Raw genomic sequence first — 576716 nt, forward strand, 5'->3', positions numbered from 1 at the left:
ACGTTGCGACATCGTACCCAGAGTCCCAAATACATTACAAAGTGCAATTTCTGTATTTGTTCATGCGGCAAACAGCAAAATTATGCGCCGTTACGTGCTGTCCGAATACTTTTGCGACTGAGTGTATGTGCTAGCGCACTCACGGCTGAGCTACATAGAAGTTATGTTGTTGCTTCCCGATCCCAGAATTCGCTACATGACATTACATATCTGAATTTTAGCAACACAACCTTCAAGTGCACTTTTTTTAAAGAACTGTTGGTGTGGACTCTTCCATGATACGTGTTGTCCGTGGGTTTTTGGACTGTGGACTTCTACTAGGTAGTTGGACACAGATGTTACCGTTGCTATATATGAGACACGGTAGAGGATTATCGGTGGAGTTCGACTGTTTAAATACCGGCTTAAAGATTCTTATTGCTTTCAGCGGCTATATAATTATTTGAAAAAGGACTGGGTTAAATTTTGCTATTCTGGATGCACTATATACTAATGTATTAATGTGGTTATCAAATTTTTTTAAGGATTAAGATATTAGAAAAGCGTATACAAACATTTTACGCGGCTGCGTTGGGAATACACTGTTTACTATTATGCTTGTCATCTTGAAAATTGTTTTACTTTATTATAAATGATGTATGGTATTAATTAGTGGCTGAATCAATCAATAAAATATGTTATGGTGTTCATAAAAATTGCTGCAAAAAATACAGTGTCAAAGTTCTGAATTTAAAAAGCATAGAAGCGAAACTGTCGACTGAAAATTGAGACAGTCTGGACTTTCTGTGTCAGTTATCCCATAAGTCAATTACTTTTATGAAAATGAAATTATTATTCGTCAATGCTGGGGTGTAAGATTTTCTAATGTGTACACTAACTGATCCAAATATGTCGACTAGGTTACAAGATTTAGCATATGACGGATCGTAGCATTATTTGCCATTACTCACATTTTTGAATTAACAGAGGTCTCACGAAACTACACTCACTAATGGGATCAGAACATTAAAAATAACAATTTACATAATACATGTAAGCGTAACTCAGCCTAATTGTTGACTTGAAATATTTATGTATGTGTCACACATATATTACGCAGATGACAGTATAAAAAGTGAGTAATAATCACAATCAGAAATTATATTTTTTGGGCTCATATGGATGACTACTTAGAGTGAACTGCCACTTTTTACACCAAACAGATAATTTATATAAATCATTTTGAATTCGTTTTGATCATCTGATGACTTTACATGGCGGTAAATGACAGCATCATTTGCAAACAATCGAAGAGGGCTACTCAGATTGTCTACTAACTCGTTTATGTAGATCAGGAACAACAGAGGACCTATAACATTTCCTTGGGGGACCACAGATATTACATCTGTCTTACTCGTTGACTTTTCGTCAGCGAACTGTGACGTCTGACAGGAAATCAGGAGTCCACTCACACGACTGAGACGATCCTCCATAGACAATCACTTTAATTAGAAGTCACTTGTAAAGAATGGTGTCAAAAGCCTACTGGAAACATGAAGATACGGAAGCAGTTTGACGCCTCCTGTCGATAGCACTCATTACTTGCTGAGAACAAAAAGCTAGTTGTGTTTCACAAGAACGATATTTGCTCAACCTGTTTTGACTATTTGTCACTAAATAGTTTTCATCGAGCGCAGTATATCTTCCAGAATCCTATTGTAAATCGACGTTAGTGATAAGCTTCTATAATTCAGCGGATTACTCCTATTTTCTTTCTTGTGTACTGGTGTGACTTGTGTAACTTTCCATTCTTTGGGTACGGACCTTTCAACGAGCGAGCTGTTGTATGTGATTCCTAATAAGGAGCTATTATATCAGTATACTCTGAAAGGAACGTGATTGGTATACGATTTGGACCGGAAGCCTTGCCTTTCTTAAGTGTTTGAAGCTAGTTACTCATGTTGGCAGTTGTTCTTGATTCGAATTCTGGAATATTTACTTCGTCTTTTTTCGTGAAGGAATTTCGGAAAACCGTGTTTAGTAACTTAATCATCAACAGACAAAGCAGAAAAAATGCTACATAAATTGGTGAGACTAAATACAAAACAGTACTGACTACTTCTGTCATAAGGACATACTACTGTGCGCTCTTCGGACAAGTACGCAGCTTTGCAGCTAGCACATGGGCACATAGACTGAACGTGGTCACCAACAAAGCATCGGTCAGACGAGGGCAGAGAAGAGTCCTACTTAGGCTATCTGGAACCTTCGGTACCACCTCAGCGTATACACTGTGTGTGGTGCTCGGAATATGCCCCATTGATATCACGATCAAATACAGAGTTGCAAGGTACTGGTTAAAGGTGGGGAGACCAGATAAGGTACACACAATAACCGGTGTGCCGATAGAGACGTACGTCGCCTTAAAGTTGGCGTTTGGATACATGGCAAGGTGAGTGGGATGTAAGTGATAAGTGACGTAGACTGCACGACTTCCTCCCTGACATAAGGGAGCGGTTGAGAATGAGACATGTCGATCCCAGCCGTACATTTCTTAACCGGACTCGGACATTATCCCACGCAGTTAAACTGCGTGAGTCTGAGGCAGACACCTACATGCACATGCGGGGAAGAAGGTTCCCCAGAACACACTGTCTTTTTCTGTGGGCAATACGCGAACAACAGACATACACTACACTTAGAATATACAAATTCAGACATAGATATATACACGGCAATAAGAGATGAAGAACAATGGGCACAATTAAACGCACTGACAAACAGTATTTCAAAAACAACACGTGAAGAATACCTGCAGATACGACATAATAGACATGCCTATGTGAAACGTAACAACAATCTCCAGTTGGTGGACAGCGATACCCACAGCGACAGTGGAAATAGTGACAATGAGGAGGAACAGGAGGAGGAAGCTGATATGTGACAGTAAATAAGCATAAGGTGCTGGCGATCTAGCCAAGAAATCACCAAATGCTGTACATGGATGGACACCTAAAGCAGTTAATACATAGGATTCGTAATAAATAGGATAAGCAATATTAGTTCACTACTAATAACCATTCGCGCGCACGCGCTCGCGTGCGCGTGCCCGTGCGCGTGCGCGTGCGTGTGCGTGTGAGACTGGCGGTCAACGGCTCGAAGAAACCATTCCGAGGTATTCAATTCACCGTTGGTCACATTCAGTGATGGTACTAACGAATCTCTCCTCTATCCTATCATCTTTTTAACTATTAAAAAAAAATTATTTATATTTCAACCTTAAATTATTGTTATTTTGAAAAGTATCATTCTTTGTAAATGCTGTAGATAAAACACAAGAAAAGAAAACGTTAAAAAGATGAAAAACGAAAATTGTAAGATGTACGACCTGTTTTAAACATCAGGTAACAGGTCTATAATTTGGCGATAAATAAATAATAAATAAATCAATTATGTCGCCAGCGTTAATCGTCTTGCCACATATGTACTTTACATATGACCAGAATGTCTTTGGGTTTCCTGACCAATTTCAGTCTAGCTCCAACAACATTGTGGTCACTAATGCCTGTACCTTTCATGATGCTCTCTATTTGGTACTGATTATTTGTTGATAAGAGGTCGATGATGTTTTCGCAACCATGATATACAAAGGACGGCAGCATACGTGTTACAGGTTTCTTTGATTCATGGAAGAGTGTGAGGTAACAGGCAGACATTTGAAAATAATCACAGTCTATCCTATGAAAGTGCATTTACTAGGTTCCAAGAACCAGTACTGAGTGAGCAGTCTAGGAATACTAGGAATACATACAGCCTCTATGTATTACTCTCATTTGATGCAAATGAAAGGTGAGGGGGGGGGGGGAGGAAAGGGAAGGGATATTAATGTCAGCTGCATCAGGACTTTACGCAGAATTTGTGGAAAATGTGTGCCAGATCAGGATTTGAACGTAGGACCTCCTGCTTGCTAGGCACGTGCGTTAACCACAGCGCCACCCAGACAGAGTGTTTGCTGCAACTGTGCGGACTATCTCGACACACCTGTCAGCCGACCCACACTCTCACCTAGCGCCAACTATCCGAAGCACCTGTCCACATCCTCCATGCTCACTACTTGGAGGTTCCCACAGAAGGTCAGATGTATTTGTGAATCCACACTGAAGAAGGCGAATTCGATGCCCATCGAGGTGAATCAATGGTATTAATGCGCGGTGTCTGTTCTTTCAGACATGTCCGCATAAAGTCCTGATGCAGCTGACATCAGTAGTCCCTTCCGAAAGATAAGGCACCACGCATCCATATAACTGTCATTTTAGCTGCAAAGAAAACATTAGATTGTTTACAGTACACACAGAGGCATTTATGCAGTCGTTGTTCCTTAACTCCAAATGTGAATGGGACAGGAAGACTCCCTGATACACAGTGCTATTGAAAATGCATTCTGCCTTATCATACACAGTGATTTTCCAGAGTTTGGAAGTAATAGCAGACAGTACAAGTCTAGATACTGACACCTGGAATTTAATCAACAATGTTTCTTTGAGAATGTTTCTATTAATTTTCGTTTCCTCATATTGTGTCAGTTATTAATATGATATTGCTTGAACTGAAGTTCTGTGAAAGTAAGTTGTCTGTTAACAGTTGATGACTTAGTAAATTAACATCTTTCAGTTGACGCTTTTGAGTTTCTGTGCTCTGAATGAGAGCAATATTTCATTAACTTATGTGTCTGTTAATGTTATAGTATGTAAGACCTTTGACAGACCACAAGCACGTGTTCTGGCGGAGTGTATAGAAAACCACACTTAATTTTTATCCTTCATCTGTTCATCTACTCTGTCTGTACTCCAATGACAACAAATTCAAAGTACACTTTGAATTAAGCATTAATTCCATAACAGTTAAGTTAAAGCCATTGTACCTCAGTTTCTATAAAAATATTATTTTGAAAACTTTGGAAATGTTCCAGGATGTTTCAGTGACTATAACTGGTGCAGACTCTCATAGTTTGCTTGTTCTACAAACTCACTCATAAATTATATTACATAAGTCACTTTCTGAAATATTTGAGGAAAATTGTAAGAATTTTCTAAAAAGTATTTGGTTTTTGTGTCTAATTAACACAGAGTTCATTTTTGTCTGAGGTACCATCCTGATACTCACCTTAAGTTGTGAGGCTGAAGTGGTTAAACTCTAGATGTTTAAACATAGTTTGAAAATTAAACTTTTGTTACAGTAATGTATTGCAGATAAAAAATCATTGTAGCAGATTTCTGGAGCTCAGTTTCTATGAAGTATGTGACTGTAAACAAGTGTCTTATTTCCTGTTAGACAACTGCTAGCAGCTGGCACTACTTCAATGAAGAATGTATGAAGCTCACCATAAGGTTACCGAAAGTTGAAATATTCAAAAATTAGTTTTTGGTAGTTTCATAAATATGTACATCAAAAATTATCCATAGCTGGTGTGTGTGTCTGAGCATGAATACCACTGAAATAAGCAGTGGAGTATTTTAATACCATCAAGATTATTGGAAAGGCCTCCATTTGATGCTGAGGTATTTGTTTTACAGCTCATTCTGACAGGTCATGCTGTGCAGCAAATGTATTCTCAAAATTTGCTGCTACACTAGAAAATTACTAACTGCAAGCTATGCATTTGGTATTATTCCATCACGAAATTAATTTGTATTTTAGTATTTGCTGACGTGTTTTGAAAATTACTCCATTTCTGTTTCTTAACTTAGGTAAAATCAATCAAAAGGTAATGTGCACTTCAAAATTTTCCTAGTGAAAATTCTTTTATATTCTTCATAGGTTTGAACGAGATAATCATGTCAAGAGTCCACAATATTTGATTGAAGAAGTCTGCATATCATAATCCAGTTTTAACTAAATATAGTATGTAAAATCTAGTGGAAGTATGACTCATGTTTTAATTAAAGAGGTGTGGTACATACTAACCTCAACTGCATGAATCAAGAACTATACGTAATAGTGGGCAGTCTCTTCCAAAATGCAATTATATGCTATGGGCAATGTATGTTAAATTTAAATAAGAGCTGAACTCTTAAATTTTTTGTAAATATGGTCACAGTACCTGCTTCCTCAAACTGTTGTGCACTTTGGGCATCATCTAAGTGCAAACCAGAGAAGAATATAAGCAAATGGTACTGTAATTTACACTGTTACCAACATTCACTCAAAATTTTGTGTGTACATTTGTATTGGCAAGAAACAGATTGCAGACAAGAGTTAAAAATCACTGGATACGGTGTGAACAGATTATAGGTTTAAAAATATTTTTGTGTAAGATGGTTATAAGAGCTTATTCTTGGACACTTAAGGATGTTTTCCTTTGAGCACAGCGAGTGAGTTTTTATAAGCAGTATAATGTTCACATACAAATGAATAAAGCAACACACAAGTTTATCAATGATGCCAACCTAAGAAGAATGGTGACATATTACAAATACAGTTAAACATTCAAAGCTTACTCTGACAGGGAAATGCTTTAGAAATTTCCTAATTTTGGACAGCACAAATAAACAGCATTTCAGGATGGCATCTGATATCTGTATTTTTCTGTAAGTAGGAATTCCTGTTATCACATGAGACATGAAGTAAGCATCAGACAACTGCCAATAAGGAATGCAAAGCTACATGTTCAAGAAGACATTTAACTGAAATGCCATGTCTTAACCCTTGAAACATGTATGTTGCATAATGAGTTTTACAAAACAAAGTTTAGCTTCAATTTATAAAAAAATTATTCATTTCAAACATTTATTCAACAAACAAAAAACAAATTCTTATAAATATTGGTTTATTCTTCTAAACAATTAAATAGTTATTTCTTTAAAAAATATACTTTGCTTACAAATTACAGATACCATGCCAAAATGGATGGGTTATGCATTAATTTGGAATAAAGACAAGGAGCATCTGTTTTTTAAGAACATCTTAGTTTATTGTTATTAAATGTTTGATTAGTTTTATTTCAACCCGCTTTATTATATCAAGTCTTATGAGTTTATATGAGCTTTTCCTTTTAGAAACAATTAAATTCTTTCTAGACAAAACTAGAAATTTATTTTTAGTTTCATCTGTTATCAGTGTTCACTCATTCTAAATATCTCACTACATTTGTAAATTACTGGCGTTCTATTTACGTTGCTTCTTCTTCATGAAGCAAGCACTTTGGTATTTTTAAAATCTGTGTTTAAAATCTATACAACATTTGCATTAATTAATGATTTTCCTTATTTAACAACAGCAACAATAATATTCCCATTTAATATTTTCAACTGTATTTCTAATTCTCGCATCAGGAAATCTAAACCCCCTACTCTGACTTTAGATATTCAGCCATACAGAAAGCAGTTGCCACATAGCACAATGTTAGACTAATGTCACATAAAAATTGGAACATTCTGTATCAGACGAACAACTCAGCAGTGTTGCATGTCTGAATTATCTGCATGACATGAGGTTGTCTCTTGTGCTGCTACAAGTTACTGGGACACTGAAATTCAGACAATCAGCTCACATAAAAGATTACTGGTATATCATATAAGGGTAGAAAAGAAACAGTTCAAAGTCTATACCAGTACACTGAATTTCACATTGCCTGCACATCTAGAATGGACAAGTCCCATAACAAGTGTATGTATGATTCTGCCTAGCACCCCTAGACATGCAGTAGCTTAATTACTTGTACATTAGCAAAGCTGATTATACTATAATATTGTCTTGATTTTTCTTTTCATATCTCCAATAACATCACAGCAAAAAATTAAAAGTGAATGAGACAATTATTTATAAGATTTTACAACACATACTTTTCTGATGTGACATTAAATTAAAAATTACACTGGGTCATAACACAAATACATGTAGTTATAGAAGCTTGCAGTTCCACAGAGTCTAAAGCTAACATCTTCTAAAACCACAGATAGTTTTACTTCAGAAGTATGAGAATTTATGTTAATAGAGATCACAGACTCCTGTGTGCTATTTGTTGCTTACTTTCAGGAACATTTAACTACAGAAACTGCCTAGACAAAACACACAGTATCCTGCACTTCCACGTGTAAACACATAAAACTGTTATGACTTGTTTTCACATTCATGCATAAATTTACTCCTGATATGTTTCAAAATGTCTTCAGCACTCTGTAAATTTCTTGAGTAATGTAATGAAAAACCTACGAAATAACAAATATCAGAGCTGCTTGTTTGTGGAGTATACATAGTAGAGTTTATAAAGAGGATCTGAGATCTCAATACGGCTTTGGTAGTGCAGTTCTGAGGGAAGTGGAATATATAATTGTTTTTTGTCATATTACTTCTTACCCTTTGCACGAGTGTTACTTGAAAACATCAGAAATCAGTGATGCTAGACATAAATGAGTATTAAACTTTATGAAAGAAAAAAGTAACAGAAAATTTCACCTGTAATAATTATCTATTGGCTTCATTTGAGCTACAAATAATTGTTTGCTCTTAATGTTAGTTTAAACCAGTCCTTTACATTTTTTTAGTCAGTATCATTGTCTTACTTATAGTTTTAATTGTGTACCATAACAGGAGATGGCATATGAGCAATATGTCTCACAAAGACAGAAATTAATACAGAAATACAATAGTTCATGCATTATGATAACTGTGCCTTAACAGTCAGGATTTGTACATGTCATTTCATGAAATGCAACACTTCAGTTGATAATGGTAGTGTAAAAAGTACATATTTGCTTCTGGAGCAATTTCATCCCTGCCACACCAGTTGGAGTCCCATGAATGTAAAACAATAATGGTAGTATCATGTACATTAATTACATTTGAATGTTCTGAAAATCAGTTGCAGAAGTATCATTATTATACTTTCTTCAAAGTTGGTTTAATTGCATGGTAGTTTTTCTAATGGGAAGAAATCATAGTTTTGGGTTTGAAATATTCATTCAGTAATGTTTTGTGTTTTACTGAATTTTTTGTGTTGTCTGTTCTAAGAATAAGTCTTCATTACTTTTAGATGTAACAGAAGGAACCAGCTGGTTCATATGACAAAAATAAACATGCCACTTTCTTTAACTGCATGTATGCATTTAAAAATAATAAATAAAGAGATTGCATAATGTAGCATGAAAGAGAAGAAAAATAGAAGACTTTTTTGTGGATGCAGCACCATGATGTTGCATTTCATTTGCTGGATATTTTGCAAGACCATTCTTCATGTTCTTAATGCTAAAGCCATAAAAGGGTGTGATTGCTCACCATCTTTAACCACTATAGTAGTTAATAATCATTTGAACTTATATTAGATGTTTGCACTCAGAAGTAGAGAGTTCAGAAATTTGGCCAAGATGAAACAAACAATTAGGGCTCTAAGATGCATGTGCTAATGAATAGGTTAATTGAAACAGGAGGAGAAGAGAAAGAAAGAAACATAGCAATTCTCTTAGTCTGTAGCAAAACACTGAAAAAGGGAAGGCAAGACGTTTGCCCAGTAAAAAAAATGTCAGCAGTCTATGTAATTAAGGAAAAGCATTCTTAAATATTTTAATGTAATAAAGATTTAATGTCACCAGTGTGATATTATAGTTTCTTTGTGGTAATACAGAGCTCTGAATTGCTTTGTTTGCTCATGCATTTCTCAGATGCACTTGGCAGCCTTATACATTAATTCACAAAATTAAATGTAGTAAATCTTTTGTTAATGTTCAGAAGACAAGAAAATAAATGCAATCCATGGAACTACAGTCCTATCAGTTTTTGACAAAAAAAGACATCCTACTTGGAAAATAATGTAAAAACTGATGGAAAGTTTCATAAAGAATATGCCATATTTGAAAATTTGGGTAAGTGAATATTGGCGATGTTAGAAGAGAGCAGTTAGAAACAAAGTGATCTGTAGGAGTTTATTATCAGAAACTGAGCTCACCATCTTTAGCATATGTATCTGTTTTGCCATAGAAAAGTCACATACATATTATAAATGACATTGAACGAGATACTAGAAACACCTATAATTCTAGCTACATTTTTGTTAAACATTTGTGGCTATCTCATATAGTCTTAGTTCTTGTGCTGTCTGAATCCCAGTAAAACAGAAAGACAGCAAAAAGCTGGTTTACACAGAAGTTCACGGTCTATGAACTATTGTGAAACCATGTCAAAAGGAACAGCTGTAAATAGTTACATCTTCTTCAGCTAAGTGTATAAAAACTTCATGTCGAGGCGCATGCCACGTATAAAGAAGTTAGAAATCTTTGGGAATGCATTTGGCGGATTCTATGCAAGTTTCATTGATGTTATTAGAAAACTGTTTTGAGGAGAAGTGATTGCCTACTGGAAATATTCCTTTAATGGTCGGTGGCAACAAACATAAGGCAGGACAGACCAATGTAATAAACATCTGTGTATGTATCTGAGAAATTCGTAAGAATTGCTGAGAATATGTCAAAATAACAGACTAGAAATTTATACAATGACAGAGAGGTGATGATTTAGAATGAAACAGAAGTCAAAAATCCAGGAGATGGACCAGGATAGTGAAAAATAAAAAAAAGGGAAAATTGTATGTAACAGGCTTAAGTTGAAGACGAAATCGAGAGGAGTAGGAGTAGGGTATTAAGACAGAACTGCCTGTTTATTCACTAGTTAATAAAGGTGAAACAACTGCAATGTAACGACAAAACACTATCGACATGGATGTTGCAGCGATTCACTGGACCTTGCAAGTGCTGAGAAGTCGGAAGAAATACTGAGGATTGCTTTCTTGGCGCTCTTCCTGCCCTTCCAAAGCATCACCAGTAAAAAATTTCGGAACTGTTCCCTTCTTTGCTCTTCTTAACGAACGGCACAGGAACTGACTTCTGAACATAGCCTGCTCGTTAGATGTTCCAAATCAAGTCACCTGTCCTTAGATGATAGCCGTTCACAGTCAGAGGAACGGCCCCTAAGCAACAGAGTGGGAAGTATTAAAGCTCTCAAACTGTGACTAATGGTGAGACTACTGATCTATGGCCAAACTCTGAAATAGGTGTTCGTCTAGTTACAGGACGCGCACAATGGCGAATGTTCTAAATATATTCTCTTCTTTGCATAGGAATAAATAAAATTTAGTGGAAGGAGCTCGATGAAAGAGCGAAGTCTCATTTGCCAGTGATAGACGAGTACGGTAAGAAATGTGTTACGTTGATTCGTCAGAACTGTCATATTACTAAAAAAAATTTTCAGAAGATGCTTTGCCGGTTTTGAACTTTCTTCATCGGAAGGAAAGAGGATTACGGTTTGACATTCCATCAACGACGAAGTCGTTAGAGACGGACGAGATAGGGGGAGAAATGAACCATGTCCAATTCGAAGGATCTATCCCTACTTTTGCATTGATCAGTGTACGGATTTTATTGTATTGTATTGAATGTTAACCGGGAATCTAGAAACGACGGAGTGGCTCCGTCCCCGCCGCAGCCGCAGCCGCAGTGGTCCACAGCCTCACGACGACTATCGCAGTCCACTTCACCCCTCCAACGCCCCACACCGAACCCAGGGTATAAATGGAAATGTCGTGTGGCTAGGGCCTCCTGTCGTAATTGTGCGGTTGCCCCCCCCCCCCCCCCCCCGCCCTCCCCCCAGGGAACGTCTCACACCAGACGAGTGTAACCCCTATGTTTGCGTGGTAGAGTAATGGTGGTGTACGCGTACGTGGACAACTTCTTTGCGGAGCAATCGCCGACATAGTTTAGCTGAGGCGGAATAAGGGGAACCAGCCCGCATTCGCCGAGGCAGATGGAAAACCGCCTAAAAACCATCCACAGACTGGCCGGTTTACCGGACCTCGACACAAATCTGCCGGGCGGATTGGTGCCGGGGACCAGGCGCTCCTTCCCGCCCGGAAAGCCGTGCGTTAGACCTCACGGCCAACCGGGCGGGCGATGTAAGGATACTAAAGGAAATCTGAGGCTGTGTTGGCAGGAAGGCTATTTGTACCCCACTCCTTGCTATGAGAGTATGGATATTGCTCGGTTGTTCCTCAGTTTAAGAATCGAATTTAGTTCGAAACTGTCGTTCGAATGAAAAGCAACAGAATATGTGAAGTGGGAAGCCTGACGCAAAAATGACTAGCATCTAGATTCACTGTCGGCCACAAAGAATTTGATACACTCAGGCAAGCGGAATTATGTGTGATTGCTTTTGCAGGTTTGCTCCTCTTCACTATCCAAGAACTAATTTTTTAATGTACAGAATATTTACGGTTTGGTTTGAATCGGAATGCAATTCAGTGCTCGGTATACCTCCGAGAGCTTTTGTACTTACTTATCAAATTTCAGTAGTCTGTAAAATGTTGACTGGATCGTGGCAGGTATAGTTACATGTCTGTGTTCGCTAACCATGAGCAACACGCACTGTGACGTTCAACTATTCGCTCGGTACTGTAACAGCATAGGTTCTACACCGCTATGAAAAGCAGCTATGCCGCTACAGTCTCGTACGTCGACAACACTGATCTCCCGCCGGGAAGGCGACGCCGGAAACCTGCAGGCACAGGCAGGAAGTATGTGCGCAGGTCGCTCCGCCTCCGGGCAGCTGCTACTCGGCAAGAGTAAGGCATATGCGCGCCGGTCAGCGGTTGCGCAGCCTGCGGCGGCGCCGGCGGCGGCGCGGGCTGCCGGGCGGCAGTGCGCGCGGACGCCGTCAGAGGCGCTGGCGCGCGTCCGCGTCGGCCTCGGCCTCGGCGTCGGCCTCTGCGTCCGCGAGCGCCGCCTCGGACAGCAGCCGCGAGCGCGAGCGGGAGCGGGCGCGCCGCCGGCACGCGTGGCACCGCCGTCAGCCCACGCGGATCCACCGGTCGATCGAGTACTCCAGGGCCGCCAACCACCTGCCGCAAAAACCAAAACATTTCTGCGGGCGCAGTTCGGGTTCGCACCGCAGATTTTGACGAAAACGCTGGGATAAAATCGTTAAAAACAGTTTCGTATTAATAAGTAATTTGATTACGAAGGCTTTCCCGGCCTAATAATTGATAATATTCTTTTCGGGTGTGCAGCCGGATCATAACGTCTTCTTGACACAATATTTCCACGGTCCGGCCGAGCGGTTCTAGGCGCTTCAGTCTGGAACCGCGCGACCGCTACGGTCGCAGGTTCAAATCCTGCCTCGGGCATGGATGTGTGTGATGTCCTTAGCTTAGTTAGGTTTAAGTAGTTAAAGGTCTAGGGGACTGATGACCTCAGATGTTAAGTCCCATAATGCGCAGAGCCATTTTCGCGGTCCAGCTGGCCGCCATCTTCAGGTGAGAGTGCTGGTACACGATCTCGCCTGCACTGACTTCCCAGCGCAAGCGGCGGACCCTATATAGGCCGCAGAAGGCCCACAACGCGTGAGCGAAAGGTACCGTAACTGCCCTCTAGCGCAAGTAAACATACCGCGCGACCATTGGTGGAAACGGGCGAAATCGAGATATCGCTATCAAAAACTAAAAATTATTCAGACGATCGAAACACAGACCGTTGTTTTTTAATGTCTGATAACACCGGGTCCCAAGTCTTACTTAAAAGGTAACCCTTGTCTCTATTAATAAGATTATCAGATAAACGAATCTCTATGGCTTCTTTTAAAACACAGTCCTAATAGCGAAATGCAGGGGCAACCATTTGTGTCTCGTCATACAGCATTCTATGTCCCTCGGTCAGACAGCGCTCCGCCACTGCAGATTTCTCAGGCTGAAGCAACCGTGTGTGCCGCTGGTGCTCAACACATCGGCCCTGAATGGTCCGGATTGTCTGACCAATATCAGTCTTCCCACAGTGGCAAGGGATCTTGTACATACCGGGCTTCCTCGAGCCCGAGTCATCCTTAACAGAGCCAAGAAGCGCTCTAATCTTCGCTGGCGGATGAAAAATACTTTTGATATGATATCTTTTTAGAATTCTTCCTATCTTCGAGGAAATGCTCCCAGCAAAAGGTAGAAAAGCCACCGATTTGCAGGTATCTTCTAGTGGTTAAGGCGAAGGTCCAAACTGGAAAGCACGACGGATCTGTTTATCTGTATAGCCATTCTGCTTGAACACCACCTTAAGATGGTCCAATTCTTGTGTCAAGCTTTCTCCATCTGAAATGGCATAAGCTCTTCTCGCCAACGTCCGCTGGACCCCCGTACGCTGGAACGATGGATGACAGCTAGAAGCCTGCAGGTAACGGTCCGTGTGCGTAGGTTTTCGATAAACACTATGTCCCAGTGTCCCATTATCCTTCCAGTACACCAGAACATCCAGAAACGGAAGAAGCTTTCCATCACTTTCCACCTCCATGGTAAACTTGATGCTAGGATGCAGGGAATTAAAATGATCTAGGAGGCGGTCAAGAACTTCTATCCCATGAGGCAACACCATAAACGTATCGTCGATGTACCTCCTGGAGGTAGAATGCTGTATGACGAGACACAAATGGTTGCCCCTGCATCTCGCTATTGGGACTGTGTGTTAAAAGAAGCCGTAGAGATTCGTTTATCTGATAATCTTATTAATAGAGACAAGGGTTACCTTTTAAGTAAGACTTGGAGCCCGGCGTTATCAGACATTAAAAAACAACGGTCTGTCTTTCGATCGTCGGAATAATTTTTAATTTTTGATAACGATATCTCGATTTCGCCTGTTTCCACCACTGGCGGCACGGTATGTTTACTTGCGCTAGAGGGCAGATACGGCACGTTCTCGCGCACGCGTTGTGGGCCTTCTGCGGCCTATACAGGGTCCGCCGCTTGCGCTGAGAAGTTAGTTCCTGCGAGATCGTGTACCAGCACTCTCACCTGAAGATGGCGGCCAGTTGGACCGCGGAAATATTGTGACAAGATGACGTTATGATCCGGCTGCACACCCAAGAAGAAACTAATCAATAAGTAATTTAATTATCAGTTTCTTTAAGGGTATACCAAATGAGTTTTTCGAGGAGAAACTCAATTTTCGGGAAACAAATTTTCGAAATATTTATAATCTCTCGTTTAAAACAGCGTATAAAATACTGAGATGACGTGTATAGAGCAAAGAAGTATTTTACATCGCATTTTAAAAGTTGTGGCACATGTTGTTGCGCACCAAGTTTATGAGAGATGAAACATGCTTGATATAGTGTGCCTTGCCACAGATACACTGAAGAGCCCAAGAATCAGCATGGGTCTCGAAAAAGACGATCATGTGAAACGAGCCACCGTGGTACAACAACCGAGTAAGAAAACTGTTGTGGAAACAAAGGGAACTTCACAGCAAACATAAACACAGCCAAAGCCTTGCAGACAAACAAAAATTTCGCGAAGCGAAATGTAGTGTGAGAAGGGCTATGCGAGAGGCGATCAATGAATTCGAAAGTAAAGTACTATGTACTGACTTGGCAGAAAATCCTAAGAAATTTTGGTCTTATGCCAAAGCGGCAGGTGGATCAAAACAAAATGTTCAGACACTCTGTGACCAAAATGGTACTGAAACAGAGGATGACAGACTAAAGGCCGAAATACTAAATGTCTTTTACTAAAGCTGTTTCACAGTGGAAGACTGCACTGTAATTCCTTCTCCAGATTGTCGCACAGATGACAAAATGGTAGATATCGAAATAGACGACAGAGGGATAGAGAAACAATTAAAATCGCTTAGAAGAGGAAAGGCCGCTGGACCTGATGGGATACCAGTTGGATTTTACACAGAGTACGCGAAGGAACTTGCCCCCCTTCTTGCAGCGGTGTACCGTAGGTCTCTAGAAGAGCGTAGCGTTCCAAAGGATTGGAAAAGGGCACAGGTCATCCCCGTTTTCAAGAAGGGACGTGGAACAGATGTGCAGAACTATAGACCTATATCTCTAACATCCATCAGTTGTAGAATTTTGGAACCCGTTTTATGTTCGAGTATAATGACTTTTCTGGAGACTAGGAATTTATTCTGTCGGAATCAACATGGGTTTCGAAAAAGACGATCGTGTGAAACCCAGCTCGCGCTATTCGTCCACGAGACTCAGAGGGCCATAGAAACGGGTTCCCAAATAGATGCCGTGTTTCTTCACTTCCGCAAGGCGTTTCATACAGTTCCCCACAGTCGTTTAATGAACAAAGTAAGAGCATATGGACTATCAGACCAATTGTGTGGTTGGATTGAAGAGTTCCTAGATAGCAAAACGCAGCATGTCATTCTCAATGGAGAGCAGTCTTCCGAAGTAAGAGTGATTTCAGGTGTGCCGCAGGGGAGTGTAGTAGGACCGTTGCAATTCACAATATACATAAATGACCTTGTGGATAACATCGGAAATTCACTGAGGCTTTTCGAGGATGATGCTGTAGTATATAGAGAGGTTGTAACAATGGAAAATTGTACTGAAATGCAGGAGAATCTGCAACGAATTGACGCATGGTACAGGGAATGGCAATTGAATCTCAATGTAGACAAGTGTAACGTGCTGCGAATACATAGAAAGAAAGATCCTATATCATTTAGCTACAATATAGCAGGTCAGCAACTGGAAGCAGTTAATTCCATAAATTATCTGGGAGCAGGCATTATGAGTGATTTAAAATGGAATGACCATATAAAATTAATTGTCGGTAAAGCAGATGCCACACTGAGATTCATTGGAAGAATACTAAGGAAATGCAGTCCGAAAACAAAGGAAGTAGGTTACAGTACACTTGTACGCCAACTGCTTGAATACTGTTCACCAGTGTGGGATCCGTACCAAATAGGGTTGATAGAAGAGATAGAGAAGATCCAACGGAGAGCAGCGCGCTTCGTTACAGGATCATTTAGTAATCGCGAAAGCGTTTCGGAGATGATAGATAAACTACAGTGGAAGACTCTGCAAGAGAGACGCTCAGCAACTCGGTACGGGATTTTGTTGAAGTTTCGAGAACATACCTTTACCGAGGAGTCAAGCAGAATATTGCTCCCTCCTACGTATATCTCGCGAAGAGACCATGAGGATAAAATCAGAGAGATTAGAGCCCACACAGAGGCATGCCGACAATCTTTCTTTCCACGAACAATACGAGAACGGAATACAAGGGAGAACCGATAGAGGTATTCAAAGTACCCTCCGCCACACACCGTCAGGTGGCTTGCGGAGTATGGATGTAAATGTAGATTTGGACGTAGAAACTGGTACACCTGCCTAATACCGAGTGGGCCATCGCGAGTACGCAGAAGTGCCGCAATACGCAGAAGTGCCGCAGAAGTAGCGCTGGAGGGAACTGAATCCTACAGGGCTGTCCATAAATTGCTAAGAGTACGCGTAGGTGGAGATCTCTTCCGAACATCACGTTGCAAGGCGTCCCAAATATGCAGCATTATGTTCATGTCTGGGGAGTTTGGTGGCCAGCGGAAGTGTTTAAATTCAGAAGAGTGTTCCTGGAGTCACTCTGTAGCAATTCTGGACGTGTGAAGTGTTGCATTGTCCTGCTGGAATTGCCCAAGTCCGTCGAAATACACAATGGACATGAATGGATGCAGGTGATCAGACAGGATGCTTACGTACATGTCACCTGCCAGAGTTGTATCTAGACGTATCAGGTATCCCGTATCACTCGAACGGCACACGCCCCACACCATTACGAAGCCTCCACCAGCTTGAACAGTCCCCTACTGACATGCAGGGTTCATAGATTCATGAGGTAGTCTCTATACCCGAACACGTCCGTCCGCTCAATACAATTTGAAACGACACTCGTCCGACTAGGCAACATGTTTCCAGTGATCAACAGTCGAATGTCGGAGTCGACAGGCCCAGGCGAGGCGTAAGGCTTTGCGTCGTGTAGTGATCAAGGGTATGCGAGTGGGTCTTCGACTTTGAAAGCCCATATAGACGATGTTTCATTGAATGGTTCACACGCTGACACTTGTTGATGGCCCAGCATTGAAATCTGTAGCAATTTGCAGGGTTGCACTTCTGTCACGCTGAACGATTCTCTTCAGTCTTCAATCGTTCCACACTTGCAGGATCTCTTCCCGGCCGCAGCGATGTCGGAGATTTGATATTGTACCAGATTCCTGATATTCACGGTACACTTGTGAAATGGTTGTACGGAAAAATCCCCACTTCGTTGCTACCTCGGAGATGATGCGTCCCATCGCTCGTGCGCCGACTATAACATCGCGTTCAAACTCACTTAAATCTGGCTAACCTGCCATTTAGCAGCAGTAACCGATCTAACACCTGCGCCAGACACATGTCTTATATAGGCGTTGTCGACCGCAGCGCCGTTTTCTGCCTCTTTATTTATCTCTATATTTGAATACACATGGCTTTACCATATTGTGTGGCGCTTCAGTTCAAATGGCTCTGAGCACTATGGGACTTAACATCTGTGGTCATCAGTCCCCTAGAACTTAGAACTACTTAAACCTAACAAACCTAAGGACAACACACACATCCTTGCCCGAGGCAGGATTCGAACCTGCGAACGTAGCGGTCACGCGGCTCCAGACTGAAGCGCCTAGAACCGCACGGCCACACCGGCCGGCGGCGCTGCAGTGTAGTGTGCCTTGTCAGAGATATAACTGAGCACAAGAGAGTTATCCTTTCTGTTGGCTACAATGCAAAACAGTTGACAGTCGATTTTGCGCCATTTGTATTGTTTCCTTTGTGGGTAAATCCATGTGCTTATTGTGAAAGTCATGTTTGGTGAGGTCATTGAGTTTTCTTACCTTCAGCTCGTGAAGGTCTAGTGTGAAGATATTTAAAAAGAGTGTACATTGACGCAAGAAAGTAAACAGAACCATGAATTCATCTGATTAGTCGTCTACATCAGTTTCTGACCTCCCAGTAGCGCCTTACCTCTACATTGGTAGTGATACACTGAGTGATGCTGCTGCCATTACGCATGAAAGTTCTTCAGAAAGAAAACTAGCTGGAATCGAAGAATATAACTAAATGCTGGAACTACAAAATATGAGCTAATTAATGTGACTTTGTTATCAGATGTTTTGGAGAACAATGTGTGCTTCAAACAATGTGGAAAATGTAATGTTTCGCCGGCCGGAGTGGCCATGCGGTTCTAGGCGCTACAGTCTGGAGCCGACCGACCGCTCCGGTCGCAGGTTCGAATCCTGCCTCGGGCATGGATGTGTGTGGTGTCCTTAGGTTAGTTAGGTTTAATTAGTTCTAAATTCTAGGCGACTGATGACCTCAGAAGTTAAGTCGCATAGAACTTAGAGCCATTTGAACCATTTTTTTGTAATGTTTCACTGAAAACTAACGTACAAGAAGATTGCGTAGCCAATTATTACGGTTCAAGTGTTGGCACGAAAATTTCTTGCGTGAGAAGTAGTACTTATCAATGCGTATGAATTAGAGTTGATGTGCAATTATTGCAAATGAAGTGTTATTGCCGGCCGGAGTGGCCGTGCGGTTCTAGGCGCTACAGTCTGGAACAGGGCGACCGGTACGGTCGCAGGTTCGAATCCTGCCTTGGGCATGGATGTGTGTGATGTCCTTAGGTTAGTTAGGTTTAATTAGTTCTAAGTTCTAGGCGACTGATGACCTCAGAAGTTAAGTCGCATAGTGCTCAGAGTCATTTGAACCATTTGAAGTGTTATTTTTTCAGTTCCTCTTATTTTATTGCAGATGCAGGTAAACTACATGATATAAATACTAGAATGATATATGGATAATGGTCTAGAGGCAAGAGCAGGGCTGCAGGTGCCATGTTATGTGGTGTGATGAACTTCCCTGCTGCATCCTCCAAATTAGTCAAACACATCACTGGAATAGGCTCTGCAGTTGAAGATGTAGCACAGAAAAATATGAAAGGTGCTGCTGAGGAAGCTGATTGACTGAGTGATTAATTAATTGAGTGGGGAGGGGGGGGGTTATGGGACCAAAGGACAAGGTCATATGGTCCACTGAGGAAGCTGTTGTTGAAAATGATATAACAGGGAAAAGTCCATAGCATTTGAAGGGAGCTGGAAGAAAACAGGCCACACGTCTCGGAATGGTGTTGTGGACACTGGAAAGGTAGTTAATGCTGCAGTACTTTCCAAGCACTGCAGATGCAAGGATGAAACCAAAAATAAACATGAAAAAGAGTGCATAGGAAATTATTATGGTTCAAGTGATAGTATGAAAGTTGCTCGACTACAAAGATTGATCAGTGCTCAGTAAAATCGTACAACGTTAGATAAATAAATTGTCCTGGAGACGGTGACTCAAAGGCATTCAAAGAAATTGAGGAACTGAGGCTCTATGAGAACAATGTGAACATTTACGAACTATTGTCCACATTCAGAGAAGAATGAGATAAAGAGTTGGACAGCTCAAGGCTAGCTTGAAAAGAAACAGAGGGATGGGAAAAAGGACTAACAGATGCTGCTGTAGGCTATATTCAGAAGTGCTATGGTTTAACAGGTAGACAAAATACAGAAGACGCAGGATTAATGGGAAGAGCATCCGCGGCTCGTGGTCTTGCGGAAGCGTTCTCGCTTCCAGCGCACGGGCTCCCGGGTTCGATTCCCGGCGGTGTCAGGGATTTTCTCTGCCTCGAGATGACTGGGTGTTGTGTGTCTTTCATCATCATTTCATCCTTATTCACTCGCAAGTCGCCGTAGTGGCGTTAAAGGACTTGTGGAGCGGCGGCCGGACCGCCCCGCGAGGGGACTCCCGGCCACCAATGCCAGACGCTCATTATTATTATTATTATTATCAATGGAAAGAGCACTCTGGGACTCTGTTTCTTTGAATAACTTTAAGCAGTGAGAATTCCTAACATGGGCTTTGTCCAAAAGGAGAAAATAGAGACAAGGTAACTAAACAACTATACAGTCAACATCATCATTTGCTATCTGCCACAATGGACGAAATGAAACCAGTATTCTGAGTTCTCACAGATATTAATCTACTAAAGAAAGGTGTTCACGGTCAGACTAAAAGTCCAAATCAGTGTGTGAACCATATGATATGGAATAGACTACCTAAAATTTGTTCGTTGGTAAAAACGCAACTTCACTTCGACTTTTATGATGCTGTTTCGCCATTCAGTCAGGGCAACCCAAGAAAGTGCAAGGTTTTGGATAAAATGGAACTCTGGGTAGAATTACAAACTGCAGCAGCTACGCGTTGTTTAGAAAAGGATTGGCTCAGGTCTTCAGATAACGCAGAAACTATGTATTCAAAGATGGCTAGACAGCATAGGAGAGCCAATAAGAGGAAGCTATTGGACAATTCTTATGATACCAGCTAAGGAGCAGGCATACATTGAACTAAAAACTTTAAAGCTCATTTCCTGTAGCTTCAATTTTTTTGGTATTTAAGGTACATTTTCTCAGAATCTGTTTATAGAACAAAGATGAAATTTTCAAGAGTTGTTCCTTAAGGCCTTCTAATATATCTGAATTAAGTGATTTGAGAAAATATTCTGTATTAAGGGATTTATAGTTTAAAGTGCTTGTTAAAATGTACAATATCTTTTAACATTTAGGAAGAATAAAATATATCAAAAATTAAACTTTATTTTTCCAAAATGATTAATTCAGTATAAAAGTTAAAGAGTATAGTCCCAATAACGCATGAGAAAATGTTCCTAACTTTTGGCTCAGTGTAATGTTGTAAGCATAGGGCGTCAGGCATACCCCTAAGACTTTGGCGACCAAGCCAGACTGTAACTCGAGCCACACAGCTGTGTTCAAAAGACCGCGCCTGAATGTGCCTCGGGCCGCGATTTTCTGAACTCGAGAGCCACCAATCGTTCGAAACTGGACTCATCCGTGTCGTATGAGAAGAAGTTACAGGTTGTAGCTAAATTCCCTTTACAGATTTTGAGGACAGGTTCTTCACACGAAACAAGAAAAAATGTCTAGTAAATACGGGCTCTAAAATGCATATCTTAAGAGCTATGAGTGCTTCCTCATATTTGATAGATTGAAACACATCTCCTCTGAACAAGTGTCATAACTCTTAAGGTATGTATTTGAGAGGCTGAACTTTTTCCCATGTTTTGGTATGAGGAGGCTGTCCTCAAAGTATGTAAGGGGAATTTAGTTACACCTTTTATAAATGTCACGCTAAATGTTCCTTGACAGGCGCTACGTTCTGTTATCAATTTCTAGTATGTGGAAATAGCAATGTAAAGGGAACAGAAGAACGGCAAGGAGACTTGAGCCTGGAAGAAGAGAAAGGCATGACACTGTTAGAAGTAGAACTAGCTCTTAGGAGAATGAAAATAGGAAAGGCTAGTGGGATAGATGAAATAAGTTTGGAAATGATAAAGGCAGCTGGATCTACTGGGCTACAGTGGTTATATAGATTGCTAAGATGCATGTGGATAACAATTCCAATGTCCAAGAAGGCAGACGGAAAAGCATGTGATAACTATCGAGGGATCACACTCATATCCCAAATAACAAAAATAATGGAGAGGCTGCCGGAAAGAACATAGAGCGAAAAAGTGGAAGTTCAATTATAAGAGGAGCAGTATGGCTTTCGACACGGTGGATCAACAGTGAACCCAATCCCTACTACGAGACAATTTGATGGAAAGGCATTGGGAGTACGGGAAAGATCTGGTGATGACATTTCGTGTTTTTGTGAAAACTTATGACAGTGTATCCAGAGAAAGGTCTGGGAAACCTTGGAGAGAAAGGGAGTTGGAAAACAAACAATTGATATTTTTCCAGCAATGTATGACAAAAGCTTTAGCTATGTCCAGACCCAAGCTGAATGAACTGATTGCTTTGGGAATGTTATGGTTGAGACAAGGAAGTGTGGTGTCACCACTATTATTTAAAATCGTGATGGATGGACTAGTGAAAGAGACAAAATAAGTTCATGGAGGAAGGAAGATGAAGTTATTGCTATTTGACGATGATATTGTGATATGAGGAATCAACAGCAAGGATGTACAAGTACGAATAGACATCTTAAATGAAGAAAACGACAAATGTGGAATGCAATGCAGTGTGGAGAAAAGGAAGACTGTAGTGGTTACTAGAGGAGACCAAAAGGCAACGGACAAATTACTATTAAAGGACAGAATACTGATATTGTGGAGAACTTTAAAGATGTAGAAAGTGTGAAAACAGGGGACGCAAGTATGGGGATGGGAGTTAGCAAAAGGATACGAAAGAGCAATGCATTTTATCAGTGTGAGAGGGAATTAGTCTGGGGAATGAAACACCAATGAGCTGTAAGGAAGTGTTCTACTACACATACTTTACAACCATGATGACATATGCATTGGAGACCTGGACAGCGACGAAGTAGAAACCAAAGCAGTAAAATGAAATTCTTGAAAATATGCTAGGGAAAACGAGAGGATAGAGAGTGACTAATGAAGATATTAGGAACGAAATTTCAGTATAAAAGCTGAATGAGAGGAGAGCAGGTGAAAATGGTTTGAACTTGTTAAGAGCGTGGAAGATGAGAGACTACTAAAACGAATGATAGAAGCCAAAGTTGAGGGCAAGAGTGAGACCTAGAGTAAGATGGATTGACTCAGTAAAGACCATATTAAGAAGAAGGAATCTGTACTGGAGTAAAACAGTTTCAGAAGAAGAATAATGGAAAGACAGAAGAAAGTGGAGAAATACTATAAAAGTCTCAACCAGACCAGAATCAAAGACGACGACGACTTCGAAAGAAACAATAGCGATTGTAAGAACTGCTGTTCCGAACCTCTAACAAGAGAACATTCCCATGTGTAAATAAATGTTCGTGATGAAACTTGACGAGTGTGTAGAGGAGGACTTCAGTAGCCAGTTGCAATAATGATTGTGTGGACGATGTGGCCTATTCTACACCTTAGTTTAGATCTATGTGCCGATACTGTGCTGATTATACACTCCTGGAAATTGAAATAAGAACACCGTGAATTCATTGTTCCAGGAAGGGGAAACTTTATTGACACATTCCTGGGGTCAGATACATCACATGATCACACTGACAGAACCACAGGCACATAGACACAGGCAACAGTGCATGCACAATGTCGGCACTAGTACAGTGTATATCCACCTTTCGCAGCAATGCAGGCTGCTATTCTCCCATGGAGACGATCGTAGAGATGCTGGATGTAGTCCTGTGGAACGGCTTGCCATGCCATTTCCACCTGGCGCCTCAGTTGGACCAGCGTTCGTGCTGGACTTGCAGACCGCGTGAGACGACGCTTCATCCAGTCCCAAACATGCTCAATGGGGGACAGATCCGGAGATCTTGCTGGCCAGGGTAGTTGACTTACACCTTCTAGAGCACGTTGGGTGGCACGGGATACATGCGGACGTGCATTGTCCTGTTGGAACAGCAAGTTCCCTTGCCGGTCTAGGAATGGTAGAACGATGGGTTCGATGACGGTTTGGATGTACCGTGCACTATTCAGTGTCCCCTCGACGATCACCAGTGGTGTACGGCCAGTGTAGGAGATCGCTCCCCACACCATGATGCCGTGTGTTGGCCCTGTGTGCCTCGGTCGTATGCAGTCCTGATTGTGGCGCTCACCTGCACGGCGCCAAACACGCATACGACCATCATTGGCACCAAGGCAGAAGCGACTCTCATCGCTGAAGACGACACGTCTCCATTCGTCCCTCCATTCACGCCTGTCGCGACACCACTGGAGGCGGGCTGCACGATGTTGGGGCGTGAGCGGAAGACGGCCTAACGGTGTGCGGGACCGTAGCCCAGCTTCATGGAGACGGTTGCGAATGGTCCTCGCCGATACCCCAGGAGCAACAGTGTCCCTAATTTGCTGGGAAGTGGCGGTGCGGTCCCCTACGGCACTGCGTAGGATCCTACGGTCTTGGCGTGCATCCGTGCGTCGCTGCGGTCCGGTCCCAGGTCGACGGGCACGTGCACCTTCCGCCGACCACTGGCGACAACATCGATGTACTGTGGAGACCTCATGCCCCACGTGTTGAGCAATTCGGCGGTACGTCCACCCGGCCTCCCGCATGCCCACTATACACCCTCGCTCAAAGTCCGTCAACTGCACATACGGTTCACGTCCACGCTGTCGCGGCATGCTACCAGTGTTAAAGACTGCGATGGAGCTCCGTATGCCACGGCAAACTGGCTGACACTGACGGCGGCGGTGCACAAATGCTGCGCAGCTAGCGCCATTCGACGGCCAACACCGCGGTTCCTGGTGTGTCCGCTGTGCCGTGCGTGTGATCATTGCTTGTACAGCCCTCTCGCAGTGTCCGGAGCAAGTATGGTGGGTCTGACACAGCGGTGTCAATGTGTTCTTTTTTCCATTTCCAGGAGTGTATTTATACGTTTTGACGATGCCATTATGGCCTTATGACTTTAGGACACGGTGTGAAAAAGATCTGAGGATGGTCACTACGGACTGAAGCCGGTCATCGTCTAAAGAATTGATATTGTGATCAAAGACTGGAATAAAAAACATTTAATCTCTCACTAACTTCGACACCCACTCAGCCTCGCGTCTGTTCTAGCGCCTGAGCCTAGGCAACCCCTTTGCACTCCTTAGAGAAGTTTACTTGCCTACCTGTGTCGAAGCGTTGTCAAGAAAGTCGTCCTGTTGTACATGACATGGAAAATTGTCGTTTTCGACCATTAAATGCGTAGGAACCAACGTCTCAAGGAAATGGTAGTTTTTTGACGTCCTTTATGTCACCCCCTGAAGCCTTTTCGTGTCGATGCTGAACGGCGGTGTGTCAAATATTTCCTCGGCCATCCATAAGAAAACTGCATGATTTCAAAGCTAGTTGCCATGGTTCTGATCTCCATCGCAGAAGCGCCAAAAGAAGGGGTGAAATATGGGTAAGGGGGGTTTCATTACCTTCCCATCTTATGGCACGTCCACAGTGATGTTATGTAGAATTGTCGGGCACTCTGATGCCAATATGACATTCTTAAGACACCTTACACACCACGTGAACTTTTGAGCTGTGGCCTTTTTCTTCGCGTGTGCGAGTACCTTGCTGTCTGAAGCTTCGGGGAGCCCGATGGTGATGCCGCAGGGCGCCACACTTTTGCTGCGCTAAAGAGGAAGGTTGTAGGCTCCTCAGAGCCAAATTTCAAACTTTTAAATCGTAGTGGGAAAAATTACGGGATTTCGAAAGAATGATCTTTTAATTGTTCTGCGTAGTGTACAGGGTGTCCCAGCTATCTTGTCCACCCAAAATATCTCTGGAACAATAACAGCTATTGGAAAACGACTTTCACCGGTATCAATGTAGGGCTGGGGCCCATGAATTTACATATTTGGAAACATTCTAAAACGAAACTGCAGGCGGGCTGCACGATGTTGGGGCGTGAGCGGAAGACGGCCTAACGGTGTGCGGGACTTACGTTTTTTTAAATGGACCTCCTATATTTTTTCTTCAGCAATCCATAGCAATCCATAGCAGTAATCACACCTCCATACTTATCAAGAGGTCCGAAACGAATAATACGGTCTGCTGCCATCAACTCTCATAAGCACATAATGGTTTCTCTCTTGCACGTTTTACGTATCGACGTACACAATATGAACCACTACCGATCGGTGTACACCCGTCAGGTTGTCTTATTTATCCTGCACACCCAAAATAAGGTTTATCTAATGCGTTATATGACCCATTGTGCCTGTCGCGCAGGGCCTGGCTCTACCTAGTCAAGTGTCCAACGTAGTTCCCACTAATGCCACAGTTATCACTTCGTCTTATTTATGATTTGCGACCCATGCAAACTCCTGTACTCCACCACCCTCCGAGCATCCCATTTGTTGTTGCTTTGGCGTGCAGTACACCGCTTGCCGGTGTAGTCGTGCATCAGAGTAATCTAGTGACGGCACGGAGGTAGTACACATTGTGAATAAACGTTGTGTTGTGGAACTTATACTGTACAGTATAATGTACACACATGAAGATATGGTAGAAATGCTGCTGATCTATGGAGAATGTACGCTGACGGGAAATAACGTTATGAGATTGCTTGTTTGTTGAGCAAACATTATGATTATTAAGTTAATATGTCTGTTTTCTACCCTACTCTACATACCTGTACTGTACCCTGTTGTAGGTGGACGAAATGCTGTTCAGGCAGAACGACTGTACAGAAGACGATTCCCTGACAAGCCATCGCCTTCGCGCCAGATGTTTGGTCGTCTCACATATCGTCTACGTGAAACGGGAAGCTTAAATCCAAGACCTCGACATCGTCCTAGAACACGCACAGATGAACGTGCTGAAGTTGCTGTGCTCGCTACCATAGCTGTGAATCCTCAAATCAGCACACGTCAAATTGAACGTGAAGTTGGTGTGTCGAAATCAAGTGCACAGCGTATTCTTAAACGTCATAAATTTCATCCTTACCATGTTCATTTACACCAGGATCTTCATGGAAATGACTTCTGCAATAGGGTAACATTTTGTCGGTGGGCTCAGCAAAAACTTCTGACTAATCCAAATTTTTTTGCAGATGTTCTCTTTACCGACGAGGCACCATTCTCCAACAAAGGAATTGTCAATATGAGGAATATGCATTATTGGTCCGCAGACAATCGAAAATGGCTCCGTCAGGTAGAGTATCAACGTCCGTGGAAAGTTAATGTTTGGTGTGGGATTATTGGAGATACCATTATCGGACCGTTCTTTATAAATGGCATCCAAAATGGCAGACAATATTCCAGATTTATACGACACAATCTTCCTGTTCTCTTGGACACCATACCTCTGAACCGGAGAATGGTCATGTGGTATCAGCATGACCGATGCCCTGCACATAACGCCTTACGAGCACGACGACTTCTGAACCTAAGTTCCCTGGTAGGTGGACTGGACGAGGTGGCCTAGTTAGGTGGCCTGCCCGATCTCCGGACCTTACACCGCTGGATTATTTTCTTTGGGGAGCAGTGAAGGATGCTGTTTACCAACATGAACCAACAACACCAGAGGACATGAAGCAACGCATTATTGATGCTTGTACAGCTATCAAAGAGGAAACAGTAGCACGAAGTAGGGCATCTTTCATCCGCAGAGTGACCCTATGTATGCAAGCCAATGGGCATCACTTTGAGCATGAGATGTGAACGCTATGTTTAGTATGTAGTGCTGGTATCACAGCGGAAGTTTCTACAAAGGGCCATTTTACCCAGTGATGTTAAGAAACATTTGTTTGCAACAATTTGTCATTTAACGCATTAGATAAACATAACATTGATAATTATGTGATAATAAAACTAATTGGTTAAACATGTTTACATTCATCTTCTATGTCCTACCTGAACTTCCCAAATCAAAACATTTTTACCTAAACAACGGTAAAACTTTTAGTCCATTTGCTCGTTTCACTAAAACCATCAACATGAATTTTACTATTACGAGTGAATGATTAACTGTCACTTGCGCTAGATCTACAGTAAAGTTAAGTTTTAACGTTGAACGGCATTACCTTTTTAGTAACGGATTAACGATAAGCGAAGTTAACTTTGTGACTAACGTTGCGGTACACAGATATGTTACAGAACCGCATCACTCCTAGCCTATGGGATAAATACCTGCTGGAATGTACGACGTTAATGCAGGATGGCAGCACACCGTATTATTCGTTTCGGTCGTCTTGATAAGTATGGAAGTGTGATTACGCATTTCAATCACATTGCGATTACGGGCAGCATGGGGTTCACGCCTGAGCCTCAGGACGTGCGCTAGCAGCGCATGTCGGGTGTTTCAAGCGTCAACTTCGCGTCTTAATATCTCGGGATGTAATGGGAATATTGCGATGCAATCAGCGCCATTGTGTATGTGCTTTGTCATGCTATGGATTGCTGAAGAAAAAATATAGGAGGTCCATTAAAAAAAACATAAGTTTGTGTTAAAAAACACATATGCTTTCGTTTTAGAATGTTTCCAAATATGTACATTCATGGGCCCCAGCCCTACATTGATACCGGTGAAAGTCGTTTTCCAATAGCTGTTATTGTTCCAGAGATATTTTGGGTGGACAAGATAGCTGGGACACCCTGTATATACAGATCACTCGTGGTATTTTAGAGTGTATTTTTGATCACTAATTTTTGAATAATTTTTTGCATCGTCCTCCGCCTCCGTCTTATTCATCTGATGGTTCGGCCTTAGCTGCAGCCATTCTTCTCTATCTTGTGCTGACATAAGGAAACAGACACATCGAACTGTTTCCACAGTCTACTTCACGCTTTGTTGCTTGCCAGATGGTTATGTGCAAGAATGGGCTGCTTGTTAAATTTAATAGCAACTGCTCAGTAGGGAGAGCTTTTCCTTGCAGGCGGCAGTGACGGACGTGACATGTATGTAATGAGGAGGGTATGTACTCACTTCTTTTTGTCGAGCTCCGATTCTGCATGGAAGTAAAAGTGTCGCTGGCGAGCATCGGGCGGCAGGACCTCGAAGGACAAGCGCTTCTCACCCGTACCGCAGTTCTGCACCCGGTAGCCGTGCAGGCATGCCATCCCTGCACAAGGCACACGTGCAGCCTGTAAGTAACTTACCTGGCTGTTACACTGTTAATGCGTCGCATACATAGAAACTCACACACGGGGAAGAAAACATAGTGTTTTAAAAGATTCATCCCATTTCAGAATGCTACCATATATCTTCTACACGAATGAAGACGGAAACATAGGATGAATTTACGAGGGTGATTCGATAAGTTTGGTAAAAAAGCAAGAAAAAACGTTTGTTTCGTAAACAACTCACCTTACTTCCCGACATAGTCTCCTTTGGGGGATATACTCGTACACTTGATCCAGCGATCCTCCAGCTATTTCATACCATCGGAAAAATAAGTTCTGTCAAACTCTGCAAAATACTCCTTGACTGCAATCATCGCTTTCCAAGCCAAACTTTCGAGTCAGCAGTCGCTTGGGGGTAGGTCTGGTGAATACGGTGGATGAGGAATCAGTTCAAAGCGCGATTAACGCACTTTCGCCGTTGCTATATCTGATTTGTGAGATACTCGGATAATGAAACAAAACCAGCAGCTGTATTTGAATCTAACGTTGTTTATTCTACATGCAGACGACCATGATGGGCTTGTTGTTGCCACAGAAAGTACGGAATCCGCTTAATTTTGGCCCGCTGCATACGATTCTGTTCATTGCACATGAAAACAGTTGTGGATGGCAGGTTACGTTCGGGTCCTGAAGATGACACCATGTGGAGTCGAAACTGGTAGCTTATGTTAAAAACAATAAACGACGTTAGATTCAAATACCGCCGCTGTCCGGCTGCAGTCCCACTTTCCTTGATGGATTTCTAGAGATGTGTGAGATGGTGCATTATCCATACGAAAAAGGACTGTTATGCGTGTCAATCTCGGTCTTTTTTAAGTCAACGCATGTTTCAAACGCTCTAACACTGAAGCAAAACAGTGTCCAGTTGTGGTTCTGCCTTTTTCCAGGTAATCTATGAGCTTTACCAGCTGACAAAATGGTCTTTGCCTTCTTCGTTACACCTTCACAAGCTTTGTTTATTTTTTTCACTACCGTTTTGGCTCTAACCACTATGGGAGTTAACATCTGAGCCACCTAGACTTAGAATTACTTAAACCTAACCAACCTAAGGACATCACACACATCCATGCCCGAGGCAGGATTCGAACCTGCGACCGTAGCACAAGCGCGGTTCCGGACTGAAGCGCCTAGAACGGCCGGCTCCACTACCGTATTGACTCTGATGTGTAATCATGGATCCAAGTTTCATTAACAGTCACAAATTGGCGCAAAAAGTTTTGCGTACGGCGATGAAACATCGCCAGGTAATGTGTTGAAACGTCGTACCGGATGCACTCTTGGTCAACAGTTAGGAATCGGGGCATCCACAGCTTCTCCATAGCCAATTCTCCGGGCAGGACATTAAACAGTCGTTCAGTTGAGGTGCCTACAGTCTCAGCATTCGGACGGCCGGAGCGCGCTTCGTTTTCGGTGCTTGCCGACCACGTTTAACTTCATTAATCCAAAAGTAAATGGTCTTCAAGATGGTGCAGACTCCGCATGAACTTCATCCAACTCGGTTTTGATTTGTGTGGCAGTCCAAGCCTTCGAATGAAAATGTTTAACAACGACACGAATCGCGGCTTTCTCCATTTTCAATCGTAGTTGACACATTGACCATTTCAGACATTTGTCAACAATGAACTGTACGCTATACATTGTTAAAATTCTTAATGAGATTTACCAGACTTATCAAACCATCCTCGTAATTAACGCATCGAAACTAAAAGTTTTGCTCGACGCTTTTGTAACTGGTTGGTTCTCTTGTACACTGCGTATCGTAGCGCGCCATTAAAGTGACGCTTGTTTCTATGGTGCTCGATCGATGGTGTTGCCGCTCACACACACGAGCATTGCTGAATGCACAGATCAGTGTACCTTCTAAACCATCTGCGGACGAGACTTGAAGTTGCTGGTCTCAAGGAGCGACAATGTTATAGGAAATCAATTTTTGATGTTTCTGAGCAGCAGTCATACAATAATTTTTAAATTAACACACCACCTTGTGATTGTATTATTTATTGAATTAAGACCCACGTTTCTGCCTTTTTTGCTATTTTCATGTGATTGCTAAAAGCAAAAATTGCGTAGAGTATTACCACATACATTTCAAAAGATGTAAAATGTCTTAAACAATGAATGTAAATAAGTGTATAATTACGAAATACCTACTTACAGTTTATGTCATTAATGTATATTGCAGGGCATCAAGCTCAAAATTGGTAACAAATTAAGAAAAATAATGGCTCCAGAAGAAATGCCAGACGTAAAATCATCATCTTATAAAAAGATCAGAAAATAATAGTGGGAGCACGCCATATTTAGTAAAACCAGGTTTATTTTGGTATACAAAAGATGAACACAAGTCCTTGAGTCGTAATGATAGTGAAATCAAAGAGTATGAGTAATAGAACAACTGAATACTAAAATAAAAAAAATGTCAAAGATATATGACTATTAATGAAAATATCTTCAGGCTGTATATAATTACCTTTGGGGTGCCACTGTGTACCATCATCTTTGCAATAAATTTGTATACAACAAATCGTCAACAACTATAAGTGAACCTACATTAAGTTGGATGAGGAACTAAAGTTTAAAGGGAACAAAACGAAATAAAATTCAAAGACACTTATTCACAGTAAGAATATAGCAAGTGCCATTGAAAATAAAAATACGAAAGTTAACAATAGGAGTTAAAAACGCGAGAGGAGGGGTGGTGGTGGTAGTGGGGGGAGGGGGGGTAGGGAGTGGGATGGGGTAAATGGATGCTGGAGAGGTGCGTATATGTAGGGGATATGGGTGGGGCTGGATAAAATGATAGTAGTGATATGATTGTATATTTGATCAAATGTTAAAGCAGGAAAAATCAAACTGAGAGTGTAGGTGTGGGATAAAGTTGGGGTGGTGAATGGGGGGGGGGGGGGGGAGTGAAGTAAGAAACTTCGAAAGACCTACTGACAGGCGAGTCGTCGAAGGCTCAAAGTGGGGAGAGGGGAAATAACAAGAGACTGTGATATATGCTGACAAACAAACTGTTAAGGAACGGAGGGGGGGGGGATGTTGGGTGGGAAGAATGGTAAATGCACAATCCAAACATCCACAACCCAAACATGCAACAAGATGTATATACATAGCCTCTAAGGCACGTCAAGATTATCTGCATGAGGAGCTAATTCTGTCGTCTTACTGTCCTCAGTTAACATTCCTGTAATAAATAAGGTCTGTATCTGTTGCGATTAAGACAGACTGTACACATAGATGAATCTGTTTATGGTATGTAACATCAAAGAAGCTTTCATTAGGAATCTTTCCCACTAAGGGGTTACTACTCTATTTTATACAAACGTAATGCATTTTTACATTTCCACAAGCATAGTGTGATTACTATATATTTTCCTGCTTTTACTGTAATTCATAAATATTGCAATGTGACTGCAGTCTCATGTTTTCTATCCACCTTGGATCCCCCTACCCATTCCACACCCCTACCCCCTCCCAAATTCACTCCCCCTCTTGTGTCTTCTGGTCTCTCTCTTTCCCATTGCATTATTCCTAGTTCTCCACTCTGCCAGCATTATTATATCAACCTAACCTAACTGATTACGATTCTTCCCCACACAGCTTCCCCCTTCCCCATTCCTTAATGCTTTGTTTGTTGGTATATATCACAGTCTCTTGTTACCTCCCATTTTGAGCCTTCAACCACTCGCCTATCGGTAGGTCCTTTGTTTTAAGTTTCTTGCTGCTCCACCCCCCTCCCCCGCCCCCCGATTCACCACACCAACTTTATCCCACATATACACTCTCATTTTGATTTTTCCTGCTTTAACATTTGATCAAATGTACACTCATGTCCCTACTGTCATTTTATCTGGCCCCCATCCATATCACCTACATATACCCGTACATATACATTGACAATAGCTGTCCAGTTGGAAATGTCTTTATAAATGCTTAACGAAAGCCATTCCCTGATCAGTCGTGCTGAAATCACTTAGCTATACTCCGTTGCGCGTTACAGATACAGCAAGGGGCAAAATTCCATTACATTTTCTTAATGTCTTCAGACGGCACTGAATCCACAAGGAGACCACACAAGAATCAGATTTTTGTACCTTTTCATATTTATGGTAAGTGAAGTTCTGAAAATTAAAAATCGACTTCGAATGTTTCCGAGCGTCTACAATACCCGAAAACAGGCGAGCGGAACCTTTGGTGAAGCCCTGATTCACAAGGTTACTTAAGTCCGCTGGCCGCCTTGTCACGTGACGCGACAGCAGCACTACTAGCGCTTAAAGTAAACTATATCGTCCGCGACGTTAATGTTTATGGGGTAATGCAGCGATATAAATGGCACCACCCGTTTCCCGTCACACCGCGCCAACAAATTACGCCTCAGAATTCCGGCTTTTGAGAGTACATTCTTTTGATCTTCACCCGATCTTCGTATGCTTTATTTATGCGTTGCGAACATAGTAGCTTTACTTACGACATTTTACAATAGCTGTCTTAAAAGCTTCCATTGTAAAGTTCCGCAACGCTATTACTAAACACTATTGACGACACTTAAATAAATCTAAACGTCTGAAGATGGATTACCAGGCGTCCTGAAATGTCATCATGGAAAAATAAACGCCTATAAAAGCAGCTGTTTGCAGATAATCATTATAAATTATCTTCAGTTTCAACAGTTGCAGTATTCTAGAAAAGCTAAATACGGCAGTGAGATGGGCAATCCCTGTCGGCAATCAGTTAACAGTAACTTTACAAATATCTCCCGCGGGCCGGATGCGGCTCCCGTGCCGCCGGTAACCCATCTGTGTCCTAAGGTAATTTTCGACGGACAATTTGGGTCTGTGGTGTGGCTTTGTGGCAGAAAACTTGTCAGCCATGTGGAGGTCTGGGATCGATTCCTGGTCTACGCAAACTTCGTAAAGAAAGTGATGTATGAGCATTTTGGTGAAGTGTAAAATATATAAAGATGTAAAAAGTAATTCGTCATGCTTTTTTTATTTAAACAATCTTTATCAACGATATTTTATAAGAGATCGGCAATTAAGAATTTATATTTGCATTGAGACTGGATATTTTTCAACAATATGTTTTTAGAAACAAGAAGGCGTGCATTTTTCATTAAGATGACAACTAATATGTGTTACTTAGCATCTGTTTGATGAATTTTATGTTTAAATGAGGCAGGTTTTGGAACTGAACGAAAGAAAAGACCGAAATGTAGCTCGAATACGTGATCTAGCGATGATGTGTCGAGCGCTACCGATTTTTCCTCACGTTTATGTATTTTACACTGCACGGAAATGCTCGCGGAAGATGTGCCGCTGTTCAAAAAATTCACGTCAGTGGAGAATCAAACCGATGCCCCCCACGTGGCCAGCGAGCATTCTGCCACACAGCCGCGCTGTCTCTCGAAAAAGTGACCTTACTTTAGGATATCAAAGACGCTTGCAACAGTATTGTGAAAGTTGTAATCCAACAGTAATCAGACGACACATAGCACCAGTGCGTACAGTAAATACGAGGGTCGTCCACAAAGAAAGTTCCGCTTCTATTTCTATCCGCGGGAGCGCTACGATCGCAGTTCCGAGCATGCGCGGCAGTTACTCTGACTCAAGGAGAAGACACGTACGCCATTTCAGATCGCTGCTGCCGACGTGTGCTTTGTAGTGCTTCTTCATAATGACAGCAGTAATTGAAAATGCCACCGCGTGTGAAATCAGATGTGTGATTCGTTTTCTACACGCAAAGAAAGTTGAACCAAAGAAAATTTATCGGCAAATCTGCGAGGTTTACAGACAAAATGCTATGAGTGATTCAATGGTTAGAAGATGGGTCAGACTGTTCAATGAAGGACGTGATCAAGTGCACGATGAAGAACGAAGTGGACGCCCGTCTGTGGTTACTGATGAACTGATTCACGCAATTGAAGAGAAGATTAAGCACAATCGTAAGTTTACACTTAGTGCCCTTGCTATGGAAGTTACGCAAATCTCACGATCACTAATTCATGAAACTGTTACTGAAAAACTGAAACTTCGAAAACTTTGCTCACTTTGGGTACCCAAAATTCTCACTGAAAAACACAAAAAGCAACGGATGGGCAGTCCACTTCAGTTTTTGACAAGCTACAATGAAGAAGGCGATGGTTTTCTTTCTCAGATATCCACGGGGGATGAAACTTGGGTATCGTACGACACCCCTGAAACAAAAAGGCAATCACTGGAATGGAGGCACACTTCATCCTCAACGAAGATTAAGCTGATACCTCAAAAATCATGTGCATTGTTTTTTGGGATAGTAAAGGCATTTTGTTGATTGATTTCTTATTACGAGGACAAACAATCAAGACACACGGTTACTGCGAGATCATTAAGAAATTGCGCCGCGCAATACAGAACAAGCGCCGAGGATTACTGTCAAAAGGTGTTGTTTTTTTCACGATAATGCCCGACCTCACAAGGCGAATGTGACCAAACAACTCTTACAGACCGGACCTCGTTCCTACCGACTTTCATCTCTTCTTATACCTAAAATCTGTCCTTGGTGGTCAACACTTCAACGGTGATGACGAGCTGAAAGGACATGTTACCATATGGTTGAAGGAGGCACACAAAAACCTGTGCCACGCTATGAAAAGTGCCTCCAGAATTTCGGAAGCTATGTAGAAAAGTACACTACTGGCCATTAAAATTGCTACACCATGAAGATGACGTGCTACAGACTCGACATTTAACTGACAGGAAGAAGATGCTGTGATATGCAAATGATTAGCTTTTCAGAGCATTCATACACGGTTGGCGCCGGTGGCGTCACCTACAACGTACTGACATGAGGAAAGTTTCCAACCGATTTTTCATACACAAACAGCAGTTGACCGGCGTTGCCTGGTTAAAAGTTGTTGTGGTGCCTCGTGTAAGGAGGAGAAATACGTACCATCACGTTTCCGACTTTGATAAAGGTCGGATTGTAGTCTATCGCGATTGCGGTTTATCGTATCGCGACATTGCTGCTCGCGTTGGTCGAGATCCAATGACTGTTAGCAGAATATGGAATCGGTGGGATCAGGAGGGTAATACGGAACGCCGTGCTGGATCCCAACGGCCTCGTATCACTAGCAGTCGAGATGACAGGCATCTTATCTGCATGGCTGTAACGGACCGTGCAGCCACGTCACGATCTCTGAGTCAACAGATGGGGACGTTTGCACGACAACAACCACCTGCACGAACAGTTCGACGACGTTTGCTGCAGCATAGACTATCAGCTCGGAGACCATGGCTGCGGTTACCCTTGACGCTACATCACAGACAGGAGCGCCTGCGATGCTGTACTCGACGACGAACCTGGGTGCACGAACGGCGACATGTCATTTTTTCAGATGAATCCAGGTTCCGTTTACAGCATCATGATGGTCGCATCCGTGTTTGGCGACATCGCGGTGAACGCACATTGGAAGCATGTATTCGTCATCGCCATAGTGGAGTATCAACCAGCGTGATGGTATGGGGTGCCATTGGTTACACGTCTCGGTCACCTTTTGTTCTCATTGACGGCACTTTGAACAGTGGACGTTACATTTCAGATGTGTTACGACCCGTGGCTCTACCTTTCATTCGATCCCTGCGAAACCCTACATTTCAGCAGGATAATGCACGACCGCATGTTGCAGGTCCTGTACGGGCCTCTCTGGATACAGAAAATGTTCGACTACTGCCCTGGCCAGCACATTCTCCAGATCTCTCACCAAGTGAAAACGTCTGGTCAATGGTGGCCGAGCAACTGGCTAGTCACAATACGCCATTCACTACTCTTGATGAACTGTGGTATCGTGTTGAAGCTGCACGGGCAGCTGTACCTGTACACGCCATCCAATCTCTGTTTGACTCAATGCCCAGGCGTATCAAAGCCGTTATTACGTCCAGAAGTGTTTGTTCTGGGTACTGATTTCTCAGGATCTGTGCAACCAAATTGCGTGAAAATGTAATCACATGTCAGTTCTAGTATAATATATTAGTCCAATGAATACCCGTTTATCATCTGCATTTCTTCTTGGTGTAGCAATTTTAATGGCCAGTAGTGTAGTTTAACAGCTGTTGATTTTTGTGTTGTTGTTGTTGTGGTCTTCAGTCCTGAGACTGGTTTGATGCAGCTCTCCATTCTACTCTATCCTGTGCAAGCTTCTTCATCTCCCAGTACCTACTGCAACCTACATCCTTCTGAATCTGCTTAGCGTATTCATCTCTTGGTCTCCCTCTACGATTTTTACCCTCCACGCTGCCATCCAATGCTAAATTTGTGATCCCTTGATGCCTCAAAACATGTCCTACCAACCGATCCCTTCTTCTAGTCAAGTTGTGCCACAAACTTCTCTTCTGCCCAATCCTATTCAATACCTCCTCATTAGTTACGCGATCTACCCACCTTATCTTCAGCATTCTTCTGTAGCACCACATTTCTAAAGCTTCTATTCTCTTCTTGTCCAAACTAGTTATCGTCCATGTTTCACTGCCATGCATGGCTACACTCCATACAAATACTTTCAGAAACGACTTCCTGACACTTAAATCTATACTCGATGTTAACAAATATCTCTTCTTCAGAAATGGTTTCCTTGCCATTGCCAGTCAACATTTTATATCCTCTCTACTTCGACCATCATCAGTTATTTTGCTCCCCAAATAGCAAAACTCCTTTACTACTCTAAGTGTCTCATTTCCTAATCTAATTCCCTCAGCATCACCCGACTTAATTTGACTACATTCCATTATCCTCGTTTTGCTTTTGTCGATGTTCATCTTATATCCTCCTTTCAAGACACTGTCCATTCCGTTCAACTGCTCTTCCAATTCCTTTGCTGTCTCTGACAGAATCACAATGTCATCGGCGAACCTCAAAGTTTTTACTTCTTCTCCATGAATTTCAATACCTACTCCGAATTTTTCTTTTGTTTCCTTTACTGCTTGCTCAATATACAGATTGAATAACATCGGGGAGAGGCTACAACCCTGTCTCACTCCTTTCCCAACCACTGCTTCCTTTTCATGCCCCTCGACTCTTATAACTGCCATCTGGTTTCTGTACAAATTGTAAATAGCCTTTCGCTCCCTGTATTTTACTCCTGCCACCTTCAGAATTTGAAAGAGAATATTCCAGTTAACATTGTCAAAAGCTTTCTCTAAGTCTACAAATGCTAGAAACGTAGGTTTTCCTTTTCTTAATCTTTCTTCTAAGGTAAGTCGTAATGTTAGTATTGCCTCACGTGTTCCAACATTTCTACGGAATCCAAACTGATCTTCCCCGAGGTCCGCTTCTACCAGTTTTTCCATTCGTCTGTAAAGAATTCGCGTTAGTATTTTGCAGCTGTGACTTATTAAACTGATAGTTCGGTAATTTTCACATCTGTCAACACCTGTTTTCTTTGCGATTGGAATTATTATATTCTTCTTGAAGTCTGAGGGTATTTCGCCTGTCTCATACATCTTGCTCACCAGATGGTAGAGTTTTGTCATGATTGGCTCTCCCAAGGCCATCAGTAGTTCCAATGGAATGGTGTCTACTCCGGGGGCCTTGTTTCGACTCAGGTCTTTCAGTGCTCTGTCAAACTCTTCACGCAGTATCTTATCTCCCATTTCGTCTACTTCTACATCCTCTTCCATTTCCATAATATTGTCCTCAAGTACATCGCCCTTGTATAAACCCTCTATATACTCCTTCCACCTTTCTGCTTTCCCTTCTTTGCTTAGAACTGGGTTGCCATCTGAGCTCTTGATATTCATACAAGTGGTTCTCTTCTCTCCAAAGGTCTCTTTAACTTTCCTGTAGGCAGTATCTATCTTACCCCTAGTGAGACAAGCCTCTACATCCTTACATTTGTCTTCTAGCCATCCCTGCTTAGCCATTTTGCACTTCCTGTCGATATCATTTTTGAGACGTTTGTATTCCTTTTTGCCTGCTTCATTTACTGCATTTTTATATTTTCTCCTTTCATCAATTAAATTCAATATTTATTCTGTTACCCAAGGATTTCTATTAGCCCTCGTCTTTTTACCTACTTGATCGTCTGCTGCCTTCACTACTTCATCCCTCAGAGCTACCCATTCTTCTTCTACTGTCTTTCTTTCCCCCATTCCTGTCAGTTGTTCCCTTACGCTCTCCCTGAAACTCTGTCCAACCTCTGGTTCTTTCAGTTTATCCAGGTCCCATCTCCTTAAATTCCCACCTTTTTGCAGTTTCTTCAGTTTCAATCTGCAGCTCATAACCAATAGATTGTGGTCAGAATCCACATCTGCCCCTGGAAATGTCTTACAATTTAAAAACTGGTTCCTAAATCTCTGTCTTACCATTATATAATCTGTCTGATACCTTTTAGTATCTCCAGGATTCTTCCAGGTATACAACCTTCTTTTATGATTCTTGAACCAAGTGTTAGCTATGATTAAGTTATGCTCTGTGTAAAATTCTACCAGGCGGCTTCCTCTTTCATTTCTTCCCCCCAATCAATATTCACCTACTATGTTTCCTTCTGTCCCTTTTCCTACTGACGAATTCCAATCACCCATGACTATTAAATTTTCGTCTCCCTTCACTACCTGAATAATTTCTTTTATCTCGTCATACATTTCATCAATTTCTTCATCATCTGCAGAGCTAGTTGGCATATAAACTTGTACTACTGTAGTAGGCATGGGCTTTGTGTATATCTTGGCCACAATAATGCGTTCACTATGCTGTTTGTAGTAGCTAACCCGCACTCCTATTTTTTTATTCATTATTAAACCTACTCCTGCATTACTCCTATTTGATTTTGTATTTATAACCCTGTAATCACCTGATCAAAAGTCTTGTTCCTCCTGCCACCGAACTTCACTAATTCCCACTATATCTAGCTTTAACCTATCCATTTCCCTTTTCAAATTTTCTAACCCACCTGCCCGATTAAGGGATCTGACATTCCACGCTCCGATCCGTACAACGCCAGTTTTCTTCCTCCTGATAAGGACGTCCTCTTGAGTAGTCCCCGCCTGGAGATCGGAATGGGGGACTATTTTACCTCCGGAATATTTTACCCAAGAGGACGCCATCATCATTTAATCATACAGTAAAGCTGCATGTCCTCGGGAAAAATTACGGCTGTAGTTTCCCCTTGCTTTCAGCCGTTCGCAGTACCAGCACAGCAAGGCCGTTTTGGTTAATGTTACAAGGCCAGATCAGTCAATCATCCAGACTGTTGCCCTTGCAACTACTGAAAAGGCTGCTGCCCCTCTTCAGGAACCACACGTTTGTCTGGCCTCTCAACAGAAACCCCTCCGTTGTGGTTGTACCTACGGTACGGCCATCTGTATCGCTGAGGCACGCAAGCCTCCCCACCAACGGCAAGGTCCATGGTTCATGGGGGGGGGGGGGGGGTTGATTTTTGTACAAGAAATATTTTTTCTGTATCTGTACACGTTCGTTTTATATAACCAAAACGGACATCCCTCGTGTTACAGTAAGAATAACGGGCATCTTTTAAATTATTTATTTTAGTTTCATAGGGCGTATTCTTTCATTCACAGACATGCAGGTGGCGCAGGAAGGAGGGGTGAGGCGCCTCACCGATGGCGGAGTCCGCGGTGCTGTCCTGGTAGAAGTAGAGACAGGCGTCCTTGAGCACGCAGAAGCGGCGCCGCCACTTGGGCCCTATCTGCGTGAGGTAGCCGGCGCAGTCGGGCTGCAGCACGCTGCTGGCGGGCAGCCGCAGGGCTCGCTGCGTCGCCTCCAGCCACTCGTCCGCCTGCAACAGGTAGCCACACTCTGGCAGCTAGCGCTACAATACCGTTACTTCTTCATAGCAGCTTCACCGCGGTCGTGGGGCAAGAGAAGCCAATGACTTGTCGACAAGGGACCCGTGACCGACGTGTAGGAAGATTCCACTTCCGTTTTGATCAAAACAGGGGCCAGCAATACTGATATTAGTAGGGTTTCTGCTTGCTATTGCGATACCTAGGTCGGCAGATGATGGTTGAAGGCATCGCTATAGCAAGCAGAAGTCTACTAAGAAAAGGATTGCTGGCCCCTGTTTCGATCAGAACCGAGGAGGAATCTTCCTATACGTCGGCCAGGGGCCTGAAGATGGCGTAGTAAATCGCCGAAACTTGTAGCCAAATTTGGGAACTAGACTGCTGAAAGGTGTTTGATTTGACTTCCTGTGTCAAAAAGCTGAATCCCATGTCCATCTATGAAAAGATGGACATATAGGTCCTTCAGATTTAATGGTAAGATGGCACAGTGGAGAGTCTGCCAAAAACTGAGCGTAGATGAAGCATGAATATAAGAAGGTGCACTGCACTGTGGAGAAAGAAGCAAAATAGAAACAGTGAACGGCCCAAGCTCAAGATATGCAACATCGAGGGATTTGGAAGAATCAGGGCGTGTTTATTATCTGGTCACGGTGTTGAGTTACAAAGCGCGAGATGCGTGTTAGAAAGTATCTCGTGTCCTTTTTTTTTCATAAAGTTACGAAGTTTCCGTCCTATCGTTGATGTGTCTGATCGCTGTATTCAAATTTGAGTTTGTATCGTGGCGTAACGTCCGTTTGCTACAGCTAGGTGTATGGAACGGACCTAAAATAAAAACTGATTCCGCGTAACATACACTGAAGCACCAAAGAAACTAGTACAGTCATGCGTATTCAAATACAGAGATATGTAAACAGGCGGAATACGGCGCTGCTGTCGGCAACACTATGTAAGACAAGTGTCTGCCGCAGTTGTTAGATCGCTTACTGCTGCTACAATAGCAGGTTAGGGAGATGTGAGTGAATTTGAACGCGGTGTTACAGTCGGCGCACGAGAGATGGAACACAGCATCTCCGAGGCAGCGATGAAGAGTACCATGAATATCAGGAACCTGGTAAAATATCAAATCTCCGACATCGCTGCAACCGTAAAAAGACCTTGAAAGAACGTGACCAACGACGAATGAAGAGAATCGTTCAACGTGACGGAAGTGCAACTCTGCCGCAGATTTCACTACTGGGCGATCAACAAGTGTCAGCGTGCGAACCATTCAACGGAACATCATCGATATGGGCTTTCGGAGCCGAAGGCACACTCGTGTACTCTTGATGACTGCACAACACAAAGCTTTACGCCTATCCAGTGTACCACGACGCGGTTATATTGCATCGGACCTACTGCTTACAGTGGGTTCCAATCACTAGCAGGTGTGTATCCGAGACGTGCGTTTTAACTAGATTCCATGAGCCTCCAGAGGTAAGTACCTCCTATTTTTTCTACACGAGTACCACATTTTATGGCTCTTGCGTTCCGCTTTGGAAGGTTTGACTCTTGGATTTCTTTGTTGTAACATAGTTGACTCCCGTTTACTTCGTTGTCTTCATTTACGCCGCATTTCGCCTGCTCTCGCTATTCATCACATGTTATCACATGTACTTGCGACGGTAATATTTTCTTACCACATGCCTCATATTCTTTAACCAATTTACAGTATGACAATTGCCGTGACCACAGTAAGAGAAGACACTTCAATGACCGAACGGACTGTACATAATTTTGCGAAAAAAGGGGGACACGAGGGAGATTTGCAGTCCAACACCGTGACCACATAACCACCACGACGTGTCTCTTCTAATCAGCTCGATATTGCACGTCTTGAGCTTGGACCTTTCACTGTTTCTATTTTGTTTCTTTTTTCACAGTTTTTTACATCTTCTTCTTGCTTTCATGCTTGACCTGTGCTCAGTTTTTGATGGGCTGTCCATCAGGCCATCTTACCGCTAAATCTGAGGGGGATACTATGGGGAGTTTCCCTTGTGAGGGTGTGAATCCAGCAGTTTGTCTTGTTGCTTCCACAGCGCTACAGAATGGGGACTTCAGCTCTGAATTGTTTTGGAGCGCACAGGCTATTTCATTAGTAAGTTTCTAATCGACGATGCTTTCTCTGTTTTCTTTATTTGCAATCTGTTTCGAAGACTTTTGTGGCTTCGTCCTCCAGCAGCTAGGCTCACAAATGGACCATCAGATCTGTTAATCACACATTTTAGTGAGTTTAAGGTGAGTTGTAGAGTACTTGGCTAGCGGATTTTCATGCGACGGCCCCTAGTTTCCATGAAAATCAATATTTCCTATATTTGTAACGTTAATGATGCTACAATCCGGCTGCGGTCGCAGGTTCGAATCCTGCCTCGGGCATGGATGTGTGTGATGTCCTTAGGTTAGTTAGGTTTAATTAGTTCTAAGTTCTAGGCGACTGATGACCTAAGAAGTTAAGTCGCATAGTGCTCAGAGCCATTTGAATCATTTTGCTACAATCAAGAGAAGGAAGCGCAGCGGTTTAAATTCATGGCTATCACGCTGACGGTACACGTTCAAATGTAGCCAGTACACCTTTTCTCAGTTTCACTGTGCAGTGCATCATTAAATAATATATGTCACACAAAATTATTCAAAAACGCTCATTAATGAATCAGTCACTACAGCAAACTTTCTTCGAATGTGTATACCGTTTGTTAGAGAATCGTCTTACTCGCTATGGCTTGCAGCGTTTACTGTACTGCAACAGAATTCCGGATGTTATTTATAGTAGAAGCAACCGAAACACAAATTGTTTGAGCACCACGCATATTTAGTGATAGCCGCTGCCTTGCTGGCTCACGGATTTTTGAGAAGCGATGCCGGGTTCTTTCTTCGATCAAATTCAATGCGAACCACGCGTATTTCATCATTCCTGTGGAAGTAGTTACACTAAACTGATGCAGACTGAAAGAATGTTTTTTATGGATTCTTCTCTAGAAGCGATTTCCCTATTAGTCTTTAGCAAGTCCGGAACCGTGCGACTGCTACGGTCGCAGGTTCGAATCCTGCCTCGGGCATGGATGTGTGTGATGTCCGTAGGTTAGTTAGGTTTCAGTAGTTCTAAGTTCTAGGGGACTGATGACCACAGCAGTTGAGTCCCATAGTGCTCAGAGCCATTTGAACCAATCTTTAGCAAGTTGGGAGCATTTTGAATTTTCTTCGTGAAAATTTTAATCTGCCTTTGAAAATAAACATCACAGGGTTGGTAAAGAGGAGTACATTTGCGTGAGATAATTTTTACAGTACAGGTGCTTGCTTTTCTTTCACGTACAAAGGTATGATCGTTGAGTGTCTTATCAGTTTGCCCTCCCTTCGAAATGGCATTTTAACTACGAACCACATACGGAATATACGTTTGAAGAACGTTTGCAATAATGATTCATTTATTAATGATATTACTACGGCGAAAATGATTATTTTTGAGTTATTTTCTGTGACATATACTATTTAATGAGATTATGTACTTGGAAACTGAAAGAAAGTAGGGTGTGAACCTCTACCGCCAGCCTGATAGCCATGAGTGTGAATCCAGCCGCTGCATTACTTTCACTTGGTTGTAACGTGACTAACGTTAGAGGTACAGGTGGTAAGTGTAAAACTCCAACATGATTTTCACAGGTAGGAGGGGCCGTTGTATGTAAAGCCACTAGCCAGGTACTGAGGGCCCTCTAAAACATACCAAAGATTCACCATTTTCCTGATTAAAATGTCTGATGATTCCCTTCTCAGCTATCGAAAGGATTGAACCCGCATGTATATGTTGTTTCCGCGACACGTAGTACTACTACACGTATTTCATCGTGACACGGAGGCCAGCAGCATAAAAACAAGAAGCAGGCTGGTGCTGCAGGACTCCTGCCCTCAAATCAGCTGGTCGACATGTAATATGCAGGTAAGCGTGTTTAAGTGGGATTTCATTTACACACTATCCAGATATAAGCGTGCAGGTGTGGGTGGGTGTCTTACTCAATCGTCCTACGTCACAGAAAGAAGCACGCCACGGTGCAGGCGTCACTGTCTTCGCTTTTCTTTCTTGGTTCACGTATCATCGATCAGCCAGGCTACATATCAAGATCATCAACATTTAACTCCAAATAAGGTATTAATTACTGTTCACTAACCTCTTAGTTTGTTCCATAAGCTGCGACATTGTCGCCAATAAAACTGTGACCAATATATAGAATAAATTTCCTTTAATTTACGTCTATAGTCACGAACTTTTTGTTCACACATTACCGGTTTCGGTCTGTAATGTCCATCTTCAGATCTGCAGCAAAAAATGTGGGAAAAACTAAATACACTCGCAGATTGTCTACAGCTTAAATTCAATAAATAGACCATAATGAAAAGTACTACTGACATATATATGCATTTGTGGGCTTTAAGTATGAAGAGGCATACCTGTGGTTTATAAAAAAAGTAGTCGCATCGTCAAATGTTAAATGCAAAATCAGCACCAGCAACGTCAAATGTATATAAATAACAGCATATGCACGAGTCATGTCAGTAGCATTGCTATTCAAAACAAGCTCTCGTACAGCAGTCACAAGATGCTTGTGTTGCAAGTTCACCAGCTGTCGCTACTGTAGGCATACACTAGTTTTCAGTGATTAATTGAACAGCGTAAAATAAAAGGGGGATACAATCGTTGGCGTCTGTAATGAGCTTATAAGGTATAAAATGCATTACAGTAATAAAAAGCAATGAAATAGAAAACGACAAAAGTCAGATTGTTCAAAAGAGAAAGATTTACGAGACAGTAATTGAAATATACTCAAATGCCAATGTTCTAGATAATGACATAAGCAGTAAACATCGTTCACAGTGCAGAAAATAATATAAAAACTAAGGGCATATATATATGCCACCTTGGCATAGCGGTTCGCACAGCTGCACGGATTACCTCGATCCATATTCTCAATGCCGCCCCAGTCTAATTTAAATTCCGTCTTACACACTAATAGAATTGCCGAGGCTCTCCATCTTCTGGAATAGCATCTCGGCATCTAACGTAAATGTGGGATCCAGCCTGAAACGCAGGTGTAGGCAGTTATACAAATAAAATAACACTATTTTTGAGATTTTACGGACCTCGTAGAAAAATTATCTACGTATTTTATGTATGTAGACTGAAGCGGCGAGTGAAAATTTGTACCAAGGGTGGTGAGGTGCTGTTCCAGAACATGGAGAGCTTCAGGAACTCCGTTCGTGTAAGGGGGAATTTAAAGTAGACTGGGGCGGCAGTGAGACTGGAGAGAGGCGTGCCAGGGTAATCCGTCCAGTTTTATGAACCGCTTTGCCAAGGTGGTTAGTGGTTAGTGCACCTGCCTAATAAGGAGGAGAACCGGCTTCAATTCGTGACGTTGTTACTTGAATGTTGCCTAGTCCCTATTTCGGAAGCAGTTACTGTTTTGTATTTGCATTTCACTTTTCTCTTCTGATTACTTTTGTATGGTACATAACTATGTTACAAGTAGAAAATGGAATGATCATATAAAGTTGATCATCGGTAAAGCAGATGCCAGACTGAGATTCATTGGAAGAATCCTAAGGAAATGCAATCCGAAAACAAAGGAAGTAGGTTACAGTACGCTTGTTCGCCCAATGCTTGAATACTGCTCACCAGTGTGGGATCCGTACCAGATAGGGTTGCTAGAAGAGACAGAGAAGATCCAACAGAGAGCAGCGCGCTTCGTTACAGGATCATTTAGTAATCGCGAAAGCGTTACGGAGATGATAGATAGACTGCAGTGGAAGACTCTGCAGGAGAGACGCTCAGTAGCTCAGTACGGGCTTTTGTTGAAGTTTCGAGAACATACCCTCACCGCGTAGTCAAGCAGTATATTGCTCCCTCCTACGTATATCTCGCGAAGAGACCATGAGGATAAAATCAGAGAGATTAGAGCCCACGCAGGGGCATACCAACAATCCTTCTTTTCACAAACAATACGAGACTGGAATAGAAGGGAGAACCGATAGAGGTACTCAAGGTACCCTCCGCCACACACCGTCAGGTGGCTTGCGGAGTATGGATGTAGATGTAGATTTAGAATATGCAGGTAAGTGCGTTTAAGTGGGGTTTCATTTACACACTATCTGGATACAAGCGTGCAGGTGTGGGTGAATGTCTTACTCAATCGTTCTACGTCACAGAAAGAAGCACGCTACGGTGCAGGCGTCACTGTCTTCGCTTTTCTTTCTTGGTTCACGTGTCATCGATCAGCGTGGCTACGTATCAAGATCGTCAACATTTAACTCCAAATAAGGTCTTAATTACTGTTCACTAACCTCTTAGTTTGTTGTTGGTAAATTCCGAAGTGCTTATCGGGAATGTGAGGCAGAACTTCAGCGCCACAGGAACTAAAGACGCTAACTGCGGGGTCAGAGCTCAATATTTTGGTGCTTGTGAACTTCGGCTTCGGAGAGATTTACGATACAAGTGTTCGGTACGTAATTCTGTAGAGGAAGTGTTACTTGATTACAAATGAAATGATACAATTTCAGGACTTTATTGGTCTGATACAGATATGATTCTTTTTGTATGTAGACTGAAGCAGTGAGTGAAAATTTGTACCGAGGCCAGGAATCGAACCTGCGTTTTCTGCTTAATAAACAGGTGCGCTAGACACTAAGCCACCTTGCCATAGCGGTTCGCACAGCTGCACGAATTACCTCGACCGAAATTCTCAGTGCTGCCCCAGCCTAATTTAAATTCTGTCTTACACAAGAACAGAATTAGCGAGGCTCTCAATCTTCTGGAATAGCATCTCGGCATCGAACTTAAATGTGGGATGCAGCCTGAAACCCAAGTGCGGGCAGTTATACAAATAAAATGACCCAGTTCCAGAGATTTTACGGGTCTCGTAAAGAAATGATCTTTTTTATGTATGTAGACTGAAGCGGCGAGTGAAAATTTGTACCAAGGGAGCTGAGGTGCTGTTCCAGAACACGAAGAGCCTCAGCAATTCCGTTCGTGTGAAAGGGGGAATTGAAAGTACAGGGTGATCAAAAAGTCAGTATAAATTTGAAAACCTGATAAACCACGGAATAATGTAGATAGAGAGGTAAAAATTGACACACATGCTTGGAATGGCATGGGGTTTTATTAGAACAAAAAAAAACAAAGTTCACAAAAAGTCCGACTGATGGCGCTGGACAGCAAAACTGGTACCGTGAGGGGTGAGAGGTGTGCCGATATGTTACAGAATCGCATCATCGCCAGCCTGGCTGATAAACTGCCGGAACGTGCGATGTTTATGCAAGATGGCGCTCCACCCCATATTGCTAGACGCGTGAAAGACGTCTTGCGCGCGTCGTTTGGTGATGATCGTGTGCTCAGCCGCCACTTTCGTCATGCTTGGCCTCCCAGGTCCCCAAACCTCAGTCCGTGCGATTATTGGCTTTGGGGTTACCTGAAGTTGCAAGTGTATCGAGATCGACCGACGTCTCTAGGGATGCTGAAAGACAACATCTGCGACTGTTACGGTCGCAGGTTCGAATCCTGCCTCGGGCATGGATGTTTGTGATGTCCTTAGGTTAGTTAGGTTTAAATAGTTCTAAGTTCTAGGGGACTAATGACCACAGCAGTTGAGTCCCATAGTGATCAGAGCCATTTGAACCATTTTTTGAAAGACAACATCCGACGCCAATGCCTCACCATAACTCCCGACATGCTTTACAGTGCAGTTCACAACATTATTCCTCGACTACAGCTATTGTTGAGAAATGATGGTGGCCATATTGAGCATTTGCTGTAAAGAACATGATCTTTGCTTTGTCTTAAGTTGTTATGCTAATTGTTGCTATTCTGATCAGATGAAGCGCCATCTGTCGGATATTTTTTGAACGTTTGAATTTTTTTGTTTCTAATAAAACCCCATGTCATTCGAAGCATGTATGTCAATTTGAACCTCTCTATCTACATTATTTAGTGATTTATTTAGTTTTCAAATTTATACTGACTTTTTGATCACCCGGTAGATTGGGGAGGCAGTGAGACTGGATCGAGGAGGGAGGCGTGGCTGGGTAATCCGTGCAGTTTGGTGAACCGCTTTGCCATGGTGGCTTAGTGGCTAGTGCACCTGCCTAATAAGGAGGAGACCCGGCTTCAATTCCTGGCGTTGTTACTTGGTTGTTGCCTAGTCCCTGTTTCGGAAGCAATTACTGTTTTGTATTTGCATTTCACTTTTCTCTTCTGATTACTTTAGTATGGTACATAACTATGTTACAAGTAGAAAATGGAATCATCATATAAAGTTGATCATCGGTAAAGCAGATGCCAGACTGAGATTCATTGGAAGAATCCTAAGGAAATGCAATCCGAAAACAAAGGAAGTAGGTTACAGTACGCTTGTTCGCCCTCTGCTTGAATACTGCTCAGGAGTGTGGGATCCGTACCAGATTGGGTTGATAGAAGAGATAGAGAAGATCGCCCGCATCTCGTGGTCGTGCGGTAGCGTTCTCGCTTCCCACGCCCGGGTTCCCGGGTTCGATTCCCGGCGGGGTCAGGGATTTTCTCTGCCTCGTGATGGCTGGGTGTTGTGTGCTGTCCTTAGGTTAGTTAGGTTTAAGTAGTTCTAAGTTCTAGGGGACTTATGACCACAGCAGTTGAGTCCCATAGTGCTCAGGGCCATTTTTGATAGAGAAGATCCAACGGAGAGCAGGCGCTTCGTTGCAGGGTCATTTAGTAATCGCGAAAGCGTTACGGAGATGATAGATAAAACTCCAGTGGAAGACTCTGCAGGAGAGACGCTCAGTAGCTCGGTACGAGCTTTTGTTGAAGTTTCGAGAACATACCTTCACCGAGTAGTCAAGCAGTATATTGCTCCCTCCTACGTATATGTCGCGAAGAGACCGTGAGGATAAAATCAGAGAGATTAGAGCCCACACAGAGGGATACCGACAATCCTTCTTTCCACGAACAATACGAGACTGGAATAGAAGGGAGAACCGATAGAGGTACTCAAGGTACCCTCCGCCACACACCGTCAGGTGGATTGCGGAGTATGGATGTAGATGTAGATGTAGATATAGAATGTGTGACGGGTTTAGGCTACTTAGTGACATGCACAGTGGTTGTAGTTGGAGTGCGGGCCGGCTACTCACGTGGTTGTTGCGCTCGATGGCGTGCGAGAGGACGGCGAGCCAGCGCGTGAGCGCCTCCTCCGAGTCTGCGGCGAGCGTGAGCCCCAGGCCGGCCTTGCGCGCCAGCTGCAGGCAGTGCTGCCGGCCGGCCGCCTCGCACCGCGACGCCGCGTACCGGTGCAGCATGAGCGCGCCCAGCGGCAGGCTCTCCTGAGGAAAACAAGGCCACGGCGTCCGTAAGGGCCGAGGCGGGGCTCGAGCTCAGCACGTAGCAAGCATAGCGAGCAAATCCACTGCACCACTTCAAAGAGCCGCATGCTGACGAAACAGCTCCATTTTCAGCAATCACATTCATTCGCTATCCTAGACAAAACATTGGTACCTAAAGAATAGAAACTTACGCAGATCACACAAGTACACAAGAAAGGGAACAGAAATAATCCGTTGAATTATATGTATCACTAAACGGCTAACTGCCGGGCAACAAAAATACCATTTTCGCAATTTCATACAGTAGGCCTAATTGGCCGAATTTAAGAACTGAAAATGCTGTCATAATCTACTTAATAAGAGCGAAAATCTTAGTTTAAAGGTTTAACCCAGTAACTCAGATGCTATAGTCTTCGACCGTAGTTTTTACTACGATATTACAGTGCCTGTGTTATTCCGAATTATGAAGTGTTGAGTGCAATTGACAAGGGATTTCAGATCGATTCCGTATTTCTGGATTTCCGGGAGGCTTTTGACATTGTACCACACAAGCGGCTCGTAGTGAAATTGCATGCTTATGGAATATCGTCTCAGTTATGTGACTGGATTTGTGATTTCCTGTCCGAGAGGTCACAGTTCGTAGTAAATGACAGAAAGTCATCGAGTAAAACAGAAGGGATTTCTGGCGTTCCCCAAGGTAGTCGTATAGGCCCTTTGCTATTTCTTATCTATATAAACGATTTGGGAGAGAATCTGAGCAGCCGTCTTCGTTTGTTTGCAGATGACGCTGTCGTTTATCGACTAATAAAGTCATCAGAACATCAAAACAAATTGCAAAACGATTTAGAAAAGATATCTGAATGGTGCGAAAAGTGGCAGTTGACCCTAAATAACGAAAAGTGTGAAGTCTCCACAGGAGTCCTAAAAGGAATTCGGTAAATCGATAAATCATTCTAATCTAAAAGCCGTAAATTCAACTAAATACCTAGGTATTACAATTACGAACAACTCAAATTGGAAGGAACACATAGAAAACGTTGTGGGGAAGGCTAACCAAAGACTGCGTTTTATTGGCAGGACACTGAGAAAATGTAACAGACCTACTAACGAGACTGCCGGCCGCTGTGGCCGAGTGTTTCTAGGCGCTACAGTCTGGAACCGCGCGACCACTACGGTCGCAGGTTCGAATCCTGACTCGGGCATGGATGGTTGTGATGTCCTTAGGTTGGTTAGGTTTAAGTAGTTCTAAGTTCTAGGGGACTGATGACCTCAGATGTTAAGTCCCATAGTGCTCAGAGCCATTTTTTACTAAGGAGACTGCCAATACCACGCTTGTTCTTCTTTTAGAATACTGCTGCACGGTGTGGGATCCTTACCAAATAGGACTGACGGAGTACATCGAAAAAGTTCAAAGAAGGGCAGCACGTTTTGTGTTATCGCGAAATATGGGAGAGAGTGTCACAGAAATGATACAGGATTTGGGCTGGACATCATTAAAAAAAAAAAAAAGCGTTTTTCGTTGCGACGGAATCTTCTCACGAAATTCCAATCACCAACTTTCTCCTCCGAATGCGAAAATATTTTGTTGATACAGACCTACATAGGCAGAAACGATCACCACGATCAAATAAGGGAATCAGAGCTCGTACGGAAAGATATAGGTGTTCGTTCTTTCCGCACGCTATACGACATTGGAAAAATAGAAAATTGTGAAGGTGGTTCGATGAACCCTCTGCCAGGCAATTAAATGTGATTTGCAGAGTATCCATGTAGATGCAGACGTAGATGTACCGTATGCTGACGAAACAGCTCCATTTTTAGCAACCGTATTCATTGGCTCGCCAGACAAAACATTCGCACCTAAAGAATAGAAACTTACGCAGACCACACAAGTACACAAGAAAGTAAACAGAAATAATCCGTTGAATTATATGTATCACTAAACGGGTAACTGTCGAGCAACAAAAATTCGATTTTCGCGATTTCACACAGTTATTGCCCGTATTTATGAACTGAACATGCTGTCATAATCTATTGATTAAGAGCGAAAATCTTAGTTGAAAGGTTTCACCCAGTGAGTCAGATGCTATAGTAACACTTTTTGTCCTGGACCGTAGTTTTTACTACGATATTACAGTGCCTGTGTTATTCCGAATTATGAAGTGTTGAGTGCAATTGACAAGGGATTTCAGATCGATTCCGTATTTCTGGATTTCCGGGAGGCTTTTGACATTGTACCACACAAGCGGCTCGTAGTGAAATTGCATGCTTATGGAATATCGTCTCAGTTATTTGACTGGATTTGTGATTTCCTGTCGGAGAGGTCACAATTCGTAGTAAAAGACGGAAAGTCATCGAGTAAAACAGAAGTGATTTCTGGCCTTCTTCACGGTAGTGTTATAGGCCCTTTCCTGTTCCTTATCTATATAAACGATTTGGGAGGGAATCTGAGCAGCCGTCTTCGGTTGTTTGCAGATGACGCTGTCGTTTATCGACTAATAAAGTCATCAGAACATCAAAACAAATTGCAAAACGATTTAGAAAAGATATCTGAATGGTGCGAAAAGTGGCAGTTGACCCTAAATAACGAAAAGTGTGAGGTCATCCACATGAGAGCTAAAAGGGATTCGTTAAACTTCGGTTACACGATAAATCAGTCTAATCTAAAAGCCGTAAGTTCAACTAAATACCTAGGTATTACAATTACGATCAACTTAAATTGGAAGGAACACACAGAAAATGTTGTATGGAAGGCTAACCAAAGACTACGTTTTATTGGCGGGACACTTAGAAAATGTAACAGCCCTACTAAGGAGACTGCCTACACTACGCTTGTACGTCCTCTTTTAGAATACTGCTGCGCGGTGTGGGATCCTTACCAGATGGGACTGACGGAGTACATCGAGAGAGTTCAAAGAAAGGCAGCACGTTTTGTATTATCGCGAAATATGGAAGAGAGTGTCACAGAAATGATACAGGATTTGGGCTGGACATCAATTAAAAAAAAGGCGTTTTTCGTTGCGACGGAATCTTCTCACGAAATGCCAATCACCAACTTTCTCCTCCGAATGCGAAAATATTTTGTTGACACCGACCTACACAGGCAGAAATGATGACCACGATAAAATAAGGGAATCAGAGCTCGTACGGAAAGATGTAAGTGTTCCTTTTTTCCGCACGCTACACGAGATTGGAATAATAGAAAATTGTGAAGGTGGTTCGATGAACCCTCTGCCAGGCAATTAAACGTGATTCGCAGACTATCCATGTACATGTAGATGTAGATGTACCGTATGCTGACGAAACAGCTCCATTTTTAGCAATCATATTCATTCGCTATCCTAGACAAAACATTCGTACCTAAAGAATAGGAACTTACGCAGGCCACACAAGTACACAAGAAAGGAAACAGAAATAATCCGTTGAATTACATGTATCACTAAACGGGCAACTGTCGGGCAACAAAAATTCGATTTTCGGAATTTCATACAGTTATTGGCCGAATTTATGAACTGAAAATGCTGTCATAATCTATTCATTAAGAGCGAAAATCTTAGTTTAAAGGTTTAACCTGTAAGTCAGATGCTATTGTAATACTTTTTTGTCTTCGATCGTAGTTTTTATTACGATATTACAGCGCCTGTGTTACTCCGAATTATGAAGTGTTGAGAGCTATTGACAAGGGATTTCAGATCGATTCCGTATTTCTGGATTTCCGGAAGGCTTTTGACACTGTACCACACAAGCGGCTCGTAGTGAAACTGCGTGCTTACGGAATATTGTCTCAGTTATGTGACTGGATTTGTGATTTCCTGTCGGAGAGGTCATAGTTCGTAGTAAATGACAGAAAGTCATCGAGTAAAACAGCAGTGATTTCTGGCGTTCCCCAAGGTAGTCGTATAGGCCCTTTGCTATTTCTTATCTATATAAACGATTTGGGAGAGAATCTGAGCAGCCGTCTTCGGTTGTTTGCAGATGACGCTGTCGTTTATCGATTAATAAAGTCATCAGAAGATCAAAACAAATTGCAGAACGATTTAGAAAAGATATCTGAATGGTGCGAAAATAGGCACTTGACCCTAAATAAGGAAACGTGTGAAGTCTCCACAGGAGTCCTAAAAGGAATTCGGTAAATCGATAAATCATTCTAATCTAAAAGCCGTAAGTTCAACTAAATACCTAGGTATTACAATTACGAACAACTCAAATTGAAAGGAACACATAGAAAACGTCGTGGGGAAGGCTAACCAAAGACTGCGTTTTATTGGCAGGACACTGAGAAAATGTAACAGACCTACTAACGAGACTGCCGGCCGCTGTGGCCGAGCGGTTCTAGGCGCTACAGTCTGGAACCGCGCGACCACTACGGTCGCAGGTTCGAATCCTGACTCGGGCGTGGATAGTTGTGATGTCCTTAGGTTGGTTAGGTTTAAGTAGTTCTAAGTTCTAGGGGACTGATGACCTCAGATGTTAAGTCCCATAGTGCTCAGAGCCATTTTTTACTAAGGAGACTGCCTACACTACGCTTGTTCTTCTTTTAGCATACTGCTGCGCGGTGTGGGATCCTTACCAGGTAAGACTGACGGAGTACATCGAAAAAGTTCAAAGAAGGGCAGCACGTTTTGTATTATCGCGAAATATGGGAGAGAGTGTCACAGAAATGATACAGGATTTTGGCTGGACATCATTGAAAGAAAGGCGTTTTTCGTTGCGACGGAATCTTCTCACGAAATTCCAATCACCAACTTTCTCCTCCGAATGCGAAAATATTTTGTTGACACCGACCTACATAGGCAGAAACGATCACCACGATCAAGGGAAATCAGAGCTCATACGGGAAGATATAGGTGTTCATTCTTTACGCGCGTTTTAAGAGATTGCAATAAAAGAGAATTGTGAAGGTGCGTCGATCAACCCTCTGCCAGGCAATTAAATGTGATTTGCAAACTATCCATGTACTTAAAGATGTAGATGTACCGTACGCTGACGAAACAGCTCCATTTTTAGCAATCATATTCATTCGCTCCCTAGACAAAACATTCGTACCTAAAAAACAGAAACTTACGCAGATCACAGAAGTACACAAGAAAGGAAATAGAAATAATCCGGTGAATTATATGTATCACTAAACGGCTAACTGTCGGGCAACAAAAGTTCGATTTTCGCGATTTCATACAGTTATTGGCCGAATTTAAGAACTAAAAATGCTGTCATAATCTAGTCATTAATACCGACAATTTTAATTTAATGGGTTAACCCAGTAAGTCAGACGCTATAGTAACACTTTTTGTCTTGGACCGTAGTTTTTATTACAATATTACAGTGCCTCTGTTATTCCGAATTTCGATGCAATGTCCCTTCGGGCATGCATGCACGTAATTAGGAATAACGCAGGCAGTGCAACATGGTATTCATCCGCAGACACTGGGCAAGCGATTTTCAAGTAAAATTTCTCCCCTGTACGGATATATACACAACGGATGTACGAGTACAGGTTGTAGACAGCCCGCCCGGTTGCGCGTACGGTCTAACGCACGGCTTTCCGGGCGGGAAGTAGCACCTGGTCCGCGGCACGAATCCGCCCGGCGGATTTGTGTCGAGGTCCGGTGAACCGGCCAGTCTGTGGATGGGTTTTTGGCGGTTTTCCATCTGCCTCGGCGAATGCGGGCTGGTTCCCCTTATTCCGCCCCAGTTACACTATGTCGGCGATTGCTGCGCAAACAATTTCTCCACGTACGCGTACACCACCACGCAAACATAGGGGTTTCACTCGTCTGGTGTGAGACTTTCCCTGGGGGGGGGGTCCGCCGGTGTCCCAGCCGCACAATAACCGTGGGGTTCGGTTTGGGGCGGCGGAGGGGTGAAGTGGACTGCGGTAGTCGTCGTGGGGTTGCGGACCACTGCGGCTGCGGCGGGGACGGAGCCTCTCCGTCGTTTCTAGGTCCCTGGTTAGCATACAATACAATACAATACAGGTTGTAGACACATGGTTGACGACATATGGAAGTTTGTATCTGGCAGTGAGTCGTGTTCGGATAACCAGATGGCAAGGCAAACGCTCGCGATAAGTATTAAATCCGGTTTCTATTCCCGTTCCTGCGCACATTCACACTGTCGTCATTCCATTATACACCTGATGGCTGTCCATATTCCAACTGCGAATACGTTTCATGTATAGTTTTTATTGCTTTTGTTACAAAAAATGGTTCAAATGGCCCTGAGCACTATGGGACTTAACTTCTGAGGTCATCAGTCACCTAGATCTTAGAAATACTTAAACCTAACTAACCTTATGACATCACACACATCCATGCACGAGTCAGGATTCGAACCTGCGACCGTAGCGGTCGCGCGGTTCCAGACTGTAGCGCCTAAAACCGCTCGGCCACCCCGGTCGGCGCCTTTGTTATACCTTACATGTTCGGCGTTATTCCATTTTTAAAGGATCTACAGTAAAATGCATATACATGAGAAATATATCATGACATCTGGTCAATACACCATGCCAAGTGAATGCAAATAACACATAACGAAATATATGACATACAATATCTTATGGATCAACAAATAGCAAAAATGAACATATCCAATATACATAAATACATAGTGGGTTGTCTGTCTTAATGTTGTGAGATGTAAGTGGGAACTGATTAAAATGTACTCCCTAAAACCCTAAGGAAAGGAGTTTTCCAGATGGCACTTAATGTATGGCCGTTATGACATATATTTTGGCATCACAAAAATAGTTTAATCATATGAAACTACATAGTTCCAGATACCTTATGAAGTCTCAAACTTGTATGAAGCATACAGGGTGATTCAGACGGAATGTCACATAAATTGTGAGGTGATCCCACATGTCAAATTAAACTGACAAAGTCCCATGAACATGTGTCCGATTTCCGATCGTTATGGAACTGGAGCGGGGATGAAGACTACCAATATCTGTTTGTACTGTTCTCGGGTCTCCAGCCGGGTGCAGTCGTTTCCAAACCACGATATTTCGACAGCGTTCCTTGCCGTCATCTTCAGGTGATACCTACAGACTGAGCGTCTCCGCTCAATCTCTTCCCCTTTATACTCTGATCGCTCCCCACCCCTTCCCCCGCGTCATGCCGCACGCGGCGCTGCGTGGAGTGGTGGTGAGGAGGGGCGGTCTGGTGGTTGCTGGATGCGAACTGTGGACCATCAGATGACCTGTGGCCTTCATCGGGCGCGGACGTCGCTCTGGGTCGGCGCTGTGCTTTTAGTTGGCTGAGTGCTGGGTCCCAGGCTTTGCTGAGGTTGAACCCGCCGTCTCTGTTGATCAGCCCATCAGCTACGCGTATTTCAGTCGTCTCCTTCAGAACACAGTCCCAAAAAGTCGAGGCCTGTCGTAAAACTTCCGTTTTAGCGTACTCCCTAGCATCTCCAGTATCCATGTAATGTTCCGCAACCGCAGATTTTGTAGGCAGCTTCAGTTCAGTGTGCCTTCTATGTTCCTGGCATCTTTCTTCGGTTGTCAGTACAGTTTGCCCGATGTATGCCTTACCACATTTACACGGAATACGGTAAACAGCCGGTTTGCGTAGCCTCAGGTGATCTTTTACTGTACCTAGCAGGGCACGCGTTTTCGGAGGTGGGCGCAAGACACATTTGATATTACACCGAGCGAGAATTCTGCCGATTTTGTTGGATACTTTGCCGGTGTAAGGCAGGTACGCCATGTCTTCTCGTCCACTTCGTTCTCTCTCTGCTGGGATTGTGCATTCTGCCTGAAAGCACGTCGAATTTGACTCTCGTTGTATCCGTTCTTCTTGAAAACGTCCTTAAGGTGGTTAAGTTCTCCTTGTAGGCTTTCCTCACCCGGTATTGCGCGGGCCCTGTGTACCAGTGTTCGCAGTACACCCTCACGCTGTGAAGGATGATGACAGCTGGTAGTGTAGAGACAGATCAGTGTGGGTTTCTTTCCTGTATACACTGTGTCCCAAGGAGCTATCCGCTTTGCGCTTGACTAGGACGTCCAGAAACGAGAGTTCACCATTCTCTTCCACCTCCATGGTGAATTTGATGTTAGGATGCAGAGAATTCAGATGTTGGAGAAACTCTTGAAGTTTTTCTCTTCCATGTGGCCATATCACAAATGTGTCATCAACGTATCTGTAAAAGCACATAGGCTTCAGGGCTGCAGTTTCCAGTCCATTCTCTTCGAAGTCCTCCATAAACAAGTTTGCTACCACTGGTGACAGGGGACACACGATGGCAACACCATCCGTTTGTTCGTAATAGTTTCCATCGAAGAGAAAGAATGTTGATGTGAGGACAAATTCGAAAAGATTAGTCATTGTCGGGTTGAATTTCTCCCTAATCAAATTAAGAGTGTCATCAAGCGGTACTTTGGTGAAAAGCGAGACCACATCGAAGCTCACCATGGGGTCCTGGTCACGGAGGCGCAGCTCCTGCAGCCGTTGGATGAAATGTACAGAATTCCTGATGTGATGCTGACATTTCCCGACGTGAGGGCTTGATTCCGCCGTTAAATATTTGGCTAGCTGGTACATTGGAGCGCCTATGTGCCTGCCGAAGGAAATCGTCAAGAAACTCCGACCTCGAGCTGCTGCACCCCCCAAGGCTCTGTGGGTTACCAATGGTGCAAAAAAAAAAAAAAAAAAAAAAGGATGTTCCTTTGCGCGCTATCGTCAGCAACATAGATACTATAGATAGATACGAAATAATGTAATAAATAAAGAAAATATGTCATGTAATCAGCATTACTAACAAAACATACTTTTTGATTCTTAGGTGTAGCATTGCGACGGCACACATATACTAGGAAATTCATAAGGTTTTAAGTATAGCCTCGAAAAATAAAGGTACTTGATTAATTCTTCTTTGATTTATAGGTATACATGTGTAGTCATCCTACACATCGAAATAGGGTGTCGTAGCACGTCGTTCGATGACCCAAACAAAATGGCACTGCCCACTGAAGAAGAGCACTATCGCTGGGTAATTCGTTTTCCATATTTGAAGGAGAACAACGCTTTAACAATCAATACGGAGTTGGAGGAAGTATACGGCGATAACGCACCGTCATATGAGACTTTGATTAGGTGGTACCTCGAGGAAAACGATTTGTTGACGCGTAGCATGGATTCAGAAAATATCGTTTTTGCGCAACACAACTAGCTCTTTATACTTATGAATTAATGAGTGCTATCGACAGGGATGTAAAATTGACTCCATATTTTTAGATTTTCAGAAGGCTTTTGACACCGTTCCTCACAAACGGCTTCTAACCAAACTGTGTGCCTATGGAATATGTCTTAGCTGTCCGACTGGATTTGTGATTTCCTGTGAGGAAGGTCACAGTTCGTAGTAATAGACGGAAAGTCATCGAGTAAAACAGAAGTAATATCCGGCGTTCGCCAAGGAAGTGTTATAGGCCCTCTATTGTTCTTGATCTATATTAACGACATAGGAGGCAATCTGAGTAACCCTCTTAGATTATTTGCAGATGATGCTGTCATTTACCGTCTTGTAAGGTCATCAGATGACGAAAACGAATTGCAAAATGATTAAGATAACATATCTGTGTGGTGCGAAAAGTGGAAATTGACCCTGGCTAAAGAAAAGTGTGTTTACATGAGTACTACAAGAAATCCGCTAAACTTTGATTACGCTATAAGTCACACAAATCTGAGGGATTACAATTACAAATAACCTAAATTGTAACGATCACATTGATAATGTTGTAGGTAGAGCAAACCAAAGACTGCGATTAATTGGCAGAACACTTAGAAGGTGCAACAGATCTACTAAAGAGACTTCTTACACAACACTTGTCTGCCCTATTCTGGAGTATTGCTGTGCGGTGTGGAATCCGTATCAAGTGGGACTGACGGATGATATTTAAAAAAGTTCAATGAAGCGCGGCTCGTTTTGTACTATCGTGAAATAGGGGAGATAGTGCCATAGACATGATACGTGAATTGGAGTGGCAAACATTAACACAAAAGCGTTTTTCATTGCGACGGGATCTTCCCATGAAATTTCAATCACCATTTTTCTCATCCGACTGCGAGTACATTCTGCTGGTACCCAGCTATTTATGGAGAAATGATCATTACGATAAAATAAGAGAAATCAGGGCACGTACCGAAAAATTTAAGTGCCCGTTTTTCCCGCGCGCCGTTCGGGAGTGGAACGGTAGAGAGACAGCTTGAAGGTGGTTCATTGAACCCTCTGCCAGGCACTTAATTGTGAATAGCAGAGTAATCACCTAGATGTAGATGTAGCAAAGACGTTCCTAGTTTGGTCAAATCACAAGGAACTAAGTGGCACTGAAGATCAGGGAATTACAAGAGAAGAAAAAGCTATGGAGCTCGAAGACCAAAGCTGGTCTTGAGGCGACAGTGAAAATAAGTCATGTGCAAGTTTTCAAAAGCTCGCACGACGATATGAACATAACAAAGGTCGCGGTAGGCTGTGTTCGATAACTCGTCGCACCTATTCAAAGCCGGCCGCGGTGGTCTAGCGGTTCTAGGCGCTCAGTCCGGAGCCGCGCCACTGCTACGGTCGCAGGTTCGAATCCTGCCTCGGGCATGGAGGTGTGTGATGTCCTTAGGTTAGTTAGGTTTAAGTAGTTCTAAGTTCTAGGGGACTGATGACCATAGATGTTAAGTCCGATAGTGCTCAGAGCCATTTTTGAACCTATTCAAAATTTAGGACGAACCGAGGCAACAGCGCAAATGTTGCAGCTGTGTCAGCCGAATTTATATGATTTATTTAGTCGCCTAATCACCATCGACGAGGGCTGGGTTTGTGACTATGATCCCTGGAGAAAGAAGGAAAATAAGTTGCGGAAGCATATGGTATGGCAAAGGCGAAGACCCAACCATCTTCAGGCAACGTGTTGTTGGGGACTACAATAAAAAATTGGTTCAAATGGCTCTGAGCACTATTGGACTCAACTGCTGAGGTCATTAGTCCCCTAGAACTTAGAACTAGTTAAACCGAACTAACCTAAGGACATCACAAACATCCATGCCCGAGGCAGGATTCGAACCTGCGACCGTAGCGGTCTTGCGGTTCCAGACTGCAGCGCCTGTAACCGCACGGCCACTTCGGCCGGCGGACTACAATCGTGCGTTGCTAATGAAGGTCGTAAAAGGCAAACCGCCACAGGAGCACACTACTCGAACAGCCCTGACAGAGTTACCGCTTTTGCTCCACGACAGCGTGCCCAGGTCATTTTGTACCGGATGGACTCACTGAGGTATCGTTTACTGCCTCTCATCCCGCACTGTCCTGACAGGGCACGACCTCTTCCCCAGATCGAGCAACCAATGCGTGGCAGCCATTTTCAGAATGGCGACGAGATGACTTCCGAGGGAGAACATCCAAAATACAGGCTCCTACAACCAATGCCTCTGCCAAGTCATCCATCTTTGGGAAAGATGTGTCGTCTTGAGGCATGAATATGTAGAGAGGGAGCTAACACCACCACTAAGTTTCACGGCCTGAGCCTTACGACCGGCCCTGGCGTGGTGTACTCACCGCGTCAGTCTTGTAGTAGTAGAGGCAGTTGTCGCGCTTGAGGGAGAACCAGCGTCGCACCCAGGTGGTGCCGCCCGCGCCGCCCAGCCGCCACAGGAAGCCCGAGTAGAGCGCCTTGCCCGCGCCGGGCTCCCGCAGCACCGGCGTCAGCACGTTGGCCGTGCGGGCCACGCCCAGCTTCAGCGTCTCGGAGCCTGCCGCACACGAGCCGCGTCACACAGACAGACATAAAGACAGGCAAGGGAACTGGAGGCGCACTCATCCAAAGGGAGGGACAAACAATGAGCCAGACAAAGTCCCAGCTGCCTCATTCACTATCCCCAAGGTTGGCAATGGATTGCAATAGCTGCCACCGCACACGCCCACAACACCGAAATACATTTTGTAAATGTAAGCTACACTACTGGCCATTAAATCTACTACACCAAGGAGAAATGCAGATGATAAACGGGTATTCATTGGACAAATATATTATATTAGAACTGACATGTGATTACATTTTCACGCAATTTGGGTGCATAGATCCTGAGAAATCAGTACCCAGAACAACCACCTCTGGCCGTAATAACGGACTTGATACGCCTGAGCTTTGAGTCAAACAGAGCTTGGATGGCGTGTACAGGTACAGCTGCCCATGCAGCTTCAACACGATACCACAGTTCATCGAGAGTAGTGACTGGCGTGTTGTGACGAGCCAGTTGCTCGGCCACCATTGACCAGACGTTTTCAATTGCTGAGAGATCTGGAGAATGTGCTGGCCAGGGCAGCAGTCGAACATTTTCTGTATCCAGAAAGGACAATACAGGACCTGCAACATGCGGTCGTGCATTTTTCTGATGAAATGTAGGGTTTCGCAGGGATCGAATGAAGGGTAGAGTCACGGATCGTAACACATCTGAAATGTAACGTCCACTATTCAAAGTGCCGTCAGTGCGAACAAAAGGTGACCGAGACGTGTAACCAATGGCACCCCATACCATCACGCCGGGTGATACGCCAGTATGGGGATGACGAATACACGCTTCCAACGTGCGTTCATCGCGATGTCGCCAATCACGGATGCGACCATCATGATGCGGTAAACAGAACCTGGATTCATCCGAAAAAATGACGTTTTGCCATTCGTGCACCCAGGCTCGTCGTTGAGTACACCATCGCAGGCGCTCCTGTCCGTGATGCAGCGTCAACGGTAACCACAGCCATGGTCTCCGAGCTGATAGTCCATGCTGCTGCAAACGTCGTCGAACTGTTCGCGCAGATGGTTGTTGTCGTGCAAACGTCCCCATCTGTTGACTCAGGGATCGTGACGTGGCTGCACGGTCCGTTACAGCCATGCAGATAAGATGCCTGTCATCTCGACTGCTAGTGATACGAGGCCGTTGGGATCCAGCACGGCGTTCCGTATTACCCTCCTGATCCCACCGATTCCATATTCTAACAGTCATTGGATCTCGACCAAGGCGAGCAGCAATGTCGCGATGCGATAAACCGCAATCGCGATAGGCTACAATCCGATCTTTATCAAAGTCAGAAACGTGATGGTACGCATTTCTTCTCCATACACGAGGCATCACAACAACGTTTCACCAGGCAACGCCGGTCAACTGCTGTTTGTGTTTGGGAAATAGGTTGGAAAATTTCCTCACGTCAGCACGTTGTAGGTGTCGCCACCGGCGCTAACCTTTTGTGAATGCTCTGAAAAACTAATCAATTGCATATCACAGCATCTTCTTCCTGTCAGTTATATTTCGCGTCTGTAGCACTTCATCTTCGTGGTGTAGCAATTTTAATGGTCAGTAGTGTACAATCAACGTTTTTACGTTAAGTGCAACAAAGTACGTTTTTCTAACAATGGAGAGAACGACGACGGAGACTAAGCGTTCGATAGTATATGAAACCGGGAAATAAAACACCCGAAGTTAATGACAATATCTATGAAAAGTCGTTCCAAGTTGTTACCGTAATAACTGCACATAAAACGTCGTATAAAAATGCAAACGTAAGCATACCAGAGAACACGCTATCCACACTCACAGAAAGAAATAAAGTAAAACATGCATAGCCTACCCGATTGCAAAGCCAAAGAATTAATTCTGTATACATTTATTTACACTCACCAATTTGCGATGTCAACGGCGCAATTCCACTATCATCGGAATCGGCGCCAAAACCGTTGTCATCATCATCATCCTCATCATCATCCTCATCATCATTAAGAGAAATCAATAATTGTTCGTTTCCATTTATAATGCCGTCTATAATCTGCCTCCCGTAGCTGAGTGGTCAGCGAGACAGACTCAATCCAAAGGGCCCGGGTTCGATTCCTGGCTGGGTCGGAGATTTTCTCCGCTCAGGGACTGGGTGTTGTGTTGTCCTAATCATCATCATTTCATCCCCATCGACGCGCAAGTCGCCGAAGTGGCGTCAAATCGAAAGACTTGCACCAGGCGAACGGTCTACCCGACGGGAGGCCTTCGTCACACGACATTTCCATTTTAATCTGTGCTTCTCTTATGAGTTTAGCAACATGGTCTACTTTTTTCCTCTATGAGGTAGCGTCTACAGAAGCAAGATCTTCACGTAGCAGTCTTTCCACTTCCGTTATAGTAAAAGTATTATTGTTACTTTCAAATATACGCCTTGACTTCACTGCCAACCAATTCAATGGGATTAAAACGGCAGTCATAAGGCGGTAGCCTAATTACCAAGTGACCCTGTTCGCTTGCAATTTCATCTACAATGTATTTAGGCGTCACAGGCTTTTGTTTTACGAGCGAGTATAACAGCAGCTTTGTCACGCTCATTTCCGCAGCAATGTCTCTCGCCTGCAACCACTGCACTATAGTTTCTTTACGGTCACTAGCGGTGGGAGTTTTATCTAAAATCACAGAGTTGTATGGTGCATTGTCCATCACAAACACTGTGTGAACATTTAACTGGAGCAACAAATTTTTAAACCACTGTAGGAACCGTGGGTGGTCCATATCCTCATGATAGTCACCAGGTTTTTAAATCGAAAAACTAAAAGTCCTTCAGCCACAAAGATCCTGCATGGGCCACAATTAATCTGGATCCTCTTCCTGTTGACTGATGACCGCTGCTATTCGGAGTATCATCTGTCCAGCATTTCTCAACTGATTCTCGAGCCTTGACCCAGGTTTCGTCTAACCATATGACTGAATTTATGTCCTTTCCTAAAATTTTGTGTAAGAAAATGGTACGAGCTGCGACGACTTGAGCTTTTTCAAGTAACAGTTTTCGTCCATCTAACTTTTCAAAACGGAAGCCCATACTTTTTAATATCATCATAAGTGACGTTTTCCCCCTTGGGAAAAGTTCACTTTCTTTTAAAGAATTTAGCAGCTTCGCTATTGTGGGGTATTCTTTCCTTTTATAGTATCCGTATATGTGCCGCCGAATTGCATCGGATTGGAAAAAATCAATATCTGTAACAGGACGAGGCTGCTTTTTTTTCTTCCCCGGAGTACTTAAAAACACACTGTTTCTTCCACAGGGGCTTTCTTCCACACGGTTTACTTCACTGTCTTGTAAGTCTTGAAGTAGCATCCCTTTCCTCATAACTGTTCTTTCACTGAGTCCTAGAGTTTTCGAGGTACGCTATAAAACTTTATCGACAGGAATCGACGCATGCCCATGAGCAGAAACAAATTCTTTTTCTTGCTCGTAAAACTCACGCGTCCTCCGTAGCAAATCCAAAGTCTGATTATTTAGTGGCACTCCACGGCGCAACGGATTGTTGCTTGGTGAACGACATCGTTTTGGCGACATTGTTTAACAAACAAAAACTGTAGTCGATGCGGTAACACAACACAACAGCAGGCGTTCGCGCACTAACATACAATGTTTACACGGAAGCCGGCAGCGAGGTAGCGTCGAAGCCGGAACCAACTTTTGTCCGATGCTGTTATTGCTTCAGAAGACGCCGGGCCTCTCGTTCCTCACTTGTTTGTTAGTTATATTACCAACTCTACGGCGCTTGGGGAGTGACCTTGAAGTGACATGTTTCAGCGGCCCGGGTATAGTTTTCTAGACTCTGTGAGCGATTGTAGACTATCGATGATGGATTGGGTGGACAAATAAGTACTACAGTCTATTGGAGATTAGAAATGTCAAAAATTCCAAGTGCCAAATCCTAAGAGAATCAAAAAACAGTGTATAGCATATTCTATGTAACTTACCTGTATACAAAAAACTGAGAAGGTGAAACTTACTGGCAGATTAAAACTGTGTGCCGGAACGAGACTCGAACTCGGGACCTTTGCCTTTCGCAGGCAAGTACTCGACCGTCTGCGCTACCCAAGCACGACTCATGCCCCGTTCTCACAGCTTTACTTCTGCCAGTACTTCGTCTCCTACCTTCCAAACTTAACAGAAGCTCTCCTGCCCGCGAAAGGCAAAGGTCCCGGGTTCGAGTCTCGGTCCGGCACACAGTTTTAATCTGCCAGGAAGTTTCGAATCAGCGCACATTCCGCTGCAGACTGAAAATCTCATTCTGGAAACTGAGAAGGTATTCTGATAGCACAAAATTGTGCTACTCGCCTCATCATTGCGAAGAATAAGAGACAAAGTCGAAAACCAGCAGAAAAGTGCTCCTGTCGGAGCACAAAAAAAGGCGGATAAGCTCCTGTGAGAAACACTTTCAAAAGCGAAGTAGCCACTGCCGCATTCTGTATTCCTCACCTTTAGAAAATCTTCCCAAAATTTTGGAATGCCAATATATTTGCGCTGTTTTTAACATACAGCTCACCTCTCACACCCACAAGCTCCACAAACTGTAACTCAATCACGCCCATAGTCCATCGCTGCAAGTCGCTCATACCCATCAACTCACACTTGCCTATTCTCGCTCTCATTCAGCCCGTTATTCCTTCATGTCCCTCTGTCATGTCTCTTGTCTCACAGCTACAGTCTCCTTCGATCTGTCCTACTACTACTATCACTGTCATTTTCTTGTTCTTTTTCACGATCACTATCTCTCTCTTCATCGTTGTCATCGCCGGCCGGAGTGGCCGTGCAGTTCTAGGCGCTGCAGTCTGGAACCGAGCTACCGCTACGGTAGCAGGTTCGAATCCTGCCTCTGGCATGGTTGTGTGTGATGTCCTTAGGTTAGTTAGGTTTAATTAGTTCTAAGTTCCAGGCGACTGATGACCTCATAAGTTAAGTCGCATAGTGCTCAGAGCCCATCGTTGTCATCATCATAGACTCTCTGCCTCTTATTATCACTGGCTCTCACCCAGTACCACCTTCTCCTTGTCTTTATTCTCTTCCCACTGGCATTATCTCCTTCACTCTCTTACCAGCTCTGTTATGTGACTGTCAGCTACGTTCCACAGTCAATGTGTTCCTCTTTTTCTCTCATCTCGCTCTTTCTATACCACAACCACCGTCAAATATCTTCCAGTATTTATTACTTTTTCCTCTCCTTCGCACTGCCACTGTTTCCTCCTCTCTCAGCATAAAAAAGCGCGAGTATGTTTGCATACTGAGGACGGTTGAATGAGGCACCTGGTACCCCACCTTTCAGTCAGAGTCTTTTAAACAGCAGCAAATTCACCTTTTTTCATGGTCCGAGAGAAGTATGTTTACACTGTTCCCTGCCTTCCCTCGCCATAGCAGGGCATGTCAGTCATATGGAGATTTGATAATTGTGCTTAGAAGAACAGTCTAGATTGCAGAAATCACGTTTGTTGGTGACCGATTTCAGTCCAAAGGCGGGCCATCTTCAGATTGTACTCCAAAGTTGATTTGAGGAGGGGGTTCCACGGAACATGAACTACAGAACCCTCCAGATGCTGTCAACTGCACACCTGGAGGTTTCTATAGTTGCTGCTCCGTGGATCCGTCTTCATACATCAACACTGGAATACGATCTGAAGATGGCCCGCCTCTGGACTGCTCACCAATAAATGTGATTTCTGTGATCTGCATTGTTTATCTAAGTACAGTTGTGAACATCGATCGCTGTGTCTACCATTATGTTTCCTAAAATTTTGATACTTTGCTTCTGTGAAACTGAAATAATAACGCAAAAGTAGCTTTACACGAAACAACAGTTTTTATGTGCACAAAAATTTTGTATTTGTTTCAGTACTAAAACATGGAATTATCAGAACCCTTCTAATGGCAACGGAGACACTTCACAGCATATTTCTCCGTTCTACGTCATTTTATAAACTACGTTTTTGCCTTACTCCGGATTTTACGCCCGTTTTTTATGTGTAGAAGTAGGGTAACTTTGAAACTCTCCATCTCGGAAACGGGTATACATTACACTATAATTTCCAAGGTTGTTCGAGATCGGGATCTTAGGCATATATTGTAAAAATTTCAGTCATTTGCTGTGCGTAGCTGAGGAATCAGTGGTTTTGGCACGAAAAAATATGGTAAAAAGCCTTTTTTTTTTAGGTTTTCTGAGGAACTGCCCTTGAAGTAATGGTACCTCCATAATTAACTCAAGGTCCGCCGTAGATCACATCAGACGCAAAAAAAAAACCAACCGATTTTCTTCATTTGACTTAGCAGAAGCAAGTGTCTAATACCCGTACTTTGACCCTGTCCTGTAGGATAGTGACACTAAGGCGGCCCTCTTGTTGGGTGTACAAATGGTCCTCAGCCTAAAGGTTATCCAAAGCACTTGAGCCTATCTTTCTATAACCAATAGAATCCGAGGTATGAGCGCCTTTTGGAACATAGCACAAAGCTCATACTGTTGCATGCGCACTGATAATTGATTTATCAACAATATCCTACCACGGAATTGACTGATTATAAGCACGAGTAAGATATTTTTGTTTGTGACAATAATAGTATAAAAATACTTTATATAAATACTTAATAAATATTTTAACTATTAGGACTGTAAATTAAACTAAACTCAGTTCGAATAGGCCTCGGAAGGCCCAATGGTACCGACCGACTTCCGTGTCATCCTCAACCGACAGGGGTCACTGGGTAAACATGTGTTGACAGCACACCGCTCTCCCGGCCGTTGTCAGATTTCGTGACCGGAGCCGCTACTTCTCAGTCAAGTAGCTCCTCAATTGGCGTCACAAGGGCTGAGTGTACGCCGCTTGCCAACAGCGCTCGGCAGCCCGGATTATCACCCATCCGTGTGCTAGCCAAGTCCAACAGAGTTTAACTTCGGTGATCTGACGGAAATTGGTGTGACCACTGAGGCAAGGCCGTTGACACATTAGGACTGTAGCCAGCAAAAACTGTTTCTAATATCTTTCAAATTTTTTACAAGAGAACAACACAATTAAATTCAAGAAACATTCTTTCAGTATTGACTTGTGTTTCTTGTACAACACCATTCTAGAGGTAAGGTGTTGCAAAGTCTACAACAGAACTCTTTTTGCTGTTGAGCAAAAAAAGCAACATCGTCAGCAGGTCTTCCTGTTTTACAACTGATATACTTGGCAGGTCTTTCAGAACAAGTGCTGCACTGTGTGTGTCAGCGATGATCTTTTCTCTTTTGAGTGCATTGCCGTTTTTACGTTGTTCTGCTTCAGAGTAAGCACTTTACACGGCTATTTGAGATGGAATTTACTGCATTTCGAGGTCTTGCACGCCGGCATTGACAACAATGTTCGTTTTACTGAATCACTAGTATAACTTACTAACCTCATAATTCAGCGTATGTTTATCAGAAACTATGTTTTGTCTTCCTCTTTTCATAACTTTTTCCAGACACATGTTCTTGGCATCTACAACTTTTTTTACTATTTTTGACACCCAAATTATCTTCTTCCATTACAGAGAGGTTTTACTGATAAGAACAAAAGCTTACCATACCTATCGTGCATAAGTAAATGGAGGAGACCTTGACGTTTGGCACTTGGAACCCCAGAGGGAGCTACTGCTCGGCACGAAGTACTCATTGATCTGATACTGAATGTTTGACGCATTTTATACATGATTGGCACTCGGAATAGATTCAGGAACATGCAACACAGTATCGACAACACAATAGCAGTGAAATCACGTTTTGTGAAAAAATGTCACATCGAAAGTTTGAAATTTCCACTCTTCAGTTATTCCGTTGATGATGGCAGACTAATGAGCGAGTCGAGATTAAGTCTCTGTAACGCTTGTAGCGTTGGTTAAGTTAGTGTTTTTCTGTAGAACAATGAAATTTGAACTAAATAACGAGGGTTGCCCAGAAAGTAATGCACTGCATTTTTTTTCTTCAACAGTTCTTTATTGAACATAATGAGAATTACAGACACGACAGAATTGTGTTTTATTTAAATACCTTATTTTTCCACGTATTCTCTTCTTCAACAGTTCTTTATTGAACATAATGAGAATTACAGACACGAAAGAATTGTGTTTTATCTAAATACCCTATTTTTCCACGTATTCTCCATCCCGTTCTATGCCTTCCTCCAGCACGAAACAACGGCGTGTATGCCCTGTCGGTATTAATCCTTATCCTGGTGGCGGAGTCAGTGCTTCACTGTGTCTTCGAAACGTCTTCCACGAATGGCGTCCTCTAGTGGCCCAAACAAGTGGAGGTCCAAGGGGTTAGGTCAGTTGTGTCAGGTGTGGCAGCCTGGATGGTCTACCGGCCGCTACAAATCGTGGAGCTCTGCCGAACCGCCTTCTGCACAGCGATTAACTGTACTTCTGTCGATAGCAGATGCTCCATAGATTTGCACAACGTTTGTGAATATTCCCCACAATTTCTTCCTCTGCAGTGAGAAACTGAATGACGGCACGTTGCTTGTAACGTACATCACCTACAGACGCCATTTTGAAACAGTAGTGCAGGTACGCTATCTCTCGGGGAAACTTGGTGCTTCCACTCAGGAGACTTCAAATAATACATCGGCCTACGTAACGTTTTGCATTCGTAGCATTGTTTTCGGCTGAGAAAAAAAAAATGCGGAGCATTACTTTCTGGGTAACCCTCGTAGATCATATGCAGAAGATTAGTAGATAGTACGCTGCCCGATATTTTATTTTTCTATGTAAGCTTATTTCGGCTTTATAATCTCGAACAGTATATCTGAAGGCAATCGCATTTATTTATTTTTACATTATATATAATTTATAGAGAGTTTTTAGATTGGGTATTGTACTCACATCCTGACGTTGTAGATGGACGTTTGTCAACTTTCAATAAACTATTACTGCTGTCCGTAGTTGTTGGATGTAATATTTTTTCAGTAGCGTTTTAAAGTTATTCAAGGATTTGGTGCTGTACGTATATTATAATAATTTTTTGCTATTTTGACTGTCGTAGAATTTCAAATTTGAAAGCAAGTTGTTTACTCAAAGATATTCATGTTGTTGTGGGTTCTGTGTCTATGGAACTCTTAGTGATGTGCTTGTAATCTCTGGTGTTATGGTTATCCGTTAACCTTTTATAAAATTTCAATAAAATTTTTAAAACATTGTATGTTTGAAATCGGTTTGTTCATTTACTAAATCGTGGGGATAATCCTAAGTGCGTATGTATATTTCAAATTCCTCCAAAGTATTCATGCTTGAATCTTTTGGGATTTTGTGCAGTGTTTGTAGTGCGTTTTCAATGTTGTCAGCTTCGTCTTTTTAATTTTTGAGGTGTGTAGAGAAGGTGGATTGATTGTTATTTGTTTCTCTCGTGTATTCTCTGAATCTGACAACCCCACGAAACCCCCCCCCCCTACCCCTCACTGACAACTTCACGTCCGCCAGTACGTCGTTTCCAACCTTCCAAACTTCACAGCAGTTCTCTTGCACCCCTTGTCGGTCTAGCACTCCTGAAAGAAAGAATATTGTGGAGAGATGGCTTTGCCACAGCCGGTGGATTTGTTTACAGAATTTATCTTTCACCCTGCTGCGGAGTGTTCCCTCACAGACTAAAACTTTGCGCTGGAACGGGACTCGAACCTGGAACCTTTTCCTTTAGCGAAAAGTCAAGAAATCATTCTTCTTTTTCTTATTGTTCTACAGAACTGGGTAAATTGGAAATTACAGAGTTTTTTCTAGCAAGTTGGCTTGTCCAAAAAGCAAATTCTCACTTTGAACAAAGCTTTTTTTGTTATCTTTATAGAGCAGGCAGGCACATAGACAGTAGACAAAAGCACCGCACACTGACCTGCGTGCGCCAGCTTGACGACCTCTGAGTGCGAGGCGTCGAGCACGTCGTGGCCGTTGACGGTGATGACGATGTCGCCCACCTCCAGCCCCGACGACTCGGCAGGCGTGTCGGGCTCGATGGCGGACACCACCACCGGCTTGGAGCCGTGGATGCGGAAGCCGAACTCCCCAGACTGCCGCCGCACCACCACCGTCTTGTCGCAGTCTGGAACAGCGCAGCGTAAACCTCCAGCGTCCGTATGTGTTACCTGGTACGCGTTCTCCGTTGTACTGGGACGAGCTGCCGCTGAATCTCATCTCTTGTAGCCCCGAGGCTCACAAGCAGAATACCTTGTGTAAAAACTACATCGGCTGTGCTCTGTGTACCAGCGACAAAATTTGGATTTCTAGAGCAGATCCACATGATACAAGGTAAAGCACAGAAGAACGATTACAAAACAGCGCTCGAGAGAGAAAATTGTAGCCCAGTTGGGAATTATCAAAAATGTTGACAAATGTTCAAATGTGTGTGAATTCCTAAGGGACCAAACGACTGAGGTCATCGGTCCCTAGACTTACACACAACATAATCTAACTTAAACTAACTTACGCTAAGAACAACACATACACCCATGCCCGAGGGAGGACTCGAACCTCTGGCTGGAGGGGCCGCGCAATCCGTGACATGGCGCGTAGACCTCGCGGCCACTCCGCGCGGGAAAAAAATGCTGACATTTTATCACAAATGACTAACAATATAGTAGTACAAAAAAGGTTAAATATTGGTTAATTCATACTACCAGTAAGAATCAGGCTACCAAACGCTCCAATAACATCTCTACACAGTGAAACCAAATCGAAGAAGCTCTTCAAAAAATGGTTCTGACCACTATGGGGCTTAACTTCTGAGGTCATCAGTCCCCTAGACTTAGAAATACTTAAACGTAACTAACCTATGGACATCACACACATTCATGCCCGAGGCAGGATTCGAACCTGCGACTGTAGCAGCAGCGCGGACTGAAGCGCCTAGAACCGCTCGGCCACCGCGGCCGGCAAAGAGCTGTGAATGGGATCCCTCTGAGATGTTTAGCGTCAAGTCCACAGTTCACTGCGGTAAATATCAATATATAAACGTAGGCGCTGACTGCTACAGAAATAGAGAGGCAGGTGTCAACGGCTGTATCCGAGGGGCACAGAGGCTCCATGCGGTACAGCAGTCAGCGGCGTTGCCTGCACAGCAGGTTTATGTGACGAGATGACACCATAGTTCCGGTTAGGCGTACAGAGAGAGCACTATTTTGCTGCACCTGTCAAATCAACGATTAGAGCTTTGCTCAGAAACCTGCCACCTGCCATGTATTTAGGGAGGCCGCACGACCCGACGACACCAGAGCGAAGTGGAGAGGCAACTGGAGTCCAACTGGAGAGTCAGCGCATCTACTTCCGACTCCAACGCCTTGCCAGCTAGTACGATGAGCACCACTACCCGTCTTCAACGGCCACCGGACGCCCACCAGATACATTTGTCAGCGACTGGACTGAGAACATCTTGGAAGTCTAACTTAACCCGATTCGACACTAAATGATTACTAGTGAAAATTGTGGCTAACATCGGTGCTCTGAAGAAGAGCGTTAAGTATTGTATACTGGGTGTCCCAGGAGAAACGGCCAATATTCAGGGTTATGATAAGAAAGATCATTCGAATCAAAGCTCATGGGCTCTAAAAGGCATACCTTAATAAGCTATAAACACTTGTTTATTATCATCTCTACTGTGAAACACATCTCTTCTACTGAACAAGTGAAAATGAAATGATCGTATAGCATTGACGCCGGGAGACCCCACTTGGGGAAGTTCGGCGGCCGAGTTGCAAGTCTTTTCAGTTGACGCCACATTGAGCGACTTGCGTGTCGATGATGATGAAATGATGATGAGGACAACACAACGCCCGGTCCTCGAGCAGCGAAAATCTCTTACCCGGACGGCAATCGAACCCGGGCCCGCTGCATGCCAGTCAAACGTGGTGACCTCTCTCTTGAGGGGGTGGACACTTAACAAGTACTCATGGATCTGAGGGAATGCATTTTAGATTCCATCTTTACTACATAATTTTCTCTTGTTACGATCCATACTACCTCCTCTCAACATATGGAAAGTAAAGAGCTTGCAGTAGAAGGGATACGTTTCACAGTATCGAAGATGAAAAAGTGCCCAAAGCTCTTAAGGTATGCATTTTAGAGCCGACGTTTACTAGACTTCTTTGCTTCTATTGATCGTCCGTGTCATATCCTCTGATATTGACCATTCCTGGTGGCACATCCTGTATACTTTATCAGTAATGAATGTTGTGAACTTTTACTCAGAACTGATTTAATAATTTTATGCGTGGTCAATGCAGCACCAGCCTGACACATATCCACGCGTGTTGAGCAGCCTACACGTCTGGAAAGGACAACAAGAGAAGAGTCGCAGTCATCTTCCGTACGAAAAGGACTCGACAATTCTTAGCCATTATCATAGCAGAGTAAGTCGTGTGGAGTGTTACCGGGTTCGCCACTAGTCCAGGTCGCCATCGAGATCTATTCACGTATGACAGTTCGTTGTGACTTCATTGCTTTCACATATCATTGACGCTAAACAAGTTGGCCTCCAACGTTTTCGAAAATATTTTTGTTCCTGTAGCGTGTGTTTCGTGTTTTTACAATGAGTTTTTTATACATTGTTGAAAGCTACACCCTGCACCAGTTTACTTTTTGACAAGTGACTTAAAGTGTACTGTATGCTGTTTGGTTCCAGACCAGTCCATTTCTATATTTTTAGTTTTTACCCTCATTTACTTCGAATGCTTTTCTTTATAATATTTTACTACCCATATATCTTGGATTATACAAAACACAAAGTTCAAAAAAAGCAAACAATGTGGAACACTTTTAATTTCTGTCATGACATGTACGAAGTCGTCCTGAGAAGTAATGCCTTCAATATATTTTTGCATCCGGAGGAGAAAGTTGGTGATTGGAATTTCGTGAGAAGATTCCGTCGCAACGAAAAACGCCTTTCTTTTAATGATTTCCAGCCCAAATCCTGTATCATTTCTGTGACACTCTCTCCCATATTTAGCGATAATACAAAACGTGCTGCCTTTCTTTGAACTTTTTCGATGTACTCCGTCAGTCCTATCTGGTAAGGATCCCACACCGTGCAGTAGTATTCTAAAAGAGAACGGACAAGCGTAGTGTAGGCAGTCTCCTTAGTAAGTCTGTTACATTTTCTAAGTGTCCTGCCAATAAAACGCAGTCTTTGGTTAGCCTTCCCCACAACATTTTCTGTGTTCCTTCAAATTTAAGTTGTTCGTAATTGTAATACCTAGGTTTTTAGTTGAATTTACGGCTTTTAGATTAGACTGATTTATCTTGTAACCGAAGTTAAACGAGTTCCTTTAAGCACTCATGTGGATGACCTCACACTTTTCTTTATTTACGATCAACTGCCACTTTTCGCACCATTCAAGTGTGTTTTCTAAATCGTTTTGCAATTTGTTTTGATCTTCTGATGACTTTATTATTCGATAAACGACAACATCATCTGCAAATAACCGAAGACGGCTGCTCAGATTGTCTCCCAAATCGTTCATATAGATAAGGAACATCAAAACGCCTATAACACTACCTTGGGGAACGCCAGAAATCACTTCTGTTTTACTCGATGACTTTCTGTCAATTACTACAAACTGCGACCTCTCTGACAGGAAATCACAAATCCAGTCACATAAGTGAGATGATATAAGATCATTTTAAGTCTCGCTGAACGTTTGCTAATTTACAATGTAATGAAAGCATTCATACAGAAAACTTTCCAGCACTGATAATAAGTCAACAATGTCAGAGATTTCATTTAGAAGTGACTGTCTATCGATCACTAGTTATGCACAACTAATAGACATTTAGTTTTGTCTGTATAACGTGGATCGAGGTACAGGGTAAAGGGTTATCATCACTGAAAGGTTAGAACCTAATGAGGTAGTATCTCAGAAGCCTAAGAAGTTGAGGGATTATATTTCTGAACAGCTCTGGCACTCACTGTAGCTTGCTGGATTCGTTACAACACTGTTCACTTTGCTACAGGCAGTTATAGCAGGATCTCAGTTTGTATCGTAGTTAGTGAAATCAATAAAGTGATAAGAGAATGACAAAGCAATCGTTTTCTTTTGAAGACCTACTTGAGCGTACTTATTCTTAGATGCTCTGGACGCTATAAAGCGATGTGTGATGTCAGAGCGCCGACTGAGTGGGTTACGTGAACAGCTGGCAGCAGCTACGTCGCCTCCTGCCAAGATTCCTCCGTCTACGACGCACTAGAAATGTTTCAAGGGGACGCTCTGGTGTCTCTTCTTGCCATTGACCCTCATTTTCTGCCAACACGACTCACAACACATACGATAATTTCCTTATCATTCTTATTAGTTTGTAGGGGACACAACCGCAGCTTATAATCACATAAATGATCAGAGGACTGCTCTTTTAAACAGTGGAAATACAAACAAATCTAATAAATGTAAATAAGGTTTATGGTCTGAAAACGTCTGTATTTTTGAGGTTCTCACTCTCACGCAGTCCTCTGGAGACGTTTTTGAGGATTTTCATGTAGTGGTCACGAAGACAGCTTAAGGCATACGAGGGGAAATCACAAAGTTTTAATTACCACTAACCTGTCCTAAGTCGTGGTATCCCTAGCATGTCTTGCTCTATCTTTTATTAACTTTTGAGAACCTGTTTACCTTCCACACTCACAGGCGGTAGCACTTATGGTGACAGTCGTCTGCTGGAGTTGGGGCATTTTCACCTGTGACAGCCTAGAGGCGCTGTACCGCGGTGTCTTTGGTCACTAAGGCTCCTCTTTCACAATCGTTATCAATTATAGGCGGAAGTTTTGATAAAGAGATTACAGCTTTGTTCAAACCTATTATGAAAAATGGCTCTGAGCACTATGAGACTCAACTGCTGTGGTTATCAGTCCCCTAGAACTTAGAACTACTTAAACCTAACTAACCTAAGGACATCACACACATCCATGCCCGAGGCAGGATTCGAACCTGCGACCGTAGCAGTCCCACGGTTCCGGACTGCGCGCCTAGAACCGCGAGACCACCGCGGCCGGCAAACCTATTATGACTTCGCCACACTTTTTATTGGAGAACTTCGAGGAAAAGACGTTAACTTAAGGGCCACAGTATTCTGGAGACGAACGTTTGTGGTGTGGCCCCAGAGTGCAGATAAATTACAACAATTTTTAAACGATCTATCTTCTATCCATACACAAATCCAGTTTGAAATGGAAATGGAAAATGAGGGAAGCCTTCCATTTTTGGATGTTTTGGTTCGACGCACAGATGATGGCACTTTGGGACATGCCAGTATATTGGAAACAGAGACGTAGAGATTTATATTTGAATGAAAATAGCTGCCATCATTCTTCCCAAATGATGAATGTTCTCCGAACTCTTGTACACGGAGCACACACCATTGATAACGAGAGCGGTCTGCAGGACCACCATATACACTTAAAGAGAGTTTTTGAAGCCAGCGGGTGTTATCCGCAGCAGGCACCACGAATTAAACCAAAGATGGTCATAAAGAATGCAGGAAAAGACACAAAAAGATTTAAATCCATGAATTTCCTGCCACGTGGGAAGCCTGTCGTGAAAAGTAGGACGGATCCTCAGTAAGCACAAAGTACAAGTGATTTTTCGTACTCCACCGAAGACAGCAGCACTCTTGGGTTCAAATGAAGATGGCGTGATGCTGCGGAAGGCTGGAGTTTACAAGATCCCTTGTGAACGTGGCCTTTGCGAACCCTCGTTACATATCTGGTCTTTCTTTAAACTAAAGTTTTTTCGAACTGGTCATGAACAGTTCCCATATTTCATATAAAATCACGAATTCTCGTTTTAAAGCAGAAAAATTAAATAAAAGTATAATAAGAATCAATGGAATAGAGAATTTCATGCAAAGCACCAAGAGACTTCATTGAAAGAGTTTCTAATAACCGTCCCGTTTGTTTAATAACTAAAAATGGCTCTGAACACTATGGGAGTTAACATCTTAGATCATCAGTCCCCTAGAACTTAGAAGTACTTAAACCTAACTAACCTAAGGACATCACACACATCCATGCCCGAGGCAGGATTCGAAACTGCGACCGTAGCAGTCCCGCGGTTCCGGACTGCAGCGCCTAGAACCGCCCGGCCACCGCGGCCGGCGTTTAATAACTGTTATATAAACCAACGCACGTATTTTTATCGTCTTTCGCGTCTGTTAGTCTCGAGCGTCTGTGAGTCTTTAGCGTCTGGGAGTCTTTGTGTTCGAGATTTTAGTGTCAGAGCTTGTAGTGTTGGAGTTTTGAATACTCGCGACCCTTTAAGTCCATGCGTCACTGCGCGAAATAGTTAACATCATTGGAAGCCAGACTAATTAAAAGTAAATTTCTTTGACTTTAGATTACAGACCCTGTTTGGACATTTATTATCGGGCTTTAGTATGACTACTTGTCGTAGTGAATCATATCAATAAACTGTGTTACATAAACCCTGTGACTTTTGAAGAAATTTATTCGGTTTAGCTATGCTACGCAAAATCAAAGATATCAATTCATTCTGAAACACAAATCGGCCGCCTAGTGACTATTAATGAGCATCTTTGGTGGAAACTGCTAAACGACGCCGCTAGCCGATGGTAATAATTTGAATTTCAACTTATTGACCAACAAATATTGACTGTGTTGTGTCGCCCCGCTTTCAGGTATCTCGACGAGGTTAAGAATAATGGCTGGGCACAGAAAAAGGACGCCAAATCTTCGCTGATTGTGGGAGTGCCAGTAGGCAGCAATAGGAGGCGACACACCTTTTATACATCGGACATACGACTCGTACAATCCATGAAAAATTTGCGGAACACACGCCTCTTAAAGCCCAATAAATAGGCTGTTGCAGAGCACTGTATTGATACTGGTCACTCTATCTTCTACGAAAACGTCGAAATTTAAGCGACTACTTCATCTTTTTGGGACTCAGTAGTGAAAGAGGCGATTAAAATTCGCCTGGCGACGAGTTTAATTAATAGACATAGCGGCCTCAGCTTGGATAAATTATGGAATCCGACGGTTTCTGTAATACCAACACACAAAGACGACGCCACAGTGCAGCTGATAGTGATACATCCCAGTGTGGACCGATCGTGTAGCCGCAGCTCTAATTCATGCATATTGTACTTCTTTGCCGTCGATCAACGTCTCTGGCGCTTGTGTATCTGTGTCTGCATGTGCAGTGGCCTGGTCGGTGAGTTTAAAATGACGAAGCGAGTGCTGGAGCCTCAGTCTTTCGGCCCACTGTGAGGATTACTGAACGATATACAATCGAAATATTAGTAGTAGTAGTAGTAGTAGAAGAAGAAGAAGAAGAAGAAGCGAAATTTATGGACTGCACAGCCGAAATTTAATGAAGGATGCCGAATCATTATTTACGGTGAGTGTAACATGGCATGTAAGAAAGACTTGAGGCAGTTGATCATAGTCCGTGAGATTTTCAAAGCGATCAGCACCAAATAGGCGGAGCTCTGATACTGCTCACCGCTCCTTTCCGTCAAAGTTTGCTTGTCATTCCAAGATCAGTCGCAACAGACGATCTGAACGCATGCCTGAAGAATTCGGCTCTGTGGAGACATTTGAAAAAAATTACATAGTCGACCAATATTTGTGGGGATTTACTTGGAAAAGCTTCTGAATAACAAAATAAAAAAAACGAAAAAAAAACATTTTCCAAGTAGCTTTTGGACATGGACAACGGCAATCATCCGGTCCTTCCTGAAACACAGGACATGCCATTCGCGCCGAACTTCTGTGAACTTCGGGCGTCAGCTGAAGACCATGAAAAGAAGGATTTTCGGAACATCGTCATCAACTTCAGGAATTACGATTGGCTATGCCAGTGAGCTATCTTAACTCCAAAGAATGATGATAACAATAGAATCAGCGATAAGATTCAAATGAAAATTCCTGGTGCGGCTACGAAATACAAATCCACTTGTAAGGCCGGAAATGCATGTCCTCCTATTTCCATCTATTGTACTATAATTTTTTTTCCTTATTTTGTTACCTGAAGATATGACGTTTCTGTATCTTTGTATATTGTAATTGTTTTACTATATATATATATATATATATATATATATATATATATATATATATATGCAATTATGTCGATGTATAATTGGTTTGTTTGTAAATATTATTTGTAATTTTACGCTGAGTCTGGCCTAGGGAAAAGTATGCTATCGAACGATTACATCGATAGGTCGTGTAGAGAACCAAAGTGTTTAGGATCTTTGGTAGTGTTAACACGGCCGCGTGGAGCGCGGGCAGAGCGGAGTCTGGCTGGAGGAGGGCAGTGGAGCAGGTGTGTTGTGTGACGCTCCCGCGAGGTGCCGCGCTTTCGGGGTTTGGCAGCATGTAATTGCGCTCGACTTGCTATGTTAGTTTCTGACATGGTGTCGCGGACGGGAAGCGTTAGCTGGCACACATCAAGAGCCCGTTTCGGCTGGAGACCGTGTCGAGAAGAAGGCGCGCCAACATCCAGCTTCTGCAACAGCGACGGCCGACAATGAGTGCCTGTCGCCACCTCCTCGAGCGACAACTTCAAACATTCAATCAACCAACTAGGAAGACTGGTAGCACGTAAAGTTTTAGAACTGTATGGCAGACCTCAGCTTTTCAAACTGTTAAATTTTTCTCACTAAATTACAGCAACGTAGCATGAACCTTTGTTGCTCATTGTCCCAATTGCATTACCAAGCAGGGTCCCTTCCTTTTCCGGAATGAACCCGAGTGTCGTTGAAATTCAAACGCCAGCATTAAAGTAATATCATTCGATTTCACTGCTTTAATTTCAAAGTTGAGTTAAGGTATTCATAGCTGGCTACAATATTTAGATTACACAAGAACAAATTAAGAGTGCGAGTTTTGTTACCGTATTTTAGCTTACCTGTGACTGCAGCTCAGCTTGGTACGTACTAAATTTTACTATTGTTAAATGTTCAGAACTATTTAATTCAAGTTCAAAGTTAAATCTCTTATTTCTAAATTGCGTAGATTCAGGTACCTTTTGAAATGATTGTTGAGGTAGCCCAAAGCTAACCGTATTTTACTGAATTTCGATGTGCTTCAGAAACAAAGCTCACTATTAATTTCAGTCACTAAATTAACTTTCAGTTTTCCGGTTTTATTAATTCTTTTGCTAAATTAAGCCAGAGTGTAGCGAAATTTATTACTTCTGACAAACTTTCAGTTTTCACACTACACGTGTTAACCTTCAGTTGCCACGCTTCTAGTGCTAATTATATGTGTAATAACCTTTCTTTTTCAGTTACTATAGTAATTGTCCATAGGACTGGCGACTGTAATTTCCCCCAAATCTCAAATATATAATTACCGCTAGTTAATTGTTAACGTAACGGCCGCACATTTACTTTCTTTATTAACTTTACCCCTTTTCAAAATTAATTTCCACCAGTTTCATTTGCATTCTTCCTTTCATTTAGATGTAACCCTTTCCTCCCTCTTTACCGACAGATTAACTTCGGTGACGATTGCTTTTCCCAAATTTCCATTAGGTACCCGCGGTTTAATTTTTCACTGTCATTAAGGTCGATAAGTGAGGAGGAGGTTACACACTGAAACACTGCAGAAAAAGTTTAAACTTTTGATGATCCGGTAGAATTTCTCAGTTAATTTTCTGGAATTTCAAGATTAATATTCACGTTGAAAGTTGGCTCACCAATACTGCTCCTTCGGAACCTCAACACTCCAAAGTTGTTCAACGGAACCAGACTCTCCGTGAGAAAACTGGTGTCGAATGTGACTGAAGCAACAGTAATTAAGGGTACATGTAAAGGACAAGCTGTGCTGATTCCACGCATTCCAGTGATTTGTCTGATTTTCCCTTAAAGTTCAAACGACTACAGTTTCTTGTGCGACTTGCTTTCGTGATGACAATCAACACAGCTCAAGGGCAGTCATTGCGCTTTGCCGGATGAAATTTACAAAAGCGACGTTTTTTTCATGGTCACCTACAAGTTACTAGCTCCAGAGTGGGAACTCTAAAAGCTCTGTACATCTATAGGTCAAAACAGAAAACCAAAAATTTTTTATCTACTCAAGTTAGCTAAATATTAGCATTAGTTTAAATTATTTTAAGTTGCTTCTATTACACAGCGAATGGAATAATAAAACATATTGTACATTCACGTGCTTTATTAATAAAGTGTTTGTAGTTCATCAACAATTTATACCAATAAAGATAATGGAATCTAACAAACATGAACTATCTCTCATTTTTCTACAACGAATTACAGGTGCGAGATTAGATACAGATCATCCTTTTTTTGTACTTTATATGCCAACGTAGATAAATATATACGTCTACCGGGTTTCGCTAGTATCCTATATGGCTAACTTTGTGCAGATATTATTCAGACACGTTTACCAGCACAATAAAGAAAACATCGCGAGTATCTATACAGCAAGAGAAATTACGAAATTCCCGTTCGGTTTTGAACACACAATGTAGAGTAATTCCCAAATTTCAAGCTAACTTTCACAGAATAAAATGGGATGGAAAGTAAGTCTCGGAAATGAGTCCTCTTGCAAACCAAAGGAAATTAAGTAAGGCATGATTGAAAGGGATAACCTTAGGAAAAAGCCTAACTTCGCAAACACGGGGAAGAAGACTGTCAGAAACAGAATTCACCTCATTTCCACACTCCATCACTGTATGTTATCACATTGCGTTCTCTACCTGCTATTCGATATGCTACTTTTAATGTGATAAATTTGTGATCCAGCTGTGGGAATGAAGACTTCGGACATATTTTAGAATGATTTTATGCTCTTAACTTTTACATTGTATCATATATTAGCTTTTCCTATAACATGTGAAACGAGCTGATGTATGGCTTTTATTCATATTAAATTTATTATCTATTTTAAAAATATAGATTATGTCATATTTTAAAAATGAATAAGAGTCAATTCTCGTATTTTAGGAATGCTTTTACTTCATCTTTGAGCATACACTCCCTGCTCTTACTCTATTATGCATTGAATATGCTCTTTAGTGTCACTGTTGTACTCGCTGGGTCAACTTTTCACATCTTTATTCTAAGTTAATAGAGTGTTGTATAAATTTACTACCGACCCGCCCCGTCTTCACACTGGTAGTACAAAATATCTGAGGCCAGATGATTTGTCTGGCGTGGCGGTAATACGAGGCCTGTTCAGAAAGTAAGCTCCGATTGATTGCCAAATTGAAACCACAGTGAACATCAGAAATGTTTTACTTGTAACAATTAGCTACACCTTTCAGCTACTTCTCTACGTAGTCGCCGTTCTGACTTAGACTTTTGTCATAGCGTGGTACCAACTTTTCAATAGCCTCATCATAGAAGGCAGCCGCCAGTGCTTTCCGCCAATTCTCCACGCTGGCCTACACCTCGTTGTCTGTGTCAAAATATTGTCTTCAAAGACAGCGGTTCATGTGACCAGAGATGAAACTCAGGGGGAGACAATTGCGGACTGTATTGTGGGTAATCTAACATTTCCATTTGAAAACGATGCAGGAGCATCTTCATTGCCCCTGCAGAATGCGGCTGAGAATTGTCTTGAAGAAGAAACAGCACGACAGTTATGTAATGTTAGCTGCATAGCTTCAGGCGAAATTTCTCACCAGGCCCTCGTACTTGGCGGCAGACACTATTTTCTAGACATCTTTACGCACTCACTGCGAGCTCAGAAATGAGAAGAGCGACGTGATGCTAACTGGGGTTATACTAGAGACACTACCCAACACATCTGTGCAAAGCTTTATCGGATTTTCATAGTCGTTTCCATTTCGCGACCGATCGGAGCTTACTTTCTGAACACCCCTCGTACATTGCATACAGCAACATTCCTCGTGAATCAGTCTATCTATTAGTGACAGTTGTATCAAAACCCTAAATTAGTTCTTGAGATTGTAAACAATGTTGTGGGCAATATCTATAGATATAGACTGACATGTATTTCGTTTATATTTTTTGTCATTTTTAGATTTGATGATGGGTGCAAGCCTGAAACCGGCCATGGATTTTAATAAACCAATATATGACCAAGGTGCTGATTTCCAGTATTTAATATTTTACAAAGGGCAACGGGGCACCTCCGCGAAACCAAGCGGCCTCATTTCGCGAGATTTTACTGTACGTTGTTGCTGTGGTCTTCAGTCCAGAGACTGAACTTTTTCCTCAGAGGAGGTGTTGTGGCGCACTCCATAGATTGCTGTTTCGTTTCCGGCTCGAAGTGACCAACCCATGTTTCATCGCCTGTGACAATGTTACACCAAAAATTGTCACGATCATCCTTGCAAGGCCCAAGCAATTTCGCACAGATGGTCCTTCGTTTCTCTTTATAGCCTTCTGTTAGATGGCGAGGAACGCAGCGGGCACACACCTTTGAGTACCCCAATTGGCGGACGGGTGTGGCAGCACTACCAGCAGAGACACCCAGTTGAAGCGTTTGACTGTGATCCATCGATCATTACGAATGAGAGTGTCCGCACGTTCCAACATTGCAAGAGTCACAGCTGTGTGCGGCTGGCCGGCAAGCTGGACGCCGGACAGGTTTGCGCGTCCTTGTTGCGATGATGACAGACGCCTCGCCCAGTGACTCACTGACCTTTTGTTCACTGCCAGGTCTCCGTAGACATTCTGCTCTGGTTTTCCGCCAATGTAAACTCAATGACAGCTCTCTTCTTGGAACGCACCTCTGTTACAGACGCCATTTTAAAGACTACGTACAGCGCCACTACCTATCGGAACTTCAAGAAACTATAGTGGCCGAAGCGGAAATATTCCACGATGTTCCACAGTAAATTACGCATTTTTCAACCGAAACTGGTCGAGAAAATAAATTTGTTGCATTAGTTACTGAACGACCCTCGCATGCGTTATAGAGAATTGGAACTCTAAATCATTTACGTGCCTACCGAAGGTGAGTACATGTACGAAACTACGTTGACATCCGACCATGTCTTCTGTGTCTTTTATGTCATGGGGTGTATGTTGATATAGTACATTAGACATCCACCGAACCACATAATTGTGAAGATAATTATGATGACAATGTCTTGGTTTTTATGAAACGATAATGTGGTAAACTGTCGAGCTCCCTTAGAAAATCTATGAAGACGGAATAGACGTGTTCACTTGCATCTACTATTTGCAAGATATCGTATATATAAAAAGGCTAGCTATGTTGCACACGTGCTTATTCTTACAGAGAAGCTTTTATTGCTCTAGGAGCGTCAAACCTTCCAAGGTTAGGAAACGCCGTTGGATCCCGAAACAGACGGACGTATGGTCACCTATTTTTATGTGAACAGCAGCGATCTGTGCGCTCTTCCAGTGATCCCGGACTATTCGTTGCGCGAGAGGCTGTGGGTAGATATGAATCTGGGAATCAGGTAATTTCGCAGCGTAATCAATGTAAAATTTATAGAAGTTTCGGCAATGCCTGGGGCCTCGTTCGCGTCAAGCGGAAACTATAATGGCATTGGCCTTACGTGGATTGTGTGGAAACTATGGGCAACTTAAATCCAGATGATCGGCCTGGAATCTAAGCTCACTTCTCTCAGTGCGAATCCGCCAATTGTGTCAGCCATTTTGCCACCTGGCTCAATAAGGGTCCCGAACTGGCTCCCTTCGAGTAGATCACCACAACAATCAGGTTCACAACGTCAGTTGTAGAGGCGTGTGTCGACAGGAGATTCGATGATGTCCAAGATGCAAGACTGACTGAGCCCACTTCGAGACACATCCCTACGTTAAATTATGTTTCCGCACTAAGTTCGCCGAACAAAGTGTTACTCACCCTACTGCTATAGCACACTGGTAGCCTTGGAAACAGTGGATGGTGTACAACCAGTACGAGACGATCATGTGTCCGTCCACCGCTGAAGTAAGCAACGACACTCAACAATGAAGTAGTATGTATGTTCTAGTTGGTTGTATGAGATCACCGCAGCAAGATGGGTCGATGTGGAGACATTTTAGAATGGCAGAAAGGAGCTTTCGTGTTCGGACGCGCCTATGATCACACCTTGCATCTAGCTACCCAATTTGTTGGTGCCTAACGTGGCTACAAGAAATGGAGAACTACTCGCAGCTGTGTAACACGCCGCAACAACAGTGGTTGTGAAAAGATCCTAACTTACAGTTACTGCAGACAAGTGTGTCAACGTCAATCGGTTTCAAATCCGACAGGAAGTGCTGCTGTCAGTGAATGCAAGTCCACGATAACCAGTTGTCGAGTGAACAACGCGAAGAGGACTGCTTGCAGTGGACATTTGGAATCGGATACCTTGCTAAAGGCCATTACTCATATTGTCACATAAAGCTCCAAGTCTTCAGTGGGCCAAACGACACGGAAAGTGGGCAGTAGCCGACTGGGAGAGTGTTGTGTGGTCAGGCAATCGAAATTTTGCCTCTTTTCAAATGATGTAAGGCCTCGAACCCCCGGATGGCGCAATGAGGCATTTAACCTGCACTTTGCGGAGGCTGTAGTTCAGGCTAGAGGTGGATACGTGATGTTTTGAGTGCGTTTTTCGAACAGTGAGTTGAGCCAACTCATTTCGGTTACCGCGACGATGAACCAGGCAGTTTATTTCAACATTCTTGTTGTCCATTGTTGCTCTTCCTTCTGTACGTTGACGGTGAGTGTATACTGCGACAGTCCAGTCTTTCGAGATGACAAAATCTATGTTCACAGAGCGGCACACATTCATCCTTGGTTTGAGGAGCACTCTGGCATCCTATCATAACCAGATTGGCCCACCAAATAATCCGATCATAATTCCTTCGGAAATCTTCGATAAGGATAGAAGCTGAAGTAATGAATCAAAATTTATGTCAAGGCTGGACTTGGTCTCGGGTTTCCTGCTCTTTTTTCTTTTTATTTGCATTTTTTGTACGTTATTGTCCGTTATATTTGGTCGTAGCGGACGTCACATGACATGCGCTGAAGTTCGTTGTTGACCCTTCACTCAGTTTTCTTTTATTACAGAGACCAGCCAGCTCTCTGACCGAACACGCTGAGCTACTGTGCCGGCACTCATTAGACAGATGTGCTATCCACTTCACCACCCTGGTAATGTGGCTAACATAGTTGCATGGACAACCCTAGTCCAGTGCCCTCAGTAACACAAATATCAGTTCACACCTCATTTCAAATGTGTGTGAATTCCTAAACTGCTGAGGTCGTCGGTCCCTAGACTTACACACTGCTTAAACTAACTTAAACTGACGTATGCTAAGGACAACACACACACACCCATGCCCGAGGGAGGACTCGAAATTCCCCGCAGTCCGTGACATAGCGCCTGAAACCGCACGGCCACTCCGCGTGGCTCACACCTCAGTCCATCTTGACTTTCCCCTTCCTACATCGTCAGATATGCCGAGATTCTCCAATTTTGGGATAGCACCCCAACTTTGCATGTGATGGGGAAATCTTGTATGTATCTCAGACTTAGGTGATCTGTTGATCTGATGGAATTACATTTTCCTGGAGACATAACGAGACTCAACTTTTATCTTCGATAAGGATAGAAGCTGAAGTAGCGAATTAAAACATGTGCCAAGGTCGAGACCTGAACCCAGGTTTGCTGCTTACTAGGCACATGGACTGTCCACACACCACCCTGGCACTGTGGCTGACACAGGTGGATAAACGTTACGTATTGTACTCCCCTTGCATTTCTCAACATGGCGTGAACGTAAACATTGGGCTATACTAGCGGTCAATTTGTTGCCGCAACCATATTTTCCGGTTTCACATTCGATGGCTAGCCTAGATCTTGGGCTGCGCTGTGATGGCACCCAATATTTCAGGGGGAGTCCAACATGTAACCTTAGCACACAGATGCCCTCCCTAACACTTGGGTAGTCCATGCAACTGTGTTGTCCACAATGCCTGGGTAGTATAATGGATAGCACATCTACATCTACATCCATACTCCGCAAGCCACCTGACGGTGTCTGGCGGAGGGTACCTTAAGTATCTCTATCGGTTCTCCCTTCTATTCCAGTCGTGGAAAGAAAGACTGTTGGTACGCCTCTGTGTGGGCTCTAATCTCTCTGATTTTTTCCTCATGGTCTCTTCGCGAGATAAACGTAGGAGGGAGCAATATACTGCTTGACTCCTCGGTGAAGGTACGTTTTCGAAACTTCAACAAAAGCCCGTACCGAGCTACTGAGCGTCTCTCTTGCAGAGTCTTCCACTAGAGTTTATCTATCATCTCCGTAACGCTTTCGCGATTACTAAATGATCCTGTAACGAAGCGCGCTGCTCTCCATTGGATCTTCTCTATCCCTTCTATCAACCCTATCTGGGCCGGATCCCACACTGGTGAGCAGTATTCAAGCAGTGGGCGAACAAGTGTACTGTAACCTACTGCCGGCCGAAGTGGCCGTGCGGTTAAAGGCGCTGCAGTCTGGAACCGCAAGACCGCTACGGTCGCAGGTTCGAATCCTGCCTCGGGCATGGATGTTTGTGATGTCCTTAGGTTAGTTAGGTTTAACTAATTCTAAGTTCTAGGGGACTAATGACCTCAGCAGTTGAGTCCCATAATGCTCAGAGCCATGTAACCTACTTCCTTTGTTTTCGGACTGCATTTCCTTAGGATTCTTCCAATGAATCTCAGTCTGGCATCTGCTTTACCGACGATTAATTTTATATGGTCATTCCATTTTAAATCATTCCTAATGCCTACTCCCAGATAATTTATTGAATTAACTGCTTCCAGTTGCCGACCTGCTACATTGTAGCTAAATGATAAAGGGTCTTTCTATGTATTCACAGCACATTACGCTTGTCTACATTGAGATTCACTTGCCATTCCCTGCACCATGCGTCAATTCGTTGCAGATCCTCCTGCATTTAAGTACAATTTTGCATTGTTACAACCTCTCGATATCCTACAGCATCATCCGAAAAAAGCCTCGGTGAACCATCCGAAAAAAGCCTCGGTGATCTTCCGATGTTATCCCCAAGGTCATTTATATATATTGTGAATAGCAACGGTCATACGAAACTCCCCTGCGGCACACCTGAAATCACTCTTACTTCGGAAGACTTCTCTCCATTGAGAATGACATGCTGCGTTCTGTTATCTACGAACTCTTCAATCCAATCACACAATTGGTCTGGTAGTCCATACTCTCTTACGTTGTTCATTAAACAACTGTGGGGAACTGTATCAAACGCCTTGCGGAAGTCAAGAAATACGGTATCTACCTGGGAACCCGTGTCTATGGCCCTCTGAGTCTCGTGGACGAATAGCGCGAGCTGGGTTTCACACGATCATCTTTTTCGAAACCCATGCTGATTACTACAGAGTAGATTTCTAGTCTCGAGAAAAGTCATTATACTCGAACATAAAACGGGTTCCAAAATTCTACAACTGATGGACGTTAGAGATATAGGTCTATAGTTCTGCACAGCTGTTCGACGTCCCTTCTTGAAAACGGGGATGACCTGTGCCCTTTTCCAATCTTTGGAACGCTAAGCTCTTCTAGAGACCTACGGTACACCGCTGCAAGAAGGGGGGCAAGTTCCTTCGCGTACTCTGTGTAAAATCGAACTGGTATTCCATCAGGTCCAGCGGCATTTCCTCTTTTGAGCGATTTTAATTGTTTTTCTATCCCTCTGTCATCTATTTCGATATCTAACATTTTGTTATCTGTGCGACAAACTAGGGAAGGAACTACAGTGCAGTCTTCCTCTGTGAAACAGCTTTGGAAAAAGACATTTAGTATTTTGGCCTTTAGTCTGTCATCCTCTGTTTCAGTACCATTTTGGTCACAGAGTGTCTGGACATTTTGTTTTGATCCACCTACCGCTTTGACATAAGACCAAAATTTCTTACGATTTTCTGGCAAGTCAGTACATAGGACTTTACTTTCGAATTCATTGATCGCCTCTCGCATAGCCCTCCTCACACTACATTTCGCTTCTCGTAATTTTTATTTGTCTGCAAGGCTTTGGATATGTTTATGTTTGCTGTGAAGTTCCCTTTGCTTCCGTAGCAGTTTTCTAACTTGGTTGTTGTACCACGGTGGCTCTTTTCCATCTCTTGCGATCTTGCTTGGCACATACTCATCTAATGCATATTGTACGATGATTTTGAACTTAGTCTACTGATCCTCAACACTATCTATACTTGAGATAAAACTTTTGTGTTGTGTCGTCAAGTACTGTGAAATCTGCTTTTTGTCACTTTTGCTAAACAGAAAAATCTTCTTACCTTTTTTAATATTTCTATTTACGGCTGAAATCACCGATGCTGTAACCGCTTCATGATCGCTGATTGCCTATTCTGCGTTAACTTTTTCAAATAGTTCGGGTCTGTTTATCACCAGAAGGTCTGATATGTTATCACCACGAGTCGGTTCTCTGTTTAACTGCTCAAGGTACTCGTAGTTTTCAGATAAATAACTTAAAAACATTTCACTGGACTCTTTGTCCCTGCCACCCGTTATAAACTTTTGAGTCTCCCAATCTATATCTGGTAAATTAAAATCTCCACCCAAAACAATAACAAGGTCGGGAAATCTACTCAAAATATTTTCCAAATTTTCCTTCAGGTGTTCTGCCACAACAGATGCTGAGCCAGGTGTCTTATAGAGACATCCAGTTACCATGTTTGAGCCTGATTTAACCGTGACCTTCACCAAAATTATTTCACCTTTCGGATCTCCGTCAATTTCCTTCGTTGCTATTGCGCTTTTTATCGTTATAAACACGCCTCCCCCTCCACTGTCCGGCCTGTCTCTGTGGTATACATTCCAATCTGAGTTTAGAATTTCATTACTGTTTACGTCTGCTTTCAGCCAACTTTCCGTCCCTAGTACTATGTGGGCATTGTGACCGTTTATTAATGAGAGTAGTTCTGGGACCTTTCTTTGACGCTCCTGCAGTTTACTATTACCACATTAATATTGTCATTCCCTGTTGCGTTTTGCCTACTGCTACCTTGTCGCGTCTCAGGAGGCGTCTCATCGGGCCTAAAAAATCCACATGTGCACTCCACACGTACTCCGCTACCCTTGTAGCCGCTTCCTGCGTGTATTGCACGCCTGACCTATTCAGGGTGACCCTACCCAGTAAGACGGACACAGGGATTCAAGTCCTCACCTTAGAACAAATTTTAATTCATAACTTATGTCTGTATAGAAGACAACTGTCTCCAGGAAAATGTAATTCCCTTAGGAAATGTTAAAAACTATTTGGACAGCAAGTGGAACATAGCGATCAACCTGGCCATCGATTAGTGGCTTCAGCTCGGCAGGGTTTAGATGAAGAAACTTGTGGACTCTCTTCCTCGCCGAACTGAGACCATTATCAAGACTATAGACGATGTTACAAAGTGATAGTGTCATGTCTGCTGCAGAAGACAAAATTTCTAAAGACCACAAGGAGAGCTTTGCGGCTGGGGTGAACTCCGATACCTCCATCAAATCCGATGGTCCTATTCTCACACACTCGAATATTCCAGTGGGTAAAATGACTGCTCGAGACAAGTAGTAGATGTGAGTTCGAGTCCCAGTGCGGCACACAGTAACCATTTGTCAGGTGATATGCATTAGGCGCCAAGACAAAAGCCTCATTCCACACACTGCTCACACACTCCTTGCGGTTAGTGGGGTGTTAGCTGGTGAGTGGCACACGGTGTTAGGCGCGCGGCCTTACCGCACGGTCGGCCCCCCGTGACGGAGACGGCGACCACCTGCTTGGCCCACACCCGCAGCATCGTCTTGAGCAGCTCCTCCAGGTTGCGGCGCAGGGACGTCCGCCCCGCTGGCGCAGGGTCGGCTGCGCAACCACCAGCAATCAGACTTAACACCTCGGCAGTATGTTGGAGAAGTAACCACAAGTTTTCTGATTTACACAGTCACAAACTGCAGAAACTACAACTACGGCTTCGCATCGTGTTGAAGAGAATCTCAGCGCGTATAAAATAATGGTCCCACCTCGGCAGTCTGTATTCCGTCTGTAACACCATAGCTCTAATGCTGTACTGATTTATTTTGCTTTTGTTTCATTTAATGTTACATTGCTGTGCTTCTGTAAATATGTTTGTTTGAATCGATAACATGAAACTGTATATTTCTTTCTTTGTACAAATTTTGACGTCATGTTTTGGTTCAATGCAAAGTAGTGTATCTGCAATTTATATTCTTTGTCCCATTTGGAGGGAACGAAACTTACTGTATATAATTGTAATTTTGTGTGCATAATTTTTTGTAGAAATGTCTATATGTGCAAATGTTCTGTTTTATTTAATGTATTTGGTTGCTGTTATGTAAAATGCTGATCCTCACTTAGGGCTCTTAGTATTCTGTGTATAAGAGGTATAGTGGTTCCCCTCGGAAACGGAACTGTGTAGCGCGCGCAAATTGTGGTTGGCCTAGGTAGAAAAGGTGGAACGAGAGTCAGTTGGGGACGAGCCAGCAGTCGGAGACGAGCTACGAGTCCGTGCACTGCCATGTAAAAGTGTGCATATTGTGCTGATTCCGAGAGAGGCTTTTCCTGCTTCTTTCCAAAGCCTCGGATGGATGGATAAATAGCTGGAACTATCCTGGAATTTGTATCTGTCGTCGCCACCAAGAAATGACAGAGTCCAGCAATTCAGTCTGCAAATCCACTTACCAACATGCAGTTGCCACCACGTTGCGCTATCACTGTAACGTAATACTATAATGATGTACAGTGAAGGATCAGCTTAATGGAGGTGTTATTGTGCTCAAATATAAGATAATTTATATCTGAATTTATGTACCAACCTTGATTTTTCTCCTCATCATAACACCTCTCAGATTCCTTTCCGTTTGAACTAAAGTAATCACCGAGTGTCCCTACTGAAAGAACTTTTATGACCAATGTTATGCTAATTAATGCCTCTTGAACTTAGTAAAAAGAAAGTTAAAGTTAATGTGGCAAGAGAGTGAGTTAAAGTAAATGCTGTTTGCTGAAAATAATTTTCCTATTAAAACTGCTTATTAAAGTGCTGTCGCCAACTGCAAAATTAAAAGTTCTTAAGACTGAGGCTTCTAAAGTTTTGCTTAGCTAATGATCACCTTGATATCTGTAGAAAATTCTAAAAGGTGAGTCAGTTTCTTGCAATTTTGTTAACATTGTGTTTCGATGTAGTAAAAGTGAGAGAGCTGCAGTTGTGAAATGTTATACACTCTTGTTCGCTAAGTGTTTGTCTCTCTTGTGTGCATATTAACAGTATAAAGACCACTCAGTTTGTGTAAGCCCTGAAAGTGATAGTGTTTTTCTGTACCTGTTATAATTTTGCAAATAGTTTGTGCTGCTCCAACGGTTAGTTTCCATCTTACCGTAAACATATGAGTGTGTCAGAGTTCATTGCACTCGCGTGTGGCCAAGTATAGGTCGTGTTTATCCGTTAAAATTACTAATAACTATTTTCTTCAATGAGAATGTTAATCATTCTTTTGCCTAGTTAGGCTGGCGACCGTTTTCCATTATCAGTTAAACAGTGCAGATAGGCAAAATTTTGTTTGTTACTGTTCAAACATTTACGTAATTCTGACTTTCACTTCCGATAAGTCACCTCCATTAGGAATAACACGGTCAACACAACAAAAATTCCTCTCAGAGGGTAACACTACTCTGTTGCTTTATACCATAATTACTATAGCAAAATAATTCTGTTTTGCAAACTGACTCCTACTTTAAGGTTATGGTGTAGCAGTAGCAGACAGGGAGTGTTATACGTGGCTTTTCCGTGACAGGACTATTTGTTCTGTTGGGGACATACTACGTAATAAACCAAATTTGGTACTTCATAGTATAAGCTACGTAAATAACGTGGTTGTAGTGTTATACGTCAAACAGTAAACAGCCGAAGTAGAGTCATTATTCCTGTGGCCTCGCAGAGTGGAACCTTTCAACCTCAGACTGTGTCCAGAAACAAGGGAATCCTCCAGAGAAACGACGCTTGGTGCTGGAAATGGCAATTGAATCTCAATATAGACAAATGTAGCGTGCTGCGAATACAGAGAAAGAAAGATCATTTATCATTTAGCTACAATATAGCAGGTCAGCAATTAGAAGCAGTTAATTCCATAAATTGTCTGGGAGTAGGCATTAGGAGTGATTTAAAATGGAATGATCATATAAAGTTGATCGTCGGTAAAGCAGATGCAAGATTGAGATTCATTGGAAGAATGGTAAGGAAATGCAATCCGAAAACGAAGGAAGTACGTTACAGTACACTTGCTCGCCCACTGCTTGAATATTGCTCACCAGTGTGGGATCCGTACCAGATAGGGTTGATAGGCCGGCCATTGTGGCCGAGCGGTTCTAGGCGCTACAGTCTGGAGCCGCGTGACCGCTACGGTCGCAGGTTCGAATCCTGCCTGGGGCATGGATGTATGTGATGTCCTTAGGTTAGTTAGGTTTAAGTAATTCTAAGTTCTAGGGGACTGATGACCTCAGATGTTAAGTCCCATAGTGCTTAGAGCTATTTTTTAGGATTGATAGAAGAGATAGGGAAGATCCAACGGAGAGCAGCGCGATTCGTTACAGGATCATTTAGCAATCGCGAAAGCGTTACGGAGATGATAGATAAACTCCAGTAGAAGACTCTGCAGGAGAGTAAGGGCTTTTGTTGAAGTTTTGAGAACATACCTTCACCGATGTCAAGCAGTATATCTCGCGAAGAGACCATGAGGATAAATTCAGAGAGATTATTGCCCACACAGAGGCACACCGACAATCCTTCTTTCCACGAGTAATACAGACTGGAATAGAAGGGAGAACCGATAGAGGTACTCAAAGTATCCTTCGCCACACGCCGTCAGGTGGCTTGCGGAGTATGGATGTAGATGTAGATGTAGATTGGCAGTTGACTCTCAGCATGAACAAGTGTAACGTATTGCGAATAAATAAGACAGAAAACCGTTGTTGTATGATTACACAGTTTTATGATGGTGATGGAAAAACCGACTGCTGTTAACAACCGTTTGGTCAGTCGATTGTTTTTCGTTCAGCCGATTTTTTCAGTCGAATGAAAATAGTCTCCAGCTAGACAGGTGTGTGAATGTTTTCCACTCAGATTCTGGGTTTTAGTGACTTCATTTACGCACTTTTTCAGACTTTCCGGTTATACGTGGACCACGACTAGGGCTGCCAACATTTTTAGAGACAAATAATCCGACCTATTTCAAAAGGAAGCGATTAAAAAATTTTTCTAAAAATTAAATATTTTCAAAATTTATATATTTATTTACTTAAAAATGAATTTTTCGTAGTTAAGTCATTAAATATGGATTTTTGGTTGGTTTCGAAAGATTAATAACTGGAACTACATTACAAATTTACATTCACAATAATGAACACTTATTCTGGTATTTAAATTTATTGAAACTCTCTCCCTTTCCCGCTAGTTTGCATCCATCACCGGTAAAAAATGGTTCAAATGGCTCTGAGCACTATGGGACTTAACTTCTGAGGTCATCAGTCCCCTAGAACTTAGAATTACTTAAACCTAACTAACCTATGGACGTCACACACAGCGATTCCCGAGAAAGGATTCGAACCTGCGACCGTAGCGCATCACCGGTAATTTTATTTTGATAAATGCTGATGTGAGCTGAACAGAAAGGATAAGAGATAATTTATTTTTAATTGTTTGACATTATCATTTGCTTTTTAAACATTTGTAGGAAGTTCTTTTTGTGAGAAATATTCTTTTGTGAATTTTCTTTGAATTTCTTTAACTCGTATAGTTTCATAACATGAATCATCCTTACAGAGATACGATGTATTGCAATGGATGTTGAAAGGTCTCTGTTGGATTCCTTTCATGTTTAATTTCTTAAATCTGTTGTCATTTACGGCATAAATTCCTCTTCTAAATTTACTGTGGCGTTTCTGACTATCTGGGAGGAGACTGAGTAGTGGAACGTGTTACTTTTACACATAAACAAGAACGATCTGTCACACTACTACACTTTAAAACACAGTTTATATGTAATTCATGTCACACAGTCTCATACGGAACCTACATCCGCTTTCTTTTATATACTGTATGTGATAAGATACTGTCATCCCTCTTCCCTTCTGTGTGAGAGGATGAATGAGCAAATGTATTTCTAGTTGCATGCTTGAGGGTAGCAGACAAGGCTGTCTGCTAGAGAACAGTAGGACCAACGTCGGAACAGGTAGCTACGCTTTCTAAAAGCAAAGAGGTTTCTATCCTTAGTATGGTCCTGTCCGTCCGTTGTCATGTTGGTATAGGAAGCTGCCCCTCTGGCCACTTCCGTTTGTATTTGTGAGCCACCCCTCAGGAAGGGACCAGGCAGTCTGTCCGTGGCGAGCGTCTGAAGTGGTAAGATCTCCGGCTAAGCGCGTCTCTGCTAAGTCCGTAGGACAATGGATTTCTTATGTTCAGCCTAACTGAAAATTTAATCACCTTTATTTCAGGTTTAGCTCTAAAATATCTAATGTTATCTTAAATTGCAGCGCAGTGTAATTCTCGTGTGAAATTCAGAATATATTCCGGTAGTTGCTTTGTCACTACTTTGTGAGTAAAGTGGAACCACGTGTTGATCAGTAACTCTAACTAAGTTCATCAATCTTAAATCCGAATGTGCGTGAGATTATAACGTCTCGTCTTGACAATAATTTTCAATATAGCAACTTTTCTTTATGTTCAACCCACGTGGGGTGTACTGTGTGAAACCAGTACCACGTGCTTATACAATTGTTTGACCCATCAGGTTAATAGTAAGACGATAGTAACCAGTTCGAGGTTTTTCTTTTGTAAATTGCTTTTCGATCTAATTTATTTTAATTATCAAAATTATTGTGGAGTTACACTCTTTGTGTAAACCAAGTTGACCACGTGAAGCATGTGGTGTAATCATCAAAGTAGCCCTCAGCTATTCTTTTCGGGAAGATTTCACAAAGAGTTAACATGAATTCAGTATACCAGTGTGTGGTAACTACATGACGGACAGGATTGTGCTACGAACGTAACTTCTTTGGGTGAAAATTGAATCGGTTGGTAGTGGTTAATTTTATCTTGCATATGTTTCAACGTTCCTTGTGTGTTATTTTATGAATGCAGTGTTGTATGCAGTCTCCCAATCTTGGCTCCATATTTGATGTGTTCTGTAAGATTACAAACTCACATTTTCACAGTCCTAAATAAGGCACCAGCTTAGTTATGAATAGAGTTTAATATGCTGAAATTTCAATGATCAATCTTAAAATAAATTTCCAAATATAAACTGATTTCTTTCTTTTTATTTAAATTCTCTTTTTTTATATATGTATATTACCGGTTGTTGTATCACTATTAAAAGATTATAATTAATGTTAGTCTGTTTGGGAATTTGGTAAACCTAGACTAGATACCTGGTGAAACAGTTGCGCAGTAATGCACGGTTAACTTCCCCAGACAGCTCACAGCTTTTAACCCGCTTTTATTGTCTGTCAGTACCGCTTTCATAGAAAATTTAAGTAACAACCTTACAATGTATCTCGAGGATCAAATTTTATTCAGTCGTATGACTGCCATTCCCACGGTGTTGTATGTTTCGACATTCTAATCGAGTCCAGAGTTCATTATTAAGTAAACGGCTATTAATAAACATGAACGACAAACTGAACTAAAAGCTACTTACTGGCACTCAATAAAAAGCAAATATCGGACGGCAATAACAGCGACTGCAGGCGATAACCGAGTGCAGTCAACGGTAATGATTTAATAATGCCAAAACGCGATCAAATGTTTCCGCTCAGGGCCGAATGCGCCTACATATTTTGCCTGTTTTCGCTCACTTGCTCCCATAGACCACTTTCGCTCAGAATAATGAATGAAAAGTCCATCCAGCACGTAAAGCTGCAACTGACTGGATAGACTGTTTCCATTCGGTTGTTCCCACAGATTGGTTTCACTAAAAAGAAGAAATGAATAATTCAACCGATACGTAAAACCACAATCGAATGAGTCGACTATTTTTCGATGTCCGACTGCATCGCTTGTTTTCGTTCTGTTGTTACCGACACTAGTTGTCGAGCAATCACTGGAAGCACTGACATCCATTAAACTCTACGAGTAAGCGGTCGGAGCGATTTAAAGTCCGAAGACCACATAAAACCAATCGCGAGAAAAATAGATGCCAAATCGAGATTCATTGGAAGATTCGTCAGGAAGTGTAGGCCACCTACGGATGAGGTAGCTTAGAAAAACTTCTTTCGACCGTTGCTTGAGTATTGCTCATCACTGTAAGATTCTTACCAGACAGGAATCACAGGGAGATAATAAAATCTAAAGAAATGCCGCGCATTTCATCACAGTAAGCTCGGAAGTGTCACGGAGTTGCGCATACAAATACAGTGCCATACGCTACAGGCAAGGTGTTGTGCACCACAGTGTCGTTTACTGTTAAAATTAAAAGAAGGTACGATCCTAGAAGAGTCAACTAATATACTGCTTCCTTCTGTGCATATGAAGTTAAAATTACAGAGGTTCCAGCTCACCCGGAGACTTACTGTACAAGCAATCGTTCATTCGCGCACCATTCGCTACGGACAGAAACTGGAGGAAGAGACACAGGCACACAAAGTAATTTCCGTCACACATCATAATGTGGGTTATAGGGTATAAACGTAATGTCGATGTAGACTGTGACGAGGATAGCCATGTGACGATGGACTGGTACGACATACAGTATATCAAAAGAATCCGGACACCTGGCTGAAAATGACTTAGACGTTCGTGGACTCCTCCATCGGTAATACTGGAATTCAATATGGTGTTGGCCACCCTTAGCCTTGATGACAGCCTCTACTCTTGCAGGCATACGTTCAATCAGGTGCTGGAAGGTTTCTTGGGGAATGACAGCCCATTCTTCACGAGTGCTGCACTGAGGAGAGGTATCGATGATGGTCAGTGAGGCCTGGCACGAAGTCGGCGTTCCAAAACATCCCAAAGGTGTTCCATAGGATTCAGGTCAGGACTCTGTGCAGGCCAGTCCATTACAGGGATGTTATGGTCGTGTAACCACTCCACCACAGGCCATGCATTACGAACAGGTACTCCATCATGTTGAAAGGTGCAATCGCCATTCCCGAATTTCTCTTCAACAGTGGGAAGCAAGAAGGTGCTTAAAACATCAATGTATGCCTATGCTGTGATAGTGCCACGCAAAACAACATGGGGTGCAAACCCCGTCCATTAAAAACACGACCACACCATAACACCACCACCTCTGAATTTTACTGTTGGCACTACACACACTGGCAAATGACATTTTCCCATTCGCCATACCCACACCCTGCCATCGGGTCGCCACATTGTGTATTGTGATTCGTCACTCCACACAACGTTTTTCCATCGTTAAATCGTCCACTGTTTACGCTCCTTACACCAAGCAAGGCGTCATTTGGCATTTACCGGCGTGTTGTGTGGCTTATGAGCAGCCGCTCGGCCATGAAATCCAACTTTTCTCACCTCCCGCCTAACTGTCATAGTACTTGCGGTGGATCGTGATGCAGTTTGGAATACCTGTGTGATAGTCTGGATAGATGTCTGCCTATTACACATTACGACGTTCTTCAACTGTCGGCGGTCTCTTGTCAGTCAACAGACGAGGTCGGCCTGTACGCTTTTGTGCTGTACGTGTCACTTCACGTTTCCACTTCACTATTATATCGGAAACAGTGGTCCTAGGGATGTTTAGGAATGTGGAAATCTCTCGTACAGACTTATGACACAAGTGGCACACAATCACTTGACCACGTTCAAAGTCCGTGAGTTCTGCGGAGCAGCCAATTCTGCTCTCTCACGATGTCTAATGGCTACTGAGGTCGCTGATACTGAGTACCTGGCAGTAGTTGGCAGCACAATGCACCTAATATGAAAAACGTATCTTTCTGGGGTGTCCGGATACTTTTGATCACATAGTGTATATACATTGCTGCGTCATTCAGTCAGTGAAGATGCAGAAGGTGTACAGGAACCGGGTACCCCTGAAGATAATGTCAGATGCTCTTACTTGTTTTTGTAATTCGCAGCATTGCACCAGCCTTTTGTTTTCTCTTTATTTCCTTTTGCCTGCTAATAGATATCAATTTATTTTTGAAGTGTATCGAATAGATGAATGTAGGACAACAAAGGCAATCCACTTCCAAATGCTATAACAGTTTAAAGAAACTGAATGGTCTGTCCTATTATTCGGTATGAGGCGAAGAGCTGAATGCCTAAGGTTACATCAATTAAAGGTATGGGCATCCCAGCGTGACTTAAAGGGCACGCTGCGACGTCTAAGTAGATTACCTGAGCGAAGAGATGAGGGCAGCCATACTGCATTTACTGCTAAGTTCGTGTACTCAGCGAAATCAAAGTAGGGTGTGTCGCAAATTGTGAATAGACGACAACGCTTTTGCTCAGCAATCTTTGTAAAGAGATAGAAGCAAAATATTTTTGTAAATATTATCTTACGAATAGCAAGAGATTGTGTACATGGTGACAAAGAAATGCAGTAATTTTCAGTAGGATAATTTCGTTGGTGTGAGTTCACATAGTGACAAGGCTTTTAGCGTATCAATGAAACTGAAACTTTGTCATGGCTGCCAGTTTCAACGTTACACTATGTTTCAATATCTCGAACCGTCCGAAGTACAGAAAGCTTCCGACTGTTCTGGTTAATGCGAACCCGAGACTGCACACGTAACAAACACGTATAATCCAAAATACAAAAGTCTTTACCAGAAACTGCTGTTTACTGTGTTTACAAAACATACTAACTGACAAATTTGAAAGCTAACTGCACTTCATACGCCCTTCTGCCGAAAATCGATAACTTATATACGAAATTACACCTAAAACATACTGTAGATTATGTCACTTGCTTTAATTTCTCTTTCGAGAAATGATCTTCCAATTTTTTCGGTTTATGTTTCTCATTCTCTTTTCTCTGAGTGTCAAAATATTGGTACAGTCAAACGAATTTTGTACTGAATACTCTCAAAACAGATCAATGAATTTCAGTGCGTCGGTTTGTGTGGTAATGGGTAGCTCGATCCCGGTTCGTAAGCATCATAATTTAAGCACTCGCAGATGTTTTCATCATATATGTTTTCACAACTAAAAGTCAATCTCATATGATCGGTCAGACGAGCAGCAGTATCTTGCTCCTCACATAAAAGTTAGTGTATGTTCGTTTTAATCATAACAGAATATGCCAGGCTTTCTTTTTTCGAAAAGCGCCGAACTATGCACGCGTAATAGGCATACTGATAAGTAGGGGGATTGTTGGGTTAGTGACGTGCACGCCTCGTGGGATAGAAGTACGTTATGCAGGGCAGCAACGTAACAATCGAAGGTGAATGAGTGCGTCTGTGGAATACACGGCCTCTATGACTACATGAGTGGCGGCTGTGGAATACAGGATCTCACGATGAAGAGAAACGTACAGATAAAAGCCCATACTCAAAGGCGCACAGTCGCGGCAAACTCGAAAACGAGAATTTTTCCTTGATGAGGTCACTGTTGTTGGAAATTCAGCTTTCCGCGATAGTCAACACGTTTTAAAAGTATTCACCAACCAGAAAGCTAGGGTGGAACTGCTCTGTGTTTGTTAGGTACAGTATTCCACATGTCACGGCTCTCTACATCATACACACATCAAAAAGAAGTTTTGCATCACCTCGGTTCCAAGAGTTCCGAAACCTGTACAAAAAACTGGAATAGAGGTCAACATAAACATCAGTTCCGGCCTTTTTATTGCTCATGAAAACCACTCACTGCTTGTTGTACCACTATACAACGAGACCTTCAGAGGTGGTGGTCCAGATTGCTGTACACACCGATACCTCTAATACCCAGTAGCACGTCCTCTTGCATTGATGGATGCCTGTACTCGTCGTGGCATACTATCCACAAGTTAATCAAGGCACTGTTGGTCCAGATTGGACCACTCCTCAACGTCGATTCGGCGTAGATCCCTCAGAGTGGTCCATAAACAGCCCTTTTCAATCTATCCCAGGCGTGTTCGATAGGGTTCATGTCTGGAGAATATGCTTGCCATTCTAGTCGAGCGATGTCGTTATCCTGAAGGAAGTCATACACAATATGTGTACTATGGGGGCGCGAACTGGCGTCCCTGAAGACGAATGCCTCGCCATTATGCTGCCGATATGGTTGCAATATCGGTCGGAGGAGGGCTTTCACGTATCGTACAGCCGTTACGGCGGCTTCCATGATCAGCAGCGGCGTACGTCGGCCCCACATAATGCCACCCCAAAACAGCAGGGAACCGCCGCCTTTCTGCGCTCGCTGGACAGTGTGTCGTTCAGCCCGATAGGGTTGCCTCCAAACACGTCTCCGACGATTCTCTGGTTGAAGGCATATGCGGCATTCATCGGTGAAGAGAACGTTATGCCAATCCTGAGTGGTCCATTCGGCATGTTCTTGAGCCCATCTGTATCGCGCTGCATGGTGCCATGCTTGTAAAGATGGACCTCGCCATGGATGTCGAGAGTGAAGTTGCAGCCTATTGCGCACAGTTTGAGTCGTGACAAGACGTCCTGTGGCTGCACGAAAAGCATTTTTCAACATGGTGGCCTTGCTGTCAGGGTTCCTCCGAACCATAATTCGTAGGTAGCGGTCATCCACTGCAGTAGTAGCCCTTGGGAGGCCTGAGCGAGGTATGTCATCGACAGTTCCTGTCTCTCTGTATCTCCTCCATGTCATAGGCATGGTTGAACTACAGACAACACGAGCCGTGTACCTCCTTCCTGGTGTAATGACTGGAACTGATCGGCTGTAGGACCCCCACCGTCTAATAGGCACTCCTCATGCATGGTTATTTACATATTTGGGTGGGTTTAGTGACATCTCTGAACAGTCAAAGGGACTGTATCTGTGATACGATATCCACAGTCAACGTCTATCTTCAGGAGTTCTGGGAACCGGGGTAAAGCAAAACATTTTGGTGTATGCATTCACTAGGGGACCTACAATTTAATGTGTAATCGGAACCATGGAGATATAGATTGCGTTAAAGTGATCTCAAATGAAGATAAAGTCTCAGAAGTAGGATAGGACTCGCGTCCTGTGGGTACCGTACAAAAGTAATCATGCATGTAGATAGTTCGTCTATAGGTTTTGATGAGTGAAGTTGCATCAAACTACGTGACAAAAATGGCGATATCTTTCGATTGCGTTAACTTAGAAGCTTAAAAGTTTTACACCGCCAAGAAGTCGCAGACGTCAGTGTTTAACTCAAATTTTAACTTGATAGCTCTACCCGTTCGTCAGAAAAAGTCGCCTTAAAGAAAATGACAGGCAGACAGACGGACAATAAACGGTGAAAAATATTTTTATGTGATATAGTTGCAAATTACCAATTTTCGGATTTTTTCCTTTCCTTTTCCTTGGAAGCCATGCTTCTTGCCCAATTTCATGACTCTAGGTCAACTGGAAACAGCCTACGGGTTTTGATGAATGAGTTAGCGAGTATCAAAAATACGTGACATTAATGACCGTATCTTTTGAGTGCATTGACTTAAAAGCGTAAATGTTTTACCGTAGACCTCAGTAATTGACATACGGCTCGCCTGCTTAGCTGGGTGGTAACGCGCTCGCCTCCCATGCATGCGGGCCCGGGTTCGATTCCCGGCCGGGTTGGAGATTTTCTCCGCTCGCCAGCTGGGTGTTGTGTTGTCCTCATAGTCATTTCATCCTCATCACCGGCATGAAAGTCGCCCAATGTGGCGTCGACTGAAATAAGACTTGCACTTCGCGGCCCAAGTTCCCCGGATGGGGCCTCCCGGCCAACGATGCCATACGCTCTTTTCATTTCCATTGACATACGAGTAAATCTCAATTTGATAACTCTGGCCGTTCCTGAGGAAAGGGGGTCGTAATAGTCGGACAGAGAGGCGGACAACAAAGCGATCCTATAGAGGTTCCATTTTTATCGACTGAGGTATGGTATCCTAAAACGTGATTGGATGAGCGAAGGAAATATTTTATTCTGTGAAGAATATATGTTACGTTGACCATACATGACAAAACTATGTACTGGACCGGTATTCGTACCGGGATCCCTGCCTTCTACTGGCAATGTGCTACCTACGACGTTGATTTGAGTTACCCTACGTACAAAGCTTAACATCTCCAACTTCTTTATGTTACACAGATAATGATTTTTTTTAAAGTGACAACTCCAGCTGATATTTTTGAATCCGCAAAAATATAAATTTTTCGATCAGTATCCTAATTTTAACTTGTTGTTGTAGATAATTTTCTCTGTCGTATGTTCGTGCAGTATTTGAACGGTGTTTAGTTATAAATTAGAGAAATTAAACTGCAGGACTGAAGCGTTTTCCACAGCATATACATTACCCTAAAAAATCACGTGTACTACAAGACAGTGGCCATGTGATATTTGTTTTGATGATCTGGGCGATTTGGTCAAATTTTTTTGTAGATGAAAGTGACCTGTCCAAATTCTGTGTACTCTGTGTGCAGTAGGATTAAGACATAAAATACATCTCAGCAAGTCTCACGAACCGACTCAAAGCGCCAACTTGCCAATCCCTTTGGAGCTGTCAGTCAGTCCGTGAGTCATACGTGCACAGCGTGAATGGAAACGCACTTCTCGCGAGAAGTAGAGACCCGGGTTCGAATCTTTATCTGGTACATACTTCAAATTCATCATGTGTGATCAATGTTAGGATCGATATGGAATTCAAGTCAGAACCTTTGAATTTATTGTCTGATACACAACAGGCCACTGACACCTATGTTTTATAATTTCTGAAAAATTTTCAAAAGTTAAGCTTAACCGTGAGAAACATGTTGTTTCACCCATTGAGGGCTACAGTAAGGAAACTTTAATCGGTCCAAATTTATGACACAATAATAGTGGCATTTGTTTAGAAAGAAGCATTAAGCCCTTGGCCTACAATCACGAGTGAGACTCGTGGTAAGGAAGTTAGGCTATAAGCAACAAGCTCGGGCATGAAAATGGAAATGCCGTGTGGCTAGGGCCTCCCGTTGGGTAGACCGTTCGCCTCGTGCAAGTCTTTCTAGTTTTTCGCCACTTCGGTGACTTGCGTGAAGAAAGGGGATCGAATGATGATGATAAGGACACCACCCAGTCCCTGAGCGGAGAAAATCTCCGACCCATCCACGAATCGAACCCGGGCCGTTAGGTATGACATTCCGTCGCGCTGACCACTCAACTACCAAGGGCGGACAAGCACGAGAATGGCTCGCAGTTCTTCATGCGTACCACACCTAAAAAAGACGAACATGGCTCGTGGTACGTCACTCGTGGCAAAGGACAACAACACAGTTTGGAGTCGTGGTTCAACAATTCTCAATATTCTATTAAGTCAGTAATGTGAACTCCTTCGTTGCATTCACACGCCACGTGTCGGTTGTAATTTCCTAAAAGAATTAGACAGCCCATATACCAATCATGTCGGTAAAAATAATATCTATTAATGAAGACGTTAGTGGAAATGTGTTACTATTGCGGACAGTGATTCTTTAGATCCTGACGATAATGACAGTGATGTTGGCTGTATTACGTTTCCTGCACGAAACCATCCAAGACGATTAATCACTGAAGGTGACACGGATGATTAAGACACTATCAATCATGAATCACCGAAGCAATGGATTTTAAAAGAAGAAAATAACAAGCGAAAAATGTGGGAGTATACCCAGTGTCCTGGCATACTATCACCAATTTTAGAGGAGGACAACGAGGTCATTAGAGAATGAACACAAGCTCAGGTTAGAGATGGATGGGGAATGTAAGCAGCCGTGCCCTTTCGAAGGAACCTTAAGCGATTCAGGGAAACCACGGAAAACCTAAATCAGGATGGCTGCACGCGGGTTTGGACCGTCGTCCTCCCGAATGCCAGTCCAGTGTACTACCCCCGTCGGTCACGAATTTTCGACCGGTTAGGTGGAAGTGCAAGAGTGTTTGTCGTTTTATGTAGTGTTCCTCAGTGTGTTTTGGAATAATATTATCACGGAAACGATTCGGAACGCAGAAAAAAATTAACAATGAAAATACAAGAAAGAAACTTAGACATGGATCCCTGTCGGCTGTAATGGAATTATAATATACTTTGCTTTGTGCATAATGACAGCTCAAATAACAAAAATTGAAAAATACAGATGTACTGGTCTAAAAGACTCATCACAGAAACGTCGATACTCAACAAAACAGTTCCACTGAAAAGATTTTTGCAAATCACTAGGTTTCTACATTATGGAAATAACGATATGACTAACAAGATGAATACATTACACTTGCAGCTGTATTAAACTGTTTTAATAAAAAATTCAAAGAAGTATATGTAATGGAAGAGAACATCGCGATCGAAGTATCGTTAATGAAATTTAAGAGACGCACGTTTTATAAACATTTTAATTCCTCGAAGAGATCGAGATTTGGGATAAAATATTGGAAACTTTGTGGGTCAGCATAGTACTATTGGTATAATTTTAAAATATATTCAGGAAAGATAAAACAGATCGTAATTGCAATGCATCTGAAACGATTGTGATGGAGATATCAAAGTCAATACATAATAAAGGACACACTTTGTGCATGGATAATTAGTAATATTCGCCGAAATCGTTTGTAATTTTAGACGAAAATGAAACGGATGCTGTTGACACAGTACGTTTTAACTCTTAATTCACGAGGTCACAAGGTATAGTCTCTCAGACCGCGAGAAAATGTTCAGACTCGCTCTCCAAGGCCAGTTGTAGTGGAATGCTTCTATACTCCCCCTACCCTCCTTAAATTGCCAAGCCTACGATGTTTTGTTGTCGGTTGCTTTAACGCCTTCTGTGTTTATCGCTGACACGTGTTACTGATAGGTGTTGAATCCTCCTAGACCGCGCCTTGTGAACTACAAACCTGTTTTCTCCAGTACGGTACCTTAAATCAAAATGTGATGGCACGAATGTGTCATTTTTAACCTTCCCGAGTTTGATGAAATTGTTAGTCAGTCTATGGTGTCTGAAATAAACGAAAAAGATGAAGATTTTATAACAGCCAGTGATCACAGTTCTGCTGTCGAACTAGAGTATCATTCAGAGGAAGAACAGTAACGTTGTGATAGGGATCTGTCTGTTTCTTCAATGAAGTACTTAAAGTGTCTGTTAAAATCGATTGTGTTCTGAGTGGTGATAAGAAAATTGTAGTTCTCAGCAATGAATGTCAATTTGACAGATGTTCTTTTTGTTCCTATCGGGTGGAATTTTTATGCGCAAATTTAAACCCTGCAATTTAGTTTTATTTGAAAATTTATTTGCTACAGAGATTGTATAATTTTTCAGAATGTAAAATTCAGTATTCTAACAGTCTATTTGTGTGTACTATTTAAAAGAAACACACAAAATTACGTGGTCTTGTGTGATAAATAGTAAAAAGCCACTGGCTTTGTATAGTGCTATAAAATAAAGTAGAAGCATTTAAACAACACTTAAATAATAGTGAAAATAAATTTTATGTTGCATAAATTAAATATTTCAATTTTACCTTAAATCTCGGCTTAAACATAGAGGCCCATCAGACCCCACCTCGTGGTATACGTTACAGAAAAGTCACCTCGCGAGTTAAGGGTTTATAGAAAAAATATGCCGGGAGAGTTTGTTAAAGTAAAATTTAAAAAAAGGGGGAATGCAAAATGAGAAAATGAAATTCCATATTAGTGTTAACCCTCGAGCGGGCGCGCTGGAGCATGGAGTGCGCCACTTGTTGAAAAATCTCTATGAAATATAATCAGTTGGTATCACTGTGTTCTTCTCTCATGTATTCCTTCATTGTTGTCTTGACTCCTGTTGTGAACAATCGTTTCGTTCTGTGATTGTTACATGTGGAGTTATTTCATATTTCTTCCGCCTGTGTGTAGTTGGCGCACAAAGTGCGCCGCGCACCTGCTGATGTCCCGATGCCAGTAAGTATTTTTTTTTTCGTTTTATGTACTGTACAAAATCTTAACGTTATAGCACTTAATTGTTTACATATTTTGTCATTGTTTTTGCTTTTATAGGACTAAAAATGCCTTAATGACGCCGAGGATGAGTGGCTACTCAATCAGGATCCAGATTTTCTGGTATCAAATTTCGAGTTCGATAATTGTGAAGATGAGGACGAAGAAGAAATGATCACACGGAGTGACCAAGATTCAACAAGTGAGCAAGAATGTGCCTCTGAAACCGAAGAAAGTGATGTCAAATCTGTTTCAAATGACAATTATTATACTGGAAGGAATAAAACGTGTAAGTGGAAGGAATCTTGCAGTACAGCCACAACAAAGACAAAAAGTAAGAACATTGTCAAGATATTTCCCGGACCTAAAGCCATAGCCAGGGATGTCAAGGATGATATAAATGCATTCACTAAAATAATCAGTATTGACATGATCGATGAGGTTGTCAGAAGTACTAACATGTATATTCAACATAAAAAGACTAGTGTAAATTATGTGAAAGAAAACGATGCCAGAGACACGACGAGAGATGAAATAATGGCTTTGTTTGGACTTATCTACATCTTAGGAACGAAGACGGCTAACCATACAAATGTGAATGAACTTTGGACGACTGATGGATCAGGCATGCAGATACTTAGAGCTGTGATGAGCTCAAAGCGTTTTCTGTTCCTATTATGGTGCCTCAGATTTGATGATAAAAGAACACGACAAGCGAGGCAAGAAACGGACAAGTTAGCCGCTATTAGAACAATTCTTGACGAGTTTATTGGAAACTGCAAAAACAAGCATTTAGAGGACGCTGTAACTTCATTCAGTATATCCTCACTAAAATAGCGAAATATGGAATAAAGATGTTTGCTCTCTGTGATGCGAAAACTTTTTACGCCAGTAATTTGGAGATCTACTGTGGCAAGCAACCTCAAGGGCCATATGCTGTTTCAAATTCTCCTTCAGATGTGGTCAACAGGCTTACCAGTCACATTGAAGGAAGCAATAGTAATGTGACTATGGACAATTGGTGTACAAGTTACGCATTAGCACTCTCCTTACTGACCAGAAAACTCACATGGATTAGAACAATGACGAAACATAAACGTGAGATTCCGCCAGAATTCCTGCCAAAGAAAGATAGAGTACAAAATTCGTCTTTATTTGGGTACCAAGAAAATATTACTTTGGTGTCCTACGTACCTAAAAAGAATAAAGATGTGCTTCTCCAATCTACGATGCATGATACTGGAGCTGTCAGTGAAGAAACTAACAAGCCTGAAATCATTATGCAGTATAATGCCACAAAAGGAGGAGCTGACACTGTTAACCAAATGTGTGCCTCCTATTCTGTAACAAGAATTACGAGAAGATGGCCTTTGGCAATATTTTTTGGGCTGATGGACATTGCAGGTATCAATGCCCAAATAACCTACCATGCAAACTCTAACGTAAAATCTCAAGAAGAATATTCCTGAAAGGCTTCTCATATACCCTAATGAAACCACATCTGTTACAGAAAGCTAAGATTCCATCTCTGCCATCTGACATTTCAGATTTCCTTCGAAATTACAAAGAAGCAGAAGTAGCAAAAGCTGGAGCGTCTTCTTCAAAGAAGCGTGGACGATGTGTAACCTGCGGACGTGCTAAAAACATAATCACTACAATCAAATGTGATTTTTGCCGCAATTTCGTCTGCAAACGGCATATGACTATCAGATACACATATGAAGACTGTAAACATGTCGACCCAGAATAAAGCGTTACAAAGAAATGTGTGTTCATTGTTCGCTTTCATAATAATGTAAAGTTTTATAGTTGATTATTACGATAAAGAAATAACATTGCACTAATTCTGTGTAATATTTAGTATTTTACAAAAATGGTTCAAATGGCTCTGAGCACTATGGGACTCAACTGCTGAGGTCATTAGTCCCCTAGAACTTAGAATAGAACTTAGAACTAGTTAAACCTAACTAACCTACGGACATCACAAACATCCATGCCCGAGGCAGGATTGGAACCTGCGACCGTAGCGGTCTTGCGGTTCCAGACTGCAGCGCCTTTAATAACCGCACGGCCACTTTTTTTTTTTTTTTTTTAGGGAGGTGGGGGAGGGCTGGGAGGGCAGAGCGATCAGGGGTCGTAACCCGAGGCCTGGTCGCAGTGTCCCCCTCGTCCGTCAAGGAATCAGGGATGGAAAGGGGAAATCTTTTGTGGGAATGATTATTTATTTATTTATTTTTATTTACTGTTTTAATACATTCTTAATGTGGTTTTTCTTTATACCACAACAAAAATAAATGCATCTAGCACCGCATCGTGCTCTGAGAAAAAGAAAACAATATCTCGGCACGTTCCTACACCGAGGTAATGTAAAAAAAAAATAGTGCTTCATACAGGATGCAGAAGGGTGCGTCGTTACTCTCCTTACGCTTCATCATCCAGGTACGTCTTCACGTATATCATGTTGTTCCACCGAGAATCGAACTTAGTCATGTCAGCTCACTCAATGGGTATCTTCTCCTACCTGTTGATGATCCAGCTGCGTGGAGGGTCGCGTAGGGCACTCCCTAAGTAATTAGAAAAATACTGTCTGTATTTTGGGTTCCGTACGATCTTGCAATGACGTTCTTGTAGGTTGTTCCAAAAGTCTAATACATCTGTAGGTCCATCGTGAAATAAGTAGTGTACCGCATGCGCACGGATCCACGTGACAGCGTTGGTCTTGGCGCGCGGGAAATACTGTTGATCCGGAAATAGTAGAAACCGAGGTGTAATGTGTTCCGGAGTCACTCGTAGAAAATACGACAAAATTTGACGCACCAAGCGCCATACGTCTTCTGCCGCGCCACATGTGAGACGGTGTTCGTCCGTGTCTGGTATCCCGCAGTCTACGCAGAGAGGCGATTCCGCCATGTTTATCTTGTGGAGGCGTGATCGGGTGATCTGTTTACCATTGACTGTGATGAACGATGTGGATCGGACGGCTGTGTCCAGTGGAATCGCGTGAATCGTCTTCCACACCACCTTCCAATTAACCTGAGGGCTTTTGGTCTCCACGATGTTTGGTGGGCGCCTCTGCTGTAGGACATGATATATATCCCGCGCCGACGCCTGTTTCGTCGGTGGCACTGCGATACGGACATAGCTGTGTTCAATGTAAAAGTTCCCGAAATAGTAGAAGGGTGGGGGTATGTCTTGCGTCGTCAGTGGGGGCATAAGGGAGGGCGGAGCTAAGGACTCCAACAGCAAACCTGTCAAACTTTCCGGGTGGTGGCGCCACAGCTTGATGTGTGAGCTGACATACAGGGCCACAGCTCTGTCGTGGACATGGACTAGACCAAGACCTCCCCTTTCTGGGGGAAGGGTCAGTGACTCATAACTGACTTTGAAGAGCATGCCTGTACTGACGTAGGCTCCGAATGCCGCTAATAGACGTCGAGCCATCAGTAACGGTATTGGGAGAACACGCGCTATGTGTGGAAGGCGCGATGCGAGGTAAACATTGACGAAGTGTGTCCTTTGGAGAATGTCGAGGGTCCGCAGACGAAGGTTGAAGATATGGACCCGAATTTGTTGTAATAAGCGGCGGTAGTTAAGAGCCGCGGTGCGCCGTATGTCATCGTGAAACTCTATTCCGAGACATTTGATAGTGCCACGAAGCTGTAGGGGTTCGACACACGCTGGGGTCAACCCGTCTCCTATGGCCATGGCGACCGATTTGGCGACGTTGAGACAGCTGCCGGAAGCCACGCCGTACGTGGTAATCCATTCTAGTGCTCTGTTGACATCGTCGCGATTGCGGAACACGAGAACCAGGTCGTCTGCATATGCTGTACAGCGAAATGTGACGTCACGTAGGGTAAGACCGGTGAGGCGTTGACGGAGACCACAGAGGAGCGGTTCCAGTGCCAGAGCATATAGTAACGTCGACAAGGGGCAGCCTTGACGGACGAAGCGGAAAATCGGGAGGGACTGCGAGAGACGCCCGTTAACGAGCACTTTGGAAGTCGCCCCTCGGAGTAGGCGCATCACGACGTCTGTGAATTGCTGTGGGTACTGCATGTGCTGGAGAACGGACGTTAGGTACGCGTGATCCACTCGATCAAAAGCTTGGCTAAAATCTAGTGATGCCAGCGCTCCCGGGATGCGGCGTGCCCTGGCTAGGGCTATTAAGTTACGGTATCGACACAGTGCTGTGTGGATCTTGTTGATACCCCCTAGGGAAGTCTGATCTGACGAGATGACGTAAGGTAGGATCGGTCGTAGACGGTTTGCTAATAGTCTGGTGAATATCTTCATGTCGCAGTTGACGAGTGTTAGCGGGCGGTAATCTTGTATTCGAGCCCCACCTTTAGGCTTGTGAACCGGTATAATTATTCCTTCTACGAAGGTCGCAGGGAGCGGCACCGCAGGGGACATAAGTTCCCGACAGATGTCTGTTAACTTGGGAGCTAGTAAATACTGGAAAGTTCTATAAAACTCCACAGGGAGCCCGTCGGGGCCAGGAGACTTATTCGCCGCTCCTTTACCGATGGCGTCGATAACTTCGTCTTCCGTAATGTCGTTCAATAATTCAGTTTGTAAATCCTGTGGGACAATGCCGCCACTTCGGCCGGCAGTATTTTACACGTATGACACGGAATACAATCTTCTGCTAACCAAAATATATGTGTTCTGTTTTTTGTCATTCATAAATACATGTAAATAGCAATAAAAATACAAATGAGACTTAAGAAACAGAAAAAAGCGCCACGGCACACATAGTGCGCCACGTGTCCGCTCGCGTAATGAATGGAATCGCGCCCGCTCGAGGGTTATAGTGGAAGGATGAACAAGACGTCCGTATTATTTCTATAAAGCATGAAAGAAAACGGAAGTGGACGAAGTTCTCCTTTCAAAGGAAAATGTATTGTTGGTTACAACAAGGGAATGATTGTTATTGAGCGCCAAGATAAGATGTTAGCGGGTATCATTGTTATGAAGAAATACTTGCAAGCGTACCGAAAAGTGTATTTTGCATATTTGGTTTGGCATTTCATAATGCATATATTCTATATAACACAAAAATATGAAAAAGAAACAGAAACATGCCAAGTATAGACTTCAAACAGCAGAAGAATTATTACAAAACGTGCCGTCACACGTTTAGATTGGCGAGGGTCACTGCCGACGGGACATATACTGATGAGATTATACGCGCAACATTGAGGTGACATTCTGAAACATAAACTCCTCCAACAAGAGCTTGCAAACTATGTACAAAAAATAAGGAACGGAGTGAAACATCGCGAAAATGTAAAAACTCTCGGGTTCCGTTTAGATACACATCACTGTTCCGAAAAATTCCACACAATTGATGATTACTAATAGTCTGCAAATACTCTCAAAACAAACAATTTATTTAAAGGATTTCATCTTACTTTCAGCTGTTAGAACTTTATTTTGCGTTTTTCATTTCGATATTAAGCTATTTAGAAGCATCTATGAAACATAATGGAACGTAATGAGGACAATTTACAGTGTCATTAACAGGTACAACCAATTTTTTAGTTTTTTGAAGTTCATATACCGTAATTACAAGATTATGACATAGGCAGAGATAACAACGTAATGTGTCCACGGCATGAACAACGGAATCATCCCATTAGAACAGAATGAAATTACTGAAGAGCTGTACTTACTAAAACATGTAGCAACAAATAACGGCTACAATACTGATGAGACAGACAAAATGTAGAGTACCGAATTACATAACAAAAGCAACAATGTAGATAAGGAAAAGACGTCAACAAGAGAAACAGAACCAGGAAAACGAAATTCATTGTTTCACGTTATAATGGTGCCTTATTAGACACAATAATTGATAATTTTCGTAAAACCAATGTACGAATCAGGTTCCACAAGAACAAGAAAGTAGGGATAATAATCAGACACACAGCCCACAAAACAAAATGATCTATACAATCGGGGATTCATAAAATGAAATGTGTTGATGTGAAAATTTTTGTGTGTGACAAAAAAAAAAGCTCTGAGCACTATGGGACTTAACTTCTGCGGTCATCAGTCCCCTAGAACTTAGAACTACTTAAACCTAACTAACCTACGGACATCACACACATCCATGCCCGAGGCATGATTCGAACCTGATACCGTAGCGGTCACGCCGTTCCAGACTGAAGCGCCTAGAACCGCTCGGCCACACCAGCCGGTTGTGTGTGACAAACAGATAGATTCTACTTGATGTCTGTTCTTTCGGAGACGTGCGAAAGAACAGATACCACGCATTTATATAAACAAGCAGATGTTTCTCCACCAAATTAAGAGAGCACACAAACATAAGCGAGAACTGTAATTCTTCTTTAATGCAGATCTACGAAGCTATAATAATAACACCAGCAGCATCAAGGAATATGTAAAGGAACTACACAGGGTACAGAAAGACAGGTTAATGGACGCTCTGGAAGAAACTGAAATTATAGCGCTTTGAAAGAAAAACCACAATACGTACTCAATGAACAAACAGACATCAGAAATAAAAATTTTCTCTACTGTTGCAGGCATTTACTTTAAGGTACTGCAAGTGGACACTTGTAGTTTTTCGATATATACAATAGTCTTAAAATGGCAGCACATAAAATGGAATATTGACCAGTATCGTTGACTAATTGTTCTTTGATGTGCACTTGTGTATATTACGTTGTTATTTCTGCCGTATATGTCAAAATGTTGTAAGTACGTTATACCATTGTCAACAGACTACAAATTTGGTTGTACCTATTGTTAGTACCACTGTAAATTATTCTCATTACGTTCTATTATGTTTGTATATGCCTGAAAATGGCGCAGTGCCGAAACTGCATTCGCAAAAGGAACTTCCAACAACTGAAAGCAAGATGAAATCTTTTAAAAAAATTTATAGAAGCTGTGGACCCATACTGCAAGAAAATAATGTATTTAAACTAAGCATTAATTTAGAAATTGTTACTTATACTTTAAAATTCCGAAGGTGGCAGGGGTAAAATGCAGGGAGCGAAAGACTATTTACAATTTGTACAGAAACCAGATTGCAGTTTTAAGAGTCGAGGGGAATGAAAGGGAAGCAGTGGTTGGGAAGGGAGTGAAACAGGGTTGTAGCCCATCCCCGATGTTATTCAATCTGTATATTGAGCAAGCAGTGAAGGAAACAAAAACAAAAATTCGGAGTAGGAACTAAAATCCATGGAGAAGAAATAAATACTTCGAGGTTCGCCGATGACACTGTAATTCTGTCAGAGACAGCAAAGGACCTGGAAGAGCAGCTGAACAGAATGGACAGTGTCTTGAAAGGAGGATATAAGATGAACATCAACAAAAGCAAAACGAGGATAATGGAATGTAGTAGAATTAAATCGGGTGATGCTGCGGGAATTAGATTAGGAAATGACACGCTTAAAGTAGTAAAGGAGTTTTGCTATTTGGGAAGCAAAATAACTGATGATGGTCGAAGTAGAGAGGATATAAAATGTAGACTGGCAATGGTAAGGAAATCGTTTCTGAAGAAGAGAAATTTGTTAACATCGAGTATAGATTTAAGTGTCAGGAAGTCGTTTCTCGAAGTATTTGTATGGAGTGTAGCCATGTATGGAAGTGAAACGTGGACGATAAATAGTTTAGACAAGAAGAGAGTAGAAGCTTTCGAAATGTGGTGCTACAGGAGAATGCTGAAGATTAGATGGGTAGATCACATAACTAACGAGGAGGTATTGAACAGAATTGGGGAGAAGAGAAGTTTGTGGCACAACTTGACTAGAAGAAGGGATCGGTTGGTAGGGCATATTCTCAGGCATCAAGGGATCACAAATTTAGTATTGGAGGGCAGCATGGAGGGTAAAAATCGTAGAGGGAGACCAAGAGATGAATACACTAAACAGATTCAGAAGGATGTAGGTTGCAGTAGGTAGTGGGAGATGAAGAAGCTTGTACAGGATAAAGTAGCATGGAGAGCTGCATCAAACCAGTCTCTGGACTGAAGACCACAACAACAACAACTGATACATTATCCACTTGCAAATAAGAAATATTTTTTTTCACTAATGAATCTGTCGTATTTGCTTCGCAGACATCTTAAATTTATTGGTTTTGCCAACATGGTTTATTGTTGCACGGTTGCTATCGGTGTGCGGAAATATACATGTCATACGTAACATATATTCTGCGCAGGGTCGAGCACATGGATGAACAGCTCAATGGCTCGAAGCGCAACCGATCTTCTTGCTTACTATGGCCCGAGCAGTCGGGAGATAGCGGGTATACAGAGGGGTTAAGAAAGAGCTACTGCACAGTGGAGCCTTTTGGGAGCAGCAGTAGGCACATCGGCAACACGCAGCTGTCGCGGCGTACGTACCGGCGACCATTTCGCGTCGCAGTCGCACTCGCTGTCGATACGGTCGTTGCCGGCTTCGCGACTTGTCGGATGGACGCTCGTCGCGCGGCGTCGCTGCGTTGAACTGAGGCGGCTTGCAGGGCTGGCCACGGTCCAGCTGATGGCTGGGTGAGGAGGGGAGGGGCGGCCTTGCCCGCTATTCTCGGCAGCGGCGGACCAGAGCGACGCCGGTCGCCGTCGCACGGCTCGCCGCCAGCCTGATTCAGTTCTGCCACGTCAGCACCAGCGCCGCCACTCTCAGGGAACGCCAGTGGCAGACGCGTGGGAGGGCGGGGGGGGGGGGGGGACACCGGCGCTCAGAGAGCAAGAAAAGCCAATTCCAACGCTAACGTACATTGTCGGGTTCGCATCAATACGACCACCTTCTACACTCATGCTCATAAATTAAGGATAATGCTGATTACATGGTGAAACAACGCTCTGCATGGCGGTTTGCGGGTTTATATCACCTCGGGGTATGACCATGCGGTGCACTTGTCCTGCGGTCGTCGCACGTTGGCGCTGGCAGCAGTCCACATACGCAGAGGTGTGTTGGTGCATGTCAGAGTACGGTGCAGCGAGTAAGTGTGCACACATTTTCAGACGTGCTAATGGTGACTCTGTTGAAAATGGCTCTAAGAACACACACTAATGACGTTATGAGGGGTAGAATACTAGGGCGACTAGAGGCTGGTCAAACATAGCAGGTCGTAACACGGGCCCTCCGTGTGCCACAAAGTGTGAACTCACGATTGTGGCAACGATTCCAGCAGACACGAAACGTGTCCAGGTGCTACAGTACGGGACGTCCACAGTGTACAACACCATAAGAAGGCCAATAGCTCACCATCAGTGCCCGCAGACGACCATGGAGTACTGTAGGTAGCCTTGCTCGGGACCTTACCACAGCCACTGGAACAGTTGTCACCGGACACACAGTCTACAGACGAGTGAACAGACATGGTTTATTCACCCAGAGACCTGCAAGGTGCATTCCAGTGACCCATGGTCACAGGAGAGCCCGTAAAGCCTGGTGTCCAGAACACAGTACATGGTCATTGGAACAGTGGTCCCAGGTTATGTTCACGGACGAGTACAGGTACAGTCTGAAAAGTGATTCTCACTGGGTTTTCATCTGGCGTGAACCAACCCCTTATGTCCTTGAATGGGACCGGTATGTAGGTCGTGGTTTCATGGTGTGGTGTGGGATTATGCTTGGTGCATGTACACTCCTGCATGTCTTTGACAGACCAACTGTAACAGGTCAGGTGTATCGGGACGTCATTTTGCACCAGTATCTCCGCCTTTTCAGGGCTGCAGTGGGTCCCACCTTCCTCCTGATCGATGATAACGCACGGCCCCACCGAGTTGCCATCTTGGAGGAGTACCTTGAAACAGAAGATATCAGGTGAATGGAGTGGCCTGCCTGTTCTCCGACCTAAAGCCCATCGAACACGTCTGGGATGCTCTCAGCCGACGTATCGCTGCACGTCTTCAAACCCCTACGACAAGGAGCTCCGACAAGCACTGGTGCAAGAACGGGAGGCTATACCCCAGCAGCTGCTCGACCACCTGATCCAGAGTATGCCAACCCGTTGTGCGGCCTGTGTACGTGTGCATGGTGATCATGTCCCATACTGATGTCGGGGTACATACCCAGAAAACAGTGGCGTTTTGTAGCACTTGTGTTTCGGGACGGTTTTCTCAACTTATCACCAATACCGTGGACTTACAGATCTATGTCGTGTGTGTTCCTTATGTGCCTATGCTATTAGCGCCAGTTTTATGTAGTACCACGTTGTCTGGCACCAAATTCTGCAATTATCCTTAATTTATGAGCATGAGTGCAGATGTAGCACCTACCAGGCGCTGCATAGCACTTGTGGACCACCGACGTAGCGACATTCATGAGCACTTTGAGTCACCTAGTAGCGTGTAGTCGAAATCCCTTTCGCCCTGACGAAAGCGGTGATGCGTCGCGATGTGGGTTCTGCAGCGTGAACACAAGCCCCACCCTAAAATATCTGAAGTTGTTTAGGGGTGTTATCTACGAGGCCTGTTCAGAAAGTAAGCTCCGATTGATTGCCAAATTGAAACCACAGTGAACATCAGAAATGTTTTACTTGTAACAATTAGCTACACCTTTCAGCTACTTCTCTACGTAGTCGCCGTTCTGACTTAGACTTTTGTCATAGCGTTGTACCAACTTTTCAATAGCCTCATCATAGAAGGCAGCCGCCAGTGCTTTCCGCCAATTCTCCACGCTGGCCTACACCTCGTTGTCTGTGTCAAAATGTTGTCTTCAAAGACAGCGGTTCATGTGACCAGAGATGAAACTCAGGGGGAGACAATTGCGGACTGTATTGTGGGTAATCTCATATTTCCATTTGAAAACGATGCAGGAGCATCTTCATTGCCCCTGCAGAATGCGGCTGAGAATTGTCTTGAAGAAGAAACAGCACGACAGTTATGTAATGTTAGCTGCATAGCTTCAGGCGAAATTTCTCACCAGGCCCTCGTACTTGGCGGCAGACACTATTTTCTAGACATCTTTACGCACTCACTGCGAGCTCAGAAATGAGAAGAGCGACGTGATGCTAACTGGGGTTATACTAGAGACACTACCCAACACATCTGTGCAAAGCTTTATCGGATTTTCATAGTCGTTTCCATTTCGCGACCGATCGGAGCTTACTTTCTGAACGCCCCTCGTATATACACTGAAGAGTGAAAGAAAATGGTACAGCTGACTAATATCATGTAGGGCCCCCGCGAGCACGCAGAAGTACCGCAACACGACGTGGCATGGACTCGACTAATGACTGAAGTAGTGCTGGGGGAACTGACAACATCAATCCTGCAGGTCTGTCCATAAACCTGTAAGAGTGTGACGGGCGGAACAGCACGTTGCAAGGCATTCCAGTCATAATAACATTCATGTTTGGGGACTTTGGTGGCCAATGGAAGCGTTTAAACTCAGAATGTTCCTGGAGCCACGCTGTAGCAATTCTGGACACGTGGGGTGTCGCATTGTCCTGCTAGAATTCCCCAAGTCCTTCGGAATGCACAATGGATGTGAATGGATGCAGGTGATCAGACAGGATTCTTACGTACGTGTCACCTGTCTGAGTCGTATCTAGATATATAAGGGTCGCATATCATTCAAACTGCACATGCCCCACACCATTACAGAGTCTCCACTAGCTTGATGACATGCTGGGTTCATGGATTCATGAGGTTGTCTCCATACTCATACAGGTCCGTCCTCTCGACACAGTTTGAAACGAAACTCGTCAGACCAGGCAACACGTTTCCAGTCTTCAACAGTCCAATGTCGGTACTGACGGTTCCAGGCAAGGCGTAAATCTTTGTGTCGTCCAGGGTACACGAGTGGGTCTTCGGCTCCGAAAGCTCATATCGATGATGTTTCGTTGACCGGTTCGCACGCTGACACTTATTGATGGTCCAGCACTGAAATCTGCAACAATCTGAGGAAGGGTTGCACTTCTGTCACGTTGAACCATTCTCTTAAGTCGTCCTTGGTCCCATTCTTTCAGGATTTTTTTTCCGGCTGCAGTGATGTCGGAGATCTGATGTTTTATCGGATTCCTGATATTCACGGTACACTTGTGAAATGGTCGTACGGGAATATCCCCACTTCATCGCTACGTCGGAGGTGCTATAATATCACTTTCAGATTCACTGAAATCTTGATAACCTGCCATTGTAGCAGCAGTAACCGATCTAAGAACTGCGCTAGACACTTCTTATATAGGCGTTGATGACCGCAGCGCCGTATTCCGCCTGTCTACATATCTCTGTATTTGAATATGCATGCCTACACCAGTTTCTTTGGTTCTTTGGCGCTTCACTGTATCTGTATAACAAAACGGCTAAAGTGATCACAATGCCAGTCGCAGGTTGCCTATCTAACGGCTTGAAGAGGGCAATAAAAATCTGTTTCATTTCGGTATGCTTGTGATTCGTAACGCTATGCTTGTGACAGCATGCGTAACTAATACGTAAACGCCAAAAACAGGAATTTTTGTTCTTACACCTAGGATTCTATTGGTGATAAAAAGGTAGGGTCGTGTGTTACGGATAGCCCTTGGGCTAGGGACCATTTGTATACTCAACAGAAGGATCGTCCTAGATTACAGGGTTAAAGTCTGAATATTACCACTTCCTCCCACTTAGGCAAAGGCAAATCGGTTCGTTGTTTTTGCATTTGATGAGGTCTACTGTGGGTTTGATGGGTCCTAGGGAGGTACCATTACTTCATTGGCGGTTCCTCGGAAAATCCCAAGAAAATGAGTTTTTACTATACTTTCGCTGTCACCGATGGACCAAAACCCAGCCACGGATCCCAAGATGGCTATCCAGAGCAAATGACTTCAAATTTTACGATGTATTTCTAAGATCTCGATCTCGAGTAGTCTTGAAAATGTTCTTCATATCGTTATTCGTTTCCGAGATACAAAGGTTCAGAATTATCGTACTTGGCCGGCAGCGGTGGTCTAGCGGTTCTAGGCGCTCAGTCCGGAGCCGCGCGACTGCTACGGTCGCAGGTTTGAATCCTGCCTCGGGCATGGATGTGAGTGATGTCCTTAGGTTAGTTAGGTTTAAGTAGTTCTAAGTTCTAGGGGACTGATGACCATAGATGTTAAGTCCCATAGTGCTCAGAGCCATTTGAATTATCGTACTTGTACACGTAAAATACGGTGTGAGCCGAAGAATTATTTATAAAGAGCCGTAGCACGGAGAAATATCCTGTTAAGTATCTCCGCTATCATTTGGGAACCCCTTGTTGTAGTACTGAAACACATGCAAAAATTTTTGCAAGTAAAATCCGGTCTGAGTTATAAAATCAGCTTTACGTTATTTCAGTTTCACACAAGTAAACTATTTAAATGTTACTGACCAGTACATTTATTTTCATATGAGTTAGGTGCTCTGATGTACCAATGAGAAGGAGGGAACCAGCGGAAAAATACTCCTATCGGAGGACAAAAAATGAGAATATATAAATGTTTACTTAAAAGAATCTGACTGAAAAGTGGAGTACCAGCTGCCTTATTGTACCTTTCTCAGCACCTTTAAAAATTTTCAAAAAATTTTCGGCATGCGAAAATATCCATGATTTTTTCTGCTGAGACAGAAGAAGACAGCGGCAGTGCCAAAGTAATAAATACTGAAAGGCAGTAGACAAGGAAGGAGACAATGGCAGCGTAAGAGAAAGGGAGGGACACAGTGGGAGTGGAACATAATTGACAATGACAGAACGATGTGAGGAAAAGAGACAAGGAGGCTGTACCAGGGGTGGGGGGCGGGGGGAGGGTGAGGAATAAAGATAAAGTGGAAATGAGTGAGAGCCAGTGATTATAAGAGACAAAGTATATGACAATGACAACGAGGAGGAGGAGATACTGACAGTGAGTAGAGAAAGCAGCAGTGAGAAGAAAGGAACGAGATACCAGCAGTAGGAGAGAGCAAGAGGGAGACTGCGACAGTGACAGGAGACTATAGTAGTAGCAGAGAAAGAAGTCGCTGTGACACAGGAGACAGCGACAGATAGACACAAATAATGACAATGAGTTGGGCTGAATGGGTGAGTGAGAAAGGATAACTGGGGTTGGGTGGACTAGCGATGGACTAGTGAGTGTGAGTGAGTTATAGTTAGGGAAGCTTGTCGGAGTCTGAGGTGTTCCATTTTTTAAAAAAAAGCGTGAATATGACCTCATGCTAGAATTTTAGGGAAAATTTTTGAAGGTGCTGAGAAAGATAGAATGAGGTAGTTGGTACCTCATGTTTGAGAGTCTTTTAAATAAACAGGAACATATCCGCAAGTTTTGTGCTCCGACAGGAGCATTTTTCCGCTGGTAATAATTGACCGAATTCAAAAATTTAAAATGCTATCGTAATCTAATCATTAAGAGCTATAACCTTACGTTACAGGTTTAACACAACACTCCTAAGTATTACAGTTAGAAACTGTGTGCGCATCTCGAGACCACATAACTCAGGGCGTGCAAATTATCCACACTACATTCATCCAGTATTTGAGAAAGGGAGCACTTAGCGACTTTCAAGAAACTTTACACGTAATATCAAACCTTCAAGAAACTTTTTCTCGGTATCTCTCACTGCAAGACAATTAATTAAAAAGTTTATCGCTTACTACGTTTCCGTTGTTCATACAGTGAAACTTCATCAGACACGAAATGTTACTTTATTATTTCTTTAGTACTAACTCTATTCGCAACACATTTGCAGACAGTATTCGGATGTGCCACTGAATATGCTTGCAAAATTATATCATTTTGCTACACATAGTTCAGGTGATACGAGATTGTCAACATTGAGATGAATTAAAAACCACCTTTTCTTAAAATGTAGTGCATATTACCCAGACTATACTCATACAGTGTATCATCACGAGAGCACTTGACAGATTCGAACAAACTTTAAACGCAATTCGAACCTTGTTTCAACTATTTCTTTACTCTGTGAGCTAATGATCCGAAACTAATAATACCAAAATAACTAAGGTTTCTCACGTTTTCTACCATAATGGTAGCTTAGCCTCAAATATTTAACACATTAACTCACTGGTGCAATAATCAGGCGTTTGAAGCTTGAGCCTTGCGTGCGCTCAAATCGATTCTGGCCGCTCGTTGATGCACTACAGTCTTCATTTCTTAGCAAAGGCTTGCCTGGGATCTCGCGAGGGGGCAGCCTTGCGGTTCTTTGAGGTCACTTAATCACACGTGCGGCTCTCTGCGTGCTGTTGCCAACTGTCATCGGACCACGTTTCCGCTGTGTTTGAACTCGCCACTAACGCTGCCCCCATACGCCAGACTGGATTTGTTACCCGCATAATCAACTAGGATGACTGTCACGCCACTCTGCAACACACGCCGATACTGCTGTGCTGGGTACGTATCCGCTGCTTCACCATGTCACATCTGGTCTCCTCCAGGTGGTCATTAATTCTAAACCCGGTGGAGGCGACGATGAGCAATGGGGCAATTCTTCGATACTGCCACAGCATCTTCACCAAGCTACTGCCTAGAAGAACCGTGTCTCCCGCGCCTCGCAGTCCGCACGAAACTCTGAGATGAAATACTAATTCAAAAGACTCTGGTGGGAAATAAAGGCTACTGAAGCGTCAGCATAACCAGTCTTGAGCCAACCTACTGTAGTTACCACACTCTACATCGAAGATGGCACTGCTTGGGGGGGACTTGGCACTTTCTCCGGATGAGGCATCTCCTTCCACTGCTGCTTGTCGGCAACGCCGCCATCGGCAAGCCTAACGGCAAAACCGACGCTCTGGCTGATGACTTCGCCGCCAGTGTCACTCCAGTGCAGCATCGCGCTGATCCCGCTTACACTTTTGTGGTTGCTGAGCGGCTTGTTATATCTGAGGCGTGACACAGACGAGCGCATCCCGCCCATCATGGCGGACGAGGTCCACGACCAGCTAAGGAGGTTCATTGTGAGGAAGGCTGGAGGGGTCTATTTCATCACCAATCAGAAGCTTCGGCAAGTGCCACCACTCATCTCTGATAAGACTGCTGCTGTATTTAGCGCCATCCTGCGGATGGGGAAGTACCCTGAAGCCTGGAAAGAGGAAGAGGTCTTCGCCATTCCCATCCCACACAAGGAACCTCGATCTCCTGGTATTTATTGCCTGATTATCCTCCTTCCTTCGCTCTCAAAGGTTTTCGGAGAAAATATCTGGAGAGGCAGTAAGTCCATGGCCAGGATAAATGCCTCCCGCCTTCTGAACACTTCGGATTTTTGTGCGGCTACTCAACAGCTCACCAACTGATGCGCCTGACGCCGGAAATACTTCGGGGGTCGTCCTCCTTGGCGTTTTCGATTCTGTGTGGCACCAGGGCCTCCTATTTAAACTCTGATCCTAGAGAGTAGCATGTCCCACATTAGGCTTTTTCACTCCTACTTTCAAGATCCGACATTCCATGTTTGTTACTATTCAGGGGAATCGGCTCGCCACCACATCCGAGTCCCACAAGGGTCAGTCCTGATGCCCATGTTATACGTGCACTTCACCAGTGACATGCCGAGGACGAGGAACACCTAATTGGCGTTACAAGCGGATGACACGCAGAATTATATGTATGCTGCAGCAGCAACTTCAACCTCGACGACCTTGTTGCCTGAGCCACCACGAATGTCTTGCTTGCAATCTGCAGAAGATGCAAGCCCCATTCTCGTTAGGAGACCCACACCTCATGCAATCCCACCTCCTGAGACCAAGGGCATATGGGTGCCATGGTCGAAATGCGTGAAGTACTTAAGCATCGTTTCCGATAATAGGCTCTTATGGATCATTGACACCGAGGACGTACACTGCCATGAAATGCGGCGTAATTGCCTGCTTTACCTGGTCCTCAGTCCGTAGTCAAGTCTACCTCTAGAAGTCGAACTGACTACCTACAGATCAACAAACTGCCTATTGGCTTCTGTCTCGGGTTCTTCGGCCGACGTTCATCTAATGATTTTTCTGATGTTTCGCCAGCACGAGTGGCCAGCACGAGTGGCTGGCATTGTCAAAGCTTCACCCTCCATTGCCGGTGTTCACCACTGGCAGTGGAGGGTGAAGCTTTGACAGTGCCAGCCACTCGTGCTGGCGAAACGTCAGAAAAATCATTAGATGAACGTCGGCCGAAGAACCCGAGACAGAAGCCAATAGGCAGTTTGCCAACAAGTGGCCACGAAAGCCTCAACAATTTTGTACCTACAGATCGCTTGTACGGCCGCTCATCGAAGGTGCTGGATCTTGGGAACTGCAGCTGAATAACACATGCGACGTCTTCGACGTATCCGGAACCGAGCTCTAAAGTTGGCCCTCCATCTTCCTCCAGACTGTCCGTTGAAATTAATCCATCAATTGGCAAGAGTTCTGTACCTTCGGGAACGATGCATGTTCACACTTGGCGATAACCACTTTGCTAACAATGGTAACTGCATGTAAGTGGCACGATAAACGGCGTCCGATGGGTCCGTCGTCACATATCGCATTTGTCCAGAGCACTTCGTATCGACCTCTCCATCGTTTCATTTCTGCAAACGCTAGTGACCCAGCAGTTGTAGTGTCAAAATTGCGCGGTGTAGTTAAACGATGCAGTTTCTGTTAGTAGCGCTGATTACGTCAGCATTTCCTCTCACAAGTCTCCGTCCACAGCAAGGACCAATCTTGTCATTTAGGTTTTTATTCATCAGTTTCAATTACTGTTTTTGAAGAATGCCGATGCGAAGCAATAGCACACTAGTTGCGTGAAATCTGACTTCTTCTTTGTGCCACCTGTACTCGCTTGCACGGCCAAAGAGAAAGATTGGACATGACGAAAGCTCAAAAAGTAGTAACACTCTTTCACACAATGAAAGTAAAATTACGTTCTACTACAATTTAAAATAACAATTTCAAATATTTACCGAAAATTGCGAGAAAATATAATATAAAATAAAAATATTGGCATTCGATATTGCCATTTCGATATCGATACATAGGGAAAGGGGAAGGAAACATTGCCAATATTCACATACACTTTTTGGGAAAAGTATCGATATACCGATATGTCGATATTTTATGAACACACCTGGATCAGACGCACCGTCCTCCTGAGTGTGGGTTGGTGTGCTGACCGCTACGCCATCTCGTCCCACGCGCCCTAACGCTGTATGTGCTTTTGTATTCTCACTTTCAAACTGTCAAACTTCCATTCTCTTAGTTCCCCGCTCAATCGTTTCCAGGTTTAGTAAGTTATATAGGAAATGCTCTGAAGACTAGATTCGCTCCATTAACCGTTTTCGCACCACTCTGATTGTAGAGGCGGCACTTCCAATTTCGGAGATGTGTTAGTGCTGACGACAAATTTCTAAGATTCATATTCAAATTCAAGCGGAACGGCGTGTTAACGTTTCTTAATTCTGTGTTTTAAAATTTTCCCGGTGAACTGATGTTCAGATAAATTTCGGACTTGCAGCCGCTCGTCGTTTAATTCATCGCACGGTGTTTCGGCTGGTCTGCCAGTCATCTTCAGTGAGCCATCGAAGACTGACGAAAAGCTGCTATGTTCCGCAATATACAGGATGTTTCCGTAAGAGCGTGCAAAAATGTAACAGGACATAGAGAATGCCCCGCTGAACAATTTGAGGCCGGCCGGAGTGGCCGAGCGGTTCTAGGCGCTACAGTCTTGAACCGCGCGACTGCGACGGTCGCAGGTTCGAATCCTGCCTCGGGCATGGATGTGTGTGATGTCCTTAGGTTAGTTAGGTTTAAGTAGTTCTAAGTTCTAGGGGACTGATGACCTCAGAAGTCCCATAGTGCTCAGAGCCATTTGAACCATTTGAACAGTTTGAGGTAGGGAACTTCGGGTCGGAGAAGCGACCTTAAGGAGATGTGGAAGTAAACTTGTCCACTGCTTTGTCTAGCATTATTGTTGTCTATATTATTTACAACTAACATCCGTATTACATGTACATTCCTTATTTGTTGCAAGGAAACAAGGACGACGAGCTTGATTACTAGGAAGTCAGGATCAGGTTTTGTTTATTTTACTTGTCCATAAGATGACTCTGTTGTATCGTATTTACAGTGTCCCATGACAGAACGTGCTATGAATCAACGACAGACTCAGTGCTATTCAGAGGCGTAGAGAACAATACGATGGAACAGTACCGGTACAGTTTCGCAGAACTCACTGACATGCACCTTGTGGTTGGGGAAGTACGTTGCAATGCCCTCGCTGCTGAAAGGCTGTACAAGGAACGATTTCCTAACAGGCGTCATTCGTCACGAAGAATGTTTATTTCTCTGTATCGACGAATGCGGTAGACTGGTTCATTGGAAAAAAGAAACACGAGGGGCATGGTAACATGAGGACCACTCGCAATTTGGACCCCGCTACAAGTACTCGTCGTATTGCACGTGAAATGGACTCTGCACACACTAGCGCGCAGTGAGTATTCCACGAACAACAATTACACTCTTATCACCCTCAACGAGTCCATGCCAAACTTGTGACTGACTTTGCACCAAGGCTCGCACTGTGTTAGTGGTTGCTCCAACAATGGATTGATTGACCAGATTTCATCCAAATCGTGCTGTTTACTGCCAAGGCCTCATTTGATCGTGATGGTATTTCGGACAGCAGGAATATCCATGTGCAGGATGAAGAAAAGCCCCACACTGCCTTAGAGTCACACTATTAAGAACGTTTAGCTGTAAATATCTGGGCAGGCATTGAGGGTGACAATTTCATTGGGTAGTATCTTCTACCTGGCCGTCTGAACGGCCACCTGAGGTGCAAAGAATGCTGCCTTACTTGTTGGAGAACGTACTCTGGCTGTTCGTGAGAAGATGTGAATACAACATGACGGTGCACCGCCTCACTTCAGTGTGGATGTTTGCAGCCATCTCAACGCTGTAGTCCATAGTCGCTGGATTGGAAGAGTTGGTCTTATTCCATGGTCTGCGAGGTCACCTGTCCTGAATCACCTTCATTATTTCCTGTGGGGATATGTAAAGTCACTTATGTACGAGATCGCAGTGGAGACGGAGACAGAGTTATTTAATGGAATTGTAACTGCCTGTGATGTGATTCGAGACACATCAGGGATATTTGTCAGGGTGTGTCAGAATCCTGTTCGACGATGTCATGCTTGTATTGAGGTTGATGGCCGTCAGTTTCAGCACACTTTGTAAGACACAGTACAAACGGTACGCTCATTGTGCCGGTGATGGTACTTGCAGTTAACTGTAAGTAATGCAGATAGAAAAGTACACGGCAAAATGATTTTATTCCTACTATCTCCTTAAGCTGGTTTCTCCGACCCCAGCTTCCCTACCTCAAATTGTTCAGTGGAGCGTCCTCTATGTTCTGTTAAATTTTTGCACGCTGTTACGGAAACACCCCGTTTAGCGCGCTGCGAGTATTCCGCGCGTGCATCAAAATCAAGTTTGCCGGCGTGTTCTCCCTTTTTCCCACTTCATCATTCCTGGTTTTAACTGACAGTGTCGTATTAATCTTCTGGGTGAAATGCTCATTTTTTCTGAACACTGTCTTCACCTGTGCGAGGTCTTTCGGCAAACTGTCTGGATCAGAAGAAACAACCAAACCAAGAATCAGGAAGTGGACAAAGAGGAGAACACACCGGAAAAACATTTAGCTGTTCTTCCTTTCATGGGCAACACTTCGTTTAAAATAGCAAGAATCCTCTGCAGATTTTTCGTGAAACTGATTTTCCGTCCACCATCTAAGATTGCAAACCTTTTGGGATCAGAGAAGATGACACGTTATCGCGGAAGTCTCGAATTTACAGAATACATTGTCAACGTGGTATGGCTTACACAAAACAGACAACACGCTCTGTGAAAGAACGCCGCACTGGAGATCAACGTTGCACTCGACTTTTGCAACTAAGCAAGTCCGCTACTGGCGAACATTGTATTTCCACTCGACATTCTATCGAGTATTATAGAATTATTATTCTGATCAAAGCAACATTTTTTTGGGACTTCATATCAAAGAATTCGTGGAAATACACCTGGCGGAAAATCTGATGAACCGCGATAGTGTCTACCAGTTGGGTAGTGCATGGAACCCCATCGTCTCCACGATTTGCGGTAGCGACCGAACGCCGTGGCGCAGTGATTAGCATACCGGATTCGGATTCGTGAGGACGACGGTTCAAACCCGCGTCCGTCCATCCTGATTTAGGTTTCTCGTGATTTCCCTAAGTCGCTTCAGGCAAATGCCGGGATGGTTCCTTTGACAGGGCACGGCCGACGCCCCTCGCCATCCTTTCCAAGTCCGATGGGACCGGTGACTTCGCTGTTTGGTCCCCTCCTCACATATCAACCAACCAATCTTAGTGGTAATGCAGAGGACAGCTAAGCGCCGATTTTCCACCAGCGAGGGCGCTGCCGCCGGGAAGTGTGATCCGTCTATCAACATGATTTTGACGTATGCGCAGAATATTTGCACCGCTATACAGTGCGGTCCATTGATAGTGACCGGGCCAAATATCTCACGAAATAAACATCAAACGAAAAAACTACAAAGAACGAAACTCGTCTAGCTTAAAGGGGGAAACCAGATGGCGCTATGGTTGGCCCGCTAGATGGCGCTGCCATAGGTCAAACGGATATCAACTGAGTTTTTTAAAAATAGGAACACCCATTTTTATTACATATTCGTGTAGTACGTAAAAAATATGAATGTTTTATTTGGACCACTTTTTTCGCTTTGTGACAGATGGCGCTGTAATAGTCACAAACGTATAAGAACGTTGTATCACGTAATATTCCGCCAGTGCGGACGGTATTTGCTTCGTGATACATCACCCGTATTAAAATGGACCGTTTACCAATTGCGGAAAAGGTCGGTATCGTGTTGATGTATAGCTATTGTGATCAAAATGCCCAACGGGAGTGTGCTATGTATGCTGCTAGGTATCTTGGACGACATCATCCAAGTGTCCGGACCGTTCGCCGGATAGTTATGTTATTTAAGGAAAGAGGAAGAGTTCAGCCACATGTGGAACGTTAACCACGACCCGCAACAAATGATGAGTTCCAAGTAGGTGTTTTAGCTGCTGTCGCTGCTAATCCGCACGTCAGTAGCAGACAAATTGCGCGAGAATCTGGCATCTCAAAAAACGTCGGTGTTGAGAATGCTACATCAATATCGATTGCACCCGTACCACATTTCTGTGCACCACGAATTGCATGGCGACGACTTTGAACGTCGTGTACAGTTCTGCCACTGGGCACAAGAGAAATTACGGGACGATGACAAATATTTTTTGCACGCGTTCTATTTAGCGATGAAGCGTCATTCACCAACAGCGGTAACGTAAACCGGCATAATATGCACTATTGGGCAACGGAAAATCCACGATGGCTGCGACAAGTGGAACATCAGCGACCTTGGTGGCTTAATGTATGGTGCGGCGTTATGGGAGGAAGGATAATTGGTCCCTATTTTACCGATGGCAATCTAAACGGGGCAATGTATGCTGATTTCCTACGTAATGTTCTACCGATGTTACTACAAGATGTTTCACTACATGACAGAATGGCGATGTACTTCCAACATGATGGATGTCCGGCACATAGCTCGCGTGCGGTTGAAGCGGTATTGAATAGCATATTTCATGACAGGTGGATTGGTCGTCGAAGCACCATACCATGGCCGGCACATTCACCTGATCTGATGTCCTCGGATTTCTTCCTGTGGGGAAAATTGAAGCATATTTGCTATCGTGATGCACCTACAACGCCTGACAACATGTTTCAGCGCATTGTCAATGCATGTGCGAACATTACGGAAGGCGAACTACTCGCTGTTGAGAGGAATGTCGTCACTCGTATTGCCAAATGCATTGAGGTTGACGGACATCATTTTGGGCATTTATTGCATTAATGTGGTATTTACAGGTAACCATGCTGTAACAGCATGCGTTCTCAGAAATGATAAGTTCACAAAGGTACACGTATCACACTGGAACAACCGAAATAAAATGTTCAAACATACCTACGTTCTGTATTTTAATTTAAAAAACCTACCTCTTACCAGCTGTTCGTCTAAAATTGTGAGCCATATGTTTGTGACTACTACAGCGCCATCTGTCACAAAGCGAAAAAAGTGGTCATATTTCTTTACGTACTACACGAATATGTAATAAAAAATGGGGATTCCTATTTAGAAAAACGCAGATGATATCCGTTTGACCTATGGCAGCGCCATCTAGCGGGCCAACCATAGCGCCATCTGGTTTCCCCCTTCAAGCTAGACAAGTTTCGTTCTTTGTAGTTTTTTCGTTTGACGCTTATTTCGTGATATATTTGGCCCAGTCTCGATCAATGGACCACCCTGTATATATTGCGTAACAGGGGAGCTCTTCGTCAGTCTTCACTGCCTCACCTAAAGATAACTGGCAGGTGTCCATTCGAAACATGGTGCGATGAATTAAACGATGACCGGCTGCAAGCCCGAAATTTGTTTGAACATGTCTTCTCTAAACTGACATTACTTTTTATTTAACTTTTTGTTAGTTCATTTTCCAAGTTTACGTCTAGGACAAAGGTAGTTGTTAATAGGGCAAGTTCCATAACAAGTCTTTCAGTTGCCCAAAACAACAGCGGCCGTACTACGGTTGGTTCATCTGGGCGTTTGCCAACCGGAGGAGTTATTCTTAAAGCCTTGCGTTGCGAGTGCTGTTGGAAGCGGCGCCACGGATCACAGGAAGACCGCATACCACCCGGCATCCAAAATTACTGCCCTTTGTGCTGTCTTTGGCTCTGTGGGTCGCTCGTTTGGTTTCCTAGCCGGCTTAAACAGTGAAATATCTCTCTGCGTGTTTATTCTAGCGAGCTGACTGTTTTGATCCGAATAAACGATATAACAGAAACTATCACGTATATATGACCAACGCATATGTATGCTACACTTTACCTTTGGAATAAATCTAAATTCCTGTACATCCGAGTGTTTAAATATTACGATGTTTTTGGAAAGCTTTCTGTTGTTATTTTTTAACGATAAAATTGTCTTCGACTGCTCGGTTGTATCCTATTTCTTCCTTTACATCTCATTACTTTTGCTTATATATCACATCTTTGTCTTTAATAATTTGCGCTGTATGAGCCAAACATAGTAATCTTCTGCAGTTTTCCCTGTTTATCTCTCTATGTACTCTGTCATTATACAACGCGCATATGACTTATTTTCCGCCAAGCTGTTTTCCGCTATCGTTTTCCAACAACTAGTCTGTACCAAGAAAGACTTGCTCATACCTAGCTATAAACTCGGACCCAAATTTGTGGTTATATCTACACCTCTAAATATACTCTGTGTAGTCTCACGGTTTGTGGTAGAGAGCATTTCTTGAGTCATTACGACTTCTTCCTTTTCTCATCCATTCGCCTGTCTGGGTAAGCCTTCATATGAGATCGATGTTCATTAATTTTAAAATGGTTCAAATGGCTCTGAGCACTATGGGACTCAACTGCTGTGGTCATAAGTCCCCTAGAACTTAGAACTACTTAAACCTAACTAACCTAAGGACAGCACACAACACCCAGCCATCACGAGGCCATTAATTTTAATTTCATGAACATTTTGTGAGGGATATTTGGAAGGATTTAACGCGTTGCTTGGCTCTTCTTGAAACGTACATTATCTGAATTTTAACTGTAAGACACTCCGTGACGCACGTACCTCTTATATCGTCGATGAGCGATTCTGCAGCACACTCGCGCTTTCTAAACAAGCCGGTGAGAAACTGGTTGCTCTTCTTTGGGTATTCTTTACCTCCTATTTTATATCTACCCTATAGGGATTACAAACTCACTGGTCAAGAAATTCCTGGCAATTAACAGGACGACTAAGTATGTACTGATACTTATTGGAAGATCTTTAGCCTGCAGTATCAGTCCGGCATCTGCCTTTTCTACAGTTAGTTTAGTGTTACAATTTCATTTTTAAACGCTATGAACACATACTCCTACATCTATTACGGCTGTGTCAAGTGCGTAGTTGCTTGTATTTTAGGAAAGGATGGATGGCTATGGTGTTATGGGCTCTCAACAGTGTAGTCTTTAGCGCCCTGATTTCTAGTGGCTCAGTACAGAGTGACTGTATTTCAATCCACAAAGTAACGGGAATTCAGTTGTGACCATGACAGCTCCTAGTATTTCAGCTGTAAACGGTCCAGCCATCTTGGAAAAGTCAGACAGGCTGTAAAGCGCTCCTATACACCTCACACAGGGTATTTCACAGTCTTTAAATCAAACATCTAAGAGTGACACATTATGTCTGGGGAACAACTTTTTTTAGAGACAAAATGTTCGCTTACGCTTCCTGGTGAAGTTAAGGTGTCCTTCAGTATTCTCCGACCTCGGGACAACGAGATTTCACCGAAGTAGGAGGGTGTTCTAACAAGATGTGCTGCGTACCACCTACCCCAGTAAAATGATAGAATTATTTTCTACAAGAAAGCCTGAAGAATCAGTAACTGTAAGTAGAGAAAGATACCGGGTGGTTATAATTAAAGTGCAGCTTCTCACAGAGATCCATTGTGGGCTGAAATTATCGTATGGCTTGGTAGATAATCTAATGCGTTAATGCAAACTCGATTTACGCTGGAAAAAATTAGTTCAAAAAATGGCTCTGAGCACTATGCGACTTAACTTCTGAGGTCACCATTCGCCTAGAACTTAGAACTAATTAAACCTAACTAACCTAAGGACATCACACACATCCATGCCCGAGGCAGGATTCGTTGCGGTCGCTCGGTTCCAGACTGTAGCGCCCAGAACCACACGGCCACTCCGGCCGGCAAAAATTAGTTCCTGTTTTGGTCATCAGGTACACATCTGGCGCTGTGAATGCAAGGAAGATGTATAGAAATGTTTCCATATGTAATGGATTATGGATGGGACGTGGGCAGAAAGGGCCAAACAAGTGAGGAAGGCATAATGTTCTTTTTTTTTATTAACTGATGCTTACACAATTTGTTAAGTATTAGCGCCGGGGACTTCGACGGAATGCTCTACAGCGCCAGATTTGCACCTAGTGGCCAAAATTGGAACTAATTGTTCCCAGAGTAAATCGGTTTCCGCCTTAACGCAGTAGCATATCTACCAAGTTTCGGTATCACACGATAATTACAGCCCACACTGGGCCTCCGTAAGTAGCTACGCTTTAATTATAACTACCTGGTATTTTAGAAACAAACGAAGAACTTTGATTTTACTGGGCATACCAAGTTTCACACGGAGCAGATGACTGGTTTACAGTCAACACACCAGGCATACACACGATGCAGTTTGCCTACGACCTGCCGCCTCTCAGGGGAACAACCAGTGCATAACGACGCCTAACGGCGCTGGAAACCATCAGTGAAAATTTTGTATATAACAAAACTTGTTCCCCATGACGTCTGACGCAAAGACTTTTGAGTACCCTGTATAATGGGGCGAGACAAGTATGCATGAGTAGACTGCAGAAATATACGCCACCGTGATCCCTTTGTGAAGGATGTGGCTTCAGAAATTCCGGTCGGCAGAGAAACCGTACCGTCGTCTGTAAGAGTTAACTGTCGGCAGTGGTGAATTCCATATTTTTTCAAGATTAAAACCGTCATCACGATTAATTAAATTAGCCGTCAAACTATTTCAGTGGCTTGCCTGAGAAGGATGAAGCAGATATTAATATCAAGGCGTTCTCATAAACTGTAGTGTGGCTTTCTGTATACAGTGCCCGGCCGCGGTTGACTTGTCAGGTTGCAGCAAGTGTGTATAGCGTCGATGTTCCACACGCAGTTATAGAATTGTACCTAAAGTACGTCCATTATTACGTAAATCACGCCGGCACGGAATCTTATGCATGCATGCCTTCCGTAGAATGAAGTACTCCTTCACAGATCCAGCGGCCATGCCTATCATTGCAGCTGGCACAAAAATAACCTTAACTTTAGGTTTGGAGAGGGTATGACCTATTTCAGAATAAAGATTCCCTATGAACGGTAAGAAGGCCATGGACTAGAACGTATCCTCCGTAGATTCTTTAGATATGCGCCTTCGGGTTGAACTGCAAAGCCTTGTGGATCATACATGGTGGACAGCAGTTATAGACAAAAACTTTTCTGACGTTTTCGAGCTCTTCTAGTAAATGGTCTTTGTCAACAAACATATGTGACCTGTGTAGTGGTGCTTTGAGGACACCACTGGTCTGCACAGGATATTAACAGCTGTCAGCTCACAGCTACAGTTCTACGGGGTGAGTCAGTAACTATTACACCTAGAATAACTCCGAAAGTATGAGAGTAGCTGAAAAGTTTGTGGGACAAATGTTGCATGGGACAACGGGGATCACAATATGACGTTGGTTTTTTGTTGCTAGGTGGGGTCGCGTCAGATATATGAAGGTCATTTTTTTAAAGTGGGATTCTATAGTCTGGTACTTATTATCTGATAGCGGCTATCGAGACGAATCCAATGACGTGTAACAGTAAGGTCTTTGAAGTTCAACGAAGGTCAAAAAGGTGGCATGAACGTCCATTTACAGAAGGTGTTCGAAGTGCTGACCATTGAGATCATTTCAGTACTGCAATCTTCTTATCATCCATTGAGTGGTATTCCTTATCATTTCGGCACTTATCGGAACACATGCTCTGACAATTCTCTGGGTTTTTTCTTGTGGGGATTCGTAGAAGACATTGTTTATAAAGGCGTTCCAACTACACCTGAAGATTGCGAGAGAGAATGCCACCTTTGTGACATTTGTTGATCTTCAAAGACCTTACTGTCACACATTATTGGATTCATCTTGATAGCCACTATCAGAAAATAAGTACCAAACTATAGCGTCCCATTAAAAAAAAAAGAAAAAAAGTTGACATTCATATCACTGAAGCGACCCCACCTACCAACAAGAAACCAACGTCATATTATGGCCCACGTTGTCTACTGCAACTTTTGTCCCACAAACGTTTCAGCTTGTATCATACATATGAGTCGGCTTGTGAGTACGCAGTGCCCTTTTTGTTTGTCGTTTGATTTCTTACCTCAATTACACTGTAAATCTCTACACGACAGTGTAAATTTTGTCATTACGAACTGCGTGTCTTATTTGGAAACATACGTATTCCATTGACTCACCGTACTTTCTGCTGAAACGGTAGTACTCGTATTACTCTTCGCCTTCAAGCCTGCATTCAGTACTGCTCGGTTCTGACTCAGGCTTGTACAGATTTACTGACGAAGAAAATGTTCAAATGTGTGTGAAATCTTATGAGACTTAACTGCTAAGGTCATCAGTCCTTAAGCTTACACACTACTTAACCTAAATTATCCTAAGGACAAACACACACATTCATGCCCGAGGGAGGACTCGAACCTCCACCGGGACCAGCCGCACAGTCCATGACTGCAGCGACCTAGACCGCTCGGCTAATCCAGCGCGGCTACTGACGAAGAGTTGGACGATGTGCACCTCGCCTATTGGATCACTGAATGCAGCGGAAGAACAGCACAACGACTCTATACTGGGCTGCTCCCGTATCCAAGGCAACCACATCACAGTGCTTTCCACACTCTGTGTTTTGTATTGCAACTTTTGATGGTCGCATTTTACTGTTCTGATAACACATACAGAGAAACAAAGGTAACTGGATTAACATACTGGCAGATTAAAACTGTGTGCCAGACCGGGACTCGATCCCTGAACCTTTCCGTGAGCAGTGCTCTACCAACAGAGCTGTCCCGGCATCACTCAGGACCCCCCAATCAGCTTTCCTTCCGCCAGTACATTTCTTCTACACTTCGCAACAGAATTAAATGATCACTTTTCCGATACACTGCAATCCCCGCCGATTACAATGCTTAGCTTTGAAATTTGACTCGAAGTTGTGTGCAATCTTCCAGTGTAATGATGCAAAAGCGTGGCGCCCTGCGACTTCACCCTCGGCCTCGACGACGCTCCAGACAGCAAGATGTCGACACTTGCGAAGAAAACCGCCGTAGCTCAGAAGTTCATGTGACAGGTAAGGTGGGTTAATGACGTCACATTGGCACCAAATTTCACCACAAATGTGCCCAACCGCACACGATCAGAAGGCCGTCATACCCTCTCCTATCCACATTTCATCCCTTCCTTTGACGCCTCTTTGATGGAGATTAGAACCGTGACGCTCAGCGTTGATATCATGCGGTTTTATTATGAGTCGCCCAGGAAAGTATTCCAGACAAACAGACACTCAGAATCGAATTGAAAAGGGCTCAGGGGGTGGTATAAAGTGCGCCAATGGAACCACCCCTTTCCCTGCGGCGTTGATTCCAGAGCATTGGGCGGTCGAAGACAACAGTTCGCAGTGCAATGAGCAACGGGAAGACGTTCTTCACAACCACTAACACACTCGAGTGTTTAAGCCCTTCTCTATGGACATTGTGGAGCTGCATCCCCATCGAGCTTGATCACACCCGTTCGGGGCACAGTGCGACACCAAGTTTCGCTCTCGTCTACAGGATGGAACCATTAGGGAAATTTCAAAACCATACATCGAAATTTGAACATGATCCAAAGCACCTAAGGGTGGTTATGCTTCTTCAGCGCTATTTTGTGTCCTCCTGTGGCGACACGTGTGTGAATAAAATGGCAAAGGATCCCTCTAACACCCTCGCCCCCCATCATTTCTGCAAAACCCTCGTCGGCATCCGCCCACCTTTACTGAAAATTTAAAAAATGCACATGTACAGACAGAACTCGGCACGACTTCTTGCAGAAGGGCAACCCCTTTGTCACACTCCCATTACAGATGGCCTGCTACTAGACACGGAGCAGTATTGTAGCGCGGAAGAGCAGAAGCGTAGCCCGCCCGCAGGCGCCTAGCAGTCTCGTCAAGGGTTCTGTTCGAGCAGACCCCACGACTCCATGGACCCAAGTGGTCAACAAGGCACTGTGCAAGCTGGCAGTGGCTCCATAATGGTGTTTAATGATGATAATGTTTGGTTTGCGGTCATCAGCGCCCGTACAAAGTCCGAATTTTTACGCAGTCCAATTTGTACACCATCCAATCTAGCCACTGTCACGAATGATGATGAATTGATGGGGACAACACAAACACCCAGTCCCCGGGGCGAAAAAAAACTCCACCCCGGCCGGAAATCGAACCCGGGACCCCGTGAACCAGAGTCAGGAATGCTAGCCACTAGACCACGAGCTGCCGACCCCAATAACGGTGTGGGCTGTCTTTACATGGAATGTACTGAGTCCTCTGGATGTTCGGTTCCTTAGAGAACACCTGGTGCCATTTATGGACGTCATGTTCCCAAACAACTTTGGTATTTTTCTGGATGACAATGCGCCCGGTCACCTGGCCAGAATTTTTCGCCATTCGTTTGAAGAACATTCTCGACAATTCGAGCTAATGGTTTGGACATCCGTAGCGTTCGACATGAATCCCAGCGAACATTAATGGGTCGTGTTCGAAAGGTCAGGTCGTGCACAAAATCTTGCACCGGCTACACTTTCGCAATTATGAACGGCTGCGCAGGCAGCATGGCCCACTTTTTCTACAGGTGACTTCCAACGACTCGTTGAGTCCACAACAAGTCGAGATGCTGCACTACGCCGGGCAAATGAATCCCCGACACGATATTAAGAAATATCCCATGATTTATGTCACCTGAGTGTAACACTTGTGCAAGTTGCACGTCATTTTATCTATGTGCGTGGCATTCAGTGGTCACCTGATGATGGCCTGAATAAGCCGAAAGCCAGTTCGGCGACAAATAAACATAATTTTGCAGAATATTAACAACGTGTTTCCTATTAAATAACGCTGTGTTCTGTCAAGCACCAACGGAAAACTCCGTCAGTGTTATAGTTCCGCTGCATTGTACCAATCTGCGTAATTTTTTGCTACCCTCCAACGGTTGTTCATTGTCTTCACAAATTTTTTCAGCTGCAGGCCATCACAAACACCGTGAAGATGAACAAAATCCAGCCTTGAGGCTGCATGTTCAGCTGACGATGAGATAATCAGCGTCGGTCCTCAGGCTTGGATGGAACAAGGGGAACGAAATCGACTGTGTCTACATCACAGGAACCTTCCAGTATATGTCTTAAGCGACAGTATATGTCTTAATCGACTGGGAGAAAACACGGAAAGCATAATTTGTGTGTGTCGGCGGTTAATTGAAACCCATAATTCTTGAATATGTGTACTAGTTCTATCAAAGTATGTGAAAAGACCTTATGCTACCAATGAAAGATTTTCAGCTATAGAAAGTGGAAATGAAGGGTTAGTTGCAGGACCAGCCATACACCTTTAATATTAGCTAAGCCCTTCGGATGACGAGTAAATGATTTAATTCCAATTTTCAACCATCTACTGGACTTCCCCAGGGAATGTGGCGTCCCACTGGCGTGGTCATGCGACAGAGTACTCACCGAAGGAGTCGTTGGCGAGGCGTCGGTACATCTCGACGGTGGCCTTCCTGTGCACCATGCGGTGCGTGATGGCCTGGTACTTGCGGCGGAAGTCCCGCTCAGAGATGGTCGACTCGAGCGAGTCCCGGCGTTCGCTCGTCCCGTCACTGGCCTTGTCGTCTGTCAAACGAAACGTGACAGTGTTGGAAACTTGTGACGTATGTCACACTGCATGAAGAAATAGTTTCACCAAACTAAAAGTAACGTATCAGCGTCCAAGCCGGGTGAGCTCGTCAGAAGATCGTAACGTTTCGATTAATGTCACTCCCGTCATCTTCTGGAGCAGGCAAAAACTCACCCAGCTGGAAAGCTGAACATTTTATGTCAGAGTCATCTCAGACATTTTTAGTCCAAATAATGAAAGAAAACTTCAGTATATTTTGTTATCTTACAAGTTTTTTATGCATGTTGTATGATAAGTTCAGGACTCAAACATCAATCCCAAAAGAACTTCCACATAACTTCCAAAAATTCTCGTGAAAGTCGACTTTGTAGTTTTCCGAACGTGTTTAATACCCTAGAGTAAGTTGTTATTTGATGGCACATGTGGCTTTGTGGTAGAATGCTTGCCTACGTCTACCTCATGGGTAGCCCAGCTACGATTCACAGTTGTGGTAAATTTTTAAACAAAGGTACATGTTCCTTGAGCATTACCGTGAAGCGAAAAATATACAGGGTGGTCCATTGACCGTGACCGGACCAAATATGTAACGAAATAAGCGTAAAACGAAAATAAACTACAAAGAACGAAACTTGTCTAGCTTGAAGAGGGAAACCAGATGGCGCTATGGTTGGAACCCTAGATGGCATTGCCATAGGTCAAACGGATATAAACTGTAGTTTTCATTGCCAGGAACGTCTCATACAACGAGTGTAACCGCAATGTTTGTGTGGTAGAGTAAATTGTGGTGTATGCGTACATCGAGATAGTGTTTGCGCAGAAATCGCTGACATAGTGTAACAGACGGAATAAGGGGAACCAACCCGCATTCGCCAAGGCAGATGGAAAACCGCCTTAAAAACCATCCACAGGCTAGCCGGCAAACCGGACCTCGACTCTAATCCGCCAGGCGGATTCGTCCCGGGAACGGGCACGCTTTCCCACTCGGGAAGCAGCGCGATAGACCGCGGGTTGCGCTGTTGTAATTGACCATTAGGTCATGTGTGCGCGTGCAGTGTCCTCAACACGTTGCAGCTGCCAATCGTGATCAATACACTATTCTGTGTAGTTGTGAGTGCATTATGTCGAAGGTGAGTGAATTCGAAAGTGGGCAAGTTGTTGGTGCTCGTATGGTGGGTGCTTCCATAAAGAAGGTAGCCGAAGCGTTCGGTGTTTCGAGAGGCACCATATCGAAGATATACATTCCGCTTGTAGGGAAATCGAAAAAACATCATCCGCTAAGTCAGGATGTGGACGAAAGTGTGTCTTGAGTACCCTTGGCGGACTGTCGTTGAAAAGGATTCTGTCGAAAAATAAGAGAAATTCGGTTCAGAACTGAATGTCGCAGTCGCGTACCGTGTCAGCATCAAAACAACATTGAGCTCCAGACACAGAGGATTGCAGGGCGAGCTGGAATTCCAAAACCACTCATCAGTGATGAAAATGCCCGTAAAAGGAAAACATGGTGCCAAAGTCATAAAACCTGGACTCTGGGCCATTGGGAGAATGCCGTTTAATCGGGCTAGTCTTGTTTGGCACTGTTCTCAACTTCGCGCCTCTGTGGCCGAAATTTACCAACGGCCAGTGACATCTTTCGCTCTATACCTCGTCGCCGGTCGCTTAGTGTCGTCGAACTGGCATATCCTAAAGTGCATGGGAAGGTAGTGTGGCGCACTGTCAACGCGGTAATGTTAGATTCAGACGTACGCTCGATCTGGTACGTGACGGTGAAGAAAAAATAGTAATAAAAAAAAAACATATTACTCGAGACAGAATCCATAGAATTCATCTTGCCGTTTCGTCTTGTTAAACTACAACATTCAGAATACATACGAACACCGACTACATTGTGGATTGATGTCTGATATTTTGCGCGTCGAATTTTGGCTCTCTTTTTACGAGTGTCGCCCGCTGACGGCGATTCGCGCACTCTCCTTTTCCCGGACGCTGTACATTACCCGAAGACGAAACACAACTCCGTCATGTGGATCAGAGGTCATGCGATTCTTTATTTGGAGGTGGCGTCGTATGTCTCATGGATTTTTGGACTGTTTAAACGGTCGTCACTGTGCTATCGTCCAGTACAACGAATACTTCTCAAACTTTTTCGGAGCATCTTCCACTAACTGCCCCGCAGCTAGATCATTCATGACAAGAGATGATTTTGATACATTCACACGTAGATGATTGAACAGCTAATGGTACCTACACGACATTTCGTAAAGACATGCCACTAAGATGGGGCGGCGGCGTTCGTGAAGTTGCGACGCCGCATATGTGTCTGTTCCAGGAGCGTTACCTTGTGTATGTTTTCTTTTTTTAAACTCATTTAGTACATATCGCTTTTTTATTTGAAATCATGGCGGCAGAGACATGTCATGGAAATGGCGGATTTATTTGTTGCCAATAAATGAATGAGTGTTCTCCTGTGCCCACTTAAACCTTTCATTTCTTCCTGTTTGGCGACGGAGACACTGTGGCCAGGCCTCGTAAAATGTCCCTTGTACACTTTGCCCTAAAAAAAAAATGTCGCTAACTCACGCTTGTGCGATGGCGCTCGACAGAGGAGTAAGCCGGATTCGCTACTATTGGCTGGCAACGTGAGGAGAGGCGGTGGCATTGCGAGCACGAGTGTGAGTTTTCGCATCTACCCTGGCCACCAGATCTCAATAGCTTCTGTAGTATACATTGGACAGGAAGGTGCGTGATCGCTATCCACCTCCATCATCGTGCCACTATTTTACAGGAAGAATGACATAAGATTCCCTTCAAAACCATACATGGCGTGTACTTATCCATTCCCAGACGACTGGAAGCTGTTCTGAACGTCAACGGTTTTCCTACATGGTAGTATTTGTCCACCCCTGCATATCGGCCATAAATCCGCTTTTTAATTTCTCCTTTAAAATGATAGTGCTGGGACGATGCCATAAAGTTGTGGCATATGAGTGATGGAATTAGGGCTACACTTGGGGTAATCAATTAACCGTTTTGGAAATGTTTTCGAGTGGGAAACGAACCGCCATGTAGTATTTCAGCCCGCCAGGAGACGAAGTTCCCGTTCGGAAGCGGCATGAGCGATGACGGAAATGCAACAACGAACTGTGTTGCGCGAAGATCGACAAAAAAAGAAAAAAGGTTCAAATGGCTCTGAGCTCTATCGGACTTAACATCTGTGTCATCAGCCCCCTAGAACTTAGAACTACTTAAACCTAACTAACCGAAGGACATCACACACATCCATGCCCGAGGCAGGATTCGAACCTGCGCCCGTAGCAGTCGCGCGGTTCCGGACGGAAGCGCCTAGAACCGCTCGGTCACAGCGGCCGGCGAAGAGCGAAAACTCTCTACTAAATTTCTCTAATAATTTGTTAATGCCAGTCGTTGTTTTATATTCATAGCTGACTTACGTGATGCTACTGTTTGCGACTGGCTGGATTACTGGTTGAATTTCATATTAATTGAATCATATAAAAAATAACTTGGTATTACATGGCGCAAGGAGTATAAAAATAGTTTTGAGAATACATACCACAAGTTTAGTTTTATGATACGACTTTTATTATTATGGCAGGATGTGTATGAGTGTGAGATGAAACTACTTTGAATTTATTACGTGTTTTCATTTAAAGCGACAGATTTATTACAGGGAGTGATAATTATTCTGAGACTGAATTCTTTACGCTCTGAAGTCATTATGTGGGAATTACACGTGTGTAAGACGTAAAATGCACATTTGGGGCTTCAAGAAAACTTTAAATAATTATCCATTGCACTTTATTGGGGACTTTCGTGTTAGGCCCCTATCTGTGGACACCTGACCTGAGCCAGGACAGTAAGAACTATATTATCTTTGATCTTCAGCGCTCGGGAAAGGAGATCTATTAGTTAAACAAACTGAATAAAACCCATTAAATAAGAGAATCTCCACACTATCCTGTTGCATTTTTCCTCAATCCTTGATTTGCGTTCGTCACTCACAACAGAAAGTTGGGCTGATCGTTCATCATTCATTTGTGTGCCATTAAAATTCATGCAACATTCAACATCTTTCCATTAACTTCGGTTATCAGTATGTAAATTTCGATTAGGCGGACATTCTACGCATTCACTAACTGTATTACAATACGAACTTTGACATCTGGCAGGACTGTTAATTTTGTCACACATTGTAAAATCGCACAGTAAACAGTAAACAACCGTTACTTTCAGTATTGGTTTACCTGGCGCCAGCGGTTAGAAGGTTGTAAGGTGGCTATAATTTCGCACCTTACAAGAACTCATCCACATAGTTTGCCATGATCTACAAACACAATTAGGTATGATGTGATAGGTTGTACATCGTATATACGAATATATAAAGCAGACTGACGTTGTCACGTACGTCTTGTAAATAATTGTTAACGCTTATTGCGTGAAAGGTGGTGGAGCGTCTTTATTATAAAAATGCCGTAATGAATGATTGCCTATACTAGTAGAGGTTGGAACGCCAGTGGAAATGAAACGGCTGGCGGAACTGAAGCCCTGAGTGGAAGGCTCACACAGGTGTGTTGGTCCTGCTTAAACACAGGAAATAGCAAGACGGATGTCGTAGCACCTAAGTGCTGGAGCACAATAGAGTCACTGCCGGCCGGTTTTGTAACCGAACCGTAAGGATTATATGTTGGAAAGTACGATAATCGTCGACACAGGTGAGAGGTACGAAGAAGCGGCACCTCGGAAACCACAAAAAAATGGCTCTGAGCACTATGGGACTCAACTGCTGAGGTCATAAGTCCCCTAGAACTTAGAACTACTTAAACCTAACTAACCTAAGGACAACACACACATCCATGCCCGAGGCAGGATTCAAACCTGCAACCGTAGCGGCCGCGCGGTTCCAGATCGTAGCGCCAGAACCGCTCGGCCACCAGAGGCCGGCTCGGAAACCACGCAGGCTAGGTTATTTCCAAGGATTTTTACTCAGAAGCGTACCATTGTGCGAGTATAAGTTTTTCCTCGCAAATTTTCCGTGTTATACGGCAAAAATTAAAATATGGTTGGTCGGCATTCGGAATAATCTCTAGAGAGGTGGTTTCGGGAATATGATTCGTTTTTGGAATTACGATGGTGGGCAGCCGAGCCTTGCTGGGAGGCCAGCGGTGGAGAGAAGAAGGTCTTCCAGGTCGTGCGCTAGCGTTCTCGCTTCCCGCGCCCGGGTTCGATTCCCGGCGGGGTCAGGGATTTTCTCTGCCTCGTGATATCTGGGTGTTGTGTGATGTCCTTAGGTTAGTTCTAAGTTCTAGGGGACTGATGACCATAGATGTTGAGTCCCATAGTGCTCAGGGCCATTTGAACCATTTGAAGAAGGTCTTCCATTTTGAGCTCCCGTGTGTGGCGGTCGCTCAGTATCAGCGTCTTGTTGGTACGGACGGACTTGCTGTCTTTGTTCTCACGAGATTTATAGTTATAGGCACTGTGATGTTGTGAACTTATACGCGTCTGGACTTGGCCTCCGGGTTGGAAGTCGTCGTTGGGTACGCAGCGTTCAGTGACTGAGAGCACTTCTTCTGCCTATACTTACGTTGAGATGTTATCTGAACTCTTTCCTTGTGGCTGGGAGTTCACGTTCGTCGTCTGTAGAACACAGAGAGGAGAAGACAGTATTATAGTATATTAGTCAGAGGACCCCCTTCTGCCGTCCTAGTGTTTGAAAGAGTTTGTTTGTGGCTGCAGTTCTTCCATCATCGCAGATGGGTACGAGAACCATCACTTCGACGCACCGGACGCAGTACATACACCGAGCGAGGTGGCGCAGTGGTTAGACACTGGACTCGCATTCGGGAGGACGACGGTTCAATCCCGCGTCCGGCCATCCAGATTTAGGTTTTCCGTGATTTCCCTAAATCACTCCAGGTAAATGCCGGGATGGTTCCTCTGAAAGGGCACGGCCGACTTCCTTCCCCATCCTTCCCTAATCCGATGAGACCAATGACCACGCTGTCTGGTCTCCTTCCCCAAACCAACCAACCAACCAGCAGTACATACGGTGATATCGCAAATTGCTTCGGCTCATTAGGGCTATAAAAGCTGTACAGCTGTTATCACGTTAGTTTATTTCGACTGAGGTTCCACACCACCGTAGATCATCTCTGAAAGTAGTGGCTTCTAGTGTTTGGTACGTAGAGGATGTCAGTCATTTCGCGTTATGGATATTAGACCGCAGTCATAATAAGGGGCAGTGTTGGGCAATTGATTAGTAATTTTACTTAGGAAATGTAAACTTCGTAATATAAAAGTTTTTTTTAATCTACAATAAAAATATAAGCAGAAACAACGTTTATCATTTGGTAGGGTTAGTTGCCTTCATCATTCATTTATGTTTAGATTGAAATTTATAGAATTAAGAGATCCTAAGATCTGCTTCAGGGGGTAGTCAGAAAGGGCCATATCTTCATTTCTGCGTTTATTATTTTTCGTTGCTCCCATTCATTTGACACCCGCCTGCAGTAGCATCTTGGAAGGTCTGTGACGCAACGGCGTGGGTGGGGGCAGAGCAAAAGTTCATTACATTTAGAACGACCCTGGTATTAATCGAACAGTTCAAGGGTGTTCACCTGTTTACACTGTCCAGTGTGCACAACATGTCAGCGACCAGTCGTATCGACATGCAGCACCCAGTGTGTCGCTGGTGTTCTTGGCAGTGATCTTGTAGGGTGTGCACAGTTTGTCCAACATGTGTATTCCCACAGTGACACGGACTTTGGTACATCCCGGCCATCCGTAAACCCAGATTAGTAGGGGTAATAAAAACACTATTTTGTAGGAATAATGGTCTAACATTATCTTGAAAACCGTATTTGTTCATTTCGAGACCACTCGAAGCTGTTTCGAACGCATAGTAACGTGTTTGGTGTTTCCATACTTTTGTCCAAGCCCTTTATTTTCCAACCACTGGCAGGCAGTGTATGTAGATGGACTGAAGTCCCAAGATTAGGACGCGCAGTTTAAGCAACTTACCTTTGTCCTGCGACTTGGATTCCGGTTTCTGCCACACGTGCACCTCTTCAGTTTCGCCAATGTAGATCCACGTTGCTTTCTTGTACGTTTCCGCATACACACCTGAACAGATAATCAAAGCAATATATGCCCTGTCTCTTCTGGTGGAAGTCAGAAATCAATGTATTCACTGCCGCAAGAGATACTGTAATACAAGGTTATCGATAAGGACCTCCAGGATTTCAGAAGTATGTACGAAAACTCTACGACACACAGAAAACAGACATACATCAGTGGACAGAGAATATCTCCAGATTTTTAACTTACATTACAGTTGCTCAATATGGGATCCATCTGTGACGCGACAAATGTCAAAAAGCATTGAAGTCGGTGTCACAGACTGGCCGGGAATGGGCGATAGCGCCCAGCCTTGGAAATCTGTTCATTAGTTGCCTCTCTGCAGGCGCAAACGAATTCAGTGCGACAATACTTAGTGGATGGTTTGTCTAAATCCTCTTGACATACCTGCCCCTGGTGGAACTAGGCCACGGCACGTATTACGAAACGAACTTGGAGAGATGCATTATCCACTGGTACGCTATCTGATTAAAAAGTACCTCTTCACTTTTTAAAGGATATTAATATGGCGTATATGTATCTTTATGACGGCTTCAACTCCATTCATTGTGTGAATGTCTGCGGAGGAATGGCAGCCCGTTTTCCTTTAAGAACTGAAACCAGAATGTATAATGATATTGGAAGCTGGAATCTGAAGTGAACGGCCCATTCTTCCTTAAGAACCGAAATCAGAGTAGGTAATGATACTGGAGGCTGGGATCTGTAGTGGAGTTTCGGACTCATTCCACACGGGTCCCATTGGATTCAGATCGGAACTCTGGGCAGGCCAGAACGTTTCAGGAATATTATTGTCCACAAACCACTGCCTCAAAAATGCTACTTTATGACAGGGCACATTATCATGCTGATAAAAACAATCATCATATCGTAATTGTTCCTCTGCTGTACGTGGTACACAATAGTGTAAAATGTGATCATGTCATACCACATTTAGCGTTTTCTTAAACGCTATAAGAGGACCACTCACTAACCATGGAAAACACTGCCATACCATAACACCGTCTCCTCCGTACTTCATTGTTGAAACTACGCATGATGTCAGGCAACATACTCCAGGAATTTTCCAAACTCATGCCTTTACGTTGGATTGCCAGAGGGTATGAAGTGATTCTTTACTCAAAATCACTCTTTTCCCGTCATCCAGTGTACAATGGCGTCGCTCTTTACACGATACCAAGTGACGTTTAGCACTGACCACAAATATGTGGCTTATGAGGAGCTGATCGACCACTGTACCCTACTCTTTTGAACTCCCTACGCACAGTCACTGTGCTACCTGGACTGCATTCTGTAACTCATGAATGATTCACGGTAAATGATAACAGCCAAACAGTCGATTGAGTAGAGTGACCAGCATGTTCTTTCGATATGAATCCTATCGAACACGCCTGGGGTAGATTGGAAAGGGCTGTTTACGGACGACGTTACCCACCAACATCTTCGATGTATCTACGCCAAATCGCCGTTGAGGGCAATCTGGACCAACAGTACCTTGATGAACTTGTGGATAGTATGCCACGACGAATACAGGCATGCATCAATACAAGAGGACGTGCTACTGGGTATTGGAGGTTCCCGGTGTGTACTGCAATATGGACCACCACCTCTGAAGGTATCGCTGTATGATGGTATCACATGCAGTGTGTGGTTTTCCTTCCGCTGGAATCATGCGATATTTTACAACCACCCTCTGCAGGACAGTCCCTGTCCGTGAGTACATAAGGTCTGCCTGATCTTCGTTTAGTTGTGGTTATTCCTTCGTGTTTCCATTTCACAACCACATCATCAACAGTCGACTTGTGCAGATCTAAAATGGTTGAAATGTCCCTGGTGTATTTGGTACTTACGCCACGTCCAATGGCTAGTCTAAGTTATAAGTGACTGAGCTCTCCTGATCGACATATTCTGCTGGCAACACAATACTCTGTGCCTCGTTTTATATCAGCTGGTCCGTTTATCGTGACATATAGTGCGCAGTTCCTCATTACATGGGTGTGTCCCGGATATTTTTGATCACATAGTATATGTGTGGCATTTCTGTATGTCTTGTCGTCTTCTGAAATCCCGGAGAAATAATTCTGCATAAAGCAGATATTTTGCAGCGCTGTTACTGATACAAATAAAAAAAAATAAAAAAAATAAAATAAAAAAAAGATTTCACTATTTTCCTAGATGTCGTTAAAAACATAGAAACAGTAGTAAGCTGCATAAGCACTTATCATAGTCACCCGCATATACAGATACAAGCTATGGACTTATAAGGAAACGGGAGATGGCATGAATAAACTGTTTACACTAGGATCTTGCTCAGGAACGCAATGTGGAATTCTTGCTTAGTTCTCATTGCTCATTACCTGACTGTCAAGTGTTTGGACTTGGACGTCGGGATGAAGTGAGACAGAACTGATATATGAACAAGTGAAAGAAAAACAGCCCTCGGTCACTATTTATAACAAATTAACCTGGTTTCGACACTGCTAGGAGTGTCTTATTCAGAATTTAAAACAAAGAATGGTCTATATTCTATAACATGGTCACAGAATAATGACTAAAAACGTATGATAGGGTATGAGTTCTAAATCTACATCTACATTTATACTTCGCAAGCCACCCAACGGTGTGTGGCGGAGGGCACTTTACGTGCCACTGTCAGTACCTCCCTTTCCTGTTCCAGTCGCGTATGGTTCGCGGGAAGAACGACTGTCTGAAAGCCTCCGTGCGCGCTCTAATCTCTCTAATTTTACATTCGTGATCTCCACGGGATGTATAAGTAGGGGGAAGCAATATATTCGATACCTCATCCAGAAACGCACCCTGTCGAAACCTGGCGAGCAAGCTACACCGCGATGCAGAGCGCCTCTCTTGCAGAGTCTGCCACTTGAGTTTATTAAACATCTCCGTAACGCTATCACGGTTACCAAATAACCCTGTGACGAAACGCGCCGCTCTTCTTTGCATCTTCTCTACCTCCTCCGTGAACCCGATCTGGTACGGATCCCACACTGATGAGCAATACTCAAGTATAGGTCGAACGAGTGTTTTGTAAGCCACCTCCTTTGTTGATGGACTACATTTTCTAAACACTCTCCCAATGAATCTCAACCTGGTACCCGCCTTACCAACAATTAATTTTATATGATCATTCCACTTCAAATCGTTTCGCACGCATACTCCCAGATATTTTACAGAAGTAACTGCTACCAGTGTTTGTTCCGCTATCATATAATCATACAATAAAGGATCCTTCTTTCTGTGTATTCGCAATACATTACATTTGTCTATGTTAAGGGACAGTTGCCACTCCCTGCACCAAGTGCCTATCCGCTACAGATCATAGTAAAAGACTGACAGTACTTATATGTCATTTATAAAATAATAAATATGCCAAAAGGGCATTAGTCACAAAGATATTTAAGATAAAGGAAACTATGATGGCGAGCCACTAAGGACTGGAGTCCGTTTTGCAACCTGCACCACGCAAGTAACGAGCAGCCCTTAGTGGCTTAGTGGCTCGCCATCATAGTTTGCTTTATCTTAAATATCTTTGTGACTAATGCCCTTTTGGCATATTTATTATTTTATAAATGACATATAAGTACTGTCAGTCTTTTACGATGATTTCGTACTTATACCCTATCATATATTTTTAGTCATTATTCTGTGACCATGTTATAGAATATAGGTCTATATTCTTTGTTTTAAATTCGGAAGAAGACACTCCTAGCAGTGTCGAAACCGGGTTAAAGGCGCTACAGTCTGGAACCGCACGACCGCTACGGTCGCAGGTTCGAATCCTGCCTCGGGCATGGATGTGTGTGATGTCCTTAGGTTAGTTAGGTTTAGGTAGTTCTAAGTTCTAGGGAACTTATGACCACAGCAGTTGAGTCCCATAGTGCTCAGAGCCATTTGAACCATTTTTTGAAACCGGGTTAATTTGTTATAAATAGTGACCGAGGGATGTTTTTCTTTCAGTTGTAACTATTCACGGTATCTGTATGTGCAGCAATGTACAAAATTTTGTGATATATGAATCTCCCCAACAGCGACATCTCGCCTACCGTTCCTCCTGTAGGACCACCGAAATAACTGTGAAGGTCAGAAAATCTACATGGCTTTTGAAGGACCATGCTGAACTGGACTCGGGTTAATTTAATAGTATGGCGCGACTGGACGTAGGTCAGTGTCAGAGAGTGTTTACTTTCTATGCAAGTGATATCTATGGCGTTACATGGAAAGCAATACCAGTGCAGGCAGGCAGCGATCTCCCCATGACCTGCTAAGGTCCTAAAATTAGTATCTCTAACTAAACACAATAACGCCGAGGTAATATTAGGAACAGGAAATTTGGTTGAAACCGCAAGCGAAAAGCAAAGAAATTCTAATGAGGAGAACACGGCAAGCGCCATAATCCGTTTTCCCAGGAATTTCGCTCAGTGTGAGAAGGGTCAAAATAGACGCTCACGTGTCTCGGCTTATCCGTATATACTCGACTGTTTCTGAGGTAACGATAACGACGGTCAAAGCTTTCGACGTAATGTAGATGCCTTTTAGCGCGCATTAATCTCAGCTGAAATGGTGGCACAGTGGCTAGTGGCGTGGGGCTCTCAGTTTTGAGCTCCGTGTTCGTAACTCGCTTATTCCTTTTATTTATTTAATTTTTTTCATTTATCTACTCATGTCCGTAGAAGGTTACTGCACGAATGTTTCTTATCAAGTTATGGGATACAAGTGCGTCATATTAAAGTTAAAGCAATTACAGCCCTCGGTCGCAAAAATTAAGCTTTCTGACCTGGTTTCGACACTTCTATGAGTACCTTCATCAGAAAATGAAACATTCAATTGGTCTGTCTTACTTGAAAAAGGATTAAAGTACAATGTCATGCCCAACTTGGCAGACAAAAATGTAATATAAAAGATGCTTGTCGACCTATAAATTGGTCTTGATTATAAAAAAAATAGATAATTCATGCCAAACTAGAATTGCTTTTGACGTAGCTAACATTCTCAGTAAAAGCACATCCAGTGTTCAAAATGATATGCATAACGATAGGAAGTTCGCTAAATCCAGTAATAATAAACTTAAAGAAGCTGATGCTTTAATAACTAAGTCTGACAAAGGTTTCACTTTAGTTATTGCCTACGATTCTGAATATATATCTCAAACCTTAGATTTTTTTATCGAAAATAATATTACGGAGCTGCATGAGGATCCGACTCCGGAATTACAAAAAGAAGTCAGGTCAGCTACCAATGACGCAAAATTTCGAATCCATCCTTTTCGGAAGAAAATGCTTATCAACATGAACCTTCAGCCCCCAAAACGTCGTTCTCAATTCAAAATTCACAAACCTAACCATCCGATACGCCCGATTTCTAATAGTATGGACAGCGCGTACCATGATTTAGCCAAATTTCTGCATGAATTTCTGAAAAAATCATTCTTCTTCGAGAAAAATTATTCCATCCCCAATAGTCACGCCGTAGTCCATAAAATAAAAGATTTAGAATGTAGTCCAGATACCAAGTTGTTTTCACTAGACATCAAAAATCTGAACACTAACGTTCCCGTACAAGAAACTCTTAGGATCGTAGAAAACAATTTACGTTATTTGAAAAAAGAACTTTCAGTCGAACAAATCACTGACTTCATGAATCTAACCACAGTCGTAGTCAAATACAACTATTTGACTATTTAATGAACAATTGTATCACCAATCCGACGGTCTCGCTATGGGAAATCCGTTAGCTTGTATCCCTGCTGATTTCATGAACTCTCCAGAAGAAAAGTTTTTCAACTGATACTCAGCTGCAGCACTATTTCAGACATGTTGATGATATTCTAGTCATTTACAAAAGACCTACCGATGGCACTGACCGTATTTTCAATCTCTCTAATAAATAAAGTTCATCTTAACATTCGTCTGTCTATATTTTAAATGTTAAGTAGCCTACTTGTATTTGCGGCTACTAGGTGACACTCTTGGTGTAATGCTCACTGCCCGCAGTTGCTAAGGCGAGCGCCTCACTCTGTTGCTACCTGTGGGTTGACACGTGTGAGCAGCCAATAGTATTTTTTTTTTAAATTTTTGCGATTAAAGCTTAATCGCTTGATATTTATTTTTATACGTGACATATAAGTACTGTTTCTTTCTTGTGCTGTTAGTCATTACTTACACTTTTATAAAAAAATTCCCGTACTCTTTGAACTCAAGCTATAGGTCAATGCTTAATTTTCTGATGAACGCACTCATAGAAGAGTTTGTGCATTATTTTGGATGATACCGATCTTAGAAACATTCGAAACATAGGAATTCCGAACACCATGATCTTCCCGTGTAGGTAGGTTTGCCACAGCGACATTTCTTCGTATGAATCTCACTCGGGAAAGAAACGCCGTTTAACATTGTTGAAGATTTCCACGCGTTGACGATAAATTCGCAGCAAACCACGCATACGACATTTCTTCGTACGAATCTCACTCTGGAAAGAAACGCCGTTTAACATTGTTGAAGATTTCCACGCGTTGACGATAAATTCGCAGCAAACCACGCATAACGGATCATTTTTCCGAAAACTTGCGCTTGCAGTTGACTATGAATCAAGGTACACTACCAGAATTTTACCGAAAACAATTTCAATGAATTTTTAATTGTTTTTTGTTTTTAATTTATTCATCAGACATTCAATTGTTAGACGAATAAGGACAATGTTATTTCAGTATATACTGGGAAACAACGTCCAGTAATCTTTTATGGACATGGGTAGGCTAATGTAAAGCAAAAATAAAAATAGTCGGGTTTCGAACACCGGACGGCGAAAGTGACGCTATCGACTGTGCCACCGCTTCGGTTGAATTGTTTGTTCGGCAAAAGGCATATAAAGTACATCGAAAACTTTGATAGCCGTTTTCCCAGAAACGGTCGAATATTTACGCATAAACCAAGAAACGTGATCGCTTATCCTGACACCTCTATCACTGAGCGAACTTCCTGGGAAATCGAGTTATGTCATTTGATGTTTTCACTTCGTAAGTTCAGGCTGGAATATTTAGCGTAAAGATAGGTTAGAAGCCAGTAAAGAATTCTATGATATCTAGTGAGGTTAGCTCAGACTTCGAATGTGAATTAATGTGGCTGAAGTTAAGCACCAAATGTGGGTCAAAAATAGTGATCGAATGGTTTTATAGAGCGCTTTCGTCAGGAGCTATAGTGGTAGAACTGACAGAACTACCAGAGGTTCGCGAGTGAGTTTCGCGATCATGCTATTGTAATATCGGTGAGACTTCATCTTGACAGTACGGCATGAAAGAGTTATGCGGTCAGAACTGGTTCCAGAGAAAGGTATTCCAGTTACATTACTCTGAATGTTCTGTCGGAAAATTACCTCGATCAGATGGAGAGCCAATTCGTGACGGTAGCGCCTTAGACCTCCTAGCGACAGACCCCCGCACTATTTGAACCAGGCAACGTATAGCCATATACCAGCGATCATAAGGCTGCGATAGCCACAATGACTACGGTTGTTAAAAGGGCTGTTAAGAATATTTTTGTTTAGCAAGAGTGACAGGATACAAATATCTGAATATCTGAATTGTTAACATCAAAAATGCAATTTTGAGGGCAAAGATGTGGAGCACCAATGGAAACTTTCACAGCTCCTTAGACAAGTGGTTCGATGAACCCTCTGTCAGGCACTTAAATGTGATTTGCAGAGTATGCGTGTAGATGTAGATATATTCTGAGCACGGTTTTAAGGGATGAGAAACAAATAGCGCGGTTTAATAGCCGTGTTAGACAATTGATGTATAAAAAAGAGCTTCATCACAGATGTAAGAAAAGTTAAAACCTAGCTGACAAACAAAAGCTGAACGAAGCGAACATGAGCGAAAGGGGAGCAATGAGAGAAGCATTCAATGACTTTGAAAGTAAAATTTTCCCAACCGAACTGACTAGAACCTCGAAGAGGTTTTGGTCGTACGTAGGATCAGCAATCGATCCGAAAGCATCTACTGTCAGTCAGTGACCACACTGGTACGAAAGATGACTGAAGGAAGGCCGAAATATTGTATTGGAATTTCCGAAATTGTTTCATCGCTCTGCTTATCACATCCCGTATTGACAGAATTAGGGAAAAAGTACACGCCTGTCCATGAATTTCTTAGGCGCAACTGCCCATAGACTCTGGAGGCCTAGCGGTTCTAGGCGCGCAGTCCTGAACCGCGCGACTGCTACGGTCGCAGGTTCGAATCCTGCCTCGGGCATGGATGTGTGTGATGTCCTTAGGTTAGTTAGGTTTAAGTAGTTCTAAGTTCTAGGGGACTGATGACCACAGATGTTAAGTCCCATAGTGCTCAGAACCATTTGAACCATTTTGAACTCTGGAGGCATAAAGGGCGTTTGAATACCACCAGAAATGTCAGGGAATAAGGAGTCCCAATTATGACTCCCACGGCAGCTAGCGCATCTAGATCGCTCATGTCTAAGTGTACGTTCATGGTGAACGTGTGATGAACGAGAAGAGCGTCGAACAGAGCAACGATTAAAGTGAAGTGTGGTTTTAGTTGTTATGAGCCGTTCATGATGGAGCTTTTTATTTCGTGCTGATAAATTTAACGATGCGCGATTAACAAACGTTACGCCTTTAAATATACCGTGTAACTATAAATAACGATAAATTGGAAAATAATTGCATGTATTTTACTGAATTCCGATTTTTTCCAGGTATTTCGAGCCGTTTACGAAAATCTTAAGAGATGTAACTATAGTTGAACGGGAAGATTGGAAAACTAACAGAAATGAGAATTGTAAACGTCGATGACTTCAGAAAATCATTGTTAGGAACAACAACATGTATGATTTTCCCTACTGCTTAGGAATGGTAGACGGTAAACGCATTAGCGTTATTTGACCTGCGCATTCTGGCTCTGCGCCTGTGTTTAAAAAGTACTAAGATAATGTTTTATTAGTTAAACCACTCAGGTTCCTTTCAGAGTATGCTGATACAGTAGCTCCATACTTAGCAAACACATACAACCGCTCACTCTTCGAAAGATCCCTACATAATGATTGGAAAGTTGCACAAGTCATGCCCAAGACAGGAAGTAGACATAATCTGCTGATTACAGACCCATATCACTAAAGTCGATTTGCAGTAGGATTTTTGAACATATACTGTGTTTGTACATTATAAATTACCTCGAAAGAAAAAACTATTTATTGCCTAATATTCAGCATGGATTCAGAAAACACAGTTGTCTTGAACTAATTCTTTATTATCATTAAATAATGAGTGCTATCGACTGGGGATGTCAAATTGAATCGATATTTTTAGATTTCCGGGCTTTTGACAAAGTTCCTCACAAGCGACTTCTAATCAAACTGCCAGCGTATGTAGTTGTACTACTCGATTCGTGGTTTCCTCTCAAGAATTGACGGAAAGTCATCGAGAAAGCATAAGTAAAATCTGGCGTTTCGAGCCGGCCGAAGTGGCCGTGCGGTTAAAGGCGCTGCAGTCTGGAACCGCAAGACCGCTACGGTCGCAGGTTCGAATCCTGCCTCGGGCATGGATGTTTGTGATGTCCTTAGGTTAGTTAGGTTTAACTAGTTCTAAGTTCTAGGGGACTAATGACCTCAGCAGTTGAGTCCCATAGTGCTCAGAGCCATTTGAACCATTTTTCTGGCGTTTCACAAGGAAGCGATATAGGCCCTTTGCTGTTCCTGATCCACATGAACAACATAGGAGACAATCTGAGTAGAAAAATGTTCAAATGTGTGTGAAATATTATGGGACTTAACTGCTGAGATCATCAGTCCCTAAGCTTACACACTACTTAACCGAAATTATCCTAAGGACAAACACACACACCCATGCCCGAGGGAGGACTCGAACCTCCACCGGGACAAATCTGAGTAGCCCTCTTAGATTGTTAGCCGATCATGCTGTCATTACGGTCTTTCAGAGTCGTCAGATGATCAAAACTAGCTGCCAAATCATTTACATAACATATATTTATGGCGTGAAAAGTAGCAATTGACTCTAAACAAATAAAAGTGTGAAGTCATCCACTTGAACACAAAAAGAAACTCGCTAAAATTTCGGTTAAACGATAAATCACACAATCGAAAGGCCGTAAATTCAAGTAAATACTTAGGGACTACAGTTACGAAAAACGTAAATTGAAACAGTCACGCAGATAATGTTGTGGGAAAAGTAAAGCAAAGACTGCGATTTATTGGCGGAACAGTGCAACAGGTCTACTAAAGAGACTGATTACACCACTTTTGTCAGCCATCTTCTGGAGTACGTTGTTCGGTATGGGATCCGCATCATATGGGACTGAAGGAGGACATCGAAAAAGTTCAAAGAGGTCTGCTCGTTTTATATGATCGAGAAATAGGGAAGAGAGCGCCACGAACAGGATACGTGAACTGGGGTGGCAATCATTAAAACAAAGGCGTTTTTCGTAGCGGCAGGATCTTCTCGTGAAACTCCAGTCAGCAACTTTCTCCCCTGACTGCTAAAATATTTTGTTGGCACTCACTTACATAGGGAGGAATGATCGCCACAATAAAATAAGAGATATCGGAACTTGCATAGAAATATTTAAGTGCACCGTTCGAGAGTGGAATGGTAGAGAAAGATCATCTGCCAGGCATTTAATTGTGAACTGCACGTGAAAGAATCTAAAGTCCAGATGCTAGTGCTATGCCAAATTGATAACTAAGCATGTATTACGTTATTCTAGGCTGTGAAGGACAAAAGTGATAATCACTTTTATCCATTTTGTGAATACTTAAGGGAAGGATCACCAGTAAGAAGCTAACAAAAAATACTTCAACATTAAGTTATCAGCAGCACGAAGAATTTTTAAATGTATCCTTGGTATAATGTATTGTAAACGAAGAATATTAGCCAAGAAAATAAAAGATTCGGGAGATGTGGCTGACGATGTTATTAAATGCATTTGCTTACTTCATAATTTAACAGTTGTAAGAGATGTTGAACATCATCGTACCGGAAAACTAACTTCACAATCAATAAATGTGTAGCTAAACCAAACCGCCGCAAATATTCATAATTTCTTCAAAAACTATCCAATGTATCGAGTGCTTATTACAATAATCGCTAAAATAAACATTGTCGTATGGGTGTTGTTTTCAACATAAGTCTCGTTTCATTGAAAAAATTGTCCAAAACTAAACTAATTGTGACGGGATTTGACTTTCCGGCCCGGCATTGCAGGCCTGGCAAGTATTTTGGTAATATTACTTTATACAACCGTGCTCTAAACTAGCGAAGAAAATTCAAGGAGGGATTGTGGACGCTATTAACGGTGCTCAGTTATTACTCGGCAAGGCGAACTGGTTAGCTGGCTTTAGCCATAACTAACTTAGTGAGGTGACAACGTACAGTAAGTGACAGTTCGAAGCAGTGTGTGGTGTTAACTCGCAGTGCGTCTGCGAAAAGTAGCCATGTAAAGCATCTTCACATGTAGCTGTGACAACTTGTAAACGCTACTGATTTTACTGACACACAACTGGATTTCCAGGCTAGCAAATACAATCAAATACAATCGAAAAAATTCTGCTCCATCTATGGGCTTTGATGAAGGTGCCAGAATAAAAGAGCCATTATGTGCGGATGAGAGAACATGCATGCAAAAAGAGCATTTGACTTTTTGTAAACAAATTAAGCATCGGAAAAAAGCGGCCAGTCACGTAACGTAGTTACACGAACCGTGATTTCATGCACTTATGTGAATAAGTGTTACAAAGTGAGTGTGCGATGAGTATTGCCAAACAACAGTGCTAGGCAACGTTTTATTGCTGAGAACGCAAAGTTTCGATTTGTGTTCACTTCTCCTCTGTGACTATAACAGAAATGCTTCTGACTATCGTGCAGAAATGGACAGAATAAAATTAAAAATACGAAGAGGCTAGGTAAGCAGAACTTCTGGAATTAATTAAGGAGCACCAGTCTTCCACTCTTTACTCCATTTCTACTCCGCCTAACTATATATACCTAAATCCTATAAAACTTGGCTAGAGTCTTGCAGACTCAAGTCAATCATCTCGCTCACTAATCCGAAAAAGCAGCTGCTGGTGCTTTCGTTGTTAATAAATAAATAATTGTGTGTCATATAGCCGGGTGCAAGTGTCTCGATGTAACTTGCGTGTCAACTTCGCCGCATTTATATTCAGTTTTTTAGGTGGCCCCACAACATTGAATGGGCCTCCTTCCAGATCTTTCCACCATACAAAATTTGAGTTAGTCACGGGAATCAAATCAGGGGTCTCGCCATTAAGAACCAAAGCGGCTGACTTGCTAGACCGCGCGGCCCGTTTCCATTCACTTTCGTGAGATGAGGGTTTACTATTGGGACATTACAAGACTGGAGAGGCTGTGTATCAAGCAAAGAAAAGTGTGCGATGACCACCGGGAGGAGAGAGAATGCATGGGACGAGGAAACTGAAAATATAATAACCAGTCTGCTTATGTTCAAACAAAGAGTCAGCATTATCATCTGCGACTGAAACAGCAGATGACGAACCAAAAGACGCAGGTGTGGAAAATATCGACCTCACCGGAGAAGGTAGTGTTACGAGTGCTACAAGCGAAGCGTCTCGAGCAGCTGACGTGAAATGTACTGTTCGTCCTGTATCTATTATTTTTCTAAATGGGAACATCATTCCGTGGCGCATGCAGACGTGGAGCGTTTGACAGCAGTCTGTTTGTAGAAGTACTGGAGAGTGCGGTGTTACTGCGGCCGCTAGGCGTAATCATGACGATGTAATGTTTTCTTTATCCAAGCAATCTTCATTAACAGTTTTATGAACAACAGGTAACTAAGAATTTATATTTACAATAGAAGAAGATTTTAGTCAACCGTGGTGTCACCGCCAGACACCACACTTGCTAGGTGGTAGCTTTTAAATCGGCCGCGGTCCATTAGTATACGTCGGACCCGCCTGTCGCCACTGTCAGTGATCGCAGACCGAGCGCCGCCACACGGCAGGTCTAGAGAGACTTACTAGCACTCGCCCCAGTTGTACAGCCGACGTTGCTAGGAAAGGTTCACTGAGAATTACGCTATCATTTGCCGAGACGATAGTTAGCATAGCCTTCAGCTAAGTCAATTGCTACGACCTAGCAAGGCGCCATTTATCCTTTGCTAGGTATCTAATGAAGCATGTACAGTAACAAGACCAATGTTCACCAATTGTGGATTAAAGTTAAGTATTCCAGAAGCTACGTACTTTTCTTTATAGCATTCATTACGTATCCTGTTTCAGACCTCACGCCAGCCTGCGTGAGTTTAGGCGCGTGCCTTTCGGTTACCCGTCACTGTGGACTGGCTGTCTTGCCAGTCCACAACATTTTTGGCGACGAGTAAAAAACAGGGTCTTGTTCTTTATCCTTGCTTAGTTTACTTGTGTCATGGCTTCGCCACATTCTCCAGATGTACTGTCCGAATTTTATCGCTTGCAGACTCAGCAGACGCAGGCCTTATTGGATGCCCTTGGACAGCTCGTCCAGGGTCAACGTGCAATGCAAAACGATGCGGCCGTCGCCGCTCCACCGCTACCGCACCCACAACATGCAATTGCACAGAACGTTTCTGATGTTCGTATACGGGAGGAAATTTTGAAACTAGTCAATCCCTCCCTTCAACAAGTGATAGACATATTGGATAGGCAAGACACACTTGACTTTGCTCAGGAATCATTTGAAACTTCGCCAGCTGTGTGTCACATTAACCGGCCCGCCGGGCGAGCTGCACGGAACTGTAAACAGGCCTCGCGCACGTCCGCGCAGCCCCGTGTCCCGCGCCAGCATGCAACTGCAGTACTAAAGTCATGCCCGCGGTGTGCTACTAGACATTCGCGTGAGAATTGCCCGTCACGCCAAGCTATTTGCTTTTTCTGTAATAAAAAAGGACATGTTCAGAGTGTTTGCCAGAAAAAACTCCGCTCGGACATTCACAACCATTCCAGGCCCTTTGCTTCGCGCCGGAATCGACCCAAGAATACCCAGGCTCGTGAACCTTCGCCCATGGAAATTCATGTAGTTAATTCCACTCCGCCCAGTGCCACTCTCTCTAAAAGTGACTGTGTGCGTCCCACAAAACGTGTGCGTCGACGTCGCCGGAAATCACGTCAATTAGCAAGTGATTCTGTACCAGTGTCTGTTCAAATTGCACGAGACAGTCGCTCTTGTCGTCAGCAGGACAACAAACTTTTTGTAGACTTGGACATTCTTGGCCACGTGATACCATTCCAGCTCGATACCGGAGCTGCAGTTTCAATAATCAATAAAGACACGTACAAACAACTGGGCACACCTCCGTTGCGTGCCGCAAATGTTAAGCTCACTGGTTATTCAGGACAGCATCTCCCTGTGTTAGGACAGTGCAGCCTTCTTGCAACATACAAGGGACAAACAAAACTTGTGTCATTTTACGTTCTTCGTTCTTCTTCTGCAGTGAACTTGTTTGGTTTAGATTTATTTCAGTTGTTTAACTTGTCTATCGTAAATCAGGTCCTATCAGTGAACCAGACTGTGCCTTCAGCCAGTGTTTCTCGTCTATGTGAAGAATTTGCAGACATTTTTGCACCGGGCCTTGGTTGCGCTAAGAACTATAAAGCACATTTGGAACTGAAAGGAAACGCGCAACCGAAATTTTTCAGAGCGCGCAATGTTCCCCACGCATTGCGTGATGAGGTCGCAAGAACATTACACGATTTAGAATCACAAGGTGTGATTGAACGTGTGCAGGCTTCTCTCTGGGCATCACCCTTAGTAATATTGCCAAAACCTTCCGGAAAATTGAGACTTTGTGTGGACTTCAAGGCAACGGTGAATCCACAACTAGTGATTGCAACTTATCCATTACCCCGCCTGGAAGATCTTTTTGACAACCTGTGCCGGAGTAAATCTTTTTCTAAGTTGGACCTAGCAGATGCGTACTTGCAACTACTGGTGGACGACGAATCCCAGCGCGTATTGGTGGTTAACACGCATCTTGGGTTGTATCGCTTCAAAAGACTGCCATTCGGGTGCGCATCCGCCCCTGCATTGTTTCAGCAATATCTGCAAACTGTTTGTGCCTCGGTCCCTACTGCAGCAAACTATCTGGACGATATTGTGATCTCGGGAAAGACAGAAGACGAACATTTAGCAAACCTCCGGACATTATTTCAGGTCTTGCGACAAAATGGTCTTCGCTTGCGGAAGGACAAATGTGTGTTTTTTGCTCGTGAGTTACCATATTTGGGACATGTAATCAATGCCCAAGGCATACATCCGAGTCCAGAGCACCTCCGTGCCATACAGGACTTGCCTTCGCCGCAGAATTTGAAGCAGCTACAGAGTGTGTTGGGAAAAATTAACTATTACAATAAATTTGTGCCGCGCGCTTCTTCCATTTCAGCTCCGCTTCATCGCTTACGCCGTAAAGGTGTTCCGTTCGTCTGGACGACAGAATGCGAACGCGCCTTTCGCCAGTTGAAATCGGCGTTGCTTTCTCATACTTGCCTTACACCATTCGATCCCCAGAAACCCCTTTTGTTGATGGTAGATACATCGGATTTCGGGATCGGTGCTGTGCTTGCGCACAAAGATGGTTCGCATGATCGCCCTATTGCCTTTGCGTCCAAATTGCTCTCGTCAGCGCAAAGAAATTATTCACAGATCGAGAAAGAAGCTTTGGCTCTCGTGTTTGGTGTTACAAAGTTTCATGATTTCTTGTATGGTCGTCACTTTACCATCATCACAGACCACAAACCTTTGACATCGCTTTTTCATCCGAACAAGCCTGTACCTCCACGTACAGCGCAGAAATTTATTCGCTGGTCTATTTTCCTCTCGCAGTACCGCTACGATATCTTGTATCGGTCCACTGCTAAGCACGGAAACGCCGATGCGTTGTCCCGTTTGCCTGTTGCTGAGGATAGAGCATTCGATTCTTCTGAACTTGCTTGCATGTTCATTGCTGCGGAAACCGATGACGTGGTCGAATCGTTTCCGATTGATTTTCGTCGTGTAGCTACAGCCACAGCTGCTGACCCTGTCCTTGCTACCGTTTTGCGTTTTGTTGCTACGCAATGGCACTTGTCAAAGTCACAGATCGCGGATCCGTTGGTTCGCCGATTTTTTGCTCACAAGGAGAGACTTTTTGTTCGACGTGGTGTTTTGTTGTTGCGTTCTGATAATGATCAGTCCAGAGTCGTGGTCCCACGTTCGTTACAGTCCTCTGTTTTACGGCTTCTTCACCAAGGACATTGGGGTATAGTGCGAACGAAACAACTTGTTCGTCAGCTCTGTACTTGGTTCGGAATCGATGCTGCGATTACGAATATGTGCTCTTCTTGCATGGCGTGTGCCGAACAACAATCCGCCCCACCGCGGAAATTCTTTGCATGGCCGAAAGCCACTTCCCCTTGGCAACGCTTACACATAGATTTTGCTGGTCCCTTTTGGAATGCTCGATGGTTGGTAGTGGTCGATACATTCAGTAATTTTCCTTTTGTTGTCTGGATGTCTTCCACGACGTCATCTGCCACCATCCAGGCGTTATCGGCTATCTTTTGCATTGATGGTCTTCCACAGACTATTGTTTCCGACAATGGCCCACAATTCATGTCTGCAGAATTTCAGTCATTCTGCAAGGCCAATGGTATTCAACATCTGACATCCGCGCCGTTTTCGCCTCAGTCAAACGGTGCCGCTGAACGATTGGTCCGGACTTTTCAGTCACAGATGTTGAAGTTGAAAGAGTCGCATTCTCGGGAGGACGCATTATTGCTCTTCTTGTCCTCGTATCGCTCTCAGCCCCGAGATGGTCGCTCGCCGGATGAGTTGTTGCACGGTCGTCCTCATCGAACCTTGATGTCTTTGCTGCATCTGCCGCATCAGGTTCCTGTGCAGCGGCAGACACTTGCTTTTGCTCCAGGCGACGTTGTCTATTATCGCAACTATCGCGGTTCACAGCGTTGGCTCGCAGGGCGCATTCTTCGCTGCCTCGGCCGCACTATGTATCTGGTTTTGGGGGCCACTGGTGAGGTGCGTCGGCATCTCAATCAGCTGCGCCTCTGTCGTCGCACGGGTTCTGCCGCTCCCTGTCTGCTTTCAGCGACGGTGCCGTCCGGTCAGCGCCCTGGGGACCCATCTACTGGCTCACCTCATCCCCAGGTGTTACCGGCGATGCCTTCCATTTTGCCCCATGGCGACGCGCCGCCGCCGCCGTCGGTTCCCCCGCCGGCGCCGCCCGCTGTGGACGCTTCGCTGCAGCTGCCAAGCGCCTCCCTGGGTCACGCGCCGCCGATCGCTTCCCGTGACCTGCTGTCCTCCGCCATGGAACTCTTGCCTGCTCCGGACCACATGGCGTCTTCGCGCATCGGGTACCCCGACGCAATGGAGGTCGACCCTTCGGCCCCTCCTGTCTCTTTACGGGCGCATACACCGCATGTTGATGTGCACCCTGGACTAGGTTTTCAGGCGTTTCCTAGCTCCCCTCGGACCGAATGGCCAGGTGCGGGTGGCACAGCCTCCCTGTTGTTAGGCTCCCCACCTCATCGCATACGTCGACATGGGGTCCTCCCCACAGCGGGCGGAAGCCTTATAATACAACCGTTCGCCGATTTGCGGGGGAGGAATGTGGTGTCACCGCCAGACACCACACTTGCTAGGTGGTAGCTTTTAAATCGGCCGCTGTCCATTAGTATACGTCGGACCCGCGTGTCGCCACTGTCAGTGATCGCAGACCGAGCGCCACCACACAGCAGGTCTAGAGAGACTTACTAGCACATGCCCCAGTTGTACAGCCGACGTTGCTAGGAAAGATTCACTGAGAATTACGCTATCATTTGCCGAGACGATAGCATAGCCTTCAGCTAAGTCAATTGCTACGACCTAGCAAGGCGCCATTTATCCTTTGCTATGTATCTAATGAAGCATGTACAGTAACAAGACCAATGTTCACCAATTGTGGATTAACGTTAAGTATTCCAGAAGCTACGTACTTTTCTTTATAGCATTCATTACGTATCCTGTTTCAGACCTCACGCCAGCCTGCGTGAGTTTAGGCGCGTGCCTTTCCGTTACCCGTCACTGTGGACTGGCTGTCTTGTCAGTCCACAACAGTCAACAATGTGTAATTAGAAACAAGAAGAGGTGGAGTTTCGTGATAATGGCTGTTAGATAAGTGTTAAATAGGATAGAGATGATGAACTTTTTATTTGACATAGTGTAAGTAGGCTGTTTAGGTTTTTTTATTGGTAATGCCACCTCTGTATGAAAATCACTGGTTGTGCTGTGTGCAGTCTGTGGCTGCTTTGCATTGTTGTAATACTCGCCATTGTAGTGTTAGGCAGCTGGCTGTGAACAGCGCGTAGCGTTGCGCAGTTGGGGGTGAGCCGCCAGCAGTGGTGGATGTGGGGAGAGAGATGCCGGAGTTTTGTAATTTGTCATGAACTGCCATATATATTGACTGTTAAGGTAAATGCAGTGTTTGTTCTCTATTAATATCTTTCATTTGCTAACTACCCCTATCAGTAGTTAGTGCCTTCCATAGTTTGAATCTTTTATTTAGCTGGCAGTAGTGGCGCTTGCTGTATTGCAGTAGCTTGAGTAGCGAAGATTTTTGTGATGTAAGTGATTTGTGAAAGGTATAGTTTAATGTTAGTCAGGGCCCATTCTTTTGTAGGGATTATTGAAAGTCAGATTGCGTTGCGCTAACAAAATATTGTGTGTCAGTTTAAGGACAGTCGTGTATAATTGTTAAAAGGGGAAGTTTCATATGGCGACCCTGCCAGGATACCACACTGGAATCTTCTGATTTTTTCTTGTAGTTTGTGTAATTAGTGTAGATTTTGTTTATTGCTAGCACGTAATTGTAGAGAGAATCTCCTTTGTAGTTGCAGTCTTTCATTGTTGTACAGTAAAACAGGTGTGGCACGCATGTAGATTTGCACCAAGTATTTCGCAGCTGCGCTTGCAATTAACTAGATATTATTTTCAGTGCTATGTTAATGTGTTCCCCTATTTTTGCTCTTCAAATTGTGTTTTTCTGTGTTGTCGTGTGAAATATTGTGACAATAATGGCGTGTGAAAAACGTAACACTAGGCTCCAAAGTAAATTGAGAAATGACAGCGAAGACGAAAGTAGTGTGTTAGCGCCACCGTGTAATGAATTACTAATATTCAAAGTAGTAATTTGGTAACTGTGCATAGGGAAATGGAGCGGGTGGCAAACAATGGTGTGGACAGTGAAACAATTAGTGAAGAGGGAAGCATTATCGATCGATTGGTCGGCAACAGCTCGCCTCAAGAATCGGGAATGACAGGACACAATTTTGCAAATATTGTAGACTCAGGTTTTGGGTCCTCACCGTTTTCTCAAATGAGTCAAGACACATTTTCTGCTTGTCAAAATGTGAATGTTGCCGGTGAAAATGCACTGCAAAAAAGCATAGAGAAACAGATTCCAGACACTAATACATTATTATTGCAATTAATGCAACAAATGGGACAAAATCTTCAAAAGTTAGACACAATGGAACAAAATCTTCAAAAGTTAGACACAATGGAACAAAATCTTCAAAAGTTAGACACAATGGAACAACACCAGAGACAAACACAGCAACAGTTAGACACAATGGAACAAAATCTTCAAAAGTTAGACACAATGGAACAAAATCTTCAAAAGTTAGACACCACACTTGAACAAACACGTGAAGATTTAACTACTGAGTTACATAACATTGAATCGAAATGTCAAAAAGTCTGTAATGACGTAAAAACACAAATTTGTGAGCATTTTCAACCTATTTTTTCGCGGCATGAAAATGCATTACAGGATCACGAAGCAGCCATAAAAGAACTGCAAACCATTGTTCATGAAAATCATGAGACCTTGTGGGCTAAAATTGACTCAGTTGCATCTACCGATTCGGTTACGCAACTTGCAAAAACTCAGGAAAACTTGAAGGACACAGTAGATTCGATTTCAACACAAATGGACACTCTGAAACTTGGTTCAGAAAAACACACTGAGGAAATGTGTTCACTATCGGAGAAAGTAGCCGAACTTTCGGATCAGGTCACTAACTTACCTACAAAGGTAGATGATGATCTGAATGACACAAGACCTGTAGCCTAAGAGTATGAACAAATTAGAAAATTCAAACAAAATCAAAATCAAATCAATACACAGTACAAAAGAGAAATCCAGGAAGTACAAGATAAGTTGACGCAGGTAATACAAGAATTACATATTTCAGAGGACACTCGCGCTCCAGTATGGGAAGAGGGACATAGAAATACGGAACAACCACAAAATAATAACACAGGACATTTCGGAAATTATGAAAGAAATTGGCAAGGCGCATTGGATTTTGAGATGGAACCGCCGACACGACGTAACAATGACCGATATGCTACTCGCCGACACGATGATTTTGACTATAAGCTGTTCATTACTACACGTAAATTCAAAACGTTTAAGAATTCTGCCAACGACATTCATCCACAAGCGTGGCTTCATCAATTCTCTCATTGTTTTCCTCCCAACTGGTCATTAGAGCACAGATTAGAATTTATGTGTGGCTACTTAGAGAATGAACCAGCTGTAAGAATGCGATCGGTCATTCACGATTGCCACAGTGAAGGAGAGTTTTACCATGCCTTCCTCTCAGCATATTGGTCTCAAGCCACACAAGACCGAGTAAAACATAGCATCATAATGATGAAACGTTTCGAACAATCTGAATTTTCCAGTCTTATGAAATATTTTGAAGACATGTTGCACAAGAATCAGTACCTGTCAAACCCATACAGCCCCTCACAACTCATCCGCATTTGCTTAATCAAATTGCCTGAACATTTACGACACATTATTTTGGCAGGACGTTGCAAAGACGACATTGAAGCGTTTCAGGGACTCTTACAAGAATTAGAAACTGACACTGACAATCGCGGAACGCGGAAACAGGAACACAACAATTACAGGTCATATCCGTCGCAATTCCACGATGAAAGAAATAATAACTGGACGCGACAAGGCTATTCTCACAACACAAATCGTGACCAAAAAAGGCACCACCCATATGACAACCGTTGGCAGAATAATAGGTACAGAGAAAGATCGCACTTCCATAGTAATGAACATGATAGAGATTACCATAGAAACAGACAATATGGGAACCAAAACAATTATTATCAAGGGAGACAGAATAACTTCAGACGCAACAGTTCGGCGCACAATTACGATTCAGGGAGAAATTCTCCACCACGTGGCGGACAAGGAAGAAACTATGGAACCTACCGACATGACGACAGACGATATATTCGTAACGACAGACCTGAATTGCATCAGAACTGGCGGGATTTAAACAGGGCAGGGCCTTCTCGTCAGAGTGAATTTGTAGAAGTTAGGTCTCCCAATCCCAATAACGGCGCGCGCCAACAAAGAGACAGACAATGACTTGCACAGCAGGGAGCCGCGTGCGCCAGCTGGCTCAGAGAAAAATAACATAGATGCTAACCTTGAGAAAAATTCCAGTATTCTTTACCGACGTATACGACATGATAATTCCGTTGAAGCTCGAGCTTTGCATAGTAGGAAGAGTAAAGGCTTGCACCACATTTCACATGTAAAACCATTTATTGAGAGATAATCTGCTTTTTAACTTAGTCTTTGGTATAAAACTTTTCACTTTACATTACTAGTATGCTTTGTAAGACTTAAGAAACTGTTAACATGCAACAATGTTTGAAGTTAAATATCCAGTCAAGAACCAAGAGAACTTATTTAAACAGAAATTACGAATGCATTGTTATTGTGAACAGACGACACAGTGTTATTGTGTGTGTGCATTCTTGCTTGTTTGTTGCACGATTACGTAACGACTATAAGGCTCACATACTTAGAACATTTACCAGTACTGCTAATGAGATTTTAATGCAACATTTTGGTTTATTTGAAAATACATTCTGAATTTAAAGTGCTTTCTGAGAGATACCAGATGACACAGAGGTTAGTTTATGTGACAGCTACACGATTTTTACCACGACGCTACTAATGAGTGACAATTTACAATGTTGCTTTTGCGGTGTATCTGTTGTATATCTGCACAGTTTTTCTGAATTCTACTGGAAAGAAAAACATGTTTTAGTAGTAACTTTTGTGGTATAGCTACAATGAGACAGCCTTTTCCGTAGCACAACAATACGTTACAGCACAGTACTTTCTTCATCACGGCAATAAGCGTAATAACTAAGATATCTATTCGCAAAGCATTTCATTTTTGTGTATCGTGAGGTAAGTACATTGACTTCTGCAGAACTTAGCTTTTGGAGGACGATAACTACGACACTTCCACAGAGATTATCTTACAACAAGACGCACAGTTTAGCGCTACAGTACACGCATTTGAGTGATTAATTTTGTACTTAAAACATTTATTTTTAAAGATATTTGAAGTACAATGGTACAAAGGTATTCCGTGATACATTTCATTCCATTGCTGTAATCTGTAACACCTGAGGGTAACAGTAATACTCAGGGGGGTACAGGTTTACTTTGTGTACCATGTGTTTGGCAAGCACAAGGAGCCCTAGCTAATATGGTATTTGCTTATACAACTTTACACATCGGTACCTTATTTCTCTAACACAGAATTACACAGCTATCTGATCATTTAACTGAGAGAGACAAACGTTTTTACTACGGCAGTGACAGATGTTTACGTAATTACACCGTTGGATAACTTCACACTTCGAAATTGTATTTTGTCTGTACTTTGTGAAATGTTCATATTTTTTCGGAACCATTGTGATACTATGAGAGCTTTGAATGTCGTATTTCTTATGGGATCATGATTTTTAAAGTAAATTTGAGGTAGATAACACTTTTGACATGAGCAGAGAATTTTTTTAGGTTTTGAAATTATTGAAGGAAGCTACGACGATTTTGAGATTTGGCTGAGGTTTTATGATGTTATGATAACGATGTGTATTACGCTGTTGCGGTATGTTTATGATCAATAAGCTGATGCTGTATGAGTTATTTGATTATGCTACGTATCTGTGATGATGAAATATTGAAGAAATGTCGACGAATAAGGTAAGAAATAATGAGTAGTGGTTAGGGACGCTGATTTGTGAAAAAGGTTGTTGATAACCAAGAATCGTACTTTAAGAGTTATGAAATGGCTGTAAATGCATGAATGTATCACAATGCCGGCAAAAAGTTTTTGGACGCTGTTATATTTATAGGATTTTGTTTCTACACATTCGTAACGCAAATTCTCGACCTCTGAAATTTTTTTTATATGAGACTGTCACTGTAGCGCAAACTGCTGTCGTAAATATTTCGGTAAGGAAGCTAAGTGACTCAGGTGGCGCCCAGGTGTGCCAGCCACCTGGAGAAAAAGCCATTAGGTAAAAAAAAAGAAAAAAAAAGGGAGGCTATTATCCTTGCTGTTGACATTCCTTTGTAGAAAGCATCGCAAGTACGACACGCTCATTACTTGGAAAGATAGTTACATCTGCACACCTGATTATGACAAGCGTATTTCTATGAGAATTGAGAGAATTTCTACTAACTTACGAAATGCCACATGACTATTGAATGATATTTTTATGCTTTGTACATAGTTGCTTATTTCATTTGATATCTGTTTTCCAGCTATGTTGCAGCATTGGTTTTATAAAATAAAATTAAATGCATTTGCTAATGTGAAAACTTTCTGTCAACAGATCTATAAAATAATAATTTTATGATTCACGTTCTTCGAAAAAGGAGCACTTGGAAAGGAAAGAACAATAAGAAGGGATTAATAACAGTAACTGCATACATAATTTTCTTTTCAACTACTTGGTAATTTTTTTTTTTGGTAGAGTAAGTTATCATGATGCATCACTGTAGTGTTAAGATGTGACATAGGTATTAGACATGGCCATTTTTAGTGTAATATTTTTTCTGCTTGAGCTATGTCATGTTTGGATATGTTTTTGCATTGCTGCTGCTGTTTGCCAGGCATAGTGTTACTGAATTTGACTTTGTATTACGCTGTTAAGCCAGTTTTACTAGTGATTTATTTTTCTTGTTTGCTGCTCATTGCCTTATATTAGTTGTAATTTATGCTGCTTGCTTCGCCATTTGTATTTTTGATCATTGGTGTTTGTGTTAATTGTTTTGTGCTGCTGCATTGGCTCGTCCCTTAGTTTAGCATATGAGCTCAGTAGATTTAAGTTAGCTTAAGAGGGGGTAGACTATATAAGAGAATGAGTTGCGATGAATTGGAAGAAATGCATTGAGAAGTTAAACGAAAAAAGTACAGAAAGCAGGTATAGATAGGACTTTTTGGGAATAATGATGAACGAAGGGAGATCTCCATGCAAAATACTGCAGTAAAACAAACCCTGTTCTTTCCTTTTGTGTCATCCCTCTACGTGTTTGTGTACCCTTGTGTATTTGTGTTTTTCCTGTCTTTATGTGTTTAGCTGATGAGAGCTATGTTGTAGAATTTTTCTAATACTATGTTATTTACTTTGTAAAGATGTTTAGACATTATTTATTCTGTTTTGTTGCTCATATGTGAAGGTGATGTTTCAAAAGTTATTCTGATCTTTATGTATGTACTCATGTCATAATTCCTGTAACACTGATGTATATGTTTATTTCGATTCTTTTGTAAAGCCTGTTTTACTACAAATGTTATGTTCTTCAATGATGTATTTTGTACCATTGTTATTGTATTCTTATGTTATAAAATTGTAATTGACACCAGTTCATCAAATTAAGTAACTTGTAAGTTACATTTCACTGCACACGTTTCTGTTGGTCATAGTATATGGACAATATGTGAGAAGTAGGGACTGATAGTGTTTGCACGTGTATTAATGATTCAGCAAGGGACTGGATAACAGCATTGCTGGTTCTAAGGACAATTCCAAAAATTTCGTGAGTGGACAAGTGGTGGTTTATGGACTTGCTATATTCTCCGCAAGACTCTTCGATGGTGATTGTGCACCTGCACAGTCGCAACAGATGGCTGCTGGCCGTCTCTACATGGACTACAGTGGGTCTGCATCTTTGATGACCCACCAATACCATTATTTCTACAAGGACTACAGTGGGTCTACACCTTTGCTGACTCACCAGTACCATTATTTCCACAAGGACTGCAGTGGGTCTGCACCTCTGGTGGCCCACCAATACCACTACCGTAATCTCTACCAGGACTACAGTGGGTCTACTCTGTGATGACCTACCAAACGATATTCTTCAAAACTTCGATTGACTCTGCTGTGGGTTTGCTCTGTTGTGGCCCATTACCTGTCTGCATGTCGAGAGTCAGCACTGTCTTTCCGTTGGAAGGACAACACTACTTCTTCAAGACTGCATGGAAATCCACTACTTCTGTGTGCAATTTTTTACTAATGAGACTTTGTGAAAAAAAACTGTAATTACTATTATGATGAATGATCAGTACTATCTTTATGGACTGTGAGAAAATTTTAGCTTTTGACCAACATTGTATCAATAAGTGTGTGCATTTGATTTTTTTGTTATTGTAATTACGATTATGAAAAATTTTAACAAATATGTATTGCCCAGTGCCCAAAACAATTTGTAAAATTTTTTGTGGGGAGCATGGGGGCTATGTAAGTAGGCTGTTTAGGTTTTCTTTATTGGTAACGCCACCTCTGTATGAAAATCACTGGCTGTGCTGTGTGCAGTCTGTGGCTGCTTTGCATTGTTGTAATACTCGCCATTGTAGTGTTAGGCAGCTGGCTGTGAACAGCGCGTAGCGTTGCGCAGTTGGAGGTGAGCCGCCAGCAGTGGTGGATGTGGGGAGAGAGATGGCGGAGTTTTGTAATTTGTCATGAACTGCTATATATATTATGACTATTAAGGTAAATACAGTGTTTGTTCTCTATTAATATCTTTCATTTGCTAACTATCCCTATCAGTAGTAAGTGCCTTCCATAGTTTGAATCTTTTATTTAGCTGGCAGTAGTGGCGCTTGCTGTATTGCAGTAGCTTGAGTAGCGAAGATTTTTGTGAGGTAAGTGATTTGTGAAAGGTATAGTTTAATGTTAGTCAGGGCCCATTCTTTTGTAGGGATTATTGAAAGTCAGATTGCGTTGCGCTAACAAAATATTGTGTGTCGGTTTAAGGACAGTCGTGTATAATTGTTAAAAGGGGACGTTACAGTAGGTGTTGCAATGGAACGAAAAAAATAGAGAAATACTGTACTGACCATTAAAATTGCTACACCACGAACAGGACGTGCTACAGACGCGAAATTTAACGAACTGGACGAAGATGCTGTGATATGCAACTGTTTAGCTTTTCAGAGCATTCACACAAGGTTGGCGCCGGTGGCGACACCTACAACGTCCTGACATGACGAAAGTTGCCAACCGATTTCTCATACAGAAACAGCAGTTGACAGGCGTTGCCTGGTGAAACGTTGTTGTAACGCCTCGTGTACGGAGGAGAAATGCGTACCATCACGTTTCCGTTCAAAAAAATGGCTCTGAGCACTATGGGACTTAACTTCTGAGGTAATAAGTCCCCTAGAACTTAGAACTACTTAAATCTAACCAACCTAAGGACATCACACACATAAATGCCCGAGGCAGGATTCGAACCTGCGACCGTAGCGGTCTCGCGGTTCCAGACTGTAGCGCCTAGAACCGCTCGGCCACTCTGGCCGGCTCACGTTTCCGACTTAAAATAAAGGTCGGACTGTAGCCTATCGCGATTGAGGTTTATCGTATCGCGACATTCCTGCTCGCGTTGGTCGAGAGCCAATGACTGTTAGCACAATATGGAATCGGTGGGTTCAGGAGGGTAATACGGAACGCCGTGCTGGATCCCAACGGCCTTGTATCACTAGCAGTCGAGATGACAGGCATCTTATCTGCATGACTGTAACGGATCGTGCAGCCACGTCTCGATCCCTGAGTCAACAGATGGGGACGTTTGCAAGACTACAACCATCTGCACAAACAGTTCGACGACGTTTGTAGCAGCATGGACTAGCAGCTCGGAGACCATGGCTGCGGTTACCACTGTCGCTGCATCACAGACAGGAGCGCCTGCGATGGTGTACTCAACGACGAACCTGGGTGCACGAATGGCAAAACGTCATTTTTTCGGATGAATCCAGGTTCTGTTTAGAGCATCACGATGGTCACATCCGTGTTTGGCGACATCGCGATGAACGCACATTGGAAGCGTGTATTCGTCATCGCCATAGTTGCGTATCATCCGACGTGATGGTATGGGGTGCCATTGGTTACACGTCTCGGTCACCTCTTGTTCGCATTGACGGCACTTTGAACAGTGGTCGTTACATTTCAGATGTGTTACGACCCGTGGCTGTACCCTTCATTCGATCCCTGCGAAACCCTACCTTTCAGCAGGATAATGCACGACTGCATGCTGTACGGGGCTTTGTGGATACAGAAAATGTTCGACTGCTGCCCTGGCCAGTACATTCTCCAGATCTCTCACCAATTGAAAACGTCTGGTCAATGGTGGCCGAGCAACTGGCTCGTCACCGTGCGCCAGTCACTACCCTTGATGAACTGTGGTATCCCGTTGAAGCTGCATGGGCAGCTGTACCTGTACACGACATCCAAGCTCCGTTTGACTCAATGCCCAGGCGTATCAAGGCCGTTATTACGGCCAGAGGTGGTTGTTACGGGTACTGATTTCTCAGGATCTATGCACCCAAACTGCTTGAAAATGTAATCACATGTCAGTTGTAGTATAATATATTTGTCCAATGAATACCCGTTTATCATGTGAATTTCTTCTTGGTGTAGCAATTTTAATGGCCAGTAGTGGCCGAAGTGACACTCGAACCACCGATCCTGCTGTTACCAGTCTCGTGTGCTAGCGATTTTTCTATCTTTATGTTCTTTAGGTTTCACGAAACTGCTCGTATAACATTCATCTCTGTTTAAAATACCGAATAGCCCGGGAACACAATGCAAGGCTCCCAAATTCTATCGCAGAACCAAGCAGCTTGCCGAAATATGCGCCTCAATTTAGGTTATTATAGACGTTCAGAAATCTTAAAAACAATTTTTTTGAGAAATTTTGAGAATTACGTTGAATCGCTACGGCTGATTATTACTTAAGTTCTGAATTTCACATGTTGTTGTTGTGGTCTTGAATCCTGAGACTGGTTTGATGCAGCTCTCCATGCTACTCTATCCTGTGCAAGCTTGTTCATCTCCCAGTACGTACTGCAGCCTACATCCTTCCGAATCTGCTTTTTGTATTCATTTCTTGGTCTCCCTCTACGATTTTTACCCTCCACGCTGCCCTCCAGTACTAAATTGGTTATTCCTTGTTGCCTCAGAATATGTCCTACCAACCGGTCCCTTCTTCTAGTCAAATTGTTCCACAAACTCCTCTTCTCCCCAATCCTATTCAGTACCTCCTCATTAGTTATGTGATCTACGAATCTAATCTTCAGCATTCTTCTGTAGCACCACATTTCGAAAGCTTCTATGCTCTTCTTGTCCAAACTATTTATGGTCCATGTTTCACTTCCATACATGGCTACACTGCACACAAATACTTTCAGAAACGACTTCCTGACAGTTGAATCTAGACTCGATGTTAACAAATTTCCCTTCTTCAAAAACGCTTTCCTTGCCATTGCCAGTCTACATTTTATATCCTCTCTACTTCGACCATCATCAGTTATTTTGCTTCCAAAATAGCAAAACTCCTTTACTACTTTAAGTGTCTCATTTCCTAATCTAATTCCCTCAGCTTCACCCGACTTAATTCGACTACATTCCATTATCCTCGTTTTGCTTATTTTAATGTTCATCTTATATCCTCCTTTCAAGACACTGTCCATTCCGTTCAACTTGGAAGAATTTCACATACGACAAAAAATTTGAATAATTCGATAGCCGCGCGGTCCATTTGTAAGGGTGGCTCAGAGTGAACTTCTGGGAATGCTGTTCACACTTCCCGCAGCTACGCTGGTAGTGTGGTTCTTGTCGTTCATCGCAGATGCAGCACAAACGCGTCCTACTTATTATCAGTTTCCTACTGACCAAAGCGCAGTGCCTGTGCTACTGCTGGTGGGAGCGGCTGTCTAGCTGCTTAGTTACCCGCGTCCTCGTCGCCCTCGGCCGGCGGCGCTGCGGGCGCACCGTCGGGCGGTCCCGCGTCCTCCGCAGCCGCCGGCGCGTCACCGGCGCGCAGCGTCTCCATGCTGGCGTCCGTGGAGCGCGCCAGGGGCCTGCAACAGCCGCACCTGTCTGCAGGACTCAACTAAAACGCAGGTCAGGGCACAGCCGCGGCTGTACAAACTCAGCAGCCCTGACGCGCCACAAATCGCAAGACTAGCTCTGAGACGTCACCTGAAAGAGACTTTTCGATACATAAGCGATGTTTTGACTCATGCTGTGTGTATGTATACTCAATAATAAATGGTAGTAAACCGAGGCAGCTACCGGCCGAAGTGGCCGTGCGGTTCTAGGCGCTTCAGTCTGGAACTGCGAGACCACTACGGTCGCAGGTTCGAATCCTGCCTCGGGCATGGATGTGTGTGATGTCCTTAGGTTAGTTAGGTTTAACTAGTTCCAAGTTCTAGGGGTCTAATGACGTCAGAAGTTGAGTCCCATAGTCCTCAGAGCCATTTGAACCATTTCTTGAACCGAGGCAGCTAGGAGCGCTATTTACAGAAAAAAGGTTTACTCCAACACCAACAAGGATAGCAAATAATGAAATGTTACTCATTGTGCATATTGAAATTAGAGAGTCTAAATAATGACTTTCAAATTCTTAAGGTGGCAGGGGTAAAATACAGAGAGCGAAAGGCTATATACAATTTGTACAGAAACTAGATGGCAGTTATAAGAGTCCAGGGGCATGAAAGAGAAGCAGTGGTTGGGAAGGGAGTGAGACAGGGTTGTAGCCTCTCCCCGATGTTATTCAATCTGTGTATTGAGCAAGCAGTAAAGGAAACAAAAGAAAAATTCGGAGTAGGCATTAAAATCCATGGAGAAGAAATACAAACTTTGAGGTTCGCCGATGACATTGTAATTCTGTCAGAGACAGCAAAGGACTTGGAAGAGCAGTTGAACGGAACGGACAGTGTCTTGAAAGGAGGATACAAGATGAACACCAACAAAAGCAAAACGAGGATAATGGATTGTAGTCGAATTAAGTTGGGTGATGCTGAGGGAATTAGATTAGGAACTGAGACACCTAAGGTAGTAAAGGAGGTTTGCTATTTGGGCAGCATGATAACTGATGATGGTCGAAGTAGAGAGGATATAAAATGTAGACTGGCAATGGTAAGGAAAGCGTTTCTGAAGAAGAAAAATTTGTTAACATCGAGCATAGATTTAAGTGTCAGGAAGTCGTTTCTGAAAGTATTTGTATGGAGTGTAGCCATGTATGGAACTGAAACGTGGACGATAAATAGTTTGGACAAGAAGAGAATAGGGTGGTGCAACAGAAGAATGCTGAAGATTAGATGGGTAGATCGCATAACTAATGAGGAGATACTGAATAGAATTGGGGAGGAGTTTGTGGCACAACTTGACAAAAAGAAGGTATCGGTTGGTAGGACATGTTCTGAAGCATCAAGGGATCACAAATTTAGCATTGGAGGGCAGCGTGGAGGGTAAAAATCGTAGAGGGAGAGCAAGAGAAGAATACACTAAGCAGATTCAGAAGGATGTAGGTTGCAGTAAGTACTAGGAGATGAAGAAGCTTGCACAGGATAGAGTAGCATGGAGAGCTGCTTAAAACCAGTCTCACGACTGAAGACCACAACAACAACAACAACAACAACAACAAATAATGACTTCATTTACCGAGTGCGACAATGCGGTGTTTGAGATAATTGCGGCACATTCAGGGTGAGTACGGCTAAAAACTCCGCCAACCACTCCAAACATAGGTTTAACTAGGTTTCCCTAAATCTGTTAAGGCTAAGCTAATACAATCCTCCTCCGTAGGTGACTGATCAGTGCAGCTGACTACTTAACGAGGGACCTGAGTTCGATTCGCTGTACTTCCAAGAATTTGTCCATGGCTGGAAGATTGGATCGGTGTGCACTGAGCCTCGTGCACCGCGTAGAAGCGGCTCCAGGTCTCGTAACCCGACACAGGGGGAAAGAACAGGGTGCTTAACTCACGGCCTTTCATACCGCTTCCCGATGACGCCACTGGCTGAAGATGACACGGCGATCGGTCGAATCCAACTGCGCAGTCTGTGGCCAGAACGGCGGTGTTTCCCTTTTTTCCTTCTTCCTCTAGTCATGCCGGACTCAGTTATGCCGTTCAACTGTAACCAAGCAATCCTCTTTATGTATTCTTCAGATATATGGAAAGCAGAATGAAGAATTTCTAGGGTTCTGTTTCATAATTCACCCACATATCTGCCACACCCTGCATAACTTGCAGCACTGCGTTGGCTGGATAAGCAAAATTTTATTGGATTTTTTTAAAACTTTTATGACGTTTCTTTCATTCCACAATATACCACCTGATTGTTATGAATGTAACTGAAAAATTTTAAGCTGAAGAACTGTGATGGAAAATGCTGACCTCATTTCGCCTTGCCGATTTCAACACATGTTGAATAATATGAAGCTACACTGATTCAGTATTTCAGACAGCAAAGGGGAATGCATAACGAATATAATGGAGACGCAGGAGTATCATTGTAGTCATGATGCAAATCAACAGCATGTGTGTGTAATTGACGCTCTAAATAGAATTTGTGCACTGACAGGGAATAGATGGTTTAAAACTAGGATGTATTGGAATTTATACACCTGTAACTAATTATAAACCGGTATTTGCTAATTTTTAATTACGTTTTACTGCTGTTATAATTTGATCGGTCTAAAGTCGTCGTAAAACGATCCATTGACGAATAAACAATTAAATAGCTAACAAACAACTTAATAGAAACACACAGTATATACATATATTTAATAAGAAATTATGAGAAGCGTTACTGCAGATTAGGGGGCAGAGCCGTGTTAGCATAGTCGCATTTGCCAGGAACCCATGCTGAGAATGGTCATTTGTCGCTTAAGGCGAGTCAGGTGGGTGAGAAAAGACCTTCGGTTTCAAGGACGTAGCGCGTGGATGGCCTTGTTTTCTATAGCAAAGTTGATCAGGTATTTACATAAACATTTATAGGACAAAAAATATACACATCACCGTGGTAGAGAAATGGTCTTCGGGTATTGATCGAAAATGTCCTGGGTTCGATTCCAACCACTGCTTAAACGTGAATAAAAGCAGCAATGGCGGTCAAAGACTTCTGATGTAAGGAGTCATCCTCGTTCTGCCACGGCCTATCAAAGAAATCTGAGGAGCGACAGGGGTTCAGGTCACCCTCTTGCCCTTGTGGTAGAGATCTACCCTTGAAGGCGAAAGAATCAGCAATGATAAAAGGTGTGGGGATACAGAAGGCAATGGCATGACTGCATTAAAGGCTAATAATGAATATCCATAAGATACGTGGCCTGTGATGAAAAAAGTGTGATGATGATCTCTGAATTCATAATTTGCCCCATGATTTATTATGAACAGGACGGTAGCGTAGAGAGTGAACATTTCAGTGGAAGAATTATTCTCATAGAATCTACAGCATCCAAATGCCAGCAACAATAGTTCAGCTATACATGCCAGTGTCGCTAGCAGAAGATGAAGAGGTATAAAGTATATGAGTATATGAGTTTGAAAGGCGAGATGAAAATTTAGTAATACCTAATACACTGTTAAAGAGTCACAAGGGGAGCAGGCATACTTAGAACAGACCTGGAGACATGGAAAGACTCTAGTTGGATTACATCATGCTCAGACAGAGATTCCGCAATAAGATATCGGATTGTGCTGCGTACCCAGGAGCGGACATAGCTTCGGATGGGAATTTAGTAACGGTAAAGAGTAGACATTTCTAAGTTTAAGGTAATATCCAGATCCATGTAGAAAAAGTGGGCTACTAATGTACTGAAGAATATTGAGACGATTTTGAAGCTCGTAGGTCGTAGGTAATGCGGTTATAGGCGTCTGCAAGGGACGACAAGAGAGGGCACTTACCCTTCCCCCCCCCCCCCCCCCCCACCTCCTCCTACTACTGAAATATGGAGTACGGAGATTTCATTCATATATTGACTGGGTAACGATCAATTCCCTAGGACAAACATAACATGTCTAGAAAATGACCATGTCATTTGTATAAAAATTTACAGTTTTAGACTCTTGCCCGACGAATAGAAAAAAAACCAGCAACAAGTAATGATGGAAAGTTAGGACGACAAAGGGGAAGTATTACGTGGGAGAGATACTGTTGTGGAACTTTATAAATGCAAGAGATTTGTTAATTTATGAACCAACTGTCGTTTGGATTATTGATATGAACCGAACACTTCTGAAAATTTACGACACGCCAGTAGCTGCAGAGTGTCACTTGCGTCAGCACTCACATAAGTAATGGTCGAGTCGGAGCTCAGAGTGGGTTCGGACAGTATTATTATGCGCCGTAGATAAACTACTGGCCATTAAAATTGCTACACCAAGAAGAAATGCAGATGATAACCAGTTATTCATTGGACAAATATATTATACTACAACTGACATGTGATTGCATTTTCACGACGGCTCCCCATGACATGACGCTGGATTTTAATACCACTGTTCCTTCCCGGAACACTGGAAGACTGGGACATCTCTCCATGTCACCTCCGTACTCGCCAACGACGGTCATCCGCGGTAGCGCTGAACCTGGACTGGTAGCTGAACTCATTGCGGAGAAACTCATCAGCACGGTATGATTCTAAACGTAGCCGTTTGTGTGGTGTTGTTTACGGCAGCCTACGTATGAGGTGGCAATTCCGTAGTCTAGCTCCTGCCAGTAACAGCAGTATACAACATTGTGTTGGATATAATAACGTATGTTGAATAATTAAATGACGACGTATCGATAAACATGCTGTTGATTGTAATAATTTGTGGAAGAATAATACAGTTCCTGTTTAAATGATAAGTAATAGACTGGAATGTAATAAATAAGATTTCGACCAGTGGTGCGAGAGGGGACAGATTCTTACAGGAACTGCATTACTTGTACTCGGACGGTGGACGCAAATGTGAAGGAAATTTGATGTTCTTAGTCTCGACTGCTAGGGTCAATCGACCGGATATCTTGACAACGAATATGCCTGCTGTGACGCTCCCATACAGTGCAGCATCCGGCCACTGTCATATGAGAACGCCCCGCAACTGTGGATGTTGCACGATTCCAACTGCTGGCCAAATGGAGACCCTCAACTAAGCCCCTTTCCAACTCTGTCAGGTGCTGATAACGCTGTTACACGAGAAAATGCGGTATCTCCGTATCCTACACAGTGATCTTTTAACATGTGACGCTGTTCGTATCTATTACATAGCGGTTTTTCACAATTCAGATTACACACTTCTAGAAGTTGTGGTGCTGACTTAATAGATTAAATTTTACACAGGAACAGCGAAAATGTCATCCAACGTCACTACGGAGCGTTGGTGTTATAAGCGCCGGTGCTAGTAAATGTATGTATATACAGGATGATTCCGTGATGGTGTCATGGAAGTCCTAGGGTGACGGGAAAGGATAAATGTATCAATTTGACGTAAGGGTCCTTGTTCCGGAAACAAATAGGCCGAAAGGTATAAGCGGAAACCGTTCTGATACCTCTCACAGTGAAATACATGTACTGGTACTATTGTTGCTAAGAACGTGATACATGCAACTTTCAGAGATGGTTGTTGTTGTTGTGGTCTTCAGTCCAGAGGCTGGTTTGATGCAGCTCTCCATACTACTCTATCATTTGCGTTAGCTACTGCAACCTACATCCTTCTGAATCTGATTAGTGTACTCATCTCTTGGTCTCCCTCTACGATTTTTACCCTCCACGCTGCCCTCCAATAGTAAATTGGTGATCCCTTGATGCCTCAGAATATGCCCTACCAACCTATCCCTTCTTCTAGTCAAGTTATGCCACAAATTTCTCTTCTCTCCAATTCTATTCAGTACCTCCTCATTAGTTATGTGATCTACCCATGTAATCTTCAGCATTCTTCTGTAGCAACAAATTTCGAAAACTTCTATTCTCTTCTGGTCTAAATTATTTATCGTCCACGTTTCACTTCCATACATGGCTACATTCCATACAAATACTTTCAGAAACGACTTCCTGACATTTAAATCTGAACTCGATGTTAACAAATTTCTCTTCTTCAGAAACGCTTTCCTTGCCATTGCCAGTCTACATTTTATGTCCTCTCTACTTAGACCATCATCAGTTATTTTGCTCCCCAAATAGCAAAACTCCTTTACTACTTTAAACGTCTCATTTCCTAATGTAATTCCCTCAGCATCGCCCGACTTAATTCGACTACATTCCATTATCCTCGTTTTGCTTTTGTTGATGTTTATCTTATATCCTCCTTTCAAGACACTGTGCATTCCGTTCAACTGCTCTTCCAGGTACTTTTCTGTCTCTGACAGAATTACAATGTCATCGGCGAACCTCAAAGTTTTTATTTCTTCTCCATGGATTTTAATGCCTACTCCGAACTTTTCTTTTGTTTCCTTTACTGCTTGCTCAATATACAGATTGAATAACATCGGGGAGAGGCTACAACCCTGTCTCACTCCCTTCCCAACCACTGCTTCCCTTTCATGTCCCTCAACTCTTATAACTGCCATCTGGTTTCTGTACAAACTGTAAATAGCCTTTCGCTCCCTGTATTTTACCCCTACCACCTTCAGAATTTGAAAGAGAGTATTCCAGTCAACATTGTCAAAAGCTTTCTCTAAGTCTACAAATGCTAGAAACGTAGGTTTGCCTTTCCTTAATCTTTCTTCTAAGATAAGTCGCAGGGTCAGTATTGCCTCACGTGTTCCAACACTTCTACGGAATCCAAACTGATCTTCCCCGCGGTCGGCTTCTACCAGTTTTCCATTCGTCTGTAAAGAATTCGTGTTAGTATTTTGCACCTGTGGCTTATTAAACTGATAGCTCGGTAATTTTCACATCTATCAACACCTGATTTCTTTGGGACTGGGATTATTATATTCTTCTTGAAGTGTGAGGCTATTTCGCCTGTCTCATACATCCTGCTCACCATATGGTAGAGTTTTGTCAGGACTAGCTCTCCAAAGGCTATCAGTAGTTCTAATGGAATGCAGAGATGGTAGTACAGGCAAAAACACGTGTAGTAAACAAGGGCTCTTAAATGCATACCTGGCGAGCTACGAGCACTTGTTCATCTTCGATAGCGTCAAACACATCTCCTCACTGAACAAGTGCTCAGAGTTCTTAATGTATACATTTTAGCCCATGTTTAATAGACATTTTTTCTGGTTTTGGTCCATTCTAGCATCCCCGAGAGTTGTCTACCCTATAGTCTGGTCAACAACCGTACCGGTACATGAATTCAACTGTCAGAGGTATCAGAACGATTTTCCGTTACAACTTTCGACTCGTTCGTTTCCATTACAGAGACCCTTATTTCAAATTGATACATTATCCTCCTCCATCATCCTGCAAAGATTGTAACATCATCACAGAATCACCCTGTATATGCGTTGGCTTCCATTTACAGGCGCCGGTGCTACAACTTTGACGCACTGTAGCGTCGCTGGATGACCTTTCTGGACATGGATTCCTACGTAAAACTTGATCTACTAAGCCCCCTCTACAACATGTAGAGCTACCCAACCACGTGTTCTGGCTGCTTCACTTTTTCAGTCAGACAGTGTATGAGGCAATGAGAAACAGGTAGAGCAGTCTGAACCGCACGCAATTCTAGAGGCCGGAGTCCCACTCTTCAGAGCTGCCGCTTTGTACTGGTTTGCGATTTATCACTTACGAGGCAATATGTGGTAGGACAATCAGCCTCATTTCACATGCAGCCAAAGTGATGTTAAGAATAATTAATAAAAGACTTGAAAAAGTGATGGAGGAGAATCTTGGCGAGGAGCAGTTTGGCTTTACACGGAATACGGGCAGAAGAGATGCAATAGGGCTCCTACGAATCTTGGGAGAAAGGTTTATTGAAAAAGGAAGAGACCTATATATGTGCTTCATCGATCTAGAAAAGGCATTTGACAATGTGGTTTGGGACAAGCTGGCGACTATAATGAGGGAAAAGAGAGTGGACTTGAAAACCAGAAGACTTGTAGACTCATTATATCTTAATCAAAAAGTTTAAATTAAAGTGAGAGGAGAAAGTACAAACTAGATCGGACTAGGAAAAGGAGTAAGACAAGGATGCTGTCTATCACCTACTCTTTTCAACCTCTACTTGGAAAATATGACTGACCAATGCTCATTAGATAACAAAAGCGTAGAAATTGGAGGGAGAAGAGTAGGGTGTTTGAGGTTTGCTGATGACATGGTCCTTCTAGCCACAGGGGAAAAAGAATTACAGGTGGACACCATTGAAACTAACGGAAAAAAATATGGAATGAAAATTAACACAAATAAAACAAAAGTATTGCACTAGGAGGAAATAAGGGAATAAAAATTATGCTGAATGGAGAAATACTGGAACACGTGCAAAATTTTAAGTATCTTGGAAGCAGGATAGACACCGACTGGAAGTGCACCACAGAAATTAAAACAAGGATAGCAATGGCAAAAGAGGCGTTTTATAAGAAAAGAAGAATTTTCTGCAGCGGTCTGGACAGAGAACTCAGGAAGAGACTCATAAAATGCCTTGTACGGAGTGTTCTTCAATATGGCGCTGATACATGGACTATGAGGAAGAAAGACAGAGAAAGGCTGGAGGCTTTTGAGATCTGGACATTGCGGAGGATGGAAAGAATAAGTTGGATGGACAAAGTAAAAAATGAAGAGGTACTGAGAAGAGTGGGAGAGAAAAGACAGTTACTAGATGTAATAAAGAGAAGAAAAAGAAATTGGATTGGGCATATATTAAGAAAGAATGACGGACTGATAAAAACAGTTTTAGAAAGTTATGTAGAAAGGGAAAAGGAAGTGAGGAAGGAAGGGATTCCAGATACTGGGTGACATGATGGACGGTAGAGCATACAGCAGCCTTAAGAAGGAAGCAATGGATCGGAGAAAATGGAGAGGCAAAGGACCTGCTAATACAGCAGATAACTGATGATGATGATGTGGTAGGGTGACCGAACTCAGCTGGGCGGTCAGTGCGCCCGCGGCTCCCTCCTCGTACTCGGCATTTAGACAGTCGCCCATAGTTTGTAATGTAGGAGGCAGCTTCGGGCAGGGCTACCAACCTGAGGCGCACGCGGTCCTCGCGGCCGCGCCCCCGCTCCTCGGACTTGGCCCGCGCGCCGTCGCAGCGGTAGCGGCCGGTGGAGTGCGCGTGCCGTCGTTCGCCGTGGCGCTCCTCCGACCGGAAGCGGCGGTCCGCCTTCTTGTAGAGCCGCGGCTGCTGCTGCTGCTGCTGCTGCGCCTGCTGGCGGGGGCCCTCCGGGGAGTCTGCGAAGCCCGCCGGCGGCTGCACGATGTCCGGCGACGGGCCGTCCGCCGCCGTGCTCTCCAGCTCCTGTTGGCACAGTGGAAACCTTTACGTACAGCCGAGTCGTGGGGGCGCCGATGCACACAGTGTACCCAGAATGTCGCCGAATCTTGTATTGGCCTACCGAGTGACAAACAAAACAAAACAATGAACGACACCTCACGACAATTGACAAGAGCTACAGTACTGGCCATTACAACTGCTACACCAAGAAGAAACTCAGATGATAAACTGGTATTCATTTGACAAATATATTATACTGGAACTGACGTGTGATTACATTTTCACGCAATTTGGGTGCATAAATCCTGAGAAATCAGTACCCAGAACAACCACCTGTAGCCCTAATAACGGCCTTGATACGCCTGGGCATTGAGTCAAACAGAGCTTGGATGGCGTGTACAGGTACAGCTGCCCATGCAGCTTCACCACGATACCATAGTTCGTCAAGAGTAGCGACTGGCGTATTGTGACGAGCCAGTTGCTCGGCCACCATTAACCAGACGTTTTCAATTGGTGAGAGATCTGGAGAATGTGCTGTACGGGGCAGCAGTCGAACATTTTCTGTATCCAGAAAGGCCCGTACAGGACCTGAAACATGCGGTCGTGCATTATCCTGCTGAAATGTAGGGTTTCGCAGGGATCGAATGAAGGGTAGAGCCACGGGTCATAACACATGTGAAGTGTAACGTCCACTGTTCAAAGTGCCGTCAATGCGAACAAGAGGTGATCGAGACGTGTAACCAATGGCAGCCCATACCATCACGCCGGGTGATACGCCAGTACGACGATGACGAATACACGCTTCCAATGTGCGTTCACCGCGATGCCGCCAAACACGGATGCAACCATCATGATGCTGTAAACAGAACCTGGATTTATCCGAAAAAATTACGTTTTGCCATTCGTGCACCCAGGTTCGTCGTTGAGTACACCATCGCAGGCGCTCCTGTCTGTGATGCAGCGACAAGGGTAACCGCAGCTATGGTCTCCGAGCTGATAGTCCATGCTGCTGCAAACGTCGTCGAACTGTTCGTGTAGATCGTTGTCGTCTTGCAAACGTCCCCATCTGTTGACTCAGGGATCGATCCGTTACAGCAGGGCCGGCCAAACGCTGCACAGTGTGCAGACGTGCGGAAGTGCTGCACATGTGCGCACGTGTGCGAAAGAGAGCGACAGCGACTACTGTTATTAGACATGTGTCTTAATGAACGGCGGCGGCTCCTCTTCCCTGTTTATGTGGTACAAGCAAGAGCGCAACATACCCAGTCTCGTTTACCCCTGGTGACCGTAACCTTAACAGAGAAATACTGAGAAATGGCAGGTACTGTGAAAAAGCAAAGGACGGCAGATCTATGTTTTCAGTCTTTTCGATCAAGCATCAGTGATGAAAATCTCCCGCAACTGCATGCGTTTGTTAATGAGCCGTGCTTTTGTGCCCGATATTAACTATATCATTTCTCATGACCAGTGATAAACGTGTTTGGATATTCCTTTCATAATTAAAAATTATTGTTTACTAACTGTGCATTATTGCCTCATTCTGCTCCATGTTACATTATTATCAGGAAAATTGGTCATTAAACCGATAGTTGTATACTTACATTTAGGGTTAGATTTTTTTTTTTAATGTGTGAAGGGCTACGCTCAGCTGAAGTCGATAAAACATAACATTCATCTAATTGTTAGTTATTATGCAGATTTCAGACGGAAATGATGAAAGATATAGCAATAATGGTACAGGTCATCATCGAAAGGTCTGCGGTTGTCATTCTGTTCAGAGGTCAGTGAGACAGAAATTGTGTGGGTGTAACTGAGGGCAAAGAGAATTAGTTATAGGAAACGTTGCATTGGTTTAATGTTATTTGAAATCATGACTAAGGTTCGTTGGAAGTCGCTAAGTGCTCTCTTTCTTAAATACTAGATCAAAAACATTACGCGTATTTACGTGCCGTCAGTCAAGCTGCCTTAATAAAAGCCCACGGTTTGAGATTTTCACTCTGCAGCGGAGTGTGCGCTGATATGAAACTTCCTGGCAGATTAAAACTGTGTGCCCGACCGAGACTCGAACTCGGGACCTTTGCCTTTCGCGGGCAAGTGCTCTACCAACTGAGCTACCGAAGCACGACTCACGCCCGGTACTCACAGCTTTACTTCTGCCAGTGCCTCGTCTCCTACCTTCCAAACTTTACAGAAGCTCTCCTGCGAACCATGCAGAACTAGCACTCCTGAAAGAAAGGATATTGCGGAGCCATGGCTTAGCCACAGCCTGGGGGATGTTTCCAGAATGAGATTTTCACTCTGCAGCGGAGTGTGCGCTGATATGAAACTTCCTGGCAGATTAAAACTGTGTGCCCGACCGAGACTCGAACTCGTGAGTACCGGGCGTGAGTCGTGCTTCGGTAGCTCAGTTGGTAGAGCACTTGCCCGCGAAAGGCAAAGGCCCCGAGTTCGAGTCTCGGTCGGGCACACAGTTTTAATCTGCCAGGAAGTTTCAAAGCCCACGGTTGTTAACTGTATTACTTGTCTTACTGGGTTAAACTGTTAACATAAAAGTAGACGTCTCAGTGAGTAGACTGTGACAGTATTTTAAATGTTTAATACGCGAAATACCTTCCCATGGTTGGCTTGCAAGCTGTGGAAAGAGCACTAGAATACGCCGGTACAGAGTATCTCAGCAAGTGGATAAAGCGACATCTGTGCGTAGAAACGTGCACTACATGAACGCTGACGGCTGCGGCGTGCACGCTGTGACCCGGAAGTTGCACATGTGCAGGAGCACCGCACGCGTGCAGAATTTCTGGCCGGCCCTGCGTTACAACCATGCGGATAAGATGCCTGTCATCTCGACTGCTAGTGACACGAGACCGTTGGGATCCAGCACGGCGTTCCGTATTACCCTCCTGAACCCACCGATTCCATATTCTGCTAACAGTCATTGGATCTCGACCAACGCGAGCAGATGTGTCGCGATACGATCAACCGCAATCGCGATAGGCTACAGTCCGACCTTTACCAAAGTCGGAAACGTGATGGTACGCATTTCTCCTCCTTACACGAGGCATCACAACATCGTTTCTCCAGGCAACGCCGGTCAACTGCTGTTTGTGTATGAGAAATCGGTTGGAAACTGTCCTCATGTCAGCACGTCGTAGGTGTCGCCACCGGCGCCAACCTTGTGTGAATGCTCTGAAAAGCTAATCATTTGCATATCACAGCATCTTCTTCCTGTTCGTTAAATTTCGCGTCTGTATCACGTCATCTTCGTGGTATAGCAATTTGAATGGCCAGTAGTGTACTTCCTTGCGCCAAGCCGGCCTTGGTGGCCGAGCGGTTTTAGGCGCTTCTGTCCGGAACCGCGCTGCTGTTACGGTCGCTGGTTCGAACCCTGCCTCGGGAATGGATGAGTGTGATGTCCTTAGGTTGGTTAGGTTTAAGTACTAGGGCGAGTCAAATGAAAACCTTAAATATTTTTTTTAAATATTATTTATTGTGCAGAAGTGGTACAAAGCTGTATCACTTTTCAACATAATCTCGCCCACGCTCAATGAAGGTCCTCCAGCGCTTACAAAGCGCATAAATTCCTTTAGAAAAAATTCTTTTGGTAGTCCGCGCAACCACTCATGCACCGCGTGGCGTACCTCTTCTTCTGAACGGAACGTCTTTCCTCTCATTACGTCTTTGAGTGGTCCAAACATATGGAAATCACTTGGGGCAAGGTCTGGTGAGTATGGTGGATAAGGAAGACACTCAGAATGCAAGTCTGTGATTCTTGCAACTGTTGTACAGGCAGTGTGGGACCTTGGTTCAAATGGTTCAAATGGCTCTGAGCACTATGGGACTTAATTTCTGAGGTCATCAGTCCCCTAGACTTAGAACTACTTAAACCTAACTAACCTAAGGACATCACACACATCAATGCCCGAGGCAGGATTCGAACCTGCGACCGTAGCGGTCGCGCGGTTCCAGACTGAAGCGCCTAGAACCGCTCGGCCACTCCGGCTGGCAAGGGACCTTGCTTTGTCATGTTCCAAAAGGACGCCTGCTGATAGCAATCCACATCGCTTTGATTTGATTGCAGGCTACAGATGATTTTTTAGGAGATCTGCGTCTGATACACTGGTGACAGTGCTCCCTGTAGGTAGGTAATTCTCCAAAATGACGCTTTTTGCGTCCCAAAAGAGAGTCAGCATAACCTTCCCTGCTGATGGTTCTGTTCGAAACATCTTTTGTTTTGGTGATGAGGAATGGCGCCATTCGTTGTTCGCCCTCTTCGTTTCCGGTTGGTGGAAGTGAACCCAGGTTTCGTCCCCAGTAACGATTCGTGCAATGAAGCAATCACCTTCTCGTTCAAAGCGCCGAAGAAGTTCTTCACAAGCATCAACACGTCGTTCTCTCATTTCAGGAGTCAGCTGCCGTGGCACCCATCATGCAGACACTTTGTGAAACTGGAGCACATCATGCACAATGTGGTGTGCTGACCCGTGACTAATCTGTAAAAAACTGCAATGTCATTAAGTGTCACTCGGCGGTTTTCCTTCACTATGGCTTCAACTGCTGCAATGTTCTGTGGAGTCACAACTCGTTCTGCATGACCTGGACGAGGAGCATCTTCCACTGAAGTTACACCATTTACGAACTTCCTACTCCATTCGTAGACTTGATGCTGCGACAAACGTGCATCACCGTACTGAATCTTCATTCGTCGATGAATTTCAATAGGTTTCACACCTTCACTATGCAAAAACCGAACTAAAGAACGCTGTTCTTCCCTGGTGTAAGTCGCAAATGGGGCGGCCATCTTTATACTGATACTGCGACGGTATGTGTGCGTCTGCACTACGTTGCCACCAACAGGCCATTCTGCAGGCTGTTTGTAGCACGCTTACTAACTCACAGGATAACGGCGCGAAATTTCGATTTGTTATTACAAGTTTAAGGTTGTCATTTGACTCTAAGTCTAGGGGACTGATGACCTCAGATGTTAAGTCCCATACTGGTTGGAGCTATCTGAACCATTTGAAGCTTGCGCCAAACGCACCGTTTAATTTTCTACGACGAACGAGATGTACAGCGGCCCTAAAAATTCCGACTCGAAGAGTTTAAGAAGCTGTTGCCTGGGGTGCGCAAAGTGAGTACAACAGACAAGTGCGCTCGACGTGCCTGCCACAATTGTAGCGCATTTTTTCCTATATGTCCAAAAGCTCAAGTGCTCTTTCAGTATTGTAATCGTCTCAGCCGGGCACCGCTCGTTTCATAATTCCCGCATATGTGACGTCATTTTGATGTCACGCGCAGTATCAACAGCAAGGGCTGCTGTGGACTTTAATTAGCGTTCGATATGGACATCTCACAAGACTTCATGCACATATAGCGAATATTTATAAAATACACGTCATTCTTGGAATGATTTATTACAATTATTATAACTAAAGGTCACATAATTATTTATCGTCGGTTAATGCCTTCATATGAGAATGTTCTCTCAGTAGTGAGTTGGAATAGTCCATAATTTACAAATTAAGCATGAAGCCGTCTTGTGTTATAATTTGCAGTATGGCGTTTCAGGGTAACTAAACACTGGAAATTTATCACAGACACGTCACCTTTGTAATTAAATCTCAGTTAACAACGCGTCAGTCATATAAGCCGTCAAGAGTTGCTATGGTAACTAAGACAGGAGACTAGTTTCACACGACAGAATAGTAGAGTAATCGATGACATAATGATTTCTGTAGTTGAAAGCTGTAGGTTTGCTTCTCGCCACATGCAAATACTTTTTATTTCATGTCAGCGTTGTTAAGAGATCATGGGACTTTATTGTGAATGTAATAGAAGTGAGTTCAGCAACATTTATTGTTATTTACATTTCCCTCTGATTAGAAAAGGAAGAATGCCATAAATATTTAGCGATTTCTGAGTGTGTGGTTAAACAGGAACCTAAGACGGCAGCTTAAATTGTAGCGACTAAATCTAGCAGCAACAAAATTAATTTTCTTCCTTGCCATAAGCATTTGAGTCCTTATTTCCGAATATGTGGCGACTTCCGATTGCATGGTTAGGCAGAAACCTAAGAATACAGCTTAAATTGCTGAGAGTGGATCTAAAACCCCTACTGTTCCTTGTCCCAACGTCAATAGGAGTTTCTGCAGTCGTCTATATTGCGTGTGACGTCAGAATGACGTAACGTTTGTGGGAAGAGTCTTATCCGTCTCAGCCAGTTTCTGGCGGCAGGGGAATGGGGCTTTTTGTTCGGCTGCATTTTTGCTAATGCTTCTATACGGGTTCCTGTTGGAGCCGACTAGGATGGTTTACAGGGAGAGAAATTCCCCAAGCCGGCTGTTGCAGAAAAAGTTCTTCATGTTCCACTAGGGGGCTGCACCTTACAGAAGCGCGGCAACTAAGCGGGTGAAGGGAATGGCCAGTGAAAATTTCTACATTCTGCTCCTTAATTTGACTGGCTAGAAACCCCATTTGCTGAACAATTTCGCGAATGGCAGGGAGCTGCCGAAATCGGGCAGTTGGCCAACAGCCACTGTGCGGTGGAGAGCCTGTGGCCTCTGGAGGGGCGCTGTCGTCTTCATTGCGAACGTAAGAAAAAATGGTTCAAATGGCTCTGAGCATTATGGGACTTAACTTCTGAGGTCATCAGTCGCCTAGAACTTAGAACTACGTAACCTAACTAACCTAAGGACATCACACACATCTATGCCAGAGGCAGGATTCGAACCTGCGACCGTAGCGAGAACTGCGTTCAAGGATCCAGGTGTGGAGTCCTACTTAGCACTTTCCTGTGTCCTCGGAGACTATGGTAGCTTACTGAGTGTGAGCCTGTTAGTTACAGAGAGAGAGAGAGACTTCATGCCAGAGTGTCAAGCCATCAGCTGGCTAACGGTGGTGTTCGATAAATGTGACGGATTTCGATACAGTTATTTCATGCCAATAAATGTCGTATGTTCCCATGCAGATTTAATCTAGATCTGCATGGCTGCTCTGCAAATCACACTTAAGTCCTTGTAAGAGGGTTCATCGTACAACCTTCGCACTAATCCTCTATTATTCCATTGTCGAACAGCGCGCGGAGAATAGGTACACCTGTATCTTTCCGTGTGAGCTCTGATTTCGCTTATTCCATTATGATGATCGTTTCTCCCTATGTAGGTCGGCGTCAACAAAATATTTTCGCATGTGAAGGAGAAAGCCGGTGATTGAAATTTCCTGAGAAGATTTTGACGCAACGAAATGGTCTTTATTTTAATGATTACCATCCTAAATCCTGTATCATATCCGTGACGCTCTCTCCCCTATTTCTCGATAGTACAAAACGTACAGCCACTCTCTGAACTTTCTTGATGTATTCCGTTAATCCTATCTGGTAAGGATCCTACAGCGAGCAGCAGTACTCCAAAAGAGGACGGACAAGCGTAGTGCGGGCAGTCTCATTAGGAGATCTGTTGCATCTTCTAAGTGCTCTGCCAATATAAAGTAGTCTTTGGTTCACCTTCCACATTTTTGATGTGTTCTCTCCAATTTAAGTTGTTCGTAATTTAATTACTAGGTATTTAGCTGAATTTGCGGCCTTTAGATTTGACTGATTTATTGTGCAATCTAAGTTTAACGGATTCCTTTTAGCACTTACGTGGACGACCTCACACTTTTCATTATTTAGGTTCAATTGCCAATTTTCACCAATGATATGATAGAAGTTTGACTGTTTGTAACGAGCGAAATATGCCAAACTTCATAGGGAGTGTCTTTTGATAGTTTGAACACATGTTTATCTTTTACGATGACGTTAGCTGTTACCTGCATCTGCTGTCACTTATCAGTGTTGTTGTTAACATGAGTCACGGTAAGTAAGTAAGCTACTGTACGTGCATTAACATCACGTGTGTGACTGTTCGGGTAAGCATGCTCGTGATGTGCGTCTCGCTCTCCCCAGTCGAAGCTGTTCCAACGCACGATGTTTCAGCATGCGCAGCGTAGCTACCGAGCAATGCGTACAGAGGGTCACGGACAGAAGCGCGCATCACTGCATCGTGGTACTGAAGTAGCTATACGTTATACAACGTGGACGTTATGCAGCAAACAGTGTGTAAGTGTGCATTAAACACAATGAAGGCTTTACAAACATTGCATTCGTTACTTCGAATCATATCACGTAACACAATTCAACCAATAAAAGCATTTTCACAAATATAATAAAAACCAAAGTCAAAGAGTAAACAGCTCATGCAAAGAGTAAGTACGTTTCCATAATTCGTGTAATATTCTTCAAATCAATACGTCGCTTGTACTACATACACACATCACAAATTTAGCATTGGAGGGCAGCGTGGAGGGTAAAAATCGTAGAGGGAGACCAAGAGATGAATACACTAAGCAGATTCAGAAGGATGTAGGTTGCAGTTGGTACTGGGAGATGAAGAAGCTTGCACAGGACAGAGTAGCATGGAGAGCTGCATCAAACCAGTCTCAGGACTGAAGACCACAACAACACAACAACAACAACTACATACTTTCTAAAATAGCCTACACTATGTGATCAAAGGCATCCGGACATATGCTAATTCTGAAATTCAATTAGGTGTTCGCCCACTATTAGCGTTGATTACAGCTTCCACTCTCGCAGGCATACGTTCAAACAGGTGCCGGAAGATTTCCTGGGGAATGGCAGCCCATTCTTCACGGAGTGCTGCACTGAGGAGAGGTATCGATGTCGGTCGGTGAGGCCTGGCAAGAAGTCGGCGTTCCAAAACATCCCAAAGGTGTTGTACAGGATACAGGTCAGGACTCTGTGCAGGCCAGTCCATTACACGGATGTTACTGTCGTGTAACCACTCCGCCACAGACCTTGCATTATGAACAGGTGTTCGATTGCGTTGAGAGATGCAATCGCCATCCCCGAATTGCTCTTCACCAGTGGGAAGCGAGAAGGTGCTTAAAACAACAATGTAGGCCTGCGCTGTGATAGTACCACGCAAAAGAACAAGGGGTGCAAGCCCCCTTCATGAAAAACAATACCACACTATAACACCAGCGCCTCCGAATTTTACTACTGGCACTACACACGCTGGCAGATGACATTCACCGGGCGTTCTCATACAGACACTCTGCCATCAGATCGCCACATTGTGTACCCTGATTCGTCACTCCACACAACGTTTTTCCACTGTTTAATCGTCCAATGTTGACGCCCCTTTACACCAAGCGAGGTGTAGTTTGGCATTTACCGGCGTGATGTGTGGCTTATGAGCAGCCACTCGACCATGAAATCCAAGCTTTCTCGCCTACCGCCTAACTGTCATAGTACTTGCAGTGCATCCTGACGCAGTTTGGAAGTCCTGTGTGATGGTCTGGATAGATGTCTGCCTATTCCACATTACGACCCTCTTCAACTGTCGTCGGTCTCTGTCAGTCAACAGATGAGGTGGGCCTGTACGCTTTTGTGCTGTACATGTCCCTTCACGTTGCCACTTAATTATCACATGGGAAACAGTGGACCTAGAGATGTTTAGGAGTGTGGAAATCTCGCGTACAGACGTATGACACAAGTGTCACCCGATCTCCTGAGCACGTTCCAAGTCCCTGATTTCCGCGGAGCGCTTCATTCTGCTCTCTCACGATGTCCATGATTGCTGAGGGGGCTGATATGGAGCACCTGGCAGTAGGTGGGTTCACAATGCACCTAATATGAAAAACGTATGTTTTTGGGGGTGTCCGGGTACTTTTGATCACATAGTGTATGTTCTTCCTCAGGTTTCAAATTTCGTCAAAATAAGTTCAGCGGGTTAGTATTGAAATCGTAAAAGAGTTATTTTTGCATTTACATATTAGCATGGATAGAACTTCCAGTTACGACATCTGTTTCTCCTTGGTTCGATTTTGATCAATTAAAGCCTATTCGGTGCCCCAAACTATGCTCAAGTTACCTACGGACTCCCCATGAGAACTCGTCTAGTAGTTTTGAAGAAGCATGTTCAAACAGACAGACAGACAATCTTACAGGATAGTTAATGGTATAGATTACTTAGAGGGTTAGACGTTATCGGACAGTGGTTGAAATAGCTTAAGTCATTGCCCTGCGCCTTTCCTCGCTGCTGTGGTGGTAAGTTGGACCTTGTTCGCTACCCTGCTGCATGGTTTTCTCGGCGCTGTACAGATACCAGCCGATGGCACTCTGATCACGAATGCAAGTGTAGAAAGTGACGAAAGTGGAGAATGATCTGATGATATGGCTCCGAAGCAGTGTTTCTGTATCCTGGTATTTAATTAGTGAAGTACCACATGGTAGAAGTATTTTAACAGGCGTCTGTAAAAGCTAGCATTTAACTTTCACTTATAACTGTTTTGTTAGTTTTCGGAGAGTACGTCGTGAAGGCAGATAATGTGAATCAAACGAGTGAGGTGGCGCAGTAGGCAGCACATTGGACGCGCGTTCGGGTAGGTGTCGGTTCAAATCCCCGTCCGATTTAGGTTTTCCGTGATTTCCCTAAATCGCTCCAGGCGAATGTCTGCATGGTTCCTTTGAAAAGGGTACGGCCGATTTCCCTCCCCATCTTTTGGCAAGCCGAGATTGTACTCCGCCTATAACCATCGCGGTGCCGACGGGACATTCAACTGTTAACTTGCGTCCTTCCTTCCACTGAATTAGTGCCTTCCTAAATGGTTCTTCGGATGCAGGTGATGAGCACAAGGTGTTTTAAGAGAGATATGGAATTTATGTACATCAACATAATTGGAGAAAACCGCGTCTCAACAACATAAGCCGTATTTACCAGACTTGTTGGGTACTTCTTTATGGATTAACCAACCTGTTTCCCGGCCTGCCATTTTTCGCAAAGTAAACAGATGTACGACTAGAAGGAGAGCAGCATCGGGTGAACTCCTGCAGTAAAAGGTAGCCACTTCTTTGTGAACTGGTGTAATCACTTGGTTTTCAAAAGCTGACTGGATGAAGAAGAGAAGGAAACTTTAGGTATGACGCTCCGATTATTTGAAAGATCTGCTATATCTCGAGTTGTGTGAAATCATGGTCATCAGCTTCAACTACAGCAGCCAAAAACGTGTTGCGGGAATATGTCAGCCTGTGGTATTCGGTAGTTTTAGGCCAGAAGGCTTTATTGCCCAAAAGTTTTTGTGAACCTTCGAGCCTTCGTAGTATTGACCATTAAGGAAACGCGTTTACAGATACGTTAACTACACTCGGCATTTGACACCGAGCAACCTAAACGCGCACAAGCTAGCATACAATACGGGATCATTTCAGTCACGTGGGCGGCTACTTTCATTATTCGCGCACTATCTAGTTCATTTTAGTGATTTACATGGCAGTACAGAATGCTCAGAGAAGTGCAAAAGTTGCAGGGATTTGGAAATGATAGAACACAGAGTATATTGAAATAAACCTACTGTTACATGGTCAATACAACATAAATAAGTCAATCCGAGACATGGTACTAAAAGTACCCCTAAAACCTCACATAATCAGTTCCAGCCTGCACTAACCCCTCCATAGACCGCATGTTAGACGTCATATTACTCCACTGCATGCAGTTACCTGCACAATGTTCACTTCAAAACTGATTGAGATGGGCATGCACTCGCTACCAGCGACAATTCCACTCTGGCTTCAAAGCAGTTGTTGTTGGATAGAGTGGCACTCGCCTCCTGTTCAGCCTCAGTTATGATCTTTTTACGACCACTGCTCTGACGCCGTGTTACATGACTGCGGACGTTACACCATCTTTGTAGACACGATGGACTGTCCTCGTCAATACGTAAACAAATTGGGGAAGTTCATTCAATGTTTGGCCACGATCACGACAAAACACGTGGCTGCTTTCTGCCATTGAGTCACTTGTCCCAGGCTACCCATCTTATTGCGCTTATTGCGTACAACCGACTGGCACATACAGTATCCGGACACCCTTACACTACCCTCCATAAGTTTGGAAACAATTATAGACAATGGAAAGGAAACACAGTCTAAAAATACATTTTGTTGTTTTCCAAATGTTTATTATGCTCAAATAATACACAGGAAGATGCAACAACTAATTTTCGATTCCTCAAAATAGCCACCATTTGCTTTCATCACTGCCTTGCACACTCTCGGCGTGAGCTGCGTCAGTTTTGTCCAGGTTTCAGTTGGAATTAATCTCCATTCTTGCTGCAGGACCTCCGACAGTTGTGACCCACTCATGATTTCCCGTTTTCGGATCCTCCTGTCTAATTCATCTCATAGCAGCTCGATTGGGTTACAATCAGGGGATTGGGGCTGCCATTCCATGTTTTTCAATATTTTACGAACCTCTAGAGACTCCATATAGTTCTGACACAAGCGAGACGTATGTTTCGGGTCGTTGTCTTGCTGCAAGACAAACCCTTTCCGAATTAGACGCAAACCAGATGTCTCAGCATGTCGCTGAAGAATGGCATGATAATCCTTTTGGTTCAGTTTTCCATCTATTTTCACAAATCTCCGACTTTATTCCCTCCAAGGATCCCCATACCATCACAGAACCCCATCCATGCTTTACAGTTGGAATTACGCACTGAGGATTCAAGCGTTCATGGTGTACTTCCAAATATTTCGAACTTGTATTCATCAGTGAATAAGACTTTTTCCCAATCCCCTGCTGTCCAGTGTTGGTGTGTCTTGCCTACTGAAGGCTTTTCTTCTTATTAACAGGGCGCAACAGTGGTTGCCTTGTTGCTACATAACCTCGGAGGTTGTTGTCTGCCAGGCGTCGTCTCACTGTTGACTCACTTACCGGTTTATCCCTTGTTGCGTTTAGTTCAGCAGTCAATTCACGGGCAGTTTTTAATCTGTTACGTTTACTGGTCACTACCAAATACTTTTCTTGGCCTTCTGATATTTTCCTGTGTGCTCCTGAGCGAGGACGACCTCCTTAGGAGCCTGTTTCTCGATGCCGGTGTATGGTTTTGACAACTCCGCTGATGGAAATCATCAGTTTCTTTGCTATTTGTCGGACACTATTGTCTTATTGGTGCAAAGTGATTATTATTACCCGTGATTCATAAGGAATCGCTGTTTGGGGGCATTTTCAATTACTTTCGCGGCTTGTTCTGCCTTTATGCAAACGCAACTACAGGTGAACAGAAATGTAAACATCGTTCCTCTACATAGCCATGCGATCTACTCGCGCCACCTGGCGTGTTTAGTAGCACTGCTCGGACAGGTAACGTCGGTTTACATAAAACAGAGCAATAGTAGTATGTTCCAATATGTATGTATATGTGCAATAATTAAATGTACAATACTGTACGTGTCATTATTAACCGTTATTAGATCTTTCTATTCCGTATTTTAACCAATAATTCACATAGATCACTTCCATCTTGCTCCCTTGTAATACGCAGCATGGTGTTTCCAAACTTATGGGGGGCAATGTATGTATGCGGAATTGACCGCCATACGTCACGAGAGGTGCCTCGCCAGCCAAGACCCAGGCAATCATCATAGGCTACACCACCCACTCTTTCCTTCTCCATGATTTCTACCTCACCATTTATGGCCGTCCTGTCCACCTCAGTTCTACCCTCAAATACTCTGACCTGACCCTCGACTGCCACCTCACCTGGACTCCCCACCTCCTTACCATCCAGCACAAAGCTCACAACAGACTCCGCTTCCTGAAACTCCTGTCCTGCCGGATATAGAGTCTGCATCCTTCCACCATCCTTCACATCAACAACTCCTTGACCCAGTTCATCCTCTGTTATTCCAGCGTTGCTTGGATTTCCACTCCTTCCAGGTTCTATAAATCCCTGCAAATCCTCGAACGCCATGCACTCCGTCTCACCTTCTGCATCCGCCTTCCGTCCCCCACGTGCATCCTCTACGACCTCATCCCCTTCCCCCACTTTCTCCTTTTCCTTGAACGCATCTGCACACTACATATTGTCCACCGCCTTGATCCTCTAACCCCTGATGTCTCCTCTCCACACCAGCCCGTTGCCGCGCCTTTACCGTTGTGTCCCACCCTCCGCCTCCCCTCCGCCTCCTTTCCTAACGCTACTTCCAACATCTACCCCTCCCAGATGATGAGCTTCGCCCGGACGTCTACCCTTCCTACCAACTCTAACCCCACCTTCCTCCCGTCTCCTCCTGAGGGCTCCCTCTCCTCCCCCTCCCTTCTCCTGAGCAGCTTTCCCCTCCTAGTCCTCCTCCCTCTCTTGTGTTCCCCTTCAGTGTCTCTGCACTCCCTCTTGCCTTGTCTTCCCTCTTCATCTCCCGCCCCACATGTCTTCTGCCTCTTGGTGCACCCGCTGACGCCCCTATTCTTTTCATCCTGCCCACTCCCCTGGTGCACCTTGCTCGCCCCTCTTTTCCCATTCTCTCAGGCCTCTCCCTCGGCAGGTCCCGCCTGGCAGTTTTATTCTTCATCATGTGAGCTCCAAGTGGGTTTAAAGTGTGTTGTTTTGGAGTGTTTTTAATACTGTGGCCAACTTTTAACCTGTACGTGTGACTTCAGTGTCTTTTTTGTGTTCTACGAATCGCCAACGGTGTTTTTTAACTTTATGTCGACATTTTTAATTATTTCCCAATGAACGTCTCCATGTCAGTGTATTTTTACCTCCATTATCTCCCCTTATTCTGTTTTATGTCCTCCTTTTTCATCGCCTTATGTGTAACAATTTATTCTTGTATTAGTTGTCATGCCACTCAGCTGAAGAGCGGCGGATTGCGCCGCTGACAGCCCTCCCCTGCCCATACGGGGCATGGGAATGAAATCACAATAAAGAAAAAAAAGTGTCGTGCCGGTACAGGAGGAGGCGGGAAATATTTTGACGTACGTATAGAACCGGTGACAGCAGGATGGATCGGCGAGGAGAGCTTAGTGACTACGAACATGGACTAGTCATTGGATGTCACCTACGTAGCAGGTCCATCTGGGACGTTTCAACCCTTTAAAGCTGCCCAAGTCAGCTACTGATGACGTGACTGCGAAGTGGAAATGGGAAGGAATGACCGCAGCGAAAGCATGTACTGACAGACAGAGGCCGCCGAGCACTGCGGGGGTGGTTACAAAAAATCGCGTGAACGAATCACTTGTGAGTTCCGAAGTGCTACTAGCAGTGCAGCTGGCACAGTGTCTGAGTGTATAAAATGAGGTACAGTATTCGAGCAGTTCCTCATAATACATACACTCATTCGTGTATTCAATGCTAAGCGGAGTTTGAGGTGGTATAAAGGGCTACGCCACCGGACAGTGAATGACAAGAAACGATTGATTTGGAATGATTAATCACGCTTAACTCTGTCGCAGTCCGATGAAAGGGTTTCGCTTTGACGAATTCCTGGTGAACGTGTAGTCCCAACAGTGAAGTACAGATGTAGAGGTATTACGGGATGAGGGTGCTTTTCGTAGTTAGGGTGTGAGCCCCTTGTTGCTCTTAAGAAAATGCTAAACGACTAAGAATGTAAACACATCGGATACCATTGTGAGTTCTGAGACGATGATTGTTTATGTAAGCATGACAATGCAACCTGCCATAAATGGTTCAAATGGCTCTAAGAACTATGGGACTTAACATCTGAGGTCATCAGTCCCATAGACTTAGAACTACTTAAACCTAACTAACCTAAGGACATCACACACATCCATGCCCGAGGCAGGATTCGAATCTGCGACAGTAGTAGCAGCGCGGTTCCGGACTGAAGTACCTAGAACCACTCGGCCACAACTGCCGGCGCAACCTGCCATAAAGCAGCATTTGTGAGACAATGGTTTGTGGACGATAACATTCCTCAAAAGGTCTGGCCTGCCCTGAGTCCTGTCATGAACCGATCACAACACCTTTGGGAGGAGTTGGAACTTAAGCTTCGCTCCAGACCCCAGCGTCCAATATCATTGCCTTCTCTGGTTTCGGCTCCTGAGGGAGAATGGGCAGACATTCAGACACCACACTGGACGTGTCCCCAGCAGAGCTCAAGCCGTCATAAAGGCGGAGGGTGGACACACACACCACACTGGCGTCCAGTGGTAGGTGTCCAGACACTTCGGATCAGATGGTGTATGCACTACATGGCTTAGTGAGCTGCGGAATGTTGCATGACCACACTGATACGGCTTTACTCAATCTACTGCGTACCCGAGCGAGTATTGTTCTTTTAAGCGGTGGCTGATTCCTTGTACATTAAGCTTTTTTATCTAGTAGAATATTTTATAGTTGGAGGGCCACTCCACTGTAACACTCTGTTTACGGAAACTTCTGTCAAACAATGAATTCTGGTCAGTAGTGTGCAGTAGTGTAAAACAAACCGTAAAGCTATAGAGTTAGACATGCTGAATGAAACGCGTGTGGAGCCTTTACCGACGACCGCAGCAGAATATTTTGGAAAGACCTCTAACAAAGGTCAAACTAATTTATGGTCGCGTCCAAAGTCTATCAGTAGCACGAAAATTAGTGTCCAGATACTTACGGAAGACACAGGAACCGAAATCGATGGTGGCAAACCAAAAGCTGGAGCGCTAGACTGCGATTTCAAATGTATCTTTTACAAAAGAGTATACATATCAATTTAATTCTCTCACCACTGCACACATCAGTGGTGCTGTATTAGTGACAGTGGAGTTTAGAAACAGCTGTCATTGCTGAAGCTGTACAAGGTCCCAATTCCAGATAGAATCTATCAAACTGGACACGGAATTTGTGAGCGTAAAAAAAAGACTGCTCCCAGTAGTTGGATGAAAGCGCAGGTAACGCCCGTCTACTAGAAAGGTAGCAGAAGAGGACCACATCATTGACATCTGTTTCTTGTCGAATCTTAAAATATATTTTGAGCTTAAACATAATGAGGTACGTCGAATAAAACGACTTCCTCCACGCCAACCGGCATGGATTCCTAAAACATCAGTCATAGGACATTCAATTTGTGTTCTTCTCGTATTACATTCTGACAGCACGGATCACGGGAATCAGGTAGATATAGTATTTCTTGATTTCCGAGAAGCATTTGACTCAGTTCCACATCAAAGCTTACTAACGAAAGTACGATCATGTGGGGAATCAAACGGAAGTTGTGAATGGATTGGGTTTATTAGTTAGGAGGTCGCAGCGTGCTGTCTTGGATGGAGAGTTACGGATGGATGTAGAAGTAACTCTAGGTGTACATCAGGGACGTGTGCTGGGACACATGCTCTTCTTATTCTGAATTAATTACGTGGGAGGCAATCTTAATACTATGGACAAAACTTCTGCAGATGAAGCACTTATCTGTAATGAAATACTATCTGAAAAAATCTACATAAATTTCCGGCAGTTCTCGATAACATATCAAGGTGTGCGAAGATTCGCAACTTTCGTTAAGTGTTCAGAAATGTGTGCAGTTCAAGAAACGCAAAAACACATGGTATCGTGTGAGTCATAGACGCAATCCATCAGCTCATACTAATATCCAGATGGAACAATGTACAGGGAGTCCGCCCCCGGTATCTGAATGGTCAGTGTGACGTATTGTCAATCCTCTGGGCCCGGGTTGGATTCCCGGCTGGGTCGGGGAATTTTCTCCGCCCAGGGACTGGGTGTTGTGCTGTTCTCATCATCACCCTATCATCCTCATCGACTGCAGGTCGCCGAAGTGATGTCAAATTAAAAGACCGGCACCCGGTGAACGGTCTGCCCGACTGGGGCCCTAGCCATACGTTTAAATAAAAAAAATTAAATAAAATTTACAGAGATATGAAATGAAACGATCATAATAGGCTCTGTGATAGGTAGGTAAATCAGGTGATCGATTCAGGTTCTTTGGTAGGATACTGGAAAAATGGAGTCGGTCTGCAAACGAGACTGTTTACAAAACATTCGTGCAATCCGTGCTAGATTACTCTCAAGTGTGTCGCACGCAAGCCATATACACCCATCACCCCGGTTCCCAGAACTCCTGAAGGTAGACGTTGACTGTGTATATTGTATCACAGACACAGTCCCTTTGACTGATCAGAGATATCACTAAACCCGCCCAAATATGTAAACAATCGTGCATTGGACGGAGGGGGTCCGACAGCCAATCAGTTCCAGTCATTCCACCGGAAGGAGGTACACGGCTCGTGTTGTTCAAATGTGTGTGAATTCCTAAGGGCCCAAACTGCTGAGGTCATCGGTCCCTAGACCTACACACTACTTAAATTAACTTACTACTTAAATTAACTTATGCTAACAACGACCCCCCCCCCCCCCCCCCATGAACCATGGACCTTGCCGTTGGTGGGGAGGCTTGCGTGCCTCAGCGATACAGATAGCCGTACCGTAGGTACAACCACAACGGAGGGGTTTCTGTTGAGAGGCCAGACAAACGTGTGGTTCCTGAAGAGGGGCAGCAGCCTTTTCAGTAGTTGCAAGGGCAACAGTCTGGATGATTGACTGATCTGGCCTTGTAACAATAACCAAAACGGCCTTGCTGTGCTGGTACTGCGAACGGCTGAAAGAAAGGGGAAACTACGGCCGTAATTTTTCCCGAGGGCATGCAGCTTTACTGTATGATTAAATGATGATGGCGTCCTCTTGGGTAAAATATTCCGGAGGTAAAATAGTCCCCCATTCGGATCTCCGGGCGGGGACTACTCAAGAGGATGTCGTTATCAGGAGAAAGAAAACTGGCGTTCTACGGATCGGAGCGTGGAATGTCAGATCCCTTAATCGGGCAGGTAGGTTAGAAAATTTAAAAAGGGAAATGGATAGGTTAAAGTTAGATATAGTGGGAATTAGTGAAGTTCGGTGGAAGGAGGAACAAGACTTCTGGTCAGGTGACTACAGGGTTATCAACACAAAATCAAATAGGGGTAATGCAGGAGTAGGTTTAATAATGAATAGGAAAATAGGAATGCGGGTAAGCTACTACAAACAGCATAGTGAACGCATTATTGTGGCCAAGATAGATACGAAGCCCACACCTACTACAGTAGTACAAGTTTATATGTCAACTAGCTCTGCAGATGACGAAGAAATTGAAGAAATGTATGATGAAATAAAAGAAATTATTCAGATAGTGAAGGGAGACGAAAATTTAATAGTCATGGGTGACTGGAATTCGAGTGTAGGAAAAGGGAGAGAAGGAAACGTAGTAGGTGAATATGGATTGGGGCTAAGAAATGAAAGAGGAAGCCGCCTGGTAGTATTTTGCACAGAGCACAACTTAATCATAGCTAACACTTGGTTTAAGAATCATGATAGAAGGTTGTATACATGGAAGAACCCTGGAGATACTAAAAGGTATCAGATAGATTATATAATGGTAAGACAGAGATTTAGGAACTAGATTTTCAATTGTAAGACATTTCCAGGGGCAGATGTGGACTCTGCCCCAATCTATTGGTTATGACCTGTAGATTAAAACTGAAGAAACTGCAAAAAGGTGGGAATTTAAGGAGATGGGACCTGGATAAACTGAAAGAACCAGAGGTTGTACAGAGTTTTAGGGAGAGCATAAGGGAACAATTGACAGGAATGGGGGAAAGAAATACAGTAGAAGAGGAATGGGTAGCTTTGAGGGATGAAGTAGTGAAGGCAGCAGAGGATGAAATAGGTAAAAAGACGAGGGCTAGTAGAAATCCTTGGGTAACAGAAGAAATATTGAATTTAATTGATGAAAGGAGAAAATATAAAAATGCAGTAAATGAAGCAGGCAAAAAGGAATACAAACGTCTCAAAAATGAGATCGACAGGAAGTGCAAAATGGCTAAGCAGGGATGGCTAGAGGACAAATGTAAGGATGTAGAGGCTTTTCTCACTAGGGGTAAGATAGATACTGCCTACAGGAAAATTAAAGAGACCTTTGGAGATAAGAGAACCACTTGTATGAACATCAAGAGCTCAGATGGAAACCCAGTTCTAAGCAAAGAAGGGAAAGCAGAAAGGTGGAAGGAGTATATAGAGGGTCTATACAAGGGCGATGTATTTGAGGACAATATTATGGAAATGGAAGAGGATGTAGATATGTAGATGAAGATGAAATGGGAGATACGATACTGCGTGAAGAGTTTGACAGAGCACTGAAAGACCTGAGTCGAAACAAGGCCCCCGGAGTAGACAACATTCCATTGGAACTATTGACGGCCTTGGGAGAGCCAGTCCTGGCAAAACTCTACCATCTGGTGAGCAAGATGTATGAAACAGGGGAAATACCCTCAGACTTCAAGAAGAATATAATAATTCCAATCCCAAAGAAAGCAGGTGTTGACAGATGTGAAAATTACCGGACAATCGGTTTAATAAGCCACAGCTGCAAAATACAAACACGAATTCTTTACAGACGAATGGAAAAACTAGTAGAAGCCGGCCTCGGGGAAGATCAGTTTGGATTCCGTAGAAATACTGGAACACGTGAGGCAATACTGACCTTACGACTTACCTTAGAAGAAAGATTAAGGAAAGGCAAACCTACGTTTCTAGCATTTGTAGACTTAGAGATACCTTTTGACAATGTTAACTGGAATACTCTCTTTCAAATTCTGAAGGTGGCAGGGGTAAAATACAGGGAGCGAAAGGCTATTTACAATTTGTACAGAAACCCGATGGCAGTTATAAGAGTCGAGGGACATGAAAGGGAAGCAGAGGTTGGGAAGGGAGTAAGACAGGGTTGTAGCCTCTCCCCGATGTTATTCAATCTGTATATTGAGCAAGCAGTAAAGGAAACAAAAGAAAAATTCGGAGTAGGTATTAAAATCCATGGAGAAGAAATAAAAACTTTGAGGTTCGCCGATGACATTGTAATTCTGTCAGAGACAGCAAAGGACTTGGAAGAGCAGTTGAACGGAATGGATGGTGTCTTGAAGGGAGGATATAAGATGAACATCAACAAAAGCAAAACGAGGATAATGGAATGTAGTCGAATTAAGTCGGGTGATGTTGAGGGTATTAGATTAGGAAATGAGACACTTAAAGTAGTAAAGGAGTTTTGCTATTTGGGGAGCAAAATAACTGATGATGGTCGAAGTAGAGAGGATATAAAATGTAGACTGGCAATGGCAAGGAAAGCGTTTCTGAAGAAGAGAAATTTGTTACCATCGAGTATAGATTTAAGTGTCAGGAAGTCATTTCTGAAAGTATTTGTATGGAGTGTAGCCATGTATGGAAGTGAAACATGGACGGTAAATAGTTTGGACAAGAAGAGAATAGAAGCTTTCGAAATGTGGTGCTACAGAAGAATGCTGAAGATTAGCTGGGTAGATCACGTAACTAATGAGGAGGTACTGAATAGGATTGGGGAGAAGAGGAGTTTGTGGCACAACTTGACCAGAAGAAGGGATCGGTTGGTAGGACATGTTCTGGGGCATCAAGGGATCACCAATTTAGTAATGGAGGGCATCGTGGAGGGTAAAAATCGTAGGGGGAGACCAAGAGATGAATACACTAAGCAGATTCAGAAGGATGTAGGTTGCAGTAGGTACTGGGAGATGAAGAAGCTTGCACAGGATAGAGTAGCATGGAGAGCTGCATCAAACCAGTCTCAGGACTGAAGACCACAACAACAACAAACAACGACACACACACGCATGCCCGAGGGAGGACTCGAACCTCCGGAGGGAGGGGCTGCGCAGTCAGTGGCATGACGCCTCAAACCGCACGGCCACAGAACATAATCTAAGTGTTCATGATCCCGAAGCTATTCTATGTTCTTCCCATCTACCTTATACTTCTAAAATGGATGGCACTTCTTGCCGCAGAACTGTTGGTTGTATATCTCAGCAATAACCATTCCAAAACACTACTGACAAAAACAAATTTACAAAAGGTTAGTATTAAAGTTTACATAGTTTCTATTCTTTCATTGGCAGCCTCCACACTCTTTTTGAATGCAGTGATGCAGCTCAACTTTAAGGCCTACCGCATTCATCCTTCTACAACCACTCAAATTTATAATCCTTATGACTATGACCGTCCAACATGATATATCAAAAAATTGCAAGTTATTGGTGATCTGCATTTACATTTAAATGTTAACATCATTTTAAATAAAGAGCAATCACAACCACCTTCAATGAGTGTAAATGTAAGTAACATTAAAAGTTATTGGTGATCTGCACACACAGTTAAATATCAACATGACTTTAATTAAAGAACAAGCATTACCACAATTAGAACATCTCAGTTCAAATTAACATAGTAAGTTACTCGTGATCAGTGTTCACCCACAAATTCAAAAAATTGAAATCGGTTTGTTGGACTCTAATTAAGACCCAAATATTTTAATTTAAGGTAGTGATTATAGCATATATGCATACAAACATTTAGACAAACGAAATAAATCATGGAGACATATGACAAATTATTAAAAACGACAACTAACAAAAACACAAGCAGAAGAGATACAAGAAATAATAGTGTGCGCAGGAACTCGTTCGTTAATTATGTCGGGGTTGTGGACACTACTTGTTCATCACAAATGTCATTCACGTAGCAAAATTATGAAATTTACTTGGGCAGAGGTAAATAATTTGTTTGTGAGAAGAAGGCACTGGAAAGAGATTGGATGTGGAACCTGACCACTGAACTAATCCGATACTGTAGTGCGAGCATTTGCACAACTCTAAGAGCAGCTAGTGCACTAACTTGACAGTTGCTCAACCGCTGTCTGAGCTAGCGTACTAATTGGCACCAGCACGCTGTTGTTTCTAGAAGTTGCACTCCAAGTTAGTGTTCTTACACGGAAGGTATGTTTATGATACATAGAGTACTGTGTTAGAATGACATATGAGAATTGTGTCTCTAAAGTATCCCATTGTTTTGAAGATTACCTTTTCTGTCTGTCTATGAAGCATTTTGTGAGCAGTATGCTTTCAACAGAAATCTTTCCATTTCTTCATAAATAGTGGCTGCTTTTGATTGTTTACCTGATCGCTCTCTCTATGTCAAATGGTTATTTTTTGTACGTAATCGTACCCGCTTCTTTATCTAGATGGTTTTTTTTCTTGCACTTTTCTTTTCTTCAGTCTCGAATTTTCTCTCTCGAAGTTCTTCTGTTCTTGTGCCTTCAGAGACTTCATAAAAATATACTCCTGGTTACCCGCATATCCAGACTCCCGAAGAAAATTTCGTTCTATCCAAGGTACTTCCTGTTCATTTGCCCTTGACTCACTATGTTGCATCACATCTCGGGACCTACAACACTTCGTTGAAAAGATAGAACAATCCTGTCCACGAAACTCATGTTGGTAAAGTAAAGAATGACTTTTCTCAGTAGAAAGGAACCAACCTTACTCTGATGTTCGGGTTGTGTCTTAAAGTTACAGTTTTATTCCCAAACTCTCCTGTACTCTGCCAGACGTTCTGTCTACATCTACATCTACATCTATACTCCGCGAGCCACCTTACGGTGTGTGGCGGAGGGTACTTATTGTACCACTATCTGATCCCCCCTTCCCTGTTCCATTCACGAATTGTGCGTGGGAAGAACGACTGCTTGTAAGTCTCCGTATTTGCTCTAATTTCTCGGATCTTTTCGTTGTGATCATTACGCGAGATATATGTGGGCGGTAGTAATATGTTGCCCATCTCTTCCCGGAATGTGCTCTCTCGTAATTTCGATAATAAACCTCTCCGTATTGCGTAACGCCTTTCTTGAAGTGTCCGCCACTGGAGCTTGTTCAGCATCTCCGTAACGCTCTCGCGCTGACTAAATGTCCCCATGACGAATCGCGCTGCTTTTCGCTGGATCATGTCTATCTCTTCTATTAATCCAACCTGGTAAGGGTCCCATACTGTTGAGCAATACTCAAGAATCGGACGAACAAGCGTTTTGTAAGCTACTTCTTTCGTCGATGAGTCACATTTTCTTAGAATTCTTCCTATGAATCTCAACCTGGCGCCTGCTTTTCCCACTATTTGTTTTATGTGATCATTCCACTTCAGATCGCTCCGGATAGTAACTCCTAAGTATTTTACGGTCGTTACCGCTTCCAATGATTTACCACCTATGGCATAATCGTACTGGAATGGATTTCTGCCCCTATGTATGCGCATTATATTACATTTATCTACGTTTAGGGAAAGCTGCCAGCTGTCGCACCATGCATTAATCCTCTGCAGGTCCTCCTGGAGTACGTACGAGTCTTCTGATGTTGCTACTTTCTTGTAGACAACCGTGTCATCTGCAAATAGCCTCACGGAGCTACCGATGTTGTCAACTAAGTCATTTATGTAAATTGTAAACAATAAAGGTCCTATCACGCTTCCCTGCGGTACTCCCGAAATTACCTCTACATCTGCAGATTTTGAACCGTTAAGAATGACATGTTGTGTTCTTTCTTCTAGGAAATCCTGAATCCAATCACAAACCTGGTCCGATATTCCGTAAGCTCGTATTTTTTTCACTAAACGTAAGTGCGGAACCGTATCAAATGCCTTCCTGAAGTCCAGGAATACGGCATCAATCTGCTCGCCAGTGTCTACGGCACTGTGAATTTCTTGGGCAAATAGGGCGAGCTGAGTTTCACATGATCTCTGTTTGCGGAATCCATGTTGGTTATGATGAAGGAGATTTGTATTATCTAAGAACGTCATAATACGAGAACACAAAACATGTTCCATTATTCTACAACAGATTGACGTAAGCGAAATAGGCCTATAATTATTCGCATCTGATTTATGACCCCTCTTGAAAATGGGAACGACCTGCGCTTTCTTCCAGTCGCTAGGTACTTTACGTTCTTCCAGCGATCTACGATAAATTGCTGATAGAAAGGGGGCAAGTTCTTTAGCATAATCACTGTAGAATCTTAAGGGTATCTCGTCTGGTCCGGATGCTTTTCCGCTACTAAGTGATAGCAGTTGTTTTTCAATTCCGATATCGTTTATTTCAATATTTTCCATTTTGGCGTCCGTGCGACGGCTGAAGTCAGGGACCGTGTTACGATTTTCCGCAGTGAAACAGTTTCGGAACACTGAATTCAGTATTTCTGCCTTTCTTTGGTCGTCCTCTGTTTCGGTGCCATCGTGGTCAACGAGTGACTGAATAGGGGATTTAGATCCGCTTACCGATTTTACATATGACCAAAACTTTTTAGGGTTCTTGTTTAGATTGTTTGCCAATGTTTTATGTTCGAATTCGTTGAATGCTTCTCTCATTGCTCTCTTTACGCTCTTTTTCGCTTCGTTCAGCTTTTCCTTATCAGCTATGATTCGACTACTCTTAAACCTATGATGAAGCTTTCTTTGTTTCCGTAGTACCTTTCGTACATGATTGTTATACCACGGTGGATCTTTCCCCTCGCTTTGGACCTTAGTCGGTACGAACTTATCTAAGGCGTACTGGACGATGTTTCTGAATTTTTTCCATTTTTGTTCCACATCCTCTTCCTCAGAAATGAACGTTTGATGGTGGTCACTCAGATATTCTGCGATTTGTGCCCTATCACTCTTGTTAAGCAAATATATTTTCCTTCCTTTCTTGGCATTTCTTATTACACTTGTAGTCATTGATGCAACCACTGACTTATGATCACTGATACCCTCTTCTACATTCACGGAGTCGAAAAGTTCCGGTCTATTTGTTGCTATGAGGTCTAAAACGTTAGCTTCACGAGTTGGTTCTCTAACTATCTGCTCGAAGTAATTCTCGGACAAGGCAGTCAGGATAATGTCACAAGAGTCTCTGTCCCTGGCTCCAGTTCTGATTGTGTGACTATCCCATTCTATACCCGGTAGATTGAAGTCTCCCCCCTGTCACTTCTAGAGAACAAATTATTCATCACGATCTGATTTTCAAAATGTTGTTACTAACATTTACTCACAGTGTTTACAATTACTTTTATGTGTAAAAGGATTATTGTAAAGTTTTTCGTGTTGTCTGTAGTTCAACCACGCCTAGACGGCCAGCACCGCTGTTCGATGGTGTCCGCATTGTTATTTTGTGCCTTGAATGTCTCTCAACAAGGCAAGTGTCGAGGCGTCTCGGAGTGAACCAAAGCGATGTTGTTCGCACATAGAGGAGATACAGAGAGACAGGAACTGTCGATTATATGCCTCGCTCAGGCCTCCCAAGGGCCACTATTGCAGTGGATGACCGCTGCCTACGGATTATGGCTCGGAGGAACGCTGGCAGTAACGCCACCATGTTGAATAATGATTTTCGTGCAGCCACAGGACGTCGTGTTACGACTCAACCTGTGCTCAATACGTTGCATAATGCGCAACTTCACACCCGACGTCCATGGCGAAGTACATCTTTGCAACCAAGACACCATGTAGCGCGGCACAGATGGGCCCAGTAACACGCCGAATGGACCTCTCAGGACTGGCATCACATTCTCTTCATCGATGAGTGTCGCATATGCCTTTAACCAGACAGTCGTCCGAGACGTGTTTGGAGGCAACCCGGTCAGGCTGAACGCCTTAGACACACTGTCCAGCGAGTGCAGCGAGGTGGAGGTCCCCTGCTGTTTCGGGGTGGCATTATGTGGGGCCGACGTACGCCGCTGATGGTCATGGAAGGCGCGGTAACGGCTGTACTATACGTGAATGCCATCCTCCGACCGATATTGCAACCATATCGGCAGCTTATTGGCGAGGCATTCGTCTTCATGGACGACAATTCGCGCCCTCATCTTGCACATCTTGTGGATGACTTCGTTTAGGATAAAGACATCGCTCGACTAGAGTGGCCAGCATGTTCTCCAGACATGAACCCTATCTAACATGCCTGAGATAAATTGAAAAGGGCTGTTTATGGACGACGTGAACCACCAACCACTCTGAGGGATCTACGCCGAATCGCCATTGAGGAGTGGGACAATCTAGACCAACAGTGCCTTGATGAACTTGTGGATAGTATGCCACGACGAACACAGGCATGCATCAATGGAAGAGGACGTGTTACTGGGTATTAGAGGTACCGGTGTGTGCAGCAATCTGGACCACCACTCGGAAGATCTCGCTATATGGTGGTATAATATGCAATGTGTGGTTTTCATGAGCAATAAAGAGGGAGGAAATGATTTTTATCTCTATTCCAATTTTCTGTACAGGTTCCGGAACTCTCGAAACCGAGGTGATGCAAACCTCTTTTTGATGTGTGTAGATTTAACAGATTGTGTGTTGAACGTACACAATGAGGGACAGTCCCAAATGGTAATAGGTGTGTTTGACCCACAGTAGAGTGTAACAGAAATATTGCGAAACCTTAACGGGCAAACTAGACAGAAGCGAAAGCTTACTTAAAAATTTTCAAGAACCAGCTTTATGTGAGGAAGAAGATGCTGCTATATTCATGTTCAGAAAAAAACAGAACACCTTGAACGACTAGAGACGGAACGTTCATATTCAGAGGACGTGTTACGTTAGAATGTTCTGCAGAAATGATTAGCATTTCAGTCACCTCGATTCAGCCTGTGTCCTGTTGCCTAGTAGGCACAGGGTCTGCCATGGGATCTGATAATTTGTTCCATACGTGATGGCATCGACGCGTGTGAGGCGCGAATGGCGTCCTGCTGTGTAGCCACCTATGCTGCATACACCTGGTTCCAAAGTTCATCTGTGGTGGTTGGCATTGGGTCAGAGCGCTGCACCCGTCGTTTCACCATATCACATATTTTCTGTTGGTGACAGGTCTGGTGATCTGGTCGACTGAAGCAAAATACTGACATCCTGTGACCCCCAGAAGGCACGTGTTCGTGCAGCAGCATGTGGTCGTGCACTGTCTTGCTGAAAAACGGCATCTGGGCTGTTGTGCACAAAGAGTATGGCTGTGGGTCGCAGCTATTTCATACACGTAGGTCACACTCGTCGCAGTGCCCTGGACACGCACCGGCTGGGATTTGTGGTTATACCCAATAGGACACCACATCGTAAGGCCGTGAGTTGGCGCTGTATGTCTTATGCGAAATCTGTCACTGTCATGTCGTTTCCCCTGTCTGCGGTGAACCAAAATGCAGCCATCGTTTTTAAGTGAGCAGAATCTGGATTCGTCCGAAATCACTATCTGATGCCATTCCTGTCCCCAATGACGTTCCATACACCATTGCCTTCTAGCACGTGTCTGCACATTCGTCAAAGGTAGGCGGAGACGTGGATGACGCGCACGTAACCCATGCCGTAATAAGCGGCGACGGACTGTCACTCCTCAAAGTGTACCGCCAAGCCGAGGAGGACGCAGATCTGTCCTCCAATGCCATTCGGATGAGGTGTCGATCTTCTCGGAGACGGGGGGGGGGGGGGGGGGTGTCTGGGTGGTGCGATCTGACCCATCTCCTCGTGTTGTACGGCCTTCGTGAACCATTCTGCACACACCCGTTGCACTGCCGAAACACTTCGTCGCACACGAGCAGCAATTTCCTGGATGGATGCATCACATTCTCTCATGCCAATAATTCGCGCTCTTTCAAACTCACTGATCTGACGGTACCGTTCGCGCATATGTCTGCGAGGCACCCCCCCGTCTGCTCAAGTCACACTGATCCATTACCTTCGGTTTATAGCGACAACGAGAGGCGCAAGATCATTCCACCGGTAGGTGGTGTTGGCGCCTCGATATCGCTGTTGACCTTGAACCCGCGGGCCGAGGTGGTTCGAATGCTAATCATTTCTGCAGAACATACATGTCCTGTCAATAGTCGTTCAAGGTGTTCTTTTTTTTCTTAACATGAGTGTAGATTAATTTAGGGCTCACAGAGGCATTCTCCACGCGCTCCATAGGGGAATGGACCTGGAAGAGCTCCGAACAAGTTGTACAGTGGAGAGTACCGTCTGTCATGCACCTGTAAATCGTCTGTACAGTGTGGCTGTAGATGGAGATGTATAGATTTGTATTTTAGTTCTGTTACCACAACCAACCTGCAACGGAGGAGGAGATAGTCTCCAAGTCGGGTGTCACTTAACATTTCGCGATGTGTATCAAATACCGTCATTTAAAATTTATTTACATCGCGTTCGTTTAATGGTATATTATTGACATTTAGCTGAAGTAAATTGATCTGTTTAAAATTATCCCATATCATCTAAGAATAGGCAAAATTTAGATTTTTCAAAGAATGGTATGAAGTGTTTACAAAGTCCCACAGTCGTGCAGGGGAACACGAGACGAACAGTTTTATATGTGTCAGTCATGGTCTGTCAGGCCGGGAAACAACCTCACCCTGGCCTATAAAAAACACCAAAGCTGCAGCGCATGAGCGTCACACAAGATGTTGAAGATCCCCTCTCCCTCTTATGCCACCGGCTTTCGTTAACATTAGTAACATGGCCTTTCCTGTGAGGGTAATGAAAGAAAAAAAAGACTCTTCGACAAGTTTTGTTAAAACTAATTACGTTTACTAATTCGAAGTAAACTTAACCCTTGCATTCGTATTAGTCTCGCAGCAATAATGCCACACATACAAAACGATTTATTTGTTAATTTTACGTTCCAAAATGTCATAAAATACTGAGGAAAAATTTATACAATCACCATTTTTACGACTGGTAAGTGGAGGACTAACCAGGTTGTGTAAGAGGGCGAGAGGATATTCGAAAATGTTGCACCACATGTGCGTTATAGCTTAGGTGTCTTCTGTAGGCCAATTTGCGATTGTTTCCCGGCTTGACGTAACAAAAGTGTTCTAGTCAACATAACTGTTCTGGGTTTCAGGCCGCATTGTCAGTTTTGGCGACTATTGCAAGACACCTTCTCAGTTAGCAGTACACCCTGGGGAAGGCGTCTTGCAATAGTCGCCGAAACGTCGGAATTTTATAACTGACAATGTGACCCCAAACCCAGAAGATTTTTATTGACTGTGACAACGGCCGCGGTAGCCTACGTTTACACAAGTGTTCTACATCAAACTGTTTGACTCGATTCACCCTACCCCACCATGGTACGTTGTAAACAGTTTTCGTTTCCACTTAGTATAAAGCAAACCGTGCAAAAGAATGGCAGAGAAGAAAAAGATAACAGTTGCCTTATAATAACACTCTAGTCTCGCGGTTCTAGGCGCGCAGTCCGGAACAGTGCGACTGCTACGGTCGCAGGTTCGCATCCTGCCTCGGGCATGGATGTGTGTGATGTCCTTAGGTTAGTTAGGTTTAAGTAGTTCTAAGTTCTAGGGGACTGATGACCACAGCAGTTGAGTCCCATAGTGCTCAGAGCCATAACAGTCTATGACAACAACGTACAGATAAATATCAGATTTTTTTGTCTTCTGATTTCATCCAGTACTACAGGTTATCTAAACGTCGTACGTTCAATAGATACATGCCTTGTTAAGTGACATGATCCGTCTGATAATGGGGGTACAGTTTCCGAAATACGTAACGGAAAGTGTATATAATAAATGTGACTGGTTGCAGCAATTTGTATTAACAATTAACGTTAATACTCAACTTTTATTTCTCACTCAGTGTTTGAGCGAGATGTACACTCATGTTCATAAACTAAGGATACATGGTGAAACAACGTTCTGGTGGGCGGTTTGCGGGTTTAAAACACATCTGGGTATGACCAGGCGGTGCATCTGACCTGCGGTCGTCGCATGGTGGCGCTAGCAGCATTTCACATACGCAGAGGTGTGTTGGTGCATGTCAGAGTATGGTGTAGCGAATAAGTGTGCAGACGTTTTCAGACGTAATAATGGTGACTGTGTGTTGAAAATGGCTCAAAAAACACATATTGATGACGTTATGAGGAGTAGAACACTAGGGCGACTGGAGGCTGGTCAAATACAGCAGGTCGCAGCACGGGCCCTCCGTGTGCCACAAAGTGTGAACTCAAGATCATGGCAACGATTCCAGCACACACGAAATGTGTCCAGGCGCTACAGTACGGGACGTCCACAATGTACAACACCACAACAAGACCGATATCTCACCATCAGCGCCCGCAGACGGCCACGGAGTACAGCAGGTAGCCTTGCTCGGGACCTTACCGCAGCCACTGGAACGGTTGTGTCCAGACACACAGTCTACAGACGACTGAACAGAGCCGGCCGGTGTGGCCGAGCAGTTCAAGGCGCTTCAGTCTGGAGCCGCTTCAGTCAGGTTCGAATCCTGCCTCGGGCATGGATGTGTGTGATGTCCTTACGTTAGTTAGGTTTAAGTAGTTCTAAGTTCTAGGGGACTGATGACCTCAGATGTTAAGTCCCATTGTGCTCAGAGTCATTTTTTTTTTTGACTGAACAGACACGGTTTATTCGCCCGGAGACCTGGAAGGTGCATTTCTTGTCACAGGAGAGACCGTAAAGCCTGGCGTCAAGAACGCAGTACGTGGTCATTGCAACAGCGGTCCCAGATTATGTTCACGGACGACTCCAGGTATAGTCTGAGCAGTGGTTCTCGCCGGATTTTCATCTGGCGTGAACCAGGAACGAGGTAGCAACCCCTTAAAGTTGTTGAAAGGGCCCTGTATGGAGGTCGTGGTTTGATGGTGTTGGGTGGGATTATGATTGGTGCACGTACACCCCTGCATGTCTTTGACAGAGGAACTGTAACAGGTCAGGTGTATCGGGACGTCATTTTGCACCAGTATGTCCGCCTTTTCAGGGGTGCAATGGGTCCCACCTTCCTCCTGATGGATGATAACCCACAGCTCCACCGAGCTGCCATCGTGGAGGAGTATCCTGAAGCAGAAGATATCAGGAGAATGGAGAGGCCTGTCTGTTCTACAGACCTAAACCCCATTGAGCACGTCTGGGATGGTCTCAGTCGACGTATCGCTGCACGTCTTCACACTCCTAGGACACTTCAGGAGCTCCGACAGGCACTGGTGAAACAATGAGAGGCTACGCCCCAGCAGCTGCTCGACCACCTGTTCCAGAATAGGCCAGCCCGTTGTGCGGCCTGTGTACGTGTGCATGGTGATCATATCCAATATTGATGTCGGGGTACATGCGCAGGAAGCACATGTGTTTCGGGACGGTTTTCTCAACTTATCACCAATACCGTGGACTTACAGATCTGTGTCGTGTGTATTCACTATGTGTCTATGCTATAAGCTCCAGTTTTGCGTAGTGCCACGATGTGTGGCACCACATTCTGCAGTTATCCTTAATTTATGAGCATGAGTGTAGTTTCATATTGTGCCAGTCGGTCTGTGGCGCCTGCTATCAGTAGTAAGGGTAGCCATGTAGTGGCTCAGGTATTTTTCACTAGCTTTTGTGTGAGTAGATGTACGGCGGACACGGGTCCCGAAAAACTAAAAGCAGTACGGTTCAACTGGCGTTCGGCTGAAATCTACGGATTACGTAAGTTGCGAACGTAAACATTAGGTCACGCTACAGCTCAATGTGTTTCCACAATCTTTATTTGTAATTTACATTCGTTGACTTCGTCAACTCGCAACAGAGTCATTACCTTTTAAGCTAACCTAGACTTCGCGCTACGCTGCAGATCAGCCTGTCAAGTCGACGGAATCGACCTATCTCGGCCGAACGCCAGCTGAACCGTACTCGCGTCAGTGGACTCGCGGTGAGCGTTGGCGAGGCGCGGTACGCACCTCGGGCCCGGAGAGGACGGCGACCTCGCGGCCGCAGTGGTGGCAGACGACGCCGGCGGCGGTGTCGGTGGCCGCGGTCATGGTGTTGCTGCTCAGCTCGCCCGCCTCCGAGTAGAAGACGCTGTCACTGCCCGGGCTCACCGAGCGCAGAGACTCCGCGCTCAGCGCCTTCAGCCGCTGCGCCTCGGGGCTGGCCACGCCCTCCTGCGGCGGCGGCGCCAACAAAAACACTCTCTTAACGTAGGTAAAGCATGTGGCTGCAGTTGCACTCGGTTTGGAATGGATTTCCATCACAGCAAGTGTATCTACAGAAAAATGTGAAGACTAATAGGATCTTACACCTGGGAAGATCAGTTTGGGTTCCTGAGAAATATAGGAACACAGAAGGCCATACTAGGTACGAGCGTATGGGATTGGTTCCCAAGTATGTGAGTGGCTCGAAGACTTCTTAAGTAATAGAACCCAGTGCTCGTACAGAGGCATATAGGCAGTCATTTTTCCCTCGTTCTGTTTGGGAGTGGGAGAGAAGATGCTAGTGCTAACACCTAAATTTATATTCGATGTTAAAAAATTTCTCGTGTCATTAACGCTTTCCTTGCTATTGCCGGTACCTTCTCTACTTCGACCATCATCAGTTATTTTGCTGCTCAAATAGCAAAACTCATGTACTACTTTTAATGTTTCAAAAATGGTTCAAATGGCTCTGAGCACTATCGCTACTGAGGAAATTTAGAGAACCAGCATTTGAGGCTGACTGCAGTACAATTTTACTGCCGCCAACTTAATTTCGCGGAAAGACCACAAAGATAAGACAAGAGAGATTACGGCACGTCTTTGTTGAAGGTATTTGCCTGCAGTGTAGCCTTGTGTGGAAGTGAAATGAGGACGATGAACGGTTCCTCCAAACCTCTTGGCGGGAAAGGAGCAATGGACACCTGTACGTGCAATGGTCAGAGAACACCAAAGGCCAGCGCTAACGTCAAGCACCGCGTCAGCCGGCCCATGGAAGACATAAATGCAATCTAACCGAATTGCAGAATGACTCGTGAGAAACGTGGATCCCGGATTGTCTGCGAGCTGTAACTACCAGGTATCGCGCAGGGTTAATTCGCGAACAATGAGATGTAGCTCCTGCAAAATTTGAGCGCTGATCTTTCCGGCCGAGTACGCAAGGAAAGTTCCCTCCAAACAAAACATGTTCATGTGACCTAAGAACAGTGGAGCAATATCCTCCGCATAAAATCGTGCCCTTTCACGCCGGCGCCCGATATCAAAAGGCACATGGAGTGAATCGTAAATGCAGCAGTCGTGTCAGACGGGAGATACATAATATCGTTAATCAGGATGCCATCTCGTACATAAACCACCACTCCACTGCCAAGGTGATCGCCACGAACGCATAGATGTCGTATCCTGCTACATCTACATCTACATCTACATTTATACTCCGCAAGCCACCCAACGGTGTGTGGCGGGGGGCACTTTACGTGCCACTGTCATTACCTCCCTTTCCTGTTCCAGTCGCGTATGGTTCGCGGAAAGAACGACTGCCGGAAACCCTCCGTGCGCGCTCGATCTCTCTGATTTTACATTCGTGATCTCCTCGGTAGGTATAATTAGGCGGAAGCAATATATTCGCTACCTCATCCAGAAACGCACCCTCTCGAAACCTGGACAGCAAGCTACACCGCTGTGTAGAGCGCCTCTCTTGCAGAGTCTGCCACTTGAGTTTGCTAAACATCTCCGTAACGCTATCACACTTGACGAAACGCGCCGCTCTTCTTCGGATCTTCTGTCAACCCGACTTGGTACAGATCCCACACTGATGAGCAATACTCAGATATAGGTCGATTGAATGTTTTGTATGCCACCTCTGTTGTTGATGGACTACATTTTCTAAGGACTCTCCCAATGAATCTATAGCTGGCACCCGCCTTACCAACAATTAATTTTATATGATCATTCCACTTGAAACCGTTCCGTACGCATACTCCCAGATATTTTACAGAATTAACTGCTACCAGTGTTTGTTCCGCTATCATATAATCATACAATAAAGGATCCTTCTTTCTGTGTATTCGCAATACATTACATTTGTCTATGTTAAGGGTCAGTTGCCACTCGCTGCGCCAAGTGCCTATCCGCTGCAGATCTTCCTGCATTTCGCTGCAATTTTCTAATGCTGCAACTTCTCTGTATACTACAGCATCATCCGCGAAAAGCCGCATGGAACTGCTATCCGTGGTAGCGCTACTAACTGCACCTTCTGTAACAGTGCAACGTCCAGTTTCGAAGCCGATATAATTTCTTTCAGGAGGTGGATCTCGACGGGTGCGTGGGTGCGCGATACAGACCGCGTGGAGCTGCGCCCCAGCGAGGTCGAGGGCTACAGCTTGCTGCTGTGAAGATTTGGGGGCAGCCAACGGCAGGCAGTGCCGGCGCCCCACGCACGACGCAGAAGTTGACGTCAGCTTGTTGCCTCCCCTAACGGTGGAGACTCCTGTACGGGACCTACTGTTTCTTCAAAACTCTCGCTCCAGGTCAAGGGTAACTCGTTCACCGTGATATCCATATGCTCAGCGCCTGCCGACAATGCCAGATCGGCCAGGTCGTTGGATGACGTCGTTACTGCACATAGGTTCATATTCTCATTTTGTTCTTGGAGAGCCCCTCTACAATGCATTTAAATTTGTTGGTATCGTTTTCTTATACCCTGCATATTCACGACCAGTCGTAAAACATAGAGAGCGTCTCGATATGTGACGTTAGCAATGCATTACAGGTTCATTTACTTTACAGTAATGCCCAACATACGATCTCCTCAAGAAATCGACGAGATATCGCGCATGTACTCAGCTGTAGTTTATTTCATTTACACTTATTTCGGCTACATCCCTTTCAGCCATTCACCTATAGAGCACAATGTGTCATTTTGATAAAGATGGAAAACCACCTGAGTTCATCTACATTTACATCTAACTGATTGCTCTGCGAATCACAGTTAAGTGCGTGGGAGAGGATTCATCGAAACACCTTGAGTTATTTCTCTATCGTTCCACTCTCGAATGACACATGGGAAAATCGAACAATTAAATCTTTACGTACGAGCTCTGATTTCCCTGGTTTTATTACAATGATCATTTTTCCCTATGAAGCTCGGCGCCAACAAAATATTTTCAGATTCTGAGAAGAAAGTTGGTTATAGAAATTTCATGAGAAGTTCCTGCAGCAACGAAAAACGCCTTTGTTTTGATGATTGCCACCCCGATTTGCGTATATATCCTTGGCAACCTTTCCACTATTTTGTGATAACTCAAAACGAGATGCCCTTTTTTTAACTTTTTCGATGTCCTCCGTCAATCCCATTTAATGCGGATCCTACAGCGCACAGCGATGGTTCAAATGGCTCTGAGCACTATGGGACTTAACAGCTATGGTCATCAGTCCCCTAGAACTTAGAACTACTTAAACCTAACCAACCTAAGGACAGCACACAACACCCAGCCATCACGAGGCAGAGAAAATCCCTGACCCCGCCGGGAATCGAACCCGGGAACCCGGGCGTGGGAAGCGAGAACGCTACCGCACGACCACGAGATGCGGGCCACAGCGATGTTCCAGAGTATGGCGCACAAACGTAACGTAAGCAGTCTCTTTAGGACACCTGTTGCATTTTGTAAGTGTTCTGCCTATAAATCACACAGTCTTTGGCTTCCTTTCCCAGCAACATTATCTACGTGATGATTCGAATTTAAGTTATTTGTAAAGGTAACCTCTAGCTCTAGTTGAATTTACAGTGTGTTTTTTTATCGTGTATCCTAAATTCCATAGATTATACACACATCAAAAAAGATTTTGTATCTCCACATTTCTCAGAACTCCTGAAGATAGACGTTGACTGTGGATACTGTATCACAGACACAGTCCCTTTGACTGTTCAGAGATGTCACTAAACCCGCTCAAAGATGTAAACAACCATGCATGAGCAGCGTCTATTAGACGGAGGGGGTCCGTCAGCCGATCAGTTCCAGTCATTCCACCAGGAAGGAGGTACACAGCTCGTGTTGCCTGTAGTTCAACCGTGCCTAGACGGTCAATATCGCTGTTCGATCGCGTCCGCATTGTTATTCTGTGCCAGGAAGGGCTCTCTACAAGGGAAGAGTCAGGCGTCTCGAAGTGAACCAAAGCGATGTTGTTCGGACATGGAGGAGATACAGAGAGACAGGAACGTCGATGACATGCCTCGCTCAGTAAACCCAAGGGCTACTACTGCAGTGGATGACCGCTACATACGGATTGTGGCTCGGAGGAACGCTGGCAGCAACACCACCACGTTGAATAATGCTTTTCGCGCAGCCACAGGACGTCGTGTTACCACTCAACCTGTGCGCAATAGGCTGCATGATGCGCAACTTAACTCCCGACGTCCATGGCGACGTCCATCTTTGCAACCACGAGACCATTAAGCGCGGTACAGATGGACCCAACAATATGCCGCATGTACCGCTCAGGATTGGCATAACGTTCTCTTCACCGATGAGCGTCGCATATGCCTTCAACCTGACAATCGTCGGAGATGTGTTTGGAGGCAACCCTGTCACGCTGAACGCGTTAGACACACTGTCCAGCGAGTGTAGCAAGGTGAAGGTTCCCTGATGTTTTGGGGGGCACTACATGGGGCCGACGTACGCCGCTGGTGGTCATGGAAGGCGCCGTAACGGCTGTACGATACGTGAATGCCATCCTCCGCCCGATATTGCAAACCATATCGACAGCATATTGGCTAGGCATTCGTCTTCATGGACGACAATTCGCGCCATCATCATGCACAGCTTGTGAATGACTTCCTTCAGGATAACGACATCGCTCGACTAGAGTGGCCAGCATGTACTCCAGAAATGCACCCTATCGAACATGCCTGGGATAGACTGAAAAGGGCTGTTTATGGTCGACGTGACCCACCAACCACTCTGAGGGATCTACGCCCAATCGCCGTTGAGGAGTGGGACAGTCTGGACGAAGAGAGCCTTGATGAACTTGTGGATAGTATGCCACGACGAATACAGGCATGCATCAATGCAAGAGGACGTGCTACTGCGTATCAGAAGTGACGTTGTGTACAGAAATCTGGACCACCAACTCTGAAGGTCTTGCTGTATGGTGGTACAACATGCAATGTGTGGTTTTCATGAGCAATAAAAAGGGCGGAAATGATGTTTATGTTGTTCTCTATTCCAATTTTCTGTACAGGTTCCGGAACTCTCGGAACCGAGGTGATGCATATATTTTTTGATGTGTATGTATCAGTTTCATCCTGTGTTCAACATACAGACACAGTAATGTACAAGGGGCGATCAAAAAGTTTCCGTTCGCAGGCCACACAGTCTAGTGTCTGCAAGTCAGTCAGGCAAAATCGTCGTGTGCACTGTCGCAATCATCCCACCGACGCACCAGTTTGAAGGTACCCATTTGGTAAAACATGATGTGCTACTACGTGAAGAAGTCCTTAACTGCCTGCTGCACACCGTTGTCAGACAGGTATCGTCGACCAATCAAGGCCTTTTTAAGGGACCAAAGGAGTGGTAACCACATGTTGAAAAATAAGGGCTGTACGGCGGGTGCTCCAGTGTCCCCGATTTGAGGTGGCGTGATGGGTGAGGGTGGCCTCCCAGATCGACCCGCGTCTTCTCGCAACCAGCACGGAACTTGGCGCACCATTCCATAATTCTGGTTTTCACATCGTACACCTTTTTCACTCTCCGAATGTCCGCCTCCTTAGCCGAGTGGACAGCCGGCACGGTAGCTTAGCGTGTTCGGTCAGAGGGTTAGCTACCCTCTGTAATGAAAAAAAAAAAAAAACTGAGTGAACGGATCAACGAACAACCTGAATGGGTGTCATCGGATGTCCGCCTCGAATAAATTCAACGAAAAAAAAAAAAAGTGGTCAGAGCGTCTGACTGCCACGCTGCAGACCTGGGTCCGATTCCCGAGCGAGCCGAGGATTTTTTCTCCGCTCTGGGACTGAGTGTTGTGTTGTCCTCATCATCATTTTATAGCCCACTTTGGCGTCAACTGAAAAGACTTGCAAACTGGTGTCCGAACGTCGCTAGGTGACATTCCCGGCCATCAATGCCATTTCATTTCGTTCTCCGATCAGTGTCTATCGGTGTTTGTCCTTCGGCAGCCAAGAAAAAAAATAACAACATGTTGGACCTGTTTGGACGCATTGGTAATAACGTCACCGTAGTTCACGTCAGAAAGACGCGAATGCCAGACGGATTTCTTGCTTACATATCGATGCTTATATGCTCGTATCAGAGTCGCACTACGTTGCTTATACGTTGCAGCAACGCCCTCAAGTGGAAACTTTTTTTTGACCTCGCCATGTAGTATGCAACGATCACAGTTATTTAGTTCTTTTAGTTTATGTGGAAAGAGCCTTATTCGTTGGTCTACCAGCCTCATCTGTTTCTTTCTCCCTGGTGCGCTGGTTGTCAAGTCGGTGTTGGTAGACAGCCTTGCTGCAATGTGCTGGACGTTGCCTCGCCGTCTAGTTCTGTGTCCTCCTCTTCCTAGCATTCCACATGTTTTCCAGAGGATGCTGTATTAGGTCCTATCCTCCAACATTCTTCTTCAGTTGTGTGTCTACACTGCAGTATTTAAACAATTTATGTCCTACTTCGCCGGCCGCGGTGGTCTAGCGGTTCTAGGCGCTCAGTCCGGAGCCGCGCGGCCGCTACGGTCGCAGGTTCGAATCCTGCCTCAGGCATGGATGTGTGTGATGTCCTTAGGTTAGTTAGGTTTAAGTAGTTATAAGTTCTAGGGGACTCATGACCACAGATGTTAAGTCCCATAGTGCTCAGAGCCATTTGAACCTTTTTTGTCCTACTTCGTTTTTTTTCTAATCCTCCAAACCTGATATCTTGATCAATTAGAACTCCCTTCCCCTAAAAAAAGGTTCTATAATTTTACCAGTGTTACAGTAGATTGATGTAAGTGGTTTCTGAAGCTGTTGTTGAGCGACCTCTGACGAGAATCTTAGTATAACTACTATATCAGGTGGCGTAGTGGAAAGGCACTGGAGTTTCACCAGGGAGGTTGAATGTCCAAATTCGCGTTCGGCGATCCAAATTTAACTTTCCTTCGTTTCTCTGAATCGCTTAAGCGATAGTTTTTTTAAAGGACGCGACTGATTTCTTTTCCTATACTTGCCCAGTTCGAACGTGTGGTTCCTCTCTAATTACTTCGTCTTGGAGGAAACTTTAGGCCCCAAGTTCCCTTCTTCTTTGATTCTAAAACGGTCATATAAGATAAGGGTAATGTAGATGAAATAGCTTCCCTTCTTGTCAGTCCAGTGACAAATTTCTCCAATTGATGATTTTACTGGATAGAAAATATCTTTCATACAAATTTAAGCAACCCTTTCAATTGTGAGGATGTCTGCACTAAAAGGCCACAGTTCTGAAAGGGAATGAAATGAAACGAGCGTCAGCCGGGAGGCCCCATCCGGAGAAGTTCGGCCGCCAAGTGCAAGTCTTATTTCAGCCGACGCCACATTGGGCGACTTATGTACCAGTAATAAGGATGAAATGATGATGAGGACAACGCAACACCCACGCTCCGAACGGAGAAAATCTCCAACCTGGCCGGGAATTGAACCCGGGCCCGCATGCATGGAAGGCAAACACGTTACCACTTAGCTAAGCAGTCGGACTTCCGAAAGGTGATTAATATTTACAGTTAAGAATGCTAATGAGCGCTGCGGAAGACATTTGCAGTTACTCCGGTAAAGTCCAGCAGCCACGTTCTACTCTTACACTATCTCGTCTTATTACTGCTGCTTTTAATCATATTTCTAAAACTCCGTCATCCTGGGTTAGATTACTCATAATGTACGTCTCCGCCTAGGGGTCTAATACAGTCTCTATAAGGTTACAGCATAGTCTCCGAATTAGAAAGAAGAAAGTTACTTATTTTGTTTCCGATTTTCAGTAGTGGTAAGAAGCATATGACGCTGCCATGTAATATTAAACCATTCCAAAATTAAGTTCAAAAATGTTCAATGTGTGTGAAATCTTGTGGGACTTAACTGCTAAGGTCATCAGTCCCTAAGCTTACACACTACTTAACCTAATGTATCCTAAGGACAAACACACACACACCCATGCCCGAGGGAGGACTCGAACCTCCGCCGGGACCAGCCGCACAGTCCATGACTGCAGCGCCTTAGACCGCTCGGCTAATCCCGTGTGTGTGTGTGTGTCTTGGTGGGTGGGTGTGCGTTATAGCCGCTCTTACAATCTTACTGAATTCCTCTGGAGGCTGTGTGCTATTACTTTCCTTTGCCCCGTTTAAATTACTGCTCTTACTGGAAATCAATACCGAACGGCCACAAGGGAAACGGTGAACTCTGTCGAGTAGCCATGCAGAGCCACGCGGCTGCCTGCTATCAAATACAGTATTTGATTTTTTTCGTACTACTTCTCTCCAACCTCCTCTTCAAGCTTCTTCAGTTTCTTCTTGCAATGAATATCTATTAATCTTTGTATAATTTAAAGTTCACAGCTAGTTGTAAAATAGGGAAAGGTAATGTAATTTGCTCAAAATAATATTCAACTACAGAGCTACAGAACGTTCATTATAATGAATTTGGGACACTTTGTACATGTCAAGATACGGTGCGTTGGAAAACTGCCATCAGAGATATTAGCAAGTCGTGTGTGTGTGAGAAAGAGAGAGAGAGAGAGAGAGAGAGAGAAACGGTGATCTATTCCTTCAGCGGAGTACGATTCTGGTGGCAGAGATGTAGAGATCCACCATAGATGAGGTAACCTGAAAGCAGTCCGCTAACAACAGATAATGAACTGAAATCACAGACTGTACCTGTTGTGGAGGAGCAACAAGTACTCTCAGACGGAGGAATTGTGCCCCTAAGACTCAACACGTTGCTGTTTGCTCCGCCTAAAGAGGGCAAAGTTCAGGGACCCGCCGGTTAAACAGCGGCAACAGGTGAGCCGGGAGCTGCAGTCACCATCAAAGCTTCTGAGCGGCTTGTAAACGCGTTATCGGGTATAACAGCGGAGAGCAAATACCTCACAGCGCTTACCAGTTACGATAAAGCTTCTCATTAATTAGTGTGCGCATTATTTGAGGTCATCTGAGTCAGCTCTATGGCTGGGTAACAACAAATGCAGATTTTAACATTTACATCCCCAGCAGAAATACTATGAAATCTGGGCTTCATAAAATGTGAACGCGACTCGTCAGCAAGCGTTGACAGTCAAAATGTACTCTTTTCCTTCAGCCTATTTATGTGTTGGACTTTATGTCTCTTTTAACACTCACGCTGATAAAGTCAGATCCGTTAGGAAGGCGAAAGGCCGCTGCGGTGTAACATCACCTAACACCTAAACTAGGCTGACTGGGTTTCGAATTCCAATTCTCCTCAGCAAGACTCAGCGGAGACTTCTTTCCTAATCAAAGGCAGAAGACGACGATGATGACGAAGAGGAGGAGGGCAGTGCAGGGGGAAGGTGAAGACATGAAAAGAAGTGCAGTAACACCAGCAGCTGTAATTCCAAAGAAGTTCGCATTTACTTAGAGAATAAAAGATCGAATAATATCGTTTGATTACATGTATCGTCTTCTTCAACTAACAGGGTGGCGTAAATGTCTTCTGTTTTACTTGGAGTATGCTTTTACTCGGAAGTGCTGGTCTCTCAACGAAGCGAGGCAGCCTCTGATTTGGACTAAAGAACTCCATTTAAAGTACGCCTGACAATGTTCCGCTTGTCTCAGATTAATACGAGGCGTGTTTAAAAAAAAGCTCAGTTTCGTCATAAAGAATAAGCTCGTGGCAGTAGGTTTCTACTAACAGGAATATTTAACTACATAACTTCTTTACTTTTCTATGTAATCGTCGTTCACATATATACACTTTTCTGTAACGCTGCACCTCTGTATAGAAGTCTGCCGCCTGGGAATTGACCAATTGGTAATTTCAGTCTTGAGTTCATCGCACCATGCATATCGCAAACCCTTCACGCCTGCTTACGCCACCCGGTAAGAAGTAGTGGACAATGTGCAACGTTCTGTGTAGTCCTGCACCAGTGGACGGAGTCTGGCAGCAGCCGGACTAGGGAATTATGGTGCCGTATCTAGTCTACCGTTAGCATCACAACACAAACGACTGCGTTTAGAGTTGTGCTGTGACCATGAAGCTCGGACTGCCGATGACTGTCGTACTGTTCAGCGATGAATCACGGTTCTGCATTACCTCGGATGACCATCGTCAGCGAGTTTGGCGGCGACGTGGAGAGCGGTCCCTTTCTTTCAGTGCTTTGTGGAGTCGTATTGGTGCTACTCTTGACATCATAGTATAGGGAGCCATCAGGTACGACTTCAGGTCACGGATGGTACTGATTGACGGAACTCTGAAGACACAACGATACGTCACGGACATCCTGCGCCCTCATGTTTTACCTCTCATGCGACAGTATTATGGTGTCATTTTTCAAGAGGACAGTGCTTGTTCACACGTGCCACATATCTCAATGAAATGTCTGCGAGATGTTGACGTACTTCCGTGGCCACCGTGATCAACATTTTTGTCCCTGATAGAACATGTATGTGATTAGCTCGGACGTCAATTTCGTCCCAGTGCCAACAGTTTTTGACCCGCTTGGTTCAGGCGACGACACAACGGCCTAATGACAACCTTCCCAACCAAATCAGTGCGTGCATACAGCGCAGACGAGATGAACGACTTACTAATTAGCCGGCTCATATTGCCAAGTTCTTTGTAAATTTGAATCGATCTTGTAATCACCGAAATACCATCATACACCCTCTCAACCAGTGAAGTTTCATTTCGTTTCCTTCTCCTATTCTTAGTGCTTCACTTTTTTTGTCAGACAGTGTATTCTTGTAAAAAGTCTTGTTGAAAGACAGTCCCTCCACAATAAAACTAAGAAGTTTGTTTGATTGTAACAATAAAAGAAATACTCTGTTACAACCCACATACCGCACTGAACAGTATCACACTCTTACAGATGTAATCGCAACGAAAAAGACTTAAGTAAGAGGAATCTATCAAACTACCGCTCGAGGCCCCTCAGCACATGACGTAATTATCGTGGTCTACTTCTCTCAGCCCTCAAATCGCGTCGCATAACTTGTAAGAATACTGAAGATATTAAGTCGTCACATTCTAACACCTGACTGCTCAGAAATCCAATGGCACAAAATAATCCGCGAGGCACAGTACGCTGCAAAATCACGAATCTGATATGCTCATGGCTTTCGATAGAATGAACATGCTACTACGCGTACAAGCCGAATAAAAAGCTTCTGCTCCTTGAATGACAACCGAATTACATTAAATAGTGAACAACAGAGATGTTTCCCACAGACGTTTCAAGTCAAAACCGAAGACTGGGTACTATAAAGGATACGTAAGATGTGGAACGGAGTGAAACAGTAACCTTGTAATGTGAAGAACAGGTCCGCTCGTTCCATTGACTGCAACGAAACGAGCCCTGAGTGTCTATAGAAGAATCTCGTTAGCTTGGGCGTAGGACAGACAAAATCAAATACTATTATTCTCGTCCAAGCTGTCAAATTATATGAAGTTTGCACATGCTTTCCATCTTTAAACTGCAAAGAACTGTCACACGCAAGAACACCTTGACACTTTCCACACAAAATCCATTACAATAAACGAGAAAAGCAGTGATGAGAATCTTTTATGAAGCGACAGGCAACGGCTGTATCAGTATTATCGTGACCTTTCCATGATCAAAAATTTTGTGGATATCTTAGTAGCAGTCTTGACGACATATTTTTCTGTTGTGAGTGGGATACACCTCATTCAATGGAAAATAAGCATAGTCCGACCTATTCCTAAGAACAAAAACCAACAATCACTTTACAAGCCGATTTAGCATCTTATTCGCTGGGCCCAAAAACCTCAAATATATCTTCCACGACAAATTACTGAGTAATTATGCAAATTCAAGTGGCAAATACTACAGTTATGTTAAGGTAACTATTTACTTGGAATATTCCGTAGATAACACAGGTCATATCACCGATACTTCTGAACTGTCAGCAACTTTGATATACTGTTCAGAAAATGGTGACAGCTAAAATTTTTACATATTGTCCTGATGCAATCTGAAAACTACTTCAGAAACAGACAGCAGGGTGTTATCCGTGGACTGAGGAGTCGCCGTGAAAGCATGTTTTCTCACGAGTCTCGCAGGAATCAGACCTAAGCCCACTATTGTTCTCCTCGTATGTAAACGATATCTCGCCACTTCTGTCCTCCTATAAATATTATTTCTATACCAACGGCCTCCAACTTCACTTAAGTGCTAGACCTTGAAAAATCAATACTGTCATCGCGCAACACCAAGGACTTGAAATACACGCAAATAAGTAACAGGTCATTTTAATATCAAATCACTACCAACTTAGTTACAACACCACGAACAATTGCCTGACGCTCTTCTCGATCGTATACCAGTACCACACCAGAAAACAACGAAGAATATACAGGGCTATTACAAATGATTGAAGCGATTTCGTAAATTCACTGTAGCTCCATTCATTGACATATGGTCACGACACACTACAGATACGTAGAAAAACTCATAAAGTTTTGTTCGGCTGAAGCCGCACTTCAGGTTTCTGCCGCCAGAGCGCTCGAGAGCGCAGTGAGACAAAATGGCGACAGGAGCCGAGAAAGCGTATGTCGTGCTTGAAATGCACTCACATCAGTCAGTCATAACAGTGCAACGACACTTCAGGACGAAGTTCAATAAAGATCTACCAACTGCTAATTCCATTCGGTGATGGTATGCGCAGTTTAAAGCTTCTGCATGCCTCTGCAATCTCACGGTTTAAAGTTTACGGCCCCTTTTTCTTCTGCGAAAAAACGTTACAGGACACGTGTATCTGGACATGCTGGAAAATTGGCTCATGCCACAACTGGAGACCGACAGCGCCGACTTCATCTTTCAACAGGATGGTGCTCCACCGCACTTCCATCATGATGTTCGGCATTTCGTAAACAGGAGATTGGAAAACCGATGGATCGGTCGTGGTGGAGATCATGATCAGCAATTCATGTCATGGCCTCCACGCTCTCTCGACTTAACCCCATGCGATTTCTTTCTGTGGGGTTATGTGAAAGATTCAGTGTTTAAACCTCCTCTACCAAGAAACGTGCCAGAACTGCGAGCTCGAATCAACGATGCTTTCGAACTCATTGATGGGGACATGCTGCGCCGAGTGTGGGAGGAACTTGATTATCGGCTCGATGCCTGCCGAATCACAAAAGGGGCGCATATCGAACATTTGTGAATGCCTAAAAAAACTTTTTGAGTTTTTATATGTGTGTGCAAAGCATTGTGAAAATATCTCAAATAATAAAGTTATTGTAGAGCTGTGAAATCGCTTCCATCATTTGTAATAACCCTGTACGTGTAACTTTGGATGAGCAGATAATACACGAATAGGAAGACTCCCATTTGCTTCTGTGCCCTCCAGAAGTTTCGAAAATCTATCCACAGGATGTGAAACGTACTCTTGTACAATGACTCGTTCTCCCGGACCTCAGGTACTGTGATGTAATCCAGCACGACACAACTAGAGAAAACTCTCAATGTTTGACAGTTGTAGATCACAGAATTTTATTGAGCGATTTACGCTCACGGTGGCGAGACCAGTTTGACCATTGTATCCAGCCCACATAAAGGAAGAGAATGTTATAAATCAATTCACCTAAATTTCTATCAAAGATTCTAACAGCTGGTGAAATTACGAATCGAATGACCGCAATCACAGGTCGCTTACGCGCATATTGAGCAAGTACATAAATTTAATACACAAAATTCTGCCCGCAAATTAATTACGAAATTCTGAAATTACCAATGTGTTGTGGAAGGACAGGAGTATCAGACAGTGATGTCAGAATAACTATGTGATTACCAAAAATCACACTGATTAAAAACCTCAATACGGTATCTGCTATTAGGAAAAGGTGTTTCCGATTCACGCGACTGCGCAGGGAGATCTATGTCCACGTGTCCTCGTGGTGGCGCCACGAAGAGACGATGCGTCCGCCAATGAAGACGTAGCCCGGTGGACAGTGCAGCGTCCCTACATGGTTGGCAATGTGGAGTGTGTTTTTAGCAGGGGAAGCCCACTACCCCGCTTATGAAACTGTCGGATACCCCCAGCTCTGCCTACTTCATTTTCACTCCTTTGCCGTTGCTCATTCGTTTTTCGTTTCCTGTCTTTGTCCATTTACGCAGCAGTCTGCTGCTTCGCTAGATAGCAGTATGCTATAACCTTCATTGCAGTGGAGTCAGAACTGCAGAGTCCAACCTTGCAATACATACAGCCACGTCCAAAGAATATATTATTGATCAACGCCAGAGATTTATTTACTGTCGTGTCAGAAGTGCTAAGTATATAATCAACAAAAGGAAATCGATCGTTGACATCAGTTGATACATTGGTTGACCTGAAAGTCGCCAGGGCGAGTGCATTCGGTATCGCCTTCATCTGGCCTCTCATGGCGCATGTGTCTTAGCTGGTAAAGCGCTCCCTTTCAGCAGTATTTCTATCCTGCAATTGCAATGCAGCTTAACAACGCATTTTGAGTGACAATGCGCTCATTATCACGTTGTAAAACCTTAAAGTACACACACACACACACACACACACAAAATCAACCGAACGCGCACGTCATCCAATACATATCCCTTGAAAGCGGCTATTGAGGAAATCCCAGACAGTGATGCAGCGCAACGGCGCGCCATCTTGAACTGTACGCTGCGTTCTTGTCAACATGGTCAGTCTGCGACAGTAAAAACACGCCAGCATATCTAAGTACATTATTTTGTTGTTTTTCTTGGAAACAGGAAGGGCCGAAAACTTTGTTTTTGCTGAGTGTACAAAAGAAGTTAGCTTACGGGCTGTCACAAGGTTTGTTGTAGATTTCCACTGTCCCAAATCCTACAGTCGTGTTTATGAACTTTGCCGCTTAGCTTAAAAGTCGACTCATCACCAAAGAAGTATCCAATGAAATCTTTATCTTATCGATGTAACATTTCTGAAGAAGAGTCCTTACGACCAACCCTCCATGAATGCTGCGTGTGTTTTAATTCCCGCACCGTTATTAATTTGTACCATTTGGGCTACATAAGTCATCTGAAGAAAAGACAAATTTTCAGATGTGAGAAGCCCTGCTCGGATCGATTTTGATCAGCTGTTGAAAAAAACTCTGCCTCAGTTGCTTCATAACGCTGTCAGACAGAAGCGGTCGATTAAGGATTTCTTATAGTTTACCGGGCACCCAATATCAACGGCAGCCCTACTTGGAGGATATCTAACGTACTCAGTAGGAAAATTACGCTGTAGAGTTGTCGCCAATTTCGATTCTTCAAATCAAAAGACACAGTGAACACAATCGGGACCAGTGAAGGCACCCATCTTTGTTGCAACTATCGCTAGCGCTCTCGGTGGTGTGATTTGTCCTAGCTTATTACGTAAGACAAAAATTCTACTGTTTTTCTACAAAATTACGCCAAGACTAGATCTATAAGTCGTATGAATAAGTTTGTATGAAGTTTCAAATTTGTAAACCATTTTAGAAACCCCTTTTATTATTAATTGCAAATGTTGGACCCAACTACAGTTATTTTACACTTAATAAACGGAATCAGTTAACTTAAGACAGTAAAGCGACGACTGTCAGACGTCACCTTGGCGTCGGCCCCTGCGGCAGCCGCCGCGTTCCTGCTGGGGGAGCCTTTGGAGCGCCGCCGCCTCGACGGGCTGCCGGCCGGGCTGCGCGTGTACCGCAGCGGGCTGAGCCGGGAGCTGCGCGCACCGCCCTCCGCCTCCACCTCCGCCTCCGCCGCCGTCTCCGCGTCCGCCTCCGCCCCCGCGTCCGGCGGCGGCGTCATGCTGGCAGTGGGCACCGCGATCGACGACCGCCGCCGACCCGCATCCCCGCTGTTGCTTCGCCGCCGCACCCTGCAGCGTAAGCCGACTATTGGAAGTGTGCTCCCCAGGAAAGTGTGCTGGAGCCATTCGTCTTACCAAAGTATATAAATACACTACTGGCCACTACACCACGTAGATGACGTGTTACAGACGTGAAATTTAACCGACAGGAAGAAGATGCCGTGATATGCAAATGATTAGCTTTTCAGAGCACTCACACAAGGTTGGCGCCGGTGGCGGGACACCTACAACGTGCTGACATGAGGAAAGTTTCCAACCGATTTCTCATGCACAAACAGCAGTTGACCGGCGTTGCTTGGTGAAACGTTGTTGTGATGCCTCGTGTGAGGAGGAGAAATGCGTACCATCAGGTTTCCGACTTTGATAAAGGTCGGATTGTAGCCTATCGCGATTGCGGTTTATTGTATCGCGACATTACTGCTCGTGTTGGTCGAGATCCAAAGAAAGTTAGCACAATATGGAATCGGTGGGTTCAGGAGGGTAATACGGAACGCCGTGCTGGATCCCAACGGTCTCTATCACTAGCAGTCGAGATGACAGGCATCTTATCCGCATGGCTGTAACGGATCGTGCAGCCACGTCTCGATCCCTGAGGCAACAGATGGGGACGTTTGCAAGACTACAACCATCTGCACGAACAGTTCGACGGCGTTTGCAGCACCATGGACTGTCAGGTCGGAGACCATGGCTGCGGTTACCCTTGTCGCTGCATCACAGACAGGAGCGCCTGCGATGGTGTACTCAACGACGAGCCTGGGTGCACGAAAGGCAAAACGTCATTTTTTCGGATGAATCCAGGTTCTGTTTATAGCATCATGACGGTCGCATCCGTGTTCGGCGACATCGCGGTGAAAGCACATTGGAAGCGTGTATTCGTCATCGTCATATTGGCGTATCACCCGGCGTGATGGTATGGGGTGCCATTGGTTACACGTCTCGGTCACCTCTCGTTCGCATTGACGGCACTTTGAACAGTGGTCGTTACATTTCAGATGTGCTACGACCCGTGGCTCTACCCTTCGTTCGATCCTTGCGAAACCCCACATTTCAGCACGATAATGCACGACTACATGCTTGCAGGTCCTGTACGAGACTTTCTGGATACAGAAAATGTTCGACTGCTGCCCTGGCCAGCACATTCTCCAGGTCTCTCATCAATTGAAAACGTCTGGTCAATGGTGGCCGAGCAACTGGCTCGTCACAATACGCCAGTCACTACTCTTGATGAACTGTGGTATCGTGTTGTAGCTGCATGGGCAGCTGTACCTGTACACGCCATCCAAGCTCTGTTTGACTCAATGCCCAGGCGTATCAAGGCCGTTATTACGGCCAGAGGTGGTTGTTCTTGGTACTAATTTCTCAGGATCTATGCACTCAAAATGCGTGAAAATGTAATCACACGTCAGTTCTAGTATAATATATTTGTCCAATGAATACCCGTTTATCATCTGCATTTCCTCCTGGTGTAGCAATTTTAATGGCCGGTAGTGTACATAGCCTATCACACAACCACCTATTTCTTTCCACGTAGCAAATATAACGTATAACAGGAGAATATTTGCTAATAATGAAAAGATTCTTAAAGACATTTTGTGTGTTATATAACAATGGAAATATTACTACATCTTGAGCAGACACAAATGCTTCTTGTTTTACGTCCAAACATGTTTCGGTGGAGTCTCACCGTCATCACGGGGTTCATTTATTTTCTATTAAATAACATATCAAAAAATTGTAGGCATTATACATGTAGTCTTGAGATGAAGTCACTTACGTTTATAAACTTACTAACCTTTTCCCTGCAGCTTCACTAACATATACGATCAACACACATATCGAACACACCTCTTCCTTCCCCTCTCTTTTTCCACCGCTTCCTTCCTCTTCTTCCCATCTTCCCATCTTCTCTCTCTATCTCTCTCTCTCCTCCTCCCTCCCCCCCCCCTCGATTTGCCCATTTCCTCCATCCTGTCTCTCTGACCCTGTCTTCCTCCCTCCTACCTCTGACCATGTCCTCGTCTCCCTCTCTCTTTCCATCTTCACTTGCCCCAGCTCATCCTGTTCCCAGCTATACTCATCAGCGTGTATAGCCTCTGAAATATACGGGGTGGTCCATTGATCGCGACCGGGCCAAATATCTCACGAAATAAGCGTCAAACGAAAAAACTACAGAGAACGAAACTCGTCTAGCTTGAAGAGGGAAATCAGATGGCGCTATGGTTGGCCTACTAGATGGCGCTGCTATAGGTCAAACGGATATCAACTGCGTTTTTTTAAAATAGGAACCCCCATTTTTTATTACATATTCGCGTAGTACGTAAAGAAATATGAATGTTTCAGTTGGACAACTTTTTTCGCTTTACGACAGACGGCGCTGTAATAGTCACAAACATATCGCTTCACAATTTTAGACGAACAGTTATTAACATTAGGTTTTTAAAATTAAAATACAGAATGTAGGTACGTTTGAACATTTTATTTCGGTTGTTCCAATGTGATACATGTACCTTTGTGAGCTTATCATTTCTGAGAACGCATGCTGTTACAGCGTGATTACCTGTAAATACCACATTAATGCAACAAATGCTCAAAATGATGTCCGTCAATCTCAATGCATTTGACAGTAGGACAGTAGTGAGTAACGACATTCCTCTCAACAGCGAGTAGTTAGCCTTCCGTAATGTTCGCACATGCATTGACAATGCGCTGACGCATGTTGTCAGGCGTTGTCGGTGGTTCGAGATAGCAAATATCCTTCAACTTTCCCGACAGAAAGAAATACGGGGACGTCAGATCCGGTGAACGTGCGGGCGATGGTAGGTCTATGGTGCTTCGACGACCAATCCACTTGTCATGAAATATGCTATTCAATACCGCTCCAACCGCACGCGAGCTATGTGCCGGACATCCATTATGTTGGAAGTACATCGCCATTCTGTCATGCAGTGAAACATCTTGTAGTAATCAGCATACATTGCACCATTTAGACTGTCATTGATAAAATGGGGGCCAATTATCCTTCCTCCCATAATGCCGCACCATACATTAACCCGCCAAGGTCGCTGATGTTCCACTTGTCGCAGCCATCGTGGATTTTCCGATGCCAATACTGCATATGATGCCGGTTTACGTTACCGCTGTTTGTGAATGATGCTTCGTCGCTAAACAGTACGTGTGCAAAAAATCTGTCATCGTCCCTTAATTTATCTTGCGCCCAGTGGCAGAACTGTACACGTCGCCATGCAATTCCTGGTGCATAGAAATATGGTACGGGTGCAATCGATGTTGATGCAGCATTCTCAACACCGACGTTTTTTTAGATTCCCGATTCTTGCGCAATTTGTCTGCTACTGATGTGCGGATTAGCCGCGACAGCAGCTAAAACACCTACTTGGGCATCATCATTTGTTGCAGGTCGTGGTTGACGTTTCACATGTGGCTGAACACTTCCTGTTTCCTTGTATAACGTAACTATCCGGCGAACGGTCCAGACACTTAGATGATGTCGTCCAGGATACCGAGCAGCATACATAGCACACGCCCGTCGGGCATTTTGATCACAGTAGCCATACATCAACACGATATCAACCTTTTCTGCAATTGATAAACGGACCATTTTGACACGGGTAATGTATCACGAAGCAAATACCGTCCGCACTGGCGGAATGTTACGTGATACCACGTACTTATACGTTTGTGACTATTACAGCGCCATCTGTCACAAAGCGAAAAAAGTCGTCCAAGTAAAACATTCATATTTCCTTACGTACTACACGAATATGTATTAAAAAGGGGGTTCCTATTTTTAAAAAATGCAGTTGATAGCCTTTTGACCTATGGCAGCGCCACCTAGCGGGCCAACCTTAGCGCCATCTGGTTTCCCTCTTCAAGCTAGACGAGTTTCGTTCTTTGTAGTTTTTTCGTTTGATGCTTATTTCGTGAGATATTTGGACCAGTCACTATCAATAGGCCTATACTAGTCCCATAGCATGCAGGGCAGGCTACACGCCAGGGGATTGAAAATTATCTATTTGACTCTTCCATACAGGTCGCCACGCAAAGCAGATCAATAAAGTAGACTGATACTACTCCAGCACAACACGCCTCTAATGTAAGGTAGCCTACATATCTGGTCTGGATAACTGTTTCTTGCCCGTGACATGTAGGCTCCCCAAGAAAGCAGGTCACTTGGCAGACTGATACAGTTACCGCACAACAGCCTGTCATTTGGGGTAGCCTAAACACTAGAGGCTGAGAAAAACACGTTTTTGCCTGTTCCTTCGTTTCTATTGGAACTAGGAGTTTATACACCCTACAGGGCTGATACTCAAGAGACCTGCTGTTTCTGTGCCTACTTTGGTTGAAACTGACCCACAGGCTTGGGAGGAGATGTGCTTATACAACACACAAGATTAACAGAAAAAATACAGGGTGCCCAGATTGAAATGGTCAGTATTCAGAGAGATGATATGAATAGCAAATTTGAAGCAACAAAGTCTTGTAAACATAGGACCTAAAACGCATACCTTAAGAGCTATGGGCACTTCTTCAACTTCGATACTGTGAAACAAATCCCTTCCATTGCAAGCCCTTTTTTTCCATATTTTGAGAAAAATATCCACTAAACCAGGAGTCTAAAGTGCATACCTTAAGAACTATGAGGACTTGTTCATCTTTGCTACCGTGAAACACATCTATTCTACACAACAAGTAGTCATAGCTCTTAAGGTATGCAGTTTAGAGTCCATATTTAGTAGACTTTCTTGCTTAGAATTAACGTTGATGTCATATCCCTAAATATTGACCATCCCTGCTGGAGCACAGTTTATATATCTTAGTATCACATACTGATGTTTATGTGACTGTCTGACATTTTTAGTAAAGCTTATATTTGTTCCAGTCTGTCATCTGCAATTAATCAAGATTTTTCAACATAATGTTACATGCATTTACCAACATGTTAGACCTAATACGAAAAAAATGCCTTTGATCGCTTTGATAGTATTGGATTATAGTACTGTCATTAGATTACATAACGCTGTTAACACTCATGTCTTGTTTTGTTCTTTAACTATCATTTGTTAGACTGAAGTAACAATTTTCGAAAATGTTGTGAGGATTTGTTGATTATGAATGTTATGATTGGGCTTTGTAAACTGGCGAGTAGGAGTGGTGGGTAGTGGATGTAAATTATGTGTACCTACTTTTTGTTGATTCATCCTTTTGATGCCTCTACAGGGTATGTAAACTATGCTTAGTAACATGCATTTCCAGTGTTTACCAGATATTCGCAGCCGGCCGGTGTGGTGCTTCAGTCTGGAACCACGCGACCGCTACGGTCGCAGGTTCGAATCCTGCCTCGGGCATGGGTGTGTGTGATGTCCTTAGGTTAGTTAGGTTTAAGTAGTTCTAAGTTCTAGGGGACTTATGACCTAAGACGTTGAGTCCCATAGTGCTCAGAGCCATTTGAACCATTTTTTTAGCTTCTTTTAGAGCTGAGAACAGGGTTCCATTGCAGGGTGCTGTGTATTCATTCAGTATTCCTCCTCCTCTTACTGTGGCTCTTTGTGTATGGTAGTTTTCTTCTGTTCTCTTAAGTGACTTAAATAACTCAAGGAAAGTAATAAAAATAATGTACACTTGAAAAGTTATGCAAAGTCTAGTCAATGTGTGCAACACAAGACGAGGGATAAATAGTATATGAAAATACAGTTTCTGACAGAATTTGTTTTCAACTGATAACTGGTCCGGATTGTGCCAACAAGATGAAAGATACAGAGCACAACCAACGGTAATGCCGGAATGGTGAGCCCGGGCAGCAGTAACGCACATACACTGCCCGTCCAAATCGTTCCGAGACTGGATTTATTCGTGGCGTATAAGCCACATCAGCGCGGAAACTATGGTGGCAGCTTGAACCAAACAACTGATGTGCATTACACCAGTTAGTTGTGAGCGGGCAGTTTTAATAAGTGGACGTGCGACAATAGTGCGTCAACGTTGTTGTGTCACAAATCGCATAGGAGTAACATCTCTAAATTAGATATTGAAGACATTCTCCAGAATGTTTCAAAGAACAGAAAAGTGGGTGCAAAGTTTCTCCCGCATACCTAGTCTTCCGATAAAAATCTATGATGCGCGGACGCTTGCTGCGATTTGACTGAATTTTGAAAATCATTAAGTCAAACGAAAAAAAGACGGAATCACCATAAAACGACTGTCAGATACTGCAAACGTAAAATTTCGGGTGTGTACTATGCAGTTTCTGCTGAATCTGGAGACTATGACATATGTCGTGCTTCTAAGCATGCCGAGGAATAACGTTTACTGTATCAAGGTACAATTTTATTAAACTTTATCAATGATTTGTGAATCTGTTGTACCATATTTTTAGAAACAGTATTCTCCTTGATGTCCGTCATTTCTAGAACAGCGCTTTGAGGACTATTTCAAAATATCAGTGGCAAAAGCTGATCACGAATGCATTTTACAGTATCGTTATGTAATTTTTAGAAAGAATATCAATAATTCTATGCTGTTTACCGTTCACTAGAGCTGAATTTCTCGAGGCAGGCGGTTGTTGGTTCCCCTTCTGCGTTTACATTGAAAGAGCGTTTCGCTACACGACAACACACACCCACAAGTTGAGATTAGCACTTGTGTGGTGTAGGAATCTGTGCCTAAGTGGGTAAAAGCCGAGCTATCAGTCCGAAGGTTGGAGTTCAAACCTCAAGACCTCGTAGGCCCAACAATATGAATTTTGAATGAATTCTTGACAACGTTGGACACCTCATGCTAATATGTTTCGGAACTGTTGCTGTTTCAGTAGAAAGATAAAATATTGATAATGTAGTTACTATTTCGACAACTGTTCCCGACAAAGTGGATCCAGTAGGATTGCAAAATGAAGAACCTGAAGAAACTTTCAATAGAGGGTCAGATATTTATGATGGCCACTCCTGTTTCATCTGTCAGACAAACAAAATTCATGCTGTGAGGAGAACAGGGTGAAAGCTCAAACAGTTCTCGAGTCGTTACCAGTGCATCCTTTGTGTGTAGGTGTAATGTCAAATGGTTCAAATGGCTCTGAGCACTATGGGACTTAACATCTATGGTCATCAGTCCCCTAGAACTTAGAACTACTTAAACCTAACTAACCTAAGGACATCACACAACACCCAGTCATCAGGAGGCAGAGAAAATCCCTGACACCGCCGGGAATCGAACCCGGGAACCCGGGCGCGGGAAGCGAGAACGCTACCGCACGACCACGAGCTGCGGACGCGTAATGTCAAAATAAAGTATGATTTCTTTAACGTTTGTCAGATATGTTCGATAACCGACAAGTCAAATGAATGAACAGGGCACTGAAACAGTGCTATTACGTATCCTTCGAAAAAAGAATTCACATTCCGGGTGTTCTGACCCTACCGACCCTACGCGGGCCATTGGTCTGAATACATAGTCGATATTTAAGCGAACGTAATGCTGGAGTTAAACAACATCTCAAAGATGGACTTTTCCGACGGTGTCCCATGGCTGTATGGACGTTGTTGTACTCTAGTGGAGGAGACGATGTAGAACAGCTAAAGTATTATGAACCACCGTCTTGAAGTTTACTTTTTATTAATCCAATCTCGAAACTTTTTGGACTAACTAGGCAAAATGATGAGCTACACTGTTACCGGTATTCCCTGAGAGCCGCGTGGCTCGCTTCGACGTCTTGATAGTACGGTCCTGCCTGCATATTTGCCGGAGTGCGGCTCGGCGGCGACACGAGAGCGCCTCCGCGTTGCAGTCAGGAGAGCGTGCTGCGAATAGCAAGGGCTAGACAGAAACAGCGGTGTGAGGCGGAAGTGGTACCAATGAGGCAGCCGTGTGGCAGTGGTTTGGGAGGGCTGTGTTAACGTTCGGGCAGGAGCGCGTTTCGGCTTGCCGGTGTGAGCTACATGTCGGGCACTGAGGCGGATCCGCTATTTGTCTCTGGCAACCTATGTCCTGGGAAGCAAGCAAATGGGAGACCACCGACACCTTGCATTTGTTACTGTTCCCTGCCTTTTGCGGACGACCATTTCCTGTTACACATTTCGTGAGCACTTTTAGACTATTTCCATTTTACGTTGTGGACTTTTGGCGCCTTGTGGTGAAGCTGCTGCCTGAAATTCCCTGCAGTGCTTTTAACAGAGCTTGACTTTTGTGTTTTACATGAGTGCTTTCGGTCGTTAATTTGTGCAGAATTATTGTGTTTCTGGCTGGCCGCAAAGCATCCTACCAGAATTTGAATTGTTCTTTATACTTCCGCTGTACAGGAAGTTGGATATCTTTCCAGGTGCTCCCCAAAAAAGAGAAAAGGGGAGAGTGTTTCTTAGCTTAAGCTTAAGGCAAAAACCAACTAGCAGTAAAATTCCCCAATGGGCTCGTGAGCTTCAATTACGCTTCTCTATTATTTGAATTGGTTCAGCGGTAAGGACCGTGGTTGCCGTATTACAGCTGCGCGGGATTAGCCGAGCGGTCTCAGGCGCTGCAGTCACGGACTGTGCGGCTGGGCCCGGCGGAGGTTCGAGTCCTCCCTCGGGCATGGGTGTGTGTGTTTGTCCTTATGATAATTTAGGTTAAGTTGTGTGTAAGCTTAGGGACTGATGACCTTAGCAGTTAAGTCCCATAAGATTTCACTCACATTTGAACATTTTTTTGCCGTATTACAGTTCGCTGTCCTTAACAATTTCGAATTTCATAAAACGCTATTTGGAGCTTCTTGTATTGCTAATCGTGTAGCTTTCCTTAAGTATCGATAGTGATTAAGCCCTCCGTATGCTTGTTACATCATGAGCTCAGGAATGTGAGTGTACGTGAACTTCCTGCTCTCCACTACTTCTTTTGCTAAAAAGCCCTTTAATTTGCAAGTCGTATCACTGTAACCTATTTCCCTTAGTAGTTACGGCTTCCTGAAATTTCTCCCAAGCCGCTGTTATAATCTTGGCGCTATTTATAAAATGTCTAAAGTGGCTATTTAAGCTCAAGATAGCATGGAACGTTAAACAGTAATCTATGAGTTTTACATAGTGAATCAAAAGTAAACCAAAGTTGTTTCTTTTTAATAATATTTAAGGAAATTTTACGCATTTGGTACTCCGAAGTGGCAAGGAAATCCACTGTTAGAACTGGCCTTTGTTCTGTCCAGCCTGGTGTCTTTTACGACAGCACAGCTGTTGCTTGGCATTCTTTCCTAGGTGTATATTGCTTTGTGCATTATTCGGCCAGTAAATGTGTAATTTAATTTTAGTTTTAGTTTGTTATCCATTTCTGTAATGTCCTGTCTGACCCGGCCGGTTGTTAGCTTGCTTTGGCGGGCGGCCCCGGTCGTTGGTACTCGAGCCATTGTGTCGGTGTCCGTGCTGGCGGCAGTGTTACTAATGCTTCGTAGTGGGTTTGGAATAATTTAACCAACTGATTTAAGCAGTGAATGACTGTATTCGCTACAGATTTTGGTGTTTCATGTCCGAATAATTCTTTTACCAAATCAGTTAATTCTAACGTTTTAAGGTGTAAAAAGTTTTAATTCGTTGACGCTTCTACCAAGTTATTTAATTCCAAGTTTTTGATGCTACTTTTTTCATTAGTCAGATCAGTGAAATTCATAGATTTGGAATAAAATTGTGATACTGAAGTAAAGATAGAGCCCTAGGGTTGATTTACTGTAAAGTAAAAGAACAGAACTTCCAAGAGGTGTTTTGGCAACAATTCTTTTGTTGTTTTACTTGCCTCACTAAGTTGATTGCTGTTTTTCTAAACTGAAGAAGGAAATTACTTTACATGTTTAGGTGCATAGTTTTATTATATAAATTTCTTATGATTGTTCATGAACTGTGAAGGGTGCTGTTGTCGTTTTTGCCTTGGGTCAGACATCCCACTCCACAGCCGAGTGTCCTGAATCTAAGCGTAGCCTGTGAAAAGAATACACTAGAATCTCAGTAGGCACCCTTCTTGAAAAGCTACTCACAGTGAACAGCAATGGATTAGCCAGGAATCTCCCAGGAATGCTGTATGAAGAATTAGATCCGGTTTTCACGGTGACAAAGGCGTCTGCTGATTATTTGTAGTTGAAGGTGTTAGCCTGTAAGGCGAGCCCAAAATGGTAGCATGATGTAGTTATGTGGGATGAGACCGTAAGGGTGCACAGGAACACCAATGAGAGCAACTCCAGTGACAAACATGGTTACAGTTCCATATCAAAAGACCAAGAAACGGCTAGTACAGAAATGGAGTGATAATCGGTCAGGCTGCGTGCAGTGTAGAGCCAGTGGGTGGCCTACCTGGCCTGCGTGGGGCTGCGGCCGCCCGCCTTGCGCTCGCGGATGCGGCGCACGCGGCGCGGCGAGCTGCCTGAGGGCGTCGCCCCCGCCACCACCCCCGCTGCCGGTCCCGCCCCCGCCGCCTCCTGCCTGCCGCTGCTCTCGTCCGACGTACCGCCGCCGGCCACTGCGGCCCCCGCTACCGCCGCCACAGCTGCGGCCGCCACCGCGGTGTCGGCCCCTCCGCCTCCGCCGCCATTGCCGCCCCCCGGCGCCGCCCCTTCCGGCGGGCTGTGGCCTGGCGTGGAGCGCTGCAGCGGCGCCGCCCAGTCGTCCGCGCGGAAGCCCTCGTGCATGGCGGGGCTGCGCACCATGCCCGCCGCCAGGCACTTCTTCGCCTGCAACAGCGACGCTCTTCTGAAGTCCGCTTTACGCCGAAGCGAAACGGGCGCTGACGACCGCGCAGTTGAGCTCCCCCACAAACCAAACATCATCATCAAACCGAAGCGAACACAAGTCAACGTGTAACAGTGTACGAGAATTGTCTCTGATGTAAATGCTTGGCGCTTGTTGTTCAGTCGTGCTCAGGTCGCGCTCGCAACTTTTCGCTTGTGATCCGCTGGGTATAAGTTCCAGAGCGAACTATCGAAGGTAGGGGGTTGAACCCTTCTACCATCCTCCACACCTAAAAATCCTTAATCCGTCCCATCCTCTGTTATGCCAGTCCCACCTGGATATCCACCTCCCCCCCCCCTCGCCCAAATTCTGTATGTCCCTCCAGATACTCGAGCCTTCCGTACACGCCTACCGTCCCCCACGCGGATCTTCTACGACCTGATTCCTTTTCCCCATCTGCTCCTATTCCTCAAACATATCCACATACTCTACACCTCCCGCCGCCTTGATCCTCCTCATCCCCTGGTTGCTCCTCTCCTCTACAACCCCCTCCCCCCCCCCGCCCTCTGCCGCGCCTTCACTGTTGTCCCCTCTCTACCCTCCATCTCTACACCCTTCATCTCCTTCCCCACGGTGGTTTCATCAAATCCCCCTCCCAGATGATGCCCTCTCTCCCTCCATTTATCCCTCCTATCAACTCTGTTCCTCACCTCCCCCTCCTTTCCTCTGTCCTTATCAAATGGTTCAAATGACTCTGAGCACTATGGGACTCAACTGCTGTGGTCATTAGTCCCCTAGAACTTAGAACTACTTAAACCTAACTAACCTAAGGACATCGCACACATCCATGCCCGAGGCAGGATTCGAACCTGCGACTGTAGCAGTCGCACGGTTCCGGACTGCGCGCCTAGAACCGCGAGACCACCGCGGCCGGCTCTCTGTCCTTATCCTCGGCTCCCTCTCCCCCCCCCCCCCTTTCATCCTGTTTTTTCCCTGCCTACCCTTTCTCTGCCTCCCTTCTCTCACCTGAGTCCTTTTGCGTTTCCGTCCTCTGCTTTTCCCCATTCCCTCTCGCGTCTGCGCTGCCCCCCCCCCCCACCCCTATGAATCCTCTCCCTCCGTCAGTTCTCCCCCCTTTCGTTTTTCCTCTCCTCCTCCCTTTTTTTCTCCCTCATCTGTCCAAGTCCCCCCAGTCCCTCTGCCCTTGGCTGTGGTGTGTCAGCCGGCCGGGGTGGCCGAGCGGTACTGGGCGCTGCAGTCGGGAATTTCAGCTGTGTAAGTATGATTCAGTAAAAGTGGAAAATAGAGGCCTGTCTCTGTCTGTGAGCCGGCCGGTGGCCGAGCGGTTCTAGGCACTACAGTCTGGAACCGCGCGACCGCAGGTTCGAATCCTGCCTCCGGCATGGATGTGTGTGATGTCCTTAGGTTAATTAGGTTTAAGTAGTTCTAAGGTCTAGGGGACTGATGACCTCAGAAGTTAAGTCCCATAGTGCCCAGAGCCATTTGAACCATTTGTGGTGTGTCATCTTCGTGCCGACTTTTTAGTGCAGTGTTTCCAGTGATTGTTAAGTGTTGTGCGTCTTTTCCGAAGTGTTGCGAACGAACATCATTTGTCGCTGGGTGTGATTTTTATATCTCTTGCGAACAGAAACCAGACTGTCATTGCGTTTTTTAATTGTTTGTCTACTATTTTCCCTCTCTGCTTCCTGTGTATTTTATTAGCATCGCCCACCCTTTGTTTTATGTTTTAACTTTCCACAATTTTTCACAGTTTTACGATTTACGTCACCGTTTTATCGCCTGCTTTTATTGTTTCTTATCTTCTTATGTTTTAAAAATTCTGTAGGCTGAAGAGCAGCATACTAAACTGCTGCCAGCCCGCCCCCTTCGGGGTGAATCGAAATTCATTAAAGGAAAAAAGAATCAAAGGTAGTTCGCGTCCTTCCGCTTCGGTGCTAGTTTCGATGATAGACACAGTGTACTCGCTCTGCCGCAGTGTGCTGTTTTTCGCGAGCAAATTTTCATTGGTTTTCTGTTTTGTAAGTGTTCGTTATTACGATGGAGTGGTTGGATGAAACGGTACTTCTGTTGTTAAAAGAGTGCAGATTCCAAACGTGCTTGTGGGATGTAATTAGTGTAGTTGGTACAATTAAAAATATACTAGAGCACGGATTTCAACAGCGCCTATTAGAGAACATTCTTGAAAATATCGAATGCTAGCAAAGAAGTCTGCTTTATTACAGTAAGGTGCACTGGATTAGTAGAGGCTAGGTGATAAAATAATTTTCTTTCTGTCTCTCCGATGAGATGGATACTTTTATGGAAATGTGCAACGCGTGTGTTCCTGAACTGAAACAGTCTTCGTGGAAAAGTGACCCTGATTTCCTTACTGAAACAACCAGCCATTTGAACCACTTAACACTTCACAGCACGAATCTGTTGATAACACATTTCATCGGCTGGATACGATAACTGAAAATGAAGTAGCCACTTTGAAAAGAATCAACTGGACGAAGGAAATACAGTTAACTTTCCAAACATGTTTTCATCGAACACTATCCATATATATTTTATTAATTTTAAATAAGATTTCCAGTTTTCTTTGAACAATGAGACAGCAGTGTATTTTTCATCTGGTTTCCTCTATGTCGTCGGGGAACACTAAACTAGTAGACCTTCCTTTGCCAGGAATGCCCTTTTTGCCAGTGCTACTCTACTTTTTATGTCGTCCTTGCTCCGTCCGTCATTGGTCATTTGTCTGCCTAGGTAGCAGAATTCCTTAACTTCAATTACCCCGTCATTACCAATTCTGATGTTAAGTTTCTCGCTGTTCTCATTTCTGCTACTTCTTGTTACTTTCTTCTTTCTTCGATTTACTCTCAATCCACATTGTGTACTCATTAGACTGTTCATTCCACGCAGCAGATTCTGTACTACTTCTTCACTTTTACTCAGGACAGCAATGTCATCAGCGAATCGTATCATTGATATCCTTTCACCCTGAATATTAATTCCACTCTTGAATCTTTCAGTCATCTGTTTGTTTTGAACGGCTTGTGAGATAAAAGAGAGGCAAAAAATTTGTTAAGGATGGATAGGAACTGCGCCTGTTGTGTACGGATTCAGGGGAATTGGCCACCGTCCGTAAACAGCTTCCAGCTGTGTTGGCCTCGGTCGACAGGCTCCAGGCTGTTGCCCTGGGCCGCAGTGACGTTGGGACACCCGAGGCGAGCTCTTTGGCGCCTCTGGAACCTGTAGCATCGCCTGGGATCTCTGATGCCACTGCGCCTGCGACGGTAATAATATAATGGCGTTTGATGAGGGCCTCCCGTCGGGTAGACCGCTCCCCTGGTGCAAGTCTTTCGATTTGACGCCACTTTGGCGACTTGCTCGTCGATGGGGATGAAATGATGATGATTAGGACAACACAACACTCAGTTCCTGAGCGGAGAAAATCTCCCACCCAGTCGGGAATCGAACCCGGGCCCTTAGGATTAACAGTCTGTCGCGCTGACCACTCAGCTACCGGGGGCGGGACTGCCTGACTGTGATTGGCGAACCGTGGCTGGGTCGCGAATCCCTGGGCGGAAGGCGAAAGTTGGTGCAGCCCGCAAGGCTGAACCATCTACATCTACATCTATACTCCGCGAGCCACCTTACGGTGTGTGGCGGAGGGTACTTATTGTACCACTATCTGATCCCCCCTTCCCTGTTCCATTCACGAATTGTGCGTGGGAAGAACGACTGCTTGTAAGTCTCCGTATTTGCTCTAATTTCTCGGATCTTTTAGTTGTGATCATTACGCGAGATATATGTGGGCGGTAGTAATATGTTGCCCATCTCTTCCCGGAATGTGCTCTCTCGTAATTTCGATAATAAACCTCTCCGTATTGCGTAACGCCTTTCTTGAAGTGTCCGCCACTGGAGCTTGTTCAGCATCTCCGTAACGCTCTCGCGCTGACTAAATGTCCCCATGACGAATCGCGCTGCTTTTCGCTGGATCATGTCTATCTCTTCTATTAATCCAACCTGGTAAGGGTCCCATACTGATGAGCAATACTCAAGAATCGGACGAACAAGCGTTTTGTAAGCTACTTCTTTCGTCGATGAGTCACATTTTCTTAGAATTCTTCCTATGAATCTCAACCTGGCGCCTGCTTTTCCCACTATTTGTTTTATGTGATCATTCCACTTCAGATCGCTCCGGATAGTAACTCCTAAGTATTTTACGGTCGTTACCGCTTCCAATGATTTACCACCTATGGCATAATCGTACTGGAATGGATTTCTGCCCCTATGTATGCGCATTATATTACATTTATCTACGTTTAGGGAAAGCTGCCAGCTGTCGCACCATTCATTAATCCTCTGCAGGTCTTCCTGGAGTACGTACGAGTCTTCTGATGTTGCTACTTTCTTGTAGACAACCGTGTCATCTGCAAATAGCCTCACGGAGCTACCGATGTTGTCAACTAAGTCATTTATGTATATTGTAAACAATAAAGGTCCTATCACGCTTCCTTGCGGTACTCCCGAAATTACCTCTACATCTGCAGATTTTGAACCGTTAAGAATGACATGTTGTGTTCTTTCTTCTAGGAAATCCTGAATCCAATCACAAACAATCACAAACCATTACGCCTCCGTAACAGGTTTGAGGTACTGCTCACTGCTGATAGTACTTCTGAGCCAGCAAGGGCGGCCTGGCCTGTTGCAGCAGTGGCCGGTCTTCCTGAGAGGTCCGGACAAGCGCAGAGGGTGGGATTGGTTGTCATTGGGAGCTCCAATGTTAGGCGGGTGGTGGAGCCCCTTAGGAATATAGCAGCTAAGGACGAGAAGAAAGCCAATGTGCTCTCCGGGTGCATACCGGGGGGAGTCATCTAAGATGTGGAAAGAGTCCTTCCGGATGCCATGAATGATACATGGTGCAGCCAGCTGCAGGTGGTGGCTCATCTCGGCACTAATGACATGTGTCGCTATGGATCGGAGGAGATTCTCTCTGGATTCCGGCGGCTATCTGAGTTGATGAAGACTGCCAGTCTTGCTAGCGAGATGAAGGCAGAGCACCATCTGCAGCACCGTCGACAGGACGGATTGCAGACCTTTGGTACAGAGCCGGTTGGAGGGTCTGAATCTGAGGCTCAGACGGTTCTGCGACCGTGTAGGATGCAGATTCCTCGACTTGCGCCATAGGATGGTGGGTTTTCGGGTTCCGCTAAATAGGTCAGGTGAGGTGTCCACTACACACAGAAGGCGGTTACACGGGTAGCAGGGGCTGTGTGGCGTGGACTGGACGGCTTTTTAGGTTAGACAGTTTCGGGAAAGATCAAAAAGGGCTTCAGTCTCGAAGGCTATAGGGCAAAGAAACGATGAGAATAGACCAAGCAACAGTCGGTACCGTAGTTGTAAATTGTCGTAGCTGTTTGGAAAAGTACCAGAGCAAGCGCTGACAGAAAGCACTGAAGTTGAATTCGTTATAGGAACAGAAAGCGGGCTAAATCCGGAGATAAATTCTGCCGAAATTTTTACAGAGGCGCAAACCGTGTTCAGAAAGGATAGATTAAATAAAGTAAGTGGTGGTGTGTTTGTGTCTGTTGGTAGTAGTTTACCTTGTAGTGAAGTTGAAATAGATGGTTCCTGCGAATTACTATGGGTAGAGGTTATACTAAACAGCCGTACCAAAATAATAATTGGCTCCTTCTACCGACCCCCGACTCAGATAGTATAATAGCTAAACGGTTCAAAGAAAACTTGAATCTCATTACAAATAAGTACCCCACTCATACAATTATAATTGGTGGAGACGTCAATCTACCCTCGATTTGTTGGCGAAAATACATGTTCAAAGCCGGTGGTAGGCAGAAAACATCTTCCGAAATTGTACTAAATGCTTTCTCTGAGAATTACTTTGAACAATTAGTTCATGAGCCCACACGCATTGTAAATGGTTGCGAAAACACACTTCACCTTTTAGCCACAAATTATCCTGATCTAATAGAGAGCGTCGTGACGGATACAGGGATAGTGAACACAAGGTCATTGTAGCGAGGCTCAAAACAACAAAAACCTCTAAAAATAAACGCAAAATATATCTATTTAAAACAGCAGATAAAAATTCGGTTGATGCCTTCCTAAGAGAGAGACTCCATTCCTTCGAAGCTAATTATGTAAGTGTAATCCAGATATAGCTCAAATTCAAAGATACAGTATCGACAGCAATAGATAGATTCATACGGCATAAGTTAATAAGAGACGGGACTGATCCACCATGGTACACAAAACACGTCAGAACACTGTTGCAGAAGCAACGAAAAAAGCATGCAAAATTCAGAAGAACGCAAAATCCCCAAGACTGTCTAAGTTTCACGGAAGCTCGAAATTTAGTGCGGACGTCAATGCGAGATGCTTTTAATAGTTTCCACAATGAAACATTGTCTCAAAATATGGTAGAAAACCCAAAGAGATTCTGGTCGTATGCAAAGTACACCAGTGGCAAAAAACAGTCAATACCGTCACTGCGCGATAGCGATGGAAATGTTACCGATGATGGTGCCACTCAAGCGGAGTTACTGAATACAGTTTTTCGTAAACAGACATCCTACATTACACTTGTCCGTCCTCTGCTGGAATATTGCTGCGTGGTGTGGGATCCTTACAGGTAGGATTGACGGAGGATATCGAAAAAGTGCAAAGAAGGGCAGCTCGTTACGTGTTATCACGCAATAGGGGTGAGAATGCCACTGATATGACACGCGAGTTGGGGTGGCATTCCCATGAAGTACTGAGTGCTATCGACAAGGGATCTCAGATCGTTTCCATAGTCCTTGATTTCCAGAAGGCTTTTGATACCGTTCCTCAGAAGCGACTATTAATGAAATTGCGTGCATATGAAGTATCGTCTCAATTGTGTGACTGGATTCGTGATTTCCTCTCAGAGAGGTCACAGTTCGTAGTGATAGACGGTAAATTATCGAGTTGAACAGAAGTGATATCTGGCGTTCCGCAAGGTAGTTTCATAGGCCCTCTGGTGTTCCTGATTTACATAAATGATCTAGGTGATAATCTGAGCAGCCCCCTTAGACTGTATGCAGATGACGCTGTAATTTACCGTCTAGTAAAATCATCAGACGATCAATTCCAATTACAAAATGATCTAGAGAGAATTTCTGTTTGGTGCAAAAGTGGTAATTGGCACTAAGCAAAGAAAAGTGCGAGGTCATCCACATGGGTACTAAAAGAAATCCGATAAATTTTGGGTTTACGATAAATCGCACAAATCTAAGGGCTGTCAATTCGACTAAATACCTAGGAATTACAATTACTAGCAACTGAAGTTGGAAAGACCACATAGATAATATTGTGAGGAAGGGGAAACAGAGACTGCGCTTTGTTGGCAAAACACTTAGAAGATGCGCCAAACCCACTAAACAGACATCCTACATTACACTTGTCCGTCCTCTGCTGGAATATTGCTGCGTGGTGTGGGATCCTTACAGGTAGGATTGACGGAGGATATCGAAAAAGTGCAAAGAAGGGCAGATCGTTTCGTGTTATCGCGAATTAGGGGTGAGAATGTCACTGATATGACACACGAGTTGGGGTGGCAGTCACTGAATTTACAAAATTTCAATCAGCAGCTTTCTCTTCCGAATCCGAAAATATTTTGTTGACACCCACCTGCGTAGGGATAAATGATCATCCTAATAAAATAAGAGTAATCAGAGCTCGAACGGAAAGAGTTAGGTGTTCCCTTTTCCCACGCGCCATTCGAGAGTGGAATGGTAGAGAAGTAGTATGACAATGGTTCGATGAACCCTCTGCCAGGCACTTAAGTGTGAATTGCAGAGTAACCATGTAGATGTAGATGTAGATGTTATTTCCATCAGTACTTTTTCGATGTATAAATGGAACACTAGGAGCGAAATTCTAAAAAAAAAAAAAAAAATGTTCAAATGTGTGTGAAATCTTATGGGACTTAACTGCTAAGGTCATCAGTCCCTAAGCTTACACACTATTTAACCTAAATTATCCTAAGGACAAACACACACACCCATGCCCGAGGGAGGACTCGAACTTCCGCCGGGAGCAGCCGCACAGTCCATGACTGCAGCGCCTGAGACCACTCGGCTAATCCCACGCGGCGCGAAATTCTACATCCTTGTCTTACACCCTTTTTAATCCGAGCAGCACTTCGTTCTTGGTCTTCCACACTTATTATTCCCTCTTGGCTCTTGTACACGTACATTACCTTCTGTCCCTATAGCTTATCCCTATTTTCCTCAGAATTTCGAAGATCTTGCATCATGTTGCTGACAAGCAAGAATGAAGCACAGAAGAATGGAAAAGAAAATTGAGAATCTATTATACGACTATCAATCTGGCTTTTGGAAAGAGAAAGGTACCAGAGAGGCAGGTCTGACGTTGCGGTTGATAATGAAAGCAAGACACGTCCATAGGATTTGTAGACCTGGAAAAAGCGTTCGATAATGTCAAATGGTTCAAAATGGCTCTGAGCACTATGGGACTTAACATCTATGGTGATCAGTCCCCTAGAACTTAGAACTACTTAAAACTAACTAACCTAAGGACATCACACAACACCCAGTCATCACGAGGCAGAGAAAATCGCTGACCCCGCCGGGAATCGAACCCGGGAACCCGAGCGTGGGAAGCGAGAACGCTACCGCACGACCACGAACTGCGGACAATGTGAAATGGTGCAAGATCTTCGAAATTCTGAGAAAATTATGGGTAAGGTATAGGGAGAGACGTGTAATATAGAATATGTACAAGAGCCAAGAGGGAATAATCAGACGATCAAGAACGACGTGCTCGGATTAAAAAGGGTATAAGTGAGGCATGTTGTCTTTCACACCTACTGTTCAATCTGTACATCAAAGAAGCAATTACGGAAATAAAAAATAAAGGTACAATAGCTAAACTGAAATTCAATGTGAAAGGATATCAATGATACGATTCGCTGATGACATTGCTATCCTGAGTGAAAGTGAAGAGAAGTTACAGGCTCTACTGAACGGAATGTACAGTCTAGTGAGTACAGAATATGGATTGAGAGTAAATCGAAGAAAGAAGAAAGTCATGAGAAGTAGGAGAAATGAGAATAGCGAGATATTTAACATCAGGATCGATGGTCACAAAGTAGATGGAGTTAAGGAATTCTGCTACCTAGGCAGACAAATAACCAATGACGGACGGAATAATCAGGACATAAAAAGTAGACTAGCATTGGCAAAAGGGCATTCCTGGCCAAGAAAAGTCTACTGGTATCAAACATAGGCCTTAATCTGAGAGAAAAGTGTCTGAGAATGTACGCTTGGAGCACAGGAGTGTATGGTAGTGAAACATGGACTGTGGGAAAACTAGAACTGAAGAGAATCGAAGCATTTGTGATATGGTGCTACAGATGAATGTTAAAAATTAGGTGGACTGATAAGATAAGGAATGCGAAGGTTCTGCGCAGAATCGGAAAGGAAAAGAATATATGGTAAACTCTGACAATGAGAGAGGACAGGGTGCTAGGACACCTGTTAGGCCATCAGTGAATAGCTTGCATGGTACTAGAGGGAGCTGCTGAGGGCAAAAACTATAGAGGAAGACAGAAACTGGAATACATCCAGCAAATCACTGAAGACGTAGGTTGTAAGTGCTACTCTGAGGTAAAGAGGTTGGCACAGGAATGGAATTCGTGGCGGCCTTCATCAAACCAGTTAGAAGACTGATGACTCCGAGAAAAATGACAATCGGGCAAAATTGCCATGAGCACTGAGACCCGTTTGTTAAAAGACCGAGTCCTGCTGCGGAAAGAGTTTCGTAACTGCCTGTTGCACAAGCTCGTCCGACAAGACTCGTCAACCCTTCAGGGCCTTTTCTAAGGGACAGAAGGCGCAACAATCGTGTAGGGAGAGATCAGGACTATAGTGCGGGTGCTCGAGTTTATTCCACTTGAATTGGCGTAACTTCTGTGTTTTTGTGATATGGGGAAATGCGTTCTCATGAAGCGGTAGCACGTCGCTGTTTTCCCTGGCGTTTCGCCATAACTGCACGTCCTAATTTCTCCAGTGTTGCGCTGTACCGTTCCCCAGTGATGGAGGCAACAAGCTCCTTGAAATCAATAAGCAGTACGTCCCGGTAATAAAAAGCAGGGTGAGAATATCCTTTCCAGCAGATGCCTCGCTCTTGAACTTCTTGGGCCGAGTGGGCGGTGGATGACACCACTGCATCGTCGATACATTCGACCCCAGTTCCCAGTGGTAGCTCCGCGCTTACCGCACACACGTCAGACAGACACGGATGCCACACTAATACTTTGCCTGCATGTCGGTGCGCGCTGGGTTGCGTATATGCTCCAGTAACACCCTCAAACGAAACTCTTTGATCACCCCTTATACGAGGCATCTCTAGAAGGCATCTAGTGGCTGCAAATGGAGCACGCTTTCCCTCGACCCTACCTACCCTGAACTGGTTAGCAACTCGGGCATCGAATGTGTTTTTCGCATCCTCTATCAGCCAAGCCAAGAAAGCTCAGCTGCAGGGAACCCACCAAGTTGCAATACGATTACACAGTGGAACGATAGTTTTTTTATTGTCAGAGCAATATCACACTGAAGGGTAGTTAACTGCTTCCACCATGGAGCATAAATCGATAACAGGAAACAGCGTCAACATTCAACAGAAGGAGTATTATCACCACTGTTTTTGCCCTCACGTTGGTGTTCAGTACGTTAATCAATGTTATCATTGTGATCAGCCCCAAAATTATGCTGGATCTGTCAGTGTTTACTGGAGTTTGAAACAGCACAAAAGAGGAAAGGCCGCTGGACCTGATGGGATACCAGTTCGATTTTACACAGAGAACGCAAAGGAACTTGCCCCCCTTCTTGCAGCGGTGTACCGTAGGTCTCTAGAAGAGCGTAGTGTTCCAAAGGATTGGAAAAGGGCTCAGGTCATACCCGTTTTCAAGAAGGGACGTCGAACAGATGTGCAGAAGTATAGACCTATATCTCTAACGTCGATCAGTTGAAGAACTTTGGAACACGTATTATGTTCGAATATAATGACTTTTCTGGAGACTAGAAATCTACTCTGTAGGAATCAGCATGGGTTTTGAAAAAGACGGTCGTGTGAAACCCAGCTCGCGCTATTCGTCCACGAGACTCAGAGGGCCATAGACACGGGTTCACAGGTAGATGCCGTGTTTCTTGACTTCCGGAAGGCGTTCGATACAGTTCCCCACAGTCGTTTAATGAACAAAGTAAAAGCATATGGACTATCAGACTAATTCTGTGATTGGATTGAAGAGTTCCTAGATAACAGAACGCAGCATGTCATTCTCAATGGAGAGAAGTCTTCCGAAGTAAGAGTGATTTCAGGTGTGCCGCAGGGGAGTGTCGTAGGACCGTTGCTATTCACAATATACATAAATGACCTTATGGATGACATCGGAAGTTCACTGAGGCTTTTTGCGGATGATGCTGTGGTATATCGAGAGGTTGTAACAATGGAAAATTGTACTGAAATGCAGGAGGGTCTGCAGCGAATTGATGCATGGTGCAGGGAATGGCAATTGAATCTCAATGTAGACAAGTGTAATGTGCTGCGTATACATAGAAAGGTAGATCCCTGATCATTTAGCTACAATATAGCAGGTCAGCAACTGGAAGCAGTTAACTCCATAAATTATCTGGGAGTAGGCATTAGGAGTGATTTAGAATGGAATGATCATATGAAGTTGATCGTTGGTAAAGCAGATGCCAGACTGAGATTCATTGGAAGAATCCTAAGGAAATGCATTGCTTGAATACTGCTCAGCAGTGTGGGATCCTTACCAGATAGGGTTGATAGAAGAGATAGAGAAGATCCAACGGAGAGCAGCGCGCTTCGTTACAGGATCACTTAGTAATCGCGAAAGCGTTACGGAGATGATAGATAAAACTCCAGTGGAAGACTCTGTAGGAGAGACGCTCAGTAGCTCGGTACGGGCTTTTGCTGAAGTTTCTAGAACATACCTTCACCGAAGAGTCAAGCAGTATATTGCTCCCTCCTACGTATATCTCGCGAAGAGACCATGTGGATAAAATCAGAGAGATTAGAGCCCACACAGAAGCATACCGACAATCCTTCTTTCCACGAACAATAAGAGACTGGAATAGAGGGGAGAACCGATAGAGGTACTCAAGGTACCCTCTGCCACACACCGTCAGGTGGCTTGTGGAGTATGGATGTAGATGTAGATGTAGATATTTGCACCCAGTGAGGCCTAACGTGTACCAACGGTCACGCGCAGTTGTACAGCGTCACCAGTTTTATGATAGGTTCTGCCAACCCAGCTGTTGCCAGGACGATGGCTTACCTGTCGGCGATGCGCCTGGGCGACCTTGGATCTTCGAGGAGCCGTGGAAGTAGCGGAGGGTGGTTGTGTCGGAGCTCCGGGCGGCGTGCCGCCGCGCCGCCAGCCATCTGGCGTTGTGCGAGAGCCTGAAACAACGGACACAAACACTCACTGCACCGAGCGCCTCTCACGGCAGGCACTGTAACATGTCTCAGAATCTTCAACATCATTGCCACCAGTGTATGATATCGTCACAAGGTGACGACACATATATGGTTGCGGCCGAGCTAAGGACTTCCCAGCGCCTTTGAAAGGGGCAACCCTGTGCTATTTGCCCGCCAGGCGCATAACCTACGCTGCTGATGTTAATGTCAGGGTGTGAGCTTCAGAGTAAACTGGCCGTGGTGCATCGGAAACGAGGAACTTGACTCACAGGACAACGTCCATTCGGTGACCATAGCCGCCTTAGTCGCTTAGAGAGAAGTCGGCTGGAGCCTGTAGTACTGAATGGCAACTCAATTTGTGTGCTGCATCGTCAATGTGAGCGTGCGTGGATTATAGTAAACTGGCAGTGTTGCATCGGAATCTAGCAACTTGACTCCCAGGAGAACGTCCATTCGGTGTCCGTAGTGAATGCTACAGTACCCCACACTTTCTTCTCATCATTATGTAGAGCAACTTATGGATATGAAGAATACTGATTGTGAGTTTCATCAAGACTGACGATTATCAGCCATTAGATGTTGTTAAGGGCACTGTAAACCACGAACGGAAGTCTGAATTTTGACTGTTACTTGTAAGTTCATTAGAAAAAACACCTCGTTACAGTAAACGTTGTCGCTGTCTGTGTCCCTCCCTCTCTCTCTCTCGTTATTATGTTAAAATCACAGACGTTTTTATGTTTTTTTTTCGTTTCTCTTTTCTAAAAACCTACACAGATTAATAACTAAAGTGCAAATCTCATTTCTAAACAGAGTATAGCGCAATGCGTATGATGAAGTTATACCAATGTGAAGGCTTTTAAATCTGATACTCTTGACACAGATAATTTTTTTGTATTTTTTCAGAGGATTCAGAAAGTTGGTAAAGATTCTTCCAAGGTCGCTACCACTCCCGAAGTTTGTTGACATTCAAATTATTTAATGAAGAAACATGTTTCGATGTATAAACCTCGTCTTCAGGCCACAATGGCAATACAAAAGTTTAACAAAAGTACACATACACATTAAAGTTGTTTTGTGGAATCTTGGCATGTGCTGTGGTCACCCTGTGGAGATAGAGAAATTGATAATAGGCAATGTTTATTTCGTGTGTTGCTCTGCTGCTTTCAAAATTTTTTTGAAAATAATCACTGACTTTGTTCATATGAAATGGCTGCTACTTGTGCTGTATTCAGTTGGCTTTATTGCTACGGGTCCTTGGAACTTGTTAACCATAACTTCAGGAGCCACAACAATGGAAGTAACCAGAGCACACCCTAAAAAGACAGCCATTTCACATGTACATAATGAGTGATTGTTTAAAAAAAATTTATGTGAGCAGCAGAGCAACATACGAAGTAAATAATCCCTCTTTTTATGTTATTTTTATTTTTCTACACAGGATGAGAAGAACAGCACATGCCAGGATTCTACAAAACAACTTTAACATCTATGTGTCCTTCTATTAAATGTATTTGTATTACCATTCTAACCTGAAGATGTGGATTATACCTCGAAACATGTTGCTTGATTAAATAATTCGAATTTCAACAAAATTTCTGACTAGAAAGGCACATTTTATCACCAATAGCTTTGTTTTTAGTTGTAGTGTAAGACACTGCTCTACGAAGGAAAAAAAAATCATTTAGCAGCCTGTAATCAATTTGTACGGTTGTAATTGAAGTTACAGGAATTTCTAGACGTTTGACAAACGTTGGCTGCGACTGGAAACCGCGGAGGCTCTCCGTATTGGGCGAAAGCGAGCTGTCTGGTTGGTATTTCACACGCCGGCCTACTACCTTGGGACGCGGCAAACACTCTCACACATGTGTACGCCGGATAACGGGATATCTAGCCCGTTGGTAACATTAGCGCAGGAGATTATCGCATTACAGCACACATCAACACAAATCGCCAGGCTGTTTTTAGCCAAGCCTCACCCAGGCTCCATCGGGCGGGGTGATGGTTTGGGGAGGAGGGGAGGGCGAGAAGGTGCGCTAGCTTCATCGATATGCGGTGTGTATATCAAAATAAACAGTACTGCAATTGCGGGCGCCACTTTCACTTTCGAACACGATATTATAACACTTGATCTTCCGTGGCCGTCATCGGCAAAACGTGTCGAAGTTACAGTAAACAATTGCAGTGGTGACTAGGAAAAACGCATCACACAGTGGTTCAAAATGGTTCAAATGGTTCTGAGCACCATGGGACTTAACATCTGTGGTCATCAGTCCGCTAGAACTCAGAACTACTTAAACCTAACTAACCTAAGGTCATCACACACATCCATGCCCGAGACAGGATTCGAACCTGCGACCGTAGCAGCCGCGCGGTTCCGGACTGCGCGCCTAGAACCGCTAGACCACCGCGGCCGGCGCATCGCACAGTGAATGATTTCGAGACAACTGTACATACACTATCAACTGTGAGCCGTGGTAAAAATTGCTGTTTTGAAGAGCGCGCCGCAGTGCGTTGTGTGAAGCAGTTGCCCTCCGTTTCTGGCGGTGGCGCCGCTGTGGCAATCGCAGCTTTGGTGTCTCCCTCTGGTAGGAAAGGGGAAAGGTTGCCTGTTCACGTGCATTTAAGGGACGCTAGGAGCTCGGCGGTTGGTGAGTGGGGAGTGAGTCTGGGTCAGTCACTCGTCACCAGTGGCTGGTCTGTCCCTCGTTCGCATTTGTGCGGCAGTTAGTGTATGTCTGTCGTTCGGAGTGCTAGTATGTCGGTCGTTTGGATCAAACTTTAAAGCCGACAAAATGAGAGTTTTGCTATTCCGCCAGTAACAGAACTCAGCTAGTGGTCGCCCGATCGGGGCTGAGTTCCTGCATCTGAGTCTGTGCGTTAGGCCGCCAGTCTGCTCGAGTTGATCAGACAACGATCATTGGCGGTTGGATCGATCGGTTGGTCGGTCGCGCACTGAGACACAAGATGACTTGTCCGCCTTGAGCGTCGGCGCATGTGAGGTCGCCACGTGAGTCCAGTGGGCCGCGCTGTATAGCGAGGTATAGTGGCTTCGCGGCCGACACGAGAGCAACAGGAGCCAGCCCACGACGTCAGTCTGGCCGGTGCGAGCTGCGGCGCCGTGAGATGGGAGATCGGCGCGCCTTCCTGCGTCCGTTGAAGCGGCTGGCAGCGGACGGTTCGGGAGAGCGTTTTGGGGGTGCTGCCCCAGGTGTTTGCCAGGCATTGCAGTTTATTAGAAGTTAAATGATTCGTGATGTGTTGTTTCATTTACTTGTTAAATTCTACTTGTTTTCGTCGTCAGTCTCTCGTCCCCAGCTTGCTCGTCTGACTCTCGTCCGCATTTGTTAGGCAGTTAGTGTCTGTCTGTCGGTCTGCCGTACGTTAATAGCTGCCTCAGTCATGCTTGTCGGATTCGGTGTTAACGAATTTATTGCTTAAGGTGTAAAGGCCGAATCCTGAAATATGTTTTTATCTTGCCTATCAGCTTGAGAGGCGGTATATGTGTAATGTAGAGCATGTTTGTACATTTTATGTAAGACTGCATTTCAAGGGTTTTTATTGAATTGGTCATTTTAGTATGTAAAGTTGCCACCCTTCCACCATAAGAGTTTTCCTTTAGAAACAAGTTGCACTTTCGGTGGCAAGAATTTTTTTTATGTGAGTGTTTTGTACCATTTCCATCTCTCCTACGGGGTGCCTAGTTTATGTGTTTGTGTGAGTTGCAAATATTTTTAGTTTAAAGTAATCTGGTGTGTTGCAGATTTGCACCAGTGTAGTCTTTCAGAGGTTGTTGTGAGCGGTCGTGGCTACGACCGTGTTAAAACGGAGTGGCAAGCTTCTCAGCCCGAAAGCTCATACAGCAAAAAAAAAAGTCTATCTCTGAATAAATTATAACTTCATATTTAGAGGGTGCTTTCTGATTATAATTTTTAAATCTGTTTTTTTTTTTTAAAGAAAGGGTTTTTAGGAATAAAATTTCCATTTGTTGAAACTTAACTTGTTTTCATCAGTTACCCACTGGCAACTACTTCCACGCTCACATAGTGTGATTAAATGTGTTAATGTTCTTGATGAATCGTTAGTAAATAAAGTAAATTCTTTAAGAAAAGATTTTGAAAGTAAATTCACGGTTCAAATTGTTTTAGCGCGTACTCATGGAAACTAACCATAAGCCGACCGAAGCTCCCTCACTCCCAGGTCCAATAATACTGTGGTCGACTAATACTTGCCCACTAAATGCCACGCCAATATCCATGCACTGACTGGTACTTAGGACATCGCACAACTACTATGCAGCTACTGTACGCTCCGGGCTCAGTGCCCATCAAACGGGGTCGTCTTCGCCTTCGCCGTGAGCAACTGCCGCTCGCTGGATTTCCATCAGCCAACCACGAGTGCCACGCTGTGCTGAATTTGGGTCTCAATCAACCTAAAGCCGTCGCCACAGGGAACGAGTTAGCTAACGTTGACGGGTGCTCTACCAGTTTTGCCGGCCGAGGTGGCCGAGCGGTTCTAGGCGATACAGTCTGGAGCCGAGCGACCGCTACGGTCGCAGGTTCGAATCCTGCCTCGGGCATGGATGTGTGTGATGTCCTTAGGTTAGTTAGGTTTAATTAATTCTAAGTTCTAGGCGACTGATGACCTCAGAAGTTAAGTCGCATAGTGCTCAGAGCCATTTGCACCATTTCTACCAGTTTTGTGACGTCACTTTCTGCTGTTACACATTGAGGCGCCATTTCTTCACATGAAACACAAAATAAGTTCTTCGATATTTCGACAACGAGCCATGTAAAGTAAAAGCAGTAGGGAGCAAGAACGCTCCCAAAGTTACAAGCAGGGAGCAAGACGCCATACCGTATTTGTCGTATTCGATCCCTTACAGCCCATGAATATTTTTTGTTCCGAAGCACCATCACATTGAATATCTCGATAACGAATCGTTATAGGTGCTATATCTTGTAATAAAACGTCTTAATGGTGGTTAAAGAATTTTCAGATTTAGCTATTTTCGCAGCATAATTCGCGTGTTATCAAGCCGTTTTAAAGTAACGGCACATTGAAGATTATCGAAAAAAATTACATTGTACTTAGAATTTGTAATAATTAATGACAGTTAATAATATTTCGGCGACTGAAGCCTTTAGAAGACCGTAGCACAAAACACAAGGTCGCTCAAACCGAGCGAGGTGGCGCAGTGTGGCCGGCCGCGGTGGCCGTGCGGTTCTGGCGCTGCAGTCTGGAACCGCGGGACTGCTACGGTCGCAGGTTCGAATCCTGCCTCGGGCATGGGTGTGTGTGATGTCTTTAGGTTAGTTAGGTTTGACTAGTTCTAGGGGACTTATGACCTAAGATGTTGAGTCCCATAGTGCTCAGAGCCATTTGAACAATTTTTTTTGGCGCAGTGGTTAGCACACTGGACTCGCATTCGGGAGGACGACGGTCCAATGCCGCGTCGGGCCACCCCTATTTAGGTTTTCTGTGATTTCCCTGAATCGCTTCAGGCAAATACCGGGTTGGTTCCTTTCACAGGGCACGGCCGACTGCCTTCCCCGTCCATCCCTAATCCGAGACCGATAACCTTGCTGTTTGGTCTCTTTCCCCAAAATCAATCCAATGCAATCCAAGGTCGCTCAAAGCAAACCTTCAGCATAACTCCTCAATAGAGGTGCCACTTTCTGGAACAGATACTATACTGGTAGAGGTACCCCGTCTTGGTGTTCCTATTTTTCAATTTTTCACACCATCCTATTTTCAAAAACGTTGTTGGACTTTCTTAATAAAATTAGTAGAAATAATTTCTGTGATATTTGCTGTTACGTAAATATAAGTGAGCTCTCTACCAGGAGTGAGTTTTTTTCGATTTGGTGAACTTTTGCAGGTTGATGCCGTGACTGGACATGTATCTTTCCTTTTATTTATTTATACCAAAGACAGGAAAACATGACTAGCATATGTACAAGGGAGGAAATGTGCGTTGTAGTTGAGATAACGTACGAAATTTACTCACGTCCATTTCCTTGAACAAACTATATGGCTTATGAGCGAAATAACGCCGACAACTTCAGCTGGAGAGCGCTGAGCGCCCAAAACTCACGTTAACCAGATCGTCGTCTGTGCCGACGGCGCCATTTCTCGTTACGTTGGATATCCAGTCTGCCTGCACGTCAGCGTTAGCTGCCTCGACTCCTGTGACGATGGCGTAAGACTTGCTGCGCGGGATTTTCCTCTCAACCGCCCACGAGCCCGAGTCCTTTCGCTAATCGTCCGTGGGGAGCCCCTTTCACGGACCTCCTCATTCTGAGCATCTTCCAGTCAACGTAAGGGATTGAGTCTTGAGTTTGATTCAAGTAGTGTGGACATTCGTCCCCAGAAACTGTGTATTGTTATCTTTCTTTTTCAAGTTAATAAACAAACTGTTGTTGTTGCTGCCCGTGCACTTCAATTGTTGCCTGTCATGCTCCTCGGCTACAGACACAAAAGCGAGCTTAGAATTAGGTGTGATGAAATTAAACGTAGTTCCCTCATGCCAAACACATGTCCCATCATCCTGTCCCTTCGTGTGGTTAGTGTTTTCTACATATTCCTTTCCTTGCTGTATTCCTCATTTAGTCTCCTATAGATACATTTAACTAACAATGCGCCTTTTGTCTTCTTTTTGTAGTTCCTCCGAAGATAATGCTGTGTTCGAGATGGATATTCTCAAAAATTTCTGTCCCAAATGAACGCCAATGTTTGGAATTAGTAGACTTGTTTCGGCGAGGACACCAATCTTTGCATGCGCTTATCAGCTTCTTACATCTTCCCCGCTTGGTCGTCATCTTGCTTCCCACCAAGCGGAATTTTTTCACTTCGGTTTCTACGCGTTCGCCAGGTTCGAATGTTATTTCTGTCGCTGACATGTTATTCAGAATCATACGTACTGTCATAATCGTTGCAAGGTGGTTCAGTTGTTCATGAGAAAGATAAACGTAACGTGTATTACGAGACCATTAAAGACGTAGAAAAATCTATGGTCGGACAAAGAAAGGGCCGGAAATCGGTGGCGACAGTTTTGAAGGAACCATCCTGTCATTCACCTTAACTGATTTTAGGGAACCGCGGGAACTTTAAGTCTGGATAGCCGGATGGGGATTGAGTTTTTCACCCGAATGCTTGTACAGTTCGTCAACCACGATGCTGGCTAGCTCTTTACTTGGAGTAAGAGACTTTACTGCAGTTTCAACATTAGTTTTTTTTCATATATCAATCTCCTATGGAAAACGGGACGACGGCTGGTCAGTTAGTGAGACTGATGTACAACCTTCAGCCATGTGTTTTTAAAATTCCTTTATTCATTGCGACTGGTTTCGGTGCTACATTGCACCGTCATTAGACCCTCAGCTGGGAATAGGCTTCAACAGTCGATGTGAATGAAGGGGAAGCGCTGGTGGAGAAGGAACCGAGACGGGATTGTAGCCTATGTTCGTTTTTACTTCCAAATTGAGCAAGCAGGAACCAAAGAGAAATTTGGAAATGAAATTAAAGTTCGGCGAGGTGGAATAAAAACTTTGAGGTTTGCCGACGATGTAATTCTGTCAGAGACGGCAAAGGTTTTGGAAGAATAGTTGAACGAAATAGATTGTGCCTTGAAAAGAAGTTATGAGATGAACATCAACGGAAATAGAACAAGTGTAATAGAAAGTAGTCGAATTAATTCAATCTGTGCCGAGGAATTGGCTCAGGAAGTGAGACACTAAGAGTAGAAGCCAAGTTTTATTATTTGTGTAGCAAAATAATTGATGATGGCCGAAGTAGAGAAGACATAAAATGTAGACTGGCTATAGCAACAAAGGCTTTTCTGGAAAAGAGAAATTTTTTTAACATCTAATACAAATGTCGGCGTCAGAATGTCTTTTCTGAAGGTATTTATTCTGAGTGTAGCTTTGTACGGAAGTGTAACGTGGACGACAAGCAGTTCCGACTAGGGGAGAATAGAAGCTATTGAAATGTGGTGCCACAGTATAATACTAAAGACTGGATGGGTGGATCGAATAATAACAAGGAAATACTGAATCGAACTGGAGAAAAAAGAAATTTATGGCACATCTTGGCTTGAAGAGATCGGTTGATGGGACGGATCCTGAGTCGTCAAGGAATTATGTATGTGGTAATGAGGGCTCTAAGCACTGTGGGACTTAATATCGGAGGTCATCAGTCCCCTAACTAACCTAAGCGCATCACATACATCCATGCTCGAGGTAGGATTCTATCCTGCGACCGTAGCAGCAGCGTGGTTCCGGACTCAAGCGCCTAGAACCGCTTGGCCACAGCGGTCGGTGGTAATGAGGGAAGTGCAGGGGGTGGGGATTGTAGAGGGAGACTAAGGCATGAATATAGCAGTAGTCACTCGGAGCTGAAGGCCCTTGCACAGAATTGACTGGCCTGTGGCCCTGCTTTAGACTAGTCTTTGGACTGAAGACCACAATAACAAGCCTCTCATGAGATAATTTATGGTGAATTATGTACCTGTAAATACCTTTCACCTTCACAGAGTATCGTCAGTTTCGTAAATATATTGTAATAAAAGTACAAATTAGCTCGTATTCACATCCCAAACAATTTGACATTAATATCAATGACACAAACAACTGAACATCGGTATATTTATCACACGATTCTAAATTAGGCTAAAGGATAAGTTGATAGGACTGAAATCTCATGTGTGGTCCTCAGAGAGAGGCTACATGAAGCTGGTTTGCAAAGGTAATACTTCGTATAAAACATAATTCTACGATTTAATTCGCTTTACGTTCCAAAATATTTTCAAATAACTAGAAGTTTTGGATATTTATATTAGTTTTAGCCGTCGAAGATGATACGAAAATGAACGCTTATCATTGCGATACTCCGTATCAATGACACTGGTAGTTTTGATTTCTGCTGTTAGCAGTTAATGCTTCAGCCGGCTAGTAAAGCTTAAGGGATCTGCTTGTAACGCCGGAAATGCATATCCTCCTATTTCCATCTACTGTACTATAATTTTTTTCCTTATTTTGTTACCTGAAGATATGACATTTCGATGTCTTTATATATTTAATTGTTTTACTATTTGTATATATATATTTATGCATTTATGTCGATGTATAATTGGTTTGTTTTGTAAATATTATTTGTATTTTTACGCTGGGTCTGGCCTAGGGAAAACTATGCTATCGAACGATTACATCGATAAGTCGTATGGAGAACCAAAGTGTTTAGGATCTTTGGTAGTGTTAACCCTGCCGCGTGGAGCGCGGGCAGGGCAGAGTCTGGCTGGAGAAGGGCGGTGGAGCAGGTGTGTTGATTGACGCTCCCGCGAGTTGCCGCGCTTTCGGGGTTTGGTAGCAGGTAATTGCGCTCGATTTGCTATGATAGTTTCTGTCGCGGACGGGAAACATTAGTTGGCACACATCAAGAGCACGTTTCGCCTGGTGACCGTGTCGAGAAGAAGGCGCGCAACATCCACCTTCTGCAACAGCTACAGTCGACGATAAGTGATTGTCGCCACCTCCTCGATCGACGACTTCAAACCTTCAATCAACCAACAAGGAAGACTGAAACAACATAAGGTTTTAGAACTGTATGGCAGACCTCAGCTTTTCAAACTGTACATTTAACATCACTAAAATACAGCAACTTAGCATGAACCTTTGATGCTCATTGTCCCACTTGCATTACCAAGCAGGGTCCCTTCCTTTCCCGAAATGAACCCGAGTGTCGTTAAAATTCAAACGCCAGCATTAAAGTAATATCATTCCATTTCACTGCTTTAATTTCAAAGTTCAGTTAAAGTATTCATAGCTGGCTACAATATTTTAGATTACACAAGCACAAATTAAGAGTGCGAGTTTTGTTACCATATTTTAGCTTACCTGTGACTGCAGCTCAGCTTGGTACGTACTACATTTTACAATTGTTAACTGTTCAAAATCATTTAATTGAAGTTCATAGTTAAATCTCTTATTTCTAAATTGCGTAGATTCGAGTAGCTTTTCAGATGATTGTTGTGGTAGCCCAAGACTAACCTTATTTTATTGAATTTCTTAGTGCTTCAGAAACAAAGTTCACTATTAAATTCAGTCACTAAATTAACTTTCAATTTTCCAGTTTTATTAATTCTTTTGCTAAATTAAGTCAGAGTGTAGTGAAATTTATTACTTCTGACAAACATTCAGTTTTCACACAACACGTGTCAACCTTCAGTTGCCACGCTTTTAGTGCTAATTATGTGTGCATTAACCTTTCTTTTTCAGTTATTATAGTAGTTGTCCATAGGACAGTAATTATCCCGAAATCTCAAATATCTAATTAACGCCAGTTAATTGTTAACGTTACGACCGCAGATTTACTTTCTTTATTAACTTTACCCTTTTTCAAAATTAATTTCCACCAATTTCATTTTTCCTTTCATTTAGATGTAACCCTTCCTCCCTCTTTACCGACAGATGAACTTCGGTGACGATTGCTTTTCGCAAATTTCCATTAGGTACACGCGGTTTAGTTTTTCACTGTCAATAAGGTCGATAAGTGAGGGATAGGTTACATATTGTACACAGAAGTAAATATCTGCCACAGATCAGTACGAAGCGGCTTCAGAAATTTTGATCATTGGCTAAGAAGATATCTCTAGTAACCGTGGCGAGTGAGGAGTATTTTGTAAAAGGGTGTATCTAGATGGAAGAGCTGGGCTCACATAAGATTTATTGGCCGAGGGTAAGAGCAATCTTCAGTGAAGTGTTGATACCTTAAGTATGTGTGAAGATTTTTTCCAAGAATGTAACTGTAATAATAGGACCAGTGAGACACACATCACACACTGTCATTAATCATGACATACCACAAAACGCAAAAAGTTTGCACGTATCTAGGATGCGATATAATTTAAGAATATACCGAACATAGTGAACGGAAGCTAAACACATCCAATCTCATCTGTGGAAAAAATACCAGAAACTTAAGAGACAAAGCATATAAAGGGAGATATACGAAATATTATACGACTCGTCGCTGTCCAAATGCTACTTTGTGGAAGTAAATGAAGGGCCCTTTCTGAGGAAGAAAAAAAATGTAGGAACAATAAATGACATTACTGTGGATTCTGAAGGCTGTAAGAAAACAATCAGGACCGATAATGAACTAACATAAGACTAATTAGTCTTGATGAAAAAGTAGGCAATGATAGGTCGAAGTAGAACAATTGAATAAAAGTGGAGACTGGAAGATTACCCCTAAGGGCCAAAAATTATAAATGTTTAACTGCGACAAGAGCAGACATATCGCGTTACAGATAGTCGTATTACCCATTACTTGACTAGAAGAGGTAAAGCTAATTTTAGAATTTAGTCTCGGAATTATGTGAATTAACTGAGTTACTGTGTATCAGTTTGGTGTTTCACTTGCTCCCACAGCCAATGCCTGTGCCCATTCTGCGCTGCAGCCCGCTGCTTTACGACAGGGGGATTCCCCGGTGACGCACCTGTGGACGGCGGGGAGTCCCAGTCGGTGTGCGGGCCGGCGCTCAAAGGCGAGAAGTCCAGCCGAAAGGTCTTCTTGCGGCGTCGGCGCTCCTCCTCGGTCCATTCTCGCCTGCAACACACGCGGAAGCCGAGTTACTCGTACAAGCAGTAGCAGTTTCTAAACTACTGTAGCCGCACGTGAGAGATTAAAGCATTATGTTGAACAGAACAGAAACATGTAAAAGAGCAGGTTGACCCCCCCGCCCCCATCTTGCTATGCATGCACTCCTGTTTCATATATTAAGTCTATATGAAAGTTGTTTCAAAATTCCGATGTTAAGGTTCCTACATTGAGCACATACCGTGTAAATTATCAAAATGGTAAAAACAAATTTCGCCCACAAAACTTCGTATTTAGCTCATTCAATTTGTCGTCCAGATTCCAATGAGCCAATTATTTTCGTCAGAAATAACCTCCATCGAAAATGATTCTAGTAATAGTTTCGTACATTTAGTCGCTGCTCATGATTAATAATATACAAACAAAACATGATGACAAAATCAGAAGCCAGCAAATGATTAACTTTCTAACCTACAGAATTTTTAGACTATTATAAATCAGTGAAGTTTAGAAATATTCTGGAGTGAGATTCCTTAAATGGGAAACACTCGCACCATTTCAGTCAGTCTTACTTTAGTTTTCGTTCCTGCATATAACTGGCTACACAGGCCAAATATTGGATCCGTCTCTGTCCCAGCCTCGGGAATGTTATGTTGCGTCACAGTTTGTGCAAACAGGGCTGAGAGAACTAGTTTTACAATAATGAGCAACAGACAATCAAAACATGTTCCCAGAATGAGATTTTCACTCTGCAGCGGAGTGTGCGCTGATATGAATCTTCCTGGCAGATTAAAACTGCGTGCCGGACCGAGACTCGAACTCGGGGCCTTTGCCTTTCGCGGGCAAGTGCTCTACCAGGCAAAGGTCCCGAGTTCGAGTCTCGGTCGGGCACACAGTTTTAATCTGCCAGGAAGTTTCATGTCAGCGCACACTCCGCTGCAGAGTGAAAATCTCATTCTGGAAACATCCCCCAGGTTGTGGCTAAGCCATGTCACCGCAATATCCTTTCTTTCAGGAGTGCTAGTTCTGCAAGGTTCGCAGGAGAGCTTCCGCAAAGTTTGGAAGGTAGGAGACGAGGTACTGGCGGAAGTAAAGCTGTGGGGACGGGGCGTGAGTCGTGCTTGGGTAGCTCAGTTGGACGCAGTCTGCGTTCGGCAGGGCAGCAGTGCGCACCGCGCTCGGCCGTCCACGCCGCTGCGCGCGCGGAGTGTTTTGTTTGCTTCCTCGTCACCGCGCTTCTCAGTCGAACAAGCTCTAATGGCCAACTCTTAAGTTCACCTTTTCAAATGAATACGCACGACCCAAAGCACTGGCCGTCGAACGCTTCCTACGCAAAGACGTGAAGATCCCCCGTGACGAACTCATCGGCATACACCTTTCGATCATTAGCAGCGTCGTTTATGTTAAGATGACTTCCGACGCTGCCTGCAATGAGATTATTCAAAGGACACGACATGGACTAAAATTTCGGCACTCCGACGGAAACGTCGGGCCTGTGGATGTCGACCATGCAGGACTTGGCCTTCGGACGATCCGTGTGTTCGAGCTGCCTTTCGAGGTGAATGAAGATGAAGTCATCGCGGCGCTAAGCCCGTTCGGAAAAGTCCAGAGTCACGTAGCCGAGACATGGGCACAGTTTACGACGTATCCGGTGCTTAATGGTGTGAGACAAGTCCGAATCGATCTCAAACGGCACGTTCCATCGTACATTTCTGTCGGCGGCTGCCGTGCGGTGGTCATTTACGACAGACAACCTCGAACATGTTCCGGCTGTGGCAAAGAAGGCCACGTCCGTAATGAATGCCTGCAACGCCGCATCACACAACTAAGGCACGTCGACACGAACACCGACAGAACCACAACCACCCTTCCAGTCACCTATGCGGCGACACTGCACGTCCAGCCCTCACAAGACGCCATTCATGAGCGTCTCTCTGGTCCGATACACCCGGAGGCGTCCCAGCACCTTGACACCGGCGACGCCGCCCGTGAACATGTCCAACAGCCGGACACGCCCACGCTAGGAGATCACAAGGATACCAACGAGACTGTTCTGGAGAATGACGACCGCATCATAACACCCGCGGCTTTTGTACCGGAACGACGTGAATCTCTTCCTTCCTCAGACACCGAAACTCATTGCCGAAAGCAGAAGTCGCCCAAACGACGAAAAAAAACGTCTCAAGACATCAGAATCGACCATTGAGCCCCCTCCACAGGATGAAGAGATGGCACATCACTCTGACGGAGAACACGATAACACTTTCTCCTCTGCCACGGAGACGCGTCATCCGCAAGACGGTGAACCGTCCAACAGAGATCGTGCGCAAGTCCCGCCCCCAGAAGCCATGGAACATAGCACGCCTGTTGTCACCGACGCCATTGAGCCGACTCGGTCAGCGCTGCCACCTCTCGCCGATGTCAAACCTGTCGGACATTTTTCATGGGTGGATGACACGGATTTCCCACCTCCATCCGATGCGGAAATGAGATCTGTTCCTCCGTTAGACCAACACTAAAATGGGGGAAGTTTCTACGGCGACTCTTGCGACTTCTATGGACTTCACGCATCCACCACGACAATCTTCACCAGCTACGAACCTATCGGCAGCACGGATCTCCCATCAGGCGTACCGAATAGCTACTATCAATACTAATAATATCGGCTCCCACGTTAAACTTCAACTGCTCCGTGACACGCTAAGAGCAGCGGACATCGACATCGCCCTGTTACAAGAACTGAGGACAGCAACTTGGACTGGGTGTTATGGATATGAGACGTACGCCGCCCCTGCAGCTATGGAACACACAGGCGCAGCCATCCTCCTACGAGAAGGGATCTCAGTTTCCGATGTCGCATACCTCCCAACGGCGCGAGGGGTGGCCATAACAGTTGAAGGACTCAAAATCATAAATCTCTACGCCCCATCGGGCACTGATAAACGGAGGGATCGCTCCCAGTTCTACGCAGAAGATATCACGCCTTTATTCCTCGGCCGATACGATCACCTCATCTTAGGTGGAGATTTCAACTCTGTTCTCGAGCGCACAGACCAATACCCCCATTTCACCACATGCCCGGAACTTCGCTTCCTCGTCGCCGCCTTCGTCTCCTCGATACTTGGCGAGTGGTACACGGCGACCGCCCGGGGTATACACACATCACGAGCCACTCCGCCAGCCGACTTGATAGAATATACATCTCTGCCGCTCTGAAATCAGTTCTCCTCGACGCGGAACGTTGGCCGTCTGCCTTTTCGGATCATGACATCTACATCTGTACCATGAACCTACGTCGACAATCTATATGGCGCAGTGCAGGACCTTGGAAACTCAATGTCGCGCTACTGCAGGACCCTGAATGTCGACAACAGGTCACCGACACGTGGCACACCTGTGTTCAACGCATTATGCGTTACGAGACCACACTGCAGTGGTGGTTGCTGTGCGCCAAACCGGCCATCCGACGCACATTGACACACTATGGCAGAGCCAAAGCCAGGTGGAATCACCTTACAACAGATTTCTACTACAGCGCTCTACGTGAACTCATGGATCATCCTCCATCCCCGGATCGTCTAAAAGAAGCTCAACGCATCAAGGCAAAGATTTTAACCTTGACCAGATGCCGTCTAGAGTGAGCCATTGTACGAGCACGCAGCCAAGATAGGATTAACGGTGAAGAACCTTCTATGCATCATATTGTTCAAAATGTTCGTCGACGCCGACAGGCTTTAATGACAACTTTAGACTTACCTGATGGACGACGGTTGACTTCGCAAGCTACCATTGCGGATGCATTCACAACGCACTATAGACTTTTCTATCAAGAAGTACCTGCCGGTGCAGAGGCCATTGCTGAGGTTGCCCAGGAGACACTTGGTACTCTCAACGCAGCAGCTGCAACCCTCCTGACTTCTGAAGTGACCACCTACGCCGTCCAAGGCGCTGTGGCCAAAGGGTCTCTGAATCGATCTCCCGGCCCGGATGGTTTACCTCTCGAATTTTACAGAACCTTCCAAGATTTGATGATGCCACGATGGAGGGGCATGTACTGGGAACTTTTGTCCGGCGCGGCGAACCAGCCACCAATGTTCATGGAAGGCTTACTTGTACCAGTCCCGAAACCCGCAGGAGGAACACGACTCGACAGTTATCGGCCGATCACGTTACTCAATTCCGACTTCAAGATTTTCACACGCCTTCTAGCAGTGCGACTCAAACATGTCTTACGAGACAGTGTTTCCCACGAACAAACATCCTTAGGCGGCGATCGTAATATACAGACAGCCCTCAGTGAATATCGAGATGTGATCGCTGTGGCAACACACTCGCGACTGCCAGGCGCTTTAATCTCCATCGACTTCAAACAAGCGTTTGACCGCGTCAATCATGCATTCCTCAACGCAGTGATGGACCGAATGGCAATTCCCCCGACGTTCACGCAAGTGATTATGCGGCTCCTTCGTGGAGCAACGTCCAGACTTCTCGTCAACGGCAGAATTACAGAACCTATACGGATTGAACGCTCAGTACGGCAGGGTTGCCCTTTGTCTACGGTGCTTTATGCCATTGCGATGGAACCACTCATTTGCGGATTACGGCGACGTTTGACAGGTATTCCACTCCGGGATCATATGTTCCGCTGCCGAGCTTACGCGGACGACTTGGCCCTCGTCGTACGTTCAGCGGCCGACGTACAAGCTGCGATGCAGTGGATTACCCGTTACAGTGCAGGGGCAGGGAGTGCTATGAACGTGGCAAAATCATGCGCCATGAAGATCGGCCGCGGCCTTCCCGCAGACAGCGTAGTCCCATTTCAACTGGTGGACACCCTTCGTTGTCTCGGATTGGTGTACACGCGAGACATTCGCCGCACCTAGGCGATCAATTTTCGGGCACTACTGCAACGCATCAGGGCCAACATACAAAGTCACATACTACGCCCGCTGAATATGTGCCAGAGAGTCACCTTCGTCAATACCCATCTGGCAGCCCGGATACCCCATATAGCGCAGATTCTGCCCATACCTGCGACAATGGCGGCCAGATTACAGGCGGCTTTCGGCTATTTTATTTGTTCTGGACACATCTTCAAAGTCCAGTATGAAGCTCTCACCATACCGAAGCGGGACGGTGGCCTCGATGTGATTAATGTGAGAGCCAGGACTATGGCACTTTACACAAATACTATGCTCCGTTTATGGAAAAGCCAAAATGCTAGTTTTACTGTAATGTTGACCACTGAGCTCGCACCTGTTTCGAGACGCCCACCGACGTCTCTGGCACACATCCCACCTCCGATGTCACATATCGGCCGTTTCTTTTTGGAGTATAGCTACATATGCACCGAGCTCCCCAGGACCAGGAAGACGACCACCAGCGACATCTATTGCCTTCTCCGAAAGTCTCCACCCCGCAACCCTGTCGAAACACGTAACCCCCTGGTTTCATGGCCTACAGTTTGGAAAGCGATCCACCAACCATATCACACCACTGACACCACCTCTATGTGGTACCTTCTCGTCAACGGCAAGTATACTACAAGACAGAAACTGCATCGCATCGCACTGATGGACTCACCCCTGTGCCTCAAGTGCAATGTCGAAGATACAGATTTACATCGTTTTGAGTGTGGGCCAGCAGCAGCTGTCTGGACCCTCGCACAGAAGATTGTGGCTTTCTACCTCCGAGTACCACCACATCACGTTTCTCCTACCATGATGATATATCCCGACTCGACCTACTTTCCATCGGCTAAGTGGCACGCCATCACATGGATCAGTGGCATGGCTGTCAACTACCTCTTCCGGGACGACATCGTCGATCCGGCGGACTTTTGGACACGCCTCCAACTACATCACCACACCCCTCGCCGACATCGACACTATCGGGCCACTTTCGCGAACTATTTACAGAGTATTTTCACCAACCCGCCTCAAAGCTGGAATCTCAACGAACTGTGCCAGCCAAGACTGGACGATCCCACGTTTCCCTTTAATGGTCAATGATAGAATGCATTTTGTTCTGATGGCGCGCCAAAGTGGAGCATGGCGCGGAAAGTATTCCTATTTTATTTCACTTCTCTTTTCTGCTCCTCTTCTAAGTTTTTTTCCCTTACACATGTAACAAACACATAATTAAATAAATAAATAAATAAATAAATAAATAAAAGAAGGCCGTTGCGGAAATATAGCTACCTTTTATGTTTTACGTTTTCAAAGGATATTGTTATTGTTATGAAGAATGTCGTCTTTTATTTTCATACACAAGAGCTTTTTATTTGTTTTCTCCTTACCTGCAACTTAAAAAAAAGACAAAAAATTTGAAAAAAAGTTGGTAAAAAAAAGTTGGTAGAGCACTTGCCCGCGAAAGGCAAAGGTCCCGAGTTCGAGTCTCGGTCCGGCACACAGTTTTAATCTGCCAGGAAGTTTCAATCAGAACATGTGTTGGATCATTTGAACAATGTATGTGACTAATAACGGTTCTGTGTCTTTTTATACTTAACTGCGTGTGAAGCAAATTATATTCACTTCATCTGATTTCTCTGAATAAATCAGGACTCTTATGCTCTCCTTATATCCAACTATCTACCTGTTTGTAGACATTAAAGACTGTAAGGGACGTAGCCATCACCGGCAGGATCGTAAGAACGTGATTCGAAACTGGTAAACTTTCAATTCTGAGCTTAAAAAGACGTGTCTGGCTATCCATGTTAAGAATATTACAGCAGTTTCATGTAGTGATCCAGCGAAACTGCGCAGCAACCAAGGCTTGCTCCATAACAGGTAGGACTAGTTTACGTGACAAAGAGGCTGTTTGTATTTCCTTGATTGTCTCCAACGCACGGCGTCAGAAGCCATCTTGAAACGTAGAAAAATGGAATCTACTTGAGATACCCTTTCGATTGTAATCATTGTTTCGTGCGAATATAGAACCAGTTGGGTGTCACAAGAAATATTTTGTTTCATTCGTTCTGATTATGAGAAATAGATCGTTTTTTTCGAGGTCCTCTTTCTGATAAAGAAAGTGCGACACCTGGAAGGAGAAGAGAATACTAAATGAAACTTGACAGGTTGTCAGGGTCTGTGCTGATATTTAAGTGATTACAAAATCAAATCACATTTACAATAATCTTGACCATTTGTGCATATGACGTTGCACCCCTCTGTCCTGGATGTACGCACTGATTCGGTTGGAAAGGGTGTCATGAAGTCTTTGTATCCTATACTGAGGCAAGATGGACCACAACAGATGTAGCTGGTTCTCGACATTATCGATACCAACACTGTGACGGATTTTATGTACGAGCAGGTGCCGCACGTGTTTTACCTGGGACAGATCTGGGGGTCTTGCTGGCTACGAGAGAACCTCAACATCAAGCAGACGGTTTATACAGAGACATGCCACATGCGAACGAGCATTGTCCTAATCCATGAATTTTCGGGATTGGAGTCGGGTCATTTTGAATTCTTGCCACAATATTTATTCTAGCAACCGTTCACCCATCTTCAGGTAAGCGTTCACCACTGGAGACCGCTATGTTCACGGTGTCGGCTTTATAGCAAAAATTGGCGCGGAGACAAATGCGCATTGGTGGCCGTCTCAGGTGGGTCCTCTATCGAAATCCGCGCCCTCTGGAAATACATTTCCATCTCTGGCGCACAGACGTATGCGTCAAGGTGGAACTGAGGGCGGACACGTAGTTTCGTGTCCGCCTTCGGTCGGAACGTGTGCACACGGCGCAAAAAACAAGCGTCAGATGTCGCCAGACGCGTCATTATGAATGAAATGTTTTCTCTCAGAAGAAATCAAAGACATCACCGGGTCCCAAGCTCTGTCTAGTTGAAAGCCGCCGTCACGATTTTTAAGATTTAGAGCTAGACATATTTTCACAGATACTTTAACTGCTGATTCCCAAAAGGATCTCGCCGGGGACCAAAATTTTTGTGGCAGAATAATCGACAGTGTCCTGTGACAATATAGTGCTCACCTACAGTCGACTTACTGGGCTGCGAAAAGCGAGTGTGACGCTCACGTTCAACGCACCTTGCATGTACAGTGGCATCGTCTCAACTACGTAAGTTTTGTCACACTCGCAAGGAATTTTGTAAATTCCGGCCTTCCGTAGTCCCAGATTGTCCTCTATCGAAACGAGAAGAGCGCTAATCATCTGCAGTGTCTGGGAGATTACTTTATCTTGATGTTTCCTTAGGATCTCGCCTACTTTAGACTAAAGATTGCCGATGTGTGGAAGGAGCTCCCTGTACTTTAACAGCTCATTATCCTCTATACAGAGTGATTATTATTGAACTATATGAAATAAAATAGTTATAACTTCTGAACGGTTTCCGTTAGGACATTCAAACTGCACGGTTGGCCGAGGGGAAAGATGGAAATTAGTATGCGCATGCGCGTGGTTTGGTTTAGCGACGAAGCCCACTTTCATTTGATGAGTTCGTCAATAAGCAAAACTGACGCATTTGGAAGACTGAGAATCCGCACTTCGCGATCGAGAAGTCTCTTCATCGTCAACGGGTGACTGTGTGGTGTGCAATGTCCAGTCACGGAATAAACGATGTGATATCCCTCGATGGCACGGTGATTACCGAACGGTACGTGAAGGTTTTAGAAGATGATTTCATCCCCATTATCCAAAGTGACTCTGATTTCAACAAGATATGGTCCTGCAGGAGCATCTTGGGGACAGTATTCTGGCTCTGGGGTAGCCGAGGCGACTGGCATGGGCCTCGATTGGATCTGAACACAAGCGACTTCTTTTTGTTGGGCTAAAGACAAGGTGTACAAAACCATTGTTCAGCTGAAAGCAGCCATTCAGGAGGTCATGCAGAATTCCACTATTCATCTGCGCCACATCACTGCCAATGATGGAAGATATATCGAATAGTCATAACCTAAACCCGAATATCTGTAGTGACGTTTACACGTTGAATAAAGTGTGTGCACGCCGTAGTTTGTAAATAATTTTGCGTTTTTTTTCATATAGTTCAATAACTGACACCTGTATGTTGTGGGTGGTCACGTTTCTTCATCTTTAGCGCTGTAATAATCAGATGTGGAGGGTAACCATTATCCTTGAACACCGACTGTTGTTGTTCTAGCTCCTTTGCAAGGCTACATCCATCAGAAGCAACATGTGACAGGTGCTACAATGTTCTAATGACGCCAATAGGTTGTGAAGGTTGATGGCAGCTCGACGCTTGTGGATAGTGGTCCGTACGTGTGGGCTTACGTTAGACGGAATGCCCTAATGACTCCTCCCCTTCCTACTAACCACGACGTCCAAAAACGGTAAGCTACCATCCTTCAACATTGTCCTATTGAAAAATGGCACCACGGTACTATCGTGTGAGTGGTAACGCTTAACGACTCAGGTCGTCCGTAACTTACCACTGTGCTGTCAGAGTTTTCTCAATCACTATGAGCTGCGATATGAAGTCATGCCTCCCAACAGCGTGACGGTAGTAACACCGCTGTGCGTCTCCAAAACATTGTAAAAATGAGATCTTTTCCCAGATAGTCACCACACTCGCAAACGACGACAGTGCACAAGCACTGAACACAGTGTGATGCAATTCATCAGCGGGCCATGCGTCTCAGTCAGGCCACCACTGCAAACGCAGCCCTTTGTGTTAGGTGTCAACGGTAACGTACTCATGGGACGGTAATTTCCTAGTCCAGTTGTTGTTAGTTTCCGACCAATGGTGTGGAACTGCAGAATGTTGCTGGGAGTCTATTTCTTGTTCCCAGATTGCAGGTGCCCATTTGTAGGGTTACTGTGTGCTTGTACGTAGTATGACGATTCTTCTTTGTGATTGTAGACGTGGTCGACTGGAGTCGTGACGACGAGTGCAACCGTCATCACGATCCCGTGCAGTCTAGCATCGGACCGTTGTCACATCCAAATACCCCACAAATCAGGATATTACACGATTCGACCATCCAGCCAAGTGGAGACACATAATGAGGCCTCTTTTAAACTCCGTCAGGTGCTGATAATGCTGTTTCATACGAATACGCGACAACTCAGTGTCCTTAACAGTGAAAACTCATCATCTGACGCTATTCACTCCTCGTATACAGCCCACCAAGCCAACAGTACTAAACACCAGCAACACTAAAGTACTCTTGTTTCTTTCAGGAGTGCTAGTTCTGCATGGTTCGCAGGAGAGCTTCTGTAAAGTTTGGAAGGTAGGAGACGAGGTACTGGCAGAAGTAAAGCTGTGAGTACCGGGCGTGAGTCGTGCTTCGGTATCTCAGTTGGTAGAGCACTTGCCCGCGAAAGGCAAAGGTCACGAGTTCGAGTCTCGGTCGGGCACACAGTTTTAATCTGCCAGGAAGTTTCATATCAGCGCACACTCCGCTGCAGAGTGAAAATCTCATTCTGGATACTCTTGTTGTTGTTCTACCTGTCACAGAGAATTTTAACTCTAATCGTTTACGTACTCGCTGACAGCGTGAACTTCTACGAACTTACGTTTACTTCCAAACATCTTTTCTGTGTGTCACTTTTCTTGTCAGGCAGTGCATTTCATAATTTTTAAGCACAGTATATGTTCCAAAGTACTAATAAAAATCTATATCGACGACATAAGTTAATAATTCAGCGGATGACTTCTGTTTTCCTTACTGTGGGTTGGTGTAATATGTGCAAATTTTCAGTCTTTAGATATGGAGCTTCAATCTAGCGAGCCGTTGTGTATCACTCCTAAACACGCACCTATTTCATCATAATGCTCTGAAACGAAGGTAATTGGATCAATTTCTAGACCCAAAGATTTTCCTTCTATACTTAGCTACACCGAGGGTATTTACCTCTAAATTGCTCAGTTTAGCAGCTGTTCTAGATTCCAGTTCCGGACTATTTGCTGCATTTTATTTGATGAATGAATCACGGAAAACGTCGTTCAATATCACGCAGTGAAGGCATTGATTGTGTCTTTGGATGTGGCCTTAATGGGCCTTAACGTCTCTGGATTTTCTGCCAGATTTCGAGACAGAGATTCGTTACGAGAATTATTAAAAGCATCTCATATCAAAAACCGCATTACCTCTCGAGCACCTCTGAACATTTTACATTCTTTGAAGTCCGCCAGGCATTAGCGAAGAGAAGAGAAGCCAAGGAGAGCTGGTTACGAATCACAGATTTTGGACAAGGCAAAGCACAGTGCGAAGCAATAAGGAGAACTAATCAAGCAACAATGTGGAGAGCAAAGAGTATGTAAGTAAAAGGAATGATAAAGGTGGTTCAATAAGATTAGTTGGGTAAAATGGTTCAAAATATGTACTATAAAGTTAACTTTTTTAAGAAATACCAGAGCCGACAAAAGTTCGTCAAGGACAATAATGAGTGGTGCGACAGTTGTAGCAGTAGGAAAACTGGATAGGAGCAGAAATGACTAGTGAGCAAATTAACACAATAAACACAAGATTTATTTAACTTGTATTTCTCCAAACATATGAAGACTCATAAGAGATAATGCGGCACGAAAGAGGGTCCAGCTCCCTCAATGCCCGCGAGGAAAATTCTCTCTGCACTAAAGCACGAACGGTGGTGCCAGAGCCGCGACCAGGCGGCGTCTGCATGGAGTCCCGTAGGTAAGTGGCTCCGAGCGGGAGTGGGCTGAGCCGCTTCCGCCGGCCCTCCTACATCGCGGCGTCAGGGGGCGCCGAGCCGCTGGAGAGGCTCCACTGGATCCGCCGGACCCCGCACGACAGCTACTGGCGTCTCACGGAAACTTCAAATTCCGTTGCTATGACGCCATGGGGTGGTATCGATACGTGATATCAGAGAGACCACACTCACCAATAAGTTCTACATCGCTGAGAGGTGCAAACGATGCTGCAGGTAGCTCCTCAACTGTGATAGACCTAATGGCCTGTTCGGTTTCCAGTCTTCTGACACTGCAGATTTATATTAGCCACCACCTGAACGTGTAAACTTCACATCACATCGGAAACAGTGGACCTATGGACGTTTAGGAGTGTGGAAATCTCGCGTACATACATATGACACGAGTGGCACACAATCACCTGACCACGTTCGAAGTCTGTGAGTTCCACGGAGCGCCCCATTCTGCTCTCTCACGATGTCTAATGATTGCTGAGGTCGCTGATATAGAGTACCTGGCAGTAGGTGACAGCACAATGCACCTACTATGAAAAACGTATATTTTTGGGAGTGTCCGGATACTTTTGATCACATAGTGTAATTACGTGATCACACAGTGTAATTACCTTCCCCCATGAACCATTGACCTTGGCGTTGGTGGGGAGGCTTGCGTGCCTCAGCGATACAGATGGCCGTACCGTAGGTGCAACCACAGCGGAGGGGTATCTGTTGAGAGGCCAGACAAACATGTGGTTCCTGAAGAGGGGCAGCAGCCTTTTCAGTAGTTGCAGGGGCAACAGTCTGGATGTTTGACTGATCTGGCCTTGTAACATTAACCAAAACGGCCTTGCTGTGCTGGTACTGCGAACGGCTGAAAGCAAGGGGAAACTACAGCCGTAATTTTTCCCGAGGACATGCAGCTTTACTGTATGATTAAATGATGATGGCGTCCTCTTGGGTAAAATATTCCGGAGGTAAAATAGTCCCCCATACGGATCTCCGGGCGGGGACTACTCAAGAGGATGTCGTTATCAGGAGAAAGAAAACTGGCGTTCTACGGATCGGAGCGTGGAATGTCAGATCCCTTAATCGGGCAGGTAGGTTAGAAAATTTAAAAAGGGAAATGGATAGGTTAAAGTTAGATATAGTGGGAATTAGTGAAGTTCGGTGGCAGGAGGAACAAGACTTTTGGTCAGGTGATTACAGGGTTATAAATACGAAATCAAATAGGGGTAACGCAGGAGTAGGTTTAATAATGAATAAAAAAATAGGAGTGCGGGTTAGCTACTACAAACAGCATAGTGAACGCATTATTGTGGCCAAGATAGACACAAAGCCCATGCCTACTACAGTAGTACAAGTTTATATGCCAACTAGCTCTTCAGATGATGAAGAAATTGATGAAATGTATGACGAGATAAAAGAAATTATTCAGGTAGTGAAGGGAGACGAAAATTTAATAGTCATGGGTGACTGGAATTCGTCAGTAGGAAAAGGGAGAGAAGGAAACATAGTAGGTGAATATGGATTGGGGGGAAGAAATGAAAGAGGAAGCCGCCTTGTAGAATTTTGCACAGAGCATAACTTAATCATAGCTAACACTTGGTTCAAGAATCATAAAAGAAGGTTGTATACTTGGAAGAATCCTGGAGATACTAATAGGTATCAGATAGATTATATAATGGTAAGACAGAGATTTAGGACCCAGGTTTTAAATTGTAAGACATTTCCAAGGGCAGATGTGGATTCTGACCACAATCTATTGGTTATGAACTGCAGATTGAAACTGAAGAAACTGCAAAAAGGTGGGAATTTAAGGAGATGGGACCTAGATAAACTGAAAGAACCAGAGGTTGTAGAGAGTTTCAGGAAGGGCATAAGGGAACAATTGACAGGAATGGGGAAAAGAAATACAGTAGAAGAAGAATGGGTAGCTCTGAGGGATGAAGTAGTGAAGGCAGCAGAGGATCAGGTAGGTAAAAAGACGAGGGCTAATAGAAATCCTTGGGTAACAGAAGAAATATTGAATTTAATTGATGAAAGGAGGAAATATAAAAATGCAGTAAATGAAGCAGGGAAAAGGGAATACAAACGTCTCAAAAATGAGATCGACAGAAAGTGCAAAATGGCTAAGCAGGGATGGCTAGAGGACAAATGTAAGGATGTAGAGGCTTGTCTCACTAGGGGTAAGATAGATACTGCTTACAGGAAAATTAAAGAGACCTTTGGAGAGAAGAGAACCACTTGTATGAATATCAAGAGCTCAGATGGCAACCCAGTTCTAAGCAAAGAAGGCAAGGCAGAAAGGTGGAAGGAGTATATAGAGGGTTTATACAAGGGCGATGTACTTGAGGACAGTATTATGGAAATGGAAGAGGATGTAGATGAAGATGAAATGGGAGATAAGATACTGCGTGAAGAGTTTGACAGAGCACTGAAAGACCTGAGTCGAAACAAGGCCCCGGGAGTAGTCAACATTCCATTAGAACTACTGATGGCCTTGGGAGAGCCAGTCATGACAAAACTCTACCATCTGGTGAGCAAGATGTATGAGACAGGCGAAATACCCACAGACTTCAAGAAGAATATAATAATTCCAATCCCAAAGAAAGCAGGTGTTGACAGATGTGAAAATTACCGAACTATCAGTTTAATAAGTCACAGCTGCAAAATACTAACGCGAATTCTTTACAGACGAATGGAAAAACTGGTAGAAGCGTACCTCGGGGAAGATCAGTTTGGATTCCGTAGAAATGTTGGAACACGTGTGGCAATACTAACCTTACGACTTATCTTAGAAGAAAGATTAAGAAAAGGCAAACCTACGTTTCTAGCATTTGTAGACTTAGAGAAAGCTTTTGACAAGGTTAACTGGAATACTCTCTTTCAAATTCTGAAGGTGGCAGGGGTAAAATACAGGGGGCGAAAGGCTATTTACAATTTGTACAGAAACCAGATGGCAGTTATAAGAGTCGAGGGGCATGAAAGGGAAGCAGTGGTTGGGAAAGGAGTGAGACAGGGTTGTAGCCTCTCCCCGATGTTATTCAATCTGTATATTGAGCAAGCAGTAAAGGAAACAAAAGAAAAATTCGGAGCAGGTATTAAAATTCATGGAGAAGAAGTAAAAACTTTGAGGTTCGCCGATGACATTGTAATTCTGTCAGAGACAGCAAAAGACTTGGAAGAGCAGTTGAACGGAATGGACAGTGTCTTGAAAGAAGGATATAAGATGAACATCAACAAAAGCAAAACGAGGATAATGGAATGTAGTCGAATTAAATCGGGTGATGCTGAGGGGATTAGATTAGGAAATGAGACACTTAAAGTAGTAAAGGAGTTTTGCTGTTTAGGGAGTAAAATAACTGATGATGGTCGAAGTAGAGAGGATATAAAATGTAGACTAGCAATGGCAAGGAAATCGTTTCTGAAGAAGAGAAATTTGTTAACATCGAGTATAGATTTAAGTGTCAGGAAGTCGTTTCTGAAAGTATTTGTATGGAGTGTAGCCATGTATGGAAGTGAAACATGGACGATAAATAGTTTGGACAAGAAGAGAATAGAAGCTTTCGAAATGTGGTGCTACAGAAGAATGCTGAAGATAAGGTGGGTAGATCACATAACTAATGAGGAGGTATTGAATAGGATTGGGGAGAAGAGAAGTTTGTGGCACAACTTGACTAGAAGAAGGGATCGGTTGGTAGGACATGTTTTGAGGCATCAAGGGATCACAAATTTAGCATTGGAGGGCAGCGTGGAGGGTAAAAATCGTAGAGGGAGACCAAGAGATGAATACACTAAGCAGATTCAGAAGGATGTAGGTTGCAGCAGGTACTGGGAGATGAAGAAGCTTGCACAGGATAGAGTAGCATGGAGAGCTGCATCAAACCAGTCTCAGGACTGAAGACCACAACAACAACAACAACAGTGTAATTACGGAGCTGAGGCAGAGGAGATGGACATTGTTCAGCCCGGCTTTCGAAAAGATAATGAGGGAACCCTTCCATAAAATTTTACGGGGATCGAGATCGAAGGTGAGAAAATTACACATATTGCATATGTCGAAGACGTCGTTCTGTTATCCAGATCTAAGGAAGCGCTTTCAACACCAAATTTCTCCTCGGAATGTGAAACTTTTTCTTTGACGCCCACCTACATAAGGAGCAATAATCATTGCGATTAAATAAGAGAAACTGGAGCTCGCACGGAAAGATTTAAGCGTTCGTTTTTTCGGAGCGCTATTGGACATTGGATACGTAGAGAAACAGTCCGAAGGTAGGTTCGGTGAGTCCTCTGCCAAGTAGTTAACTATCGATTGCAGAATAGTCCTGCAGCTGCAGATGCAGATGAGCAACAGCGTGGAGGTGGGAGACAGCAAGATCGATCTCCTAGTGAATGATTCGAAGAGCGAGTGCCTGGAGATTAGTATGTACCACCAACACTTATGTCTTTCATAATTTTCAAACGTTTATAGATAACTAGCTGACAAAACATTTCATTTTAACAATTATCTATAATAAACGACAATAAAAAAAGAACTGTTTTTGTAGTGTAATGTCGAAAAAACGTCATTTCCGTGTATCCGAGAAAACGCCTTCGAAATTACCTAACAGTTTCTGAACGCTGTGCGCAGCTGCTTCACGTTGTACAACGCCATTTTGTAAACGTCTGTGGCAACGCCAGTACATAGCTCTATAGACGGCTATTGTTTTCGCCTACAGTCGTTTGCGCTGCGCATTTGAAAGTTGTCAGAAGCACTGCCATGTGTCAGGAATCTCCTTAAGTTGACTCGATTGTGGGAGTGTGTTAGTAGTAAAGAGTAAATGTATTAAATATTTCCTGCGAGATGTGGCATTTTTTCACGTATCTCAGTGTTTATCTCGTCAGTCTCTTGAATTATTTGACACAATGATATCGAATATTTGTATATGTACATTGAGCGGCATATGTTGTGTTTATGTCTGAGTTGTACCAAATATGAATATTTCCATACATCACGTGTAATCTGTGAAATACTCATCCGTCATAACAAGCACATCTCGCATGTCGTATACGAGGCTAACATCTATACAGCTTCTCAGAAATATTATCACGGATGGTCGTTGGCTCGGACAGTAGTGGTGAGAAAATTTAAACACCCCCCCCCCCCATGGTATTGGAAGAAGAGTCATGTGTCTGCCTTATAAATGCAGAGGCTGTGACTACATGATATGCGACGATGGCAGAATAATGCTTCGCATTGGCACATCCGGGCACTGTAATATTTTATTTAACGTTGTAAATCGCATGTGTCCGTTTTTTGTGTGTCCTTTTATTAATATAGTTGAATTTACAGGTGCCTATGTACTATTATTAACTAAACTCATTCAAGTCACACTTGGTTCCTGGCCCAAATGATAAAATTTATCTTGGCGTCATGATAACGAAGAGAAACTTATCTCATTTTCTTAACAAAGACTGTCAGAAATTTCTGTTATCTTTCAGTACTATTTAACGATGTAGTCTGGTTAAAAAGAACTACAAATTTGTTTGTTGCTTAATGTTCATGAGAAGTCAACTAATAATCAGAAAGTACCTTTGTTTCGACAGTATTATTAAGGGGAGGTCTACTATCTTTTGGTTCTAAAAATCGATTTTTTAAAAATTTCAGTTTTGGATCCATAAAAGTGTTTAGAATCCACCCCTGAAACGGTTTTTCCGAATACGGAACGGAAATATTTGTTATTCGCGGTTGAACAAAAGAAAATGCACCTGCCTGAAATCAGTCTTTTTCAAGCACCAATTTTTTTCTTTCGGAGGACGAGTTATTGTACCGGTGCTTGGGAGGAAACACACAAAATTCAAATGAAAGTTTGAACGCGTGTGTTTGGAATTTAGCCGCCAAGCGTTTGCATTCTTGTGCGAAGACTGTGGAGGTTGCGACTTTCCTGGCAGTGAGCAGCGTCAACGAAGCGTATTCAGCAATTCTAAAGACCATGACAACGATGGACGTCACCCTGGGACTCTATTCGACGCAGTTCGCCAAGTATTCGGACGACCACCCGGATTCAAGCGGCAGAAAACCGCTGTCACCGGCCGTACGACCGGCTCTGAAGCAGCGCAGGATGTCCCAGATCGAGCAGAACGCCCTCTGTTAGGAAGAGGAATGATTAGTTTATGGATCCGGAATAGCAGATTGAACGTAAGTTGCGTAATATTGCATCTATATGCAGTCAAAACTTCAGACGCTTTTTTCTCCAAATGACTTTCTTTTCATCGCGCAGTGTGGTAACTTCAAATCTACTGAACCGATTGGCATGATTCTTTGTTTCTGACGAAGCTAACTAAATTGTCTAGGAGTTGTACCACTTTTATTCCGATCCATAAACTATAAATATTTTTACTTGGCCGACGAAGTCGAAAAATCGATGAAGAAACCCCTATTTTTTTCAAATGGCCCCCATTTTGTTTTCTACGGTCCAAATAACTTAAGCGAGGTACAACTCCTAAAGAATCTTATATACATCGCTAATGTCTATTCAATTTTGATTTCAGATGAGACGGCTGATCTGTGACATACCGCTCGTGGAGGTCTACATCGAAATTTTGTTTCGTTCCGACAGCACTTTCGCCTTTGCTCTTCATTTCCGGTCGAAAAAATTCCAGTTTGTAGAGGAAATATAAACAAACATTTTGACCAAATTTGACATTGATATCTGTAACACATCCCGAGAAAAAAATCCTCAAAGAACATGTTTTTTCGGGCCAAAGATAGTATACATCGCCTTAAGCAAACATCCAAGATAAACGGCAATTTTTTATTTGTTTAGCATTAGGTTGTGGCCAGATTGGAGAGGGTGTATGTTAATTTGTGTGGTCTAGTGTTGATGAAACATCTAAGTAAAAGAAGTAGCTTATTTTCTTGGTTGCTTCAGATTTTGCTTCGCTCACTAGGGGAAGGCCTCAGACACGACCAACCGATTCGGCTCAAATTTGGCGGGTCGCTTGTGTACAACCTAAAACGAAGGAATCTAAGATATTTTGGGCCAACACCCCCCTCGTTTTTGAGAAAATCACCCCTAAAGGTTATGACGGGCAATCAACTCAAAATTGGCGGGATCGATAGATAATTGTAAGTAGAGCATTTTTCAGCATCGGGTATAGGGTCCGAAAAAGCATACTTTTCCAGAAATTGGGGTAAGAAACTTTTACAACTGCCGCTTCTGTACCGACATGCAAAACGCTTTTCGCCGGCAGTGCCGAGAGCGCAATGGCCAAGGTAATTGGCTCGGCATGGGAGAACCTGGGTTCGAACCCCGAAGAAACCTCGCGGATGTTATTATTTTCGTCTGTATTTTTCCATATCACAATTTATAGGGATAGGAGGGTTAATAAGGTAAGTAAATCAATAAGGAATGATAATAATAAGGTACGCAAACTAATTTCCCAATCGCCATGAGTTAGTAAAGTATTAAACTTTTAAGCCCTGTCACATGAAAACAACTCCGAGTAAGAGTGCTGCGAATTCCTCACAAGGGATCACAGATAGCCAACCGCGCGACGCTTGTTTATAGCGAGGCACGGGACAGAATGCACGCGCGAAGAGTTAAGTTGTCCCGGTTGCCTCTTCGTCATATCACAGTTGTGAACCTGGAAGAGTGAAGGTGTCCAGCACGAGCCTTATAGAAGTCAATCGGAAAGAGTTGTTTTCCGTCATTAGGCTGCCGCGAACCTCGCGGATACATGTAGTGATTTTTCCATCGTTAATGCGCCGAATTAAATACGTTTTGTGAATGAATACAGTGTCCTTTCGTAAGTAACATATGGTGAGTACTGTATATAGTTTGTAGTAATTAGCTCGTCTTTTTAAGCTGTAGTAACTAGTTATTGTTTGTTGTGTCATATCTTTCTAGATTCTAACCCGGGTTCTTCGAGTCCCAGCCAGTTTCCTTGGCCGGTGCGCTATCAGCGCTGTCGCCGAAAAGCGTTAACCATGTGGGTACAGAAGCGGCAGTTATATAAGTTTTTCCTCGATTTCTAGAAAAGTTTGCGTTTGCGGACCCCATACCCGATGATGAAAAATGCTCTATTTACAATTATCTATCGATCCCTCCAATTTTGAGTTGATTGCTCTTCACAACCTTTAGGGGTGATTTTCTCAAAAACTCGGGGGTGTTGACCCAAAAAACTTAGATTCCTTCGTTTTAGGTTGTACACAAGCGACCCGCCAAATTTGAGCCGAATCCATTGGCCGTGTCTGAGGCCTTCCCCTTGTCAGAACCATACACAATATTTTCATAACCGTTGATGTATGGGTAGGTCAGGTCGCTCGGATGGATAAGCATCGATGGCCTTTGAAATCCAGGGATTTTACTCCCAGCGGAAGAAGATCGCTAGGTAGACCAAATAAAAGGTTGAGGAATGGAATCCATTGCAACTTGCTGGAGATCGCCACAGAGGGTGATTGGTGACAGAAAGCAGGAAGCAGAACCTCCTCTTGACAAACAATACAATCAAGCTGCAGTCACCAGTACATAATTAGTTCTCTCCGTCGAGGTTTTCCGAAGTACTGAAATATGTCTGGTACGAAACAGAGTATTTAGAGGATCGCCCACCACAATTTGGGACTCCTGCTGAACTTTGTTTTATATTCTGTTAAATTCTGTGTATTATGTGAAGCAATTTCGTTAATTTTGTGTGCATGGTGTAAAATAAACATTATGTTTTCAAGCGTAATATTTTAATAATTTCTTTCGCCTTTGTCATTATTGTAATGATTTTGTATCATAATAATCAGCTACTTATTATTTTCAGGTAACAAAATTCACGTATGGGAAACGATAAACTAAAAAGCACCAATATACAACGTAAAATAACAATTTAAAACACAAAACAATTAGACAGTAATGAAAGTTTAGATATTTTAATTACATATCTTAAAAAATATTTTGACAGCAACTTGTGTACAACTTATTTTCGAAAAAATGTATTTCAGAATCAACTGGAGGGACGTGGCGTGAAAGCTTCTTTAATTTATGCTGGAACAAAAGATACCACTTTGCAAAATTTCAAATCATTACAGAAATTAATTAACAGTTTTCAAGAGTGTTAATTACATTTCAACTTTTACATGACACATTTTTTTGTGTTTCATGGTTTCGAAATTGTTGTTGTTGTTGTGGTCTTCAGTCCTGAGACTGGTTTGATGCAGCTCTCCATGCTACTCTATCCTGTGCAAGCTTCTTCATCTCCCAGTACCTACTGCAGCCTACATCCTTCTGAATCTGCTTAGTGTATTCATCTCTTGGTCTCCCTCTACGATTTTTACCCTCCACACTGCCCTCCAATGCTAAATTTGTGATCCGTAGATGCCTCAAAACATGTCCTACCAACCGATCCCTTCTTCTAGTCAAGTTGTGCCACAAACTTCTCTTCTCCCCAATCCTATTCAGTACCTCCTCATTAGTTACGTGATCTACCCACCTTATCTTCAGCATTCTTCTGTAGCACCACATTTCGAAAGCTTCTATTCTCTTCTTGTCCAAACTATTTATCGTCCATGCTTCACTTCCATACATGGCTACACTCCATACAAATCCTTTCAGAAACGACTTCCTGACACTTAAATCTATACCCGATGTTAACAAATTTCTCTTCTTCAGAAACGATTTATTTGCCATTGCCAGTCTACATTTTATATCCTCTCTACTTCGACCATCATCAGTTATTTTACTCCCTAAACAGCAAAACTCCTTTACTACTTTAAGTGTCTCATTTCCTAATCTAATTCCCTCAGCATCACCCGATTTAATTTGACTACATTCCATTATCCTCGTTTTGCTTTTGTTGATGTTCATCTTATATCCTTTCAAGACACTGTCCATTCCGTTCAACTGCTCATCCAAGTCCTTTGCTGTCTCTGACAGAATTACAATGTCATCGGCGAACCTCAAAGTTTTTACTTCTTCTCCATGAATTTTAATACCTACTCCGAATTTTTCTTTTGTTTCCTTTACTGCTTGCTCAATATACAGATTGAATAACATCGGGGAGAGGCTACAACCCTGTCTCACTCCTTTCCCAACCACTGCTTCCCTTTCATGCCCCTCGACTCTTATAACTGCCATCTGGTTTCTGTACAAATTGTAAATAGCCTTTCGCTCCCTGTATTTTACCCCTGCCATCTTTAGAATTTGAAAGAGAGTATTCCAGTCAACATTATCGAAAGCTTTTTCTAAGTCTACAAATGCTAGACACGTAGGTTTGCCTTTTCTTAATCTATTTTCTAAGATAAGTCGTAGTGTCAGCATTGCCTCACGTGTTCCAACATTTCTGCGGAATCCAAACTGATCTTCCCCGAGGTCGGATTCTACCAGTTTTTCCATTCGTCTGTAAAGAATTCGCGTTAGTATTTTGCAGCCGTGACTTATTAAACTGATAGTTCGGTAATTTTCACATCTGTCAACACCTGCTTTCTTTGGGATTGGAATTATTATATTCTTCTTGAAGTCTGAGGGTATTTCGCCTGTCTCATACATCTTGCTCACCAGATGGTAGAGTTTTGTCATGACTGGCTCTCCCAAGGCCATCAGTAGTGATAATGGAATGTTGTCTACTCCCGGGGCCTTGTTTCGACTCAGGTCTTTCAGTGCTCTGTCAAACTCTTCACGCAGTATCTTATCTCCCATTTCGTCTTCGTCTACATCCTCTTCCATTTCCATAATATCGTCCTCAAGTACATCGCCCTTGTATAAACCCTCTATATACTCCTTCCACCTTTCTGCCTTCCCTTCTTTGCTTAGAACTGGGTTGCCATCTGAGCTCTTGATATTCATACAAGTGGTTCTCTTCTCTCCAAAGGTCTCTTTAATTTTCCTGTAGGCAGTATCTATCTTACCCCTACTGAGACAAGCCTCTACATCCTTACATTTGTCCTCTAGCCATCCCTGCTTAGCCATTTTGCACTTCCTGTCGATCTCATTTTTGAGACGTTTGTATTCCTTTTTGCCTGCTTCATTTACTGCATTTTTATATTTTCTCCTTTCATCAATTAAATTCAATATTTCCTCTGTTACCCAAGGATTTCTACTAGCCCTCGTCTTTTTACCTACTCGATCCTCTGCTGCCTTCACTACTTCATCCCTCAAAGCTACCCATTCTTCTTCTACTGTATTTCTTTCCCCCATTCCTGTCAATTGTTCCCTTATGCTCTCCCTGAAACTCTGTACAACCTCTGGTTCTTTCAGTTTATCCAGGTCCCATCTCCTTAAATTCCCACTGCAGTTTCTTCAGTTTTAATCTACAGGTCATAACTAATAGATTGTGGTCAGAATCTACATCTGCCCCTGGAAATGTCTTACAATTTAAAACCTGGGTCCTAAATCTCTGTCTTACCATTGTATAATCTATCTGATACCTTTTAGTATCTCCAGGATTCTTCCAGGTATACAACCTTCTTTTATGATTCTTGAACCAAGTGTTAGCTATGATTAAGTTATGCTCTGTGCAAAATTCTACAAGGCGGCTTCTTCTTCCATTTCTTCCCCCCAATCCATATTCACCTACTATGTTTCCTTCTCTCCCTTTTCCTACTGACGAATTCCAGTCACCCATGACTATTAAATTTTCGTCTCCCTTCACTACCTGAATAATTTCTTTTATCTCGTCATACATTTCTTCAATTTCTTCATCATCTGAAGAGCTAGTTGGCATATAAACTTGTACTACTGTAGTAGGCATGGGCTTTGTGTCTATCTTGGCCACAATATTGCGTTCACTATGCTGTTTGTAGTAGCTAACCCGCACTCCTATTTTTTTATTCATTATGAAACCTACTCCTGAATTACCCCTATTTGATTTTGTATTTATAACCCTGTATTCATCTGACCAAAAGTCTTGTTCCTCCTTCCACCGAACTTCACTAATTCCCACTATATCTAACTTTAACCTATCCATTTCCCTTTTTAAATTTTCTAACCTACCTGCCCGATTAAGGGATCTGACATTCCACGCTCCGATCCGTAGAATGCCAGTTTTCTTTCTCCTGATAATGACGTCCCCTTGAGTAGTCCCCGCCCGGAGATCCGAATGGGGGACTATTTTACCTCCGGAATATTTTACCCAAGAGGACACCATCATCATTTAATCATACAGTAAAGCTGCATGTCCTCGGGAAAAATTACGGCTGTAGTTTCCCCTTGCTTTCAGCCGTTCGCAGTACCAGCACAGCAAGGCCGTTTTGGTTAATGTTACAAGGCCAGATCAGTCAATCATCCAGACTGTTGCCCCTGCAACTACTGAAAAGGCTGCTGCCCCTCTTCAGGAACCACATGTTTGTCTGGCCTCTCAACAGATACCCCTCCGTTGTGGTTGCACCTACGGTACGGCCATCTGTATCGCTGAGGCACGCAAGCCTCCCCACCTACGGCAAGGTCCATGGTTCATGGGGTTCGAAATTATTCCCTGTAAATATAATATGGCAAATTACCTTTCGGGGTGTGTTTTATCCTTAAAAGTAAAGCTAGGCACAAACAAAAAGTTCATATTGCATTATTTTGCCCCTTACACTCCCGCAAACTTTCATCAAGATCGTTTATTTGCTCCTGGGAATATTCAAAAAAATGTTCAAACGTGTGTGAAATCGTATGGGACTTAACTGCTAAGGTTATCAGTCCCTAAGCTTACACACTACTTAACCTAAATTATCCTAAGGACAAACACACACACCCATGCCCAAGGGAGGACTCGAACCTCCGCCGGGACCAGCCGCACAGTCCAAGACTGCAGCGCCTGCTCGGCTAATCCCGCGCGGCTGGGAATGTTCCTTTGTTAGCCACACTACGCCACTATTTCATTAGCTTTGACAGAGAACATCGAAGAAGTTCAAAGAAGGGAAGGTCGTTTTGTGTTATCGCGAAATAGTGGAGAGAATGCCAAGGATATAATACGCTAACAGGAGTGATAATCATCAAAACAAAGGCGTTTTACGTTGCGGCAGGATCTTCTCCTGAAATGTGAGTCACCAACTTCACCTCGGAGTGTGAAAATATTTCGTTGGCGCCCACGTACATAGGAAGAAATGATCATCATAATAAAATAGGAGAAATCAGAGCTTGCGCTCGCACGGAAAGATTTAAGTGTTCGTTTTCTTGCGTTCTGTTCGACAGTGGACAGTGGAGAAAGAAGGTGAGGGTGTTCCATGAACCCTCTCCCAGGTACTTAATTACGAACTGCAAAGTAGTCATATATATGCAGACATGTACACTGATCAGCCAGAACATTATGACCAGTCACCTAACAGCCTGTACGCCCACCTTTAACACGGATAATAGCAGCGACGAGTCTTGGCTTCGAAGCAACGAGTCCTTGGTAGGTCGCTGGAGAGAGCTGACGCAACATCTGCACACACAAATCACCTAACTCTCTTAAATTCCGGGGAGGGGGCGATGGGCTCCGAAGCCACGTTCAATCACATGCCGGATGTGCTCGATGGGGTTCAGATCTGACGAGTTGGGAGGCCAGCACATCAATTGGAACTAGCCACTGTCTTCCTCGAAACACTCCATCACACCCCTTGCATTGTGACATGGCGCATTATCTTGCTGAAAAATGCTACTGCCGTCGGGATGCCAGAGTACGATACTCCTTGGCCGTCATGGTGCCTTGCATGAGCTCCACTCGACCAATGGACGCCAACGTGAATGTTCCCCGGAGCATAATGGAGACGCCGTCATCTTGTCTCCGTCTCGCAGTTCATACAGGGTGTTTCAAAAATGACCGGTATATTTGAAACGGCAATAAAAACTAAACGAGCAGCGATAGAAATACACCGTTTGTTGCAATATGCTTGGGACAACAGTACATTTTCAGGCGGACAAACTTTCGAAATTACAGTAGTTACAATTTTCAACAACAGATGGCGCTGCAAGTGATGTGAAAGATATAGAAGACAACGCAGTCTGTGGGTGCGCCATTCTGTACGTCGTCTTTCTGCTGTAAGCGTGTGCTGTTCACAACGTGCAAGTGTGCTGTAGACAACATGGTTTATTCCTTAGAACAGAGGATTTTTCTGGTGTTGGAATTCCACCGCCTGGAACACAGTGTTGTTGCAACAAGACGAAGTTTTCAACGGAGGTTTAATGTAACCAAAGGACCGAAAAGCGATACAATAAAGGATCTGTTTGAAAAATTTCAACGGACTGGGAACGTGACGGATGAACGTGCTGGAAAGGTAGGGCGACCGCGTACGGCAACCACAGAGGGCAACGCGCAGCTAGTGCAGCAGGTGATCCAACAGCGGCCTCGGGTTTCCGTTCGCCGTGTCGCAGCTGCGGTCCAAATGACGCCAACGTCCACGTATCGTCTCATGCGCCAGAGTTTACACCTCTATCCATACAAAATTCAAACGCGGCAACCCCTCAGCGCCGCTACCATTGCTGCACGAGAGACATTCGCTAACGATATAGTGCACAGGATCGATGACGGCGATATGCATGTGGGCAGCATTTGGTTTACTGACGAAGCTTATTTTTACCTGGACGGCTCCGTCAATAAACAGAACTGGCGCATATGGGGAACCGAAAAGCCCCATGTTGCAGTCCCATCGTCCCTGCATCCTCAAAAAGTACTGGTCTGGGCCGCCATGTCTTCCAAAGGAATCATTGGCCCATTTTTCAGATCCGAAACGATTACTGCATCACGCTATCTGGACATTCTTCGTGAATTTGTGGCGGTACAAACTGCCTTAGACGACACTGCGAACACCTCGTGGTTTATGCAAGATGGTGCCCGGCCACATCGCACGGCCGACGTCTTTAATTTCCTGAATGAATATTTCGATGATCGTGTGATTGCTTTGGGCTATCCGAAACATACAGGAGGCGGCGTGGATTGGCCTCCCTATTCGCCAGACATGAACCCCTGTGACTTCTTTCTGTGGGGACACTTGAAAGACCAGGTGTACCGCCAGAATCCAGAAACAATTGAACAGCTGAAGCAGTACATCGCATCTGCATGTGAAGCCATATTATTGCTACGCATGGTGGATATGTGGAAAATATCGTACTATAGAGTTTCCCAGACCGCAGCGCCATCTGTTGTTGAAAATTGTAACTACTGTAATTTCGAAAGTTTGTCCGCCTGAAAATGTACTGTTGTCCCAAGCATATTGCAACAAACGGTGTATTTCTATCGCTGCTCGTTTAGTTTTTATTGCCGTTTCAAATATACCGGTCATTTTTGAAACACCCTGTATGTCAAGCAGTCGTTCCCCTGGAAAACGACGGATTCGCGCCCTCCCATCGGCATGATGAGAAAGGTATCGGGATTCATCAGAGCATCCAACGCTCTGCCTCTGTGCCACCGTCCAGTGTCGATGGTCACGTGCCAATGTCAGTCGTAGTAGTGGTGTTAACATTGACACACGCGTGGGTTGTCGGCTGCGGAGGCGCATTGTTGAGTGTTCTGTGTACTGTGTGATTAGACACACTTATACTCTGTTTAGCATTAAAGTATGATGTTATTTCTGCCACAGTTCGCCGCCTGTCCTGTTTTACCAACCTGCACAGCCAACGACGTCCTACATCTGTAATGAGGGGTGGCCGCTCAACCCCACGCCGTCCGGACGTAATTTCACCTTGGTTTTGCCACGTGTTGAAGACACTAACCGCAGAACTCGTGGAACACCCGACGGGTCATGCAGTTTCCGAAACGCTAGTGCCGAGCCTCCGGGCTATCAGAATCTGCCCTCGCTCAAACTTGGACAGATCGCGCGTCTTCCCAATTCTACACACGGACAGAGCACTCACTGATACGACATGTACCGTGTGTGTGTCTGACTCGCTGTTACTCCTCGACAGGTGACACTGGTAGCGCCTGCACGGGTTTACATCGGTAGCAGGTCGGTGGTCTTAACATTCTGACTGGTCAGCGTACATTTAGACTGAAGACGCGGAGCTTTATGGAGCGCTGCGAGCAATGGCGTTTTCGAGGTACCCCGACTCCATATGTCCACTGCATAAAGTTCCTTCCGCAATCATTGCTCGAAGGCTGTTTGAGTCGTACCTGCGTTCTGACAGCAACAATTCTTGCCGGTTTGAAACCGATTGTTATTGATAAGCCGTGAAAGTCGTCTCCGGTACCTTTCGGTTAGGATGTTTTTACGACGGCACTTCTTACGTCTCGAAACATGACTGCGAGTGGTACATCAATCACTGTAGACACCTTGGACAGGCTACGTTCTAATTAATCAGCTCTTGGTCGTAAATACAGCCGGAACAATTGTACCAAGGCACAGGTTGCCGTTAAACAGAAGAGGGACCTTGTGGTTAGATTTAGCTGTTAACCGGTTCAGTTCTGTGATTGTAATCGCATTTCTCAGTCATTAGTTATAATCTGAACAACCTGTTGTACTAAGCTGTTCGTTTCTGTGTTTGAAAGACCAGTCAGTATTGGTGTATTTTCGTTGGATCTTGTGGTTCTGCCGAGTGAGTTCTCTTGTAACAAGTGTTCACTAGTAATGTTTTGAGACGTTCCTTCAGAGCGTTCTTAATAATTGACAACCAGTTTAACTTTGAAAATATTAACAGCCAACGGTCGCCAGGGCTTTAGTGAAAATAAAATTGTCAGAAGGGACGGGTTGGAATCCACTCGCATCTCCGTTGCCGATTGAAATCAAGAGGTTGGTTGTTTTGAAGTACGCCTTATCATTGTCGCATTGTTTGCTAATCTGTTTTACCTTTAAGCACAGGTGCGCATTTTAACCCCGAACCTTTCGACATACGGCTTTCAAATTAAAAGTGAAGCCGGCCGGGGTGGCCGAGCAGTTCTAGGCGCTACAGTCTGGAACCGCGCGACCGCTACGGTCGCAGTTTAGAATCCTGCCTCGGGCATGGATGTGTGTGATGTCCTTAGGTTAGTTAGGTTTAAGTAGCTCTAAGTTCTAGGGGACTGATGACCTCAGAAGTTAAGTCCCATAGTGCTCAGAGCCATCTGAACCATTTTTAAAAGTTAAGTCATCTGCTTTGAGTAATTGTATCAGTATTGTCGTCAATGGTGCTTATATAATTTCCATGTGTTGCAGAAGGGCATTTAATAAGACAGACAGTGTCCAGCGCCGTAGTAAACACCGCTGTTCCACCCGATAACGGGTGGGCTGCAGGTCCGGCCGTCTTGTAATCACTGTCATTATGTCTGCTGTTTTGCAATACAGCACTTCAGATTTCTTTTGCAAAGATTAAAAGCTTATTCAACTTAGGATTTAAGATCAAAACAATTCTGCAAATTGTTCATTTTGTTAAAGAAAATTTTATCGTTAAATGCTCCGATTATCTGTAAAACACCGTTTATATATTGTTAATTTAGCAGGTTGTGCGAAAAGAAAGTTATATAGGTGGGTCCTCCCTTCCACGTTTTCCTTAATTCCAGTAAGTACCACTTATCAGTTGGAAAAGCGGATGCCAGACCGAGATTAATACGAAGAATCTTAGGGAAATATAATTCATCCATTACAGAAGTGGCTTACAAGGCGCTTGTTCGTCCGGTTGTTTTGTTCACCGATCTGAGCCGCTTACCAGGTAGGACTGATAGAAGAGGTGGAGAAGGCCGAATGAAGAGCAGCGCGTTTTTTCGCGGGATCGTTTAGTCGACGCGAGATGTTACAGGGGTGTTCAACAAACTCCACTGACAGACTCTACAAGAGAGGCGTTGTGCAGTATTGAAATTTAGAGAGTGAACTTCCCGGGAAAAGTGTGGCAACACATAACTTCCTCCCACTTAGCTCCCACGAAATGGTTGCAATGAGAAAGTTCGAGAAAGTAGAGCTAATGCAGAAGTATACCGGCAATCACTCTTCCCACGCGCCATTCGCGAATGGGGTAGGTAAGGGGGAATCAGATAACGATACGAGAAGTACCCTCCTCCACCCACCATGAGGTGGCTTGCATAGTATTGATGTAGATGTACAGAGTGATTATAATGGAACTTCCGTTACGTGAGAGGGCCCGCACTACAAACGAGGGCTCGTAGGACACTGAAAGTTTGTGGAAACATTTGTAAGGTCATGAGGAACAGAGAAAACGAATAAACGGTAGAAAGAAACACACTTTAATTTCCACATGCGAGGGTGTTATTTGTAAATTGCGTACTATGTTTACGTTCTAGGTTACAAACGTTGCTCAGTGTGACGACCATCTGCATTCACGATGGCCTGGAACCACACAAGAGACTGCTCTACGCGGCCCGAAACATTGCTTGTTGGTTGATGGCTGCAGCCATCAATATGCTAGTCCTCAACATCCAATGTCTGTTAGTGTCCATTCGATAAACAGGGGTTCAAATCTGATAATCTTGGTGGCCACATAGTCTGGAACGATCGTCCAATCATGCGTCATGAAGATCCCGAGTGACCTTACGAATAGTGCGTCAGGACTATTGTTGTTGTTTTGATAAAACAGATTTACGAGTAAATCTATGTTGCCACACATAGTACTGGAGCCTAACAGCAAATCATGTCACTAACACTACTAAGAAAAAAAATCCTGTAGGTCCAGATCTGCACATCTTTCCGATAAAGTTGGGTACCCAAATGGTAAATAGTTTCCCGTCTACAATGGCTCAGGTAGCAAGTTTAATAATAACCATGCTGTAAACATAATTAGAACGTCGACTTCACACCAGACCCCAGCATCCGAGATCACTACCTTCTCTGATTTCGGCTCTTGAGGAAGAATGGGCTGCCATTCCACCACAGAGATTCAAACGTCTCACAATTATCGCCCCCAGCACAGTCCAAGCCACCATAAAGGCGAAAGAGGGTGAGGACACCTGATATCGGAGTCTAGAGTCCGGATACTTTGTACGAAGGCTGTTCGGAAAGTAAGGTCCGACAGGTCACGAAATGATAACTACAGTGAAAATCAAAATTTTTTTTATATTTAAGAGTTAGACACAGCTTCCAGCTACCTCTCTAAATAGTCGCCGCTCCGACTCAGACACATTTGTCGTGGCTTTGTACAGACTTCCCAGTACCTTCGTCACAGAAAGCAGCCGCCTGTACTTTCCGCCAGTTCCCTACGCTTTTCTGCCCTTCGTTGTTTGTGTCAGAATGTTGTCTTCGTAGCCAGCGTTTCATGTGGACAGAGATGAACAGCGGAGAGAACAAATTGAGGGCTATATTTTGAGTGATCAGACGCTTCCCATCGAAGACGCTGCAGGATCGTCTTCATTGAAAGAAACGCATAACATTTATGTTATGTGGGCTGCATAGCTTCAGGCGAAATCTCTCACCATATTCACATACTTGGTGGCAGACTTGTTGTTTTAGGCATTTCTACGTGATCACTTTGCTCTCTGAACTGAAAAGAGCGACGTGAACCGATGTACAGGCACAGCAAAGACAGTGCCCAACACGTCTCTGTCAAGTTCCATCGGATTTTCACAATGGTTTCCATTTCGTGTCTAATCGGACGTTATTTTCCAAATACGCCTCGTACTTATAGTGTCCTTAACACTACTGCCTTGCCCTGGTCAGAGGTAGGGAGTCACGTGACGCTTGGTACCAGTCCTACACCACCTGCACACTACAACGCGACCAGTGTGTTTTTAAGCGGTTGACTAACAATTTGTTCTGCGAGCGTACGTAACGGAAGCCGTTACGGAGAGAACCGAGAACGATGAAAGACGTGTTGAGATATAAACACAAAATAGAAGGTGGAGCTGAAAGTACGAATACTCACCTAGCATCGCCGGGGGAGCCGAGACTGGAAGCGCGGCTGTGCTGTTGGTCCACTTCCTCGTCTTCCCCGGAGGCGGAGGCGTCGTGGTGGCCGGCGGCGGGGGGGCGGTCGTCCTCCGCCTCCTCGTCCTCCTCCTCGTCCTCCTCCTCCTCTTCTTCCTCCTCCTCTTCGTCACCCCCAGCCACCGCTCGTGCCTCCACCTCCTCGTGGTCGTCGCCGGCGTGGTTGGAATGGTTGGAGTGGTTGCTACTGTTGTGGTTCTGAACGGGCGACAGTGGGTGCTGGTCCAGCATCTTGTCCAGATCGTCACGGCTGCCCTCTACGCTGTAGCTGGCCGAACACAACAGACGCGGCATGAAACAACTTGGGCGGTACAAATTATGACGATCGTATTTTCTATGGAAATACAGATCTGCAGCAAGTGCTCAGAATATTTACTGACTGCCATTAAAATTACAACACCAGGAAGATGGCATGCAACAAATGTCAGATAGGAATGAATGTACCACATGCTTGGATAACACCCCTTCAGCGAAACCGCACGAGGTAGGGAGGTGTTATATCTCTACATTCTGTCTGTAAGGAGAGATTATAGAGCGGATTTCTCATTCATAAATCTTACTGGAATATTGTTTGCTTGTGAGAAGGTCATGTTATGTCCTACACAAGAAATAGAGACGTATACCATCATGCTTCCGATTTCCACAGCGGCAACAAGGTGACCATTCGAGATTGAGATTTACTGTTGCGTAAAATTCCTCCTCGTGCTGATAGGGACCCAGTGAATGTCATGCGAATATGGACTGCACGGATTTAGGAGGACCATGCTCTGCCACGTAAAATCTTGGCGTCCCCGCGAGACTAGTGTCAGAGGGGGCACACATGTTGCCCGTTAGGCCGAGCTGTACCGTGGAGCAGGGCCGGCCATGCCACGTCAAACAGCACGTGAGCCAAATGTGTGTGCTACGTGAAGGTCGCGGCTCGGCCAGTCTCGGCTTTGCTCAGTCCTTCTCAGAAGTACCCGGAAAGGGCGATATTACACTTAGTATTGCGGTGTGACATTTTTCGGTCGGCGCACCTCCTTTCAGTTTGGCAGATCGTGGTTCAGCAATGTTTACTCTTAGTTATTTGTTCGTGGTATGAAGTACGTTCATACGTGCAGCAGCTGTCTGCACAAAGAGAAGATGTCTAGCGCTATATCGTCACAAGCCTTCCAAACTGAATGGAAATGACAGAAATGATGGATGAGACTTCTAAGTAACTATTATGCAGTCGCATAATCGATGAGTGCTGCAAATTTTCTATGAAATGATATTTCAGTACTATGAGGAAGTAATTTAAAGATTTAGCTGACAAGGAAACAGCAAAAAATTAGAAGGATTGACAGACAGGACTCGTTGTGCACTTTGTATTAAATTTGCAGAAGCACTTGAAGAAATAGGTGGTATGAACAGTAAAATTCCTGAGTTGCATTATTTCACTGTCAGTTGCAACTGTTTCCAACGGAACTGAACAAAGAGCATGGAGACTTCATATATTACTAAAGAATACATTGGTTAAGTCAAGAGGCTTGCCTGGAACGACTTTCCGATTTAAAACTCGCTATTGCTGAATTATAATTCTGTCAGAGACAGCAAAGGACCTGGAAGAGCAGTTGAACGGAATGGACAGTGCCTTGAAAGGAGGATATAAGATGAACATCAACAAAAAGCAAAACGAGGATAATGGAATGTAGCGGAATTAAATCCGGTGATGCTGAGGGAATTAGATTAGGAAGTGAGACACTTAAAGTAGTAGATGAGTTTTGCTCTTTGAGGAGCAAAATAACTGACGATGGTCGAAGTCGAGGGTATATAAAATGTAGTCTGGCAATGGCAAGGAAAGCGATTCTGAAGAAGAGAAATTTGTTAACATCGAGTATAGATTTAAGTGTTAGGAAGTCGTATCTGAAAGTATTTGTATGGAGTGAAGCCATGTATGGAAGTAAAACATGCACGATAAATAGTTTCGACAAAAAGACAATAGCGGCTTTCGAAATGTGTTGCTACAGAAGAATGCTGAAGATTAGATGGATAGATCACGGAACTAATGAGGAGGTATTGAACAGAATTGGGGAAAAAAGGAATTTGTGGCAAAACTTGACTAGAAGATGGTATCGGTTGGTAGGACATAGTCTGATGCATCAAGGGATCACCAATTTAGTATTGGAGGACAGCATGGAGGGTAAAAATCGTAGAGGGAGACCAAGAGATGAATACACTAAGCAGATTCAGAAGGATGCAGGTTGCAGCAGGTACTGGGAGATGAAGAAGCTTGCACAGGATAGGGTAGCATGGAGAGCTGCATCAAACCAGTCTCTGGACTGAGGACCACAACAACATTGCTGAATTTATGAAGGAAAAAGGAGCGCAGACTGCACACTGCTCGCAGAACGATAGTGTAAGGTGAGAAACAAGTCTGATTTGATGGCGCTGAATTAAAAAAAAAAATCGCATTATAGAAGGGAAAATTCTGACAAAAAAACATAGCTAACCTCACTGGCATTAAAGAAAAACGTAAGGTCTGATGAGTTCATTGTGGTCTTGAAAGAATTACAAGGAGAATTTTCTAAGGGTTTTGAGGACACTGCCAATCTTACATTTATTTTCAAGGTGTTTTCAAGACCATTTGACGTTTCAGTTCAAGGCACCGATGTGCATGTGCAGATATAAGTGATCGATCTGCAGTTTAATTCCTGTTTTAAATACAAATCCTTTTACATTAAAATAGTCGAGAAGGTCTAGATCGTTTCATCTACATCTACATTTATACTCCGCAAGCCACCCAACGGTGTGTGGCGGAGGGTACTTTACGTGCCACTGTCATTACCTCCTTTTTCTGTTCCAGTCGCGTATGGTTCGTGGGAAGAACGACTGCCGGAAAGCCTCCGTGCGCGCTCGAATCTCTCTAATTTTACATTCGTGATCTCGGGAGGTATAAGTAGGGGGAAGGCAGAGTTTCCATGTGTCCAAAATGAGCTTGCATATGTGCTAGAACATTTGGATCAACATATGTGTGTGAAAACCATTTTTCGATTACGAAAAAATTTGTAAGGTGGCAAGCAGAAAGCGAAAATTGCGCCAGATAAATTAAATACTGATAATTAGGTTTTTATGTATTTGTTGAGAAATGGGAAATATAAAATGGTTTCCTCCTCCTTATGCTCATACAGCATGCCGTAGCAGTTGGGGAAATGTGCAGCCAGGCTGCTATGGCACTCGCGAGCCGAATTCTCAGCCACGCCAGTTGTAAACCCACTTCTTGTATCGTGTTCGGGAAATGGGATTGTTTACAGCAAGACAGGAATCCAAGGGAGGGCCACGGACCGTCAGCATGCTGGCCATAATTGCGGCCTGTCTTGATGTGGCAGCAGAGGGAAGCACATCGACACTGGTGCACCCTAGAACACTGGACACGACGTCTTTCCAGATGAGTCCTGGTTCTGGGTACAGCATCAAGGCGAACTCATCCACGTGAGAAGGTTTCGAGAAGAACTAACGTTGCCAGGTTTCATTCGTAATTGTCAAACGGCCAGAGGACTGTTCATGATGGTGAGGAGTGCCATTGGGTGCCCAACAAGATCGTCTCAGAGTCATGTAGCTCCTAATCTGGATAGATTGTGTTACATTTTCGACATGTTAATGTCGTGGTTCGAGGTCTTCGTGGTGTTTTCAACACAGAGTGCATTCGACTGTTGCTCTAGCCAGAAGGTTTACCAGACCTCTCACCAACAGAAAACACCTGGTCGTGAGTTATCGACAAATTGGCACACAGTCACTCGCCAACCAACACCTTTGGTGAACTTTTGCACAGCGATGAAGCAGCGTGGAATGAATAAAAACTGTGTAAAATTTATGGTAAATCCTCTTTCAACTCTTTTTAAAATCTCTGTGACGAACTGGTACCTTCATCCTTATTTGCAAGGATTCTATGAGTGTAGCTGTTTATCTAGATTTCTTGAACTATCTCCACCACGACCACCTCCCATCACCTCGCCCTCAGTACTACGCAGTTCAAAACCGTCCGTCTCCCGTGTCACACCCTGTACATTTTGAACATTATTTTCAGTATCCTTAAATTTATATTCCTTTAGGTAATCTGAAAATGGATGCATGTTATCTGAAATCGAACTTTAATAAATTATTATGTGTAAATGAGTCCGTATAATATAAGCGGCAATCAAAATGTTTCCATTTGAGTGAGTTGCTACAGCGTGTATGCAACGAGCGCGACTCTGGCGTGGGTATATAACACCCATATGTAGGCAACAGATTACTAAGGCACTAGAGTCTTTCTGACGTGAGTGCTATAAATGTGGAAACGTGAACTTTGGCAACATTATTACCAAATGCGTCCATACAGGACCAACGTGCTGTTATTATTTTCTTGACTGCCGAAGGACAAACACCGGTAGACATCCACTGGTGAAATAAGATTGTGGTATGGCACAGCATGTCTCTCGACTACCACCTTTATGGAATGGTGCTCCAAATACTATGCTGGTCGCGATTCGACCCAAGAAGCCAGTCCCTCTGGGAGGCCAGCCTCATCCATTACGCACCAACTCAAGTGGGATTCATTCGAGCACCCACCCAACAGTCCTGTTCTCTCCCCATGCGATTATAACGCTATCGATCCTTAGAAATGGGATAACGATTTCCTTCGTACGAGGATATCCAGCAGGCAGTTACGGACTTCTTCATGCAACAGGACAGGTTGTTTTACCAAATGTTGATCTAAATCCAATAGTAACACACTTCGTTGTTAGTATCATCACATTATCAGTCAAGTCAAGATTATGGGTTAACGATAAAATATCACTAAAATGAAATGCAGACAAGGTAAGTTTACTGTTCTATGACACACGTATATGGAAACAGTAAGGGATAAATACACTGTAGACTTCACTGCTTAAGATTTTATAAAAAATAAATGTTTTGGAGTATGTTGATTACTTCCTTTTGTATAATAACATTTATAATCCAATGTTTATATGAGGCCGAATATACTGTAGATTAGTCTTAGGTATTATTCGACACACTTTCATTTACTGACCATGGAACAAAAAGCTATTTTTCATAACAAGAAAAACTTATCAGCTAGAAGTTATGCAAAATAATATATAATGTACTGGTGTTTGAGGAATATTTTATATACAATTTGCGTAGTACTATAGAACTCCATATGAAAGAAAATGGAATGTAATATTGTTGTAACACAGTCTTTTACTTCAGAAAGGAACATGTTTATACTATTGGAAAGCTGTTTTGGTGCTTCATGTTCCCTGGTACAAGTACTCGATATGTCAATCAAACTCTTATGTACAATATATACAATACAACTTTACAACTTGTAAAAGTCAAAATTGGGTATCACTTACTGAGAGTCTTTTGTACAATATCTACCTAAGCAATAAATAACCAGAATTAAGAGACTGGATGAGACTATCCCGTTAAGGTTGAAGTTTGAGCAAACTAGCACAGAGGAATCGATTTCAAAGAGATGATTATGAACAGAAATTGTTCTCAACTGTAAGTAGGTGTTGTATGTAAGATAAAGCCATCGTGATGTCATAAAATTCGTACTGTATATGTAACTACAGGACGCGAAAAAATGGATATGTGTGCACTGTTTTTAGAAGAGAGAATTAATTTCCTGAACTAATTTTGCAAATCTAAATACTAGCTAGCTTCAGAATTTTCTTAACACTTATGAGAATCTTTGGAAGAAAAATTATCTTACTCCATTCGGTCATGATCCAGAAACGTATAACTATTGTCTTTTTGTATTGTAAAAATGAAAGTCTTTCTGCGTGTGTTTTGAATACATTGTCATTTTAGTTCATTCTCCTGCAAGTGCCATAAAAATGACAACTTGAAGAACGTCTTAGGATAATCAAAACATTTGGTATCGAAGTTTGAGTCTCTTTGAAGGAAGAGATGGAAATCTCATTTCAATATACTCGCATTCAGTTTCTTGTGTATTTGACTACTTTGATTTTCATTTTTCTGTACGACAGATGGCTTCAGATATGAAATGCTACCATTTTCCCCAAATTCTCTTGAAAATATTTATGGAGATATAGTATTTGGTAGAGTTATATTATGTTTTACCTCGAATCTTTCATGCCATACATTTTGCAGAAATTATGGGTGCTTAGGCAGTAGTTCTCGAAGCAATAAGTTCATGAAAAAAAGTTGTAATTTCAGCAAGCATCTTTTGTTCAGGTTGAAAACGAATTGAAGAAAACATTATCTGTTATTGTAAATGGCACGATACTGTAAACGAAACATAAGCGGTTGTATATCCTACGACATGATATGTACTGAACACGGAACAAACTTACTAAATGTTTAAAATAGGTCACAGTTCTGTACGTATGCATTCTGTAACGAATACTCACTTCAGTCACTAACGGCCTGTTGCACGTATTCGTTCGCACATCGAAGATACGATCCGCTGATGATATATTTCGCAGTCGAGGACGAAACATTGCGAATTTACAAACAATCCATGACATAATTGCGTGGATAATTTCAATAAGCCAATAGTTTTGGCAGAAAAGTATTACATTTACAAGTAGACACGCAACACAGAGTAAACATCAGAACATGATGATTTAGGGAATGTGTATTATATGAATCTTGATGAGTTATGGGTGAAACTAGCGATTCGGCAATAGGATTGTCGATTCAGTTTTTTGTTTTTTCACATAATGTAAAAACCAGTTCTGCTTTTCGCTTGCTAGAAAATGCTATAAATGACAGCTTATTCATGCACTAAGTGATGAGCGAGGAGATGTGGCGGAGAACCGCTCGCTTTGGGGTTTTTTACCGCAGGCACCTCAGCGCGACATTTCTCGGTCGCCGTATTGACAGTGGTGGCCTCGTTTCGCGGATTGTCGCGTTTCTCCATGTGAATACGTATTTGAGTAGACAGCCTGTCTCAGCTTCACAGCCATCATCAGATCTTAGAAAAGCAACGACACAGAGATCGTCTAGCCGCAAACGACTATGTATCCTCAATGCCGCTGATTTTTCAGTATTAAAAGATGGCTGTTCATTAATATATTAGTGTTACTGGTGTCTTACAAAGAGTAGAGCAATTTCATTTAAAGGTCATTCTATTCCTTCCTTTGATGATGTTTAAAATCCTTCGTTTATGAAAGACTGAAGGATAGTGTAATCGGATTAATTCTCATGTTTGAAGCCGCCTGTATAGTCGTTCAAAGAAAGCGACATAATTGCATCATTGTTAGACATGTATAAAGTAGGTGGCTGTTATTTAGGGGATCTGTTGTGCTGTACGAAACAGTAAGTTTTTACCCCAGTGTTATGTACGATGTCACCATATTCTTCGCTTGTAATTAAAATGTATTGTTATGTAATGTAATTATACGGTTATGGAATGGTATATGTATAATACGGCCTCATCAAAGTAAGTTACAAGTGAATGAAATAATGTGATACTGCTAACTACTCACAACTTCGCTGACATGTTTATAATCCCTCTCTCTATAAATGGGTTTGCCGAAAGCATGTTCCCTATTTAAAAAAAAAACTAATCATTTTTGTTAGTATTTTTCGCGCTTTTATACAAAAACCTCTTGTATTTATAAGCTTGTGTGTGCAGTTATAGCTACAAACCGTAAATTCTATCTCTCATCTATTGTCCAACAGAATAATACATGTATTAGAATTCTGTTAAATACACTTTTGTTTCTAGTTCCAAGTATCAGACTTAATGAACTGAAAATAATGTGGTAAGGCTCGTGATTGGTTAACTTTAATGCTACCGAAAAACTAAAGTTTGTTCTATGACAGGTATTGGTTATAAGTTTTTTCTGCACTTTATTCTGAATTCTTGCTAATGCGTTTGATATTCACATGAGTTCGGACTAGGTTAGGTGAGCGTATACAAACAAGAGCAGTCATAATGGTCACATTTCTGAGTCTTTTAAAGCTCTTTGTAGTATTATGAAAATCTGAACAGGATGATGCTCGAACAAAAAAGAAAAAAAATAATAATCGGTTTTCAGTAAGGAACTAGATATATACAACAGCGTATGTAATGCTCCAGTAGAGCCGCATAATAAAATGAACCCACATTATTAAATGACTTATACTCGTAAGATTTTCGTAATTTAAAACTATTTTGGTTAAAAAAAGACATAAAAATAGTATTTACGTAATAAACTTCACCAAACGAAAAATTCTAATCACGGAACTTTCCGTACATATCGAATAACATGTGTGACTAAATGTGCACCTGATATGATCGTTTCCAGAAAGTTGGGTGGCACTGAACTGGATATCTACTATATAAATAAGATCAGAATTAACTAATAGTCGGAAGATAAAATTTATTACAGTCTTATGCCATATGATAAGGTATGAATATTACAAAAGGAGATAAAGTTAAGAACACCACAACTATTCACAAGAATCGTGTAAGACTGAAGGAAACATAAAATATTTGAACGAGAAATAACATTATTCTAGCATCTTCTTAGCGTACAAATTACGACTCTGCGACTAAATAAAAGGCTGTCTGGTTTCCACAGGCGTTTGTTTACTTTTTCGAATTATCCTGAATGACGATTTAGTACGTTCCTTATCATATTTTTACTTCTATGGTACTGTTTGATTCTTCCATATAGGCCAGGATGTCCCGTTCATGGCAATTACATGTACATTTCGCACATGCACTTCGCATTTTCGCTAGCGTGTTTTAGAACGAGTATTTACTCTTTTAAATCCACAGTGCCGAAACTGTAAAGTGTAACTCTGAAATGTGGATGCAAATGTGAAGAGTAGCACATCTGTGCTGTACAGAATAATCAAACATATATCTATCACAGTGCATGTAAGAAAAGGAGCATATGAAATCACCACTAAAGCTACTTCGGAAGTAAAAGATGCGAAGCTCATCTGGAAACCAAATAAGCAGCCTTTTATTTAGCTATAGAAAGGGACTTTGTGAACTAAGAAGATACTAATAATCCATCTCGCAACTAAAATATAACAGAAGATGCATAAAACGATTTTTCTAAAGATACGTAGGAACCATTATCCTACAGGGGCAGAAGTTATGCAGTAACACAAAGAAAGAGACTGCGTGGAATCAAAATTTGTAGTTAAAGTACCAAAATCACACATAACAGTAGGGTTTATGGGAAATAATATAGTGCAATGAAATAAAAAGGGGCTTCTGTATAGTATCAAAAACCTGTCGCTGATCCTTGGGCTACTGGCGTAAGACCACGAGAGGTGACTTCCAAAATCGAAAGCCAGGGTGTTCTCGTCGCCTTGGCTTACGTTGTCCACAGCCAAGCTACGGGAAAAAAGAACAGAGAGACCATGCCAATGGTGCAATAATGTATCAACGTACTGCATCGCAGATCCATCACCAACACGTTCTCAATATTGCGGAAGAGCTGAGAAACAGAAAGTGCTACTAAAGTCTCATCAATCCCCAAAATCGATATCTAGCAAAGAATGTACAGTAGTAGTTGAGACTAGTTTCTTTCGCTGTTCATTACTTTCTGAACTGTAGCCTCGTTTATTTTATTCATTCAATAACCTGTAACCATTACGTATAAGATTATATGATGTACATTTATAGTATTAAGAACTTGAGTGCCTGAGTGAAATATGCTGCAATAGATAACATGCAACGTCTAGTTATTGAAGCGGCAGGGTCTTACTTTTTACTGAGATGACCGAAGTGCAATACAAATAAACACTGTACAAATTAGTGCCAGTTCCACGCCAGCTTGTATACGTTTCGCTAGTAACCTCATATTAAAGGCGGATTTACAAGACCGTTGAAACAAACATACCAGTTTGTACGTCACCGAAGTCGGTAGGGGACAGTTCAGTTTCATGGCAACAGAGCATTGGTGAGAGAGCGTCGACGTATGGAACCAAAGAAAGTGTGGATGGACAAAGTGGTGGTGGCCTTAGGCTAGAAGGGCGAAGAGGTTTCTTGGAATAGCAGAGATTGCTCACTTGTGTGATTCTAACGTCTTGAACTTCAGTAATTTTCGTTCAGTGACGCACTGGTAGCGAAAGCATATTTATGCTTAAACTGCTTCCGTACGATGGTGAGATGTTAAAACATATTAATTAGTAATGATCTCGATGTTGAAGTCACTCACACACCAGATCGTTTCTCCTCTGTAAAAATACTAGCCTTTTAGTGTTGCGTAGCTTTGCCGCCACCGGCATTTCCGCAGGAGTAACACCAGTTCCTGTCAATCACCGAAGGAACGCGCTGTCAGGCTGGGCTAGCACTTGGATGGGTGACCTTCCGGTCTGCCGAGCGCTGTTGGCAAGAGGGGTGCACTCAGCCCTTGTGAGGCAAACTGAGGAGCTATTTGATTGAGAAGTAGCCGCTCCGGTCTCGGAAACTGACATACGGCCGGGAGAGCGGTGTGCTGACCACATACCCCTCCATATCCGCATCCAGTGACGCCTATGGGCAGAGGATGACATGGCGACCTGTCGGTAGCGTTGGGCCTTCATGGCCTGTTCGGGAGGAGTAGCTCAGTCGGTAAAAATGGAAGCCTTTTAGGATCACTTTGTTGTATGTCTGTCTGTCTAACTGTTAAGAACCCTTCTCTCAGGGACGGGTAGATGTGCCACGTTGAAATTTACGTCACATACTAAGGTCTATGGTCCCTGGGCCGTATAAAAATTTAGACTTTTATGTCAGTGCAGACGAAAGATACGGTCATTTATGTCACATATTTTGATACTCGCGATTCACTCATCGAAACCCATAGGTTATTTCCCGTTGACCTACAATCATGAAATTTGGCAGGAAGCAAGAGTACAAATACAAGTAAAGGAAAAAATTCGAAAATCGTTAATTCGTAATAATATCACACAAAAATATTTTCTTATCATTTATTATCTGATCGCCTGTTAGTGAGTGTTACGACCCCTTTTTCTCAGGAACCCCTCGACGTATCAAGTTGAAATTTATGTCACATACTGAGGTCTAAGATCCCTTGGCCGTATAAAACTTTAAGCTTCAAAGTCAATGGAATCAAATGTTACGGCCATTTATGTCTTATATTTTGATATTTTGCCAATATCTATTTAGGTAACAAGCAAAATCAGTCGAAATTCTCAATTTCCGGCATGGACTTATCTGGATTTTTGTTTATAATTCCTCACAACATTAGCTTGCAGATCGGTACTAGTGAACTCTCCTTCAACTTATTTGAACGTTTTCTGTCGCCATTTTTAGAGATATGAACTCGCTACAGCAAGCGGTGTTACTGCTGCTGAGTAAATGTTTAACGCTTAGTAATGCTTGAAGAGAATTTATTGATATCGCCCTTAAAAGTTTCTGTTGGCAGTGAAGGGGCTCCATCGGTCATCGGTACCACGAATTTCTTCGATTTTCGTTTCGGTGGAGGCTACACAACGCAGGATGGAACAGGTCCTAATTGACAGAAGTCACTCTTTTACCGCCACTAGAGCGACAGGTCTTAGCAACGGTTCCAGGAACAGAGGGTGCGTCTGATCCCCGACAGCGTGGGACTGCCCGGAGGGCGCCTAATTAAGATCACGTCGCCTAAAATCCGGCACGAAACACACACTCTCGCGAGGCTTGCGAAGTTGGAAGGAAGCAGGCTAAAACGATGACGCGCTTACATGCGATGACCATTCTGCTTTTCTATAACAACGTTAGAGTTTTTCCAGTGGAGCTATGGAATCTTTTCCAGCAACATTTCCAGTAGGCATCGCCTCTTAAAGGGAGGTTCTGGTCGAGAGGCAAGAAACAAGGGTGAAGTTCTGAATTTTTTTCACATAAGGATAGTTTTTATTACGATCGTGGTTTTACCACCCTGTTATACATACATCCGTGTACGGAAAACTGTTTTTTATCTCATAGCAATTTGGCGGCTGCAGCCCTCGACAAAGTATGCGCCTCGTGGCGCGTCGTGATTTGCACGAAATGTTGTACAGACTCATGGCGATTTCCGATATCCATAAAAATAGAAAATTCTTAAATCAGAATTAAACTTGGGGGCCATCAAGATGAGGTTTTGAAAAATACCTCGGTAAAAAGCAGCTATTTTAAAAACATGTCAATGGTTTGGCATGTTATTATGTGTTCAAAAGTTTTTAAAACAGTGAAACTTTCTGGCAGATTAAAACTATGTGCCGGACCGAGACTCTGGACCTTTGCCTTTCGCGGGCAAGTGCTCCACCGACTGAGCTACCCAAGCACGAGTCACGACCCGTCCTCACAGCTTCTACACTCCTGGAAATTGAAATAAGAACACCGTGGATTCATTGTCCCAGGAAGGGGAAACTTTATTGACACATTCCTGGGGTCAGATACATCACATGATCACACTGACAGAACCACAGGCACATAGACACAGGCAACAGAGCATGCACAATGTCGGCACTAGTACAGTGTATATCCACCTTTCGCAGCAATGCAGGCTGCTATTCTCCCATGGAGACGATCGTAGAGATGCTGGATGTAGTCCTGTGGAACGGCTTGCCATGCCATTTCCACCTGGCGCCTCAGTTGGACCAGCGTTCGTGCTGGACGTGCAGACCGCGTGAGACGACGCTTCATCCAGTCCCAAACATGCTCAATGGGGGACAGATCCGGAGATCTTGCTGGCCAGGGTAGTTGACTTACACCTTCTAGAGCACGTTGGGTGGCACGGGATACATGCGGACGTGCATTGTCCTGTTGGAACAGCACGTTCCCTTGCCGGTCTAGGAATGGTAGAACGATGGGTTCGATGACGGTTTGGATGTACCGTGCACTATTCAGTGTCCCCTCGACGATCACCAGTGGTGTACGGCCAGTGTAGGAGATCGCTCCCCACACCATGATGCCGGGTGTTGGCCCTGTGTGCCTCGGTCGTATGCAGTCCTGATTGTGGCGCTCACCTGCACGGCGGGTCTGACACACCGGTGTCAATGTGTTCTTTTTTCCATTTCCAGGAGTGTATGTTGCCATTACCTCGTCTCCTGTGAGGACAGGTCGTGACTCGTGCTTGGGTAGCTCAGTCGGTGGAGCACTTGCCCGCGAAAGGCAAACGTCCCGAGTCTCGGTCCGGCACACAGTTTTAATCTGCCAGGAAGTTTCATATCAGCGCACACTCCGCTGGAGAGTGCAAATCTCATTGTTTTTAAGAGAGTATTTAAAATTCTAATTAAAAGAAACTCTCCCTAATGCCCCTTAAATTTAACTATCTTTCAATTTTAAAAAATAAAACGAATCGGTTAATCTGTCGGCTGAAAAATATTGTTTCGAGAAAAACGCCCATGCTGTGGTTCTAAATTTGGCGCTGTATTTTTTCAATCCGGACTCTTTTAACAAAGTGAAACATTCCTTGCTCCGCGGCTGCCACGCGTTTCCTGCCAGATAACTCTGTCAGGTTTCTGCTGTTCGTCCCTGTGACGATTTCTAACACGTTTGTGGTATTCATAATATATGAATAACGTTCGCTAGATATAGCTGCAGCTATGTATTCTGCTATTTCAACAGTTTTTGCCCCACATTAAAGATCTTTCGGTACTAGTTTCCAAATGCATACCTTGGTACTGGTTGTCACCTTGCATATTAGCACAGTTGTGTCATTCAAGCAAATCTTCATTGGACAGGAATTTCTATACTGGTCGAATCTTTTCTTCAACTAATTCATCTGATATCTTGAACTAATTCATGTAATTCATCTGATTATATTTCGGCTGGCGCACGGTTACAGTCAACACGCTGTAACATCTGAACTACTTTCACAATTAAAAAGTCCGTTTGTAGGCATAATCTATATAAACAGGGATGAAAATTATGCAAAAAAATCCATTTTTCCATCGGTCTCGGCCAGAAACTACCGTTAATGGACGTCGGTGCCTATTTCGACCGAGGCTGTTTGCACAGCTCTCGCTGTTCATGTGGAATGTTATGGTCACCATCTGACAACAGAAAGAAAATATCACATTATCAGGTAGTCTACAACAGTTTACGGAGCAAGACATCAAGCGTTTAGTACAATTTGAGACGAGGTTGCAGCTCGGGAAACATTGCGTTGCACTTGTCTTCTCACATTCATACGATACGAAACGACGGCGTAAACGTCACCCACAATGTCTGATTAAAATCCTTCTGGCTATACTGCCACCCCATTTTATAAAACAAAATACTGGAATACTTAAATAACCGATGTTTCCGCCGCGTCTAAGTGTCTTTCCTCGGAGCAGATACTACTTTATCCTAGTAAACTTTCCAAAATTTTATTGGCCATAAAACACGACTTGCCGTTATAAGACAAGAGAGGAGCGTATGCGTGGCTTACTGTTAGCAGGCTATGCCACTTTCTGGTAATTAGTAGTGCACTGAGAACCGGAGACGAGCTTATGGCTGGTCATGTGATTCTGCTGCTAATCACGGAAATACAACCCTTTTCTTGCCCGCTGTCAAAACATCCAAACGACGCCACCAGTACTGCATCCGCTGTTTTTCTTATCCGTTAATGGCGCTGTCCGGTGAGTTTCGCTGCTCGGCGATCACAGTCGGCCCGTCGAACCGGGATTACGTCGGGAACCTGTGTCCTTACTCTCCGACGGTGTTCCTAGGCTGCTAAAAGATTTCCGTTGCTAAAAACTGCAATATATTTCTGTCTGAAGTCAGTATGTTTCTCCCTTTGTATGATTTCTGTAATTCCATGAGTACGGTACACTGGACTGAATCTAGTACTAGTTTTGCGGTTACTAAGGACACCTTTGACTTTGAGCGCTCAGACCGTACTAAACCATGCTTAGACGAAAACAACAGTGGTCTGTGTCTTTTCCATCAGACAGTGCATGATAGTCGTATGGTTGTGTTGTTGAAAGTGAGAGAGAAACCGGAGAGATAAACCTTGCTACCACACTGCTAGCGCCATCAGACGGTGTAGCGGCACTAACAAGTAGTCAAGTTGTGTGAATAGTATAGTTGCAGTACTAATGAGTCTCTCGGTGTGTTATAATGCGGGTTACTGTGTGAACTGTTTACAGTGATATCATGAAGTGAATTAATGCTACGAATGTGGTCCAAATATTAGGGACGAAGTGGTGACCTGATAAATACAGGGTTATTACAAATGATTGAAGCGATTTCACAGCTCTACAATAACTTTATTATTTGAGATATTTTCACAATGCTTTGCACACACATACAAAAACTCAAAAAGTTTTTTTAGGCATTCACAAATGTTCGATATGTGCCCCTTTAGTGATTCGGCAGACATCAAGCAGATAATCAAGTTCCTCCCACACTCGGCGCAGCATGTCCCCATCAATGAGTTCGAAAGCATCGTTGATTCGAGCTCGCAGTTCTGGCACGTTTCTTGGTAGAGGAGGTTTAAACACTGAATCTTTCACATAACCCCACAGAAAGAAATCGCATGGGGTTAAGTCGGGAGAGCGTGGAGGCCATGACATGAATTGCTGATCATGATCTCCACCACGACCGATCCATCGGTTTTCCAATCTCCTGTTTAAGAAATGCCGAACATCATGATGGAAGAGCGGTGGAGCACCATCCTGTTGAAAGATGAAGTCGGCGCTGTCGGTCTCCAGTTGTGGCATGAGCCAATTTTCCAGCATGTCCAGATACACATGTCCTGTAACGTTTTTTTTCGCAGATGAAAAAGGGGCCGTAAACTTTAAACCGTGAGTTTGCACAAAACACGTTATTTTTTGGTGAATTGCGAATGCGTGAGGATTCTCTACCGCCCAGATTCGCACATTGTGTCTGTTCACTTCACCAGTAAGAAAAAATGTTGCTTCATCACTGAAAACAAGTTTCGCACTGAACGCATCCTCTTCCATGAGCTGTTGCAACCGCTCCGAAAATTCAAAGCGTTTGACCTTGTCATCGGGTGTCAGGGCTTGTAGCAATTGTAAACGGTAAGGCTTCTGCTTTAGCCTTTTCCGTAAGATTTTCCAAACCGTCGGCTGTGGTACGTTTAGCTCCCTGCTTGCTTTATTCGTCGACTTCCGCGGGCTACGCGTGAAACTTTCCCGCACGCGTTCAACCGTTTCTTCGCTCACTGCAGGCCGACCCGTTGATTTCCCCTTACAGAGGCATCCAGAAGCTTTAAACTGCGCATACCATCGCCGAATGGAGTTATCAGTTGGTGGATCTTTGTTGAACTTCGTCCTGAAGTGTCGTTGCACTGTTATGACTGACTGATGTGAGTGCATTTCCAGCACGACATACGCTTTCTCGGCTCCTGTCGCCATTTTGTCTCACTGCGCTCTCGAGCGCTCTGGCGGCAGAAACCTGAAGTGCGGCTTCAGCCGAACAAAACTTTATGAGTTTTTCTACGTATTTGTAATGTGTCGTGACCATATGTCAATGAATGGAGCTACAGTGAATTTATGAAATCGCTTCAATCATTTGTAATAGCCCTGTATGTAAATGAAATCGGTGCCGAGGAAAGAGAGTTCATTGACATAATGTAATAATTCAGAAATATAATGGGGATGACATAGAAAGACGCTGGATAGACATAGTGATTTTGTAGAACAGGAAGACCTGAATCTGTAGATGGCTGTTCCAACATTATACGACTTTCGTCTCCAGAGCAACAGGAAAAGTCCAGTCAAAGTGAGTACGAAATATCTCCACCCAAACAGTCAAAAACCAATGTGTCAGAAGATATTGATGACAGCATATGAGAAAACATTTATGAAGACTGTTACATTTGTGTCTTCAATTCATGTAGCAAACTAATGGGACGCTGTAAGTGCAGTAAAAGTAAATCAGACTACAGATTAATTCTAAATTGTGTGTGTAGCAAATGGTGAGCAGGATCTCGTTTCAAAGGAAACAGATTTTTGCAATTAAAAACTATAAAACAGCATGTAATATCTCAATTTGATAGAGCGAGGTGGTATGGATCTACAGTTCACCATGGATATATGCAAATGTCAGCACCAGAAGCGTCTAAAATGTTTGGCTTGGACGATTTCAAAGCTTCTTTTAACCACACTCTAAAGGCTGAATTTGGCATTTCATCCAGGCATATTGTTACATTTGTCACACGTAAGGACACAGAAAACGATACTAGAGTACGTCACAAGGCACAACAGGGGGTGTGAAGAAATAAAATATTTGGAACAGTGACAAGAATAAATTCAGGTATGAAATGTGTTCATCATCAACACTGTCTCATAGAAGACAAAAAACTACAGCTTGTGTGTTGCAGTCTGTCATAGCTCTAGCCATAGCTACACAATTTATGTGGTTTTTTCAGTGATAGGAAGACTAGCAGACTAGTTGCACATCTGTTTTCAAGAGGCACAAGACACTTTCGACCCAAATATTTCAAAGAAACCTGGAAGAACCTACGCACGAAACATTCATGTCGAGGCAAGCAGAAGTGGAAAAACTACCAAAGAACATACAAAATATTTTGTAACTTCAGTCTTTGCGAACATGTGACAATTGAAAAGATCCTATTGCTATGTGATTGCTGGTCAGGTCATACAGATCGTATTCTTTTCTTGTTTCCCAAACAAAGATGTTATGCTGAAGATACTGTCACCGAAAACAATAAAATGTTGGCAACCCCTTATTGTTTGAATATTTTTACCATGGTGCAGCAGAGTGACGTAGTCTTATGACTGTGTACTGTCGTACTAACATTTTATGTTGGACAAGGCCAATATCTGGCATGTTTTAATTTAATTTTATGTTGTGACATTGCTGAAGAAGGCTACATTATTATAGCCGAAACCTAGGTAAAGTTTCTTTTCTTATGCAACTGGAGGCTGAAATTTAATATAATCCCTTGACGTTTACTTCTTTTGGCAATATAAGATCTATATCACAACGAGTGCTGATTTTGGAAGACTGAAATCTGCCAAACCACAATCGAAGATACAAGTATATGATCGCTATTTCATGATCAAATTTCACTCTGTGATTTACAATCGGTTTTCTACACAAAAGTATAAGCTTATGTTGTAATATGCTTGGAGAATGTCGGGTTATCACAATGAATAGCCATATCATCACCTGATAATGAAATTAGTTTGGTTTTAGATATTGGACTGCTTGAATGCGCAAGTGATTCTGAATGCAAAAATGTGGCGTTAGTGAGGTATGAAAATTGTTCTCTACAACTTAGTTTTAACGACTTCATAGAAATCCCGCATCTGCAATGTGACGATTAATAAAGGCACTACCAGGTGTGTAGGATATGTGTATTTTGCCATATTATAATTACTTTAAGCAGAGTGTTTTTGTCACTGTTGATTGAAAATGTAATGATACATTGACGCCATTGAATTACGTATAATTTCCCTCCTATGATATTGTTATCTTGTTACTTTGTTTCTCTCTATTAAAATGTCACTTGAGGTAGAACACGAAGTTTTACATGAAAATGACACTTTTGTTTTTGTGTATGACCGAGTGTTAGTCTAAGCGCGATTTCGTGCGGTTCCGAGCATTCGATGTCAAAGGCGTGCAAATGGAGCAACATCTTGTGATAATGTTTAGTATGCGGAGCGTGAAAAGTGTGTTCAACACGTTTCATTCGCAGAAGAAAAGTTAGTAATGAATAATGTCACATACGATTAAAAGTTTTATGTTTGGCACAAACCATTCCAAGACGCCTAGTACTCATTAGAGAAAGACGAGACTGTTACCAACTTTGGCCACCACGAAAGGAGACTCTCCTCAATTAAGTCACGTTCCTCTCCGCAATGTCTAGATGAGGGAGGGCATATCGCACAACTAATGGCGATCCGTCGGATGAATGAGAGAGCTGAACGCGTCCAAGCCCTTGGTGTTTGAAAGAGGTAGGCTACGTTAGGGTAGCAAGGTTTATCTCTCCGGTTTCTCTCTCAGTTTCAACAACAAAATCATACTGTGGGGCGGCGGAGTATTGAAAATTATGTATGCTGTATAAATGTTTGAATGTAAAATCTGTTCCTATTATTTAGAATGTTATTTATGCTGTCTTTCGCCGTTCTCAACACTGGCTCTCTAATTACACTTTAGCAACCAGAAAGTGATTTAACAAAACGTGAAGCCTGTAATTAGAATTCCTAGTGCCCACTTCATCTGAGAATACAATTATAGCTGCAGCTTATAGCTCTGAGGAAATAGGAGATTGTCCGGGATTTATAATCAAAAACGATTTTCCAAAATAGTTGAGTATATTCTGAAAGTCACTGATGAAAAACACAAGTATTCATACAACCTAACTAACAGAGCAGTTCAGAGTCTAATGCGCTGATGCAACTATAAATGTCCGAATTAAATGTTGAAATGAATGCTCGCCATAATTTGATGATAATATTTCATCAAACGCCACGCTAAATAATTGGTAGAATGTCTGTCCCGCGACGGCACGTGAAAATACGACGATACGCAAACTGAAGCTAAATAATGAAAGTCAACCCAGAATTAACACTTCACTTGAAAATGAGTTCCTGGTTACGCGCATCTCGAGTAACTTAATACTGCATCCGAGGCTGTTTGTAGCAGTGATACCGACGCGACGCGACTCCCGACACAGATGTGTTATTCAGCGTCTGGAGAGAACTGGGGCCTTGCTTTCTCGCGCAGCGTTCTTATACACTCCTGGAAATTGAAATAAGAACACCGTGAATTCATTGTCCCAGGAAGGGGAAACTTTATTGACACATTCCTGGGGTCAGATACATCACATGATCACACTGACAGAACCACAGGCACATAGACACAGGCAACAGACCATGCACAATGTCGGCACTAGTACAGTATATATCCACCTTTCGCAGCAATGCAGGCTGCTATCCTCCCATGGAGACGATCGCAGAGATGCTGGATGTAGTCCTGTGGAACGGCTTGCCATGCCATTTCCACCTGGCGCCTCAGTTGGACCAGCGTTCGTGCTGGACGTGCAGACCGCGTGAGACGACGCTTCATCCAGTCCCAAACATGCTCAATGGGGGACAGATCCGGAGATCTTGCTGGCCAGGGTAGTTGACTTACACCTTCTAGAGCACGTTGGGTGGCACGGGATACATGCGGACGTGCATTGTCCTGTTGGAACAGCAAGTTCCCTTGCCGGTCTAGGAATGGTAGAACGATGGGTTCGATGACGGTTTGGATGTACCGTGCACTATTCGGTGTCCCCTCGACGATCACCAGTGGTGTACGGCCAGTGTAGGAGATTGCTCCCCACACCATGATGCCAGGTGTTGGCCCTGTGTGCCTCGGTCGTATGCAGTCCTGATTGTGGCGCCCACCTGCGCGGCGCCAAACACGCATACGACCATCATTGGCACCAAGGCAGAAGCGACTCTCATCGCTGAAGACGACACGTCTCCATTCGTCCCTCCATTCACGCCTGTCGAGACACCACTGGAGGCGGGCTGCACGATGTTGGGGCGTGAGCGGAAGACGGCCTAACGGTGTGTGGGACCGTAGCCCAGCTTCATGGAGATGGTTGCGAATGGTCCTCGCCGATACCCCAGGAGCAACAGTGTCCCTAATTTGCTGGGAAGTGGCGGTGCGGTCCCCTACGGCACTGCGTAGGATCCTACGGTCTTGGCGTGCATCCGTGCGTCGGTGCGGTCCGGTCCCAGGTCGACGGGCACGTGCACCTTCCGCCGACCACTGGCGACAACATCGATGTACTGTGGAGACCTCACGCCCCACGTGTTGAGCAATTCGGCGGTACGTCCACCCGGCCTCCCGCATGCCCACTATACACCCTCGCTCAAAGTCCGTCAACTGCACATACGGTTCACGTCCACGCTGTCGCGGCATGCTACCAGTGTTAAAGACTGCGATGGAGCTCCGTATGCCACGGCAAACTGGCTGACACTGACGGCGGCGGTGCACAAATGCTGCGCAGCTAGGGCCATTCGACGGCCAACACCGCGGTTCCTGGTGTGTCCGCTGTGCCGTCTGTGCCGTGCGTGTGATCATTGCTTGTACAGCCCTCTCGCAGTGTCCGGAGCAAGTATGGTTGGTCTGACACACCGGTGTCAATGTGTTCTTTTTTCCATTTCCAGGAGTGTATATAAAGCCGCGGTGCGGACGGCTGAGGGAACGCCTGATCAAATTGGCTCTCCTGACTAGCCGCTGGGCTAGTAATGCACCACATTAAGTTACCGAATAAATCATAGCTTCTCTTGCTGATGGCCGATGAAGCTCTTAATTTAAATGGGCATTCAGCACGCAGGTAAGTGTTGATAATAAAATTTTGACGTGGCTAAGTTAAATATTTTGGGCGAGAGAATTAATTTAATTACACTGCACGCAGTAGATGAGCTCTGAACTGGCCCTTTGGAGATACGCTATCGCTATAGTTTTATAGGTATTCAAATGAAACTTTTCACATCTTCATAGTTATAGCGGATCTCCAACCTATTTAAATCTAAACATCCTAGCCTTAATTATTAGCCTACTTAATCTATCTTGCTTCCTTATGTTTTGAGATGAAAACCAGAAAATCATGAATTTCCACTAAAATCTTAATTTGTGAAATCCAAAGTACTGTTTTTATTAAATTATTATGAAAGATGAATCTAAATATAAATTTTGAAGTCTCTAGCTCTTTTCTGTTGCGCCAATGATTTTTACAGAAAATGTCCAAATTTCAAAAATGGCTAAAGTTATCGAACTGATATTCAACACATATTAATTTAGTATTACTCCTGACATGCTAGAAATGTTTTAGGTTATTTGCTTGATTTTTAAAGTATTGCGCAACATTTATGACGTCAGAGCTAGTTACAACAGACTGGCTGGCACACAATGGAAAGACTGATGTGAGTTTATTATGGCGTGAGTAGGCTGCTTCCCTACAATACCACTATCATGCACTGTCTGATCAAAAGCATCCGGGCACCGCTATGTAATGCAGAATTTACCACCAAGATATAACGAGAGGCGGCCCCGCCAGCATAAAAGGTGCAGTGACAGCAGAATGGGTCGGTCAGTAGAAATCAGTGACTTCGATGTCATCTGTGTAACAAATTCGTCAGGGGCCGTTCAATCCTTCTAAAGCTGCCCAAGTCTACAGCTGGTGACGTGACTATGAAGCGGAAACGTGAAGGAACAACCTCAACTAAACCAAGACCTGGCAGATCTCATGTACGCGTACTAACGGGCAGGGACCACCGAGCATTGTGGTGGGTGGTTGCAAAAAATATCGCGAAATCAGCGAAATGAATTACTCGTGAGCTCCAAAATGCAGTCCAGCTAACACAAACAGTGTGCGTAGAGACTTAAAAATAATGGGATACAATTTTGTAATCAACGCAGAGCGACGCTTGAGGTGGTCTAAAAAGCTACGCCACTGTAAACGAGTGATTTCGAGCGATGAATCATGCTATTCACTGTGGTAATCCGATGGAAGCTTTTGAGTTTGGTGAAATCCTGAGGAACATTATCTGCTTTCATGTGCAGTGTCAACGTGGCAGTGAGAAGGATGTGGTATTACAGTATGGTATCGTTATTGCATTTAAGAAGACGACAAATGCGGAAGGATATGTGCACATTTTACAGCCTTATACCATGTGTGCAGTAGAGGAACATTTCGGAGACGAGGACTGATTTCATCAGCACGACAATGCACCCTGTAATAAAGTAATATTTGTGAAGCAATGGTCTGTGGACAATAACATTCCTGAAGTAGATCGGACTCTTCAGAGTCCCGATTTGAACCTAATGGAACAACTTTGGGAAGTGTTAGAAAGTCGAGTTCCCATCAGACTCCAGCGTCCAATTATTCTGTGATTTTGGCTGTATAGGAAGAAAGGCCTGCCATTCCTGCAGAGACATTCAGCCACGTCATTGAAAGCGTCCCCCGCAGAGTTCAGGCCGTCATAGAAGTGAACGATGGAAACCCACTGTTAATGCCCACTAATACATCACATAGTGTACATGCACTCGCCGCATTTGTCTACAGACAAATGTAATAATTAGTTCATAGCAATGACGTTTCCCAATGGATATGTGGCCAAATAAGGCGAATACAAGAGTAACACCGAACTCGCATTTACGTTTTTTTGGTGTCTGTTGCGCAAGATGCACATGCTGATAATTTTATTGTGCCAGTCCACGACCTTATTCAACAGGCCACAAATTTCCTCTGATCTAAAGTGTTTGCTGGTATTTATTCTCCAGGGAAGTGAAAGGTATTTTTCAGCTTCCAACACAATAGGTCTAAACTGCATTTGCGACTTCTCTCTTGTTTAAATCACGTATGTAAGTAAGTGCCTTCAGTCACAGAAATGTCTTACTTCCATGTTCTTGTCTATGCGTAATATTGCTCTATTCCGTTTTCAATATGGCTTTGTTTATAAAGTTGCGTTATTAACTATAGAGATTCGTGTAATTGTGGATAGGGAGATACTGATCAAAAGTATGATTGCATTCTTTGCTCAGCGCAGCCTTATGTAATGTCTCTTGCAGCGGTCTCTCCGCAATATTTTCAGAAATTTTATAAATTATATAACTCAGTACATTTCTCGAAATATCTCTTCTTATCTTACCGATTCCTAAACTTTAATATACGATGATTATCAATGCAAAGTAGTTTCAAGCCCTATTATTCCTTGGAGCGTGCATTTACTCCATGGAATAGCTTCTCTGCTATCTATGTTTTCTCTTAGGAAAAGAATGATTCAGATCTTGCCGATTAGCCGTGAAAGAACGCAGATGTATATGTATGTATTATTGTTGAGCTAGTCGCCATCTTGATGAGATTCTGTATGAGAAGGAATTTAATACATGAACTAAACTAAAGTAAGTGTGTTCGCGTATTATTTAACTGATTATTATTGACAGTGTCTGCTTACTACGCTGTGTTGCACGGGATCAGTGGGAAACGTTTGATTTACACTGGACGAACGTGCCGTTCTGTACGTTCAAGATATCCAGTTTATTACTTTCAATAAATGGGCTAACACGGTCTTACCAGCAGATCTCCGGTCTTCCACATGTGATCACCGAAAGTTAATAATTATTACAAATGTTTTCAGGAGATCGACTGACAATTTTCGTCGCACCGAGACTTCGAAATTGCTTCACTACCTTATGGAATTTAAGTTAAGTTCAATTTAATCAGGATAGAACAGTATTGAACTGTGTGAATGTGATAAGCCTGCTTTGTGAATGAAAATTCCCTTAATACACGCATGTTTTTTACCATCCTGATCAGTGAAGCTAAATCAGGCCAGTGTGAGAGAGGTTTTTAAATTTCAGATCCCCAAAAAAAAAAAAATGTTAAACTTACTAGAGAAGTTTTCAAGCTATTTAATTTTATAGCTAGAGTATAGGCGAAATCTTCTTACGAACATGGATGTTATTTTCATCGCATGTGTTGGAAAATTTTGCTTTGCCTTACACTTTTGTGTGGGGTCTTATTTTGTTTGTTTTTTTTCTTCCACTGCAAACTGCTGTTGAGGTGATCCACGATTCCATGTAGTTTAATGCTTAATAAATATCATAATATGAATCCTGTAATCGACGATTTTCCATCAACACGAGTTCCACTGTACATGTGCTACATGACATACTGTCCTGAAAAATATTATGATGTTAACAGCGCTTTTGACGTCTAAGAGTGGTGACTAGCATGAGAAGGCGATGACATGTAGAAACAAGCGTTACTCTGTATCGCCTGGAACAGTTACAACCAAACATCGTAAGGTTTTGAGATAGTAATTATAAAAAAAAAGCTGTGATAAAACAGCCCGACGTGGGGACAGTAAGGCGATGAAATGTAAAAATAAGCGTGATTCTGGTACGACGGATAATTTCAATCGAAATTAATTCTCAAATTACTCAAAGCTGATTCACGCATTAGAGTGATATGCTCCTAGAAGCCTTAGGGCTGCTGCTGGGCGAAGAGTGACAATGAAACCCCGCTGCTCATTCTACAAAACTTATAATAATATGACACACTATTTGGAAAGAAAAGTAATTGTGTTAGAAACCTGTAGCATACCTTTGAGATATGGGGATTTGAAAGGATGCTGCCGTCAAATTTAGTATTCAGTATGTATTGAGAATTATGAACATCTTACTTTATAATTTGAAAACAGTACTTATATTTTTTTTAAAGAATTGAAATAAAATTGCATATATTTTACATAGTGTATAGACTGTCCTGTCTAACAGAATATTGTAAAAGAGAAACCTATCAAATCTATCACCTAAATCTAATTATCTGCCACGTGGCTGTACAATAAAAAAATAGACAAAGGAGGTTCCCTACATTGTAATCCACCTTATAATACAGCCTCCAAATATTCGTATGCTTTTCAGTTGGTCTGTCAACTACAACAGTGGAAGTCATGATCTTCGAATTAAATCACGAAGCAAGGAGTGGATTGTGAATGGTGGGAGGGAGTTGACAAGGTGAGATTCATAGCTCGTAAAATTTTGTCTCAGTGTGGGTTCACAGCCTCTAAATATTTTACAAATGAAAACATGGTCCGTTGCAGGCAGTAAGTTAACGTTATTCATTTAATTTGTGTAGTTAGCTGGTTTCGAGATTGCATCCTTTTGAAGAACATGTATGACAAATTTATGTACATCATGTTTTACATTATGTGAATATAATTATCGAATTCATTTTATACATACGGGGTGTTCAAAAAGTCTCTCCGCAGTGCCGTATGATTGTTAGCCGCGCGTGCCGTATGAATGTTCGCCCGCCTGGGTTACTTCCCTTCAAGTGGACTCTCCCAACATTCCACTGTATCGCCAGCATCCGTAGTATCGTTGGTGTGTGCTGTTACGTGTTGACGTGAACGTTTGAGTTTAGCTCTTTTGTTCGTTTGTTTCGTTTTTGTCACTGTTAAAAACGCGTGTTTTTAGTCGAACAAGCGTTCAAAGCTGGCGGTAAATACACAGTTTCAGTTCGTCAAACATTTGATTCAGTTTTCCCGGAGACAACACTCCCACATCGCGGCACTGTGCGAGATTTGACTAACAAATTTCGAAGTACGGGTTCAGTGACAGATGCACCGAGAAGTGGTTGTCCTAGCGTTTTGTCTGAGGATAAACTACTCGATATTTCCGATAAAATGTCCATGAGTCCGAACAAGTCAGTAAGAAAACTCGCCCAGGAAATCGATGTTAGTGTCGGAACGGCCCACACAGCTGTAAGGAAAAAATTAGAACTTTTCCCATACAAAGTGATAGTCGTGCAAGAACTGAAAAATACTGATAACGGCAAGAGACTGCATTATTGTCAATGGTTCAAAAATTTCGTTCAACAAAATGGAAGGGATATTCTTAACGAAATGTGTTTCACTGATGAGGCGTGGTTTCATTTATCCGGGTTCATGAACTCGCACAATTCTCGTATGTGGAGTACTGAAAATCCATTGTGTATTCATGAGGAACCACTTCGTTCTGTGAAAATAAGAGTTTGGATTGCAATTTCTGGACGTCGGATTGTGGGTCCCATATTTTTCCACGAAACAATAAACGCACAACGATACTGCAGCGATATTCTGTACCCATTCATAGGAGAACTTGTGTTGAGTGAAATACTGAACGGTTATTTTCAACAAGATGCTGCAACCGCGCATACAGCTCGCGTTTCAATGTCACTGCTTGCTGATGATTCTGGTAATCGCATAATTTCACAGGGACTTTGGCCTCCACGATCATCTGACTTTTTCTTCTGGGGTGCAGCGAAAGCAACTGTCTATAAAAACCGTCCAAAATCCATCGAAGAATTGAAAACTGCAATATCGTCTTTCACTGTTTCTGTTACAGAATAAACGTTACAGCTTGTGTTTGGAAACATGATTAGACGAATTGAATTGTGTATTCAACAACAGAGGGGAAAGTTTCAACATTTAATGTGAAGATCTGTAAGTAAAAATGAATATTCAATAAATTAATAACTTGTACTTCACTGAGTGTCATTTCGGTATATTCACTGCGGCATATGGCATGCGTGGCTAAAAGTCATACGGCACTGCGGAGAGACTTTTTGAACATCCCGTATATGGCTTCAGGACATAATACTTAGATACATGTGAACAGAATCTAAATATTTATTCTATACCATCACAAGTCACACAATAGTAGCTGCAGTACTCGTAGTTACATCTAGCAGTTACTACAGTTGTAGTACATATAGTTACAGCTACTATTTCGTGACTTGTGATGTTGCAACATTATCATTTGGATTCTATCCACATGTATTTGTGGACTATAACGTGTAGCCATATATACATAACATGTATCCAATATTTACGGAACGTAAAACGTGATGTGCGTAAGGTGATGTCACTCATGTGGTTGAAAATGATGCGGTCTCGACATTAGTTAATCGCACAAATTAAATAAAGTTGATATAAACAGCCTACATCGTACCGTCTTTTCATTTGTAAAATCACGGTTCCTTTGATGAAACGTACAGTTTTGGTTACTGCAGGGAAGGGAAACGTACGAAGTGGCGACCGTGCCAGGAGCTACCGACCTGCCGGAGGAGCTGCTGCTCTCGTCGCTGGGGCTGTTGGCCATGAGGCGCAGCGCCCCGTAGCCCATGTCGACGGAGACGCGCGGCGTCGACGAGCCGGCGCGCGTCGCGTCCGCATCGCCGTTGTCCTCGCTGTCGACCAGCGGCGTGGGCGTCGTGGTCGTCTGCAGCTCGGAGGAGGTCTCCTCGGCGGCGGCGGGCACGCTGTACAGCGAGGAGCCGCTCTCGAACGAGCTGCCGTCGCCCTCGCCACGCCGGCCCGCGCCCGCCCCCGCCGCCCCCACGCCGCCGGCGGCGGACACGGGCGTGCCCACCGGCCACGCGACGTAGCCCGCCGTGTCGGTGTGCGAGTTGCCGTCCGCCGTCACGTAGTCCTCGCTCGTCTCCGACAGGTCCGTGTTGGTGCGGCCCGAGTCGGTGCGGGCCAGCTCCGAGCTCGTCGTCGTCGTCGTCGTGTTCGTCATCGTAGTGTTGCCGGTCCCTGCGTTAACAAATTAACGGGTTTCAACTTACAACTCAGCAGCAATGACCTCATGAACTCTACATCATACTTTTATTGTTAGGACTATACAGGGTGTTACAAAAAGGTGCGGCCAAACTTTCAGGAAACATTCCTCACACAAAAGATGTTATGTGGACATGTGTCCGAAATCGCTTAATTTCCATGTTAGAGCTCATTTTAGTTTCGTCAGTATGTACTTCCTCGATTCACCGCCAGTTGGCCCAATTGAAGGAAGGGAATGTTGACTTCGGTGCTTGTGTTGACATGCGACTCATTGCCCTACAGTACTAGCATCAAACACATCAGTACGTAGCATCAACAGGTTAGTGTTCATCACGAACGGGGTTTGCAGTCAGTGCAATGTTTACAAATGCGGAGTTGGCAGATGCCCATTTGATGTATGGATTAGCACGGGGCAATAGCCGTGGCGCGGTACGTTTGTATCGAGACAGATTTCCAGAACGAAGGTGTCCCGACAGGAAGACGTTCGAAGCAATTGATCGGCGTCTTAGGGAGCACGGAACATTCCAGCCTATGACTCGCGACTGGGGAAGACCTAGAACGACGAGGACACCTGCAATGGACGAGGCAATTCTTCGTGCAGTTGACGATAACCCTAATGTCAGCGTCAGACAAGTTGCTGCTGTACAAGGTAACGTTGACCACGTCACTGTATGGAGAGTGCTACGGGAGAACCAGTTGTTTCCGTACCATCTACAGCGTGTGCAGGCACTATCAGCAACTGTTTGGCCTCCACGGGTACACTTCTGCGAATGGTTCATCCAACAATGTTTCAATCCTCATTTCAGGGCAAATGTTCTCTTTACGGATGAAGCTTCATTCCAACGTGATCAAATTGTAAATTTTCACAATCAACATGTGTGGGCTGGCGAGAATCCGCACGCAATTGTGCAAACCCCGTCATCAACACAGATTTTCTGTGAACGTTTGGGCAGGCATTGTTGGTGATGTCTTGATTGGGCCCCATGTTCTTCCACCTACGTTCAATGGACACGTTATCATGATTTCATACGGGATACTCTACTTGTGCTGCTAGAACATGTGCCTTTACAAGTACGACACAACATGTGGTTCATGCACGATGGAGCTCCTCACATTTCAGTCGAAGTGTTCGTACGCTTCTCAACAACAGATTTGGTGACCAATGGGTTGGTAGAGGCGGACCAATTCCATGGGCTCCACGCTCTTCTGACCTCAACCCTCTTGACTTTCATTTATGGGGGCATTTGAAAGCTCTTGTCTACGCAACTCCGGTACCAAATGTAGAGACTCTTCGTGCTCGTATTGTGGACGGCTGTGATACAATACGCTATTCTCCAGGGCTGCATCAGCGCATCAGGGATTCCATGCGACGGAGGGTGCATGCATGTATCCTCGCTAACGGAGGACATTTTGAACATTTCCTGTAATAAAGTGTTTGAAGTCACGCTGGTAAGTTCTGTTGCTGTGTGTTTCCATTCCATGGTTAATGTGATTTGAAGAGAAGTAATAAAATGAGCTCTAACATGGAAAGTAAGCGTTTCCGGACACATGTCCACATAACATATTTTCTTTCTTTGTGTGTGAGGAATGTTTCCTGAAAGCTTGGTCGTACCTTTTTGTAACACCCTGTATACTAAAACTATTATTTGTTCTTTTCCTTGTGGAAATCTTATGTCGCTGAATTTGTCTATAACGAGCGATCAAAAAGTTTAAGTGCGTTGCTGCAGCGTATATTGTAACACCTGAAGTAACCCGAAAACCCAAATAAGAACGTCATGATAGTTTAAAGTTGGGAACAGTGTTATCCAGACAGGTACGAGAACTTTGACAGTAATATAACACTTTACAGTTTTGATGAACACCAATTTCAATAATTACTGGGTATGTCATGATATAAAGCTAGAAAGAAAGAAAGGTTATTTGTAATTAGCTATCAAACAGCTTAGTAATAACTGCAAATCAGTACGACGAAAGTAAAGTCCAAAGTAATATGTCGGTCAGAGATAACATTTATTGTGAAAGAGAGTTGTAAACGCGGCGAAAAGGAAATTCAATGCGTCTACAATGCTCGATCATGGAAAAGTTAGTCGCTTGCTAGCTTGCTTGCTATCAAGTCGAGAGAGAGCACAGTTTGTTATAGTACTACAACCGGAACGCTACGAGATTGTTTCTTTTCAAAAATAAAGTTATATTGTGTGATAGTGATGCGCGGACTTTGTTCTCAGTTATTCTGACTTGAGAACCTGAACTGAAGTGATATTCTGATAGTGTACGACGAGTTAATGAACTTTAATTATTGGAGATATTATTGTTGGACTCAACCTTCATCAAAGTGAACAGTTACAACGAAGAATGGACATAGTATCGAACACTGCATTACGTGATTAGCCTGGAGTAGGAAACATTCATACGACCACACGAAGATAATACAAATACGCCGATTGTAAAAGTTGTCGTAATTGTCACGATCACCGAACTGAAAAGAATCGTAATTGATCTGATCCATCGGTGTGTGTGTGGTGTGATGATTTTAAAAATGGTTCAAATGGCTCTGAGCACTATGGGACTCAAATGCTGTGGTCATAAGTCCCCCAGAACTTAGAACTACTGAAACCTAACTAACCTAAGGACAGCACACAACACCCAGCCATCACGAGGCAGAGAAAATCCCTGACCCCGCCGGGAATCGAACCCGGGAACCCGGGCGTGGGAAGCGAGAACGCTACCGCACGACCACGAGATGCGGGCGATGATTTTAAACTAACTGCTAAGAAGGAACAATAAAATTGTTCGTCAGTAATGGAAATCTCACGTGTTGGCTCCATCATTAATTGAACTGTGTGATAGTTGATGATCAAAATTAATTGACTGTGAACATTTTAATTGAAGGAGTGACTTGATGAACATTGAGCATTGAAAGGAGTGTTTTGCCGAAATAATATCACGACGGACGAAAGCAAGATAGCATTATTGATTATCTCTGGATTTGCGTCGTGCCGTAGTGAACAATTGTGCCTAGCAACGTAACAACAACCACTGATACTGAACCGTAAATGAATGTTTCCTCGCTTCAGTGGTGTGAAACGACGCCGGTGATGAATGATTCACTAACTGCAATAACTAACTAAACGGGCATAGCAAATCATCATAAAACCATAACAGACAATTAAAATTAGCAGTTCGCATCGCTGAGAAGACTGTGCGGACTCGCAAACGGACTTTCATACATTACGCGAGGAGCAATTTTCTTTAGAGATCTTCAGGTGCTGTTCCACGTTACCCGACGGGGACAGCCATCACTGCGCGTCGCGTCTCCATTCCACCGACCGAGTTGCAGCAGTAACGGCTCAACATCAACAGCGACAACAAAAGTGAAGAGGGGACGTGACAATATGTAACATAGCGCGACTCCGATGTGGGTATACCGGGTGTCTCTCCTGACAGTTTTCATGCGCAATTTCTCTGTTGTTGCGGCAGATATTTGCAATTTTGTTTTTGCATTGTGTAGCAGAAGTCAACCCAAACAGTTATCGTTCGTCTGGTCTTTATGCAACGCGCAGTGTGAATGGGAAGCGGCGGTTTGTTTTCTATTATAAACAAAACTATTTTTAAACTAGAAATTAGCCTAGTCCGTTGTTTGTTTAATCGATATGTAATAACAGGGAAAGAAAAACGCCAAGAATAAACGCCAATACAGCAGCGACTCAGTAGCGCTCCTGCATGGCGGTAGCAGTCAGCCCGGGCCAGGGCAGTGCAGTGCCTGCTGAAGTACTGGCTATTTTTCATGTTTTATAATCATCTTGTGGTGCAGTTCTTCTTGTTGTCTCCGTGCTTGCTAAGAAAATGGGATGAGAAGTTCCGCCTTATGCAAGACACCTTTTTTCTTTTGTTTAACCCATACATGTTTCAGCACTTTTGTGCTATCATCAGTGGGTTCTATTTTTATTTTTAACTGCAAATTTGTTGTTAACATATTAACATTTTCGTCGTTTACAACATTATGTAAAAGTTGCATTTATAACTTAATTGGCGAAAAGTAACATACCTTACATTATATTATTGTCCTCTTGTTTTGGTAGCTGTTATGCTACACAATATACAACATGTCATCTGCAAACAGCAAAACGTAATTTATTTTCTATTTGTTATGTATTTACGAACGGAAATAAGACTGTATCACGTTTTCTTTCTGTAACTTACAGTTTTGAAGTTGTGGTACGTTTTCCTGTTTTGTTGGCGAAGTAAATGGGCTTACTTCTTTGCCTGTGTTCGTGTGGTAATGCAGTTTTTCGATTACTCAAAACATAGGCGGAGTTTTCGCTGCCATTACGTGTTGTTGTGGCTGTGTGGCGTTCATTTGTTTCGTAGCGTGTTCTGCTGGCTGAGGCGCGCGAGTTTGAATTGTATTTGGTGTTAGTTGTGTGTGGTTTATGTGGGTTTGCCTGTGTGTGATGAGTACTGGGGCAGAGAGAGAGTGTATGTGTGTGTGTGTGTGTGTGAGAGAGAGAGAGACCAAACATGCAGGACCTTCAGAACCAGATATAAACTACTGTGAGGGATGCGCTGCTTCACGATAACGCACGTACCCAAATCGTAAATGGCGCAACTCAGAAGTTACGCCAACTCAAGTGAGAAACACTCGAATACCTGCTCTATAGTCCTGACGTCTTTTCATGCGATTATCGCGCCTTCGGTCCCTTAAAAGCTTCAAGGGTCGACGATTCCTGATGGAATACTATGCGCAGCACGTCGGTGTGGACTTCTTCAAGCAGCAGGACATGATATTTTACCAAACGGGTATCTTCAGCTTGATGCGTCGGTAGTCTGATTGAATCAATGCTCACGGCGATTTTGCGTGACTGACATACCGATTATGGGCGGTACGACCTCCGAACGGAAACTTTCAGACTGCCGCATACATATCTTTCTCTGCTCCAGGATAAATTGCTTTACTTTTAATAAGAAAGAGATCATTCAGAGAGTCCCTTTATGCTTGATGATGGTACGACTTTGATTTCATATTCCACCGGAAAGACTGTCTTTCGTAAGACCGAATAAAATCTTCCAGAAATTCGTGATTTATTTGTTTCAGATCGCTCTACATGGCCGCTAAGAAAACTCTATCACAAATGATGCATGCTTGTACATACCTTCCGTTCAAAAATGGTTCAAATGGCTCTGAGCACTATGGGACTTAACATCTGAGGTCATCAGTCCCCTATAACTTAGAACTACTTAAACCTAACTAACCTAAGGACAACACACACATCCATGCCCGAGGCAGGATTCGAACCTGCGACCGTAGCGGTCGCGCGGTTCCAGACTGAAGCGCCTAGAAGCGCTCGGCCACACCGGCCGGCTACCTTCCGTTCCTTAGTACACATTCTGAAGCATGCACACCTTGTATGCTGGTGCAAGCTTGCACGATTTAAATTCGATCACACGTCAGGCGTATTGCACAGTCCTACGGCTTGTGCAAATTTATGCCGCGCACACCGAAAGATGGTTGCACAAAACGCGCTGGTCACGCGTGAGGTTACGTGTGTAGCCCCCTTATACGACTCTCGACCAGTCCAGGTGCGAGGTTCGAATCTCCGTCTTGTGCACAGTGTGCCAAAAAGTTTCAAATCAGTGTATATTCTGATGCAGAGTGAAGATGTCTACATCTACAGCTACATCAACATACAAACTTAGCATGCCACCGTTTGGTGCATCGCGGAGAGTACCTTTTACCACTACTAGTTATTTCCTTTCCTGTTCCACTCGTAAATGGAGAGGAAAAACTAGCGTCTAGGAATATGTTCTTCCGTCCGTTTATGTTATGTTCGTAGTCCTTACAGGAAATATACGTTGATGGCAGTACAATCGTCCAGCAGTCAACTTTAAACGCCTGTTCTCTAAATTTTCTCAACAGTGTTTCGCGAAAAGAACTTCGCTCCCTCCAGGGATTTCCATTTTACTTCGCGAAGCATCTCCGTAATATTCGCGTGTTGATAGAACCTGCTGGTAAAAAATCTCTGAATTGCTTCGATGTCTTCTTTTAATCCGACCTGTTGCGGATTCCAAAAACTCGAGCAGTACTCAAGAATAGGTCGCGCTAGTGTTCTATACGCGTCCTCCTTTACAGATGTTCCATAGTTTCCTAGAATTCTCCAAATAAACTGAAGTCCACCATTTGCCTTTTCTACGTGTTGGTTCCATTTCAGCGTTACGCCTGGATATTTAACCGACGTGGCTGTGTCAAGCAGTACACTGCTAATGCTGTATTCGAACATTACAGGATTGCTTTGACCTCTCATCTGCATCACCTTCCCTATTTATAAATTTAAAGTAAGCTGCCATCCATCACCTGACTAGAAATTTTGTCTTCCCTTTAGCAGTAGGAGCGCTTTCTCTGCAGTACAGAATACAATTCAGCTGCTCATGAGTGTATTTCTATTTTGTGCAGCATTTCTGCAACTACCATGGGCAGTGCACTATTTAACATGGTTCCGTTCATATCCTCTGCGACGTTGGGCGTTGTATTAGTGCAGCTGCGGGCGACGACGCGAGCGCGACTGACCTGTGCCGTTCCTGGAGAAGCGGTCGCAGGACTCCAGAGAGGAGGCGGCGGAGGCCTCTGAAGTGCGGTGCCCCAGAGGGCTGCGGCTGCGGCGGGGCGACAGACCCGCCGAGTCCTGAGAGTAGCGCTCCAGCCTGCAACACCGCACCGGTACTGCCCTGTTCATCACGCACTCGCTATTCCAATCCAGAAGAACAAAAATAATACACACAATCAAAGGGAGCACTTCCACATTTTAACTAAACACCGAACACAAATAATCCTTTTTATTCATATAAAGCATCTCTACCTATGTAGCTGAATGGCTTCGACTTCGAGGATGGATGCAGTAGTGCAGAGCAGTAGGGGAGAAGAAACATGACACCCACTGGCAAAGCAAACAGGAGATAGGTATAGTTCGGATGTACACTACTGGCCATTAAAATTGTTACATCAAGAAGAAATGCAGATGATAAACGGGTATTCACTCGACAAATATATTATACTGGAACTGACATGTGATTACATTTTCACCCAATTTAGGTGCATAGATCCTGAGAAATCAGTACCCAGAACAACAACCTCTGGCCGTAATAACGGCCTTGAGAAGCCGGGGCATTGAGTCAAACAGAGCTTGGATGGCGTGTACAAGTACAGCTGCCCATGCAGCTTCAACACGATACCACAGTTCATCAAGAGTAGTGATGGCGTGTACAAGTACAGCTGCCCATGCAGCTTCAACACGATACCACAGTTCATCAAGAGTAGTGACTGGCGTATTGTGACGAGCCAGTTGCTTGGCCACCATTGACCATAAGTTTTCAATTGGTGAGAGATCTGGAGAATTGCCAGCCGGGGCAGCAGTCGAACATTTTCTGTATCCAGAAAGGCCCGTACAGGACCTGCAACAGGTGGTCGTACTGAAATGTAGGGTTACGCAGGGATCGAATGAAGGGTAGAGCCACTGGTCGTAATGCATTTGAAATGTAACGTCCACTGTTCAAAGTGCCGTCAATGCGAGAAAGAGGTAACCGAGACCCCATACCATCACGCCGAGTGATACGCCTGTATGGCGATGACGAATACACGCTTCCAATGTGCGTTCACCGCGATGTCGCCAAACACGGATGCGACCATCATGGTGCTGTAAACAGAACCTGGATTCATCCGAAAAAATGACGTTTTGACATTCGTGCACCCAGGTTCGTCGTTGAGTACAACATCGCAGGCGCTCCTGTCTGTGATGCAGCGTCAAGGGTAACCGGAGCCATGGTCTCCGAGCTGATAGTCCATGCTGCTGCAAACGTCGTCCAACTGTTCGTGCAGATGGTTGTTGTTGTGTCGGCAGACTTGCCAACACTACGTACACTAATTGAAAGAGGCGGCCAAGATGCACGCGCTAACTCATGAAGGATGGAGTGAGGTCTGAAACAGGAGACTTAATGAATGTGATAAAGAAAATACGTATCTTTGGAATATACTTAACTTTTAATACATCCTTGTATACATCGTTCTTGATGAGACATCTGGAGATGGTGGCGATACAAGTGACTCTTTATATACAAGCTATTTAAGGCTAATGGCGCCTTGCTAAGTCGTAGCCATTAACTTAGCTGAAGGCTATTCTAACTGTCTCTCGGCAAATGAGAGAAATGGCTTCGTCCGTATAATCGCTAGCAACGTCGTCGTACAACTGGGGCGAGTTCTCGTACGTCTCTCGAGACCTGCCGTGTGGTGGCGCTCGGTCTGCGATCACACAGTGGCGACACGCGGGTCCGACATGTACTAATGGACCGCGGCCGATTTAAGCTACCACCTAGCAAGTGTGGTGTCTGGCAGTGACACCACAGTTGTTGTCTTGCAAACGTCCGCATCTTTTGACTCAGAGATCGAGACATGGCTGCACGATCCGTTACAGCCATGCGGATAAGATGCCTGTCATCTCCACTGTTAGTGATACGAGGCCGTTGGGATCCAGCACGGCGTTCCGTATTACCCTCCTGAACCCACCCATTTCATATTCTGCTAACAGTCATTGGATCTCGAGCAACGCGAGCAGCAATGTCGAGATACGATAAAGTCGGAAACGTGATGGTACGCATTTCTCCTCTTTACACGAGGCATCACAACAACGTTTCACCAGGCAACGCCGGTCAACTGCTGTTTGTGTATGAGAAATGGGTTTGAAACTTTCCTCATGTCAGCACGTTGTAGGTGTCACCACAGACGCCAACCTTGTGTGGTTGAAATGGTTCAAATGGCTCTGAGCACTATGGGACTTAACTTCTGAGGTCATCAGTCCCCTAGAACATAGAACTACTTAAACCTAACTAACCTAAGGACATCACACACATCCATGCCCGAGGCGGGATTCGAACCTGCGACCGCAGCGGTCGCGCAGCTCCAGGCTGTAGCGCCTAGAACCGCTCGGCCACTCCGGCCGACCAACCTTGTGTGAATGGTCTGAAAAGCTAATCATTTGTATTTCACAGCATCTTCTTCCTGTCGGTTAAATTTCGCGTCTGTAGCACGTAATTCTCGTGGTGTAGCAATTTTAATTGCCAGTAGTGTAGATGGAAATAAAGTCAGAAGACTGGTGCTGCTGGAGAGGTTTATCCGAAACCGCTCAACAGAAGAAGAAAAATGGACAGCACCAGTGCAAGGTAGTAAGTGCTCGCATTGTTTAATAGGGATGGAATGAAATACCAGAAGTAACTGGATCTTCGTTTATGGTATTGAATGGATTTAGGTTAGCAGGTATTCGACTGTACAGTTACTATTCTCACGATGGCTACAATCGTGGGTACAAGGAGCTGTACACAGCATGCAGATGCGATGACCCGAGAGCAGACGGAAGTCAAAAGGATTAATATAATAATTTTATGTTGGAACTGACCCATTTGGTCCGTGTTTGCATACAAAAACCAACAAATGTGAACTGCGAGTCCGCCTTGATGCAAAACACTTATTTTATATATTTATTCCCCAAATTAGTTTCAGCGAGAAATATCGCCATCATCAGTGGGTTCTTTAAATGTAAAGCATGTAGAAAATAGTATAGTTATTAATGGCTCTAAGCACTATGGGACTCAATATCTGAGGTCGTTAAGTCCCCTAGACTTATAACTACTTAAACCTGACTAACGTAAGGACATCACACACATCCATGTCCGAGACACGATTCGAACCTGCGACCGTAGCAACAGCGCTGTTCAGGACTGAAGCGCCTAGAACCTCTCGACCACAGCGGCCGGACGTTTAGTTATAAAACACTGTAAAAACATCATTACATTTGAACTGCTTTTTTTAAAATATTTTTCTATGTGAATACTTTCATACTACCTTATTTATTATACATTACAGCATGGTTTTAAGATTGTTAGCGCTGTTTGCGGCATATTTTCTGTGTTTTTCTGTTGCCGTTTGGGACATAAATAAATAAGTGACAATGGTGTTTTGCATCAAGGCGGACTCACAATTCCCATATTGTTAGGATCAATATATTCAGTATACTGTGGCATCAGTGTAGATAAAGTTTTCAATGAGTAAATCAGATGTATAAATCTTTTGTTAAACAAAGAGAGAGAAAAGAAAGTAAAAAAAAAGAGAAAAAGAAAAACTGGCCATTGCGGCTACCTGCCATGCAGAGGATCAGGTTCAGATTTCCGGTCCTGCCAGGACTTTTTCTTTGATAGGAAGACTGGACTGGGAACCACTTGCCATGTGCTGTCAATTGAGGACCTGCTGGACCGAGTGGTAGCAGCACCAGAGCTGCTAAACCGACAACAGCCGCGAGAGCGGTGTGCTGGTCCCCGCCTCTCCATACTTCATCCAAATGTCGCCAGTGGCGAAGTATGACATGGAGGTCAGTCGGTCGTGGTAGGCCTGTCTGTGGCCAGAATGGCGGTGCTTATACAGCGCGTCCCAGGAGAAATGGTCAGTTTTCAGAGACATAATAGGAACTGTCATCTGTAGCAAAAAACGTCGGTGTGCGGACATTTGCCACGCCGGACATTTGCCACGATTTTATCTGCTCCGGAGGGTTGGGTCCCTTGTCTCCCCCTCTTCCTCCATCTCGCAATCGCTTTTTTATCAACATACGGAGGGTAGATTGAAGTCACTGCCAACTACAACTGTATGAGTAGCGTACCTGTTTGTCATGAGACTCGAGTTTTCTTTCAACTGTTCAGCAACTGTTTCATCTGAGACCGGAGGTAAGTAAAAGGAGCCAGTTATTAATTTATTCCCGTTGTCAAATATAACCTCTGCCCATACTAAGTCGCAGGAACTACCTGTTTCAATGTCGCTTGTGAGCTGGAACACACATTACGTTATTTTTCATTAAGTTGTGCTTCTTGTTTCTGTTGTAATGCAGATCATTACAATTACGGCTTTTCCCTCCAAAACCTAGGATGCCGTCTCTGTGACCCAGTAAATACCGGAGCTAAACAATGTAGAACAACAATGTACGTTACAAGCATAGCATTCTGTATTACTTCATTTCCTCATTTCTAACATTTTAAAATTGTACGTCGACTTTAGATGACATTTCAATCATAGATGTTCTTATCTCTATTTAATGAACGTATTTTCAGTCATGTTTTGAACATTGTCCCGCTACACTTTACTAACTAATGTTTCGCCACAAGGGATATCGCATTTTAGAGAGTAAATTAATATAGAGTATGTCGTTCTTCTTTTCAAACATTCACATACACATTTCTTCTTTCCTTGTTGTCTTTTGGGCATGCAGTTGTAGTAATTAAAGTAGGCACAAATGCAGTGATCAAAAAGAAATGATTAGCGTACATTCGCATTCTCTTTACATAGTTCCTTTCTTGTTGCTCCCATGGCGATGGACTGTTTCTATCGCAATCAGTAAGCGTGAAAGGAAGCTACCGTATAGACAGAGGAATCTATATTTATACTTGGCAGAAATAATTACATACTGACATAATCGTCGGTATTGCTTTCCTTTCCCAAAAGCTATAAATATTTCGATTTCGGAAAAGAAGCTCTGTATTTCGCCAAGATGTCGAAGAAGAAGGTCCCTTACGTACTGGTTGTATCGAGTAAGATGTGGAGACGGCGGTTTGAAAGCGGACAGAGGTAGTGCGGGGAAGGGCGTCCCTTACCTGAGGGATCGCTATCTGGCGTAGGGGCAAGTGTGGCAAATGTCCGGCGTGGCAAATGTCCGGCATTCAAAAACTTCATATGTCCTATTCCGAATGGTTTCCGAGATAGAACACATTTAATATACATTATTATTCTATATTATTCAGCACATTGTCCAGTTTACACATGTACAACAATAGTTAATAAACATTACAACAATCGCTCTACAAAGTATGATCGAAAAATACGTATTCACCTTAAACATTATCGTACACGTCAATACGCTGCACCTTTGTGTCTTGCTGTTCTTGCACAGGCTGTTCAACTACCAGTACAAAAGAAAAATGGGAACTTGGAATAATATATATTTCACACAGTAGCTGAAAACTCTGGTAAACACTCCACCATCAGGTAATCAACATACGGAAAACGCCGACGTTATTCTTCGACAGCACCAGGAGCACAACCATTGCAGAAAACGTGAGAATACACAATATCAACATATTATTCATTCGACATAAAAGTTTTCTGGGTATGGTACCACGTCATATTGTATAAAACTACTGCTGGAGAAAACCAACCGTCGCAGCGGCCTTCTTCTAGGTTTTGACCAGTAGACCCAGAAGAAGGCCACTGCAACCGTGGTCGAAACGTTGGTTTTCTCCAGCAGTAGTTTTATAGAATATGACGCGGTACCATAACCAGAAAACTTTTATGTCGACTGACTCTCGCCGCGGAAGCCTACGCAATTGTATTCTTCATTGGTGTATTTAGATATGTGGCATTTTAGCTAGCGCGTGCACAGACACAGTTAACCGATGGTTCTCTTTGATACATTCTCAATCTGTAGCACTACTTGAATCCCAACACACCATGGACGAGTGCGCCTTCAATTGGTTAGTTTAATGGCAGGAAGACATTCGAAACAAAGAGGTTAAAAGCATTGAGCTAGCTGCTATAGAATAAACATCAGAGAAGTTGAGTAGGAGAGACACTCACGTGCGCGCCACTAGCCGAAAAATAAATATGCATTACATGTGTTTTATTTCGCAAAACCATTCGGAATAGGGCATAGAGATTTTTTGCTTAAAATGATCATATCTGTCATATCCATGAATACTGACCATTCCGGGACTCCCTATATATTTTATTATATAAAGGGTATAAGAATCAGTTTTCTTTGTCACTTTTCTCTCTGTTTTCGGGTGGTTAGCAGAAATAGTAAAGACTGCCAGTCTCGCTTGTGAGATAAAGGCAGACCCCACATCTGCAGCATCGTCGACAGAACCGAATCGTTCCTTTGCTACAGAGCCAAGTGGACAGTTTGAATCAGATGCTCAGATAGTTCTGCGACCATGTAGGTTGAAGATTCCTCGATTTATGCCGTAGATAGTGAGCTTCTGGGTCCATTACATGCAGGAAGAGCGGCGACACTTGTAAAGGGGGCTGTGTGGAGCAGACTGTGCGGCTTTTTAGGTTATAGGATCTCGGGAAAGTGCAGAAAGCGCTTCAGTTTCAAAGGGCGCTGCACGAACACAGGAAGACGGTAGGCATAGAAACAATCAATATTGTCACGTAGAAAAAGATGTAATTAGATGAATTACGAACACAAACTTCTCTTAACGAAGGTTTATTCAGCACTTGCAGATACAAGAGCGCGGAGCGAACTGGCTCCGACCAGAACACACACAGTATATATACAGCTACAGAACATTCCAGTACAATGATTCTTGACATTTGTCGATACTTCTAGAATGTACTCGAACCGAATATAGAAATTAAAACTGTACAGTCCAGGTGAGTTTTGAACTCACGACCCTCCACGCAGTTTAGTATCATAACCACTACACCAAGGAGCTACTCAGCTTCTTCTGCGACGATATTGTAATTGTAAAGTATCGTAGCTGTGTTGGAAAAGAACCTGGGCTCTAAGCGCTTATAGAAAGCGTTGACTCTCAAATCGTTATAGGTATGAAAGCTGGGTAAAGCCGGAAATAAGTTCAGCCGAAATTTTTGCAAAGGACCTAACCGTGTTCAGAAAGAATAATTTCAACACAGTAGGTGGTGGAGTGATTGTTGCTGTCAGAAGTAGTTTACCTTGTAGTGAAATTGAAGTGAATCGTTCCTGTAAGTTTGTACGGATACAGGTTATACTGGACAACCGGAATAAATTAATAAGCCGTTTCTTTAACCGACCCCTGACTCAGATAATAGTTTCTGAACGGTTCAAAGAAAACTCCAATCATACAATTATAATGGTGGTGACTTCAACCTACTCTCGATTTGTTGGCCAAAATAGATGCGTAACGCCGTCGGTAGGCATAAAACGTTGTCCGAAATCGTACTGAATGCCGTCTCAGAAAATTATTTTGAACAACTGGTTCAGGTGCCCACTCGAACTGTTTTGGTTGCGAAAACATACTTGACCTCTTAGCAACAAATAATCCTTATCAAATAGTAAGCATCATGACAGATACTGAGATTAGTGACCACAAGGTTGTTGTAGCTCGATTGAATATCGTGACGTCCAAACCTATCAGAAATAAACACGAAATTCGTCTATTTAAAAAAGAGGATAAAAATTCCTTTGACACTTTCTTAAGAGGCAGTCTTCAAGCCTTTCAATCTGACTATGTAAGCGCGGACCAGGTGTTATCTGAAGTCAGACAAATAGTATTGACGGCAGTCGAGAGATGTATACCAAATAAATTAATAAGAGAGAGTCCTGACCCCTCATGGTACACAAAACAAATCAGAACACCAATTCTGAAGCACCGAAAAAGAACATGCCAAATCTAAAAGAACGCAAACTCTCCAAAATTGGCGAAGTTTTACAGAAGACCAAAATTTAATTCGAATTTCAATGCGAGATGCTTTTAACAGTTTCAACGAAACTCTGTCTCGAAATCCGGCAGAAAGCCCAAGACGCAAGTGGCAAGACGCAAACCATGCCTTCACTGCGCGATAACAATGATGATGTTATGGATGAAAGTGCCACTAAAGCAGAGTTACTGTACATGGTGTTCCGAAATTCTTTCACAAAAAAGACGTGGTAAATATTCCAGAATTGGAATCAAGAACTGCTGCCAGCATGAGTAACTTAGAAGTAGATAGTCTCGGTGTAGAGAAGCTTCGTAAAACACTTAAGAAAGGCAAGGCTTCATGTCCAGATTGTACAATAGTCAGGTCTCTTACAGAGTAAGCTGATACAATTGCTTCATACTTAACGACATGCACAACGGCTCGCTCTTATTCAAAAACTGGGAAGTTGTACAAATTCTCCAGTACCCAAGAATGGAAATAGGAGTAATACGATGAATTACGGACCCATATCACTAACGTCGATTTGCAGTACGACTTCGGAACACATACCGTCCTCGAACATTATGAATCACCTTGAAGAAAATGATTTATTGACTAACAGCCAATGCGGATTCAGAAAATACCGTTCTTGTGAAACACAACTAGCACTTCATGCTCACGAAGTAATAAATGCTATCGACAGGGGACGTCAAATTGATTCTATATTTCCAGGTTCCCAGAAGGCACTCTTCCTCACAAGCGACTTCATTAAATTGTGTCCCTATGGGGTATCATCTCAGTTATGAGACTGAATTCGTGATTTCCTGTCAGAAAGGTCACAGTTCGTAATAACTGGCGAAAAGTCATCGACTAAAACAGAAGTAATATCTGGCGTTCCCCAAGAAAGTCTTACAGGTTCTATGTTGTTCCTGATCTACGTAAGTGATTTAGGAGACAATCTGGACAGCTCTCTTAGATTGTTTGCAGAGGATGCTGTCATTTACAGTGATGAAAAGTAATCATATGATCAAAATGAATTGCAAAATTATTTAGACAAGATTCTGTATGGTGCAAAAAGGGGCAATCGACTCTAAATCATGAAAAGTGTCAAGGCATCCACGTGAACACTAAAAAGAATGTGCTAAATTTGAGTTACGCGATAAATGACTCGAATGTATCGGCTGTAAACCCAATTCAAAATTTAGGTATTACCATTATGAATAACTTAAATTGGAAATATCACATAGGTAATGTTGTGAAGAAAACAATACAAAGACTGAGTTTTATTGGCAGAACACTCAGAAAATGTAAGAAGTGCAGCTCGTTTTATATTATCGCGAAATGAGGGAGAGAGTTCCATGGATATGATACACGAATTGGAGTGGCAATCATTAAAACAAAGGCGTTTTGAGCTGCAGCAAGACCTTCTCAAGAAATTTCCATCACCAACAATGTGAAAATATTTTGCTGGCGTCCACCTACATGGAGAGAAATGATTATGACAATACAATAAGAGAAATCAGAGCTCGCACTAAAAGATTTAGGTATTTGTTTTGCCCGTGTTGTTCGAGAGTGAGTTGGATGGTAGAGAAGCGGCTTGAAGGTGGTTCGATGAATCCTCTGCCAGGCACGTAATCATTTAGATGTAGACGTAGATGCAGTCGATTGGTTACTGAAGGACGGAGTAATCAAGTCATCCATGTCCTCATATTGCGATAGTACCTTTGGTTACTGCTGGTTTAGTTGCTCTTCCAAACACTATCCCATTTGAGAAAACCAGTTGCGTCTTTCCCTGCAGTTACTAGTACTTTAGGTGCTTGAGCTATTCACGGCTCTATTTAAAAAGAATAGCTCGATGTAGTCATGGGGTCGATGAAAGCACGTCTGCTTTCACGCCCCGCAGATAGGACGCTCCAAATAATATCCTGTAGCTGTGATCCCGCAGTCAAATAGCCAATTCGTTGGCTAGAATTGCGAGTGAATAAAATACATAGAATATTACCAGAGAGTCTCATAGCCGACGCCACGTGATGGACAGTGGCGCCCTCTGCACTTCCTATATAATCAGCGCTTCCTCGAGTTCTGTTTGCAGTTCGCCGCTTTACCTCGGAGGATGTCTCCCGCAGTTAGATTAGATTAGTTTTTAGTTCCATAGATCCGTGTTGAGGAGATCCTCGTGGATGTGGAACATGTCAATTTTTTTAAGCTGAAATAACAATACTAATACTATGAATATATACAATACATCATTTGTTTCTATTAAAAAATTCGTCAATGGAGTAGAAGGAGTTGGCCACTAGTAAGTCTTTCAGGCTCCTTTTAAACTGATCTTTATTTGTAACTAAATTTATTATGTTTGCTGGCAAATTATTGAAGATGAGTGTTCCCGAGTAGTGGATCCCTTTTTGAACTAAAGTAAGTGCTTTTAAATCCTTGTGCAGATCATTTTTGTTCCTGGTATTGTATGTATGATCTGAGCTGTTTGTTGGAAAAAGAGATATATTATTTAGGACCAATTTCATTAAGGAGTAAATATACTGAGAGGCAGTAGTTAGTATACCCAGTTCTTTGAAGAGGTTTCTACAGGACGTCCGTGAATTTACTCCACAAATAATACGTATTACACGCTTTTGGACTCTCAAAACTTTTGTTTGGCTTGAAGAGTTACCCCAAAATATTATACAATATGACATTATGGAATGAAAGTAGGTAAAGTATGCAAGCTTTTTCATTTTTATGTCGCCTATGTCTGCTAACACTCGAATTGCAAATACAGATTTGTTAAGGCGTTTCTGCAGTTCTGTGGTGTGCTCTTCCCAACTGAATTTATTATCAAGTTGTAATCCCAGGAATTTAAGACTTTCAACCTCTTCTATCTGCTCTTCATATTTTATGCATATTCTGGGTGGAAACCTCTTACAGGTTCTGAATTGCATATAGTGAGTCTTTTCGAAGTTTAATGTCAGTGAGTTGGCTTGAAACCATTTATTAATATCCATGAAAATATCATTAGCAGATCTTTCTAGAACTACTCTCGACATACTATTTATTGCAATACTTGTGACATCTGCAAATAAAACGAACTCTGCTTCTGGCAGTGTAACTGTTGAGAGATCATTAATGTACACAAGAAAAAGCAATGGCCCTAAGATGGATCCTTGTGGGACACCACATGTAATTTCTTCCCATTCTGATGATGACTGATGACTTAATTCACTAGTCCCTTGCACTGACACCCTGTGTTTCCTGTTAGCGAGGTATGACTTGAACCATTTTGCAGCACTGCCTGTGACACCATGGAATTCTAATTTATGTAAAAGGATGTTGTGGTTCACACAATCGAATGCCTTTGACAAATCACAGAAAATACCTGCTGCTTGTAACTTGTTATTTAATGAATTAAGTGCATTTTCACTGTAGGTGTAAATAGCCTTTTCGATATCAGAACCCTTCAGAAATCCAAACTGTGTTCTTGATAATATGTTATTTGTGGTCAGATGGTTGAGAAGCTGCCTGTACATTACTTTTTCTAAAATTTTTGAGAATGCTGGCAAAAGTGAAATCGGTCTGTAGTTTGATGGTATCTCTTTATCCCCTTTCTTGAACAGAGGTTTAACATCTGCATATTTTAGCCAGTCAGGAAATGTCCCAGTTATAATTCACTGGTTACACAAGTAACTTAGAATTGTACTAAACTCACAAGAACATGCCTTAATTAACTTTGTTGATATTTCATCATAACCACTAGAATGCTTTGTTTTCAAAGATTTTATTATGCCAGCCGAAGTGGCCGTGCGGTTAAAGGCGCTGCAGTCTGGAACCGCAAGACCGCTACGGTCGCAGGTTCGAATCCTGCCTCGGGCATGGATGTTTGTGATGTCCTTAGGTTAGTTAGGTTTAATTAGTTCTAAGTTCTAGGGGACTAATGACCTCGGCAGTTGAGTCCCATAGTGCTCAGAGCCATTTTTTTTTTTGATTTTATTATGGAAGTTATTTCTTTTGGTGAAGTGAGTGACATATTCATGTACCTGAAGCTATTTGTAAAGGCTAGTTTCAGATATTCAAGGGCATTATTTACTGATCCTGACAATCCCATTCTATCAGTAACAGATATAAAGTACTTTTTAAATAGATTTGCCACACTATGCCCATCGGTTACTAATGTGTCATCTACCCTTAGTGCTATTTGCTCCTGTTCCTTTCTGGTTCTACCAGTCTCCTCTTTCACTATATCCCATATTGTTTTTATTTTGTTCCCTGACATTGCTATCTTCTTCTCGTAGTGCATTTGTTTAGATGTCTGAATTACTTTTTTTAATATTTTACAGTATTCCTTGTATTTAGCTAAATCATCAGCATTGGAGCTATTCTTGGTCGACAGATACATTTTCCTTTTTGTTTTACAGGAAATCTTTATTCCTTGAGTGATCCATGGTTTCATTATAGACTTCTGTTTAATTTGAGTAACTTTTAGAGGAAAACAGTTTTCAAACATGGTACTGACATTGTTCATGAATGTGTTATATTTTTTATTCATGTCATGAGCACTATAAACATCTTTCCAGTTCATATCTTTGAGCAGTTTTCTAAAACACTCAATTTTTGGTTGATTGACTACTCTTTTGTACTCAGATTTAGCAGTCTTGATAATCTGCTTAGAATTTACATCTAAAACAAGGAGCTGCATGTCATGATCTGATAGTCCATTTATTACAGGTTTTATGATATGATTTTGTTCCTTTTATTTGTGTATAAAAATGTTATCAATGGCTGTCCTTGAGGATTTAATGATCCTAGTTGGAAAGTTTACAGTGTGAGTTAGATTGAAAGACAACATTACTAACCGCAGCAAATGTTTACTGGAAGATTGCATTAGAAAATCTGTATTAAAGTCACCAGAAATCAAAATTTCTTTGTTTCGTCCTGTTAAATAACCCAAAAGAGCTTCTAGATGATTTATGAATAGATTATAATTTCCTGCAGATGCTCGGTAAATAGTTTCTATTATATAGGATCTGTTATGGAACTCTACTTCTGTTGCACATGCTTCTAGATGCTGCTCTAAACAGAATTTATTAATGTGAATGTTCTTGAACTTATGACAGTTTTTAATAAATGTGGCAATTCCTCGTCCAGCCATATCTACTCTGCAGAAGTAGGAAGCTAGCTTAAATCCTGAAATGTCTAACATATCTATACCAGTGGTCACTTGATGTTCAGAGAAGCAGATTATGTCAATTTGGTTAGATGAATTCATTTCATCGATACAAATGAGTAGTTCATCAACTTTATTTCTGAGTCCCGCAATGTTCCGGTGTAATAACGATAACTGATACTGCATACTGATGGGGTTATAACTGCTTTGGCGAAGATGAACTGACAGTTTCTGATTACTGTTCATCTGTTTTCTCAAACTGAGTGTGTCTGCCAATCTCTCTTAAAACTTGTTTTCTTTCCCCCTTCCCTATCCTAAAAAAGGCATCCCTCTGACACCTGTGACCACTTGTGACAGTGTCCCCCCTTAAGTTTTCTGCAATCAACCCAGACAGTTTTCCCTTCGCGTTCCTGCTGAGGTGAAGGCCATGCCTAGTGTAGTCCCACCTATCGATAGCATCCACAGGAATCAAACCAATATGGGACCCTATATCCGTCCTAAGCAGCCACTCCAACTCCAAGTTCACCCTCCCTACAGAAGAGTTCAAATGAGGTCGATCATGGCGTCTCAACACAGACACAAATCCCACACTCGTATGCTTCGTTGCTGATGCTATCTTCACCAGGTCACTCTCTATGGAATATTCAGAGTGCTATTTCCCGGACCACTCACTATAACCACTATATCCTCCTTTGTGAAATCCTTGCATAAAGAGCCTACATCCTCTGTACCTGACCCAGATCTGCACTAGGCTTGAAAACGTTTGAAACCTGGTACTCTGGACATAGATTTTCCTGCAGTAGTTGGCCAACACCTCTACCATGGGAACTACCTAACAACAGAACTTTCTTTCTCTTTACAAATTTCCCTACCTTTTTCAAGTCCTTGAAAGCTTGTTGTGCCCTTTCTACAGCTTCAGCTACATGAAGCTCATCCGATTCTGACTGAGGCAACAGGTCAAATCTATTTTCAAGATTTATGACAAAGCTCCCCCCATGATCCATAGACCTTGCCGTTGGTGGGGAGGCTTGCGTGCCTCAGCGATAGAGATAGCCGTACCGTAGGTGCAACCACAACGGAGGGGTATCTGTTGAGAGGCTAGACAAACGTATGGTTCCTGAAAAGGGGCAGCAGCCTTTTCAGTAGTTGCAGGGGCAACAGTCTGGATGACTGACTGATCTGGCCTCGTAACACTAACCAAAACGGCCTTGCTGTGCTGGTACTGCGAACGGCTGAAAGCAAGGGGAAACTACGGTCGTAATTTTTCCCGAGGGCATGCAGCTTTACTGTATGTATAAATGATGATGGCGTCCTCTTGGGTAAAATATTCCGGAGGTAAAATAGTCCCCCATTCGGATCTCCGGGCGGGGACTACTCAGGAGGACGTCGTTATCAGAAAAAAAAACTGGCGTTCTACGGATCGGAGCGTCGAATGTCAGATCCCTTAATCGGGCAGGTAGGTTAGAAAATTTAAAAAGGGAAATGGATAGGTTAAAGTTAGATATAGTGGGAATAAGTGAAGTTCGGTGGCAGGAGGAACAAGACTTTTGGTCAGGTCAGGTGAATACAGGGTTATAAATACTCTCTTTCAAATTCTGAAGGTGGCAGGGGTAAAATACAGGGAGCGAAAGGCTATTTACAATTTGTACAGAAACCAGATGGCAGTTATAAGAGTGGAGGGACACGAAAGGGAAGCAGTGGTTGGGAAAGGAGTGAGACAGGGTTGTAGCCTCTACCCGATGTTGTTCAATCTGTATATTGAGCAAGCAGTAAAGGAAACAAAAGAAAAATTCGGAGTAGGTATTAAAATCCATGGAGAAGAAATAAAAACTTTGAGGTTCGCCGATGACATTGTAATTCTGTCAGAGACAGCAAAGGACTTGGAAGAGCAGTTGAACGGAATGGACAGTGTCTTGAAAGGAGGATATAAGAATAACATCAACAAAAGCAAAACGAGGACTATGGAATTTAGTCGAGTTAAGTCGGGTGATGCTGAGGGAGTTAGATTAGGAAATGAGACACTTAAAGTAGTAAAGGAGTTTTGCTACTTGGGGAGCAAAATAACTGATGATGGTCGAAGTAGAGTGGATATAAAATGTAGACTGGCAATGGCAAGGAAAGCGTTTCTGAAGAAGAGAAATTTGTTACCATCGAGTATAGATTTAAGTGTCAGGAAGTCGTATCTGAAAGTATTTGTATGGAGTGTAGCCATGTATGGAAGTGAAACATGGACGATGAATAGTTGAGACAAGAAGAGAATAGAAGCTTTCGAAATGTCGTGCTACAGAATAATGCTGAAGATTAGATGGGTAGATCACATAAATACTGAGGAGGTATTGAATAGGATTGGGGAGAAGAGGAGATTGTGGCACAACTTGACTAGAAGAAGGGTTCGGTTAGTAGGACATGTTCTGAGGCATCAAGGGATCACCAATTTAGTATTTGAGGGCAGCGTGGAGGATAAAAATCGTAGAGGGAGACCAAGAGATGAATACACTAAGCAGATTCAGAGGGATGTAGGCTGCAGTACGTACTTGGAGATGAAGAAGCTTGCGCAGGATAGAGTAGCATGGAGAGCTGCATCAAACCTGTCCCAGGACTGAAGACCACAATAACAAGAATGAAAAAGCTGATGGTCTCCTTTGCCTGTTCCCCCCATTACCTGTTGCCACTTCCCACCTCTGTTCACACTTCTCCCTCTTTAACCTGTCCAGATCCTCCCTTGCCTTGTCTAGGTCAGCTTGGAGAGCTACAATTTTCCCTTCCTGTTCCAGTATTTTCTTATCTCTACTGCAGATCCTACAACACCACTGGTAAGCCTAATTTATGTCCCCATTTCCCACGCCACTACATTCGCCTCAATGAAAGAAACTACAGCACCCACCACACCATATGGTATTATTTTTTGGGGTAATTCTTCTGATTCAAAAAGGGTATTTTTGGCTCAAAAACGGGCTGTTCGAGCTATGTGTGGTGTAAGTTCGAGAACCTCCTGTCGACCCCTATTCAATAGTCTGGGAATTCTGACATTGCCCTCACAGTATATATTTTCTTTAATGTCGTTTGTTGTTAGCAATATTAGCTTATTCCCAAGAGTTAGCAGCTTTCACTCAGTTAATACTAGGCAGAAATCAAATCTGCTCGTGGAATGCACTTCCTTGACTCTTGTGCAGAAAGGAGTGCAGTATTGTGCTGCACCCGTTTTCAATAAGCTACCACAAGAACTCAAAAATTTTAGCAGTAGCCCAAATACTTTTAAGTCTAAACTGAAGAGCTCACTCCTTCTATTCTGTCGAGGAGCTCCTGGAAGAGCTGAAAAATTAAGCAAATTCCAGTATTACATTGTTGATTTTCTTTATTTAAACTTGCGAATTGTCGCCTGAATATGTTTCTTATATTTCATTTTATGTGTTTCCACTATCGTGTTATAATTTCATGTATTGACTCGTTCCATGACAATGGAGACTTCTCCTTAATTTGGTCCCACGGAACAATAAATAAATAAATAAATAAAAATAAACTAACGATCCTACGGCATGTCACACACTTCTCACTCATGGTAAAAACAGAAATCGTATAAACTGATTTAAGTACTGACTAAAACGTAAACAAAGTACCCTGGAAACTATTCAGGCAGATATAAATAAATTGAAAGGGTACTGAATAAAAAAACTGGTGATTACATATAAGTTTAAGTCACTGTTTACTTACGTTACGCGCGCGTGAAATTAAGCCTAAAATCCGTGCTATAGGCGCGAGAAGGAAAATAAACTTCTTACCCCGTATAATCTTCTTTAACACTTCACTAACACTTCCACTAGTGTAACAACACTTATATTATATTTATACCAACTGGAAACGTTTACCTATAAGTTTAATTCGCTGCTTACTTACGATTCGCACGTGTGAAATTAGGCCTAGGATTCGTGCTACAGGCGCGAGAAGAAAAATACGCTTCTTACCCCGTTTAATCTTATTTTATACTTCAATAACACTTCCACTAATTTAACAACACTTATATTTATAACACCTGTAAACGTTTAAAAATAGCTTAATAACAACGCTTTTTATAATTATTTAGTGCAGCAAATACTCGAAGAGTTCGCGTCGGCGCAGTGTTGCCAACTTTTTGTTGCAGTCGGAGACGAAACGTTAAGGGAGTGTTTTACACATCGACTACATCCTATCAGCCCGTAAGTTTTAAGTGAAGCCATCTTTCAGTTTATCTCAGAGCCTTTTCCCCATTCCCGGCGAAGCCTATTTGCCTGCACCTGAGCCCGCCAGCAGTGGTCGCTGCCTCTGGACCGGCTGCCCGCCAGTGCTCAGCCGTTCAAGCTAATCCACCTGTTACCAGTACCGGGCGGCCGATTAGCTCGCCTAGATACGCGCAACGTTACAATAAGCGGTACCCATCTCCCTGATGCCCAAGCCTATCGCTCTAGGTCGAAGACAGGGGACGACTACAGGCTCCTGAACCAAAACGTAGTGTTAGAGTCGGTTCCCCTCCCCGACTTACGTAACTGAATCACTTCGTTCGCGGCGGTAAGAGTATTCATGGTGCTATATTTGAATCGAGTATATTATCAAATTTCGCTGTATGGAGATTCTAAGCCGTTAAACGCTTTCTGCAACAGGGTGCCGTTCGGCACTGATAGCGTGTAAGACGTGTATATTTCTATTTTCTATTGTCAAACCATAACTTATGAAAGATGTTTATATTTTACTAATAGGATTAAGTAGGAATAATTAATATTTGTCATTTTGGAAATAATTGTCGTAGCAGGGAATGTCTGCACCGAAGTATTGTTGGCAGGAGAGACCGCACATTGATATAATTTTAAAAAGGGCGGGAGAGACCGCGTATGGATACATTTTAAGAAAAGAGCGGGAAAGACCGCGCATTGATACATTTTGTAATGGTAGCAGGGATTGTCTGCACCAGAAAGCATTGTTGGCGGGAGAGACAGCACTTTAACGTTCGTAGGAAGTCAGTAGTAAGCGAGAAGTGAAGCGAGTCGGTGGCAGGTCTGAAGCGGGAGGTTGAGAGGAGCGGTGTGCCTGCCAGCCACTAGCTATGATTTACAAGAGATTATAAACGGATGTACAGAGACATCAGTTAACTATTATAATAAGAGGAACTAATATTATTGAATTATTCTTTTTTTGAAAAACTCAAGACTACTGAAGGTATGTTTGTGCAATGCTAGTTGTAAGATTATTGTAAAAAGTAAGTCCCATTTGAACGTTTGTAAAATCATTTCATTACCAACAGTAAATATGTGAAGAATCGTTTTCAGAATATAATTAATTTTTGCCAGCAACATTATATTACTGGTAATGGTCCATCCCAAAACCATCAACGTAAAACTTTGCAAAATTTTATTGTTGTCAAGAAAAAGTTTAACTTCAGTCAAATTAATTAAATAATAATGTCAGCTTTGCTATTAAAGAATAACGTCAGTTTTGGTAATAAATACTTCTCATAATAAATGGTGAGAGCCCACCAGCAGCTAATAGAGTATAGTAAAACAGAGTAAGTATATTCATGTCGCAGTTCGATGTAGCAGTCAGATGGCGATCCAGTAACAGTAAAAAAGGTAAGGAACAGTTTTGGGTTATTGCAGATAACGACTGAGGGCCAGGACGACGACACATTCTATGTTTCGTCGAAATAATCACCAAATCACTTTTAATAAGCAGCATTTAAATTTGTATGCGAAGATTGCACTTACTATTATTGAGAAAGAGAATTAATTTCAAAGGGAAGATTTGTTATCATTAAGCAAGATATAGAAATCCTAAGGGAAGGTTTCATAGGTTATTGTAGAAGGGGAGGTTGCGTGACAAAAGAGATATAGAGGAGACGGGAAGGTTTCAAGCGGTATGATGGTCCTGTTCCAGTTATTAGATTCTGTGCAAGGGGACCTAAGATTTAAATGTGTATTTAATTACGTGCATGACGGGATTATCTACAGCGGGAGATTTGAAGAAAGCTGGAACACCCGAGGGAATATTACAACGTCTGACGAAGGCTGGCTCGACTGTTAATCCCTCTAAGGGGACGCTACGTCGGAAAGAGATATGTGTTTTGAAACGCATTGTATCAGCGATAGGGGTGAGCTACGGTCAATCCAGGACTGTGCTGGAGGTTACAAAGTGGGCATTAACAATCTAAGAACATTTGAATTAAAAATTAATCAATCAACTGTTCACTGCTACGTGATCAGCTACGAACCACATTCCATGAGCAATGCCACAATCTTGTAATATGGTGCGTAAATTGATAGTATAGCACTGGTTAGTGTGTGATCTGTACTAATATAATAATAATAATAATAATAATAATAATAAGCACTAAACAAATATTTCCACGGTCGTACCCGACTAACGAAATGATAATATTAGCATTAACGCCATTTTATGCACAACCTGCCGCATTCCTGTCGACTTGATAACACTTGTTTGGCTTTGAGTTCACAGCTAAATATGTTCCTCGCCAGAAGGTATGAGGCGTGCTGTCATTTCATCCTTTTTCTGTTTCATTCCCGTGACTGGGCCCACTGCCAGAACTTCTCATCACAGTGAAATCTGACGTGACTCTGCATCACCGGGATCAAGGAAGTATACGATTTTACACCTACCGACTACGAGAAGCAGAAACTAGAATTGGAGAAGACGAGAAAGGAAACTTGCTGTTTTGTTTTTCGGAGTTCCGTCCCGGTACTTCCCTCAGGCGGTTTAGGGAAACTGCAGAAACTATGAATCAAACAGCAGGACGACTGCCATGTGGAAAATGCTTGCCTACGCTTCAGTACCGTCTGCAATGACTACGCTGGACAAACAATGTGCACTTGCGGAGCAACGGTAGGCAGAACACGAGATTCTTACGTCAGATCTTCGACGAAACAACTGCAGTGGCATAGCGCCCTTTAGAAAATGGATACCGAGTTACCTTCGGAAAAGCATCTGTCTTTACGAAGAAGGACTGTTTCGGGGATAGTGTAATAAAAGAAGAGACTGAAATGGAAATCTTTAAAAATCTGGCGGTCTGCAGATTAGTACACTGAGTGATTAAGGAGGTTGAAGCTGGGGCGAGACGTATGTAATTCCTCATTTGGTGTTGAGCTGAGCACGAACAAAATCAGAGCACTCTGTACAACTAAATACGAACCATCAGCGTCTCGGAAGTCTGTTTCTTCGACAGAGCCACAGGATAATTCGACCAAAAGCTCGTGGAATCTCCCGCGGTTAGAAACTTAAGCAGATTTTATTAATCGACACCGTAGAGAGCCCTTACATTCTTATACAGTCTTGAATGCGTTCCAAAGGAATGGCATTCCCAATCATTTTTGTCCGAATCCAAAGACGAGCTGTATTAGCTACTGGAAGAGTTTCAGTACCAAATGATACATCGTCGGCGTCCCAGACAGGTTCAAATGGGTGACGTCTCAGATAAAAAGGGCAGACTGAAGAAAAAGGTAAATCTGCCAAGAAGATTTAGCAATCATATAGTTCATGTTGGTTGTGGGTTTGTGCAACTCACGCCCAGTATGAATCAGTGAACCTACGAAGTACAAAAAAATGGAAAATGGGCGTTAAGAAACAGATGTCATTAACTGACGACGTCGTGAATGCATGTGATATTTGTACGGTAACTATTTTTTTTTTTATTGCAGTGGACGACAAGTTTTGGTTGACTGTCCCGCAGCTGATACGCACCTTTCGTTGCAGGTACTGGGCACACTGTTAGCTTGCTGTACCGGAGCGTCGATGCAAATCCGTGGAGACAGGGGCTGCTGCGGCTGGAACACGAAATGATGATGTAGTAACACATACACACACACACACACACACACACACACACACACACACACACACACACAGAGAGAGAGAGAGAGAGAGAGAGAGAGAGAGAGACAGACAGAGAGAGAGAGAGAGAGAGACAGAGAGAGGGGGAGGGGGGGGAGGGAGATACTCAATCTAGTAGAAGGAAGCGCAATACGCTCAGTTAGAGATAGCTGTATTAACGAAATGAATCACCTCTTGCTGAGACGTCATTTAACTGGTTTACATTGATATTTCGGACATATGGACGTAACATTGATACCAATGCGATAGAAATTTTTCTTGGGGTTCAGTTACAAAGTTGTGGTTTCTACATTAGTAATTTATTTCATCGCAGGTTGTCGACAGATATTTATACAGACCACACACAAATGTTCTCGTCTTGAAAAATTTGATAAGATATTAATTTGTATTTTTTTGGTATTATTCGTCCAATGATCATACGCATAATGCGTCACAATCTTATCGCATGTGCCATACGCTACACAATCAGTACGTCCGATTCATTTTTCAAGTGTGCCAAAACAAAAGACATTTACAACCTGCGTCTGCTTAATCGATGACAACGTCAAAATGAACTAAGTTCAAGGTTTATCATTACAGGAAACACACATTAATATTATCTATTGCGAAATTCTTCTACAGAGTAGGAACAGTTGCCAAAAACGAGACAGTTTAACTTGTTGCTGACTTAATTTTTTTAATTAAACGATGCATATCACCAGTTATATAGTCACTAAAAATTTAAAATTTTGACGGATATTTCAGTAATATCTGCACTGTACTAACTGTTTAAGTGCGCAAGAAAATTCTTCTTTAATTAGTAAATTTGTGAGTGATATTGACCTTTTTGAATTGTGATTGACTGTTAATAACAAACTTCATAAAGAAATAAATATACTGCGAGACTTTTATCAACATGAACAGTCGTCTAAGGCGCTGTCATCCAGTTTTGACAGTTATATAGGCTGTAGTCACCAGTGTTTCAGGAGTCACTGCACTACAAGGTGTGATTCTCAGGCACGTACATATTAAAAAATTGAAAAATCTATGTTGTTCATGCGCAATGTGTATATTGTTTATTTATTTCTCCCGCGCACTATTGTTAAGGTGGAGATAAAGAATGAACTGAATACGTTCTCAACTACGGAAGTTCAATGATCACATAGTAATTTCACATATTCAAGAAAATTTCATTTACTTATCCTGCAGTTGATAAATCTCCATTAGGTTAATTATAATATCACATAGGCTCAATGCCATTAAGTTGAAGAGAACTAGGTGGCCATAAGATCAATATCGGGTGTTCCTGAAAACATACTTGGGCCAACCATAATTTGGGAGCGATGGGTCGTGCAATATCTTGCTAAATGTACTTAACGACTGCATGATGCTCTAGGCGAAAGCATAAAATACGAATGCACTTGTTTGAACTGTAAGACCTTATCTCGTACATAGAGAGACGAAGACAGACATACCAGGGAACCTACCTCATCTCCTGTAAACATTAACCCACTCTGCACTACCGCTATCTTTTGAGTGAGCACTGCACAGTTAGTAAGGGGGATTCATCGATTTCAGAGGCACACATACCCTGCCATTGGTGTATACCAACGCGAACCACAATATTCGTTAGTCCAAACAATCTCTTTTCATATGCTGCTCCGCAAATAACTTAGTCGGTGTGTCTGGGAATAATTATAACAAGTTCGTTGGGCCAGAGAAGCTGGTCAAAACAAATGGGTGGACGGGAGTTACTCAAGAGCGACTTACTGATGAAGCGAGCATGGCTGCCAAACAGTCTCGGTGGTTACCTCATGTCGCCAAGTGGAGGGGCCAGGAGCGCAAGTAATATCGATGCAGCAGAAAGGCAAAGACACCATGATATACAGGGTGTTACAAAAAGGTACGGCCAAACTTTCAGGAAACATTCCTCACACACAAATAAAGAAAAGATGTTATGTGGACATGTGTCCGGAAACGCTTAATTTCCATGTTAGAGATCATTTTAGTTTCGTCAGTATGTACTGTACTTCCTCGATTCACCGTCATGGTTTCATACGGGATACTCTACCTGTGCTGTTAGAACATGTGCGTTTACAAGTACGACACAACATGTGGTTCATGCACCATGTAGCTCCTGCACATTTCAGTCGAAGTGTTCGTACGCTTCTCAACAACAGATTCGGTGACCGATGGGTTGGTAGAGGCGGACCAATTCCATGGCCTCCACGCTCTCCTGACCTCAACCCTCTTGACTCTCATTTAATGGGGGCATTTGAAAGTTCTTGTCTACGTAACCCCGGTACCAAATGTAGAGACTCTTCGTGCTCGTATTGTGGACGGCTGTGATGCAATACGCCATTCTCCAGGGCTGCATCAGCGCATCAGGGATTCCATGCGACGGAGGGTGCATGCATGTATCCTCGCTAACGGAGGACATTTTGAACATTTCCTGTAACAAAGTGAAGTCACGCTGGTACTTTCTGTTGCTGTGTGTTTCCATTCCATGATTAATGTGATTTGAAGAGAAGTAATAAAATGTGCTCTAACAAGGAAAGTAAGCGTTTCCGGATACATGTCCACATAACATATTTTCTTTCTTTGTGTGTGAGGAATGTTTCCTGAAAGTTTGGCCGTACCTTTTTGTAACACCCTGTAGATGGCCCGGTTACAGACTTGTTGTGGCCTACGTGACCACACCCAATGTGATAGCAAAATAAGTGCACACCAAGATAGTAGAAACGACTTTCATTTTTAATCAATAGAATTCCTGTCTGGCAGCCACCGTCTACAAGGGGTTGTCTATGCAGGTCTTCGGATAGACTTGGTACTATAAGCAGCCACCACGAGTCTTGATCTCCACTGACTGTGGGTCTACTGGTGACTCTCAGTCCAATGCCATGGACTTTGTACCTTCGAGACATTGGGACACCTCTGGGCCTACTTCCAGCTGCTACCAGGCTTCTGGTCTGAAGGGTAGCTGACGGAGACCAGGACGGTGCAGCTACACAAACATGTATGCCTCTGCGTGCACACTGTCGTTGTATACCTCTTCTTGCAAGGTCAGTCACTCCTGCTGAGGTCTGCCTTCCATCACGAGGACCATGCCGGGGTTTCGCGCATTTCGATGCATGCTGCACTCAGTTGCAAAGCTGTGTTCAGACAGAATATTCGCGACCACACACATCCTGCGTCAGTGTTCAAGCTGAGCCCCTTGCGCCAAAAAGGCTGCGATTTGCCTGCTGCATCAGCACCTCCCCATTCGCTGTCTTCACCACACACACCCAGGAGCGCGTTGCCACTGCTTAATAGTGTTTACTCTTCACTAAAATGTGTGACTACTAATGTTGTTTCTCTGAACTGTCGTCGATCGCCATCCTGACAACAACCCAGTTCGTCATCTCTGCCGCTGTGGAGATCATATATCCCAGGACAGCTTTACACGTACAAAGGTGGTGATCACCTATGCCAGTCCCTGTGCAGTGTGACGTCTGGTGAGCCAAGATAAATGTAATGTATAATCGCTTCTACAGTATACCCTATACCGCGAATCTGATTCGGAAAATTGGTATGGTTATAATCCAGTATTAAATGGTTGCATGATTTGCTGTATCGACCTTTTTTCAACTGATACAACCAACTATGTTGTTGCCTATAGCAGAAGGTCCTGTTAGTACACTGCACAACAGAATTAAAGGATCACTGTTTTGAAAGCCCGTAATTGTCCCCCATCACGTCGCATAAATTTGAAATTTGGGTCGAAGGAGCCTACAACCTTTTTCAGCTCTGGTGCGTAAGTGTGGCACCCTGCAACGTCACCCTCAGGATCGGAAACGCTTCAAGTAGCAAAATGTCGACACATGCGAGAAAATGCCGAGAGCTCGGAAGTTCATGTGAGGTGTAAGGTGGATGAATGATGTCACAATGACACAAAATTTCACCACAATATTGCTCAATGCCACTGTGGACGTGTCACATTATGGACAGGTCGCCACACCCTTTCTCATCCACATTTCACCCCTTATTTTGATCCCTTTGCAACGGAAGTCACAACCACGACGCTAAGCGTTGAAATCACGCGTTTGTCTTATGGGTGGCCGAAGAAAATATTTCAGACGCACCACCGGTCAGAATTGACACGATATGGCCTTAGGGGTTGGCATAAAGGGCATCAATGAAACCATCTCTTTCCTTGGGACATAGATATTCCACATATTTTGCTATCGAAAACGACAGTTTGTAGTGTGATAAACGACAGGACGATGTTTCTGACAAGCTTTGACACTCCTCACAACTCCAGACGGTTCTAACCTACTCTAAGGATATTCTAGGCCAGCAAACACTATTGAACGTGATCTCAACCCTTTGGAAGGCAGTGCGGCAACAATTCTTGCTCAAATGTACAGGATGAAACCACTAGAGATCGCTCACAACCATTCGACGAAATATGAACGCGATCCAAATCAGCAGAGAGTGCTCATACTTTTTCTGCCCTCTTGTTTCGCGCACTCCTGTAGCGTCATCACAGAGGGGTGCGACATTAGCTCGTGTGTAAATAATAAAACGGCAGGGGGTTCTTCTTAGACCCCCAATTCTTGATGCCACCCACCTGTATTTGCTGAGCATTTTAAAAATGAACTAGAACACAGACAACCGGCTACGAAGTTCTAAGCCCTTGCAGACAGGCAACACCGTCGACACCCCTCCCACTCCATATGGTCGACGAGCAAGCGTAAGGGAAGCAACATAGCCTGCCTGCAGGTTCCTAGGATTCTCGTCACGTGTTCTGCCTGTACAGGTACTTTTCTAAGCTGCTCAGCACAGATGGACGGATGGCACCGAGGGTGTTGTCGAAATGGGTGGTCTTAGAGGGTCTTTCTGATGTTTTAATAACGCGTTTATCAATGTCGCACCCCTCTGAGATCAGAACCGTCTGAAATGTGAGCAATGTCAAAGGTTGTCAAGGGTATCTTCCTTTTGCTCATCGCCCTGCAAACTGACGTTTTAGATCGCGAAATGTGCGGGAATTGGCGCTCCAACGGAAGGTGTGGTTTCATTGATGCCGTTCATGCCACCTCCTCAAGCCTTTTCGTGGCAATTCTGAATGGTGGTTGACGAAATGTTTTCCTTGACAGTCCCTAAGTCAACCAAGTGATTTCAACGGTGGGGGTCGCAGTTCTGATCTCCATCGCTGACGTATCAAAAGAATGGGTGAAATGTGAGAAGGTTGTGACACGTCAGCGATGCCACTGATCACAACTGTGATGAAAATTAGTGCCGATGTGACATCATTAAGTCATCTTAAACCGAACATGACATTCTGAGCTCTTGCCTTTTTTTCGAACTTGTAGACACATTGCTGTTTGAGGCGTCGACGAGCACGTGAGTGGTATCGCAGGGGCCACGCTTTTGCACCATTATCGAGGAAGATTGTAGGTACCTTTGAGCCAAATTTCAAAGTTATGCGTCACAGTGGGAAACAGTTACGGGCTTTCCAAAATGTGATCCTTTAATTGTATTGCGCAGTTTTAGTCACTGCGTCGGACACAACCTGTCCTACTAATGTCTCCGGAACTGCATGATATCCTCCTTTCCCCCGCCATTAAAGCACTCCGTGTTCAGACCACGAGTGCCCTACCGGGACCATACGACCGCCGTGTCATCCTCAGAGGAGGATGCGGATAGGAGGGGCGTGGAGTCAGCTCACCGCTCTCCTGGTCGTTATGATGGTATTCTTGACCGAAGCCGCTACTATTCGGTCGAGTAGCTCCTCAATTGGAGCAATCACGAGGCTGAGTGCACCCCGAAAAATGGCAACAGCGCATAGCGGTTGGATGGTCACCCATCCAAGTGCCGGCCACGCCCAACAGCGCTTAACTTCGGTGATCTCACGGGAACCGGTGTATCCACTGTGGCAAGGCCGTTGCCGTTTCCCGCCTTTAGGTGCACTTAACATTAGATTGTGGTAACTGTAAACGTTGTAACTTCGTGCATTTAGCATCACTTTTGGTTTTGTTTAGTGCACGCTATATACAGGGCTATTACAAATGATTAAAGCGATTTCGTAAATTCACTGTAGCTCCATTCATTGACATATGGTCACGACACACTACAGATACGTAGAAAAACTCATAAAGTTTTGTTCGGCTGAAGCCGAACTTCAGGTTTCTGCCGCCAGAGCGCTCGAGAGCGCAGTGAGACAAAATGGCGACAGGAGCCGAGAAAACGTATGTCGTGCTTAAAATGCACTCACATCAGTCACTCATAACAGTGCAACGACACTTCAGGACGAAGTTCAACAAAGATCCACCAACTGCTAACTCCATTCGGCGATGGTATGCGCAGTTTAAAGCTTCTTGATGCCTCTGTAAGGGGAAATCAACGGGTCGGCCTGCAGTGAGCGAAGAAACGGTTGAACGCGTGCGGGCAAGTTTCACGCGTAGCCCGCGGAAGTCGACGAATAAAGCAAGCAGGGAGCTAAACGTACCACAGCCACGGTTTGGAAAATCTTACGGAAAAGACTAAAGCAGAAGCCTTACCGTTTACAATTGCTACAAGCCCTGACACCCAATGACAAAGTCAAACGCTTTGAATTTTCGGCGCGGTTGCAACAGCTCATGGAAGAGGATGCGTTCTGTGCGAAACTTGTTTTCAGTGATGAAGCAACATTTTTTCTTAATGGTGAAGTGAACAGACACAATGTGCGAATCTGGGCGGTAGAGAATCCTCACGCATTCGTGCAGCAAATTCGCAATTCACCAAAAGTTAAAGTTTACGGCCCATTTTTCTTCAGCGAAAAAAACGTTACAGGACACGTGTATCTGGACATGCTGGAAAATTGGCTCATGCCACAACTGGAGACCGACAGCGCCGACTTCATCTTTCAACAGGATGGTGCTCCACCGCACTTCCATCATGATGTTCGGCATTTCTTAAACAGGAGATTGGAAAACCGATGGATCGGTCGTGGTGGAGATCATGATCAGCAATTCATGTCATGGCCTCCACGCTCTCCCGACTTAATCCCATGCGATTTCTTTCTGTGGGGTTATGCGAAAGATCAGTGTTTAAACCTCCTCTACCAAGAAACGTGCCAGAACTGCGAGCTCGCATCAACGATGCTTTCGAACTCATTGATGGGGACATGCTGCGCCGAGTGTGGGAGGAACTTGATTATCGGCTTGATGTCTGCCGAATCACTAAAGGGGCACATATCGAACATTTGTGAACGCCTAAAAAAACTTTTTGAGTTTTTGTATGTGTGTGCAAAGGATTGTGAAAATATCTCAAATAATAAAGTTATTGTAGAGCTGTGAAATCGCTTCAATCATTTGTAATAACCCTGTAGTTCCTCTCGTTGCTGCTAATCTACCATCTGAGAAACATTCGCGGGATCTGGAATCGCTGTACAAGACGCCTCAGTGGGCAAATGTGTCTGCTGAAATGCGCTAAGTTTGTGTAGAATCGAAGTGCCACCTGCCCGAAACTCTTCCGGACTGGAGGCATCTCACAGACCATCAGGAAACCGACCTGACGAGATTCTCAGAGCAGATTCAGTGTGAGACGAAGTAGCCCGGTTTGTAGGCACTGTAGCAGTTTCTGCGTCGCATTCCCTCAAACCACTGCGACACACTCGAAGAGTAGGCGCCACAGTGTGAGCTACAGTGCCACTTCAGAATATGGTGGCAGCTTACTACACATGTTAAGGAAAGAGTAGAGTTCCCGAAGTCAACTGGCAGGGAAAAAAATACACCAATATGGCGCGTCTTATCAGTACGATTCCTGACGCTATATCTAACTGAATTGTGAAGCAGAGTGTAATGGAATTCTAATTACGTACCCCTCTATAGTGTGCAATACGTCAAAACATTTCCGAAACGAATAACTGAATTTTTAAAGTTTCATCTGTACGTTACGTGACAAAAAGGATTTGGGCATCCCTATGTAATGCGAAATTGACCACTTGATGTTACGAGAGACTGACCCGCCGGCGTAAAAGGGAACGGGGAGTATTATGTTGTCACTAAAGGAGCAATAACAGCAGAGCAGGTGGGTCAGAGGAACTGAGTGAATGCCAACGTGGGCTAGTCGTTGGATTCATTTGAACCATTAGGGACTTTTCGACCCTTCTAAAGCCATCCATGTCCAATGTGGGGTATGTGATTATGATAGGAAACGCTAAGGAACTGTTAAACCAAGACCAGACAACCCTCATGTGCTGACATGTATGGAGCGTCAAGTATTGCGGAAGCTGGTTGCAAAAAAATGGCATGAAATCAATGGAAGGAATCACTCTTGAGTTTCAAAGTGTCACCAGCAATCCAGAGCGCACATTTAATGTGTGCGAGTAATTAAAAAGAATGGGGGACAATGCTCGAGCAGCACCTCATAGGCCATACATTTATGCAGCTAATAAGAAGCGACGTTTGAGGTAGTGTAAAGAGCGACGCAACTGAACAGGTCATGTAATCTGGGACGTTGAATCAAGCTATACCCTGTGCCAGTCCGATGGAAATGTTTAGATTTGGCGTGGTGAATGCCTCAAGAACATCACCTGCTGTCATATGTAGTGCCAACAGCGAAGTAAGGAAGAGTTTGTGGTACTAAAAGTGGCGCTTTATTGCAGTTAGGGTGAGGTACCCTCCATGTGCTTAAGAAAATTCTATTTGCGAAAAGTTACGAGCACAATGTGTTCTACATATAGTAGAGGAAAGTTGGAAGACGATGACTGTTTGTGTCAGCATGACACAGCACCCTGTCATCTGTGCGACAGTGGTTAGTTGGCAATAACGTTTCTGAAATGGACTAGGCTGCCGAGAGTCCCGATCTGAACCTAATGGTAGACTTTTAGGAGGAGTTACAACGTCGACTACACTCTACGCCGCAGCGTCCAGGATCACTACCTTCTCTGATTTCGGATCTTGAGGAAGAATGGGCTATCATTTCTCTACAGACTATCAGAGACACCATTGAAAGTGTCCCCAGCATAGTTTAAGCCGCCACAAGGTTGAAGGGCGGAGAAACCCATATTAATGTCTACTAGTAAGTGTCCGAATAATTTTGCATGTACGTTGGAATGTTTCACATTAACTATTTTCTACTAGATTTATATTACTGTGTTGAAATGTAAGGAAAATGTTGTACGGTATGATATATTACCCTTTATATGATCGACATTAACAATCATGAATGGCCGGCCGGGGTGGCCGAGCGGTTCTAGGCGCTACAGTGTGGAACCGCGCGACCGCCACGGTCGCAGGTTCCAATCCTGCCTCGGGCATGGATGTGTGTGATGTCCTTAGGTTCTAAGTTCTAGGGGACTGATGACGTCAGAAGTTAAGACCCATAGTGCTCCGAACCATTTGAACCAATCATGAATGTATCCTCGGAATCTTCCGCGGCGACATGTCTGAATAAAATCTATTCGGTTTTCAAGCCGTGTCAGTTCGAATAAAATTCTCGAGCATTCGATGGTCCTTTCCGTCATCGTCGTCAGGAGTAAAACAACTGGCTCCGGCACTGGGACGGTTCCCGCTTATATAACCACAGAAGGCTGAAATGACGTATGGGCGGAAGGTGAGTTGGGCAGCTCACAGCAGTTCCAGCCCGTGCGGGACCGAGTGACGTCAGGTGGCGCGAGGGGAAGGTCCTGCCCGGGGCCAACGAGTTATACGGCACCAGCAACAAACTTGTGACGTCTCACTGATGGGCTTGTCTGCCACACTTCGCGAAAGCTCGGCTCCGTGCAGGGCCCACGCGAAATCAATGTTTAGGTTAAAAGGTAAACACTACAGTTCTTCACTAAGTCGTGTGCTATTGAGAACTTGCCAGCATTTAAATACACAGGCAAGAATTGTTAAACTCGTCTGAAATACACTACCGGCCATTAAATTTGCTACACCAAGAAGAAATGCAGATGATAAAACGGGCATTCATTGGACAAATATATTATACTAGAACTGACATGCGATTACATTTTCACGCAATTTGGGTGCATAGATCCTGAGAAATCAGTACCCAGTTGAACCACCTCTGGCAGTAATAACGGCCTTGATACTGAGTCAAACAGAGCTTGGATGGCGTGTACAGGTACACTTGCCCATGCAGCTTCAACACGATACCACAGTTCATCAAGAGTAGTGTCTGGCGTATTGTGACGAGGCAGAGGCTCGGCCACCATTCACCAGACATTTTCAATTGGTGAGAGATCTGGAGAAGTGCTGGCCAGAGCAGCAGTCGAACATTTACTGTATCCAGAAAGACCCGTACAGGACCTGCAACATGCGGTCGTGCACTATCCTGCTGAAATGTAGGGTTTCGCAGGGATCGAATGAAGGGTACAGCCACGGGGCGTAACACATCTGAAATGTAACGACCACTGTTCAAAGTGCCGTCAATGCGAACAAGAGGTGACCGAGACGTGTAACCAATGGTACCCCATACCATCACGCCGGGTGATACGCCAGTATGACGATGACGAACACACGCTTCCAATTTGCGTTCACCGTGATGTCGCCAAACACGGATGCGACCATCGTGATGCTGTAAACAAAACCTTGATTCATCCGAAAAAATGACGTTTTGCCATTCGTGCACCCAGGTTCGTCGTTGAGTACACATTCGCCGGCGCTACTGTTTGTGATGCAGCGTGAAGGGTAACCGCAGCCATTGTCTCCGAGCTGATAGTCGATGCTGCCGCGAACGTCGTCGAATTGTTCGTGCAGATGGTTATTGTCTTGCAAACGTCCCCCTCTGTTGACTAAGGGACCGAAACGTGGCTGCACGATCCGTTACAGTCATGCGGATAAGATGCCTGTCATGTCGACTGCTAGTGATACGAGGCCGTTGGGATCCAGCACGGCGTTCCGTATTACCCTCCTGAACCCACCGATTCCATATTCTGCTAACAGTCATTGGATCTCGACCAACGCGAGCAGCAATGTCGCGATACGATAAACCGCAATCGCGATAGGCTACAATCCGACCTTTATCAAAGTCGGAAACGTGATGGTACGCATTTATCCTCCTTACACGAGGCATCACAACAACGTTTCACCAGGCAACGCCGGTCAAATGCTGTTTGTGTATGAGAAATCGGTTGGAAACTCTTCTGATTTCAGCACGTTGTATAGGCGTCGCCACCGGCGTCAACCTCGTGTCAATGCTCTGAAAAGTTAATGATTTGCATATGACAGCATCTTCCCCCTGTCGGTTAAATTTCTCGTCTGTAACACGTCATCTTCGTGGTGTAACAATTTTAATGGCCAGTAGTGTAGTTACTCGCTCACCGTCGGAGACTGCTGCTGGCACTCGTAAGACCTGCAGTGTCACGTGCTGTGACGTACGCGCCGCTGGTTGTTTTTCTCTGGGCCTCGGTCCCATGGCGAACCGGAGCTGTTATGAGCTGCCCAACTCACCTTCCGCGCACGCTTCGTTTCAGCCTTCTCTGATTGGCGTAAGAGGCCGCAGTAGTGGTTAAATAAGCGGAAAAGCTAGTCAGTCCCTGTAGTCAGTGGTTTTACTCCTGACGACAACGGCGGAGGTGGCCATCGAAACGTCGAGAATTTTATTCGAACTGATGTGGCCCAGAAACCGAGAAAATTTTATTCAATCATGAATGTACTTTGTGAGTCACGCCCCGTTGAGCTGCCGCGAGAGGAGCAGCACAGTGTCCAAATGAACGTGTGAGCGCGCCGTACAGCGTGTCGCGGGCCGTACCTGGGTGACATCGGAGAGGTCGAGCTCCTCGTCGAGCGCGTCGGTGTCCATGGAGGAGCGCTGCTGGTGCTGCAGCAGCAGCAGGTGCTTCCGCCGGGAAGACGGCGTCATCGCCAAGCTGCCGGGGCTGCCCGGCGCCGCCCCACACTCTGTGTCCAGGCCCATGCCGCCGCCCTCGCCAGCTTGCAGTACCTGCACAGCGTGTTACACGGTTTTGCCTCTGCTGTGTGCTACGTTGAGCTCTGATCGTCAAAGCACCACATAGGAATCCAAATCATAAATACTAATGTTAGGGTCATACTGCGAACAGAGGTCCGAGCATATGCAGTGGGTTCTCAGATACGTGAGTGGCTTGAAGACGTTTCAAATAATAGAACTCAGAGTCTTAACCTGCACGGCGACCGTTCACCGGATACGAGGGTATCGTTTCAAATGTCCCACAGCAGTGTGTCAGGAGGGTTGTTGTTCTCTATATAGATAAACCATTTAACCTCACTCTGTGACGCTTTGCTGACGACGCTACAGTGTACTGCGAAGTGAGTGACTGTAGGAGGTTCGAACTTTTATTTGGTGTGATGAATGGCAGTTTGCTCTAAATGTGGGAAATTGTAAGTTAAAGCAGATTAGCAGGAAAAAAAACCTGTCCACATAACGTTCGAATACAGCATTACTAGGGTGTTGATTGACACAGGATATTAATTAAATATCTAGTCCTAAAGTTGCAAAGCTATGTGAAATGGAATGAATTTGACCCCATCACCATTAATAACATTTTAGGTAAAAAGATGAAGAATCAAGCCAGGTCTCTACTGTCCCCAATAAAAAACATAGACCAACTGGAAAAGAAATGGTACAGATTACCTTTTATAGGGGAAACATCAAATAACATAAGTATCATTTTGAAGACAAGGGGTTTATCTGTGTTTATCCATGTCCCTCAGACAATAGGAATTTTCTTGTTCAATGCAAGATCCAAACAACCAGACATCACAAAAAGTGGGGTTTATAAAATCACATGCCGTGAGTGTGAGTGCTACGTTTGACAGACGGGGAGGTCAATCTGTACCAGGCTTAAACACCACAGAAGCTGGAGATTGAAGAAGCCTGATTCAGCCTTTGCAGAACATTGCCTGAACAATAACCACAAATACGCAATAGATGTACAAGTCCTACACACAGAGGAAAAGAGGGCCGAACTCAGCCAATTAAAAAATTTAGAAACTAAAAGGCAGATGTGTATATTCGCACACCTATTATTAAATGAGCAAATCCAATTCACCTGTTTTAGATGAGATCACAACCCCAGGATCGAAGCAAAACTTTCGGTCCCAGTCCATCGTAGTTAAAATGCTCTTGGTGATGCTTAGTCCGGTCATTGTAGAGTAATTGCTGAATGTGTAATAATGTATTTAATTTATCAGAAAATGGTCATTGACGTAATTGTACATTAAGCTACGGACCGATGCCTTAAGAAGTTGAGATGATTGTCTTTGCCTTGTCATCATGTTTATTTGCGCATTGTCGTCTTTGGGAATCAGTAATATACTTGAAAATGGGCTTATAACCCGAAACCTTTCTTGAGCAATAACTTCAATAATAAAATTGTGAAAAAAGGCCAGAAACAGCGTTTATTTAGTAAATTTACAATGTTTCCCCAAGAACCCACAGTTGGTTCAATTAAAATGGAATCAGCACGTCAGGTTCTTAGTAGGGAAAGTGAATACTTGACTGCGTTTCATTGGAAGTGGATGCTTGACTGCGTTTTATTGGAAGTACGGGATATATAAAAAAGAACCATCGGATTTGACACATCTTTATTTCTGAAACTAATAAACATATACAAAGAATTTTGTGTTTTGATGAATAGGACACTCAAAAAGCATTTTTTCATACTTTTTCACAGGTGTTCACAACATGCCCCCTATGAGATGCACGGCATATGTCAATGCGGTATACAAATCGTTCCCACACTGCAGGGAGCATGTCTTGATGGTTAAAATGGCTCTGAGCACTATGGGACTTAATATCTGAGTTCATCAGTCCCCTAGAACTTAGAACTACTTACACGTAACTAACCTAGGGACAGCACACACATCCATGCCCGAGGCAGGATTCGAACCTGCAACCGTAGCGCTCACGCGGTTCCAGATTGAAGCGCCTAGAACTGCTTGGCCACAGCAGCATGTCTTGAGTTACAGCTTCCACAGCTGCTGTTATGCGATGTCTCAGTTCGTTCATTGTTGTTGGTTACGGAGGCGCATAAGCAGGGTCTTTTATAAACCCGCACAAGAAATAATCACATACAGTCAGGTCGGGCGACCTTGGAGGCCAGTCATGTAAGGCTGAATCATTTGGTCCAGTGTCACCAATCCATGCGTTCCATGTCTGTGTCAGACACTCGCCGGCCGGATTGGCCGAGCGGTTCTAGGCGCTGCAGTCTGGAACCGAGCGACCGCTACGGTCGCAGGTTCGAATCCTGCCTCGAGCATGGATGTGTGTGATGTCCTTGGGTTAGTTAGGTTTAATTAGTTCTAAGTTCTAGACGACTGATGACCTCAGAAGTTAAGTCGCATAGTGCTCAGAGACATTTTGTCAGACACTCGAAGACGTCTCCGGCGATTTGCCTTTACACAAACAACCTGTTTCTCGGAACTGTTCATGCTATCGTGTAATGCTCTGTGCTGTAGGAGGATCTACGTCATACCTAGTACGAAAGTCACCTAACCAGTTATTACTGACCCGCACTGCGAAAAACGTAGAACACAAAATGCATTCTGTTATCCTGACTCCATTTTTATTACAACTGAAATGGGCACATACTGCTGCTACAATTGGAACCATGTAAAGCACGAGAGTTTTCTCTGTCCAACAGTACTTTGATCACGCACATATCTCAAATAACATAAAAATTATGATTTTTTTTAAAAATCGGATGATTGTTTTTGATACATGTTGTATTTTTGGAGAGTGTAGCTCATAGGAGACCGCGTAAAGAACACTTGTGTGATCTATTCCTTGATCTCTGGAGGAGTGTTTACGATCCCCAGCTGGAATACATGGAAGCAATTCAGTGGCGTGCTCTTAGATATGTTACTGCTAGTTTCGATCAACACATGAGTATTAGGGAAATTCTTCTGAGTTTAAATATGAATCCCTGGAGGGAAGTAGACGTTCTTTCAGCGAAACAATACTGAGAAAGTTTATACAATCAGCATTTTAGACAATCGCCAGAGTGGTCCTACTGCCACCAACATAGATCTCGCGTAAGGACCGCGAAGACAAGATAAGAGAAATGAGGCCTCGTGCAAAACACATGCATCTAGACAGTCGATTTTCCGTCGCTCCATTCGCAAATGGAAAGAACAGGAAGGGGTATGACTAACAGTGAGCCGGCCGCGGTGGCCGTGCGGTTCTGGGCGCTACAGTCCGGACCCACGGGACTGCTACGGTCGCAGGTTCGAATCCTGCCTCGGGCATGGATGTGTGTGATGTCTTTAGGTTGGTTAGGTTTAAGTAGTTCTAAGTTCTTTTGCCTAGTTAGGCTGGCGACCGTTTTCCATTATCAGTTAAACAGTGCAGATAGGCAAAATTTTGTTTGTTACTGTTTAATTATTTACGTAATTCTGACTTTCACTTCCGATAAGCCACTCCCATTAGGAATAACACGGTCAACATAACAAAATTCCTCTCAGAGGGTAACACTGCTCTGTTGCTTTATACCATAATTGCTTTTACAAAATAGTCTTATGTCACAACCTGTTTCTAGCATAGAGGTTATGGTGCAGTAATAGTAGCAGGCGAGGAGTGTCATAGGTTTCACACACACGGTATTTCTTTTACATAAGAGATAGATAATAAATAATGACAATTTTAATGTGACATACAGTATTAATAGACTGGTGGGAAAAATTCAAGAATGAAAGTAACTGTTGCGTAATGAGTCCCCGCCAAGTAACATACCTCGAAGAAACTTGGACCATACACAGCAAGAACAGTACAGTATAGCACAGAAGGTAACTGAAAGAAATACACGACAAGACGAACAGAAATCACACTTTTATTCAAAGACAATAGTTACACTTAAGTCACCAGGATTCATGATTGTCTCCCGGACATTACAAGCGGCAAGACATGGTTCTTAATACGGACTGTCATCACCACGGACGGCAATGGCAGCTGTGCGAAGTACTCCCGTGTTGGTCACAATTTTAGTGAGGAGTCCTTATGGTAGAGCGTTCAGTTTCTCCACCAGCTCGGTTGACAACTGCTTGAGGATCGTTCGTGCAACACGTCTTTCCAACGCATTCCACACAAGGTCGATGGGATTTAAATCGAGGAAACGGCAGGCCAATCTATTTGCCTAATGTCCTCTCGTTCCAAGAGTTCGTCCATCAGCGCTGTTCCAAGTGGTCGCGCACTGTCATCCATAAAATGAAATCAGGCCGAATGCACCTCTCAAAAGATGCACGTGGCGAAGGAGCGCTGCGTCACAATTACGTTGTCAGGTGGGTGTTCTGTGTTTAACGATTTCGAGGTCGCTACGTGCATGCAACATTACACCTCAACCACAGAATTCTGAAGCTCGATAATTTCGGTGGGTGCATTACGTTTTCCCACATCTCACCATGCGAGGATACATCCTACATTGTCGAACATAATCGTGGTCCAGCTATTAATGTGGGGACGCACAACATTTCATGGCCGCAGTGACTAAAGTCTTTGAACACGGTACACACACTGGTCAATGTAATTATGAGTTACGTACTCCTTCGCCATGTGCGTCTTTTCGGGGGTGCATTCAGCCCTGTCTTCATTTTTAGCGTTCCGCGCCTCAGTCTGTAAAAGCTTGCAGGACCGCCTTGTCTGTCGGTCTTATTAGAAACCCTTTTTCTCAGGAACGAGTGGACGTATCGATTTCTAATTTATGTTACATATTAAGGTCCCCTGGCAGTGCAAAAATTTTAAGCTTCCAAATCAATTTAATCAAAAGATATCTACATCTACATCCATACTCCGCAAGGTACCTTGAGTACCTCTATCGGTTCTCCCTTCCATTCCAGTCTCGTGTTGTTCGTGGAAAGAAAGATTGTCGGTATGCATCTGTGTGGGCTCTATCCCTCTGATTTTATCCTCATGGTTTCCTTGCGAGATAAACGTAGGAGGGAGCAATATACTGCTTGACTCCTCGGTGAAGGTATGTTCTCGAAACTTCAACAAAAGCCCGTACAGAGCTACTGAGCGTCTCCGTAACGCTTTCGCGATTACTAAATGATCCTGTAACGAAGCGCGCTGCTCTCCGTTGGATCTTCTCTATCTCTTCTATCAACCCTATCTGGTACGGATCCCACACCAATGAGCAGTGTTCAAGCAGTGGGCCAACAGGTATACGGTAACCTATTTCCTTTGTTTTCGGACTGTATTTCCTTAGGATTCTTCCAATGAATCTCAGTCTGGCATCTGCTTTACCGACGATTAATTTTATATAGTCATTCCATTTTAAATCACTCCTAATGCCTACTCCCAGATAATTTATGGAATTAACTGCTTCCAGTTGTTGACCTGCTGTATTGTAGCTAAATGATAAAGGAACTTTCTTTCTGTGTATTCGCAGCACATTACACTTGTCTACATTGATATTCGATTGCCATTCCCAGCACCATGCGTCAATTCGTTGCAGATCCTCCTGCATTTCAGTACAATTTTCCATTGTCACAACCTCTCGATATACCACAGCATCATTCGCAAAAAGCCTCAGTGAACTTCCAATGTTATCCACAAGGTCATTTACATATACTGTGAATAGCAACGGTCCTACGACACTCCCCTGCGGCAGACCTGAAATCACTCTTACTTCGGAAGACTTCTCTCCATTGAGAATGACACGCTGCGTTCTGTTATCTAGTAACTATTCAATCCAATCACACAATTGGTCTGATAGTCCATATGCTTTTACTTTGTTCACTAAACGACTGTGGGGAACTGTATCAAACGCCCTGCGAAGTCGAGAAACACTGCATCTACCTGAGAACCTGTGTCTATGGCCCTCTGAGTCTCGTGGACGAAAAGCACGAGCTGGGTTTCACACGATCGTCTTTTTAGAAACCGATGCTGATTCCTAATGAGTAGATTTCTAGTCTCCAGAAAATTCATTACACTCGAACAAAATACGTGTTTTAAAATTCTACAACTGATCGACGTTAGAGGTATGGGTCTATGGTTCTGCACATCTGCTCGACGTCACTTCTTGAAAACGGGGATGCCTGCGCCCTTTTCCAATCTTTTGGAACGCTACGCTCTTCTAGAGACCTACGGTATACCGCTGCAAAAAGAGGGGGCAAGTTCCTTCGCATACTCTGAGTAAATTCGAACTGGTATTCCACCAGTTCCAGTGGCCTTTCTTCTTTTGAGCGATTTTAATTGTTTTTCTATGCCTCTGTCATCTATTTTTGTCATTTTGTCATCTGTGCGACAGTCTAGAGAAGGAACTACAGTGCAGTCTTCCTCTGTGACCATTTATGTCACACAGAATGATACTCGACAACTACCTCATCAAAACCTATATGGAACTTCCCGATAACCTAGAATCATCAAATCTGCAAAAGGAGAAAATCTAAAAATTGTTAATTTGCAATCAAATCACATGGAAATATTTTTTCATCATTTTTGTCCATGTGTTTATTCTCTGTTAAGACTCAGTTTTCTCTGTAACAGGCTGGTCTATCAAATTAAAATTTGTGTCACATGCTAAAATCTATGATCTATTGGCGGTGTGAAACATTTAAACTTCTATATCAGTTTAGTCAAAAGATTCGGCCATGTATGTCACATATTTTGAAGCTCGCAAATCCACTCATCAAAACCTACAGGGTACCTTCCATTGATCTGGGATCATGAAATTCGTCAAGCATCAAGGTGTAACAGTACAGGTAAAGGAAAAAAACTCCTAAAATTCTTAATTTGTAATTATGTAACACGAAAAAATACTTTTTTTGGTCAATTTTTATGCGTCTTGTCTATTTGTCTGTCCGTCTGTTACGACCGCTTTTTCTCATGAACAGGTTGGCGTATCAAATTCAAATTTATTTTATGTTCTAAGGTCCATGGTCCCTTGGCGGTGTATAAAATTTAAGGTTCTAAGTTAATGGAATCACCAACAGCCTTGCCACAGTGGTGAAACCGGTTCCAATCAGCTCACCAAAGTTAAGCGCCGTCGGGCTAGGCTGGCGCTTGGATGGGTGACCCTCCTAGTCTTTCGAGCACTGTCGGCAAGCGGGGTGTACTCAGCTCTTGCGAGGCCAATAGAGGAGTTTCTTGACTGAGAAATAGCGGTTCTGTTTCCGAAAGCTGACGACGGCCGGGAGAGCGGTGTGCTGACCACATGCCCAACCATGTACGCCTTCAGTAAGGCCTAACGGGTGAGGATGAAACGGTAGTCGGTCGGTACCGTGGGGCCTTCCGAGCCCTGTTCGGGCAGAGTTTATCTCAATTTAATCAAAATGGTTCAAACGGCTCTAAGCACTATGGGACTTAACTTCTGAAGTGATCAGTGCCCCAGACTTAGAACTACTTAAACCTAACTAACCTTAGGACATCACACACATCCATGCCCGAGGCAGGATTCGAACCTGCGACCGTAGCAGCAGCGCGGTTCCAGACTGAAGCGCCTAGAACCGCTCGGCCACAGCGACCGGCTGCAATCAAAAGATCCGGCCATTTATGTCACATACTCGCGAGCTCACTATTCAAAAGCTTTAGTGTACTTCTCGTTGATGTTGGCAAGAAGCAAGGTTACACACTAAAGTAAAGTAAAAAATATGAAAATTGTTGGACTGTAATTATATCACAAAAATATGGTTTTGCCATTAGAACATACATTGCATTCATCATCCGTCAGAACAATAATACACGACTATTACTGCATGCAAACGTAAAATGTAAGTTGTAGTTATGTTTTAGTAATCAAACAAAACATTTTTTAAATTTCCTATACCTGCATGTATATATTGATGCACCCTGTTTGCTTATTTTCACATGTCCGTGCTAGCCTGAGCAACTACTGTAGAGATTTTGATACGGTATTGGAATTCCTGGGACCGATATCTTGCTGGTAACTATACCTGAAGCTGACAAAAATTGTTTAGATTCTCGAGTCTCAAGATAGATGAACGACATATGTGTACATGATTAAATTTGTAGAGAATCCTCAGTGCGCAAGTCCTACTCGTACTTCACCAATGTTTATAGATGACAACCCGCAACCTCTTCGAACTATCCAAGTGGTGGGGCTCCTATTGCAGCGAGAGGATGTTGGGTAATTTCCAAGGATGATTGCCTATCGGAGTCGTGGGGTCCAAACGATACACATCGAACATGCGATCGTAATTCGATCATGCGACTCTGGTGGTGGGCGCTATGACTATGTTTACGGTGGTTACTACAGCAAGGACAAAAGAAGAGCGTTACAAAAATATTTGTAATTGCAAAGGAGACGACTTACCTTATTCGTCGTCGGTGTTGTCGTCATGTTAAAGTCCATTACGATGGTATGGGTGGATAATTTGAAAGAGTCGAACCATGTATTCTTCTTGATACTCGTTAGTTTTCCGTACTGTCCGCCATGAAATTGTAACGGTATTTCAGCATCGAAAGTGACTTACCATGTTTCACACACTTCGCACCACCACAGTCTACACAGTCCCTTCTTTTCTCGTCCGGTAGTACTCCATATTTGCGAGAAAAAGTCAAATATTTTTCTACACTGGATAACCATGGAATAAGATTTTTCCATGTGAGAGAATCCGCCGAAGAAACGATAGGAACACCAGACATCACACTCACTATCGAAAGAAATCGTCCGGGTTCCCCAAGCAACTCACAAATAATTCGCGGAGGTATGTAATTTAGAGCAACTGCAGGAACGATAGAAAACAGATAAAAATGACGATCACAAATAATTGTTCATAACGACAGCCACCAGAGTCGCATGATCGATTTACAACGATATGTATCGTTTGAACCCCGCGACTTCAATAGGCAATCATTCTTGGATATTACCGGATGTTCGGCGAAAGGACTGGCCTGCCCGCTCACTCACTTAAGTCTCATACAGAACACGTCGGATACTTTGGGAAGACGTATTGCAGCATGTCGACGTGCACCGATGATCATCCAGCAGTTGTCAACAGTGCCACTGGAGAAATGGAACTCCCTACCACAAGAACTTCGTGCCACGCACGCATGATATCTTTGCTGGTATCGAAGCTGCTCTCGTTGCCTTTCCCTCTGGCCGTTGCTCGGCGACGAGAGAATGATGGACCGCAAAATGGTGCGCGTGAGTGGCAGCGGACAAGATATATTCCTGCGCTCGGCTTGTGACAAGTGAAGAAGTGGCTGGCTTGCAACAGTGGTAAATGGAGAACTTGTGAGCGCTCGGTACTGGCCGAAAGTTGCTAGAAGGCGGCAGCCTCGCTTGTGAAGAGTTATTGAAGCCAGCACACTGGCTAGGAACTTGGACTACTTCTAACTCATCGTTGGAGGGAACTGTTGCCTGTTGGGGAACTATTGCCTGCACGTATTGTGGACTACGGTGAGGTGTTTGATTTCTGGCTTTAAATTCATCCATCCTAGTTCCTCATGCATCTTCTTCCCACGCGATATCGTGGACCAAATCCGCCAGTTTTTTCCTGATAACCAAGCACATATTTACGGTTTGTGAGTACATGCATTAAATATGTAAAATTGTCATTTACTGAATAGTGTGGCTGCCTTTTGTTGCTGAAGGGGTTCTTTGTTATCTACTTTGGTAGATTACCTGCAATTTTCCTCTCGTTACCGGTGTTTTAAGATGTTTGCTATTTGTTTAAACAGTGTTGTTAAGTTTACCTGTAGTTTGCTTGCCTCGTGTGTTATCCCGTGCCCTGTGTTTTGTGAACATGATGTTTTTTCACTTTGATTTGCTGGTTCAAAAATGGTTGAAATGGCTCTGAGCACCATGGGACTTAACTGCTGAGGTTATCAGTCCCCTAGAACTCAGAACTACTTAAACCTAACTAACCTAAGGACATCACACACATCCATGCCCGAGGCAGGATTCGAACCTGCGACCGTAGCGGTCGCGCGGTTCCAGACAGTAGCGCCTAGAACCGCTCGGCCACTCCTGCCGGCAGATTTGCTGGTGCTTTAAGCGCTTCTTCAAACTTACTTTGCACATTAGCTTTCAATCTCATACTGTTTAATTTTATTTGTATGTTGCAGGACATGTAATTCATTACTTAAAGCTATATTCGCATGGACATCACTGTATGCTTTAGTTAGTGCAGTGACAGACGACAAACGTATTTGGTAGTACATTCGTTAATTGTGCTCAGTTTTGTAAGACAGAAAGCCCATGAGTACTTTAGATCAGTATTAGTTGCCGTTATTACGTTTGTGAACTAGGCCTCTCTCTATCAATATCTGTCGATTGTTTATGCGATGATGCTGCCTGGGCCTTACTCAGTCTGCCGGCAGATCTGAGTGGCTACTGCCGTTGTTTGCTGATCCTGAGGTTAATCTCTGGTTTCACCTACGAGCCTCCTGCAGTATAAACTTAGCCTATTGCAATGCTTGGCGCCTGGCTGTAAGAACTTGTTGTATGATTAATTATGGACTTTTTGTGTTTTCATCAAATTTCGGGGCAAATTCTCGGGCACCTCCACCAGTCGTAAAATTTGCTTAAGAGTCTGTAAGCCGCTAGTGTACCACTTTCTTTTGAAGTGCTATTAAAATTTTTGTAAATCTCAAGATTTGCTTCTGGCTACAATATTTACATGTGGTATTTATGTTCTTAATCTGTAACTGTTCTTGCTCCCCTAACTTCAACAGTCTACGTCACTTGAATTTTTTATGATCTAAATACTACATTATTATATGACAACGTTTCTTTAAAAAATAAAAAATAAAATGAAAAAAGTTTTCGTAGAGAAAGCCTCTTAGAGGCAATCTTTAATTTAAGCTCCGCCTGTTGTTTGCTTGGTCAGTGCCCTATGAATCTCACTATAGTTACTAAAGGATTTCTTGTATTTTAAGAGAATTTCAGGCAAACCTTAAAATGCCTTCAATAATTGTAAAATGTCGTTAATTCAGTTAACCGGTTCATGTTCTGACTTACAGTACTTGAATATTAGTGAAGCTCAGTGTTTCTAAAATGCGGTGTTGCATTCAACGTAGTTACTAAGTTTATTGAGTTCAAATGGTTCAAATGGCTCTGAGCACTATGGGACTCAACATCTGTGGTCATAAGTCCCCTAGAACTTAGAACTACTTAAACCTAACTAACCTAAGGACATCACACACATCCATGCCCGAGGCAGGATTCGAACCTGCGACCGTAGCAGTCGCGCGGTTCCTGACTGAGCGCCTAGAACCGCTAGACCACCGCGGCCGGCGTTTATTGAGTCCTATGCCCTTTGATGAAATTGTCAAGTGTAAATATATGGTTTCACGTTTCATGGTTTTAATCTGTAATTTTTCCTTGTGTTTGCATATCTTATCATAATACGCTTTTATCATTGGACTTCATACCGTCGGTGCAGCAGTTACGAATAATTTTGGATTTAACTTAGTATATGTGCTTGTAACAATTTTTTGTTGGCTTTCCGACGAAACATACAGTTAACTGGGCCTGAAGGCATTTTTACAGCTGCAAAGTTTGTCGTTTGGCTTTCTTTACCTGCCTATGAACAAAGCCTCAACGCGATTAACTATTTAGCAGCAGCTTGATTTGTCATTCTTTGTCTGTCACTTTGACAGTTCAGAATTTAAATTTTGTTGTGTGAGGCGCGTGTCATTTACTACTGAGTTATTTATCTGACTGTTCTTGGTTTAATTCCTTGTTAAGCACTTGCGATTGTGATCCCCTTGATGGTTTACCTTTTATTGTGTGAATTTAATTGTTTTTAATAAATTATTTTATAAAGACACGTCGTTTAGTGGTTCCAGTACTTTTAAGCTCCCCAATCAGCTCCCTGCCACAAGAAGTTCTAAACAGCCTTGTGCCCAGCATGTGCTAGTATCTTCATCTTTGCGTAACCACTGCAACCTACGTTCAACTCGAACCAGATCACTGCAGTTCAGCATCCGTCTCCCTCCATAACTTTTATCACCCACATTCCTTAGTAGGGACTGATGACCCTGTAGTTTGGTCCCTTTATTCCTCAAACCAACCAACCTTAGTCATGATGGAAAGTGGCCATTTCATTACGAGCATGTTTTCGTATATGACAGGTCTGCAACGCGCTCCGTGTTAGTCACTTGCTGGTAGCAGAAAATCGATACGCGCGTCAACTTGTCCGCTCGCGCAAAACATCTATGTTAAATGCTGAAATGTAGAGATTTCTTGCCGTGACGATCAAGAGGAACGCAAAGCTCGTGTAAGTTCAGTTGGTTCCAGCTTGCTGTCTGAACTGCAGAGGACTCAGCATTTCTCATCCAGTGTTCCGCCGTGCAGTACCCAGAGGTGTACAAATTCTCCTTCCAGCTTACCTGCCCCTATCTCTGTCGCAACCATTAAAGCAGGTCCACCTGCCGAAACGGAGGCACAAGAGTACATGTGTACTGAAGCACTGTGGCTAAAACAGGCCAGTTTGGGTTTCCGCAAGCCTGACGAGCTTCACGGGACCCGTTCAGCCTGCTGCATCTGACAACAGGTTGCGCTGTCCGTCCAGCGTGACTAAAGAACAGACAGACATACGTCTGCGTAAGTACTCGCACTGGAGCTCATTTATTATAACGGCGGCAGCAGCAAAATGAACAAACTAAATTTAATGTAGACTGAGGACGAATCAGCAATTGGAGAATATATCTCACATGCGAAAAAGAGTGCTAGTCCAGCAGGGGAAAATTGTAGTGTGTTTATGAGCAGCTTCAAATAAAACGGTAGGTGTCTCGCAACGCAGATTGTGAAAGAAGTTACTAAACACTCATTCTGGAACCTCGTGTATGTTACGAAATGTTGGCAAATTTCACCAGCAGTTTCCTCACTTAATTTGAAAGCGGACAAAGACGAAGTGACTGACAAGTGTGTGGAAATGAGTGCTAAGGACTTGAGGCCATTTGGCAGTATATATAGGCTTTCTAAATTCGGGCAAACATTGACTGAAACAGAAAAAAATATGGTTCAGTGGAAATTAAAAACAACATTCTGGTGAAATGCAACGTAGTGCAAAGAAAGCTTAGTATCAAAGAGAAGCTCCTTCTTCCGGAGATGTACTTCTTACATTAACATAATATGAAAACCTAAGTTTCTCTTTGGTAAAATGCATTTGGGGAATTTAGAATGAACTATTTTGGCCACTTACAGTGAATTCAGTCAACCCGTAATACAAATCCTGGAAAAAGTAATTAAAACTGCTGCAACTGGGGTCATATTTGACTTCCAAGACGTTACCTCAGTTGGCTTTGGAATGTAACTGCATCTTCAAGTTTTTAGGAGAAAATGATCCAGACTTTCAGAGGTGGTTCTCATTACTACAGAAAACACGTATTAGAGGTAATCTGATGATGGTTCGAATTAAGAATAGCCAGTATTAGTTGCAAGAGGGTGAAGTTGCAGAGAAAACTGTTCATACATAAATAAATAACTAAGCCCTAAATACGCCGAAAAGGAAAAAAAGTCAAATAAAACTCACCATTTTCTGCCCTACAATGATCCAAAATAAATACATGTTGAATTAAACCTCTTCTTGTGGTACTAGGTATTTTCAACAAGTTCTGAATGCTAATCATAACACTACAATGAAAGCGTACAGAATAAACTGATACGTAGCGTAGTACTGCGGGAAGACGGGCGGGCAGCCAGACAGGCAAGAATCCTTTAGGCTGTTTCGGTCGGACACAGCTTGGTTTGAATGGGAGCAAGGCATCCCGCCCGTTCTGCTGATAACCTGCGGCACCTTGCCTACCTTGCCTGCCTGGCTAACAGGCAAGCATGGGTAGGTTAAAAGCGGAATGTCTGCATCTCTGATAGTACTCTGGTCACAAACAGGAACTCCCGTGCCAGACTGAAGCTTTTGACCGGCACACGTCGATGCAAGTCGTGAGATGCGCATACCCGCGTATGTTACAATCACTTTCATATGAATTAGTTTCAGAATACTTTTAAATTCTGAGAAAGTTGTTACTGTTTCAAGTTGCTACTCTCATGAAAATTACGAATTCTCTGTGTGAGTCTTTCTTGACCCTAGTATGTGCTTTATAACAAATGATAATCCAAACCTATTTCAATCTTAGGCATTTGTAATCTCAAGCGATTTGTAGGAGATCCTTGAACTTTAAATGATTTTTGATGTTCTTGAGCTGCTAATTTTGTGGCGTCGTTCTGAGGTACTGTACTAAAGAGATTTAACAACAGTCCATTTCAAATCTGTATTCACAGCCACCACAGTTTCTTTGTCAATTATATGGGATTCATATTTAGTTTCTTTATGGTAATTCATTATTTTACTCCACTTCTCTTGATTTATCAGTTATTCGACTTGATTGTATCGTTGTTCGAATTTTAGAATATGATCCATGGAAATGCGTATCTACTGAATAAACGCAGCACTTTGCTTAAGGGCCACATTGCACACGCGTCTTCCCTTATAAATCTTTTTTTACAGGCGATTTTCAGCAGTGATTTTCAGTTTCATGCTGATGGAGCACTCCAAGATCATCTGACGATGGAGACGACAAATTTGCAACTGTTGACTTTTGCCAATAGGAATTAAGCTCTCAGTTTATTAGGCGTTGACAGGCGACTGCTAGTAAGGAATATCACTGGAGCTAGTTGCACCTACAAGGTGCATGTTGCCATACTTTGACTATATGTGGAGTGGAATTTACAGCATCCCTACATATTCAATGTTCAAATGGTATTACAATGTAGTAAATTTCCACCGTTCTTACGCATTGCCGAAAATGGACCATGTCAAACGACATTTCCTGTTTATTGTGTATTGCAGGTCATGAAAAATGATGATATTGGTGTATAAACCGTTGTGGCAAGTTCAAGAAGGAGTGGCAACTTACAACGTCAATTGCTAATATTGTGAAAAAAAAATATTTATGGTCGAACGGAATTTCCACTGAATCTGGTTAACATGCATTTTCACTGGATATTGATCACGTACATGAACATTATGCAAAGAGTTTTATATCGTAAACTTATCAGGCCGTTCAAGAGATTTGTATGCGGTATGATCTTTCTGGTTATTGTATTCGAAGTGTATCTCATTCAGGAATTAATTGCGGCCGCTACGTTGATTTTATACTGGGCAGTGGGCTAAACATAGTGTTTAGTGCATTTAATCAATCCACACTTGTCACTCCCCTATCGCTCCGTAATATCACCTGATACACTACTGGCCATTAAAATTGCTACACCACGAAGACGACGTGCTACAGACGAGAAATTTAACCGACAGGAAGAAGATGGTGTGATATGCAAATGATTAGCTTTTCAGAGCATTCACACAAGGTTGGCGTCGGCGGCGACACCTACAAAGTGCTGACGTGAGGAAAGTTTCCAACCGATTTCTCATACACAAACAGCAGTTGACCGGCGTTGCCTGGTGAAACGTTGTTGTTATGCCTCATTTAAGGAGGAGAAATGCGTACCATCACATTTCCGACTTTGATAAAGGTGGATTGTAGCCTGTCTCGATTGCGGTTTATCGTATCGCGAAATTGCTACTCGCGTTGGTCGAGATCCAATGACTGTTAGTAGGATTTGCAATCGGTGGGTTCAGGAGGGTAATACGGAACGCCGTGCTGGATCCCAATGGCCTCGTATCACTAGCAGTCGACATGACAGGGGTCTTATCCGCATGACTGTAACGGATCGTGCAGCCACGTCTCGATCCCTGAGTCAACAGAGGGGGACGTTTGCAAGACAACAACCATCTGAACGAACAGTTCGACGACTTTTGCAGTAGCATGGACTATCAGCTCTGAGACCATGGCTGCGGTTACTGTGGACGCTGCATCACAGACAGGAGTGCCTGCGATGGTGTACTCAGCACCGAACCTGGGTGCCCGAATGGCATAACGTCACTTTTTCGGATGAATCAAGGTTCTGTTTACAGCATCATGACAGTCGCATCCGTGTTTGGCGACATCGCGGTGAATGCACATTGGAAGTGTGTATTCGTCATCGCCATACTGGCGTATCACCCAGCGTGATGGTATGGGGTGCCATTGGTTACACATCTCGGTCACCTCTTGTTCACATTGTTGGCACTTTGTACAGTGTACGTTACATTTCAGATGTGTTACGACCCGTGGCTCTACCCATCATTCGATTCCTGTGAAACCCTACATTTCAGCAGGACAATGCACGACCGCATGTAGCAGGTCCTGTACGGGCCTTTCTGGCTACAGAAAATGTTCGACTGCTGCCCTGAGCAGCACATTCTCCACATCTCTCACCAATTGAAAACGTGTGGTCAACGGTGGCCGAGCAACTGGCTCGTCACAATACGCCAGTCACTGCTCTTGATGAACTGTGGTATCGTGTTGAAGCTGCATGGGCAGCTGTACCTGTACACGCCACCCAAGCTCTGTTTGACTCAATGCCCACGCGTATCAAGGCCGTTATTACGGCCAGAGGTGGTTGTTCTGGGTACTGATTTCTCAGGATCTGTGAACCCAAATTGCGTGAAAATGTAATCACATGTCAGTTGTAGTATAATATATTTGTCCAATGAATACCCGTTTATCATCTGCATTTCTTCTTGTTGTAGCAATTTTAATGGTCAGTAGTGCATAATTCAAGTAAACTTCATTACCCTTGTCCCACTTTTCTTGAAGTGCATGTTATAACATCTTGTCATGAAATTAGTCATTCCGCTCAACCGACGTTTCAAGTCCTTTGCTGCCTATGACGGATTTACATGGTGACTGGCAAAAACTGAAGCTTTTATTTCTTCCACTTGAGCTTCAATTGATTCCCTTCACTGCTTACTCATTGTGTAGTTTGAATAACATTTCGGATAGGCTACAACCCTGTATCACACCCTTTTTAATTACTGACCCCAATTAACGTCCTGCGAGTGTTTACAGGTGCAGTGTGGTTGTCGGGCAAGGTGTAGGGAGTCTTCCGCCCCCTGTCTTTTACGCAGACGCTCACCGTGGCCTGCGACTCGTTCCAGATGCCGTCGCTGTGGTCGGTGCGCAGCTCGCCGGCCAACGAGTCGCAGGAGGCGGACGGCGAGGATCGCTGGGTGCGCGGCGCGGGGGCGGGCGCGGGCGTGGGCGTGGGCAGCTGCGGCCGGCCGGCCACGCTGCTGGCGGCGGGGGCGGCGGTCGCGGGGGCGGCCGTCGGGGGCGGCGAGGGCGGCTCCGGCGAGGCGGGCGCCGAGTGGAACTCCCCGGCGGCGGGGCTGTCGAGGGGTCCCAGCGACGCCGGCCCCGCGTCCTCCAGCGACACGGACCGCTTGCGGAACAGCCCGCGGAAGATGAGGTTCTCGTGGAACTCGTCCTCGTCCGCCGCCGCCGACAGGCCTACCGCAGCGAAACACGTACAAGGATGCTTCGACGAGTAAGTTGTCAACAGGTCTCATGGGGGTACAAAGGTAACTTCCATGTCTGAATAGGAGATACATTCACACCATTTTACGAGGGGCGTTCTGTAAGTTTTTATTCTGAAAGCAGGTTAATTTTATTCGTATTCCAATGCACCAGCCGGCCGCGGTGGCCTAGCGGTTCTAGGCGCTTCAGTCCGGAACCGCGCGACTGCTACGGTCGCAGGTTCGAATCCTGCCTCGGACATGGATGTGTGTGGTGTCCTTAGGTTAGTTAGGTTTAAGTAGTTCTACGTTCTAGGGGACTGATGACCTTAGAAGTTGAGTCCCACACTGCTCAGAGCCATTTGAACCATTTTGAACCAATCACCATACATTCTCCTTCCTTTCGGGTAGCAAACCCTATTTTGAACATAATTTGTGTTCAATGCGACGAACTCCCGCCATCTTACTGGGAAGGCCTGTATTCATGCATTGTACCATTCTACTGGTCGATGCTGGAGTCTTACTGGATGAATAACCTCTCCATTATGTACTATTTCCGGTGGAGTGTGTCCATCATTGGATTTAAAAGATGTAAGTCGCAAGGTGCGAGATCGCAGCTGAAGGGTGGATGAGGAAGAACAGTCAAATGAAGTTTTGTGAAGTCTTTCCAGGAGCGCAGAGTTGTGTGAGGCCTTGTGTTGTCATGGAGGAGAAGTTTCGTTTTGTGGCGGCGAACATGCTGAAGCAGTTTCTTCGACTTTATGGTTCAAATGGCTTTGAGCGCTATGGGGCTTAATATCTGACGGCATCAGTCTGCTAGACTTAGAACTATTTAAACCTAACTAACCTAAGGACATCACACACATCGATGCCGGAGGCAGGATTCGAACCTGCGACCGTAGCAGTAGCGCGGTTCCGGACTGAAGCGCCTAGAACGGCCCGGTCACAGCGGCCGGCTCGGCTTTATGAGGATAGCACAATACACTTGAGAGTTGTTCACAATCAGTGTCCAAGTAATTCCTTACAGATGGTTCTTCGTTGCTCCTTATCGTCTTCTATCAGGCAGCGGGGAACCTAGCGGGTATACACCTTTCAGGTACGCCAACTGTTAGATGAGTGTATGTGGCACCTCGAATGAGAGTGGCCGCACGTTCCCAAATATCAACCGTCAGACTTCTGTACGGAAGACCGGCATGCGCAAGATCGGAGAGGTTTACAATGATCACAGACACCTCGCCCAACTACCCACCGTTCCTTTGTTTACTTCCCGATCTCCATAGACATTCTGCAAGCTCCTATGATTATCTGCGACGCTCTGCTTTTCCGCCAAAGGAAACTCAATGTCGGCTCCCTGCTAGCAACGCACCTACGTTATAGACGCCATTTTGGAGGGGACATATAGCGCCGTCACCTATCGGAACTTCATGAAACAATAGGTGCGGAAGTGGGAAAATCCACTGTGTCCCATAACAATTTCCACATTTTCCAACAAAAATCGGTCGGGAAAATAAGTGTTGCGTTACTTACAGAACGCCCCTCGTATTTTTTGTTTCGGACAGTGCTTCCAGAAAAAATCTTACACTTTACAGCAGAGTGTGAGCAGATCTATAACTTTCTGGAAGATTAAAACAATGTGCCAGACGCAGACTCCAACCCCAAGTCTTTGCCTATCGCGGGCAAATGCTCTAATGACAAACCTATCTGGGAACAGTTCGTGATCCGCCCTCATACCTTTACTTCCGTCCAACCATAAGTTTTAATCCACCAGGAAATTTCAAATCAGCGCATACTCCGCTGCAGAGTGGATCAATCCTTCTGGAAACTATTTCCCTTCGCTGTGACTGAACCAATTCTTCTTAATATCCTTTCTTGAGCGAGTGTTTGTCCCGCAAGGTATGCAGCGTAAATTCTCTGTAGTAGAAAAAGTATGGGCGAGTAAAGGTGTGAACGGGAGGTAAGGTGGGTGGGCGGGAGGGGGGGGGGATGGCGAGTAGGAGCGGTCGTGTGACGTATCTGGATACGTCATCGGTAGACCATTTGTTCGCTAGTCTCGCTACAACACCCTGCCAGGAAGCGCATTTGATTGTTAGGTAACTGGTAAAATCCTCCCATTAATTCCCAAACAGGGGTCCCTCTGCCACAGTTCTTGAATTTTGGCTGAAAAGATGGATACACACTATCTGATCATAAGTGCCCTGACACTCCTACGTAATGCAAAAGTGATAACTACTCTGAAGCGCCAAACAAACTGGCATAGGCATACGTATTCAGACACTGAGTGATGTAAACAGCGAAAATACGGTGCTGCTGTCGGCAACACCTGCGTCAGACAACAAATGTCTGGCGCAGTTGTCAGATCGGTTACTGCTGCTACAATGGCTGGTTATCAAGAACCTGGTATTACTGTCGGCTCACGAGCGATGGGACACATCTCCGTGGTAGCGATGAAGTGGGGATTTTCCAGTACGACCATTTCACGGGTGTATCGTGAATATCAGGAATCCGGTAAAACGTCAGATCTCCGACATCACTGCGGCCCGAAAAAAGATCCTGCAAGAAAAGGACCAACGACGACTGAAGAGAATCTTTGAACGTGACAGAAGTGCAATCCTTCAGCAAATTGGTGCAGATTTCAATGCTCGGCCATTAGCAAGTGTCAGCGAGCGAACCATTCAACGGAACATCATCGGTATGGGCTTTCTGAGCCGAAGATCCGATCGTGTACCTTGATGACTGCACGACACAAAACTTTACGGCTCGCCTGGGACGGTCAATACCGACATTGGACTGCTGATGACTGGAAACATGTTGCCTGGTCGGACAAATCTCGTTTCAAATTGTACTGACTGGTGACACATACTGCCGGCCGCGGTGGTCTCGCGGTTCTAGGCGCGCAGTCCGGAACCGCGCGACTGCTACGGTCGCAGGTTCGCATCCTGCCTCGGGCATGGATGTGTATGATGTCCTTAGGTTAGTTAGGTTTAACTAGTTCTAAGTTCTAGGGGACTGATGCCCTAAGATGTTAAGTCCCATAGTGCTCAGAGCCATTTGAACCATTTTTTTGTGACACATACGTAAGCATCCTGTCTGATCACCTGCATCCATTCGTGTCCATTGTGCATTCCGACGGACTTGGGAAATTTCAACAGGACAATGTGATACCCCACACGTCCAGAATTGCTACAGAGTGGCTCCAGGAGCACTCTTCTGAGTTTAAACACTTAAGCTGGCCCCCAAACTCCGCAGATATGAACACTATTGGGCATATCTGGGATACCTTGCAACGTGCTGTTCAGAAGAGGTCCCCACCCCTCGTACTCTTACAGATTTATGGACAGCCCTGAAGGATTCATGGCGTCAGTTCCCTGCAGCACTACTTTCGACATTAGTCGAGTCCATGCCACGTCTTCGTCTTGTTGCGTCACTTCTGCACGCTCGCGGCGGCCCTACACGATATTAGGCAGGTGTACCAGTTTCTTCGGCTCTTCAGTGTAGATGTAAGGGCAGGCGGTGGGAGCCACAATAATACGAGGAGGAAAGTATTGTGTTGTCAGTAGAGAAGCAGTAACAACAGAATGGGTCGGTCAAGAGAGCACAGTGACTTCGAACGGGAACTAATTATTGAATGGTACTTACGTAAAAAATCCATCGCTGGCATTTCATCCGTTCTAAAGATACCCACTGTGAATGCTGGTGATATGGGCGTGGAGTGGAAGCACGAAGGAACGACCACAGGTAAACCGAGACCACGCAGAGCTCACGCACTGATGGACAGGGATCGTACAGTGTTTGAGGGTGGTTTTAAAAACATAGCAAGAAATCAGTGGAAGGAATCACTACTTAGTTCTAAACTGCTACCAGCAGACCAGATAGGACAATGACTGTGGGTATGAAGTTGAAAAGAATGGGCTACAATAATCGAGTCAAACGTTTCTCTAGTCAAAGCTAAAATTGCTTGGGGTAGTGTATAGAGCAACGCCACTGAACTGTGTGACTGTAAAGTGATTTATAGTGATGAAACACGCTATAGGGTGTAGCAGTCCGATGGCAGGGACTGGGTTTGGCGAATGTCTGGAGAGTGTTACCTGTCTTCATCTCGCCGGCCGCGGGCCGGCACGGTAGCTCAGCGTGTTCGGTCAGAGAGCCGGTTGGCCTCTGTAATAAATAACTGAGTGGAAGGATCAACCATCGAACTTGAACAGGATATCTTGCGACGTCCGCAACGACCAAACACAACGATCAATAACGACCAAAAAAAAAGCGGTTCTAGGCGCGCAGTCCGGAACCGCGCGACTGCTACGGTCGCAGGTTCGAATCCTGCCTCGGGCATGGATGTGTGTGATGTCCTTAGGTTGGTTAGGTTTAGGTAGTTCTAAGTTCTAGGGGACTGATGACCACAGATGTTGGGTCCCATAGTGCTCAGAGCCATTTTTTTTGTCTTCATCTCTAGGCGAACAGCGCAGATGAGGTGGTGTATTTTCTGTGGTTAGGTGGTGTTCTCCTTATTGCAGTTAAAACAAACGTTAAATGAAGAATGGTATGAGCACATTTTACAGCACTGTGCACTGCGTATTGTGAAAGAACAGTTCAGAGACGATGATGGTGTCAGCATAACGATGTATACTGTCAGAAAACATTATATTTGAGGCAATGGTCTGAAAACAATAACAGTCTTGAAATACACTGATCAGCCAGAGAATTGTAACCACCGACCTACTATCGATATAAACCTGCCCAGGCGACAGCAGCATCACCTGGGGACAAATGACTGCTAGCCAGACACATGCACATTGTATATAGTATCAGTGAGCGTGCTGCCCATATGGAGAATGGAGAAGGCGCGCGATCTATCTGAATTCGACCGAAGGCACACTGCGACGGCCCGGCGGCTCGGCACGAGCATTTCGGAAACTGCACGACTTGTTGGCTGTTCGAGGAGTGCTGTGGTGACAGTCTTCAGCTCGTGGCGACACCTAGGTGAAACCACGTCCAGACGTCGTGGGGTTGGGCGTCCACCCCTTATTAAAGATGTCGGACGTCGTGGGCTCGACATTCTGGTAAAAAAGGACAAGCGGCGAAATGTGGTGGAACTAACATCAGCTTTAATGCTGGGCAGAGTGCAAGTGTGTCTGAACGCACACTGCACCGAACATTCCTAATGATGGGCCTCCGCAGCCGATGATCCATGCCTGTGCCTATGTTAACACCACGACATCGGTAACTACGACTGAAACAGACATGTGACCCTGAGCATTGGATGGAGATTGGAGACAAGCTGGCGGCGGCTGAACTATGCTCTGGAAAACATTCACGCGGGTATCCACAGTTCCAGAGGAGATCGTGAAAAATACCTTGGCGGTCAAGGAGTATCGTACACTGGTTGCAGACTACGTACACCCGTTCATGCGGTCATGTTTCCTGACAGCAATGGCATTTTTTCAACAAGATAATGCGCCGTGTCACAAGGCCAGGAGTGTGATGGAGCGGTTCTAGACACACAGTGGCGAATTTCAATTGATGTGATGCCCCCCCCCCCCTCAACTTGCAGATCTGAAGCCAATCGAGCACATTTGGGATGTGATTGAACGCGGCGTTAGATCTCATCGCCCCCCTCCCAGGAATTCATGGGAATTAGGTGACTTGTGTGTCTAGATATGTTTCCAACTCCCTCCAGCGACCTACCAAGGCCTCATTGCTCCCATACCATGATTTGTTGCCGGAGTTATGCGGGCCCTAGGTGGACATATCGTCTGTTAGGTAGGTGGTCATAATGTTCTGGCTAATCAGTGCAGAGAGCCCTGTGCAGAGTTCCGATATGAACCCTATGGAACAGCTTAGGACTGAGTTGGAACGTTGACTTCGTTACAGACCTCAGCGTCCAATATGACTACATTTTCTGGTTTCGGCTCTTGAGGTATAATGGGCTACGATTTCCTTACAGACGTCAAGCACCTCACTGAAAATGTCCCTAGCACAGTTCAAGCCAGTATAAAGATGAAAGGTGTACACACTCCATATCAATGTCTACGTGTGGGCTTCCAGATATGTTTCATCAGATAGTATATTGTACGCGACTGAACTACGAGGTGTAATAACGTTTTAGGGATTAAAGAAAACATCTCCGCATACATTTGATCGTCAGTTAGCGGAAGTTTACGGAGCCAATGTGTCGTCACGAAAGTAGATGACTTTGGTGATGAGAATTTGATAAAAACAGGGCGGATGTGGAAGATGAGCAAGGTCAGGGCAGGCAGGGATACCGTCTATCGTGCAGAAGGTGTGAGTTAAATCCGTCATCGCATTCTTGGGAGGCACACTGCAAGCGAATTATCTCCATTGACAGTGTAATGAATATCGGGCACAACGCATTGGACGTGTTCTCGCTGGGTACTGCGGCAACCATCAGACAAGATGAAGACTTAACGAATTATTTGTCTCTCCAGCACATAACGCGGAGTGTGTCACATTTATACATGTAGCTTCACAGCGGAGGAAACATGCGCTCAACCTGTTGCTCCTGAAGGGTGAAAATCATTAATATCAGTATTTCCTCACCCATGGACAGACCGTACATGCCGCCACTTAATTTCCCATGCTGGAATTATTTATAAAGGCTATTCGTACGAAATGACAGCAATTGTTTTCGAAGAGTAACGTGTTGTACACGGCATCGATCACGTGTGATTTGGTCCGGCGGTTCCGGTGGACCGTGTTGGATCACATTTCATTCAGCCCGGATCTCGCGCAAAGCGCTTTTCTTCTCTTCAGACTGTTAAATAAGCACCTGGTCTATCGTCGCGTCAGAACCTATGCAGACAACTAAGAGGCTCTTACTAAGCGGCTCCTGGACCTTCATTTCCCTTATGTCGGTTTCGACAGACTGGTTTACCGACGGAAGAAATGCGTAAGCAAGCATGGCGATTACCTGGAAAATTAACATGCACTAGTGCCCCGTTGACTGCCCGAATAAGACTTTTCTCCCCGAGGACTTGTTGCTTTACGTTTTGAACCACTTTAGTGCAACCACACGTGGTTAAGAGCATAAGTTCTCTTGTCAGCAATGCTTGATGCGCCATGATAGTCAAGCGTTGACAGTTACAGGCGTATCTTCCAGTTCAACAGTAACCGTCTCCAAAGTAAAATACTAGAGAATAAAAATTGACTGCTCTGGAACACCTATAAAGAGGGACCAGGGTGGGGCCCGCGCGGAAGAGTGCTCGAGACGAGGTCTCCCTCCCCACGCCCCCAGCCACAACCCGCCCCTACAACTATCAGTTAACCTCAAATTTTTTGTAACTCTAGCAGACAAAAATTGACCTGATCTTTGTACCACTGTATCTCGTTCAGACCTGCCTAGCTGCAATACAGAACTGATTAAACAGCTATCTTGGCGAAGCATTTCACTGTTGAGACAGGAACAGTCATCCAGCTGCTGCGTCAACCTACCCATCACAAAAATGGATAATCTCAGTTTTATGCGCATTTCTATTCCGTAGTTTGCTATCGGATGTACGACATATTTATATCATCGAATGTGTCCCATGGAGAACTACAACCCTCCTTCGGTATTTGTGACTTCATTATTTGCGAAATTAATTGTACTGATGTTTACTTAGTATCCTCGAATAGAAAGAAGATGTAAGACATGAATTTAAAAGACATAGCAAATGACAGGCTTTCTAAAAATAAGCAAAATCTCCAGCTTTCGTTTTGCGAATTGTGCTATATTTTTCGATGTAATTACCATTTTCAATGTTAATCATGTACAACGCTTCATTACATATTTAGTTTTATACTCGTTTCTGTTTCCACAAGGCTAAGGAAATTTGTCACAAAATTTTAATAAACTCCAAGTGCAGTGTTTTTGGGCCATCTAATACTGAAAACTGAGTTTCAAGACAATTTTTGTTATTAGCTGTAATCATAATTACTGATCAATTTTTTATAGCCGAACCACCATTTTCAGTCTGTAACCGCGCGACCACTACGGTCGCAGGTTCGAATCCTGCCTCGGGCATGGATGTGTGTGATGTCCTTAGGTTAGTTAGGTTTACGTGGTTCTAAGTTCTAGGGGACTGATGGCCTCATATGATAAGTATCATAGCGCTCAGAGCCATTTTTTGAACTACCATTAATACAGAGTGAGTCAGGAGGAAAGGTATATGCTTTGAGACGCGATAGTGTAAGTGATTCCGAACAAAAAACTTCATATCGACATGTGCCTTATTGCGAATGGTTTTCGAGATAGTACGCGTTTAATGTCACTTTTGTACGTTTTTCTTTAATAACTCAGAAACTGCACACTCCGACGAAAACGTGTCTCAGTACACAAAGTAAATTAAATTTGCAAAAAAAAGGTTCTATTTATTTTTTCTCTAGGACTAATAGTTTGTGTGAAGAGATCGCGAGAATATTGGAAACCTCGCTCGATGCGCGTGCGCTGTAACTTATGTACTTTTCGTAGGCCAGTTTGAGGTAGTTTTCCGACGTAATTGACCACAAGCGTCCTGTATCAAAATGTTCGTCTCAACTTCGTCTATACTACTGTGATACGTTGTAAAGAATGACAATGAATAATACAGAAAATAAATACAAATGTACATTAAAAGATTTCTATCTAGGAAACCATTCGGAATAGGACATATGTCCACATCAAGTTTTTTGTTCAGAATCACAAATGCTATCACCTGTCAAAATACGTATCTTTCCTCCTGACTCACGCTGTATATTTAATTTCAAGGTATGAATCTATTTCAATACAACACTTGGCTACATTAACAGCACAAGGTCATGCAAGTCCTAATATACAACGGACATTGCCTATCATGTACCATAGCCTGTTTCCTTGTTCTAAGCACTTCGCACTAACATCGACACACACTACGAAATGTTAGAAACACCATGGAAAACTTGTGTTAATGAAATCGGAATATTACAGCTATAGCACGCCACCTTTGATCAGTTTATGAAAATTATGACACAAACTCTACGCACCCTCCTCCCCCCCCCCCCCCCCCCCGTTCCACCGTGCTGAAACATCAGTGTGTACGATACGACAGGCTGACGGCAGCAGTATCCATGGTTTATGACTTAAGCTGGGCGTACAACAGTTATCCCCAAACCAGTAGTGGCAGTGTCGCTATGGCTGTCCTCAACTGTTTGCTTTTACTGTGCTGTGACTTTTGAATCAGTTGTGACACGCTCTTCTAGCAACAAGTTTTGAGATGATCTGAAGTTGGCATCGTCTTATATAAAACGGCAATCACATTTTGTACCCATGCGACCAAAGAATTAGTTTAAACTTTATTTGATGTTGTCTACTGTATATACGACTGGGTTTTCATTCATTCAAATTTCTTCCGAATCGAAAGCAATTAATGTGGTGTCACAGAGGCTTTCATATTAGGCCCTAGCCTTATTGAGTAGGTTAATGACCTTTCAATGGCAACATTACCAGGTACTAAATTTAGTTTGGTTTGCATGCTTTACAAACATTGTGATAAATAGCAAATGAAATGTAACTTAGAAACACATATTAATGAAATTTTCATTGACATTAATAACTGGTTTATGGACAGTTCACTGTAATTAATCTTTAGAAAACTCACTACACGCAGTCAGAATATCCTTTCAAGTAAATTAGAATATTATGGTGTAGCTTAAAAAGCTACAAAATGATTCAAACCATATCAGTCAGACAGAAAACAAAGGACATCAATAAGAAAGATTACTATGCTAAGCCAGCACTCATCATGCAATTGGAAACTAATTGTATATGGTGCTCCACAAGATTCCATCTTAGGGGCCTTACTTTGTCTTGTGTATAAGAATGGCCAGTCATCAGTTACATTACTGGATGCCGCATTTCTTTTGTTTGCAGATGGTAATATGATTGCAATAAATAAAAAATGAAGTATAATTATGGAAATATTGTTTGATAAAAACTTTCATGGGCATTAATGTTTCCTAGCCTTTTCTTTTTCACTTAACTTTAGAAAGAAGCACTCTATGCAATTCAAAATTAGTAAGAGCGTGCATGTCAGTATATGTCTAAGAAGAGTTTGACTGTGTCAAATTATGGGGATTATAATTGTATAATACATTCACTTGGGAGAAGCAGGCCACAAACGTGCCAAAGCACCTAACCAAATCTTTATTTGCACTGTGGATGTTATCAGGCATTGCTGAAATAAAAATAAAAAAGTTAGTATATTTTGCCTACTTTCATTCCATAAATCATACACGATTATTTTTTGGGTAACTCATCAAACCAAGCTAAAGTTTTCATGGTACTAAAGCGTGTAAGATGAATTACTTTTGGCTTCAGTTCAAGAGTGTTGTGATAGAACTTTTCAAGAAACTGGGGATAAAACCACTGCTTACCATTATACATTTTTAATGAAAGTTGTTATAAGTAATGTGTCTCTTTTCAAAACCAACAGCTCAGTTCATGGAATTAATGCTAGAAACATGAATAATCTTCAAAAACATTGACAGACACTCGTTTTGGTCCAGAACGATTTTCATTATTCAAGAACACACATTTTAAATAACTTACAAGTAACCATAAAAAATGAAATACCAATAAATTTCCGTTTAAAAGAAGCCCAGAGGATTTACTAGTTGCCACTTCCCTTTACCCTATTGATTAATTTCTTAGAAGAAATGATTAATGTATATATTATACAGAATTTGAAATAATGTGAAAAGTAGGTTAAATCTCACTTTTTTGCATCTTCAATGCAAAGAAGTATCATAAACTGATTTTCTGTTTGATGAAGTGTGGCTACAATATATAATAATTATCACATGCATCTGACTATATTGTATATGTGTATGTTGGGGACAATTTTGTTACTTCTTAGATAAAAGCAAGATTAAGATTTTTTTAAACTTATTCCATGTTGATGAGGACCATTTCACTTCGCATCTGCGGAAGGGAGATACGCCTATGTCTTTTTTGTAATGGGTCTATGGAATAAAAGATGTATCTTATCTAATGTAATCTAAGCCTTAAAAATTGTTTTTGTTTCGCGGATGCTTGATTAAAATGCTCTATCTAATTTTTTATGTACATTAGTACGTATAATTTTAAATGTTTATGGAAAAATTTTAACTAATGTGTAAATGAAAGAAATATACAAAATTCTTAACATTTTTTGGTATCCTTGAGAACTGTGTCACTTAAAATGTCGAAGGAAAATCAGCATATCTGTTTTTTGTTTTAATACTCTGCGTATTTTTATTTTCTGGCGTTTACCACATCTTTGAGGATCTTCCCACTATGGATCTAATGAACCAACGGTGTATCTAGTGTAATATTATGTGTAATTTTCTCAAATTGTTATAGACACATTTAAAAACAACTCTTTATGACTATTATTACAAGAATTATAGTTCAATCCGTAATAATTACACATAAATACTGAATACCATCACTTTAGATTAAATGCTACCCTTTAATATCAGTATTTCAAATTATGTATCTTTCTCACAGTCCCCCTGACCTCTGCATTGCTGGAATATTGATTATACGAAAACTTTTCTCCAGTTTTCTCTAACACAGTTGCAGCGAATGGACATCTTTAACTGCACTTACTTAGAAAGCACCGTAAGTACCGAGAACAACAGGCTGATTAGCCAGCTAAAGCTTTTATGATGAACTTGGCCTTTGTTTCTCACTGGCATTGTTGGAACCTATTCATGTTCTGTAATGAGAGGCGGCCACAAAAGAATATTGACCCATATGGAACAGTGAAGATGAAACTTTTTCTTGGAGTGAACTGTCGTGTGATTACAAGACTGAGTTGGAATTCGGTGCTCTGTGGCAACTATTGCGCAGCTAGCCCGCCGCCAGTACCTGACAGGAACGTCAGCAAATCTTACGGCGACTGAGACGTAAATACAGCTGCCACATTGCTCACAAAGCTACGAGCGTTCTTCTGCGTCACATGAAACCAGTTTCTGATTGTGGTTGGTTGGCTTTATATGCCAAAATAGTGTGTCAAATTACTTATAAGGTCAGATCTATTTCAAGAAATTTTAGCGTCGAGATATAATTTGCAGTCAAATATGAATGGAGATAGTGCCATTATTAGCATTAATTTCTGCTTCATTGTTGAAGACGAAAAGTTCTGTAAGTGTTTGTTGTTGGTTACGTACATGAATGTTTGGTGCCTTGTCTTTCATAACTAAACAAAACAAAACATTCTCTTGTCTTTTGCTTGTTGATTAAAGGTATGTTTCGTTACACAATCAGGCAAAAGTTAATGGCGGTCATGATACAATTTCAGCTTGTGTTTGATTATAATAGTTATTTTCGAAGGTAAATTTTCTCATGGAACTTAGACCGTTTACAGCTAATTCGATACAGAATGATCGTTTAAAAGGTAATCATTGTTTACACAAAGGGATGTTGAGGTGATGCTGTCTATTACTGAGGATGATCATTATAATCGAAACTGCAACATTTTCAACAATGATACCTTTAATTGTGTAGTAGCTACGAAACACCGATTTTCTAAAAGATTATATGTAATACTGCAGAACATTAACTGTTCTTTGTTACTCATTTATAAATTCCGCTACGTATATGCCATCCCTCAGCACTGAAATCTGGGCCGCTACTGGAACTCCATTAGATTTTTAATAGGCTGCTATCCTTTCTGCAAGACGACGCAGATTACGTCATTTATTCGAGACTGAAAAAAAAGTGATAACGGTTAGAGGAGGAGTTATCAATCTGAAACTTCACGCAGGACGGAGTTGCATTTATATTTCGCATGCATCTGAGTGAATAAATATGGTGTCGATCACTTCATTTACATGACTTAGAACGTTGAAAAAAACTTAAAGACGAAATTAACTTTTGAGTAAAGTGTCATGGCCAAGTAACATAACTCGATGATACCTGGACCGCACATAGAAAGAACGGCTACAGTGTAGTACAGAAGTGAACTGAAGGAAATACGTAATGAGACGAACAGAAACGACACTTTTATTCAAAGACAATGATTACACTGAATCCACCACGAGTTATGATGGTCCATGGACTCTGCAGAAGGTGGGATATACACTGAAGAACCAAAGAAACTGGGTGCACCTACCTAATGTCGTGTAGGGCCCCCGCGAGCACCCATAAATGCCGCAACACGGCGTGGCAACGGACATGACTAGTGTCTGAAGTAGTGCTGGAAGAAATTGACACCATGAATCCTGCAAGCCTGTCCATAAATCCGTAAGAGTGCAAGGGGGTGGAGATCTCTTCCGAACAGTAGGTTGCAAGGCATCCCAGATATGCTCAATAATGTTCATATTTGGGGAGTTGGGTGGTCAGCGGAAGTGTTTAAACTCAGAAGAGTGTTCCTGGACCCACTCGTAGCAATTCTGGACGTGTGGGGGTCGCATTGTCATGCTTGAATTGCCCAAATGCGTCTGGATGCTCAATGGACATGGGTGGATGATGTGATCAGACAGGATACTTACGTAGGTGTCACCTGTCAGAGCTGGCCGGGGTGGCCGAGCGGTTCTAAGCGCTACAGTCTGGAACCGCGCGACCGCTACGGTCGCAGGTTTCAATCCTGCCTCGGGCATGGGTGTGCGTGATGGCCTTAGGTTAGTCAGGTTTAAGCAGTTCTAAGTTCTAGGGGACTGATGACCTCATAAGTTAAGTCCCATAGTGCTCAGAGCCATTTGGACCATTTGAACCTGTCAGAGCGGTATGTAGACGTATCAGTGGTTCCATATCACTGCAAGTGCACACGCCCCACATCATTACAGAGCCTCCACCAGCTTGAACAGTCCCTTGCTGACATGCGGGGTACATGGTTTCATAAGGTTGTCTCCATACCTGTACACGTCCATCCGCTCGATACAATTTGAAACGAGACTCGTCCGACCAGCCAACATGTTTCCTGTCATCAACAGTCCAATGTCAATGTTGATCGGCCCAGGCGAGGCGTAAAGCTTTACGTCGTGCAGTCATCAAGGGTGCACGAGTGGGCCTTCGGCTCCGGAAGCCCAAATCGATGATTTTTGGTAGAATGGTTCACGCCCTGACACTTGTTGATGGCCCAGCATTGACATCTGCAGCAGTTTGCGGAAGGGTTGCACTTTTGTCACGCTGAACGATTCCGTTCTGTCGTCATCGGTCCCCTTCTTGCAGGATCTTTCTCCGGCCGCAGCGATGTCGGAGATTTGATGTTTCACTGGGTTCCTGTTATTCACGTGAAATGGTAGTATGGGAAAATCCACACCTCATCGCTAAATCAGAGATGCTGTGTCCCATCGCTCGTGCGCCGACCATAACACCACCTTCAAACTCATTTAAATCTTGATAACTTGCCATTGTAGCAGCAGTGACCGATGAAACAACTGCGCCAGACACATGCTGTCTTATATAGACGTTGCCAGCCGCAGCGCCGTATTCTGCCTGTTTACATATCTCTGTTTTTGAACACGAGCCGGCCGCTGGTGGCCGAGCGGTTCTGGCGCTACAGTCCGGAACCGCGCGACCGCTACGGTCGCAGGTTCGAATCCTGCTTCGGGCATGGATGTGTGTGTTATCCTTAGGTTAGTTAGGTTTAAGTAGTTCTAAGTTCTAGGGGACTTATGACCTCAGCAGTTGAGTCCCATAGTGCTCAGAGCCATTTGAACCAATTTTTTTTTTTTTAACACGCATGCCTATACCAGTTTCTTTGGTGCTTCAGTGTAGTTCTTAATATGATGTATGATCACAACGGACGGCAATACTTGCTCTGAAACGTGCTCGAATGCTGCCTACAAGGTTGTTGGGGAGCTCTTGTGGCAGAGCGTTCCATTCCTCCAACAGCGTGGTTGCCGTCTGCTGGACGGTAGTTGGCGCCCGTGGATGTGTTGCAATACGTTTACCCAACGCATCGCTCACATGGTCAATGGGATTTAAGTCGAGGGAATAGGTAGGCCAGTCCACTTGCCGAATACACACTCGTTCCAAGAGCTTCTCCATATGCACTGTTCAGTACTGTCGCACATTGCCAGGTATAAAAACAAAGTCAGTGCCGAATGCACCGCACAAAAGACGCACATGAGGCAGGAGCACTGTGTCACAATAACCTCGACCGGCGAGTTTATGTCTTCAGAGATCTGGAGGTCAGTACGCCACGGAACATTATGCCTCTCCGCAGCGTAACACCTGGACAATGGAAACGATCATATTCACCGCTGTTCCTGAGTGAGTTACGTGTTCCCTTTCTTCGCTATATGAAGGTAACTATCGAGATTACAAAATGGAAATGGAATCGGATGTCTCTCAAGAAAATTAGCCCAGCAGAAAACATAGAGGTCGTTGAAATTCTTGAACTCTCGTTGTACTACAACTGTTTCTTTTTAATAACAAAATATATTTCTAAAAATAAGGACTTACAATGGGAAATAGCTTAGCTGGCACCATCCCTGGCATTTTTGTCTAAAACTTGGAAACAATTTTTTTTAATAAATTCCAGGTTTGTAAAGATTAAATCATCTAATGTAAACATGCAGACGACATCATGGTGACGCTAAAAGGTAGCGGAAACCTCATCGATATCTGTGCGAAACGCTTTTGTTCTTTGTATCCCAATATTAATTTTATCACTGAACTAGAGGAAAATAGCTCTATTGACTAAACTTAACGAACACTGAAACTAACGATAGACATACGCTCAGCATTTACAGAAAACCCACGTACATAGATAACATTATTCATGCCAAATCCTGCCACCCAGTGCAGCACAAAAAATGCAGTACAAAAAAGCATTTTTTTCTTCCATGATTTACAGGCTCATTTGTTTATCATTAGATGGTTCAAATGGCTCTGACCACTATGGGACTTAACATCTGACGTCATCAGTCCCCGAGAACTTAGAACTAATTAAGCCTAACTAAGCTAAGGACATCACACACATCCATGCCCGAGGCAGGATTCGAACCTGCGACCGTAGCGGTCGCGCGGTTCCACACTGAAGCGCCTAGAACCGCTTGGCCACAGCAACCAGCGCATATCATTAGACAGCCAAGTAATATGTAAAGAACTAAACATATTAAAACAAACAGCCGCGGAAAAGGGTACACAGAAAGCTTTGTCATTCGACCAAACAATAAAATACAGAGAAAAAAAAGCACACGAGCACAGGAAACAACGAAAAGTAACAAAAATTTTGTTCCCATGACTTTCTGTACAAATGTTTCTCAACAGCTAGAGAAGCAACACAACAAAAAAACAAGAAATAAAAAAACCGTCAGATGCTGCAGCTTTGGCACAAGAATGGTGACAAACTTAATAAATTATCAAATGCGGGCGTCTATTAAATACGTTTCGGTGATTGTGGGAAATTTTATACTGGAGAGAAAGGCAGGAATTTCAGTACTAGGTTTAGGGAACATACACAGAACAAAACTGCATTAGCACAACACCTGACTGAACACAAGCGTACTGTAACCAACATAGAGTACAAAATGCAAGATGTAAACACTGCGCCAAAGGGCCGCCTCTCGAATCTTTTCGAAAAAATTTAAATCTGCAGGAATAAGAAGCGCCACCACACGAAACGTCTGAATGAACGAAACGAATTTACATCGAACGTCTATTTTTCATTGTATGACAGGTCGTTGTAACTCTTGCATGTCGTGGTGCTGTGACTCTGTCCATTTTTTTTTTCTGCCCTAGACCTACGCCGGCCAGATTTTCTTGTCATTGTTTCTGCAAGCCCATTGTTCGTGTGGCTTTGAGCTGTTGATATCAGTTTACTTTATTCTGTACTGTATACTTCATATTTAAGAGCTAGCATTTATAATTTGAACTAATATATTACTTGGGACCCACTTTTAAGCACTAGCTTGACCGAGGGAGGTGGCGCAATGGTTAGCACACTGGACTCGCATTCGGTTCAGCCCGCGTCCGGCCATCCTGATTTAGGTTTTCCGTGATTTCCCTAAATCGCTTCAGGCAAATGCCGGGATGGTTCCTTTGAAAGAGCACGGCTGACTTCCTTCCCCTCCTTTCCTAATCCGATTGGACCGATGACCTAGCTGTCTGGTCCCCTCCACACAAATCAACCAACCAAGCACTAACTTGCTTTTAATTGAATTTTAGCTTGTCCCATTTTGTTCCACACAGAATGTTAAAGATAATATCCCTGACTTCGTAGCGCACCATTGTAAACAGTGCTCATGGTCAACGACATATAGCGTCCAAGCTGTTTGTACAGCGGCTATAAGCACAGTCTGCTAACGACGGTTCTGCATTGCGGGGCGTGAGTGTCATAATTCTACATCTACATGATTACTCTGCAGTTCACAAATACGTGTCTGGCAGAAGGTTCCTCGAACCACCTTCAAGACATTTCTCTGCCGTCCCATTTTGGGATAGTGTGCGGGAAAAACTAATATTTAAATCTTTCCACGCGAGCTCTGATTTTACTTGTTTTATTGTGGTGATCATTTCACCCTACGTAAGTGGATGTCAACAAAATATTTCCGCATTCAAAGGAGAAATTTGGAGACTAAAATTTCTTGTACAGATCTTGCCGAAACGAAAAACGCCTTTGTTTTAATGACTGCCACCCTAACTCGCGAATCATATCAGTGACACTCTCCCCCGTTAATCGCTATAATAAACTTCCCAGTCTTCAGATACGAATTTTTCAACTGAAGAATTTCCTTGGAGTTTCTACCAGATTTCGAGACAGAGTTTTGCTGATGAAACTATGAAAAGAAATGATTGCTTAGTATGGAGCTTCGCTTCTGAAAGGAATCTGACTGGTATACAATCTGAACCGGAGGCCTTGCCTTTATTATGCGATTTCATCTGCTCCTCTGCGCCGAGGTTATGTATTTATAAGTTACTCACGTTGGCAATTGTTCTTGATTCGAATTGTGGAATGTTTCTTACGTCTTCTTTGGTGAAGGAATTTCGAAAAACTGTGTTTAGCAGCTCTGCTTTAGTGGCATTGTACGAATGGCTCTGAGCACTACGGGACTTAACATCTTAGGTCATCAGTCCCCTAGAACTTAGAACTACTTAAACCTAACTAACCTAAAGACATCACACACATCCATGCCCGAGGCAGGATTCGAACCTGCGGCCGTAGCAGTCCCGCGGGTCCGGACTGTAGCGCCCAGAACCGCACGGCCACCGCGGCCGGCTCACTGTTAGTCATACCCCTTCCTGTTCTTTCCATTTGCGAATGGAGCGACGGAAAATCGACTGTCTAGATGCATGTGTTTTGCACGAGGCCTCAATTCTCTTATCTTGTCTTCGCGGTCCTTACGCGAGATCTATGTTGGTGGCAGTAGGACCACTCTGGCGATTGTCTAAAACGCCCACACTGCAGGGAGCATGTCTTGATGGTTAAAATGGCTCTGAGCACTATGCGACTTAACTTCTGAGGTCATCAGACGCCTAGAACTTAGAACTACTTAAACCTAACTAACCAAAGGACATCACACACATCCATGCCCGAGGCAGGATTCGAACCTGCGACCGTAGCAGTCCCACGGTTCCGGAGGCATTGTACAATTACGATTGCTATCGCGCAGTGAATGTTTTCATTGTGACTTGCAGCTAGTGTCCGTAACATAAGACTAGGATCTCCATGGATTTTTTTGCCAGATTTGGAGATAGACTTTTGCTGATGAAACTATGAAAAGAATTTTGCACTGAAGATCACGTTGAATTTCGAGCCTCCTTCATCATGTATAAAAACATGATGGAGGAGCCTCGAATGCCATGTCTCGAATGCCATGTGACGATGCCAGTCATGGTTACATATCCTGACTGTCTGTTTTCTTAGCTTCAGGGGCACAGGTATGTTTCCAAGTTCCCTCTCAAAAAATATGAGTCATGTTGCTACTTTTAGTGTTGATGCGGTATCAAAATGCCCTTATTCATAAATATGCGCATTCGTTTATAGACTGATCTGAAGGTGATCATTACGACTGAAACCAGTCACTGAATAAAGGTAACATTTGCGGTCGTAGACTGTTGTAGTTTTTATCCATCGTATATAAATCTACTGCCCAGTAACAGTAGCTTTGTAATTCTTTACAATGATTTTTATACTGTCGATATTAGCATCAAACTATCGCAGTCTCTCGTATTGTAATATATTTATTGGACGAACATCGGAAATTCGACAACAAGATAAGTAGAAGACATTTCAAGTGACATTCAACACCTAGATGAAAACATTGACAGTTCAGTCGAAGTAGGTTTTATTTTGACCATCATCTTATTTCTACTACAGAGTGGAGTTGATTATGATGACAGGTTTTAAGTGTCCATCGGAAGTTTCTGAACAACGAGTAGCAAGATAGAAAGAATTATAGCAATGGAGGTAACTGAACACCGCACCACAAGAAGACAGGAATATCATACGAACAAAGTGAGTGATTGTTTCAAATATCTTTATATGAATAGCAGACCAACAAACCAATTGAATATTCCTTGCTGTTGGGTTACTCTTTTCTTTTGCCGCAGCACGTACTAACACTGTACAAAACAATTTTAAGGTCTATGTGTTCTTTTGATAAGTGTTTTTCTTTCTATTGACACTCTAGCCTGATGGTGAAGCTTGTGCTGTGAAATATAATTCTTCATTAAATAACTTAAGTAAGTCAACAAAATTTTGTGACTGATATCGATTTCCGAAAAACCGTTTCAAATTTTTGAAACCGTCACGGTCGATTAATAGCCAATATGGGTTTAAATTGTAGACAGTACAAGATGTTACATTCAATTAAAATTTTATATTATTTGCGAAATAAATGCAGGGAAAGACTGACCGAAGGAACACTACCCGCTGATTGGCTAAAGTTAACCTCCTGCGGCCAGGAAGAAAGACTTTTAGTGTAACAGGTTCTTTCACTTTCCAATCTCCAGAGCGTAAAAATGTGTTCCCTGTGCAGCCTGAGAATATGATGGCCACTTTTATAATTTTACTGGTAATATTTTATGAGTACTGAGATGGCGTCCGTGGTACTTGATCTAAACCAGATTGCACAGACTGACACATAATTCAAGCAATGTTTCATGTCACTATTGACAGTTTGTCGCAAGATGCGTTTCACATGCCAATGTTTTAAGTACATTGTTAAATAAACGGTCCTCGTTTGAATTTCAAATCAGCTTTTTTCTTCGTGTCAGACAGTCGCGACCTTGCTTTCTAATGTTAATTCACTTTAGAGATGAACATTTCTCCTCTGCGATGTAGGTGCCGTTAGCAGCAGGCCTTATTGTGCGCTCCAACGACAAGCTTATTACTTATAGGAACCATTATTGTACAGAGACTACAGATTATACCAATTGGTACAGTGTGGAGGCTGCCACGCAAAATGAGGGGCAATCAGATGACAACGGAACACTCATCACAACGGGACATTGGAATGTTTCCATTCAAAGGTAACCACCACACGGGCTGAGACATTTATTCCGCTGGGAGACGAGACTGTGATATTTCTGGATTTAGTAGCCATTATACGTAGCTACCAGATTCTTTACTCAGAGCAGTACAGGCTGCAGCATTATGAATATGACGTAATAAGTGGCGTGAGGTACCAGTAGCATATCGTACGTTTCTTAGCGGGAAGCCCGCCGGAATCAATGTGATTGGCTGATACATTCGTAGTCTGTGCTCCAAAATGCTTCCTTTCATTAACATTTTAAGAACAGTACATTAAACTTACTAAGATTCTGGAATAAGTATGTCTAAATATCAACCTATCGCCTACTTGTTTGGAAGACCAGAATTACATTCGTAAGTAAAAATAAAAGCTAAACAAAAAAGCAGAAGAAGCTTTTTGGGTATCTGTTTGGAGCCCTAAAGCGGGCTCCCAAATGAGGTAGTGGCACTGCCTAATGAGACAGCAAGGGACAGCCATGGTAGGCAGACGTGCAGTCGGACGCGGACAGTTATACACTCCTGGAAATTGAAATAAGAACACCGTGAATTCATTGTCCCAGGAAGGGGAAACTTTATTGACACATTCCTGGGGTCAGATACATCACATGATCACACTGACAGAACCACAGGCACATAGACACAGGCAACAGAGCATGCACAATGTCGGCACTAGTACAGTGTATATCCACCTTTCGCAGCAATGCAGGCTGCTATTCTCCCATGGAGACGATCGTAGAGATGCTGGATGTAGTCCTGTGGAACGGCTTGCCATGCCATTTCCACCTGGCGCCTCAGTTGGACCAGCGTTCGTGCTGGACGTGCAGACCGCGTGAGACGACGCTTCATCCAGTCCCAAACATGCTCAATGGGGGACAGATCCGGAGATCTTGCTGGCCAGGGTAGTTGACTTACACCTTCTAGAGCACGTTGGGTGGCACGGGATACATGCGGACGTGCATTGTCCTGTTGGAACAGCAAGTTCCCTTGCCGGTCTAGGAATGGTAGAACGATGGGTTCGATGACGGTTTGGATGTACCGTGCACTATTCAGTGTCCCCTCGACGATCACCAGTGGTGTACGGCCAGTGTAGGAGATCGCTCCCCACACCATGATGCCGGGTGTTGGCCCTGTGTGCCTCGGTCGTATGCAGTCCTGATTGTGGCGCTCACCTGCACGGCGCCAAACACGCATACGACCATCATTGGCACCAAGGCAGAAGCGACTCTCATCGCTGAAGACGACACGTCTCCATTCGTCCCTCCATTCACGCCTGTCGCGACACCACTGGAGGCGGGCTGCACGATGTTGGGGCGTGAGCGGAAGACGGCCTAACGGTGTGCGGGACCGTAGCCCAGCTTCATGGAGACGGTTGCGAATGGTCCTCGCCGATACACCAGGAGCAACAGTGTCCCTAATTTGCTGGGAAGTGGCGGTGCGGTCCCCTACGGCACTGCGTAGGATCCTACGGTCTTGGCGTGCATCCGTGCGTCGCTGCGGTCCGTTCCCAGGTCGACGGGCACGTGCACCTTCCGCCGACCACTGGCGACAACATCGATGTACTGTGGAGACCTCACGCCCCACGTGTTGAGCAATTCGGCGGTACGTCCACCCGGCCTCCCGCATGCCCACTATACGCCCTCGCTCAAAGTCCGTCAACTGCACATACGGTTCACGTCCACGCTGTCGCGGCATGCTACCAGTGTTAAAGACTGCGATGGAGCTCCGTATGCCACGGCAAACTGGCTGACACTGACGGCGGCGGTGCACAAATGCTGCGCAGCTAGCGCCATTCGACGGCCAACACGGCGGTTCCTGGTGTGTCCGCTGTGCCGTGCGGTGTGATCATTGCTTGTACAGCCCTCTCGCAGTGTCCGGAGCAAGTATGGTGGGTCTGACACACCGGTGTCAATGTGTTCTTTTTTCCATTTCCAGGAGTGTATTTCAGTTTTATGCGAATTCAGTAAACCGCTAATCAAATATGAAGCGGTAGTCATAGTGAGCAGGTATGTTGGCTGGTACGGTCGTCAGATGTCGATTTTGTGCAGATAAGGAGCCTAGAACAGTTTAAGAATCCGTAACATGTAATCAGTTACTGGTGTCGCAAGATACAGTTTGTAAATATGTTCATAAAGCGTGACTTGTTAAAAGCAGTTAATAGCGTTTCGCGTATTTTGCTAAAATAAATACGAGTGGCATCCATGCAAAAAGAAGCGAACAAATTATTTAATTGCGTAACATCAGTTGCTCGCTAACAGTTTCTTACAGCCTCAAGACGACGGATCTACGACCTACGTGCTGCTGTTCACACAGGGGGTCCTTCATTATAAGACCACAGGTTGGTCAAATCATGTGAACCATATGCATTTAACTCAGGGCGGTGTAATGCATTCCCAGAAAGAAAGGGATCTGTAACATGTCATTTGAGGAGGAGATTAAGGGATCAGTGAACAGTATTTCTCCCTTAAATCGACGTACATAAGATGATCATTTCCTATTTCGTAGAACGCGGTCAGCCACTGACGGGTCCACACCTGCATCTACTCTTGCAATTCCTCGTCCGACTGAAACCGATGTCCACGCATGTCTTTCTGCAGTTCACCAAAGATATGAAAATCACGCGGTGAAAGATCCAGGTGTACGGAGATGTTGCAGTGTTTCCCTGCCAAATCGCTCAAGCGTTAGATTGGCAGTGTGGGAGCGGAAGTCATCGTGCAACAGGATGATTCCGTCCGATAGCATTCCGGCAGACCGAGGGCAAACGCTAAAGCCAACAGTGGAAACATTTCACATTTCCCCGCCAAAGAAGTCCAAAGCTATTCACCCAAGTTCCGGTATGGTCATGATCACCTTCTTCTACGATTGCAGGCCTGCCGTGCTAGTCGAGTTCCTCGAGTGTGGAGCAACTATCAGGGTGCGCCGCTATGAAGATACTTTGCAGAAACAGCGACGCGTCATGAAGTCAAAACGCCCAGGAATGCTGTCGGATGAAATTCTCCTGCTGCACGAGGATGTTGCAATTTGAAGAGAATTCGGGATTGCAACCGATCGTCTTAAAATTCATTCCACGATTTTTCGACTGGACATCTGCCAGTCATCTTCGGGTGAGCCATCGTAGACTGACAAAGACTTTTTTTTTCCTTTATTGAGATTCGATTCCCCCCAAAAGGAGCTGGCTGGCAGCAGCTTAGTATGCCGCTCTTCAGCCTACTGATTTTTTTAAAATGAAGATAATAAATAATAAATGTAGGCGATAAAATCGGTGACTTAAATGGTAAAATGGCGGAAAATTGTGGAACATAAACCATAAGAAAAACGTTGGCGATGCTCATAAAATACGCAGGAAGCAGACAAGGAAAAATAATAGACAGACAATTAAAAACACGGCGACAGTCTGGTTTCTGTTCGCAAGAGTTATAAAAATCACACCCAGCTACAGCATGATTTCTGTTCACAATACTTTGGAAACGCTGTACAACACTAAACACTCGCTTGAACACTGCACTAAAAAGTTGGCACAAATATGACATACCACAGCCGAAGGCAGATGGGGGGAACCCGGACAGATGATGTGAAAGAAAAGGGGGAAGGAGTGGAAAAACGAAGTGGGGTTGAGGGGGGGAAGGAGCCGACAGAGGACTATGACTCATAAGACGGGGGGGGGGGGGCTGGGCAGACGCGAGAGGGAGTGGGGAAGGCAGAGGAGGGGAATGGGGAATACAAAAGGACTCGGGAGGGGGGAGGGGGAGGAGAAAGAAACAAAGACGTTCTCAGCACCGCCTTACACAGCGCACTGAACTGAGAATATTGCCGCGCATGTGTCAGTCACAGTGACAGAAGGACCACACCACCCGGCGGCAGCGCCCTCGCTGGTGGAACTGCAAAGATCAACTGTCTTCGGCGTTGCCACTCTCAGCAGTCATCAGAGTATTCTGGCGCCTTCATCTGCAGAAAATCTCGGAGGTGACGGGACTCGACGCGTTATCCAGTTGGGAGCCGCTGTCACAGTTCATTACATTTTTCGTGATGCGTATTTCAACGGATTCTTATATAATGGAGTTTCAAAAAGCTATTTCTGCAGCCAAAATTAATGTTTTATCATACTCCATTGAATGTCCTTTGGAGATACAGTGTTCCGCAATTGCAGAGTTGCTGGGTTGCAGAAGGCGAGTGCAACGTTTAAGTGCCGTGCAGCGTTCTTCCACTGGGTGTGTTGTTTGTCCTGTATAGGCCATACCACACTGGCAAGGTATTTTGAAAATCCCCGCATTGCGCAATAACAAATTATCCTGCACTGATCCCAGCAGGACGGAAATTTTAGATGGTGGGCGGAAAATCACTTTCACCTGAAAATTACTAAAGATTCTTGCTATTTTGAAGTAAATATTTCCAACGAAGGGAAGAAAAGCTAGAGACTTTTCTGGTGCATTCTGCATTTTATCCACTTCCCGGTTTTTTTGTTTTAGATGAGAATGCTCTGTTAATTCGCCAGGTACAATAACCATTGTCTCTGAACACTTCCTTTAAGTGTGCAAGCTCTTTAGGCAAACCATTTACGTCCGACACTGTTGCGTTCTGTGTACGAGGGTTTTAAGCCCACTCGTGGTTTGGGATGGGTGATGGCAACTTGTACTTTGAAAGACGTTGTGTAACATGACTACGATAAGCTAGATGTTCCTTCTGCGATACTGCAGAAAGAATGGCAAGAATGTAGCCACTGTACATGACTGCTCCCAGCGGTGGTCACGGAAACGTACGGCCGCAGGAACTCGGGGCTCCAGACGTTTACGTTGCATTACCAAGAGGAAAGACCATCGTGTTCGGTGTATGGCTCTGGCGGAACTGAATCTGCAGCAGCAATTTGAGTAGCAGTTGGCACCACAGTGACACAGCGAACTGTAACAAATTGGTTACTTCAGGGCAGCTCGGAGCCAGACGCTCTGTACCGTGCATTCCACTGACTCCAAAGTACCGCCAATTGCGACTTCAGTGGTATCAAGCTAGAGCTCTTTGGAGTACAGGTTGGAGATCTGTTGTGTTATCTGATGAAAGCTGGTTCAGCCTAGGTGCCAGCTAATGGTCGTGTGATGGTTAGGAGGAGACCAGTTGAGGGCATGCAACTAGCCTGTCTGCCTCCTGGACACACTGGAGCTACACCTGGAGTTATCGTCTGGGGTTCGATTTCGTATGACAGCAGGAGCACTCTTGTCGTTAACCAACGAACCCTCACTGCAAATTTATACATCAGTCTGGTGATTCGACCTGTTGTGCTGCCATTCATGGTTGGTTCAAATGGCTCTGAGCACTATGGGACTCAACTTCTAAGGTCATTAGTCCCCTAGAACTTAGAACTAGTTAAATCTAACTAACCTAAGGACATCACACACATCCATGCCTGAGGCAGGATTCGAACCTGCGACCGTAGCGGTCACGCGGTTCCAGACTGCAGCGCCTAGAGCCGCACGGCCACTTCGGCCGGCCTGCCATTCATGAACAGCATTACAGGGGGTGCTTTTCAACAGGATAACACTTGCACCCATACCACTGTTGTGATACACCATGCCCTACAGAGTGCCAACAAGTTGCCTTGACCTGCTCGATCACCAGATCTGTCTTCAATCGGGCGCGTCTGGAACATCATCGGACGACAACTCCAGTGTCATCCACAAACACCATTAACCGCGCGGGGTAGCCAAGCGGTTTGAGGCGCCTTGTCATGGTTCATGCGCCTTCCCCCATCGGAGGTTCGATTTCTCCCTCAGGCATGGGTGTGTGTGTGTGTGTGTGTGTTGTGTTGTGCTTAGCGTAAGTTAGTGTAAATTAGGTTAAGCAGTGTGTAAGCCTGGGGACCGATGACCTCAGCAGTCTGGTCCCATAGGAACTTGCCACGAGCGCCATTAAACGTCCCTGTATTGACAGATTAAGTCCAACAGGCATGGAACTGCACCCCACAAACCGACGTCAGGCACATATACAATACACTGCAATCACGTTTACACGCTTACACTCAACATTCTGGTGAATGCACCGGTTATTACTGTATCAGCATTTCGCATTTGCAGTGGCTTCCCTCGTGCTTACATTAGCAGTGATCACTTAATTATGTTAGCTAAAGAAGTGTACTCATGAAATTTCATTACTCCACATCAATTACTTTTTGTTTTTGTGTTTTATTCCGTTAGTGTGTATCATTTTACAACAAATAATTCAAGGGATATGACGTCATAAACACTAAGATGAGTGAAAAAAATTCCTCATTGTGCATTAAGTTGAAATACATTTATTCTAACCTACTATGAAACTCCTACAGTCGAGTTAGCTTAAGGAAATTCCTGACTCCTGGCAGCAATTTTGACAGCTTTCAACCGTGAAGTGCAAACGGCTGTAGGCAAAAACAATCGCATTTACAGAGCTGTGAAGAGGTGTTGCCATAGAGATATTTACAAAATTTCGTTGCAGACACGCGAAATAGCTGCGCTAAGCCTACAGAATCTGTCACGGATATTACTCTACAAACACAGTTGACTTTTGGTTTTCATTCGTAATATAAATTGGCAAAATGAATACCCGGGCAGTGCCGAGTTTGTCAGCTAGCTGTCTGATGTTTCGGCCGTATATCTTTAGCCCATCTTGCGAGTTAGCCGACAACAGTCTGGCCGCGTGAACGGAAGATAGACTCAAAGCTACATGGCCGAAATATTAGTTAGTGGAACGAATTTTCTGCGGCTGAAAACTGATAAACTAATGTTTCAGTTAAAATTGTGCAACAGTTTTCAGATGCAAAGCCGCTCAATCATCTTTAAGACTGTGGATAAGTCGTAAATTTCAACAAATTTCGATGCTGCGTGATGTGCACTATCTGATGGAGAATGCCGAACACATATTACTGGATGTTAATGCGGGGCTCGTCTCCCTCCGCTTTTATCAGGGCTAGAGCGCTGCTGACGAGAATTCCAGTGACGTGCCTGATTGTCTGTGGACAAATGGCAGCCCACTCTCCCTCAAGAGCGGAAACCGGAGATAATAGTGATGTTGGACCCTTAGGTCTGGAGCGATGTCGACAATGTAAATGATCCCAAAAGTGTTCCATTGTGTTCAGATCGGGACTCTGGAAAGGCCAGTCTATTTCATGAATGTTGTTGTCCACAAATCCCTGCCTCACAGGTGGTGCTTTACGATAGGGTACGCTGTCATGCTGATACGAACAGTCACCGACTCTGAACTGTTCCTTAATTGTACACTACTTGCCATTAAAACTGCTACACCACGAAGATGACGTGCTACAGAGAAATGGCTCTGAGCCCTATGGGACTTAACTTCTGAGTTCATCAGTCCCCTAGAACTTAGAACGACTTAAACCTAACTAACCTAAGGGCATCACACACATCCATGCCTGTGGAAGGATTCGAACCTGCGACCGTAGCGGTTGCGCGGTTCCAGACTGTAGCGCCTAGAACCGCTCGGCCACTTCGGCCGGCCGTGCTACAGACGCGAAATTTAACCGACAGGAAGAAGATACTGTGATATGCAAATGATTAGCTTTTCAGAGCATTCAAACAAGGTTGGCGCCGGTGGCGACATCTACAAAGTGCTGACATAAGTAAAGTTTCCAACCGATTTCTCATACACAAAAAGCAGTTGACTGGCGTTTCCTGGTGAAACGTTGTTGTAATGCCTCGTGTAAGGAGGAGAAATGCGTATCATCATGTTTCCGACTTTGATAAAAGTCGGATTGTAGCCTATCGCATCTGCGGTTTATCGTATCGCGACACTGCTGCTCGCGTTGGTTGAGATCCAATGACTGTTAGCAGAATATGAAATCTGTGGGTTCAGGAGGGTAATACGGAACGACGTGCTGGATCCCAACGGCCTCGTATCACTAGCAGTCGAGATGACAGGCGTCTTATCCGCATGACTGTAACGGATCGTGCAGCCACGTCTCGATCCCAGAGTGAACATATGGGGACGTTTGCAAGACAACAACCATCAGCACGAACAATTCGACGGCGTTTGCAGCACCATGGACTGTCAGCTCGGAGACCATGGCTGCGGTTACTCTTGGCGCTGCATCACAGACAGGAGCGCCTGCGATGGTGTACTCAACGACGAACCCGGGTGCACGAATGGCAAAAGTCATTTTTTCGGATGAATCCTGGTTCCGTTTACAGCATCATGATGGTCGCATCCGTGTTTGGCAACATCGTGGTGAACGCACATTGGAAGCGTGCATTCGTCATCGCCATATGGTGTATCACCCGGCGTGATGGTATAGGGTGCCATTGGTTACCCGTCTCGGTCATCTCTTGTTCGCACTGACGGCACTTTGAACAGTGGACGTTAGATTTCAGATGTGTTACGACCCGTGGCTCTGTCCTTCATTCGATCCCTGCGAAACCCTACCTGTCAGCAGGATAATGCACAACCGCATGTTGTAGGTCCTGTACGGGCCTTTCTGGATACAGAAAATGTTCGACTGCTCCCCTGGCCAGCTAATACTCCAGATCTCTCACCAATTGAAAACGTGTGGTCAATGATGGCCGATCAACTGTCTCGTCACAATACGCCAGTCACTGCTCTTGATGAACTGTGGTATCGTGTTGAAGCTGCATGGGCAGCTGTACTTGTATACGCCATCCAAGCTCTGTTTGACTCAATGCCCAGGCGTATCAAGGCCGTTATTAGGGCCAGAGGTGTTTCTTCTGGGTAGTGATTTCTCAGGATCTATGCACCCAAATTGCGTGAAGATGTAATAACATGTCAGTTCTAGTGTAATATGTTTGTCCAATGAATACCCGTACTTCATCTGCAATTCTATTTGGTGTAGCAATGTTAATGGCCAGTAGTGTACTCAGTGCGTAATGCTGTAAAATGTGTTCATATACTTCCACATCTGACGGTTTCTTAAGCGCAATATGGGGAAGACACCCTAACCCAGAATACCATCCCCATATCCAAACACCATCTGCTCTGTACTTCATTGTTGGTATTACACACGATTTTAGGTAACGGCCTCCAGGCGTTCGAGACCCAAAACCTTTCCATCGCACTGGCACAATCTGTATAGCATAATTTATGGCTCCAAATCACTGATTTCCAGTCATCCATTATCCAATGGCATCACTCTTAGCGCTGAATGCAGAATTGTGAGGAACTGTCAGACGACTGTTCCTAATTCTTTGTAACGCCCTACACAGAGAGATATTCCCAGCTGGACTGCTTGTCGCACTTTGGAAGTCAGGAGTGATTTCATTCATTATTTTACAAACAACTTTCGCAATGTTCGAAGGTTCCACGTTCGAAGTCACTGAGCTCTCTCGACCGACCCATTCTGCCGTTACTTCTCCTCTGCTGACTATGAAACAGCAGCATCTCATCTTCTCTTGAGTACGTGCTGGGTGCACTGTTTACTTTCACGGCATTTACTGCTATATCTGTAGGGAAGGAGTTACGTTAATCAGCCAGAACACTCTGACCACCTACCAACTATCGGTATAAACCTGTCGAGGCGGTAGTAGCGTCAATAGGCATGGAATCACTGCTAGTTACATCTACATCTACATGGGTACTCTGCAAATCACATTTAAGTGCCTGGCGGAGGGTTCATCGAACCACCTTCACAATTCTCTATTACTCCAATCCCGGACAGCGCGCGGAAACAATGAATACCTATATCTTTCCGTACGAGCTCTGATTTCCCTTATTTTATCGTGGTAATCGTTCCTCCCTATATAGGTCGGTGTCAACAAAATATTTCCGCATTCGGAGGAAAAAGTTGGTGTTTGGACTTTGGTGAGAAGAATCCGTCGGATCGAAAAACGCCTTTCTTTTAATGATGTCCAGCTCAAATCCTGTATCATTTCTGTGACACTCTCTCCCATATTTCGCGATAATACAAAACGTGCTGCCTTTCTTTGAACTTTTTCGATGTATTCCGTCAGTCCTACCTGGTAAGGATCTGACACCGCGCAGCAGTATTCTGAGAGAGGACGGACAAGCGCTGTGTAGGCAGTCTCCTTAGTAGGTCTGTTACATTTTCTAAGTGCCCTGCCAATAAAAGGCACTCGCTGGTTAGCATTCCCCACAACTTTTTCTGTGTGCTCCTTCCAATTTAAGCTGTTCGTAATTGTAATACCTAGGTATTTAGTTGAATTTATGGCTTTTAGATTAGACTGATTTATCGTGTAACCGAAGTTTAACGAGTTCCTTTTAGTACTCATGTGGATGACCTCACACTTTTCGTTATTTAGTGTCAACTGTCACTTTTCGCACCATTCCGCAATTTCTTCTAAATCGTTTTGCAGTTTGCTTTGATATTCTGATGACTTTATTAGTCGATAAACGGCAGCGTCATCTGCAAACAACGTAAGACACCGGTTCAGATTGTGTCCCAAATCGTTTATATAGATAAGGAACAGCAAAGGGCCTATTACACTGCCTTGGGGAAGGCCAGAAATCACTTCTGTTTAACTCAATAACTTTCTGTCAATTACTACGAACTGTGACCTCTCTGACAGGAAATCACAAATCCAGTCACATAACTGAGACTATATTCCATAAGCACGCAATTGAGCTACAAGTAGCTTGTGTAGCACAGTGTCAAAAGCCTTCCGGAAATCCAGATATACGGAATCGATCTGAAATCCTTTGTCAATAGCACTCAACACTTCATGTGAATTAAGAGCTAGTTGTGTTTCACAGGAATGATGTTTTCTAAACCAATGTTGACTGTGTGTCAATAGAAGGTTTTCATCGAGGTAATTCATAATGTTTGAACGCAATATATGTTTCAAAATCCTGCTAAATATCGACGTTAACGATGTGGACCTGTAATTTAGTGGATTACTCATACTTACTTTCTTGAATATTGGTGTGACCTGTGAAACTTTCCAGTCTTTGGGTAAGGATCCTTCGTCGAGCGAACAGTTCTATATGACTGTTAAGTATGGAGCTAATGCATCAGCATACTCCGAAAGGAACCTAACTGGTATACAGTCTGGACCAGAAGACTTGCTTTTATTAAATAATTTAAGTTGCTTCACTACTCCGACGATATTTACTTCTACGTTACTCACGTTGGCAGCTTTTCTCGATTAGAATTCTGGAATATTTACTTCGTCTTCTTTCGTGAAGTTAGAAACACACACGCTGCACGAAGCATCAGTGAACGTGCTGTCCATGTTTAGAATGGGAAAGGTGCGCGATCTATCTGTGTCAGAGCGAGTGCGAATTGTGATGATCCAGAGACTCGCCAGGACCATTTCTGAAACTGCACGACTTGTAGTGTGTCCGAGGAGTGCTGCGGTGAGTGTTTTCAACACGTGGCGAAACCATGGTGATGGCACGTCCAGGCGTCGTGGGTTTGGGCGGCCACCCCTCATTACTGATGTCGGACGTCATAGGCTGTGCACACTGGTGAACCAGGACATACGGCGAACTGAGGTGCAACTACCATCAAGTTGTAATGCTGGGCAGAGTAGAAGTGTGGCTGAGCACGCAGTGCACTGGACACTCCTAATGATGGCCACCGCAGCCGACGATCCATACATGTGCCAATGTTAACACCACGACATCGGCAACTGCGACTGAAATGGACACGTTACCATCAGCGCAGTGGCAGAGGGTTGCGTGGTCTGATGAATACCGATACCTTCTTCATCATGCCGACAGGACGGCGCAAATCCGTAGTCTGACAGGCGAACCAGTTCACGACACCTGTACTGCAGGACGGAAAAAAGCTGGCAGCGGCTCCATTATGCACTGAGGAATATTCATGTGGGCATCCATGGATCGTGCGGTTAAAGGCGCTGCAGTCTGGAACCGCAAGACCGCTACGGTCGCAGGTTCGAATCCTGCTTCGGGCATGGGTGTTTGTGATGTCCTTAGGTTAGTTAGGTTTAACTAGTTCTAAGTTCTAGGGGACTAATGACCTCAGCAGTTGAGTCCCATAGTGCTCAGAGCCATTTTTTGAGCCATCCATGGATCCAGAGGAGCTCGTGCAAGACACCATGACTGCCGAGGAGTATCGTACACTGGTTGGAGACCACGTACACCCCTTCATGAAGATCAAGCTTCCCGACGGCAGCTGGCATTCTTAAACAAGATAATGCTCCATGTCACATGGCCAGGAGTTTGATGGAGTGGTTCGAGGAAGACAGTGGCGAGTTCCACTTGATGTGCTGACTCCCCAAGTCGTCAGATCTTAACCCGATCGAACATATCTGGGATGTGATTCAACGTCCCTGTTCCCGGAATTTACGGGAATTAGGTAACTTGTGTGTGTGTGTGTGTGTGTGTGTGTGTGTGTGTGCAGATGTGGCGCCACCTTCCTCAAGCGACCCACCAAGGCCCTCACTGCTTCTATGCCACGACGCGTCTCTACTGTTATCCGTGCCATAGGTGGACATACTGGGTATTAGGTAGTTGGTCATAATGTTCTGGCTGATCACTGTAAGTGTGTAAGGACATCTCGTTATTTTATACTTATATGGATATGGTGTCTGTTCTTTCGGAATGTCCGAAAAAACAGACACCATATCCATATAAGTATATAGTTCTGGCGATACCGGCCATGACCTTCTTCTTCTGTGCAGATGCGCACATATTCCCCGAACTCTTACGGGACTTGGAAGAATGTCTTCCACGAGTAATGAGTGTGTTGGGGTGGGAAACTACGAATGTAGTGTGTGGACATACAAGGTGAGACTGTGACTCTCGCGGGAGGCGTGCGCGAGATAGTCCCTGCAGACGCACTATCATCTGTGCCCTCGGTGGCTCAGATGGATAGAGCGTCTGCCATGTAAGCAGGAGATCCCGGGTTCGAGTCCCGGTCGGGGCACACATTTTCAACTGCCCCTGTTGATCTGTATCAACGCACGTGCGCAGCTGACGGTATTACTATAATTCTAATCTCGTTATTTTGTGTGCCATTGGCTGTGTGCAGGTGCTGCGCTAGAGCCACCTTCTATTGCGCCTTACAACCTGTTGAGTAAGACAACTGGATATTTCTAAAGTTCTAGAGGAACGTTGGTTCTACCTAAGAGGGGAATGAGTAGGTTAGCGGACGCACGTGTCTGTATGTAGAAAGACTGGGCAATCTTTTTAAAATGGTCAATGACCTCCAGTTTGCCAACGGCATCGTGAAGGTACCCGATGAAAAGTTGCAAGGCACAGGACAAATCCTTCGTAATGTCTTATTCTGGAGAGTTTGCAGCCAGTTAAGATGGGATTTCACTGCATTACCCCAGACATCCATCCGAGTCGCAGAAAGAGCCTGTATATCGTGAGACCACAACTGACGGAGAGCACAGACCTTTCTTTAAGTGGGGGTATAATGCCCCTAGTCGCTGTGACACCTTGCTACGAAGTTCTTGGACGGGCTTCTGGCACGTGAGTCGAGTGTCGAGAATCACGCCTAGGTATTTGAACGACACGGTCCACTAAATCGATTTGCCGAAAAGTTCCACTTCTTGGATGTATGATTGATGCTTCTGCTCACAACGCAACACTCTTTGCCTCCTTTTATATTGGCGGGTCTGCCTCTGGTGACATCTAGCGATCAGTTCTGCATTAAATAGGGGGTTTATCTGATAGCGTACACATAAAGTCTCACGATCCACAGGCACTGCAAGATCGACTGCTTCCACAAGTGCAACCGTTATCCAAACACAAACAGAAATCCGAAACACTTGTAGCAGTAGCACCGTTCGCAGTATGTGATCCACTGTCGTGTGGCCTTTGTATAGAAGAGGTGCGCTGGTGACGTACCGGCAGGCGTGGAGGCAAAGGCGCGCTTCTGCTTCTCCAGCGGCTCGTCGGGGGGCAGCCTGGCGGGGGGCGTGGCGCCCGTGCCGCCCCCACCGCCGCCCACCGGGCCTACGCCCACGCGCAGCATCTCACCCTCCGACAGCGTCTTCTGCAGCAGGCGCTTCCGCGGCCGACGCTCCACCGGCGCCGGCTCGAAGTCGATCAGGATCTGCCGCGACAAGTAACAACCACTGACGTGAACAACATTCGGTCAACATCGACACCATTAAAAAACTAAGCGACATGCAGGAATAGTTTCAGAATGGGTATTTTTGGTATGTGTGCATTTTTTATAGTGGGGCAAAAAAGCACTACAAAACACCAACAGAAAATGCTCAGAAATAGTTCGATTAACAGGCCGCAATATTTCATCTGCTCATTCAAATGCAAAGGTTCTTATGCAAGTGAATCTCTGACTGTAGTAATAACACTAACTAGTCCAAGCCTGCTTGTTTTGAGAAAAACGAAAATAATGTTTTTTTGTATGTTTCTTCTTTTTCCTTTGTCAATTGAATTTCTCTTTGTATGATACATATTCTGATTATATCCAGACCTTATTTTTAGTGGTGTTATGATTACATTATTAGATGATTTTAGTCCTATAAGTTATTCAATGTGTGTTGTTTTTGAAACAAATTGCTTTTCACAAAAATTATTCTACGTTGCTCAACAGTTTATTTTTGTAAGGTTACATGTTATGTTAGGGAAACTAGGTTCATTGTTTGTCCCTGCAAAAGCTGTTGTTATAAGGTTAGATCACAGGTTCTGAATATCGGTTTGTAACTACTAAACAAACAGTCAGTAAATGACAAGCTTGGTGAAGTACTGCTTGTCTCCATGTCTCTTATTCTCTGCCAGGATCTTTAGTGTCTACTAGAGAGCTCAGAGGCCTATTGAAGGATAGGTGCTCTTCAGGGAAGTAAATGACGAAGTCTTGAGTTCGTCTGTTTTCTTGCGGGCGACCAGATGTAAACTAAAACGGTTCTTTGAAGATATTCAAATAAAATTCATACTTAATGTTAATTTATTTGTGGTGTAGTATTTTGCATTGCCTGTGCATGATTTTGACATTTAGTTGGCAGTTTAAATAATGCTGTTCTCCTGTGTCACAGTGAATTTTATTTTGGGGATACAAATTTACCTGTCAATAATTCGTAATTATTCCTGCACCACTGGTTTGATTTGCTGATGAATTTTTACCTCTCTCATCAGCAGGGGATTTTCCATAAGCAAGTAGAATGCTTACCCTCCTGGGCCTTTGGCTTGTGGCGACGTGGATGCCTAAGGAAGCTTACTTACATACCTCAGGTTGTCCAATGATGGAATTAACGAAATGTTGAAAGTTGTTGCATCCCCGTTGGTACTTACCCTCTTCTGGTACCCTTCCTGTCATCTGGGAATATCATGTACAGAAATACATCCTTGAATATAAGAATCCTGTCCATACTTTGAAATCATGTATTAGGAATTTGAAAATGTTTCATCTTTTTCCTCAGCATTCAGTAACAAAATAAAACGTTAAATTACAACTTTAATAATAAATAAGCTTCATTATCAGAATTTTTTCACCAATATTTTCTTTGGAAACCGACTTGGTACTGTAATTTTTGTACTCAAAAACTTTTATTCGTGATCTTTTTATGATTTAGTTTTGTTCTCGATATTCTTTACACCCTTTTTTCTCTTTAAGCTCTTACTACCAAAATCTACACATACATAATCGATGGGCTTTAACAATGCATAATCACGGCAATACTGGGGTAATATCAGGGAACACACACGCCAACGGCGGCTGCTGAAATAGCGCTAGTCCTCGACAAGTGTCGTTCCTCCTCTCACTCATACCTTTGCATCTATTTTCTTCCATTAAGAATGCAGAACAAAAGTTCTTTCTGCATTCATTCCATGGAGAGAGCTTCAAAGTATGGAAACCAACTCTTAACTCAGTATGGGCAAAAAGTGGACTACTGTTGTTTCTGCAGTCAGCTATTCAAGTGAAGAATAAACTCTACACTGACTGTTAAGTCATGTGCAACAGCGTGTGCCCTCACGGGCTGATGACCATTTGTTTCCAGTTGTGGATGCGCTGTTTTTTTAGCCGGTCGCAGCAGGATCCCGTGAGGCAGCTGACCTACATTCACATGCGGGCATGCTCTCTCTTGATGTTGGACTGCCGCACACGATTTCAGTTCTCTCTCTCTCTCCTAGAGTTTATCCAGCCATACGGTGCCCACTCCTTTTCGGTGGTTTGGCACATTAATGTGTTTAAACTTTGTGGCTGGCTGAGCTTCCAATCTTCTCAGTCGTCAGTAAAGCTGAGGAGTGTCATGCGCGCAAATCTTGAAAACTTTCTGCTGTGCTTTACCTTGTTTTAGCTCTTTGTGTGTCGTATTTTCAGAGGTGGAGATTGTGGACTTGCCCAGCATTTGCCTAAACGAGTGTGGGAAAGCACCTAAAACTACGCTACTCTGCGTACCGGAACAACGGTCGTAACTCAGCAGTGCGGAGTCGGTTTGCATCTTGCTCACCTTGCCCATCTTGCAAGCTAGAGTGCTGCACATTAAGCTGCACAGGCAGGCCACGATGACATTACAGACACCGTGTTTACATCAGCAGTACTCAATCCTTGTGCTCTGTGTACGGCATTAAGTGAGGCTTACACGAAAGATTGGGCAACACAAGTGGGTGTTACACCATGACTACAAACTGTTAAAGCGCTTTCAAAGTCGCTACAGGTCTAAAAGAAGGTTTATAGTTCCTTGAAAATAAGCAGGACATCCGAAATTGGTGCGGCAAATTGAAATAACCGTACATTAGTTGCGGGATGCTGTTGTGACAAGCTACTGAACTTCTGGGAGAGTAGTACAGAGATTTCTGCTGTCGACGAGCATGAAGATTAGGAAACCAGAGAGAAGGTGAAAGGAGACCTTTGACGTATTCTTGCAGTTTTCATTAATTGTAAAATGTAAACTTTCACGCCAAGAAATGTCAAACTTATTTAAGTATTGTGGGCTATTGTGCTGTGATCCGGTGAATGTCTTTTTGAAATCCAACGTTTCGCACCCGTCTGCGTGGGCTATCTTCAAGGCGGGTGGTGAGAGCGGAGGAGGGAACTGTAACTTTTTCAAAGGCCCTTGTATACGCACCCTGTCTCACTAGTGACTAAACCAAAATTTCGTTTCGCGATCTCCCTCGCTTAGCTGTGACGTCACACGTTTTGTAAACTTCAGCTTGTCGTCGGTTGCTGTCGTCTGCTATTATCATCCAGTGCTGGAAGAGTGCTACACTTCCTTTTGACTGGGTAGTCCTTAAAGACGAGTCGAAAGTCGTTTGGAAGAAAATTACAGCATCAGCAGAAAGTCGGAAACTGACGGGTCAGATGTTGCATAACATGCTATGCAACCATGGGACTACCGTATTTGATATGATAAGACTCGTTTACTGCCAGTCACAAACGGATACTATGAAAAGCTATACAGAGAGACCTCAATAATTTTAAACGGAACAAGGAGTGTGCGAAACTGAATGGTATTTGGACTCCGGTGGTGAAGAAGGTGTGTACCAGTTCTCCACCACGGGATGATACCAACAGCGGACGACAGCAACCGACAACAGCCAATTGCGCTAGAGTTTTCAAAACGAGTGACGCCGACGCTCTGCGCGGGAACAAGCAGAAATTGAATTTTACTTAGTCAGTAGGGAACTGTGTCGTATATAGGACATTCGAAAAAGCTACAAACCCTCTTGTAGATGTACGCAGGAGACGAGGACGAGACGTTGGTTTTCAACAACCCATCGTAAGGCCACGGGGTAATAGCCTGGAACAGAGTGCTCATTAAATCATTAAAAATAACCCCGTGATCAGCTACAGGAGGACAAACAGATGCAATCAATAAAAAGTTCTTTCATTTCTTGCCGGATGAGACCATCAAAATGGTGCGACATCTCGATGAGTGTCACTCCTAGCATCTCGTGCGAAGTGTCGAAACAGTACACAGGCGATTCTGAGGGACTGGTCACACCCGCCCCTCGCGACAGGCCGGGTGAGAGTGTAGGGGTGGGATCAACCGCGTGCGAATCCGAGTGGGATTGAGGAGGGAGGGGGGGGGGGGGGGAGAGAGGATCGACCGCGTTCGAATCCCGGCGTGGTCTTCCAGGCGGCACCTGGCATGCGGTGTGGATAACTCTCAGCTGGGAGCCCTCGCAGCGTGTTCCGTGCAGTAGCGGGTCCCAAGCGGAGTTCAGTTGGCAGTCATCGTCTCTGTTTATGAGGCCTGATATTGATGGCTTTCTTTATTAAGAAGTCCAAAATCTAGTGAATCTGCACGGGAATCTGGTCGGTTGAAAATCGAGCATACGCTTTTATTCCGAGCTGCTCTCACTGACCGACGTTTTAGTCTTTTTGCCCCAGGCGAACGTATCCGATTTTCTCCAAGCAGCGCTTGTAATGTTATGTGTGCCTCATTGCTTTTTTCTTTAACTAATTTGTGCCTGATTTTATTCTGAGAAGCTTAGTAATGTATGTAAATACCGTAAATGTAAATTTGATTCAAAAAGTACTTGAAGTGAATTGAAGCGCAGCTGGACAGAAAGAAACTCTTTAGCGCACAATCCCCGCAACGATAGTACAAGTGAATCTTTGAGTATGGACTCTAAAAACTAAAAGAAGACAATTGGTTTATTAAAAAAAGAGAGAACTGTTAATCTGTACCTTGTGGAAAGAGGACGTGTTGCTAGGCCGTCGCTCAGAATATATTGCTACATTTAATGAAAATTGATATTTTAGTGATAAAACCGAGTAAAGTATGTGTAAGAGTTGCCAAACATTTATGTATACAAATTTTCTGGAGGTGAAGAATAGAAATATCTTGTTTTTGGAAAAGGAGGTGAACTTCATTGTCGTCGCCGTCTATCAATCGACAGAATTGTAAGTGTACAAAGTTCACTAAAATACAGGAAAAGAAATGCATTCTCTATAGTTTTCATTCAATAAGTAACAATCTCTCATAATTTCTTAATGACAGTAAATGGATTATGTTCTGACCAATTTTGATGTAGCAGGACGTGTAGTTTGAAGGAAGTCTGTGTGCTAAGCAATCTCCTTTTCTCACGAAAATCAGATTGCTGTTTGATCTTATTTACTTACAACAGTGGTCCCTTAGGTATGAAAAGCTACGAAAACTTGGGCTCAAAGCTATCCGCAATACGGCCAAGTAACTAACAAAGTTGTATTTTAAACCTTAAAGAACAATAACTTCCTCCAAATTGTAATACGTCACCAACTGATGCAGAAGCTGATAATTCAAGGAGGCAGCAACCAGAATTCAGGTACCAGTTACGACTTAAAGTAAAAACCTCAATCAAAAATCAACCCCTCTCTCTCTCTCTCTCTCTCTCCAAACACATATATAAATACTCATATTATTATAAAAAAAGTCATTTTATACGCTGCGGAACGCAGTGTTGTGGAGGGCCAGTGGATCTTGGGACGATGATCACACAGACCATTTCTTTCAGCATGTCGAGCTCGCTGTAACACAGTTATTCAGATTAACCTTCCGATAGGTGCGCCTTCTGGTCGTACAATGGCCGCCGCCCGTATCTCGCAGATACCACTTGTTATTAATAAACTTTACGTCTTTTTAAGCATTAAATTTTTATCGTAAAAGTAATATTAGCTATTATTCATGGGTTATACAAACAAGAGCTAGGTAAAAAATTTATTTAAAAATCAAGTTATTTTTCATACCACGCATTTTCTTCCCAAAGCATTTCGAGGTACCGATTCTTTCAGTGTACGAATGTCAAATTTATACACAATTACGCTTGAAATTTTGGTTTCTCAGTGTACTAAAGTTATTTAGAAGTTGGAATACAGTTAATGCAAACATTTCTTGAGTGCTGTAAACAAATGAAGTATCCACATATTTCACATCTGAAACGGGTGATGGTTCAAATGGTTCAAATGGCTCTGAGCACTATGGGACTCAACTTCTGAGGTCATTAGTCCCCTAGAACTTGGAACTAGTTAAATCTAACTAACCTAAGGACATCACACACATCCATGCCCGAGTCAGGATTCGAAACTGCGACCGTATCAGCCGCGCGGTTCCGGGCTGAGCGCCTAGAACCGCTAGACCACCGCACCCGGCGAAACGGGTGATTCTCGTTTTATTATCAACTAAACATGGCCTACTTTTTTTTTTTTCAGAGGCTCCTTAGTTCATCTTGTTCTCCTCGTCCTTGTTGCTGTTGGTGTTCATTTTCTGTGTGTGACACATTTAAAACTTTTGTACGAAGGTCTCCTACATCTACATCTACATCTGAATGTATACTTTGCAAATCACATTCAAGTGCCTGGCAGAGGGTTCAGGGAACCACCTTCACAATTCTCAATTATTCCAATATCGTATAGCGCGCGGAAAGAATGAAAACCTATATCTTTCCGTACGAGCTCTGATTTACCTTATTTTATCGTGGTGATCGTTCCTCCCTGAGTACTTCTCCTTTCTACATCTTCCTGCACAAGTTCGTTTGAAAGCTTTCTGAAATATTTTCTTCTCTTCAGATTATTGCTGGTGTATCCTTTCTAGATCATAAATGAATTTTGGCAGTAACGTTATAATGGAAAAAAAACACCACCAGAGGCCGTCGCTTTGTATTTCTCGAAACGTTGAAAGACCCACAAAATTTGTCGACAGTGTCAACGCCTCCTTTTGTGTGATTGTAAAAAGTTATGATATCTGGTTTCTTGAGATCAACTGCTCCGTCATCGTATTTGCTATCATTGTTAAGGCTGGATATCAACAAAACATTCTTGCAGTTTTTTGGCACGTATGAAACAAGTGTTGTCTCTTTGAGAAAACCAAACAGAGTTGAGTGGGGCTCTCGCTTTCTGGACGCTGTGAATTTTGGAGGAATCTGTGGCTTATTTTTACGTAGCGTGCCAACGTATGAAATTTTTTTTTATGCCAATTCCTTTACCAAATCGTAATCCGTAAACCAATTGTCGGCCGTGATATTTCTCCAACTGCAGAAAGTGGGTGCTGCTAACCTTTTCACAGCGTCGGATGGTTTATTGCTTGCACTAAATGGACCGTAAATATTATATGTATAATATAGCCGAGACTGGACCAAAGCATAAATTTATGCCATATTTGCTTGACTTTTTTGGCATATATTGTATGAAACCGCTTCTACCTCGAAAAGCCTCGATTTTTTCATCGATTGTGACATTTTCACCAAGTGAATAGCATTTTTGGCAGTTCACAACGAATTCTTCAAAAATGATTCTTATAGGAGCTAGGCGGTCAATTTTTCTTCGTCCTCCTCTTGTTTCCAAGTCATCGAAACGAATAGATCGCATTAAAAACTGAAATATTTTTATACTCATGACGGTTAGGAAGTCATCCATCTGCCATAAGTCGTCGAGATTCAGACGATTCGCGTGGTACACCCGAGCGAGATAAAGCAGCTCGAATAAGGCTTTCATTTCTACTGTGTCTGTCTCTTGAGCGTCCCTTCATGAGAATAGATATCTTGTATTGTATGAATAAATTTGTTTGTATTTTCTACAATAAGTTGAATCATTGGGTCAGAGATGAGGGATTTCCATGAGTCTAGAATAATACTAACGTTTTTCGCAGGTCCGATTACTCCGAGCAGATCAAGTAAAATATTTTGTTTACCTCGTCTTTGCCTGTTCCTTGGTTTTCTTTGCCATGACCAAACCCGATTTTTTTTTGTATTTTTCCTTTGAACAGCTTGAAACGTCAATTTGGTGCTCTCATCTCCGTCGTCTTCAGAGCTGGACTGAGCATTCTTTCTTGATACAGTGTTCGGCCATGGTTCATCGAATACTGCCATCATCGTCGAATGGTGGCTCGCTCTTATTCAAATGTCAAGCTATTCGCCGGTTACTCCAACTGGCTTCTTTGAGCCGAGCTATACGTCCTCTTTCAAATACTGACATCTGCTTATATTGTTCACGTTCCTGTCTACGAGGCACAGTAACTGTCGAACTGAGTTCAAGGGATGAAATTCGCAAAGACTTTTTGCCCTGTTTTCGACATGTCCCCTGTTTACTATCGTTACCAGCTGTGCAGTGAAATTGCTCTACAGCGTCATACATTCATCCAGTGGCTGCCAAAGTTTACAATTTGCATTTTCCATCGGTACCTATATGAATACCAGTTTGAGAGAAATTTGCATAACTCATCCTTCAAGGCTCCATTTTTTTTGTCTTAGAATGTATAATTCATACCCTTTTCAAAATTTGCAGTATTATAACCCAAGAAAAGTTATGTCGTACAAAACGAAGGAGGAACTAGCGACTGCAAGCAGGCCTAGAAGAGTTACCTCTTTGTAGGCCTTGCGGTGTCGTGGCGTGGTGCGGGCCGAGGCAGGCGCGGCTGTGGGGGCGGCGGCGGCGGCTGGCGGCTGCTGGATGGGGCTGCGCGGGGGCGGCGTGGTGACGAGGAAGGGAGAGCGCGGCGGCTCCTCGGACTGTGTGCGCTGCAGCGGCTCGTGCGACGTGTCGTCCGCGCCCCCCGCCCCTGGGCCGCCTGCCGCGCCGTCCGCAAAGCAGCCCCCCGCCTCCGAGAAGCTCTTCATCAGCCGGCCGCGTCCGTTGGCCATCACGCCACCGCCGTTGGTCTGCGCAAACTGCGACACCATCCGCACCTGCAACGACGACCTGTCTGCACAGCTGCGACCACACCCAGCACCAACCTGTTAATACTTCATCATGAAAATTAAACATTATTGTCAAAACGTAGCTCAGAAAGTTAGGGGTATGAACTGCTGATAATTAATTCTCCCTTTTTCGAAAATTTTCTTCGACTACCAGAAATACGTTTCATTTTTCATTTCTTCTAATATATGAATATATGAATGTTTCTCGTGTGCCACAGATTACATTTATAATAAATAACCGTATCATATTTAAGGTGCTGCAGCAGTGCACATAAATATATCAGTCAAGGCACAGAGATGTCCTAGTTGACAATCAAAAAGAAAACATGTAGTCGGAATTTGACATTGTCAACTGGTGCGGCTCAGTACTGTGATAAACACACAGCACAGAAAAGAGCTTGCAAAAATTCACCCCCTGTTAAGACGGGATACACCTAAAGTATTCTCCGCCCTTGGGTAAATTATTTTAGGAATGGTAACCAGCACGAACACTTCCTGCCTGCACTGTGGTACACTGAAGCATCAGTATTCCTTTCGTATTGGCGTGATGAATTCATGCCCAGTCTTTCACCTACACTAGACGGACTAAAATTGCACTTAGGCTAAGAAAACAAGACAGAAATTCATCATCATCGTCATCGGATTCCAGCTCTAAATATTTTCTTCCTAAAGGATAAATTGAGATCGGCGAATGAAAAACCAGCAGAAGCTGGAGAGGATATGGTAGGATGGGTACACTAGAACTACAACTCGCACCGAGTCTGATATAAACTTGAATGTAGTCACGAACTGCAGAGGGTGCCAGGTCTGTAGCGACTGGTACAAGCGTGATGATTTTTCCTGTCAATCTACCCTTCCTTTAAGTGAAGTATCTCCTTACTTTCATCTGTGCAGAAGTACCAGAAAAACACGGCACGCTGAATAATGTTACAAAGCCACTTCAGCCAACTACGTTGGAACTACTGAAAATCCTGCAGACACTTTTCTGGAACCATATGTAAGTTGACCTCTTCACAGACTCCGCGCGGAGGCAGCATCCGTGGTCATTCTGGACTTGTCCCATTGGGCAAATATTTTTTTCTTGTAGCCTATCAGCTAAAATGCTCCACTCCCTCGCATCTCGTTGTCACTGGCCTGTACGGTACGATACCCATTGGAAATCTAGAAATTCGAATTCTGATTTCTTACAAGTCACGTGGGAAACCACATACTGCGTTTCACATGAGTGACGCTTTCTTGTTTCGTGACAATTTTCAGACATGCATGTACGCACATCCGCGCGCGCTCATTTACACACTCCTCCACGGCCACATCAATCACTCTCCCAAACGTCTACCAACATACCACTTCACAAGTACCCTCTACATTGCTATAACGTCTCAGACAACACTGCAGGAAGGTTAAGATCAGCGTACAACGAGCAAGGTTATTTCCGGAGAAATGTCTAAATTTGACATTCTGTTAACAGGAAAGTTTGACAATAGGTACAAATGCCAAAGCGTTGACGAATGGCATCATTTTGTTGTAGAATAATGCCCGCTCACATGTTGGCAAAGCTGTTCCGAGTGCGCGGCAGAAGTTTCTCTGGGAAGCCCTTGCACGTCCCACATACAGTCCAGATCTCTTCCCACGCGATTTGCTTATTTTTGGAGCCCCGAAGAAAGACATTCGTGGCCGTCGATTTGCTTTGGACGAAGAGGTTCACGCCTGGGTACAGCTATGGTACTGTAGGGAACCGCGAACATTTTTCCATAAAGGCACTGACCGTCTTGTCTCTCAGAGGGGTAAATGTATTAACAGTCACTGCAAATATTTTGAAATGACGGACAGTTCACTTGCTTTTCTCATTTATCTCGTTTCCTTTTGTGTGCTTCTTGTACACTCATGCACATAAATTAAGGATAACTGCAGAATGTGGTGCCACACAACGTGGCACTACACAAAAGTGGCGCTAACAGCATAGGCACATAGGGAACACACACGACACAGATCTGTAATTCCACGGTATTGGTGATAAGTTGAGAAAACCGTCCCGAAACACATGTGCCACAAAATGCCACCGTGTCCTGCGCATGTACCCCGACATCACTATGGGATATGATCACCATGCACACGTACACAGGCCGCACAACGGGTTGGCAGACTGTGGATCAAATGGTCGAGCAGCTCCTGGGATATAGCTTCCCATTCTTACAAGAGTGCCTGTCGGAGCTCCTGAAGGATCCTATGGGGTTTGAAGACGTGCAGCGATACGTCGACCGAGGGCATCCCAGACGTGCTCGATGGGGCTTAGGTCTGGAGAAAAGACAGGCCACTGCATTCGCCTGATATCTTCTGTTTCAAAGTGCAAATCCACGATGGCAGCTCGGTGGGGTCGTACGTTATCATCCATCAGGAGGAAGGTGGGACCCACTGCACTCTTGAAAAGGCGGACATACTGGTGCAAAATTACGTCCCGATACACCTGACCTGTTACAGTTCCTCTGTCAAAGACATGCAGGGGTGTATGTGCACCAATCATAATCCCAAACCACGACCTCCATACAGGTCCCTTTCGATGACATTAAGGGGTTGGTATCCGTTTCCTGGTTCACGCCAGATGAAAAACCGGCGAGAATCACTGTTCAGACTATACCTGGACTCGTCCGTGAACATAACCTGGGACCACTGTTCCAATGACCATGTACTGTGTTCTTAACACCAGGCTTTACGGGCTCTCCTGTGGCCAGGGATCAATGGAATGCACCTTGCAAGTCTCCAGGCGAATAAACCATGTCTGTTCAGTCGTCTGTAGACTGTGTGTCTGGAGACAACTGTTCCAGTGGCTGCGGTAAGGTCCCGAGCAAGGTTACCTGCAGTACTCTGTGGCCGTCTGCGAGCACTGATGATGAGATATCGGTCTTCTCGTGGTGTTATACACTGTGGACGTCCCGTACTGTAGCGCCTGGACACGTTTCCTGTCTGCTGGAATCGTTGCCATAATCTTGAGATCACACTTTGTGGCATACAGAGGGCCAGTGCTACGACCTGCTGTGTTTGACCAGCCTCCAGTCACCCTAGTATTCTACCCCTCATAACGTCATTAATACGTGTTCTTTGAGCCATTTTCAACACACAGTCGCCCTTAGCACGTCTGAAAACGTCTCCACACTTACTCGCTGCACCGTACTCTGACATGCACCAACACACCTCTGCGTACTGCTGCCAGCGCCACCGTGCGACGACCGCAGGTCAAATGCGCCGCATGGTCATACCCCGCGGTGATTTAAGACCGCAAACCGCCCACCAGAGCGTTGTTTCATCATGTATCAGCATAATTCTTAATTTATGAGCATGAGTGTATTTACACAAGGGGCAACTGGCACACGAAAGGACTAGGAAACATAAAACAAAACGGTAAATCGGAATTTTATAGTTATAAGTAGTAAGGCAACGTAAGTGTGCTACCAGGAATGACTTCATGTATCATACCATTGTATGTACACTACCTGGACAAAAGTATCCTGACACCTATTAGTGGACTTTAACATGGGGTGTGTCCACCCTTCGCCTTTGTGACTTCTTGACCTCTTCTGGGATACTTAGAATGAGATTTATGAAGGTTTGTGGAGGATTGGGAGCTCATTCTTCCTCAAGAGGCACGAGTCTGGAGCAAAGTCGACATTCTGAGTCATCCCAAAGGTGTTCCACTGGGTTCATGACAGGGCTCTGGGCAGGCCAGTCCATTTCTGATGTGAAATTGTTCACAAATCATTGCCTCACGAATGCCGCGTTATGACAGTGTGCACTGTCATGGTGATACAAATAATGATTGTCTCTGAACTGTTCCTCTACTGTATGCAGCACACAATGCTGTGAAGCGTTTTTGTTTTTCCACATTTGTCAGTTTTTCAGTGCAATAAGGAAACCACATTGTAACCACAAAGAATACCTCCATACCGTGACACCACCTCCTCTGTGCTTCACTCTTAGCAGTACACACGATGACGGGTAACTTTCTCCAAGTGTTCACCAAAGCCAAACGCTTCCATCGGACTACCTGAGTTTCCCGTCATCCACTGTCCAGTGGCATCGTTCTTTGGTCGATTGGTTGATTTGGAGGAGGGAACCAAACAGCAAGGTCATCGGTCGCGACAGATGAGGGAAGTATTTGGAAGGAAGTCGACCGTGTCGTTTCAAGGGAACCATGCACCCATTAGCCTGAAGCGATTTAGGGAAATCACGGAAAACCTAAATCAGGGTGGCCGGACGCGGGTTGGAACCGTCGCCCTCCCGAATGCGAGTCCAGTGTGCTGACCATTGCGCCACTTCAAACGTCGGTTAGCACTGACTACAGAAATGTGTGCCTTCTGAGAAGATGCTCGGATACTCTTTTTAACTCCATACGTACACTGTGCAGGCTGGACTGCCTGGTAGCACTTTGGAGCTAACGAGTGATTCCTTCCGCTGACTTCATGCGATTTTTTACAACCACCGTCCGAATTGTCGATTGACCTGCCCGTCAGTACATGAAGTCTGCCTGGTCTTTCTTCAGATGTGCTCGTTCCTTCGCGTTTCTACTTTGCAATCGCATCACCGACAGTGACCTTGAGGTGCCTTAGAAGGACTGAAACGTCGCTGATGTGTCTGTTACTCAGGTTATATCCAATGACTAGTCCACGTTTACAGTCACTTACCTCCCAATCGACCCATTTTGCTGTTACTGCTTCTCTCTTCACAACACATTACTTCTCGCCTCCTTTTATGCCTGTACGTGACACCTACTAGTCAGTTTCTCATTAAAAAGGGGCGTCCTGATACTTTTGACCAAATAGTGTATAGTTAAAAGATTATCTCTCTTATTTTGTATAGAACTTCGGGTCTAGTGAAGTGGGGGATACAACCCGTCGGCTTTGACCAATGACGTCATACATTACTCATAGATAACCGTGTCTTCACCTTCAGCCATACATAATAAAACAGTTCTGTGTTCCGGATAAGCGCTGTCATTGTACATTAAAATAATTGAATGTGAATTTAAAAGAAATCGCTACATGTTGCTCAAAAAATTCTTCGTGTGCATTTATTTAAATAATTGGTTGTTTGCAATTCATTCAGTACTTAATTTCATTCTTAGTGATATTGAGGTAATTTGGAATATTAGTTTCTTATTTTAGGACAATTTTTAGTATCTCATTTTCGTTTGTAGGTATGGACTTATCCGTTCCGATGAAGCTGCATCATTTGAGAGAGGCTATGGGCGTAGACATGGTGGCGGACACGATTTGTTTTTTGCAAATGTGTGGTCTCGTTGCCGAGTATGTTCGATATCGTGAGTGCGGTGAAGATATGCGCCTCACAAGTGTATCTCGTCGCCGTACTCACGACTTATTCGTATGGTGCTGCAGCTAAGATCGGTTGTGGCGGTCCATTAGACGAGGGACTTGGTTCGAAAAATCTAAGCTCGCCTTGAGAGACATTATGAAAATCACGTAGGCCTACTGTTGGTGTTTGAGATACCCTGTGTGGCTGTGTGCCCATGAATGTCGTGTGAGTAATCGTACAGTTGTGGATTGATACTCTTTTTGTAGGGAAGTTTGTGGCGAATACATGAAATATAGGGGCCGTTTGGGGGGGGGGGGGGGGGAGGGGGATGTTATGGTTGAAATTGACGAGTCGCATTTTGGCAAAAGCAAGTGCAACAGGGGGAAATCTCTGGTGGGATTATGGGTTTGGGGGGCTGTTGTTCCATATCATAAGTGTGACGATGTAGTGTTTAAAGTAGTACCCAATCGAAGGAAGGAAGTTTTGGCCAGCTTAATTGAAAATCACGTTGCAGAGGGTTCCATTGTAATTTCAGATGTTTTTTCTTCATATAGGGATTTAGGGGAAAGGGGTTATCAGCATCTAGTAGTTAATCACAATATTGAGTTCAGATCATTGTCCACAGGGGCTTGCACAAATAGCATAGAGGGTTATTGGTCAGCTGTGAAATCTCTTGTAGGGAATGGGAAACGCCGGATTTCACACTTCAAAGCCACTTAGACGAATATTCATGGAGGCGTAGTATTTCCCAATCATATTGCCCATTTAAATGTTTTGTTGAACGTGTGGGGCAGATGTACCGTCGGAAATACGTTAACTAATTTCACATTAAGATGGGATGTGGGGGTGGGGTGAATGTATGTGTCTGTGCGTGTATGTGTTCCTGCGTTTGTGTGTATCTGTGTGTGTGTGTGTGTGTGTGTGTGTGTGTGTGTGTGTTTTCGTAATGTTTTGTTTGTTGTATATGTGGGTATGTGATTTTTGTTGATGTCTTTCTAGGCGAGCTTCGGTTCTTTTAAGAAGTTCCCGTGTGGTAAGTTCAGTTTTCCAATTTTTTCTTTTACTGCGTTTGAGTATTTAGACGTATTTCATTGTTGTATTACACCATTACGTATGTTTTCGTGTACTCCAGTGCGTAATAGAAATTTCGCAGCTGTCGTTCTTCTTTCGTTTCCCAGCACTAGTATCAGTGCGATTTTTTCGAATCTGTACTAGTAATAGTAAAGGCGAAACGCCCGAAACAATTAAAATTTATATCCCGTCCTTCAGTTGACCTTTACACTGACGCTATCTATTCGAAAAGAACGACATATGTAACACTGAAGAGATTTACCAATATATGTCAACTGGAGAACAGGTTACAAATGTTGTGTATAGCTATATACCTCAACTAAAGAATGAGATACTCTTGTAACAGCTGTGATCGAAACTACAACTTTCAGTCGACACTATTAGCATCGAAGGCGAGAAAAAAGAAACTGTACTCCATAGTGAAGAACGGGATACAAATTGTATATGTGTCATCTTATTGCCTCTTCGCGTAGTTGAACTGAGGTACAGGTTGCAAATGTAACGTACGTCCATTTCCACGTTTTCGTTAGCAGTGTGCATATATATAGGTCAACGGAAGTATGGGATACAAATATTAAGTACGTAGCTCCTTCTGCCATCGGTAGAGTTACTATCTACGTAAGAACAGACTATTAGTGGTAGCGGAGGCGAAAGAAACAGCACGTGTAAAATTTGTATCCCGTGCTTCAGTTGACCTATGTAGTTCAACTGAACAACAGGATATTAATGCTAACGAAAACGAAGAAATCGATGTACGCTAAACTTGTATCCCGTACTGCAGTTAGCCAATACAGTTCTAATGAGGTTCGAGATACAACCCATAGACATGTGACGTGAGATATACTATGCTACCAATATTTCCATCCATTTTTCCGCCCGCATCTCGTGGTCGTGCGGTAGCGTTCTCGCTTCCCACGCCCGGGTTCCCGGGTTCGATTCCCGGCGGGGTCAGGGATTTTCTCTGCCTCGTGATGGCTGGGTGTTGTGTGCTGTCCTTAGGTTAGTTAGGTTTAAGTAGTTCTAAGTTCTAGGGGACTTATGACCACAGCAGTAGAGTCCCATAGTGCTCAGAGCCATTTGAACCATCCATTTTTCCCCTTCATTTTCCACAGAAATAATACGATACAAACAAGCGATATCCTTAACGTGAAAATACTACTTGCCTTGATATATGTCAACCATATTTTTTGTCTCTCGTATTCCTTTGTTTCTGAAAACCCTTGTCAGCTGCTACATCTGTGTAATAAATGATCTCTGGCAAATTCTGACGTCATTGGTCAAAGCCGACGGGTTGTATCCCGTGCTTTACTAGACCCAGAACTTCCCGTTATTATGGTATAGTCTCAAATAGCGAGTTTCCAGCAGGACGGTGAACAGGGCTGCGGCAGCGGCAACTGGGAAAGGAGACATGATGCGCGCATGGTCAGCCCCTGGAGAAGTTGCGCGGCTATCGAGTACCGTGCCTGACCTGTACATTCAGCTGGAATTACGTCGATAGGGTCCTCATTGGTATCAACGCGGATTTTGCTGCTTGTGGACATTGTCAGCAACAGGAAAGAGGAATACTACTGTTCTCATCAAACTGACTTTTTATTCAGCAGTGTGTTTGGTACGTTAGTTTTATTGAAGCTGTTATTGATTTTCTAAGCTAGTAATTATGTTCTCGAATGTAGTTAGTCGGTTCCGCTAGCTGCTGTTGAGAATGAGAGCCCTGTTACTTGTAACTTATCTCCTCTTATGCGTTATTGCCAGTTGGTAGTTACTAGTAGCGCGAGCTGTACTCAGTTTCGTTCAATATTTTAGCGGTTGGCAGTACCCTCTTCCGTAGCTGAGGACGCTAGCGCACGCCTATGCGGTGGTGCTTGTTTCGGAGATAAGCCGGTTCAAATCCTGGTAATGGAGGAAATTTTCACTGCCGGTGTTTGGCCGGCAAGGGTAGGGGAAGTGGTGGCTTAAAATTCATGATCACCAGTCTTTTCGCCAGTGCCCTGGATTAAATACCAAACCTCTCAGCAAGACATGCTACACTGTTGATTGTCATCAGTCCGTTGGATGGGGATGCTAACCTCGACGTGTCCCTTGGTGCTGTTCGAGAGGACCATGCTATGTGCCGGCAGCGGGTTTCGCCATTTCCCTTCTCTCATTATCACCATGTAACATAAACATAACATTATACCCCAAGGGATCATTACGCTCACCTACATATCACAAGTACACATACGATATAACTCTCACATATCTGCGAGGAAATGGGAGGAGTAAAAGCACCCTTTGCGCTCCGTACCTGAACCCATCCCGTGTGATTTCATACGACATTTACATTTTTTACTGTTATAACTTCTGCAGAATTTGATTGACGCTATGTTTTGATTTAAATGGAAATGTTTTCATAGAATTTAAAATAAAACTCAATCAATTGGTTCAATTGGCTCTGAGCACTCTGGGACTTAACGTCTGAGGTCATCAGTCCCCTAGAACTTAGAATTACTTAAACCCAACTAACGTAAGGACATCACACACATCCATGCCCGAGGCAGGGTTCGAACCTGCGACCGAAGCGGTCGCGCGGTTCCAGACTGTAGCGCCTAGAATCGCTCGGCCACCCAGGCCGGCAATAAAACGCACCTGAATTTATTTTACATTTGTTGTAAGTACGCTGTTTTGGTTTTTATATTGGTAACGCCACGTAGCGCTCTATATAAAAATCACTGACTGCTGTGTGATTTCTTTGGCTAGTTGGCATTGTTGGAATATTTGCTATTGTAGTGTTGGGCAGTTGGAGGTGAGCCGACCGCAGTGGTGGATGTGGGGAGAGAGATGGCCGAGTTTTGAGAGCGGATGATTTGGACGTGTGTCCATCAGAGATAGTAAATTTGTAAGACTGGATGTCATGAACTGATTATATATATATATATATATATATATATATATATATATATATATATATATATATATATAATGACTTTTGAACACTATTAAGGTAAATACATTGTTTGTTCTCTATCAAAATCTTTCATTTGCTAAGTATGCCTATCAGTAGTTAGTGCCTTCAGTAGTTGGAACCTTTTATTTAGCTGGAAGTATTGGCGCTCGCTGTATTGCGGTAGTTCGAGTAACGAAGACTTTTGTGAGGTAAGTGATTCATGAAAGGTATAGGTTATTGTTAGTCAGGGCCATTCTTTTGTAGAGATTATTGAAAGTCAGATTGCGTTGCGCTAAAAATATTGTGTGTCAGTTTAGCGTTGATCAGAATAAGTAAAGAGAGAAATGTCTGAGTACGTTCAGTTCTGCTCAGCTGTTTGAAAATCAAATAACGTAAGAGGTTTATCAGCACAGTCATTCATAAATTTTTCTAAGGGGACGTTCCAGTGTGATGAGCACAGTCTTCCACTTTTTAAATTTTTTTTTAAAGGATTGCAGCCCTTACATCAATATGGGTATGATGATTTATCTGAATCTGTTACATGTAAGGAAATGAAAGTAATAGCACGTCGGCGTTCTTTTAATTTTTATCTTGTTAATAAATCTGTATTTCATTGTCAAATTAAGGAATGTGATATTAGCATCTCCAGTCCCCACAACTAACCCGTTGTCGTATCATTTCATATAGACTAATAAAGTGAAACATGTTCGACCTGCAGTCTTACCGACTGGAGTAGAATTCAATAAAGTTCTTCTGGATTTGAGGCCGCATTGTCAACTATAAAATTCCGACGTTTCGGCGACTATTGCAAGACGCCTTCCTCAGGATGTATTGCTAACTGCTGAATGAGCACTAGTTTGGTTACTTGCATACTATGGAGGAGTGCTGTCATTGGATATGAGGGTGAGGAGGAAGGGTATTAGGTGTTCTTTTTATTGGTCTTTGCATTGCATGTTGTCATTGGCGGAAACAGGCGTTTTCCATTGCAGTTGCCTTTATTCTTTGCCATTGGTGGAAATCGGCGAATAGGAAACTGAGCGACGACTGCAGCGTAGCGCTGTTTACTATCCGCCTAGTATCGACTAGGGCGCGTCAGCACGTTGTGTACCCTCCACAGCTGTGGCCTACTGCGCGCCTGGTGCTTTGCCTGAGCTGTCCTTCCGCAAAGCTGTCAGAGATGGCAGCCAAGACGCTGGAAGTCGGTACCCGTCTTCTCTACTCATGTTGTCGGGTCGCTTGGCTATTTCTATAGCCTCTCTGATCTTCCTTCTCAAACTAAACGGCTGTTTCGCCAGTACGCGGGCCTCTCGGAATTCGAGTTCATCCTGCACTGTTCCTGGTGTTCTGACACAACAGATTTGTTGTATCGTTTGAGACGGATACAACTCTCGCGTTCAGATAACCTTGTGCTTATTGGACGCCCAGTCTCACCTACATACACCAGTTCACATTCGCACCCGATTTCATAAACTCCGGCGGCCTTAAACTTGTCAATTGCATCTTCCGTAGAGCCCAGAACGTCTTTTATTTTGTTGTTGCTACGAAAAATCGGCTAAATACCTGACCGACGGAGAATTTTGCCCAGACGTTCAGCAACCCCTTGTATGTATGGTAGCTGGACGGTGCGCCGTGCTTCGTTCTGCATATCCCTGCTGCCGTCCTCCTTCGGCACCATAGTTTTACTTATCATTCTCATTTCGTAGCCATCAGCTCCAAAAATGGACCTGAGGTTCTGTAGTTCAGCTTTGAGACTATGTTCATCAGTGATCCTGTAGGCCGCCTTAGTTAAAGTTTGCAGGACCGATTTCTTTTGCGTAGGATGGTGCTGTGAGGATGCATGCAGGTACCTGTCCGTGTTGGTGGGCTTCCTGTAAACTCTGTGTCCAAGCTTCCCGCCAGGCTTACGGAAAACTTCCACGTCGAGGAAAGGCAATACCCCGTTCTTTTCTATCTCCATGGTAAAGTGGATTTTGCTCTGCTGCTGATTGAGATGTTGGTGGAAGTTCTGAAGCTTCTCCGTGTGGCCAGATGACAAAGGTGTCGTCAACGTATCGTAGCCAGCATTCTGGACGTAATGTTGCGGACTGGAGTGCTGTTACTTCGAACGCTTGCATAAAATCGTCTGCTGTGACAGGCGATAGAGGGGAGCCCATAGCTACACCGTCCGTCTGCTCATAGAAATCCCGTTTCCATCTGAAATAGGTGGTCGCCAAACAGTGGCGCTCTAGCTCGCAGATATCAGGTGCTATGCGTTCCTTTAAAATGTTCATGGTGTCCGTCACGGGTACATTCGTGAATAAAGACTTCACATCAAAACTGACCATCAGATCCGTATCCGAGACACGCTTTTCTTTGTAGCTTTTTTTTGTAGTACTTTTGAAAGAAAAGAAAAACCAATAAAAATACACCTAAGACCCATCCTCTTCACCCTCATATCCAATGACAGCACTCCTCCTTAGTATGCAAGTACCCAAACTAGTGCTCATTCAGCAGTTAGCAAGGAGGAAGGCGTCTTGCAATAGTCACCGAAACGTCAGAATTTTATAGTTGACAATGCTGCCTCAAACCCAGAGGAATTTTATTGAATTCTACTCCTGTCAGTAAGATTCCTGGTCGAACATGTTTCACTTTATTGGTATATATGAAACGATACGACAACGGGATAGCTGTGCGGAGTGGAGATGCTAATACCATATTTATTAATTTGACAATGAAATACACATTTATAAACAAGATACAAATTAAAACAACGCCGACATGGTAGTTTTATAGTTGACAATGCAGCCGCAAACCCAGAAGAATTTTACTGACTGTGACAACGGCCGCGGGAGCCTACGTTTACGTACATGCACTAGAATTGTGTATAGCAATGAGTCCCGGTTTCAACTAAGAGTCGATGACCAGTGAAGACGTGTCTGGGGTCGTCCCGGATACCAAACTGAACGTCGCCAGCCATACAGCCCAACAACCAGGAGTGATGGTATGGGTTGCCATTTCTTTTGATATCAGGACCCCCTTGGTTGCCATCGATGATATTCTACCCGCCGTTTTATCGCCCCTCATAGCACGTCACCCTGGGCTTACATTCCAGCAAGATAACGGCCACCCGAAAGAGGCGAGAATTTCTACTTCTTGGCTTCGTGCTTGCCAGCAAGGTCGCCGTATCTCTCCAAAACTGAGAACGTGCGAAGCTTTACGGGCAGCGCCCTCCAGTCATCTCAGGATTTTGACGATCTAACGCTCCAGTTGGACAGAATTTGGCACGATAGTCCTCATGAGGACATCCATCAAGTCTTTAAACGTATGTAAAGATGAATAACTGCTCGCATAAAGCCAGAGATGAACCAGCGCGTTATTGATATGCTCAGTTAGTGAAGCTCTTTCTCTGGAATAAATCATCAAATTTTTCTGAAACTGCAATCATTTATTTTTATGTGCAATTAAAAGAACGCAAATTCCCAAAGATTGGCAATGTTTCACAGAAGTTCGAAATATGGCGCGTACTTCAATGCGAGATACTTTTAATAATTTCCACAACGAAATTCTGTCTCGAAATCTGGCAGAAAAGCCAAAGAGATTCTGGTCAACATAAAGCACACTAGTGGCAAGAAGGAATCAATACCTTCACTGCGCGATAACAACGGTGAAGTCAATGATGACAGTACCACTAAAGCAGAGTTATTAAACACGGTTTTCCGAAACTCCTTCACCAAAGAAGACGAAGTAAAGATTCCTGAATTCCAATCAAGAACTACTGCCAAGAAGGGAAACAAAGAAGTAGATATCCTCGGTGTAACGAAGCAGCTTAAATCACTTAATAAAGGCAAGGCATCCGTACAGATTGTATACCAGTCAGGTTCCTCTCAAAGCATGCTGATAAAATAGCTCCATATTTAGCAATTATATACAACCACTCGCTCACAGAAAGATCCGTACCTGAAGACTGGAAAATTGCTCAAGTCACACCAATACCAAAAAAGGGAAGTAGGAGTAATCCGCTGAATTACGGGCACTAACGTCGATTTGCAGTAGGGTTTTGGAACGTATACTGTATTCAAACATTATCAAGTACCTCGAAGAAAACGATTTATTGACACATAGTCAGCACGGTTTCAGAAAATATCGTTCTTGTGAAACACAACTTGCTCTTTATACCCATGAAATAATAAGTGCTATCGACAGGGGATGTCAAATTGATTCCATATTTTTAGATTTCCAGAAGGCTTTAGACACCGTTCCTCACAAGCGTCTTCTAACCAAACTGCGTGCCTACGGAGTATCGCCTCAGCTGTGCGACTGGATTCGTGATTTCCTGTCAGAAAGGTCACAGTTCGTAGTAACAGACGGAATGTCATCGAGTAAAACGGATGTAATGTCCGGCGTTCCCCAAGGAAGTGTTATAGGCCCTCTATTGTTCCTGATCTATATTAACGACATAGGAGACAATCTCAGTAGCCGTCTTAGATTGTTTGCAGATGATGCTGTCATTTACCATCTTGTAAAGTCATCAGATGATCAAAATGACTTGCAAAATGATTTAGATAAGATATCTGTATGGTGCGAAAAGTGCCAATTGACCCTGAATAAAGAAAAGTGTGAAGTTATTCACATGAGTACTAAAAGAAATCAGCTAAATTTTGATTACGCGATAAGTGACACAAGTCTGAAGGCTGTAAATTCAACTAAATACTTAGGGATTACAATTACAAATAACCTAAATTGGAACTATCACATAGATAATATTGTGGGTAGAGCAAACCAAAGACTCCGATTCATTGGCAGAACACTTAGAAGGTGCAAGAGACTGCTTACACCATGCTTGTCCGCCCTATTCTGGAGTATTACTGTGCGGTGTGGGATCCGCATGAGGTGGGACTGACGGATGAAATCGAAAAAGTACAAAGAAGGGCAGCTCGTTTCGTATTATCGCGAAATAGGGGAGGTAGTGTCACAGACATGGCATGTGAATTGGAGTGGAAATCATTAAAACAGAGGCGTTTTACGTTGCGACGGGATCTTCTCATGAAATTTCAATCACCAGTTTTCTCCTCCGATTGCGAAAACTTTCTGTTGGCACTCACCTACATAGGGAGAAATGATCATCACGATAAAATAAGAGAAATCAGGGCTTTCACAAAAAAATTTATGTGCTCGTTTTTGCCGCGTGCCGTTCGAGAGAGGAACAGTAGAGAGACAGCTTGGAGGTGGTTCATTGAACCCTCTGCCATGAACTTTATTGTGAATGGCAGAGTAATCACGTAGATGTAGATGTGTATGTAGATCACATCTACGCATTTCGGTCCCATTCGGATAATTCCATCGTGTTGCGTCGCCTTTTTTTTTTCTCTCTCTCTCTCTAAGAGTGTATTACGCTGTCGCTTCGGAATGCGTCGTGCACAATTACCACTCTCCGTTGCCCCTCCTCTCCCAGTCATTCATGCATTTATGCATTAGCCCCATGACTACGGCTGCGATGTTCTTCAGTGTGAAGGCGAGTTTAGCGTCTTAGAGAGATCTCAGTTTACGGCGAGTCTCTACTAATTAGAGGAGGAGCTTAAAAAGGGGAGCCAGTAAGCGGGCCCCCGCGTTAACTGCTCGCCAGACCTTACACTGGAGGCTTACCGCAGTGATTACTCGCGGAGCCAGTGGGGGACTTTAACGGCTGGAGTTAACCTGCGCGGGTGAAGAGAGCTGGCCGCGAGTGTGTGTGTGTGTGTGTGTGTGTGTGTGTGTGTGTGTGTGTGTGCGCGCCAACAGCCGCAAACACCGGCGGCTGCTGCTCAGTGTCAGCGTGAGTCCGCCGAGGGTTCGCAGCGCCCAACGGCACCTATGGAATGTTTCTCCATCAGTTACTTGATATCCACTGCTGGATAAACGCCTCCTCTAGACAATTCCCTGCATAGCAGTGTTCGGTCATACGCATAAATGTTGCTCCTACATGTTTGACTTATGTTATCCACCTTCTTTGTCGTCTTCTTGGTCCTCTTCTTTATTCCATATTTCAGTCTAGTTTGTTTCTTGATCCATTTATTTGTTTTCCCAGCTTCGCTTGTAATGTCTAAGATGCGCCTCTCAGTTTATAAGCGGCTCCTTTGAACTACACGTTTCTTTGTGGTAAAACTGATCTGGTAATCCACACTGATTGCAAACTGCACGTCGAAAACCCCTCTTAATTTACTATTACTCCAGAGCTTTTCCCTGTTGCTCTCGATACAGTTGTTGTTTTAAATTGCTCTGATTACAAAAATTCATCAGTTCGTTCTGTTACTTCTTTTAAACTTGTTGGTTATAAATTATTTTTGTCTCATCGTAATTTATTTTGAAGCCTACTTACAAACTCTGGACCAATTCTTTGTCTATGGCAAGCTGCACTATCACAAGATTATCAGCATAATCATGAAACCCGTTACCATGCCAATCTTAGGCCATTATCAGAAAATGCAGTGTCACATCTGTTTCTCTGAAACACATCTGATCTCTGCCCTCGTAATGGGTATGCAGAGGGAAACATATGTGTAGCCTGATTTATCCTGCAATTCAGGTAAATAAGCCGTCAGAGAAAAAATTTAGGAGAATTATCAAAAATTTTATATAAGTCTTTATTTACAAATTTATCATCATGTTGAAAGCAAGTCACTTCAGATCAAATTACCTTACTTACCTTTTACTGTAAAAAATAAATCGGTTACTAAAGGTTAGCGAAACGCACCTTTTACTGGATATTGGTAAATGAGTATATAAGAGCGTAAATAAAAAAAACCGACAGTGAAGTTAACAGTGATGTCAATGAAGCCCTTGATAAAGGAGACTGGTATTTCTGTTTAATTTATCTGCATTAAATGCATGGGGACGTGGGCAAGTGTAATATTCAAAAATTTTCATTTTTAATGTAAATGCGTTGGCAAGTTTCGAGGTTTTATAACTCTGTAATTAGCACTCCAGATTCTAGGGAAGGAGGGAAATGCTACCTCTTGTCCCTTTTGCGTACGTGTATGGCCGACATTACAAGGCTAAAAAATAGCAATCAATGGGAAAAGTATTCTAAATAGGACTGAGTAAAAATAACGACCTTTACCACAAGCAGCCTTGAAGACTATCACTTCAGACTTATTACTGCAAAGGAGAAAATTAACTAGTTCTTAAGTCTCTTCTGATTATCCACCGGGGTATCCAAAATGACTAGCGCAGGGTCAACTGCTACACTACTTCACGAATTTAACACATCGCTGACGCGGTCCGATCAGCAGCCAAAGACATAGTTATCGACTCAACAAATAGGACGTAACTGATGGGTAGTAGACTGCAAAGTAGTTCTTTTTTGGATTCCAGTAGAAAAGAAGATATCGAAATGACAGCCAAGTGGAAGGTGGATAGATGACATTAGGAAATACGCAGGACCGTTACTTGAATACGTACCGGTACGGCTGAAGACCATAAATGATAAATATGATGGTGTAACGAAAGAATTTGGTGCCCTACACGTCAGATTCCAAAATGGCTGTCTTTATTTCAGCGTAAGCAAGTCAGTGACGTCTGTTCTTGGTTTTCGATTATGACTATACGAGGTGTGGCTATAAAATAAAAGGGGTGATGCTGTCACAAACTGAGTACGCATGCACCAAAGATGAACGACTAATAGCTGTGAAGCGTGTAGCCTTCTCAGTCGAATGTGGCATCTCTGGTGTCTGCAGACAAATCATTGTGACTTTGGCCTTCGTTTGTAAAAGAGCTATTACTTTGCTTTGCAGGAAAACTGGTAAGCGTAACAATACAGCAACGAACTGTCGCGAAGTTTCATATGAAACTTGGAAATACTGCTGCTGAAACCTGTCTATTGCCAAAACAAGTGTATGGCGAAGACTGTTTATCACTTACGCGAGTTTTTGAGTGGTTCGAGCTTTGCAAAGACGGCCGAGAAGACGCTGAAGATGACGCACGCCCGCGACGCCCCTCAATATAAAAAACGGATGAAAATACCGAAAAAGTGCGTCATCTGTTTCGATATGACAGTCGTTTGAGTATTCGATCGATTGCTGAAACGGTAAGATTCGACAAAGAGCGCGTAAAGTACAATTTAATTAGCCAATTTAACATGTGCGAAACTGGCGCCGAAGATTCTCACGATTGATTCAACAAAAAGAAGCTCGTGGAAATGTTTGTTTTGACTCTTTGAATACCACTGAAAATGATCCTAATTTCTTGGCACGAGTGATAACATGGGACGAATCTTGTTTTTTCTCTTATTGTCCAGAAACTAAGCGCCATTCCGTGCACAGACAACACACCGGCTCATACTGCACTGTCTGTTAAAAGGTTTCTAGCGAAGGACAGCATCCCATTGTTAGACCACTCACCTTATTCGTCTGACTTAGCATCATGTGACTTTTATCTGTTCCACAAGATCAAATCTGCATTAAAAGGAAGACCATTTCAGTCCGTTGAAGCAGTGCAAGGAAAAGTGACCCACATCATCAAAGAGCTCACAGAGGAAGACTTCCAGTTCTGTTTCCATTAATGGAAAATTCGCATGAAGCGTTATAGTAACAGAGTAGGGCAGCGTATTGAGGGTGTCAGTAACTAAAGACACACATAAAAAAAGTTTTGCATCAACCCGGTTCCCAGAACTCCTGAAGATAGACGTTTACTGTCCATACTGTATCGCAGACACAGTCCATTTGACTGTTCAGAGATGTCACTAAACCCGCCCAAAGATGTAAACAACCATTCATGAGCAGCGCCTATTAGACGGAGATGGTTCGACAGCCGATCAGTTCCAGTCATTCCACGAGGAAGGAGGTACACGGCTCGTGTTGTCTGTAGTTCAACCATGCCTAGACGGTTCGATCGATTCCGCATTGTTACTTTGTGCCAGGAAGGGCTCTCAACAAGGGAAGTGTCCAGGCGTCTCGGAGTGAACCAAAGCGATGTTGTTCGGACATAGATGAGATACAGAGAGACAGGAAGTGTCGATGACATGCCTCGCTCATGCCGCTCAAGGGCTACTACTGCAGTGGATAACTACTACCTACGGATTATGGCTCCGACGAATCCTGCTTTTCGTGTAACCACAGGACGTCGTGTTAAGACTCAAACTGTGCTCAATAAATTGGATGATGCGCAACTTCACTCCCGACGTCCATAGCGAGGTCCACCTTTGCAACCACGACCCATGCAGCGCGGTACAGATGGGCCCAACAACATGCCGAATGGACCGCTCAGGATTAGCATCACGTTCTCTTCACCGGTGAGTGTTGTATATGCCTTCAACCAGACAATCGTCGGAGACGTGATTGGAGGCAATCCGGTCAGGCTGAACGCCTGAGACACAATGTCCAGCGAGTGCAGCAAGGTGGAGGTTCCCTGCTGTTTTGGGGTGGCATAATGTGGGGCCGACGTACGCCGCAGGTGGTCATGGAAGCCGCCGTAACGGCTGTACGATACGTGAATGCCACCCTCCGACCAATAGTGCAACCATATCGACAGGATATTGGCGAGGCTTTCGTCTTCATCGACAATTCGCGCCTCCATCTTGCATACGAGGTGTGGCTAGAAAAAAACCGGACTAGTACTGGTGAAACAATAAAACGAATGCAATAAGGCTGAAAGTCGCGTGGCCTGTCACGTGACTCTCGCTCCGCCTACTGCTCGAGTTTCATCTGCCTCCTGCACTCAGTCTGCCCGTGGCGTCTGTTTTAAGTAGTTGACGTTTTGTCTGTGCGTCGGAAAATGTTGAGTGTACAGAAAGAACAGCGTGTTAACATCAAATTTTGTTTCAAACTAGGAAAATCTGCAAGTGAAACGTTTGTAATGTTACAACAAGTGTACGGCGATGATTGTTTATCGCGAACACAATTGTTTGAGTGGTTTAAACGATTTAAAGATGGCCGCGAAGACACCAGTGATGACACTCGCACTGGCAGACCATTGTCAGCAAAAACTGATGCAAACATTGAAAAAATCGGTAAACTTGTTCGACAAGATAACCGTTTAACAATCAGAGCAGTGTCTGAGTTAACAGGAGTTGACAAGGAAAGTGTTAGGCAGATTCTTCATGAAAGTTTCAACATGAACAAAGTGTGTTCAAAAATGGTTCCAAAGTGTCTCACAATTGAACAGAAGGAACGCCGAAGAATGATTTGTTCTGACATCCTGGAAAACATTGAAAGTGATCCCACCTTCTTACAAAATGTTATTACTTGCGATGAATCGTGATTTTTTACTTACGATCCCGAAACTAAACGCCAATCGATGCATTGGAAAACTCCTGGTTCTCCACGACAAAAAAAAGCACGAATGTCAAAATCGAAATTCAAGGCAATGATGATTGTTTTTTTTTGTCATCAAAGGGATTGTGCACATTGATTTGGTACCAGAGGGACAAACAGTGAATCAGCATTACTACATTAGCGTCCTGGCTACCCTACGTGAGCGATTACGGAGAAAACGGAACGATTTGTGGAGAAAAAAGTCATGGATCCTTCACCAAGACAATGCCCCAGCTCACAGTGCGTTGTCAGTGAAGACGTTTTTGGCAAAACACAACATTCCCATCTTAGATCATCCACCCTACTCACCTGATTTGGCCCCCTGTGACTTTTTTCTTTTCCCTAAAGTCAAGTCAGCTTTGAAAGGAACTAGATTTGAGACTGTTGAAGCAGTAAAAGAAAAAGCGACGGAAGTAATGTACGGACTTACCGAAAATGATCTGCAGCATTGCTATGAACAGTGGAAAATTCGTATGGAGCGGTGTAGAGACCGAGGAAGAGAGTACATTGAAGGAGATGACATGAAATTGTAAATAATTGTAAATAAATGTTTTTTCCAGCATCAGTCCGGTTTTTTTCTAGCCGCACCTCGTATCTTGTGAATGGCTTCCTTCAGGATAACGACGTCGCTCGACTAGAGTGGCCAGTATGTTCTCCAGACAATAACTCTATCGAACATGCCTGGGATAGATTGAAAAGGGCTGTTAATGGACGACGTGACTCACCAACCACTCTGAGGGATCTACGCCGAATCGCCGTTGAGGAGTGTGACAATCTGGACTAACAGTGCCTTGATGAACTTGTGGATAGTATGCCACGACGAATACAGGCATGCACCAATGCAAGAGGACGTGCTACTTGGTATTAGAGGTAGCGGTGTGTACAGCAATCTGGAACACCACCTCTGAAGGTCTCGCTGTATGGTGGTAGAACATGCTATGTGTGGTTTTCATGAGCAATAAAAAGGGCGGAAATGATGTTTATGTTGATCTCTATTCCAATTTTCTGTACAGGTTCCGGAACTCTCGGAACCGAGGTGATGCAAAACTTTTTTTATGTGTGTATGTACCTGTCTGAAATAAAATGATTTACAGCAACAGTCCCGTTACTTTATAGCCACATCTTGTATATCTGCGTTTAGCTTGCCTTACGTCCATTGCAGTTCTAACAGAGTTATTGGTCCTGTCGTTAAAAACTTCAGCGTACTTGTGCGTTAATCTATATGTAGTCCTTTTTGATTTCTTTGAAAAAATTAGTCCCATATTGAGTGCCTGGTCAACAGAGTGAAACTCCTGTACACACGTAGATAACTTTGCTGTTGTGGAATCTGGCGGCCTGTCTTGTCCCTATAGGGTGTAAGCAAATATTGTTAAAAAAATGGTTCAAATGGCTCTGAGCACTATGGGACTTAACATCTGAGGTCATCAGTCCCCTAGAACTTAGAACTACTTAAACCTAACTAACCTAATGACATCACACACATCCATGCCCGAGGCAGGATTCGAACCTGCGACCGTAGCGGTCGCGCGGTTCCAGACTGAAGCGCCTTTAACCGCTTGGCCAAATATTGTTAACGAAGTGCCACAGTGGTAGAGGGGAAATAGAGGCGAACAATTTTATGAAGGACATTTGTGGTCTGTCAACTAGAGAAACAACAAATTGGCCTATAAATGCCACCTAAGCCACAGCGGATGCATACCGCTTGAGGTTTTAAATATCCTCTCGACCTCTTTCGTCACCGACTTAGTCGCTCAGATTTTTGAAATCTTTTATTTCTTTTACATAAGTAATTTAAACTTTACCGTTACGGAGAAAGGAAAATGGACCTTTTTAATGTTAAGCAAGCACCAATTACGTTTACAGTTCGATGTAAGCTCTAGCATTACAAGCATAATAGTCTCGTAGTAATAAGGTCAGAGAAACAAAACAATTTAATTGTTAATTCTACTGTGTAAAAATTCACAAAATTTTGAAGTAAGATTTAGACAAAAGTCAATTTTATGTTTTCTAAACACAGGAATAAAGCGTGTTTAATATTCAAGGACGATGTTAGAGAGAAAGAACAAACGAACTTCAAGATAGACTAAGCAGATGGCGCTCTTGCTTCATAGCATAGCAGGCTTTTGTATTTCAGTTTGTGTTGGTTTCCCAGCTTAACATACCACATCTACATCTACTTCATTATTATGCAATTCGCACTTAAGTGCCTGGTACAGGGTTCTTCGAATCATCTTCATACTATGGCTCTACCATTCCACTGTCTAAGGGTGTGGGAAAAATGAACATTTAAATGTTTTTCTACGAGTTCGGATTTCTGTTATTTTGTCATGATGGTCATTTCTCCCTATGTAGGTTAGCGACAGTAAAGTATTTTCACTTTCAGAGAAGAAAGTCTGTGATTGAAATTTCGTAAAAAGATCTCGCCGCAACGAAAAACGCCTTTGATTTAATGGTTGCCATCCCAACACGCTTATCACATACGTGACACTCTATCTCGAATTTCGCGATAATACAGAATAAGCGTAGTATAGGTAGTCTCTTTAGCAGATGTTTTGCATCTTCTGACTGTTCTTCCAATAAAAAGTAGTCTTTGATTAGCCTTCCCCACAACGTTGCCTATGTGATCGTTCCAAATTAAGTTGTTCGCAATTGTAATTCCTGGGTTTTAGTCGAACTGACAGTCTTTAAATTTGTGTGATTTGCAGTGTAATCGAAATTTAACGGATTTCTTTGTATACTTTTCGGATGACGTAACATTTTCCGTAATTGAGTGACAGTTTCCACTTTTAGCGCCATTCATATGTCGTGTCTAAGTCACTTTGCAATTGGTTTTGACCTTCTGATGATTTTACTAGACGGTAAAATGCCCTACATCGAACTGTTCGTCTTGACCTACCTTGTACCACTGGCGTGTGTTGCTAAAAGTTATCGTTTACATGAATGCGTGGTGTCTGTCCTTTCGGACATGTCCTAAAGAACAGACACCATGCATTCATATAACTGATTCGCCTCAATGGGCATTGACTACTCAACCTTCTGTGCGGATGCACTTTTACATTCGACCCCTGCGGGAATCTGAAAATTAGCAAGCATGCAAAACATGAACGGGGACTGCTGATAGGTGGCGCTAGGTGAGAATGTGAGTTGTCCGGAGAGTGTGCTGAGGAAGCTAGCGCATTTTCGATAACCATCGTATCCAGGTAAGCCGCCACGGCAGTCCAGTGTTTCCAGTCAGAGGGTTACCTGCCCTCTGTAATATGTATATATATATATATATATATATATATATATATATATATATATATATATATAAGGAGTGAACGGATCAACGAAGAGCCTGAACGGGTATCATCGGACGTCCGCCCCGAATAAATTCAACAAATAATATAGAACAAAAATGAGACCAGAAAAAAAAGTTAATGCAACTGCCTACTAAGCAGGAGATCTCGCGTTCGACTCCAGATCCGGAACACCTTTTCACTAGTCGTCGCTGACTCCGCATAAAACCCTGATGCAGCTGGTATCATCAGTTCCTTCCCTTCCCTTTCCTTTATCACCTCCGGTTTACATAATTACGTTTACACCCTGTATAGACACAAGAATGAGAAAACCTGAACATAGAAATTATGATTATTGAAATGCCACGATCGCTTCAATATCGTTTACTAGATGACCGGTTTCAGCACTCTGAAGGTGCTATCATCGGATCTGAAACGTGGATTAACATTTATAAAACCATATGGACACCATAGCACATGAGGCAGACCATCTGATAAAAATCATTGTCACAACAAAAAATAAATAAAATAAAATAAAAAAACTGCTCTCATGGTCTTTCTTTCCATAAAATATAAAACTGAAGTCACCAGATGAATTATATTTTATGGAAAGAACGACCATGAGAGCAGTTTATTATTATTTTTTATTGGTTGTGACAATGATTTTTATCAGATGGTCTGTCTCATGTGGCATGGTGTCCATATGGTTTTATAAATGTTAATCCACGTTTCAGATCCGATGATGGCACCTTCAGAGTGCTGAAACCGGTCGTCTATTAAACGATATTGAAGCGATCGTGGCTTTTCAATTATTTTAAAAACAGAGTGATCGCCCCACGACACACCATGTGTTCACTCAAAAATAGAAATTATGCTTGCATGTTTCTGTGCTAACGCGGAAATCACTAAAATTTTGCTAATGACAGTCGGCGGTCAGGACCAGAAAAATGTCAGCTCTATATATGATCAGAATCTGTCTTATTTCTCATTTAAATAAACAGAAATACTTTTAACTCCTGGAACAGTACGTTGTTTCCCCATCTGACAGTTTATAAGACGAGTATATTTTTGTCAGTGAGTGAGGTGTCGCACGTTGCCACATGGACTTACCCTGTGTATGGTGCGCGGGCTGAGGGACAGGTAGTTTGGCACATGAGGTCTCCTCCCCAGACACACGTCCGTCTGCGTCGCCTGCGTCTTCATAGGCGCGCGCTTCAGCTTCTCTGCAACACGACACAGCACACTGAAATATTATACAATACAGTACAACAAAGTGAGGGCTGCAAGCAGCAGAAATACTTGTTGAGTCAGAGGACTGATGCATAGCGCTTTATAAAAACGGAAAAGATATATTGTACATAATTTCAGGCCACTAGTCTTGCTGGATCACTTTCGAAGGCTTTTGAACAGGAAATGTATGAGAATGTATTGACACATCCCAATACATTAATTTTAGGTTATACGATGTATGTCCACAAAGTAAGTTCCGTTTGGTTATATAAAACAAACGTGTACAGATACAGAAAAAATATTTATTGTACAAAAATCTACAACTGTTAAACTAGTTTTCTCCATAGCTTCCGAAATTTTGTAGGCACTTGTCACAGCATGGCACAAGTTTTTGTATGCCTTCCTCATAGAAGGCTGCCGCCTGTGTATTCAACCATGTGGTAACATGTTCTTTCAGCTCGTCATCATCGTTGAAGTGATGACCAGCTGGGACAGATTTTAGGTGTAAGAAGAGATGGAAGTTGCTACGAGCGAGGCCCGGTTGAAATGTCCCCTTAGAAAAATCAATGAATTACTGTGCTGATAAACCCCTTACGTTATTTGATTTTCAAACAGCTGAGCACAACTGAACATACTCAGACATTTCTCTCTTTACTTATTCTGATCATCACTAAACTGACACACAACATTTTTAGCGCAACGCAATCTGACTTTCAGTAATCCCTGCAAAAGAATGGAACTGATTAACAATAACCTATACCTTTCATGAATCACTTACCTCACAAAAATCTTCATTACTCGAACTACTGCAATACAGCGAGCGCCAATACTTCCAGCTAAATAAAAGATTCTAACTACTGAAGTCACTAACTACTGATAGGCGTAGTTAGCAAAGGAAACATTTTGATAAAGAACAAACAATGTATTTACCTTAATAGTGTTCAAAAGTCATTATATACACTGCTGGCCACCGTAAATGCAACACCCTGAAGGAAGCATCCGAATCAAGTGAATTTTACACCATGGGTTTGCAGCGATGAGATATGCAACTGATTACAATTTCAGGGCAGACGCACATCACGCGCGCCTGTGGCGCCATCTCATAGCGCCATTTAAGGCTTGGCGATTTCGACGAGTGTACGTTCGGCACGTGTGTTTACCTTGTGGTTGTTTCACAAGACGATCAGTTATGCCTCGTAGACGACAGCGAACATCTTTTGATCAAGTATCCGAGCTCGACAGAGGAAGGATAGTGGCTTACCGAGATTGTGGATTATCATACAGAGAAATCGCTAGTCGTGTTGGACGAAACCAAACAACTGTAATGCGGATATGTGACCGTTGGATGCAGGAGGGTACGACGGACCGACGTGGTCGATTGCATTCACCTCGGTGCACCACTGCACGTGCTGATAGGCAAATTGTGCGCATGGCAGTGACGGATCGCTCAGTGACATCCCGAACCATAGCACAGCACATTGCGTCTGTAACGCATCATCCAGTGTCTGCGCGTACCATTCGACGCCGTTTACATCAGAGTGGTCTGTCCGCAAGACGTCCATTGCTTCGTCTACCATTGACGCAGAACCACAGACGTCTCCGTCGCCAATGGTGTGATGACAGACGGATGTGGACGGCAGAATGGAATGACGTTGTCTTTACTGACGAGGCACGCTTCTGTCTGCAGCACCACGATGGTCGGATTCGAGTGTGGAGACACCGTGGAGAGAGAATGCTGGACAGCTGCATTATGCACCGCCACACTGGTCTGGCACCGGGTATTATGGTATGGGGCGGTATTGGATATTACTCTCGCACGCCTCTATTACGCATTGCCGGTACTTTAAATAGCCGGCGCTACATATCCGAGGTGCTGGAGCCAGTTGTCCTTCCTTAGCTTCAGGGCTCGGCCACAGCCATATTTCAACAGGATAATGCGCGACCACACGTGGCACGCATTGTCCAAAGGCTCTTCGTCAATAACCAGATTGAATTGCTTCCCTGGCCGGCTCGCTCTCCGGATCTTTCGCCGATAAAAAACATATGGTCCATGGTTGCTCAACGAGTGACCCAGATTACATCCCCAGCTGCCACACCAGATGATCTTTGGCAACGTGTGGAAGCTGCTTGGGCTGCTGTACCCCAGGAACACATCCAACGTCTCTTTGACTCAATGCCGAGACGTGTGGCAGCGGTGATCTCCAACAATGGCGGCTACTCTGGCTACTGATTCTGGCAGGAACCACATGTCACAGACGTCTGTAAACGTAATCATTTGATACTTGGTCAACATGTTATCTACAAAATAAATCTTGTTGTGCTACCTCTTGTCTTTCTTGGTGTTGCATTTACGGTGGCCAGCAGTATATATTATCGTGGGAAAAAAACAACACTTTTTGACAGTAATCCTCGGCGCTTGTTCTGTATTGCGTGGCGCAATTTCTTAATGGTCTCGCAGTAACCATGTGCATCGATTGTTTGGCCTCGTGGTAAGAAATCAATCAGCAAAATGCCTTTTCTGTCCCAAAAAAAAAAAAAAAAAAAAAAAAAAAAAACGGTGCACATGACTTTTCGAGGTGTCAAGATTTGCTTAGGCTTAACCATCGTTGGGGATGAAGTGTGCCTCCATTCCACTAATTGCCGTTTTGTTTCAGGGGTGTTGTACGATACCCAAGTTTCATCCCCCGTGACTATCCGAGAAAGAATACAGTTGCCTTCTTCATTGTAGCGTGTCAAAAACTGAAGTGCACTGCCCATCCGTTGTTTCTGGTGTTGTTCAGTAAGAACTTTAGGTACCCAATGTGAGCAAAGGTTTCTAAATTTCAGTTTTTCAGTAACAATGTCATGAATTAGTGATCGTGAGATTTGTGGAATTTCCATAGCAAGGGCACTAAGCGTAAAGTTACGGTTGTGCTTCATCTTCTCTTCAATTGTGTGAACCAGTTCATCAGTAACCACAGACGGGCGTGCACTTCGTTCTTAATCGTGCACTTGATCACGTCCTTCATTGAACAGTCTGACCCATCTCATAACTATTGAATCACTCATAGCATTTTGTCCGTAAACCTCGCAGATTTGCCGATGAATTTCTTTTGGTTTAACTTTCTTTGCATTTAGAAAACGAATCGCAGATCTGATTTCACACGCGGTGGCATTTTCAATTACGTCTGACATAAAGAAGCACTAAAAAGCACACGCCGGCAGCAGCGATCTGAAAATGGCGTACATGTTTTCTCCTTGAGTCAGCGTCACTGCCGTACATACTCGGAACTGAGATCGTAGCGCTGCCGCGGATAGAAATAGAAACGGAACTTACTTTGTGGACGACAGTCTTACTTTCAGTTTGGCTTCAGGATAGGAGCATGAGCAGAAAAGTGCGATTCATTCTTTTGCTTGTGAAGAACCTGCAGCGTTAATTGATAAGTAGTGGAGTACTTACTTGATTTGACAAACATATCCGACTGTTTGGATTATGCTATGTCTTAGCATTAATTGGAACATCACGATGTTAGGGCAGAGCTGAACAACAGTTCACTTCATGTGTAGAAAATACGAAGCACAGTGCTCTCTCCAAACGTCGAGGAACAGGGAACTGATTTGATATGGCGTATTTATCTCGTGGTTAAAGATCACATTTAGTCTGTGTTTGTTTTCAAATATGCAGTTGTAGAAGTATTGATCTGCATTGAACAAACACAAAGTTTTCTTGTTTAATACCCAAAAATGTTTCGGTGAAGTTTCACCAGTGTCATGGGGTTCATTTATCTTCTTTCAAATAACATGTAAAGGAATTTCTTCGCAAGTTATTTGACAGCAAATAAATGGAGCCCACTGACGTTGGTGAAGCTTCACTGAAACAAGTTTGGATTTTGTTCAAGGCAGAACCATACTTCCACAATTGTATATTGATGTGGGAGTGGTGGGGAGGTGGACTGCTACAACATTCTTTCCGTGCACATATTGCTTTTATTAATGTGTGTCAATGCCTTGCCCGAAACGCGACAAATGACACAGAAAAGTACTACAGCAAATCATAAGTGTTTATTTTTATTTCTACTCTTAGGTCTTTAAATTTTCAGATCAGCTTTCTGTGAATTATGTACTGACTCGTCCCGTATATAAGTAGCTATGGGTCATATGCTCCCACGGTACCCAATGAATTAAACGAATTAAACAATTAAAAGCAAATCGATAGTATTGGACTTTTTTGTCGATCGGGTACAGACAGGAAACATTGCATCACCTGACGTATAATATAAGATCTGTCCTATTAGCTCTGGGCTGACGAGTCAAAACCATTCAGTCTATTCTCGAAAGCTTCGGCTACGCAACGTTACGTGACCGTGACATTAAGTGTGATTACGTGAATTATACGCCAACATTTCCGATACTGTTTCATTATCTATCACGTCTGCGGCTCATAGGGAGAACAATTTTAACGCTTTGTACATGGGAGGGAGCGGTGGGAGGGGGCAAACAAAAGTACAGTTAAACGGCCCCTGCGTGCACCTACAGTTTTGTTGTCCTTTGAACAACGGCCCAGCCGTTATTTTGTGAATGTTGGGTGCACAATCTCGTAAGGGAATAAAGTAGCTAGAAGGACAGGGAAAAAGAGTCATTGCCTGTCAATAAAAGATTGCGCTTTTTATGTCGAATATGTAGCTGTTACCCAAAGAGTAGCTTTTATGCCAATGCACTTCGTTCTACGTGTCTTCAGCTAGTAGTTTCTTTTTCTGAACTGCGATGTCAAAGACGAGCAAAGAACTCAACAAACGCTGAAATAAACTCTCAGGCAGGCTCAAAGCGTTTAGCACACAGGCGTATCTCTGAGCGAGGAAATACACTACTGGCCATTAAAATTGCTACACCAAGAAGAAATGCAGATGATAAACGGGTATTCATTAGACAAATATATTATACTAGAACTCACATGTGATTACATTTTCAAGCAATGTGGGTGCATAGATCCTGAGAAATCAGTACCCAGAACAACCACCTCTGGCAGTAATAACGGCCTTGATACGCCTGGGCATTGAGTCAAACACACCTTGGATGGCGTGTACAGGTACAGCTGCCCACGCAGCTTCAACACGATACCACAGTTCATCAAGAATAGTCAATGGCGTATTGTGACGAGCCAGTTGCTCGGCCACCATTGACCAGACGTTTTCAATTGGCGAGAGATCTGGAGAATGTGCTGGCCAGGGCAGCAGTCGAACATTTTCTGTATCCAGAAAGGCCATACAGGACCTCCAACATGCGGTCGTGCATTAACCTGTTGAAATGTAGGGTTTCGCAGGGATCGAATGAAGGGTAGAGCCACGGGCCGTAACATATCTGAAATGTAACGTCAACTGTTCAAAGCGCAGTCAATGCGGACAAGAGGTGACCGAGACGTGTAACAAATGGCACCCCATACCATCACGCCGGGTGATACGCCAGTATGGCGATGACGAATACACGCTCCCAGTGTCCGTTCCCCGCGATGTCGCCAAACACGGATGCGACCATCATGATGCTGTAAACAGAACTTGGATTCATCCGAAAAAATGACGTTTTGCCATTCGTGCACCCAGGTTCGTCGTTGAGTACACCACCGCAGGCTCGCCTGTCTGTGATGCAGCGTCAAGGGTAACCGCAGCCATGGTCTCAGAACTGATAGTCGATGCTGCTGCAAACGTCGTCGAACTGTTCGTACCGATGGTTATTGTCTTGCAAACGTCCCCATCTGTTGACTCAGGGATCGAGACGTGGCCGCACGATCCGTTACAGCCATGCGGATAAGATGCCTGTCATCTCGACTGCTAGTGATACGAGGCCGTTGGGATCCAGCACGGCGTTCCGTATCACCCTCCTGAACCCACCGATTCCATATTCTGCTAAGAGTCATTGGATCTCGACCAACGCGAGCAGCAATGTCGCGATACGATAAACCGCAATCGCGATAGGCTACAATCCGACCTTTATGAAAGTCGGAAACGTGATGGTACGTATTTCTCCTCCTTACACGAAGCATCACAACAACGTTTCACCAGGCAACGCGGGTCAATTGCTGTTTGTGTATGAGAAATCGGTTGGAAGCTTTCCTCATGTCAGCACGTTTTAGGTGTCGCCACCGGCGCCAACGTAGTGTGAATGCTCTGAAAAGCTTATCATTTGCATATCAAAGCATCTTCTTCCTGTCGATTAAATTTCGTGTCTGTAGCACGTCATCTTCGTGGTGTAGCAAATTTAATGGCCAGTAGTGTAATAAATCACAGCCGGCCGTTGTGGCCGAGCAGTTGTAGGCGCTTCAGCCCGGAACCGCGCCGCTGCTACGGTCGCAGGTTCGAATCCTGCCTCGGGCACGGATGTGTGTGATGTTCTTAGGTAAGTTAGTTCTAAGTCTAGGGGACTGATGATCTCAGACGTTAAGTTGCATAGTGCTTAGACGCATTTGAACCATTTTTCAATAAATCACATAAATCTAATCGCTGTCAGTTCAGCTAAATACCTAGAACTTACGATTAAGAAAAACTTAAGTCGGAACGATCACATATACAGGGTGAATATTAATAAAACCGACAAATTGCAGGGAGGGATTCCTGACTGGAAGTGCAGGAAGAAAGGTACTACGAATATGTGTCCGGAAATGGACGTTGCGCGTACAGCGACAACAAATCTTCCCAGAACAAAGTTTGGAGCAGCATTGCATCCACGTGACAGATGCTCAGATTGACCTCCACGAGAGTGCAGGTGGTTGGGATAATAGCGGCTGAACTGCCAGATAATCGTACTTAGTTTACAGCATGCTGGCGGGTCACTTGGCTGCGGCTCGTCTCAGTATCCTGTAGAGCCCTGTTCTCCAAATCCGGTATACGCACGGATCGACAACTTCCTGCACGTTCGTCTGCCTCAAGGGATCCACGAACACACAAGCGCCAAAAAAAGGGGCTTGAAAAGTATGATGTGATACATGTCTGTGAGGGTACTTGTTTTGGTATAGCCGTGCCGCCTCCAGACAGTTTCCGTCTCTTTGGACGTACACAGACACCATATCGGCTTGTTTTCAACTTCAATACCGGATCATTCTGCAGCTTACAGTACACTGCGTCAATCACACAGCCTGTAACACACCAGAAACACAGGGCACGTGATTAGGGGAACTTTCATTCGTCAACGCCATCTACCGTGGCAACGATGCATTTTCGGGGATGTGTCCATAGGACCTTTTTCTCTCCATTTCTAGTCATGAATCCGTCCCTGGAATTTCTCGGTCTTATTAATGTTCACCCTGTATAAAGCTGTGGGGAAAACAAACCTAAGAATGTGTTTTATTTGCAGAACGCTTAGAAAATGCAACAGGTTTACTGAAGAGCAGCCTACCCTTACCAGACGGGGTTGACAGAGGCCATCGAAAAGGTCCAGAGGAGGCTAGATCGTTTTGTGTTTTCGCGAAATAGGGGTGAGAGCGTCCAAAGGAGGCCAGCTTTTTCTGTATTACCGCGAAATAGGGGTGAGAGTGTCACGGAAATGACGCCTAATCTTTTCACGAAATTTCAGTCTCCAACGTTCTCCTCCGAAGGCGAGAAACATTTTGTTGACTCAAAACTACATAGGGAGAAGTGATCACTGTAATAAAATAGGAGAAATCAGAGCTCGTACAGAAAGATTTATGTCTTCATTTTTCCCGCCTGCTGTCAGAGAGTGGGACGGTAGGAAAGTAGTGTGAAAGCGGTTCGATGCTATCTCTCCCAGGCACTTAATTGTGAATTACAGTTTAGTCATGTAGATGTAGATGTACACTAAACGAATACATGTCGAAAAGCGCCATTCATCTTTCTCTCGTCTACATCTACATCTACATCTACATCTACATCTACATGGACAGTCAGCAAATCACACTTAAGTGCCCGGTAGAGGGTTCATCGAACCACCTTCACAATAATTCTCTATTATTCCAATCTCCGACAGCGCGCGGATAAAATGAACACCTAAATCTTTCCGTGTGAGCTCTCCTTTCCCTTATCTTGTTACAATGATCGTTCCTCCCTGTGTAGGTCTGCGTCAACAAAATATTTTCGCTTTCGGAGGAGGAAGTTGGTGACTCAAGTGTAGTGAGAAGATTCTGCCGCAACGGAAAACTCCTTCGTTTTAATGATGTCGACCCCATATCCTGTATCATGCCCGTGACACTCTCTTCCCTATTACGGGATAATACAAAACGTGCTGCTCTTCTTTCAACTTTCTCGATGTGCTCCGTTAACCCTATCTGGTAAGGATCCCACACCGCCGGCCGAAGTGGCCGTGCGGTTAAAGGCGCTGCAGTCTGGAACCGCAAGACCGCTACGGTCGCAGGTTCGAATCCTGCCTCGGGCATGGATGTTTGTGATGTCCTTAGGTTAGTTAGGTTTAACTAGTTCTAAGTTCTAGGGGACTACTGACCTCAGAAGTTGAGTCCCATAGTCCTCAGAGCCATTTGAGCCATTTGATCCCACACCGCGAAGCAGTATTCTAAAACAGTAAGGACAAGCGTAGTGTTCTGCAAATTAAACGCAGTCTTTGGTTTGCGTTCCCCACAACATTTTCTAAGCTTCTTTTCCAATTAAAGCTGTTCGTAATTGTAATTCCTAGGTATTTAGCCGAGTTTACGGCCTTTAGATTTGACTGATTTATCGTGTTACCGAAGATTAACGGATTCCTTTTAGCATTCATGTGGATGATCTCACACTTTTCATTATTTAGGGGCCAATGGCCAATTTTTGCACCATACAGACATCTTCTCTAAATCGTTTTGTAATTTGTTTTGATCGTTTGATGGCTGTACGACAGCCTCATCGGCAAACAACCTAAGACGGCTGCTCACGCTGTCTCCTAAATCGTTTATATAGATGAGGAACAGTAGAGGGCCTATAACACTACCTTCTGGGAAGCCAGAAATCACTTCAGTTTTACACGATGACTTTTCATCAATTACTACGAACTTCGATCTCTCTGACAAGAAATCACGCAACGAGTCACATAGCTGAGGCGGTATTCCATAAGCACGCAATTTCACTACAAGCCGCTTGTGTGGTACAGTGTCAAAAGCATTCTGGGAATCTACAAGTAAGGAATCAATTTGAAATCTCTTGTCAGTAGCAATCAACACTTCGTGTGAATAAAGAAGTAGTTGTGTTTGGCAAGAACGAAGTCTTCTGAATCCGTGTTGACTGTGTGTCAATAGACGGTTGTCTTCGAGGTAATTTATAATGTACGAACACAATATATGTTCCAAAATACTGCTGCATATCGACGTTAATGATATGGGCCTGTAATTTAGTAAATTACTCCAACTGCCTTACTTGAACGTTGGTGTGAACTGTGCAACTTTCCAGTCTTTGGGTACGGATATTTCGTTTAGCGAGCGGTAGTATAGGATTATGTATGGAGCTGTTGTATCAGCATACTCTGAAATGACTGGTATACAGTCTGGACCGGAAGACCTGCTTTTATTAAAAAAATTGTTTCACTACTCCGAGGATATCTACTTGTAAGTTACTCATGGTGGCAGCTGTTCTTGGTTCGAATTCTTTGGTGAAGGCATTTCGGAAGTCTGTGTTTAGTAACTCTGCTTTAGCCGCTCGGAGTAGCCGCGCGGTTGGAGGTGCCATGTCACTAATAGTGCGGTCCCTCCCGCCGGAGGTTCGAGTCTTCCCTCGGGCAGGGGTGTGAGTGTTGTCCTTAGCGTTAAGTTACTTTAAGTATTGTGTAAGTCTACGGACCGATCAACGCAGCAGTTTGGTCCCTTAGGAATTCACACATTTGAACTCTGCTTTAGCAGCACTGTCGTCGGAAATATTTCCACTGACATTGCGCGGAAGGCGTCGATTGTGTCTTGCCGCTAGCATGCTTTACATACGACCAAAATCTCTTTGGATTTTCTGCCAGGTTTCGAGACAAAGTTTCGTTGTGGGAACTATTATAAGCATCTTGCATTGAAGTCCGCGCTAAATTTCAAGTTTCTGTGGAATATCGTCAATTTTAGAGATTTTTCGCTCGTTTGAATTTGGCCTGCTTTTTCCGTTGTTTCTGCAACAGGTTACTAATTTATTTGATATAAATCTCTAAATTGCTGGCGATACTGTTTCTTTTAATTCAAGCAATATTTGGTCTACACTTACATTGTTAATTTGGAAGGAGTGTGTAGCGCATTTGGATGAAGTCGAGGAGCTTAGGACGAGACGTTAAACATCTGCGTATGTGACATAGATTGCACACATGCGTGTCTATTCTCTGCTGTTTTACACCATATGCCTCCAAAGAGGATTATTTAAAAAATCAAAACTCTGTTGTGTAAAACAGCTTCAAACTTCTGATTACTTCAGAAGTGAGTGAAGCCGCGCGGAGTGGCCGTGCGGTTTGAGGCGCCACGTCACGAACTGTGAGGCCCCTCCCTGCGGAGGTTCGAGTCCTCCCTCGGGCATGGGTGTGTTTGTTGTTCTTAGCATAAGTTAGTTTAAGTAGTGTGTAAGTCTAGGGACCGATGACCTCAGGAGTTTAGTCCTTTAGGAATTCACACATATTTGGACAAATGAATAGAAGAGTTAAACATTTAATGTTAAGCATGTAAGCGAGGAAAAGTATAAATAATGTTTGAAATTACGTTTAAGGTTTGTTCGAAGCCAGTAAGTGCTCCGATTAGCAAACAATTGCTCTGTCTAAGCAAAAGCTAGTTTTTGAAGCAGCTCGTTATTTATGACTTGATATCTTCTGAACTATGCGTCGTACAATCACATGATTTTGCAGGCTCATTTAATGGTGTATGTGGATACCGCCTGCAAAATATGTTGCTAATAGCGTTAGTAGTAATGAAGTAATAAATTAAAACTTCATGCTTGATGCTGAAATTTTACAGCAAGAGCATGAAAAAATACGATAAGTTTGTGGAGGGAGGGTTCACCGAGGAAAAGTATTTAAAGAGTTTGAAATTTTATGTAACGTTTGTTGCAAGCTGCCAAGCGTTCTCGTTCTCAAATACTGGATGAATATACTATATACTTGTTACTTTCAGCTGGTGCATTATGCTTCTTTTCAACTCTCATCCCATCCATTTTGAGAAGCAGATGGTTCTTGGCCGAATAATGAATTGCCTTTTGTTTTCCGATGGTGGTGTTGTTAAGAAGCATTTCGGGGAGAGTACATCAGGAACATCGAGGGAATTTAGGTATTTCTTGGGTGGTTTACGCTTTAATCTTGGTTCGTCATTGTATCCGATTAATTGCATACTTTTTCCTCCCTTATTACCATATTTTGTATCCACCGATTTATTACTTGAACTACGTCAGTTTTTGTTGCTAAAATTGTTCGCTCACACAGCCATTTTTATGTGTTTTCTCTGTTTAAACGGATATACACTACTGGTCATTAAAATTGCTACACCACGAAGATGCCGTGCTACAGACGCAAATTTTAACCGAAAGTAAGAAGATGCTGTGATAAGCAAATGATTAGCTTTTCAGAGCATTCACACAAGGTTGGCGCCGGTGGCGACACCTACAACGTGCTGACATGAGGAAAGCTTCAAACCGATTTCTCATACACACACAGCCGTTGACGCGCATTGCCTGGTGAAACGTTGTTGTGATGCCTCGTGTAAGGAGGAGAAATGCGTACCATCACGTTTACGACTTTGATAAAGGTCGGATTTTAGCCTATCGCGATTGCGGTTTATCAAAATGGCTCTGAGCACTATGCGACTTAACTTCTGAGGTCATCAGTTGGCTAGAACTTAGAACTAATTAAACCTAACTAACCTAAGGACATCACACACATGCCCGAGGCAGGATTCGAACCTGCGACCGTAGCGGTTGCTCGGTTCCAGACTGTAGCGCCTAGAACCGCACGGCCACTCCGGCCGGCTGTGGATTATCGTATCGTGAAATTGCTGCTCGCGTTGGTCGAGATCCAATGACTGTTAGCAGAATATGGAATCGGTGGGTTCAGGAGGGTAATACGGAACGCCGTGCTGGATCCCAACGGCCTCGTATCACTAGCAGTCGAGATGACAGGCAGCTTATGCTCATGGCTGTAACGGATCGTGCAGCCACGTCTCGATCCCTGAGTCAACAGATGGGGACGTTTGCAAGACAACCATCGGTACGAACAGTTCGACGACGCTTGAGAGCAGCATGGACTATCAGCTCGGAGACCATGGCTGCGGTTACCCTTAGCTGTGCAACACAGCCAGAAGCGCCTGCGATGGTGTACTCAACGATGAACCTGGGTGCACGAATGGCAAAACATGTTTTCGGATGAATCCAGGTTCTGTTTACAGGATCATGATGGTCGCATCCGTGTTTGGCGACATCGCGGGGAACGGACACTGGGAGCGTGTATTCGTCATCTCCATACTGGCGTATCACCCGGCGTGATGTTATGGGGTGCCATTGGTTACACGTTTGGGTCACCTCTTGTTCGCACTGACTGCACTTTGAACAGTGGGCGTTACATTTCAGATGTGTTACGGCCCGTGGCTCTACCCTTCATTTGATCCCTGCGAAACCCTACATTTCAGCTGGATAATGCACGACCGCACATTGCAGGTCCTGTACGGGCCTTTCTTGATACAGAAAATGTTCGACTGCGGCCCTGTCTAGCACATTCTCCAGATCTCTCACCAATTGAAAATGTCTGGTCAATGGTGGCCGAGCAACTGGCTCGTCACAATACGCCATTGACTATTCTTGATGAACTGTGGTATCGTGTTGAAGCTGCATGGGCAGCTCTACTTGTACACGCCATCCAAGCTCTGTTTGACTCAATGCTCAGGCGTATCAAGCCAGAGGTGGTTGTTCTGGGTATTGATTTCTCAGTATCGATGCACCCAAATTGCGTGAAAATGTAATCATATGTCAGTTCTAGTTTAATATATGTGTCCAATGAATACCCGTTTATCACGTGCATTGGTTCTTGGTGTAGCAATTTTAATGGCCAGTAGTGTACTTTTTTTTAGTGAGTTCTGCGTCTGTCTTTACTATTTTGCACATTTGATAGTTTAAGACTAATTTGCGCCCCCCTCCCTGCAAATCCGGCATGTGTCGTTCCTTGGAAAATACATTGTTCATTCATTTTAATATGTACACCTGCCAAAAGCCTGAATAACCACCTTTTCCATCGCGAGACGGGCAGGAAGGGAGTCAGTGTGGTTATGGAAGTCACCGACAGGAGGTGCAGACTGCGGTAGATGCCGAGGCTGCGGATCCATGGCGCGAACAGCCCGGAGGAGGTGGTCCCACAGACTCTCGACTGGGTTCAAATCCAGGTAGACTGGTAGTCAGGGAAGTGCGGTAAACTCATCCCGGTGCTCTTTAAACCACGCACGTAGACTTCGAGCTGTCTAAGATGTTGCATTGTCCTACTAGTAGATGCCATCGTGCCGAGGTAAAACAGTCTGCATGTAGGGGATAATGTGGTCCCCAAGGATAGGTGCATAATTACGTTGATCTGTTGTGTCTTCCAGAGCGACGAGATCACCCAGCGAATGTCCTCCGGCCTGGACAATTCCCATGATCCTTGTAGGCTTTCAGACTTTCACGCCGTATACGCCAATGGCTGCCTATCCGATGGAGCATAAAACCTGAATATTGTGAAAAGAACACCTGTCGCCACTAAGTGGATGTCCAGTTGCCGCATTAGCGTGTAAATTCCAGCCTTCGTCGCTATGAACAGCAGTCAGTATCGGTGCATGAACCAGGTGGCTGATGCAGAGGCCCATATGCAGCAAAGTTGGCTGAAGCGTTGTCGAGGAGACACTGTTGACAGACCCTTTGCTTCGTCTGGGCGGTCAGTTTCTCAACAGCTGCACGTCTCTGTGCCCGTACATATCTGTACAGTCGTCGTACACCCCTATCATCTGGGGCACGTGGTGCACCACAGCTGCTCCGGCGCTGGTTTTGGGTAGTACCATTTTGTCACGCACAGTATTCTTAAGGACACTGACAAGCGACTGTTTACAAAGTGAGCCGTTTCGGAAATGCTTCCACCGTTGGTGCGAAACCCAATGATGAAGCCCTCTTGAAATGAAGATAAATCCATCCGTTACCTCATTACTACAACAATTGCACTTTTTTCCCTATTCCCCCTTCCGATATGCTTTATACAGGGTGTTTATACATGAATATCGGGGTTTTAACGCTTTATAATATTTATTACATTAAACTTACAGTTATAAATGATATGTCAAACGAAAGAGCAACTCAGACAGTTGTGTTTGGCACCAGTGAGCATGCGCAGCGCGCAATGTTTCCGCCACAATCCGCTAGACAGCGGTAGTAGCAAAGATGGCGACTAGTGAACAGAAAGCGTTTTGTGTTTTGCAGTTTGCAAAGATCGAATCTGTAGTTACTGTGCAACCTGCATTCCGGATGAAGTTCGTCAGATTGAAGATACCGGCAGCCTTTGCAAAAAGAGCACAGGACGACCAAGAGTTAGTGAAGAGACTGATGAGCGAGTGAGAGGGTAGTTCATTCGTAGCCCAAAGAAATCAGTCCGGGAGGCTAGTCGTGAATTACAAGTTCCTGCGTCGACTGTTTGGAAAGTTAAGAAAACGCGTACAACTACGTCCTTACCGTTTACCGTTATTACAGTCTGTAAAGCCGGCAGACCATGGATTATGTGCCAACTTCGCAAACGAAATGTTGCTTCATGACGATGAAGATTTTCTGGATCATGTTGTTTTCAGTAATGAATCGACCTTTAACCTTAGTGGACATGTTAACACTGACAATGCGCGCATCTGGGGCTCAGAAAATCCTCACGAGGTGGTAAAAATGCAACGAGAGTCCCCTAAAGTGACTGTTTTTTGTGCCATATCCCAGCGAAAAGTTTATGGGGCTTTCTTTTTTTGGTGAACCTACTGTAACTTCTTACTTTCATATACTAGAGCAATGGCTCTTCCCTGAGTTGGAAGTAGATGAGCCAGAGAACTTCATTTTCCAGCAAGATGGTGAGCCACGCCACTGGCATAGCGAAGTAAACGATTGGTTGAACTTCACTGTACCCAAGCGGTGGACAGGCTTCAAGTGGCCCAATGAAAGGGCTTGCTTTGCATGACCATGTTCACCCGACCTAACGCCATGCAATTTTTTCCTTTGGGGCTTCATCAAGGATCGTGTGTACGTGCCTGTGCTACCAGCAAACCACCCTGAATTAAGAAACCGGACTGAAGCAGCTGCTGCTACAATCACTGAAGACACACTTGTCAACGTTTGAGAAGAACTCGGCTATAGACTTGAAGTGCGCCGTGTGAAAAATGGTGCTCACATTGAACATTTATAGGGTCTTGGTAAAACTGTTTGAGTTGCTCTTTCATTTGACATATCATTTGTAACTGTAAATTTAATATAATAAATATTATAAAGCGTTAAAACCGCGATATTCGTTTATAAACACCCTGTATATCCTCCACTGCCAATGCTGCTACCTGCCGTCTGTAAGTGGCTGTTGCACGTGGACATCTAACGTAAGCGGTGCACACATTAATGTGACTCGACAGTGTACATTGATGTGAAAGAGGAAGAAGATGTGCTGGTGACCACGATGTGACTGTCACCACTTCATAGACTCATAGCTTTACAATCACAACAGGTGCCGACAAACAACTGCAGTACTGCACAACAGAGGAACCAAAGTTAGCACCAGACACGAAAACCAGTGACTGATAGCGGGGTGTGGGTGGTTTTGATGGTATCGACGATTTCATCTAAAAATCTTAAATACTTTATACTTATTTAAATCAAAGATGAAGAACGGCAACAAGCCCACTGGTGAAAAAGTTTGGGGGGAAGGGCGGAGCGACGACGACGTAAATAGGGCCAGTGCTGGGGGTGTGTGTACATCATCATCTTCATCAACATCATCATCATCATCATTTAAGACTGATTATGCCTTTCAGCGTTCAGTCTGGAGAATAGCCCCCTTATAAAATTCCTCCATGATCCCCTATTCAGTGCTAACATTGGTGCCTCTTCTGATGTTAAACCTATTACTTCAAAATCATTCTTAACCGAATCCAGGTACCTTCTCCTTGGTCTGCCCCGACTCCTCCTACCCTCTACTGCTGAACCCATGAGTCTCTTGGGTAACCTTGCTTCTCCCATGCGTGTAACATGACCCCACCGTCTAAGCCTGTTCGCCCTGACTGCTACATCTATAGAGTTCATTCCCAGTTTTTCTTTGATTTCCTCATTGTGTACACCCTCCTGCCATTTTTCCCATCTACTAGTACTTGCAATCATCGTAGCTACTTTCATATCCGTAACCTCAACCTTATTGATAAGGTAACCTGAATCCTCCCAGCTTTCGCTCCCATACAACAAAGTTGGTCGAAAGATTGAACGGTGCACAGATAACTTAGTCTTGGTACTGACTTCCTTCTTGCAGAAGAGAGTAGATCGTAGCTGATCGCTCACTGTATTAGCTTTGCTACACCTCGCTTCCAGTTCTTTCACTATGTTGCCATCCTGTGAGAATATGCATCCTAAGTACTTGAAACCGTCAACCTGTTCTAACTTTGTTCCTCCTATTTGGCACGCAATCCGTTTATATCTGTTTCCAACTGACATTACTTTCGTTTTGGAGATGCTAATCTTCATACCATAGTCCTTACATTTCTGATCTAGCTCTGAAATATTACTTTGCAAACTTTCAATCAAATCTGCCATCACAACTAAGTCATCCGAATATGCGAGGCTGCTTATTTTGTGTTCTCATATCTTAATCTCACCCAGCCAGTCTATTGTTTTCAACATATGATCCATAAATAATATGAACAACAGTGGAGACAGGTTGCAGCCTTGTCTTACCCCTGTAACTACTCTGAAACATGAACTAAATTTACCATGAACTCTAACTGCTGCCTGACTATCCATGTAAAGACCTTTAATTGCTTGCAAAACTTTGATTCCTATTCCATAATCTCCTAGGAACCCGGTCATATGCCTTTTCTAGATCTATAAAGCATAGATACAATTCCCTGTTCCACTCGTAACACTTCTCCATTATTTGCCGTAAGCTAAAGATCTGGTCCTGACAACCTCTAAGAGGCCTAAACCCACACTGATTTTCATCCAATTTGTCCTCAACTAATACTCGCACTTTCCTTTCAACAATACCTGAGAAGATTTTACCCACAACGCTGATTAAAGAGATACCTCTGTAGTTGTTACAATCTTTTCTGTTTCCATGTTTAAAGATTGGTGTGATTACTGCTTTCGTCCAGTCTACATCTACAGCTACATCCATACTCCGCAAGCCACCTGACGGTGTGTGGCGGAGGGTACCTTGAGTACCTCTATCGGTTCTCCCTTCTATTTCAGTCTCGTATTGTTCCTGGAAAGAAGGATTGTCGGTATGCCTCTGTGTGGGCTCTAATGTCTCTGATTTTATCGGCATGGTCACTTCGCGAGATATACGTAGGAGGGAGCAATATACTGCTTGACTCCTCGGTGAAGGTATGTTCTCGAATCTTCAACAAAAGCCCATACCGAGCTACTGAGCGTCTCTCCTGCAGAGTCTTTCACTGGAGTTTATCTATCATCTCAGTAACGCTTTCGCGATTACTAATTGATCCTGTAACGAAGCGCGCTGCTGTCCGTTGGATCTTCTCTATCTTTTCTATGAACCCTATCTGAGACGGATCCCACACTGCTGAGCAGTATTCAAGCAGTGGGCGAACAAGCGTACTGTAACCTACTTCCTTTGTTTTCGGATTCTTCCAATGAATCTCAGTCTGGCATCTGCTTTACCGACGATCAACTGTATATGATCATTCCATTTTAAATCACTCCTAATGCGTACTCCCAGATAATTTATGGAATTAACTGCTTCCAGTTGCTGACCTGCTATATTGTAGCTAAATGATATAGGATCTTTCTTTCTATGTATTCGCAGCACGTTACACTTGTCTACATTTCGATTCAATTGCCATTCCCTGCACCATGCGTCAATTCGCTGCAGATCCTCCTGCATTTCAGTACAATTTTCCATTGTTACAACCTCTCGATATACCACAGCATCATGCGCAAAAAGCCTCAGTGAACTTCCGATGTCATCCAAGAGGTCGTTTATGTATATTGTGAATAGAAACGGTCCTACGACACTCCCCTGCGGCACACCTGAAACCACTCTTACTTCGGAAGACTTCACTCCATTGAGAATGACATGCTGCGTTCTGTTATCTAGGAACTCTTCAATCCAATCACACAATTGGTCTGATAGTCCATATGCTCTTACTTTGTTCATTAAACGACTGTGGGGAACTGTATCGAACGCCTTGCGGAAGTCAAGAAACACGGCATCTACCTGGGAACCCGTGTCTATGGCCCTCTGAGTCTCGTGGACGAATAGCGCGAGCTGGGTTTCACATGATCGTCTTTTTCGATGGAACCTGTCCCGACTCCCACGCCATTTCAATTATCCTGTGTAGCCACTGTATTTGATGAGTTCCGACTTAATTTCATCCACCCCAGCCGCTTTATTGCACTGCAATCTATGGTTGGTTGGTTGTTTGGGGGAAGAGACCAAACAGCGAGGTCATCGGTCTCATCGGATTAGGGAAGGATGCGGAAGGAAGTCGGGCGTGCCCTTTCAAAGGAACCATCCCGGCATTTGCCTGGAGAGATTTAGGGAAAGCACGGAAAACCTAAATCAGGATGGCCGGACGCGGGATTGAACCGTCGTCCTCCCGAATGCGAGTCCAGTGTTCTAACCACTGCGCCACCTCGCTCGGTCATTGCAATCTATTGTACACTGTATGGTGTAAAACGCGACGGGTGCAGGTGGTGGCGGTCCGCGCTACTCACCGAGCACGACCACCTTGGGCCCGTCCGCGGGCGGCTGCGGGGGCGGCTGCGGCCTGAGGGCGGCGCGCTCCTTGCCGTCGACGAGGCGCTCCCTGGAGCGCGCCAGGCTGCAGCTGCCCACGTCGAACGAGGTGAGCGTGTGCGAGCGCGCGAAGCTGACGTGTTTGTGCGGCCGCCCGGAGGGGTGCGCCTGCGCGGGCGGCGGCGGGGGCGGCGGCAGCGGCAGCTGCAGGCCGTGGTGCGGGCAGCGCGCCGCCGGCGACAGCGGCAGCGCCGCCGGGCCGTCGCAGTCCGCCTCCGAGTCGGAGCTCACGCCGGGCCGGATGGGCCGCCGCTCCTGCGCGCACGGCAACAGGTGGCAGGCCGGCAGCGGGCGCGTACAGTACAGCACAGTACAGGAGGGCTATTTTTTTCTTACTTGCTTACGAAAAACCAGTTTACTTGAAACAGCTAGACAAAATCTTTGAAAAGATGCTTTTCCAACAGGTTAACAGTACCGAGACACCTACTGCCGCACATTAATATGGTCAATATCCACCCTTAGCCTTTAAGATGAACTCTGCCAGGAATACTTTCAGTGAGGTGTCCGAGTGTCTGTGGAGGAATGGAAGCCCAATCTTCGTCTAGAGCGGAACCCAGAGAAGATAGTGATGTCAAATCAAACACCTTTCAGCCGTCTATTTTCCAAACTTATTTTATTTGGCTACCAGTTTCGGCGATTTACTACGCCATTCTCAGGCCTGTGACCGACGTGTAGGAAGATTCCACCACGGTTGCTATCAGAACAGGGGCAAGCAGTACTGGTATTAGTAGATTTTTGCTTGTTATAACGATCGCTACAGTTATGCCCTACGCTAGAAATACTCCTACTGACTGAGCTACCCAGCCACGACTCACTGTCAGATAGCTTCAATTTTTCCAGTACTTCCCTCCTTCTTTCAAAACTTCATAGAAGCTCTGCTATGTGCCTTGCCGAATTAACACTCTTGATAGACTCCACGTCGCGAAGAAATTATAATTAGAGTTAAAACATGCCCATTTACCCAAGGGCTATGCGTCAAGGCGACCTCCTCCTTGGCAGTCATCTTCCAGAGATCCGGATCGGGTAGCAAACCGGAATGTTTTGCCAATGCAGAGGTCATCAATTACAGGCCATAAGTACTGCGGATGCACATGGTGTTTCAAGAGAGTGCTTTGAACCTCTGTCCGGTCCTTCGCCCTCTTTGACAATGTCGTTGACAGAACGAGGGTCACTTCTTATGCAGGAAGTCTTCGGCTGCCATTGCTGATGACCTTTATTCAGAATTTTACCAGGGGCTGGATTCTAACACGGAACCCATAACGTTCCATATTAGCAGTCAAATGAGTTACCCTTCGGATGTAACATATTCCTATTTTATTATTATTATTATTATTATTATTATTATATTTAGCAACTGTAGGTAGACAGTAGTTTTATTGGATAAATTAGTATCGTTAGCTTACATTTGATTCTTAAAAGAAACAAGCGCAAGGGAACGCACACTGTCAGAACGGTCGTCATCCGGTTGGTAACTTGGTCGTAACTGTTTATTACATACAGGGTGTTTCAAAAATGACCGGTATATTTGAAACGGCAATAAAAACTAAACGAGCAGCGATAGAAATACACCGTTTGTTGCAATATGCTTGGGACAACAGTACATTTTCAGGCGGACAAACTTTCGACATTACGGTAGTTACAATTTTCAACAACAGATGGCGCTGCAACTGATGTGAAACATATAGAAGACAACGCAGTCTGTGGGAGCGCCATTCTGTACGTCGTCTTTCTGCTGTAAGCGTGTGCTGTTCACAACGTGCAAGTGTGCTGTAGACAACATGGTTTATTCCTTAGAACAGAGGATTTTTCTGGTGTTGGAATTCCACCGCCTAGAACACAGTTTTGTTGCAACAAGACGAAGTTTTCAACGGAGGTTTAATGTAACCAAAGGACCGAAAAGCGATACAATAAAGGATCTGTTTGAAAAATTTCAACGGACTGGGAACGTGACGGATGAACGTGCTGGAAAGGTAGGGCGACCGCGTATGGCAACCACAGAGGGCAACGCGCAGCTAGTGCAGCAGGTGATCCAACAGCGGCCTCGGGTTTCCGTTCGCCGTGTTGCAGCTGCGGTCCAAATGACGCCAACGTCCACGTATCGTCTCATGCGCCAGAGTTTACACCTCTATCCATACAAAATTCAAACGCGGCAACCCCTCAGCGCCGCTACCTTTGCTGCACGAGAGACATTCGCTAACGATATAGTGCACAGGATTGATGACGGCAATATGCATGTGGGCAGCATTTGGTTTACTGACGAAGCTTATTTTTACCTGGACGGCTTCGTCAATAAACAGAACTGGCGCATATGGGGAACCGAAAAGCCCCATGTTGCAGTCCCATCGTCCCTGCATCCTCAAAAAGTACTGGTCTGGGCCGCCATTTCTTCCAAAGGAATCATTGGCCCATTTTTCAGATCCGAAACGATTACTGCATCACGCTATCTGGACATTCTTCGTGAATTTGTGGCGGTACAAACTGCCTTAGACGACACTGCGAACACCTCGTGGTTTATGCAAGATGGTGCCCGGCCACATCGCACTGCCGACGTCTTTAATTTCCTGAATGAATATTTCGATGATCGTGATTGCTTTGGGCTATCCGAAACATACAGGAGGCGGCGTGGATTGGCCTCCCTATTCGCCAGACATGAACCCCTGTGACTTCTTTCTGCGGGGACACTTGAAAGACCAGGTGTACCGCCAGAATCCAGAAACAATTGAACAGCTGAAGCAGTACATCTCATCTGCATGTGAAGCCATTCCGCCAGACACGTTGTCAAAGGTTTCGGGTAATTTCATTCAGAGACTACGCCATATTATTGCTACGCATGGTGGATATGTGAAAAATATCGTACTATAGAGTTTCCCAGACCGCAGCGCCATCTGTTGTTGAAAATTGTAACTACTGTAATTTCGAAAGTTTGTCTGCCTGAAAATGTACTGTTGTCCCAAGCATATTGCAACAAACGGTGTATTTCTATCGCTGCTCGTTTAGTTTTTATTTCCGTTTCAAATATACCGGTCATTTTTGAAACACCCTGTATGTCCGCCGTAGATTTGTGCGGTTCTTTCACACAGTGTTGCTGGTCTGTCAGCTCTGACTACGCTGCTCTTGGTCGTTAAGTGAAGGTCGTCGGCATCTGCGTGTTGTCCGTGGTGAAAGAGAATGCCTGAACTTCAACTTTCTTCGCGCACTTTTGATGCTGTGGATCTAGGAGTACTGAAATCCATAACGATTTCCGAAATGTCCGAAAGGTGTAGTTCCGATGCCGTTCCTCGTTGAAAGTGTGTTAATACCTGTCGTGAGGCCATAATCACGTCGGTAGCCTTTTCAGATGAATCACCTGGGTACAAATGACAGCTCCGCCAATTCGCTACACTTTTATACCTTGTGCACGCGATAATACCGCCATCTGTATACGTGCATATACATCATAACTTTTGTCACGTCAGGGTAATACCGTAACAATTCACGAGTTGTACAGCGTGTGTCGAGGGTGGTTGGTTTGGTTGCGCGCTTGCGCACTCACTCACCATTCTGTCGGGCTCATCGTCCTCGGGCATCCAGGGGTAGCGGAGGCGGCGGCGCAGGTAGGTGCAGTCTTCGTCGTCGTCGTCGTCGTCAGCGGCGGTGGCGGCGGCGCGGTGTCGGAAGGCAGGCGGCGGCAAGGGGCGGCGGCAAAGCTCGGGCAGGTTCTCGTCGCTGGGGGCGCGCCGCCGCACGCACACCGACAGCAGCGACGACCGCTTGACTGCGCGGCACGTGCCCTCCTGCCGGCAGAGCGCGCGCGTGACGACGGGGCCAGCAAAGGTGCTCGGCGCTCGATGCTCTTCTGCTAGGACTAGTCACGATACACTCACACGTGAAGAACCCGCCTCCGCGCCAGCAGGTTGCCTGCGCGGTGGCCCTCGACTCGGAGATAGCTGCTTCGAATACTGGTGGTCGATGAAACTGTCACCGCCAGTATTTGGAATGAAGAGCTAGTACTTTCGCTGATCACCAAATTTTCCACCTATGTAAGGAAGTTCCGAGCCCTGACAAGAAACTCAGGTACTGTCAACGCGGCAGGAAACACTGAAGAGAAATCACCACACCACACAACAGAACCACAAATCTCAACAAACAAGATGCAGACCAAATACTGTATATGACACGGCAGGAAGCCAAATGCACATTGAGCCAGTGCCCTTTATATCTGAATGGTATCCAAGCCTTGACACACCCATCGTAGACAACAACATTACAGATATCATTCTGAATAACAATAAAAACACTCAACACTCAGTAGCCATTCAAATTATCGTAAAAAGTATACTTATTAAAAATTTAATGAGGGTTTTCCCAAAGTCGCATAGCTGTATGAAGGTGCTTTATTCGCAACTATCGTCTTCATCTCACTATAGACGCGTGTCCAGGTTTATAATGGTTACATTTCCATAATGTAAATGGAAATATAACCATTAAAAACACGATGAAGTGTCTGTACTGACATGAAAACGGTAGTTATGAATAAAGAACCTTCATATAGCTACACGACGTGATCAGAAGAATCCGGACACATAACTGAGACGTCACTCACAAGTTCGTAGCGCCCTCCATCGGTAGTGCTGGAATTCAAGATGGTGTTGGCTCACTCTTACCCTTGACGACAGCTTCCACTCTCGCATGTATACGTTCAATCAGGTGCTGGATAGTTTCTTGGGGAATGGCAGCCCATTCTTCACGGAGTGCTGCACTGAGGAGAGGTATCGATGTCGGTCTGTGAGACCTGGTACAAAGTCGGCGTTCCAAAACATCTAAAATGTGTTCTATAGGATTGTAAATTGTTGTAGTTGTGCTGGGAATGTCCCTGAGCTTCAAGCGCTAATAGAAAGCACAGAAGCTGAAATCGTTATAGGTACAGAAAGCTGGCTAAAGCCTGAAATAAGTTCTGCAGAAATTTTTACGAAGTCTCAGACGGTGTTCAGGAAAGATAGAGTAGGCAGAATTGGTGGTGGAGTGTTTGTGTCTGTCAGTAGTGGTTTATCTTGTAGTGAAGTCGAAGTAGATACTCCGTGCGAATTGGTATGGGTGGAGGTTATACTTAACAGCCGAATAATTGGCTCCTTCTACCGACCCCCAGACTCCGATGATATAGTTGCGGAACAGTTCAGAGAAAATTTGTGTCTCGTAACAAATAAATACCCCACTCATACGGTTATAGTTGGTGGGGACTTCAACCTTCCCTCGATATGTTGACAAAAATACTTGTTCAAAACCGGTGGTAGGCAGAAAACATCTTCCGAGATTGTCCTAAATGCTTTCTCCGAAAATTATTTCGAGCAGTTAGTCCACGAACCCACGCGAATTGTAAATGGTTGCGAAAACACACTTGACCTCTTAGCCACAAACAATCCAGAGCTGATAGAGCGCATCATGACTGATACAGGGATTAGTGATCACAAGGTCGTTGTAGCTAGGCTCAATACCGTTTCTTCCAAGTCCACCAGAAACAAACGCAAAATAATTTTATTTAAAAAAGCGGATAAAGTGTCACTAGAAGCCTTCCTAAGAGACAATCTCCATTCCTTCCGAACTGACTATGCAAATGTAGACGAGATGTGGCTCAAATTCAAAGATATAGTAGCAGCAGCAATTGAGACATTCATACCTCATAAATTAGTAAGAGATGGAACTGATCCCCCGTGGTACACAAAACAGGTCCGAACTCTGTTGCAGAGGCAACGGAAAAAGCATGCGAAGTTCAGAAGAACGCGAAATCCCGAAGATCGGCTAAAATTTACAGACGCGCGAAATTTGGCACGGACTTCAATGCGAGATGCCTTTAATAGGTTCCACAACGAAGCATTGTCTCGAAATTTGGTAGAAAATCCGAAGAAATTCTGGTCGTATGTAAAGTACACAAGCGGCAAGACGCAGTCAATACCTTCGCTGCGCAGTGCCGATGGTACTGTTACCGACGACTGTGCCGCTAAAGCGGAGGTATTGAACGCAGTTTTCCGAAATTCCTTCAACAGGGAAAATGAATGGAATATTCCAGAATTTGAAACACGAACAGCTGCTAGCATGAGTTTCTTAGAAGTAGATACCTTAGGGGTTGCGAAGCAACTCAAATCGCTTGATACGGGCAAGTCTTCAGGTCCAGATTGTACAGCGATTAGGTTCCTTTCAGATTACGCTCATACAACAGCTCCCTACTTAGCACTCATATACAACCGCTCGCTCACCGATAGATCTGTACCTACAGATTGGAAAATTGCGCAGGTCGCACCAGTGTTTAAGAAGGGTAGTAGGAGTAATCCATCGAACTACAGACCTATATCATTGACGTCGGTTTGCAGTAGGGTTTTGGAGCATATACTGTATTCAAACATTATGAATCACCTCGAAGGGAACGATCTATTGATACGTAATCAGCATGGTTTCAGAAAACATCGTTCTTGTGCAACGCAGCTAGCTCTTTATTCGCACGAAGTAATGGCCGCTATCGACAGGGGATCTCAAGTTGATTCCGTATTTCTAGATTTCCGGAAAACTTTTGACACCGTTCATCACAAGCGACTTCTAATCAAGCTGCGGACCTATGGGGTATCGTCTCAGTTGTGCGACTGGATTCGTGATTTCCTGTCAGGAAGGTCGCAGTTCGTAGTAACAGACGGCAAATCATCGAGTAAAACTGAAGTGATATCAGGTGTTTCCCAGGGAAGCGTCCTGGGACCTCTGCTGTTCCCGATCTATATAAATGACCTGGGTGACAATCTGAGCAGTTCTCTTAGGTTGTTCGCAGATGATGCTGTAATTTACAGTCTAGTAAGGTCATCGGAAGACCAGTATCAGTTGCAAAGCGATTTAGAAAAGATTGCTGTATGGTGTGGCAGGTGGCAGTTGACACTAAATAACGAAAAGTGTGAGGTGATCCACATGAGTTCCAAAAGAAATCCGTTGGAATTCGATGACTCGATAAACAGTACAATTCTCAAGGCTGTCAATTCAACTAAGTACCTGGGTGTTAAAACTGCGAACAACTTCAGTTGGAAAGACCACATAGATAATATTGTGGGGAAGGCGAGCCAAAGGTTGCGTTTCATTGGCAGGACACTTAGAAGATGCCAGAAGTCCACTAAAGAGACAGCTTACACTACACTCGTTCGTCCTCTGTTAGAATATTGCTGCGCGGTGTGGGATCCTCACCAGATGGGATTGACGGAGGACATCGAAAGGGTGCAGAAAAGGGCAGCTCGTTTTGTATCACGTTTTGTATCACGTTTATCACGTAGTAGGGGAGAGAGTGTGGCAGATATGATACGCGAATTGGGATGGAAGTCATTACAGCAAAGACTTTTTCGTCTCAGCGAGATCTATTTACGAAATTTCAGTCACCAACTTTCTCTTCCGAATGCGAAAATATTTTGTTGAGCCCAACCTACATAGGCAGGAATGATCATCAAAATAAAATAAGAGAAATCAGAGCTCGAACAGAAAGGTTTAGGTGTTCGTTTTTCCCGCGCGCTGTTCGGGAGTGGAATGGTAGAGAGATAGTATGATTGTGGTTCGACGAACCCTCTGCCAAGCACTTAAATGTGAATTGCAGAGTAGTCATGTAGATGTAGATGTAGATGTAGGTCAGGACTTTGTGCAGGGAAGTCCATTACAGGGATGTTATTCTCGTGTAAACACTCTGCCACACGCCGTCCATTATTAACAGGTGCTCGATCGTGTTGAAAGATGCAGACGCCATCCCCAAATTGCTGTTCAACAGTAGGAAGCAAGAAGTTGCTTAAAACATCAATGTAGGCCTGTGGTGAGATAGTGCCTCGCAAAACAACAAGGGGTGCAAGCCCCCTTCATGAAAAACACGACCACACCATAACACCACAGCCTCCGAATTTTACTGTTGGCACTACATACGCTGGCAGATGAAGTCCACCGGGCATTTGCCATACCCACACACTGCCATCGAATCGCCACATTGTATACAGTGGTTCGTCACTCCACACAAAGTTTTTCCACTGTGCAATCGTCCGATGTATACTCTCCTTACACCAAGCGAGGCGTCGTTTGGCATTTACCGGAGTGATATGTGGCTTATGAGCAGCCGCTCGACCATGATATCCAAATTTTCTCGCCTCCCACCTATCTGTCATAGTACTTGCAGTGGATCCTGATGCAGTTTGGAACTCCTGTGTGATGGTCTGGAACGATGTCTGCCTGTTACACATTACTACCTTCTTGAACTATCGGCGGTCTCTGTCAGTCAACAGACGAGGTACGCCTGTACGCTTTTATGCTGTACGTGTCCCTTCACGTTTCCACTTCACCATCACATCGGAGACAGTGGATCTAGGGATGCTTAGGAGTGTGGAAATTTCGCGTACAGACGTATGACACATGTGACACTCAATCATCCTACCACGTTCTAAGTCCGTGAGTTCCGCGGAGCGCCGCATTTTGCTCTCTCACGATGTCTAATGACTACTGAGGTCGCTTATATGGAGTACCTGGCAGTAGGTGGCAGCATAATGCACCTAATATGGAAAACGTATGTTTTTGGGGGTGTCCGGATACTTTTGCTCACATAGTGTATGTGGCTTTTGGGAAAACCTCATCATTCTTAATGTCTTAGTTGTTATTTTTTATGATAGTTTGAATGGTTACTGAGCGTTGAGTGTTGTTACTGTTATTCACAACGTCTCTGAGCTGTGGTTACACTCCCCAGAAACACGTTTCTCACAGATAACACACACAACGAAGCTAACGCGTGTGGCAAAATGGATGTAGACGTAAGACTGAGCAAAAGAGTTAGTGATGCGTGTTGACGGCCAAGCATGTGACAGATAGGAAAAGTGTAATTGCATAGGCTTCTGCTGCCAGAGTCAGTTGAGACATAAGTTTTATCAGCATCGTAACACGTCATAATTAAAAAACAAAGCCCTATGATACAGAAATCAACATTTCGTTCACGATTATAGTGATGTTCTTCTGGCTCTGCTAATCAGCAACAACTTCTTTATTTTATTTTATTCTATTCTTTTCACAAATACCTGGTGCTCTAGAACGCTACCGCACGACCACGAGCTGCGGACTCTTTGGTAACTGTGATGTAAAAAAGTACTGTATGTGTGAAACCCTGGTCTGATGAAAGTGGGAGCCTGATAGCCCTAATCAGATCAGGTTAAATAAATATATCACATGACAGCTTTCAGAGAGTGCATATGTAAGTGCGTGGTTACATGTAGGCTGGAGGATGATGATGCCATGGCCCCTGACCCATTCTCGCCACATGAAAGCTCTCCGACTGACCTATTTCCAATGGGGGGAGTCAAGAAATAGTGCTGAGCTCTGACTCGGCGAACTAAATATATGGGGTGCAGTTGGCTTAGGAGCTCTCTGATAAGCGTAATGCACAGATATTAAATATGAAATATGTGGAGGGAAGTGGAGGTTGATGTGAGGCTAAGACGGGTGGCTGTGGTTTAGGAAGGGGTAAGGTGTTGGAAAGGACAGGGGAAAGGCAGAACGAGGGATGGGATAGGGAGGCTGGTGGGGTAATAGAAGTGGAGGAGACGAAGGGTAACGGGGAGGGAGTAGAAGAGATAGGCCAAAAGGGGAGGTCAGGATTAATATAAGGTCAACGTGGAGTGGGTCCAGAATGCTGTTGCTCTCATTGCACTGTCCAGAATACCAACTTGACTTGTGCGGACTTACAGGATGCCTCAAAAACGTGGAAATATCTTCTCGTGCGACACAACGACTTAATGATTTCAGTGACGCCGTGAATCGCGAGGAACGTCTTGTATCAATACCAGTGATGTTGTCAAAAGCTTTCTCTAAGTCTACAAATGCTAGAAACATAGGTTTGCCTTTCCTTAATCTTTCTTCTTTGATAAGTCGTAGGGTCAGTATTGCCTCACGTGTTCCAACATTTCTACGGAATCCAAACTGATCTTCCCCGAGGTCGGCTTCTATCAGTTTTTCCATTCGTCTGTAAAGAATTCGAGTTAGTATTTTGCAGCTGTGACTTATTAAACTGATAGTTCGGTAATTTTCACATCTGTCAACACCTGCTTTCTTTGGGATTGGAATTATTATATTCTTCTTGAAGTCTGAGGGTATTTCGCCTGTCTCATACATCTTGCTCATCAGATGGTAGAGTTTTGTCAGGACTGGCTCTCCCAAGGCTGTCAGTAGTTCTAATGGAATGTTGTCTACTCCGGGGCCCTTGTTTAGACTCAGGTCTTTCAGTGCTCTGTCAAACTCTTCACGCAGTATCATATCTCCCATTTCATCTTCATCTACATCCTCTTCCATTTCCATAATATTGTCGTCAAGTACATCGCCCTTGTATAGACCCTCTATATACTCCTTCCTCCTTTCTGCTACACCTTCTTTGCTTAGAACTGGGCTTCCATCAAAGCTCTTGATATTCATGCAAGCGGTTCTCCTTTCTCCAAAGGTCTCATAATTTTCCGATACGCAGTATCTATCTTACCCCTAGTGAGATAAGCCTCTACATCCTTACATTTGTCCTCTAGCCATCCCTGCTTAGCCATTTTGCACATCCTGTCGATCTCATTTTTGAGACGTTTGTATTCCTTTTTGCCTGCTTCATTTACTGTATTTTTATATTTTCTCCTTTGATCAATTAAATTCAATATTTCTTCTGTTACCGAAGGGTTTCTACTAGCCCTCGTCTTTTTACCTATTTGATCCTCTGCTGCCTTCACTATTTCATCCCTCAAATTTACCCATTCTTCTTCTACTGTATTTCTTTCCCCCATTCCTGTCAGTTGTTCTCTTATGCTCTCCCTGAAACTCTGTATAACCTCTGGTTCTTTCAGTTTATCCAGGTCCCATCTCCTTAAATTCCACCTTTTGAAGTTTCTTCAGTTTTAGTCCACAGTTCATAACCAATAGATTGTGGTCAGAGTCCACATCTGCCCCTGGAAATGTCTTATAATTTAAAACCTGGTTCCTAAATCTCTGTCTTACCATTATATAATCTATCCGATACCTTTTAGTATCTCCAGGGTTCTTCCATGTATACAACCTTCTTTCATGATTCTTGAACCAAGTGTTAGATATGATTAATTTATGCTCTGTGCAAAATTCTACCAGACTGCTTCCTCTTTCATTTCTTAGCCCCAATCCATATTCACCTACTATGTTTCCTTCTCTCCCTTTTCCTACGCTTGAATTCCAGTCACCCATGGCTATTAAATTTTCGTCTCCCTTCACTATTTGAATAATTTCTTTTATCTCCTCATAGATTTCATCAATTTCTACGTCATCTGAAGAGCTAGCTGGCATATAAACTTGTACTGCTGTAGTAGGCGTGGGCTTCGTGTCTATCTTGGCCACAATAATGCGTTCACTATGCTGTTTGTAGTAGCTTACCCGTACTATTTTTTTATTCATTATTAAACCTACTCCTGCATTACCCCTATTTGATTTTGTATTTATGACCCTGTATTCATCTGACCAAAAGTCTTGTTCCTCCTGCCACCGAACTTCACTAATTCCCACTATATCTAACTTTAACCTATCCATTTCCCTTTTTAAATTTTCTAACCTACCTGCTACACTCCTGGAAATTGAAATAAGAACACCGTGACTTCATTGTCCCAGGAAGGGGAAACTTTATTGACACATTCCTGGGGTCAGATACATCACATGATCACACTGACAGAACCACAGGCACATAGACACAGGCAACAGAGCATGCACAATGTCGGCACTAGTACAGTGTATATCCACCTTTCGCTGCAATGCAGGCTGCTATTCTCCCATGGAGACGATCGTAGAGATGCTGGATGTAGTCCTGTGGAACGGCTTGCCATGCCATTTCCACCTGGCGCCTCAGTTGGACCAGCGTTCGTGCCGGACGTGCAGACCGCGTGAGACGACGCTTCATCCAGTCCCAAACATGCTCAATGGGGGACAGATCCGGAGATCTTGCTGGCCAGGGTAGTTGACTTACACCTTCTAGAGCACGTTGGGTGGCACGGGATACATGCGGACGTGCATTGTCCTGTTGGAACAGCAAGTTCCCTTGCCGGTCTAGGAATGGTAGAACGATGGGTTCGATGACGGTTTGGATGTACCGTGCACTATTCAGTGTCCCCTCGACGATCACCAGTGGTGTACGGCCAGTGTAGGAGATCGCTCCCCACACCATGATGCCGGGTGTTGGCCCTGTGTGCCTCGGTCGTATGCAGTCCTGATTGTGGCGCTCACCTGCACGGCGCCAAACACGCATTCGACCATCATTGGCACCAAGGCAGAAGCGACTCTCATCGCTGAAGACGACACGTCTCCATTCGTCCCTCCATTCACGCCTGTCGCGACACCACTGGAGGCGGGCTGCACGATGTTGGGGCGTGAGCGGAAGACGGCCTAACGGTGTGCGGGACCGTAGCCCAGCTTCATGGAGACGGTTGCGAATGGTCCTCGCCGATACCCCAGGTGCAACAGTGTCCCTAATTTGTTGGGAAGTGGCGGTGCGGTCCCCTACGGCACTGCGTAGGAACCTACGGTCTTGGCGTGCATCCGTGCGTCGCTGCGGTCCGGTCCCAGGTCGACGGGCACGTGCACCTTCCGCCGACCACTGGCGACAACATCGATGTACTGTGGAGACCTCACGCCCCACGTGTTGAGCAATTCGGCGGTACGTCCACCCGGCCTCCCGCATGCCCACTATACGCCCTCGCTCAAAGTCCGTCAACTGCACATACGGTTCACGTCCACGCTGTCGCGGCATGCTACCAGTGTTAAAGACTGCGATGGAGCTCCGTATGCCACGGAAAACTGGCTGACACTGACGGCGGCGGTGCACAAATGCTGCGCAGCTAGCGCCATTCAACGGCCAACACCGCGGTTCCTGGTGTGCCCGCTGTGCCGTGCGTGTGATCATTGCTTGTACAGCCCTCTCGCAGTGTCCGGAGCAAGTATGGTGGGTCTGACACACCGGTGTCAATGTGTTCTTTTTTCCATTTCCAGGAGTGTAGATTAAGGGATCTGACATTCCACGCTCCGATCCGTAGAACGCCAGTTTTCTTTCTCCTGATAACAACGTCCTCCTGAGTAGTCCCCGTCCGGAGATCCGAATGGGGGACTATTTTACTTCCGGAATATTTTACCCAAGAGGACGCCATCATCATTTAACCATACAGTAAAGCTGCATGCCCTCGGGAAAAATTACGGCCGTAGTTTCCCCTTGCTTTCAGCCGTTCGCAGTACCAGAACAGCAAGGCTATTTTGATTAGTGTTATAAGGCCAGATCAGTCAATCATCCAGACTGTTGCCCCTGCAACTACTGAAAAGGCTGCTGCTCCTCTTCAGGAACCACACGTTTGTCTGGCCTCTCAACAGATACCCCTCCGTTGTGGTTGCACCTACGGTACGGCTAGCTGTATCGTCGAGGCCCGCAAGCCTCCCCACCAACGCCAAGGTCCGTGGTTCATGGGTGGGGAGGGGGGGAGGGGGGGCACAATCACTATAGTACGATTAAAATTAGTTCACAGTTGACGTCTCTCACTTGACGCTGCAGTGTTGCCACATCCGTTACCGTCCAACACTCAGTTATAGGTGACACACAAACGTCTACATCTACATCTACATCCATACTCCGCAAGCCACCTGACGGTGTGTTGCGTTGGGTGCCTTGAGTACCTCTATCGGTTCTCCCTTCTATTCCAATCTCGTATTGTTCGTGGAAAGAAGGATTATCGGTATGCCTCTGTGTGGGCTCTAATCTCTCTGATTTTGTCCTCATGGTCTCTTCGCGAGATATACGTAGAAGGGAGCAATATACTGCTTGACTCTTCACTGAAGGTATGTTCTCGAAACTTTAACAAAAGCCCGTACCGAGCTGCTGAGCGTCTCTCCTGCAGAGACACGGCGGGTCACTTCACAGACGCTGAGGCTGAGCGATATTGGCCAGCTTCGGCAGTAATACTTCAGTCCTGGCGGCGAAAGCGAACTGTAATTTCTCGCCGTCACTGATTACCTGCAATTGCTCTCACGATGGCGGCACGGGTTGCAGCATTACCAATCGATGAGCAATCCTTGTTGACATCTGTCTGCAGATTATAGGCGACACAAGCTGATTCCAAACGAAAAAGGAACGATAGGAAGAAAAATATGAGCAAATAAAAAAGTCAATATGATGATGAAAATGACATGAGAAAGTATTAGAAAGAAAAAAAAATACATTTGTGCGAATTAACTGAAAAGAAACATAGACTAAATCTATTGATTAGATTTGACAAGATTCGGAGGAGAACCCTTCTACACGTTTGTCTTGTATGCTAACCACTACTGTATGCCAATATGCTTCAGAAAGCTGTTGTATTTAAGACTCTGGCATCCCAGTCGCAACAATTGACTGCAGCCTTCAAGAATTCGGCTTCACTCAGTGTCATGCGGAGCGTATCTAATGGGAGCCAATCTCTATGATTTTAATAACTGTACAAATTAAGCTGAATCACGTCTTGTGCGGAAGGATCCAGTAGTGTTTCGTTAGTACTGTGTATGAAACGTGTGCATTTAGTTGGCATTGTATGTGTGATGTGTGTGTGTGTGTGTGTGTGTGTGTGTGTGTGTGTTTGTGCGTGTGTGTGTGTGTGTGTGTTGTTTTTGGTGTGGTTATCATCTGTGATGGACTGTAAAATAAGAGAGAGAGACCCAGCATTCGCGATCCAGACACATCAAGAAAGAATGCCGGACAAGTAATTGGAAGTGAACTAATTGTTGAGGCAGTTTGGCAACAGCGAAAGATTCAGGCTTGCCGCTGAGCGCTGCGATTGGAGAAAACAAGCTACCGTTAGTGAAGGGTGAACTATCAAGTAATTTTAATCGTGCTGTAGCTGCCCAGCAAGCGTTGCGTGGTGAGGCGAGATGGTGGACGGCACGAACCTGGTAGGAGGAGAGGCAGCCGAGCAGCCAGTCGCCGCCGGAGGAGGCGCGGTGGCGCTCGAGCACGTCCAGCTGCTTGCTGGTGATGCAGTACTGCTCGCGGATGTCCTGCTTGCTGTAGGGCGGAGCCGGCACACCCCCGCCGCCCCCGCTCAGCAGACGACCGCCGCGCCGCGGACCCATCGTCTCATCGTCGCTCGTGCTGCTCGGCCCAATGTCCGCCTGCAACAGCCCGTTCCCTAGCGTCACACACACACACACACACACACACACACAAAGACTTTCTACCTCGTGAGATACAGTCAAAGCGGCGACATAGGACAGAAAATTCATGTCCCAGACTAACGAGATCGAAATGACCACTGCATCGAGGTACTGCTCAAAGCTTACACTAAATCTGTAGCCTTATTATCTATTTCCGTATCTCTCTTCTTTTACTTCCTTCCCCTAATTTCGTCTTATCCGTATTCTTTTCTGCCTCCTTACTCTATTCCCTTACCTTTATCCATTGGCGTGCCTCTGTTTCTTTCTGTTTTATGTATCTCCATATTCCATTTTCTCATTTCTGTTCTCTTCATTTCTTTCCCATTCTATTTCTCTCACATAATACTTTCACATTTCCGCTCTTTCTTCTTTCCTTTCATTTTTTACCCACTTATGTTTCCTTTTTCCTACTTTCCTTTATTCCTCAATTTTCCTTTCACCCTATTTTCCTTTCCACGTCCTGTTTTCATCCCCCCCCCCCAACCCCTCTGCCTTCCTTCTCGTTCCCCTTTAAATTATTCCATTTTCCTCTTTATTTCCTTTTCCTGTCCTTGTGCATGGGTTGGATAAAAAGTGGTGGGAACACAGTTATATTTCGTACTAGACTTTATTGACAGACATTCATCATACGTCACGCCCTCAATGTAATCGTGCCCCATTTCGATCACATTCCACGACCGATATAGAAGATGTCCATCTCTGTCGGTGTCCTGCAAGGGCCGCCCTATGGCACACATGGTATCTTCTCTTGCGCTGTAGCACGTGCCACGAAATTTTGGCGAACAGGTTGTAATGGCACTGACTCAAATCCAGTGAATCCGATGTATGTTCCAGTATCTCCCACCCCCACGTATACAGGAGATCCTGCACAGGGTTCGCAGTGTGGCATTATCCATTGTCAACAAAGATAATGGAATGTAGTGCTAGAAGGAACACTGTGGTGTGCTCCGACCCTGCCCACTTAAATCTTGATCCAGCACGTTGTTCGTGTTTCCTAAACTCACTGTTATGGCGTTTCAACTGGTCTCCCACACTTTCTGACAGTACACACAGCAGCTGACTCAAACACAGCCGCCACGGCCACTGCATTGTTTCAACTGACCTTAAGCTGTCAGCTACAGACAGTGGGAATAGGATTTGACGTAAATCCTTCATGTTGCAGTAGTGCTGCTACTACTTTTTATCCAGTCCATGTACTTTCCAATTCTCCTTCTTCCTTCCCATTTATCTTTGCACTTATGACCGTTTTTCTCGTCCTTCCCAACCCCCTGCCCCCTGAATGCTCCCCTCTCCTTTTTCCACTTCTGTTTCCTTACCCACTTTCCTTATTTCTTCCTTTGAATCGTTATTTGATGCAGCAGAGCTATCCGTAAGGTTACAAGCTGAAGTAGTAAATTAAAATTTGTGCCAAGGTTGGGACTTGAAAGTGGTTCTCTTGCTTACTAGCCACACGTGTTCTCCACTACATAATCCTAGCATACTGGCTAGACAGCTATGCGGCCTACTGATTCCAGTACCCTCCCTAACACAAACTTGAATTCGCACCTCAGCCTGTCTTGATAGTCTGTATTGCAAGGTGGTGTAGCGCATAACAAATCTGCCTAGTAAGCAGGCGACATAGGTTCAAGTCGCGGCCTTGGAACAAATTTCAATTAATTACTTTAGCTTTTCCTCTTATCGAAGGTGAAACTGAGATTCAGTATTTATACAAGAAAATGTTATTCCATTAAAAAGTTCTGTTTGAGGGCGTTGTAAGCGTATTGTCATATCGCTGGCTTAGTTGTAGAGTATCTTTGCAGGCAGCCGCGTCTGTTGTAGAGTCGAGCGCGGGACACCGAACTGTTATGTTGTGTTGTGGATAGCTCCGCATGTAAGAAGAATTGTTAGTATGGAAGATGAAGTGTTGCTACAAGTAAAGTGATGAAATATGGAAGTGATTCAGAGGAAAATGCGTCAAGATGTAATTAAAAATGAGCAGTGCCGCCGATAACGTATTTGTGTATCCTCTCGTTGCATGTTGCACAACATCAATCATCCGCGCTTATTCGGTCTCCCAGAATGAACTGATGTGAATCAGTAGAAATTATTCACCATAAAAGAGTGCAGTCAAGTGCCAGTGTCTTGTAGCGACCGTGAGAACGTGCGTTCGATCATCGCATTTCCGCATTATCAACAATTAGCCGCTCCGCGACGGTTACGTGCACGCTCGTACAAGTGAGAACAGAAATTAACTTTACTGACAGTGTTATATCATTACTAGTGTGAAGGAACACTGGTACCAAAAGAAATCTGTGAATGCATGGCGAGCGTAAGAACTTTCGTTCGATTATTCGGCTTTCGCATCATCAACAATCATCCGCGCCGTGTTCGGTACGCGTACGCTCGTCCAAGTGATATTGCGGACAGATAATCATAGAGATTATTATTTGGGATAAACATTTACGACTCAGAGTGTAAACAGTGGAGCCTGTGATTTCTTATCACCTCAGAATATAGTTGTTCATACCAGACGTAGGACACTGTTGTGTTTTAACGTTGAGTGGCTCCCCTAAACCCGCTTGCATTTTTCGATAGATATTTTCAGGTAAGCCAGCAGCAGTGTGTAGCAGAACAGTACGACGACCGCGGGATTATCAGGTACGTGGTGTGGACAGGGCGCACGGTCGAAACGAGAAGCCAGTTTAAAATACCCCACCCATTTGTACTCCCGGGCGTGTTACATGGCGACGTGTATTCAGGACCTGCATTTTCGGATAAGAAGCGCCGTGTAATTAATTAGGAGAGTGAACTATTCGTGTATAAATAGTGACTGTTGATTTGGATTGTTGAGTGACGTCACGCGAGCTATGGGATGAGTACGTCAAAGAACTTGTGGCACAGTGTATATACTCGTCCTATCCGTGACACTGCAAAGAACTAGTGCTACGAAGTAAACATACTCCGCGGCAGTGCGCTTTTGACGACGCTAGCGGCACCTATGTGCGGAAGTGAGCACTAATGTGACAGCCATTACGGTAGACGACGCTAGTGCCACCTATGGGCAAAAGTGGAAACTTTTCGGCAGCCATCACCGTGTACGACGTGAGCGGCGCCTAGGAGCGACGCAACCATGGAGGTATAAGGAGGGGAGATGGCACTATGGCCGTCTGCTGTACGTCTGTTTGAAGCCGGTGGGCCGCCATGTTTGATTGGTCAAAACAGTGACAGAGCTCTTGTTAGAATTGCGTGTTCTTCATATTTAGCGTTATGTCTGCGAAATAATTTCAGATGATGAGTGTTACAATTTTACATGCATAACACAACGTCAGAATAGCTTTTTCAGGTGTTTTCGTTTTGTTTTTAATGCGTTTTTGCCCCAGCAACACAACTGATTTGGTCTCGTTAACTTAAGTGTTTCTTTTGGATACGAACTTCGAATGATGAAAAATAACAGTGTACAAAGCTCTTTTCAAACTCAAATCACCTTTTACTGTATTTGTGTCGATGTAAACTGAAAGCAGAACCCGAAAGCTATGCTAGTTTACATACCGGATGATATTTCTTACTCGTTTACACACTTATACAAAATTTCATTTGTAAATACAAACATCGTTTGTGCTTTGTCAAGAAAAATAAGCATATGAACCCACAGAGCCCTACGAGCTTCATTGATCGGAAATCTGAAATAAAATAAGAAGAAAACAGTTTCACAAAACGTAAACAAGGCCGCACATCTCACGAATATAAACGACAATATTTTACGAATGGGGCCACTTACGCATGGAACGTGATTCCTTTTAACTTGGTAGCACTATTCCAACGGTTAGTACACCCGTAAACAACGCAAACCGGCATTTTAAAATGAAAATACCTTCAGCAGCTCTAGACAGTAGCACAATCGGAAACGAGTCTTCTGACCAAACTGCAATGGCGGAGCTCGGTTTCTGTCCGCTTCAAGTTTGTGACGTCATGGCATCTCCCCTCCTTATACCTCCATGGACGCAACAAATATTACCACGCTTTGCAGAGATGGTGCAGTGCTGACAGCCGGACGGCGTCAACTTGAGTTGGTGCTACCCAACAGCCGCGACTACGGAGCCAGCAAACAACGCAAAGTAAGTCGCGCATCACAACGTTACCTCATGCAACTGAAGCAACGGGAGTAATTAACTGGCAGTGCAGATTGCGTTCTATAATTACGTAATTAAAAACCGTAACGGTTGAAATACTTTTGTTCACAAAATTACGAGCCATAATTACTTTGCGGATCATACAGTAAAGAAAATGTCACTGCCAGACCCTGCTCACCTTGTAGTCTAACAATTTTTCCTTATCAACAGTTAATACAAATTCAGAACTGTATTACCTTAGCTTACATTTTCATTTTCTTTTCTTTTATGTGATCTTGTATTTTATGTGTGCTTCTGAGCATGAACTACAGAGTTGAATGCATATGGCTTTGTAGTTTGGTTGTGGTGATTGCCATCCATTCTGTGCTACGATTGTTGTGATTTGTTTATTGCTCGCTTGAGTGACTTATCTGTGGTTCAATATGGTAAATAATAAGGTTGGTGCAACTGCAATAGACAGGGAGGTGACAGCAGACTCTTTAGGCGAAAGTAATCAGTTGGAGACAAAAACAGAAGCAAGGAGTAGTGAAGTGCGGGATTCCGGTATAGTGAACAGTAGTCTATCAACAGAGACGGGAAGTCCTAATGCAGTGTCGTCACCAATCATGGAGACGCCTAGACGGGATGAGTGTAAACTTAGGCCTGACCTGTCCATCGTTGACATGCTCAGAACTTTATTGCAGGACAACCAGAAATTACTACTGCAAGATAACAAACCATTAAGGAAGATATTAAGCGATCAGTAGAACATGAGAACAAACAATTAAGGGAAAATATTAAGCATGAGTAAAAACAATTAAGGGAAGATATTAAGCGATCTATAGTACATGATTACAAACAAATAAGGAAAGATGTTAAGCGATCAGTAGAGCAGATAAACGAAGGACTCAATGAAAAGACCGACGAAACTAATGAGGCTCTAAAAAAAGCGGGCTGAATCAAGTCATCAAAGGATAAATGAAGTTACCATTCCACTTGAGCAGAACGTTGCAGGCAATACTAAACGTTTTGAAATGGTAGAATTGGATGTCAAAGAAGTGAAGGAAGAACTTACAAAAAGGGTTGAGGTTTACGACGAGCATTTCGAACAACTAGAAGAGGAAGTGAAACACTGTAAGCATAGGATATCAAAGGAATTTTTGCAACGATTTTGGTCGCGACGGATGCAAAATGAAGTACGCAGTAGTCTATACCAAGGTAGAAGGTTTGAGACAGGGTGTGACCAGAAATTAAAGAAATTTTTTCGAGATAATTATGAGAGGAACTTGTGTTTAGGTGAACTAGTGACGACAGAAGCAATAGTGTCCCTGAGCGCAAGTAAGCTGTCCGCAGCTCGTGGTCGTGCGGTAGCGTTCTCATTTCCCGCGCCCCGGTTCCCGGGTTCAATTCCCGGCGGGGTCAGGGATTTTCTCTGCCTCGTGATGACTGGGAGTGATATTTAACTAGGATGTGTTCCCACCACATGCAATATCATTTGTTTGTTTTGTTTTCGCTTTCTATCTGTTTAATCTAGATAATGTGTATTACATTTCTTCTTGCCTGCACGTTGATATGGTTTGAGTGATTACCAGTGTCTGGTGTTTATAGGTTGTGCTATCCAAAAGATTTTCATTTGAAAGTTTCTTACTACTCCTGCTTAATGATTGCTATTATTTTTTGTACCATTCACTTAACAACTAAATTTAACTTAGTGGAGATCCATATATTTTTTTTTATTATTATTATCCTATGTTTTTTGTGCTATGTCATATAGAACATTATAATGTTTACTGTAGCAGTAACAGACTATGATTAAGCTGGATAGGCATTGTTACGACGACACTGAGTACGTCATTAACCTGTTTCATGTACGCCAATGGACGGATTACCGCGATGCGAGAGTGGCTAGCTGACGAGTATAGTGCACATCTGCCGATCGGCGCAGCATCGACGCTACAGTCACTCCCCACCCGTTTCAATGCTAAGAACGCTCCCTTGTGATGCAATGTTGTGAGTAGTGAAATAATTTGTTTTATGTTTTTTTGACGGCCTAATGTTGATGGAGGTTCTCTAGTTCATGCCTAATAGTGTCACCGGTGATTTATCTACCAAAAGTAGCAGTGAACGCGTGTTCTTTTTTCTACTATTTTTTATGTCTTTCTTTCAGGCGCCTTCCTATAATATCTAACCTATTGTATTTGTATTTGTAGAACTTTCTATTTCAGGTACTTAATATTCTTGTGTCTTAGTGTATTAAGTATTTGTATATCAACTGTACTGTGAGTGAGTTTTGCTGTACAGGTTGCACTGTAGGTAGGGTTCTTTTATCAAGCAAAATTTTGCGTATTTGACAATTGTTCTTTATGTTTCCATGATTGTTAGTAACTCACATCTGGTCCACAAGGTGGCAATGGTCTATAGCCATGGGATGGGGCAGTATACCCCCTCCACTCACAACACCTCTTTAACTCCCTGCAGTAGGGAATTATCTAGATTTCGATATTCTCTTCGACAATTCGAAAACCTTTTCGTGCGGGAGTGTAAGCGTATTGTCATATCGCTGGCTTAGTTGTGGAGTATCTTTGTGGGCAGCCGTGTCTGTAGAGTCGAGCGCGGGACACCGAACATAATATGTTGTGTTGTGGATAGCTCTGCATGTAAGAAGTATTGTTAGTACGGAAGTTGAAGTGTTGCTACAAGTGCTATTATAGTAACGTGATGAAATATGGAAGTGATTCAGAGGAAAGTGCGTCAAGATGTAATTAAAAATGAGCAGTATTTGTGTATCCTCTCGTTGCGTGTCGCACAGCATCAATCATCCGCGCTTATTCGGTCTCCCAGAATGAACTGGTGTGAATCAGTAGAAATTAGTCACCATAAAAGAGTGCAGTCAAGTGCCAGTGTCTTGTAGCGAGCGTGAGAACGTGCGTTCGATCATCGCGTTTCCGCATTATCAACAATCAGCCGCGCCGCGACGGTTACGTGCACGCTCGTACAAGTGAGAACTGAGAACTGAAAAATTAGCTTTACGGACAGTGTTATATCATTATTAGTGTGAAGGAACACTGGTACCAAAAGAAATCTGTGTAAGCCTGTCGAGCGTAAGAACTTTCGTTCGATTATTCGGCTTTCGCATCATCAACAATCATCCGCGCCGTGTTCGGTACGCGTACGCTCGTCCAAGTGATATTGTGGACAGATAATCATAGAGATTATTATTTGGGATAAACATTTACGACTCAGAGTGTAAACAGTGGAGCCTGTGATTTCTTATCATCTCAGAATATGGTTATTCATACCAGACGTAGGACAGTGTTGTGTTTTAACGTTGAGTGGCTCCCCTAAACCCGCTTGCATTTTTCGATAGATATTTTCAGGTAAGCCAGCAGCAGTGTGGAGCAGAACAGTACGACGACCGCGGGATTATCAGGTACGTGGTGTGGACGGGGCGCACGGTCGAAACGAGAAGCCAGTTTAAGATACCCCACCCATTTGTACTCCCGGGCATGTTACAGCGTTACTGTAGCATAAATGCAACGTAACGCGATCCTGATGCAGGTATGTAAGCATCGACATGTAGACAAAGAATTAGCGTGCCATTCCTGCCTTTCTGACGAGCATACAGTAAATGCAGAAACGTGAACTATGACGACGTTATTACCAAATGGATCCTAACAGGACCAACGTGCTGTTACTCTTTTCTTGGCTGTCGAAGGACAAACACCGATAGACATCCATTGGGCAATGAGGAATGTATATTTGCCAGCACGCCTGTCGAAAACCATTGTTATGGAATGATGCACGTCATTATATCTAAATCTACATCCATACTCCGCAAGCCACCTGATGGTTTGTGGCGGAGGGTACCTTGGGTTCTCCCTTCTGTTCCAGTCTCATATTGTTCGTGGAAAGAAGGATTATCGGTATGCCTCTGTGTGGGCTCTAATCTCTCCGATTTTATCCTCATGGTCTCTTCGCGAGATATACGTAGGAGGGAGCAATATCCTGCTTGACTCCTCAGTGAAGGTATGTTCTCGAAACTTCAACAAAAGCCCGTACCGATCTACTGAGCGTCTCTCCTGGAGAGTATTCCACTGGAGTTTATCTATCATCTCCGTAACGCTTTCGCGATTACTAAATGATCCTGTAACGAAGCGCGCTGCTGTCCGTTGGATCTTCTCTATCTCTTCTATCAACACTATCTGGTACGGATCCCACACTGCTGAGCAGTATTCAAGCAGTGGGCAAACAAGCGTACTGTAACCTACTTCCTTTGTTTTGGGATTGCATTTCCATAGGATTCTTCCAATAATCTCAGTCTGGCATCTGATTTACCGACGATCAACTTTATATGATCATTCCATTTTAAATCACTCCTAATGCGTACTCCCAGATAATGTATGGAAAGTAGAACTCAAATGGAATACACTCAAGCACCTATCCTATAGTTCTGCTCTCTCCCAATGCGATTATCACGCCTGCGGACCCTTAAAAAAGGGTCGTCGACTCCTGTCGGACGAGGATGTGCAGCAGGCAGTTACGTTCTTCACGCAGTACGGCATGGTGTTTTATCAAATGGATATCTTCAACCTTGTGGTCGGTGGGATGAATGCACCAATGCTCACAGCAATCTTGCCTGACTGGCCAACAGATTCTGGAATGTACGGCCTTTGAACGCAACCTTTTTGATCGCCTTTTATATTAGCAGTTCAGAAAAGTGAAGAGGAAGTAACATAGGCCTTGAGTTGGTTGATGAAGTACTGGCTCTGAGCACTATGCGACTTAACGTCTCAGGTCATCAGTCGCCTAGAACTTAGAACTAATTAAACCTAACTAACCTAAGGACGACACACACATCCATGCCCGAGGCAGGATTCGAACCTGCGACCGTAGCAGTCGCGCGGTTCCGGACTGCGCGCCTAGAACCACTAGACCACCGCGGCCGGCGGTTGATGAAGTACTCCCTGACGGCTGGTCACCTATTGCATGATCTGCATCTGGGCAAATTTATACAGGTTCCATTCATTATATTCTCAACGTTCTGGGTACTGATGATACATTCAGTAACAGCGTAAAATAATTTAATTTCTAAGACAGACTTACAATCGAAGGTCTTCCAATTTTTAGACAGGTCTAGGTGGTACAGTGACCAGGCACTAATGCACATTTTAGAAAAGCGGTGTTCAAGTCCACTTCTAGCCATACAAATTTGGCTTGCATGTTGTTCCTCTCAAGTCGAGCCAGTTAAACATCGGCATGGTTTCTTTAACAGTATCCCTGTCGAATTCCCTCTCCACCCTACACAGATGAAACAGTTCCACTGGTAGCTAAATTCTAACCTATTTATCTATCTTGCGTCCTTCCATTACTTCTGCTCAGTTTTTGAGGTCGTATTATGCGGTACATAGGGAGCCATTTTCGTATGTTTTGTCTTCTGGCTACGTTGAGTGAAGTCCTAATGGATTCTTTTCTTACCTTCATTTTTCACACAGAACTGGTAGTTACAGAATAAATCAATTTAGTTAGGATGTGGGGTGAATGAAAAAGATTAGGTAGCTAATGAATTTCTCCAAGTGGCATAGATCAAAGGACTTGAAAAGAAAAAGCACTCCGTCTTCAGGCCACAAGTGGCCCATCTGGACCGTCCGACCGCCGTGTCATCCTCAGCTGAGGATGTGGATAGGAGGAGCGTGTGGTCAGCACACTGCTCTCCCAGTCGTTACGATGGTGTTCTTTGACGAGCCGCTACTATTCGGTCGAGTAGCTCCTCAATTGGCATCACGAGGCTGAGTGCACCCCGAAAAATGGCAACAGCGCATGGCGACCCAGATGGTCACCCATCCAAGTGCCGGCCACACCCGACAGCGCTTCACTTCGGTGATCTCACGGGAACCGGTGTATCCACTGCGGCAAGGTCTTTGCCAAAGGAATTGATAAAGGGAAAGAAATAATTACCATTCACTTTCAAATATAAAATTTATTTACTATTTATGATTAGATACATACAAGAACACACACTCTAAGAAGAAGAAAAAAGACTATGCACAACGAAGGAATTATCCGAATGGGACGGAAAAACGGCTGCGATGCACGTGTACAGACGAACAGATTATCACAGTTTCAGAAAAAATGGAATTGTTCGATATTCTTTTGAGGGATATTGTGTCAAATTTTGTCCAATCAACGTTTCAGATTGTCAAAATACCGAGCTGTTTGGGTGCTCCTGTCCATAATGCGTTCTCAATTGGTGACAAGTTCGGCGCCATTGCTTGCCAAGGTAGGGCTTGGTAAGCACGAAGACAAGCAGTAGAGACTCTCGCAGTGTGCGGGCGGCCATTATATTGCTGAAACGTAAGCTCAGGATGGCTTCCCATGAAGGGTTACGAAAGTGGGCGTAGAATATCGTCCTCGTACCGCTATGCAGTAAGGGTGTCGTGGATGGCAACCAAAGTGGTCCTACTCTGAAAAGAAATGGCACGGCAGACCATCACTCCTGCTTATGGGGCTGCATGGCGGGTGACAGTCATGCTGGTACCACACTGCTGTCAGGGGCGTCTACAGATCCGTCTTCACTGGTGGGCCTCACTTCGAAGCGGGATTCATCACTCAAGACAATTATCGTCCATTCAACGAGATTCCAGGCCGAAGACGAGTATGAAGATGCACTGAACAGTGGTGAGATACCAACACGACGGGTAACCCGCCATACGGGCCGACAACCAGGAGCGATTGCCTGAGATGCCACTTCTTTTCATAGCAGTATCACTTTCGCTGTCGTCCGCGGCAGCCTTACACCACAGCGGTACGTCGACAATATTATAGGCCCCGTTTTGTAACCCTTCATGGCAAGCCACCCTGGACTACATTTCAGCAAGATAACAACCGCTCGCACGCGGCGAGAGTTTCTACTGCTTGTCATCGTGCTTGCCAAACCAACCCTTGGCCGGCAAGGTCGCCAAATGTCTCGCCCACTGAGAACGTTTGGAACATGAAGGGTAGGGCCCAGTGATCAGCTCATAAATCGCCACGATATCCCTCAGGAGGACATCCATTAACTCTATCAATCAACGCCAATCCGAATAACTGCTTCCGTAAGGACCAGAGGCGGACCAACGCGTTACTCCCTTTGCTCGATTTGGGAGGCTCTTTCCCTTGAATAAATCATCCACGTTTTTTCTGAAATTGTAATCATTTGTTCATCTGTACTTGTTCATCACATAATCCGATTTCCGATCCATTCGGATAATTTCTTCGTGGTGAGTTGTTTTCCATTTTTTCTTTTTAATGTCTTAGAATGTATATAATATCAAAAATTGACCAGTCGATACGTTACATCTTCACGAGCGTATAAAGAGTCACAATGTTTCTACAGGCTAATTTTGTTCCACAAATGAAAAAGTGTGTGCAGCTACCTTTATTGCCACTCCTCATCCACAGACTATCAAACGAGAATAGCGTAACTTCATTTCGCCATCAGGACAGGATATCCATTCAATTTTTATTAAAAATGGGTATTTTAAAAAGCTGTGGAAAATATCTAGGACAATTAAGGACAGAAACGGACACAAAGTTTCTAGATAATTTTTACTTAGCATAGACGTTTGCCTTTGCATCACGCACTCAGATGATCACAAATGACTTTTTACAATTATTATCTTGCGATGTCACGGTGATTTTCACTTTTATGTATTTTATCAAATAGTGTATTTTCTAAATACTCATGCAATGTTTCTTCGTCTTCGTCGTGTGATTCACGGTGTCATTATCCACGATCTTCAATAGCTATCTTTGATAAGTGCAACGTAAATTCTAGTTTCTCTCCTCCAGGAGGTAAAAGTAAACTGATTTTGTACATTGCTGTTAAAATTACACTTTCGTTTTGGAATTATGAAACAGTAAACATGAATCGGTACTACCAACAGTGCAAAACATTAACAGAAAATAAATAAAGATTTAAGAGCAAGTTCTAGGTGTGACGCTTTCTAGTGTATATACTTGCGCAGTACGCAGTATATTGCAAACCAAACAAATACTTTAGACAAGAGGAGTCATAAAAATGCGGGATATTTGAGAGTAAAGCCAATTTATGGACAGCGGGGAATGTTGGGGGAAAAAGTGGACTGTCGTGTAAAAAGCGGGACGAATGGACGCCCTACTGTCTGAGTCCTCGTTAGACTAGCTGAGTTTTGTAGAAAGCTGGAAATACTGTAATTGAGAACTGTTTTTCTCCATTAATCTCCAGGAGTCTGCTGAATTTGAGTTCGGCTGTGGCAGAAACTGCCACTCTGTGAAACCCCTAACCCCTACCACTCCCCACCTTGAAATTTTTGGGAAAAGACTAAGTTGAGTGGCTATTTGACACAGAATCGATTGCAGTATATGGAATATTGTTTAAACAATTTAGACAAAGTGTGGAATAATGTTTATATAAACAATTTAATTGATACAATGAATATACGAGTATAGTGGAATATAATTTATTTATTTAAAGAAGTTGGTGGTAAATCAGTTGCAGTGTATGGAATATTGCTTAAACAATTTACATAATGTGTGGAATAACGTTTATTTAAACAATTTCAGGGATACAAGGTGGTGTATGGAATATAGTTTATTTACAGAATTCGCTGGGAAATAGATTGCTGAGTGTGAAAAATTTAAACAATTGTGACACTTTTTTATTCTGATCACATAAGGAAATATGTAATTACACTGTCAAAGATCGCTTAAACACATCTGCAAAACTTTATCATGCCTCGATCTGCACAGGCTGCCAGGATTCAGGGTGCACTGGGAGGACTTGGAAGTGCCAGTGTCGATGCCCGCCACTGAAAGTAGCAGTGAGCTAATCCCCGTGAACAAAAGCACACATCCTGTCTGTGTCCTCTTCCATCTCAAGTGGTCACTTCCTGTTTCTGCATGCGTGAACTACCGTGTCGGATACCAGCACACGTGAGAGACACCTTCCTTTCAAAGCAAATACTTATTGTGAATCGATCCTGAAATACTGCTTAACTTAATTAATTTCAGGTCACATGATCGTTATGTAGGGAATACAAGGCTGACACAGTAGCTATTTCACACACACACACACACACACACACACACACACACACACACACACACAGAGCTTAAAAATACTCGAAATAAACAAATCGACAGAGCACAGCAGTTTGAGTGCATAAACAATAGTGCTATGTTGTAGGCGAGAAATTAAAGTAAATAATCCAATCCCGTTGTTATTTGATGACGCGAATGGAAGTGGTGATGTTTGAAAAGACAGTTGGAATTTCAAATTTCGACCGGAATTTATACCATCACGGTTATGGAATTTCCAACCACTACAGGTCTGCTAAGTGTATTTTCGTTTTTAAAGCGCTAAAGAATTCCTAAATTGGTTCTCCTGCTACATTTGAAAGGAGCAGGAAGGGCCTACTGCGTGAAACGATGAGACAACAACAAGAAATACCCTTGCGACACAGATTCCACTGACATGTGTTGAGAAGCACTAAACATGACAAACTTAAATCACAATCCAATCAATAGTAGTAGCTTGGGTTGGATGCCAGAGATCACTGGAAACATTTGCACATCTCATGCGCTCACCTCACACGCAGCCTGTATCTGCCCTCGTACACTGCCAGCGTGAATGCTCAGAGGTCCGTGGAAACAACTGCCGCAACTGCAGTCGTGGACGAACATGTATGCCAGTGTGCACCACCCCCAGCCATGGAGTATATCTGGTAATGACTGAAAGGTAGAAATCGGGATGCTGTCAGTTCATCCAGTGCAAACAACCGTCATTTTGAATCTTCTATCATGCAACACACACATCCGCTTCTGTCCCCACTCCCCAGAACACTGGTCACTTAGCTAGACCATGCTGCTGTGGACAAGATCAGACAGGTTGGCGAAATCTTTGTACCTAAACAACCGTCACAGACTGAGCTCATCCGTTACATCTTGTCGTCAACTCCTCACGTTCACCCTTGCCGTCAACTGTGCTCCACTGCAAAGCAAACAGCTGCAGCTTGGATGTAGTAGTTCTAACCAATTTCACGCTGATGTAAACATTAGAGTTTAAAAAATCCACTTTACCCAATCCGTGACAGCGTCAGGTAGAAACGAATTTTTTCTTTCTGATATGTCGTGCATGACTAAAGTAGAATATTAAACTCATTTTTGGCTGATGAGGAGTGCTGAAGCATGTTGTTCCTCTGTCACAAGATGCCTCCTTTCTTTCTAATTCTCACTTAAAGTAACCAAATGCCTCACTACATACGAAAACTCTTAATGTAACAACACACAGATGATGTAAATATCAGGTTTGTACTATGCGTCACGTTATAAATTCGGTAATACATCTGATATTATTACAATTGTCGTCTGTCCCTGTTTAGGTGGAAGATTGAAATTTCGTTAAGAGATATCGCTACAAAAAAACATAAAGCCTGACTAACGCTCCAACTCAAGAATCATATCCGTGGTGCCCTAGTTATGGCTTCCACCTTCCAGGTGGGTTGTCATTTATATCAAATTGATAGGCTAGTTAAATAATTAGATCATGAGACTCACTTTGCCCAGGGTGTAATTTTTCTTTTTCGGTAGTAGAATTACATTCACCAGGTACCACAAGGGGGATCCTGGGAAGGAAGACAATGTTCTTTTCGAGGAGCACTACTGAGTACCAACATTTCAAGCTGACTGCAGAAGAATTCTACAGCAAGCAACATACAATTCGCATAAGGCCTCCACTATTAAAAATACGATCACAACAACTTTGTTACGTCAACCTCCATAAAAAGTGGTCTTTGTTCTAGAGGCAAACACAATAGTTGCTGACAGTGTTAGGCTATCTGGTAGGAATACTATCTGCCTTTTGCAATCAAGTCTGTCCATTCAACCACATACTTGCGTTGGATTGTAGGAAGATGTCTTTTACTGAATACAGCCGCTAATGAATCAAATTCGTGCCATTCTCATATCTCGAAAAGAGTCACCTTTGGCTATCCCACTTGCTAAGAACCCCATACAGAAAATCCCTAGCTTGACTTTTAGACAGTCTTTCTGCAGCTTTTAACTGTTCCTCAGTCTCTGCCCCCCCCCCCTACCTTCCCCCTTCCCCCATGCAGCTTAGTTCAGGTAATCATTCCAGTTTAAGTCATAATTGAATGGAATTTGGAAAGTGCTATTTCTAAGACCTACTGCATCCTGTGGAGAAACAGGCTGAGCTGAGTTAATGCGAGAGGACTGTGTTTTGACCACTCGGCGGGAATGGGTACATGTTGTCAAAGCTCTGTCAACCATGTAGTGTGTAAGGCCAGCACCAACCAAAGCTTTGCCCTGCAACACGAGATAACAGAAAAGATAGTATGAGCAGCTAGAGTGGTGTTTGTTACCAGGAAAATTAAGAAGACTTCACACCTTATAGGAACTGGAAGAAGGATGAGGATTCTGCAACTGCATTCCGTTGTGTCTCAGAACTACATACTGAAGTCTGAAGGAGACTTGCGTCTCTCAGGGTGCATTCATGTCTGTCATACAAACATTCTTTCTAATCTCGTTTTTTGTCCATCCAATAAAGAAAATCTATGAACTGTAAAACTCCGCTAATGTCAGTCAGTAGAGAACTCGATAAAATTGTACCGCATATCTCTGCATGTTGACTTTGGCAATATGTAGTGATCCCATTAAATATACATGTATTGTCCACTGGAGCAGGTGGCCAGTGTTCGAAGTTGCTTCCACAGACCAGTCTAAAGTTTTGTCACCCATATTGCAGGAGGACCGTATGCCACAGAGTATTAGTTGCAAGATATGGATCCTGTGTTGTTGTTTGATACATTGCTTTTTTCTGCTGAAACACATTCAAGCAGTGTATGACTGCAGCTTTGTACACCACTATACATTTTGATTTTTCCACCATGCCTATGAGGTCTGTGTTAGGGGCTAAACTGAAATTAATATATCTCAATCCATTGGCTCTCACAGAAAAAATGATAAAGCCATTATTGACAAGAATGTTGAATACATCGCAACATACAGGAACTGGAAGAGTTTTGTGGTGTATTTCCAAACAGCTGCCTGATGCTGACTGATGACCTCTACATTTAAACTCACCTTTCACAGTGATGTGACAGCCGATATCTTGGTGATCTGTTTTGACTGATTCCTCATATTGCAATCATATACATGATCAGTGTTTCTTTAAGCCATTCCTTGGTAGATGTTGCACTCACCAAGAGTCTTTTTCAATCCCAGACAATTGGTATCGGTCAGTCATTATGTGGTGATCAACAGCATAAGAGCAAATGGATGGGATTTAAAAGTCCCCATCGATGTACTGTAATAAGCACTTCTGCAGATAGTGCGACCAGTTTTACCAATTTTAGGAGTTTTTTCTGTAATTTCATCGCTGAGCAGTGATATAAATCTTAGGAATTTTTAGTCAGCTGGTGTATAAGATGCGCTAATATTCTCATAGACAATCAACAGCATGTGGGAATGTCAGAAATGTTAACATATGCATATGGAAACTGAGGAAAAATATGAAAAATGACATGAAATCGGTAACATTCAAGGATAACCTAGTATAATGACGAAAAACTGATGTGAAATACATAAAAACTGAGGGAAATACATATGTACACTACTGGCCATTAAAATTGATACACCACGAAGATCACGTTCTACAGACGCGAAATTTAACCGACAGGAAGAAGATGTTGTGATATGCAAATGATTAGCTTTTCAGAGCATTCACACAAGGCTGGTGCCGGTGGCGACACCTACAACGTGCTGACATGAGGAAAGTTTCTCATACACAAACAGCAGTTGACCGGCGTTGCCTGGTGAAACGTTGTTGTGATGCCTCGTGTAAGGAGGAGAAATGTGTACCATCATGTTTCCGACTTTGATAAAGGTAGGATTGTAGCCTAACGCGATTGCGGTTTACCGTATAGCGGCATTGCGACTCGCGTTGGTCGAGATACAATTACTGTTAGCAGAATATGGAATCGGTGGGTTCAGGAGGGTAATACGGAACGCCGTGCTGGATCCCAACGGCCTCGTATCACTAGCAGTCGAGATGACAGGCATCTTATCCGCATGGCTGTAACGGATCGTGCAGCCACGTCTCGATCCCTGAATCAACAGATGAGGACGTTTGCAAGACAACAACCATCTGCACGAACAGTTCGACGGCGTTTGCAGCAGCATGGACTATCAGCTCGGAGACAATGGCTGCAGTTACCCTTGACGCTGCATCACAGACAGCAGCGCATGCGATGGTGTACTCAAAGACGAACCTGAGTGCATGAATGGCAAAACGTCATTTTTTCGGATGAATCCAGGTTCTGTTTACAGCATCATGATGGTCGCATTCGTGTTTGGCGACATCGCGGTGAACGCACATTGGAAGCGTGTATTCATCATCGCCATAATGGCGTATCACCCGGCGTGATGGTATGGGGTGCCATTGGTTACACGTCTCGGTCACCTCTTGTTCGCATTGTCGGCACTTTGAACAGTGGACGGTACATTTCAGATGTGTTACGACCCGTGGCTCTACCCTTCATTCGATCCCTGCGAAACCCTACATTTCAGCAGGATAATGCACGACCGCATGTTGCAGGTCCTGTAAAGGCCTTTCTGGTTACAGAAAATGTTCGACTGCTGCCCTGGCCAGCACATTCTCCACATCTCTCACCAATTGAAAACGTCTGGTCAATGGTGGCTGAGCTACTGGCTCATAACAATACACCAGTCACTACTCTTGATGGACTGTGGTATTGTGTTGAAGCTGCATGGGCAGCTGTACCTGTACTCGCCATCCAAGCTCTGTTTGACTCAATGCCCAGGCGTATTAAGGCCGTTATTACGGCCAGAGGTGGTTGTTCTGGGTACTGATTTCTCAGGATCTATGCACCCAATTTGCGTGAAAATGCTATCACATGTGAGTTCTAGTATAATATATTTGTCCAATGAATACCCGTTTGTCATCTGCATTTATTCTTGGTGTAACAATTTTAATGGCCAGTAATGTAAAATCGCGAAAACATAGTAAAATTACAGGAACTGACACAGAATACATAAAACTAGAAAAAATCCCATGAAATGAGTACTGAGCCAAATCAATAAAATTGTGTGTTCTGGAGGATCGGAGTAGATTGATGCTACATATACATACCTTAATAGTGGAAAGAGGTGGCATTCTATAGAGATGGTGTCAAGGGAAAACAATATTATCCCACACATGAACTACATAACCTAACATCAGGCCATGATTTCTGTGTGCAAGAGAGAGGTTGCCAGAGGCAGTGGTGTGCTGCAGTAAGACTGTTACATCTCCTCTGGCTACTGATCATGATGTTTAGTTCCTTGTAAGATGTCACTGTTTCTTCACCTGCATTTTCGGCTGCCGGTGATCATTTTATAGGACTATTGTGAACATAACATAATTTCAGAATCATAACTGGGTTTGAACATTGTAAGCATCAGGCGTCATATACCTCTGTAAACCTATGTAGTGTTTGTGTTTCAAAGAATTGATGTTTTCTTTCGTGTGCAAGTTAGAAGTTTTACCACATTACAATTTGTCACCATAGTTTATCGTAGAGAAACTTGAAGGGAAAATGTACTCGTATGTCAAGCACTGGAAATATATTTGTAAAATAGAAATGTTGACCGCATTGCATTCCACACAACTAATAGGTCATAAACCACCTGGCCTTAACATTATAGCGTGTTGAAGTGTAGAACCATGTCACCTTATAGCCTTATGAGTGGATGCGTTTATGTTCAACGATCATGTCTGTCTTATCAATAGTTTCTTGGTACTGATCTCAGACAGTAGAACAACACTTTAGAGTTGATAGCGCAGTTAATTTACGGAAAATACTTCAACCTGCATCCATCTGGAGAATGGTTCAAATGGTTCTGAGCACTATGGGACTCAACATCTTAGGTCATAAGTCCCCTAGAACTTAGAACTACTTAAACCTAACTAACCTAAGGACATCACACACACCCATGCCCGAGGCAGGATTCGAACCTGCGACCGTAGCAGTCCCGCTCCATCTGGAGATCCGTCATGCATAAAACTGTATGTTTCTTCTTAACTGTCTGTTATATCATCACAATACTCTCATATCTACTATACACCAATAATGGACGCTAATATCCTAGACATACACGCATCTGGAGAGATCTTGTGTACTTGGATGGATGCTGTTAGTAAGACTGATGCGGAACAGTCTTTGCTGAACAGCAGTTTTGGACTTGGCTCGCTCTGTTCCATCAGAAGACATGGACTGTAGCACATTTTGTAGCCTCCTACTTCTGATCAGCTGCAAATTAAATCTGTGATAGTGTTGTTGGGAGGGTTAGTCAAGACAATGCGGGGAGGTCTTCCAATCACTAACTTTATCCTAAGAACACTCTGTGACTCCCACCCCTCAGGGAAAGATGGGTAATCGTGATCATAAATTACACACAATGATCAAAGTGCTAGAAGTATATAGATCAGTATAGGATGCTGTCAGGCATACTTTGGGATATATGTTTGAGAATTATCAACGAATGCGTGCACTCCACAGTCATCTACCTAAATTCTTAAATCTAGTATTGGGTGGCATGCTACCGTGCCATTGGTCAGTGTTGATACTACAGAAAAAACTGCTAAAATTGCTAAAACTGATCGCACTATCAGCTGAGGTGCTTATTACAGTACATCGACAGTATTATTTCCATACTATCCATCCAATAGTTCACTGTTGATTATCGTGGCCGAGTGGTTCAAGGCGCTACAGTCTGGAACAGCGCGACCGCTGCGGTCGCAGGTTCGAGTCCTGCCTCGGGCATGGATGTGTGTGATGTCCTTAGGTTAGTAAGGTTTAAGTAGTTCTAAGTTCTAGGGGACTGATGACCTTAGAAGTTAGGTCCCATAGTGCTCAGAGCCATTTGAACTGTTGATTACCACACAATGATTTACTGATTTTACTTGCTGAGATGGAAAGAGAGTCTTGCTGGGAGCAACACCTTTCACTGCACGAAACAGTAATCGCGTACATGACTGCAATATGAAGACTCAACCAAAGCAGTGACATCTGCTAACACATCACTATGAAAGATGAGTTTAAATGTAGAGGTCATCAGTCACCTTCGGGCAGCTGTCTGGAAATGCACCACAACGCCGCAAAACTCTTCCAGTTTCTGTACGTTGCGATGTATTTCATATTTTTGTCAATAACATCTTTTTTATTGGAGTCATCCTGTATTGATAGCATCTAAAGCCCTACCACTCAAATCATCTCCAGATGTGCTCCATGGCCAGGAGTGGTGCACTCTGGCATACATGCACATCCATGACTGTAGCTGCTGACGTGGCGGTAGTTTTCACTGACCTCTGAGCATTGGCACCTGTAGTGTATGAGGGGATGGGCTCACTGCATGGGGACATCTTGGAGGTGAGCACATGGGCTGTGCAAGTGTTTTGAGCGATCTCAGGTATGTACCCATGACAACTACTGCTATGGACTGGTTTGTGGTTTAAATGTGTCATGTTTAGTGCTTCTCAGTACATGGCAGTGGACTCTGTCTTGCAGAGGTATTTGATGTTATTTTCTCTATCGTTTCACGCCCTTCCTGCTCCTTCAGACCTTAATGGAGAGAACTAATTTAGGAATTACGTCGTGCTTTAAAAACCCATTCACGATGTCAGATTCCCAATTAATAGTAACTCCAACAACTAGCCGTGACAACTTATTACTACGGATTGGATCACGGTTTGTTTCATGATTAGTGCTTCTCAATACATTACAGTGGACTCTGTCTTGCATGGGTATTTGTTGTTGTTGTTGTTACTCTCCCAACACATGGTGGACCTTTCCTCCTCCTTCCAAATGTAGCGGAGAGAACGAATTTAGGAATTCCATACCGTTTTAAAAAGGGTAATACACTTAGCAAACCTTTAGTAGTCAGAAAGTCCATAACTGTTACGGTATAAATTCTCGTCGAAATTTGAACTTATAGCTATCATTTCATACATCATCACTTCCAGCTGTGTCGTCAAATATTAATGGGTTTGGATTATTCAAAGAAATATCTCATCAAAAACTTAACATTATTGTTTATACACGCAAACTACTGTACAGAGATGATCTTATTTCAGTAGTTTTAAAGTGTATATGTGTGCTTGAATCAAATTGTTTAAACACCTATATTAACGATTTCATGTGGTGTATCTTCTGAAGCAATATTTGTGGGATCTTCAAGCTGCGATATTCTGCACCACATTTAATAACTCCTGAATTAGTTCGCGAAGTGTAGCATAAGAAACTGCACCACAAAGGCTGGGGCAGTTTACAGTCTATGGAGGAATGAAAAAGTATAATTGTTTAAATATCCCATGATAGTTCGTGTGTCATCTGCAAGGCAAACTACAGCACTCTCTCTCTCTCTCTCTCACTGTGTGTGTGTGTGTGTGTGTGTGTGTGTGTGTGTGTGTGTGTGTGTGTGTGAGTATCCAACGATAATTTTTGAAGTGTGTTTCGAGTCAGCCTGCCACTAGTTTTGTGACATCATCAATTTGTGTGTGTGTGTGTGAAATGACTTCCGCAGTGTTACATACTCTACATCAAAGTAATGTGAACAGAAATTAGTTATTAACTCCAGCAGTATTTCAGGATCGAGTCCCAGTCAGGTATTTGATCAGGTTGGTTCACGCATGCAGAAACAGGATATGACCATTGAAGATGGTAGAGGACACCGACAGGGTGTATGCTTTTGTTCCTGGGGATTAGCTCGCTGCTACTTGCAGCGGTCAGCATGGACATTGTCAGTTCCAAGTCCTCTCGGTGCACCCAGACTCAACGCAGCTTGCACGGATAGCGAGATGCGAGGAAACCTTTCAGATATCTTTAAGCAATCTGCAATAGTGTAATGAAAGTGTTTCCTTACCCAATGGGGATGAAAAAGCGCCACAATTCTTTAAATATTCCATACACTGGAAACGATTTTCTTACAAATTCTGTTAATAGACTATATTCCATACACCACATAGTATCATGTAAATTCTTCCACATATTATCTAAATTGTTTAAACAATATTCCTTAGACTGCCTTGTACCCCATAAACTGTTTAAATAAACGAAATTACACACATTGCCTTGTCTACCACAAATTGTTCAAATGATATTCCATACATTGCAATCAAATTCCCGGCAGCTTCTTTAAATAAATAAATAAGCTATATTCCGTACACCGCCTCGTATCAAACAATTGTTTAAATAAACAATATTCCACGAAAATGTCTAAATTTTTTAAACAATATTCCATACACTGCAATCGATTTGCTGCCTAATAACCAATCAGCTGAGTCTCTTTCCCGCCAATTTCTAGGTGGGGGAGGGGAGTGGCAATGCTTGGTGGTTTCCCAGAGGGGGAGGAATTAATTAATTGATTGAGTTAATTAATTAGTCAATGAGATTGATATAAAAAATGTGCTTGTATCGGTGACGGGAGTTTTCAGAGAGGTGAGGGAAGAGGAGGGGCCGGCCGCTGTGGTCGAGCGGTTCTAGGCGCTTCAGTCCGGAACCGCGCTGCTGCTACAGTCGCAGGTTCGAATCCTGCCTTGGGCATGGATATGCGTGATGTCCTTAGATTACTTAGGTTTAATAGTTCTAAGTCTAGGGGGCTAATGACCTAATGTTAAGTCCCATAGTGCTTAGAGCCATTTGAACAATCTGAAAAGGAGGGGGGTGGGGGTTTCTCTGAAGGATGTATTATATCCAAGGGGTCATAATCGACTTGGCAGAAGAGTAGGCACCTGTCAGTCAAAAAACAACAATGCGTTTGTCCCTGAATGTACGCTTGCCCTGATGTAGGCAACCTGCAATGTCTGCTGACGCCAGTCTTGCCCTCTTACTCCCCTCGTGCAGCCATAATCACGTCAGAAACCTTGTCACACGAATCACGTGAATACAAATGACAGCTCTGCCATTGCACTATCCTTTTATACTGTGTGTGTGCAATACCACAAATCATATGGATATGTGCATACTGCCATCCCATGACTTTTGTCATCTAAGTGTAAAGTTCCCTGACTACACACCACACACGAAAGTGAGTTAGTATTATCGTCACTGACTTTTGAGACATATTGAAAGTTCCAAGGGTCTAGGTCATTCGGACGTTACTTTGGAGTCTGTTGCAATGTTTGTACTGAGCAGAAACACACACACACACACACACACACACACACACACACACACACACACGGACAGTTAAACAAAGTTTATTCTGCCACACACCAGACAAAAAATGGAAATAATATTGCATTGCCATCGAGTTCTGAACTTTGTGAAAGCCTCAAAAGTAACTGCAAAATTCGTACTGAACAGACAAACAAACAGAAAAGCGACCTAACAACAAAGGTTGTAAATAAAAGGATTACAACTATTGGTCAACAAGCTAGATGATGAATATGATTAAAGACATTTAATGTGATACACCTTAACTACGACATGAAATCACGGTTCCAGTCAAGGTATTCATCTTTCAGCTTGATATATATTCGTAACATAAAATGAGATTCTAAATGTCACTTCATTTCGCAGATCTTGAGTATATTTATCCTGACGAATAATGCAGCACACTCATCGTTATGAGACTGTATTAATAATGGTGTCAATGGACTTTATACAAACCGAAGTCCATTCTTTCAGAAAACATTCTCACAGAGCTTTCTGTACGAGGGTTGAATGGTTTGCAATAACAGAACGCCGCGTGGTGCACGCCGTGCTGTGGCGGCCGCACTGCTGGTGAATGCTGCATGCCCCGTGCTGCAGTCGCCTCTGGCTAGCATCCCTGCCTCCTCTGCAGGGTCCCGAGGCTGTTCAAATCGCTCGGCACCCTGCTGAGGAAGCAGGGAGGGAAGCCAGCTGTGTGGTGACGCGTGCACGGACGTCCAAGACTGGTAGTACAACAGCGGAGAGGTCTGCTTGGCCATCTATCTGGGGGGAGCCTAATAGTATTAACTTACCTCAAGGGCTTTTCTGCGTTGCACTTGATAACGTAGGCGAGATTTCAGAAATGTCAAGACTGTCTCAGAGGATTTATCGACAGAGTGAAAGACCTCAACAATGAAAAAATGTCGCAGGATGTCCATAATTTGCATAAAAAATATTTATTTATTTACCCCAGGAAATTGAGGGCCTTCAGGCCCACTCCTACATGTAAACTACATTCTATATTTTTACGCTAGATTCATCATGACAAACACATTACAAGTTACACCAAATAATAAACCCAACATTTAATAACAATTATGTCCTAAAAAGCGAAGGAAAATTGATGGTTTATATTTGTTCATTACAGGTAGAACAATATAGACAAATTACAGGCTGTTAGATTTAAATTATGTGCACTAGTAGCATAGGGTATGAGAGGAGGAATTGACGTCGAATAGTCTGTAGGGAAATATGGGTAATCGACAATACGTACAATAAGAATAGACGAAATGCAGAGATATGAGGGCATGTTGAAAAGTAATGCTTTCGAACTTTTTATGTGAAAATTCTTAAAGCTTTTTAAGTAGAATAAATCTTATTAACATTCTGCATCTTTATCCTTCATGTCTACACATTTATTTCTCAACATAACCATCCTTGCGGCGAACACATTTCTCCCAGCGAGACACCATTTTGCTGATACAGTCACCGCAGAGCGTTTGACTCCGTTGACAGAGCCGCAGCTTCAGTTTATTAAATTTTAGGCTCATTACTGCTTGTTTTTTAGAACTACAGTTTATTTTAGGGGTTATGAGTTGACAGAAGTTTCGAGAAGAAGGACTTTCTCTGGGAAAAGTGAGGGTTTGCTTTCAAATATGCCACATGAAATGATGGGTGGTTGTAAATTGTATATGCCACTGGTTCGAAAGTGAAACCCTCTCGTTAAACCAACTGATTGTTTTTTTACCAACATCTTTTATTAGTTGCTTACTATGTAATATAGCTTAATTTTTTCAAAAATTTTATAATTATATTCCAATGTGCAATCAACCCCTTGAAGCAGTTGTTTACTTTTTGCCTGTTTCTTTTTTTATTCGTGGTTTACTGTGATAATTACGGTTAGTTATGAGAAACATTTTAAAATTATGTATTTTTTGATATTATTGGATCTCAAAGGGTTAACAGACACGATCAATCAAAGGATATCGAGGACTCGCATGTACATTGATTATCGCATATGGTATAGACAGAAATAAATGTCGAAACCACACCTAGCCAACAACAGATTTTAAACATGTCATTTAGTGCTCACGTAGAGAAAAAAAGTATCAGTTGTTACCGTACTGACAGCCTTTCATTTTGTGCGATCTACACAAAATACACATCAAATACACAGCAATATACTAACTATACAAGAAAAATAAAATTAATCCAAAAAACTATTCCTAATACAATATGATTTCATAAAGGAAGCATTACGTGGCTAAATAGTCATTGATATACAGATTATAATAACAAGAACCACACACTACAGTTGAAAGTAAAAGTTCACCTAAGTGCCTTAATCCCACGACCACATCCCCCTCTCTGCACCAGTTGTGTGTGGGAGCTGAAAGAAAAATGATGCCTCATGACCTATCATTCAGTTCTCCTCAGGACACACAGAGCACTGTAAATCTACTTAGCATTATGGATATACGCGTCCGCTTTGAATTGCCAGTATGATCTTATCCTACAAATTAATTTAAATAAAGTAAATTTAAAAATCATGCTCAGAAATATTACTGACGAAGTAAAAATCGCACTGCTTCTGTTAGATCTTTATAACATGTAAATTATTTAGATCCGTATGCTTGGGCACTATTTCTGAATATATTACTTTAATTCGGTTAAATTTCGCAGTCCCAGTGTTATTCCAACGCAGCACAGTATAGGCTAAGCGCACTGGAAATCGGAAACTGTGTTACTACGAATGGCCCATAACAGAACTCAAAGAATTCTTTAGTGTCTTTGTCAATCTCTCTAGACTTTTCTTTTGTGTTCATCCGCACCGTATCCTCTATTTTATATTTTATGGGCCTCCACCGAGCGTCATACCCTTCCTGCAACTCGATCGGTTTCTTCACCATTTGTTTCTTCATACAGCAGTTCCCTTATTCGGCAGCAGTCAATCCTACTGCGCTACTCTTGACGCTATTAAGCACATCTTTGGGAAGATCCTCATATTCCGCCCGCTTTGAGTGTTTTGAACTTTTGCGTGCATCTTTTAGTAGCATTTCTGACTGCATGAAATACCGAGATTCTGACAGGATTAATCCCTTGTAGTCTCATGAATTCCTTCATCATGTTAGAAGTACACTGTATCCCATTAGTGGTTTTACCACTAGTACCAAGTAATTTTTTTGAGTCTGACAGTCATATTCTTGCTATTAGCACTCTGTATTGGGTAAAGTTCAGTAATCTTCTAGAACACACAAACCCTTTATATAAACTACAGGAAGCAACCTACATTTACCGATGACCAGCAGTTCCTCTACTTTATTTACAATGACAGTTAGCCTACGAAATTGACAGGACATTCTGCTGTTCTATGCTCTCAGACAGCAGTCGCATTCAGCCAATTTCTTCCATACTCACCTTATCAGGGTATTAGGGTACACTTGAAACTACAATATCTCTGCACAATTATTTGCTCCAGAGTGATCATACATCAAATGTATGTAATCAGTTACAGCCTACTCGTGATCCTCTGGGAAACGTAACTTTCTTATGCTCTGACTATACCTTAGTTTTTCATTTTTTGAACAAAATGCCCGCACACGTCTCAAAATCGTGGAGTTTATCCTAGCCAACGGATTTCTAAATTTAGCTTTATGAAGTTCAGTGTAGGTGCTCCTCTTTTTTTGTCTCCACATAAGTCTTCGCGGATTCTGTATATTTTATTTTCCCCTTCAAAGCCCTTCTGTGCTCGCTGTCATGAAAATGCATCAGAGAGCTTGTTCTCGCTGCCTTTTATGTATAAAAAAGTTTAACTGAACGTTGCAACAATATTGCGCATCGCATAAGACATCCATTCAAAACTTTAAATTCCTCTATGTAAATCGGTGCCTTAATGAAGTACAGAATTGGAACCTCATGCACTTAAAGATACATACGGAATTTCTGAAAACCAAAACACGATACTCAGAAATCTATAACCACACTTGTGTTTAGACAGCATACCGCAAGCAAAGGCCATATATCGATGTTCGAGTCTATCTTTCACCATCATCTCTTGGTAGTGTACCTCTCCACAGCCATTCCACATTCTTTTTTAATAATCTGCAGAGACTGGGGGAATTTACGCTTTCGTCACTTCTGAAATTGTCGTAGAAACCACACAGCCCTGTAAACGACTTAAGCTGTTAGTGGGTAATTGGTCTTCAGCAGTCAGCAGTAGCTGTTATCTTATTGAAATTAGATGTAAGTTTATGTCTTAGGAAGTAAATTTGAGTCTTCACAAACTCAAATTTTCGCATCTTCAGCTCTGTACTGCCCCGTTTTAGAGCTTAGAAGCACTTTCTCCATGAGACTGTAATGTTTGCAGCATGACACTGCGGCCGCTTTAATGTCTATGTAAACTGCTAAATGCACATCGTATTCATGATCCATGGAACTAGTATTAATCTAATCTAATCTAACATTAGCCTGGTACCCAGAACATGGCACAATGCCTTCACGAATACTGCAACACTAAAAAATGGTAGCTCCACTCTTCGAAGAAGAAAGCAGTGTACAGCCTACTGTCTTACGCCTGTGGCACTTGCCACAGTCCTAAAGTGAGGTCCATGCTCGACATTAGTTTCACACTTTTAAAATTTTGTACCAACTCCTCCACGTTTGGCAACTGGCCGTTTTCCCACATATTTTATTCTTCAATTTCCGATCGTCTAAGGTTATCCTCACCGTGTTGACCTTTCTATTTAGTAAGACAAAAATCGGGTTGCAGTAGTCACTTCTTCACGGCTCGATGACCTTCCACTCTGTTGCCTGTTAAGAGTATGGCTTCAACTGTCCCTTTTCTGATGTTGCAGTAGCGTACGCTATTAACCTAATAGGTACAAGTGGCGCAACTTTAAGCTCATATTCGATGTCCAGTATGATACTGAGTTTGTATGAAAACATATCCTCGTATCTAAAGAGTAAACTACACAATTTCTCCTTCTGAATCCCAGAGAGATCTCTCTCATATTTATTTCCTAACGTCTGGTACCTCTCAAGAGTCTTCATTCTGTTTGGTACGAACAATCTGCTCATCCACACTTAAGACAATCTGTGTGGCTCACCCTCTCTCTAACAATGCTATTTACAGTTAATAGGTCCCTTGTATTTTGACAGGAAACTAGTTCCCACAATTATATCGTTAACCAATCCACAAATTATGAAACAACTTACGCTAAATGCATGATTATCCCGACGAAATTCCCATATGATTTCAGTCTTTGCTGGCTTTTTAAAATCTGAAATGGCTGTTTTATTTACACTGCCATATCTGGACATATACAACCTTTTTATCCTTAATTCTTCCAACAAATGCTTTCCCCAAAGCCGATGTCAGACTTCCTGAATCCAGAAGGGGTTGAGTTTCCAGTTCCATACTTTCACGTCAATCACATTTTGCAAATCTCTTTGTTCTAACAAATCCTTTTTAGTCTCTCAACACTTGCTATAATCTTCCAGCACATAAATGTTATTTTCCCGAAGTGCTTCCACTTTCAGATCCATTGCAAACAATTTCTTAAATACTTCCACTGCTGCTACTACATCCCTTCTGCTACTTTTAATTTACCAATTTTTAACCAATAAGGTGACAGAAACTGCTGCCATTTCGCATAAGTGCTCCAGTCTGCCACACTGCAGAAACTTTTCTCCTTTTCCAGCCATTCTGTATCAACATCCAGAATATTCTGCCCATGGCCCTCTACAAGAACTAATACACTCCTGGAAATTGAAATAAGAACACCGTGAATTCATTGTCCCAGGAAGGGGAAACTTTATTGACACATTCCTGGGGTCAGATACATCACATGATCACACTGACAGAACCACAGGCACATAGACACAGGCAACAGAGCATGCACAATGTCGGCACTAGTACAGTGTATATCCACCTTTCGCAGCAATGCGGGCTGCTATTCTCCCATGAAGACGATCGTAGAGATGCTGGATGTAGTCCTGTGGAACGGCTTGCCATGCCATTTCCACCTGGCGCCTCAGTTGGACCAGCGTTCGTGCTGGACGTGCAGACCGCGTGAGACGACGCTTCATCCAGTCCCAAACATGCTCAATGGGGGACAGATCCGGAGATCTTGCTGGCCAGGGTAGTTGACTTACACCTTCTAGAGCACGTTTGGTGGCACGGGATACATGCGGACGTGCATTGTCCTGTTGGAACAGCAAGTTCCCTTGCCGGTCTAGGAATGGTAGAACGATGGGTTCGATGACGGTTTGGATGTACCGTGCACTATTCAGTGTCCCCTCGACGATCACCAGTGGTGTACGGCCAGTGTAGGAGATCGCTCCCCACACCATGATGCCGGGTGTTGGCCCTGTGTACCTCGGTCGTATGCAGTCCTGATTGTGGCGCTCACCTGCACGCCGCCAAACACGCATACGACCATCATTGGCACCAAGGCAGAAGCGACTCTCATCGCTGAAGACGACACGTCTCCATTCGTCCCTCCATTCACGCCTGTCGCGACACCACTGGAGGCGGGCTGCACGATGTTGGGGCGTGAGCGGAAGACGGCCTAACGGTGTGCGGGACCGTAGCCCAGCTTCATGGAGACGGTTGCGAATGGTCCTCGCCGATACCCCAGGAGCAACAGTGTCCCTAATTTGCTGGGAAGTGGCGGTGCGGTCCCCTACGGCACTGCGTAGGATCCTACGGTCTTGGCGTGCATCCGTGCGTCGCTGCGGTCCGGTCCCAGGTCGACGGGCACGTGCACCTTCCGCCGACCACTGGCGACAACATCGATGTACTGTGGAGACCTCACGCCCCACGTGTTGAGCAATTCGGCGGTACGTCCACCCGGCCTCCCGCATGCCCACTATACGCCCTCGCTCAAAGTCCGTCAACTGCACATACGGTTCACGTCCACGCTGTCGCGGCATGCTACCAGTGTTAAAGACTGCGATGGAGCTCCGTATGCCACGGCAAACTGGCTGACACTGACGGCGGCGGTGCACAAATGCTGCGCAGCTAGCGCCATTCGACGGCCAACACCGCGGGTCCTGGTGTGTCCGCTGTGCCGTGCGTGTGATCATTGCTTGTACAGCCCTCTCGCAGTGTCCGGAGCAAGTATGGTGCGTCTGACACACCGGTGTCAATGTGTTCTTTTTTCCATTTCCAGGAGTGTATGTTGACCCCAGTGGCTTTTATTTTATTTAGCATCCTGCAGCCTTATTCTCAGTAATTTAATAAGTTGACTTTGCATCCGTATTGGTTTATGAATTATTACACTTAAGCATGGTAGAGTCTTCTTCCCCATTTGTTTCTGCAAACAAACCACTGATATCAATCACCATGTTATCTAGTTAAACTTACAACCCGATTTCTTTCGTGTATTATTATTTTGTTCCAGGCATCAAAGCTCAATGTTGCCCACGACGGAATCCCAACGAATGTCTTTGGAGTCTCATACATTATCTGTTTTCATTTTGCTATAAATCATAGCCGGATTTTTCGGTGGTTTTTTATAACATCTAAGGACACCAGATGCAGCACTTCCGTTTTGTATATTATGATTATTTCGAGGTCTCCTATTTACGACCATCTCAAAATGCTGCCAATTCTCTTCCTACCTTTGGTAATTACTGCTATGTAGGTAATACTTATTAAATCAGTACTGCCCTATATTGATCTCTTCTCTCGCCAGTTCTACATTGTCCAGTCACCCTTAATATGATACCCACTCACACCCACAAAATTCGCAGCTTTTTCTGATGTTAATACGTGAATCAGGCACAGATTATACTTCAAAAATATGCTGCTCAGATCGTATAGCGTCCAAACCCGTTTCCGCCTTGAAGATCACCTGTGACTTTCTGATTTCGTCGCGGCGCTCCCCGACATCACGTGTGAATATTCTTTAAGCAACTCGCATCTGATTCTCGAGCGTGGTTCACCGCTGCTCGATTGCACCAACGTGTACTTCAAAGTCTTACTAAACATTTTTCAATCGATTCTTTAAAACCTTTTCGGCATTATCGACCTTATTGTTAACTTGATTGCTCTGTGGCTGACATGTCTGTTTCACGTTCACACCCTGTTAGTTTTCGTTCTTAATTTTCCCCAATATCCGTTTTTATTTTATTCTGTTATTCCAATTTGATCTGAAAATATTTCCACTGGTTGCATGATCATTACAATCCTACTACTTCAATTTATTTCTCTGATTTTGGACTGTCTAGTCCATCAGAACCACACTATGCCTTCCATGACGGGCTATAGTTTTGAAAATCAGGACTGTTGTATACTATCGACACTGGTACTCATTCGATCAGATATCATCATCTCCGATAGTTGTCTCTGCGATGTTCAATAGTTTTTGCTGCTGCTACGGCCGCCACTGGTTCTGGATACCGTAATTCTGACGTCGCTTATGCACGTGCCTATCTGTGTTCCATAACTCAAGCAACACTCTGCTCTGTGAACCACATCCCGAACCACGCTTACATTTTGTAAGCTCTCACCCCGTGTTCTGCCGTCCTAAAACGTGTGATCTGTACTGTATAGTGATGGTTCGTCGTTGGTATCACAGATTCGGATCACAAAGTATTACGTTGATACCTCCTCTGACCAGAAGAGTGCCGTAGTCTGCAAATTAATTTTCATTGTATAAGGGACGATTAAATAGTTTCAGCTTGAGGCGCTGTTGCAGCATATATTCAACGCAACGCGACTACGATAACGGTGTATAAGCACCGACATGTCGGCAAGGGATCAGAGTGGCATTTGTGTCGTCCCGATGTGCATTCGATAAATGCGGAACGTGAACTATGGCAATCTTCTTAACGAAAGCGTCCAAGCAGGACCAACGTGCTGTTATTCTTTTCTTGGCTGCCGAAGGGCAAACAACGATAGACATCCATCGAAGAAAGGACAATGAGCATAGGTCAGTACATCTGTCGAAAACCACCATTGTGAAATGGTGTGCCAAGGGATGCTGCTGTTTTATGATAACGCTCGTCTCTATATAGGAAATGTCGTAATGCAGAAGTTACACCAAGCCATGTGGGAGCCACTCGAGCACACACCCTATTGTCCTGATCTCTCCCCACGTATCACGCCTTCGGTCCCTTAAAGCGGGACTCGAAGGGTCTACTATTCCTGTCGGAAGAGGGTGTGCAGCAGACAGTTACAGACTTCTCAGTGCAGTAGGACACGGTGATTAACGAAACGGGTATATTCAACCTGAAACGGCGGTGGGGTGATTGCCTCGCTGCTCGTAGCGATTTTGCCTGAGTGCCATACCGATTCTGGGCTGTAAGGACTTCGAATACAAGCTTCTACATCGCTCCTTATATCTGCCCTACAAATAATGGCAAATTAACTTGTAAGACTAGACGTCGACACACGAAGACCTTGAATGAATAATGCAATTTATTTATTTATTATAAACTGTTAAAGATTACTGGCACAATAAATGTTATAATAGTATTCACTTGCAAGTCCTGATGTAGTAGATGGTTCGGATTAGACTACATTCAAATTGCAGAAACTTATGCTAAAATAAGCAGCCAGCATGGTTTTAGTAACACTGAGTAAGTTCCTGTTATAGACACATAGCACAACTTAATTTATAGCATCGTGAGAAACTAAAGTTCACCTTAGGTTCTCTGGCTGTTGATGTAACCAAGCCCGAATCACTCCTTTGGAAATAAAAATTTTGCACAACAAAAGAGTCTGCTGCACATTTCTGTAAAACAAACACTTATATAGTTACGAACAGTAACCATGCTGCACACCGCCAGGGTGCATGCTGCGCGAAATACGTAAACATTTAGAGCACGAGGTGTGCGTTGCTCCAAACCAAATACATGTGCTACCTCCATAATACCAATTTCAACTAACACTTATTCAACTGATTGTGCACAATTTCTGCTTGAAACATAACTGAAAAGTTTTTAAAAAGTTATATGATGGTGTATACAGATTTCATACAAATAGAAGTTCATTCTTCCAACTATTCGTCCCACAATGCGACTTCTACGGATGGTGTCAGGCTTCCAGTGGACGCTGCGGCGTGCTGCACGCCGTGGTGAGGCCACCGTGCTGGTAGCTAGTGGCTGGCCTCCCTGCCTGCCGATGGCAGGGCCCCGAGGCACTTTAAATCGTTCGGTACCCTGCTATCGAGGCAGGGAGGGAAGCCTGGCGTCTGGTGACGCGTGCACTGACACCCACGAGAAATATCACAGCAGCAGAGAGGGCTGCTTGGCCTTCTTTCACAGTGGAGGTCAGTGCTGTTATCTCGCGTGAAGAGCAGTCCAGACTCTAACACCAGAGCTCTAAGGCTCTAGTACTTTATTTTGCCTTTTTGTTTTATTTAACATTCTGTATTGAAACGGTTGCAAATATTATTTGACTGTATCGATACCATGAGAGTGTTTACTTTTTCCTTTGTAAAAACTTTGATGTCCTGGTAAAAACATATGCAATGTATTCTCTTTATTAGTTAAACACTTTGCCTCACTTGGAGGGAAGCAAAAATTATAATATATAACTGAAAATTTGATATTGAACTGTAAATATGAGCAAATATTATGTTTTATTTAAAATGTTTGTTCGCTACATTGCATTTCCTGATCCTGACTTAGGTTTTTTAGTAAATTGAAGGATGAAAAGGTGTTGTTGTTCCCCTGTGGAACGGAATCATGCAGCAAGCGAAAAATGTGGTTGGCATTAAGGAAGAGGTGGACATCGAGTTACTCGGAAACGAGCTACCGAACTGCTGACAGCTTATGATAGAACATGTGTTTTGTGCTGGTGCTGAGAGAGGCTTTTTGTGCCTGGTTCCACCGTACCAAAGCCTGGGGTGGATGGATGGATTGATTTACCTTGCTCTGGTTATGGAAATTGCATTAAAAATTCTGAGGAACGTTGCCACCAACAGAATGACACAGCTTACCATTACCAACAGCAACCCCACATGCCAAGATGAAGTCGCCACCACATGGCGCAATAACTGCAACGAAGTGGAAGAATTACAGATTTTTGAAGTGATGGATCAGCTCCTTTAGTGTGCTCAAATATAAGGTAACTCATACCGGAATTTATGTACCTACCTTGATTTTTTCCTTATTACAACTCCTCTCAGGTTCCTCTTCATTTGAACTATGAGTACCAAGTGTCCTTGTTATGGAAAAATGAAAGCCCCAAAGCCAAAGAGTGAATTAAGTAATGTTGTTTGATATTTGGTAAGAAGGAGTATTAATACTTACTGTGGATTTGGTAATATTGTGGAAGGTAGTCAATGTAGCTTTGTGAAAGCCTCCCAATTACTGATACAGTCCAATTTAAAGTTTTGTGGACTTTCAAAGTTACCTATTTAATCACTGACTTTAAAGTAAAAGACTGTGGTAATAAAGACAGGCAATAAACCATTTTGAGGTTAGTTTCAAAGTAAATATTACTATAGTTTGGCTTGAAATGTTCTTCTCAGTAAAGAATTATTGTGCACTCTATTGAAATAGTGCAAGGGGTGAGTTAGTGTTTCCTAAAATGTGTCAATTTGATTTCTTACTGTGATAAAGTTTAAAGGCCCCCCGCTGTTGAAAGTTAATCAATATACTCAAAGTTGCTACATAAAAGAAAATGCTAACTGGTCTTGAGATTTACGCTTACTATGTGTGTTATGAGATATAATACCAATTTATGAGCACCCGAATTTGTGTTTTTTGTTTTTGTGCCTACTGAGAGTATAGTTAACACAAGTATTATTATGATCTATTAAATCAGTTACTGCTTTTCTTTAAAGACCAGTGAGAATGTTTGCAAGTGAACTATATTTACATTCATGCTATGTAGAAAGGTTTTTGTCAATTTGAAACTGTCCATGCCTAATTTCTAATTCAGTATCGACTTGCAGTAATAGCATTAATGAAGTTGCTTAGTTTGACAAAGTATTTAATATAGAAAAGTGCATCAGTGTTTGTTGTGTTGGTGAGAATAGGTTTGTTTTTTACTAAGACTGTTGGCACTCTCTTTACCATTTTCGTATGCCTGTGACTGGGTTCATTGCACTTTCGTGCCAGAAAAAAGTTTAGTCTGTGTCTTTCCAATGAAGTTACGTATATCTTATTCTTTGAAAAGATATGTTACACATTTCTATGCCTAGTTAGATTGGCGACCGTTTTCTTTATCATTTGAGCAGTTTGAATAGTAAAAACAGTTTAGAAACAGTATCTGTTTCTAGCTGTGTATTTACGTAATTCTAAATTTCATGTCCAATAGGCAACTTCCTTTAGGCGTTTCACGGTCTAAACAACAATATTCCTTTCAGAGGGTAACATTGCACAGCTTCTAAATACCATAATTGGTTAACAAAATTGTTTCAGAACGTAAATAAATAGCAGTACGAGTGTTACACGTGGCTTTTCCTATGACAGGACTATTTGTTCTGATGGAACTTTGCGCGTAGTAAACCAACTTTCGTAATAAATGGCATATGCAGTGTAAGCAGTAAATGTTATATGTGGGGAAAAGTAACAGGACTTTGTTAATTTTACAGGTGTAGACTGGAAAAAATTAGAAGTTTTAAGCATTTTACAGACATGGTGTGAACATGAAACTTCCAGCCACACGAACCTGTAACCTATTTGACAGAATGGATAGTGAAAGGTCAGCTAATATTGAAAGTAAAAGACATAAGAACTTAATAGTAACTAAAATGGACAGAAAACTAGAAACGAATCCAGACAAGCAACCACAGAATGCGACTGACAGTAATTCGTGTGGCGCACCAAGAGATACCACTAGGCGCGAACTGAATTACATACAATTTCACTCAAACGTGAACGAGCAGACCCAAGCTATGAATGTCGCGCATACTAAACAAGACAAGATAGGCGATGTTGTCGAAGACAGTGGCTATGCAAATGAATCGAGGGATATGTTTGAATCACCAAAAACAGAAAGGAAAGTAGGATTTGAACACGAAAATGTAGCAGAACCTAAAAGTGAAAAGGCCCTTGATATGACAGATTTGTTCAAAATACTGTCTGCACAAATTGCAGCACACGGTGACAATATTAATGCACAAATTTCAGAACAAGGGCGGAACGTTAATAATCAACTTGCTGAGCAAAACCAACACATTACTGCAAAAAGTAAACAAATAGAAATGCAAAGTACCAGACTTAGCAAACAAATTGAAGAAGGAAATTCAAGGGTAGGAATAGTGAGTAATGAAATCAAAAGTCTTAAAGGCGAGGTCAATGTTATCAATGGCAATATTGCCAACATAAAAGGACAGATCGATGACATTAACGAAAGATTGACACTAAAGTAATTAAAATTCAAGATCAAGTAGAACCCTTAGTAAGTACTAAAGTGGACGAAAAAGTATTCGGTGTTAAATCCCAAATACAGACAGAATACAACATCGAATTTGCACAGATTAAACAATCTGTGACAGAAACAGGTAGAGAACTAGTGAAACAGGTCGTTACTTGCAAAAAGAAATGTGACCATAGCACTTCACAAATCCAAGGCAAAACGTACGACCTGGAAAGAAAATTACAAGCAAGTCATACACAGTTTACTGAAAGAATACCTTACGGAAAAATATTAGAGGGCGAGAAAAAATTCGATCCTGCAAAAAGGCTTAACGGATGGCACCCCCTTGATTTTGTAAAGAATTGCGAAAGGAACTTTCCTGAATACTTAACTGACCAGGAAAAGATCAATGTAATAATGAGTGCATTAACAGGAGATGCGAAAAGGTGGGGGACTGAATCTGGATACTAACTAGATGTCTTTTGAAAGTTTCAAACAAAAATTTACTGACGAATGCTGGACAGAACAAAAACAAGACCACTTACAGTGAATTTATAATGGCCAGATTGTATGATACTAGAAGGAGGTAGACCATGAAAGAGTTTTGTGAATCGTGGTATAGGAAATTAATACATCTGAAAACCAGACATACTGAAACTGAAATAATTTGGGAACTTTGGATGAAATTACCACAGGATTCAAAAAGATACATGGGTAGTAACTATAAGAACTTTGCAGCATTCTTGGAAAGGGTCGAAGACGAAGACAATTGTCGAGGAAATCGCGAGGTTCGTCCCAATAATAATGATTACCCACGAGAAAATAGTAACCACAATGAACGACCTGAACATGATAGGTTTCGTATAAACACAATGCAAAGAGGTCGTGGAAGAGCAAGGGGAAATGTTTTGATGCACGGAAGAGGATTCATGCAGCGGAATTTTCAAAATAGTGAAGAAGTGGAAAACTAAGAACAGCGTGTGTTAAGGGCCAGATTCACGCGGGAACCGGTTTTGGGATCAGAGTAAAGATGTCAAATAAAAAATCCGTGAGGGAAGAATGCAAAATATGGGGCAGAAAATTTAATAACGCTGCGTTAATAAACGCATGCGGAGCAATACATAGTGGTGTGTGCCGATTGGAAGCTGGTGGTAGTTCAAGTGGCTGCCGCTTGTATCCAGAGCGGTACTTGACAGGGCACTTAAGGAGAAGGTTAAATGGTCGAGATCAGAACAAGCTGGCTGCCATAGAGAGAAACATAAGAGGTAGAATCAGACACTTCCTAAGGCCGGTTTCAGCAATAGATGAATATTAAACTGAAAATAAAGTTAATATGTCATATAATAAAGAATAGCTCAATATCGGAATCGTGCGAAAAGGCATTATTAAAGAATAAAAGAGAGAAAGATAGTACGATTGGGAAAGAAGTTACTTGTACCAGTAGTAATTTATATGAGAAAAAGGATGTAGATGTAGGGGAGATTAGGGTGAATGAAGATGAAAAGAAAGTAGATTACGCCATGCAAAAGACGTGTGCACAATTAATAAGAAATGAAAAAGAGGTAAAGAAGGGCATTAGTAAATATGACGTTATAAGCAGATTGTTGATGAAAAGCTGCTTCTTGGTTCTGATACAGAAAATTCAGTTAGGAATTTCGCATGGTTAGCTGAAAATGATAGTAAAGATGACCTTGAAATGAAGGTTATCGATGTATATGATGATTATACAAAGTATGAAATTGACTCTGAAATCGTTTAAAGTAGTACTATAGAAATGCCTGAGTGTCCAAACTATGTGCAATGTATAGGAAACAACCCGAAAAACGAAGTGGATTAACATCTAATGATAAATTACCCCGCTGTCTGAAAGTTGCATTCATGCTCGAATCTGATGACGAAACTGAAACCAGTGATAGTTCAGATCATGAAGGGTATATGGATACAGATAAGAATGAATATGCTAACTTTCCGTATTGTTCAAAAGTCGTGTACTTAAGTGAATCTGATGGTGACGAAGGGAGTAGTGATGACTCCAGTAAAGATGAATTCTCAGGAATAAACGAAAGTGAACACACTTTTACTGAAAGAGGGAACGAAAAAATTAGTGACATTTTTCCAAAGCAAGATACAGGAAGTGTAACTCGGCCAAAACCGAAGCAACCATTAAGTAATACAGCACAGGAGCATGATTTTCAGTGACCTCCAGATGATACTATACTGGGGTAAGCCTTAAAAATGTTTTGAAAGAGTGTGAATTACAGGAGCAAAAAGAACCACCTGATGGAATGATACCAGAATAGGAGCTCTTGCGTATTACTAAAGACTTTGAAATTCCAAAACCTAAAAAGCCACCCGATGAAACAAAGTGTTGGCAAGATCTGAATAGCTTAGTGAAAAATGTAGAAAGTAGGAGGCCTAAAAATCCATCAGACTTAAGTGACTGTTTAGTGAACCATAAAAGACTGCCTTGTTAATAAAGAGACTGGGGGTAGGATATTGTATATATTTTTGTTAATATAATGCATGATATTATTATTGTGTTACTAAGTTTGCCTGAAAGTGAATTATTGTTTTGTTGATCTTGAGGCCTGGGGCAGGTTGTTTATGTTATTGTAATCTACTGTATGACTTTGTTAAGAAACTGTTTATTTTCACACGAGGAGTGCTTATTGTTCCAGCTTAATTATGAGGACTGAAGTAAATTTTTACCAAGTTTTGAAATTTTTATGAATAATGATGCTTATAGTAACTTAATGGAAGTGCAAATAACTCCACAAGCTAATGATTAATTTCTAGTGTACTCCAAGGCTAGGAAGTATTTATGTGTGCACTATGTTGTATACTTAAAAGTACATGTCCACAGGAATGTAGGGAAACTGGTAATGAATAAAATGTTGAACCCTCAGTGGACATGCACTCTTTGCATTGTCATGTGTCTGACGAACACCAGGTACCCCAGTCGTTGCCAACACTACTTCCATTTCTTTTCATGTTGTCAACCTCCTCTTCATCATTCAGAACTTTGATTATCTTCTTTCCTCCTTCTCAATTAGGTTAAATCGGTATAACTGTTCTAATACAGGATGTGAGCTTTTCTTGGTAGATGAAAAATGGTTTAAAAATGTGTAAACATTGCAAAAATACTGAATATTCTTCGTGTAAGATGTACTGAGTACAGTGAAATTGGTAAGAGATTGGAAAGAGAAAGTAACTCAAGTAATATTTATAATTTCAGTATATTTTTTCTATGAAAAACTGATTGATGTTGACAGTGGAAATATTTGTGGACAAAGAAGTAAATAAGTAATACAGGTACACTAAAAATTGACTAAGCATAATTAACCTGAAAGTGTGTGCTGAAATGATAACAATAAACATAGGATAAAAATAAAAATAACTTAAATGAATCTAATCAGAAAGATGCAAGGGAGTAAATAAAAGTAAAATTTATAATGAATAATCTGATGTGACTAATATCTGAAGATGATTGAGTGCATATAGGATAAGTAAAAATGAAAAATGTTTATGTCAAAGGAAGAGGAAATCTGTGTGCTTTATGTACCAGTAGTAAGATATTCCGTTTTCCCTAAACCACAGAAGTTGTCATAAAATCATTTGCAATAAGCCATGAAATGATTCCTGAATTGATGTATGTAATGACATAAGTATATAAAAAGTAATGAAAAATAACTAGGAAAATACTGATCTTAACTTAATTTTGAATATTACATAGAAATGTGCGTACTACTTAATGTTGTCTTATTGGAAAGAAATGTGTTTCTATTTATTACCCATATCTAAAGACTTTGCATAAGTTTCAGATACCACATAATATAAAAGAAGTTATGATTAAACTGAATGTTTAACATGTTATGGAGATTATGAAATGGAGACTGTATTGATAAAAGTTCTGCAGCCTTAAAATGGAATAAAACACACAAAAATGTATTATTGGGCAACAAATCAAACTAATAAAAATTAAAGTAGTTCTCAAGCAGAGAACTACCCAAACTGCTATGTGAGCAGTAGCTAAAGGGCATGCCAATTTGGGGCAAGGAGTTGATAAGTGATCATAAACTGCCAAACCTGAATGATGGGGCAGTGTGTCAATTACAAAACGTGTTCTTAGTCTAAATTTTGTTTCTGTGCCTAAAGGTTTACGTACAAAGACTATCAAACCAATAATGGGCAGAATGTGAATTTGTAATGATTCTTTTGAAATATTTTTATATATTTTTCTAGGTGGTTAACACTATGTGGACTGCCAAATGCTACTGCAGGCAACAAGAACAAGATTTATGATAAATGCCTATGTGACTGACAAAAAATTGGATTGCTGTCAGTGCAGTGTCCAGTTTGACACATAGCACAACTTAATTTATAGCATTATGAGAAACTAATGTTCACCTTAGGTTCTCTGGCTATCAATGTAACCAAGCCTGAATTACCCTTTTGGGAATAAAAATTCTGCACAAAACCAGAGTTTGCTGTACATCTCTCCAAAACAAACACTTAATTAGTCATGATTATACGGAGAGCGGCCCTGCTGCACACCACCAGGTTGTGTGCTGCGTGAAACATAAGCATTTAGAGTACAAGGTGCGCATTACACCACATGAAATAGATGTGCTACGTCCATACTACCAATTTTAACAAACATTTCTTCAACTGATTGTGCACAGTTGCTTGATACATAACTGAAAAGTTTTAAAAAAGTTATATGATGGTGTATATGGATTTCATATAAACAGTAGTTCATTCTTCCTGCAATACGTCTCACAATGCGAATTCTACGAAGGGTGTCAGGCTTCCAGTGGATGCTGCTGCATGCTGCACGCCGTGGTGAGGCTGCCGTGCTGGTAGTCAGTCAGTTATATGATGGTGTATACGGGTTTCATATAAACAGAAGTTCATTCTTGCTGCAATACGTCTCACAATGCGACTTCAACGAATGGTGTCAGGCTTCCAGTGGATGCTGCCGCATGCTGGATGCCGTGGTGAGGCCTCCGTGCTGGTAGTCAGTGGCTGGCCTCCCTGCCTGCCGCTGGCAGGGCCCCGAGGCAAATGAAATCGCTCGGGGCCCTGCTGTGGAGGCAGGGAGGGAAGCCTGGCGTCTGGTGACGCATACATGGATGCCTATGAGAAACATCATAGCTGCAGAGAGGGCTCCTTGCCTTCTTTCAGAGTGGAGTCTGCTGCTGTTATCTTGCATGAAGATCAGTTCAGACTGTAACACCAGAGCTCTAAGGCTCTATTAATTTATTTTGCTTTTTTGTTTTGTTTTACATTCTGTAGTTAAACTGTTGTAAACATTATTTGACTGTATCGATACCATAAGCGTGTTTACTTCTTCCTTTGTAAAAACTTTGATGTCCTGGTAAAAACATATGCGATGTATTCTATTTATTAGTTAAACCCTTTGCCTCACTTGGAGGGAAACAAAAATTATTATACATAACTGTAAATTTCCTTAAATAATTTTATATTAAACTGTCAATATGAGCAAATGTTATATTTTGTATAAAATGTTTGTTCACTAGTTTGTATTTGCTGATCCGCACTTATGGTCTATAGTAAATTGTAAGACGGAAACGTGTTGTGGTTCCCCTCGGGAACGGAATCATGTAGTGCGCGAAAAATGTGGTTGGCATGAAGGAACAGGTCTACAATGATTTAGTTGGAAAAGAGCTACCAAACCGCTGACAGCTTATGATAGAACGGTGTACTGTGCTGGTGCTGAGAGAAGCTTTTTGTGGCTGGTTCCACTGTGCCAAAGCCTCGGGTGGGTGGATGGATGGATTGATTTACCTTGCTCTGTTTCTGGAAGACGTATTCAAAAATCTGAGGAATGTAACCACCAAGAGAATGACACAGCTTACCATTACCAACAACAAATCCACCTGCCAAGATGTACTTGCCACCACATGGCGCAATCACTGCAACGAAGTGGAAGAATTACAGATTTTTGAAGTGATAGATCAGCTCCTTTAGTGTGCTCAAATATAAGGTAACTCATACCTGAATTTATGTACCTACCTTGATTTTTTCCTTACTACAACACCTCTCAGGTTCCTCTTCATTTGAACTATGAGTACCGAGTATCCTTGTTGTGGAAAAATGAAAGCCTCAAAGCCAAAGAGTGAATTAAGTAATGTTGTTTGATATTTGGTAAGAAGGAGTATTAATACTTACTGTGGATTTGGTAATATTGTGGAAGGTAGTCAATGTAGCTTTGTGAAAGCCTCCCAATTACTGATACAGTCCAATTTAAAGTTTTGTGGACTTTCAAAGTTACCTATTTAATCACTGACTTTGAAGTAAAAGACTGCAGTAATAAAGACAGGCAATAAACCATTTTGAGGTTAGTTTCAAAGTAAATATTACTAAAGTTTGGCTTGAAATATTCTTCTTAGTAAACAATTATTGTGCACTCTATTGAAATAATGCAAGAGTTGAATCAGTGTTTCCTAAAATGTGTCAATTTATTTTCTTATTGTGGTAAACTTAAAAGGCCCCCCGCTGTTGAAAGTTAATCAATATACTCAAAGTTGCTACATAAAAGAAAATGCTAACTGGTCTTGAGATTTACGCTTATTATGTGTGTTAAGAGATATAATACCAATTTATGAGCACCCGAATTTGTGTTTTTTGCTTTTGTGCTTACTGAGAGGATAGTTAACACAAGTATTATTATGATCTATTAAATCAGTTACTGCTTTTCTTTAAAGACCAGTGAGAATGTTTGCAAGTGAACTATATTTACATTCATGCTATGTAGAAAGGTTTTTGTCAATTTGAAACTGTCCATGCCTAATTTCTAATTCAGTATCGACTTGCAGTAATAGCATTAATGAAGTTGCTTAGTTTGACAAAGTATTTAATATAGAAAAGTGCATCAGTGTTTGTTGTGTTGGTGAGAATAGGTTTGTTTTTTACTAAGACTGTTGGCACTCTCTTTACCATTTTCGTATGCCTGTGACTGGGTTCATTGCACTTTCGTGCCAGAAAAAAGTTTAGTCTGTGTCTTTCCAATGAAGTTACGTATATCTTATTCTTTGAAAAGATATGTTACACATTTCTATGCCTAGTTAGGTTGGCGACCGTTTTCTTTATCATTTGAGCAGTTTGAATAGTAAAAACAGTTTAGAAACAGTATCTGTTTCTAGCTGTGTATTTACGTAATTCTAAATTTCATGTCCAATAGGCAACTTCCTTTAGGCGTTTCACGGTCTAAACAACAGTATTCCTTTCAGAGGGTAACATTGCACAGCTTCTAAATACCATAATTGGTTAACAAAATTGTTTCAGAACGTAAATAAATAGCAGTACGAGTGTTACACGTGGCTTTTCCTATGACAGGACTATTTGTTCTGATGGAACTTTGCGCGTAGTAAACCAACTTTCGTAATAAATGGCATATGCAGTGTAAGCAGTAAATGTTATATGTGGGGAAAAGTAACAGGACTTTGTTAATTTTACAGGTGTAGACTGGAAAAAATTAGAAGTTTTAAGCATTTTACAGACATGGTGTGAACATGAAACTTCCAGCCACACGAACCTGTAACCTATTTGACAGAATGGATAGTGAAAGGTCAGCTAATATTGAAAGTAAAAGACATAAGAACTTAATAGTAACTAAAATGGACAGAAAACTAGAAACGAATCCAGACAAGCAACCACAGAATGCGACTGACAGTAATTCGTGTGGCGCACCAAGAGATACCACTAGGCGCGAACTGAATTACATACAATTTCACTCAAACGTGAACGAGCAGACCCAAGCTATGAATGTCGCGCATACTAAACAAGACAAGATAGGCGATGTTGTCGAAGACAGTGGCTATGCAAATGAATCGAGGGATATGTTTGAATCACCAAAAACAGAAAGGAAAGTAGGATTTGAACACGAAAATGTAGCAGAACCTAAAAGTGAAAAGGCCCTTGATATGACAGATTTGTTCAAAATACTGTCTGCACAAATTGCAGCACACGGTGACAATATTAATGCACAAATTTCAGAACAAGGGCGGAACGTTAATAATCAACTTGCTGAGCAAAACCAACACATTACTGCAAAAAGTAAACAAATAGAAATGCAAAGTACCAGACTTAGCAAACAAATTGAAGAAGGAAATTCAAGGGTAGGAATAGTGAGTAATGAAATCAAAAGTCTTAAAGGCGAGGTCAATGTTATCAATGGCAATATTGCCAACATAAAAGGACAGATCGATGACATTAACGAAAGATTGACACTAAAGTAATTAAAATTCAAGATCAAGTAGAACCCTTAGTAAGTACTAAAGTGGACGAAAAAGTATTCGGTGTTAAATCCCAAATACAAACAGAATACAACATCGAATTTGCACAGATTAAACAATCTGTGACAGAAACAGGTAGAGAACTAGTGAAACAGGTCGTTACTTGCAAAAAGAAATGTGACCATAGCACTTCACAAATCCAAGGCAAAACGTACGACCTGGAAAGAAAATTACAAGCAAGTCATACACAGTTTACTGAAAGAATACCTTACAGAAAAATATTAGAGGGCGAGAAAAAATTCGATCCTGCAAAAAGGCTTAACGGATGGCACCCCCTTGATTTTGTAAAGAATTGCGAAAGGAACTTTCCTGAATACTTAACTGACCAGGAAAAGATCAATGTAATAATGAGTGCATTAACAGGAGATGCGAAAAGGTGGGGGACTGAATCTGGATACTAACTAGATGTCTTTTGAAAGTTTCAAACAAAAATTTACTGACGAATGCTGGACAGAACAAAAACAAGACCACTTACAGTGAATTTATAATGGCCAGATTGTATGATACTAGAAGGAGGTAGACCATGAAAGAGTTTTGTGAATCGTGGTATAGGAAATTAATACATCTGAAAACCAGACATACTGAAACTGAAATAATTTGGGAACTTTGGATGAAATTACCACAGGATTCAAAAAGATACATGGGTAGTAACTATAAGAACTTTGCAGCATTCTTGGAAAGGGTCGAAGACGAAGACAATTGTCGAGGAAATCGCGAGGTTCGTCCCAATAATAATGATTACCCACGAGAAAATAGTAACCACAATGAACGACCTGAACATGATAGGTTTCGTATAAACACAATGCAAAGAGGTCGTGGAAGAGCAAGGGGAAATGTTTTGATGCACGGAAGAGGATTCATGCAGCGGAATTTTCAAAATAGTGAAGAAGTGGAAAACTAAGAACAGCGTGTGTTAAGGGCCAGATTCACGTGGGAACCGGTTTTGGGATCAGAGTAAAGATGTCAAATAAAAAATCCGTGAGGGAAGAATGCAAAATATGGGGCAGAAAATTTAATAACGCTGCGTTAATAAACGCATGCGGAGCAATACATAGTGGTGTGTGCCGATTGGAAGCTGGTGGTAGTTCAAGTGGCTGCCGCTTGTATCCAGAGCGGTACTTGACAGGGCACTTAAGGAGAAGGTTAAATGGTCGAGATCAGAACAAGCTGGCTGCCATAGAGAGAAACATAAGAGGTAGAATCAGACACTTCCTAAGGCCGGTTTCAGCAATAGATGAATATTAAACTGAAAATAAAGTTAATATGTCATATAATAAGGATAGCTCAATATCGGAATCGTGCGAAAAGGCATTATTAAAGAATAAAAGAGAGAAAGATAGTACGATTGGGAAAGAAGTTACTTGTACCAGTAGTAATTTATATGAGAAAAAGGATGTAGATGTAGGGGAGATTAGGGTGAATGAAGATGAAAAGAAAGTAGATTACGCCATGCAAAAGACGTGTGCACAATTAATAAGAAATGAAAAAGAGGTAAAGAAGGGCATTAGTAAATATGACGTTATAAGCAGATTGTTGATGAAAAGCTGCTTCTTGGTTCTGATACAGAAAATTCAGTTAGGAATTTCGCATGGTTAGCTGAAAATGATAGTAAAGATGACCTTGAAATGAAGGTTATCGATGTATATGATGATTATACAAAGTATGAAATTGACTCTGAAATCGTTTAAAGTAGTACTATAGAAATGCCTGAGTGTCCAAACTATGTGCAATGTATAGGAAACAACCCGAAAAACGAAGTGGATTAACATCTAATGATAAATTACCCCGCTGTCTGAAAGTTGCATTCATGCTCGAATCTGATGACGAAACTGAAACCAGTGATAGTTCAGATCATGAAGGGTATATGGATACAGATAAGAATGAATATGCTAACTTTCCGTATTGTTCAAAAGTCGTGTACTTAAGTGAATCTGATGGTGACGAAGGGAGTAGTGATGACTCCAGTAAAGATGAATTCTCAGGAATAAACGAAAGTGAACACACTTTTACTGAAAGAGGGAACGAAAAAATTAGTGACATTTTTCCAAAGCAAGATACAGGAAGTGTAACTCGGCCAAAACCGAAGCAACCATTAAGTAATACAGCACAGGAGCATGATTTTCAGTGACCTCCAGATGATACTATACTGGGGTAAGCCTTAAAAATGTTTTGAAAGAGTGTGAATTACAGGAGCAAAAAGAACCACCTGATGGAATGATACCAGAATAGGAGCTCTTGCGTATTACTAAAGACTTTGAAATTCCAAAACCTAAAAAGCCACCCGATGAAACAAAGTGTTGGCAAGATCTGAATAGCTTAGTGAAAAATGTAGAAAGTAGGAGGCCTAAAAATCCATCAGACTTAAGTGACTGTTTAGTGAACCATAAAAGACTGCCTTGTTAATAAAGAGACTGGGGGTAGGATATTGTATATATTTTTGTTAATATAATGCATGATATTATTATTGTGTTACTAAGTTTGCCTGAAAGTGAATTATTGTTTTGTTGATCTTGAGGCCTGGGGCAGGTTGTTTATGTTATTGTAATCTACTGTATGACTTTGTTAAGAAACTGTTTATTTTCACACGAGGAGTGCTTATTGTTCCAGCTTAATTATGAGGACTGAAGTAAATTTTTACCAAGTTTTGAAAATTTTATGAATAATGATGCTTATAGTAACTTAATGGAAGTGCAAATAACTCCACAAGCTAATGATTAATTTCTAGTGTACTCCAAGGCTAGGAAGTATTTATGTGTGCACTATGTTGTATACTTAAAAGTACATGTCCACAGGAATGTAGGGAAACTGGTAATGAATAAAATGTTGAACCCTCAGTGGACATGCACTCTTTGCATTGTCATGTGTCTGACGAACACCAGGTACCCCAGTCGTTGCCAACACTACTTCCATTTCTTTTCATGTTGTCAACCTCCTCTTCATCATTCAGAACTTTGATTATCTTCTTTCCTCCTTCTCAATTAGGTTAAATCGGTATAACTGTTCTAATACAGGATGTGAGCTTTTCTTGGTAGATGAAAAATGGTTTAAAAATGTGTAAACATTGCAAAAATACTGAATATTCTTCGTGTAAGATGTACTGAGTACAGTGAAATTGGTAAGAGATTGGAAAGAGAAAGTAACTCAAGTAATATTTATAATTTCAGTATATTTTTTCTATGAAAAACTGATTGATGTTGACAGTGGAAATATTTGTGGACAAAGAAGTAAATAAGTAATACAGGTACACTAAAAATTGACTAAGCATAATTAACCTGAAAGTGTGTGCTGAAATGATAACAATAAACATAGGATAAAAATAAAAATAACTTAAATGAATCTAATCAGAAAGATGCAAGGGAGTAAATAAACGTAAAATTTATAATGAATAATCTGATGTGACTAATATCTGAAGATGATTGAGTGCATATAGGATAAGTAAAAATGAAAAATGTTTATGTCAAAGGAAGAGGAAATCTGTGTACTTTATGTACCAGTAGTAAGATATTCCGTTTTCCCTAAACCACAGAAGTTGTCATAAAATCATTTGCAATAAGCCATGAAATGATTCCTGAATTGATGTATGTAATGACATAAGTATATAAAAAGTAATGAAAAATAACTAGGAAAATACTGATCTTAACTTAATTTTGAATATTACATAGAAATGTGCGTACTACTTAATGTTGTCTTATTGGAAAGAAATGTGTTTCTATTTATTACCCATATCTAAAGACTTTGCATAAGTTTCAGATACCACATAATATAAAAGAAGTTATGATTAAACTGAATGTTTAACATGTTATGGAGATTATGAAATGGAGACTGTATTGATAAAAGTTCTGCAGCCTTAAAATGGAATAAAACACACAAAAATGTATTATTGGGCAACAAATCAAACTAATAAAAATTAAAGTAGTTCTCAAGCAGAGAACTACCCAAACTGCTATGTGAGCAGTAGCTAAAGGGCATGCCAATTTGGGGCAAGGAGTTGATAAGTGATCATAAACTGCCAAACCTGAATGATGGGGCAGTGTGTCAATTACAAAACGTGTTCTTAGTCTAAATTTTGTTTCTGTGCCTAAAGGTTTACGTACAAAGACTATCAAACCAATAATGGGCAGAATGTGAATTTGTAATGATTCTTTTGAAATATTTTTATATATTTTTCTAGGTGGTTAACACTATGTGGACTGCCAAATGCTACTGCAGGCAACAAGAACAAGATTTATGATAAATGCCTATGTGACTGACAAAAAATTGGATTGCTGTCAGTGCAGTGTCCAGTTTGACACATAGCACAACTTAATTTATAGCATTATGAGAAACTAATGTTCACCTTAGGTTCTCTGGCTATCAATGTAACCAAGCCTGAATTACCCTTTTGGGAATAAAAATTCTGCACAAAACCAGAGTTTGCTGTACATCTCTCCAAAACAAACACTTAATTAGTCATGATTATACGGAGAGCGGCCCTGCTGCACACCACCAGGTTGTGTGCTGCGTGAAACATAAGCATTTAGAGTACAAGGTGAGCATTACACCACATGAAATAGATGTGCTACGTCCATACTACCAATTTTAACAAACATTTCTTCAACTGATTGTGCACAGTTGCTTGATACATAACTGAAAAGTTTTAAAAAAGTTATATGATGGTGTATATGGATTTCATATAAACAGTAGTTCATTCTTCCTGCAATACGTCTCACAATGCGAATTCTACGAAGGGTGTCAGGCTTCCAGTGGATGCTGCTGCATGCTGCACGCCGTGGTGAGGCTGCCGTGCTGGTAGTCAGTCAGTTATATGATGGTGTATACGGGTTTCATATAAACAGAAGTTCATTCTTGCTGCAATACGTCTCACAATGCGACTTCAACGAATGGTGTCAGGCTTCCAGTGGATGCTGCCGCATGCTGGATGCCGTGGTGAGGCCTCCGTGCTGGTAGTCAGTGGCTGGCCTCCCTGCCTGCCGCTGGCAGGGCCCCGAGGCAAATGAAATCGCTCGGGGCCCTGCTGTGGAGGCAGGGAGGGAAGCCTGGCGTCTGGTGACGCATACATGGATGCCTATGAGAAACATCATAGCTGCAGAGAGGGCTCCTTGCCTTCTTTCAGAGTGGAGTCTGCTGCTGTTATCTTGCATGAAGATCAGTTCAGACTGTAACACCAGAGCTCTAAGGCTCTATTAATTTATTTTGCTTTTTTGTTTTGTTTTACATTCTGTAGTTAAACTGTTGTAAACATTATTTGACTGTATCGATACCATAAGCGTGTTTACTTCTTCCTTTGTAAAAACTTTGATGTCCTGGTAAAAACATATGCGATGTATTCTATTTATTAGTTAAACCCTTTGCCTCACTTGGAGGGAAACAAAAATTATTATACATAACTGTAAATTTCCTTAAATAATTTTATATTAAACTGTCAATATGAGCAAATGTTATATTTTGTATAAAATGTTTGTTCACTAGTTTGTATTTGCTGATCCGCACTTATGGTCTATAGTAAATTGTAAGACGGAAACGTGTTGTGGTTCCCCTCGGGAACGGAATCATGTAGTGCGCGAAAAATGTGGTTGGCATGAAGGAACAGGTCTACAATGATTTAGTTGGAAAAGAGCTACCAAACCGCTGACAGCTTATGATAGAACGGTGTACTGTGCTGGTGCTGAGAGAAGCTTTTTGTGGCTGGTTCCACTGTGCCAAAGCCTCGGGTGGGTGGATGGATGGATTGATTTACCTTGCTCTGTTTCTGGAAGACGTATTCAAAAATCTGAGGAATGTAACCACCAAGAGAATGACACAGCTTACCATTACCAACAACAAATCCACCTGCCAAGATGTACTTGCCACCACATGGCGCAATCACTGCAACGAAGTGGAAGAATTACAGATTTTTGAAGTGATAGATCAGCTCCTTTAGTGTGCTCAAATATAAGGTAACTCATACCTGAATTTATGTACCTACCTTGATTTTTTCCTTACTACAACACCTCTCAGGTTCCTCTTCATTTGAACTATGAGTACCGAGTATCCTTGTTGTGGAAAAATGAAAGCCTCAAAGCCAAAGAGTGAATTAAGTAATGTTGTTTGATATTTGGTAAGAAGGAGTATTAATACTTACTGTGGATTTGGTAATATTGTGGAAGGTAGTCAATGTAGCTTTGTGAAAGCCTCCCAATTACTGATACAGTCCAATTTAAAGTTTTGTGGACTTTCAAAGTTACCTATTTAATCACTGACTTTGAAGTAAAAGACTGCAGTAATAAAGACAGGCAATAAACCATTTTGAGGTTAGTTTCAAAGTAAATATTACTAAAGTTTGGCTTGAAATATTCTTCTTAGTAAACAATTATTGTGCACTCTATTGAAATAATGCAAGAGTTGAATCAGTGTTTCCTAAAATGTGTCAATTTATTTTCTTATTGTGGTAAACTTAAAAGGCCCCCCGCTGTTGAAAGTTAATCAATATACTCAAAGTTGCTACATAAAAGAAAATGCTAACTGGTCTTGAGATTTACGCTTATTATGTGTGTTAAGAGATATAATACCAATTTATGAGCACCCGAATTTGTGTTTTTTGCTTTTGTGCTTACTGAGAGGATAGTTAACACAAGTATTATTATGATCTATTAAATCAGTTACTGCTTTTCTTTAAAGACCAGTGAGAATGTTTGCAAGTGAACTATATTTACATTCATGCTATGTAGAAAGGTTTTTGTCAATTTGAAACTGTCCATGCCTAATTTCTAATTCAGTATCGACTTGCAGTAATAGCATTAATGAAGTTGCTTAGTTTGACAAAGTATTTAATATAGAAAAGTGCATCAGTGTTTGTTGTGTTGGTGAGAATAGGTTTGTTTTTTACTAAGACTGTTGGCACTCTCTTTACCATTTTCGTATGCCTGTGACTGGGTTCATTGCACTTTCGTGCCAGAAAAAAGTTTAGTCTGTGTCTTTCCAATGAAGTTACGTATATCTTATTCTTTGAAAAGATATGTTACACATTTCTATGCCTAGTTAGGTTGGCGACCGTTTTCTTTATCATTTGAGCAGTTTGAATAGTAAAAACAGTTTAGAAACAGTATCTGTTTCTAGCTGTGTATTTACGTGATTCTAAATTTCATGTCCAATAGGCAACTTCCTTTAGGCGTTTCACGGTCTAAACAACAGTATTCCTTTCAGAGGGTAACATTGCACAGCTTCTAAATACCATAATTGGTTAACAAAATTGTTTCAGAACGTAAATAAATAGCAGTACGAGTGTTACACGTGGCTTTTCCTATGACAGGACTATTTGTTCTGATGGAACTTTGCGCGTAGTAAACCAACTTTCGTAATAAATGGCATATGCAGTGTAAGCAGTAAATGTTATATGTGGGGAAAAGTAACAGGACTTTGTTAATTTTACAGGTGTAGACTGGAAAAAATTAGAAGTTTTAAGCATTTTACAGACATGGTGTGAACATGAAACTTCCAGCCACACGAACCTGTAACCTATTTGACAGAATGGATAGTGAAAGGTCAGCTAATATTGAAAGTAAAAGACATAAGAACTTAATAGTAACTAAAATGGACAGAAAACTAGAAACGAATCCAGACAAGCAACCACAGAATGCGACTGACAGTAATTCGTGTGGCGCACCAAGAGATACCACTAGGCGCGAACTGAATTACATACAATTTCACTCAAACGTGAACGAGCAGACCCAAGCTATGAATGTCGCGCATACTAAACAAGACAAGATAGGCGATGTTGTCGAAGACAGTGGCTATGCAAATGAATCGAGGGATATGTTTGAATCACCAAAAACAGAAAGGAAAGTAGGATTTGAACACGAAAATGTAGCAGAACCTAAAAGTGAAAAGGCCCTTGATATGACAGATTTGTTCAAAATACTGTCTGCACAAATTGCAGCACACGGTGACAATATTAATGCACAAATTTCAGAACAAGGGCGGAACGTTAATAATCAACTTGCTGAGCAAAACCAACACATTACTGCAAAAAGTAAACAAATAGAAATGCAAAGTACCAGACTTAGCAAACAAATTGAAGAAGGAAATTCAAGGGTAGGAATAGTGAGTAATGAAATCAAAAGTCTTAAAGGCGAGGTCAATGTTATCAATGGCAATATTGCCAACATAAAAGGACAGATCGATGACATTAACGAAAGATTGACACTAAAGTAATTAAAATTCAAGATCAAGTAGAACCCTTAGTAAGTACTAAAACGGACGAAAAAGTATTCGGTGTTAAATCCCAAATACAGACAGAATACAACATCGAATTTGCACAGATTAAACAATCTGTGACAGAAACAGGTAGAGAACTAGTGAAACAGGTCGTTACTTGCAAAAAGAAATGTGACCATAGCACTTCACAAATCCAAGGCAAAACGTACGACCTGGAAAGAAAATTACAAGCAAGTCATACACAGTTTACTGAAAGAATACCTTACGGAAAAATATTAGAGGGCGAGAAAAAATTCGATCCTGCAAAAAGGCTTAACGGATGGCACCCCCTTGATTTTGTAAAGAATTGCGAAAGGAACTTTCCTGAATACTTAACTGACCAGGAAAAGATCAATGTAATAATGAGTGCATTAACAGGAGATGCGAAAAGGTGGGGGACTGAATCTGGATACTAACTAGATGTCTTTTGAAAGTTTCAAACAAAAATTTACTGACGAATGCTGGACAGAACAAAAACAAGACCACTTACAGTGAATTTATAATGGCCAGATTGTATGATACTAGAAGGAGGTAGACCATGAAAGAGTTTTGTGAATCGTGGTATAGGAAATTAATACATCTGAAAACCAGACATACTGAAACTGAAATAATTTGGGAACTTTGGATGAAATTACCACAGGATTCAAAAAGATACATGGGTAGTAACTATAAGAACTTTGCAGCATTCTTGGAAAGGGTCGAAGACGAAGACAATTGTCGAGGAAATCGCGAGGTTCGTCCCAATAATAATGATTACCCACGAGAAAATAGTAACCACAATGAACGACCTGAACATGATAGGTTTCGTATAAACACAATGCAAAGAGGTCGTGGAAGAGCAAGGGGAAATGTTTTGATGCACGGAAGAGGATTCATGCAGCGGAATTTTCAAAATAGTGAAGAAGTGGAAAACTAAGAACAGCGTGTGTTAAGGGCCAGATTCACGCGGGAACCGGTTTTGGGATCAGAGTAAAGATGTCAAATAAAAAATCCGTGAGGGAAGAATGCAAAATATGGGGCAGAAAATTTAATAACGCTGCGTTAATAAACGCATGCGGAGCAATACATAGTGGTGTGTGCCGATTGGAAGCTGGTGGTAGTTCAAGTGGCTGCCGCTTGTATCCAGAGCGGTACTTGACAGGGCACTTAAGGAGAAGGTTAAATGGTCGAGATCAGAACAAGCTGGCTGCCATAGAGAGAAACATAAGAGGTAGAATCAGACACTTCCTAAGGCCGGTTTCAGCAATAGATGAATATTAAACTGAAAATAAAGTTAATATGTCATATAATAAGGATAGCTCAATATCGGAATCGTGCGAAAAGGCATTATTAAAGAATAAAAGAGAGAAAGATAGTACGATTGGGAAAGAAGTTACTTGTACCAGTAGTAATTTATATGAGAAAAAGGATGTAGATGTAGGGGAGATTAGGGTGAATGAAGATGAAAAGAAAGTAGATTACGCCATGCAAAAGACGTGTGCACAATTAATAAGAAATGAAAAAGAGGTAAAGAAGGGCATTAGTAAATATGACGTTATAAGCAGATTGTTGATGAAAAGCTGCTTCTTGGTTCTGATACAGAAAATTCAGTTAGGAATTTCGCATGGTTAGCTGAAAATGATAGTAAAGATGACCTTGAAATGAAGGTTATCGATGTATATGATGATTATACAAAGTATGAAATTGACTCTGAAATCGTTTAAAGTAGTACTATAGAAATGCCTGAGTGTCCAAACTATGTGCAATGTATAGGAAACAACCCGAAAAACGAAGTGGATTAACATCTAATGATAAATTACCCCGCTGTCTGAAAGTTGCATTCATGCTCGAATCTGATGACGAAACTGAAACCAGTGATAGTTCAGACCATGAAGGGTATATGGATACAGATAAGAATGAATATGCTAACTTTCCGTATTGTTCAAAAGTCGTGTACTTAAGTGAATCTGATGGTGACGAAGGGAGTAGTGATGACTCCAGTAAAGATGAATTCTCAGGAATAAACGAAAGTGAACACACTTTTACTGAAAGAGGGAACGAAAAAATTAGTGACATTTTTCCAAAGCAAGATACAGGAAGTGTAACTCGGCCAAAACCGAAGCAACCATTAAGTAATACAGCACAGGAGCATGATTTTCAGTGACCTCCAGATGATACTATACTGGGGTAAGCCTTAAAAATGTTTTGAAAGAGTGTGAATTACAGGAGCAAAAAGAACCACCTGATGGAATGATACCAGAATAGGAGCTCTTGCGTATTACTAAAGACTTTGAAATTCCAAAACCTAAAAAGCCACCCGATGAAACAAAGTGTTGGCAAGATCTGAATAGCTTAGTGAAAAATGTAGAAAGTAGGAGGCCTAAAAATCCATCAGACTTAAGTGACTGTTTAGTGAACCATAAAAGACTGCCTTGTTAATAAAGAGACTGGGGGTAGGATATTGTATATATTTTTGTTAATATAATGCATGATATTATTATTGTGTTACTAAGTTTGCCTGAAAGTGAATTATTGTTTTGTTGATCTTGAGGCCTGGGGCAGGTTGTTTATGTTATTGTAATCTACTGTATGACTTTGTTAAGAAACTGTTTATTTTCACACGAGGAGTGCTTATTGTTCCAGCTTAATTATGAGGACTGAAGTAAATTTTTACCAAGTTTTGAAAATTTTATGAATAATGATGCTTATAGTAACTTAATGGAAGTGCAAATAACTCCACAAGCTAATGATTAATTTCTAGTGTACTCCAAGGCTAGGAAGTATTTATGTGTGCACTATGTTGTATACTTAAAAGTACATGTCCACAGGAATGTAGGGAAACTGGTAATGAATAAAATGTTGAACCCTCAGTGGACATGCACTCTTTGCATTGTCATGTGTCTGACGAACACCAGGTACCCCAGTCGTTGCCAACACTACTTCCATTTCTTTTCATGTTGTCAACCTCCTCTTCATCATTCAGAACTTTGATTATCTTCTTTCCTCCTTCTCAATTAGGTTAAATCGGTATAACTGTTCTAATACAGGATGTGAGCTTTTCTTGGTAGATGAAAAATGGTTTAAAAATGTGTAAACATTGCAAAAATACTGAATATTCTTCGTGTAAGATGTACTGAGTACAGTGAAATTGGTAAGAGATTGGAAAGAGAAAGTAACTCAAGTAATATTTATAATTTCAGTATATTTTTTCTATGAAAAACTGATTGATGTTGACAGTGGAAATATTTGTGGACAAAGAAGTAAATAAGTAATACAGGTACACCAAAAATTGACTAAGCATAATTAACCTGAAAGTGTGTGCTGAAATGATAACAATAAACATAGGATAAAAATAAAAATAACTTAAATGAATCTAATCAGAAAGATGCAAGGGAGTAAATAAAAGTAAAATTTATAATGAATAATCTGATGTGACTAATATCTGAAGATGATTGAGTGCATATAGGATAAGTAAAAATGAAAAATGTTTATGTCAAAGGAAGAGAAAATCTGTGTACTTTATGTACCAGTAGTAAGATATTCCGTTTTCCCTAAACCACAGAAGTTGTCATAAAATCATTTGCAATAAGCCATGAAATGATTCCTGAATTGATGTATGTAATGACATAAGTATATAAAAAGTAATGAAAAATAACTAGGAAAATACTGATCTTAACTTAATTTTGAATATTACATAGAAATGTGCGTACTACTTAATGTTGTCTTATTGGAAAGAAATGTGTTTCTATTTATTACCCATATCTAAAGACTTTGCATAAGTTTCAGTTACCACATAATATAAAAGAAGTTATGATTAAACTGAATGTTTAACATGTTATGGAGATTATGAAATGGAGACTGTATTGATAAAAGTTCTGCAGCCTTAAAATGGAATAAAACACACAAAAATGTATTATTGGGCAACAAATCAAACTAATAAAAATTAAAGTAGTTCTCAAGCAGAGAACTACCCAAACTGCTATGTGAGCAGTAGCTAAAGGGCATGCCAATTTGGGGCAAGGAGTTGATAAGTGATCATAAACTGCCAAACCTGAATGATGGGGCAGTGTGTCAATTACAAAACGTGTTCTTAGTCTAAATTTTGTTTCTGTGCCTAAAGGTTTACGTACAAAGACTATCAAACCAATAATGGGCAGAATGTGAATTTGTAATGATTCTTTTGAAATATTTTTATATATTTTTCTAGGTGGTTAACACTATGTGGACTGCCAAATGCTACTGCAGGCAACAAGAACAAGATTTATGATAAATGCCTATGTGACTGACAAAAAATTGGATTGCTGTCAGTGCAGTGTCCAGTTTGACACATAGCACAACTTAATTTATAGCATTATGAGAAACTAATGTTCACCTTAGGTTCTCTGGCTATCAATGTAACCAAGCCTGAATTACCCTTTTGGAAATAAAAATTCTGCACAAAACCAGAGTTTGCTGTACATCTCTCCAAAACAAACACTTAATTAGTCATGATTATACGGAGAGCGGCCCTGCTGCACACCACCAGGTTGTGTGCTGCGTGAAACATAAGCATTTAGAGTACAAGGTGCGCATTACACCACATGAAATAGATGTGCTACGTCCATACTACCAATTTTAACAAACATTTCTTCAACTGATTGTGCACAGTTGCTTGATACATAACTGAAAAGTTTTAAAAAAGTTATATGATGGTGTATATGGATTTCATATAAACAGTAGTTCATTCTTCCTGCAATACGTCTCACAATGCGAATTCTACGAAGGGTGTCAGGCTTCCAGTGGATGCTGCTGCATGCTGCACGCCGTGGTGAGGCTGCCGTGCTGGTAGTCAGTCAGTTATATGATGGTGTATACGGGTTTCATATAAACAGAAGTTCATTCTTGCTGCAATACGTCTCACAATGCGACTTCAACGAATGGTGTCAGGCTTCCAGTGGATGCTGCCGCATGCTGGATGCCGTGGTGAGGCCTCCGTGCTGGTAGTCAGTGGCTGGCCTCCCTGCCTGCCGCTGGCAGGGCCCCGAGGCAAATGAAATCGCTCGGGGCCCTGCTGTGGAGGCAGGGAGGGAAGCCTGGCGTCTGGTGACGCATACATGGATGCCTATGAGAAACATCATAGCTGCAGAGAGGGCTCCTTGCCTTCTTTCAGAGTGGAGTCTGCTGCTGTTATCTTGCATGAAGATCAGTTCAGACTGTAACACCAGAGCTCTAAGGCTCTATTAATTTATTTTGCTTTTTTGTTTTGTTTTACATTCTGTAGTTAAACTGTTGTAAACATTATTTGACTGTATCGATACCATAAGCGTGTTTACTTCTTCCTTTGTAAAAACTTTGATGTCCTGGTAAAAACATATGCGATGTATTCTATTTATTAGTTAAACCCTTTGCCTCACTTGGAGGGAAACAAAAATTATTATACATAACTGTAAATTTCCTTAAATAATTTTATATTAAACTGTCAATATGAGCAAATGTTATATTTTGTATAAAATGTTTGTTCACTAGTTTGTATTTGCTGATCCGCACTTATGGTCTATAGTAAATTGTAAGACGGAAACGTGTTGTGGTTCCCCTCGGGAACGGAATCATGTAGTGCGCGAAAAATGTGGTTGGCATGAAGGAACAGGTCTACAATGATTTAGTTGGAAAAGAGCTACCAAACCGCTGACAGCTTATGATAGAACGGTGTACTGTGCTGGTGCTGAGAGAAGCTTTTTGTGGCTGGTTCCACTGTGCCAAAGCCTCGGGTGGGTGGATGGATGGATTGATTTACCTTGCTCTGTTTCTGGAAGACGTATTCAAAAATCTGAGGAATGTAACCACCAAGAGAATGACACAGCTTACCATTACCAACAACAAATCCACCTGCCAAGATGTACTTGCCACCACATGGCGCAATCACTGCAACGAAGTGGAAGAATTACAGATTTTTGAAGTGATAGATCAGCTCCTTTAGTGTGCTCAAATATAAGGTAACTCATACCTGAATTTATGTACCTACCTTGATTTTTTCCTTACTACAACACCTCTCAGGTTCCTCTTCATTTGAACTATGAGTACCGAGTATCCTTGTTGTGGAAAAATGAAAGCCTCAAAGCCAAAGAGTGAATTAAGTAATGTTGTTTGATATTTGGTAAGAAGGAGTATTAATACTTACTGTGGATTTGGTAATATTGTGGAAGGTAGTCAATGTAGCTTTGTGAAAGCCTCCCAATTACTGATACAGTCCAATTTAAAGTTTTGTGGACTTTCAAAGTTACCTATTTAATCACTGACTTTGAAGTAAAAGACTGCAGTAATAAAGACAGGCAATAAACCATTTTGAGGTTAGTTTCAAAGTAAATATTACTAAAGTTTGGCTTGAAATATTCTTCTTAGTAAACAATTATTGTGCACTCTATTGAAATAATGCAAGAGTTGAATCAGTGTTTCCTAAAATGTGTCAATTTATTTTCTTATTGTGGTAAACTTAAAAGGCCCCCCGCTGTTGAAAGTTAATCAATATACTCAAAGTTGCTACATAAAAGAAAATGCTAACTGGTCTTGAGATTTACGCTTATTATGTGTGTTAAGAGATATAATACCAATTTATGAGCACCCGAATTTGTGTTTTTTGCTTTTGTGCTTACTGAGAGGATAGTTAACACAAGTATTATTATGATCTATTAAATCAGTTACTGCTTTTCTTTAAAGACCAGTGAGAATGTTTGCAAGTGAACTATATTTACATTCATGCTATGTAGAAAGGTTTTTGTCAATTTGAAACTGTCCATGCCTAATTTCTAATTCCACAACTCCAACTGAAAGGAATAACAAGAGCTTGCCTGCAGACAGTGAACCAGGCGGCTGCAATGTGATATTTGTCATTGTCTTCGGCTCTTGAATTATATTTTCCTGGTAGAATAACTGTGGCCTCAACAGTATTGCTTCTACATATGTTTGGTTCTTTTTCTATTATAATTTAATATGCTCCTAACCGCAATAGTGAACTAACATGTTCATTTCATTTTAGTCGTTGCATGGTCGCAATGGCGCCAGTAATCATTTATCTTACCGGAGAACTGTGTCATCCCCGATTTGGTCCAAATCTAAGGTATATGCAGGGCATCTCCAGATTCGAAAGTGACAGAGTGGGAGCTTGAGATGGCTAAAAATTTAAAAGATTAGCATTTTTGGCGGGTCGCCACATAGGCATTTCGCAGCAAGGTGTCAGTGATGCAGCTAATATGTTCCATTAGGATTAAAGCAGCCTGTGCTATTCTGTCATTAATGGTAAAGACAAGTGCTGTTTGGAGGGGGCTGCGTATGAGTCTGACATGATCGCACCTTGGAATTCTGTGATGTCAGTATAACCGTGACTGTATACTCGGAAACAGTCAACTTTCACATGTGTCCACCAGCAGCTTCCGGCAGTGCGCGCACCCTGGAGCATCTGCACTCCTGCCTGTTCACGTCGGCTGCAGTGTCTAGGTGAAAACGTATTTCGATAGGAGTTTCTCAGGTACCAAGTATAAATGGGATGTTGCCGCCTCATGATTGCAGGCTGTGTTTGGCGTTATTTGGACACTTTATGAGTACAGAGCATGTATACATATCACTGTGCTTTATTATTAATGAGGAGTCTGCAAGTGTGTACTGAAATTATTTCATTATTTTAGGAGTTGTTTGCAAGTCTGGAGAGCATTATTTAGAAGTAGTTTACAAGTCTGCGGGCTGTGTGAAATGACCCAAGTATGTCAGTGCATGTGTTTTGTATCAGTGTGATAAATACACTCCATCCCTAAATAACTTGTTCCAAAATAAACAGTGTGCACTCCTTTCTTATTTTCCAAAGATGAGTCATTTTCGCGCCATTTTCCCCCTGCAGACAATCATCTTCGATTATGTCACATGAGGGATGACAGCACCATCTGGTGGCAGTACTGTGCACTAGGTCAGATGCAATGTGGATCTAATGGCGAACATACTGGATGGTTCTGCTGCCTATAATTGTTTAAATAAAGACTGGTGCATGATTTCGAAAGTTTGACGATTAGCAAATTGGATTGCAGAGTCTTTCAGATGGATTATTATTTTGACAATTTACGAGTTGTTTGGCTCTCTGAACGTAAATGTATTGCACTATTTACGAGTGGTTTGCATGTCTGTAGGCTGTGCAATGCGTTATTTTGACGGTTTACAATTAACAGGCATGTGTGTAGAGCAGTATAAATGAGTTATTTAGGAACAGTTTACTGGGCTGTATGCTGTTGGGCATGTCAGAGCGTGTGTTCTGTATCACTGGGATAAATAACCTGCACCAAAATAAATAAAGTATACTCCTTCCTCTCTCCACCATCACAGTGCAGGCAGAGTCCTTTTCCGACCAATCCCTAGGAAGAGGTGGTGCCCAGGTGACTTAGGTTACTGGTGGTGATCTTTGTTTCCCACAATTTTCTTAGGTTGGTAGCGAAACTCCAAGTGACTCTTCTTTACTGGAAAAATTCAAACTTGGTGAAAGGAGGAGGTTAGTACAAGCATCTTTTCTTTCGCACCAATTTCTTATATTATCAGCAAAACCCCAAGTGACCTTTGTTTACAGCCAAAATTCATACTTGGTGCTAGATCATAGGAGGAGGTAGTGGTTGGGTGACTTAGGTTAGTGAAGGTAGTCCATGTGACCTATCTTCCCGTGATTTTCTTTGCTAAATAGAGACAACTATGCTGAGTTTCATTATCCTGTTGGAATTTGAACTTACCGCCATTTTTCTGGGGGAGGGGGGTTAAGTTAGTGGAAGTAGACCAATTTACCTTCTTCTCACAAAAAATCAAACTTCCCACCAAAATCCTCCTTCTTGAATGTGGTCATTGCTGCCATCTTGGACGATGTAATGCACTGTTGCCAAGTGTGCATCATGGCTTTTGTGATGACGATATCGCCGCCATCTTAGATACATCTGGCAACAATGCAGAGTGTGCGAGAACAGGCTTTGCCCCAATACATTTGGTCCCTTAAAAATGGCCTCAGAAGGTCGCCAATTCTTGTTGGACGAGACCGTGAAGCATACAGTTACAGACTTCTCAGTGCAGCAGGACATTGTGATTAATGAAATGGGTATATTCAACCTGAATTGGTAATATGGCGATTGCCTCTCTGCTCATGGCGATTTTTCCTGATTGCCGTACCGATTCTGGACTGTAAGGACTTTGAATGCAAGCTTCTACATCCCTCCTTATATCTGCCCTACAAATTATGGCACAGAACGTGTAAGCACAAACATTGCCACATAAAGAACTTCAATGAATAATAAAATTTATTTATGAATTATCAACTGTTAAAGATTACTGGCATAATAAATGTTATAATTGTACTCACTTGCAAGTCCTGATGTAGTAGATTGTTCGGATTAGACTATATTACAATTGCAGAAACTGATGCTAAAATATGTATCCAGAATGGATTTAATAAAACTGTATAAGTTCATGTTGTAGACACATAGCACAACTTAATTTATAGCATCATGAGAAACTAAAGTTTACCTTAAGTTCTGTGGCTGTTAATGTAACCAAGCCCAAATCATTCCTTTGAAAATAAAAATTCTACACAACAACCGTCTGCTGCACATCTCTCTAAAACATACATTTATACTCGTGTAGTGACAAAGAGTATCCCTCCTACATATCACAAGGGAGTGTGCTGCTTGAAACACGTAAACCTTTAGAGCACAAGTTGTGGTTTGCACCACATTACATGGACATGCTACCTCCATTCTGCTTATTGGAACTAACCCTTCTTCAAATGAATTTCCACAATTTCTGCTGGATACATAAGTGAAAAGATTTAAAAAATTTATATGAAGTTGTACATGGGTTCATACAAAAACAAGTTCGTTTTTCCTGCACTATGTGTCACAATGGGACTTCTACGAATGGTGTCAGGCTTCCAGTGGATGCTGCCGCATGCTGCACACAGTGGTGAGCCCTCCGTGCTGGTAGCTAGTGGCTGGCCTCCCTGCCTGCCGATGGCAGGGCCCCGAGGCACTTTAAATCGTTCGGTACCCTGCTATCGAGGCAGGGAGGAAAGCCTGGCATCTGGTGACGTGTGCACAGACATCCCGAGAAATATCACAGCAGCAGAGAGGGCTGCTTGCAGAGTGGAGCCCGGTGCTGTTATCTTGCGTGAAGAACAGTTCAGACATTGCGCTTGGTAATACAGGCTACACTTACAAATTATAAAGACACTTTCATACCATTTGTCGATGTAGAGAAAGATTACGACAATGTAAATCATGAAAGACATAGAATTTCTCAGACAAACATTTATTTACAAGCTGTTCCTAGCTACGTGTTGGTGTAGCTCAGTCTGGTTGAGTGGAAAGGAAAGAAAAGAGAAAGCACTCGTTTTCATATGTGTGCGAACTGCATACGTATACTAATCTCTCTCTCTCCCCCTGTCCCTGTCCAACTTGTCCTCCCCGTCTACCTACCCCTCTCTGTATCTGCCTCCTCCTCCTTTCTTCCTCTATCCATCTTCTCCTCCCACTGCCTCTCCTCCTCCTATCCACTCTGTAGCCCACTCTTAGTCGGTCCATCACCTCCTGTCCCCCTCCTCTATCCATCTTCTGTTCCTCCTCCTCCTCTCTCTCTGTCTCCTCTTGTCTGCTCTACCCTCCACCGCTACTCTGTCCATCACCTCTTACCTCTCCCTCTGTCCATCTCCAACCGCTTCCTCTCCATATCCTCCTGCCAGCTCTATAGCCCACCATTACTCGGTCCATCACCTCCTGTCACCTTTCTCTGTACATCTTCTCTTACTCCCGTCTCTCTTATCCTTCTGTCCCCTCTATCCAACACCATTACTAAGTGCATCACCTCCTGTCCCCTTTATCTGTCCATCTTCTCCACCTGCCTCTCCATCTCCTCCTGTCCACTCTACCCTCACCCTTACTCTGTCCATCCCCTCCACCCCCTTCCTCAGTCCATCTTCACCTACCCATCCCTCTCCATCTGCTGCTGCCCCCTTTCTATGCCCATCTCCTGCTTTCCGATTTCTGTCCATAGTCTCACACTCTTCTGTTCGTATACTTGTCTCTATTCTGTCTGGGCTTCAACATTGTTTTTTGTTGTTGCAAATTCAGATTCTGTGATAGTATTCTAATCATAAGCAGATGACCCACAAACGCAAGTAATAATGTTTGACTTTCATAATTTCACATACATATTATACATATTGAAAATATTTCAACTATATCCTTCCAAATGTTCATTAGAGTACCGCGTAAAAATTTGAAGTAAATCGGTCAAGAAAATTTCGAGATTTTTTCTGATGACATTACCCCTTATATAGTACATATTTTTGTGTATTACATACGATAAAAACAGCTATATAAAAACGTGTGTTTTCGAGTGCAACGGTATGTCGAAATTTCAAAGTACTTGGTGAAGAACTTTTGGAGATTTGTGACACTCAACAAGCGAAGATTTAGAAATTGGTATACAGATTTATCGTAACGGAATTAGGGCCACAAGACTTTCTCACATGTTCTACACTACAGTCATTTATGGGGATTACATTATAAGTTACATCAAACATAGAATCCAAAATTTAGACATAGTGCAGAAAAGCCGCACACTTTATACTAGATCCTTGTACAGAAGTGAAATTCGAACTATAAGCAGTTCAGACAAGAAGAGAAATATAAGCTTTTGAAATGTGGTGCTATGGTAGGAGACTAAAGATGAGCTGGTCGTTGTAGCCGAGCGGTTCTAGGCGCTTCAGTCTGGAACTTCGTGACCACTACGTGTGCAGGTTTGAACCCTGCCTCGGGGATGGATGTGTGTGATGTCCTCAGGTTAGTTAGGTTTAAGTAGTTCTAAGTCTAGGGGACTGATGACCTGCGATGTTAAGTCCCATAGTGCTCAGAGCCATTTGAACTGTTGATTACCACACAATGATTTGCTGATTCTAGTTGCTGAGATGGAAAGAGAGTCTTGCTGGGAGCAACACCTTTCACTGCACGAAACAGTGATCGCGTACATGACTGCAATATGAGGAATCAACCAAAGCAGTGACATCTGCTAACACATCTGGCAACAATGCAGAGTGTGTCCCAGAATTGGCTTTGCCCCAATACTTTTGTTCCCTTAAAGAAGGCTTCAAAGGGTTTAAAGAAAGTTTACAGAGAGTTATATGAAGGTGTACATGGGTTCATACAAACAGAAGTTCATTCTTCCAGCACTACATCTCACAATGCGACTTCTAGGAATGGTATCAGGATCCCAGTGGATGCTGCTGCATGCTGCATGCCGTGCCGAGGCCGCTGTTCTGGTAGCTAGTGGCTGGCCTCCCTGCCTGCCGATGGCAGGGCCCCGAGGCAGTGAAAATCGTTCGGGACCCTGCTATCGAGGCAGGGAAGGAAGCCTGGCATCTGGTGACGCGTGCACTGACACCCACGAGAAATATCACATCAACAGAGAGGGCTGCTTGGCCCTCTTCCAGACTGGAGCCCGGTGCTGTTATCTTGCATGAAGAGCAGTTCACATGTTGCGCTTGGTAATATAGGCAGCACTCACAAATTATCAAGACACTATTATACCATTTGTCGATGTAGAGAAAGATTTCGACAATGTAAATCATGAAGGATATAGAATTTCTCAAACAAACATTTATTTACAAGCTGTTCCCGGCTACGTTTTGGTATGACTCAGTCTGGTTGAGTGGAAAAAAAAGAAAAGAGGAAGCACTCGTTTCTAATAGGTAGCGAACTGCTTACATGTATTAATCTCTCTCTCCCCCTGCTTCTGTCCAACTAGTCCTCCCCGTCTACCTACCCCTCTCTGTATCTGCCTCCTCCTCCCCCTCATCCTCTATCCATCTTCTCCTCCCCCTGCCTCTCCTTCTCCTCCTGCCCACTCTGTAACCCACCTTTACTTGGTCCATCACCTCCTGTCCCCTTCCTCTCTACATCTTCTCTTCCTCCCGTTCCTCTTCTCCTCCTGTCCCTATCCTTCACCATTACTCTGTCCATCTTCTCCTCCCCATCCCTCTGCTGCTGCCCCCTTTCTATGACCATCACCTCTTCTCTCTGGGCTTGACAATTGTTTGTTGTTGTTGCAAATTCAGATTCTGCAGTAGTATTCTAATCATAAGCTGATAACCCAATAATGCAACTAACAATAACTCACTATCATAATTTTACATACATATTATACATATTGAAAATATTTCATCTATGTCCTTCCGAATGTTCATTAGAGTACTGTATAAAAATTTGGAGTAAATCGGCCAAGAAATTTTCGAGATTTTTGCTAATGGCATTACCACTTACATATTACATATTTTTGTTAATTACATTCGTTAAAAATAGCTATATAAAAACGCGTTTTTCCAATGCAAAGGTATATCAAAATGTCAAAGCAATCGGTGAAGAACTTTCGGAGATTTGTGACACTCAAGAAACGAAGATTTACAATTTTTTATACAAATTTATCCTACCGAAATTAGGGCCATAATACTCTTTCTCATACCACAAGGCATTCTACTTGTTCTACACTATAGTCATTAAAGGGGAATATATTATAAGTTACATCAAGCATAGAATCCAAAATTTAGAATTAGAATGATATACATAGTGCAGAAAAGCCGCACACTTTATACTATAGCCTTGTACGGAAGTGAAACGCGAACTATAAGCAGTTGAGACAAGAAGGGGAATATAAGCTTTTGAAATGTGGTGCTATGGAAAGAGACTAAAGATGAGCCGGCTGTTACAGCCGAGCGCTTCAGTCTGGAACTGCGCGAGCGCTGCGGGTGCAAGTTCGAATCCTGCCTCTGGCATGGATATGTGTGATGTCTTAGGTTAGTCAGGTTTAAGTAGTTCTAAGTCTATGGGACTGATGACCTCCGATATTAATTCGCATAGTGCTCAGAGCCATCTGAAACATTTGAACTAAAGATGAGATCAATATCCAGCATTGCTAATGGGGTGGTACTGAATTTAACCGTGGAGAAGAGAAATGTATGGCACAACTTGACTAAAAGGAGGAATACTTTGATGAAAAAGTTCCAAAGGATCAAGGAAGTGTCAGTTTGATATTTTATGGAAGTGTGGGCTGTAATAATTGTAGATCGAGGCCAAGGGATGAAGGCAGTAAGCAAGTTGAAGCGGATGTAGAATGAAGTAGTTATTCGCTGATGCTTCCACCAGAAATGCTAGTGTGGAGAGCTGCACAATGCAGTGTTCGGAATGAAGGCACAAGCGACAATAACATAACGTAGATAGTGCAGAAAAGAAAAACACAGTTTGTATTCGTGAATGTCCTCCTCTATAGCCGAGTCGTTACTGCTTCAGGCCGTTGTGCAGATTCGATTTCCGGTACTGGCTGTCATTCTCAATGACTCTATTTTCCTCTATAAATGAAACGAATGATGTATTATTAATTCTGCACAATCAGTTAATTCTGCATGTCAGTAGATCTGACAGTAAAAAATGAATAAACATATTTGCAGTATTTACATACAGCCGACTAGTACAAACACTGTAACACATGCCCACTCAGGTCATATACAACATTACAAAACAATCTTGCTTCGACTCTGTAATGAATCGGTTAATGTGACTTCACTTACAGCTAAAAGAAATAAAGAAAGAGCTTGTTTCTTATAGCAGATAGTGGTTGTTAATGGCTATAATAGTTTGCAAGTCACATACATACGTACTAAGATTAAGACAAAAAGTAGCGGTCCATAAATGAAAACAAGCTACTGCATAAAGACAGTTAAAAAAGACTAAATATAATGCTATGACTTTCAGCTGCAAAATTTCACCTAAAATAGGAATGTTTCAGAAAGTCTAGTGTTAAAAGTATAGTAATTACTTAAAATTGCGATTACATAATAATATAGGTGAAATTCTTAATCTGAGGTGTTTGCAAAATTAGTCGTAATGATTTTAACAGATTCTATATAGGCCGAAATGGACGAAGTTTCGGAAATAGGCAAATGGGAAATACCTTTCTGCAGAAGCAAGCGGCTTTTGGCGAGTATACTACGGTACATAATTACTCATTAACAAACATGGGACGAAGCACTCACATTTTACACAAGGTTTCTCAGTATTGCGGAGGAACTGGAGATCTTCGATAGCGAAAAGTAACATGCTGCAAGGATTTTGATTTAATTCCGTTATTGCAGTATCTTCAAATAGTCGGTCTCCTGATGATGTCTAGTGTCCTTCCGATTGTCTGATGTAGTGTCTCTTAAGAAGATAAATGTCACTATATGCTCCCCCTCCCATGATGCACAAAATCTGACGAAGCAACAGGCAGAGACCTACGGCAACCAGGACGCGCAGGATGTGGTACAGCAGTTTCTCTTAAGCCTACCTGGGCGATGCCCACAACTCCAACTGAAAGGAATAAGAAGAGCCTGTCTGCAGATAGTGAATCCAAGCAACTGCACTGTTGCACTGTGACGTTTGTCATTGCGTTCGTCTTGAATTTTATTTTCCTGGTAGAATTACTGCGTCCTTAACAGTTATGCTTTTATATGTTTGGTTCTTTTGCTTTTATAATTTAATATGCTCCTAACTGCAGTAATGAACAAACATGTTGATTTCGTTTTAGTCGGTGCGTGCTTCCCATGGCGCCGGTAATCGTTTATCTTATCGGAGAAACGCGTCATCCCCGATTTGGTCCAAATTTATGGTATATGCAGGGCATCGCCAGAATCGCAAGTGACAGAGTGGGAGCTTCAGATGACCAAAAATTTTAAAAAATTAACGTTTTTGATACGTGTCGGTCAATGCACGAACCATTTATTTTAGTGCATATTTTCTGAGCAGCAGTCGACACAGTGGGAAGACTACAGAACGTTACTGGCGTTAGCAGCATCGAATCCCTAGTTTGAAACATTTTTATTTCCAGTTCTTACGTGACTGACACTGCAAGTAAGCCGATACAGAGCTGAAGTATTGTATTTTTCACCATTTTCGTTAAAGATATGAAAAGGAATGACAAAGGAGGTTTTGGATCCAGTGTTCAAAAAACAGTGGATGAGTACCCGAGTACCCGGAAAAATGTAGGAACCTCGTCATTACCTCGTGAAGATCTGTGAGAATAGCACCACTTATACACCAAAAATCTTTTACTGATGCGGTGACGTCCAACGTGGAGCAGAACAAATTTTTGCTGTTAACTCACTCTTGGAGAGGACAAACAAATCCACAGTTATTATACGATTAGCCTAGCGCCCGCTGCTTTGCTCGTGTAGACTGTATGGCCTGCAGATATTGGTTTGTATTTATTTAATAGAACTTTTATGTTGTTCACAAACTGCAACACCCTGTAAGGTTTTCATGCTAATTAAGGCCATATATACATGATCCTTTGTGAATGTACTTCTGACCAAAGAGCACTTCTGGTAGCTGGAGTCATGCCTTTTCATTCTTGTGGAGATGTCTCCATAGCAACTTTCATCCCCTAACAAGTATTTCTTTATATCTAACCAAGAAGTGAAACAACAATTTTCATAAATATAGGTATTTTTTAATGTAAAGTAATATTTTCATCCCTTATTGCACTCCCTTGGGGTTTGAATTTACGAAAACACTGAAAAATGTGTTTTTCTTTTTTATTGCTAACCGAGAAGTGAAATACCAGTTATCACAGATTTAGCCTTCAAAATACTTTACTGCCGTCTTACTTTTGTAATTTTATCTAGTACTTTGTAAATGTTTTTACTAATAATAGCATCTTTACATTTCGTCTTTTATTTGTTTCTTTTAGTTCTGATGGTGATAGCTAAGAGTCGAAACCGGTAAACTTGTTTAAATTCAACCAACGTGATGGAAACAATTGTGAATAAAAATGCACTTTCAAAAGCAGACAGCTTGCTACAGATAATCTAAAATTTCACCATCCTATTATTATCTTGAAATAGTATAGGAAAAATATGGAAAACCTAAAACTAGACGATCGGACGGGTATCTGCAGTCCCATCCTCTTGAGTTCGAGTAATGTTTCTTAAATACTGCGTTCGGTAAGAGGCTGAATAGTTACAACAGTTACTAGCTAATTTCTTGCTGATGTATTTAGGGATGCGAATTATGGTGGCCGGGACGTGATACGTACACGACAGGTTTGTGAATATTGAAGTCAGAGCTTGCCATATCGGTGTGTATGACTTGGTCCACATACTAGATGAAATCGTAAGGATGTAAATAGCAGGGCCATATGGGATGGAATGGTTATACGAGGTTTCTATAATGTAACAGGTGAATGGGCGTTCATATACGTGATTAGAAAAACTGAGTTGTTTTCAGACGACCCACTTTTAACTCCGCTTCTAGATATAGATTTTGATTACAGGGTATATAAGTTTGAAAAGATGAGGGTGATACGGTAGTTGAAACGATTTCATAGGGACTCGAATAGATGGAGATCATACAGTTGTTGAAATATTTCATTGAGGATAAAAGGTATTGAATTGATAATGGGATACGACGTCAATGAACAGGTATTCGTTTCATTTTATGTTATAGAGCAGCAATGTTGTCCTGCGCTTAGATAATTACCAGCATCGTCCTCCTACCACCCATACAACCCCACCCAAGATTCTATAAAGAGTCGAATTCCCTTATTTTTCACGCATCTCAGTGTTCAAGACGACATATCTCATGGACTACGTATCATATAATGATACAATTTAGCAGGTATATTCATTAGTATAAAAGAATACTGTCAAAAAAATATATGGCAAATCGTGCTATTAGGGAAGAAGTAATAAAACGTTATGCCTAATGTTTTACTGCATGAACAGCTAAAATGTTGTATGCGATGAACTTTTTCCATATTACTCTGTTGCGGGGAGTGTCAACAAGAGAAGTTTTGAAAAGATTTGAAGTTATATGTAAAGTTATTGAAAGTCGAAAGATGCTCTCGTTCTAAAAAACTGGATGAATATAATCTGAGTAATTTGTGCACCGTAAGTTGTGCTACTACAAGACTTACATAAAGTTTCTTACTTCAGTAACAGAATTGTTGTATCAAACCTTCAATGTTAGGTCATACCTGTTAGTGACTAGACTATATGTTATAAATTTAAAATAACTTCGGTAAGGAATTATGTGAAACGTTGAAAATCGAAGTTTGTTGCTTCTGGAAGCCATTAGACAGGCAACTTGCAACTGTGACCAGGTGACCTTTTTAGCCACTCAGTAACACTGATCGTATATGTGGGAAACAGTGAATTGTGATGGAGTTACTTAAAGAAATAGTGGAGATGGATCTGTTTTGGTGGTAAGTGGTTGTTACATTGGTAGAGAAATCTGAAAAACATACAAAGTAGTTCATGCTGAAAAGTAATGCCTCCTGCCATTTTTTTACATGAAACACATCAGTATTTTTTTACAATCTTTATTAATATCCTGCATATTCATTCTTCGCACCTCCATATTTAGTTCTCAATATATGACGGTATGTATGGTAGTTTGTATATGATTTAATTGTCAGTGCAAATGGCGATCTGTGTAAAATCTCACCTACAGAAGGAAAAAAAAGTGGACATTGCTTCGATATCAATCAGTAATTTGATGGGTAAATTCGATAAGAGCCGATTATAATGCTAGATTCATTCACATCCATTGTGCTGGGATATAGGAGCCTCTGCATAGTGGGGGGAACGTTTGCGTATGTTGAGAGCACGATGGACTCGGTTATTTGCGTTGTTGTCGTAAACAGGCTCTGTTAGGGTAAGAATTTTCTTGCAGACAAGCTGAGACATAAAGAAAGCGACACTATTCAATTCCCAAGAGATCGACTTGGCTGTTATGTTTTACAAAGCCATGCGATGTAAGAATAACATTGAGAACTTTTTACATGGCGAGTCGCCACGCAGGCGTTTCGCAGTGAGGTGTCACTGACGCAGCTCGTATGTTCCATTAGGGTGAAAGCAGCCTGTGCTATTCTGTCATCAACGGTAAAGACAAGTGCTGCTCTGAGTTGTCTGCTTATGTGTCTTACATGATCGCACCTTGCAATTCTGTGCCGTCAGTATAAACGTGACTGTATATTCGGAAACAGAGTCAACTTTCACATGTGTCTGCCAGTGACTCCCAGCTGTGCTGACGCACCCTGGAGTGTCTGCACTCCCGCCCGTTCACGTCGGCTGCAGTGTCTAGGTGAAAACGTATTTAGATATGAGTTTCTCGAGTACCAAGTATGAATGAGATGTCGTCGCCTCATGCTTGCAGGACCCGAGCGATGACCTGTGCGTGGTTTGACACTGGACAGCTGTGTCACTGCGAGGGCTGCCGCTACCTCCTGTGTGCTCTACTGGACAGGGGTTGGCGGAGGGTGCTTGCACACATTGATTGCATTATATTGCGAGCAGGTCTGTAGGCTGTGCTGTGCGTTATTTGGACATTTTACGAGTAGTGAGAATGTCTACACATCACTGTGCTGCATTATTTAAGAGGAGTCTGAAAGTGTGTAGTGAAATTATTTCATTAATTTAGGAGTTGTTTGCGTGTCTGGAGAGCATTATTTAGAAGTATTTTACAGGTCTGTGGGCTGTGTGAGATGGCCCCAAGAATGTCAGAGCTTGGTTTTTTGTATTGGTGTGATAAATATACTCCATCCCTAAATAACTTGTTCCAAAATAAACAAATTGCACTCCTTCCATATTCTGCCCAACAGCCCAGAGCAGACTGAGTCATTTTCGCGCCATTTTCCCCCTACAGACAACCATCGTTGATTACGTCACATGAGGGATGACAGCACCATCTGGTGGCAGTACTGTGTACTAGGTCAGTTGGACTCTACATCTCGTGGTGGAGAGACTGCCTGCAAAATAAGCGCTTGTGTCCAGAGTCGTTTTCCCGCCATTTCCCCCCACCAACTTGGATTACATCACGAAACCGACAACAGCTACCTTTGCTGGTGGCACTGAGACTAGACCTTGTGGCGAACACACTGTTTCCTGCCACCATGGATACCTGTACTTTCATCATCATCTGATGTCATGGTCGCCGTCTTGAAAGACAGCACCCTCTGGTGCCTGTACTGTGTACTAAGTCAGATGGAGTGTGGATCTTGTGGTAAGCACACTGGATGGTGGTGCTGCCTCTAATTGTTTAAATAAAAACTGGTGGATGATTTGAGAGTTGACAATTAGCATGCTTGTTTGCAGAGACTTTTATATGGATTATTATTTTGACAATTTACGAGTTGTTTGGCTCTCTGGACGTAAATATATTGCATTATTTACAAGTGGTTTGAATATCTGTTGCTGCATGAAACATGTAAACATTTAGAGCATGATGGTGCGTTGCACCACACCAAATAGATGTGCTACCTCCATAATATCAACTTCAACTAACCCTTCTTCAACTGACTGTGCACAATTTCTGATTGAAACATTACTGAAAAGATTTTAAAAAGTTATATGATGGTGTATACAGGTTTCATACAAACAGAAGTTCATCCTTCCAGCAATATGTCTCACAATGCGACTTTTATGAATCGTGTGAGGCTTCCAGTGGATGCTGCCGCATGCTGCACGCAGTGGTGAGCCCGCCGTGCTGATAGCTAGTGGCTGGCCTCCCTGCCTGCCGATGGCAGGGCCCCGAGGCTGCTTAAATCGTTCGGGACCCTGCTATCGAGGCAGGGAGGGAAGCCTGGCATCTGGTGACGTGTGCACTGAAACCCACGAGAAATATCACAGCAGCAGAGAGGGCTGCTTGGCCTTCTTGCGGAGTGCAGCCTGGTACTGTTATCTTGCATGAAGAGCAGTTCAGACGTTGCGCTTGGTAATACAGGCAACACTTACAAATTATAAAGACACTTTCATACCATTTGTCGGTGTAGAGAAAGATTTCGACAATGTAAATCATGAAAGACGTAGAATTTCTCAGACAAACATTTATTTACAAGCTGTTCCAAGCTACGTGTTGGTGTAGCTCAGTCTGGTTGAGTGGAAAGGAAAGAGAAAGCACTCATTTTAATATGTGTGGGAACTGCATACATGTACTAATCTCTCTCTCCCCCTGTCCCTGTCCAACTTGTCCTCCCCGTCTATCTACCGCTCCCTGAATCTGCCTCCTCCTCCCCTCTTCCTCTATCCATCTTCTCCTCCCCCTGCCTCTCCTTCTTCTCCTGCCCACTCTGTAGCCCACCGTTACTTGGTTCATCACCTCCTGTCCCCTTCCTCTGTCCATCTTCTCTTCCTCCTCCTCTCTCTCTGTCTCTTCCTGTCCCCTCTATCCTCCACCGTTACTCTGTCTATTACCTCCTCCCACTTCCTCAGTCCATTTTCGCCTCCCCCTCCCTCTCCATCTGATGCTGCCCCCTTTCTATGCCCATCTGCTCGTTTCTGATTTCTGTCCATATTCTCGCACTCTTTTGCCCGTCTCCTCTTCTCTCTTCTCTATGTGACTGAGCATTGTTTGTTGTTGTTGCAAATTCAGATTCCGCAGCAGTATTCTAATCATAAGCAGATAACCCACAAATGCAACTAACAATTTTTCACCATCATAATTTTACATACATATTACACATATTGAAAATATTTCATCTATGTCCTTCCGAAACTTCATTAGAGAACAGCCAAAATGTAGTATGCGATACACTTTTTCCTATTATTATAGTGGGGGGAGGGTCAACACGAAAATGTTTTGAAAAGATTTGAAGTTGTATGTAAAATTATTGAAAGTCTCCAGATGCTCTCATCCTCAAAAACTGGGTGAATATAGTCTGAGTAATTTGTGCACTGTAAGTTGCGCTACTGCAAGACTTACTTAGAGTTTCTAATTTCAGTAACAGATTTGCTTTGTCAAACCTTCAATATTAGATTATTCCTGTTAATGACTAGACCATATGTTCTTTTAAATTTATAACTTCGGTCAGTAATTATATGCAACATTGAAGATCGAATTTTGTTTTTCCTGGAATCCATTAGAGAGACAACTTGCAACTGCAACCAGGTGATCGTTTTAGCCACTCAGTAACACAGATCGTATGTTGTGGGAAACAGTGAACTGTTGTAGAGTTACTTAAAGAAGTCTATCTTGGTGGTAAGTGGCTGTTACATTGGTAGAGAAAGCTGAAAAACATACAAAGAAGTTCGTGCTGAAAAGTAATGCCTCCTGCCTGTTATTTTTTACTTGAAATGCATAAGGATTTTTAAACAAAAAATCTTTATTAATATCCTACATATTCATTCTTCACGCCTAGATATGTATTTCTCAATAAATGACGATATGTATTATAGTTTGTATATGATTTAATTGTCAGTGCAATATAACGAAAATATCTCCTGAAGAAGGAAAAAAAGCGGACAGTGCTTCGATATCGGTGATATTCGATGGGTAAATTCGATAAGAGCCAATTATAATGCTCGATTCATTCACATCCTTTGTGCTAGGATATAGGAGCCTCTACATACGGGTGGTGGGGGGGGAGGGGAGGGGGGGGGGGGGAACGTTTGCATATGTTGAGAGCAGAAGGTTAATACATGATAGATTAGGTTATTCTACGTTGCTTTCGTAAACAGGTTCTGTTAGGGTAAGAATTTTCGTGCAGACAAGCTGAGACATCAAGAAAGCAAGCGTTAACTATTTCTGGGACACTATACAATTCCAAAGAGGTCGACTTGTCTGTTATTTTTTACAAAGCCATGTGATGTAAGAATAACATTGAGAACCTTTTACATGGCGAGTCGCCACTTAGGCGTTTCGCAGCTTGTATGTTCCATTAGGATTAAAGCAGCCTGTGCTATTCTTTCATCAACGGTAAAGACAAGTGCTGCTTGTAGTTGTCTGCGTATGTGTCTGACATGATCGCACCTTGCAATTCTGTGACGTCAGTATAACAATGACTGTATACTCGGAAATAAGAGTCAACTTGCCTGGCTGTGCGCGCCCCCTCTTTTTTTCTTTAATATTTTATTAGTATTATTTAAGAACTTCATTTTCAATGCACTGCAGATGAATGCTTTGTACTACTGATTTTCGATGTCAGTCATACATTTCACAGTACAGTGATTCATCTCATCCATGGAACTGCTCGTTTTCTAAATTCTAGTATTTTTGTTTTGGGAAAAAGCTGCTAGAAGTGCTCTAGTGTAAAACACTGTTCATAAAAACACAATATGAATGTAATCATTACGCTCTAGGACAACGATCAATCATCCTGTTTAATAGCCACATCTTTTTATGCACACTTTGATTCATCTTTGGTCGTGATCCATCACTTAGATTACAAATATGGATCACATGTTCATACAGTCTGGTCCTGACGAGCGATTGTCATATCAATGTCACAGGTTGTGTAGTGTGTCGTACCATGTACTCACAAAAATTAAAGCGTGGCGGCGACGGGTATCGATCCCGGTACCTCTCACATGCTAAGCGAGTGCTCTACCATTTTTTTATGTAGATATCAATGTGTGGACAGTCATAGTTAATCAGGCCTGGAAAGCTACAACAGAATGAAGACACCATCAAAGATAGTAAAACATAAATAACATGAAAATAAAGTTACCACTTCGTAGTTAGACGTCCCAGCAACTGCGCCCATTGATAAAGATAGTTCAATGTATGATTGTTTGCAGTTCGTTCTGACCGCATCTATCACTGCCTGGAACATACCAACTACATAGCGGGTTGTGAAAGGCACTCCATAGGTAGTTTGCGAAGCATTGTCGATATGTAGTATGCCTGGCAATAGCATGATGTCTTCTTGCAAACAGAGCCAAAAGTAGGTGACGCAGTTGGTCCAAGTCGTGGGGTAAAATGTCTCATCAAGAAACAATAACGTGCGTGAAGATATATGCTCTGGCGCAACCTGCAAGAGATAAGCCAGCATCTGCCGCACTAGGTCCCAAACCGGTTCCGTCTCTCCATAGCTGAGGTGGTGCTCGTCAGAATCTACTGTATTACAACCCACACAACTGGGAGATACTGCCATGTGGATATTGTAGAGACGTTCTGGCGTCACCAGCTTCCAGTTAACGGCTACGTACCATTGGGAAACAACATCGGAATCAAGCATAGCATCGTGTACAGTCTTCCAGACCACGCGCCACCGTACATTAGGACATTTTAGTTCGACCACATTTAGGGGGCGGCGTTGCAGCATATCGTGATATAGGCGTCGAGTTGTGGCCATTCGTGGTGTAGTGAGCGTTACACTAGAATAACTTTGTTCTAAATAGAAACGTCCTATATAAAAGAGGGGCGCTGGGATGTCCTGTAGCGGCACCGGCGCTCTTAGTGAAGCAGGTCGTAGCGCCGTCAGAAGCAAACTCGTGAGGCTTGTAGGACAACGACGCAGCAGACATAAATGTGAGCTAACATAGAGGGCAATGGCCCTGTCATGTTAACTAGGCCGAGACCACCTTTTTCCTAGGGGAAGATTAGAGATACGTATCTGATCTTCAGTAACATACCAGTGCTGAAGAAATATCCCAGCGCTGACGTAATGCCACGCGCCAAGGGATTCGGGATGGGTAGCGTTTGGGCGACATGTCGTATGCTGGAAGCAAGGTATGCATTGACATAATGCGCCCGCTGAACGATGTTGAGGGATCGCAAGCGCTGATTTGCAACTCCGGCCCGAATTCGGTTAAGAAGGCGTCGATAATTGAGCGTCATCGAGCATCGCATGTCGTTCATGAAATCTAAGCCCAAGCAGCGGTCAGTATCACTGAAACGTAAGGGGGCAATGTGTTCCTGCGGTAGCCCAATCCCGCTGCTCAAGGCGACGGACGTGTCAACGTTGATTTGGGTACCAGAAGCTGTACTGTAGGTTGCAGTCCAGTCCAAAGTCGCCGCCATATTGTCAGCTCCACGTATGACGACCATCAAATCATCCGCATATGTGGTGCAGCGATAGATGGAGCCTCCAAACTTTATCCCAGTGAGCCTGTCTCGGAGACCACACAACAAAGGTTCTAAGGCAAATGCATATAACAAAGTAGATAATGGACATCCCTGTTGTACTGACCGGCGGATCGGAATGGGTGCCATCTGTCTTCCATTAACAAGAACTCGAGAAGTAGCACCATGCAGAAGGCGTGTCAACACTGTGATAAAGGGGTTGGGGTATTCCATGCGCCGTAGAACTGCCGTGAGGAAAGTGTGGCCCACACGGTCAAAAGCATGGCTAAAGACGATTAACGCCAGGGCTGCCGGCAAATGTGTCACCCGTGCAAAGAAGATATCTCTGTAACGACATAACGCAGTTTTGATGTTGTTGGATCCCCCCAAGGACGTCTGATCGCTGGACAGGACGTGCAATAGTGTGCTGCGAATACGTTCTGATAGCAGCCTCGAAAAGATCTTGAAGTCACTGTTGAATAACGTTAAGGGGCGATAACCCTTGACATGATTCCCTCCCTTCGGCTTATGGATGGGTACAAACAGTCCTTCCAAGAATGGCGCAGACAACGGTATACCCGGGGACATCAATTCCTGACAAATTTCAAACGTACACGATACCAACAGTTGTTTAAAGGCTCTATAGAACTCTAATGGTAATCCGTCGATTCCTGGTGATTTATGGGGAGCACCATTACCAATGACGTCGAGAAATTCCTCTTCTGTCACTTCTCCCAGTAAAGCTGGTGCCATGTCTGGTGGAACTGTACCGTGGACATGTGCTGAAATGGTGTCTACCGTCGCCATATCAGGGAGCACTGCTGAATAAAGTTGAGCGTAATGCCCATAGAAGGCTTCTGCTATATCTACTTGTTCTACCATGTGTCGACCGTCGTCCGCTATCATGTCGGTTACCAGCGCCCCACGGCGCCTCCTGCGCTCCAGGAGCACATGGTGCATAGATGGCCTTTCTGATTGTATCATGTCTGGAGCACAATACCGCATAACAGCACCCTGTAAATTATGGCATGCTAAAGAGACGAGCTGCGCTTTCACGCGATTGACTATGATCTGCCTGTAAGGTGAGGGCTCCATAGCAAGACATTCCCGTAGGACGGTGTAATAAAAGCTTTCCGTGCTCCTCCTCCACGCCACCGCTTCCCGGCCATAAGCCATGATGGTGCGCCTAAGAGCAGGCTTCTCACATTAAATCCATCAACTGAGGGTCGACCGGTAACGATCACGACACTGTAAGGACGCGTTCCATGACTCTTCAATAACACCTTTACATGCTGGCTCGTGCAGATGGGTGACGTTCAGTTTTCAGGGGGACCTACTGCACCACACACGTGTGCAGGTTGGAGGACAATGGTGCAAATATAGGCTGTGTGGTCGGTGAATGCAGTGGGCCAGAGCTCTGCTCCTCTCGTCGTCGGCGAAAGGGTACTTGTAACGTAAGTCCTGTCTAACCGACTTGACGAATGACGTGTATAATGGTTGTAACCAGGAGCTGGGCCATGGATGTGGTGCCACAGTCGAGCAGGTGGAGGTCATGGACTAGCATTTCCAATTCCGCACACAGGATGTGATGTGGCTGCTGATCAGGTGGAGATAAAGTACAGTTAAAATCTCCTCCTATCACCATATCATTTATGTGGCCCATATACAGACGCGTAATATCTTCTGAAAAATAAAGTGGGCCCGATCTCTCCGTCTCCCTGATCCTCGAGGGGCATATACAATGAAGAGTCATACACTGTTGACAGTTACGGTCATGGCTCTTGCACTCGGCAGGTACTGCATGTCCGTAGCCGCCAAGACTTCCCATGGCAAGACAGCCACACCACAATCGGTAGAAGAGGCGTGGGAGATGGGGGTGACATATGCGTATAAATCAGGGGAACTAGCGACACATACTCCCTGTAAGATGGCCATGTCGATGTCCACTGCATCGAGCATGCTTTGTAGAATTGTCAGTTTGTGTGGTGCCCTTATTGCATTGATATTGATTGTGGCAAGGCGAAAGGTGCGCTGCCTTGCTTCTTCATCTCGGGTAGACGCCATAGCAATCGAAGATAACCGCAAGAGATCCTAGAACCGTTAGAGATCATGAGTCTTTCACGCTAGAAGTGGCATCCCCAATGTCATCCCCTTACTGGTCACCCGTGCGCTCTCCAGGAAGTTACTCAACATCATCCGTCCACAGTGGGTGCAACACGATGCTGTGTAGCAGATCAGAACCTAAATCTCTCTCACCCACGTCTTTGGAAGAGGTGGACAGAGCGCCATCCATCGACATGATCTGCTGTATCTGTGGTGCAAGAAGTAACTGGGCACTTGTAGTATGGGCAAGCAAACCATCGACACCACTTAGATCCTCAGCAGGCGCAGCATCCATGCCATATAACGAGATGTCACTTTCTTGACAGGCTGTGTGTAGGAGGCAATCGTCGGAAGGGGTCCGCCGACGTTGCATTCGAACGTGGACACCCATATCCAAATGTGGGAGGCATCCAGCGTCGTATCACCTTCCGCTAGGAAAGCCGCGGTCATGACAATGTTTGCGTCTACGTCCATCCTGTCCTGAATTTTATGATGCATCTGGATTCCGTGGGACTGTTGCTGCTGTTATTTCTGTGGAGGGGGCGACATCTGGGTTGGCATTGGGGATCCTTCCTCTTCCTCCCTTGGTCCTTCTGACATAGATGGATATGCCCTATTGGCTGTTTCGTCCTCATCTATGGTGTGCGTCGCCGTCTGAGCATAGGTGAGGGGCAGGATTACCGTCGCCTTCGAGGAAACGGAGTCTCCCACTGCAAGAGTTTTTGAGCTCCCTTCGGTTTCCCAGAGTAACTTGACAAGGACGCCTTCCGACCATATGGTGATGTCATCAGCCATGTTTGCAGAAAAGTGGCGTAATTCTACGTTGTAAACAACTCGATCGAATATGGCCTTCCTGCCCACATCCGGAACAGGTATGCAGTTAACCGTCATACATTATGATTGCATAACAGCCACTGATGTTCAAATAGTATGGCACATGTTTCTTGAGTTCAAGTCTAATTGGGCGCACACCATTGTAGACGTTATATGTCGAAAAAGTTTGCCACTTTTCTGCAACATGGCTGATGACATCTCCATATGGTTGGAAGGCGTCCTTGACAAGTTCCTCTGGGAAATCGAAGGGAGCTCAAAAACCCTTGGAGTCCTCATTCACATGCCTGCATGATCCAACGTCACTGCACCGATATGCCCATCAGAATGTTTGAATCTGAGTGAGTTCACGTATTTAGACAGGCTTGACCGAATTCTTTTGTTCCCTTAAAAAAGACCTCGAAGGGTCGACAATTCTTGTCAGACAAGAGAGTGCAGCAGACAGTTACAGACTTCTCGGTGCAGCAGGACACTGTGATCAACGAAATGGGTTTATTCAACCTGAAACGGCGGTGGGGTGATTGCCTCACTGCTCATGGCGATTTTGCCTGTTTGCCATACATCCCTCCTTAAATCTGCCCCACAAATTAAGACACAAAACTTGTAACCACAGACGTTGCCACATGAAGAACTTCAATAAATAATGTAATTTATTTATGAATTATAAACTGTTAAAGATTACTGGCATAATAAGTGTTATAATTGTACTCACTTGGAAGTCCTGATGTAGTAGATTGTTCGGATTAGACTATTTTCGATTTGCAGAAGCTGATGCCAAAATAAGTTGCCAGAATCGATTTAGTAACACAACATAAGATCCTGTTGTAGACACATAGCACAACTTAATTTATAGCATCATGAGAAACTAAAGTTCACCTTAGGTTCTCTGGCTGTTAATGTAACCAAGCCCAAATCACTTCTTTGGAAATAAAAATTCTGCACAACAACAGAGTCTCCTGCACATCTCTCTAGAACATACATTTATACTCGTATAGTCATGAACAGTATCCCTCCTACACATTGCAAGGCTGTGTTCTGCTCGAAACGTGTAAACCTCTAGAGCACAAGGTGTGGTTTGCACCACATTAAATAGATGTACTCCCTCCATACTACTAATTTGATATATCCCTTCCACAAATGAATGTGCACAATTTCTGCTTTCTACATAACTGAAAAGTTTAAAGAATGTTATATGAAGGTGTAACTGGGTTCATACAAAGAGAAGTTCATTCTTCCAGCACTATGTCTCACAATGCGACTTCTGTGAATGGTGTCGGGCTTGCAGTGGACGCTGCCGCGTGCTGCACGCCGTGGTGAGGCCGCCGTGCTGGTAGCTAGTGGCTGGCCTCCCTGCCTGCCGATGGCAGGGCCCCGAGGCGCTTTAAATCGTTCGGGACCCTGCTATCGAGGCAGGGAGGGAAGCCTGGCATCTGGTTATACGTGCACTGACACCCACGAGAAATATCACAGCAGCAGAGAGGGCTGCTTGGCCTCCTTTCATAGTGAGCCTGGTGCTGTTACCTAGCGTGAAGAGCAGTTCAGACATTGCACTTGGCAATACAGGAAGCAGTTACAAATTATCAAAACACTTTCATACCATTTGTCGACGTAGAGTAAAATGTCAACAATGTAAGTCGTGTAAGATGTAGAATTTCTCAGACAGACTTTTACTTACTAGCTGTTCCCAGCTATGTGTTGGTGTAACTCATTCTGGTTGGGTGGAAAGGAAAGAAAAGAGAAAGCACTCGTTTCTAATATGATTGGGAACTGCATACATGTACTAATCTCTGTCTCCCCCTGTCCCTGTCCAACTTGTCCTCCCTGTCTATCTACCGCTCTCTGTATCAGCCTCATCTCCTCACTTCCTCTATCCATCTTCTCCACCCTCTGCCTCTCCTTCTCCTCCTGCTCACTCTGCAGCGCACCATTACTCGGTTCATCACCTCCTGTCTCCTTCCTCTGTCCATCTTCTCTTCCTCCTCCTCTCTCTCTCTGTCTCCTCCTGTCTCCTCTGCCCTCCACTGCTACTCTGTCGATCACCTCCTCCCTCTTCCTCTGTCCATCTCCAACCTCTCCCTCTCCATCTCCTCCTGCCTGCTCTATAGCCTACCATTACTCGGTCCATCAACTCCTGTTCCCTTTCTCTGTAAATCTTCTCTTCAACCCGTCTCTCTTCTCCTCCTCTCCCCTCTATCCAACACCATTACTCAGTCCAATACCTCCTGTCCCCTTTCTCTGTCCATCATCTCCTCCTGCCTCTCCATCTCCTCCTGTCCACTCCATCCTCCACCATTACTCTGTCCATCCCCTCCACCCCCTTCCTCAGTCCATCTTCTCCTCCCCCTCCCTCTCCATCTGCTGATGCCCCCTATCTATGCCCACATCCTCCATTCCGATTTCTGTCCATACTCTTGCACTTTTTTGCCCGTCTCCTCTTCCCTTTTCTCTCTGGGCTTGAGCATTGTTTGTTGTTGTTGCAAATTCAGATTCTGCCGTAGTATTCTAATCATAAGCAGATAACCCACAAATGCAACTAACAATGTTCCACTATCATAATTTTTTGATACGTGTTACACATATTGAAAGTATTTCATCTATGTCCTCTCCAATGTTTATTAGAGTACTGTGTAAAAATTTAGAGTAAATCGGCCAAGAAATATTCGAGATTTTTGCTAATGACATTACCCCTTTTATATTACCTGTTTTTGTGTATTACATACGTTAAAAATAGCTACATAAAAACACATGTTTTCGAATGCAATGGCATATCAAAATTTCAAAGCAGTCGGTGATGAACTTTCGGAGATGTGTGACACTCAACAAACGAAGATTTACAATTTGTTATACAGATTTATCCTAACGAAATTAGCGCCATAAGACTCTTTCTCATACCATAAGGCATTCTACATGTTCTACACTATAGTCATTAATGGGGATTATATTAAAAGTTACATCAAATATAGAATCCCAAATTTCGAATTAGTATGACATACATAGTGCAGAAAAGCCGCACACTACATACTATAGCCTTGTACGGCAGTGAGACGTGAACTATAAGCAATTGAGGCAATAAGGGGAATATAAGCTTTTGTAATGTGGTAATATGGAAGGAGACTAAAGGTGAGCTGACCGTTGTAGCTGAGCGATTGTAGGTGCTTCAATCTGGAACTGTGCGACCGCTACAGATTATGAGTCTTTCACACTAGGAGTGGCATGCCCAATGCCACCCCCTTCCCTGTCACCCGTGTGCTCTCCAGAAAGTTCCTGAACATCGTCCAACCACAGTGGGTGCAACAAGATGCTGTGTAGCTGATCAGCACCTAAATTTCTCTCATCCACTTTGTCTTTGGAAGACGTGGAGGGAGGGCCATCCATCGACATATCCTGCTGTATCTGTGGTTCAAGAAGTAACTGGGCACTTGTAGTATGGGCAAGCGAACCGTCTACACCACTTAGATCCTCAGCAGGCGCAGCATCCATGCCATATGACGATATGTCACCATCTTGACAGGCCGTGTGTACGAGGCAATCGTCAGAAGGGGTCCGCCGACGTTGCCTTCGAACGTGAACATCCATATCCAAATGTGGGAGGCAATCCAGCATTGTATCACCTTCCGCTAGGAAAGGCATGGTCAGGACAATGTTCACGTCCGCGCCCATCTCGTCCTGAATTTTATGATGCATCTGGAATCCGTGGGACTGCTGCTGCTATTGTTGCTGTCGAGGGGGCGACATCTGGGTTGGCATTGGGGGTCCTTCCCCTTACTCCGTTGGTCATTCTGTCGTTGATGGATGTGCCAGATTGCCCATTTCGTCGTCATCTATGATGCGCTTCGTCGTCCTCTTCGGGGAAACGTAGTCTTCCCCTGGTGTCTGTGTAATTCTATGTTGTAAGCAGCTCAATTGAACATGGCCTTCCTACCCACATCCAGAACAGGTATGCAGTTGTCCGACATACATTATGATTGCATGACAACCACTGATGTTCAAATAGGACAGCACATGTTTCTTGAGTTCTAGTTTAATTTGGCGCACACCATTGTAGACCTTATAAGTCGAAAAAGTATGCCACTTTTCTGCAACATGGCTGATGACATTGCCATATGGTTGGAAGGTGTCCTTGACAAATTCCTCTGGGATCTCGAAGGGGAGCTCAAAAACCCTTGCAGTCCTCAGGCCCATGCCTGCTTGATCCAACGTCACTGCACCGATATGCCCATCAGAATGTTTGAATCTGAGTGAGTTCACGTATTTAGACAGCACTGTCGAGCAGACCTCTGCACTAGTCATTTGAACATAAGCCACACTCGCCATTATAGATAAATGTATTAAAATAACAGCTACCAGATCTAAACGCAGATTGTCGCATATGAAATTTTCTATCTCATTGGACCAATGAAGCGAATGATCTAGTTGGAAGGTAATTTTGATCATATCGTGGCTACATGTGTGTGCCATACTCGCCCAGAACTTGGAACAAATACAACTCGCCCCGCGAGAAGTTAAACACAAGCAAGCACTCATGGTCATGCACGGCATGGTGCAGTGGACGTCCTTGCCACATTGCAGCTGAAAGCAGACCTCCCCCCTGGAGCGTCTGCACTCCTGCACATTCACCCCGGCTGCAGTGTCTAGGTGAAGACGTATTTAGATAGAAGTGTCTCAGGTACCAAGTGTGAATGCGATGTCGCCGCCTCATACATGCAGGACCCGAGCAGCAGCCTGTGCGTGGTTTGACAGCTGACAGCTGCGTCACTTCGCAGGAGCTGCCTCTACCTCCAGTGCGCTCTACGGGACAGGGATGACGGAGGGTGCTTGCGTGCATTGACTGCATTATTTTGCGAGTAGGTCTGTAGGCTGTGCTGTGCATTATTTGGACACTTTATGAGTACTTACCATGTCTACACATAACTGTGCTGCATTATTAATGAGCAGTCTGCAAGTGTGTACTGAAATTATTTCGTTAATTTAGGAGTTGTTTGAGTGCCTGGTGAGTGTTATTTAGAAACATGCCGCAAGCATGTGAGAGTGTGTGTTTTGTATCAGTGCGATAATTATAGTCCATCCCTAAATAAATTGTTCCAAAATAAACAGAGTGCACTCCTTCCTTACTCTCCCCAACTGCCCAGAGCAGGCTGAGTCATTTTCGCGCCATTTTCCCCCTACAGACAATCATCTTCGATTACGTCACATGAGGGATGACAGCACCATCTGGTGGCAGTACTGTGTACTAGGTCAGTTGGACTCTAAATCTCATGGCAGAGAGATTGCCTGCAAAATAAAGACTTGTGTCCAGAGTCGTTTTCCCGCCATTTCCCCCCATCATCTTGGATTCACTCACAAAACGGACAACAGCGCCCACTGCTGGTTGCACTGAGACCTTGTGGTGACCACACTGTTTGCTGCCATCATGCATAACTGTACTTGCATTATCACCTGACATAATGGCCGCCATCTTGGACGACAGCGCCCTCTGGTGACTGTTACTATGTACTAGGTTAGTTGGAGTGTGGAGCTTGTGGCGAGCACACTGGATAGTGGTGCTGCCTCTAATTGTTTAAATAAAGACTGGTGAATTACTTCGACAGTTGACAATTACCAAGCTTGTTTACAGAGTCTTTTAGGTCGATTATTGTTTTGACAATTTACTAGTTGTTTTACTCTCTGGACGTAAATGTATTGCATTATTTACGAGTGGTTTGAGTGTCTGTAGAATGTGCAATGCGTTATTTTGACGGTTTACAATTAGCAGGTGTGAGTGTAGAGCATTATAAATGAGTTATTTATGAGTAGTTTGCAGGTGTGTATGCTGTGGGGCATGTCAGTGTGTGTGTTCTGTATCACTGTAATAAATATACTCCACCCCTAAATAAATTGTTCCAAAATAATTTCACTCCTTCCTCTCTCCATCAGCCTAGCGCAGGCAGAGTCATTTCACACCAATCGATAGGAAGAGGTGGGGGGTTGGGTGACTTAGTTTAGTGGAGGTAGTCCAAGTGACCTATCTTCCCGCGATTTTCTTTGCTTACAAGGGAACCTCCCCATAGCACTCCCCACAGATGTAGTTATAAGCTGGCACTGGATAGGTCTTGATAAACTAAACACAGATCAATCGAGAAAACAGGAAGAAGTTGTGTGGAACCGTGATAGAAATTAGTAAAATATACAAACTGAGTAGTCCTTCTGAAAGATAGGCAACATCAAGGAGATCGTAAGCTCATGAGCGCCGTGGTCCTGTGGTTACCGTGACTGGCTGCAGAACGAGAGGTCCTTGGTTCAAGTCTAGCCTCGACTGAAAATTTTACTTTCTTTATTTTCGCAAAGTTCGTTCGTTGACGTCTCTGTTCACTGTAATAAGTTTAGTGCCTGTGTTTTGCGACCGCACCGCAAAACTGTGCCATTAGTAGACGAAAGGACGTGCCACCCCATTGGGAACCGAAAACATTTGATCGCAAGGTCATAGGTCAACCGATTCCTCCATGGGAAAACACGTGTGATATATTCTATACGACACTGGTGACGGCATGTGCGTCACATGACAGGAATATGTTGTCTACCAAGCTAACTTATACATTTAGCGAATGGGTAAAAAGATTATTCTACCATGCCCGATTTAGGTTTTCTTGTGGATGTGTTAATCACTCCCAAAAAAGTGATGAAAACATAAGAGTTTGTCACATAAACTGAAAATAAGAAATTCAACTTTTCACTCGCGGGAAGACTTGAACCTAGGACCTCTCGCTCCGCAGCAGCTCTCGCTAACCACGGGACCACGGCGCTTCTTGACGCCGTGTGTCCTTGATGTTGCCTATCTTGGCATGGACTACTCATTTTGTATATTTTACTAATTTTTTTCATAGTTCCACACAACTTCTTCCTGTTTTCTCGATTGATCTGTGTTCAGTTTTTCAAGGCCTATCCACTGTGCCAACTTATAACTAAATCCGAGGGGGGTGCGATGGGGAGGTTCCCTTGTTAGTATGTACAACCGTGCAGAAATGCATTATCCTGTTGGAATTTGAATTTCCCGCCATTTTTCTGGGGTAGGGGGTCAGGTTAGTGGAGGAAATCCAAATTACCTTCTTCACCCCAAAATTCAAAATTCCCTCCAAAATTCTCCATCGTGAATGAGGTCATCGCAGCCATCTTGGATGACATCAAGCACTGTTGCCAAGTCTAGATGACGCCATCATGGATGATGACATCATCGCCATCTTAGATACATCTGGTAACAATGCAGTGTGTCCCAGAACGGGCTTGACCGAATTCTTTCGTTTCCTTAAAAAAGACCTCGAAGGGTCGACAATTCTTGTCAGACAAGAGAGTGCAGCAGACAGTTATAGACTACTCGGTGCAGCAGGACACTGTGATCAACGAAATGGGTTTATTCAACCTGAAACGGCGGTGGGGTGATTGCCTCACTGCTCATGGCGATTTTGCCTGTTTGCCATACATCCCTCCTTATATCTGCCCCACAAATTAAGACACAAAACTTGTAACCACAGACGTTGCCACATGAAGAACTTCAATAAATAATGTAATTTATTTATGAATTATAAACTGTTAAAGATTACCGGCATAATAAGTGTTATAATTGTACTCACTTGGAAGTCCTGATGTAGTAGATTGTTTGGATTAGACTATTTTCGATTTGCAGAAGCTGATGCCAAAATAAGTTGCCAGAATCGATTTAGTAACACAACATAAGATCCTGTTGTAGACACATAGCACAACTTAATTTATAGCATCATGAGAAACTAAAGTTCACCTTAGGTTCTCTGGCTGTTAATGTAACCAAGCCCAAATCACTTCTTTGGAAATAAAAATTCTGCACAACAACAGAGTCTCCTGCACATCTCTCTAAAACATACATTTATACTCGTATAGTCATGAACAGTATTCCTCCTACACATTGCAAGGCTGTGTTCTGCTCGAAACGTGTAAACCTCTAGAGCACAAGGTGTGGTTTGCACCACATTAAATAGATGTACTCCCTCCATACTACTAATTTGATATATCCCTTCCACAAATGAATGTGCACAATTTCTGCTTTCTACATAACTGAAAAGTTTAAAGAATGTTATATGAAGGTGTAACTGGGTTCATACAAAGAGAAGTTCATTCTTCCAGCACTATGTCTCACAATGCGACTTCTGTGAATGGTGTCGGGCTTGCAGTGGACGCTGCCGCGTGCTGCACGCCGTGGTGAGGCCGCTGTGCTGGTAGCTAGTGGCTGGCCTCCCTGCCTGCCGATGGCAGGGCCCCGAGGCGCTTTAAATCGTTCGGGACCCTGCTATCGAGGCAGGGAGGGAAGCCTGGCATCTGGTTATACGTGCACTGACACCCACGAGAAATATCACAGCAGCAGAGAGGGCTGCTTGGCCTCCTTTCATAGTGAGCCTGGTTCTGTTATCTTGCGTGAAGAGCAGTTCAGACATTAAACTTGGCAATACAGGAAGCAGTTACAAATTATCAAAACACTATCATACCATTTGTCGACGTAGAGTAAAATGTCAACAATGTAAGTCGTGTAAGATGTAGAATTTCTCAGACAGACTTTTACTTACTAGCTGTTCCCAGCTATGTGTTGGTGTAACTCATTCTGGTTGAGTGGAAAGGAAAGAAAAGAGAAAGCACTCGTTTCTAATATGATTGGGAACTGCATACATGTACTAATCTCTGTCTCCCCCTGTCCCTGTCCAACTTGTCCTCCCTGTCTATCTACCGCTCTCTGTATCAGCCTCATCTCCTCACTTCCTCTATCCATCTTCTCCTCCCTCTGCCTCTCCTTTTCCTCCTGCTCACTCTGCAGCGCACCATTACTCGGTTCATCATCTCCTGTCTCCTTCCTCTGTCCATCTTCTCTTCCTCCTCCTCTCTCTCTCTGTCTCCTCCTGTCTCCTCTGCCCTCCACTGCTACTCTGTCGATCACCTCCTCCCTCTTCCTCTGTCCATCTCCAACCTCTCCCTCTCCATCTCCTCCTGCCTGCTCTATAGCCTACCATTACTCGGTCCATCAACTCCTGTTCCCTTTCTCTGTAAATCTTCTCTTCAACCCGTCTCTCTTCTCCTCCTCTCCCCTCTATCCAACACCATTACTCAGTCCAATACCTCCTGTCCCCTTTCTCTGTCCATCATCTCCTCCTGCCTCTCCATCTCCTCCTGTCCACTCCATCCTCCACCATTACTCTGTCCATCCCCTCCACCCCCTTCCTCAGTCCATCTTCTCCTCCCACTCCCTCTCCATCTGCTGATGCCCCCTATCTATGACCACATCCTCCATTCCGATTTTTGTCCATACTCTTGCACTTTTTTGCCCGTCTCCTCTTCCCTTTTCTCTCTGGGCTTGAGCATTGTTTGTTGTTGTTGCAAATTCAGATTCTGCTGTAGTATTCTAATCATAAGCAGATAACCCACAAATGCAACTAACAATGTTCCACTATCATAATTTTAGATACGTGTTACACATATTGAAAGTATTTCATCTATGCCCTCTCCAATGTTTATTAGAGTAGTGTGCAAAAATTTAGAGTAAATCGGCCAAGAAATATTCGTGATTTTTGCTAATGACATTACCCCTTTTATATTACCTGTTTTTGTGTATTACATACGTTAAAAATAGCTACATAAAAACACATGTTTTCGAATGCAATGGCATATCAAAATTTCAAAGCAGTCGGTGATGAACTTTCGGAGATGTGTGACACTCAACAAACGAAGATTTACAATTTGTTATACA

General features: G+C 43.4%; 1 protein-coding gene, 1 non-coding gene and 1 pseudogene across 2 annotated transcripts; 1 reads left to right on the forward strand and 2 right to left on the reverse strand.

Annotated features, from left to right (window-relative positions):
• Positions 1-12722: 12722 nt before the first annotated feature.
• LOC126235011 (uncharacterized) lies at positions 12723-486273 on the reverse strand. The gene is made up of 34 exons (XM_049943746.1): positions 486264-486273; positions 485765-486003; positions 474515-474621; positions 471030-471183; positions 470767-470983; positions 451826-451938; positions 427646-427862; positions 419142-419357; positions 384813-384958; positions 384585-384674; positions 367439-367630; positions 355592-355674; positions 334822-334955; positions 327755-328235; positions 300407-300561; positions 279963-280098; positions 268790-268899; positions 257153-257277; positions 244634-244784; positions 244408-244585; positions 233830-233947; positions 218057-218257; positions 185384-185655; positions 176217-176347; positions 146946-147047; positions 139748-139906; positions 92042-92164; positions 72227-72433; positions 67440-67442; positions 62122-62315; positions 50395-50583; positions 41030-41207; positions 29241-29376; positions 12723-12859 (listed from the first exon to the last, which is right to left on the reverse strand). The coding sequence occupies exons 1-34, from the start codon at positions 486271-486273 to the stop codon at positions 12808-12810; spliced, it is 5319 nt and encodes a 1772-aa protein (XP_049799703.1). The 3' UTR covers positions 12723-12807.
• On the reverse strand, positions 361532-361648 carry LOC126238230 (5S ribosomal RNA; annotated as a pseudogene).
• Positions 418138-418212, forward strand: Trnat-ugu (transfer RNA threonine (anticodon UGU)). The gene has a single exon. It is a non-coding gene; the product is annotated as a tRNA-Thr (tRNA).
• Positions 486274-576716: the final 90443 nt, after the last annotated feature.

Source organism: Schistocerca nitens, chromosome 2 (assembly GCF_023898315.1).
Source record: "Schistocerca nitens isolate TAMUIC-IGC-003100 chromosome 2, iqSchNite1.1, whole genome shotgun sequence".
Classification (NCBI taxonomy): Eukaryota; Metazoa; Arthropoda; class Insecta; order Orthoptera; family Acrididae; genus Schistocerca; species Schistocerca nitens.

What these genes read in the sequence shown, in the direction of transcription:
- LOC126235011 (XM_049943746.1), bottom strand. An exon ending in GGAACGAGTCGCAGGCCACG is followed by an intron (nt 367,631 to 384,584) that starts GTGAGCGTCTGC and finishes CACGCTGTGCAG; the next exon opens with GTACTGCAAGCTGGCGAGGG. An exon ending in GGGCGGCAATGGCGGCGGAG is followed by an intron (nt 244,586 to 244,633) that starts GCGGAGGGGCCG and finishes TGGCGGCGGTAG; the next exon opens with CGGGGGCCGCAGTGGCCGGC.